This window comes from Acomys russatus, chromosome 5, assembly GCF_903995435.1.
Source record: "Acomys russatus chromosome 5, mAcoRus1.1, whole genome shotgun sequence".
NCBI classification, from domain to species: domain Eukaryota; kingdom Metazoa; phylum Chordata; class Mammalia; order Rodentia; family Muridae; genus Acomys; species Acomys russatus.
Window position 1 is genome coordinate 47,998,090 of NC_067141.1, and position 576,716 is coordinate 48,574,805.

A 576,716-nucleotide genomic window follows, 5' to 3' on the forward strand; every position below is an offset into this window, starting at 1 on the left:
CATTTCTTAGCTCTGTCTCCATGTTCCATATGAAGGAATAGCCTCAAAGACAAGAACCATATCTTATTTTGTATTTCCAAAGCCTACTCCAAAGTAGACATTAAACAAACTTGTTCTGAATCTTGGATGTGTGGGTGCTTTTCAATAAGGGTACTCCTTGTGGGTATGCTACTGTAGGGGTAACCTTTCAGCTGGGGGGAAGCTAGGTCTCATGGGAAGGGAGAGCACGTGACTAACCCAGGATCTCTGTTATCCATGACGAAGGGAACAGTGTGCAGTGCTCTGGCCTGCGCCTGGCTTCTCTGATTTGCAGCTTGGATGCTATCATGTAAGCCATTCTGAGCACGATCCCCAGGTTCCAGAATGACTTGAGATCACAGCAAGAAATAGGTGCAGAGGGATGGAGAGATGGGCCATCAATTGAGAGCATTTGCTGCTCTTGCAGAGGACCAGTGCTTGATTCCCAACGACCACATCGGCTGGCTCACAGCCACCTGCAGCTTTAGTTCCAGGGGTCTCACGCCCTCTTTTGGTCCCCACTGGCACGTCACACATGTGCCACATATACAGACAAGCAGGCACACGTATGTCTCCACACATAAGGATGAATACAAAATTGTAAATGAAACAGGTGTCCTCCCCTTGAATTTAGAAGCAAATTATTTATTGGAGTCTCTATACCAGGGTGGGAAGGATAGAGGAAACCTTCAAGGAACACCAGGGCTCTCAGACACTTGCATCAAGGAGAAGCTATTAGTAGTACATGCCCACAAGAGGCAGTTGAATCAAACAGTGCTTTTGTGCCTACTGAAGAGAAGGAGCATAGACTCGAAGCTGCAGTTGCCAAAACAAAGTGGCAAGCAGTGAGGGAGCATGGGAGGGAACACCTGAGCTCTCTTGCCTGCCATTCAATTTCCTGCTTGGGATTCCATTGGGCTGATTACAATTAGAAGCCAGGGCTAGGGAGTCTGGTGAGACAGGCTGGAGAGCCACCAGTATACCAGGACACAGAAGGCCAGAGGATGGATAAGTGAGCACAGGTGAAGAACAATCAGTAAATGTACGTGTGTGTGTGTGTGTGTGAGTGTGTGTGAGTGTGTGTGTGTGTGTGTGTGTGTGTTCAAATGTGTGATAAAATACAAATGAAAGTGATGTCTGTTATAAATTTGGTGCAGAAAAGATTACTCGGCAAATTCAGCAGCAAAAATTTCCAAAGACTCAATAGTTAAATTTGCTATTGTTTTTAAAAGGACATCTCAGACAAATCTGATTATTTGCCTGCTGCTGGTGGTTGGAGATCTCCTTCAGGCAGAGCCTTATGCCCATAAGATCAAATGCACAGGCTCAACCTCATAGCCAGAGTCATAGCCATTGATTCTACCCCCAAATGGTTTGCAGCCGTGTGTGTCCTGTAAAGATAGTTGCCATTAGAAACATCTTTTATAATGCAGGAAAGTTTAAACAATTTCTAATATATATAGCAACTACTAAATTCTTTATTTCCTAGGTTGAACAATGTTTCACAGAGAGTGTGAGGACAATCTTGGTCACGATGTGAGAGTCGCTTCAAATTCCCCTGAAAGGTTTTACCCAGTTGCTTCGCCCACTCAGTTCTAATGTGAAACTCCCTGGGATTTTCACATTACTAGCTCCCTTTGGGGTAGGTGCAATAGGATCAGAGTCCCACCATCAAAGATACACAAAGGTACTCCAGGTTAATTACATAATTGCATGATAGGGTGTGGTTTCATTTATCGACTTGGGTACTTGTTCACAAAACAAAAACCAACCAACCAAACAAAAAACAAGTGCCACCAGCTCTCTTTCAAATTCAGCCCAATGTGGATTGAAACTATTGGGTTTTTAAAATTTGCATCTGTACTGAAATGTGCAAACTTGCCATCATTTTCTAAATCATATAGCACGCAGACTATTTCTTTAGCACTGACACTGGAAGAGGTGTTCAAGGAATGTAGAGGTAATTTAAAGCACACAGGAGGATATGCATAGCTTGTATGTAAATGCCATACCATTTCATATAAGGGATGTAAACATCCTGACATTTTGGTGCCCTGTGCCCAATCTCCCATGGGCACCTAGAGATGACTCTTTTCTGATAGCCTACTCAGTCTCAATCCCAATCCTGGGTGCCTTCATTCACAGCCAGAAAAATCACAGTGGCATAGGTTTACTGGGGATGCACAGAGGGTGAAGAGAGCTCATAAAACGTTCAGGGCTGGAGACCTTATCAGAGAAGATGCAACAGGGCACTGTGTGTGTGGCTGGCTGGTCTCATTAGGGAGTGAAGGGAGACAGCTGTGGGACTGGGACAGAGACAAATATGAGCTCATTTTGGTTTGGCAAAGAGTTATGTCTGAGGAGATTATTTAAATCATAATGATACAATTATGTGAGCATTTATTATGTGCCCAATAGATGTTACCAAGCTAGAGATTTCTCTTATCACTGGGTTTTCCCTTGTGTGATAGGTATTGTAACACTCATTCTTTCAATGAGAAATCAGAGTCTTAGACAGGATGTGATTCACTGTAGTCCAGGAGGCTGATAGATGGCAGTGTTGGGAATAGAATCCAATTCCGCCTTTAGAGGCTGGGCTCTCCCCACTCCAGGGCGTCATCCTCACAATAGCGTGAGAAATAGATTAGCTAATTAAAATATGTCTTCACCTAAAATGTAGCCATATAAAAATGCTTAAATGTTAGTGAGTGAGAACATACAAAGGTGTGGGGGGGTGTCCTCTCATGAGTTTTGTTTTGCCACTCTCATGAGTGGCACCCTCATAAATTCTGTTTTCTGAAGAAAAACTAAGGAGACGCACCAACAGATTACTCAACAAATGTTTGGGGAATGAATAGCCCCATAATTAAGCAGTTGGAAGTCATGCAACTTTTTTTTATAACACGTAAAACACAAGACGATGTCTCAATCCCCTTCCGAGAGTCATTTCCCATTAAAGTCCAATTTTCCACTTGATGAGCTGCAGACCCTCCCAATATCAACAGAGATTCAGCAGTGCTTCTGTGCCAGGCTAAGTAAGTATTCCTTAGCTCGCAATGGAGCAGCAAACTATAACTCGTTGGGAATGAACTGACTACAGGCTCCATAAATGAGTTAGCTTCGCTCAGCAACCTTTTGGCTTCCATGGCTTGCCGCCTTCTCTGGAAAAATGAAACAGGGCAGAGCAGATGACCCACATGTTTCAGGAAGTCTGCCCCCATCCCTTTCTTGGGACAACCCAATAGAGTGAGTTCCCATAGATGGTCTGACTTTCTCTTCCTGACACATGGTCAGGCGGGAGCTATAAAAAAAATTAGTATGTCTATAGGCAAGTGTTTGTGTTGCCATCCCAGAAACCAAAATTCACTATGACTGTTCCCGCCTCCAACATAGCCTGAAAAAGAAAAAAAGAAAAAAGTCTAGACTGGTTGCATCTGCAGATGTGGCTACTCCTAACCCTACTGTTTGTTTCCAAGACATGGTTGATGTAACTCAGGATCAAATGTCAAGTCAGTGGAAGAATAACAGGATACAGAGAAGGAGGAGGGAGAGACAGAGACAGAGACACAGAGAGAAACAGTAAGAGTCTTCCCAAACAAAAGCTAACAAAACCCCATGGCTTGGTTACTTTTCTATTGCTGTGAGGGACTCTGCATTCAAGACAATTTATGAGAGAGAGAGAGAGAGAGAGAGAGAGAGAGAGAGAGAGAGAGAGAGAGAGAAGAAGAAGAAGAAGAAGAAGAAGGAGAAGGAGGAGGAGGAGGAGGAGGAGAGGAGGAGGAGAAGGAGGAGAAGAGAGAGAGAGAAGGAGAGAGTGAAGAAGGAGGAGGAGAAGAGAGAGAGAGAAGGAGAGAGAGAGAGAGTGTGCGTGAGTATATTGGGGCTCATAGTTTCAGAGGGTTAGAGGTCATGACGATAATGGTAGGAAGCATGGCAGCAGATAGGCAGACATGGCATTGGAGCAGTAGCTGAGAGCTTACATCTGACCCAGAAGTGGCAGGCAGAGGAAAGGAGAGACTATGGTTTGCTTTTGTAACATTGGAACATCAACTCCATCCTGCCCCCTGTCCCCTGCAGTAACATGCATCTTCCAACAAGGCCATACCTCCTAATCCTTCTCAAACAGTTCCCCCAACTGCTAACCAAGCATTCAAATATATGAGCCTACAGAGGCCATTCTCACTCAAACCACTGCATTTCACTCCCTGGCCCCCATAGGTTCATGGCTATATCATAATGCAAAGTGTAAAATGCATTTAGTCCAACTTTAAAAGTCCAATAGTCTCTTCTGAGAATCAAGGCAATCTCTCTGCCTTATGCATGTAGATAACAGGTGAGCTCTTAGCTACTGTTCCAGTGCCACGCCTGCCTGATGCCATGATCTCCACCATGATGGTCAGGGACTCACCATCTGAAACAATAAGCAAGCTCCCAATTAAATGCTTTCTTTTATACGTTTTCTTGGTCATGATGTCTCTTTATAGAAATAGGAAAGTGGCTAAAAGGCCCCAATAAATCTATAAATCAAGGTCTTGTAGACCTTGCTAACACAACACTTTCACTCCAGCACTATAAAAAACATCAGATAGAGTGAGGCGACCACAAACTCACCTGTGTATTTCTGCCAACCATATATCATGATGGACACTCTATGGTTCTTGCTTGACTAAGTAAAAGCTGGAACTTCCTGCTAAGCCATTTGCCTCACCTGCCATCTGCCTGCATCTGCAGTTCCCAGGAGTGACCAAGTGTGTAGTTTCCATTTCGCTCTTGACACTATGGGCCCAGGCTCCATCCAGTAATCTGGGCCTCTTGGCTTCAGTGTCTTGTCGGTCTAGCCTTAAGGGCAGAGGAAGTCTCTGTTCTTACTAAATCCTGGGCTCTAAGCATTTCATCTGGCTTCTCAGCTCCTTCCTCATTTATGCACTTATGAAACCAGCCCCTGTATGGATTCTATCTGTGGTCAAGCCTGAGCATTGTTTCCTGATTGGGCCTCAATACCCATGCTTTCTTTCCTTTATTTTTACAGTATTACTCAGAAAGCTAGATAGTTAAATACAGTCTCTCTCTGAAGTCTATACTCACCCTGCCCCACCGGGCTGTCAGCTAGACTATGGGCTCTTATTGATAGTGTGAAGAAACAGAATTACTCCAGATGGTACTCAAGAAATATAAACTAAGCAAACAAGCCTCTCTCTCTCTCTCTCTCTCTCTCTCTCTCTCTCTCTCTCTCTCTCTCTCTCTCTCTTTCTGTTTGTGTGTGAGTCTATTTCTGTCTCTGTGTGTCACTGTCTGTCTCTGTATCTCTGTGCTCTCTCTCTGTGTCTGTGTCTCTGTCTCTACATGTCTCTTTCTGTGTCTCTATGTCTCTGTCTCTCTGTCTCTGTCTCTGTCTCTCTCTCTCTCTCTCTCTCTCTCTCTGTGTGTGTGTGTGTGTGTGTGTGTGTGTGTGTGTGTGTGTGTGTGTGTTCGAGACTAAATTTTGAAGCCCTGGTTGTCCTAGAATTCTCTCTGTAGACCAGGATGGCCATGGACTCAGAGATGTGCCTGCCTCTGCCTCCTGAGTGATGGGAAACAGCCTGCCTTGCAGGGTACAATAAGGCTCCTATATCTTTAGGGGTCAACTTTTCCTCAGGGGTCTAACTCACCTATGTGACCTGAAGTATTGGCTGGCATACTGTAAAATAACCTGCAAATAAAAGTTACACACACACACACACACACACACACACACACACAAACATATATAGTGTTAGACTAAAACTGATCTAACTTAGCCAGGCGCCACGGCAGACACCTTTGACCCTAGCACTTGGGAAGACAGAGGCAGCCGGATCGCTGTGAATTCGAGGCCAACCTGGTCTACAAAGCGAGTCCAGGACAGCCAAGTCTACACAGAGAAACCCTGTCTTGAAAAAAAGAAAGGGTCTAACTGTAATATGTGGAGGTTAGGCCTCCGGGAAGTGATTAGCATTAGATCCACTTGTTAGGGTGGGGGCCCTTTGATCAGAAACTCTGCTACCTCCTGCTCTGTGGTGCTCCAGGAAGTGACAAGCATTAGATACAGTTGTTAGAGTGGAGGCCTCCCCATCAGAAACCGTGCTGCCTCCTGCTCTGTGGTGTTGTGTGCCATCCCGAACCTTATCAGCAAGACCCTGAGTCTTGAGCCTCTTTCTCTCTCCCTCTCTCTCTCTCTCTCTCTCTCTCTCTCTCTCTCTCTCTCTCTCTCTCTCTCTGTTTGTGTGTGAGTCTGTTTCTGTCTAAAAAGAAAATAATCTCAGATTAATAAAAACACATCAGAATACGATTAAAACATATTATGGAAACCAAATCAAATTAATTTAACAATTAAGTAGCAGAAGTGACTAAAAAGCCCAGAGGTTCTGTAGTACAAGCTTTGGACACAGCTGGATGTGAAAGTTCAAACAAGAGCCTCTCCATCACTCCATGTTTCCTTTCTGTTAGCTCCATTTACAGACTAGTTACCGTGACCTCAGAAGGTCTCCGCTGTACAGACAGTGTCAGGGTGTGTGTCACTACCACCCTTTATGAAAGGACTCTGATGGTGTTGTTCGGATTTTGTAGACACTCCTGAACCATTGCGTCCTTGGGGGTGAGGCTTTGAGATATCATGACAAGAGAGTGACCCTACTCCTCAACTACCTGCAGGAGGGGAGATGACAAGCCCTTGATAGAAGCCAAAAGGAATATTGGTAGGTGACAGTAATCATGGAATACCACACGGCAGTCAGGCATAAAGGGAAGGCAGAAGCCGTCACATGACCGCGTGACCCTGAATCCTAAGCACATGCTCAGCTCACGGTGGATTCAGGCAGTGTTCCCCACTCTCAGCTTGGAAAACGTTCAGATCGGCTTTGCAAAAAAAAAAGTGCTTTTTTTTTTTTTTTTTTTTTTTTTTAAACAATAATTTTAAATAATTCTTAACTATGGACCCTTCTCTCTCCAAATAATCGCTTATGTAAAACAGAATCATACCAAAGCTGCTAAAAGATACCAGAGAGCTTCAAGTCCCTCTTCATGAGGCTTCTTGAAACTTCCACGCGCCCCTGTCCTTGAAAACCCCAGGGGATTCTGAGTACATGGTTTTTAAAAGTCCGATAGCTGATCTCGGGGCCTCTTCCAGCTTGAACTTTAGAGAATTCTGTGTAGATTGTCCAACCCTCTTTAATCTAATTTTTCTCACTTTCCTTCTATTTATTTTTTTGGCCAAACTCATGGACTTTGGCTATGTGTGAGAGGCCACTTAGGAAAAATAATCATTTATTCAAATCCCTGGGTAATTTATTCTGGCCTATTTGGAGCTTGCTTTTTCTGACAGAAAGGGAATAAATCTCCCAAATTCGCTCTCAAGCTGGGACCAGAAAAGGTGAACACACAAGTGAAGACAAGCAGGCAACGGAAGTTGCCAACTCTGGGCCGAGCTGGAAGCTCTAGACGCAAACAAAGTCAGACTGCCTTCCCTGTCCATTTCCCTGGCTTGGCACCTGGGGCCTAGTGCTCACTCTGGAGCGGATGGTGGGGGCGGGGGCGGGGGCAGTGGGTTTTGGCTCTGCAGCTTGTGAAAACCTGATCTTAGGGAGGGACACCTTCAGCTCCAACATAAGCAGGAGTGGGGATTGGCGGGGATGGGGTGGGGGTGGGGACACCGAGTGAGCTAGGCCTTCCTGCAGCCTGTGAGTAAGCTAAAAGGCGGGCTTCCTGATACAGGCAGTACTACCCCTTGCGTGAGAAATTGGTTTAGGGGGAATCTAGGAGGCTGGAGCTCTGTAATTATTTTTCATATGACTGTTTATGCAGAATATATCCAGGAAGGGTTAGCCGTTGACAGGTACTCTTTGGGGAGTGTGGGGATGAATGATGGGCGGCCTTTGGCTGGCTCCTGGGGCTGTAGAATCATCAAATAGGGGATGCAGGCAAATCAAGGAATAGGACTGTGGGAAGGCTGGTATCCAGCTGGTACTCACCGGCTGGTGGGTGGCCACCAGTGTCTCTTCTGATTGGTCAGCATCCAGCCTATGCAAATAGCTAACTATTCTAACATTGCTCGGTTCTGTGTTGTATGAGCAGGACCACTGGTTTTATGTTCTCCTTACAGCAATACAGAGAATAACAACAGAACAAATAAGTGGAGGGGTAGAAAAGGAGTTACGGGTGTGGTAGCCTTTGCTCTGGGTCCCAAATAAACAGTAGGACATTATTGAGAAGTGGGAGGGAGGAGAGGTGCTCTAGAGGAGCTAGGTGAAGGTCCTGGGGTCTAATTAAAGCCAAATTTATGGAGCATTTCGTCTGGGCTGAGTTTTCACACCATGTCTCCTCTCAGGAAATCCTACAAGTGTTTCTGGCTCTACTCACTGACCTTCGGTTAAACATAAGAAGACCAAGGGCTTCAGGAAGGTGCCAAGTCACTCCCCTGGGAAGCAGGGGGAAGGATCAGAGTGACAAGAAAGACAACTAGTGAGTGCCATCTCTGGCTGGCTCCAGAAAAGCTGGACAGGGTGTCTTTGGCGGGTAATTTTCATAATCTGCGCCTTGGCTTGTAGCAGTTGTATTGTTGAAGTTGCTCAGGCCACACACTTTGGATACACTCTTTCTTCTCACATCCCATATATGATCTCTAAGAAACCGTGTTAGCACTCAAGGTCCAGTCTGTCCCTCAACTCTGGCTGGTTTGGCCCAGGCAATCCACACCTTTCTCTTGGATTCCACTTGTGGGTTAGGACAGGGCGTCCTGTCTCTATCCTGAATTCTACCGACCATATTCCATAAAGCAGCCTGGCTAGGTTACCTAAAGTCATGATCATGAAGGCTGTACTTACAACTCTTCTCAGTTTGCAACCAGAACCCCGTCACTCCACAAAGCATTCCCCTTTGACCTAGTCTATAACTTTTTCCCATATAGCATTAATCACTTTCTAATACAGTCGTTTTAATATACTGTTCATCTTCTTACTCCGTGGACTTATTGTCTGTTTTCTTGCTCAAGGCTGAAATCCATGAGCGAGGACATCTTTGTCTGCCTTGCTAATTCTAATGCCTCACAGAGCTGGGCAGAAAGTAGACAGCACATACAGAGTGGTAGGAGACAGACTCTTAGTCAATAATGCAAATAAGCGGTAAAGGCAACAGTGAGACTAAGGTTTCTCTGATGCTGACCGCGCTTCTTGCTCTCACAGGTGAGTGGAATTGGAGAATGAATTGAAGCCATGGTGGGTAACAGCCCCCATGGTGGGATTTCACACTAGTCATGCCAACACAAGATGATATGAATGGCAGCTGCTGCAGCAGGGGAGGAGTGAGCTTTTACTGTTCCGCTTTATTGCTGTGGGTTCTTTTATACTGAACAATAAAAACGTAGATGCAAAGACATCCTGCTTGTGAGTGTAAACGCATGAGTGTGAGAGAAAATAAATGTGAGCATGTATATTAGCGGGTGCTGGTGCATGCGTGTTAGCATGTATACCTGTGAGTTTCTCTCTCTCTCTCTCTCTCTCTCTCTCTCTCTCTCTCTCTCTCTCTGTGTGTGTGTGTGTGTGTGTGTGTGTGTGTGTGTGTGTGTGTACAGTGGCATTGGCCTTCATCCTAGAGCCTTACCTCATTCAACAGGCATTTAACAAAAATAGCCTTATTGAATGGGAACTAATTATTTGGCAGTAGATGGCGAGGCTGGAAATGGATGGTGCAGAGCACACCTGACCCAGTGAAATGCTGGTCCACATGAATGTCTTTAAGACAGAATGAAACCTGGAGAAATGCCATCTCTTTAGAAGTCATTAACCCTGGGAGGGCCGGCTGACTTTGCAGGGAGGAACCTGAAGGTTATTTGGACGCCGCCTGGAGTCCCTGACAGTTGCTGCCCAGAACCTAGGAGCTAGGACCAGCTTAGCTGCTTCTCTACACTCCAGGCTTCTCTGGGCCACACAGAACTTTCACTGCTCTCGAGAGACTGCCTCTGGCCCAGGAACATGCTTAGAAGGATGGACTGAACTTCAACGAGAAGGGAGAGTCCTATGCAATCAACTGATAGTCATAATTAATGATATTATTGGGAGGTAGTGGGAACCAGGACAGGGCCAGCTGCAGAAAGGAGCTCACCATGGGCATGCCCTGCAAGCGCATCTTTTCTCCATGGTCCTTCTCAGCTTCCCTTTGCTTCCCATGAGAGAAGCAGCTTTGATTCACCATGTCTTCCATGCTCCTCTGTTGTGATGCCTGCCTCAGCAGAGGCCTGAAACAGTGGAGCCCAGTGACCCAAGCCTCAAACCTCAGCGTGTTGGCTAGTTTTATGTTGATCCTGACACAAGCTAGGGTCATTAGAGAGGAGGGAATGTAAATTGAGAAATGCCTCCATAAACTGGTCTGTAAGCAGGCCTACACAGCATTTTCTTAATGAGTGACTGAAGTGGGAGAGTACAGTCATTGTGGATGGAGCCACCGCTGGGCTGGCAGTCCGGGGTTCTGTAACAAGCTGAGCAAGCCAGTAATCACCTCTCCCTGCCTCAGCATCAGCTCCTGGCTCCAGGTCCCAACCCTGTTTGAGTTCTTGCCCTCATTTCCTGCAATGGGGAACTAGGGAAACATATGCAAACAAAACAAAACAAAACCCAAAACCAAACATCAAGCACCAAACCAGACAAACAGTACTCTGGAAGTTTCTCTTGCTCATGCTTCCAAGTCACAACACAGCTGCTGACTCTGGGATCTTGCTTTGAGCCCATCTACTCCGATTTCTACTTTGGTTGCTCCTTGAAAACAGTGTTGAAGCCAGGCACTGAAACAATGCCTGGAATCCCAGCACTTAGGGAGGCAGAGGCAGGCAGATCTCTGTGAATTCGAGGCCAGCCTGGTGTACAAAGTGAGTTAAGGACAGCCAAGGCTACACCCTGTCTGGGAAAACCAAAAGAAAAAGAAAAAAAAAGTAAACAATGCTGGTCTAGAACTGCACACAGTTGGAGCTCCAAACATCAGGGCCATGAGAGCGTGAGGGTATTGGGTAATGAGCTAGAATGGAGAAGCCCCGCCCTGGAGGTAGAAGGTGCAGATACTTGTGGGTATGGTTCACTGTCCTCAAGAATCTATATTTAAAAACAAAAACAAAAACAAATTTAAAAACTTTCTTTTTTTTTTTTTTTGAGGTGAATATAGCACCTTGGCTATAAAGTTTAATGGCATATTAACAAATTGTTCAATCATTTCTAATGTGTTTACAAATGGAATATGTAGAAATTTAATACTTATTTTTGAGACATTGTCTTGCTCTGTAGCATAGGCAACTCACAATCTTCCTTTCTCAGCCTTCTGGGTGCTAAGATTTATACACATGTGCCACCAAACCTGGACATCTTTTTAAATGTAAGAGAGCTTAAAAATAAATATAAAACTAAAATGACAACTGGTAGATACTTTGTCTGATGCGTAAGTGGAAGCCCACTGTCTACTACAGTGGTACAGTGAATAGCAAGAGAGTCTCCAGATGATTGTATTTAGTGAAACACAGAATAAAAATTCTGTACTACCCCTCAGAAGAACTGCACAGTTGTGGCCTCAATGAGTTTTTTGGTTTTTTTTTTACTTTTAATCAGATCTGTTCTCTATATAATCAAGTTAACAGTATAGTTTTGTTACCATAAAAAAAACCCTCCATTTTCACATAACAATGTATTATTAATATGTAATACAAACTAGAACTAGCCATGCCTTCATTTCTTTATAGAAAGGTGGTACTAGAGAGCAGTGTCCCAGCGAATAGACACAAAGTAGATGAAGGCATGGCAATGCCATTAGGCAAATGGCCACATTGACTTCAGAATCTGGGCTAATGAAGCCCACAATTTAACCCACATACCCCTTAACTTACAAAAAGCATACACATTGGATAAGCAGTTATATCTGCATTATCCCCATCCCAGTTGGTTATCACAATTTTTTTTAGCTAGGTGTTCTTGTTGTCTATTTTGAAACTTAAAGATGTACAATTCACCTTAGCAACTAAAAAGCAAGAGTGACATTTGTCAGTTTAACAGAATGTTAGCGCAGTTTTTCCATCCTTATCATTAGAAATAAAGGTATCCAGCAGCGACGCCCTAAGAACAGCATAACTATATAAGAGATGATTTCTATAACAAGCATAAATGTAACACAAAGATATCAGTGTGTAAGACCAGAGCCAACAACCTTGATGTATGAACAAATGGGCTACTTCATTTCATTAAGACTTCCTTCACAGCTGCTATGATGTGTCTGGCACTGATTCCACACAGCTCCAGCAGCTCACTAGGTTGCCCACTTCGAGGCACTCCCCTTACTGCAAGCTGATGATGCCAAGCTCTCTGGAGACGGCCGAACACACGGCTTCGCCAATGCCACCTTCTGGGTAGTGATCTTCCACTGTGACGATCCGGCCACCTGTGGCTTTGGCACTTCGGATGATGGTGGCAGCATCCAGGGGTTTGATAGTGAAGGGGTCAATGACACAAACAGAAATCCCTTGTTGGGAAAGCTCGTCAGCAGCTACTAACGCCTCATGTAGTGTGACTCCTGCTCCAATAACTGTCACCTTGTCAGCTGCACTGCGGCGGATCACCTTGGCCTGTCCAATCACAAAGTTCTCCTGTGAAGTATAAATCACTGCAGTTTGGGGCCGGCTGGTGCGGATGAAGCACAGTCCCTTGGTGACGGCTGCCAGATAAACAGCGTGCTCTGTAGCGACAGCACTGCTTGTGCAGTGCAGTGAGGAAAGCTTCTGAACAGGGTTAGGTCCTCCAACGCCATCCGGGGAGGCCCATCTTCTCCAACAGACACCCCACAGTGGGAACCAATAAAGTTCATGCTGGTCTGAGAGACGGCTCCCATTCAGATCTGATCAAAGGCTCTGGTCAGGAAGGCAGCAAAGATACTAACAAAAACAATAGTCTGTCCTTGTGTGGCACACCCCAGGGCCACACTTACCATGTTTTGTTCAGCAATAAAGTACTCTATGAAACGCTCAGCATGTTCTTTCTTGAATATCTCTGTTAAAGTCAATTTTTTTTGTGCCACCATCTAGAACAATAACTCTTTTGTTAGAGTGGCCCAATTTAGCCAGAGCCAAGCCATGTGCTTCCTGGGTAGCTACCATGTCGCCCAGTTTATTTGCAGGCAGAGAGGTCATTTCTGTGTTGGCGATCTGGGGTGAGTCTTCAACAGGGGGCTTTGGCGTGAGATTTCTGTTTGTCTGTATCTGACTCTCAATGAATCTGACGGTTCCATCAGCTCTGACTTTGGGCATAGGCTTTCCATGCCAATTTTCTGCATCCTCAACTTTAGGAATACCCCTACCCTTAAAGGTCTTGGCAATCAGGGCAGTAGGTTTGCTCTTGACTTGAGTGGCTTTCCAGAAGGCCTGGCAGAGGGCTTCCACATCGTGACCGTCCACGACGTAGGTATTCCACCCAAACGCTTGGCAGCGCTGCTCACAGGCGTCTGTGCAGCGCTCTAGCGGCGCAGTGCCACTCTGTCCCAAGCAGTTCATGTCAAAGATTGCCACGAGGTTATCCAAGTTGTAGTGGGAAGCAAAGGCCAGGGCCCCCCGGACAGAGCCTTCGAAGGACTCACAATCCCCCATGAGGCAGAACACACGGTAGCTGGCCTTGTCAAAGTACTTGCCAGTATAAGCCATTCCACAGGCCGCACCCAGTCCTTGCCCAAGGGACCCTGTGGCCACATCAACAAACGACAGCCGCGGGGTGGGATGACCCTCCGGGTCGCAGTGTATTTTGCACAAGTTTAACAGGTCGGATTCACAGATACTGCCCACCTCCACCCAAACCGCATAGAGGATTGGCACCGAGTGGCCCTTGGAGAGGACAAAGCGGTCATTGTCAGGGTGTTCCGGGTCTGTTTGTTTGTACCTCATGGTGTGGAAGAAGAGCACGGCCATGATCTCCGCAGCACTACAGCACGACGTGGGATGCCCCGAGGTACAGGCGCACTTGGCCCTGCATGAGTGGATTCGCAGGCGACTGCCATATCCTGAAGCACCTGTAAAGTCTTAGAGTCCAGAGTGGCGTCTTTGACCAAGGCCATGGCTTTAGGCTGGTGGGAAGCCACGTCAGCATCCTCGGCGTCCTTTAACAGCCTGTTCTTCGACTGTTGAGGAAAGAGTGTGCTTGCGCAGCGCCTGTTTGGCGGCCGTTGAGTAACGTCTGCGCTAGCACAGTGCCTGTTTGACCGTTGGAAAGTCTGCGCATGCGCATCCACAGGGCTGCTGTTGTCTGCTGCTGCGCATGTTCAATGGCTTTGAAAGTTGCACGCCTGTTTGGCGACCGTTGAGGTAAGTTTGTGCATGCACAGCCACAGGTTGTTGTTTTGTGCAGTGATACAACATCCCAGGCCCGGATTTTTTTTTTCTTTTTTTTCCGAGACAGGGTTTCTCTGTGTTAGCCTTGGATGTCCTGGACTCGCTTTGTAGACCAGGCTGGCCTCAGACTCAGTGATCCACCTGCCTCTGCCTCCCGAGTGCTGGGATTAAAGGCGTGTGCCACCATGCCTGGATTTTTAATGTTCATTTTTTCACTTTCAGGCTCAATATTATTAAAAATAATTAAGCATCATTTTACATCTCCTTAAGGCAGAAATTCAAAATGGGATAGATGTTCTTATATCCACGTATCATGCCTCAGAAAAAATATTTTAGGTAGTATTGTGCTCTTTTACCTACTAACACTTCAATTTTTGAAAGTTCTTCAACTTGGATTTTACTGATGGGTGTTTTTGTCTGCTTGTGTGTCTGTCCACCACTTCCATGAGAGGCCTTCGGTCCCTTGGAACTTAAGTTACAGATGGTTGTGACCTGCAGGATGAGTATTGGGAGATCAAATCCGGGTGCTCTGGAAGAGCAGCCTGTGCTCTTAATCGCTCAGCCATCTCTCCAGCCCCGAGTGCCTCAATTTTTTAAACATATATATTTATTACACATGAATGAAACAAACTACATACATCAGGGAGAACCATGAGACCATCATGAGTTATATAAATGTTACATTCACAGTGATTTGGCTATTTGTGTTTGTCAAACTTGAAATAAGCATCTTTCCTATCTTGTTAGGTCTAAATTTCTGAATGAAATTCAATATCCATCATAGCTCGTCTCTATTAACTTAAATCCTTTATCTTGATCTAAAAAGATCTTATCCCTTAACCAACTAAACTTGATTGTAAAACTAAACTATCTGGTCTTCAACCCCTCTCAGAGACTTGAGGAGGAATGAACCTTAAATGCCTGAGTGAACTGGTAGTGTGGGTTAGCAGCTTCCAAAATGAAAAACTGACTGAGACAGTTTACTGCCTGAACAGTCACCCAACACTCTCTATAATGTTGGAGCCTTATCTTTGGCCTTCTAGCCCAAAATATCTGCCAGACTCATTTGCAAGGCAAGAACTATTGAGGACTTGCTTACCCTGTTTAGGCAGAGTTGAGATTTGCTTTGTGGCCAAGTAGGTGGTCAATTTTGGAGAAAGTTCCATAAGGCGCTAAAAAGAATGTGTATTCTTTTGCGTTTGGGTGAAATGTTCTGTAGATATCAGGTAGGTCTATCTGTTTCATGATATCCATTAGTTTCCTTGTTTCTCCACTTAGTTTTTGTCTTGATAATCTCTCTATTGGGGAGAGAGGAGTATTGAAGTCTCTCACTATTAATGTGTGGGATTCAATGTGTGGCTTAAGTTTTAGTCACATTTCTTTTACAAATGTAGGTGCTCTTGAATTTGGGGCATAAATACAGAATTGAGACATAATCTTGGTGTATTTTTCCTTTGATGAGGATGTAGTGACTTTCCCTATCTCTTTTGATTAGTTTTTGTTGGAAGTCTATTTTATCAGATACTAGGATGGCTACTCCAGCTAGCTTCTAGGATGGCTACTCCAGCTTGCTTCTAGGATGGCTACTCCAGCTTGCTTCTAGGATGGCTACTCCAGCTTGCTTCTTGGGTCCATTTGTTTGGAATACAGTTTTCCAACTATTTACTCTGAGGTAATGTTTATCTTTATTGCTGATGTGTGTTTCTTGTATGGAGCAGAATGATGGAACCTGTTTTTGCATCCATTCTGTCAGCCTGTGTCTTTTTACTGGGGAGTTGAGGCCATTGATGTTAAGAGATATTAATGACCAGTGGTTGTTAGTTTCTTTTGTTTTGATGTTGGTGGTGGTAGCATGTGTGCGTTTCTGTGTTTTGGACTTGTTGATGTGGAGTTATTTATTTCATGTGTTTTCCTGGGTGTAGTTAGCCTTCTTGGGTTGGAGTTTTTCTTCTAGTACCTTCTGTATCACTGGATTTGTGGCTAGGTACTGATTAAACTTGGTTTTGTCATGGAATATCTTGTTTTCTCTATCTATGGTGATTGAAAGTTTTGCAGAGTATAGTAATCTGGGTTGACATCTGTGGTCCCTTAATGTTTGCATGACATCTGTTCAGGTCCTTCTGGCTGTCATAGTCTCTTTTGAGAAGTCAGATGTCATTCTGATTGGTTTGCTTTTATATGTGACTTGGTCTTTTTCTCTTGCGGCTTTTAATATTCTTTCTTTGTTCTGTACATTTAATGTTTTGATAACTATGTGGCAGGAGAATTTTCTTTTCTATTTGGAGTTCTACAGGCTTCTTGTATGTTCATGGGCATGTCTGTCTTTAGATTGGGGAAGTTTTCTTCTATGATTTTGTTGAAAATGTTTTCTGGGCCTTGGAGCTTGGAGTCTTCTTCTATTCCTATTACTCTTAGGTTTGGTCTTTTTATAGTGTCCCAGATTTCTTGAGTGTTTTGTGTCAGGAACTTTTTTGTTTTAATGTTTTCTTTGACTGATATATCTATAACTTTGATAGTATCTTCCACACTTGACATTCTCTCTTCTATCTCATGTATTCAGTTTGCGTGTCCATAGTTCCTGTTCACTTCCCTATGTTTTCCAACTCTAAGATTGCCCCAGCTTGTGTTTTCTTCTAATTCCCTCTTTAGGTCTTGAATAGTCTTATTTATTTCTTTCTCCTGTTTGATTGAATTTTTCTGTGATTCTGTATAGGATTTATTCAATTCCTCTATCTGTTTGGATGTATTTTCCTGTAATTCTTTATAGAATTTATTCAATTCCTTCATCTCTTTGGATGTATTTTCCTGTAGTTCTTTATAGGATTTGTTCAATTCCTTCATCTCGTTGAATGTATTTTCCTGTGTTTCTTTGAGTGATTTATTTTCCTCTTTCAAAGCTTCTATCATTTTCATCACCTCTGATTTAATGTCTTCTCCTTGTGCTTTGTGGGTGGGTGTTCATATTTCCAGGGCTTGCTGGTTTTCAGTGATGTCATATGGCTCTCTGTTTTGTTGCTAGTCTCCTACGCTGTCCCCTAGGCATCTGGTTGTCTCTGGTGTTAGCAGGCCTAGAGGTTTCTCCAATAAGGTCACTCTCTGTGACCCAGGTTGGCCAGCAGGTTGGGAGCAAGTAACAAGAACTCTAAGCCAATTTTTTTTTTTTTTTTTTTTTTTTGCTAGGGTTCCCCAGAGACGTCCTCGGGATGTTGGACAGTGGGTGTTAGAACCTGCACCCAGCTCAGCTCAGCTTAGGTGGGTTCCCTGACTGTATCCCAGTTAGGCAGGACAGGAGAGGAATGAGCTGATAGATTTCTAAGCCCACAGTTGCTTAGAAACCTTATAGTCTTTGTTGAGATAGCAGGGCTCTATCTATCTGCTGTGTTCCAGATGGTTCTCTGAGCCCCAGTTGGGCTAGGCCAGTAAGCTGCTGGCAGGCCAAAAGAGATTAGAGGCCCAAGCTGTTCACAAAACAGCAGTTAATGTGGGGTGTGGCCTGCACAGGTCTCTGCTCTGTGGCCTAGGTGGATCAGGCCAATAGGCTGTAGGTGGGTGGGGTGAGATCAGAGCCAGGATCTGCTAGCAGGATAGCAGGATAGCAGGTAATGAGGATTGTGGCCTGAGCAGGTCTCTGCTTGGCCTCCTTGCCTTGTGTTTTAGCTGTATCTGAGCAGTATGCTTCAGGTGGGTTGGCTGAGAGAGACCAAGGCCTGAAGTTGCTCTGGCAGCTAATGTGACCATGGCAGGTACCTGAATTCCCCTCTGTGGGCCATAAAGTATGTTCCCAGCTGGTAAGCAGCTGGGGTGGGGACTGTGAGGGATCAGATCTCCAAGCTGCTCAGAAGTTCCATAGGTCTTCTTGGGATGGCAAGGGTCTACTTATCTGCTCTGTGACTAAGCCAGGCTAGGCCAGTAACAGCTGGGCGGGCTGACAGAGGTAAGAGCTTAAAGGAGCTTGGGTGCTCTGCACTCTTTTGGGGGACGGCAGGGGGAGGGCGCGGGTCAGCTAATATGGATTGTGTCTGGTACCAGGACTTTCTTTCCCGGATCTCGCAAGCAGTAGACAGATAGTTAAAGCCCCAAGCTGCAGGGAAATACCACCAGTCCTTCCCAAGATGGCTGCTGACGTGGGCTACCAGCCGGGATTTTTCTGTGGGTTAACTGGGTGGCCAGGGTTCAGACCCACCCATGCCCCACACAATGTGGACCCCTTTCACCTGGGAATCAACAGCACTGATGTTTTTTAGCTCTCTTTAGGCTGGTGTGCAGTCCCGTTTTTCCTGCTAATTAGATACAGTGTGTAAACGGTGCAGCCATCTTCCAAAAAACTTGTTTTTTTTTTTTTGTTTGTTTGGTTTTTTTTTGTTTTTCGAGACAGGGTTTCTTCTGTAGCCTTAGCTGTTCTGGACTTGCTTTGTAGACCAGGCTGGCCTGGAACTTACAGCAATCTGCCTGCCTCTGCCTCCCAAGTACTGGGGTTAAAGGCGTGTGCCTCCCCACCTGGCCTCAAGAAACTTTCTTAATCATCAGAGTCCAAAGAGGAATGACCCAAATCAGATAGGATGGAATCCTTCAGTGCCAAGTGAGAAAGGGACAGTTACAAAAGCAACCCAGACAGCTCTAACAAGGTTAGTATACATAAAACGACCAAGACGGTCTCCTATCAGGCTCAACTTACTCCACATGCTCCACGGCAGCTCTAACCTCTGCTTCCTGTCCATGCGCTTTCTTCTCCAGCTGAGTCTTAGATGCTGGTCATCAGGTAAATGGAAACCATAGTCCTTTAGGAAGGGTGCTGTCACAGCCGCTCTAGGTACACACGCTGTGTGGGGTAATCCTCATGACGGAGAACAGAAAGAAAAGCAAGGAGTGGACCGAAGAACAGAAAGAAAAGCAAGGAGTGGACCAGTGCCCTACAGACTAGCCAGAGAGGCCAGGACTGTGTGATAAGCAGCCCTTGGATTCTCAAAGTTTCGTGTTACTCAAATCCAACTGCAGTCAGCCAAGGAAATGCTGCGCAGATAATTTACCTCCCGGGGACCTCACGCAAAACATTTTCCCCTTTGCCGCTGTTAGATGTAAAATGTCACTGCTTGGTTTAGGGCAGAACCTGCTAGCTCAAGCAAGAGGAGAAGTTGCTGGGAAAGGTGTCATAGGTAAGGGAAATGGTGGCTGTCATTTTCCCCCGGGTCCCCAAACACTTACAAAGTCAGCCTTTCCCTAAGACTCTGAAAGACACAATGCTTTTGTGAGTGCTATTTTTGTCCTGTAGAGTTTTTAATTAGCCCTTCATGTAAACAAGCACACGAACAAAAAGCCATTAAGCAGAACAAAGCAAAGCAAGGCAGACAGTGGCTGCCCCAGCCTCGGTGGTGCCCCTTGTCTGAACAATGACACAGGCAGGGCCTGCAAAATAAAATCAGTTGTTTGTTTGTTTGTTTGTTTGTTTGCTTGTTTGATTGCTTGTTTTTCCAAAATTAGAAATTTTTCTAAAATTAGGTAAATAAAGTCTTTCCTTCTGAGTCAGCAGCCAAGCATATGGATTCTCTTAAAGGACTTGGGTTTCTTAGAGGGCAGTGCTGGAGGCAAGGCCTAGTTTGGAGCTTTAAACATCTTTCGAGGAAGGTCGCAGACTATGCTAGTTTGCTGAACTGTGTCCTGAATGAGCCATCACTGACCATGGGAACTTGCCTTCTTACCGAAGACCTGGGCTTGCACATGTCATTGCACTAAGTCCTCACTGTTGACGTGTTCTGGCAATGGCATCAGGAAGGCCTGGGGTTAAAGGTTAGGTAAGGATTAGCAAGGTTTATCAAGTTGTGACAGGCTGTTTAGAAAGACAAGGAAGGTAAATGGAATGGAAGAGAAATCTCTAGACCTTTCAGATTGACTACTCTGAAGCCTCTGTAACATGCATACCCTCCCTCCCTCCCTCCCTCCCTCCCTCCCTCCCTCCCTCCATCCCTCCATCACTTCCCTGTGTGTCTGCCTAATTTCAGTCTCTCTTGCTGAGAGCAGAGTTCCACAGATGGAAGAAGATGGCCATCAGAGTGACTGACTTCTTCCTTCCAACATTTTGTGACCTAAAAGGTATAACACCATATCCATCTTCACCCAGGGACAAATCCCAGGGGAAAAGAAATCTACAAAGGACACGGAATAAGGAGATGGATCAGCACTGCCCCCAAACCAGAACAGAGTGCAGCTCCAGGGAGGAAACGGTCAAGCCCAAGGCCACACAGGGATCAAGCAGAGTGAGTGAAGTATCACTGACAGAGTTTGCAAGCCCCGAGCTTATGGTCTCCTTCACTTCTGCACCACTTTACATGGCTGTACAAATCAATATATTGTAAGGCTTTTTAAACATTGACATATTAGGCTAGATTAACATGGACAGCTCCCTACAAACTGTCATTTCTCTCTATAGAAAGGTAATTTTAACTAGCTATAAAGTATCAGTGAACATAAAAAAATAAGTCTTGACAAAGGACTCATGGGTGAAAGGAAGAGCAATTCAAAAAGGGCCATGATAGGTCCAGCCTGGGTCATACACTTCTCTTCCCTCCTGCTCATCACACAGGTATAAGATGGTGCAGTCACGTAGCCCATCGTGTCGTGGTCATTACTGTGGTAAGGAACCATGATACCACTACCTGGATTACATAAGCAGGGGGTGAGGAGAAGCTATGTTCTCGGGAAGAGAAGGAATGAGGTACGAAGACAGCAAGAGCAGTGGCCATGGGAATGTGAGCACAGCCCCAGCTGTGTAATAGCTCCTTATTAGCTCTTAATATCAAAACTTGTTCTGTATCTACTCTGTGTCCCACCTGTGTGAGGCTGTTTAGGGATGATGGGTACAGTATGCCAACCTTGCAGAGTTCGAGGCCTCACTGGATAGACAGATGTGGAAGTAAATTGGGTGCCATGGGATGAGTGGTGCTAAGGTTGGGCATCCGTTATCCACAGTACCCAGAGACAGAAATGTTTAGATGTGAGCTTTTTGAATATTTGCATTTATATAATGAGTCGTCTTGGGGATGAGGCCCAAGTCTAAGTATGAAATTTGCTTATTTTTCACATACAACTTATACATGTAGCCTGAAGGTAATTTTATATAAGAGTTTTAGTTAGTGTATCTGAAGCTTGATTATTACCTGTCACATGAAGCTTCGTGGAATTTCCCACTTGTGCCATCATATAAGTAGCCAAATCAGTTCTGATGCAGAAGTTTTCCAGATTTATTTATTTATTTGTTTATTTGGTTTAGGAATGCTCATCTTACAGAGGACTTTGAAAAATACTGTGTCTGTCTGTGTGTGTGTGTGTGTGTGTGTGTGTGTGTGTGTGTAGAGAGAGAGAGAGAGAGAGAGAGAGAGAGAGAGAGAGAGAGAGACAGACAGACAGACAGACAGACAGACAGACAGAGACAGAGACAGACAGAGGAAAGAGAAGTTCTTTTGGGAAGGTGGCACCAACAAGGGCTTCCTGGGGAAAGAAAGTTTGACAGGGGGCTTGAAAGAGGAATCGCGCGTTCCCAGGAGGACAAGATAGATTCCCAGAAAATACAACTTTATTGACTGCTGAACTTGGAGTTCAGAGATTTAACAAAAGTTACTGAGTTGGAGAGTAGTAAGTGATGGTCTGAACACGGGCTAGAACAGAAATGGACAGGGAGCAGCAGGTAGGCTCAGTGTTCAAGCTGAGTGAAAGAGTGGCCTTCCAAGTGACGCTGCAGTCTGGAGGTTGGTGTCAGGAACAGTGCAGGCATCACCTTTCCAGATAAAGGCCCATTAGAGGAATGCAGACAAAACGCCTTGTCTCTGTGATGGCTGATGGGAGAATGTGCTAGCTCCTCTAAGTCTCAGTAGAACACCTGATCATTCCTAAGAAAAGGTGAGTGGTAACTATCATCAAAAGTGAGGGAGAAACCTCCCAGGCATGAGGGTATGCGCCTGTAAACCCAGCACTCCAGGGCCATAGGCAGATGGATCTCTGTGAGTTCCAGACCAGCCTGATCTACATAGCAAGTTATGGGCCAGCCAGGGCTACATAGTGAAACCTTGTCCCAGACAAATAAATGAACAAATAAATATTTTTAAAAAGCAATAGAGTAGAGATAAAAATAAAGAGGAAGAAACGCAAGGGAACAGTAAACCAAAATGTGAAATGACTTGCCACCTTGTAGTGGAGGCAAATTCTAACAGACGGAAAATTCAAACAGAATCTATGCATTTTGCCTCATGCAAAATAACTCACCTATTGTAAGGATTTTCCCAGCCTCACAGGCATTTTAAGTAATATGTATTTTCCATGTCGTTGCTATAGTATTGATGCTTATGTTTTTTGTAGTGTGTGTGCGTGTGCGTGTGCGTGTGCGTGTGTGTGTGTGTTTGGTTTGGTTTTATAGACAAACTTTGGGTATACATCCAGCCTGGGCTGTGTGGCCTTCCCAAAGTTTTCTTACCTCTGTGAAATACAATTTAGGATTCCTGGAAAATAATGGTACAGGATACACAAATTAGTGCGCACAGCTCTCAAATGCAGCAGGCCCAAATGCTGGCTCTCCCTAGTGTTTTGCGTTGCTAAAGCATGTCTTGTCCTTGAGCCTGGGAACAGCTCACAGTGAATGTGGCTCCTTGAAATCACAAAATTGTGCCACCATTGTTAGATGTGTTTATTCTTCATATTAAGATTGCTTTTGTAATTGTGTTGTTATTTGTGTCATATGGCAGTAACCACAACTGTGATAGCGCATGTGTGCAACAGACATGTCATGTTCAGAGGATAGCATGTCACAGTGTCCTCTCCACCTTCCAGCTCTTATATTCTCCACTCATTTCTGTGATTTCCCCGATCCTAGGGGTGAGGGCGACAGTTGTGTCTCATTTACGGCGAAGTCATTATAGTTGTTGATTTTCAGCACAGTAATGAGTCTTTCCACATTAAGTGGGGAGGGGCTCCAGAGGACCCACCACTCATTGATTGGCAGTTGATGCCTGTTACGTGTAGTAGGGTGAGTGCTTTTCCTCCCAGCCCCAAGCTCCCAGAATAATGACTCATGAGACTCGAAGGATAATTACAGATACCTAGGCCATATACTTAGGCTCTTCTCTGACTAACATATAACCTAACATAGCCCATTTATACTAATCTACAATCTGCCACATGGCTAGTTACCTCCTCAGATACCATGCATCTGTCCTCCTCACATCTTCCTGGATGAGTCTCCCATGCCTTTCCTATTCCAGAATCTTCTCTGCCTGCCAGATGTCCCACCTTCTATTCTCCCCTTTCCTATTGGCCATAGTTTTTTTTTTTTTTTTTTGATTGACAGGTGATGCATCTATACAAGATACAAGATATTCTCTTCACAGTTAGGGGAGGGAGTGTCACTTCTCTTTGGGATATGGTCTCTGGTAGATCCTTCATACAGCAGTGGATGGCCTCCTACCCATGTGCCTAGGAACAACACTAATTGTACTCAGTAGGTTAAAAATAATTAACAAAAGGGAGGACATCAAGTTGAGAGGTAGATAGGATGAGGTCACAGTTTCTGCAGGGGGTTGAAATGGAGGTGAGTGGGAGAGTCAGTTAAGATACATTTTATACATGTGTGAAGTTCATAATAATAATAATAATAATAATAATAATAATAATAATAATAATGATGATGATGATCATCATCATCATCATCATCTTGTATAGTCAGGTACTTTGCAGGTTTCTGTCAAATAAACAGTGCGATGGCTATTCTTGCTTGTTAACTTGACTATACCTAGAATGAACTACCATCAAGATATGGAGGGCACACCTGTGATAGAATTTCTGCTTGGTTTCAAGTGGGTGAATTCACTTCTACTCCAGACCTTTGAGAGGTCAGAAGACACACCTCTGACCTGGATCTTGAGTGGGGAAGACAATATGCTTTTGATCTATATCTTGAGGTGGGAAAACACACCTTGAATCTGGGCCACGCCCTCTGCTGGAAGCCTATGTCAGGTCATGGAAGAAAGAAGGTTTTGCTCTTGGCCTGCTTGTCCTCACCTTGCCAGCACATCCACTCCTTCACTGGCATTGGAGCCTACCTCCTCAGGTTCCCAGCTTATCCAGAAGAGCAGCTGAGACACCCAGCCTGGTAGAACTGAATGGCTACTACATTCATGGACTTTTCATTCCCACCTGGCCATTGTTGGATTAGTTGTACTGCAGTCTGTAAGTAATTCCAATAAGTTATATAAGGTGTGTGTGTGTGTGTGTGTGTATTACATACATATAAGTTCCATAAATATATATGGAACTATAGATCTATATATATATATATATATATATATATATATATATATATATATATATAGTCACCCAATGAGAGACCCTGTCTCAAAAAAAAAAAAAAATCCTGTGGAAAGTGACTAAGGAATAATGACACCTGAAGTTGTCCTCTGACCTCCAGTTGCATACACACAAACATGCATGCACACTTATGTGCATTCACACACAACAAAAAAATTCAGAATCAGGCAGCCAATATATTTGACAACTGAATGGAGAAAGGACAGTTTCAATAGCTAAAATTTCAGCAATTGCAGAAAATGCTTAGGTGAAAGCTTCCTTGACCTTGCGTTGGCTAAAGCATAACACATAAGTTGAAAAGTATCAGTATTTTTTATTCCATCAAAGTTGAAAATAAGAATATCTGCAAAGCACCTAGAATAGAATGAAGAAGCCAGTCATACTGTGAAAGACAACATTTACAAGTGACATATCAGACTTGGAAAATAACAATGGCTATAGGAAACAAGACCCACAAGCTCACTTGTTTAAAATTATGCAAATATCTTTTACAATTTATTGCAAAATATAATGGAAAGGGGGCGGGATGTACTGAAAGTTCTGGTTTGTCTTATGTGTGTCTGGTTTTGGTCCCAAATATGAGATGTGGAAATGTTTTCAGTCCATCCTATTGATAACAAACTCATGGGAGGGTACATGATCTGGACCAGCTAATAATAGACTCCCAAGAGGCAAGCCATATTTGTTAGCTGAAAACAGACCTGAGAGAGGGCGCATGATGGTTTGTTAGAAGCTGTCTCATGTGAGGGGTATGGTTTTTGCCAGCTGGGAAAAACAGCCTTGTGTGGACTCTGAGAATGGGCAAATAGAAGCCCACAGGCAGTGAGACAACACTTCTACACCGCTAAGCTTTGCAACAATTCACATCTCTTCTTCACTGGTCTTTGCTTTTCTACACTTCACTTCACTTCACAGAGAGAAATGCTCTAGAGATCTTCTCACGGCACTCCGGCTGAGTCTTGTTGCTTCTGCTGACTGTGCTGACTTGGCAGAGTCTTGCTGTTTCCACTAAGTCGTGCCTCCACTGCAGTTAGCTGGTGTTCTGGAATCCTGATGACAGAGACTGGAGTCGCTCTAAGAAGAAGAGCACTGACTCTCACAGACCTCCACACACACCATGTGCTCTGACATCTGCATACTCCCTCCAAACAAATAATTGCAATTACAAATAAAAAAAACTTGGGTTAATTTGCAGCTGGAAATAGGCATATATAGTCAAGGTCTTAGAACTTCAAAACCTTTATTCAGCTTCTCTCAGCTGCTGTAGGGATGCTCCAAATGTTTTTTGTTTTTTTTTTCTTGTTTGTTTTTTTAACGATTAGCATTTGTTTAGATTTAAACAAGAATGCTCGATGTTCAATGTCTTAAATGGGAATTTATTTCTATATTAAAGATAATTTGGAAGTAAGCATTCCAGATTTCTCTGCAAAGTCAGTGCTTTTTACAGGACCAAGACTCTTGTATTCTTGAAATTTGTCATTCATATATTGAATAACAGCTCTCCTCACAGTCAAAAAAAAAAAGCTGCCATAGCTCCAAGCAAGCGATTCTTAAGTGACAGCACCCGGAACATAAAGATGGTGGGCAGCTATAAGCAAGGCTTGCTTTTCTTAAGTTTTCTTGGGTGTTCTCTCTTACTGGAAAGAAATGAAAACTCTTGGCAAGAAGTACCAAAAAGCCATTTCTTTTTCTGTGTTGCCTTAACTGAAATTAGGTCACTGTCCACCCTACTGACAATGAAAAGGAGAACATGGAAAGAATCTAAGTGCAACTGCCTTATTCCTTATCTCCACATGTTTGACAGCTGTCCATATGTAGTAGGCAGTGTTCTTAATTACAAGCAGCAGGAAATGTCCAGGCTAATTTTACCAGAAATGGATTCTACTCACTTGACTTAGTGTACTTAACTCAGAGTTGTCAGGATGTTCAAATGTACATTTCTAGAAACAATGTCTGAAGCCATGCTTAAAACAGTCAGAATAGGGTTGCATAGATAGCTCAGCAGGTAAAGACACTAGTCACCAAGCCTAGCTACCTGCTTTGGATCCTAGGGACCGATGTGGTAGAAGGAGAGTGCTGAGTCTCACAAGTCGTCTGTCCTCTGCCCCCTCCCCCATATTTAATTAACATGTGATTTAAAAAATAAAAACCATTATAGTTACCATCTAACTTCTCTCATAGAGTGTTTTATCTTTTAAAGATTTATTTTATGAAGCTGGGCACAGTGGCACATGCCTGTAATCCCAGCACTCAGGGTTTAGGACAGCCACGGCTACACAGAGAAACTCTGTCCTGAAAAACCAAAACAACAACAAAAGATTTATTTTATGTGTGTAGGTTTTTTGCCTACATATATGTGTACCATGTGCATGCAGGACCCATGGAACCAGAAAGGGGTATCAAGCCCCTGGAACTGGAGTTATAAATAGTTGTTAGCTATAACATGAGTGCTAGAAACAGAATCTGGATCATCTGTGAAAACAACAAGTGGTCTTAATATCTGAGCCATCTGATGAATACTTAGTCTGCTAAAGAGAGACACAGCTTTGTATATAGATGCAAAATAAGTTTAATATTAGATACGTTTGTATAGAATTCAAATTTAAGATTATACACACACACACATACACACACACACACACACACATATATATATATACACACACACACACACTCTCTAATATGTGGTATTGGTATCCATACAACTCAATTAAAATACAAGGTTTACTTCCAATACTTTGAAAGTGCTATTGCAGACTTTTCAGGATAAGTAAGTTATACAAGTTAATTGCTAATTGATCAATCATGGTCATATCCATTACTAGCCTATTTTTATCACAAGGATATACATACTAGGTATAACAAATAGATATGGTTCTATAGAAAGATAAGATAAAATAGATAAAGTCTTCAAAAACCTCAGAGACATAAAGAATATGGCATCTAAATATGTTTTTATTATTTTAAAGATTCATTGACAATGAGACAGGTTAACTCCTGCCATACCCAGCCTACCTCAAAGAAGATGATGAGCATCAAAGAACCTCCTTATGGAGATGGCTTCAAGTGTGGCAAACAAGCCACTGGGGAAAATGTCCTCATTTCTACCACAGACAGAATTCTGCATAAAAAATGGGCAAACTTGGATGCAGGCAGAGTCAACGGCCAAACTCTGCCAAGATAGGGTAAGCAAGTCCTCAATGGTTCCTGCCTCACAAATAGTCTGTCAAATATATTTGGCCAGAAGGCTAAAGATGATGTTCGAACATTATAGAGTTTTGGGTGACTATTCAGGCAGCAAACTGTCTCTGTCATCGTCTAATTTGGGAAGCTGCTAACCTGCACTCCTTGTTTACTCAGGAAATTAATTTTATTCCTAGATCGTTTAGTTTTATAATAAAGCTTAGTTATTTAGTGCTTAAGATTTTTTAGGTCTAGATAGACGTTTTAAGTTGATAATGATGAGATATGATAGATATTGATCTACAGTCAGAATTTCAGATGCACCAAGAGAGGAAAGATGTCTTCTTCAAGGCTGCCAAGTACAAATAGCCAAAGCATTATGACTGTAACATTTATATAATTCCTGGTTGTTTCATGGTTCTTCTTGCTGTAGGTAGTTTATTGTATGTATGTGTAATGATATAAATGTATATGTAAAAAATAAATTTTAAAAAAGTAAGAGAGACAGACAGACAGACAGACAGAAAGACAGACAGCATGCTTTCCTGGCTATCCCCTTACCTGCTCTCTGTGTCAAGTACTCTGTGAATACTTCTCATTGGTGGAGGCCACATTATTCTTTTCCTGGTTGCAAGGGAGTCTGGAAAGGTTCTCTCTTTCTCTCTCTCTCTCTCTCTCTCTCTCTCTCTCTCTCTCTCTCTCTCTCTCTCTCTCTCTCTCTCTCTCTCTCTCTCTCTCTCTCTCTGTGTGTGTGTGTGTGTGTGTGTAAGTGTGGGCATGCTTGTCCCACAGTGTGTATATGGAAGACAGAGAACAACCTCGAGTATGGGTCCTCACCTTCCTCCTTGTTAGCGACAGTCTCCTTTGCATGCTGTTGCAATACTGTTCTGCCTCAGGGGTGCACTGGGGTTTCAGATGCACACGCTACTCCATTCCACTGTCACAGCATTATTTCGGCTTCTGAGGACCCAAACTCAGGTTGTTGGACTTGTAGGGCAAGCACTTTGCCCACACAGCCATCCTACAGCCTCTGTTTTGCTACTTCTGGTGGAAGGAAGACTTGGTTGACAATAAAAACTCATCAAGGGGAGACTCCCCAGCAGACCGTTAGAGTACTAGCATCCCACAATACTGAGTATCTCATTTAATTCTCACAGGCTGCTGCACGCTGTCCTTATCATGTGGAGAAGGAGGACTGCAGGTCAGGGATACTTTATTCTGTCCAAAAATCTAAACGCCACAGAAATACTCAAAGTAGTGATCAAAGACAGATGTCCGAGGATGCTCGCTGTTCATGGCTATAGCAAAGCAGCTGAAAACAAACACAATCTCTATAATTGGGTGTTTTAAAGAGGAATATTTAAAGAGAAACACTACATAAAGTTTAGATAATGAGGTGGATTTACATGTGCATGGGACAAAATGAGAAGTTAGACATAATTTCCTAAATGGTATTGTGTAACTCCATAACAAGAACTCCCAGGAGTATATGCATGCATGATACAGGTCCTGTGTACATACAGACATGTGTATGTGTGTGTATGTGTATATATGTATATGTGGTGTGTGTGTATGTGTGTGTGTGTGTGTGTGTGTGTGTGTGTGTGTATGTGTGTGTGTGTGTGTAGGTCCTTTGTATATATAGGCTCTTCTTATCAGTTGGTTCCATGTCCATTGATTCAAAACCAACTTTAGTTTGCAAATATTTGCAAAAAAATTATGAATGTAGTACACAGGGACAGACTTTTTGGTCAGTATTCCCTAAGTGATGCCGTGGTAAGTATTTAGGGTTTTTAGTGTATTCAGTGTCCTAGGTCATCCAGGGGTGATTTAGAGGACCTGCAAAGATGATGTAGGGTAGATGCAAACCCTGCACTATTTACATGCAGGGTTTAAATGTCTGCAAACTATACTATCTGCATTGGGCTCTAGAGACCATTCCCCTATAAACACACACACCCAGACACCCACACACCATGTGACTGAGCAACTAGTTAATGGTAGGTATCTCCTGGAGATGAGAGTAAGAACCTTATTTTTCTATTGCATATGTTTTCAAATGTCCTTACGGTGAAAATGGACATTGTTATAAATAGCAAAGCATTCAATAAATGAGGTGGTCATTGAGCCAAACTGATCACTGTGAGCCATTCATAATCCATCTATGTAACTCACTCATAACACATTCATAGGCCATCCATGTAACTCACTCATGTTACTCACTCATTAAGGCAGTAGTTGAAGGAGTTATTTAGAGGAAGGGATAGGTGTGGTGTTTGTCCATGGCCACATAGAGCCATTAAGGCCACATTTTACCTCCGGGAAAGAGAAATTGGAAATGAAAATTGTAATCAATGGGAGGGGAAATGTAGAAATCTCAGTAGGCCTGGGCTAGTAACAGCTAGAAACAGAAGTGTCACTTTCAAGGCAGCTTGAGGGAGGTCACAAAAAAAATAAGAGAGTTGCAGGCATATGAGAGTCAGGAACAAACAGCCTCAGATGGGGATTGTTGGAAGGCTGGAAATGGTCAAGAGTGAGCAAAAACAGCATCATGGATCAAACAGGCCAGACATGTTGAAGATCTAACAGCATAAAGAAAGCTTCCAAATCAAAAATAGGCCAGGCTACAGGTAGCACCAGGCTTTCTTCTTAGGTACCACTGCTTGCTTGGATAGGCAGGAAATATTATAAAATGCTTTAAAAAACAAAAACAAAAACAAAAGACACTGGTGATGTTTGATGAAAACTCCAGTTTTGGGAGCCCACTGCTTCCATAACCACAAAGGAGTGCTAAATCCAGAAAGACTGAAAGAAAGGCAGGGTATCTCAATGGTCTTGGACTTGGTGCTTCAGATAGTTCCCAGGCAGCCCCGGATGGCCCCAGAGGGGGGTCTGTAAAGGACTAGCTTGGTGTAGGGGAACTTCTTGTTGGGAGAAATGACTTCATCATTTTGTGGAATTATCCAAACAAGGATCCGTTCTAACTTCCAGATAGCCAGGGCGTTAGCAGAGGGAGCCGGGCATGGGGGTTGGGGGTCTTGGGTCATGGGTGTGGGTGTGGGGGAAACCACCATGTTCTGACTCTGAACTTCCCAGGCCTTTATTACGGAAGAACGATGACAGCATGTGTGCAATGCTGCAGTCTCCTGTTTGTGCTGTAAGTTCTGCCAATGTGTTGCAATGGAGAACATCATATAGGTGACATAGCTCATTAGCAAGACAGAATGCCTGACTCAGGCCGAAATGCAGAAAGACAATTGGAGAAGGAGAACTGGCTGAAGGGTTCACCACATTGTCATCTCTCCCTTTGGTTAGCTGGATGGTGCCTGAGGTTGGCAGCTCAGTCCACACACTGTGCTTCGTGTCTAGTGTCTGTCAGTGCTCCTCTCACGGATAATGGCTGAAGAGCTGAGAGTGTGCAGACAGAGCTCTGAAAAGACCATTCGAGCCAATTAAGGAGGTGTGTCTGCACTGGAGTGACTCTCCCAACAGCCGTGTGGATTTTTGACTGTCCACTTAATCAGTCCCCAGGCTAAAGACACCACTTTGGTGTGTAGCTTGCGCATATCCCACATATGTTGTTGGTTGTTTTTTATTTAGCTTTGCTTTCTAATATCAAAGCAACTCTAAGCACTAGGCGTAGCTTCTCCAAAGACTTCAGACGAATGCATTCCAGATGTGCTAGTTGTAGTCTGTACAAAATATCACAGTGGTGGAGCAAAGATGTCACCAGTCCCTGGAGGCATTACAGCATGACACTAGATCAGAGGCCTGTAGCTGAGGATTGAACCCTGACTTGAGCGAGCGATTGAGTTCCTTTGCAACTCAGTTTTCTCATCTGTGGAATGGTAATGATCACATTGCCTGTCTCAGAAGAATGTTACAAGGATCAAATCTGCTAATTAGCTTAACTGTTTAAAACTAAAACCTTGTGTAGGCTTGTCCCTGGCACAAAGCAAGAGCTTGATGGCTGTGACCTTCATGGGCTTAAGCTGCGCGGACATCACGGCAGGATGTTCAGCTTTGCAGGTCTAGATATTTGATCTCCTTAATGCAAACATAGTTTAGATGACCCAGGGGATTATTCCACACACAGGAACCACACACTGACAGAGAACTTACTGCCCCTCTGTCAGTGTGTTCATTTACAGGGCATTTGAAAGAGGCAAGAGGGCCACCAGAAATTTATGTCAGAGCCTCTGTGTGTCCTTCCCCAGAATGGAAATCCACTGGGGAGATTGAGACATCCTTTGAGGCTTACTCAGCCAGAAACATAGACAAACACAGCTGTGTCTTGCCACCATATCAAAATTTATTGAGTCACAAAGGTGGTTTCATTGGTAGCAACTTACCAGAAATGTCCCCTGTTTCCTTGTTAGCTCTGGCCAAGGCAAACATAAGTCCTTTTTTGTTTTTCCATTCTTAATTGCTAATATTAATCTTAATTACTAATATTAACTGAGATCATTCAATATACATGTAGTACATGTGTGGATGTGTTACAGACTATATACTAAAGGCTTACGAGGCAGGCTTCAAGGGGCCGCGGAACCTGAGAGACAAAGAAGCAGATGGAGAAGTGAGTAGCCTCTCTTTAAGGGGACATGGCTAACAGAGCTGTGGCATGTGAGAGAAGGTGCCACAGCTGCAGGTCAAGGTCTTCTTCTGGCCTCCACAAGAACTTGAACAAATGTGGTAGGCAATCACACACAGAGAGACAGACAGACAGACAACAGACACACACATACACACATACAAATACAAATAATCTTTTTAGAAAATAAATTTAAAACTGCCTGTAAAATTGAATCTCTGGGGACAAGGCACCATCTGAAAAGAAAATCACAGTTTTACACAACATGGAACTTAGGGCAGAACACAGCCTGTGGATAGAAGAGACTGCCATGGGTGCAGGGTTCCCAAGAAATAGGGTTCAAAGTTCAAAGTGCTCTCCTCCTTGATGACCCTAGAAGGCTTTCTTTCCCAAGGAAGTGCTTGATCTTTGGCACCCTCTCATCTCTTTCCCTTCCCCTTTCCTTCTTTCCTTTCCCCTCTCTTCCCATTCCCTTCTTTCTTACTTGGTTGGTACAACAGGTGGATTCAAGGTCTCTTTCACCCTAGGTACAAGTACCTCAGCTTTACTGCATGAAACTTAAGGTGATGCTTAGGAAAACAGAAACAAAACCCAGCTGCAGACAGATTGCTCCCACCTGCTTCTGATCCAGACTTTTAGCTAGAAAGGCAGAAGAGAGCCAGTCACTACTAGATGCTTTATTTCCAAGGGAGAAAAGTAGATGAGGATTCACTGAGAGATGGCGGATCACAGTGCGGGGAAGTTAAAAAGGTTGCTCACTCTGTGGCTCGCTGTCTCAGCACCCTTCTGTGCTCTGTCATAATCAGCTCAGAGAACACACGCACCTTTAATGCTGTAATTTCTCTATCAATGGCACCCTTCTCTGGGCAGTTATGTATGACAGTTATGTATGGCTTTAATTTCTGGATCACTTCTCGGCCAACCATCCTTCTTCAGCAGAAATAAGGCCAATTCTCCCCCCCCCCCCCCCCCCCCGCTGAACCCCCCTTCTCCTCTTTTCTTCCTTCTTGTCTCTCTGTGCTGGATATTTACCGAATAAGCCCCCAAAGACTTTACATGTGAATTTATATCAAAGGAATCCCACCATGGCCCCTGCTGTCCCTGCGGGGGGGGGTGTGTGTGTGGCAGTTGTTGGGGGCTCTCAAGTCCCTAGGCAGGGGAGAGATGACTCAGCCTTTGGCAAAGCAGGCCAAGCCACAGAGACAGCTGTGCCTTTCTGGACTTCTCTGGTTGGGCTATTGTAGTGCCAACAGCCCAGCTTCTAGGGGGATATGGCCCCAATTTGAGTCCTGTTCCCCACCCTTCCCAATAACTGTGTGAGCTCAGCTAACAGCTTTCCCACAAGTTCTTTTTAAATTAATTAGTTAAGTTGTGGTAAAGTTCATCAGAATTAGTTTCTGCTGTTTTCAGTCATGAACTTGGGGACTATATGTAATACCTTTCTATAGTCTCAACTATTAAAACAAGCAAGCAAACAAATGACTCCCCCCCCCCCCCCCCCCCCCGCCTTCACCCATATTCACAAACACATATCTGCAACAACAAATAAGTTAGCAAACCACAGCCAAAATGAAACTTCTGGAAAAAAAAAACACATAAAATGTATGTTACACACTCACATGCCTTTTGCTGCAGATGGCTATCAGCCCTGAATTGAAGCTGCCTAGCAGTCAAAGCCCAGAAAATGCTTTGCTCCCTGAGTCTGTATTCCAAGAGGAAACAAGCTGGTCCCCAAGAAGGTATAGCTGATGTTCATAACAAAGAAAATGTTCTTATATGGCATAGTGTAAAGGAGTAAATGCTCCCTATGCCAGTGCAGGGCTATATTGAGAGAATGAGCCTCCAAGCCAACCTCATATAATAAACATGGGTTTCAGTGGTCTGTTGAGGGTACAGAGATGTACTAAATAGTAGGTCCTTTTCTCACAATTACCTAAGGACAGTTACTTGATGTTTTGGGCTATTTTATTGTTCTTAATTTCAAAATCATATCCTCTAACAGCTGACCAACTGACAGCTTTTGTGAGATAATAAGAGGCCAAGGAGGTGATACGCTTGAAGGGGAAAACCAACCTAGCTCCTGTCAACAGAGTCTTGCATCTCCAGCCTACGATCTGGGCTGAATCTTTTTCTTAAAATGTAAATAAGACTGTATGTTCCTTATATGGCCATGAAAGAGCAGAAGCAAATAAAGGGTCCCTTGACCAGGCAATTAAAAATTGTGTTATATAAATGGAGTGCCATTCGGCTTCAAAAAAAAAAAAAAATTCTGGCAGTGCTGTAATGAATGTACCTTTGGTGACTTGGTCACATAGGATAACCCAACTATTGTGTGTTCCTTCCTCCATGAGGATCCTAGAGACTTAGCAAGATGGAAAGGTGGCTTCTGGGTCCAGGGAAGGAGAGAACCCAGAGGCTTCTGTTAGGCAGTGAACGGTGGTGGTGCTTGAACAATGCCACTGCACTGTGTACTTAGAAATGGTTAAAGTAGCCAGTTGCTGGACGATGTGTGCTTCATCACATTAAAAAGTACGAGAAGAAGGAAATTAGGAACACTTCCTCCAAGTGGATGAATAGCTCCAAAGTTGAATGCTGTAATGCCAACCCTGAAATAATTTTAATTAGAAACCTGTAAAAGCACTGCCAAACACCCACCTTGGCCGTTAAAAAAAAAATCCCAATAAATCTCCCTAGTTTTGAATGCCTAATTTTTAGCAATAAAATTTCCCGGTGAGCCTTCCAAGGTAAATGGGTTCCAAAACACACATTAGGGTAAATGAACTTATTGCCTCAGGTTGTTCATGACAGCCATTGGGAACGCTGGATGATTAATCCCTGCTGGCCAGCCTGGGGGAGGTCCATTTTGCAGATTATCAAACCAAGACTCAAAAGATCAGATAGCTCCCCCTTCACACACACAAGGCTGTATAGTTAATATGTAGTAGATTTTCCAGACTTCTGCAGTTCAAATGGGGTCCACAGAGGTGATAGCTCCACTATTTCCTATTATATCTCCTATTATACGGACACTTAAACGAAGCAAAGGCTGCCTGGCTTTGCCTTCACTGGGTTTTACATGGTTTGTGGCTCTGGTACAAAATGCTCCAAAGGCTTTGTATTGAGCCAAAGTTATCAAACCATCAGCCCAAAACCCCACAGCCTGTGCAGGTGATGACGATGGACAGAAAGTCTGAGTTTCCTTCATCACTTAATTTCTCTTTATTTCCTCATTAGCAAACATTATTGAAAATCCACCATGAGTCAGAATGTCCTGAGAACCTTGGGCATAAAATAATTCACAGTAGAAATACTTGGTCACATTAACAAGACACCCCCCTACACACACTGAGTTTCTGATCTCCTTTCTTGAGCCACACCATTGAGAAACACCCTCAGCAGGCCTCCACACACAGCTACCACTCAGGCAAGCCAGTTCCGCATTTTACCTCTCATCCACCAGCCCTTCTGTGTTGCTCCTAACGGTATACCTCAGTAACCACTGCTCCCAGGTATGTGTCCAGAAAGTGCATGTCCTCTCTCTAAGCAGGAGAAGCAGGGTTGGACGGCCTCCTCTTGTCTTCCAAATGGGCCCTGTCCTCATCTGTGTGCTTAGCTGCCTTTTCCTCTATTCCAGGTTTCTGTTCGGACAGCCAGGTCTTCCTCAGGAGCCAGGTGCATTCATGCCAGGGCTGGAAGAAAAGAGTCTCTTCCATCTTTGTTCGGGGGCACTCACGCCTTGGCAGCCTGAAGGAGTGCTTGCTGAGAGTGTGAAACGCCCAATTTATGCCACTTTCTCCTTTCTGGATTACTTCAGTGCAAACTGTATTTTTTACAAAGGCCACCTGACCTCTTTCAAAGCAGAACATAAGCAGGCTTCCTGTATTCCTTCAGTAGGTCACTTGAGCACTTTTGATTTTTTAAAAAACAATTTCGTCTGCCCTATCGATGCAAGCAATGCTTATCAACAGCCTGCAAGTTCACTTACTGCTGGCTTTTAAAAATTGATTTCTTTTGTTGTGTGCATGTGTTGGGGACCACTAGAGCCCTGCATAGTGAGATATGTTCCTGTCTTTCTTTCTGGTCCTGTCTTCTTTTTAGGGTCTTCATGTACTAGGTTTAGCCATCTCTTGTCGGGTGTCCTTGCAGGATCAGATCTGGCAAAGGAGGGCCCAGATGTTGCTCTGACCAGCTTTTCAACAGTATGGTATCTTATGAATGTCAGCAGGAAGACAGGAGCTCAGGGCTCAAGCCCTGTTTCCACTAACAGTGTTCTTGGGAATCTCTCCTTCCTGCGCCGCACCGCTGTACCACCTCTACACTGATCCGGCCTTGCTAGAGGACATCATGCCCCCATGTTGCCCCAGCTATTTGTTCCTGCTGTAGTCCAGAGATTGGGTCGATTTTGACATCTGAGTAGAAAGCTCAAGTTAATCTTTTTATATAGCCTTGATTTTCCTCCATCAAATGGTTGCCTGGAATCACCTATTTTGACCCAGCCAATTCCTTTTGATTGAGAACGAATGAAAAGTCCTTTAAGCTCCACCTGGATCTCTGACTTTCCCTCCAGCAGGGTACCTCCTAGAGACTCCCCTGCACCTGGACCACTGCCCTCACTTACCTTGTAAGGGATGCTCTCAGCCTTTTCTGCTGTGGAAATCAGTCTTTTTACTTCTTCAATGTTATTCTTACTCCTCTCAATAGCAAAACCTCATCCAAGTTTCACTGAAAAAAATCTTCATGATTTAAAGAGTAGATATAAAGAGGAAACTTGGAGTAGATGCGTATGAGCATTTGACATTACTGGATATTAAGCACATGAATCCACAAATAGGCTCTCTCTCTGGAGGAGCGAGGTACCTGCTATAATTTCACCACTTGCCTTGGCTTGGAGGTTGCCATTTTGGATGGCAATGTGAGTTTCCTTTCTTCCTCTCTCCTGCTTATGTGAGTGAGGAAATGCCAGAGACCTTCCCACCCCCTCAGCCAACCCAGCACTCCCAGCTCAGGTGTTCCTGCCAACTAATTAACACCTCCTTTGCAAGTTGTAAATTGGACGGCAGATGCGTACAAATGCAGAACCCAGTGGGGCGCCTCATGCTTTCTCTATACATAGACTTCATGAAAGGCAGGAAGGGAAACCAAGTAGGCTGATGGGAAATACAGTTTTGCCAAAATGGCCACCCCCAGATTCTTAAATAAATTTATAGACTTTTTAACACAAAATAAATTTCTTGTGTTTTTTTGCACATCTACCTGGATCCATTAAATAGTATCTTTCCTAACTTCAAAGGCCTGGGCCGTGATTGCTAAAACCACACCCATGCTGGTTTGGCTTGTTTGTTTTGTCAGTTTGACACATGCTACGGTCATCTGGGAAGAGGGAAGTCTCAACAGAAAAATAAAATGTCTCCATCAGATCAGCCTGTGGGAAAGTCTGTAAGGCATTTTCTTCATTAATGATTGATGTGTGAGGTAGGTGGTGCCACACATGAGCAGGTGGTACTGGAAGGTATAAGAAAGGTCGCTGAGAATGAGTCTCGGAGCACAGCCGTGACCAGCATTTCCCACGGACTCTCCTTCAGTGTTTGCCTCCAGGTTTCTACCCTGAGTTCCTGCCCTCCGGTCCATCAGTGATGGACGTCAAGCTGGAAAGTGACATAAACTCGGTCCTCCATAAGTTGCTTGCGGTCATGGTCTTCATCCCAGCAATAGGAAGCCAGAGTAGCACCTCTGGTCTCAATCTGTTCCCATCTTCCTACAACCTAGTTTGTGTTTCTCTGGAGGCAATGGGATGAACTTTAATGATTTTACTGTGGGCTCATGGTCTCTAAAATTCTGTCTCCTTTGTGCCTTTCTCTAAGGCTCACCCACCTCGTCCACACCTGTACAAGTGATCTTCCATATATTCTAGATCTGGTCCTGTATCATTCTTTTGTTTTGCTTTTCAAGACAAGAGTTTCTCAGTGTAGCCTTGGCTGTCCTGTACTCACTCAGTAAACCAGGCTTGCCTCCCAAATTCACAGATATTTGCTCACCTCTGTTAGGATTACAGGCATGCAACACCTCGACTGGGTCTCCTGTCTCACTCTTATCCCAGAAGCCACCACTCCCACATTCTCCAAAGAGCATGGAAATAATTTTTATTGGCCTGTAGTTCAATTCAGTTTGGTTTAATTATCAAAGGCCACTGAATACCTTTTCTTTTCCAAACACTGGGGTGTGTTCAGGACATACACTATATGACCAAAGTCATAAAGGTTTTCAGAGGCGTGCTCAAGATAGTAATAGAAGGAAGACAGCAAGCAGCTATAACCCCCAAGGGGGATGTCCAAAGACTGGCAGCAGGACGGAATGACTTATGTTCCGCAACAGAGACCAGAGTTGGGGAAATAATTGTGTTGGGCAAAGATTTCAGAAGGAAGAGGAATATTGGAACAGACCTTGTGTGTTTGTCTCATCTTTTGCTTTAGGTTCCCAAGTCTAGACCTCTGATGTGCAGCTATTCACCCAAACAACAACAACAACAACAACAACAACAAAACATAAACATGGATTGGCCAAAGCACACACGATGGGTATAGAATGCTGAGGCTATGTTCCCAGTCCATTCCTGTCCCATTCTTATCCCAGAAGCCATCACTCTCACTTACTCTAAAGAACGTGGAAATAATTTTTATTGGCCTGAAGTTCAGCTTAATCCATCAAAGCCTACTGAATACCTTTTCTGCTCCAAATATTGGGCTGTGTTCAGGACATACACTGGAAGAGAAATTATAACGGTTCACACACAATTTGTTCCTAACTTTTAAATAGCAGTTATTAAATACATGAGAATGGGAAGGCATGCAGATATTGAAATAAATGGAAAAAACCCTCCATATCTTCATGTTATGCCATAAATTAGATAACTTCCCTTCAGGTGGCATTTGTCTTAAGGAGAAAAAAATGTCTAGTTTCTTTTGGTGTATGTATCATTAATATCCACAGAGATTGCTAAACATAGGCTGTTGTATGTTGAAACAAAAGTTGAAGGATTTTTAAGATATTATGGGTCTTAACCATGTTCTATAATGTCTTGTCTGTGAGTAACGGACTAAGCAGATGGCAGCAAACAGAAATTGGGTACATTTGTCTTCATGCCCTCCTCACTAAGAAGCAAATGATGGTCCTAGCTGGGGTGGCCAAGGAGATAGTTCCTATGTAGTTGTGGTCTAAATACCTCTATAGCTTATGCAGGTTGGCCTGACCCATCTTGATTGCAATGGAATTTGTCTTTTCCTTTGTTTCTAACATTGAAGGGTGGGGGCAGATTAGCAGCTTCACCATTACATGGGAGATTTGAGGAGTGTAGAATATAAGGCCCTTCCCCATAGCTCCTGAGTGGGAAAGTATGTCTCAGATCCACATTTAACTGAAGAGCAGATTAAAGCTCTTCATAACTATCCAGACACCTTATTCAGACTTCACATGTGCACAAAGGTCAATTCTTGACCACTGGCTTCAAGAACACAAGAATTTCTAATCAAATCACTCACAGTGAGCCTGTGTGTGTGCAAAGCAGAACAGCTAGGGGAGGGGCCCCAGATTGTATTTAGTTATGTTTCCTCCCCCATCACATATGTGCATCACACACATTTTGAGAAATTAATCAGTAAAAAATGTTTTGCCATTAAAATTTCTTTCCCTGGCTCTTTACCAGCGCACGCACGCACGCACACATGCGCGCGCGCGCGCGCGCACACACACACACACACACACACACACACACACACACACACACTTTGTTCCCAACTTTTAAATAGCAGTTATTAAATAAATGCGAGTGGAAAGGGCATTTGTCAGAGAGGTCTCTGCTTTGCCCTGGAGAAATAAAGTACAAGTTAAATGACTGTGAATTATAGTGTGGAGAGCCTCGGTAGCCCCGCCCCCTCCCCATTCATTTTAGCTCTTAACACACCAGTGGACAATAATCGCCAAACGACTTTCTCCTGAGGAAAAGAAACAAGCTGAGGAAAGGACAGTAGCAATGTAACACATTTTCTCCTTCAGTCTAGTGAGGATTCACCACCCGATTTAGACACGAAGGGTGACAGCAATGTACACAACCTACTGTGTTGGCAGCAAAGTTTCCTTGCTCTCAAAATATCTCCCCGAGTTTTCTTCCTAAGGCGGTTTGTTGTGTGTTCTTTGGAAAGGGAGGAACAATAGAGCAACTGCCCCAAGGAGGGAAACCAGAGCTGTGCTCAGGGGCTGCTGGCTATAGGTACTCAGAATGACTGTGGGACTTCGGTAAAATGGTTGCACAGCGGTGCCCTTGTAGGCTTCCTAAGTATAGCACTTATTCTACCCTAATCAATGACCGCTCTCTCGCTGTCCTTGAACAAAATGTAGCCTCACCAAGATGGCTACTGCCAAAATAGAGACCAAAGTGTTCTAAATGGAGTGGTAGGCCACTACAGCACCCTTTAACGAAGATAGAATATGTAAGGCTATTTGAGGGAACCATACATTTCTATTAAGATCTTCAACTAAAGGGTGGGAGATCTATTTTAGTGGTAGGGCCCTTGGTTCAACCCTAGCACCGCAAAGGAACCCCAAAAGAACTTCAGACAAAGACTGATTTATCCTTTTTATGTTGAATAAAGGCAGAAGTATGCAACAGCGCCCGAATCAGAGAGGGGTCATCATAGTTCAGCTCTTCAGAGAGGTTGTTCCCTTGGCTCCCTGGGAGAGAAGCTTCTTAGTAAGGAGAAGATGAGATGTAAGTGTATCTTAGTATTTGTTGCCACGTGTGTCTCTAAGTATGGAACCAATTTCTTAGAACCATCCCAGGCTGTAGACACACCCTTTAAAAGCCCATTTCCTCTTTGACACAAAGTCCCAAGTTACAGAACCCTATTGGGGATTATATAGCAAAATGTGGCCCCGTGTGAATCCTGTGTAAGTCAATCTTCAGAGACCCATGCTAACACAAGGAAGCATGTATCCTTCCCCACTGACATCTAGTTGACCATGTTTGCATACGTGATCTTTGTTTTTGTTTGTTTGTTTGTTTTGTTTTTCGAGACAGGGTTTCTCTGCATAGTCTTGCCTGTCCTGGACTAACTTTGTAGACCAGGCTGGCCTCGAACTCACAGCAATCCACCCGCCTCTGTCTCCTGAGTGCTGGGATTAAAGGCATTCGCCACCACCACCCGGCCACATACATGATCTTTGAATCAAACTTTTCCAAGATATAGGAATCTATCTTTAATGGGAAAAAAAGCTGGTGAAAACATGTTGACAAGAATAGGGAGGATTTTGCAATGTGTGAGTTTGAGACTAAAGCCACTGACAATTTCAGGGACAGAATGTAACAAATGCAAAGCAGAAATGAAGGCTGAAATATAAAATACGCTGGTCTGTAGTGGTCTTGTAGCAGAAGGGGGGATGGGGAGGGAAACAATGATCTGGTTTTGGAGTGGTCTGTGGAGCATGACCGGGGGCAAGAGACTTCTCAGAGGGCAGAATTAACCACACTCAGACCACCCAGGGTGCTCCACGTGGGGAGGACGGAGAGTGGAGGCACCATGAGCAACAGAATTCTACTGCATGCAGAAGAGCAAGGATCTCTGCTAAACAGTTGTGCCCCCCACTCTACTTAGCTTGGGGGTGACTAGGCGCTTGGCAGTATGGTGAAGTCTGCACAACTGACGACTGAAAAATATAAAAGACCCAGGCAAAGTTGCAAAACTGTCTCAAATATGGCATGTCTCTAGGACAGTTCTAGGGTATATTAACAGTGCACCCCAGCAAAGGTCTTCCCCTCTACCATATTGAAAATATTCCTTTTTTAAACTGAATGGAAAAAATTTAAAGTATAGTTATCAAGTACATACACACATTGTACAAACATTACTACTGATCCCCTTGTTCAACTCACAGAAATAAAACATCCCCAGGACTTTCTGTTGTAGTAACTTAGATTCCCTGTATTGTTTTCAATCCTCATAATGTGCCAATTAGCCTACATCTTATTTTTCCACATCTCTCTCCTTAAGTGGGATTACAATTGAGATTGTGTGCAACTTGCTTTTTTAAAAGTCAGCACATCGTTGAGAATTCTTTCTGTTGCATTCAGCCATAACTCATACCTTGCTATTACATAGGGCTCCTTTGTGTGAACAGTTCACGTATGAAATATGAAATATTCACATATCAGTTTTGATGATTATAATGCATGGCTTGCTTCTCGTGTTTCTAAACCTTGTGAATTTGTCTGAGTCCTCTTTGACTCATATGTAAGAATTGCTCTAGATTACAAAGTGAGGGGAATCACTGAGTGGTTGGGTGTGTGCACATCAATTTTATAGGTAATTTGTACCTATGTGCACTCCTACTAACAAAGCCGAAATGTTCTGGTTGATTTATCTCCTCAACAGCTTGATAATAGTGGCCTGTGAAATGCTTTGTCCATGTGATATAGTTAAAATTCTCTCCTGTTGATGTACTTTTGCATTCAACTGATTCATAAGTAGCCCAAATAGCTTTGTAGAAGTTCACTGAAATTTTGCCCATCCCTCACATGTAGTTGTTTATTTTCTTATGTTTTATTCATTCTAAATACTACCATTTTTTTAGCCTCAAATCCTGTGAATAATTTCTTCATGTTTCTAGGTTCTCTTCTCATTTTATTCAGTAATCTGAAATATGTAGATTATTAAATTGAATGAACATATCTCTTCCCTATGGTTTTGCTATTTGATTTTGTTTACGTATAGTTCGGCATCACGGAGTTATTCTTCTATAATAAGGTTCTTCTTTCATACATAACTCTTGCTGAGATTTAGATTTTTAGTTTGTGGTATGAGAAATCCATAGCCTTCTATATTACTGCTACCACCATGCTGACAAAGAGTTTATAGAAACCTCCCCATTTATAACATCCTAAAACATACCTATAACCTAACCAAGGCAGTGAAAGATCTCTTCAGAGACCTTTCTATCTCTGGAGAAAGAGAATAAAGCAGATACGAGAAGGTGGAAAAGCCTTATGTGTTTGTGTAGTAGTATAATTGATATTGTTTAAATGACCATATTACCAAAAGCAATGTACAGATTCAATAAAATCCCAATTTTAAATAAGTCCCATTTCATTCTTCACAGAAATAGAAAAAAAGTCCTAAAAGTCATATTGAAGCATAAAAGATCCCAGCTATCAAAGGCATCCTTAGATAAAGGAAGAACGTTTGGTGGGGGCACACTAGATTTCAGGCTATGTTACAGAGCTATAATAATAAAAGCAACATGGTACTGGCACAAAAGCAAGACAAATAATAGATCAGTAGATCAATGGAATAAAATAGAAGACCCAAACATGAGTGCACAGAATTACAGCCATCAGATAATTGACAGTGAAGCCAAAAAATACAAAGTAGTAGAAAGATAGCATCATCAACAAATGGTACAGGGAAAACTAAATGTTCACATATAGAATAAGGAAGTTAGATCCATATCTACCACTGCAAGTTATCATCTCCAGATGAACCAAAGACTCCACAGGGATCAGTATGAAGCCTAAAATGCTGAAGCTTGTGGAAAAGAGACTCCCATTCTAATTTTCTTAGCACTAGTCATTGTCATCTCCTCTGGGCTGAGGCCACATGTTATGGAATGTTCCTATGCTTGTGTAAGTCTTTTTTTTTTTTTTTTTTTTTTTTTTAGCTCTGTTCCTTTCTTTTCTATGCAAATACAACATTATAATAATTCTTACTCTTCAAGAAGTTGGCCAATCACAGCCCACAATGACTCCTTCCTCTCCTTTTCTTATTCTTCCTTCCCTTCCTTTTTCCTCTTCTTGACCCTTTGTCTGCCTTCCTCCTCCTCCTCCCCATTTCCCTGTCCTCTTTTCTCCTCTCAAGACTGTTTTTGCATCATTGGAGTAAATAAAGTGCCTTCCTTTCCTATATCCATCCACCTACAAAGACTTGCTCAGATTTTCAAATTCAGATTGTATTTAAGATATACATTAATTTTGTAATAACAGATGACTCTGTCTTCTAATCCATAGGAAATGACATTTATTTTCATTTATTGTGATTCTTTTTAATCTCTTGGAAGAAAATTATATCACTTCTCCATTGAAATCTTTTCACACTGAGTCAAATGTACTTCTAGGCCCTTCATGATGCTTAAAGTAGGCTGGAGTCAGATGGTAGGTGAGGGGAGCTCCCCTTTCTGAGGAGTGCTGGAGGAGGAGGGGGAAGAGAGAAGGAGGAAACTACAATTGGGATGTAAAGTGAATAAATTAAAATAAAATTAAAAATATACCATTGAAAAACAACCTTTCTGAAATGATTTTTTTTTCTACCTGTGTGCTAGCTAGTAAAATGTAACAGACTTATTTACATTGATTTTATCATGGGTCTATGAAACACTTATTCCTTCTAATAATTTCTATGTGTTTTTAATTCTAATAATTTTTGTACATATTATTTGAGGCTCTCTCTGAATTTAGTAATATTTCAAAATAATGAAATTCATTCATTCTTTTCTTCTTCTTCTTCTTCTTCTTCTTCTTCTTCTTCTTCTTCTGTTTTTCAAGACAGGGTCTCTCTGTGTAGCCTTGGCTATCCTGGGCTCTTTGTAGACCAGGCTGGCCTTAAACTCATAGCAATCCACCTGCCTCTGCCTCCCGAGTGCTGGAATTAAAGGTATGCGCCACCATGCCTGACTTCATTCATTTTTTAACTAAGTTATATTCCTCAAAATAACTACCACTGTCCACTGTCAGAGGGTAGAGCCAACTGTATTATTGACCCTTTGGTCTTTTGTTTGTTTATTCATATATTCTTGTTTGCACGCTCTCATTCTATTTTCTCTTACAAACCCCTGTTCTAATGTGTCTGAAATGTACATTATTTTTATAGGTCCATATGTTTTGCATCAATATAAATGGCTTGCATTTACTTTGTCTCCTTTCTTTTTTCAGAACTTTTTAGAAAAGAGTCCTCCATTTTGTTATGTGATGATTTTGACTTACTTCATTCAGCTATCACTGGTAGCAATTACTGTTGCCATTGCTATCAGGTTTGGCTTCTCTTCTGGGACAAAAGGACATTCAATTCCTCTATTGTGCTAGGTACTTTTCTCATCACTCTGGCCAAATGCCTGAGAGTTAGAGCTTAAAGGAGGAAAAACTTATTTTGGTTTATGGATTCAGATATGTCATTACATCACAGTGTGTGTGTGTGTGTGTGTGTGTGTGTAACAGCGCCATCAGATCAGTTCACACTGAGGCATCCAGAAAACAGAGACAACACATATGGAATTGGCAAGACAGAGCCCCAAGACCAGCTTCTCAGTGACCCTACCTCTTCGACCTAGGCCCTCCCTTCTCCCTTTCACCACCTGCCATTGGGGTGATCATCTGTGAATCCATCAGGGTACTCATTAGGCCATAGCCCTCCTATTCTCATTGTCCGCAGACACATGAGAGCTATTCATTACTAACTGGGGAACTTCTTAATCCAATCAAGTTGACAAAACTACCCATCATACCTCCCACTTAAGTTACAATCCTGCTAACTCTTTAACCAATAGTATGAGATGGGACTCTGTCACTTCCAGATGGCACTGTGGAGAAGTGCAAGCATAATTTCCACACTTGCTTTCTCCAACCTTGGCCATTGTGACAGAACTTGGGATAGGAGGTTTCCACTGGTTTAAGGCATCCTGCATATGGCAAGCCAATTGGCTGTCATCAAGGCTCACTTTTATAAGTTTTCTCTGTGTAAACCCAGAAAAACTATGAATTCTATGCTTGTATGCCTCATCATATTGGGTGCACCAGCAAAGCCTACCTACTGTAATGCATCTTTGATTAGTATTCATGTTTTCTTCTCCATCTACCAATTTTAGTTTCTGAAAGCATTTTAAAATCTACAACTAACAGTACTTGGCTTACCTCACTTCAGTTTCATCAGTTGTTACTTGGCATGTTTTAAATCTGTAATATTTATGTAAGTATCTTATGATAAACATATCTCATTTATTAGTTTCATATACTTGTATATAAGGCACTATTTCTCCCTTGTTATATTTATCTTAAATGACACCTAATAAAAACTAGGATTGCTGTATCAGCTTCTACTTGGACATATTTTATGGCTATATTTCGTATCTATTTCAGTCTTATTTTCAGTGGTTTCATTGAGTTGCATATAGTGAAAACATCATTTAATTAATCCATCAGAGAGAATCTCTACCATTAAAGTGGTAGAGTTAATGCATAGTGTAATAACTGCCAGGTAAGAACATATTTCTGTCAGCTTTTTAAATATTTTCCAGTTGTTATAACTTCCATCATACTTTTGTTTCTCTTCCTTCTTTGGCAATCTCATTCCCAGCATGAGGAACTTGTGTTGGTCCTTTAGACTGCAATGTTGCTGCCCAGAGCCTGGGGTTATTTTGATGTTCATCGTGACTGAGATGGGCTTGTTGGCTTGTTTGTTCTAACAAAAAGATGTGTAGGTTTCTTTTAGTTATATGTATGTGTGCATGTCTGTCTGTGGTTACATGAATGTATGTGTAAGTACCTATAAAGGCCAGAAGGTGTCAGATTCTCTGAAGTTGAAGTTAAAGGTGACCGTGAGCCACTTAGCATGGTTGCTGAGAACTCACTGGTGTCCTGCAAGAGCAGTAAATGCTTTTAAGAGCTGAGCCATCTCTCCAGCCCCTGAGCTGATCTTTCTGACTAGACATACATTTTCTTTGTTTTTGATTGCTTTTTTGTTTATTTTTCACTGTACTAGTATATTTTCTTCCTTGCTTATGTTTGGCAACATATAAAATTTTTAAATCTAAAGTATTTCATTTTTACTCAATTCTGAGAAAACTATGTACATTTTTGTCTTCAAGTGTTTTTCTTAATTTTCTTTTCTTCTTCTACATCTATGGTTCTCAGCATTCGTAATGGTGTGACCATTTATATGATTCCCCATGTTGTAGTGACCAGAGCCCCAACCATGTAAGTTTCATTGCTACTTCATATGTATAATTTTGCTATTGTTGTGAGTTGTAATGTAAATATCTGTGTTTTCCAATTGTCTTAGATGACCCCTGCAAAAGGGTCATTTGACCCCTAAGGGGGTCATGACCCAGTTTGAGAACCACTGTTTTAAATTGTCTAGATTGTGCATGTTGATGTTTTTATTAGGACACAGATTTTTCATATTTCTTTTATATTTTGAGTCATAAATATAATATTCAACTTTGTTAACCAGTTTTTCTTACTTCATGCATCTTTCTGAATCTTTTGTTGAGTATGACATTTTCCATAGCTGTTTTCACTTCATTAAATTCATTAATTCTGTTATTGTTCCATATGGGTAATTTCTTTCATTTCCTTAGCTAGCTTTAATAATAGATTTGTTTTCCATGTTGTAATATTTTGCTTCAAATGGTGTTTGCTAGTTTGTGGTACTACACTGGACTCTGGTTATTTTTGCACAGGAGAGCTCCTCCTTATACAGGGGCCATTGACTGTCTTCAGTAATGGCCACCATAGTCTATCTCAGTGCTGGGAGGAAAGGAACCAGGAAGATGGAGTTCACGCACAGCACCATAACACTCCTGTTGACTTATGGTTCTTTTCCATCTCACCAATCACCCTTCTCAAGGGTTTTGACTTAAATCTTTAGGTCAAAATAGTACAGGAAGAAGTAACATCCCTGGCCTATGTTTGACCTCCCTCGCCTGCCTTGGAGATGCTTAGGTAGGAGTGGGTTAAACTTGTGAAGAACTCTAGCCAACCAGTTTCCCCCATTAGTCTGTACCTATCATCATCCCAACAGGACTGCTTTCCCGTGTGTCTATGACCTAGCAGTGCAGCACTACAATTAGCAGCTGGTTTCTGAGTGAGAAGATAAGCAAGCTTGGCCCTAGAGCAATGCGAAGTAACAAGCAACAGCCGCCTGGAGTCATATCTGTGTCATCATTTATGGTGATCATTGCTCCGGGCCTTGGTGACCTTCCTCCCACAGTGGTGGCTCGCACTCCATATGTTGCTGGTTTGACATTGGCTTTAGAATCCTCTGGAGTCCCCTGGGGTTTCAGATGGTGTTGCTATTTCTATAATCTGCATTTCCCTCTGATTTTTAAATCTGTACACATTTGCTTTTGATGTAAGGACCCGGCAGCCCACAGGAGTCGCCTGTCCATGCAGGGAGCCTTTGTCTCCTCTGCTGTGACCTCAGTGTGCTGTGTAGCAGTGCCAGCATGACATGAAATAGATGTATCTTCTTGTCACCATGTTATAGTGTAGCAGCGGTCCTCAGCCTCACTAATGCTGCAGCCTTTTAATATAGTTCCTCATATTGCAGTGACCCCAGACCATAAAATTGTTGTTATTGCCACATCATAACTGTAATTTTGTTATTGTTATGAATCGTGATGTAAATGTCTGATATGCAGGATTCTGATATGTGAACCCCCCCCCAAAGGGTCTCAGCCCACAGGGTAGAAAACATGCTGAGTAGATGATAAGAATTTGCTCCAGCTCCTTGTGGGAATATCTTATAATGTGATTTTTGACTCCCCAGAAAGCCAATAATGATTAAGGAAACAATGTGTCTCTGAACAAACCAAAGAACTTGTGGGACTCATAAGAGTAAAATTTAGAATGACACCATATATTCTCGGAACTAAAGGTCAGTTTAATGGAATGCTGCTGGACACAGTAAATTTGGTGGGTGGGAATTTAAAAGCTCATTGGAAGGACCGCACAAAATTCCTAAGATGTTAATAAGTAGAAAAAGTGGTGGCTCATGGATGGTTATCTAGCCAGAAATATTTACAATAAATGACAGGTAATAGAAATGGGGAAATGCAAGCAAATGGCATATTTGTTGCTCTCACCCTCGACACTCAAAGTGTTATCAGCCCCATCCTGGTTCTCCCCAGAATGATGGTTCTCTAACAATGACGCAGACGAGTCGAAGCCAAGAATGAGCTGCTGCACTGTGTGGGTGGCCTTTGGGGAAATCTCACAGATAATGACTCAGGTCTGAGTTTGTGTCTCTCCTAACAGCATAAAGGCAGAAAAATAAGGATTACGGACTCAGGAGCAGGTTTTCAATGACAGCCCAGGCAACTCAGGTTTTAAGAAGAGTCCTGATGGCTAGGTCATTATCCATCTACCATATGTGGTATGTGGCAATCCTGGATCCACAGTGGTCCTGATTCTGGCTCTCTGAGTATCCCAGTTCCCAAGGCTCCTGTAAACACCTTTAGGGTACATTCCAGGCTCCCAGACCTTCTGAATTCCTCTCTCTCACTCACTGTGGGAAACCCTGTTAGCTATGATACTAAGTGCTGGGGGATGGTTAGTCAAGTCGGGTGCCACAGAACCCTTCTTTATGGATTTGAAGCCTAGCCAGATATGATGTCTATGTAAACTTATGTCTTTGTCTACATCTCCACGTATGCATCTATTTCTGCATACGCGTGTTTGTGAGCGGTTGTCCCTTCTCCTTTTATATAAGTTAAGCCGGGGAGCATAGGATGGGCATCATTTGCAAGTTAGAGAGATCAGAGAAACTGGGGAGGTAATTCTGTGGGGAGAGAAGACTAGAAGCAGGCCCATATGAGGAGAGACGAGAGCAAGGAACAGGAAGTAGACACGGCAAGGAGCAGGAAGTAGACACGAAGAGAGGGAGCCCTGGAATATGAACGCATCGGAGTAGCTTTTTAGCTCCATTTCTGATTACTTTGATTACTTCACATTTCCACCAGGCACCAGTCAGCTTTCGTGTCTTAGGAACCAGAGCTGCTTTTAGTCTGGCATGCAGAATTTCTCTCTCAAATTCTGACAGCTTGGCTCTTCCCCGGGCACTCGGCTCTCTATACTGCCCTGAGGAGAACATCTGGGGGCCATGTGACTAGGAGAGTATGCCCCGGCACTGTCCCAGGTGGCTGCGAGCTCTCCCCACTTGCAGGATTGTTATGGCTCTGGGGCTTCAGGGTGGCAAGTCTTCTGACCTCAGAAGTTCTCCGCCTACTGCCTGAGAGAAGGCAGTACAGAACAGAGGACAAGCTGTCGCAGGCTGCTCCTGTCACCTCGGCGAGTCATGCATGGTACCTGACTGCCAGGCTAACCAGGCCTGGCTACGAAGTCCCCCGTGCCCAGGAAAGGTACATAGCACATTTTTCTAGCAACTCTTCAATGAGAACAGCTGGACGGCAGAGGAAAAGGGCCCAGTGGGGAAGTAAGTCATGCATGGCTCTTAGAGAAAGTGCTGCGATTGGAGCTAAAATGATACCACCAATACATGTCTGAACAGCATACACCCGCCACTTCAACTCCTTGAGTTTTATAGTTGGGGGGGGGGGGGAAGGGGAGTCAATACTTACTAAGAAGCGACCCTGTGATGGCTATAGAGGCCCCTAAGAACGTGTGTGTACCACCCTGAGCAGCAGGCCTGGGGTACTCAGGAAATAAGTAATTTGCTTACACGGAGATAGACCAATTCTGAGGTTGTCTCACTCTGGAGCTGAAGCTTCTGTCACAAATGACCTGGTGACAGTCACCCAACTAGAGCCCAGTCTTTGGCCCCCCCCCCCAGGCCAGGGCCCTTCACATTTCACCATTCTGCCCTGTGCTGGTGTAGTTTCTGTCGTATAGTGGCAGGGGATTGGGTCCCAGCCAGGTCACCTAAGATCTCCCGCAAAATGGGGAATGGAATTAACAACCCCTACCTCCACTGGAAGCTGTGAGCAGTGTTTGCAATGATAGCTCATTGTGGGCGCGGTTTAACAAAGGCTAAGTTCCCAGAAGGAACAGGTGCAAAGGGGTTGACACAGACAGATCTTACAGTAACGGTGAAAAAGCCACTCGCATTTCAGTCGTACTATGATAGCCAAGGAGGCACCTGGATCACATATTGTACAGCGACCGAGCTGTGGATTTCTCAGATAGCCACAGGGGGCTGGGGCACAAGCGCTTCCCATCCACTGTGGACCTTTGGCCTCGCATATAAACTGTCTGGGCATGAGAATCTGGCCCTTTGGAAAATTAAGCAGAAGACGGCAGAAGAATCGCTAAAGGAGATGATTTGAAGCTGATGATAGAAGGGCCAGCTGTGTGGCTGAGTCACACAAATATGTCCCACAGATTCCCCGAGAGACAGCTAGCTTACTGTGCTATGCCATCCCCGTTGGCAGTAGGGGAAGGGATACTGAAGAAAAGAAATCTTTGGCTGCATAGTTGTGCTAGATACACAGATAACAAGACCACTGGGTTGTGTGCACATTCCTGGTCCTCTGTGCAAGGATGTGGTCTACAGATGTTTACTGTTGATGGTAGACTACCGACAAACCAGGGAGCCCTTGAATTACAAATAACAATTCATGCTCTAACTGAAGGACTATTAGACTACAGCAAATGTTCACAGTGTGCCATTGGCTGTCTGACAACTGTCAAGGCACTGTGACAATTTCTTAGTGATGTTCTGTGCCCTTCAGGATCTGTACCATATGTGTCCACTCCTCCTATTAGGGGGTTATTGACTTGAAGGCCCCAAGGCTTATCCCAAACTTGGTACTATTTATGAAACCCGAGCTAAGTTTGCAAATAAAAAAAAAAAACCAAGTCTGAAACAAGCTATCCAAACTCATTAAATAAAAAAGTGTTTTTTATCTTAATAAATTTACTTTAGAAACACCCTATTAAACTTTCTGTTGCTGTGAAAAACACCTGGGAGAATCATCGTAAAAAGAGGAAAATTTATCTTGGCCCATATTTCCATGGTTTCAGGCTGCGGTCAGTCGGTTCCACTGTACGGGGGTCTGTGGTGACGGAGAAGATTGTGTGGGAGTGTGGGATGAGTGGTGGAGCAAAGCTTATCATCTCAAAGTGGCAGGAAGCAAAGAGGAAAGAGGTAGAACACGGGCTCTGTCTTAGGTAGAGTTTCTAATGCTCTGATTAAATGCCAGGACCAAAGTAACTTGGGGGAGGAAGAGGCTTATGTTACACATTTACATCACAGTCTATCAGTGACAGAGGTCAGGACAGGAAGTCAAACATCCAAATTTCTTATAGGACCCAGGACAACCAACTCATGGGAGGCCCTGTCCACCCTCCCACAGCAACCACTAATTAAGAAAATGCCTTACCAATCCTAACGAAGTCTGCAGATAATGAGGAAGACCAGGCCCCAGCTGGCCATCTCTCATCACTAAATGATGCTTCCAGCACCGGGACCGGATTACTTACCTCCATTTGAGTTGTTAGCAAAAGGAGTCCCATAGAAATCCTCAAACAGCCTGGGCTGTTGGCGAGACAATAGGTTGCTGTCTACAAACTGACAGCAAGGTCCCCTTACTAAAGACAACACCCACACAAGGAGGAGCTGGTGCCTACATAGAACCTTCACCCCAATATTCTTTTGTCCCAAAAAGGCACTCGGCAGGCTACCAAAAGAGAAACAAAAACACCAACCCAGCCACAAAACTTGTGGCCTAAAATCTGTCCTGTCTGCAAAATATGTTAGCGCAATGGTGGCACAAAGCTTGTGGAAGCAACCAACCCAATGTCTGATTTGACTTAATAAGGCCCTCTCCATGAGATGAAACCCATTGCTGACACTGCTTGGGTGACCAAGATAGCCCAAAGACCTAGCGTAAACCTAAATACTAGGTCTAAAACAAAAGATAGCAATAAAATGACTCCTGATGGTATTCTGCTATACTCATAGACTGGCGCCTTATTCAGCCACCACCAGAGAAGCTTCCTCCTTCTACAGGTGGGAATAAAAACTGAGCCCCACAGCCAGATATTGTGAAGACAAAGAGGAAGGGAGACTTTGGAACACTCAGCTCAAAATGAGATGTCGCCATTAAATCCCTGCCCCCAGAGCTCAGGAAACCCCTTGGAAGAGAAGGCAGAAGGAATGTGAGAGACAGAGCGTTTGGGCATTAGGAGAACAAGACAATCTGTGTTAACTAAGCAAAGCTCATATGAGCTCACAGACTGCAACAGCATGTGCAGGGTCTACCTAGGCCTGCACCAGGTCTAGAGGGCCTTCTGGTTTAGAACTCCCCGTCAAGATTACCTCCTACAAAGATCTTCGGAAATCAACAGATCATTATGCTAACTTGGAAACTTGAAGAGAATCTTATATTTTAATGATTATCTGGGAAAAAAAATAATGCTTTATAAGCTTGCCTGCAGCCAGATCTTCTGGAAGCATTTTCTCAACAGAGGCTCCCTCCTTTCCAATGACTCCAGCCTGTGTCAAGTCAACATATATCTAGCCAGCATAATGGAACTCTTGTCGCCTTGGCACACAAATACATCACCGCTAAGCCACAATTTCTCCTTTCTTGTTCATTCCCAAGATCACACAATTCTAAGATGTCATAATATAAATCACTTTACAAAGTTAAATAGTCCTACCACCTTTAAAAATTCAGTCTGTTCAAAATATCCAGGCTCTTTTAAAATTCAAAGACTTTTAAATCGTAATGTCTTTCAACTGTGGGCTTCTACAACATACAAAGCAAGTTAAATACTTTCTTACTTGAAGGGAGAAGTAACAGTAGTCACAATCAAAGTAAAGCAAAATCACTCCAACTGTGTAAATAACTCAATGCCCAATGTCTGGGGTCTACTCACGATTGCATGGACTTCCTCCAAATTCCATGGGTCAAGTCTGTCTCTGGCTCCCCCCTCTGGAACGCACACAGTGTGTCTTTTAAGCTCAGGCGAGCTCCGCTCAATGGGTGCTGCTGTTCTTTGTGGGTGCCCCTGTGGTCCTGGCATCTCCAAAATGCTGGGGTCTTCTGCTGCACCTGGGCTGCACTTTGACCGGTAGCCTCTCCTGAGCTCTTTTCCCGGTTCCAAGCCTCGGCTTTCTCCAGTCTTGGGCCTTCATCTTCTTCTGACAATGCACCCTCACCAATGGCCTCTCCTGGCCTCTCACCGTGCCGAGCCTCAGCTGTTCTTCATGACCTTCATGTCTTCAAAACCAGCACCACCTGGGTTACACTATCAATTTCTGCTGCCAGAGGGAGGTACAACCTTGCTCAACATAACTTCTGTTATTTCACCTCAGCGATGCCCGTCTCTTTAACTGCCACTCACTTCTCAGTTCTAGCTGACCGGCACCTATAGTCCCAGCAAAGCACAAGTTTCCAGTCTCTTGTTTACCACGACCAATTCTTCAGCTGCATCTGACCAGACACCTCAGATTCTTCACAAATGTCGTCCCATAGAGTCTTTGCTTCTCTGTGAAACTTTATAAGCCACGCCACTCTAATATGTGCCGCTCTTGACTTACTTATCTTCCAGGATAACAACTCATCAAGCTTTGAACACTCGGTGGGTCCTTCCCCAATCCCCCCCAAACCAACTTGATGAGGCCTGTCACGGCAACACCCTACTCTCCTGGTACCAATTTCTGTCCTAGTTAGGGTTTCTGTTGCTATGGTGAAATTCCATGACCAACGTAACTTGGGAAAGAAAAGGCTTATTTGCCTCAAATTTCTACAGCATAGTCCATCAATGAGGGAAGTCAGAACAGGTGTTCAAACAGGGCAGGGACCATGTGTGTGTATGGGGGTAGGGGTGGGGGTGGGGAGGGTACTAATCACTGGCTTACTTCTTATTGCTTCCTTAACCTGCTCTCTTATAAAAACCCAGGAACACGACCCCAGGCTTGGCCCCACCCACAAGGGGCTGAGTCCTCCCATATCAATCGCTAATTAAGAAAATGCCTTACAGGCTTGCCTACAGCCTGATTTTATGGTGGCATTTTCTTACTTGAGGCTCTGTCTCTCAGATGGCTCTATCTTATATCAAATTGACATACAACTAGCCAGCATAGGTCCTAACCTCCCTTTTGAGGGCACCTCAAGCTATGACTTGACCTCCATCTAACAGGCCCCACCTACTAAGCTTCCATCATTTTCTAGTACCACAGTCTGGGGAGCAGGCCTTTAACAAGCTGTGGAAGTAGAGCACCAGGTTTTCTTTTGCCTTCTGAGAGCCTCTGTAGAACTCAAGGCTGGAACATAATGGCATCATGAGGACGAGAACCAGGTCTCCTGTTTGTATCCATCACCCTGGCCTTCAAACAATGGCCGTTTATAACCCTGAAGACACATACAGACACTCCACACCTATTCAGTTCCATCCTAGATCTCACATATAGCCACTTTCTGCCACTTCCTTAGGCCTCAGGGTGCACGTGCTAGAGACTTTGGAGAGGAAGGATTTGAGAAGGAAGCCAGTACCGACTCCGGAAGTAGCGTGGGGCCATTTTGAAAGGGGTTTCTTGGGGTTGTAGGTACCTGGAGTTAGTCCAAAATGGAAAGGAAGATAGGCTTTACATCCTTTTGACTACGTGACCATATCCCTGTAAAGAATGGAGTGGACAATGGCCCCAGGGGAGCTCAGTGACACACCACAGAACCTAGCACAGGAGACCTTCTTGCTGTTCCTAGAGGCATTGCTATATTTTTCAATGGTGCAAGGGAGCTGAAGATGCACTCCTGTGCCACAAGGTGAGCAAAGCTTTTGTGGACTTTGTAGGCACCGCCATTTTGTGCAGGTGAGCTCGGCCAGCTCATTTCCTTAGCACATCTGAGTCCTCATGTCATGTCTTTCCCAGCGTCTCCCTAGAAGGGGTTATTCCACTTGGGTTGTAGCATCCTAGACTTTTTTTTTTTAAGGGCAATGACCCTTTAGAGAGTACTTTTATGCACTTATGTCTCTGTCAAATAATCTGCATATTTGCCTCATCTCTGGTGAGATGAGCTAAGTCTCATTGGCAGAAGAAATGGGTTCAGATCAGTATAGTTTAAGGGATACAGGGGCTGCAAAGCATACAGGCAACAGCGAACAATGTCTGCCTGGCAATCAAGCTGGTGTCCTTTCTGGATATCTCCCAGGAAGACATCAAAGAAGGTCCTCCTCATCTTCAGGAAAGAGCCTTACCACTGTTCCTGCGTAGGTGTATGCTATGGCACCACAAGGAGAAACTGCTCAGACCCTGAAATCCCATGGCAGGTGAGTGTGCACACACAGCTGAACAATGGAGATTGCACAGAAGATGCTGAGGCAGAAGTAAGTTCAAAAATGTGTTCCAAAAGGGCTGGGGCTGAGGCTCAGTGAGAGGGGCACTGGTCTAGCATGTGTGAGGCCCTGGCTTAGACCCTAACACTAAAACACCAACCCATATGCCAAGACTGTTTTCTGTTCTCTACTGCAAACTGAAGACCACAGTGTTGGGGACACTGCTTTTCGCCAGTGCCCTACATGGTAGGCACAATGTTATACTGATCTGATTCCCCAGCTGCCTGGGGTGTAGACAGTTGGTGTGGATGCCATTGAGTCTTTTCAGGTCCTCCTCTGCTTGGCAGCTCTTCAGAAGGACAATAGCCATTGTAACAGCAAGCTGGAGATAACCAAGGGCCTCTTTCCAGGGTGTGCTTCAGCCTAGCTGGTTCTACACAGCATTGGAGCCTTCTACTGGATAGGGCCAATCAGCCTGGGAACATCCCGAGTGGCCGACAGAGCTTCTGTAGACTTGGTTGGCATCACACTCTGATGGCACCCCTCTACCTAATTCGGCTTCTGCACCGTTCCTTTCCCCAGTGCACGATGTCATTAACCTTTTCCACTTTCAGCTCTGTCTCAGTATCTGCGCCCCAGAGGAACCCAACTTCCTGCAAACCCTCATACTTCACAGACTACCGGGGGGAGGGGCAGGAGAAAGCCATTTGAAGTCAGTCCACTTGGATATGGCACTAGGACAACTGCTATTTACGTTTTATTTTTGGACATTATCACTTGCTCCCAACTGGCACACAGCAGTGGGTCTGAGGCTCAGAAAACAATGGTTAAAGGAATGGATGAAACACAAACAAATCTCTCCCCTTGCTTACATTGGGATCAGATGAGTCTAAGTGATGCTGCCTGAATTTTCCCTAGCTTACCAACTGTTCTTCTGCTCCATTAGTACCCAGGTCTCTCCTTTCTGCCTTCCATCCCTTCTCCTCTCTCAGTACCTAACGATTCCGAGAAAGCACAACACTCCATGGTGCAGTCTGCCTGAACCACCTTCACGATGCTTCTTCAGCTTTGAATCCTCTTCCTCAGAAAGCCAAGGGCCATTTATAACAACCATTTCCCCCTGTCAGGAGCAGCTACTGAGTGGGGGGAATTTTCCAAACCGCATCCTAAGAACACTGGCCAAACAAAGTGCTTTTCCAATTTTATTACCTGCTGGAGGCCAGGTACCCTAAGAAGTGTTCTGCCACACACTGTCATTGTCTTAAAGTGGCAAGATGTACATAACATCAATTTAGCACCTTGAGTATGCGATTCCGTAGGTACACATTTGTGACACTGTACGCTGTACATCATCCACCCACAGAACATCTTCATCTTCTCAAATCCAACTCTGTGCATGTTGAGTAGTGGCTCTCCATTGCCCTCCCACCCTCATGCCTAGTAAGTGCTATTCTATGGTTTCTGATTTGACTATGCTAGGTGCCTCCCATTAAAAGTATGCTGCAGCATTTATCCTTTTGTGTCTGCTTTATTTCACTTAGCCTAACATCTCTGAGGTGAGACGATGGTTTAATGTGTATCCCAATTTCCTTCCATTTTAAGGCTGGACAGTATTCCATTGTGTATAACATGTTTCATGTATCCATCTGTGGATTGCTTTTGCCATTTGTTTTTGTTTGCTTGTTTGTTTTGATAAAGCTACCATGAACGTTGGTACAAATACAGCCATGCACCACTAATGACAATGCCATGTTCTGAGGACTGCAGTTAGGTGACTTTGTCCTTGTGCCAGCATAACAGACTGCATTTACACAGACCCAGGCAGTAACGGTCAGTCCCTTTGCATGGCCTTGGGATGCAGTCAGGAGATACAATGCATTTGTTTCCTGAGGCCACTGCCAGAGCAACAGCAAATTGTAGTCAAATTCAAAGTGAATATAAGGCATGCACTCTAAAATAATAGGAAATGCAGCAAATATATAAAGAAGCCAGTCAGTCATTATCAAGTATGATTTATGCTGCATAATGATATGCTTTTATGTGACGGGTTTTCTAACATTAGCATCACCACAAGGATGTGGGTAACTCCTGCCCTATGACCTCACCTGGCCATAATGCACTAGGCAATGGGAGCCTGCGACTTTCATTTGAACCTCATGGGACTACCTGTGGGGATGAAGCCTACCATTGATCAGACAGACCAACCTATGCTGCATATGGCTGCATTTGAGTGTCTGAGTTCCATCTCTTTGCATGACAGATTCCACTCTTTTAAAATGTATTGTTTTTTTGTACACCAGTCTGTTTGTCTATGTGAAGATTCCAGTTCCCCTGAAACTGAAGTTACAGATAGGTATGAGCTGCCATGTGGGTGCCGGGAATTGAACTCAGGTCCTCCGGAAGAACAGCCAGTGCTCCTAACCTCTAGAGCCATCTTTCCAGGCCCAGTTTCACTTTTTTTTGTTTTTGTTTTTAAAGTAACCACTAAACTGTTTCCATAGTACTAACGAGTTGCTTTCTGGGGGGAAAAGTTGTGCTCTTGGCTTACAAACTGTGCTGTCTGGGTTCTCTCTTGGAGAGTCACGGTGGTGCGCATTTAACAGAATGAAGTCTTTGAGTCCTAAAGACTTGTCCTAAAGACATGTGAAAGTGACCTTGACCTATCTCCATAGTAATTCCATAGTGGCCCTGTTTTGCTGGGTAACCAGGACTATGCCACCTGCTGCTAGGAGGGGAGACATTGTTCTGAGTCCAGCAGGCTGGTGTGGAGAGGGCTGTAGCTCTGGGCCGTCAGCCATGGAAGAGTCACTCTGAGCAGCGATGGAGCTATCTTCGTTGCTTCCATTGTATGCTGACTGACTCCTCTTGCCAACTGAAGACCTATTCATCCTTCAGGCCTACTTGCCACAACCCTATTCTCACAGGCAATTTCCAACCTGCCACTTCTTTCCCCAGGCAGGAGTTAGGGGCCCCTCATCCATGAGCTCTCCACAATGGTTTCCATGAAATACTCTGCACCCACTGCATCAAAGGCAGTCAGCTACAGCCAGCACAAAACAGCCGCCTAGAGAACTTACTAAACATTTGGGTTCTGCCCGCCATCTTGCTAGAATTTCCATTTGGCTCTGAGCTATGTACTTGGTATGTCTACAGCCTACTTCCCTCTATTACTTTAAGGATTATATTAATCTTATCTAGTGAGTCTGCTTGTGTGGGGGAGTGCCACAGTATGCCTGTAGAGGTCAGGTGACAACTCTCTGGGGGTCCTTTCTCTCTACCACGTATGTTCAGGGAATTGATTGCAATCATCAGCCTTGCTGGTCCCCAAAAAATGTGCATTTAAAAAAAAAAAGCTCTCGCCAGTATTTTCTATGGCTGAGTCTTACAATCTTTAGTTCTTTAAAGATGAGCCACCTCATTTTATTTAGTATACAGTTGGCATACAATAAATGCTGCATGTAGGAGTGAATGAACACAGGAATAGAGGAGTGGAATGTAGCCTGTTTCCTCCTCTGTCAAGTGAGATGACAGGCAGTTCTTTCAGCTTTCCCCCTGGTTACATTTCTCATTCAATAATAAAAGCTGAGTTACTTTACCCTCAAATATTAGGGATCTCCGAGCCATACAACCCAGAAAGGCAAGTACACAAACCTAGCAGGAAAACCTGCTAATTAGAACTTAGTCCAAGCTAATATTAAGCAAATGACTCAGGATTCATGAAGATCCATAGTTTACTAAAGTACCAATTTTGCCACAGGCTAGAGACACAAGGAGAAACATCTACATTTGCCTGTGTAAATTTACTGTGACTGGCAATATGTTCTGGATTTAGGGAGCTAGGCATTATGAGAAAACAGAGGCCATGGGAGAGGGGGCGGGGCAAGGAATTCATGGGCTCTCAGTAATTCCCTGACTCTGCTATAATGGCTTCCTAATGATGGAAGGCAGGGTCTTCTTCTTTGCAGTGTGAGTTGTAAGGCTGGGCTGCATCTCCCTCCCTCATGGGCACCTTTCACTCTTTCCCCTGCAGGTTTTGAGGCAGTTCCAGTTTCTCATAAGCACTGTGGCCTGAGAAAAAAATGAAGGCATCCATTACTTATAACCTCTTAGCATTTCAGAGGGAAAAGGTTGGCTATGGCTGCCAAGATCCAGCAAATATTTGGTTAGCTTGGAAAGAATGGGTGCTCATTTTCCAGTTCTCACAGATTTCTGTATGCCCGGTTTCTTTTATTAAAAATGTTAAATCCAGAGATAAAGTCGAATGGCACCCCAGGCTCTCACCATTCATCTGTATCCTGGGGAGCAGAACCCAAGATCTAAACAACAAAAATAAATAAATCTCAAGCAATAGAACTCATGAATTCTTTCTAGGAACAGGACCCTAGGGAGCAGAGAAATGATCAGGGTGGCCCCTATCTGTAGCTTTCTTAGAGTGAATATTTATGGAATGGGCCAGAGACCTTCTCTTAAATGAGGAGAGTCAGTATAAATCTGTTGCTGCTCTCTTGTTTTTGTACAATGTGTGAATTAAGAATACTTTTTTTAAAAACCTTTGAAATGGTTAGAAAAAAATATTGATGCTGCCGGAAAATGAGGGGTAAGCTTCTGATTTGCTGGATGCAATCAAGTTCTATAGGAACACAACCAGTCCTGTGCATCTGTGCCCTGTCTACAGCTTTAAACTATGGTGGTAGAACAGGTAAAACAGAGGCCATGTAGCCCTTTGCATATAAAATATACACCATGTGGCACTTTGCAGCAGTTTGCAGACCCCAGCGGTAGGGGATGAAAGGCTTGGTATCTTCCATTATTTGAAGTAAAAATGGTAAAATATATATGCACAGTAAAATAATTATAAAGAAAACACCTGGGTACCCAAGCACTTGGACGGAGAGGTGAAACGTTGTCCCCCAGCAGCCCTGTATCCCAAGAGCCCAGCGGCAGGACTTTGTGGTAGTGTTTTTCTTGCTTCCCTTTGTGGCACTATCTAAACCATGTAACTAACTGAACTGAGTTTTGCTTGTCTCAAAGCAGCTATTGTAATAAAGCTATACCAAAGCGGTCATTTTTGCGTTTCTCTTGATCAAGTTTTTAAGGCTGCCAAGTGAAGCTTTGGTCATGTCACCTCCTTACATCATTCAAACTAGGCTCACTGGCTCATTTTACTGGCAATAGTCATTTCTAGGTTGGACCAATTATGAATAATACTGCTATGAACATCTTGCATCTTAGGTATCCTTGACTTTAGACTCTTGGCAGAGGAATGACATTGCTGGGACATGGAGATCTACCTGCCATCTACCTGCCATCAACTCTCCCTCTTACTGCCAAACCCTTCCTTTGGGTCACATCCAACAAGCCACATCCAAAGCAGCAGCCTGCTCTCTGACCTCAAAGAACCTATTAAGGTGCCTAGCCACCGTCGAGCTCCCCTTAAATTCATCTGGAGTCTTACGAAGGTAGTGAGGGACTCAGCCCCATACAAATGTTCTTCAGAAGGAACAATTCCATTTGATTTTAAAACAGGGTCTATGTAGCCCAGGATGGCCCCAAAGTCACAACCATGGCTTTGCCTCCTGAGTGTATGGGCCGCCAACAGGGGCCAGCCCTCCCAGCTGATACAGGGACTCTTATAACTTCTTGTGCTTGGCTAGCATGGTGGTGGGTGTCAAACCATCCTGACCGCCTCCCTGATGCATGGGTCTAGAGCAGTGGTCCTCAACCTCCCTAATGCTTCGACGTTTTACTACCTCCCTGCCCTCATCCCCCACCCCCCCCCAACCCCTGCCACCACAAAATTACTTCGTTGCTGCTTTGTAACTGTAATGTTGCCACTGGGATGAACTGCAAGGTAAATAGCTAATCTGCAGAACATCGACCCAGAGGGTGAGAACCACGGGTGTAGAGGAAGCACAGTACAGCAAGGGTCAATGTGACCTTCTAAGAACAGAACCCCAGGGCAGGAACCTGTGTTCCCACGGGGCACCAGGGCCTCCCACCCTGATCCATGGAAGCTAATGGTGCTGTGCCTTTCTCCAAAAGGTTTTAAGAGAAGAGGCCTGAAAGCCCTCTCCTCCCACCACTAGCATGCTGAAAGCCCAGCACCTGGGGTAGCAAGCACCAGAGGCATTGCCGGAGCATGATGTAGCACTACACTGAAAAGGCACAAATAAACTCCCAGCCCCCGCACACATTTATCCAGTTTGTGAAGTGGATTAATAGAATAACCAATAAAACATGTATAAAAGCTTTAATTAAATGTGATGAAATAAAACTTCATGTTTTATTTATGGACACTCCCAACATGTAAAGGATCCGGGGAGACATTCATTTTTACTGCCATTTCGTCCTCATATCTATAATTAAATCCAGGCTTCAGTTCTGGCCCAAAGCGATGCGGCATTTGAAAGCTGGCCTTGGACACCCCCCTACCCCCCCCCCCCGACACACACATCTGCTTTTAATTATAATTACCATCCCCAATACAGAGGGGGCTGGTGACAGAAAACAGAACAATAAAACAAACAAACAAACAACGCTGGTTGCCATTGTGTTTTAAAGCGGCGCGCTGAAGGAGTGCTTCAGGCAGGAGGGGCATCCTCTATTTCCAGTTTTATTCTGCGCCAAGTATACAATCCCTTCATTTTACTTTTGACATAAAAAAGGACTTCATGAAACAAGACAAAATAACTTATGATTATATGAAACATAACTGTGACAAATCGCAAAACTATACATATTAATAGAAAAAAAGTGTACCTAATTCCTTAAAAGCTTTACGACAATAAGCACCACATGTGTGTGCCTCTACAGTCAAACCGGCCCTGTATCCAGTATGATATACGTAGCTCATTTCTCTACGTGAGTGTATATAACAATGTACAAGGGCCTGTGTGATTTATGGAAAACAGATTTCCACTTTTTTTCCCCAAAGTGCTTTATGTCAGCAACATTACAGAGGACGCTTCTCTGTCTGTACAAAATAAATCTCTTCATTTTTACACTCACCATTCTATCCAATGAGTTTGGTTTTCCTTTCTTTTCTTTCTCTCTCTTACTCTATCCATGGCAATAACAACATTGGTCTAAACAGTCAAATCCAATCAAACACTAAATAATAAGACTGAACATTGTCAAAACTTCCAGGCAATAAGGGGTTGGGGAGCAGGGAAGAGTTTGTGGCAGGGAGACTGGTTAGCCTTGTTCCAGGCCTGTACTGGTGACATAGTGCATTTGGGAGTTGTTCACTTGAGGACTGAACATAGCCAAGACTGTTTTCACGGGACTCTATGCTGTGGTTTATCAAATACTGTTTTTCACTTAAGAATCACCTGGGCCATGTGGTGGAGACCCATGTAAGGGGCCATACTCACAGGCCAGGGAACATTTAAACAGTATTTAAGTGCTGATCAGAGGGTAAAGGACAAGTGACACTCTGATGCAGTTCCTATAGGGAGTTATGGCACGGATGAAGAAGGAAGTGTCTCTAGGCATACTGATCTCTTCATGTAACAGGATAATTGGCTTTGTGTGTTTTCAGGAGCCCTAGTTTTTACTGCTGTTGCTTGTGTTTTTGTGTGAAAAATAGCTGCCCATCAGGACAAAAAGGGCCTAGGACCAAAGGGAATAATTTATATTTCGAAGCTCCATTTTCACTGTTTCAAAATACCGATGGAACTATGCAGGCCAAAGTAAGCAAGGGACACATTTTAAGCTAAGGAGAAATTCTGGAACCTAAGAACAGACAGACATCTTGTACACTCTGAAGGGACCTGACTCTGTCATGTCTCTAGGCCCTGTTCCCAGACCAGTGGCTATCAGGAATACACTGGAAAGCTTTTGAGGGATTGTGTTGTGCCTGGCTCCAAGCATGTTTTTTTTTTTCCTGACAGCAATAATATCCCTGTGGGGATGGCCTGGAGGTCTGAGCTAGTAAGAAGGCCCTGATGGCACTAGGTCCACCTTGGATGCCTCCTACCTAGGTGAGCCAGGGCAATGCTGTGTGGAAACCCACCACGATCACAAAGCATTACATCTCCACCACTGGGGCAGAGGTCATATGCGGTCTTGTGCTCCCATTCCTTGGCATGACTCTCCTCCTACTTATATAAATCCATAAGGCAGAGTGGAAGAGATCAGCCCTGACATCCCTGTGCCTTTCTTATCTTCCTGTTCCTTCCTTATCATCCAAATGCTATATGCTTGGACTTCTTCCTAAAAGCTTTAAGGTTAAAGAATTGATAGAAGCTTCTCTTGAGAGTAGGGTCTCCTTCCTTTCTAGAGTGTGACAGAGGTCAAAGGATGGTTGCTATTAAAGAGACCATTGTTAATATGTGTGTGTGTGTGTGTTTGTGCTCAGACCAACTGCAGCAACCCACAAGGTCTAGAAGGGTCATAGTTTCTAGCAGCCGGAGAGCTCACCTGTGGAAGGAGCCAGATATGGTTCTGCTCTTAAAAGCTCAGAACCCCAAAGACAATTCAAAGTCTTGTGACTTAGATACTTGCATGGTGGTTTCCTCAATAACATGGCCTCTTCAGCAACACCAGACAAACCAATGTGCTGAGAAAAGGAACCCACACTTGGTTCTTTAACTATTCCCCTCAGTGGCATCTTGGAATAAAAGCATGGGATATGGGAGAGCTCTGCTGCTGTGGGGGCCACACTCACAGGTCTGCCTATTAGGATCTGAGCAGGCTTGAGACCTCAAGTCTGACACTGAGCTGTTTACCTGTCTCACTGAAAGGTCATAGTGATCTCGGTTTCATCAAGAACTTTGCTTCGGTTCTGTTGAGGAAAAAAAAAAATCCTAAAAACGTGATCAAATTAGACTGATGGAACTGACCAGGTTTTTGGGAACGTGGCCTAGTTGTGTAGCCTTTGCCCTAGAACACAGGATCTTTTAAAGTGTGTTTCTAAAAATGTCACTAGGGCATGATGTCTTGTTTAGTCTTATCATAAAGTGGTTTTATAATCCTGTGAAAACTCCAGGCCTTCTAAGCAGAGTGCCAAAATGTGTCTTTTCTTGAGTCTACCTTCTTTGAACCTTCCCAAGAGCTGATAAAATGTGGTGGATGGTCTGCAGGTCTGAACCACAGTCAGGAAGAAGGGAGCAAAGTATGTAAAAGCAGGGAGGGAAGCAGTCTGGAGGACACAGACACGCCACTTAAAATAACCAGACAACAGGTGCCCTTGGCTTGGTTTTCTGAACAAACATATACATGTGACTTCATGTGTCCCAGCTCCCATGCTTCCTGCTCTGTCCCAGGCAGGGCACCAGAGGAGAGGCAAGGCATGAACCACTCCAATGAAAAGGCTTTCAAGGTGGACTCACTGAGCTGTCAATACATGGGAGTTGTTTTTCTTGCAGCTCTGGATGATCTGCAACCCGCTGTGTAGATCAGGCTAGCTTCAAACTCAGAGTACCTGCCAAGTGCTGGGATTAAAGGTGTATACCACCATACCCAGCATATGATGATTCTCACAATAATCCCAGAGGCAGACGTGTGTGCTCGTAGGGTGTGTGTGTGTGTGTGTGTGTGTGTGTGTGTGTGTGTGTGTGTGTGTGTGTGTGTGTGTGTTTTAACTGCTTTGGTTTCCTCAGACAACCTTTGCTAAATGGCAAAACTAAGCCAGGAAGAGCTACAGCTGAGATTGTAAAATACATTGATCTGGGGGGGGGGGGTGATTAAAATAGTAATGATGTCTACCAAAAGACCATGCCTTTAAATGTTTTTCCTTTAGAAGTTGATGTAACGAACAAATCTTTAAAGCTCAAAAACAAAGGAGGTTGCCGAATATAAAACCTTATTTTGCCATTGGAGGAGCAATTGAGAAGCAACTAGTTAGCATGGGCTATGTGAGACAAATGGTAAAGCCAGAGTTTAGAGAGCATCATAGCCACTCCATGCTTTGGACACGGATTCCCCGCCCCACTCATGGCTGTGCATCACTCAGTCATGAGAGAAAACGTGGGCAATAAGGCAGCACATCATGCCTCTGCTGACTAGGCTGTCTTGACCTCTTTGAGTCTTTAGCAAGGGTCATCCCATTCGTGAGCACATTCATTAGTGTCTTTTGAGAGCTGACAGCCAGGAAGTAACAGGCATCCTTAAAGCGAGACTCTAAATTCCCTTTGAAAAGAAACTCCTGCTGGCCACCTGGCCTAGCAATTGGGGGAAAATAGAAGAGGTGCAACCATTCCTGAAAAGCCACATCTGACCCATCCAATCCTCCCTTCCACAGACCCAGCGATCCTACTGGCTCCACGGATTTGGCTGACATTCCTTGCACGGCTTGGGAGAGTATGAAAGTAAGAGGTGACAAGTGACTCAAAGGTCCCGAATGTGCAGGAGGCGCCCCGGGAGCCTTCAGCCTTCGGTATACACAGAGGACAGCTGGCTAGGACAGCGGTCCACAGCACTGAGCTGCAAGAATGCAGGATCTTCAGGGCCACTGCGAAGAGATTCCCCAAAGAGGCTCGAGGAAGCTGAAGGCAAATCGTACACTGGAAGAGAAAACACAGGTAGTCAGTCCCTGCACTATGTGGCCTCAGTGGTTAGTCAGTGCATCTAGGCCACCTACCACATGCTGGTGGGAGCAAGGAGAGAGCCATTGCCACTTAGGCCTTCTAGGTGCCCTTAAGGGGCAGAGTGGGAGAAGAGGCTGGCTTGCACAGAACGGGCTATGTCCTTAGCAGAAGTAAAGTGTTTGAGGGAGGAATGAGGGTGACCTCAGAAAGGGGACAACACTGGAGCAGTGGGAAAGAATGGGATTCACAGATGGTCAAGTATAAGGGAAGAATACTCCAGAAGGAGGAAACAGAGCTAAGGTAAAGAAGGCCGGACTCTTGGGATCAGTAAAGTGATTACAAGCCAGGGTAAGGGGGATGATAAGGACAGGGTGTCTAGAGAGCCTTTCTAGGTAAAGCCATGGGGCCCCTATGCTGGGCCAGAGAAGAGGGCTTAAGGGTTGATGAGACTGGACATTCCTAAGATATTCTAGAAAGAAAGTGACACAACTTATCACTTGGGTTGTCAAGCAATGACAAAAGGAGTAGAGTGGCAAAGACGAGAGGGTGGACTGGGAAGGCTCTCGGGGAGGAGCTATCACAGGCTAAGGGAGACATGCTGGCCCCTGTGCAGCTGAGCAAGAGGGTGAGAGTCAAGGAGCAAGGTAAAGACAAGAGTTATCGGGGCTGGAGAGATGGCTCAGAGGTTAAGGGCACTGACTGCTCCCCCAAAAAGTCCTGATCCTGAGTTCAATTCCCAGCAACCACATGAGGCTTACAACCATCTATAATGTGACCTAACTCCATCTTCTGTCCTGCAGGTGTACATGCAGGCAGAACGCTGTATAAATAATAAATAAATAAATATTAAAAAAAAAAAGAGTTATCTCAGGGGTAGCTCGACTGGATTCCCTAAGGTCCCCACCAGCCACAGGGAAAGCGCCTGGCCTCTCTCATCTTGTTGGCTAAACCACAGACACGCACCTGTAATGCCCGAGTGTGTCGAGAAGGCTCTATGAAAAACATCAAACCCGGCCTGACCCATGGACGTGGGGACCAGACAGTCCTCAAACGAAGGCACCATACTGCAGGAGCTGCTGGGTGGCACAGTTCTCTGGGGATCAGGATAATGCGGAGGGCAGAATGTCTGCAGCTGGCCATAAAATCCTGAAAACACAAATATGACAACGAGCTATTTCGGGGCAGAAACCATCCCTACCCAGGAAGCACCTCACTGGGTCAGATGATTTGCATGTTGGACTACCTAGAGAAGTCTTCTAGCCCAGTGTTTGGATGAGCTGCAATCAACGCTTGCTGGCTTGTGACCCTTTAGGAAGACATGCTCTCATCCCAGCCCCTTCCACTGGGGATTTGAATACATCTTAATTTCCTTTATCTTGCCTTTTGGTCCATTTTCATAGTTGACAAAACCCCACAGAATGCAGAAAACAAGCCAACAAACCCCTTCATAGACCTATCTATTCATCTTTCCAACACTTTAATCTTCCTCGTGGTTTTAAATAGGTTCATAGTACCCCGTGGCTGGATGTAACAGAATCCGCTTCACTGTTGCTGCTGATCCTTGCAGAAAACTGGAAGGGAATAAATAATATGATAGAGAAATCTCAATGCCTGAAAATCACCACTAACCTTTTGGTGATCATGTTTTCACCTCCGCCCTTCACTTCTGCTCTCATTCAATGGTTTTTTTTTTTTTTTCATTCCCACATGGTCCTTTTTGCTGATCATCTACATCCTTCCCGATTCCTTACTCTCCCCGCCCCCTGCCGCCCCGTTCTCTCTTTGCTTCATGATAGTGTGTATCAATGGATTATTTTCTGAGCGTGTAATAAGCTTTTAAAAACGTAATAATGTAATCTTCATTCCCCACTCTAGTGATGCGGACTGGAGGCTCTGCTGCTTCGCGACGCTGCTTAGCACTGTGTGCGGTCCCAGCCATAAAATGTGGGTGTCACTGTCTGCTGCACAGGCTATTGTGCACAGCGACTGAGGCACTGGATAAGGAAGCAGGTCTATAATGGTCTAAAGTGCTTTAGAAATGTCAGTCATTATTGGTATTATGATTCTGTTTTAAATGAGAAAATGAGGGGATTGCTAGGGGGAGTGGCCTACAGTTCCTTCTGCAGACACTGACTGATGGAGAACTCAGAACCAGTTCACCCAACTTTGGAACCCTGGTCCCACATGTCTTCCACCATTAAAGCCTTCTCTTCTTAAGACTGGATAGCCTGGTTTAGGCCCCCTCCATGGGGAAGGGTAGTGCTGTCTGGTTCTTCTTAGCTCTTTAACTGGGCAAAGTGGGTGCATGCACCTGACTGCAAATGGAGCCTTCTCATTGCTCATTTGGAACCTTAAGCTACCTAGCAAATGCTTTTGGCTCACCTTGGCCAAAAGCTATTCTACAAGTGCTGTAAATGTCACTAAAAATGAGCTTAACTGATGCTCATAGAGACATAGACTCCATCCTTCAGGAGCTTATGATATAAGACAGAAACGAAACGCAGATTCATGTTCAAGGCACACCCACACTTTTATAGGTGGGTAACTACATTTTGTATAGAATCAATAGAAAATATTCAGGTAAGGCTTAGGGAAAGGTAAATGATTATTACATCTTAGACTAAGAATATGTGTACGGAAATTCCACATCTAAACAGAGAGGAACATAAGGAAGTAAATGCTGTTTTTGATTCTCGTGGCTTTTGCATGCTTTTAAATGAGACAGGCAGGGGCCCAAACAGATCACTCTCAAACAGCTGACCAAAACGAAGGAAGCCAATGTCAAAGCTAACCAAGAAAAAGACATTAAAGTGACAGACACATTTCACAGTCTGTGCAAAAGCTCTCTCCTTAGGGCTGACATGTGACTGGAGAAGAGAGAAGTCCGTTTAGCCCTGTAGACACTGGGGAAAGTAGAGTCCATTTTCCAGACCCCAGGGCAAGGCCCTGACTACTACCAACTAGAGGTAAGTACATGCCTGGGTTTAATCTCTTGGACTGAGAAGCAATCCTAAAAGACCATGCTGAAGTGCATGTTCTGCCAAGACGGTCATTACAACGCAAATGATGACAAGAGCAGAGGCCAAATGGCCAAGCACCAGACAGTGGTAGAATACAGAGAGCTGTACTTTCCTGGTAACAGAACTGAACAGCCCTTGAAACGGTGCTCATGAGGCATCCTAACAACACCGGCCAGTGTTGTCTCTCTTTTTTTTTTTTTTTTTTAAAAAGGCAAGAGACAAAACTGAATACTTTATGAAAGATCAGCTTCTGAAAGTCTAAGCATAAGGACGGAGACAGCAAAATGCTTTATCTATAGTTGTCTTTTTGTTCTACTTCTGCCCAGATTTTAATAGTCATGAGAAGCAAGTGTTCTGGAGTCCAACTGGCCTGGGTTCAAATCCTGAATAAAATACATTCCAACTGCATAGTCTTGGTGTATGTGTCTTAACCTCTAAAATGGTGCTAATGGTAGTGATGATGTCATACAGTTATCATCAAAACTGCAGAAGTTAACATTTACATAGTGTATAATAATGTTCTCTATATTAAATAATATAATTTATATATGTATTTGAAAAACAGATAAAATTAAAAGTAAAATCATTTTACCATGAAAATATAGTTCTCAAAAATAAGATAAATTTGATTTTAGAAAATTACATTTTCAGCTGGGCGTGGTGGCGCACGCCTTTAATCCCAGCACTCGGGAGGCAGAGGCAGGCGGATCGCTGTGAGTTCGAGGCCAGCCTGGTCTACAAAGTGAGTCCAGGACAGTCAAGGCTACACAGAGAAACCCTGTCTCGAAAAACCAAAAAAAAAAAAAAAAAAAAAAAAAAAAAAAAAAAAAAAAAAAAAAAAGAAAATTACATTTTCAAAAAGGCAAGATATCCCTTCAGTGTAAGAACAGATGTAACCATAGGGAATAAAACTCAGTATGGAATTAAGGATGAATTATTGTAATTTTAAAAGTATATCACAAGCTGAAAAAAAAAAAAAGCTGGAACATTGTGACTCAATGGAGAAATGAGCTTTGGTTCCCAGATACTGCGATACTGCATGAAATAACATGCACCTTGACTTGTTCATTCACCTCAGTGGAGCCCAGAACAACATGGCTAAGAGGTCTGAAAGAACCAGGAATTGGATCTGTTGGTGTGGGTCATCCCTTTGACAGCTCTTGACTTTGGGTCCCCATAGTCAGGCCCATGTAGAAGCAGCCCTGGGACATGACCATGTGGGTTTGCTGGAATGAAATGTCTCCTTACCGAGCACAACAGACATTTGCTACAGTTCCATGCTGACTCCAATTTTGTCACCCATAAATCCCCTCATATCACTCCTTAGTGTAACATTACCCTTCCAAGAAGAGGAGACATTTTTCACTGAACTCCCAAGGCTCTCCAAACAGGAACATCAATCATTCAGGTGCCAACGACAGAGACACTCACTGGCCTTTTGTGAAAACTAATTCATCCTTTTTCCTATCTTCCTTCCTGTTTCTGAGAGGGAGCAGAAATGTCACATGCTCCAATCTGTATTCTGGTGTTGCGATGTGTGCAAGTTTAAGAGCTCTGTGGTACAGAGTATACCCAGTGACATTCCACACAGGATTCTGGGCTTTATCTCCCTCTCACTTGGGACCTAAGGAAGGTGAGAACAAAGGAGACTGTGAGTCCTAACTGGGGACCGCGATTGATTTGAGAACCTATTCAAACCTAGAATGTCCTTACAAGCATGTTTAACTACTCTAATAGCTAACTAAGGAAAAGAGATGCCTCTTCATTGCTGGTACTCTACCCACTTCGGGTAGCCAGAACAGAAGACACTGAATACATCGCTGTGCGTGGTTGGGGCCTGGAAGCTCAGAAGATTTTTTTTTTAAACATGTTTTCTTCCCAGTGCTATTTCCATAAAACTAATAAAACTAAAAAAAAAAAAAATTTTTTTTCCATTAGGATCTTCTCACACATACAAACCTAGAGACAGCCTAGCTCATTTTTTGATGAATGTCTCCCGTATTCTAGTAGATGGTTTTCAAACAGCAAATTTTGGAAAGACTGTGACTTCTCAGACCCAAAAGCAAAATGAAGCAAGCTGTTAACACATTTTGTGAGCATAAAACCTAAGAGCAATGGCAAGGTCAGCCAGTCTGTCCATCAATGATGACTATCAAGTGATGGTTCAGGTACTGCTGGAGGGCCACAGAAACAGGGGACAGTCCATGTCCTAGAGGACTGGTACTGGAGCTGGAGCAGGGACACGCAAACCAACACAAACTGACAAGAAGGGTTAGCTATCAGGGTTGCTTACAAACACCACCCTTCCCTTTTATACGTTATTTTACTTCCAAGAATGGAAGGGGGCAGTTGTAAAATTCATCTTGTTTTTACCTAAATTGAAGCATCTAAAAGATCAAGGAGACTCGTTCCTCCTAGTCTCAATTTTGGCAAGTTCGTTTTTCTTTCGAAAAACAAACTTGCTTTTCTAATTATAAAAAAGGTTTGGGGCTAATTATAACAATAACATAGGCTGGCATAAACAATGAATGAAAGGAATTACCTTTATTTACATAGTTGAAAAATGGCCAGTTATATACCTTCATAACTTTGAAACAGACTCACATACACACATACATATGTACATACACATATGTACACACACATATATATGTGAAAATGTCATAATGAAATTGATTATATTGCAAGATGGCTAAAATATATATATATGTATAATATTATTGATATCCTATTTTACTCTTGAATACTACTTGAGGATTTCTTCACCTAGCACTGCAATCCATCCTAAAAGCATTTTTCCTCACTTTGTCACAGAGGGTACTGGAGGCCCTTTGACTACATGTAAAATAAAAAGTGCACAGTCCCTCTTCTGAGGTTAGGTGCTGACTTCCTTCCCAGGGGGAGGAGGGACTTCCAGGGCAGTGCTGTCCAGCAGGACCTACTTTCCTTAGGGATGGCAATGTGTCTGCACTGTCCAACGCAGTAGTCATGTGCGGTTATCAAGCATTCAAGAAGTAGCTGGCCAGCTCCTATTCAGTTTTAATTAATTCACAGTTAATAGCTGTGAGCATTAATTCATTAATTCACTATGAACACACAGTTCACAGTACTATACAAGGCAGAGTGACTGTAGATTGATTAAGATCCCCAGGCTTAACCAACCATGTTTCAGCAATGTTCTCAATTAAATTCTTAAAAAAAACAAAACAAAAAACAACCAGTCTCCTAAGGGTTGAAATAAAAGCCAGAAAATTATTTTACTCTCTTGGCCTTCAAGTTAGTAAGTATATTAGACTGTTAGATCTTTTTTTTTTTAAAAAAAAAAAAAAAAAAAAAACACATTTCACACTTCAGTCTTGTGAGACAGAACTGGAGTATAAGTATATAGGTCAGGAAACAGCAGTCATACCCTTCCACCCCCCAGGAAGTATTGCTTTAGGCTAGACTACCAGGGTGCTCACCTGTTCTATAGAGGCCTTTCCTTTCTAGAAAGCAACAGCAGCGGAAGGTAGTTTGTGTCACATCTTTTGTGTGCACTGTATGGTGGACTCACTTCAGCATTCCCAGTAGAGGGTGGGGACATTCCAGGTAGGTGTCCTTGAACCACGTGATAGGAACGTATCAACAGAGAAGACTCTACCAAGTATGTACGTGTCCTACCAGCAGACTGTGCCTTGCAGAGATGCAGAGTCACGTCGTAGGCTGTGTTTGTTTGCATATAGGCTGGCAAAACAAAGGCTTTTGCTCCTTGATTGTGATTCGATGGACTGTCAGGAAAGGTGCTGGACAGTTCAGACAAACATTCCCGTTTACAAACAAGAGATAGAGCAGAATGGTTGCGTACCTCACCTTTATAACAGAAATGAAGAGAAGAAAGAGTATCCAATAGGAAGAAAAAAAAAAAAAAAAAACAGCAAAACATAAAAGTTTTGACATGGTTTCTTTGACCTTGCCTGACAGCAGGTCTAAGCGGGAGGCCCTACCCAGCTCTATTGAGGATCAGTCCTGGTGGAGAGACCTTCCTGCCAACACCACTGAGCAGCCCATGTCTGGTTAGAAGACAAGGCAACAGGCACTGCCTGTCGAATCCCTTGGGTTTCTCATATAGTTTTTTCCTAGCCAAGGAAAGAAGAATGCATATTTATGAGCTTTAAGACTCATTATTTTTCCTGTAGACCATAATTTTGTGGATTACTTTAGGAAGTGTAGAGTGTTGTCCTTAGTTATAAGATCGTTGTATTCATAGGGATATTGTAGATGAGCTTAAGTGGGAGGAGCTATCTGATCATTACATTTGTAGGGATATGTAGATGAGCTTAAGTGGGAGGAGTTATCTGATCATTGCATTTGTAGGGATATGTAGATGAGCTCAAGTGGGAGGCGTCCTACCAGAGTCTCAGAGATAGGAACAAATACACAGAGGAGATATACACCTTCATTCTCCTTGGCACCTGGGATTTTTTTCTTCAATACTCCAGTGGCCTTTTGTAGATTGCCCTGGAGATCTTCTGTCCTTGAGAAGAACTCGAGTATCTCCTACCAGCCAAGTTCCAGGAAAGAACCTGAGAAGCACCTTTATATTCCAGAAAATTTTGTGGTCAACCTAAAATGGTCGCTAGAAACAGTCTTCAAAAATTAGAAAGAGATGCATGCATCTCTTTTATTATCTCTATATCATACATATTTTCTCAAAAAAAAAAAAAAAGAAAAAAAAAAAGAAGTTCCATGAAGGCAGAGACTTCATCTAGTTTGTCACTGTTCCCAGAACTTGGAACAGCCACTGCTGTATAGCAGTCACCTAATGAACATTTGCATGGCAAAACATCTGTGGTACCTTAACCACAGGGTAAAGGATGGAATCTTTTTCTGTCTAAAAATCAGTTCACTTCATAGACGCTTGCAGCCCTCTCACCTCTGCACAATTACAGAGCATCATCTTTGTGGTCACCTTAAAGCACAAAGTTTCACTCAGCATAGGACGCAGAGTCAGAAAATAGAACAAGGGAGGGTTATGGTACCCAGAGATGTTGAGCACAAGACAGAGAAAAAAAGGCCACTGGAAATAAAGAAGGGGTTCCTCCACTGCAACAGCCCTCTATGCAAACTGGAGATTGAGGTGTGTCCTTTGGTCAAGCAGGTCTCCCTGGTGGGTCCTACTCAAGGTAAAGCCCAGGGTCACCAAGACCAGATATAGAATCTCCACATCCAGCCACGTGAGAGCCATGGTCTAGCTGCTTTTCTCTTCCTGTGGTAAATAGCATGAACAAAAAACAATATGCAAAGGAAAAGGATTATTTCACCTTCCATGTTCAGGTAATAGTTCATCATTGAGGATGGCAGGGCAGGAACTCAAGGCAGGAACTGAAGTAGAGGCCACACACTGCTGACTTCCTTTGGCTTGCTTGGCTCCCTACCTCTCTATAACCTAGGGCCACTGACCCAGGCATACTACCACCCACAGTGTGCCAGCAGTCAGTTACGAAGACGCACTAAGGGCAGTCCTGATGCAGAGAACTCTTCAGAGTTCTCTATTCCCAGGTGACCCAACTTTGTGTCAAGGTGACACTAACTAGCACAGGCCAGCTCTGAAAAAAATAGAAATTCTGATGGAAAATAGGAGAGAGGGAGAGGGAGAGGGAAAGGGAGAGGGAGAGGGAGAGGGAGAGGGAGAGGGAGAGGGGGAGAGAGAGAGAGAGAGAGAGAGAGAGAGAGAGAGAGAGAGAGAGAGAGAGAGAGAGAGAGAGAGAGAGAGAGAAAGGGGGCGGTGTTTCACATCTCCTGGCTCTTCTCATTTCTTTGCCCACATCAAGGCTATAGTTCTCTTAGGAAACTGAGACCTCTCCCTTTGAATGCCTTGTGTCATCCACCACAGAGGCCCATGAGAGGAGAGGGATTAACAGGTTACCAGGTTACCAGCCCCATCAGTCTATAGTTTGGGGCTCATGCATTATTAGACTAATTCCTTGCACTAAAGTTTTGTTCAGGGAACAACCTTGGAGACTACGCACTCCTTACTTGATGGATACTTTAATGTCAGGACACCTTAAAGAGGCCTTCATGCACAGCCACATGATACTTCTTCTTTGGAACTAGGTAGTTCAAACAAATGGCATGGAAGCATTTGGTTATATAGCTGGCATTTGGTTCATTTGATGCCATGCAAATAAAGTAGGAAACTCTCCCAACAATTCCAGTATTTCTAAATAGCCAGACACTTCAAATTTTTTACGTCTAGCCTTTACCTTGACACAAACCAGTGACAGAACTAAAATGGCCTTTATATAACTGTCCCCTAAGTTCAGAGCTCTCTCAGTGGCAGTTCCTATGCGTAGATATTTCAAAAGAATAGTCTGCTATTCTTTTTGCTTCTTGGACAGCTGTTCTAAAGAAGCAAAGGATCTAGCATTTGCTGGTTCAGAGGCAAGAACTGACCCAATGGTTTTACACAGATAATCTTCATACTGACCACAGCCTTTCAGATAAGTTGTATTGTCTACAGCTTACTGAAGAAGAAACAGCCAAGGTAGAGTAACTCATGTAGACCTCCTGTCCCCACATTTCAGAACCAAGACTCTAATCTTGGTCTATTTGCTGACATAGTCCATGACAAATGCTGGTACCAGAGCACAGACCACAGCTGCCCATGGTTGTCAAAGCTCTGAAGGTCCATGAGCTCTGCTAGCTCAGTGGTACCCAGACCTACAGCAGGAAAAGAGAAGGATGGCAAAGAAGGTTTAATTAGTGCATCTGTCCCTGTCTTTCCAAAGGCCATTCTGGCTTTCTACAGCACTTAGGCCATGCTGCATACATGGAACCTCTCAGGATATCAAGTGAGAAGGAAGATGAAGCTATCGGATGCAGATGAATCCTTCCATCCTGGATGTGAGGGAGGGCATGCTGAGGGCATCCCTTGAGACTGAAGCCAGAGAATCTCAGTGGATGTCATAAGCATTCACTCCACCTGGGCAGGATTCATGTGTTCCTGGGCTCCAAGAAAGAGGCAGAGAAGCAGGACTTCTGGGAAAGGCCTGGAAACCAGTGTCTAACAAGGACTGTCTTACATGTCATTTGGAAAGCTCTAAGGACACCATAAAATGATCTTTAAAAAAAAAAATCTGAAATCCCCATCATCTCAAGGGCCTGGATTCCATTTGAAATGGGAGAGGCAAGGTCTCCTGAGGGGCATCTTCTCTCTTTGGGCCGGACCATGTTTTCTGCTGGACCCTGGGACCCTAAGTGACTGTGAATCACAGGACCAGCAGGCATCAGTCAGATGATTTGCCTGGCTCCTTCCTCTAGTGTCTTTTATGAGTCAGTTCTTGGCCAGTGTGAACGTGTGGGACCTCATTTGAATGATTCAGTCTTCTACCTACTGTTGTCTCTATAATCATCACGTGACCTAGATTTCTATTGTTTGGCTGCAAAGAAGGTCCCGAGTGACACCTGCTTTACCAACTAGAGGACTTCTTGTTTCTCTGACTCTCAATCTGTGGTTATGCAATCTCCAGCGCCCCAATCCAGGAGTGAGAAAGAGTCCTGGCTCAGGGGAAAGAACATGGAAAACTGTCTATGTGGGTCTGAGATAAGCAAGTGGGCAGTCTTTCTGAAACCTCACAAACATCCCTGGATCACAGGACCCTTATCATTTTCTTCCACTGGCCACCAGAGAATCAGACTCTGTGTCCTCTCAGAATGTAAGGACACTGGCTGCCAGTGTGCCTACACACTCTACACCTGCCACCCCTGCTCCACCTTTTCCTCAGAGCCACCATCTTCCCACGGGCACTTTGCAGAGTCAACTCTGATGAGTGCATCCAATTGACAGAGGCCTTCCTTGCTTACTTAATTCGATAATATTTTAATATTTAAGTTTGCAATATGTATCTTGAAATGTGTAATGCCCTACAGGGAATAAAAAGATTATGGCATTGTCTGGGAAGGAAATATTCTGACTATCGAACTCTGAGTCTGTCTAAATTGTCAAGGAACACAATTATTAACTAATATAATATACAACAGACATCCTTTAGGTAAATACAAACAAACTCAGAAGCACAGTGGACTTTTGTGCCTTTTTCCCCCCTCTCCTATTAATATAGGTTTAGTAGTCAGAATAGGACCTGGTACATAGCAGAAAATGACCATGTGACAATGAATCAAGGAATGAGTGATTGAAGCCATGGTGTAGCCTTTGGTGAAAGTCCTGACGGTAGAAAGGACCACTGCTGAGCTGAAAGACCAGGACTCAGGATGCTTGCACGTGTGGTACACAAGTTTAGGAGATGCTGTGACATCTATTTTTATCATGGGATTTTTGTTAAGTGGAGGAAGATGAACTAAGGTGATAAAAACAGGCTGGGCTTTGGCTAGTTTGATTCCTGTTGCTGTGATCAAACACTCTGACCCAAACCAACCTGGGGAGACAGGAGCTTACTCCCAGGTCAGAGATCATTATCAAGGGAAGTTCAAGTGCTTGGAGGCAGCACAGCTTGTTGCTTCTTAGAGCATTCCCTCTGTCCCGGGGAACAAGCTCACAACCAAAGAAGCACAGCAGAAACCATGGACCTTGCTCCTTGCTGGCTCTCCTGCAGGCTCACATACAGCTAGCTTTCTTAAATAGGCCAAGATTACCTACCGAGGAGTTGTGCCACCCATTGTGGACTTGGCCCTCCTTACATTAATTAATAAGTAAAACAGTAACTCCTACCCCCACATGCACATAAATCTCTTCTGTGCAAGCCTTTCACTGAGTCTCCCTTCTCAGGCGACCGTAGGTTGTGCCAAGTTGACAGTTAAAGCTAACTAGGATGGGCTCTTTTGCTGTTCTGCATCACTGTTTTTCACTGGATGCCAGACAGACCATTAAACCTGAAGACAGTACAAAAAGTGGGTAGGAGAATTGAGAGTTAGCAATATACTGCCCTTTCCCACACACATGATTACAATGAAGAATGGATTCTTTACAGTCAACTGCAACCCGACAGACAATGATGTCTATGAGAGTAGAATGTAAGCAAAGGCGGTAATGTAAACATAGGCATTACTGTACACTCTTGTGGAGGAACTGCTACATCAGGCCTGACCTAGAGATGCAAGGGGCTTTTGGTAATGATTGGGACCGATTCAGATTTCCTGAGTCATGTGGCCACAATGATGAGAAATCTGAGAACTTGCGTTGGGGTGGGTGACATGAGGTTGGGCTTGGTGAAGAAACGCAGAATGGGAGGGGCTGGCGGTTACACACAAATGGTCGAGAAGACATGCCTAAGTGCTTCTACTTCCCCGGAACCGTGACTTTAGGGGTACAGTTCTTGAAGGCCTTGCAGAAGAACGAAATGGAGGGTTTAGTCAGGACGCTTTGATTAGATTAGAGGAGAAAATTCCTGCTATCCGAAAGAGCCCTACCACTTGTAAGAAAACCAACGAAGAATTCTATGGCAACTGAGATGGTTTTGCAACACGGTACTGAGCCGAATAGGGGCAGACCGAGCCACTTCCAGGCCTGTGCTGTTCGGTTTTCTATTTTATTAACACACTGACCTCACTACCAGTAACTCGGATGTTCCCTGCTGTGTGGGTTTTAATTTTTCCCCTATAAAGAGAGAACCATAGATCTTCACATTTTTGTCCTAAACTATGAATTGTTTATCATGCATACCAAAGAAAATTCCAAAAAAATGCAAGGATCACATGTTGCCATTAACACAACCATCCATATGGAGTTTGGCAGGGCCCTTAAAATGGAGTTATGAGGAAAAGTATTTTTTCCTTAAAATTCTGTTCACTGAAGACCAAACTTAATGAGTTTCAACTACAAAGAAGAATTTTTCTTTCTGAAAACCTGTTATTTCTTCCTCAAAATAATGAAGAAAAAAAAAAACCTCACTTTATTTAGAACATTTGCCATAGGCTACTTTACAATTTTGTGACAGGTAAGTCATGATAGGCAATGAAATGGAAAATTTTTTCCTAGGCATTTCCTTCTCTTCAACAAACTTTTGATATTCTTGAAATTCAATTTTCAATTAAAAAAAAAAAGCACAAAAACAAAGTGTTTCACTGCAAAGAATACAGCTTGACTGATGGGTGAATGAGCAGGCAGGCAGCTAAGATGGTTCAGAAGCCGAGTCACCGTTCCTGTCAGAGATTCCCTATTATTAAAACTTCCCTCAGTGATCAGCGGTGACATGAAAAGGTATTTAGTCATGCTGCTAACTAAAGGGAAAAATTAAAGCAAGCTACCCAGCTTTGCGTAACAGACTGACAACCAGGAAAATAACATCTCCTGATAAGCAACAGGAGTTCAGTGTCCGCTGGGTAGAACGCAAAACCGGGACGGGTTGCTTCCCTTAGAAAGACGCCCCAAACATTAGTCCACAAAGTTTTCTCCAGAAACATTTCTTGAGAAAGTCTGTAAAAATATAGTGTACTGCTGTAAACACAAAAGCATGTATGTCCATAAACTGAAGAGACATGCCAGAAAAGCATGTCTCAAAAGGCCTATTAATAGGCTAATGAGTTCAAAAGATGACAGCACACAGAATGTGTGTGAAAATCATATGGTTGACTGAGGCACAAGTTTGCCAAGGCTAACTTCTGCAAGAGGCCTTCTCCTCTTCTCTTCTTCTTCCTAGTCATTTGTATTTATTAAAAATATTTGTTAAGCACCATGAGAAGATATTGTATCTGCTTTGCACACTTGAGTGTTTTTATTGAACAAACACAACATGCTAATCTGGTAGGTTTAATCACATGGTCAGGCTGTGTGCTCGCACACACGCTTCTGTATGCCGATGCTTCCAGTAGTCACGTCACAGATGTAGGTTCCATAATCCACCGCTCAGGCAGCAATTCTGGCTCAAGATGACCACCTTACACCCCACCCCTTCCCACAAAACCTGGGATGCTGACATGCCACTGAGCTCACACCTACACAGCTAAATTTAACTTTTGTTTTTGTAGAATTAGCACGCTGTCAGAACGTATCAAGCACTACTTATGTAAAATGGTGCTTGGGGTAACTGCGTGGTAATTAAGTATCAAAAGTAATTAAGGATTTCTGAAACTCTAATCACCAATCCTTAGTACTCTACAGGCCTTAGTCCTCCCAGGGCTGATACTGAAAAGAACTCCTGATTATGGCTGCTGGTAACATCTGAAGAGCATTAAGTACACTCCGTAGCTCATTTCTTTTGTAAATATGTCACAAGTTTCTCAGTGAAGTCGATGACATTTGATTTCTAATCACTTATATGTGTCTTCCTGGGATTTCAGAATTGTGGCATGCTCACACTCTACTTAAGCAATACAATTTCTAGACTTTATGCTTTTGCAATTTCCCATTTAATTGTGACTAAATTTCCCATAGAGGGGGAGGATGTTTACTGCCTTTTTATAAAAAAAATGTCTTAAAAGTTAATTTTTAAAGATTTAACATCCTAAATCCCCAGCAATGACGTCAGTCACGGCAAAACTGCAAAGAACTCTTCACGGAAAGTGCCACTGCGTAACTGTGGTCAGCAAACAGCCAAGGGCAAGAGGTGGACTGAACTTCTACCTGCCACAGCATTCTCATTTCCACAGTGTGCTGTGATTTCCAGAGCTGGAAAGATATGTTGGTTAGAACAGTCCGTTTACACTGTGTTTTGTTCTCCGAGGCCTGTTGGTAGCTGGAAACCCTTTGTCCCCTGTGCAGTCAATCCGAACTGGGTTTGACATGCTTATGGCTTCATACCGAGGTAAGAAAATGCCACCATTGTCTGGCCACTGTCTGGCTTGCTCCTTTGGAGGCTCAAAAACAGAGCATATTTTAAATCATGAAAAGCTTATAAACCACACGGACTGTGACCAAAAGCAAGGCCCCTTACTTCCTACTGATACCGGACTGGCATCGAATAGCCTCATGGTGTTTTCCTAATGAAGCCGAATAGCTAGAGCATGGCTGATGGGATGTTGGCAACCGGAAACTCCAAAAGAGTGAAAAAAATAAGAACAAGTAGTGGAAGCCTGAGAGGTATTCAAGAGTTAGCAGGAGATGGGCAAAATCTGGGCAGAGCCCTTAACGGACTGCCTGACTTCCAAGAGGCAGTCTGAATGAATCAGTGGGCCAGACAGGTAGGATTGTCCATTTTATAGATTAGGAAAGCACTGGAGAGAACGTGAAGTGGGCCCCACAGCTTTGCATTTGAGGGAAGTCATGTAAACAAGCTTGGGCTCCATTTGGTCTCTGCCTTCTCTTCCGGAAGCCAACATAAGATGTGCAGAATATCAGCATTCCCAGAAAAATGATGGGAGAGACCCCTGTCAAGGTGACAGAGTAGAAGATGGTAGAACAGGACACTGTAGGCTCAACTAAGCTGTCCGTCTACCCAGCATGCTCTTGTACTAGCCATCTTTGTCATATAAAAACAGTGAACTTGTACCCAGCTGTTGCTACTACACCACTGCAAACAAATTCTGGAAGCTCATATTCCGTCCAAAGGCTTATGGGAAACATCTGGGTCTTCAGGAAGCCAGCTGTGACCAGAACACTCAAATCTTGGAATCAGGGGTGACACACCATGCAAGAGGAAGTTGGGCAGCCAGGTCAGTGTAACTGTAGGCTACACTGAGGGGTTATCAAAAATCCACAGAACAGCGGCAGAGGACATAGCTCACTGGGTAAAATGCTTGCAACACAAGCATGAATATTGTGGATCCTTGGTACACACACATACACACACACACACACACACACACATACACACATGCACAGGCACACATGTGCGAATCTGTAGCCATACTGCTGTGGGGTATAGACTCAATCAGATCCCTAGAATTATCAGCTGGCTTGCCTAGCCAACTGATGTGCACTGGGTTTTGTGAGACTCCCTGTCTCAAAAAGTAGTGTGAGGCATGAACAAAGAAGGAACTGATCTTGTCCTCTACCTGCTATGCATACTTGTAACCACGAACACATGTGTGCAAACCTACAGGAACACATCTGTATAAACACACATATATATCACACAGACACAGGCATGTGAGTAGACACACACACACATAGGTTGTCCTCTAGTGTCTATGTGCAAATGTACCCAGAAACACATGAGCACACACCCACAGGAACACATCTGCATAAACAAATACATATACCACACAAACATACACACACAGAGGGGAAAGCACAAAGGAGTATGACACGTGGCCTGCAAGTACTCTGTGTCCAGTGTATGTAAGGGAGAGGCAGAAGCAGAGGTCTATCTAAGGCTAAGTGTACTTCTCTTGAGTGGGAACCCCTGGGGTAGTGCTCACTTCTAATCTGATTAAGACAGCATTACGGGGGCTTCTGCCTGTTGCAGCACCTATATTGAGTGTGCTCCATTTATTCTTTGTGATTCCATCCTTCCTCTCTTCAGAAAGATTGTGAATACACACAGTTCCACAGTAAATCTCCTATCATTTTCCCCAATTTCAAAGTTGCATATGAGAGAAGCTCCCTCCCTCTCTCCCTCCCTCCCTCCCAGTCCTTTGTTTGAGTGTTCCAAACAGTGCAATCTAGTCCTGACAGCTAGGAGCACAAACCTCTTTATGAGGTTTGTAAAACACCAGGGTGACCCACATCCTTTCCTCCACTTTGGGTTTAACCCGTGCAGCCAGCAGGATGCCAGCAAGCTCCCTGCATCTCTCTGCCTTGCATTCTCCACTGTGACATTTACAGTCTTCCTTGTGCCCTTTGCTTCGCTTCAGGAGGGAATGGCCTTCCTCCATACCTGCCCTGGGAACTATTCATCTCCAAACTCTTTTTCAGGTACCACTCTATAAGCCTTTGATAACATCTTTGTCACAATGCATCAGGTTCCTTTTACCCCTTTCAAGTATTGCAGTATGGCAGCCATTAAATGGTATTCTTGTTGCCCGGTACTTAGAAGGTGACCAGCAAACACCCGTTGAACTGAACTTGGCCTCTACATGATGTGTCCAGAAGAAGGAAGACTGTGAAAATTCTCTCCTAGGAATTCCCATGGCATTTGAACAAGCAGCAGTGAATAGGGCATTTAAAAAGAAATTATCCATTAGCACCGTAACAAAAATGTACAAATATCAACTCTCGGGCAACTAATCCAGGCAAAATTCTGAAGCCTGCCTGGGCAAGAGAATTATCCTAACAAGAGAAAAGAACAGGCTTGCATGATTGGAAAGAGTGCCGTACGTTGACATCTAAAAGAAAAGCTCAAATGTCCTGAGAAGTTGCCTTAGAGATATCTCCCAAACAGAGACTGGAAAATGCTATCAACACTCAAACATTAAGAAGAAAGGGCGCCTTATCCTTTTTACTAGTGAAGGCAACCTGAGTGATGAAGGGGATGTTAATCAGTAAAACCAAGGTGAGGAAACTTGAAAGGGTGCTGGTGTTAACCCTTACATCCTTTAATTCTTATAAAAATACAAGCGCAGCACACAATGTCTAAGTTCAGGACCAATGGTGGATGACTGACAAAGCTTGGAGGACCTCCTTTTCTTCCTTAGCTCAAGACCAAAACCTTTCTGAATTCTGACCTTGTAAGATTGATGTTAAGAAAATCGCATCTGAGGAGAGTCACTGCATCTCCCCAAGGAGAGGTGGGCTGATGATGCTCTCTAAAGCCATGAACATCACCCCATCTTCAAGGAAGGAAAACTCTGACACAGTTTGTGGCTTAAAGAATGATGTTTTAGTACAAGAGGACAAAATTTGCTCTCACTGGGATGCCTTGTAGCTCTGTCCAGTAAGTGGGAGCAACAAAACGAGACAGCTGCAGCTCATAGGTACACCTGGGTAAGATGGTTCACATACCCCTTTCTTGAAAAACAACACACGTGCTGTGGTGGAGCTGGGCAGTGGTAGCACACACCTTTAATCCCAGCATTCAAGGAGACAGAGGCAAATGGATCACTGGGAGTCTGAGACCAGCCTGGTCTACAAAGTGAGTTCAGGACAGTCAGGGCTGGACAGAGAAACCCTGTTTAGAAAAACTAAAACCAACCAACCAAACAAAAACCCAAACAACAACAACACAAAAGGAAAAACAAAACAAGAAACCCAGCACATACATTTTTGTCCTTATCTAAGGACTGGTTGGTGAGAAATGCTGGCACAGGGATCCTTCCCCACCTCAGGAACTTGCTTAGTAAGGACAAGGCTGCATCTGTGTCCCTATCCCTTCACCGATGACTAAAGCATGGGCAGTTTCTTTGCAATCTCATCATAGTAGCTACTTGGCCATCTTCCTGGAGCAACTCATGAATTTTCATTTTCCTGAACTATATCCTGAATGTAATTTATGGCTGATAGTATCTGTTTCTCTTTGGCTATACAAGTTTTTAACAATTAAGACAGTGGAAGGTTAAAAAAGAAAGTCCAACATTTTAAAGCTGAAATATATTCATTGTTTATCTTTCAAAGGAGAAATGTAGAGAAAGAGAATTTGCCGAAGGAACATGGAGGATGCTCTCTGGGTCCTCTCGGTTTATTATTTATCTGCTCAATGAGAAGGTGCCAATTACTTATCCAGTAAATACTTGTTAAATGCCTACTTGGCACCAAGTATCATGCTCCGCCCCCATCTCCCATCCCCCCATCCCCCAGGCTACAAACATGAGCCTTGTTCTCAGAGCTGATAAAGAAAAGAGAAGGGAGGAAGATGAGACTGCAATGAGCTGAGCACACACCTGCCCCTGGCACTTTTCTCATCAGCTTCTTGTAACAAATGAAGAAAGGAGAGAGATGACACTGTCCTCACTGGCAACTGTGAACCAAGGCACAAACCCTGCCCATGCACGTGGAGTTCAGAGTCGACGGGAGTCCCATTAGTTAGTACTGGCCCCCTTCACAACCCTCTTACAAAGTTTTCTTAGGAAATAAGGATGTGATGGGGGTGGGGCGGCAAGTGTTAGCTTGATTAAAGACAATGTATCAGCATTTTAGCTAAATTTCTTTCTGGTTAGGTTTTCTACCTGTAGGTTAAGTTTTCAAGTTTTTAAACACTGTTTTCCTAGCTGTAATTGAAGCAGGGTAGACTGTGTTTCACTGGACCTAAGCCACCGCCAACAGCCGCCAACTACGGGATGCACTGGCTGAGAGATAGACCCAGATATCAGCAGTGTTGAAATTTGGACATTAAAACGGTGTTTCATGGAAATGGCTTACTCTGACTTCCACAGAGCCCATGTCTGAGCTGCCAACCTCCCTCCTAGAGGGGTGCAAGTAGCTTTCCAGAACACGGCCTTGGGTCTCCCTTCATCAGACAAGCGGCTTCCCTGCCCAGGAAGAGAACTCCTTTTCCTTTTTTATATATCTCACCTATGCACCTATAGCAAGCACTTTCAAAATCCTCTCCTGGCATAACAGAAATGCAGAAAGATGCTCACAAGTAGAAAAAAGTGTAAACTACCATGGAATGGAAAAGTCTATGCTTTGTTGGGAAATAGTGGACAAGTGCGGAGTGGGGGAGATGGAAGAATGACACTGAGCCAATGACCCTGGCTTGTCAATGTCCACCTTCCCTACAGACGGCCACTGTCGTTTTCTTGCCTTTTTCCCGCTGCTCAGGACTCTGCTTTGAGGCTCTTGACCAAGTTTAGCAGCACAGTCCTGTTGGAGTCTACTGTCTAGGGATCGTATTCACACGCAGAGTCAACACTGGCTTGGGAGGCCATCCTACGTTACTTCCAAGTGGTAGCCCATATAAATATATGGCATCAGTGAGAAGAGGAAGATGACAAGATCCACTTTTAGAATCATCTGGCGTCTCAGTGCACGGCATCACTTCTGCTTGCATGGAATGCTGACAACAGGAAGTAAAAGGCTTTGGCAGTTGGAGTGGCTTGGCATTTCAGTGGTCTGTGGAAGCCCTCTAGGCATGTGCTTGAACTGGTGTAATCAGTTTGAATAGAGAAAACAAATGAAAGTTGACTCAGTCCTCCAAGCACGGTCCTTGCTGAACACAGCACTGACACAAAAAGTAACTCACTGTGATTTCTCGAGTCCTTATGTTCTTTTCCTTGTATGTAAATACATAGAATCATCACTACAGGTGAAGAAATGCATTGGGTTCCGTAAGATATATGGTGATGGGTCAGCCAATTCTGGCCTCATAAGCAAGTTTATATATTAATAAAGGAGATATGTTTTATTCAGATGAACTACAAGATGGAGAGGAGAGAATGGAAGTCCTACCAAAGAAATACATATGAGACACAGTAAGTTCAGGGCCAGGGGAGATGACACAGCTGGGGAACCAGAGAAGGCTTACTGGAAAGGGTCAGCGCTCCTGGAGCTTCTTACACTGTCTCCCACTCATTCAGGAGCAAGATGCTATTGCTAGAGCCTGCCCTTGTCACAACAATGGGAACACAAGCAATCACCTTGGGCTGACAACTATGGGTGCCACAAGCCAGGTCATCTGAGGAAAATACTGTAGGATTCCATATCTTATAAGTGTGTGCTATTTGGGGGAAATTTTCTAAATGCTTATGCCTGATGTAAAATAGAACACTGGAGATCCACAACTTGACCCTAGGACACTTGATTGAAAGCGACAGCAAACGCTGCCTTTCCAAACTCCAAGGGCTGCCAGCTCCTCCTTACCCTGGACGTGGATACCATTTGGCTGAAAAGAAGAGTTGGTTTCTGGCTGGTAGGACTTCAGGAGTGAGCCTGGTGGCTGCTGGTTGTGGGGAGGCTGTGCTCTCTGTAGCAGTGACGGAGGAGGAGCTGGAACCCTTCCCGGACTGATGTGGTGAGGAGACGGAGTCGGAGGTGCAAACCTGGGAAAACGATTACAAAAGGCAGCATGACCAACTCTTCAAAGCCCGTGAAGTCCCCGTTCTGGCCCCACACAAGCATGACAATCCGCTCTCTCAAAAACCCTTCCGAACCCTTCTCTCTCCCGTCCAACAACCAAGCCCGTCTCTGAGAAACAGAGGGAAGAAAAGATGTGCCAACAAAGCATATCTTAGTCACAGTTTGGGTTTGTCAAGTTTCTTAAACTGTATTGCAAATCCTCTGGGCTTTGTGAAATTCAAAGCATATCTTTTGCCAGGCCCTTTTCCTGCTAATTTTAAAATCCGTTCACATTTTAGGGGAAATTCAATTCGTATGTTTCTGAGTCATTTACACTTAGCTCATAAACATTTTGTTTTGTAAGGCATATCTGAGGTCCAAGAAGTGTTATGGGTCCTTAGTATGACCCTCTCCTAACTGGAGACTCCTAAACAATATATTCTCTCTTGCCAAGAGTAAAGTAATGTAAAACCTCAAAGGTCAAAATGTGCCTTGAAACCCAGAACCTGAGAGGCCAGCCTGGTTCTGTGCTGGGCAGAGGACATTCCTGATGGTGTGGAGGGAATGCAATGTACGGCATTCTTTGTAGGAACGTGTAACAATTACAAGCTGGTTGGGGTTTTTGGTTTTGTTGAATCCGATGCCTTGCGTATGCTACGCATGCACTCTACCACTGGCTTCTGAAAAGAGAAGTACTGGCATTTAAACAAGGAGAAATCCCCAGGAACCTTCAACAACTGTATGTTCATCTTCTTGTGAAGGAAGACCAGCAGGTTCTGACTCACAAGATTTAGAATGGCCTTTGCCGTCTAAATGATGAAGGAAGGTAGACCTGTGAGGCCCTAAAGCTGGGAACATCCATAGAGGAATTAACGGGACGCTTAATTTGTTGGTTCGGCAGGGGACAGGGATGTTTATGATGGAGAAAGAAGCAGGGGCCTTTCAAGCCCATGAGAATAAGCAGCAAAACAATTTTGGGTAAAAACATACTAGCGGTGAAGTATTTAACCTCCTCAAAGTTCATCAACATGAAAACATTTCGTTGGTGTCGGTTTCTACTGTGCGGAAGAAAAGCTCTAGTCTGAACTGGGGCATCTGTGACATTATTTTTTATAGGGAACAAATGACTTCAAAAGGCAGGGCATAGCTGAGAAACAGAGAAGGTACACCGGACAAGTTTACAAAGTAATTCAAAAGGTTCTGAGCTAGCATATCTAAGAAGGCAGAGCTTCCACATTTACGTTAAGCGTGTGAGAGAGTATGGGACAAAATGCCACACTCCCTTTGCATTTTGCCTGTGAAGTGTAGTGAGATTAAGAAAGAAGGTTGCCTAGGAACCAAGAGGAAGAGAGGGACTCAGAGCAAAGAGGTCAGAGCATCTATGAAAACCAGATGTGAAAGGATGCCTACGAACTGGTCCTTAGGTTTCCATCCCATGGAAAGAGAGTAGCAGCTGCGTGTCCTGTGCTGGTAAATGTGCATTTTTCTGAGCACATCCTCTTAATTGGGATTATCCTGAAAAGCTATGCTGAGTGGCCCTGGGAGAAAACACAGCAAACAAATCCTGGCACCACCCTAAGAACATCTAGTAAAACCCTTAAGCCAGGATGCCCCATATGGAGGCTATTTTCTGGGGAACATGTCCTTATTGTGTCTCCAAAGTAGCTCTGAGCTTGTAGGAGAGGAATGAGCAACTGTGAACTCACAGACTTTAGAGAGAGATGGAGTCTATACTGGTACCCGACCCTGATCCCCTATTCTTGGTCCTCTGCGTTGGAGGGAGAAGGGTCTGATCTATGTCATCACCATGTAATCACAGAGATATTTCAACTTTGAGAGACAAAGTAATTAAGGCCCTTTGGCTCTCTTGTTTTCCTTCTTTGTTTGAGAATAAAAGGCACAACCACCTAGAAGTTCCTCTGGTCTCATTTTCTGGTACGTCTGCTGCCTTCTTTCAGTTCTATGACCAAAGGAGCAAAGCAGTGAGGGGCCAGCCAAGTTGGTATTGTCTGGGGACCCTGGTACAATCTGAGGACATAACCTATGACAAACAACAGGGTACATCTGACTCACATGAGCTGCATCGGCAGGGAATAGGAGTCGGGTACAAAGAATACAAAGAGAGCCCAAGGCTCTTCAAAGTAAAAATTAAATGCTTTTATCATTTGCAGTGATGTGGCCAAAGGTTAAATTAAGAACACTAAGAATGGAGACCACACAACTATAACAGTATAATTAATTTATTAAAATATTTTGTCATCTATAACGTAGCTTATATTACTCTGAGTATAGATTCTATATGTATATACCTTTATGTAATTATGTGCTCATTCCAAATGATTCTTACCACATTTTCTGGTTCCTGGCCATATGTTCTTGCCTGCTACATATTATTCAATAGAGTGAATAAGGATAAATAAAAGGGGAAATGTGGTAGGCATATGCCAAGGTTTTAGCATTATTTCATGACCTGGTAGAGTAAAATATTCCACTTAACCTTTGCTTGTTCTTTGCTATTTTAGGCGTCTTCTCTTTTCCTCACACAGTCAAGACTACACAGCACAGAGATAACATAACTTAAAAACAAAGATTTAACCTCACATAAAATATTAATGAAATTTTAAATACAAATTCTTCTAAGTGAAATCTTCATAAAGTAGCCCTCGATTTAAAAGGAGTCATTACAAAAGTTATAACTTTTGCATATACAGAGAAATTACTTATGATAAGAAGTGATCATACGTATCAGGTAACTGCCAAAAATAAGGAAACAAGTAAGAACCAACAGATTAAAATTCCAGAGCAATAACTCTCTTTATAAACAGGAATGATTTTTAAGAACAAAATCAATTTATACTAATTTACAAGAATCAATTAAAAACATTTTGTTATTTTCATCCTAGCATTTTTAGAATCAGTTTTACTTCTGCCTAAAAGCACCACATAGTATTTTAACTAAAACTTCTGACCTCTCTGTTAATTTATAAGTGCTCAGTGGCTTGCTCAGAGCTTAATGTAGAGGAGAACAGCTAATTAGGCTCAGAGGTTATGGCTGAAGTGTGGAAAGTGAAGACAGATCCTGCAGTAAGGGGCGGGGGCCTCAGACACATCTGAAAACAGCATATACCAGGAAAGACAGATGTTACCAACTCAAATCAAGAATCCACAGAACCCAAGAAATCTAGTAGTTTTAGACCATTTTATACAACATAAACCAACAGAGGATGAAAAAGGAGACTGAAGCCTGTGAGTTGCTACCACCTTTCCTACTGTGGCTGCAGAGAAGGGGAGCCTCCCTGTCCTGTCTCCTAAGTGTCTGAAGCGATTTTCCAATCTGAGCCTCAATTTGTATCTAAATGAGCATGTTCTGTGTAATTTGTACAGGTTATGGGATGTGGAGGAGCAGGGCGAGGAGGGGGTAAGGAGAGGGGAGGAGGAGGAGGAGGAGGAGGAGGAGGAGGAGGAGGAGGAGGAGGAGGAAGAAGAAGAAGAAGAAGAAGAAGAAGAAGAAGAAGAAGAAGAAGAAGAAGAAGAAGAAGAAGAAAAGAAGAAGAAGAAGAAAAATCATGGGGTGATGATGTAGAAAATATTTTTGATGCTAAAATAAAAAAATTCAATGCTACACATTTTGGATCTAATAAAAAAATTCAATGCTAATGACAGGTTATAGTTATTTCTATTTTTTCCTCTACAGAGTATTTCATTCCCTAAATACATCAGGTCACAGCAGTACCTCTCTATCTATTCTGAGTTACACTGTATCCAAGAGGCATAAGAAAGATCTTCCTATGCCAGCTGAAGATCTGCAATGGTCATTTCAGAGATTTTCTTCCACTTATGCTGCAAGTGCCTTTCATAGGGCCTCAAAAGAGATGACTGCTGTATAAACAGGCACATAACAGAGTAGGGGAAAAATACCCACTTACCAGAAACAGAACACACAAAAGCAAACCAGAACTGAGTCAACCATTTCCACTCACTTGGTGGGGAGTTGTATGACCTTATAATGAGCAATGGTTTGCCAAGAAAAGGAGGCACGGAGAAGGCTTCGAAGCCCCATACACATCCTCTTGCAAAGGGGGGACTTAAAGGGTCTTGTAAACACTCGTTTATTCACACCTCAGAAGCCAGCTGATCACCTAGTGCTGCTCTTTCCTCTTACAGGCCCCTTTCCTACTTTCCTTGTCCTACTTTGACTAACATCACGACCCCCAATGGCAACGGGTAGGCAGGACAGCATAAAGAGGTCCCCCTTCTTCAAGATGCAGGACCTAATCCTCGACTATCACCAGACAGTAGGTCCCAAGGGGGGGGGGGGACGAGCACACTCCAAGTTCACATGCAGAAAACTGAGAAGGGATGGTCAAACAAGTGGACGCAGAAAGACAAGACAGATCAGACGTCAGAGCACACAGGCTTGGACTGTGGTACTTTCTTTTTACTAGATAAGTAAGTCTGAATAAATCCTCTAACTCTCCCAGCTTCCATAGCCAAGTGTAAAACAAAGATAGCCTCATTTCCCTCAGAACTGCAAAGCATGAGATTAATTATGATTTTTTTTTCATTCAGGAGATATAAACTAGGCACTGGCCAACTGAATATAGAGCTGTTTTAAGTGCCAAGGGCAGAGCAACGCTTCTTTATTTCTGGGAGTTAATGAAAGGAATCAAGCAGGTAGATCTAAGACTAAGTAAAACACAGTGTTGGGCTAGCAAGTGAGTGTTACAGAGAAAAACCAGCAGTAGATCTGATGGTACACTGTGCAGAAGTTGACATTTGGAAATCATGGCTATCAGTGACCTTAAAACTAGGAATGTCTGACAGCTTTTAGGTGATCACTGCATGCCGAGGGAATGGACGACTGATCTAAATGAGCATCCATGAGAACACTGGTTCTCTTTAAAAAAAAAATATTTTATTAATTTACTCATATTACATCTCAATTGTTAGCCCATCCCTGTATCCTCCCATTCCTCCCTCCCTCCCTCCCATTTTTCCCCTACTCTCCTCCCCTATGTCTGTGACTAAGGGGGAACCTATTCCCCCTGTATATGCTCATAGGGTATCAAGTCTCTTCTTGGTAGCCTGTTATCCTTCCTCTGAGTGCCACCAGGCCTCCCCATCAAGGGGATATAGTCAAAAATGGGGTACCAGAGTTCATGAGGAAACTGGTTCTCAATCTGTAGGTTGTAACCCCTTTGGGGGGTTATCTAAGACCATCAGAAAACACAGCTATTTATAGTATGATTCACAACTATAGCAACGTTAGTTCTGAAGTAGCAATGGAATAATTTTTATGGTTGTGGGTCACCATAACATACATAACTGAATTAAAGAGTCACAGCATTGGGAAGATTGAGACTCGCTGCTGTAGGGCATCCCTAGCGTATGGTTTTTGGCGACCCAGAACCTAAGAACTACTCAGGATTATGGTCCTCGTGCTAAGTTAGAACACTTATGGAAGGCTCAGAACGGGGGGAGGGGGTGGCGTGGAAAGCCAAGGAAACCTTTTCTCTCTTGACATTTCCAATATGGGAACTAACATTGACGAATGTGGTTCATTTTCCAGCTCCAGGAGGAGTGAGTCTTGGGGGTCTGTAAGGGTCTTGGTGCTGACTTAGTATCTGAGAACCATCATGGACCATTCCAGGTGGAGGGGCTCTGGAGTGCCCTTTCTGGATGAGAATAAAAGGTCAAGAATGGTGAAGGTACTTCCTCTACCATGATAATCTACTTCCCCACACACTACTTATAGGAAGTCATGGCACACTTCTCTTCTCGGATTCAAACCAAGCCAGTGGGTCAGAGAGAAATGGGAGGTGACTCGTAAGGGCATAGGACATTTTAATCTTTATCATTATTCAGTGGAAAGTGTATCGGTAACCCACTGCCTTAAAAAAAAAAAATCGACGACGAATGTGTTGCTCCTTGGTTTTAGTGAGCCTGTGCAATCTAACAAGTTCTTCCTGCACAAGCAGTTCGGGCACTAGTCTCCCCAACGGACACTCTTCTAGGCTAAGGCTCCTTTCCTTGTCTATGAGCCTAGACTAATATGACATGAGCTTTAAGATATGTTTTTGAAAATAAAATTTGCTGACGACTGCCTTGCAGGTCACACACATGTCCTGCGTGCCTTACTTTCGTCCACTTGTGCTATGCACACAATGGTTCCAGTCAGCCATGTGGGGCTTTGTTATAGCACTGCTCTGGGTTTTTACACTGCAGAAAGGGGAGACTTGTGCGTTTTCATGGTCAGTTAGAGTACATGTTGACTGGTACGTGTTTGGATAGTTTCCCCCAATCCTCTTTGTCTTACATTGGGGCTGTAGACCTACCAAAAAAAAAAAAAAGAGAGAGAGAATGCATGAACAGCTAGTTTCATTGTACCCACACAAAAATATTATTGATTTGCTGCCTGGGAGCAGAACTAATGGATACAAACTGCCCTACGATAGATCTGCACTGAGACTTTTTTTTTTCTCCAAGGAACTGTAGGGTATCATCTGTGGGGGTTTTAAAATTCATCTGTGAAAACTAATCAATGAAAAATGGCTTGCCGTTGGTCCACTGCAAGGGTAGGGGGAGAAATCCTTTTCAAAAAGGTAAAAAGAAAAGCACAGTTTTAAGGATTTCACATCTGATTTAACATCTAAAAAAAAAAAAAAAAAAAAAAAAAACCAGCCCAATGATAATACTGCACTTTGTATAGCCAGTCAGCTCTCCATTTTAGTGGACTTTAGTGGTCTTTATAACGATTTATGAATCACTTCATGAATTCCTGGCTGATTCATCTCGGTGACTATAGTATCTACTTATACTTCCCTTCTGTCTCACAAAAGAGACACTTGGACTCAGTTCAATCCAGATTTGTCCCCAAATGAATCACAGCACGTTACTGGGGGAACTGCAGATTGAATTCGGCTTCTGGGACAATTGGGGGCAGCTCTCAGTAATGAAGAACCGTCTGCTGGGAGGTGTGGGTAATTGTAAAACCGTCCATCTGGGCAGAACCAATGCTGGCCAAGAGCTGTGTGTTCATCCAAGGAGTTGGTCTTCAGTCAAGGAGCCAAACCAGTGCTCTGGAAAGGAGAGCTCTGTCTCCTTCTAAACAGCTGGGTCAATAATTACTGCAAACAACTCATCAAAACGGAGGAGCTCAGGACCTAAAACTGATCCCCAAGCTTCTTGGGAACATGATACAAGTGTGTGAAATGATCATAGGGCTTTAAAATGTGATCCAATAATATATTATACTGAGTGAGCACTTATGGAAATGGAGTATACAAAGTGACCTGCAGGAGAGTTATTCCATTTGGGTACAGGGAACAAGCTATAAAGTTAAGAAAATAATCAATGCCAAAGGCTAAGAATTATATATAAACATGTATTTTTTTTTTCTGGTAAACTCTGAAGTACTGCCAAGGGTACTGCTGTTTTCCTTTGTGGAAAAGTAAAACGGGGGACAGAGAAGAGATCTATGGTACACAAGAGCAATGAATTCTGCAGAAACAAGAGCTGAGATTTCTGAAATATCTGGACTCCAGGGTTGGCTGTGACTCAGTCATTTTTTTCTGTTCCAGAATCTGATATGAATGGGAGGGAAAAAAAAAAGTCTCTGATTCTGCCAAATTCTCCTTCAAAAGAGTACTAACCAAAAAGAAATTTTGTCTGGGGTAGTCTTGGACATTTGATTTAAAAAAAAAAAATGTTCTGAAAAGAACATTTCTGCAGTGATGCCAGTCTTCCTAGGTTGCTGTGAGTGGGCTTAACCAAGTGGGTTAGCTCAGTGCCCTCCAGCAAGGTGTCTGTCTCTTGCTCAGCATGGCAGCCATGTTCAATGTGCTTTCTGACAGAATGAATGTGTCATCAGAGAGTAACACCAGAAGACACGATAACGAGAATATGCTAGCAAGAAAAAAAGATGTTTATTTTGCCTAAACATGAGAAAGGGGCACAAGGATATCCTACACGGACTACCCTAAACTTTTCCTCATGGCATCAAAATGCAAACAGTTTCTTTAACATCTATGTACCTTTGAGGATCAAGTTTAAGTGTGACTTGTGCCTTATATGGTTAGATACATTCAAAAGCCGGTGCCAAATGAGACTACAACAACCACTATAATCTGTGAATTTTAGCAAACTATCTGAGAGGTAGTATCTGAGTCACTGTTTGGACGTGGGTGGTTCCCCCCCCCCCCCATCTTTGGAACATCAGGTAACTATTCAGGAATCTTCGCTATTCTCTTGAATGTAAGGCTCAGTAGATGACTAGACAAGTCAATGGAAGGAATCAGTGTTTTAAAGGCCACAACCAATCAGAAAAGAGCTCATGCTTCTCCTGGGTGGGAAGAGAGTAACTCCTTGGCCATTTACTGTCACCTTGCATCTGGAGCACCTTCACTCAGCAAAGACAAGTCCCAAGTGCGAGGACTTAGCATTAGTCATTGTTATCAAAGAGCTTCTTGGTGGAACACCCCATTCTTCCAGAGACTCAGCTCCCTACTTGGTGTCAATTCCTGGGCCCTGTTGGATGAGTCTTTTGCTCAACTGATAAACATCTCTTTGGAAATTACACTTGTTTCTGTTTCTAAAGGAAGCATCTGTTCCAGAAGTGAATATACGTCTAAGAGAATGTTCCTAACCATTTGCTCTCGTGTTGACTACAATGTGGGGGCTTTTCTTCTTCCTTGCAATTACACAGAAAAGCAACCCAAGGCATTTCTCAGAAAAAACAAACACCTCAAAAACCTCATCCATAAACCACTGCCTCTTAGTGTCTGCTCACCTTGGTAGTCTCCTTCCTGACCAACAAACAGAAAACCCCTCACTTGCAAAACGATGGAAGCAGTCAATGCCCTTATGTAGGAAAAGAAATGGCGTTATGAATCTGGGTCACACTGCTAATACAGGAAGTGGAGGCTCTCTCCAGAGTGGCCTGTTCCAAGTCAGAGAAGAGGAACTTGCGATCATGTGATTCTGCTCGGAATTACTGGTTGGCAAAGAGAACACACTGGCAAGTGTGAGTGATACCACAGCCTAGCAACAGTCCTGTACTTCTGTTGCTTTGTGTGCTCGAGTAGGAGTGGTCAGAAAGGAATTCTAGTTTACTTCAAGCAATCTCTCTTATAGTCATGACTCACTTTCCTGACAGAAAACCCAAGGAGACTAAAAAAACATCATTTGGGCCTTAACAGGAGGTGGATTTGTTTGGAATGTGGGAACAAAATAAAGATGGCTGACTTGGCTTCTAGAGTCCAAGTGACTTCCTTGGCATTAAAAAAAAAAAAAACAAAAAGAAAAAAAAAAAAAAAAAAAAAAAACCTCAGTAACTTTTATGGACATCTTAATGGTTGATTTTGATGTGGGGTTATGCTTAAGCTAAAACAATAAATAAAAGTGTGTTTAAAAAAATGTTTTAAAAAAATACATGGGAAATAATCTGATATGAAGAAACAACAGTACTGGAATGAAGCTGTTTGATTGGTGAGTACACATGGAGCCTCACAGCAAGGCCCCCAGCGGGCACCAAAGTGACCCAAAGGGGAAGGGAATACAAGGACAGACAGTAACCACGCACTCGGGCTACTGTTAACTTGTCCACAAACAGCAAAGGCATCGTCACAGTGGAGCTCCTTTCCTCACCTCTACTCTCTCTATGAAATCCCACAGAGCTCCCTACAAGCAATGGAAAGGGAATACAGCCAGAGCCAGACCACAAAGGACCATGGCATCTTGGTATGATGGGGGAGAGCAGAGAGAGGAATAAATGATTTATTGACATTTGAAAGCACAGGTCTTGGGGCACAGAGCAAAGGCTGAAGATATGAGTGAGGGTGGAAGACTGTTAGACAGGCAGAATCAGTCACATGAGAATAGGTAGGAAGCTGCCACACTTGAGACGGCTGGTCAGGCGGGGCCCAAATATAGTGGAAGAATCATGCTGATTGAGCTGGAAAGCCACAGACAGATCCACGAGCTAATTAGATGTACAAGGACAGAGGACAAGATCAGAGCTGTGTCCTGGGCTTTTCATGTCTTTAACAGTAAGTTAGAAGTAGGGACAGAATTAATTCTTGATCCCATTATCAAAAACCATACTAAAGTCTGGGAGACTGATGGACATTTAAATCAGAGGTAGGCCAGGGAAGATTACAAATGCAGTCTAGCAATGGGTTTTGCTTAATCCATCCATTCATTTTTCAAATGATATTCAGCAATTCTCAATGTGTGTGCATGTGTGCGCATATGAGTGTGTGTGCATGCACACATATGTGCATATTGAGATAGGTAGAAGATTTTAGACTCCTCCTCTTAATCTCAAATGCCCATGGATACCGTCTTTCTAGAAGGCAACAGACATCCTCGGGGATGCTATGTGAGGATAACATCTCTGACCCTGGCATCTTCATCATCCAGCGGTAGAGGCTGCTGCTATGGTGCTTACTTTGTGTCACATGATTGATGGGCTGGAGTTGTTGCCTGTGTTTATTTGTTGCCCTCTGGGTTAGGAATGTCCCTGTGTACATGACAAAACATCTGCCATACACGTCAGGGGTCAGCCGGGGATGTGCCCTGAGTAAATTTCAGCTACGTGAGGATGCACACAGTCCTGCGAAGAAAGTGTGGCAGAAGTCAACCCTCCTCTAATATAAGAGACAAGCAAGGCCAATGAGTGCCTCTGGCTTCTAGACCTTTGTTACTCTCTCTCTCTAACAGATAAATAATTTTCAATTTTTTTTTGACACTCAGGGACTCTTCAACGACGTGAAAAGCTATAGCTATGTAGCATACATGTTTGCAATGGCAAAAAAAAAAAATAATCCTTTCAAGTTGTATTAGAAAGTAAATTCACTTCAACCTCACAGTGTTGGCTTAAGTCTAAGAGTTACAAAAGACAGCCTTTGTCTAACTGAGGACCACAATGACCTGTTCCTTGTCATTTTTTTTTTCGGGAGACATTCTGAATCCTCTGGGGGTGAACATCAGGCACATTTAGAATGAATTCTATAGTCACTGTGGTTTTGTACTGGCCAAACAATAATTTGTTGTTCTCAAGAGAACCTCAAACTCCTTAGTGTGGTCAATATAGGGTCAACTCTTGGTTATATGCTTGGCCACACTCATGCTTGCTAGCTTCCCTCTCGACATCTGTACACATCCTTATTGCCTACAGAGCATCACTTTCAGGGGAGACATTGCACTACCGCCCCTTCCAAGAATAGATGCTCTTGCTCTGTGCCTCCTACGCCACTGTATCAGCCTTTCTTTAGTCTTCTAAGTTATTATGGCTTATCGGCTTGGCTTTCCCCTTTAGACTGAGCACTTTGGTTTATCATGTTTCCCATGGTGTTTTCACTGCCCACTGTATCTCACGTTTCATAAATACCAGCCCAGTCAAAGACCCAAAGAGCCCCCAGGACTAGGGCAGATCCTGATAAGCTTTAATATCTTGTTACATTTTTATGGCTTCTGAGCATACACTAGGAGATAAAAAAGAGAGGGGGAAAGATTGTGTGTGGGGCTATGAAAAAGCTGTGTAGATGAAGACACCAAGATTTCCGTTTGCTCAGGAGCAAGACTAGGAGAGCAATAGGCCTAGTAGCGAGGTAGTCTGATTCTACATATGCAAACAAGATAGGAGTACCAGGCTTGCAGATGGCCATAAGAAAGCACCACACCTTTTAACAATGTGTGTGTGGCTAAATGTGTGGTAGATGTGGTAGACAAGCACCTAGGTATTGCATTCAAGTGTGCAGGAGGTATAGACAGAAGCAAAAAAAAAAAAAAAAAAAAAAAAAAATTCAATACCACTGTCCCGACAAAATAAGACAAATCAAAGATAATACGATGAGAACCTGTCATGGGGCAGTGGGTAGGCACTGACTTCCTGTTTCCTGGACATTCCCTTCCATGTTCTTTCTCCCCTATTAAAGCTTCCTCAGAGCATACCATTGTATAACTCAGAGCAAAGTGCTCTGAAGCTTAGGAGGAAACCAGGTGTCAGCCCTCCCAAGTCAAACTTCGCTCAAGCTGGAAGGTAGCTCTACTGAACAGAGCCTAAGAAGGCAGGGGTTCCACGCGGGGGATGTGCCTCTGACTGGAGAGACAGATGAGGAGACTTCCTGGGATGCGCTGAGCTGAGCACGGAAGGCTGTATATAATAGCTGGAAAGGCTGAGTTAAGGCACGGCAACAGGCAAAGTAAGCGATAAGTAGTGAACAGGTTGACTTGCCCAGAATGGAGAGCTTTACCAACTGTGATGAGAACTGGGGACTTTGACCTCCAGCATCTAAGCAGATGGTACCAAGTCTCCAGTGATGAGTTAGAACGTGGCCCCTCTAAGCACTCGCTTCAGCTGGTCAGAGATATACAAACCCTGGCTTTCTAGTACTTAGCAGGGGCTCAAGAAACGGGCAGTCTTTATTTGGTAAAGGCAGTTTGATTACTTTTCCCAAAACAACAATTCCTACCATTTTTTTCCTGTGCCAGACTATATGTTGTATTAAAGAGACCCAGTTCTGTCTTCTGTTTGAAACTTCAAAAGCTTTCCTGAGCTTTTACAAGCCTTCCACTGTGGGGAGTCCACAGCTCCCATTCCTGTCACTGGCACTACAGAGTGTCCCATGCTTGTGGCCTTCAGAAGAAAGAGAGGCTGCTGACACTGTCTTGCAAAGATGAGTGACACAAACCCAGTTGACTTGTCAGTGGGGCTACAAAGATGCCTCCATTTCAGAATGGCTGCCATTAATATTTTTTTTTTAATTTGCTAATGTAACCGACATACTATAAAGCCCAATGAATTAACATGTCCAAAGACACCCAGTTCATCTCAAAACACCAAGTTCCTCTCAAGGGAAGTCACTGTCACAGACATAAAGTACCTGTGGCTCATGCAACATGACACAGTAAAGCACTACTTCCCATAAGAAGTTCAAATCAACATCAGAGGATGGGCTGTGGCTCAAATCCCTGAAATGATGTGTCATTCAGTCAGTATTTAAAAACAAAAACAGACTCTCATCAAGTTGAGAAAACTTACATTCATTTTATGGTGGCCAGGATCAAAGGACTCGACGTTTAGATGGCCAGCTGTGGCAGGCCTTTTCTAACTCCTGACAGTGACTCAGCCGATTTTATTAACGAGCAAAAGCTAAGTAAATGATGAATCAATGCCTGCAGAGCAGGAAAAGATGCCAGAGTCCCACTAAAATGGCAAAGTGTGATCGACCTGCTTCCGTTAAGAAAACTGCTGGAGTTTTTCCTGGGGGATTTCCCAGGCAAACAGAGCAAAGATGCATAAACCGGGAGCGGAAGGTAAACCCGTTTCCTCTCGGTGTTTTCATCCCACTCCCTAGAGCAAACATGGTGAATAATTCAGGGTTTCTCCATGGTATCCTCTTCTCTAACCTGACTGACTGGAAGAGATAACCCACATTTGCCTACTTGGTCAGGTGTAGGGTCAGGGTACACGCCCTTGTGGCAGGGGCAATCAGCAATATGAACCCACAAAAATGCCAATGTCTATGCCTTTCATTCACACAGAGCGACCATATCATCACAGCCCCTCTTCCTGTCTCCCTCCATGGTTACATCATTGATCACTGTGACCACTGAGTCTTCTCTAGGTTCCAACCTGAATCCCTCAGTCACACCAGGTGACCACGTGTTTGTCTAAGAAGCCATGGGTGAGCTACCGCATGCTACAGTGAACACCATTTTTTTGTCCACTTGGAAACTGTAAAAATGCTAAAGGAGATAAGCTCATCTCAGCTTTCTGGAATGCGTCAGGTAACTGAAAGGATAGATTTCCTGTCTCCAGTGACCATGAACATAATGGGTGTTAACCACTGACCCAGCTTTGCTGACAGGTCATTCAAAGGGAGGCTATACACTTTACCATGGACACAGGACTTAAAAGACTTCTTACTTTCTGACTCACATTTCTTTTTATTTTCTTGTGTATTTGTTTATTTATTGGGTTTTTTGAGACAGGGTTTCTCTGTGTAGCCTTGGCTGTCCTGAACTCACTCTGTACACCAGGCTGACCTTGAACTCACAGAGATCTGCTTGCCTCTGCCTCCCTGAGTGTTGGAATTATAAGTGTGTGCCACTGCACCCAGCTCTGATTTACATTTCTAATTATCACACGCATCCTGTGGATCTTTTATTATCCTATAAAACCCAAGCTCCACAGTTCAGTTTTTCATTCCTTCTCTTTTTCACTTCTCAGATTTCGCTAGAGACTGAGTTTTCTAGAGATAACTTGGGTGTTTGTTTGGCTCCTTTTCTCTATTCTTAAGCCATTCTGCCTCCTAATAAATCTCTTGAGTGAATTCTCCTTACTTCTGTCTTACTTCAAGGCATCATGGTGTTCACAAGAAACCTTGAAATAGCTTCACTTTGTGTCTTCCCCTCTCTCTCACCCCAACTGCAAATGTCTCCCTTATGCAGAGTCCTTCCTCTATGCCAATCTGAATACGTGTTTCTCTGAACAATGGTTATTTACTTCCAGAAGGATAAGGGCAACTCCTTAGTTTAAAACACATGGCTGCACAGAAGCCAGCCCACTATCACCCAGTCGCCCTCCACGTGCATCCGGCATGCTGCTACCCGGAGAGGCCAAGACCTTTGTACTCACGGTGCGCCCTCTCCTCCTCCCCGTCTTGTAAGTGCCCTTACTGTCTGTGGAGAAAACGTCCTTTTCTCTTGATGCCTATCCCACCATTCTTTTCGCTGGCTGAGAAAGCATTTGGGTTTGTGGCTCCCAGAAACAGACGCATGTGGGGAGCAGAGGGATGAGAACCCAACCTCAGCCCTGAACCTCTAAAGCCATTGGAGAATTCAGAAGTACAAATAACATGGAACATACAGTTATTTAGGGATTTTCCCCCCACAGAAATTCCTTTAGGAGGGTGATACCAACAAAAAGTATTGAGTGAACAGTCACTCTGTAATCAGTCACATAACATTTTTTGTCACTTTCTAATCTCCCAAGGTGCTGCAGTTTGCACCTTGATCAATTGTCCCTGTCCTGTGTAGAGCACTGAGGAAGGAGGCCTGGTGGACGGAAGTAAGGTCGCTAGCAACATGCCTTCGAAGGGGCAATTGTGAGTGTCCTTTCCTGCCTCTCTCTTTGCTCCCTAGCCACCAAGAGGTGAACAGGTCCCTTCTGCCACTTACTCCCATCGCCAGTGATCATGGAATGACATCTCAGAAACAATGGGCCGATACCAACCTCTGTATTTTTTTTTTTCAGTCATTTTGTCAATAATGGAAGGCTGCTTAGCACAAAGTTGTATTGCCATCCATGTGGCTATGGTATCGTTCATACCCAGAGAGCCCCTCAACTCCCTCACTGGAAACTGAGTCCCAAAACAAGGTAAGGAAAAGTGGCAAAGATGGGTCACTGCGATGCATCTTCCAACTCCTGACAACCGAGTTGTCGGCTGCCAGTATCATTTCATTTGTTATATATATAACAGATAATGAGATATTTGGTCCACACGCTTTGTGTATGTTACTTTTAAAATGTCAGCCCTGGGTAACTCAACCCAACAACGGATTATTAATAAAACTCAGCAACTGTCAGAGCTCTTCTCTGTAGAGGGAGATTTGGCGGCGACACCTATTATGAGAGAGAGACAGATGGTCTTACCTCTCAGTGCCTGCGTCCACAGCTGTGAGTGGAGGTAACTGGGAGGGGGGGTTGTGCGGGCTCCCCTGTACGTTATGTCCCGGAGAAGGGTGACTGACAGGATGTGGGGGTGGCACGGCCCCGGCAGCTGTTCCACTTCGGGTTGAATGACTGCTGGCGAAAATGGGAGCTGAAATGAAGAGAGAAATGGCATGAGAATGTGTCCCCTGAAGGAGGCCCACAGTTTAAACACCGAGCCTGACAGCAAGCATATTTCAGGGGCTTGTTTGTTTTTCTCTGAGTGCCTGTTAGGGAACAGTTCTCCCCTTCCTGGATACACAGATTTTGTTTCTATGGTAGAACAGTCCCCTGGTTGTTGTGCCTTCGTCACCGTCGCAGAAGCTCTGCCTGAGCTCGCTCCAGGCTCACCTCTGCCTCTGAAGTGCTGCATGGCCAGCACGCTCCCTCTTGGGTCATGACAATTCATCTTGCGCTGTTTGCTTCCTTGCAAAGGGTTCTCTGACCATGCTTTTCAGTCATGGAAGACAACAGTTGTATAATGGCACGTCCAGTAAGCTGACTGCAAGGGGCATCACACAGGCCTACCTCTTCTCGTTGCTCTCTCTCTCTCTGCCGCTGCCACACTTCAACATAAAGATAACAGAACTTACCCGACTGCAGTCCCAACATCAGGCCCTATACTCTCTTAACTAAATGGCTACCAGACTCCAGGCTTTTCCTTGACTCTTGTTCTCATTACAAAGAAGTCCTTATCCAAGATGATAAAATAGGCAAAGGTGGTCCTCGCCCACAGCCCTGGGTCTGTTGCCATCACTGCCAATCACACACTGATGGAGAATCGGACCCTTGTTCTTGGGGCAGTCTCACCTCTGAGTACTCTTTATGACCTCAAACTTGCCTATATGCCCATTTACATCAGCTAATTGGTACGATGTCACCTGATAACCAGGGCTTGCCACTTTCACAGTCTGAAGGACCTCCGAGTGGGGGCCTTCTTGGCAGACACCTCATTAGGCTGCAATGGGCATCATTACCGACTCTCCCCCATTTCCTTCTTTGCACACAGCTCTGCTCTATGCCCGATTCTGCTCCCCCTGAACTTCACTAATATCACAGAACAAACGGATTTTTTTTTTTTTTTTAATTAAAGAAATCAAGTTCAGGATTAAGAAAGTCATGTTATCAAAAAGATTTGAAGGTTTAAAAGTTCAGGGAGCTGTATTTTTAGACCAATATCACTTTCATCCAACCTCTCCAGGGTAGAATAAAGACCCTAGATGACCCAGCCCCCAAAAGGCTGGTCCAATGGCAGGAGAGTTCAAGGATTTAGGGGAGCATGCGGAGAGCAGGATCACCCTCTTCCTGCTCAAAAAGCTACTGACATGGCTGTGATCTGATTTGAAGAGTTTATTTCTGGTAACTCACCATTCTGTCAGGTCCCCACGTATCCTCAGAAGCCTTCACCCTTCCACAGCCCTCTAAGCCCCGAAGTGGTGGCGAGGCCAGGGTGCTTGCCAGTTCAAAAAGTCAACCCCGAGCTTCTCTTCTGCGTGTCAGTCTCCGTGAAAGCCTGCACATCTGCAAACTCGCTGGAGTCACCTTATGAATCACTGCCCTCACTTGTGCCCTGCTGGCTCAGGGAACCACAATTTGGCTTGTATTCCAAATAATAATGTGGCCCAAGGGAGAGGGCCGCTTGGACTGACTACAGCGATAGTTGCAACGCTTGTGTTCGTCAGCATGGAGCTTGGGTTTTATACCGTGTTCTAAAAGCTCAAGGAATAATAGGTCAGAGAGAGCGCATGAAAGCACAGCTACCTTAAAAACAATGCTGCCTCATTTACTTTGTAATTGGTGTTGAATGCACCCATCACTTATTTACTCCAGAGGTATTTTTTTGTTTCTGCTTATCACAGGGGAAGCTCTGCTCTTGCTGTTTACAACCCGGTGGCAATAGGGAAACATGGTTGCCTGTGCTAAGCTTTACTATACAGCTTAGCAGAAGATACAGTGTTTCCCAAAAGTCTTCACTTTAGTTGGGTTTGACATTAGCTACAATTAAATAAATCAGACAAGTTGGTGTCATTTATAGCCTGTCCCTGAAAGTGAGGAGTTGCTGAGGGATTCTCTCCTGGCCAAGTCACAATCAACTACTTATCCTTCATTCATCCATCATCTGTCCATCTGTCCAACATTATTTTTAAATGATAAGTCAGCTATTACATTAGCTATTCTACCATTTGTGTATTCCTGCCCTTGAGGAGGTTTCAGCTTTAAGATAGAGAAACACTGTCTTCTAATTCTATCAAAATACCAAGATTCACAAATGTAGAATCTTAACAGTGTCTCTAACAAAACTCTAACACCAATTTTCAGCTCTACCCAAACAAGAATGTGACCACAACAGAGATTCATAGAATGGCTCATACTTTGATACTTTTGCTGTGTGCTCTACCTTGACATACTTATTTTAGCATTTTCACCTTCGTCTCCCCCCTTTACCCTCTTCCCCCCTGCCCACTGGAGACTGAACTCAGAACACGATGGATATTAGGAACATGAGCTACCACAGAGCTATAGCCATGGTCATACTTCCCCAAGGAGCTGATCAAGATGTTTATGGAGTGGCTACCATGTGACAAATACAAAACTTGGTCCTGGAATAAACTATAAAACAAGACATGTTTAGTATCTGCGGTCACCAATTGCATCGACGCATGCTTGCTTTTTGAAGGAATAAAGACAAACAATCTAAACGCCAATAAAATCTTACTTGGGGCTCTAATACGGAGGTAGAATTTTATCCAACAAGTTATACTCCCTTCTGATCAAAGGTTGCCCCAGGGAAGTGTTAATTTTCTCAGATTTGTAAGCAGACACATGCCCCAGAGGCTCAACCTCAGGGCATCCAGGAGTCCTGGAGCAGAAAGCCAGGGGTATGTGGTGCAGGGTTTCCAAGCTATATGAAGGTACACTACAATGGCCAAAAGGAGGAGGTGGTAGAGAGGACCTGTGAGGTAAGCTATCTGAGGTAACTGGTATGGAGCTGAAGGCCAAGGATTGGGTCACCCAAGCACTTTGGGGTCAAACACATAGCTCTATCCAGGTTTACCATATATGGAGCTACAGTTTATTCCTGACACCGAAGCAGGAAAAGGTCCTCTACCAGTGACCCCATGAGAAAGGGAATGCTTTAGGCTTCAATTAAAGCCTGAATTTGAAGGTATTTGAGCAGTTCCTTATATAGGGCATAACTGATCACTTTACTGCGAAAGACCGCCAATCAGTTGCTTCTGTGTTGTAGGAAATGGGAGGAGTATTACAGAGATTTTAAGAGAATTATAGAGAGATTATGACTTAGTTGAAAGAAACTTATTAATCAATGTCTATACAGAATAGTCTGCCTCCAGGATCCAGAGTATAATTGCTTTGTTTGTTTGTTTGTTTGTTTTTGGTTTTTCGAGACAGGGTTTTTCTGTGTAGCCTTGGCTGTCCTAGACTAGCTTTGTAGACCAGGTTGGCCTTGAACTCACAGCGATCCGCCTGCCTCTGTCTCCCGAGTGCTAGGATTAAAGGCGTGCGCCACCACGCCCGGCTAGAGAGTATAATTGCTAGTTATAGATATTACCTGTGACCAAAATAATAAAATAAAATTGAGGACAAGCAATAAAGACAAAAGTATGGCTTTCTAATATACATCCAAAGGGCAAGTATCTGGAGTCAGTTAGCTATGGCTGCAGTAGGACTCTCCTTGGCCTTTCTCAAAGATGCTGCCATTGTGACCCAGAAAGACATGTTTGCTATCTACAGTGACTTTCAGGAATGTCTAAGCTGATCAAGCCATATATCTAGACTAGACCTTTAAGTAGCGTAGTCTACAAATATTATTTCTTTATTCACTTGAAAAGAATATTCCAGCACCTTCTTTGCACAAGGCAGGTGCTATTCTTTATTAATGTTTGAATACCTGCCGGCTTCTCACAGACCTGGCTGCTGCAGCATATGCTAACTGACAAATGTACAGGCTTTGCCAAGGGATTTCCAATCTTAGGGAGAAAATCTCCACGGTAGAGTAGAACTGCAAGATTATTCACAAAAGGAAAAAAAAAATATTTCCATACTTACTCAAAATGATTTGCACAGCTCAACCAATGGAGTGTACAATGTGGCCCTATTGATCAAAGCCTAAAGAAGAATGGAGCCTTCCAGAACGCAGAACAATATTAACAAAACTGTCCTGAGCAGATCAACCAGACACAGACTGCCCCTGGAGGCAGCTTTCATTGTCCGCGTCACCTTGGGGGTCAGTGCTGTCTCCAGAGAACGAAGGGGGATTTTCTGTGAACTTCCAGCCAGGGCTGATGACTGGCAGCTGGAACAACTGATTAGGCACACTGAAAGAACAGACTGGAAACCCTTATTGCTTTTGTGATTAAGAGGTGGTAAGCTCCCCGAGGAAATAAAGCCTGGTCAAGCAATGAATGTATGAACTCTGCGTGCTGCCTACTGCTGTGGACTCTTTTCTCATGGGGCCTGGCTTATGGCCGACCTCAACCCTGTCTCCAACAGTAATAGGTAAAGGTAGCTCTGTGATTCATGTGGCTCTCAGATGCCATCTCACAGGCCCTTGGGGCTGGGGAAATTTAGGCTACCACCTTCTCCTGTTTCAGTTAATCAAGTTCAAGAAGCATTTTTATGTCGAAATAGTAACTATTAATCTATCATTTCCAACAGGACACCTTTGGGGATACTTCACCTACTCACCGATGAAGTATTCACCACATGAACAGAGGCTGCAAGGAGTACTTTAGGGACCCCCAAATAAAAGACTACCTGCCTTGGGCCATGCCCATGTCTGTGAAGGCCACCATCTACATCACTTGGTGACTGATTCCATCACTCAGAGGGTGGGCACCAAGACTTTCCTGACAGTCTGAGGCAGAAAAAGGTAGCTAGCAAAGATAGGCCTGCTAGAGCAAGCCTGTAATCCCAGCTAATAGCGAGAATGAGGCAAGAGATCTCAAGTTCTTGGCTTGCCTGGGTAATTTAGTGAGACTGTCTCAAATAAAAGGCAAAAGAAGAAGTCCTGGATGTAGCTGAGGTAATTAGTGAGACTGTCTCAAATAAAAGGCAAAAGAAGAAGTCCTGGATGTAGCTGAGTGGGTAAATCGTTGCCCAGCAAATGCAAAACTAGGTTCAATGCGCAGAATGTCAAAGAATAGCTAGTATGTTGTTCTGGTCAAAACTGATGGGAAGCTACGCCTCTGTTCTTTGATATTCTCACCACCTAAAAGAACTATGGAAGTAATAAGACATACTGACTCGCTAGGTCTTGGGCTGAGGCATGTTGAGATTCTGATTTTCTTATGACTACTGTCAGAGTAGTCCAAGGACACCTGTGAAGTAACAGGGCCTAGACTAGGCCTCGCCTCCATTCCATCTGCTTCCATATCGGGGAACTCTTGGTTATGACTACTGAACACTTGCCATGTGCCAAAGACTTACAAACATTTGCCATTCATTGATTAGGCTTGAGCCCTAATCCGCTTTCTTGGTCGGAGGCATGGCTATGGTCACTTGCTGAATAAACAGTGAAAGTAAAATTCAAACCAGGAAGTAAGATGTCAGGCCATGTGCCCCTAACCACCACCCCACATTGCCTCTCAAGTGCCAGATGTATTCAAAATGAGGGCCAACTGTATCTAGCAGTGCATTTGAGAAGGCCTCTTAGAGTAGAGACACACAGCTGGCTGCAACATGCTCACGGAGAACGTCTAAAACACGCTCTCCACTTCTTCCCATTCTCAGCCCAAATGAGGGGCATTTTCCAGCTCTGAAATTTAATTCAGACAAGGAATTAACTGAACCGTTCAGTTTGGAACACAAACAGCTGGTAAGAAATGTGGTTTTTTTTTTTCCAAATGAAGATTTCACATCCATGTCAGAGGCATATTAATCCATAGGTAAGGAAAGAAGTGACGCCTGTGCGGTGACTCGTGAGCAGTCAGCCATAGGAACCCTTTACAGCAGCAACCAGTTGCCCTGGGCTGTCAATAATGTTCCAAGGGGAGACTTACTGTGCATGTGGAGACCACTGAGCTTCCCTGTAAGCCTGTGCTTGGGGCAGTCATGGCTACTGAAAAGGCCTAGCAATGTTCTGGCATGTTCTCAGCAGAAAGGGACTCAACCATGCCCCAAGATGGCGCCTCTCACTTGTAATTACTGTCAGAGCCAGCAGTATTGAGCTCCTGAAAACTGACATTAATTGTTCTGTGGTCATAACCAGGGAAGAAGTCCAGGCTGACCGTTTATTTATCTCTTGGGCTGCATCTCAAAGGTCAAGGCACAGAGGAGCAAACTAGTCGATGAGACCAAGGTACACTGGCTCTCATGTAGACATTAACAAGAAGTAGAGTCCATATGAAAGAAGAGCTTAATCTCGGCTCTGTCTTGCTCCCAAGAGGAGAAATTTAGACCTGGGAAGAGTTCAATAAGCCATTTAACTGCAATGGGAATTTTGGCTCCTTTGGCCTCATCAGAAATCAAGCACTCGGGACAGACATGATCAGGAATAGAGGAAAGAACACACAACGGGAGACACATAGACCAGGATTTGAAGTTTAGCTCTAGTGAGTGCCAGGTGTTTCTTTATCTTAAAAGGGATAATACTTCATGGAGCTGCATGGAGAAATATAAATATATAATATATTAAAAACCCAAATAGGGTCTGGAGAGGTGACTCAGCAGTTAACATTATTGGCTGCTCTTGAGGAAGGCCCAGGTTTGGTTCCTCGCACCCACATGGGAACTCACAAATGTCCAGGAGCTCAACATCTCCTTGCCTCTGTGGGCATTGCACACACGGAACACACTCAGACAGACATGTAGTCACAACACTAGTACACAGAAAATAAGATTTAAAAAAATTAAGAAGCCATAAGCACAAAGGCTTAACTATGGTTACACACTCACAAAATGCTCTTATCATCTGACGATATTACTCAATTAATGTAATCTTACTAAGATTGGAGAACCATAACGACGTGCACTGTTCTGAAGGGGTGACTATCTAAGCTCTCCTATCTAAATCCCAGGTGAAAAAAAACTGCCTATAAGCTGTGCACTGGAGTCCTTCACAATGGAGGAGTTTATGCATCACATTCAATCAAGCTTTTTATTGTTCAATATTTTTATGCGTGTGCTACAAAGTGTTTGGGGGCCCAGAACGAATCCTCATAGGGTTAAAATGCTGTGCTTTCCTTTGAAGGAGTAATGCACACCTTGGCGATACAATCCATAATACATTTGAGTTTAGACGATAACAAGTCATTTTCATGCATGATGGCACTTCGTTAAGGAGCGAAAATGGGCTGTTACTAAAATGTCAACACAATTGTCCCTCTTGAAGCTTAGTTTATCTTGAAGTATTTTTACATTTTTCAGTGCTTCTTTTTGTTTGTTTCTCCTCTCCAAGAGCATAAAGATTCAGCCTTAGTTAACTTTCAGAATTTAAAGAAAGACTTCCCTTTAGACGTTCTGAGGAAACTGGCCAGTATTGGGGGTGTCCACAAACCTGGTCCCCAAGAGTGAAAATTCAAGTCCAGTACCATCTGCTGTTCCTCACAGAACACCTCAAAGCAATTTAATTGCACTGTCATCCAATGGAAAACGCCCTCCTGACCTAAATTCACACACCAGAAAGAGTTTTCTAGCGAGGGAAATGCCTGCCAGGGTAATTTGCTAGGAAGGCTGCATTTGATTCTAAAGTTAATTGGAGAATGGGAGAGACCCTAGTTTATGCTAATCCTTGCTGCTGAGGAGAGGGGGCTGTTTGCTGTCTCCTTAGCTCCATCAGGAGGGGCGGGCCATTCTGCAGCCACATTCCACCTGTACTAGGAGAGAGCCACTTCTTAAGGGTTTGCACGTTCACCCCTCTAATCTTTCCCTTCTCCCTGCGGCATGAATAATTTTAATATTGCCAATCACTGAAAGTCTCTTCTCTCTGCCTGTCTTACCGCATACAACCCCCTCCCAACTTTGCGGCATGTAGTATCATTATCCAGCAGCCCCGATAGGAGCATAATGAAACAATCCCTTCTTAGCCGCATCGGGTGGCTGTCACACTAGGATGACACCGCCCGTGCATCCCTGACACACCACCCTCAGCTAATTGACGGCAAACAATGGCAACTGTCTCCAATGCTCTAAGACAAAGAAAACATGCACGTGTCACCTGACAGGAAAGCTACCTGGTAATGGATAAACAGATGTGTTGGGGGGTGGGGGGGGTGCCGGATTAAGGTAAGTGAGGGCGCAGCTCTGAAGAATGTACCTATTAGCTCTCTGCTTAAGGGAGCTGCTGTCCACTGGGGAACAGACATAAATAAGATAAAATAAGAATTTACTGATGTCTGGACAGTTACATGAATATTCAGTTTCTCTTACAAACAGATATTCTCCCAAGAGCTCCAAGCCTCAGTGTAGGCAGCCCAGTTACATTTCTAGCTCATGCAGCTAGATTTACTACCAGGGAAGAAGTTATCCATGTTTTAGGGAGTCTACATGCTTACAAGCCTTTCTGGAATATACCATGATACAACCCCCATGAACGCCAAAGGTCACCATCAAACACTCTGAAACGCAGGTGTAATAGCTCCTGAATTCGGACGGCATCATCCTGGCACTTTGCTGGGGCCAACGGTTCATGCAGGCCTCTTAGATCCTTCCAGACAGTGCATGGCACACCAAACCTCAATTCTCAGACTGTCTTTCTCTTCTCTCAGGTATATCACCCCTCTGCTACTTATTCACGCTAAATTACACAGAAAAGCCAGTGCATAATGTGAACAGGCAAACCACACAGACTTCTCTCTGGATTTTTGCATTTCCTCTTGGCCTGTGAGATAAATTTTCACCCCCTTTCAGGTCAGAGTGGAAAAAGCAGAAAGAAGAAAAAAATGAAGCTGGCATGGCTAACTGCTCCTTGTGGTAACTGAAAGGTTCTCTGCATCCCCTCCTTAGTAGTGAAGTCCAACGCATTCATAAATGATAATAGTGATTTTAGTAAAACGTATCGGGTCTCCTGACCCACTGTATGCATTCCACGGCTATCCCAGCAAAGGCAGGTTCTACACTTCACCTGCACTAGTGCCCCATGGGCTCTGAAAGCACTTCTAGTCGGCGATGCCTGGAAACAGATCTGTAGCAAGGCCAGCCAATTTGGTTTTGACGGACACATTCTTTGAGCCAAATGAAATGCTGATCTTATGGACTCCTTGAGAAAAACCTCTTCCCTAGATATATAAAAGTTAGTAACGCCAGTCGTCTGCAGGTGCTGTGGTGGGTCGAGGAGCCATTCTTCAATAATCACTAGCCTAGAGCAAGGCTGCACACACAGTGGAGTTGGTTTTGCTATGGCCCTTTCTCCCTTTTTCGAATCTTGTTCTCACAGCCTTTCTTTGCCTTCTAGTTTACTTCGAAGCACACTTTCATTTTTTAATCATGAATTTACGTTCACACACAACATTTGGGAGTGAATTTTGACTAAGTATTTTTCTTCTCTGTATGGGAAAAGAAGCTTCGGTTTTCAGTTATACTGACTTCCAAGTCTGAGGGAGCAGGTATCTTTTCTGTTAAAATAGGACCAAGTGGGTCCCCCCCGAGTTTGTTGTTTCAATGTCTTGCTTTATTCCTGGGGGTTGCTATGTACATCTAAGAAGAAGTCTGTGGTGCTCCCAAGGTCTGGAACACTGCCCCTTCTAGGAAGAGTAAATGTGGACTGACTAAAACCAAGGCGACTGCTGGATCTCACTGCCAGCCTCTGGCTCACTCGGCCCACCACCGGGCCCTTCTCTCTCTGGCTCCTTCCTCCTGTATGAGAACCATGTCTCTCAGGGAATCCCACTCCAGGCTGCCTCTGCAGATCTTGCTAGCTGATGACTTCAGGGATTACTCTGTTTGAGGGCCTCTAATCTTGTATTTCCACAGAACACCCCAGGAAAATAAAGGGGGTTAAAGTTGGCCTGGATCCCTTCAAGGGAGATGGTTTTGCTACCATCTGCCCGCACTGATGGGCCTCATACATCTCCCTGCAAAACCATGGGCTGGGTGACTTCTGAAGTGTCTGCTAAATCTAAAATATTGTACGCCCAGCCAAATCTCTACACATTATGCACTCTTAACTCCTCTTACAATACGTCCTCCTCTTTAATTAATTTATTTTAGTTAATTCATTTTATGGCTTCCTTGTTTTCATTTGTCACTGACAAGTGTGGCAGATGTAAATCTGAAGCTGAGATAAGCAAACCTTTCTTGGAGAGGACCAGAGAGAAAATGTGTTAGGCTTTGTAGACTGAGAGCCAATGCAATACTGTAAGCAGCTGTTCTCAGCCACAGCCTAACAACTTCCTTTTGTTTAAGTTTACCTATAAAATTCTTAAAGCCACCATTAGTTCTCTTGGCCATGCAAAAAAAGGACGCAGGCCAGATACCATCTGTGGAGTGTTTGCTGATTTCTGGCATAACAAATTACCCACTCTATAGTAGTTACAAAGAAAACATCATCCCAGTAGGATTAGAAAAATATGAATTATAAAAACTAAATTTTAGATAATTAAATAGCTAAAATAGTTTTATAAATGCTGTGGACTATATTTTGAGGTAAATGACAGAGCCTGGAAGAGACTATTTACAAAGTGACATCAGGAGAGACCAAAGCTATACCTCAGCAGCGCCAAAGCAATGGCTGTGTCAAACTGTACTGGCTGGGGTCACCAACACAATTTCCTCTTTTTTGCACCTGTTTCACCTCATGGGTCCACTGTTCATTAAGTTCATTTTTCAAGCAGCCATGGTGTCGGAACTCTGGAAAGCCAGTCTAACTAGACTTACACTCTTTGTGGCAATGGGACAAAAGGCTAATGCAGAGATCTGAAAATAGGGCTTAGGATCTGCAAGCTCCAAGGTCGAATCTCAGCTTGGTTTCTTGGAAGAAACTATCCCTGAAGTCTCTGTGGCACTGCCTAGGATACAGACAGAGGACAGAAGGGATGCTGCTGTCTGGCACAGAGGCCAGCCTGGCTTATCAACTGCTCTAAGCTTTTAAGCAAAAAGGGGAGGGAGGGATGAATGGGGGGAAGAAACAGGGATGCTGAGAAGGAGTGAGGGAAGGCGGGGTGGATGGTGGAGGGAGGAAGGGAGGGAGGAAGGGAGAAAAGAAAGAAGGAAGGGAAGAAGGGAGAGAGGAAGGGAAGAAAAGGCAAGAAAGGCAGGAAGAAGAGCCACCGAGAGCTTGCAGGTGGCTAGTGAGCACAATGGAGTTTCTTAAGCATTTTATTCTCACAGTGGGATCAGGGTTCTTCCTACCAGCTAGCTACACAAGGAAAGCTGACTTCCCTAAACACAGTACCCAGCAGACAGAGAGCCAGGATGGGGCTTTAGATTTAGTTCCACAGTCTTTCTGCATGACGCACTGTCTTCAAAACAAAAAACAAAAAACAACCAAAGCACTATTTATTTTATTTTTTTTTTTTTTAATTTCAAACCCTAGTAAACCATCACAACACCATTTTGACACTGTGAGTCTGGGGCTACTGCTACCTAAGTGATGTGCTTCTGGTTCCAGGTTGTGTATCTTTAGAGCACCACCATGGAGTTCCTACAGCAAAAACACACCATGAACCACGAGGCAACGTATTGGGATATAAAACTTAAAAGAATTCTATTTTAGTTTTCTTTTATCCTACTAAATGATGCTGATTAAAATTTTAATTTCTTTAGGCTTTCTCCTTACATTTCTTAAAAAACAAAAAACAAAAAAAACAAAAAAACAAACTGAGGATGGCAGGTAATTTTTGTGGCACCTGTTCCCTATGCTTTGTTCATGCTGTAATATAGATCTCCTAGTATCTGAGTACAGCAATAATTAGCACAAACAGATGTTGAGCACTTACCGCCTCCTAAGAACGTTTAATGCCATTAAGTCCAGAGATCAATCTCTGTAAGGCAGAGTCTCAGTTGGAGGCAATGAAGTGCTTTCATTTGTCAGTGTTCCGCGTGAGCAGACTGGCTTCGCAGACAGCAAGACAGACGTGTGTAAAACGTGCTCAGTGGTGACATTTGTAGGACTTTAAAAAGGGAACACGGCCGACTACCTACTCTTACTGTCCATACAGAGAGAACCCCAAACTGCCTGAAAACCCAAGCACAGTGGGCCTGAGGCCACGTCTCCTTTGTTGGCACTGGCCAGCAGCTCAGGGCTTTTCACACACAGCATATCCAGTTCTTAGAAATGCTTGACGTGAAGCCAGGCATGATGATATGCACAGAGAATATCACAAAAGGCAGAGGCAGGAGGATTGCTGTAAGTTTAGAGCTAGCCTGGTCTGAGTTCCAAGCCATCCACAGTTACACAGTAAGGCACTATTTAAAAAGAAAGGGAGAAAAAGAAAGATTTTAAAAAAAAGTTTGTTGTGTATGAACTAGCCTGGGGAACAGATTCCTATGCAGGCTGATGATAGCCTGTTCCCTTTAATAGTGACCAGTTACATTCTGCCATCTGTTAACTTCTACAATGTAGAAGTGACGACTACTCCTATACCTTCAGAGGAAAGCATCCAGTGGCACAAAATCTGTCATTTCTTAGGATACGATGAGGCATTCACAGAAGCACTAGGGTTAGACTTACCTTTGCCAAAGCTGACAGATGATAGATAAGATAGATAGACAGACGATACATAGATAGATAGATAGATAGATAGATAGATAGATAGACAGACAGACAGACAGACAGATAGATATAGATGGATGATACAGGGATGGATGACACATAGAGGATATATAAAGAGATAGGTGATAGATAGAGACAGAGAAGACAGACACAAGCAGCCAGACTCACTTAGACTGAACTGGGCTATCACACAAGAAGATGGCCAGACTCCTGCTAGAAACAGTCTTGAAAGTGAAGCAAGTATAGCCTCAATTCAGGAGGAAACCAAGACTCCAGAGAGACACTTGTGACCTCCTGTCCGTCAATGTGGGTTGGAAGGGTAGCACTGGCTCAAGGCATGGCTGCAGAACATGTACGGGGCTGATGAGTTCATGAAACAGCAAGGAAAACACTATGAACAGCAATCCCTGAGGCTGAGCTTTTCGTTAACATGGAAAGGGTACAGTTAGCATACACAACCCTGCTTGGACACTAACCTTATTACTGTAAAGTATCTCAAATTACATGTGCATTAGTGCAATAATGTCCTTCAGTTTAGACCCCATTTATTCCTAATCTTTCTTTACAGTGTCCATAAAAAAAGAATTCTTATTATGACTGTCACACCCATAAATGGTATCAAGTGCTTCAACTCTTAAGTTCTAGCCCGACAGAGTCGATGGCCGCACTCTGCCAAGTCAGGGTAAGCAAGTCCTCAGTAGCTCCTGCCCTGCGAACAAGTCTGACAGAGATATTAGGCCAGAAAGCTGAAGATGAGGCTCCAACGTTATAAAGTGTATTGGGTGACTGGTCAGGCAGTAAACTGCCTTAAGTCAATTTGTACATTTTGGAAGCTGCTAACCCACACTGCTGGGTCACTCAGGAATTTAAGTTTTATTCCTTCTCAATTCTCTGAGGGGCACTGAAGACAAGATAGTATAATTTTACAACCAAGGTTAGCTTACTGGGGGACAAGATCATTTTAGATCAAGACAAAGAAGTTAAACTGTTGTTAGAGTTGAGATAGGATAGATATTGAATCGCATTCGGAAATTTAGACCCAACATGACAGGAAAAACACTTGCTTCAAACTAGACGAATGCAGATGGCCAGTCACTATGAATGTAACATGTACAGAACTCATTATTCTCATGATTGTCTCATGGTTCTCCCTCCTGTATACAGTTTGTTTTATATGTGTGTAATAAAATAAAAGTATTATAAAAAATAAAAATTTAAAAAAAGAGAAGAAAAGTTCTAGCCTGAATTCCATCGCCAACAGGTGCAAAAGGTCCTTCTCAGGCCCCACCCACTGCCCACAAAATAGTATTAAATGAGTAGTGGGGGGAAATGGCTACCCAAAGACAATCAAGACCTTCCCGAGTAGGGACAAGGGCACAATTTGTGAGCCTTACTACTCTGTCTCCTCTTTAATGATGTATACAAAGTTTAAAAAAATATTTTTCTAAAAACTGGACATGTGCTTTTGAAGCTTACTACTATTCTGTGGTCATGCTCACACTGCTGTCCACTGTGATCCCAGTCATGTCCACCCTATACTCTGTCCACTGTGATCCCAGTCATGTTCACACTGTCCTCTGTCCACTGTGATCCCAGTCATGCCCACCCTGTCGTCTGTCCACTGTGATCCCAGTCATGTCCACCCTATACTCTGTCCACTGTGATCCCAGTCATGCCCACCCTGTCCTCTGTCCACTGTGATTCCAGCCATACCCACACTGTGCTGTGTCCACTGTGATCCCAGTCATGCCCACCCTGTCCTCTGTCCACTGTGATCCCAGTCATGTCCACCCCGTCGTCTGTCCACTGTGATCCCAGTCATGTCCACCCTATACTCTGTCCACTGTGCTCCTAGTCATGCCCACCCTGTGCTCTGTCCACTATGATCCCAGTCATGTTTACCCTGTGCTCTATCCATGTGATCCCAGTCATGCCCACCCTGTCCTCTGTCCACTGTGATCCCAGTCATGTCCACCCTGTCCTCTGTCCACTGTGATCCCAGTCATGTCCACCCTGTGCTCTGTCCACTGTGATTCCAGCCATACCCACACTGTGCTGTGTCCACTGTGATCCCAGTCATGCCCACCCTGTCGTCTGTCCACTGTGATCCCAGTCATGCCCACCCTGTCGTCTGTCTACTGTGATCCCAGTCATGTCCACCCCGTGCTCTGTCCACTGTGATCCCAGTCATGTCCACCTTGTGCTCTGTCCACTGTGATTCCAGCCATACCCACACTGTGCTGTGTCCACTGTGATCCCAGTCATGTTCACACTGTGCTTCGTCCACTATGAGTGAGAAGCCTTCTCTTTCACCTGTTCCACTCACACTGCCACGATCTTCTCCAACACAGAGACTCAAGAAGTTATGTATAAATCCTAGGAAATTGTGAGATGAATAAGTCCATTCTCTCATCCTCCCACAGGCATTCTTATGATAGCCATTGAAAAGTAAACAGTACTCACACTTTCTTATTGACAGACATTTGAGCTTTTGTAACTTTTAGCTATTATATATTAAACTGTTAGCTCATATGCGAAAAAATGCTTTTATAGCAAATTCTTGTGCATGTTAGAAAACTGATTGATCCATATTAATCTGGCATGAGAAATGAGCAGAACTACAAGGGAATACGTAGACCCGGAAAATTGAAGCACTCAATTTAGCAGCTTGCAAACATGTAAAGGTAGTAACAGCTCTACCAGCTTCATACATGTCAGTGTGACCTGTGCTGCCTGGGAAACAACGTGTTAATTTGTCTTTAAAGAGTGTGTAATAAAAGCTTACTCTCAATTAGAAACAAAAAACAAAACGAAACAAAGCAAAACATATATATGTTCATCAATTAACTCATATGACTCATCCTCTAACTGCCCTCTATAAAATTCAACTAGGGTTTTTGATAGAAGCCACATCCCCATATACTATGAGTCAAAATGATGGGTTGCAGAGAGAGCTGCCTGGATGAACAGCACCCCACCTCACCTGGGAACTTGCTAGAATAATCTGGCAGAGATTCAGATCTTTGGGTTTGTTCAGAGCTACTGAATGATCAGGGGTGGGCTCAGAAAACGGCATTTTCACAAGGCCATCTGCTCTCATTATACACTGTTGGACTGGTTCAGGGTTAGGGAGAACTAAACTACATGTTAGGGACATTAAAGGCCTCAGCAGAGGACGTGGGGCTTGCTCCTATGGTCACGGAGATTAGTCCAGGCTGATGGACAATCACCAATGGGAGATGCTCTAGAGCAGTGGATCTCAGCCTTCCTAATGCTGTGACCCTTTAATACAGCTCCTCACGTTGGGGTGACCCCCAACCATACAATTATTTTCGTTGCTACTTCATAACTGTAATTGTGTTACTGTTATGAATTGTAATGTAAATATTATCTGTAATGTGACATCCATGAAAGGGTCGGTTGACCTCCAAAGGAGGTTATGTCCCTCAGGTTGGGAACCACTGTTCTAAGGTGACACAGATGCTGACGACAGCTCAAGACACTCTCAGGGGAGGCATCATGAAAGCATTTTAAGATTATTTCCCTCATATTCCTTCTGTCTCCATTCCCTTCTGTCTACTCCTTCTCCAGAGTTTCTCAGTGGTTTTCTCCCCTTTGTAAATTCCAACTGAAAGAATGCTTCTGAAGATAATGCAAGTTGTATTTATATATTCTACAATGCTTTGCATCTTCCTGAAAACTTTCATGTAGGTTATGTTCATCTTTTATAACTCTCTCCTATAAAGTTTAATCTACTGGGAAATTTGTGTGTCAGTTTAAAGCCATCTAATGACCACCTCCCAAATGAACAACCAATTTTTAAGAAGAGACCATGGCAGGCACTTTTACAGAAAATCATTATCTAACGTTTACACATTTTCTAAGAAGTTGTCCAAAGGCAGCAAATACACTCAATTTAAGAGTACAGAAAGTATACTAAAACATATAACATGAGATTACACTAAAATGAAACACTACTCATAAGGCATGTTAACACAGCACTATTTATTACAAAAATTGAATTTATTGCAGAAGAAAAGCTCTCTTCTCCCAGTAATGGGAGAGAGGAAGAGCTCATGGCACTATAAAAGTTTATAAAGAAAATTTTATTTTCCTCTTTCTTATGCTTATATATGGTATCAGAACAAAAAGAGAATCCTTTTTTTCCCGCCTGAAAAGCTTAAAGTTACACTAAAATTTGAATAGTTCAACAGGACTTACTAACTCTAGACATAACTCAACAGAATCATTGCCAATAAAATCCCCTCATTCCTGATGCTCTGGTTTCTGCTACATTAGCTCTCTACTTCATAGTAGTTTCTGTGGGGCTTGAATAGTTCAACCAGCTCTATCAAAAGTCTGTACCATCTGGGGCATCTCTTGAGTGGGAATCTGTGCGTGAGGATGACTGAAGCATAAGTGAGGATGCAAGCAGGCCTCATTTCTTCTGGGGTCACCTGACAGCCTTCACTTGTAGCTTTAGCCCCAGTGATCAGCAGTTCTGAGAAAGTCCCAAGGATCTGGGTTTCTGATAGATGATTCTAATGTCTAGCACTAAGGCTTCGTGGCCGAGATCATGGACTCACTAAGGTCACCTCATATTGAGTCTGTAGTTACAGCTGGAGGGAGCCATTACTTCTGTGGCCATGCATGGGACAGATCATTTGCCCTGGGCATCCTTTGTTAGTGTACGGACCTTCTGCCAAGATCAGGTGCTGGTCTAGTTGGTCCATGCAGCTGAATACTCACTAAATTTGGTCTTGCCTATTCATTAGCTCAATATAGGAGCTTAGTTTTATACTGGTCCTAAAGCTGCAAAGTGGCATTCACACTTTGAAATACTTTGTCTCCCAGATCCTCAGTAAATCACCTGGCATTTCCATATTGATCTGGGCCAGGATCTGGGGCACAGTCTCTGGAAAAAAAAAAAAAAAACCAGAGTGATCCATTCTCAAGGCTTTTCCACCACTGCCTGTGCCTCTAGTGCCCATGTAGGAGCAGACCTGGGGAGCCCAGGGCTTTTCCCACAGTGAGAAAGTAAATACCACAGTTTAAACTCATGCGCAGCATGGCTCAAAGCTTATTTCACCCTTTTAACCTGATGCACTATTTTCTCTCACAAAAATGAAAGCCCTTGAAGGCAATCCATTTCAGTGAGGCACTGCTTATCAATATGAGACACCTGCTCCGACAAAGGATGTGAAGGATGTCTGCGTATCAAGAATTGCCACCATCCCTGCTCATCTTAATGCTGTGCAAATCATCCTGAGTCCTGAGTCCTGGGACACCTGGGGGATGGTAGTGCTCAAAGACACATATAATAAGGGCTTCCTCTCCTAGACCCACACACACTTAACAGGTTTCCATAAAAATATTGTTGTGCTTAATCACTTAGCTAACAATTAAAGGCATATAGTATCTGACTGACTCTATCTCCCTGATTTTTACTAACAGAATGTAAAAGGATAACCAGGTGCTCTGTGCAGTGTCGGGGACGGAACCCAAGGTCTTACATAAGCTAGTCAAGCCCTCTACTGTTGCGCCACACACTAGCCATCTCCAGGTAAGTCTTCCACTAAACCAAGGCTTAACCTCCATCAATCAGACTTACCATTTCAGGTTTCACACCTAATTAATTGATGAAGCGTTTCCAGCATGCCTTTTGCATATGCCATGATGGGTTGGCATGCGTCTGCAGGACTTCAATCCATGTGCAGCTGGTGTGCACATGCACTCCTCATATGTGCACTTTTAGAGCTTAACAAAGAAGTTATGTAAGTTTGGTTTTATAGTTTTTCTCCCTGTCTGGTTCTGCCTCTGGGTTTGTTGCTTACTTAGCACTCAAAAAGGCATAATCAATTATTTAAAAATAATTCAGAGGCCAAGAAAGAACAGTAACACCCAAGGGAAACAGACGTAAAGTAAAGAGAATAAGGTTTGACACTTATAAGCTACCTGGGAAGATAAAGTCCCAGGGAAATATGGTAGGATAGTACCTGTCTACTTCCAGTCTTCTCAGGGGCAGAAAATGCCTGCAAACTGCAAGATGCCTATGGCGGCAGCAACTTACTCTTCCTTGTCTGGCATTACAGTTCTTCTGCTACAGCTGAAGGCTCAAAGGCAAGAGCTTAAGATCTTTTTTTTTTTTTTTTTTGAGAACCAAATATAGAAGAGCATCATGAACAAAAAGTGAAAGTCTATTTGGCATGACAAAGCCATTTCAAACTAAAACTAAACCTTAAAAAGTTGAAAATGCTAAAAACTTTATAAATCCTATCAGACATATAAAAATGCCATCCAGTCCCCAACGTAAGAGTCCCCAACTGAACCTTATGTTAAATGTATACAACATGAAGAATGTTTTCAATAGCAGCAGGTGTCATAGCATCTAAGATAGTACAAGACTGGCCCGTCCCCACAAACTGTTATGGTTTTCTTAGTCTCCTCTGATGAGCTCTGAGCTTAGCCTCTGGGTCTGATATCTTTAGTCGGGTGTCTTCACTGGAAAAGGACAAGATGCTTGACAGGTTCCTTCAACTCAATTGTTGATTCATTTAATGTATCAGAATAAATGTTCCTGTGTCGGCAATTTGCAAATCAAAAGCCCCTAATGCAGGCTATGCCTTTTCACTCGTGTCTAATACAAAGTTTTTCAGTATGTGTTGTTGTGTTATGCAGCAGCCACCTACATTTGATGATGTAGCTCTTTAAGATTTGGTCAGTTCTTCAAATAAGTTTTAAATCTATTCCTCTGGCTCTAGAAAAGATGAGGCTATGGCTATGTTGTTTCAAAGAAAAAGTCCCCAAGTAACCGCTAAAGGTCCCTCGATGCCAGCCCACTACGATTGAGAATGTCCTGGTGACTGATGCTCTTGAAACGGCTGCTTAATGGCCTTTTCTTCTGCACTGGATCATCCTGAGAACTGGCAAGCTTAAAAAGCTACACGGGCACGTCCTTTCTCCTAGTCTACTGTAATGCACCACTAAATTCTTCATTGTTATGGCTTATTAGTACTGCCAACCTGGCTATGGATGTCGATGGGGTTAAGAATGTGGTGCTGGTGTGACTTGCTTTCAGGTAGCTTGCAGCAAGAACGTTCTGTGTATAAAGTAATAAAGCTAATTATGCTTGCTCAAGTTCTCCGCCATCCTAGATACCTGAAAATGCACCCACACTGCAAGCTAAGGCAATCAAGAAAAACAGTGGGCTTCCTTACTGTATAAGACTCGTCTTTCCTCTGTGTGTGTGTGGTTGTTGCTACAACCTGACATTTTTGGAATACAGGTCACATATGCTCAAACCCAGGTGGGAGAAAGGAGACCTAAAGCGGCTCTCCTTCCTCTCCCTTTGGTCGAGGGACACTAACAGATATTCTTACAAGTTGATTTACTAATGTGAAAAGTGTCTGTAGCAACTTGGGGCTTCCTTTTAAAATGGGAAGATGATAAAGATTGCATGCCTGTAATCCCAACACTTGGAGAGGCAGAGGCAGGCAGTCCATGATAGCCAAGGTTACACATAGAAACCCTGTCTCAAAAGAAAAAGAAAAACCCAAAAAAGAAAAAAGAAAAAAAAAGAAAAAAAGAAAGAAGGAAAGAAAGAGATTGTTCCCTCCAGAATCCACATGTAGTCTGCTACCTGCTTTGGGACCAACCATTTCCTTTGAGGCCAGAACCAGATTAACTAATGTATTATTTGACCCTGTTTCTTTATGGGGGAAAACAAGGACTGCTCTGCCAACCCAGCCCAGGAGAACAACTGCAGACCACCAACACAGCAGATGTCACTGGTGAATTCTCAGGTAAGAAAGATGTTGTTATGTTCTTACCTGGATAAAGCTCGGGCCCAGGCCCTGGGGAGTGTCCCACGGTGCCGTCGGCAGGACCATCTCTGGGGGAAGTGGCTGACTGCAGGGGCTGCACAGCGAGGCAGTCTGTGAGGAGATCTGGGTGGAGCTCAGTGCTAGACCGTAGCTGAAAGGAGCAAAGAGAAAGCCATGGAGAGAGTGTCCTCGGAACACCTGTCTGGGAAGGCTTCGTGCCTCAAGTTTCGACACAATTCAATATACAAGTATTTATCAAGTATTCGTGGAGAGACAGGCATGAATATAACATGTGTCTACAGGAGAGTCAGAGTTCTAGCCCCAGAGCACCTAGCAAGTGCTTCAGGAAAGACGGGGCTGCAAGTAGCTTTGACCCCTCAGACCACCCCCCCCGTTACGTTCACGTCTGCAAACCCAACTTCCTATTCTATTCCCATTTATTTGCTTGCTCAGTATCGAATCACAAGTTGTAATGATGACAAAAACCAAACACAAATAGACTGTGTCCACACTGAAGAGTACTTTAAAGAACAGAGATCCTGGCTCAAAAATATCCAGGAGGAAATTCAGATCTCTCTACTGAGATTTGATACTCAGACATGTTACATGAGAGGGGCATACTCAAGCTAAAATTTAAATATAGAGAACAAATTAATGAAACCACTAACAATAACAACCAACTCTAATACTTTTTCACCTAAAAAACCATATTTTACACGTTCATCTAGTCATACACAATAAAATCAGTTTTTAAATATATTTTAGTAATTTATGCATATTACATCTCAATTGCCATCCTATCACTTGTATCCTCCCGTTCCTCCCTCCCTCCCAATAAAATCAGTTTTATCTATGAGTCACATGTAAAAATTAAAACAAAATGGGATTAAAATGTAGTGTAAGTAAAAATCTACCTGATTCATTTTATTATGTGTGGGTATTCATTTGTACAAGTGTCTGTGATGGCATATGCATGTATGTGCATATATGAGTGTGTCTATGTATATCGGTGAATGTGGTTTTCTGTGTCTCTGCGTGAATGTGTGTGTCTGTGTATGTAAATGTGTGCAAGCACATCTGGGTATATGTATCTATGTATTTGCGTGTCTGGGTGTGAATGTGTGTGTGCACACGCGCGTGTGCATGCATCTGTGGTCTATGTACATGTATCTATATGTTTGTGTGTGAATGTGTGCATGAGTGTGTGTGCATGTGTATCTGTGAATGTGTCTATGAATGTGTGTAGGCTCAGGAAAAACCTCGGTGTCATCAGGGTACTGCCTACCTAATTAGATCAGACTGGATGAGCACTGAGGGCAGCCTCCTCCTGTCTCCAGCTCTCCAGCCTGGGATGACAAGTGTGTACCGTCATACCTGACTGCTAAGGTCTGAGCTCAAGTCCTCCATAATTACAAAGCAATCAGCTTATGAACTGAGCCAGTCACATCCCCAATATCTTTACAAATGCAAATTTTATAAATATAACTTGAATGAAAAATTACAATGGAACACTTGGTGACATAAAAATACCAACCTAATTGTGGTAAAACATAGTATTTAACAATCTAAAAATTCATTACTTAGAAATATCACAAAATTGTTATCTCCAATATTTAAAGGCTGTTTATCAATCAAGTTAATAAAGGTAATATTAAGCCCTTAGGTATAGGGTCAGAGTGTTCTTATTGCTTTGACAAATGCCGCATGCCTCCACCGTCACCCCCATGGCCCTAGTATTCACAGTCTTTATAGAAGTTTAACTCTTTAAAGAAGATGATAAACAACTAAAATATATATAGAATGAGACAATGCTAAATGCCAGAGAAAGAGATGTAGAGAAGAGAGATCGTGAGGGTACCTGTGGGGGCTAGTTTGAAATGATGACCAGGGGTCAAGGGTTAAACTGTAACAAGCCTAGGGAGAAGCGAGGCAAGGGACTCCACAAAGTGGGAGCTGGAAGCTGGGGGAGCCTGCTTGCCTTGGTGTGCATCGAAACGACCTGTGGCATGGTAAGGCGAGCACGGAGGGAGCCTGCAGGCCAGAGGACAGAGACAGAAGAAGGAGAGCGGATGTGCAAAGTCTTGGCATGGGAAATTGTCGCAAACTGGGGCTACTTCAGCTGGAAAGCAGGTCTCGGACAAGGAGAACTGAAAACGGTAAGACTTATAAAGCAGCACAGACAGGGAGGCCACATCAAAAGGGCAGGTGAAGGAGAGATGAGAAGAGGGGGGGAGGGGGGTGCGGAAATGATGCAAACATAGTACTCACGTATGAACTTCTCAAATTAAAAAAAAAAAAAAAAAAGATAATACACATAAAAGAATTGCGCGACATGATACCATGGCATGGTAAGTGGTGGCAATCCAGAGCTCTCTAACTGGACCTAAGGCCCACTCCACAAGAGAGATTCCATGCCTGGTACTGGAAACCTAGCAAACTGCTCAGGCTAGTGAAGTCACAGATGTTGGAGAAGCAGCTCCAAGCATCACTGTACCACACCAGCACAATCCCTCCCAACAGTCTCATCTTTCGCCTTCATACCCACAGGTAAGTATATAACCCTCGGGTCTCATCGAAGAAACTTCATTCTGCAATAGACAGAGATCATTACCATAAACAATAAAACTACAGAGCTACGAAGCACAGCCCCAGTGGAGACATGTATAACACACACACACACACACACACACACACACACACACACACACACACACACACACACCCAACTAAGGCTCAGGGAACGTTGCAGAAGAGGCACCAAAAAGCTTGCGAGGCTCGGGGACTTTGCAGCGAGACTGTTTCCTATTAAAATCAGACGCTATATCCATCGAGTCTCACCAACATGACTGCCTATGCGTGAGCTGAACAGGGACACCAATGAACGTGCCAGAGTGGATGGGGGTGGGGGGATCCCCTGAGGCCTCAAACCTACACAAAGAACTACAGGCAACTAAAGGACTGTGGAGAGTGGGAGAAATCGTCTCATCCAGGGAAGAGCACGCTAACTGGTTATCTGGTAACGAATCGTCAGCCCTGACAACACGCATACAATTAACGTTACACAGACCGAGCGGAGTACAGTTAGGAATACCTATGTATGTTATGCATTTACCAGCAGTTAATGAAAAAAGAGGCCATAAACTTAAAAAAGGGGCACGGAAGGTTTGGAAGTAGGAAACAGAAAGAAGAAAATATAACTTCAAAACTCGATTTTGGAAATGTCTTCATAGGAGCAATATAGCTTTTGTTAAGTGTTTCATTTTCCAATAAAATAAGTATAATGTTTAAAAAAATCATTCACTACACTTGCCAAGAAAGACTTTAATTCTGATTTATCTGAGGCTAGAGAGATAGCCCTGTGGCTAAGAGCACTTGTAACTCCTGCAGAGGACCTGGGTTCAGCTCCCAGCACTGACATGGTGACTCACAACTATCTATAACTCCAGTCCCAAGGGATCTGATGCTCTCCTGTAACCTCTGTACAGGAACACACATATAGACAAAACATTCATACACCTAAGATAAATAAATTAAAAATATATTTTTTTTTAATTTGCGGAGTGTAGTGGTGGTACACACCTTTAATCTCAGCACTAGGGAGGCAGAAGGCCAACCTAGTCCACCAACTGAGTTCCACAACAGCCAGGGCTATACAAAGAAACCCTGCCTTGAACAAAACAAACCAAATTAAAACAAAAAGGCAAAAAAAAAAAAAAAAAAAAAAAAAAACTTTAAAAAATTTGCCAAATCATCAAAATCTTTACAAAAAAATCTGTGGCAGTGACATTACAGGTAGAAATCACATTTTTTTAGTAGGCAAATATGCTGGTACAAAATCTCTAGAGGGCATCAGGGAATAGTTTTTAAGGCACATAACCAAAATAATTTGATTCTCTAATTTGTGCTAAGAAAATATCCAGAAAATGAAGGACAACAGATACCCAAAGAAATAGGTATACACTCTCCTAATGATTAATAGCGTGATTTATAGCAATACCAAAATTTACAAAATGCTCCTAAACATCCTAATTAGGACAAATAAGAACAATTATACATTATTTTGCTGGAATACTATGTTCATAAAGATGATAGCAAATCAAAATTTTATATACAAAATGATAATAACAACATACAACCCAGAATGTAATACTGTATTAAAATTGTGTTTTGCTCTTAACCACAACTTTATGAATTTATTTATTCTACTTTTAGCAATCTTTTCTCTCTTCCAAATACTCTACATTTCAATGATGAACTAGAGCCAACATAACAATTTAGGAGTACCTGTGTGTGCCTCTTTTCCACAGTCCTTGTAATGATGACACTGGTCATAGCAAAAATATTTACACTAGAGAAGCTGTAACTGCTCTACACCGTGGCTTTTTTCATCTGTAGTGTTGGCTGAAAACTATCACCAGAGCTGTGGTGAATACTATGAACTGCCCTCTACTTACACATGAACTCTGACTGCTGTAGATGGAACACTGTTAGTTCTCCGCAAGTTCATGACTGCAGAGCTAGATTCCTGGTATGAAAAGCTGAGCTGGAGGGACCAGTCGAAGGTGGAGACTAGTTGGAGTTGGTTATGCTGTGCGTGGCGCTGGGGACTAAAGTAGATCTTGTGGCACCTCAAGTCAATTCTCAAGAAAATGAGAGGGAGCCTAACCCCTGATTAACTCTTTGGAATTTGTCTACCTTTTCAATGTGTTCTCCCCCTATGACACCATCTACCATGTGACAGCCCAAGGGACCCTCATGGGCCTCACAAACACTGAGCTACATAAACCTCTTTTCTTATAAGGTGTCCTGCCTCCAGTTATTTTTTATAGCAATGAAAAATAAGGTCAGGCAGGCAGGCAGACAGGCGCACGCGTGCGCGCACACACACACTGTATCCATGCAAAAACAGTACTTCTTGCATCTCAAATGAGATCAGACCTATATCCAGACCTCAGAATACGAAAACTGCACAGGGAGCTGGGACACAGGGAAGGAGCATTGAGCCCACACAGCAGTGAGATCATCACAACATCCTCGGCTTTGGCTCACTGAACTTTCTGACCATACTGCTGATGTTAATACCTACCCCTCTCAGGGCCTCCGGAGGACATGTTTGTTATTTTCTTATGGAGCTTAAGAAAAACTGGGGGAAAAGAATCAAGGCTTAGAATGAGTTCTGGTCATCACTTTTAATTTATCTTCCATCATTAAAATGTGATCTGGGGTGCACATGTTCTAAGGGCAGACATGAGTGCTCTCTGCTTTCCATTACCCACCACCCCAGGGGTTTCCAGTTATCAGTACCAGTGAGACCATTCCAAGGGATTTCATGGCCATGGCAATCCTGGCATCACACACAGGCACTCTTCCTTAGCTTCAACAGGCATTCATGGTTTCCAGCAGCGTGGTTCCATACGACTTTGTGGTGAGAGTTAATTTAGTTTTCTCTAGGATTAGGCATGGTTCTAAAAAGTGCTTCTTAAATTAAACAAGCCTTAGAACCTTATGCAGAATTTCCAGAGGAAAACAACACGTGAATACTGAGTTATGAGATGAAGCCGTGTGTCCATCTCAGAGCAACAGAGTAGGAAAGGCTCCTCAGGGATGAAATGAGTGGGACAGAAGACAAGTCAAACTTCCTGGAGGGGTGTCCTAGGTGGGAATGAGAAATTCAAGTACTCACAAAAAACAACTTCCCTATGTTTATCTTGACAACATCTTAGCTGCTAGGAATCTACGGAAAAGAGACAGGGCACAGCTTAATTAAGTCAGGGCCGTCGATGAAGGTACTTCCCTGGCTTGGCACACGTCATAAACTCCCGCAGGGCATTCTCAAGTTCTCATGTGGGGATGGTGCTGCGGGCCCAAGGGTGACCCCTGTAGAACTGCTGGTCTCTGAGAATCCTAATGAGCAGAGCTAGAAATTTCCTGGCTATGGAGAGAGGCAATTCATTGCAGAGACAGGGGCTGATAAAAATACACTATTTCTTCCATGTAGAAGTTAAAAAACACTGTGTCTTCTCTGATTAGCTATGATTTAAAAGTGTGGTGGGTTTTTTTTTGTTTGTTTGTTTGTTTGTTTGCTTGTTCTTTGTTTTATTTATTTATTTTTCATTGAAACACAATCCTCAGACCTCTAATTAGCAGGTTTTGGGAAAGGCCAAGGGAGGAGAAGAAAGAGACAAAGATAGGGAACACTTTCCAGTCACTGGCTAGGCAGATGCTAAGCAGCATGGGGGCTGCTGAGCTTTGGATCTTATAAAACACCCGACACATTTGTAAGGAGCCTCCCAGACCTTTGGATGTTAAAAGCTACGTTATCTCCAGTGGAAAGTAATCATTAAATCGAGCGTCGTAAACACTAATTATCATAAAAAGACTCTTGTGTTCCCTACATATGTATCTGTCTCTCTGCAAAACATGAACATTTATGGCTGCATGGGGTTCAGTTCTTAAAAACAATTTAGATTCATATACTTTTACATGAATGAAAAATTAAAATTTTCTATGAAACTTAATGCTGTTCACAGGAAAGAGCAAAAAACTGACCCCACAGAGACTCCACTGCCCTTTTTGGATAAGTGAGGCCTTTGAAGGCAGTGATTACTAGCTCCTGTGTTCAATGGACAATGTGAGTGGTCCCTCTGAAACCACTGCTTCAGCTGCCCTCAGCAGACAACACAGGTTCTAGAACCCTACCTTTACGTAGCCTTCTCATTCACTATATGCAGACCTTTCTTTGACCTCAACAATAAGCCAGGTGCCATTTTAGGTACTTGAAACACAGCAGCCATTAGAACAAAGACTCTCATGGAAGGGTTTGCATTCTAGATTAGGAACTTAGTAACTGGTAAACTAAAGAAAAAAAAAAAAGTGTAGAGAAGCCAGTAAAAAATGGAGAAGAGATGCTGGTGTAGGTGGGGGTGGGTATTTGGGAGAAGTGGGAAGGTCTGAGGACGTTCAAGGACTTGGCTCAGCCATGCAGGACCTTGCAACCCTCACCACGGTGACAGTGTCTGTCTTAGTACAGTAGGGTGTCTCCTAGGGTTTCTGCCATCGTGATCCTAGAAACTTAGCTCAGCTTCTGTTTTTGTTTTTTAATCTAGAGTCTCCAAGGCTTTTGTGTGAGAGCCCACAGGGTCTATAAAGCAGAGGTCCATGAGAGTTAGTGCTGTGTGCCAACTTAGGCTATAGCCCCAGTTTTTCAATCACACATACATCTAATCAATACCACGAAGGGACTGGGCAGATGTGGTTCCTGTCCACAGAGAGATGACCTTGAGGAAAGAGACGATCTCCTACAAGTTGAGTGGGGCCGTGTCCCATCAGTGAAAGAGCCAAAAATAACCAGGCTTTATTGAGGCCTCCAACTCTGTGACCGGAGCAACTATGGAGTTCTCAGCTTCTCTGGTCTGCAAATGGACACTGTTAAGATGACTCAGTTTCTATTGGTTGTAAGGCATTCTTGTAAAAGCCCCTTTATGTTGCATCTATATAATCTATCGCCTCTCCTTGTCAATGCTGCCTAATACAGAACCCCGTGCTCTGGCCTTGAGAGACATGGAGGACAGAGGTGGGGCACATTGAAAACAAAGGAGCAGTTTGGAGACATTAACTCACATGATTGCTGGACGTTAGACAGAAAAAACCAGCAGCAGCTCTAGGGCGGGTTCCCAGAGCAAACTGTGTCCGAACCACTTAGAGCGGAGCACACCTCCAGCTCATCCACGTCAGATGAACTACCCCATATTTACGAAACGTGATTATTTATGGATTCCAAAGACTAAGGCATTAGCAGCCTCTATCTTTAGACTTCCCCATTTCCTGGATGGACAGTGTCCTCCGTGGCTCCTCAGCAGCCTAGTTTGCTGTCTACAAATACCCCCACAGAGACTGTTGTTGCTCTGCCTGCCACAGGAGCCTCTCCTCTTGCAGTATCTTCCTGTCAAGATCCAGGTTACAGTTCTTCTGAGTGAAGCCTCCCTGACCAGACCGATTAGATTGCATACGGGGGGGGTGGGTGGGTGGGTGTGTGTGTGTGTGTGTGTGTGTGTGTGTGTGTGTGTGTGTGTGTCTTGTTATGAATGGAGTCTGCACAACCGAGTCCTCGCAAGTGTCTTGCTGTCATCTGCCCCAAGCATTCTGAACTCACAGCACAGAGTGTCGATGTGTCATCAATACTGTGCAAGATCAGCCACCGTCTGTCAACTGGTAGGAGACCATGAGCTTCGATACTCTATCTCCGCTCACCTGTGATGTTACAAACACACAATAAGATCATCTCTCCCCCACACCTGTTCCCACGCTCTGCCCAGCTGTAATGTAACCATCTCCCAGTGTCTGTATTTTGTACCCATTAGCACACTAGGACAGGTCCACCACTGATAAGGGACAAAACCTGAGATGTATGTTATAGTCTGCGTCTCCTCACAGGTGAGGAGCCCATCTGAATCTGGGCCCTCCCCTAGCTTCCTCTGTGCTTCTCCTCTTGACTGTGTGGGAGGCACCTGAGTCCTAGGATCATACCAGACTTCAGGGGCTCCCATTTTAGGAAACATAAAAAACTCAGTGCTGTTGCAGTCAGGACTGCCCAGATCCAATCGGAAAGACCCGAATGAACACATGAACGGATACACTTCTCTTGTATGCGTTCTTCCCACATACCAAGAACATGCGTGTCAGTTACCTTTCCATTACCTTAAGGACCCTTAAGAAATCAAGGCAATTGTTTCTAAAAAGGGGGGTTCTAGTCCATTGTTTGAGGTCCCTAGGAAGGGCAGCACATACCACCAGGAGTACCTGGTTAACACGGCTCAATTAAGCTGGCTCAATTAAGCCAGGAAGCAGAAAAGAAGAAGCCACAACCAGAAGCTCATCACTTTCCCCTATATCCTAAGGGCCTCTCCTAGGCTGGCTGCCTTCATGTTTCACCACCACCTATATGATGTCTTTAACATGCGCCTGGGGGCGGGGCTGGGGGGCAGACACACATTCATGTGGTACAGCATGAAACTGGAAGGCTACTGAATGTTGGGCATTCCTAGGCCATTCTGTATGAGTAAGAGCATAAAAGAGAACGTCCTGTCCATTGGGTAGATCGGAGTAGTTATGTGGAGAGCAGGGACTGACTCTGACATGAACTCTGGGGCTCCATATTTGACCACCTCCCCTTGGTGGGGAGGCATGGTGGCATTCAAAGAAAGAATAAGCAGGCTACCAAGATGAGACCTGATAGCCTATGACCATATAGTAGGGGAGGAGGTCCCCCTCGGTCATAGACCTAGGGGAGGGGAATAGGGTGAAAGTGGGAGGGAGGGAGGAACGAGAGGATACAAGTGATGGGTTAACAATCGGGTTGTAATCTGAATAAATTAACAAAAATTTTTTTTAAAAAAAGAGCATAAAAGAGACTGAATTTAAAACAAACCTGCAAATGAACAGGGCTATCCCAAGGAGTTTCAGCTGTCATTCACACATTACACATTACATCCTGGCTTTAAGAAAGTCTGGTGGTTGTTGGTTCTAAGTTCTGAGTCTTGACCTAGCTCTCAGCAACTAGCAGGGGCTGCCTGCATCCTGCTTCTTATAAACTTGGTGTCGCCTCACTGACATACTAGGACGACACATGACAACTCTGAGCCTGAGAGGCTGATCTGTGAACCACTGAGGGTTAAAGAGTCTATCTTCAGGGAACCACTTTAGCGTTTACTTTTTTGTATTTACCCTGTACAAGTAAACACAACGGCTCTTTAGCTTCTGTACAGCTTAACATTATGAAATACTTGTTTCAAACGATTGTTTTTCAGCTTTAATAATGAAGTCACCCATCACGGCCTGACAAGCTTCCTGTGTGTGGGAACTTGAGCTGCTTCCCTCACAACACAGTGACTCTTCCTAATACATAAAAGCAAGGTACCATCAGCAGTGATTTGTATTTGTTTTTATGTTCGAGACTATTTGGCTAATGTTTATAAGCTCTCCAAACGGGACAGGAATTCTACTCCCGTCATTTCTTTTGTTTGTTTCAGACATGACTGAATAATCATCCAAGATTAAGTGAATCAAGTGGAACTAATCAGGGCGGGGAAAGGGCCAAGTCTGTCATTTGCAGTTCCACCGCATTTTATCCCAGGAGGGAGGAGGGCATTCTGTGCGTACGAAGCAGATCTACTTCCAAAGAAAACCAGGCACAACACAATCAAAGGCGTCCTGTGTTCTCGTTCTCCAGTGGACAGAGTCCACCTGAGCTAGGCATATTTATGCATCACCTTCTCAGGGCTCCTTTGTTCCCCAGAAATCAAGTGCAACCAAAATATGTTTCTGAAGAAACCCAGCCACCAGGAAAGACAAATACTTCTGTTGGTTTTTTTTTTCCCCCTCCTCCTAGAGGCGTAAAGTTTATTACCAGGACATTCTTATCAAGTGTTCTCTATGCCACTCCGAGCAATGCGGATCTCAGGGAATTAACTCATTGCCAAAAGGCTTAAGAATAATTACAATGAATTAACCTATTATATTAATTACAATTAATTTTCAGTTGAATGTAAGAATTCCATCTCTAGGGGATTCCCTAGCAGTGACATTTATAAAGTGGCTCTGCGTATCATAGGTAATTAATTTCCAACAATCTGCTATCAAATTTGCTTCCTTTGGGAATGACCAATTTGTAATGAGAAAAAGAAATTAGGGTGAAAACGTAGGAAATAACACCAGAAGAGACAGGACTGCCTAGGTAGGTAGCCTGAGCTTTGGTTGGCAATTACCTATTAAGGCCCAAAATTGTCTCCATCGTTGATGGATGGGTATACCAAAATAAACAACTAAGTATATATCTTAATGCCACGAGAAAACATTTCCAACATGCACCCAAAAATAAATGTTATTGACTTAGTTTAAATACTGGATGACTGGAACCATCCATAGAAACACAGAGCACATGTCTCTGGGGTGTAAGAACCCTGCCTACTAGCTCTCTATTGCTGCCAAAAATTCTGCATGGTCTCATTGGCATCCAATGGCCCCATGTGAGTAGTAGACACTTAAAATGTGACCAGTACAACTAAGGAACTGACCCATTGATTTAACTGAAATTAAATTTCTGTTTACAGTTTTAAATTGCCAAGTACAACTGCCTCCCACGGCATCAATCAGCTTAGCCTCTGTCTAAATCCTTCAGACAGAAGGGAGTTTACAGGCTTACCACACAGCATCCTCTGCTGATAAATAGGCCTACTCATTAGAAGTGCGTGCGTGCGTGCGTGCATGCATGCGTACATGTGTGTCTGTGTGTCTGTGTACATGCGGATGTGCTAGGAAGGATAAGGGGGAATGGGCATGAATTAGAGCCGAGTATGGTACATCTGCATGAAAATGTTACAACAAAACACATTACTCTGCAGGCTAATCTAAACAAAATTAGTAAGCGGGAGAGAAAGAATATGAGAATGAATGAATGAATGAATGAATGAACGAACGAGTGAGTTTTACTTGAAGTTGAGCCAGTATTTCCCCACTGTGGCTTACTCCTTTCCTTGGTCCCCAGAGCACACAGGATGACTTTGCCCACAGTCTGCTTGTATAGCTCTTCTTGGAGATGAGGAGGTTCCAAACACTATAGGATGGCAGAGTTTCCATCCTGACAGAAGCCATGCTCGAGCTTGGATGTCAGCCTGAACACAACTTGTTTTTCAGTAAAGATAAAAGAACTTAAGTCAGCAATGATGGAGCCTTATAGCTTAACAAACCATTGGCCCAATGGCTGGAGACGTCATGGATGCCTACACAACGCATGCACATGCCTCCATGTAAACGAGGGTACCTCAGTTGTCTCACACTAAGAACCAAATGAGACGGACACGGAGACGGCTTTTCGCCATGCTTGGTGCACAAACATCAGTACTGGCTCCTGAACGTCGTGTATAGACTGGATCTCTGTGCAAATAGTACCAAGCAATGAACAGTGAATCAATCGGCTGTCTGACCAGGCGAGGCTCAAGGGCATCAACCCCTTGTTCTTGACTTCCTGCATCTGCTATTTCCTCTATTACAAGAGCCCGAATGGTCAACAACTTTTAAAAAGCCATGTTTTGATATGAATTTGTTCATTTGTTCTTAGGTTTTTGAGTCATTACCTTGTACCTAAGGCTATGCTGGGTCTAAGAAATAAGAGGTGCATAGTCTGATACAGTTCCCTGCCGCTGCTGAGCGAGCTTCCAGTATAATGTAAGCAAAACATCAAATAAATATCCTGGACCTTTTCTTGTGTGTGACAATCTTTGTCCTTGAGCATTCTTTATATTGGAAATCAAACTTGCTAAAGCTCCATTGTTGTTTGCTGGTATGGAGCATTAGTTGTGTTTCATTGAACTCAACAGCCCACCAGCTGCAACACACACCCCGCCCCTTCCCTTCACTGCCACTCACAGAATACATTTATTTTCCGGCACTAACAATCATGACATATCTCTGACTAACACCAAATAGTCTACAAAAATAGCCTACGCCCACTGACCAACACTTTGCCATCACTAACCATTCTATTGTATCTATTATAAAGTAGAATGTCAGGTCTGGACCCAGAACTAGACCCAGTTTGAACTTTTATATTCTTTGTTATGAAGTGTCTGACAACTGTGAAAAAATATTTTGATATCTATTGAGACTAATTTTTTATATGATACGGTCAGGAAACCCAATTTAGATGTGTGTGTGTGTGTGTGTGTGTGTGTGTGTGTGTGTGTGTGTGTGTGTGTTATGTGCGCATGTGCCACAGGATGCCTCTCTATTTCCACCATGAGGATCCTGGGATAAAATGTAGAATTCCAGGTTTGGCAGTGAGCACCTTTACCTGTGAGCTATCCCATCAACCCAATACCTAATTTATAAACCTGTTACCAGGGTTAACACAGGACCCTTTCACCAATTCATGATACATAATCAGTGTTAACATGCTCAAACTGCTATTTCAATTTATTATTATGTTTTCATTAACATTTACTGTGAGATTCAGTAAAAAAAATCTCTTACATGTATTCTTATTTTTTTCCCCTCTCATTTAGTTTTTGGATCTTTTTCCTCTATCTATTTATCAGTTTTTCTTTTCTCACAGTGTAATGTCATGACAAAGAAAAATAATAGAACCTTTAGGTCAAACAAATCGAAATTCAGATCTCAGTTTTGTCCACTTTTGGCTAGATACTTGACCTCACAAGGCTTCAGAACGTTCCTCTGTACATGGGGGTAATGGCAATTAATTCTGAAGGGTTATTACAGTGTGACAGAAGAAACCTTCATATGACTGCAAGAGTCAATTATAGGTATAGTTTTTGCTGAAGAAGAGGAAGAAGAGGAAGAAGAGGAGGAAGAAGAAGAAGAAGAAGAAGAAGAAGAAGAAGAAGAAGAAGAAGAAGAAGAAGAAGAAGAGGAGGAGGAGGAAGTTGTTATGATGTTAAGAGTTTCCAAACAGTGGGATCTTAGCCCACTATCCAATGAAGATGTGAGCACCACTTCTAAGGGCTAATGTCACCATGGGTAGGTCTATTTCAGAGAACATAGTTACTCTTCACTCTCTTAGAAGAAATTTTAAAATATATGAGAAGCTAAATATGCTTAACAAACCCCTTCTAGAACATTCTTGGGATGTTGATATTACTGACTTGCATCCTAGTTTATGAAAACCTGTGCCACTATCTACTACTCTCCAGCACAGAGATGGAAAGTTGAGGTTCAGACAGATGTGTCAATCACGGAAGAATTAGCTTGGGGTTTTCCCTGCATTGCTACATCTGTAAACATATTTCCTTCTTAGTCAATATTCTTCTAAATGAAACAAAAAAAAAATCTTAATCACAAATGGGCACAATCCAAAATATGTCTCATAATCCAAGTCAAGTGTCACCATGAGCCCTACCTCAGACGCAGGGCACTGAGCTGAAAGTTGCTGGAGTCTTTGTTATATAAACAGGGAAGTATTACTATGGAATTTGTTATTGCAACATCCTCCGGGAGCCTTTGGGCCTGGCCGCAGAGTTGCAAGGACTTGAAGCAAGAACTAGGGATTACTTCCGCCACAGCTTCATAAATCCCTCCCACGCTGGCTCGCTGTATTAATGTGGCCACACATATTCTATCTCCTCTGTTCAAATGTAGTGTTTTCTTTCTGTTCAGGTATTCTCAGAGCTTAATTAAAGCAGCCAGCTATCTAGTAATGACTTCCCCTGTCCATCTTTCCAGCTCTGTATTGTCTTCCCTTGAATTGATTTCTGATGACAGCCCCTGGCTGAGCTAGTTTAGGAAGTGTGTGGAGGGACTAGCGCCAAAGACGCTAGGATCTTGGGTGTTTTCTCCCCCTTCCTTTCATGTAACAAAAGTGGAATGGCTGCAAAGGATCCGAGGCTGATTTATAATGCGCGTGAGTGTCTGGCCAATTTTCAAATGCCTACTTCTAAAAAATTGAAGGCTGTCATTTCAGTGGAAAGCACTTGCTTTCGGCTCCCCCATCTCTCCCACACTCAAGTCAGATTACATTTTCCCAGCACTGGTAAGTCCCTTAGTGATGCTCTTCCCAAACATTGCCTACCGCCCAAAGCCAAGTGAGCTCCCTACTGATGCTGCCTCCTGCCGCCTGATCTGGGTCACACAGAACCAAGGCACTGCTCCCTTTAATTCTGCTCCTTTTCACCTGGGGATCATTGTTTACTCTCAGCCTGGTGTGCAGTCCTGTTCTCGCTCCCTGTATGCTCTTACACAGCTACTGAGTCAGATCCAATGTCTCTTCTGCTTGTTTAGTATTTTTTTTTTTTTTCTGGATCTTTCCATTCTATAACCATTTTTCCACTTACATATCATGGATGGGGATAAAAGTTACTGTGATTAGAGTCTGTTGGTGCTATTGTATTCTTTAACATAAATGGTGCTCTAGAGCAATGTTGGGGAATAAATATGCAAATCAACAAGTGGATAACAAATCAGTAAGTGGCTCTTATGGGCTTATTAATCTATTCCTACTCTTTAGGGCAGGCTTTGAGGCAGACTCAAGCATGTTTATACGGCCCAAAGGGAAGAACAGGGCAAGGCCACACAAACATCTTTCAATAATCAACTGAGATAAATTAGGAAATAACAATTGAAATCTTAACAGAAAGTATATTTTTTTAATCCAAATATTTGGAGAATTTATTTTCATCATTAGTTTTATTTATGACAAATTTCACTAAATGTGAAATCATTGAAATCCGCTGGATGATTTCACTATTCTATTCAAATCTATATGTTGCCTCCTAAATGTGCAAATGAGCAATCTTTCCAACAGGAAATGCTAAATCATTACATTTATAGATGCACTTCATATCTTTAATTCATCTGGAAGGGCTGGGAGCAAATCCAATTTTCTACCTTAATTTAAAGACTCAGCGTCTAGCATATGCTTTACAAGCCAATGTGGGAATTTCAAGGCAAGGGAGCTCCAGACTTTAAACTCCAGCGCCCTTACTGACAACCTGACTCTGCATAAGTGACTGTGGCGTAGCCCTGGTAGCTAAGACCACATATTTAGCCTTTTAAACTCCCCAGTTATCTTACCACCACCCTGTCAAAGGACAGACCTCAACGATGGTACTCTGTGAATAGATACGACACTTTTTGCTAAAGACACCCGTGTACGCTAGGCAAGCCCAGCACCACACATCCATCCCCACCCTCCGCGCCCTTCCCTATTGCTCTGATCCACAACAGTTTAGTGTATTCGTGAAATGAAGCTCTTCTTCTGAAGCATCTGAAAGGAGGCCCAACAGAGAGTAATCTTGGGGTAGAACCAAGACAGAGACTAGGGTCTTCCTCCATTGTGTGAGAGAGACCCCTTTAAGGGGCTTCACGTTAAGAATCTACATTTCTTTGGGAGAAGGTGTGATAATATTTTACCTTTTTACTTTTGTCACTCACATACCACTTTCAATTAGCTTGATCTCTTCTTGTAAAACCAACAAGCAAATAAATAACGAATAGATAAATAACTGTACCCCAGAAATGCTGATTAAAGAAGCAACCATTCAAGGAAGGAATGGGAAAATAATGAGGACTGAAAGTGGCCATGTGTGGTGTAAGGGCCGAAACCAGGAGTGACACCTTAGGTAGCACTGGCCTCACCTACTCAGAAGGGCAGCTAGGGAGAAGTCCCAAGGAAGGAGGCAGAAGCAGAAACAAGTGTTAGCAACTGTGCACAGATTCTCTCCTCTGGAGACTAGGATTCAAGTCTCCTTTCCTACCCCCATGCCTTGGCCCTGGCAGCTTCCCCTCCCCACCCCCCCCCCCCCCCACCCCTCCGCATGTGATTTTGTTCTCAGTGGCTACAAGGAACTCTAAACTCAGCGGTTGGCTGTGTCTAACTCCACTCTCCAGTGCTCCAGGCCTCACGTTGCTTGTCTGTCATAATTATTGGCACCCCCTCGGGAAGATGCTATTATTGGAAGTAATTTTACATTCTGACACCATAGGAAGCTAGCTCAAGTTGTAGCTACTTCAGATCTCTGCGAAGAGCCTCGTGTGCTGGAAACTTGCAGTCTGCTGGAAATAAATATATCAAGTAGATGCATTTCTTCCTCAGTAATCCTGCAATGCTGAAGGAAGGAAGACTGGGGAGTTTAAAAAAAAAATCAATATTTCAAGTCAGTGTGGGAGCCACGTCGAAAAAAAGCAAAAAGAAAGACAATAGACTTTGTTTGTTTGTTTTTATAACCAGAGAATAAGTTGACCACATCTCTTAAGTCATTTAGAAGACAACAGTCAAATCAAAAAGTAGAGAGAGTTGGGCAGGGATGGTGACTCATCTGGCGTAGGTGCTTGCTGCCATGCCACGCCTGGTTATCAGAGTTCAATCCCTGGAAGCCACATATGGTAGAAGGCAAGAAGCCATTCTGAATTCCATATACACGTCATGTCATGGTACAGATGCACAGGACAGCGCACATGCACTTTCTTTTTAAGGTAGGGACAGCCAAGAAGTAACAGTAACCTTCTGAGGAAGCTGTTTTACTATCCATAGAAACTCAAGTGTGAGCTTTTCTGTGGCACCCCAAGTCTGCTGACAATGGAAGGTCCAGGCCTCTGCAGAACTCCCACAGCAATCAAACATCAAGAAATAGTAGCATGTGGAAAGCAAGCAACTTAATTTTTCCCTCAGACCACGAAGATCAAAAGAATCTTTCTATTCTATCAGGGAGACACCCCCAGCCTTCTCCCTCCCTACTGCAGGAACCAAGCAAATTCTTCAGTCTCTCATGTCATTACCACAGCTGAAAATGGGGTGTCCCCCTGTGCCAACTCTCTAATCAGTTTCAAAGTATGTTTTGTTGGTTCTCATTGATGCTACTCAAAGGAACCGGTCACTCGTGGTCTCAAAAGTTTTACAACAAATTGTATGATTAAACTCCTTAAGCATGTCTGTCCGTTACTAATCCTCTTTTGCCAACATCCCTTTCAGAGAAAAATTGCGGTGCTATGTGGTGCCTGATTTATATTTCATTTTGAGAACAGGAAGTAAAGGGATTAAAGTTAAGGATTAAAACACTTACTCTTCACTGCATTTTTCCCCCTTGTCCCAAATGGCTTCTTGGTTGCCATGGTTACTGTTCACTGGTCCTTAGCCCCGAACGCATGCCTCTTTGCATTAATAAAATATTTTAAATGAGACTTTATGAAAAACAATAGAGAAAGTATTTCTAAGTTCAACAGCCCTTGAAAAGAATTTTCTTTTTTTAAATAAAACCTATTTTTTTTCATTGCCCTTTTATTGGGAGGTTTAAGAGGGAAACTCAAATTAAAAAGGGCAGTAGAAGTACTATCTAAAGAGGAACAAAGCAAATTCAGAATTATTCATCAGTGGTACAGAGAAGTAACTCTGTGATAATAAGTTGGTCCTTTGCTTATAAACCAGTGTTTGAAAGAAGATTAAGTGTCTCTGGGAATTTCTCAAATGTTGCAACACCACATTAACAGCAACACTGCACGTAAACACAGTGTTGCCATTCCAAATTGCAAATACCAGGCAGGAAATGAAGAGTTGAGTTTTTCACTGCCACAGTTAATTTAATCAAACCAACATAAATATCTCTGCTTTACATCCAAGTCCCTGTAGTTCCTAGTGTCAGCAGCTCACAGGGGTGTAGCCAAAAGGTGGTACCAATGAAAGCAAGCATGCTGTCAGGGTGGGGAATGCCTCCATGAGCAGGATATGTGGCCTAAGCCTAGTAAGGAATCCAGAAGAAAGAGTGGCATTGCCAAGCAAGCGATCATAAGAGTATCTGAGCTGTTCTTTCATAAACACTGCACTGACATTCTGTTTAGAATGTGATTCCTACATTCCTTTAAAAGGCCAAAGAAAACTGAAGACATGAAACGCAATACAAGTCCTATTAGTGTCTATTTGGTTTTCTTTGTACGGTGTACAAGTGTTTGCCTGCATGCACATGCATATAACGTCTGTGCCTGATGCTAATGGAGGCCAGCAGGTGGCACTAAATCCCTGAGAACAGGAGTTACAGATGTTTGTGAGTTCTCCTGTGGGTGCTGGGAACTGAACCCAGCTCTTCTCCAAAAGGAGCTGCTGCTCCTATTATCTGAAACACCCCTCTACTGCTGCCTAGAGCAGGGTTAGTGTTTGACTGTCTCTGAGTATTTATAAGAGAGACCCACTTAGAGGAAGCAATGCTCCGAGGGTCTCTCAGCTTTGTATGTTTTTGTGTGCAGATAGCTGTGGGAAACCAGAAGACTATTTTTCCTGTTATCAAAAGGAGCATGTGTGGGAATAGGAACACTTGCTCCGTAAAACACAAGACTCTGAATATGATCCCCCCCCCAAAAAAAAACCCATGTTTGTCTTTCTTTTAAGGCCAAGTATGGTAGCACACACTTGTAATCTCATGTCATAGGGAGTGGGAGACAGTGCACTCTAGCCTACTTGACAATTACATGCTGGTGAGACTCTTTGTAGCTGTCCCTGAGGAACAACACCCATGGTTATCCTCTGGTATCCACATAAAAGTGTATGTACATGAATGACCACACACACACACACACACACACACACACACACACACACACAGAGGCATGTGTGCTATGTTCCTTATGAAATATTCAAGTTCCCTGAGCTCAGAATTTTCTTGTATAAGCATAGCCTCCTTCAATGTTACCTTGTGGGAATAAGGACCTAAGAAGCAGGCCCAATTAAATGAGCACAGCTGGCTATTTCTGTTGTGGATAATACAGAGTTAACTTTGTCTCTGATGCAGGAGGATCACCACAACACTGCAGCAGGTCCTTCAAACCACAGGTGAAAAACGCCTGCAGCCCCTGCCATCTACAAGGCCATTTCTAGGCCCATAGGGTCAACTGGTCAACCTAAATACATCTGCCTGTACCATGCTAGAGTCCAATATTGACCGGCTCAGGAGAAGAGGAGCCACCATGGCAGCAGGAGGGATCTGTTCACTACTCACACTTTTGGAACTAGAGCTTGCTTACCAAGTTCCAGCATATTCCACAACTGAATGCTGAAGATCACACTGTCACTTGCCTGATTTCACACATAGGCCAAGACTGAGAGAGTGCCCTCAAAGGGACACATAGTGGCTTCACCCCTTTGGGGACAGGTCTAACATTGGGATAGCCCACCTGCATAGTGATGCTGGCCCAGCCATCAAAAGGGACACCTAGACAGTCCTGGGAAAAGTATTTACAAAACACATGCTTGCGGCACCTTCTACAGAAATAGACTATGATGGAACTTCTGGGCATTTTCATTATGGCAAGAAATTGTGGGCCAGTGACAAACTGTCCACGTTGGGCAATCCGATTAGCCGTAGAGAGAATGCCAAATCAAAGGAACACTGTTTGTGAGGTTGGAACTCAGTTTGAGGATGGTCCCTGTGCTCAGAGTGTACCCAGTGAAGCCATGAAACTTCTCTGAATCTCATATCTACCATCTGCACAAGAGAATGAAAACGAAGCAGGAGACCCCGTCTGGATGCCAGTAGTGGTCCAGCCACCATGAGGGGCTCTAAGAGCTCCGAGGAAAGGACTGCAGGTACAGGGCTCAACCACTTTCTCTAACAGAAGGCCACAGTAATATAGTCATCTTGTGGAGTCTCTGTGGTAACCTAAGACGTCAGTAGGCATGAAAATGCCCAGTGAGGTGTGAGATGCAACACTTAGGGGTTATTATTCTCCTTTATTTGAAGTGGTGTATCATAAGGGAAAAGGGAAAATGAGTATTTGTGCCATTATCGATATTTTCAATGCACGTTTACCCTTGCTTGTGTTTTTGTTCTATCTAGCCCTGTGACAAACTTCAAGCTCAGTGATTTGGGTAGAAGAAGATGATACCTAGGGTAGAGACAGAGAATGGGACAACACTAGGAACAATTAGGTCCCTAGTCTTATATATGCCAGGACATATTTGTGATATAAAATCCCAACAAATACAAAAGCAAAACAAATGGAGTAGATGATTCCTGTGACTCTGAGATGAAACGTGATTTCTGTATGAGAGAATATGAAGAAACTCTTTGTACTAGCGTCTCAAGATCCACAGTATTCAAAGACTTACAGCAACACTTGTGTGCTGGGTCGGTCCAGGCACTACTGGGAGACAGCTCTGAAGTGTCACTCCTCATCAGCCTCTGTTCAGTCAGAGCCTAGCAGTTCAGGGTAAGATGACTATTCATGGTAGTCATCTGTACTTTTTAATCATCAAAATGAGTGGTCTTAGGGATAAGCTCTACGGGCTGGTGTGGCACCTCCCAAAATCTGAAACAGAATGGTGCCAGCGTGCTACACAGAGTGGAGTTGCCTGTCACGCAGGATGAAGGTAAGACAGCTAGCAGTCTCTCGTGACAGCATTGTGAAAGATGGAGAAAGCTAGAGATGATGGTAGCACAGCTGGGTGTAGACACAGTCGGGTGAGCCACAGTAAGGAAAGAATGTTGATTAATGGAAGTATGCCAACCTAACTAATGGCTTGTCTCCTCTCACCCAAAACCACTAGCTCCTTCCCTACACTAGCATCATGATTGTCTTCCTACAGCATAAATCTGACTACAGTCTATGCTTACTACCATCTTAGCGGGGCAGAGAAGACCCATCAACATTGAGTTCCCTAACAAACCTGTCCAACCTCAATGCCTGCCTCAGTAAGTTTCATATGCCTACTGATGAAGCTGTGCCCTCCAGTGCCAGGGACATGGAGACAGAAGAGTTCCGTGTGATCCATTTGCTAAACAACCTAGAACTCCTGTGATAACAAAAATGTCAAGAACCAGGATTTCACTGCATCAGCATTTCTATGTATGCAGCAAGGTCATTCTCAAAACAAAGAAGCACCCTTGGAGACAGAACTGAGTGTGTGTCGGCTGCTTTAGGCTTTCATCGCTGTAGGATTAGAAATGTCTGGGCATGCTAAACTTGCTAATAGTACAATAAAGACTTCTCCAGAAGTCAGAAAGCTTCAAATTACTTGCAGAGGCTTTCTGAATAGTTTTTAGGTTTGTGTACGTGTGTGTGTGTGCGTGTGTGCATGCGTCTGTCTGTCTGTCTGTCCATCGGTCTCTCTGTCACATGTCTGCTTGTGTGTCTATGCATGCATGTGTGGAAGTCAGAGATCAACCCTGGGCATCCTCTTTGCCTCCGCTTACTTTGTGAGGCAGGATCTCTCACTGGACCCAGAACCCATCATTTCAGCGAGACAGCTCCACTCATCTCTGCACTCTCAACCCTGGGTCACAGGCATGTGCTGCTAAGCTTGGAATTTTTTTTACGGGTGTTTATCAATCTCCATTTGGGTCTTCATGTTTGCACGGCAAACACTTTACCTGTCCAGCCATCTTCCCAGCCCATTTGGGGGGTTTTCTGAATTTGATTCCCCTCATAGGTGGCAGGGTGAAGGTGACACTTAGGTGACACTCGGCTGCACTGCAGTTCTACCATGGCTTCTTTGCTCCTATAGGAGGCCCCTGAAGTGTGGATGCAGAAAGTACCTATCTTCAAAACCCACTTAGACAAAGGAGCTTTCTATTATAGTTAAAAGAATAAACAGCCTCAGAGAGGGAGCTACTATCTGTAATTCTTCAACAGCTAACTCCAGCTAGTCAACCAACAGGGGAAACAGTGAACACTTCAGACATCACATGACACCTTGCCAGCATTTGTAAAGAGAACTCTGGATTGCCAAGAGGGAGAAAACTCTTTCGCCAAAACATTTTGTGGAATGCCAAGATTGCAAACAGCGTGTCAAGGCGTAATGGATGGCTTTGCATTAGGCAGTATTAACTAGCTCTGGCACATAGTCCTGGACCTCTTGGCTCACAGGGAAGCGGCATGCCACCTCTGCCATCACACTTGGCTCCCTCCCTACTTCTAAGCCTTTAGCTTCTCAGGAACAAACTAGAGAGATTAGACATAGTAATAAAAAATTCATCCTGAGTCTAAAGACCGAAGAAATAAGATAATATATATTCACGGTGGCTCTGAAATGTGGAGATGTCAGGTGCAGAGACCTGAGCCTTTCTTAACATCACTGTCACTCTGATCACCATGGAAGTCCCTAAATCATGAGGTCTGGGTTTCACATACTCTATAAAATGGCAGCTACAGAAGGTCTCAAGATCAGCTCCTTGACTTCATAAGCAGAAATAAAACTCAGTAGGACAAGGAAAAGGCTTCTTTTTCCTTTTAAAAAAAAAATCCTTTATCTCACCTTTTCATCTTTTTATATACTTTTCTATTTTTATGATTATGGACGTTTTGAGTCTATGTATGCGCGTGCACCATATGTGTACGGTGCCTGCAGTGGCCAGAAGAGGGCTTTGGACAGCCTGGAACTAGAGCTACAGACGGATATGAGACTTCAAGTGGTGCTAAGAAGTGAATCTGGATTCTCTGCACAAGCAGCCAGTGTTCTTACATGCTGAGCTACTTCTCTTGTCCCTGACTTTGACCTCTTCTTCCACTTATTAAAGCCAGATTCAATGGTAATCGAACAGCAAGGCATTTTCAGGTACGTTGGCATGTCCATACTAACCCATACAGTCACCACACACATACACACACAGGCCCTGTGACTCTGACCATGCCTGATGCCCTCTGAGGGAAGGACAGGAACAACCACTGTGTATGGACTTTATCAGTGCTCACTGTGACCACCCAAGATAATCGTCCTTAATAGCCAGAGTTTACAAATGTGGGGCTCAAGTTCTGAGCCACTGATCAAAGATTTATTCTTAAAGTTGGTGACAGAAATATTTGAATCCAGGCCTTTAACCCAGTCCATATCCAAAAGAACAGCAGATAATCAAAACTGGAAAGGAAATAGGTAATAAATATTAACAGTATGCAAACTGTGAATTTAGATAAGGCTAACTCAGAATAAAGTCAGAATCTCCAATGGCCACAAGGTACAACTACTAAACACACAATTGGGAGCCACATGCCTTCCATCCACACAGCCATAGTTACGGAAGGTCTGGTGTGAGACAATTCCCAAGAGACAGACAAGGATTTCTGATAATAAGCACCTGAATGGTCAGACTGTCTGGCAGAGATTTCAAAAACACATTAAGAAAAAAAAAAAAAAAAAAAAAAGACCAATGAATTTGGGGGGGGAGGAGAAAAACAGAGTAAATAGATTATCAATGTATAATCACACCATAATCTGTTTCCATTAATTATTTTTAAGCAGCTAAGATCACTTTACGGGAAAATTTAACTAATGGAAGTTCCTGAAGTAGACTGCTAGCAGTTTCCTGACCACCCCCTCTTGGTATTCTCTACGAACACTCTGTGATGGAAAGGCTGACACCTGCAAGCACAGCCATCTTGGATTGGGAATACACAGCAAGTAAGCATTTTACTTTCATTATCTCAAGACAACACGGACACTGCACTAACAGACATTATAAAGTTATGAAAAAAAATCACTGTTTTGTAAGTTTTAACATATAATAAGATTGTACAACTGCATAAACTCCAACATCACAAAGCAATATGGAAGTTAAAAACAGTGTTAGCCCACTCTCTGAAAGCATTATACCCTCCCATTTTCTCAGCATCATGCCTTTAAACTAACTAACTTGAACATATTTACTCTCAATGGTCAATGTCATAATAAAAGGGAACAGGACCAGGTACATCTGATAATTCATTCGTGTCAATTAGCACCAATGTAAAGGGCATTTAGAAGTTCACAGTGTCCTATTCTCTTGTGACTAGTCTTACCTTTAAATAAAGAAACATCAGTTAAAATTTATCATTTTTATGTCTTACTGGCCTAGAGTCCATGCCAGTCAGGGAAACATTCACAATTTAAGTATTGCTGTAAAGGGGTTTATTCCTACTTACAACTTTCAGGTCACTGTCAAACACAGTCAGGGCAGGAACTCAAGGCAGGAACCTGGAGGCAGGAACTGAAGTAGAGGCCATCGAAGAGTGCTGCTGACTGACTTGCTCTCCGTGGCTTGACCAGCCCTTCTTACATAATCTGAGAGCACCTGGCCAGAGGGGGCACCGCCCACAGTGAGCTGAACCCTCCTTCATTACTCATCAATCTGGAAAATGCACCAGAGGCACAGGCCAATCTGCTTATGGCCACGGTGTTTTACCACAGGACTAGAAACCCTAACAAAGATGGCCTCTCTGACTGACACCAGGGAAAAGGGCGCTTCTTATCATTTCCTACACCCAAACGGGCAACAAAATGTGAAGACACACAGAAATGCTGAGAAAGTCCTATGGAATAGTTTGAATATTCTAAAATTCTATGCCAAGAGAGTCAATATTCAAGAGCAGCAAAGAAGTCAAGAAATCCTTAAATGGTCAATATCTCAGAGGAAGGTAGTTATAACCAAAGGCGTACAAGTATGACAGCTATTCACTAAGTGTCTTGCTTTTGCCTCAGAGTCTTAATTTCAGAGTGTCAGTGAGATGCAGGGGAGCTTTCGAAAGCAAAACCATTTGCTTCACATGTGCTTGGGGGATATTCTTGATCTTCCTAAAACCATCCATCTCCATCTGCCCTATGAAACTCCAGGTAAAAACCCTTGGATATGACTGAGCATCACAAGTTTAAACTTTAATTCCCTCTTGTTTAAGTCCATTTCCTTTCCTTTTTATGAACCATTTTTGTAGCAGCCATATGTTCCTGAAAGACAGGCTGAAGTAGTATTTGAGAGATAGCTCCTCCAAGAATACTCAGTTCTCAAGGAGGAAAGTGTTTCCAAGGACATTGTTCATCCGTTGTCACTCACAATGGGCTGCTGGGGATGGCTGGTACGTGACACAACAATTGCTTTTGAAACAGCTTCTCTTTCACCTCTGGGGCCCAGTGTTTGCCTTTCAAACCAGCTGCAAAGATGGGAAAGTGGAAAAACTGGGGGAATTTAACTTGTTAAGTCCTGATGCAATCTGAAGGACTGTTTAAAAGAGGCTTGTACCTCCCGGTGTCCAATCCAAACACGGTGGGGACAAGGCCACCTGCCCAGTATCCGCCATGAAAAGCTTTCGCGCCAGGCATATCCGAGCCCTTGTGTGAAGTCACCCTGAAAATAAATCTTCACAGCTCAAGAGAGCCAAGGTACAAACAAATGTGAAGTATTACCCAGGGAGAGAGAAGACAGAGTTCAGCCAGCTGAAAAGGGAAGGCAAGCACGAACTAGTAGAAGGAACAGTAGATCACGTAAAGAGACAGGAGTGCTTTGGAGGTGAAGAGTGGGGACCCCTGGGAAGGGCAGCATGGGGCTGCATCCTGGTAGCTTAAACCTCAATATTGAGACTACAAAGACTCTGCGGTCAATGTTTTTTATTTCAAATCCTTTCCATCATGGATGTGAAAGCATAATTAAGAGAAAGAGAATGAGAAATGCTGGAACTTCTGCCCATCAGTCAATCAGAAAAGCATTCCCACAAGGTAGCTTCGTTTAGGCACAGGACTGCCCCAAACTGCCCAGTAAACTGCATCCACCTAATTCTTCTTCATGGGTTTGGGTCCCAAGTATGAAATCTCAGTGGGAATAGGAATAAGATGACCTTACTACATACGACAATGTTTCGTGATGTGACCAAGAACGATGGCTTCAAGGAATGAAACACAAGACTTCACTTAACAGCCTTTGCTGCTTGCAAAGGTACTCAGCGTACCATGGCACAAAGGAATGCCTGGACAGGTCTCTTCACACTGGTCTCTTCTGCCGTGAAAGCACGTCTCCACTACACCTGTCGTCTTAGGAGTGTAGAGACTGCCTCACTTCACTCACAATCATTAGGACTGGCCAAGCCCTCAGCTGCAAATCAGGCTCAACAAATCACAACTGCTGACCACCTGAGTTGTGCTGTTTGGCAGGAGGTAGAAGCCACCAGGTTTGATGACTAGACTCTGTCATTTTCATACAATCCCAAGTAAGGAGGACAGGCTAAAGAAAGAAGCTTAGATTAAGCTAAGGCTAAAGTGACGTCACATCTAAGTATGGTCCCAGAATTGACCCTCAAGCAGTAAGATCTCAAGTTGAAGGTCAGCCTTGAACTACACAGTCGCCTTGAGCTAGACAGTAGTGCCTTGTGTCAAAAACAAACACAGAAACACTAAGGTGATCCAGTCCACGACAGGTCTTGTAAAGCTATCTTGAGCAGGAAAATACACTAGTTTGACTGAAATAATTTGTTTTCTTATAATGTGGCAAGCGCGTATTTTTCTCCTCATTTCTAAAGCGGAAGTCTCTGTCCTGCTTACTTCCTGGAATGCCTATTTTAGGACACCTCCCTTCAACTCACCCCTCCTGATATCCATCCTTCACTGTCTTCCTTCCTTATCTGTATTGATGTCACGCCAATTTCTATGGCTCTAACAACTACCCAGCACAGAGTAGGTAATTAATAAATACTTACAAAATATAATAAATGAAAATATCTACTTGAAAAGTTGCTTCATGAGACACAGTGAAGGAAATGATTCTTTTGTCTGCCATATTCTCTAAGGAATCTTGGTGTATCCAAGGCTCAGGGAACTTGGGTTCCTTAGCTTACATAGAAATAAATAATTCTTAAAAAAAAAAAAGTATCTAGGAGCCTGGAGAGATGGCTTGGCAGTTAAGAGCATTTGTTGCCCTTGCAGAGGACCTGGGTTCAACTCCCAGCACTCACATGGTAGCTCACAAACAATCTTAACTCTAGTTTCAGGGTACCCAGTGCCTTTTTCTGGTCTCTGGGAGCACCAGGAAAAATGGTGCACAGACATACTTGCAGGCAAAAGCATTCATACACACAAACCACATTAAATCTAAAAAAACAAGAACTATTAACACAAAGCAAGTAAGACCCACCTAGTAACACCCCCATGGTGTGTGTTTGAAGAGCAGAACATGGGCAATAGCCTTTATCCCAGCAAAGACCCAGAGACGGAAGCATGGATTTTCCTGTAAAGCTGAGTGCAGCTCTTCTGATGACATGAAGAACACATGCTCACTCCCACTCCCTGGTCATTCTCACTGACAATATCCTTCAAGTCCACCATCAACTCCTACAAGTGTAGATTATTGTAAGTGGCCCCTACTGCCATGTAGCTGCAATGTGCTCCAGAAATAAAGGTGTTAGTATACTGGGGCCGGGTTATCATAGAAGCCACCAGGCAACTTGTCCTGTGTAACGATCATTATCAATATATGGTTGTATTTCTGATGATTTGCAAAGATGTTTTTCATTAAAATATAAGCATTTATTGCAGTCACTATTTTTCATCGAACATATTTCTTGCAGGAGCATCTCCTGGAAACCTTCTTGAAGCTAAGCTCCTCTCAGCTGACGGGTATGGGGATGCAGATGTTTCTCAGAATCATTCTGGCCTGCGATGTTAAGACATTTATCGCCAGTGTGCTATCGTACAGATGTTTGTGAGTTGTTAAACAAGACAACTTTGTAGTGCTTGCGTATCGTCCCTGTAATGGAATCATCCTCACACACGTCCACTATAATAGTATTACTAGAGTGTGTGTGTGTGACACAAGAGTTGGGCACACTCAGCCTCAGGCTGAAGCTGTGGTACAGGCTCGTTCCTAATATCCTACTATTAATACTGACTCCAATCGAGGGACAAAGAAGAAACAATAAAAAGGGAATTGTGAAATCTGGGAAGCACTAGACCATACATCCTAACCAGCCAAAACGGGCCCCAGTGAATGGGAAAAGCAAGCTTTATTCATGATTTTGCTGCATGCACCAATTTAAAGTAAATTTATTATTCTACCTCATCATGGTTCCAAAACTACGCAGGCCAGGTGAGCCTGTGGGCTCCCTAATAAAGTTTACAGTCTTGAGGAGATCCTGGGGAAAGGCGGTGGCTTTAAACAGTCTGAAGAATTACCAGTTTCACTTGGAGAAAACTGCACTTAGTAAGCTGCCCTCGCACAGCCACAATACAGAACTGCCTCGGAGTATGAAATACAAACATATGTAATTGCTAGCGCTTGTGTGTTGAGGTCACAGGGGAGCATTACTAATGTTCAGCCAATCTAAGGTCAATGTCTAACAAATATTTAGCAACTTGCATAAAGTTTACAATCTTTATGGAAGCAGATGAAGATAGATTCACATCACCTCTAACTTGTGGCCAGGCTTTGCTTGTATTCATTTTTTTTTTTTTTTCTTTTTCTAAAGTCCATTTTGACAACAGGCTAGAGTTGAAGGAAACCCCTGCTCGTGGTACTTCCAAGGTGAAAATGAAAAATGCTGATAAAACTCGCAGCCTTGAGAAGAATTTCAAGTGGCTTATTTGCTGCAGTCTTCTCTTATTTCACTCACGCATCTGGAAGAATTGAAGGACAGATTCTGTGCCTTTTGCTCCGGAGGCTAAATTCTATTCTCAGCGGAGACCTTTACTGATGGCTTGGATACTTTGCTTTTCCTTTTACCAGCATGTCCCTGTTTCAACGGACTCAAGAACTACAACACACAACCAATGAGTAAGTCTGGATGCCTATTGCCTGATGAGGGGTGTGTGTGTGTGTGTGTGTGTGTGTGTGTGTGTGTGTGTGTGTGTGTGTGTGTGTGTGTGTGTGTGTGTGTGTGTGTACACATGCATGTGCGCACGTGTGAGATGTGTGTATACATGCACACCTGCTCAATTTTTGCAGAGCAAATCTGTGCATGCAATAAGCCAAACTGTCCTTCTTCCTTCTTTAAAGTATTTGGCTGGGATTCCATACTCATCTGACGTTTCAGTGCAATGTGTCAATGTGTTAGGAAGGGATCCTATACCCACAGCCAGGGCGCCACTCAGGAGCACACTGCTTCTCCTTGTATACTTCATTTTATGGGTGCTTTGTTACTTGGCCCCAGTTTCAGCGTTGGGCCTCATAAAGCTGACTACATTAAGACCAAAATAATGTCCTTTAGCATCTAGGAGGAGGTTAAAAAGAGGATTAGAGGGAGACGGGCAGGCAGGGTTTATTAATCAAGTCCATGACTAACAGGGTGTGACAGAAAAGTGTTTTATTCTTTTCAACAAAACAATTCCCTGTGGCTGGGACCATTACTCCACTGTGCCTTTATCACCTTGGAATTTTTATGGTTATTTTTGATGAATTCACATTTTTGTAAAGCCCTTTTTGAAATCATGCCAGTTTTCAATTTTTAATTAAAGTCGTAAATAATCTTAATTCTGCCTTAAAAGGTTTATTGTTTCTTTCTCTTTTCTTTACTATTGATGCCAGGAAATATTTCAAATACCAAGTCCTGACGTGAGTGAGCAATTAGAAGCTCTCTAAGGTCTAGTGACAACATTGTACCGTGTAACTGTAACACTACGGGATATTGGTATGAGATTTAGCGGTGCGGATGGGATGATTTGGGGTTTATCAGCAGTCACTTCTCTTGGGAGTCACATTGCCTTTCTTTGTGAGGCCAAGCAACTCTCACTGCTTTAATTTCATAACTAGCCATCACAGATTTAGAAAGGATTTTTGGAAACTAAATACTGTACATTTGTCACTGAATACTGAGAAACGGAAGGCAACCAAATCAGATTGAACCATTTGTAGAAAACAGAGTGGACACCAACGCAACGGGGAGCTTCTTCAGTGTCTGGAAGTCAACAGTGAGGAAGAGTTGTAGTGTTCGACACACGAGATCATCAGACTGCTCACAAGCCCTACTGCGCTCACCGAGACTGCCTGCTGAAGTAACTTAGGGTTGCAAGTAAACTCTAAATACAATCTTCATGCCTTACAGTCCCAATGTCTGCTTTTCTTTTTCAGTTAGTACTTCAATAATGTTCCCACGATCAAAACTATCTTCCTTTCTATGAAGCCAAAACATACCAGTATTGCACAGTGAAAGCCAGTAACAATCTCTAAAAACACCCCATGCTGGTGTTGCTCCCACACCTGCGAGCATCACGGTTGCTGTCTCTGTAAGTGATTAATATTCTTTCCTGCCGTGGCACTAGGCACATCAAAGTGCTTTCATCTTACTGATAAGCTTGACCTTCTTTGTAAAACCTCATTTACTAGGGACAACATGGAGGTACAGAATGTTCAGATTTACAATGAGAATCATCTACAAAGATAGGGCTTTTGCAAAATGAATATAATTATGAATGTATAAGATAGAGGCAATGACAAAGCCAGCAATGATCTTACTAAAACATGGTGACATGTTATTTTAAGATGAGGCATTGTTCCTTCAATTTTATTTATATTAAATAAAATTTCTTTGCCTTTTTAACTTCAAATCACACCCTGGCCATGCCAAATGATTCTGAATAACAATTTATTGGTATTACAAATAAAGAGATTTAAATCTATTTCTATTTCTAGAGGAGAAATTATTTTAACAATTGACTTGTAATATTGGCTTCATAAGCAGGTAAGTGTATCTGTCAAATACTTGTAGTTGGGTGTTTTTCTTTTTCAAAAGGAAGACTTGGTTAAGTACTTTCTGTATATGAGTCCTTAACTGCCACTGAAGTTAGCACCTCAAGACAGAAAAAAGTCAACATCAAAATGACTATAGAGAATTTCCCACCACCAAATGTCAAATCCTCAAAAACTACAAAAAAAAATGCATAATTTTGACTAGACGCTACAGTGACCTGAATACCTTTGCCCACTGGGTTCATTCAACTAAAATAACTTGAGTCTTACCATACCCTCAAATTTACTGTAAAGTCCCCTTAAATGAATCAGGACCCAATTCAGTACAAAGTAACACCCAAAGAGACAAGTTAATGCCACATGTTTCTTCTCTGGAGAGAACATTCTATTAGATGCCCAAACACTGAAGAGCCTGGGTGCTGGATGGAGCTCAGTGGATGAAAGACTTACTGTGTGAGCACGAAGACCAGAGTTCAGTGTTAATAAAGAGCCATCCATGGCGGCTTGTGCCTGTGCATTCACTGCTTGAGACGTGGCTGTAGAACCACAGTGGACAGCTCCCAAGGAACAACAGCCAAGGCTGACTTCTGGCCTCTACCCACAGGTACCCACAGGTGAATATGCAGATGCACCTATACCACACATTCCCACACAGGCCCTAAAGACACAGTCAGGAAATTGCTTTAAAAGACAGTAAAGCCCTTGACTCAGAAGGTTTGGAAGTCTAGTCAGCTAGTTATGGCACTGTGTGAAATTCACAGAGCAAACAAATTAAGACAGGCTGACTGGATGATCTTTGACATTTATGCCAAATCTGCAACACTGTAATATTTGCAGATTTTGAAAGCTACATTAATCCCTCACTGACGTCAAAATCCATTAAAGGTCAGTACTTTGTCCCCCATGACCCACTCCATGTCATACACAGTGCCTACCAACCAGGTTTCCTCAAGCCATCCATGGGGAATGCTATCTGGTGCCAAGAGAGTCACTCAAGTTCTTCAGTAGAATGGAAGTTATTTAGGCTAGCTGGTACTCTCATGAAAAAGTACTTCTCTCCAGAAAAAGCTTTCAGAAATTTCCATACAAGTTTTTTTTTTTTTTTGGGGGGGTGGGGTGGGGTTGTTTTTGTTTTTGCTTTTTTGGTCGTTAACATTTAATGGAGTTGGCGTCTGGCATTTTCTCCAATGCTCATATACAAGCTTCCCCAGAAAATTTTTACATGGCTATATTAGCTGTGCCAACTCCACCCTTGCTGAAGCCTCAGGGAAACCTTCTCTCCTCGGTATCAAACATAGGATGTTTTCAAAGCTAAAGGATTCTAATGCCCCACAGAAACTCTGTATACTGTAAGAATAATTCAAACATGCTTTTCCTGGCAAGAAAATCCACTGAGAATGTTACCTTTTTCCTTGCTTGTTGCTCTTTGGAGGAGTGTGCCTTCACGTGCTTTCTTAGGGAGCTTGGGTCGGTGTAGCGTTTTGTACACCCTGGAATTTGACAAGCATAAGGTTTCTAAATGAGAAAGAGAGAAAGAAAGAGCTGTGGTTACATTGTAAAGGAACAGGGTCAGGCTTTAAACAGACTGCTCAGAGCAAGGACTGTTACCAAATGACAGGTGTCAAGGACTGAGCAATGTGCACGCATTTTACTTAGAGCACCCAGGAAATCTGCATTATGGAGACAAGAAGAATAAACTTTTAACAGCATCCCACAGAGATGCCCTATCCCTGATTTTGGAAGCGATTACCTTACATTGCAGCATAACCATAAAACCTCCTGTGGGATTTTTTACTGTGGAAGTTATACTTACATACTTACAGTTATGTTCCCCTGAGAAAATCTGTGGTACTGTCAGAAATAGTAAACAGATTCTTTAAGGGTTCAGGTAAAGAAGCTGTAGAAAAGTCCAGAAAAGACTGGGTACATTTCAGAGGTAGGTACCTGATTCAGAAAGAGAGGGAAAGAATTAAGAAGGAGAAGTTAGTGTAACGTGGGCAAGAAATAGCAGGACTTAAACAACAGACATATGAAAACTCGGCCAGAGAAGCAGCATTATTTATTATTAGTCACAGAAAAGTCACCTGAGTGATGTGAGTGAGCCTTTGGCTGAAGGACAAGGGTACAGATTTGCCCATCCCGACTCCCCGTGACAGCGGAGTGACATGAAGCATATGGAAATGTCAGACATGCCCCCCAGTGCTTAGCACCTAAGTTAGAAATGAACCCATGTCTGAGGCATGAGGGTAAGAACAGAGCAAATCCATTCTGTCGTCAGCATCTTTGCCTACTACTGACAAAGGTCTTATCAAGGGTTTGAAGACAATAACTTGGGGAGCAATCTACAAATCTTATCTATCCCAAGGACTTAAAACACAAAAGCAAAAGAGGATTAACTGTATGTGAGATGAATTATCATCTACTGTGATAAATGAGATCCCGGCCTGTATGTTGAAATATGAGAAAGATCTGAACTCTTCTCTTGATGGTAGGAGTCTTCTCCGGGAAGCCGGTCACGCCGCGGACAAGAGCATGCCACAGCCATCCTTACTCTATCAGACTCTTATTTTCACGTGCTTAACATTTTCTGAGTATACATGTGGATGCTCCTATTTGCTTACTAGAAGCAATATTTAGAATTTACTAACACTTAGCCTTTTTTTTTGTTTTTTTTTTTTCATTTCAAGAACAAGATAGAATCATGGTATATCCTTGAATTTGAAACATCCAATTTGAATATTGGTTGGGATTACTCATTGACTGATCTTGACTGACTGACTGATTGGTTGATTGGCTAAATAATCTAGGACTATGCTTCCAGAATGTGCTGGGCACTGTATAAAATTCTAAGAAACTCTTAACAAAATATGATATATGAAGAGAAACTAAGCTCTTCCTTCACTTTTTAAAAACAAAGCATGCTACTGTCGGCTAAAGTCACTTGATAAGAGATTTCCATGGGGGATTTTGCTTTAACCTGGGAGTTTTTTCTGAGTTCACACAGCCTTCTTGAACTAGCTTTCCCTATTCTGGCTTTGCCTCAGAGAAGCAACCAGCCAATATCCATTCTTACTAGAAGTTTCAACACGAGCACATACATTTATGTCTTTGAGCAAGAGAGGATACTTCATGGAAGTAGTCTTGTGAACTCTGGTGTGCTCTAAAAATCTATGTAGCTCTAAACAGGGCTGGGAACGCTCCTCTGTGTTTCCTTGAGATGCTCTTGGAAAAGTCTGACTATACACATTCCTCCAAGTAGCCTTGAACCCACTAGCTGTGGGGCTGTCACCTGAAAGCAGGAGGCCCAATCTGCTACCGGTTCTGTGTGAACAGTAGTGCTATCCCCTTTGTTTTAGCCTTATTTACCCAAGCTTAAAATGGCACGCTACACTTTGTCAGAAGAGCACTACACTAGTTCCCAGATGTCGGGAGTAATTACTTCCCTTGTTTAGATTTAAGATGCTATTAGTGAAATGTATTAATAAAAAATGTCAGCGTTATTATAATGAACTCAATAATCTTTCTGGGAAACCACTTTCCTGAGTAAAGAATCTGTTTAGCTAAAAAGATACTTTTGTCCAAAACTCCTGACAGCTTTTATATAAGGAGTGATTAACGTAGATCTAAGCTATAAATTCTTCAAACAGCTACAGTTTGCTTTGGAACACAAACAATTAATTCCTACATACTCCTAAAAGATCTTACCACCAATTTGTTAAAGAAAGTAAACATTTGAATAGGAGATAGTTTGGATCTCAAGGGGAAAAGATATCTTTAACATGTGTAATAGGGAAAAATCTTTCTAAGAAGATAAAAATGACTGAGTTTAAAGAGATGTTGCACTTAAATCAAGTCTAAAAATCATGATCTTAGGCAGCTTTATTTAAAGCTTTTAGAAAGAGCTACACCTTCTTAATGCTGAAATTACTTTACAACATGTTGTATGTGATTAGCTAACCTTAGCACCAAAGGAAAATGTTGTAGAGAAACATCAGGTTTCTTCAAGGCCAGCTCTTAAACTACAGAGGACTGGTTAGTTGTAACAATGTCTCAAGACAATCTTACTTTATGAATGGTCACTCTTCCATGACAAGGTTTAATGACAAACTGGAAAATATACTAGTACTAGATTAGACAAAGACTATTTTAGATACAACAAAATAGGACATTAAAATAATTTATTCTTTTTTCTTTCTATTTATTCTTATTTTTGTATGTTAAATTTTTTCAGCACTTTTCACATATTTATTTAGTACCATGTTCTATTGGACCAGAACAAATCAATGAGTTAATTTGGCTAAAGCAGAAAAGGTCTATTTTTAGCCCATAGTGTACTATCTTTCAGATATTTACCAGAAAACCCATCACATTTATATATATTAGAAGATACTGCTGTTTAGAAAGGTTAGATGACATGCATTGCTAAAACGACTTCTACAAATATGACTAATAGAGACCAATATAAAATGTAATAAATATGTCAAGTATAACATCAGAAGAATCTTCAATATGTATGAGAAGGTGTGTAGAAATCACAGTATCTTTTCAAAATTCAAACTCTGCTGTAGTTTAATAATAGGCATCAGAATGTTAACACAGGGAAAGTACTGTCATGAATACATTATTTGCAAGAAGGTGGGATAAGAGATCCGTGATGTGTATAATACATTTATCCCAACGGCTTTGTTAAGTGAAGTGAAATTACACGCCATCTACCTGGCCTGCTGTAAAGAAAATGGCATCAAAGCCTGAGAATGCAAAGGAGTGTTATCAACATAATGGGGGGGAATAAAAGACAAAAGTTACATAGAAAGAGCGTTTGCAAGGAACAAAATGTGGCAGCCTTAAGGGAGTTCAGGGTGTGAAAATAAAAACTCAATTGTTCTCCTAAGGTTGATGTAAAAGGATGTATGACTGTTAACACAGAAAAAGCATGTATGAGATGAACTCAGGGAAAGATCTGCTCTGTCTTTTTAGATCAACTGCAGGTGAACATAACAGATGGTTTCTAAAGCAAGACACCAGATTCGTGCTCAACACTACACTGTCTGAAAAGTTAAGTCAAGGGAAAAAGAAACAGGGTCAACACATAAACACTGTTCTCCATAATCTTCCCAATTGCATACATTGTCTATTTTGGTGCAGCCTGATACAGTGATAACTGCTTTAATTCTCTCCAGTGGCCATTCTGTGTGTCATCTACTGTATGACAGCCCCTGAACTGCTTCTGCTTTCTACAGAGAAGAGACTAAACAAACCCTGGTCCCAGAAAGTTCTAGTATGTCGCATAATTCACAACCACACACACACAAAAAAAATGTTTTAAAAAATGAAGCAGCCACACAGGGCACCCCTGTGGGCAGTTCACTAAGTTCTGCTTCTGTGCTTGGCACTGCCTGCTGTGATCTGAAGACCAGAAAGCAAACACCTGCACCATCCGACCATCAGAGGGGCCCTTTGGCACACACAGCTGAGGCTGGAAGGTGGCCAGCCCCTGCCATCCTTACAGTGTCAAGATGCGTCCTCTGGTGCTTGGCACGGTCGCTGGAGTTGCTGAAGGCCTTCTGGCAGCCCGGGTGCTGGCACAGGTATGGCTTCTCTCCCGTGTGGCTCCGCAGGTGAATTTTGAGGTTCTCAAGCCTTGAAAAGGCCTTCTTGCAGCCTTCAAACTGCAAAATGAAAACAAGTTTTAGCTACCGAGAAGAACAACTCAAATGCCTGAGACTAGGGGAGAAAAACAACCATTAGTTTGTACTTAGATAACAGGAAGATGAAAATTGAATCCAAACAGTAACAAATATTGCATCTAAAAATACCCATATGTTTATTATGTGAATTGCATCTTTCTCAAAGCATATACATGCCACGTTCTGTACCAGATTTTGGTCCCAAACTGATTCCTATGACTACGTATGTCAGAGAATATTAACTGTGAGCCATCTGGCTCAATCAATAGAAACATAGTAATTCGTATCTTGAAGATTTATTAAAAAATTAACATACTTTTTTATTACCAAATTGGTCTACATGGAAGGAACTGGGAAGGAAGAAACTTTTCAACAACTGAAAAACTAACAAGACAAATCAGAATGATCTGTGACAGGAAAAGAAGGCAAGAAAGGTCTAACAACATGGGATAAGGACGCAGGTGCCCACTTGACCAAGTCAATCACACATATCCTTGAATATCTTTCCAGGTTTTTCAACTTCCAAATGAGTGGCCAATGTTAACATGTAGGGTGATGCCAAGCTGAGTAAGTTCTCAAGATGCATTTTTAAAGGGAACTAGGAGGCAGAGAATTTACTCAGTGCTAAATCATTTCAAACAATGTAACCACTTATTATTGTTGCATGTGTTATTGCTGTTGTTTATTTTAAAAATTTCACTACCTGGGTATGAGTAAGAGATAGATAAAAGGTTGACGTTTTTAAAATGTATGCTTGTAGTTTGTTAATAACACCGTTAATTTAATTTCCTTCTTTGAATGAATTATCAGCTACTATTTATTACAGGGTCAAAGTGACACTAACAAAACATATCAGGGAAGCCTGTGAGTTGAAGGACAAAGGTGAGATGAAGCCTTATTTTCGGTCTTAAGACCTAGAAAACTTATGTGAACTTAATACATTTAATTCCACTAAAGTTAGAGATATGGAAAACAAAACATGGTTATGTTTTTAAGAAATCTAAGAGTTTTTTAAAAAGAGGAATGTAGTGGGAATGGGACAGATAGACATGGATACAAGTAAGGAGGGTAATAGAAGGCTGTTTCTAGTCGTAATTAGTGAACATCACACAGATATGCTTTGAGGACCTCATAAAAGGCCTTAGTTCCCACACTGACTACAACATACGGTGTAGGACACTGGTCATGAAGGTTTCAGTAGTTGGAAATTTCATCCTTAAGTAAAGGATGAACTAATTGTAGAAAAAATAGTCAACTATGTCACAATTCCCATCTATTTAAGTTGATCACATTCTTCATGCTTGAGTATTTTAAGAAATTTATGAAAGTTGCACTTATTTTTGATTGAGAGTTATACATGTCTCACAGACATATGTTGGTTTATTTCAATTTTGATATTTTGCTTAAAATAATTTTTGGTGTTTTCTTGATTTCTATTTCACACACATACACACACACACACAAAATAAATTTAGCCTGAACGAAAGAAGAATGCTGACAAAGCTGATGACTTTTTCACAGCCAAGTGTATATATAATGCCACATCTCTGGGGGGTGGGGAGTTCTAGAATTTATGGGGCCTTATTTCAGCAAATTTTCAAATAGATCTCAAGTTTAAGGATAAAAGAGTTCTAAATTAACTCCTAATTCATAGCTAAGAGGTCTCTGCCAAACAAACATCTGCTTTTAAGGTTCACTCTGAATGAAGAAGCAGAGCAAAGTGTTGGAGCCCAGTTTATTTTGCTTGGAATTACCTGGTGAAGGACACTTAGGTCTGAAATGAGTCTGTGGTTTTGGACATGCTGAGTCCGTAGCCTCACTCCTGGTAAGGCCCTTTTGTAGGGCAGATGTCTGTCTGGTGTCAGATCCAGTGGGATGCACTCAGAAATGGGTGGCCCCAATCTCTTATCCCTCCTCAGTCATCTCAAAGCTTTCAGAGAAAGCTGCATTGTTGTGGCACCAATGTTGAGAGTAGAGCCCGATGACAGCTGAATTAACAGGGTTTCTATGAATGCCAGACACGTAAGACACTCCCCCCCCCCCACTTCTACCACAGAAGAAGCAGCCCAGCTATGTGCTTGCACGATCCAAACTGTCCCTGTGCTCATGTATGAGGCATCTGCAGCACACAACTCCTCCCTTCTATTCAATGCCCATTCATGTCTGCTTATAATTGAGCTGATTGCTGTTATTACTATTAACACAACCAATAATAAAAGACAAGATAAGAAAGAAAGATCTGGCCTTCCAAGTAAATTGTGTAGATACCCTGACCGCATGAAGAAGCAAAGCTGAAGGATAACACCGACATCCAGATGGGATATGACTGCAAGAAGATGCTTTGTAAAGCAATGAAAATCTAGATGACATCAAATGTCCCCTCTGTACCAAGGGTGGCCAGAGAACACAGAGAAGCACAGCAGGATCTTCAGGGGAAATGATTAAAGACAGAAGTTACAATCTCACTCAAGGGTAAGGGTAGAAGCAGGCCGGGCGTGATGGTGCACGCCTTTAATCTCAGCACTCAGGAGGCAGAGACAGGTGAATCGCTATGTGTTTGAGGCCAGGCCAGCTTGGGATACACAGAGAAACCTTGTCTCAAACAAAACAAAACAAAACAACAATAACAACAAAAGGGTAGAGGCAGTCCTTGGAAGGTAGCATCCTCATAGATCCCGGTCACTCACTCTTGCTGGAAAAAATAACACACTTGAAAACTCTATGGACCCAGGTCCTTGAGGACTGGCAGATGGCTTGGTGGAGGGCCTAACACCCAATGGGTCAGAGTCACCTGAGTGAACTTGTCAGAGGACACTAAGAGAAAGAGGTGCCATTTGCTTCCTTAATGGCATCTGGATGGAACCTGAAAGCCAACAGTTTTATAATGAAGCCTTATCATCTGTTACGGGAATAACCCTGGAATTCAACCCAAGAATCCCCTTCCCTGGAGGCACTGCTTTTTAATCCTAATATTTTTCATGACTTTTACACAGCTATTGAAGGAGTGGAACCTTGTAGATGAACACCCGAATATAGGGAAGTCAGGACCGTTAGAAGCACTTCCTGGGCTTGATTCATGTTTTCTCAGTGTGGCTCCCACAGTTCAAGATACACCCACAGAGCTGAGGTATGCATTGCCAACTGGTTGTTCTTCATTCCTATTGTGGTTCAATGCCTGCACAATGTCAAGTCTTTATCGCGGGCCCTCTCCTTCCAGGACTGGCTCTGAAGCCATGAATTTGAAGGCTGATAGCCCATCATTGAAGTACAAGTCCTGATTTGTCCTGAACTCAAAAGCAGATATAACACAGGAAGATGAAGGCAACAAAACCACCATCACATTAAGAGTTCAAAAGGCAAAAGGAACAAATAAAATAAGATTAAAAAAAAAAAAAGAGGAAAAGAAAACACAAACATGGCTTAGGGTTGGGAGAGTAGGAATGGGATCTTGTGTTCACTGAGTGTTTGGTCCATGCTAGATATTTTCTCCTTGCTATTAACTTGATCTTAATAGCATCTTCCCTCTAAACAAACCCTATGAGCATGGACCACAGCTGCTAGGAGGTAAAAATAATAAAACTCAGTGTTGACTCCTGAGAAGCTGCTGGAAGCCAATAACAGTGTGCACAGCCAGGCAGATTTCACACTAGCAGCTAACACGATGGAGAGGTTACATTCTGAGCAACAATGCTTAAGGTCATGATTCCCAGGCCAGGATCAGGATCCTCAGGCAACTTGTCAGAAGTATGGATTCTCTGAACACACCCCAGAACATAAACTCTAGGGCTAGGGCCCATCTCCATGAGTGCGTCCAGTGCTCTAGGAGATGCCATTTATAAGCTGTGATCATCCTCTGTTTCCTAGGCAAATCAAATGACAGGAGGAGAGGGTCGTCAGTATCCACCATTTCTACTTCAGGGTCAGTCATCTGAACTTGGACAGCAGCAGCTAACTGAGGAGCATCACCAGCGCAGGATAGGGTAGGGTAATCATCATTCACAAGCAAATGAGACGAAACTCCCAGAAGGCCAATCTCTCACTAGAGATGCTTGACTCTCACAGCTCTCAAATCTGCTACCTGGTAGATGTCAGGTTCTGAAATATGTGTGCCCACCAGCTCTCATCATGACCTGCTGACCAGTGAAACGCCCCCACTGCACTCTCCTGGAGAGAGAAAGTCCAGGGAGAGAGAGAGAGAGAGAGAGAGAGAGAGAGAGAGAGAGAGAGAGGGAGGGAGGGAGGGAGGGAGGGAGGGAGGGAGGGAGGGAGGGAGGGAGAGAGAGAGAGAGAGAGAGAGAGAGAGAGAGAGAGAGAGGCGCGCACGTTTTCCACTTGCACATTTCAGTGGAATTGGAGGCACGTACAGGAAGAGTCCATGAAATTCTCAGAAGCAGAACTGTAAACCTCATGGGCCTTGAAAATACTTCATGGCACGAAACCGCATCCTGAGGAAAAAAATCTCTCTGATGCCAGTTTTAAGTAACAAACTTTAATTAGACATTTTCAAGTTTCCTCAGACCTAAAGAACCTTAGCTTGCATCGCTTGGCTAATTTAGAAAATTATTTCATACTTAAAGAATCAGACTGGACTGCAATCATCATCAATATATATTGGCTTGATTACGGATTGTTGACATCCAGTAACATTCAGATAACCTTTGAAATATTACTTTCTCTTTCTATTAGACACTTTTGTGTAAAACTCTAGAAATGAAAGGCTCATTAGACACCATTAAAATGGGATTTATTCCATATGTGTAACCAATAATCAAGTCGAATATTATCCCCTCCTCTAATCAGCTACTCGGAGTGCCAAGAAGTACAAGTTTGTATTCAAAGCATTAATAACAGCAAACCTTCTTTATCAGGTTTCTATACCATTGCTAATATCAACAAAACCCAAACAGAAAGGAGCCTCCGATGCTGGACATGCTTTTTTAAAATATACATTTGATTTCAATTAAGGCTTGGTGTTTATGACCCTTGGAGGTACACACTTTCACAATTCCATCAGTCAAGACCAATTAATCCCATTAGTGTTGGCTGCCACTGTGATGTGCGGTTAAGAACTGGCTGATGAATTAGGTGCCGGTTTGTAGCTCAACACACTACCCAAAGACAATAGAGATGAGAGGCTTCCATGGAAAAGTCAGCAAACATTTCTGATGCCCTGGCTACAGTCAAGGTGACTTCCATAGTAAGTGTAAGAGGTCAAGTCCCCTTGGATTAGTTGCTTGCCTTCAAAGGGTGTAAGATTTCTTTTGTGACTCTAAAAGAAAGGGCCCAAGAAAGTGAAGAGGTCTGGTTTACACAGCTGAGAGGCTCTGAGAACTCTGATGAATATACTCAGCTAACATTTAGTTCTGGAAGTTTTCTTCCAGAGAGCCTTCTCAACTTTATATGCACGTGGGTCACGGGGTGGGGGTGGGGGGACAGACAGGGAGAGAGACTATCTTGAGATGGAGATTCCAAAGCCATGGGTCTTCCAGAGACAGCAAGCACCCATGTTTCTGTCTTTAGGTTAACACAAGCAGAAGCTCAATGCTCAGAGATTATACTTAGAGATGCAGGGTCCTGGGGTCCTTCGTGATCCTCATCATCAAAATGTAGAGTTTTGTGAAATTTAGAAAATGAGACACAAATATTAGAACTAAAGAGAGAGAGAGAGAGAGAGAGAGAGAGAGAGAGAGAGAGAGAGAGAGAAAGAAAGAAAGAAAGAAAGAAAGAAAGAAAGAAAGAAAGAAAGAAAATGCCTTGACCTAAAGAAACCAAAGAGAGTTACCTTTCTTTTTAGGACACAGAATATTACAACCTAATTTTAAATAATGACAAGGGGTAAGAAAAAAAGTCAGTGAAAGAGGATCAAGGAGGAGGAGGCAGGAGGAGGGGGAGAAGAGGAGGAAGGGGAGCAGGAGGAGGGGGAGGGGAGGGGGAAGGGAGAGGGGAGAGGACAGGGAGAAGGAGGAGGAGGGCAGCAGGAGCAGCAGCAGCAGCAAACAGAAACACTGCAGGAGCACATTGGGCCCAGATGATTGACTTCCCTTCAGCGAATCTCCATTTGGGAATATTCTCACTCAGTTTGTTTCCAGTGTATTCTAAATAGCACCAAATGCTCCAGGAAACCTTAATGTTTGCCATTAAGTCTACAGAGAGTGTCACCCAGAGACCATGACTAGTTCACCAAGCAACACTGAGTTGCTCTACTGCCTGTTCTGTTCAGCATAGTAACTGTGTAAGGAAGACAGAAGCCACGTCTCTGCATAGTCTTCACAGCTCAGTCACTCTCTTGTCCCCAGCACGGTACCCAGAGGTACCTTTCAGTTGCTAAAAGGAAATATCGGGTTTTATATTTCTAAGTTTTGTACAGAGCAACAGAGGCCTCATTGGAAAATTATGGAAAGTCACAATTAAAATGTTTTTGCTTCCAAGCGACTCAGACTGAGCTCTCCCAAAGGTCCCTGGCATCTAGATATCTGTGCTCGCCTCATCTATGACAACCGTTAAGGTCTGACTGCTGTGGGGTCTGGCTAAGGTCAGAAGAAGGGAAACGCAGCTATATGGCACTTAGCCTCCTAAGCCGCTGACTTAGTGTGCGACACTCATCCAGTGTTCTTAAGTGGCCGGTGGTTCTCATTTATCCAGATTTTCTGGAACTATTAAAAATGTTGCAGAATTAATATAAAACCCATTCAGTAATGTTTTCCGAAACAGCGCTGGATTCCAGTCATTGTTCCTTCCTTGTTATTCTGGTGTGCAAAATGAATCCATTAACCAGCTCATAAATTCCTTCCTGGCTTGCTGTACTTCTTCTTTTTTTTGATTAGTAAGAAATCTGTATAAGGCAAAGGTCACCTGCGTGGGTATACGTATATGATTTTTATTGGTTTAGGGTGATTCACTGCTTCTGACCACTTCGGGCACAGGTAACAGCTGATCATTAAGGCTGTATTCTAAATGAGACAGTAAAAGAAATGAAGTGAAGCTGGGAAAATTATTCTGGAGAGACTGCATGACAATGTGGGGAAAAATATGTTACTTCTGTGCCAACAACTGAACCATACTGAATTTTTATGGGAATTATCAAGTATCTGGTTTATAGTAGTTGAAAGGAACTGGGGTTAAACAGAACTTCATCCTGGGCACTATATTCACAGCTATAAAAGGAATATGTCCTAGGAAGCACAGCTTTGTAAGAAGGATGACTTGGCCCTTTCCAGCTACTCACCAAATACAATCATTTTGATACATTTATATATGTGTGTATAGACATCCTGTTGTTCTGATACAATGCCTTTCCAGCTACTGCCAAATATAAGTGTTTTGATACATTTATATAGGTGTGTATGTATCATCCTGTTGTACCGATACAATGTTATAAAATTACAACTTCAAACAAATTACCATTTCTTTGACCAAGTAAACAACAAAGCACTAGTTGTGTGGTATTTTTGTTGTTTACCGGCATTGACTTCTTGCAATCTGTGGCTGTGCACAAGAGCACATATTCTTCAAAGGCTGACAAGACCACAATAAATGCACTTTGAATATATGCCAGTCTAATAATTACATATATTTACGTATATAAGTAGTATATAAGCTTATTTGGAAACAATTAAATTTTTTAATTTTCTATTAGGCATTGCTGATTACCACATAGCTAGGTATAACTTGGACCCTTGATATATGCACAGTCGAACAAATACATATGTACAGATTATATGAAGTCATACTAATACAAAACAAAAAATCATGTCTACACAACCAGTTTTTCCTTATTTCCATGCACTGGTGGACATCATTATTTGTTTGAAATTCAGAGTCTCCTGACACTGTATTGAGACATGAATATTTGGTTCTCTATATGTGCTGGAGATGCCATTTTGCATATAAAGCAAACCAACAAAAGCAACAGTCAAATGTACTGCTCCTATATGGAAAAGGTGCTTTCCAACTTTAACTTAAGAGTCAACAGTGACCACCTACTGTGGCCATACAGTCAGGAGTGACCAACTCCCTGCTTAGAAGCAGGCCTGCCCTTGATGGGCTTCTGGACAATCCAGCATTTCCCTAGGCCCCGTGGACGGCACGGGGAAACATCAGGCTTCTAGTATATTCCATGAAACTGGCACAAGCTGAGCCAGCTTCAACACCTTCATGTGATTTTCTGTATATTAAAGGTTGGAGCTGAACAGTGGGGATGCATTTTAGGCAGTAAATTTTACATCCTCTCCCAAGGTCTGCCTCAGAAAACATTTTGAACATTTAGAAGACAGAAAGATGAAATAAGAAAGAACTAAGCAAATGAAAGGAAAGGTGGAAAAAAGTATGAGAGAGAGACTGCAGGTCAAAGAAGTGAAGAGAGGGAGAAAAACACAGCAGAGACCTAGACCTTAGCATGTTATCATGGGGTCCTTCCCCCTCTCCCCTAAGCCCCACATCCCTGCCTGGCTCTAGTGTGACCCAGCTGCATGCCCCTAACATGCTTTTCCTGTGCAGTGCCCTCTGCTGGTAACACCACAGAGCCACCTCCTTGGGATGCTCTCCTTTAAGCTTTAACCAGGACACTCTGGATCTCTCTCACATGTGCCCACCACAGTGCCTCTCCCCGCAGCCCACAGAGGCACAGTAATTGGACTGTTTGTTTCTCTCCCTGGCTGTGGGCTTTATGTGGACAAGGAAGCAAGTCCTACTAATCTTTTTATTGCCAGCATTAGGTACGGCGCTTGGCATATACTCAAAGTGATCGTACATGATTTGCTAAACAAATGTTAAATGAAATGTAGAGACTGAACACTTGGTAAGAAAGTGTATTGATTTACCTAGACTTCCTTGTGTAGTGAACTCATTAAGGCCTTTTAATTAGGGAGAAAGCCAGTTACTGCTTGCAATGGCATCAAACAGTCAACCTTTTAAAAGCTGTAAAATGCATTTATGGGGTCTGAATATTGGAGTTTAATGTTCTATAGGGCTACTGCAAAATGTATATTTAATTAAATTAATATCAATGCATGTGGAGAAAATATTAATTACAACACATGGTTCTATTTGTTGTGTGTGCTGGATTAACTCCTTTATTGATACTTTGGGAAATTTTCAGCAACACTGGTAAAGTCAATGGACTGTTTTCCTACCACACCCTTTCCAAATTTAAGCTAAGCATACACTGACACATTGGAAACATGCTGTTATCAATAATTCGAGGCATATAAATGTGTGCCTTCCTCATGCATAAAGGAAAGAAACTGTTTTAAATTGCCCTTTTAAAACTGAGCTAATATGCTCTACAATATGCCAGGAAACAGCCTCTCATCAGTTTCTCATGAAAAGAAAAAAAACAAAAACAAACCAACAACAGCAGCAACAACTACTTTAGGACTCAGTTCTCAATTGCCCAAAGTCAAAAAAACACAATGAGCAGGCCCATCAATTTCCCATGATGCCATGCCTCTGTCAACTATTCTTCAGCAGTTCAGACCCTAGGTTGCAGGTCCTAACCACATAATAGCTGGGGACTGTGTTTGGAGGACAGTGTTTGTCACAAGGCTTTCATGCCAGCTCTTTCACTGGCAGTGGACCTGGCTACCCAATAATTAATAGTCTTTGATTATAGCGATGAGACATGTCACTGTGTGCCTTCAGCTTCATTACGAGTTGGCTTGCTTAGTCTAACAGCACTAAGCAATATATTTATTTACTATGGTGTTTCCTAAAATGATTGCTAAATTCTGTCATCTCTTGACTGAGAAACTGTCTGTGGGTTCAAACAGACTGTATGCTAACATACATTCAGCAACACAAGCCTCTGAGAAAAACTGTTGAAGTCAATTTGCTTATCATATAAGCACATAGGTGCAAATATGTGCATATGTACTTATGGATACAGCCCTGGCACATGCTGAGACACTTGCACACATATTCCACATAGACTGCAATAGCTGTGTGTGCGTGCGCATGCGGGGTGTGTGTGTGTGTGTGTGTGTGTATGTGTGTGTGTGTGTGTGTGTGTTTAAGATATGTGTGCAGGGGTGTAGAAGCAAGCAGGAAATTGCCAAGAGAGAAGAGGAAATTCACACACGAAAAGAATAATTTACCATAAATTGGCCCACACTGAGTGTATTCCAAAAAATGGAGTGCAATATGCCAAATTTTTAATGGCTCTTGCTGTTCCAGATCTGGCCCTGACGAGCTTTGGAAGAGATGCAAGTGGGCAGGAAAGATGGGATTAAAAAATTATGTCTTAAGCCTTTTCACTTTCAAATGAAAAATCTCCACAGCTATGATGGGGAAGGAGCAAAGAATAGAGTGGAAGGAGGTTTATCTGACACTGCTTTTCTACAAAAACTCATCCAGTTCCATTACGTATTGCTTTAATAGATATCCCTCGTCTTTTACTAAAAGCCACCAACAGCTAGTCACTTAAGTGGAAGCAGACATGGAACGGAGGGCCTCAGAATCCTGCCATGGATCTGGTAAGCAGGTGTGTGTGTGTGTGTGTGTGTGTGTGTGTGTGTGTGTGTGTGTGTGTGTGTGTGTGTGTCTGTCTGTGTGTCTGTCTGTCTGCCTGCCTCCCTCCCTGCCTGCTTGTCTGTCTCCAGCAGCCCTGAGACTGGGGACCCTGTGACAATCCAGACTGGTCTGTGAAAACCATCAACTCAGTTGCCATCCAGTGTGGGCCCCCTCTTCCTTCTCATTCAAGGCTGAGCTGCTGCATGCACATCTAACCAGCAGGTGACAAACAGACCCTTTACAGCTCCTGCCTGCTGGGCCTCCTCTTTCTCATTTGAAATGACTCTAGGACTCCATCCAGCATCGGAAACTTCCCTTTCTTGGTCATAGAGGGAACTGCTGTCACATCCTGCCCCTTCCTTGCATATGCCTTGGTTTGTTCATGTGTTAAAAAAAAAAAAAAAAAGACTAAACAAACAAGAAACTATCACTAAGTCCTCCTTTCAGTGATGGTGTCTGCGGTATGGAGACTGTGCTGTTACTCAATCACTGCGATGCACGCCACCAAAGGTGAGCCTCACAATTTTGATGTACAAATAAGGACCTCACCCCTCTTGGCTATGACACTTAAGGCAGCGTCCACTTCCTTCCCATGGAACGGACTCCATTGATCATGACAGTTAAGACAAATCTGACCCTAGGTTGTCAAATCGGAGAGGTATGTGGACATCCAGTCACTTCAGACGCCTTAGATTTAGTAAGACTATGCAGCTAATCTTTTAAGAGCATTCAATTAATGCTACCCTTGTTTCTCACCCTTCAAAAAGGTAAAAGGAATGAATTATTCTCAAGGTTTTTTTTTTTTGTCTACTATATTATCTCATTGCCAAACTTAACTGTGGCCTCTCCCCAATAATCCCGGCAAGGAAGCACTTAACCATACACCCTCAGTGAACGCTGCACCTTACTACATCTCCATCACCTATTATGCGCCTAATTACCTAGTATTTATAGTCCTTATTTAAGTGTGGGATGGGGTGTATTAGTTACTTTGTTGTTGTTGTTGTTGTCGTCATAATAATAATAAAACACCATGAGCAGAAACAGAATAGAGAACAGCTTATTTCGGCCAATGGCTCTAAAGAGGGGATCCACAAAGGAAGGGAAGCAGAGCAGCCCTGGCTGGAGCAGGTAACTAACTGGCTGACCACACTCCTATCCAGGAGCAGGAGGAAATGAGAAGGAACTGCTGGGGAGACAGGGCTATGAACTCTCAAGCCCACCCCGACTAATGTACTCCCTCCAGCAAACCTGCACCTCCTGTTTCTACTCTCTCCTCGAAGCAGTGCAGCCACCAGGGGACCAAAGATTCAAATGCATAATAAGCCTATGGGGACAATATTCTTTTAAAGCTTCAGATATTGGAGGGAGTCCTAGAGTCTTTTAAAATTAAAAATAAAATAAAATAAAATAAAAAGACGGTGCACAGCAGGTAGCAGCTGTGAAGGGTTTCTGTTTGTCACCTGCCAGTTAGGTGTGCCTGCAATGGCTCAGCCTTGAGTGAAAAGGGGGTTGGGCTAGAGGTATAGGGGGGTTACCTGCCAGAGTCATCCAGCTAGAAGACAGCACAACACCAAGTTAGAATCATGACCTCTGACTCTACTCTTCCCTCCAAAGAGGAGTGCAAATTCTCAAGGAGAGAACCGACATAAAAAAACAGAGAAACAAAAAAATGTATTTGGGAACTCCAATAACTAACTCTACTTATTTTTTCTTTACACAATGCAAAATATTAGGAATTAAAATCCACAAGGACTCTCTCTCTCCTAAATTAAACCAAGCACTCTTACCAAAGTCTAAGCACAGAGTTAAGCCATCAGCTACGACTAGAAACTACCGGGAGCCGTATGTTCTTGGCATAATCGTTCTTTTAACTAACTATAGTTCTCAAATTTGGGGAAAATATGTGACATGCATCTGCGAGGCACTCAGAAACACGGGCTGCTCAGAAACGAATGCAAAGTAAGACCTGGCATGTAAAATTCAACATGACGGATCTCAAAGGACTTAAGGCTGTGCACGCGGCCAAACAATAAAAGACCTGATAGCATGGATACTACTGCTAAAAAAATTAATAAACAAGAAATAGAAAATAATAGGTGTCTTGAAATTACTACCGAAGTGGCAGAATTTGACTTTTCTTCAACACAAAGTAACTTTAACTGGAAAAAAGAAAAGTGTTTTAGCCATTCTCATAGTCTAGTGGGAGCCTAGGATACAATGTATTTTAATTGTCAGGTAGACCCACCTAGACAGTTAGTTGCTGTACTACTTCTAGTTCTGCTTGAAACAAAGCTTCTTGAAAAGCAAATACAATTCCTGTTACTATTCCCCATTGTTGGTCCTAAGGAGCACAGGCGTATGGTACCCTATTCCTTGTGGTTACCTATAATTAATACTGGCATAGACCATCCCAACAACAGCAGGCCTACAATCTATTTAATGTCTCTTTGCCAAGGCCTCCCTCCAGAGTGCCTCAAAGGACATATATAAACCTAGGCAAAGACTCCCCAGTCCTGAGTGCTTGACTCCCAGTTAAGCACCCCTGCCAGCTCTTTCTCTTAGCCATAAGTATTTCATGTCAAAGCCTCTAGATTCTCACAAACAAAACACTCCTCTGTTTTCGTCTGGACTTCTGAGGTTAGTCAACACCCACCTAGGGGAAAAAAAAAAAAACCCCATGTGTTTTATATAACGCTTAGAATTACAGAGGGCTTCACAAATGGTATTTGTCTCTAGACCATAGGGTCTGATCTATCTTTGAGTACTCCTGATTACTCATTACGACAACCATCGTTTGGCAGAATGTGTGGTTATTCTGAGTAGATACTAAGTCCTAGAGAGAAAGGAGGAAGGAGGGAGAGGGGCAGGGGAACATGAATCCTCCACATCATATTATAAATACAATACATAAAGACCCCATCGGGTCTACCTTGCTTACTCTTTGTTTCCCTGATCCACTCACTCTATGACCTAGTAATCGTCCTACGGCTGAAGCAATTTGGGGGTGGGGGGAAGGGCGGGAATCCAATGAAGAGTTATCTTCTATGCCAAATTCTTCTCCTTGAAGGTTTCTTAAAGGTAGAGTGCTTAAACCTTGCCAGGGCTTATGCCGGAGATTGCTGGTTTTTCTACAGGAGCGCCTATCCCATAAACCCCCTCTCTTGTTTCCCCCAGGCTATGGGGAAACACACTATGGCCCCTTCCTGCCTCTGGGCATTTGCACCAGCTCTTTTCTTCCTTCTCCAGGAAAAAAAAAAAAAAGGTTTCCTCCTATTCAGCTGGTTAAATCTCATGCACCGTATAGATCTTAGCTGAAATATTCCTTTTAGAGGAAAGCATTCTTTGTCCCCACAGTTAAGTTAGTCACCCACATATGTACACTGGTAACATCCTCATGGAACGATCAGCCCGGATGAGACAGGGCCCAGGCTTATCTTTTGCATGAAGCAGCAGCACGTTTTGTATTTATAATGCAATGAGCATGAATCATGTTACCCCACTTCACCCCCTCCCTCCGTTTTTCCCTTTCTCTAGGACTTAAAATCTAGTAGGCACAACCGCACATTCTGCCAAACAGTGATTTGTTCTAGTGAGCAATGGGGAATACTCAAAGATAAGGACAATTCAAAGATCAGACCCTAAGGTCTAGAGACAAATACTATTTGCGAAGCCCTCTATAATTTCTAAGTGTTATTTGAAATGTATGTTTTTCTAGATTCCAAGCATACACACAGAAATCTCTCAACTGGCTTTGACAAAGTTATCCACTAGGGAGATGAATAAATAGCCTCAATAAATACGCATGGTGCAATTACATCAAGCAGTAAGTGACAATAGGTCTTGCTTTATAGTGATCTAAAAATTCAAAGCCCAATTATTTCAGCTGCTCAGTAAATAACACTGAAAGGATGTGGCAGCAAAGCAACTTAGGAAGGTACTGTATTAGTGAATGCTAATGATCCCTTCATGATCCACAGAGCCACTTCTGTTTCTTCTGTAGGAAAAGGAGGGGTTTTTTCCCTTAATAAATTAAGTTTAAAAAAAAAAAAAAATGAAGAAAGCCATCCATGAGCCATAGCCAAGAACAAAATGAAAGCAGGGAGAACTTCTTTTGATCTTTCAAGAGAAGTATTTAGTTAAAGAATGTATGCTGGACTACAGACAAACAAGACCTGAAACATGAGCGCTTGCGAACTAAGAAAATAGTCACCAGTAGCTGGTCTTCTAAAGATGCATTTGTAAACAGAGAGAGAGATACATGAGATAGAGATAGGCAGACAGACAGACAGACAAATGATATAGATAGACAATCAGATAGATGATAGAGATTGAGACAGACAGACAGACAGACAGACAGACGGTATGAGAATGAGACTTAGAATGAGAAAGGAAGAACATATCTCCACAGATATGAGGAGACTGACGCTAACTTTAAGAAAAGGGGTCAGTTTCTGACTTTTTTTTTTTTAGAAAATGGAAGAACTACAAGTAATTGGTATAATTAAAAGTTTAGATATGCAAATTAAATTCAAACTTGAAATGACTAAGATGGAAAAGCAATCACAACAGGAAAAAGGGAATCAAGAGCCAAAAAGTACAAGCTAAAAACCCTGAGACCCATCCTGGCCTTTCTGAATAAGAATGTTCCTGAAGACCTAGGAAGATGAACTGGGATCAGGCTGAAAGACCTGAAGACAGTAGGGTGAGGAGGACAGGGAAGCCCAAAGGCTGCCTAGCCACGGGTCCACGCACACCATGTCATCCTTCTCTTTACTACTGTAGCCAAAGATTCAGTTGTTCCAAGTGACCTTGACCAAGAAAACTACATGGACTTATATTGGAGTGGGTGGGATCAAAAGACAATGCCTTTTGAAAAGATGGTCTGACTATGGTTCTGTAGGAAATCAGTGCCTGGGTGGCACTTGGGCTTTGTAATATGCAAAAGGTTTTTCACTCTGAGAACTTCTTCTTTTTTATGTTATCACTATTTCACAAATATTTGCTCTCAACAACTCCCAACCTTCCATTGTGGATAGGCTGATCAATATTGACCTTGGATCTTTATATTGATTTCCATATCACTTAATAATCCAGTGATGCCTTTGTAAGGTGACAGTTTCTGTTGCTCCCTCAAGTAATGACATAGTCACACAGATGATTTCTACAGACAATAGCTAGTATCTCTTCACCTAAAGGATCTTGCCTTATACTGCAAAGCCAAGAGCTGATCCATGTTTAATGATGGTCCCATGGATTTAAAAACATCATTTAAAGTATCTTTTTTGATGACAATTCTTTCTCTAGTTCTTTCTGTTGGCTCTCCTGGAGGAATACTGCCAGTGGTAATTACATTTGCTTATTATATATGTCCATCTTCTACCCCACACAGATACACACACACTTGCTGAGAAATGTCAACATGTTGCTTTATGTCTACAGTACACTAATCAACATATCAAAATCCAAATTTAGAAGCCGAATTCACAATACCACTTCCCCCCTTCTCCCCCTCACTTGGAGTAAATGAAATTCAGCCTTTGTTGGAAGGAAATGTAAAATGTGTTTCACACATATATTTCACACTAATCTGTTCTCTTTACCTCAATTATGCTTTGAATTTCTGTGGAATCTTATATTCCAGGGACTGAATTTACTTTTATAAATATTCATTGATTTTTTTTTCCATCTCCAGTTAAAATGCTGCTCAACACTACATACATCCTGTTTTGCATTTAGAGAAACTGAGGCACCAGGGAGGAATCTATGAGTGGCCACTTATCATCCCTGCAGGGACAGAAACAGTGGCTTGAAAACTCCCTGGGATGAAGAAGCAATGCGCCCAGAAACAGTGTACAATCAAGTGAAAGCAGAAGTGGCCTACACATACTGTAGGTGCCCTTACGTCCCTTCCTGTCCCTTCCTCAGTACAAAGAGCAACAACAGGCTAGCTGCCCTGTGGCCAAAGAGAACTGATTACAGAGAAGAACAGCTGGAGAAAACAAGGCAAAGTACTTGGCCTGTAGTCAGTGGGAGTCCTTCACAGTAACTAATAGGCTGAGAATGTTTCTTTTTTTTTCCACCAAGTAATCCATATGCAAATTTCCTGCAGCATTCAATATGCACCTCCAAGCTCAGTAAATGTTTTCTATTCTTTTCTACTTAGTGCTCTCAGCTTTTTCCAATTAGGCCCTGTTTATTTAGGGGTCGGGGTGGGGGTAGAAAAATGTCTAAAGCAAGGATTAAGCTGTGTATCTCATGGAGAAAGGAAGAATATTAGAAATTCTTTCAGGACTAGAGGACGCATTCTTTGCCCCATCCTCCCTGCTGGGACCCGTAATGAGAATAAAGCAAAAAGGGGCTGAAGCTGTCCCGTCCTTTTGGTTTGTTCAGATGAAAATATGCCTTTGAAAATCTGGAATTGAGTCCAAAACTTTTGACAGTTCAGACAATGGTGCACAGGGAATAAGGCAGTGAGTAAAATAAATAAATACAAGAAGAATGGGAAGGCTCTCAGGGATCCACCTGGCGCGCACACACACACACACACACACACACACACACAGGCTCTGTAAGAGCAAGGAAAATCAGAGACTTGAGTGAATGGCTAGGGCGGAAGGGGCTGAGATGAGCAGCTGTGTCACAGGAAGGTAACCTGAATGCTATTAGCAAAGTCACACAGGTAAAGAGGGTGTGCTGAGGAAGAGCCAGGCCTTTCCACCCTCAATCACTGCCACTACACTCCAGAAGCATGTGCCTTTCGGTTTAGCTTAAGGAGCAGGCTTCAACCTGAGAGCTGCAGGCCATTCTACTCAAACTGAGACATATAGGCCATTCTATTCCTAAAGGAATCTCTCTTGTTCACAGAGAGAAAGCCATGGAAGGCAGGAGGGAGGAATCTTTGGCACCAGGAATGCCTTGCCTCAGAGGCCACTAGGAAACGGAAAGAAATATTCCGTGATATGCACCACCATCACCATCACAGCTTCACTCCTGTGAGAACAGGGCCACAGACAGTACTCGGGGGTGGCATTGGGTTAAAGAGCAGGAAATATCCAAGATGTTTCCAGGATTGCAGGACAGATTCTTACCTAAATGAGGCTGTGGGAAGCTGAGAAAAAAAAAAAAAAAAAAAAAAAAAAAAGCAAAATGACAGATGACTTTATCTGTCCCAGAACTTAGGAATCGAAAAACTACAGGGAAATAATTCGTGAACTATAATTTGAGAACAAAGCTGGTGCCTACGTAACACATCAGGCTCTGCAGAGTTCTTCATGTGGGGTCTCGGCCTGCAAAAGCCACAGCTGGAAGAGGGAAACCTAGAAGAAGGGGGGGGGGGAGAAGAAGAAGAAGAAGGAGGAGGAGGAGGAGGAGGAGGAGGAGGAGGAGGAGGAGGAGGAGGAGGAGGAGGAGGAGGAGGAGGGAAAGGTGATGGATGCCACAGTAGGCCAAGAGAAGCCTCCCTTTTGGCAGCTGTAAGAGAGACTGGGGGGTGGGGTGGGGAGGTTGTTCAGTGAGATGTGTACCTGTGAGTAAGTGACTACGACCATACCACACAGTCAGCTGTCTACCCCTGAACATTCCTCACCACCAAGGACATTATTTATATTAAAGAGAGGAAAAAAGAAGAGGTGATCAAAGGTGAGGAGAAGGAAAGAGGAAGAAGAAAAGAAAACAAAACTACAGAGAGCAATGAGAAGTTGTGGCTTCTTTTTTAAAAATATATTTTATTAATGTATTCATATTGCATCTCAATTGTTATCCTATCCCTTGTATCCTCCCATTCCTCCCTCCTTCCCATTTTCCCCTTACTCCCTCCCCTATGACTGTGACTGAGGGGGACCTCCTCCCCCTGTATATGCTCATAGGGTATCAAGTCGCCTCGTGGTAGCCTGCTATCCTTCCTAGAGTGCCACCAGGCCTCCCCATCCAGGGGACGCGGTCAAATATGGGGCACCAGAGTTCACGTGGAAGTCAGACCCCACTCTCCACTCAACTGTGGAGAACACTCAATGATAAACACACAGACAGAAGATGTGGCTTCTTAACTCGGGTCAAACTACCTGCTTACATCGTCTCTGAAAACAACTTTTTATAGTTACATTACCCAGTGGTCATTTATAAATGCTAAATTTCATTCTTCAGCGTACCAGTTGAGAAGGGGAGAAAAAAAAAAAAGGTCTCCAATAGCATTTCTGGTTATAAGTTCTAAGACACAGTAATTCTCTCAAATTTCAATTCCTTAAGCCTCAAGCTTACAGAAAAATAAACTAAACAAAAGCCTGCCAAAAATCTAGCCTGGCTATTAAAATGGGATGGGCAAGCACCATGGATTTGAGACTACAGATGGTATCCAGATCAACAGAAATGGCCTGGCTGGAGGCCTGCAGATCACCATTAGGGCTTCGGGACCCTTTTTCTAATTCTGTGGAGACCTAGCCCTCAAGCAGAGTATTTTTGGCCTGTCAAATAAAGGCCATTCCCAGAAAGCTTACGGGCTTGGAGACATCACTTGGATTCACAGCCCATTCTGCACTAATACTACACATGACTGGACTCCTAGCTTTAGGATGAACTTGAAGATGCTGGCATGGGTGGTGTTTTTCCTCTCTTCATTACCCAAGTACCTTTCTACCATGAGGCAACTCTGCAAAATTCCTAAACAGTAAGTCTATTGCAGAACAGCCCTGGCCACTAAGCAAGGGCCCAAGCTGGGACTGTGGCTATTTAAGACTTTAATTTGGCTCCTCCTGCAACCTCACTGAAACACACGAGCTCCCTGCAAAGAGGAGGTTTTCGCCTCAGTGTTCAGGAACACCAGCAGTGTTCAGAACCATACATGCTTATAGTAAGGATCAGATTAAGCCTCACACCCTCCCTGGTGAGCCTGGCAAAGTCTGTCCTCAAGACCTTGCCTGCAACTCACAGCATGGCAGGGTGGTAGGGAGCGGAACTCTGAAGAGCCTGCCTAAGGTCGGCCTCCTGCAGCGCCAGGGAACACGTAGAGGGTCTCAAAGAAGCCTCCCATCTGTGTGTCTGCTCCTTCTTTGAAGGTGTGGCCTAGGGGGGTCTCAAATGGAAAAAAAAACAGGATAAAATGATTATCAGGCGGTGGGCTTGGAGCCCTTTCTCAGGGTGTTTTTACACTGCCTACACATTAAACCTGTCCTTGTTTACGAAGTAATCCATGTATTTGGATTGAATAACACTTCCTGGCTTGGCTGCATAGCCAATTAATGTCTTTGCTTTCACCTTTAAAATTAGTGCATTTTAAAGAAGAATTTTTAAAGTTGCTTTGGAGGTACGGAGGATAAGGCAGGCAGGGAGGCTGCCTGCGCAGAACAAAGACTCAAACTACAGGGAACTGCAAAATGATCCAGGAGACAGAATTTGCATATTGCAGACAAGTCAACCAGGGGACTTTATCAAGCAGCCCCAAGGATACACCACCAGGGCACTACTGACATTGAAAATTAGATCCTGGCCCCGGCAGCAACACTATAAAACAGGAGATTTAAATAGAAGCCATACTTAAAATACTGCTAGCTCATATACCCTCCACATACCAAGAATCTGAAAAAAAAAAATTCTCTGAGTATCAATGGGCAGACATTTTGGTAAGGTTTCTTTAATTTTCATTCCAGAAGAACCAGCTTAGAAGCACAAGGGAGTGAATTTCTGATTTTTTTTTACTTTTGTTATAAAAATTAAGTACATTATCTGTACAAGTCCATACCAAAAAACCTCATGTCATACATGTTGCAAGACTGCAGACTGTTCTGCATGAAATACCCTTCGTGCAAATCAGGCCACCTCTTGGGATTATGGCAGTGAGTGATTCAGACCCCCAGTACTGGAATTCTGTGGAACAAATGTTGGTAATCTCAAAGCTCCATATACGACGCACTGACTGGCAGCAGAAAGCCACGGTTCCTCCTCACAGTCCAACGGCTCATCTCCCAACACGTCACAGCGTTGCTATCCAGCTACTCCACTCCCTAGGTAAGTGTCTGTTATACGACTGCCCAGCTCTGAAGTGAACAACTGTTCAGTCAGCCTCTTCATGAGTGTTTATGTGCCCACCCCTTGTGTAAAATAACCAGCCTTTCTGAAAAGCAGGGAAAGAGAAAGGGACATTTTACTGAATCCCTAGTTCATGCCAGATCATAGAATCTGATAGGTTCACAAGTGCTTCCTAAGCTGTTTTTTTCCCCCCCAGTTATAAATCACTTAGGCTTCCTTTTATGAGGGAGGACATTCATAATGAGGGAGGGTAAAGACTGATGCCTAGAAGCAATGCTACCTGGGACTCAAATAAGACTGATGCGGCCCAGAACCTTCCATTCTTCCTGCTCTATTCTTTTTTTTTTTTTTTCATTTTATTATTTTTTTCATATTACATCTCGATTGTTAGCCCTTCCCCTGTTTCCTCCCATTCTTCCCTCCCTCCCACTTCCCCCCTTCTCCCCTCCCCTATGTCTGTGATTGAGGGAGACCTCCTGCTCTATTCTTTAATCAACAAAGTTCTTAATAGGCCTCTCTTTTGAGTTTAAGATCTTGTCTAATATTCATCCAGTCAGCCACTTAACAAAAATGAGTTGGGCTGATAACCTCACATGGGCTTGATGGAGGGTTAGGCCCTGTCTTCAGGAAGCTTATCTTATATACGGCGAGGTAAGCATACCAAAAAATTCAGTATGATGTGACATAAAATTAAAAAATAAAAATAAACAACAACAACAAAACGGACTGTGTAATTCTGGAATGAAACCATGTAAGAAGTAACTGTGGAGGTCACTGTCAGAGTATAAATAGGAAATCTAGTAAGAAAACATTAAGAACCACCAAGGTCTAAAGGTTGGAAAACAGACCATGGGAGCAAGCTGCAAGAGAGCCCAGTATGCAGTGGTAAACAGCTACAGGATCAGAGGGTTACACTGGGCTGCTAGAGGCTGTAGACTTGCATTAGTGAACGTCTGTGTTGTCAGATGGCAAAGGGTTAAGTGGGACATGCACTGGGCTCTGAATATATGTGACATTATTGCATTTTTGCATTGAAATCCTACTTCTTAAAGCAGTAGAGTTATTAGGTGGGACCTTCATAAGTTCATGGGGTCAAAAGAGTTTTGCCCTCATGACCGGAAGTGGTGCCCTCATAACAGGAATCCTGGAGAGCTAGTTAGACCCTTCTCCATGGGGACACAGGAAGAAGGGACTGGCAGGGAGAAGCCCTCACCAGATACTGAGTCTCTTGCTGGCTTGGTCTTGGTATTCCCAAACACCAGAGTGAGAAATACAAAGGTTTCTGTTGTTCAGAAGCCACTCAGTCTAGTTTATTTTGTTACTGCAGCTTGCAAGTCGTAAAGCACCTTTAAAACTAAAATCAAACCATAAAAAAAAATAAAAAAATAAAATCAAACCAGAACAAGTTGTTTCTCCTGACTTCCTATAATACACTGAACACAGCCATTCTAAAACATACATTTATCAATGGCTTCGCTGCCATATTTTAAGGTCCCAAGGTCTGAAATGTTTTAACTTCTAACAGATACAATTAGTAAATTTCAAAGTGCATACCAGTCTGAGTACATGAAGAAATCGCTCATCGCCCTCCTAGGACCTCAGCTGTCAACTAGCCATCTCTGCTGTGTGTTCTACCATCTTCAGTAACTTAGTGGCTCTCTTCACTTGGCCATCTAGACACAGCGGTGTCTGTAACCATAAAAAATTATTTTACTCATGACCCTAACAGGCAAGAACGCTAAGTATCCAAATAGATGCCATGGAGTAGCCTTATCATCTAAGCCTGCGTACGACGGTGTTTGACTTCGTAATGGAAAAATGTGAACGTGAATAAAATCAGGAGCTGCATAAGACCCCACTGGGGGGGCCTTGGATGATCCTCTGCACTTTAGGGGTGCTATGCTCCAATTAAAAGTCAACATTTCCCGCACAGTTTGCCAACAAGACTGACATGATCTGGTCTCTCTTTCTCACACAGACTTTGTGAGACATGAAGTGTGGCCCCTCTAGCACACTAGCTCTCAACCATGTGGGGGTTGTGACCCCTTTGAGGATTACATATCAGATATTTATATTTTAATTTATAACAGTAGCAGTATTACCGTTGGGAAGTAGCTATGAAATGACTTTGTGGTTGGGGGGGTCGCCATAACATGAGTAACTGTATTAAAAGGTCACGGAAGTAGCAAGACTGAGAACCACCGCCCTAGGTAACATCATTCGTATATGATCTGAAGACAAGAATAAGATAGTAGCAGGGGACAGATCCTTCCCTCACTGTCCTCATAGAAATTCCACACTGTTGACACCTACAGACTAGAAATAAGACTCTGTGCTGGCAGGCATCAACATATTGCCTGATTCTCACAATGACGCTGACACCAGGTCCACAATTAAGTAATGAAAACACGCGTGTTTTGGTGGGCTAGCAACTGATAATCATTTATTTACCACACACTCTAATGAGGTGTGCTTGCTTTCAGGATCTACCACCCTGGGAAGATGAGGGAAAACCAGCTCACGGTAAGCCAGTGGAATTTGCCAATGGTGAGCTGAGCACTGTCCAGTGGAGCCGCTCAGAAACTGTCATTTTGTTTTTTGTCCAAGTTTTTCATAGGAACATAGTTTGAAAGATCCAGTTGTTTCTTTCAATGTCCTGATGTCCCGCCAAACCAAATTCAATTGATTGAAATATAGCCTGCTGATGCTTTTGTAGGGCTGAAGACGCGGATGGCAACCTTCCACCCCTTTGCTGAATGGTGTAATTGGCCTGCCATAGAGAATTGGGAATTTTTAACACACTCCCCATTTGGCTGAGCTTACCAATTATTCCCCAGTTGCTATCAGAGCCACAGACTTTTCTTTTTGGGGGTCATTAAGCTTGTCAAAACTAATTTGTCACCACAACTGCTGACCCTCGCTGTCCTGACAGCAGCACAAGGGTCGCCCTAAATAGACTCTTGCATTTCAAGAAAGCAAATGGCTTGTCAGGACCTGCTCTGCTCTTCCTGTATTGCTGAGAGTGGCCTTCTGCCCCAGAAGACGTGGAAACAGTATCCCTTAAGTGACATGGGTCACAAAGCCCACATACTAATCATTTTGCTGTTACAAAAGAAATAAACATGTAGAAGGAATAAATGCCTGGAACACAGGACTGAACCTGATATGTGACAAAAATATGCTGTTCTCCAACTATGACAAAATCTGAATATATTACACCATCTCTCCGTGCAACCACCCAATGGAAGTCAGGTGGAATTAAACATGCCATAAATCATGGGTCCTTAATAAGCCAGTCAGAATAACATTCTTTGAAAGTTTCTTGATTGGAAATGCAAAAATATTCCAAAGTCAAGGCTGCCAATATTCAAAAGGAAAAAGGAGAGTTGCTATGAGGAAATAGCGTCCCACTCTGAAACAGTACTTTGTGGGCTTACCCATGGTGAGAAGAGTTACCAACCATTTGCTCAAGTTGGCGGTTTTGGGCAGCCTGCACACAAGTCTCTGCATAGGCAGACAAAGCATGGAAAAGCACTAAGACTTCCAAGACTACAAGGGGCTCTTTACTGACTGCCATTCAGGTATCACAAAAACTGTCCTTAACTCCTTCGGGGCCTAGGGTTCCATTTAATACATATGAACTAACGAAACTTGCTCCAATGAAAAATGAATTACGGGGGCTGAAGAGATGGCTCAGCAGTTAAGAGCACTGGCTACTCTTCTAGAGGTCTTGAGTTCGATTCCCAGCAACCACACGGTGGCTCACAACCATCTATACTAGGATCTGATGCCCTCTTATGGCGTGCAGATAGGGCCCTCATATACGTAAAATAAATAAATAAATCTTTTAAAAATGAATTATGATCCCAAGGCATCTTGATATAAACATGAACATGGAAAAAGAAAACGGCATTAATCAAAAATATTATCTTTTTCTTCCAAAATATATTAAAAGCCGAAGTTGAAGTAATGGGCCCAAACTATATTTTCTTGGTGGCATTACAAATTCAATACGATGATCACTCCTGTAAAGAATGGAAACCTGCGCTCATGCCTTGGGAGAATCTCCCCCAGCAATCTTCAGGGTTTTTTCCTATTTTAACTGGGTTACCAGTTCTCTAAGGGAAATTAACACTGTTGGTGGGTACCACCATGTTTGTATTGCTTTACAAAGACCCAGGCTTTAGCTGTTTACTTACATTTCTACGACCAAGCCTGTAAGCTGGTAGCTGGCCACCGTTGATGCAATGCCTCTGAGCAGTTTTGTGAGGAGAGATGACAGGACAGCTGGGGAACAGTACAGACCAGAGACTGCAAAGGTAGGAGAGGGGAAAGCCAGAGTGCCTTTGGAGTCACAGATGCAGCTGCATTCTAATGATGTCACTTAGTTTTCTCTCTGGCAATGGAGACCCCATGCCCAAGCCCTACACTTTCAGCGAGGAGTAAGCTAAAATCTTGGCAAAGCACAGAGTGACAACGTCCTGAACTGGCAGCCAAGATCTGAATGTGAATTTTAAGTTGTTTCCCCACCCCCCCCTGCAAAATGTCCAACAAGATCTGTTATAATTTAAGAAGGGGGAAAAGAGATTTATTGATGGCTAGAAAGCCACATTTCAGGGTTGCCAGTGCTAATCAATAACTGGAATTTGACAAAAGACCATGTTTGACTCAATAATGAAAAGGACACACATATAGAGGCAAGTATAATTATGTGGTATAAATAAGAGAAGTTGCCAGAGACTGCATGCTGCCAAGTGCCTCAAATATGCATGTTCTTTGAAAGACTTATTTTTGTGTCTATGGAGGATGAATAAACCTCACAAGAAAAAAAAAAAAAGAGGCTCTTCCCAAACCTTTGCTCATTTCTGGAATTGAACTCTATTTTGCAGGTTCTGAAATGCCTGACTTTATTTTCCATTAAGTTGACATGCTCACACAGCTGTACTTATGGAGCTCAGAAAAAACACAACCTACAGTGAGAGAATGCTGGAGCATGAGGAGAGGATTATTCCCGTGCCTTCCAGGACATCTCTGCTACTGGGGGCTACTTGTTCCCACACGGGCTAAAATTCTGTAGCCCTGTAAAGTCTGAATGACCAGAGAAAACTAAAGATGATCAGGTACTTTGCCAAGATGGTTCCCATCTTGGAGATCTCAGTGACACTGCCAAGGTCAGGTCGGCTGTGTGCTCACTCTGAGATCAGATAGGAGGGACATTAACTATGGCAGCTTCCTCCTCAACCCAAAGCTCAACACCTACAGGCAGGGGACACTTAAGAGTTAGCATGTGTTGGGCTGCTCAGCTCTAACAATACAGGAGAAGCCTTGTTGGGTGTCTCCACCAAATGCCACTGGTAGCTTAGGCTGGAATAGGGTCAGGGCGCACTGGGACAACCATAGACGACGGTTTCCGGGGCATGAAGGATAAAAGGGGCAAGCCCTTTGTAGACAGTGTGAGGGTAGACTCTCCCGTCCCTTAAGTCAGTTTGTGGTTTTACTTCCTAACTGCATGGTCTAGAGGCTGCTAAGAACTGGGCATTACATCCCACCAGTAAACTGGAAGGTTTTCTTCAAACCGGGAAGGTGCCTAGGTTGCTTTAGGCAGTCAGGCGTCAGGCATGTTTTAAATAAACAACTACACCAGCACATCAAAGGGTAGAAGTTCTGACAACTGCATATATGTTCCAAGTACACACACATACACACACACACACACACACACACACACACACACACACACACACAGAGTGCTGGGAGGCAAGGTATCAGTGGTAGGCCGCCATTAGCTCTAAGGAGAGAATGTATGATGTTTACCATAGATTGATGGTACTAATTTAGGAAATCATCAGTTAATGCTATATATCTCCTCAGCCTCTCACACAGCCTTTTGTAGACAGAGAGATAAATCTGAACCTCAGACTGAGCTCATTTAATTTTCACCTGACAGCCAGTAATAATGGAAGCATCTTACAAAGGTTATGTTTCAATGAAAAAATCCATTCCTGGGTATACAAAACATGCTTGCATTAATTACATTTTCTGTGCACTGCATTTGACAAAAGGTCAAGATTGACACCACTCCTCGCCTCCATATACATACACAGACTACCATCACCAAAAAAGCCGTAATGTATGAAGAGAATTCTACTTATTCCTTCCAAATGTCTTTTTCCAATTTGCCAGGAGTTCAGTCAAACACTTTATACTTTGGTTACTACATGTAATTAAGTGGGATGTTCAGCAATGAGGATCCAAAATGGTTATCAGGCATATAATGAGGTTCGAGCATTCTCCATATGACGACTTTTCTGTATTTCTACTACAACTGCCTGTGTCTGGAACAAACCCCAGTCATCAGTCTGGAGTCGTTCACAAAAGCTATCAGGTGACTGACTCAGAACAATGACAAAGCCTCAATGCTGTCAGTGTCCCAGGGGCCATGAGGTGAGATGACACCTCTGAAGGGTGAAGGGTACCATAGTGCTTTGCCATTAAAGCTGAAAGCAATAGAGTTGCCTTTAAAACAGAGTCTTGCTGCCTCCCTGAAGTCATTATATAAATCATTTATATAAGTCCATTATGCAAATTATATAAAATGTATATACATTAATTGTATTAAATACTTCTTAATAATTCAAACATAAATAATTCTTAATTAGCTCTGCTAATGAACAACTGTGCCATCAACACAACAAAATACTCACAGGGCAACAAATTTCACACTTGTTTTCTGAAAAATAATACACCCGTACTGAGGTTTCTATTGTGTTCACAGGAGGCCTCCCCGCTGCCCACCCCCAGGAAAAAAAAATCTGCCTTTGTCCTGCCTCTTTACTGATGATGTTAGAATGCACCAAGTTTTCTGAGCCACTCCCCATGACTTAATCATAAGAACACAGGAGATGTTATGATTTACAGAAAATGCTCCAGTTTCTATTCTCTGAGCCGACTGTGGCTGGGGAGGATGGTCAGTGGAAGGGGCAGCCTGCCATGCTCTAAGTCACGGCCTGGGAAGCATGCCTCTCTCACCCAGCGAAGACAAGTTGTAGAAGTACAAGGTGGTGGTGAGGAGCTCTTGGTACTCAGTGAGTCCCGCTTATCCGTCTGCACTGGTCTCTTAAACCCCAGGAAATGGAGGGAGTCAGAAAATACAAACTGTATGAAAAATGTCCTTATTCAATCAGTGACTGTGAAACCATGACCACTGTGTATGCAAACACTGTGTGTTATAACCCTATGGCTGATGTCATCTTTAGGTTTATAATGGAGTCAAACTCCTCAACGGGGAGAGTGTCAGCATCAGCATCAGCATCAGCATCACCCAGAACCTGGTCCTCCTGGGTGATCGTTTACATTTTAACAGAAATGCCTTGTTTCTGGGATAAAACACTCACTAAAAACAAGTGGGAGGAAAAGGTTTCTTGCATCCTATAGGTCATGCATCCTATAGGTCGTAGGCCCTCATGAATGGAAACCAGGGAAGGGGTCCAAGAAGAAACCTGGAGCGAGGAATGGAAGCAGAGACAGTGGAGGAAAGATGTTTCCTGGTTGGCTTCCAGGCTAGCTATGGTTAGGCCCCGAACTGGCTGGGCCTTCCTGCATCAGCTAGCGTTGAAGAAAAAGCTCCTGGGGACATTCCCACGAGCCAATCTTGATGGACACAGCTTAGCAACTGAAGCGCCCCCTATTCTCCGGTGTGTCCACTCACTGCCGATGCTAACTGTGACACCAACGACACGGCAGTTCCATCTTTTCCCTTAGACTTTACGCTAAAGACAAGCTCCAACAGGGCAGGAATGTTCCCCTCTCCTGCATGCTGATCTGTCTGTGATGACCAGAAAACAATCCAAGTGTTTCCTCACTCAATGAACAACTGAACGGGGTTGAGGAAACCCATCACTATTGCTGTGAAGTACTGGGTTGCTGGAATGCTCTCTGAGAAATGACTGTGGTAACAGGCAGGAGCCAAGAAGGCTTATAAAGTTAAAAGCAGAAAATATTTATTGAGCAAATTCCAAGAATTCTAAGACTGTAATAAATCAAACAGGTGTTGGTGGGCTGAAATTGACTTCACTGGAGCAAAGCTTTTTCGCAGATGATGCTAACTGATGATATAAAAAAAAATGTCACACTAACGGATTCAAATTTTACCAGTCTAGGCAACTTTGGTATGGTGTGATTTATATACTGTAAAATCCATCTGATTTAAAAGTGAAATTCAGTGATTTTTTAGCATATTTACTGAGGTGTGCAACTCTCATCATAATTCAATTTAGAACATTCCTATCACCCCAGTGAGAACGTCTTTGTATATGAGCACAGTTTAGCCTTTGCTTTGTCTTCAATTACAAACAGCCTCTGATCCACCTTTTGGTGGAGTGGGGGTGGGGGTGGAGGGGACCCTCAGCTGACATTTGGAGGACCACTACATCAAGTACAACACTGAACCATCCCTTTGGTAAGTCTTGGATGTTTCATAATGATCAGTAAGGACTCATGTGACAGAATACAGTTAACTCATTTCTACTTGTTATGTATACTTGAAAACATTTTTAAAGCTGTTTCCCTATGATACATCTCTACCCCAGGGAAATATCAATGTTAGTATTTAAGAAAGCTACACTGCATATTTATTGCTTCATTTGTTATAAAGGCAGAAACAGAAGCCATAGCTCAACCTCCAATACTGCAAGTTGGGATGCAGTTGGTAAGGAAACTACCGAAGCACTTTTACCTTACATGCCATTTCTTCAAGTACATGTACACACACACACACACACACACACACACACACACACACACACAATCATAAGATAGTATATTTTCCTGTGTTGCTTTCAAACAGCCTTAGCCTCCAAGAGCCACAGACTAACACAAATTCCAGTCAGTACCAAGCTGCTTCGAGTTTGTTGGTCAAGGAGCCCAAGATATTCCCAAAACAATATAGGCAGCTGCTGCTGCTCTTGGTCACCTTCAGAACTTGAAGGTAAGACTGACCCTATTGCTGAGGACATCATAAGCTTCAGACACAAGACCTGAAGGAATTGAGCTGGAACTGGCTAGAAAGTCTTCTCCCTAAGGTCTACCTCTCATAGTACTTAAATGTGCTAACCAAGCTCCCTAGTGAGAAAAGCAACCAACAGCACCAAGGCCTATGAACCATAGCATGAACAGCTCAGCAAGACACCTGTAAGGGTGCAATAGTGGCACTTACATCTTGGGATTAACTAACAACTTTCTAATTGTAATTGATTGTCTCCTGCTAACCAGGAGACAACTAATGCATGGTTCTATAAACTTAGCCACCTACCAGTGGCTGCTACTGACTTCACTCCAAATATTTATGCTTATACCTACAGATGAAGTGTAGCTATCACCCTTCATCAAACAAAGCTTCTTTTTGCAACTGAGACAATTACAGAAATTAACAACTGGTCAAGATACAGAAAACAACTGACTGAGTGATGCCCAACCCCAAGTGACATATTTACAATATAACCCAGATACCTAAGGCTCAGGCTCAAGGAACATGGAGGAAGAGGAAGTTTAAAGACCCAGAGAATATGGAAGTCCACTGTAGGACGGTGGTGCTGGTGCATTCTCACTTTCTCTCTGTCTCTCTGTCTGTCTCTCTGTCGGTCTGTCTGTCTCTCTGTCTCTGTCTGTCTCCCCCCTCTCCCCCTCCCTCCCCCCCCCCTCTCTCACACACACATACACACACACACACACACACACACGAGAGTGGGGAACAGCACCCATAAAATCTCAGCAGTGTATTTGTTTAAATAGGACCTACACAATGATGACAACAGTTGACATTCCAACATGGATATGGGTAATTTCACAAGGCTCCAACCTCTAAAAGAACTACAAGCAATCAAGAGCTGCTAAGAGAGAGACAGTCAAGTCTTTTTCAGGAATGACCCGCCAGTAAGTTATCCAATGCCCAAGTGGTCAGCCCCGGACACATATACACATGAGCAAAACCAAATGGACTCGATGCATAAATGCTACAAATTTGAGAGATGATAGTTGTGTGAGAATAGGAAAAAAAGAGTTGGAGGAGGGAAAGGAAAGAGCCATTTTCCATTTTCTGTTAACTCAGATTATCTTCATTATCCCTGCTTCCTCACTATAAGACTAAATTTGTGTGTCCTAAAACATGAGGTGGATTCTTGGGATGTCTGGGTTATAACTAAAGAGGTCTTGAAACTGGCTTTCAAATCCACTTCTGCTAGCAAGGAGATGGGTACCTCTCTGTTGTGTAGCAGAAACAGCCGTAGACTCAGGATGAAGTCTCACTTTTATTGGCTTCCAATGTCTTAGCAGAATGGGGCAGTGAGATACGGTACATGTTTAGGCTCATGTGGTTAAGGTGGAATCCACAGTACTGTCTCAAGACTCCTCAATGTACTTTAAATAAAACAAAAACCTTCAGCCAAACAACTAAGGAATTATTTTTTAAAAAGGAGATGGCATGGTTCATAACACTAAATAATTATCACCTACAAAAAAAAAATGTTATCTGTGAGACAGGCCACCTCTCACCATCATTAGCCAAAAGATGTAGACTGACAAAGATCTTGATTAAAATATGCAAATGGCATCAGGAAGCTCAACATGTCTTGAGTCTGCTTTTCTCCACTAAGTTTTCTTTCTTCTTTACAAAGTTTTGTCATTCTTTTCCATTTCAACATTATTCCTTTGAAAGTAAACCTTTTCACACAAGTATTAAAAGCCAGGAAACCAGACAAGTGATAGAGGGCAAAACAGATAATAACTGGACACACTATGCTAACCAAGACAGAGCAAGACATTGAAATCTTTCATCATTAGTTCTCCAAAGAAATTCAACCTTCAGTTACGGGGGGGAAAGTCTGAATTAGAAATTATTTTTGGTGCATCTAGACAGTTATTCCACCCGTGGGGCCTCAGACTGGGCTGTCTGGAAGGAATTCAAATATGAACAAGAGAGCAAATTTAAACATGACTCCACAGAGTCTAGAGGCAAACCATCCCTTGGAAAAAGTGTTCGGCTCCATCCACAGGCCTGGCTGCCTCTCCACTGTGTCATGGGGTGGCAGTCAGGCCCAATGACTCCTTCATTGCTTGAGTCACCGAAAGGAAGCCAAACCCTTGAGTCATCTCTAGATTCACTTTCACCCCTAGATTTCCTTTGTCATCGAGATGTCGTGTAATGAAATGCATATGATCTGGCAAACCTGACAATGAGACTTACTGTTCAGACAGGTTAAAACACATGATTAATTTGTCAGCACAGAGTGATGAAGACTCATGTTGAAGTTGTGATCTCTTTTTCACCCTTCGTCTCACCCTGAACAAGAGGGGTCTTAGAATTCACATTCAGTTAGTACTGCACAAGCTCAAAGGGGAGCCGACCTGACCTGGCGCTGCCCCTCCCTGTCCTTCACAGGCATCATCTCCAGAGAAGAAAATGTCTGGGGAGATGAGGTTTGAAACTGAGCAGTGTCTCCACCTCTGGGAGATTGTCTTCTGGCCAGATGCTTATCAACTTCATCATAATCCCAGGGCCAGACCCTGGGAAGCAGCAGTATCAGGACCATGGTGACACTGCCTTGACAGTCAGTGACCGCTTTTGTTGTGCTGTGGTCTCCAAAAGCCAGGACAGCTGTTAGACCCTTCTAGAAATTGCTGCTCCCAATAAGACAGAAGGCACTCAGTTTTGTGTGTATTAATTGACCAAAATACCACAGCCGGGCCTGACGGTGTATGCCTTTAATCCCAGCACTTGGGAGGCACAGTCAGATGGCTCTCTGTTGTTTCTGAATCCCAAACCAGCCTCATTAGGATCCCCCAAAAGGTCACATTCAGAGTCACCGGAGGACTGGAAACTTAAGCAATTCAGCCCTACTGCCTAGAAATTGAATAACGTGAAAAGGGAGGTGTTTTGTGTTTTCAGTTGAGAAAGCTGGTAATGAACTTCAAACAGATCCAGGGATAACTTGGTACCTTGATGGTAGATGCTAGCTACCACAGAATGTCTCATTGGGAATGACACAGCTGCTTTGTATTGCAAATGGATGATATCACCAGCATTCACACAGAGCCAGGAGGTTGGAATTTTCTTTCCATTTTCATCTTTGCCTAAACGCAAAAGGCCGGCACTAACAATTATTACAGGTGGTAAAACAGTGCCAAGCAATGGAATACCCACCACTATTAGGCACGGACCCTCTGGTTAACTGAGACATGTCCTCAGGAGAATGAAAAAGGCCTTTGCTGTCTTACGATGCTGGTGAGGGTGAGGATTGAATCCTCTTATGAAGCATTTTCTAATGCTGGAAAGAAGAACTCCAAGGTAATTTAATCTTAGAGGCTTTATATTTGAAAAAAAAAAAATTCGTGTTTGTTTGTTTGGCCTTATTTACAATAAGCTCTCATACATGGGAAAATGCCCAAATGGTAATCTGTTGTTGTTGTTGTTGTTGTTACTGTTGTATTTCACTTAGGCAAGCAAATCTATTCATTTGGGGAGAATTTATTTTCAGCCTAATAACTCAACATAATTACCCCCTTGTAACATTTGGAGTATCGGTTTGCTGTCTTTTAACAACGACTCCAAACCAAGGTGACCTTGCCCTTTCCCCACCCCAGTAGTAGACTTTATCAGTGTCTGGAGACAGCTTTGTCCCAACTGAGCATGACTGTGCACCGGCATTAGAACTACTACCACTGAGTAGGCAAGCAAGATGCAAAGCATCCTTTGTACCCAGGACAGTCCCTGCTCACCAGTAGTGCTCTGTGCTGAGGGCAGGGAGTCTTCTGACACTGTGGAACACTGGGATGTATATGGGAGCAGAAACAGAGGTTACCTCAACAGTATAAAATCCTCAGGCCAGACAGCACTCCTCAGTTTGTTCTAAGCTTTCATTTGCTGAATGAGTGACCTGTGAGAGGCTGGCCTTTCGGATAGGGGTATGGACTCAAGGGATACAAACATTCCCCCGAATCAACTGTGAGTTTCAAAGTAGGTTCCAAGGCACAAAGTACCTAAATTTGAAAGGAAGGGGTGGAGGAGAAAGGAGTTAACAGTTCCCAATACAACCAGAATATGGCACAATGGCATGGGAGCTAATACTGTCCTCCTCAAAGTAAAGAAACTTGTTGGCTCAACTCAGGCCTCCATGTCCTTAGAACAACACTAACCACATTATGACAGATGTGATATGTTAAGAGCTGAACTGTTTTTAAAAAGACTGAGAGCTAAAGAGGACGAACTTGAAAACTATACACCATTTCAGGTCATATAAACAAGAATATGAAGATATGAAATTTTGATTATTTTTGTAAACATAATTATTACCTGAGTTACTGAAAGCTCAACACAACTTCATTGTACTCAATCATAAACCCCATAGACCTGTATGAAATTTCTGAAAAGGAAATTCTCACACAATCAACTATTTGTGAGCTCAAATCAACTTGATTCCTCTAAGTACAAAAAATAAGTGGACATATGGTACAAATTCTCACTCATTTCTACTTTATTTTGCAAGTGCGATGTGTAAAGATCTCCAAGACCTCTCCTGCCACACATGAAAACAGAGTAAAAGTTCTGGATTTACACCTTTTTTTTTTCCCTTTCCCAACATGAAATTTTTATGAATTACATACATTGGCTGGTCAAGAATTGAATTTCAATAAACTAGTCAATGGATTTTACTGAAAATGACAACTTCAATGAATGTGAAGGGAGTTTCTTCCTCTTCCCTAAATAAAGTCTTGGTACAGAACCATAGTTTCGTGCCTCCAAGGCCCAGGTAACAATTGGAAGGAAATGTCCCTATTCAAATATAATAGAGCCCAATTATAGAGAGATGCTAGAGTCCCTCGTTCGTATACATCAAAGAAATAGGGTCCACACAGTATCTCCATCCTACATAAAATCTTGAATGCTTAGTGATTTTAATATCGTTGAGTCCCTGGATGGAGGGTAAACTATATCCTATACACACACACAAATGGCTATGCTAGTGTCTAAGTCCATCAGTATCCTTCGCATACTCAGAAAAACCAACTGTGCACAGATGCAGAGAGCAAAGGCAGTGACATGGGGAAATTACAATGAACCTCTTAACGGCATTTAAGAATGGTCCTGTTTGGGGTCTCTCTTTCTCCCTCCATCCATCCATCCCTACACACACACACACCTCTCTCTCTCTCTCTGTCTCTCTCTCTCTCCTTCTGTGTGTGCGCGTGTGCGTGTGTATGCGTGTGTGTCTAGAAAACGTTCAAGGCTCTGGCCTGCACTATGTCTGTGAAGCTGAAAAAGAACTTAGCTACAAAAGCATGCCTTTAGCTCAGGCAATTTCATTTTTTGTTGTTGTTGTTGAATAGTCAGGACTCAAAGAGCTCCAGAAGCACTGACACTAAAATGAAGGCAGAACAAGGAAAGGGAGAGGTGAGGCAACTGGAAAATGAGACGGATAATGCCACGGAGGATGTGCAGAAGGAGGACGGTGGAGGAGGTAGGAGAAAAGCTTCCAGAGTCAGAAACTCTCAGCAGGGCTTGGGAGAGTAGGTAGTCCTGGACTGCAGAGTATTTTGAAAAGGGGCATTAGATATTATAATCTTATATTTAGAATACAAAGAAAGAGCTCTCTTTTTTTGTAATACAAAGGTTAGTGACTCCAGCTCTGTAACACCTTCTGGGCTGATAAAGGTAAGTCCACACTGAAGGGGCAGACAAGGAGACCCCAGGGGAGCAAATGAGAGCCCCAGAGGGCGCAGGAGCAGCAAGAAGACTGAGGACTCTTGGGCTGTTAATCCCAAGAGGGCATTACAGGTCTAAAGGCTGAAGAACTCTCCCAAAATTATCTGACAACCAGTCCTTACCCTGACGGCCGGGACCTAATTCTATGAAAGCCTGGATTGCTCTATGAGGAAACTCTGGGGGACAGGGGGCAACTGATGTCTGAACACAACTTCTGGTACTTTCTAAAGCCTTGCCCACATTTGAGTAGGGTACTCAGTTTTCTTTTGGCATTTATACCGTCTGTCCCTTTTACTGTCTCTGTCTGTTGTCTGTCTCTCATTCTGTGAAAAGCTCAAAGCATTTCACAAGTGACTGTTTCTTAAACTCTCCAACAAGATGCCTAAAACAAAGTAGAATCCACAATGCTTAAAATTTTGCCTGTGCTCATCTAAGTCAACATATTTAACTCTTTTTTTAAATGTCATTGGTTATTGTCTATCTAGAATAATCTCATAGGTTCATTAGTGGAAAGAAGTGTCATCATATAAAGGCTCGACCAAAAACAATCATACTTAAAATTCCTTCCATAGCCCTCATTTGAAAAATTGCATTTATTAACAACGCATAGCTATATTAGGGGACTGTAAGTGAAAACTGCTAAGGTAAATTAGTTGTATATATACATATGTACTAAACTCCATGTAGGTGAGACACCATAATGGTGTTGCTGCCTCATCAGTTCAATAGCCAATCAGGTCTTGACGGGCCATATGTGTATTTATAAATATATCTGCTAAAGTAAAGGTCGTGCTGTGCACTGCTCAGGGAAACAAGGCACATTTGGAACCATCCCTAGAAGATTTGGGTTCCTTAAAAAAATATTTTGACAATTTGTGACGAATGCAATCCTGCCCCCATATGTTTCATACTATTTAAAGGGAAATGACACTCAGTTGCCATCCCAGCAACATGTGAATTTTTTCCCTTTTAATAATGAAGTTGGAGAACGGGAGGTGGAGAAGGTTACCCAACATATTTGAATTCTGGAACTATCTCCCCAAACTTTGTATGAACCCAGAGGCCCGTGTCTCAAAAGCTGTGCTGTTCCACATGGTACCCCATAAGACACAGAACAAGCTTTACTTCCCACCTGGAATAGAAAGTGGAAAATCAACGAGTGTGAGAGAAGGTGAGCTAGGTAGCTGCTTGCCCTGCAGGACTGCGCTCTGCCATGGTTTGTTTTTTTTTTTTTTTTTTTTTCTGTTTGGAGGAGTCTTTGGTAAATGTGGGAAAGGAAAGGCTCTACTGAATTATTTCCTTCTAACAAGCTCTGTGGAAAGCTCTCATGGATTCGTTTGAGATTAACTCCACCAAGAGTTAGAATTACATGATAAGACTGTAAGGTCCAAAGACCAGAATAAACAAATGTCAAGTACCACACAGCTCACCCTATTCTCTTTCCCAAAAACATAGCAAGGTTTCTGTATGGAATGGAGAGCAAAAACTTTCCAGAAAAACACAAACAAATCAACAAAAAACCAAAACCGTAATCTGGAGGGGGGGGGGGGAGTTCTCTTGTGACAAGATGGAAAGGTATGAAAATATTTTGAGAGAACTTGTTTAATTGCCCAGCAATGCCTTCCGTGCAATTTAGTCCTCTGATTGGAATAACCATGACAGATGGCTCCTGCTAGTTAGGGGGAAAAATTAGCTAAATTTTCAGTTAATGCAGCCTTCTGTCATGTTCTCTTACTTGGAGCCTCTGAGTTTGTTTAGCAGGCTCTGAACTGCAGGCTGCTAGCTGGTGACCAGCTCTTACTTACTAGCTGAGGAGCTTACACCCCATGGTCCCGTGCACACAGCAGTCCAAGCGGGAGGAGGGGGGAAGGGAGATTGTCAGTTCAGATGACAAAAGCCCTAGCTAGATCACTTGTTCCCAGCCATGTCAGGCCCCCCGATTTTACACGTGAAGCTGTGATTCAAACCTAAGGGTGGAGAGGAGAGCTCTAGGCTCTACCAGGCTACTATCTCCTTGTAGCAGAATCAACTCATATCTGACGCTGTAATTACAACCCTAATGGACACAGTTAATTTATTTTGAAGAAGTGAAGTTGATATCCACTAGCACTATTATTAAGAACACTAATGAGACCTGCTCGGGAAGAAAAGAAAGGATTTATTGAATTCCTTTTGGCACCCGGCACAGCTTAGTAATTTTGAGAGCCCATCAAAATAGTAGCTATATAGCCTGCTCAGATGTGCTGCACGGGCTGGGAGCTGGGTTTCAGATTTTTCAATAACAAATCTGTCACTCTGATTTTAATTAGACGGCTTAAAGCAGCTACATCAATAATGGCAGAATGACGGCTCAGTTCAAAGATCATAGAGATGTTACTCTACTTTAATAGTTCTTTTATACAAGTTTGCAAGGCATTCATCTCGACTACCCCCCTTTCACCAAAGAGGGGGGGGGGAGTCCCTAATTGAATTGAACCAAGAACACTAGCAGTCACCACCACTGCTACACTAGGCTGTTGCATCCAGCTGGTTAGGAGGTCTAATTTCACACCACGCGGTAATGAAATGTTGCTAACTTTTATTTGTGAGTGTAAAACAGTAATATTTCATGACAGCAAAAGGCCAGTTGACGCCGCTGGGTGCACCCTCCTTGGATCTAAACTGCAGAGACAAATGGAGGCCTCAATTGAGTCCTGATAAACAGGGCTTTCTCGTGAAAAGCTCACAGAGGAGAGAGGCTCCAAGCAGGGAGAAAGGTTCAAGACCCCCGCCCTGAGTTAAGTTCACGAGTAACTGTGAATGCCTCAGTCTGAGAGTTCCTGAAAGTATGAGGTGACCTTGGTCAAAAGAATCTCAGTGACTGAAGGTCTTACCATTGCAGGGCACAGGGAGCCTTCATTGTATTTTCATTGATTCTTTTAGCCTGAATAGAAACTTCCTGGTTTATTATGTATGTGATGTGTAGAGGAGTATACATCATAGTAAACACTCTTTAATACACACCGATCTGTCCTTTGATAGGAATGTGTGAGTCCATGAGTGCTTGCTCTGTGCCAGCTCTGTCTCACTGCTGAGTCCTTGTCTTTGGGGCAGTGGCTATGTGGCCCTAAGCTCTCCAAGCATCTCCTCCAGAAATATTCCTAGCACCTCTTGGGACTTCATTTGTGTCCCCACCCGACTCCATGCTTCTCCAGCACAAAACATGCTTCTCACACAGCTTGAAGGATGCCCAGTTACCAGTTACCGTCTCTCCCCGACACCAAGCTGTCAGAGTAGGACCCATATCGCCAGGTATATACTTTACTTTTAATTAGCAGGTTAACCGTACAAAGTAAATGTTATAAGGCATGTAATGCATTTTGGTCGTTTTTATCCCCTATATCACCATCTTTATCCTCGCCCCATCCTTTCCTTTTCTAGATCCCTAACAGCTGCCTGTTTACTTCCATGTCCTCTTCCACGTAAGAGAAAAAAAAACAGGAGATTGGCTGATTTAACAGGATCATTGCCCGTTCCGGTCATTTTCCCACAAATCCCCTGATTTCCATCTTCCTTACATTATGGAAAAGTCTCAGGTGACCTTGTTGATAACAAATGGGACAGAGTAAAGGACAGCACAGAAAGTCCCATAGGTACTCTCTTGTGGCATGCACTCCAGTGGAGGATAGCAGGCCAAGAGCTGAACATGTCAACGTACACTGTGATGGACAATGGTGCTGGCTATGAAGGCGAAGCAAGAGAGGGTGGGCATGAGGGCGTCCCCAGAGGTCTCCCTGACAGGGGAAGATGGTTTGCATCTAGAGTTAGAGCAGGCCAGACTTTATTCAAGTGGCTGAATCCTTCCTATTGGTTTTACACACTGAGATTTTGGAAAAATAACTCTTGTGGATCTAGCTTTGTGCGTCGCACGAAATAGTGTCCCATCCCCCCAACCCCCCACAGGTGCTTGTGATTGCAGCCTGGGCTTTGTGCATACTAATCAATAAAATGACTTTTACATCAGCCTAACTCAAACAGTAAAAGCGTCTGGAAGGAAATCTTCAAGTGTCAGAAGAACTGCTGTGGCAGCAGGCCCATGGGCATGGCGCAGGTAAGTGGCCATGCTAGAATTATATTCCTTGCTTCAGCCCCTACAGCCTACATCTCTGTCCTCGTGAGAGGTGAGATTCCAAGTAGTCACTGGTCAGTTCGGATTCCAATGTGATGGAGCTGAACAGCATTAGTATTGCTTGCGTTTCCTTCCTATGTGATCTGGATGTGTGTTTAGATGATCTTTCAGCACAGGCCACACTGTACATCAACCCAAGATGACACTCCTTGGTGTTTGCCTGCATACATGAAGGGACAACTCTTTAAAAATCAGAAGACACTGTAATTGAGACTTTGCAGGAAGTTCAGCTAACTGTACTTTATGCACAAGGTCAGTATTTCCTAAAGGTGTGTCGTGAAAGTGGTGTAGTTCTTTGGTCTGCATCAAAGTACAGTTGAACTCTATTCTCTACCCTGCACCACTCCCACCTCTGCTCCTGCCACTGCCTCCTCCTCCTCGTTCCTGCATCCCTTCCAATCTCTCCCCTCCTCACCTTACTTCTCTACTTCCAGCTGCCAGCTAGTCAGATAATTAAATGCCAAACTAGTGACACTTGGCATTTCAATGAACGCTCTGTATTACCAGGGCCCCTCTCTGCTGCCTTCTCGCTCAGCACGCATGCAGCCTGATGCTCTGTGGAACTGAAGCCTTCTTTGTTGCCGAGCTGGACCAACTGGAGAAAGATGAGCCCAGACCGGTGGCCCAAGCAGAGAGCTGAAAGTCAGCAGATTCCTTAATCTCGCTCCTGGCCAGTTCTCAGAGTTTATGTCATCAACTGAATTAAACAAGCTCTTGAGCATACCTCAGCCCTCTGCCACATGAATGGGAACCATATGCCAGTCTCCTCACTTTACTGGGTACCATAAGAACACTGCACTCTGCATGATGGAGAAGCCATTTCACCTTTTCAGTTCTGTCAGTCTTGTGCAACAGCTATTAGCCAAAACAGAAACACGTAAACGTCTATTCTCCAAGGCTGAATTTGGGACATTGCGAGAAGGGGAACCCTTAGATCGTGCCCATTCTCTGAACACCTAGTGTTCAGGCTGCAGATCAGATAGCGCCTCCTGCTGGAAGTTCTCCATCACTAGGAGCCAGTGTTAACCGCTGTCTGATGTTTCCGCAGAACCCTAAAGACCTCTGCACTATGTGTTGCCACCGTCCCACCACCCAACATGGTGCTCAAAGCAAGAGTTCAAAACATAACTTCAATTGAACTACTCTGCATGTGAGATGGCAGCACAGTTTCATACCCTTTCATGTAGCACTGCAGTAAGTATGGTCCTAAACGATCGATGAGATTGCTTTATTCATTCATTTTAGCAACACGTTCGTTGAGTTTCTACCACTTTCTAGGCATTGCCCAGCAGACTGAGATTGCAAATGACCTCTTTCTTCCTCATGTATGAGCCTCTCCTTTCTCCTATCAAGGAGACAATTCATGGGGGGGGGGTGGGACGGGATGGCTCTGTGGTTAACAGGAGAGCATTTGTTGCTCTTGCAGAAGTCCTGGGTTCTATTCCCAGCACCCCCATGGTGCCTCACAGCCATCATTCATAACCCTAGTTTTGGGGGAATCCAAAAGATATGCACATAATACACATACATACACGTAGCCAAAATCTTTATAAAGTAAAATGAATCTTTAAAAAAGCAAACTTTTTAAAAGAAGACAATTCATGGGCGATATACAAAAAAAACTGGCTCTTGAGTCCTCATGGAGGAATTTCTGGTCAGTGATCACATCACAGTTAGTCAAAAGCAGGACCCGTATCCCTGCTTTTTATTTCACGAGTCTTACAACACGTTAGGAGCCTAATAGGTGTGCAATGGGTGTGAATAAATATGCAGCTCTAAGCATGCCGGACCCCGTATTTTTAAAAGAAAAGGCAAGAGCACTGAGCTACACGGAATATCCTCATGGGACGTTTTGGGGGGGGGGGGCGCAGAGAGAAATTCACAGCTAATAAGGATGACTCTGCAAGTCTCACAGTGACAACACAGTCCACCCTAGTTACCTCCTACATAAGGAAAAGGAATGTATGTCTGCCTCCAGTCGACATGGAGTAATGCTCTGTTCTCAAACACACATCGCAGAACATGAGGACAGTGTCAGAATACTGGACATCAAGAAGGAGAGAAAAGCGATCCCCTGAAGAGACCAAAAATAAAGTAAGGCCTACTCTTGCCTCTCTGCATGCCTGGAGGAGGTTTTCAGTCATCAATACGAGGAGTAAGAAGCCAGGAAGAACACAGGAGAGACTGTGAAGTTAGAGAAACAGAGTAAGCACTCGCATATCAGGGCAGCCACAAAACCCCAAGCTGAGGAAAAGCCCAGGGGGAAGGATTTGCAGATCGCTCCTGAAAGTATTCACCAGGGACCTTATTACTACACACACACACACACACACACACACACACACACACACACACACACACACGCACACACACACACACACAGTTTGCAGCTAATACATAAACCTGACATTTTGTTAGGACCCTCTTCTTATTGGGTGAATGCCTAAAAATATTCCTGTGTTCGCTCTGGGATGTAGTTAAGTTAACTTTGGTCGTTGTGAGTCTTGCCTTTATAATCATCATCATGCATGCAGAACCAGGAGGTCTCTCTTGGCAGGTGCATGGATAAAACAGGATGCATTTGCGCAATGGGAAAGTATTCTGTGCTAGAAGGAAATGAAAGACAAGGAAGAACCTAAGATGCACATTGCTAAGTGAAAGGAGCCACTGTGAGGGCTACTGTAATAGCCTTCCACACGGCTTTCTGAAGATGCCACAAACCATGGAGACAATGAAAAGTTCCTCATGGCATGCGGGAAGGGGAGAAGTGGTGCACAGAGGATTTCCAGGCGATGAAAGTCCTCTGCATCCATCAGGATTATCATATACTCTATGGATTTGGGACAAATTATAATATGTCAATATAAGCACATCCACATAAAAGTAATACAACAGGAAGCTGGGGCGGGCGGGGGGGGGGGGAGGCTAGGAGTACATGAGCAAACCCTGTATGTTACTATCCCTTTTTTTAAACGTAAAATTTATGCACCGCCCCTCCAAATAGTCTCTAACAAATCCCAAACTCTCAGACTTGAGAGAATCGGGAAAGCTGCAAAAAATCAAACCCCTTTGATGGATGTGAGGGCCAAGAACAATGCTAGAGTTAACTGACAAAGCCAATAAAATAGCATCATGCTATATATACTGTATTCATCTATAGTTCTTAAATTCACAAAGTTTTAAAGGGGGGGGCTTAGAGGGCATTACAAAGGAAATCAAACTGATGGAGATTAAAATGGCCCAACTTATAGTAGGAAAGCTATAATTGACAAGGTTGAGTAGAGCTGGCAGTGAGGGAAACGAAGTTTAGAGATGGTCAAAGAAGAACAAGAGAAGATAAAACCCAAAGAAACATGGAACAGGAAGTCTGAAGAGACGACCAGAACCACTGAACCTAGCTTCAGACCCCAGGTACGCAGGGTCAGTGCCTCCTGCCTAGCTGAGGGGATTCCACAGGACAGCAGCTACTGTAGAGGCCCGAGGCAGGAAGAATGGGATAATACAGGGTGATGGATATATTCATGCCCTCCTTGCGTACATATTACATCTGCACAGGCCTACAAGAAGAGGCTGGGGTGGGGGGTGTGCTTCCTGAGGACATGGCCCCATGCGCACAGCCATAGCTGAAGGAATGGAGTACAAGACAGAACTATTAAGGACAAAGAGAACAGGTTTTACACAATAATACTTGTAAAAATCCCAAGAAGAGCCAAATTTACTATACACATATCAGTGTATCCAAGGCCATCTGAAAACGCGACATCTAATTAAATATACAATATAAATTTTACTATGCTAACTGTCCCTCACAAAATTCTTCTCCCATGAAAACAGGCTGCATTAATATGACAATTAGCTTAATGACCTCCCCTCTCCCTTCCCTCCCTACCTCCCTCCCTTTCTTTTGTGCCTTAAAGAAAACAAGCCTTGCTCCCTGTCTCCCCTCCAAGACCATGTGGCAGTCTTGTGGCCCAGAGTGCAGGCAGAGAAGCTCTGCAGTTGCTGGCCCAGACACTTGGCACAGACTCCATCACACTAATTCATTCACTTGTTAAACTAAAAGATGGCCTAGAATGACCATGTCATAAATCCCACGGCCAGGAGGCCCAGTCTCCCACGGTCATTCTCCCTTTCTTAGTCACCCCAACCTCTTAGGGAACTGGCTCTCTTCTGTCAAGTACAGTATGAGTGCAGGGTAAACCCAGGAGTGGGACGCACTCTGGAGAGCCAGGTAGCCCACAGCACTTGTACTGAATTTTGAAGAATTCAATTGAGAAAGAACTGGGTGGAGAATGTTCACCGCAGATAAGTTTGCTGACCCCAAATCAGACTTATTCACCAGCTCTGAACTACGGCCCTCTTGAGCACAATGTTCAAGTCCCCTGTCAATCCTGGGAGGTCCTGCCACCCCCTCTTAGTTCCTTTACCTCTCAAGTAGTGTTAGTAGCAGCCCTCCAAAGGACACCATGACAAAGGGTGACTACATGCAAGGTACTGAAAACAGTGCCTAGAACACAACGCATCATTAATACTAGTGACCACAACTATTACTAATAAGCACTATTATATGGCCGCTATTATTCACTAATATTTTACAGCCATCAGGTGGGAGATTAGACACTCCACATGAAAATAATTTCAAGCTCACATACTATATTATATGTTAAGGTCTAATTTATCCACCCCATGTGCAACAAATCCGAGTGGAATTCATTCCAATTTGAAAGCTGTTGACTTATAGAGAGGCTCTTTCCTCTGTGCCACTGGTAAGATTAAAAGAACCTACAAAAACTTCACCCCTAAAGTAGCATATAGACCCATGTGGATGTACGTGTGCGCAAGTACCTCTGGACTTGGTGATACCCCAGGAAGAGTGCTTTGCTGAGCACCCAAAACTATTTATCAAAGATGAATGCCGCTGTCCAAAGGGCTCCTGGAAACAGATGCGGAGTACCTTCAGCCCTTCTATAGGGTCCTGCTGGAATCCCAGGGCAGAATCTGTAATAGCGATCATTCTGAGGACAGGTGCTACTCAGAGGAACTCTGAACTTTGCTGCCACTCAAGAACCTTTGGGTCCTGAAGCCAACATGGAGACTCATCTGACAGGCTGGTGGCTCGACTAGGGCTTTCCAGTGGCGATGCGGTGTCAACGGTGGTGGCACACTGCTACCTCAGCTATGAGCGGTTTCTCTTCTTAATTCTACCCTAAGTGGCCACTTCAGGGCTATTGCAAAGGTTTGGAATTCCTCAGGCTTTAAGACCCTTTAGGATTCTATGGACAGCATTAAAGTATGGATAATGGGGGAAGTGCGAGGCAGGAGACTGGCGGGCCTGCTGTCAGTACAAGGGTGAAAGGAAAGCTTGTTAAGGATTTCCAAGTGGTCTTTCTTTTGCACATGCAATCTCAAGAATCTGGTAGCACAGGACCAGAACTCTGCTGCTCTCCAATACTGCTCTACCTTTCAAGGCTCAGGGTCTTTGTCTGCAAAGACATGCTTGAAGGGCCCTTCCGGTTCCCTCAGTTCTACCATTCTGAGATGAGGGGGGGAAATGACAATTTTCTACATAAAAGGCTGAACATTTTACGCAGTGTCAGTCACACTTGCCAGACCGAAACTATCACAAAATCAAAACTAACGAGTTTTTACAGCATGACAGTTCTTCAGCAGAGGCCCATCTTCTGCCCACAACTCTTCACAGTTGAGCAGAATGCTAGCCCTCGCCAACTGACACCGAAGTGCACGGTTAAAAAATGTTGGAGAGGAGAAAATGAGGGTCATGTGACGCATCTTAAGTAGTCACTAAACATGAGAAAGGAAAACTGACAAAATTAAAATATCACAAAAATAAAATGAAATTACCTCATTACAGAAATAACGCCTGCAAATTTTAATGTAATTCAATATGAATCTCATTTCCTTTCCATATTAAAAATCCAGACCACGTCACACGTAACTTAAAAATACCAAACCACCAAGGACATGGAGAATGTGAAAGGGTCACAGAGGGAAGAAACCTTACTGATGAATATCTGGTAATCCGACTACATTTTCTCAAGCTGGGGTGTGCTTTTTAAACTCTCTTCTTTGGAGTTTGCAAACTTCTGTATCTGTCCTTCTTCATATCCCACACATTAGTGACCTGAGCCATGCATTAAGTCCCAATGTTTGCTCCAAGACTGCCTCAAATCTACCACCTTAGGAACATCTAGAAATAAGTCCTTGACCAGCTAACTAGCCTTGCTATTGTTCTCCAGTTAGAACTCTCAGAAAGCCTGCTGGTGCTCCCACATACAGCAAGGGGCTCGTTCAAAAAGGAACTCAGGCTAGGTAAAGGGACAAGCTTCCTGAGTCTTTACCAATCAGTATGGAACCTGGAGCTCTTCCTACTGCTGAGATTCCATCAACATTAAGACCTCAAGCCATCACAGAAGGCTAAAACTACGGCCCTTGACCTTAAGAAGTTCAGAGAGGTGACAGCCAGCAGTGGAGTTATCCGGAGGGGAAAGGTTCCATTTGGTTGACTAAGAAAGCGCAGAAAGAAGAGAGAAGCAGGAAGTTGGCACTTTCGTGGTTCCTAGTTCCAAGGCTAAGAGCAGGACACTGTCATCAGTAAGGAAAGGAATAAAGGAGGAGGGAAAGACACAGTGAGAGTCAGAAAAGCCTGGCTGGTACTTTCTCCCTTGTGTGTGGGAAACCAGAGAAGCTTTCAGGTAGGCAGTGGGTGGAGGAAAGAAGAGGGTCCCGGACAGAGAGCTTGCCAGGCAAGTTGCAAGTTGGAATTCTGGGTAAACTGCCTGGCCTCTTAAGACAAAATTTTTCTCATCTGCACAATGGAAATCTTTATGGGACACTAGTGAATTGTTCTGTGGTAAGGATTCAGATAATAAAACAAGTAGAGTAGTTATGCTTAACAGAATGTAGCTGTGGCTACACAATCAAACTTAACTTGCTCACTGCCCACCATGAAGTTCAAGAGAAGTCTATGGATTCCAGGTCCTGAGGGCTAAACACAAGAGCCACAGTTGATTACATGTCTGGAATACTTCTCAGCATCTGGCCTATGCTATTAGTGTGCCATGTCTCTCTCAAGACTTTTCTTCCCACACTCCCCTACCTGACCTATATGGCTCTTCACTTTTTTCTTACCATCTTCCTTCACTGCCACATGAAATATCATACCTTTGACACCATAACAAAATGCCTGAGGCAATCAACTTATGAAGAAAAAAGGTTTCTATTCTCTTGCCTCTTTAGAGGAGGATGCAGACAATAATCAACCAGACTCATTACTTTTAGGCATCTGTTCAGGGTTATCAGATTACTTGTAGGTATCTGTTGGGACCAGGAGCATGTAGTGGAGCAAAACACCGTACTTTACTCAGGATGCGGGGGGGGGGGGGGGGGGGGGGGGGGGGGGGGAGAGCTAGGTTCCCATAGTTCCATTCAAGTGAGTTACCACATTGACTTAGAGACTTCCAACTAGGGTCTATCTTTTCTAGGTTCCATCACCTCCTTAAAGTTCCAAGGAAGAAAGTCTTTAACATGAGAGACTCTGGTGGACATTCCAGATCCAAACTACAGCCCAAGGCCTCAGGCTTCCAGCTTCTGCCCTCCCCTTCCACTGGCTTTGTACCTCAAACTGTCTTTTCTCTCATGACTGGCCAACATAATTCTCTGAAAAACAAAAGGATGCTGCTTCAAAAAGCATACTTCAGCTTCGCTTCTTTCAGAAGATGATCACGAGGGCAGCCAAGGAGGATGTGAAACCTCCCACCTCGCCATGTCATAATCTGTAAAATCTCCCACCTCTCCATCTCTCAGTGCCATGACCTTAGCTGTAGGCGCCTCTGTTAGCCGGTCCATGGGCACGCTGCATGGTGTTCTAGCTCATATGCTTCTGCAAAGAACACTGCTCTAGGCAAAATGCAGATTCTCAAAGATCAGCTTAAAGGCTACCTCCAAGTGAAGGTTCCCCTGGCTTGCAGCATAATCACACCCTACTGCCTCCTGTCCTCATAAAGGTTCTTATTTAGAGTCCAAGCTCACTGCCAGCTATGCCAGACCCAGGTTTCATCTACTCATCCAAGAAGAACCTAAGAAAGCCCTGTTCCTCAGAACTTTAGATCTCCAAATGCTTGGAGCTTAGCTGCAAGAAAATAGTTTCCTCTTTGTACGGAGTGAACTGGGGTTAGACTTATGAATGGGCTATCAGTATTTTTCATAAAGGGGCATCGTATCATTTCTTGCCCTGAGCTTGCCTATGTGTAATCACGCACAAAATCAAATTGCCTTGATTGCAAATGAGAGCTAATCAGCCCTGTTGGAACCTTGCTTGGCTTGACCTCTGCATCCAGTATACTGCATAAAAGGCTGACTTCTTAGAGATCTCTGTTCTCCAGTCTTCAGGTTAGCATTTTCTTCCGGGTTTCATATATAAGAAGTGTCCTTCTGTAGCATGATATGTCTCAACCCTTTTAAGTTTGTATTTCTGCAACATGGAGCACCCCAATAGCTTAAGTATCACTTCACTCTTAAGAACTGGATGCAACACACCACTAAACACAAAATATTTTAACACTCCACCATTGGAGCAGTATTAAAGGTCTAAAAATTGCATCTGACCATCACCATTCCTAAAATATGAATGAAATCACAGATTTAAGACTCTTGATCCAAGCCGGACGTGGTGGCGCATGCCTTTAATCCCAGCACTCGGGAGGCAGAGGCAGGCAGATTGCTGTGAGTTCGAGGCCAGCCTGGTCTACAAAGTGAGTCCAGGATGGCCAAGGCTACATAGAGAAACCCTGTTTCGGGAAAACCCAGTTTACCTTCCATTCTAGAAATCAGCAAGTTCTTGCAGCATCCAAGAATCATTTTGTTCTCTTGGAATGGGTTTTAGTAGTAACTAATAGTTAGGTAGAACATTTTTTTTAGAGTAAATTCATCTTTCTTAGGTAGTTAACCAGGCTTAAAACAGAAAGGATGAAATGCATGAAAATTCAATGCAGCAATGCCTTGATGGCTTAATGAAGTTAGTGCACTACACCAACACTGTGAACAGATGGAAAACCCAAAGCTCACTGGGTGGGAAAACAATAGGTGGATGGATGTTGGGTGGGGGTGAGGGGGATATAAGCCAGCATATTCATCTTTGTTACTATAGACTTTCTAACAAGAGAATCGATAAAAGAATGCTGCAATTAGAATTTATAACAAACCCAAATGTAACCTATGGAACTTTCTAGAGTGTGGTTGTGAGGCAATGTTCTACCTTTCTGTGGCCATGGACTTTATACCATGTAATGCATCATTACCAGCCAGATCCAGAAAAACACAGTCTCCTGGGGGGGGGTGCCCAGCCATCTGCTGTAATCTTCCTTTTAAGGAAGACCATCCAACCCCCCAGGAAACAATCAAAAGTTTCTAAAGTGTTTGTCACAGGCTCTGAGATCCTGTAACTGGCTGTAGAAAGACGGAGAAAGTCACACAACTCTAATTTTACTCCACCTGCAAAATAATTACTTACATTAAAAAAAAAAAAGAACTCTTAGATTAGCCTCTCTGGTTTTATTTCTCCTCACTCAAACCCCACATTTTAGTACACTGGCTGTTTCCATATAGTGTTTGACCTTGCTAGGATTTCTATTGCTATGATAAAATGACAAAACACAACTTGCAAAGAAACGGGTTTATTTCATCATATAGCTTACAGCCCACAATCTAGGGAAATCAAGGTAGGAACTTGGAGGCAAAAATTGGGTTGAGAGGCCATGGAGGAGTGCTGCTGGCTGGTTTGTCCTTCATGACTTGTTTGTACTTCTTACAGCACATAGACCACCAATGCAGGGGTGGCACCACTCATTGAGCTGGGCCCTCTCAGATAAATCATCAATCAAGAGAATGTACCACAGGATTTCCCACAGGCTAATCTTGCGGAGGCATTCTCTCAGTAGAGGTTACCTCTTCCCTAAATGACTGGTTTACGTCAGGCTGACCCAAAACTAACTATCATGTTGCTGCAGTAACTAGTTACTAATGAAGAGACAGAAAAGAACATGCTTTTCTGTAACTCATCTTCCTCTAGCAGCATGGAATACTGACCTTAATGCGGGAGGGGGGGTGTTGGGGGGAGGGGGAGACACAGAGACACAAAGAGAGACAGACACACAGAAGACAGAGCGATAGAAAATTCTGTGACTGATTTACATAGCTACATAATTAAAACAAAAACCATCTGACTATTGCCTTTTCTTTCTTTTCTCCTTTCTTCTTTCCCCCTTGTTCTCTTTTCTTTATACCATCTTATGAAGAGCAGCTTCTGTTTAGAGCTTCCCCTCATATGGAGACCCCACCTCTTCCCTATAGCGCCTTCTGCAGCTTCTAAGGTCAGTCTCTGAGCAGCAAGCTATGCATGTCATCCTTCCCAGTTTTAAAACTCCCATGTTTTGTCGTATGCTATAGTGTTTATCTCTCACCAGGCAGTAGGGTGACAATATAACATATTCCTCTCTAACAAGTAGAGCATAATAGAAAACAAAAGATTTCCTTTTATCTTGGTTATAAAAGCTGGGTTCCTTATAAATGCAGGATAAGATACTTTTCAGATATGTTGGTGATGATGATGATGATGATGATGATGATGATGATGATACATATAAAATTCTTTCTACATCAAGCCAAGTAAGACCTACTGAGCTGTGTGAGACAATGGGTACTTTCGAATTCATGTTCACTAAAAATGTCCTCAGAAACAGAAAACCACCATTTCAACTCCTCATGTGTTCCCTACTTTCCCTATGCAATAGATTTCCAGCAGTTGGCCTACAGGAAGGTAGGAGAATGAAGCCCTCAGTCACCAGTGGGTCTTTGGATCTTGACTAGAAGGAGAAACTACGCAGACTCCAAACTCCTCTACATGAGAAGATACAAGAGACATGGTCCAGTCACAGTCAAGGTGAAGCCACATGCGTAGTTTGCACACTTGCTATATACATGGAGATTACTTCCTGCGCAAACCCAGTTTCTTCCTCCCGTCACTAAAATTTAGATATGAGTGTTAATAAAAGCGAAAACCCACACCTTCAGGGACTGCCAGTTACGAGACACTGATTGTTACATACGAGAATTTGGGAGCAACAAGGTAAACATGTGTTCCTTTTAAAAACATCTTCCTCTCCCAAAGGCTGTGTGGCTAACGACAGCTACTACCAGGTCAATTATCTTTCTTAAGAAATAGTATCATTAGCAACCACAAGAGAGCTCTTAAATAATAGAGAACGTTAGCAAAGACAGCAGGTGTGCTTGCATGACAGGAACAAGAGACCCTCAAGGGAAGGACAGGTTTCCTGGCCCGCCAGCACTTGGTGGAAGCAGGGTTGAGTGCGGCTGGGGCATAATGCACAAGCCCAAGTGACTTACAGATGCAACGATCTAGTTCTGTAAAAAATGACTTCTTCGCATTTCCCCCTAGTCTCTGCCATCCCTAATTTCAATTAAAACTTTATGATTTTGCTAAAGTATAAAAACTGTATAGCTTGTTCTGCCCACATCAATTATAAATTCATTTGCAGGGGGAAAAAGAAGAGAACTCAATCAGTCATGGTAATTTAAAAAATTAAGCAAGAAACTGTCAAGAATGACTTCCCTGAAGGAAAAAGGAAGTCTTCTTTAGTTAAATTATAGAATAATTTATAGAAAATTAAAAGTAGCAAATGGATTCTCAATACCTTGGGGCCACAGGGTCCAGAGAACAGGGGTATTTTCTATTTCCACAGTACGAGCACCTATTTCCTCTGACAAGACACACCCTGCCTTCAGCTAAACCGCTAGCGATCACAGTGGGTCCCAGCTGCTGGCTCAGCATTTCAGAAGTCTACCATGGCTGGGAAAAATGGTGCTGCTGCAAATCTCTCTCTGGGTCTCTGATTAGTCTGAGTCAAACGTTAAATAGGAACAGAGTTCTTCCCCTCACTCATCACTCCCACTCTGATATCTCAAGCAGAGTTATGGAAGCTACATGAAAGCAGGGATGCTTTCACAACACCATGGCCCTTCCCTTCTTTCCTCCTAGTGCCATATATACCTGTGAATGTTCAAGCAATACAAGCCTGGTCAATAAAATATTAATTATCTTGAGATTAGATTTAAGACTTGATGAAAACACTGTCTATTGAGGAGATGCAGCTTCTGTTGACCAAGAAAGAGGGCCAAGTTGGTGGATATTTTTGTTTGTATGGATATTTTTGTGAGCATGAGGCCACCCAGGTGGGAAAGAACAAGCAAGTCACATCAGATGCATTGGGCCATGCACAGGGACTCACAGGTGAGTCAGAAGGCTGTAGCTATGAGGAGGCAGGATGTGCTGCTAAGTGTTTATTGACAACCTGACCCAACCAACAATCACTTAGGAAAATGGAACTTCGACTACAGAGTTTCCTCTATCAGCTAGTCCAGTGGCCATTTCTGTGAGCAACTGTCACTACTGATGACTGACGGAGGCAGGCACAATTTGCTGCAGGCATCCCCACCTTTGGCAGGTGTGCCTGATTTGTGTGAGAAAGAGCATGCATGGTCTGGACCCAGGCCCCCTACACGTATGTAATCCATGTGCAGCTAGCTCTTCTTGTGGGTCCTCTAGCAAATGGAGCTGGAGCTGTCTCTGCCATAGATTATGTTGCCTGCTTTGGATCACTTCCCCTAGTAGGGCTGTCGTGCCTGGCCTTAGTGGAAGAGGATGTACTCAACCCGGATGTGACATGATGTGCTGGGGTGGGTTGATATGGGGTGGGGTAGACGGAGCCTCCCCTTTTCTGAGAAGGGAAGAGAGAAAAGGGTACGATCAGGAGAGGAGGGAGGGATCTGTGTTTGGGATGTAAAGTGAATAAATAAATAAACTTAGTAGAAAGGGAAGGAAGAAAGGGAGGGAGGGAGAAAGGGAGGGAGGGAGGGAGGGAGGGAGGGAAGCATGCTACCTAGCTATCTGAGCATAAGCCACGGAGTGGCCGCTAAGCAGTTCTTCTTCATGATTTCAGCTTCAGTTCTTATTTGCATTGCTGGCCTGAATTCCTTCAGTGATGGATGATAACCTGGAAGTTTGAACTGAAATAAACCCTTCTCTCCCCAAGGTGATTTTTGCTTGGTGTTTAATCTCAGCAACAGAGGAACATAAGAGTAGAGGACCAGATCCAATAGCAGAACTTAAAATACACACACACACACACACACACACACACACACACACACACACACACACACACACACAGAGGAGATGTGTTAGCAGGGATTATAAATTCACCCAGATGAGGTCCTGTAACCTTAATGCCACTTAACCCAAACCAAGTGAAACAGACTCAGCAGCACTTATGCCTCAAAAAAGAGAACGGAAGGAGACTTGGACATAGATACACGGTTGATAACAACCGAGAAGGTGTGTATGCACCTTTAACTTGGGCTACTCGGGCTAGGCAAATGGAATCATGGAGAGAGTTCCAGATTCATCTGGTGACTTGGTATTGGGATCCTCTTTGTCCCCATAAGCCTGATCTTTTTTCTGCTATAAGACACACTAAGACAGGAATCCTACCACAGGAAACCCCTCCTGAGAACCAAACAAGAACCAATTCTGAGAAGCCCCTTCTCATTTCAAAAAACAAAAAGAGATTCCAGGGAACCTCTAAACACCCTATAAGATGAGCCAGATTAAAAAGTCCCACAAAGACTCAAAGAGCTACATTGCCACTGCCCATGAACCATGCAAATATTCATGCATTAAACCTCACAAGGGAAGTGCTGCTGAAAGGGAGGGCTGAAATAAAAACCAGCATTTACAGACACAACAGATAAATTTTCAGGATAAAACTAAAATTTTGCTCATCAACCATGAACCAAGAAAACTACCAACTTGTATGAAAAAGGACAATCAACTAATGCCAATATCAAAATAAATTTGGTAACTTAGATGGCAAAAGCCTCTCTTTTAAAAAAAAAAAAAAGACCTTTAATGCCGTTTGCCATTAAAATGCTTCAACTACCAATAACAAGTTCTCCTGCAACAAAAAAGAAAGTATCAAGAAAAGATATGGAAGCCTTAAAAAAAAAAGATGATGTTATAAACTAGAAAATGATAGAAATTCAGTTTTTTAAACAGCTCAATGGTGAGGTGACTGAAGGAAAAAAAAAAAAAATCAGTGGAATTGAGTGTAGAAGTTGCCCAATCTCAATAAAACAAGAAATACAGGGAATCAAGTAACAAAATCTTACTAGAGACCTGTAGACCAAGAAGAAAAAAATCCAATACTTGTTATCATCAGAGTCCAGGGACAGGAATGGAATCCTTCAGCAATGAAAGCTAAAACTCCCCTATTTTGGCAAAGTATACAAACCTGCAGCTTAAAAACAACAAAATGGCTCAAACAAACAAACAAAAAAATAAAAAATAAAAACCAAACAAAATGAGTCAAAACCAGTTTACAATAAGACACAATGTGATAGGGTGAGAGAGTGCAGAAATTCCTCGGTCTTATATTCTTGCTAAGGCCACTGTAAGTTTAACTAGCATTTGATCTCCTAGTGGGAAGCCCTGTGCAACATTACCCAACTCTACTCTCGGAACCCCAGATCTAGGTGCCCCCAGCTAACTTTGCTTCTTTAAAGTGTTTGATTGCACAAAACCTCCCCACTGTCACTTCCAAGAAAGATACCAGGATGTGATTTCTGCCTTTAAAAGCCTCTTATTCTAAACACTCCGCACTGTACTTGGGTCCTGATGACCTGAGCATGACCCTATCCAATTGTAATAAGGACTTCTGATTGGGCTCCTCGTAACAACACCACTGTTGAAAATGTCAAGACTAAACGTGAAAAAAAAATGTCTTGAAAGGAGACAGATGCTGTTTGTGGGAATACCAAGCCAAATGACAGTGAGATTTCAATCAGCTTTATTGAGGGGTAGCTCCTTTCAAAACTGTGTTTCAAATATGGGGCACCAGAGTTCTTGTGAAAGTCAGACACCACTCTCCATTCAACTGTGGAGAATGTCCTGTCCATTGGCTAGATCTGGGTAGGGGTTTACTGCACATATTGTCCTTGGCTGGTGCTGTAGTTTAAGCAGGACCCCTGGACCCAGATCCGCCCATCATAATGTTCTTCTTGTAGGTTTCTAGGACCCTCTGGATCTTTCTATTTCCCCATTCTCCCATGCTTCTCTCACCTAGAGTCCCAATAGGATATCATCCCCTCTGTCCCACTTTCCTGATAAGTGAAGACTTTCATGGGACATGCCCCTTGGGCTAGTGTCCAGATATAGACTTTCACAAGAACTCTGGTGCCCCATATTTGACCACATCCCCTGGATGGGGAGGCCTGGTGGCACTCAGAGGAAGGATAGCAGATTACCAAGAAGAGACTTGATACCCTATGAGCATATACAGGTGGAGGAGGTCCTCCTCAGTCACAGTCATAGGGGAGGGGAGTAGGGGGAAAGCGGGAGGGAGGAATGGGAGGATAAAAGGGATGGGATGACAATTGAGATGTAATATGAATAAATTAATAAAATATATTTTAAAAGATGGATTAAGTCAGAGAAAGGATATCAAAGGTGGTACAACTGCATTTACATGTATATACATATTGTGCACTAGCACATGATGATTACACCAACAAAAATAAACGGATTAAAATTAAAAAAAAAAACCTGTGTTTCTAGTATACAATTAACTGACTTAACACGTGGATTCATCAGGAACAAATTGACTACGGTTACTACTACTGTTAATGCTGCCACCACCACCACCACCACTACCACTACCACCACCAACAACAACACAACTGCACCCATGCAAGCTAGAACGGAGTAGCTGAAATGGAAAGACCTGTCAGTAGTAAAAGTTATGTGTAGAGAAATTGTTCTGCCAGAATAAAAAACAGTTTCCCTTTTTCTTTCACAATTCTCATAATAAAACACAGCATAGAATTTCATTTTTGGATGCTTACTCTTAAAGATTGCTAGAAAATGTCTTGAAACAGAAAGAAAACAATATAAGAAATAATCCTAGATCACCGGGAAGGAAAAAGATAGACTAGAAAAGCAGACACATTGCTGCATGTACTAGGTTATAACTTTCCTCATGAGGCTGGTGATTAAATTTAAAATACCATCTGATATTCAAGATGATATTTAAAAGTGGAAAAGGTAAACATACTTAAATAGAAATTTTCGGTCCTTAACATAAAATGCATTTGAAAAGACACAGGCCCTAGAACTGTTAAAACAGTCACCACAAAGAATAAAAGTAAGAGAATCTTAGAACTTAATATTATGGTATTAGTCACTAATTGCTATTAGTCATTAATTAGTTCCAGTAATTAGAGCAATGCAGTGGTAATGAAGACACAGAACAGCTGAACAAAACAGAGAACTGCAAAGTAGGTTCTGATAAATCTGCTGAATCGCCATGCACAAAGGGCCCTGAACAACAATAGAAAATCAATCAATAAGCAAAATAAAGTGAAAATATTAACTTCACCCAGAATTCAGACCTTACAGAAGCATATCTGAAAATGAACCATGGGTTTATCTGTAAAGAATAAAGCTGTGGCACCTGTAGGAAAATTAAAATTAAATCTTTGTGGCTTAAAAGTAGAGTTCCTTGACTTAAGTACTAAAACACGATCCACAAAATACTAATGCTTGTCCTCCTCAGAAATAAAGCTTTGTTTGACAGAAGTTTACGGGAAGAGGATGAAAGGCAGAGAGACTGGGTAAAAGCATTTGCAGCTCGAATATCTCAATGGAGGTAAGTATATAGACAAAAAGAACACTCAACGACAATCAAAGCAACTATCGGTTTAGCAGAGGAAAAGGCATAAACAGTGAATTTACAGACGATTATAGATGGCAAGTGGAAAGATGTTCAACATCACTGCTTGAACATAAGTTTAAGAGAATGTAAGTTAAAACCACGATGAAAGAGCTTTTTGTACCCATGGGAATGGCTAAAATATGAAATGGTAACACCAAATGCTTGCATGGATGTGGAGAAGCTGGATGACTCATATATTGTTGGTAGAAAACTAAAATAATAGAACCAGTCTGAAAACATCTTCTTAAAAAATAAACATAAAATTACAACATGACCTAGAAATCACACATGAGGTATTCACCTACGGAAATGGAAATTTATGACCACACATTAAAACCTGCATACAAATGCTCATACAAGTTTTTATGTGTAATAGAGCAAACTGGAATCAGCCCAGATCTTCTTCACCAGGTTAATGGTGAAAGCAGCATACTGTAGATTATAGAAACCATGTATCACCTCTCAGACATCAAAACTAAAATACAGATACACACAACAAATTGGATAGATATACAATAAATTATACTGAGAGCAAAAAGCTAATCATATGAGGTTAAATACTGTAAAGTTCTGTTTCTGTCACATTTTTGGAATGAAAGCATTTTCGCAAGGGCAGATTTATTAGCTTGAAGAAAATTAAGGTCAATTTGGCCAGGGAACAAGTAGGTGAGGTTATAAAAACGGAAAGGAGAGATGAGGATGGTCTAAGAAATATTCAGAATGTTTTGTCCAGTACAAAAACCTACATGGCAAGACAACTGCACAGAATTACACACACACACACGGCCAAGGCCACAGCCACAGCCACGGCCACTACCCAGATTACTTTCAAACTAATGGAAGAATAGGCAAATTATACAGGGTTCTTTGTTTCTCACAAGTGCATATGAATCTACAATGATCTCAATAAGCATTTGACCTTGAAATTCTAATCTCATCAAATGGTGAATCTAGATAGTATCTCTTCCATGAAGTTTATTTTTAAGTATGGCATATGTAAAAGATGGAGAGAAGTAATCTCACATTCATTCATTCATTCATTCATTCATTCATTTGTTCATTCACAGCATTAGCATCTCCAAGGAAGGAAGAGGCATGTTAGAAACATCACACCAGTCCATTAATAAATACTGATAACTAGCAGGTCTAAAGTTCCAAAGGAATACATCCACCAAAGATTGGTGCACATCTGGCACAATACTCACTCATAATGGGATGTGAGCTGAGTCACTTGGTGTGTGAGGAACATAATTCACCCCTAGTAACTAAGGTGCTTTGCTGACTACAAGTTTACAATTATTTATACTCTTTATGCCAAGAAGCAATGCCTTGACACCACTGCCTAAACATACATCTTTTCATCCAGAATAGTCTTTTCCAAGTACATAGAAAACTGAGAGAGTATTTGATTTCCAAGGAGGCAAGGATAGAATTAATCTGAAGCCATGAGGTTAACTATCATTACCAAGTACCCACACATTTCCATGCTGATGGTAGCAAGGACACTGCCTCTCATAAAATTTAGCTTCATACACTGAGTGACAGAGCTAAGATTCCCATGCCCCCTGCCAAAAACCAGGTTCATTCCTGCCAATAGAGGCTGTTCCAAATTTGAAGAACAGGCCTAATCAACAGGGGCTCTTTGTTTCAAAGTGGAACAGTTTTGTTTAGCAAGAAACCAGATTAATATTTCTGGTACAAGAAAAAAAATAACAGGGCCGAAGACCTAGACAAGAATCTTTTTAGTACGGTTCTTCAAGCAGAAAGCAATTCCCAGTATGCCAGTGGAAATGCCCAGCTCCTACAATATGTGAGCTGATGTGTTAGTGGCAAAAAAGGGAAGAATCAGGCATCATATGTCCTGAACTTAAGCTTTCGAAGGTCTATCCATCCCCTCAGACTTTCTACAGTCAGCATGCAAACTGGGTTGCCAGGAGACATCTTTCCAGTCAAAGTTCAACTTGTCTTGCCCTTCTTCCATTCCTCTCCAAGGCTCTTTGATGAGGATACCAGGAAGAGTGTCAACCAGATGTCAGTAGGTGCTATCTCAAGACTGTTCAGCAAGAGCTCAGACAGTAGAAATAAAACAGAATGAATACAGTAATAAAAAGGTTAAAGCCAACCAACGTGTAACAACTGAAACTTCATTTAAAAGTTTAGAACACTGGGATATGGTAATGCTTGGGAGACTCTCAAAGGTTCTGGGCTCTAAGGCTCTATCTTCATTTTTCAGTGGGTGTTCAACTGTATTACCAATGCTTTCATTCTTGTTTTAATTATATTTGGGTTCTTAAACTGTTGGTGAACTTGGATGTTGGCAATATTTTCTGCAATTATTTTAAGTGGGTTGAATTTTTAACTAAGGACTTAATGACATCTTAATGCCGTTTAGGGTCTGAGAGAAGCTAAAATCAGAGTTTATAGTTTTAAGGTCAATGAAAAAGCAGGCCTCTCCATTTGAAACTTTCCTTTAAGGTAGTATCCCCAAAGTAACTTTGGAGGTGGGCAGTTAGTTTTCAATCTTATTTTAAAATGTGGAAGTTCAAAATGAAAGAAAATGAATTAATGAAAATGAGTAGTTTTTTTATTTTATTTAATGATAGTTCTTTGGGGAATAGTGACAACAAAGAAATCAGTTTTCTTCCTCAAGGTGTGGCTGGAAATAGTTTAAATAAACAACATTATCCTGTTTTTCCTAGACCAAATACCCCAAAAGAAGAGATTCTCATGAACAAGAGCTGGTAAGCTTATTAACCTAAAAGCTCATCAGGCATAAATATGCTTGTTTCCACTATTAAGCAGTAAATCACCGTGTCTTTGCTTTCTGCTTTTGATTTTTGTGAATTCCTGTAATAACGTTTAAAAACAAAAACAACTGTTAACAGTGTCTCTGCTGCCTCAGTAAGGCTTTGTCCTGTAGGGTATAAGCTTTCATTTAGATAGTGAAAAACAAAGAGCAGACAGCACTCCCTCCAACAATCTTGGCTTTGACCAATTCTGGTAAGGTCAAATATTTTTATCCCATAGGAGACTCAAAGAACCCTCTCTTATTTAGTATGATGTGTGTGAACATTTTTCCACTTGGGAACAAAATCCTCTGCAAACTCTTACAGAGTGTTTTCCCTATGTGACATGAAGCCAGGAGCTCCGTCCCTCAGCAAGGACAGCTGCCAGGGTAAACCATATCTTTCCTGGCTTCACACGTGAGCCAGATGTTGGGGATTTTCTGGACTACAAGATCGTGGAGGAAAGGGGTTTTGCATTTCCTGTATTCTCACTACATCTCTCAAACTTCGAAGATTTATAGCTAGTCAACAGTATCATAAACTTGCCTGAAAATATCCCATGAGAGGAACCCACTGACCACGTGGCCTGGTACCATTTGCCAGAGCAGTGTGTCTTTGTGCAACTTCCTTCCGCAGCCATTCTGAGGGAAGTTAGGCAGGCAGGTGTGCTCATTCATCTTCTGAAACCTGCAGCACAAGGCAGTTTTATCCCTACCTCAAACACAGTTGATTTTCTAATCGATAGATATGAAAGGAGTACGTGCTCCTCATAGGCATCTGGGAGACACACAGAAGTAAGTATGTATGTATGTATGTATGTATGTATGTATGTATGTAAGTAAGTATGTATGTATGTATGTACCTTCTTGAACTCCACTTCCATGGACAACAAGCATGATTTTCACATATTTCCAAAGTGTAAAGAATTTGAATGTCTCTATGTCACTATAAACATGTATGTCTGCACATATATTTTATATAAGACTTATTTGATAATTAAATATTCTTTAACGGTCTTTCTTGCTATGCAAGAAGTAAAATTATCTAGATCACAACAGCGAAAACTCAGGTAATCTCCGGTTCTTGGGAGGGAGGCTAAGTTTTTGTGTTTAAGACAGAGCTGCAGGCTGAGTTGACTGCCAAGCTCTGCCATGACAAGGCAGTCAAGCCCTTTCTGCATCTCCTGATTCACGGTCAGATCTGCCAGATGTACTGGGCCAGAAAGCTGGAAATGATGCTCCAGGGCTATAAAGAGAGAATGGGTGACTGACCAGGCAAGTAAACTGTCTATGTCATCTCTTAGTTTTGGAAGCTGTTTGCCTGCACTTCCTAATTAAATAATTATATTCCTTCTCAAGTCTCTGATGGGGTTGAAAACTATATAGTTGTATAGTTTCTCAGTTAGGCTTAAGCTGTTCAGGATTTAAGAAAATATTTTAAGGTCTAGAAAGATATTTATGAAGTTGATAAATACAAGATATGATGGAGAATGATTCAGGTTCAAAACTTTAGACTCACCTAGACAGGATGGATACTATTTTCTTCAAGGTTGCCAAATACAAATAAGCTAAACATTTTGAATGTGACTTTTACACATGGCTTTCCTGATTGTTTCATAACTGTTCTTAAAGTCCATATGCATTTGGAAAAAAAAGAGTCTCACCATAGAGGTCATAGAGGTCAGATTGACCAAGAGCTTCCATGTGCCAAACACTGACCCCAAACTTGAACTTTGTTCTTTCCTGAGTGCTGGGATTACAGATGGAAAACCATGAACTCCCTACTAACCAGGATTGCACACAGAGCCCCAGGAATGCCTGGCAAACACTGTACCATTGCGCTACACCCAAGCCCATCTGTCTTCGTATTACAGATAATTTTGTTTTCTACCTACCTTACAAATAGTTTGACAAACTATTGATTTATCTTTTCTGAACAATCAATTCCTGCCTAAAGTTTTCAAGCTCAAACATGTAAGAATAATTAACCTGCAAAGTAGTTAAAAACAGAGAATTCTCTACTCCACTCCTGGAGTTCCTCCATTGCAAAGGTCTAGGGTCAGACCTGAGAATTTCAGCGAGTTCCATGGAGTAACCCAGACTTTATAAACTTAGGAGAAAAGCGGCTGTGGGTTTGTGAAATCGATACAATGAAGGTTTCCCATTGTGGCTTTCGAGACTGATGCAGTGACGGGTTTCCCACTGTGGTTTAGGAGACTGACCACACCGAAGGGTTCCCTAATATGAAGACCCTTTTCTCTTCTCTTTGAGAATTCAAAAGCTGCTTTAATTCCCATTTTTCAGCACCACCATGGCCTGACCTATCCCAAGGCCCCCTGATGACAGAAACATTTAGCCAAGTCATACTGGCAAAAATATATGTAATGATAACACTTAGGTCTTGATTTAGGATTCACATTTTTTATTTATGACATGGTAAGCATATATCCCTATACCGTAATACTGTGGCTTAATACAAAAATTCTGTAATTTTGTGTGACTAAATTATAAAAAAAAAAAACAATTGTGACATCATTTTATGAAATTCTATAGCCAGCAAAACTATTTAAGAATATTTAGTTTTCAGGTGTAGCCTGTCTCTGAGGTTGGTCTATATGTACACATTAACATTATCTTCCTAAAACTGAAAACCCATTCCTTATCTACTCCTCTCCTCACCAATACAGTAGATGGAATATTCAGAAAAAAACCTTTGCACATCTAAAGAAACGGCTGAAATGTCTTTTAAAAAGTAATACTTCTAACATGGCTAATCTGATAAAAGAGCAAGGAAACAGTTTCTGATGCAAAAGAAATTAGCCATCAAATTGAATGAACTAGAAACGGGGAGACAGTCTCACTGTTCCGTGTATGCTATAGCTTGCTTCCAGAAGCCAGTATGAAGAAACCCACCATGAGTCTAGTTTGGGTTTTGCTTCTGGGGAGACTTAAAAACCTGAAGCAACGAATTCCAAGTGTCAAAAGCAAATGCAGCAGGAAAACACAACAACCTGACCGACTGTGAAGAGACTGTGAGTCTAACCCCCGCTGTAGGCAAAGCTGTCTTGGCTATCTGTGGAAAGTTGGGGGGAAAGGCCCTTTGAAAAAAATTTTAAAGCCCCTTAGAACTTTCTACAATTTCTAAAAATCTGGGTTTGTGTTCTGAACTCCAGTTCTTTTGGAGGTCTAGAACACTTCCATAATAATGCTTTAAAGTTATACAAGTCCCTACGCTTCTGTAAGTATCCTGGAATGAGTGCACATAAACAGAGGCCTCAAAGGATTCCCATGATAAAGTGGTAAAGACCAAGAGTTTGCAGGGAGCCTTGTTACTCTGCGTGAAACTACATCAGCAACTGAAACAACGCTGTAGAATGCAGCTGAAGGATCACATGAAATTCTGAAAGAAAACTGAGTAAACTGGGCAAAAGTGAGACTTGACTAACTCTTCTTTCTATGTAAGTTAAAGGTGCATAGTAATATGTAAACATTTGTGGGATTCAGCTAAAGCAGGTTTTAAGGAAAATAATAACATGTAATGTTAGTAGCAACAAATAATATATTATGAGAATTAAGAAGAAACTTCAATTGATCTTTAGACAGTAACAGGAAAAACTCTTTTAAAAAACTGAATTTTTAAAAACTGACATACACGGAGATGCCAAACTGGTTCCTTTATAATAATAATAATAAATGTGGTTAGTGTCTGACAAGGACTAGCCAAGAGAAACATAGCATGAGTTAGTAATAGTAAAACTGCTGCAAAGCTAGTCCAGGACAGCCAAGGCTACACAGAGAAACCCTTTCTCAGAAAAACAAAGACAAACAAAAATAATAGTAGAAGTGAGATGAGAATATAAAGATGTAGTTAAAAAAAAGACGTTCAATATTTATGCAAGTAAATTATAGACTGAGAAGAAAAGGATGAAAATCTAGAACAATACAAGTTACCATAAGAAACAAACAGTAACACTCAAACCCCAGAGAAATCATGAACTATACAATAAGCATTAGAATACTGGTTCTAAAATTTAGTCAACCATCTTGATTACTTTTTGGATTATCATATAATTCTTATCCCAAAAATAAACAAATAACATCTAATCAGACACACACACACACACACACACACACACACACACACACACACACACAGCCCTATTTCTCTTACTCTTGAAGGCAAAAGGTTGCATACTGTATGTGCAATGCATACTGGTTTCTACTTTGTTCTTTTCTATTTTACAAATCATACCTGTTTATAGAAATATTCTTCATGCTTTTACATACATTTTAGAGTAAGCACACAACTACTTTGCTATGCCACAATTAGTTAACCCATCCGTAGAACTGCAATTCTGGCTTCCAACATTTTACTATTGCAACAAATACAAGACGTAATTGGGCCTGATAAATTGTTTCAGAGATATAGAAGCAAAAATTGCTTCCTAAATGCACTAGCATTTCACTGAGCTAAAATTTTAGAAATAGGATCATTTCTTTGAAGGATAAATAAAGATGTAAGTTTATGTGCAACTCTCCTCCGTGGAAGTTGTAATCATTTGGTATTTCCACTAGCAATGAACCAGAAAGTTGTTTTTCTAGACTCTCCCAGAGTGCTTTTTCTAGTAAGGTTTAAATACTGTGCATGAGAAATCATGAGTTTGCGATGCAAATTTTTGAAAGTTGTTATTTGTAACACAAATACAGAAGCATGCAATGTGCCTACGTGGGGAGGCTGGCAAAAATCATGAGAGATCAAGTTAAAATCATTAATAAAAATTCTGCATTGGAAGAACCTACAGGAAATGGAACAAGATGAGAAAGACAGCATGCCTAGGAAGTGAAGGATCCCCAGTGTACTGATGATTTTATACCTGAGGTCAAATTTCAATTACATTCTAATCAAAAGCTCAACAGATTTTTTTTTCAAGAACCTTGATTACCTTATCTTGTAATGTATATGAAGAATTGACAACCAAGAATAGCCAAGATCCTCTCAGAATCTGTTTCATCAAAAGACAAAATGTGTCACTACATCATATAGTAGTCAAGCCTGGAGATAGAAGAGCAACAGCTGTGCATGGGGAAGCCATGAGCGGACCACCCAGGAGGAATACTGGAGCAGCAGTGTCTCAGAGCTGTAGAGAAAATGTAAGTACCTTTAAAAATACTTAAAAATAACCCTGGTTATCTAAAGAAAACAATGGAAAGCAGGTTCCAAGGCCTCAGCATTCAGAGAGAGACAGAGAGAGAGAGAGAGAGAGAGAGAGAGAGAGAGAGAGAGAGAGAGAGAGAGAGAGAAGAAACTGAGAAAAATGAAAAAAAATTAATGTTAATACAAATCAGTTTAGCACAAAGTTTTTTTTTTAACACAAACAAAATAAAAACCATGAGAATTTGTTTTGAAGACCTTAAGGTAGAATAGAAAGAAGGCTTAGAGCATAAAATGCACAAATAACATTCGGGGGGAAAAAATTAGTGTTTAATGTAAACTCAGAATGTTCATCAGAAGGCAATAGAGCAGGTAAGAGTTTGTCATGAACCAGATGATAACCTGAAGATACTGCCTCAAATAAAGACCATGTGTAATAATATAAATGTCTATGTTTAAAAAAAACATAATTTAGAAAAAGTTTAAATTCTGGAGAAAAAAAGATCAAGCAGAAAGAAGCACACGGTTCCATGTAGGATGGTAATACATAAATATCTGTGGGATTTAGCAAACAAAGTTTTTAAAGGAAATATCTATATCTCACAGAAAAATTAGAAATGGTCAATGAACATTTTTAAAAAGGTCAATATACATGAGTATATAGGAAAAATGCAAATGAAGACATCTAAAGTGGGCCAAGCTAGTGTTGTGCACTCTTTATCCCAGCACTTGGGAGGCAGAGGCAAGCATATCTCTGGAAAACAGAGGCAAGCCAAGTCTTCAGGTACAAGACAGGCAAGACTACAAAAAGTCTAAAGTGATATGCATACATCTCACGGTCCAGTAATTTCTCTTTTTAAGTTCTTAGGTATATTGATACCTTCAGTAAACAATGCACAAAAACATTTAATACAGCAAACAAGTACAAAAACCATTAGTATGGTGTTATTGAGACAGGAAAACCCCATGTAGTCCTAAAACACATGGTGATACCCCAAATGATTGATAAAAAAAAATCACCATATAAATATTTCACAACTGTGAAATTTAATCACTCACATATTAACCAGAAATTAATTCTGAAAACAAACCCCCCGAAAAAAAAATCACAAAAAGAAACGCATCTGGTTTCATTCTTTTATATACACTTGAAGAACAAGCAATGTATCTCTAGGGACCTATATCTGTGTTTGGTTGGCAAAGCTCTGAGGGGGAAAAAGTAATAGGACAATTGTCAATACAAAATGAAAATTACAGTAGTAACATCTCCAGAAGGAACAGATCTTGGAAAGACACGGGTGCTATGAGACTGAGACTGAACTACTGTAGAGTTAAGTGTCACTTACTGTTTATAAAAGATATACATGACCATGTGTGCATACATGATGTATTCCATCTCTGGAAGGTATGACATATTTCACAATTCTACAAAATTTAGTAAGAAGAAGGGGATAGTTTTCTTAGTTTTTCTATGTTAAAGTGACTACTGGTTTGCTGTTGTCTACAGGATAAGATTGGAACTCCCAATAAGGCAATGGAGATGCTTCCCTATCGAGCCTCTAGTCATCTGTGACCAGTCATCTCCCATCACCACTTGCTACTCTGGGGACATCTATGTTATCCAATGTGCCCACAAGCCCATGTCACCATAGCTCCACAGCTCACTCCACCTGGCAACTGCTCCAGCTGTCTCAACCTGTCTGGATCCTTTATTTACAATGTCAGTAGATGGCAGAGGCAAATTCTCTTACAATTCTGATGGTCCCTCCTTCCTCTGTACTTGCTCAAAACTAATGTTCTAAAGTCTCTTCTATCTTGGTACTAAACAAAGTCATGTTAATGCAGCTCAAGCAATGCCTTGTATGTGTTCACTTCCTGCACTACACTGTACCAGGTGCTTCCTAGTCTCAAACATCTTGCAATATAGCTGTCTATTTTCTTTGTGTATCATGCCTGCTACATTGGAGATTCTTAAGAACATGCCCGAAGAATCAATGAATGAACAAATTTAGATATAAACATTATGTCTTTATTCCTTTAAAAAAAAAAAACACTCAAACAAAACAAAAATCAAAAAACTTTTGGCATGAATTGTACTTTTTGTCCATGACTTCTTAAGACTAAAATGCAGATGACTGTCAAAGACTAAAGTATACTAAGAAAAACAGACGAGGGTGGGGGAGAAATACAAAGGGAGGAGGAAATGGAGGGGGGAGAAAGAGGGACGGAGGGAGGGAACGGTAGTATGTTTAAATTATTTTCATAAAATTACCGAAAAATAATGTATTTTTCCAATTAACAAAAATTGACTTTATTCCACATTAAGATACCAAACAATGTGAGAAAATCATGTTCCTGGGAAATGTTGGTGAAACCGTTCCTTTCTGAGTTCTCCCATGTGAAACTGTTTATAAATATGCTTGCTTGGGCTCATGTCCATTAAAAGAGAAAAAACTCTAATGAAAGACTTCAAACTAAGCCTTCTTTTAATTTTTAAAAAGATTTCTAAATAGCTTGAGGCATTCAAGCAACCATTCACTCATTACACCTGCCATTTATGAAAATTCCATGGCAAGGGATACTTAAGAGTGATTCATTTTACAGGTATCAGCTTTAAACAAACCAAACCTAAGAATTCAACAAGGAGTCATTTACGGAACATAGCTATGCCTTCTGGGTCCAATTTCTTTCTTCTCCAATTGGGGCTAGTCTACTGGACATAATAGTCCACTAGGGCAAATGTATTATCTTCTCCTGTGAGCATCTTACTTTGGCCTAGCTGGGCAATTCTCCTTCATCTATACTGTGAAGGCTCAACAATGTCCTACAGCAAGACCCAGGTCTATCCACCAGAACTGTGAATATGTCCCCTTACAATGCAGAAAGAGACTTGGCAGCTATGGCTAAGCGCTGACTAGTCTGCGGCTAAGACCTTGACACTGAAGATAATGACCTGGACCATTCAGGTGTTATCACAGGAGTGACTCCATGAAGAAGGATGAAGATGGGTTGCTAGTAGGAGATGTAACAATGGAAGCAGGAGGCTGGACTGACAATGTGGTCACAAGCTCAGGAATGCAGGAGACCTCTGGAAACTCAGCAAGGCAGGAGAAGAGTCTCCAGAGGGAGCCTGGCTTCTGTTACGTCCAGGAAGACTCATTCTCTTTTGATCTTTCCCATGTGAAACCAGAAGCATACTTGCTTGATGTTAGCATCCTAAATTTCAGATTATACAATAACAAATCTCTGCTGTATCAAGTCCCAGCATTTTTAATAATTTGCTATAGCAGCAATAGAAGACCAAGGCATCCAGTGTATTAGGAGGCACAAGGCGAAGGGAGAGACTGTCTAATAGGCATAGTTTCAGAAAACACTGAATTGGAGACCGACATTCACTGAGAGGATGCTGTGTGACTCTTAGAATAGCTCGGGTACTACTTCCATCCACGGTGTTAGGAAGCTATTCGTAACTTCATCTTAACAAACGTAGAACAAGTATTTTAAATATATTTCACTTCTGGATCTATCGTGTATCATTTCCATGGTGGCATAAATTTAAAACTTTAAATGTGATTTAATGAAGACATAAGATAAAGTGACCTCCACATGGAAGTACAGGAAAAGCAGAATTGAAGTCAGCCTCTCAAGTCACCAGCAGTGGGTCAGCCTATGATGACAGTCCCAGTGCTGAAGTCTCCAATCTATTCTGAGCTGTCCACAGAAACATTTGAGCTCCAGCTCCTACCTTCACACATTCTGTCATTTCTATATTCTCTATAGCAGCTAATGCTGAAAATATGTCTCAAAATAACTGCTGTAAAAGAGCAATGCATTCTATTATGGGGACGGTTTGACAAAACTCATCAAAATTTCAAACACACAACCTTTACCTAACCCACTGGCAAGAATCTAAACTATTTCTGTACAAAAGAATACCCCGGGCTGGAAAGATGGCTCAGCGGTTAAGATCACTAGCTGTTCTTTCAAAGGACCCAGGTTCGATTTCCATCACACACGTGGCAGCTCTAACTCCAGTTCCAGAGATCCTGTGCCCTCTTCTGACCTCCATGTGCACCGAGCACACACATGGAACATAAATACACATGCAGTCAAAAGAATATCTTGCCATTCATACACACATGTATGCCCATACATATATGTATACAAAATGCTTATGTCTACTAACATATACATACGCATTCACATATGTATACACATACACATATATAACACGACTAAAGGAGGCACAATAGCTCAGGAGCTAAATTCTGGGGGACCAATCATTTCTACCAGCTTCTATGACCTAAGGCCGCTTAGGTCTACGTCTCAGGTTTTTTCACCAATAAAGTGGAGCTAAGACTGTTATCCACCTCATACAACCGTTTAAAGGGTGAAAACAGTTACACCTGTAAAGGACTAGGCCAGAAAATATCAAGGAATATGCACCAATGAGCTGTGTCACTGTGATCACCAACCACCGAATTAGCAAAGGGATCTGGAAATAGTAGAATCTGAAAGTAACGAATAGCCACCAAAGGCGGGGTAAAACTGTAAAGGTGTGGTCATACAAAAATGATGACATCATCAGAGACTTAACCATGTCAGTGCCGGTTACTTGTCCAGAAGAGAAAGGGCATATATTCCTTAGTTAGTTAGAGTATTTAGTATGCTGGGGCCTATGAGTTTTTTTTTCCTTCCTTTTTCGTTATGGATTTGATGAATTAATCTAGTTCTATTATAATCTTCAGTACTTAAGAAGAGCAGAAACAGGAGACAAGACGAAGATTATTGTCACGTGTATCTGCACGAGGTGGCCACATCCTTTGCAGACCTACTTGGTCTCTCTCTACCTGCTTGTGCCAGTCTTCAGTGCATAGCTATGACGAGAAGAACACAGGTGAGCTACCTTCCTCTTCTGTTCCCAACAGACTTTCCACAAAAGCTGCCAAAATAATCCAAGAGAGTGAATGTTTTCCTCCCTGGGTGGGCGGGGTTAGGCACTCTACTCCAAGCCCTTTCTTTCATAATCCTTGCCTGACAGGTAAACAGCACAAACACTTCTGGGGATTATTCTGAGCACCAGCTTAGCTTTAGTTAGTCATGTGTCTCAAAAAAAAAAAAAAAAAAAAAAAAAAAAGCCATGTTTCTGGATCCTATTTAGCCATCCATATGGAATTTTCGAAAATAAAGCAAAGTGGGTAAACCAGCCAATGAGAATATAATGTAACTGCAAGCCAGATGATAAAAATGTGTCGCTATTGAATTTGAGGCATGCTTGGAGCATATCACTGAGGTGAGGAACATCTGATGACCAAAGGTGGCTTAAAGATGGGTGAAAGGGCTTGCCAGTGGTGCCCTCAATCACGTCTTAATTAGAGTTCTATTACTGAAAAAAGCAACATGACCAAAAGCAACTCAGTGAAGAGATAGGGTTTGTTTCAGCACAGAGCTCCCAGATCATGTTCCATCACTGAGTCAGGTCAGGGATGCAGAAACTAAAGCAGAGAACACAGAGGAACACTACTGACTTGCTCTCCATTGCTTGCTCAGCCTATTTTCTTACACAACGCAAGACACCTGCCCAGGGATAGCACCTACAATGGTGAGCTGGGTCCTCTCACATCAATCATTAATCAGGACTTGGAGGCATGTTTGCAATTAACATTCCCTCTCCCGAAAGAGGTTTGTGTCACGTTGACAAAAACCAACAGAACCACCACCAACACCTAGCTTTCCACGGCTAGCTGCATTACCTTTCCTACATGACCCAGGGCTACCAGCCTAGGAGTGTTGCTGCCTACTCTGGGCTGGGCGCTGAAACATTATGTGTGTTAGTTACTCAACCCAGTTAAGAATCAGCAAGTCTATGCTATAGATAAAAAATATTAAGGCATGGAGTTCTTAAAAAAACTTGCCCAAGTCTATTTACTAGTTAATTTTGTCAACTGGACACAACAGAAGTTACGTAGAAAGAGGGAAACTGCATTTGAGAATTGGCTTCATCACGTCAGCCAGTAGGGATTGCTCTGGGATGTTTTTTTGATTGACTACTACTGTTTCAGGGCCCAACCCAGTGTGGTCAGCAACACTCCTGGGCAGGTAGTCCGGGGTCATGTAGGAAAGGTAACGGAACAAGCCGTGGAAAGCAAGCTCACAGTCAGGGTCTCTGCTTGACTTCCTGTTCCAGTTTCCTCTGTAGACTAGATGGACTGTGATGTGATGTATAAACCAAATAAATCCTTTCTTCCCTAAGTTGCTTTTGATCAAAGTGTTTTGATCAGAGCAGAAAAAGAAAACTGGAAAAGGATACAAGGAGAAGACTCAGGTCAATACTTAGCCTCACTGTTTGTAGAATGATCTTGTTCTTTCCAGATCAGTGTTGAGGAGTTATTAAGGAATGGTGCAAGCTGAAGTAAGAGTGGAAAGACAAATAGTCCTATCAAAAAGAAAAACAAAAACAAAATCCAAAGTACTGTGATAAGGTGACAAATATTTCATGAAGTCCATTTGGACAGCAGTCAAAATCAAGGCCCACTGATTCTCAGGCAAGTACTTTTCTTGTTGAATAAAATCACCTCCAGAGTTAATGTTTCCAAGAACAATCCTGAAGATCATGAGTTCAACTCACCTTCTAGAAGAAAAGATAACCAAAGGACAGTCCCAAGTTCAAGTGTACGTGCAAAGCCACAACTTAGTTAAAGCCTTACTTCGATTTGTTGGGTGCTATACCCTGTGTCAAGGGCTCCTGAAAAGGAGGGGGGCATCCAGAATTAGAATAACCAAAATGCCACAGCTGCTTGTTCATGATTTGATCATAATAAAGGCCAGACCTCTTTGGGTAAGCTTTTGACCATATGAGCTCACTCCCTCAGTCCCTGCAATAGCCTCATAAAGAGTGAAACCCAGAGCTCTCTGTGTTCCTGGACCTCTTCCTGATTCAAAGTCCTTATGCTCACCTAGAGCTTTCTCTGTGGTCTTTGTCACAGTGAGAGCAGGACTCTGCTAAGAGAGCAATTAAATAAATGTGTTACACATACTCCACAAGAGAGCCAAAAATTCCAATGAGAGATCATCAGAAATTAAAGAAGAAACTAAAGGACTACACATACGGAAGAAGAATATTCTAGATACTATAAAACACATTAGTGACCAACATAATTCCTTTTCTGACAACAAGTACACACATGCACATATAAGAACCACTTAAGAGATAGTTACAAAGGAAAGTATATGGAGAGCCATAAATCAGGAAGGATGTGTACTCTTGATTTGGAGGTCATGGGGATTGAGGAGCTGTGACAGTTTTAAAGGTCAAATTTCCACAGCCTCAAAACCACCTGGCAAGAGGGATGGAATGAGGGATGACCTAGCTCTGGTTGGGCCTGTGAGAGCATCTGGTGGGGGGGGGGGGGGTCTTGACGGCTAACTGCCATTGGGAGAGCCAGACTGAGTGTGGTTGGCTCAGTTTCATAGGCTAAGCTCTGCCCCTGGGTGTCAATCCAGCCTTCCACAAGATGAGAGCCCCCAAGGCCAAAGGTTGGTTTTTCTGTTAGTGTGTATCTGTGTATATCAGGCTGCTTATGCATAAGCTCTTCTAAACCCACCGTCCAAAGACAAGCCATGTTCCACACCTCTAAATTCTCTTTACCCAAACATAACTTCTAACCCTTGGAAAGCTTGTTGACTATAAAAACAAACAAGCAACATATAAAAAGAAAAAGAGGCAGGGGTGGCTGTGAGAGGGTTTGGCACAGTTGATATGACTCAAAAGGAGGCTATGAGATCCCTGAGGGGCATTTCCACAGGCTCAACACGACCAACAGCAAGACTCTAAGCTTCCAAATGAACACTGATCTTAGTACAGTAGCAAGTACTGGCCCTGCCTCAACCAGTAAAGAGGGCACAAAGCTGTCTGGTCAAGATGTTTCTGGTGTACATTCAAAATAGGCCTTCCCAAGACCCCTAAGTAAGAGAAGCAGAGCTAAGAAAACGGCACAGACTCAATTTCTTTAGGTACGCCTTTGTCCTTGGTTCGGCATCTTTTAACACAGGTGAAAGGACATGGCAGGTAGGTCATTTTCAGAGGGTTCTGTGGTTTTCCTCTACCTATTTAGCCTGTGGGAAACTCAAAGACAGCCTGTTCCATGTGCCTGCATTCAGAGACTCCAAGACATCTGAAGGACTGTATGTATGCTGGAAATGGGAATGTATGCTAGGAATATGGAGATTTCCAGTGCCAATCGAAATACTATGAATTGTAGTCTAAATCCACAGTCTTCTCAAGCTGGAATAGACTATAAGGGTGACAATACACTGTGGTGTGTTACTGGTGCCAACTGAACCAGATCTAGGATTTCTTAGGAGATGGGCCTCTGAGCGTGCCTCTGAAGGATTATCTTGATTATATTAATTTACACTGGCAGGTCCATCACCTGGGTAAAGATCATTGACTGCTAAAACAGAGAAAATAAGCTAAGCATGCATTCATGGTTTGCAGTGCCTAAATGTGGGTATGTTGTGACAATCTCCTGCAAATTCCTGTCATTTTCACATCCCCACTGTGACGGACTGGACCCTTCAACTGTGAGCCAGAACATACCCTTTCTCTCTTAAATTGCCTTTTCCCCTGATATCCCAGCAACAGGTAGAGTAACTAAGACAAACAGCATTGTTAACATCTTAAGACACAAGGAGACATGAAGCGAGACTAGCTTAACCATGGTAACGCAGCTTGTATGTGCAGTACCTCCCACTGTTCAGGTGTTTGAATACATGGCTCCCAGATGGCTATGAGACCTTCAGGAATGTGAAGTCTTGTCGAAGGAAATGGCTCACCCTGGGCTAGTCTAGAAGTTGTGCGTCCCAGCCTCACTTCCCGTCTGCTCTCTCTGTTGGGACTGGGCACACAATATAATCATACTCCCACTATGAATGGTATCCTGTCTTAAACTGTAAACCAAAACTGTAAACACTTCCTTCTTTAATTTGCTTTTTGCCAGGTATTTGGTCAATTCAGTGCGATAAGTAACATACACGTTCATGCCATCAGAGCTAGAATGCAGGTCGCTAACTTTGTAGTACTCTGACCACTGCAGCTTCAACCTTTTCCACTTTGATGGAAAACACGGGTCCCTGGACCCAAGCGGGGAACACCACTCCATCCATTAACCCTCTGGTACGTATTTTCCCTCTTACACACAAGAAAGTGGACAGATCTGCAGATGAATCTCATGGAATCTAAGTCAAATCACTGAGTCAGTTTCTCTTTTTCTTTCCTTCCAGAGCTGTTCCAGAACACCATGTGCGAGAGAAAACAACAGAATGGAAATTGCTCATACGGAGCATGAGGAGGCTGCCCACCTCCCTCGCACAGCCCGTGTGCAAAGACAGCCACTCCGCTGAGCCGCAGACACAAGGTGGTTCATGTTCATTGTTTATTGTGGCAGCTGAGAAGCCAGCTGGCACTGATCACTCCTCTCTTCCAACACAAGTGCCACTTGGACATGTGTGACAGGCACCAGCTGCCACTCAGTGTGATGGGCGGTGTCCCTGCTGGCCAGAAAGGTGCAGCCTGTGGCCCATGCCCTGGGATGGCAGCCTCATGAAGAGACTTTTGGCAGAGCAAAAATGGTACCAGCTTCATGCTGGGCTTGGTGGCCGAGGGGCAGCCACTCACTCATGCTGGCCAGGCTGTTGGGATCACAGCTGGAGACAAGGAGTTCTAATGCTCCCCATGGGTCTGTGTTACATTTGGCAGAGGAACAGTGGTTCCAGACAGAACAACAAGAAACAGAGGCGTCTGGAAAACATACTAAGCATCACGGGAGAAGTTGGGTTGACCATTTAGAAATCTGGCAGTCACAGGCTCAAGAGGAGCCTCCCATCACTCGACCTTAGCCAGGTCCACCTGGACTCACTGAAAATGAAGAGGCAACCCGTTGTACAGTGGACGAGGAGGATTCTGGCCACACTTGCCAAGGCCATAGGAAACAAAGGAGGTCTTCAGATATTGGATGCCAAAGACAACAAGAAGCCCCTTCTATTCCCACATCTCCCTCTGCAAGCCATCTGGTCAACCTGTCCAGCCAGGCAGCTTCATGTGCTAGGATCTTGGATTAAACAGTTCTGTGTCTGGGAAGCTTCCTCTGGGTTGGAGGTGTTTGGTATCGCTTCTATTTTTTACTATTAGGATCTAGCAGTGTCACCTCTCTCTTTTTCTTACAACAATCATACGTACTCTCTAGAAGGCTTTCCAGATATCTGAGGTGACAAAATAGAATAAGTCTAAATTCTTAACACCCTATGTAGCAGTCAAGAACAGAGGCGTTGACCTCCAGCCTGCCTGGGCTTGTAATACCACCTCTGCCACTCGTGTGTGTAAGTTACACCAACACATTCGATCGTTATGACTCAGAGTCTTTGAGTATGAAATCGAAGAACATAAGCCACCTTACACAGATGTTGCCAGTATCATTGTCTTCTTACATACCAAGGGGCTTAGTTATTCTTCTATTGCAGTAAGGAAACATCATGACCAAGGCAACTTATAAAAGGGAGCATTTCACTGGGGGCGCAGGAAGCACATGGTGCTAAAGAAGTATCTGGGAGCTTTAGACCCTGATCCATAGACACATCAAGCAGTGAGGAGGGCAGAGATGAAGTAAGAGATGGAGGGAAAGGTGGGGGCTGGGAGGAGAGAAGACAAGAGAAAAGAGGGAGAGGGAGGAAAGGGAAAGGAGAGGGAGAGAGGGAAAGAGAGAAATTGATTGATTGGTTTGTTGATTGATTGATTGATTGATTGATTGAGCCTGGTTTGAGTTTTTGAAACCTCAAAGCACATGCCCAGTGGCATGCCTCCTCCAACAAGCCTACACCAGCTCCAACAAGGCCACACTTACTAATTCCAATCAAAATTATTCTATTAACTGGGGAGCAAGCATTGAAACATACATGTCTATAAAGGCCATTTGCATTGAAACATCCACATCTTCCAAGTTGTACCCAGTCATCACAAGCACTTCTCTTCCATAGAAAAGCCAAGAACACTCCATTCCCCAGATCTCTTACTACAAAGACTCTGGGCTAATCTACCACGAAGAGGAATCTGGGCATCACTTAGAAAACAGAATAGAAGGAAAAGCAAAGATTTCCCTCCAGTAAAGGCAAGCAGGTGAAAAACAGAGATATGAATTTGCTCAGATTCTCAACTTTCTGTGGCAAGTCATCCACATTGGTTGCATAAATGACTGAGGTCATGGATTGTTATGTCCTTTGCTTTCCACAGCACCCTTCAGAAAGCCAGACACAATTTTCCCTCATCCTTCCTCCAAATGGCTCTATAAAATGTAAATATTGTCAATTTTTTTTTCAAGTTTCAAATTTCCACAGTGGCTCCTGTTTTTCAGATCAAATTCTGACTTAAGAATACATTAGATTAATAAGACAAGACCACTACAATTTTATCATTGATACTATTTCTGAGAGCAGTAATATATTAGTTTGTATGAAGAAGATGGAATGTATGATTCCTAAGAAAACCCTCACTGGAAAGCATGCGTGCGTGCGTGCGTGCGTGCGTGCGTGCGTGCGTGCGTGTGTGTGTGTGTGTGTTGTGTTATACATATAAATCGCTACCCAACAAGTGTAAAGAAAATATCTCCACACCCCAGAGAAAGGAGCAGGCCACTGCTGACATGTGATGGCAGCCAAAGCCTGGGAAAAGAAGGGTGTCAGTAAGGACCAACTCTCTGGCACCTAGGTGCTCACAGATAAATAACAAATGAGAACTGAAACAACAGTCCATAAGGCAAACACAAGTATGTGGTTGTATCTGGTGGGATAGGCATGGTATCCAGTGGGCACAGAGGTGTCTTTGGTCCTATGAGCAAGGCCTTTGGAAATAGATGCTGTGCCATGCACTGCACAGTACCCTGACTGATTCATGAACAGACAAGCAGAGCTTTCACAAAAAAATCTAGACATGAAGTTGCCCAACCATGGGGAGACCCTGAGCCCCAGCATCCTGGCTGCCTGATGAGTATGCACCATGACCAGACCCACTGATCTTACAGGGCACAGAGAAATTGCTCTCCAATGATGTTTATTCTCTTAATTGCTTTTCTCTTAATGTTTATCTCATAATGGCATTTCTCTAGTTGGCCAAGCTTAGGTGTGGTAAGCACCTTGATCCCATGCTTAAATTTCATTTGCTATGACTTTCAAGAACCTCTGGATGTTTGTGGGAAAGCGAGCCTATCTGTTCCAAACTTTTGTGTGTCTGTTTTGACACAGCTGCCAAGAGGCTGGACTCGCCAGCACTGCTTTTTAAAGTCAATTTTTTATGGCTGCGAGTTCTCATTAAAAATAATTACTTTTGGCAGCAGAAGTCAGGAAGGTGAGAAGAAGGAAGAAACGGAGGCATTGTTTTGTTTTTGTTTTTTGTTTTTTTTAACTTCTTCCATTTGCAGAAAACCTTTCTGTAAAAACAAACATTGTGCAGGGAATTTTAAAAATGTAAAAGTATATGATAAAATCCTTAACCTTTCTATATGACATGCAAAACAATTTCGTACGTATAGAGGCTAAGCCACTGCCCTGTTCCCACTCCTACTCATTAAGCTGCCAAACCCTTAAGTACAGGAAGTAGTTTTCACACTAATGTATTTGTTGCAGTCACCAAAAAGCCTCCTAATACTATGGGGAGTTCAAAAGCAAACAGATCACTGACGGAAAAAAATTAGAAAGGAGTAATGAAAATGCAAGCACTCAATGAACATTCTAGAAGGACAACGTACAACTTATAAATCTAGGCAAAATAAATTCTCTCTTGTGACACTGCATTTATTCTTTTACTGTGTCAGCGGCACAGAGTGACACAGAAGAGAGGTGTCGATGGTCAATCTTAACTGTCACGTAACAGCTCTCTAAAGGAGCACGTGCATATAAATTCCCAGTGCTTTTTAAAGCCGACTGCAATCACTAAAAGACTGTGGGGCCCAAGTTTTTGCTAAGCTGGAAAAGAACAATATATCTACTTCCTTATGCGTTTGTGAAATCTGCTGCAGGCCTGTACCAACTGTCAGGAGCCTGTCCCCGCCCACCATCTCCCCTGGGCTTTGTCTTCTACCAGTTGTGGCAACACTGTGAGGCTTCACAGGCCTTTGGCTCTAGTATAGGAATAGAAAAAAAGAGGGTGCTGCACTCCCGGGCTCTTCTACACAGTGTGTTGGTGTGTATGAACTGATGGTCCGTGGTCTCCAACCTCTCTAGCCCTTCTTACGCCTTCTACGTAACAGGGGGAAGGGAATTCTACCTCACATCGACTAAGTTTAAAGTAGACTGTGAGCCTATGAGCTTTAAAATAACTCCTGTGACCGCCTCCCCTTCTTCCCTGCATATTTTCTCCTTGAAGGTTGTTGTGACCTTTTATTTCCAATATACAAGAAAGCAATAACAAGAAGCTGAGCATCCATTCTTTGGATCTAATCAATTTCTGCGTTTAGAGAAACACCTCTACTTTGTACATGATTGCAATGTTTAGACATACTAATACAACTAATCTGCGTAATGCACACACATGTATAGCCTGTACTCAGGGCCTGGCATGTAGCAGGCCTTCAGCAAATGTTCCTTTGTCTTCCCTGCAGGATAGCTCAGAACAAAGACAAAGTTTACTTTCTAGGCATAAAGTTTTAGGGCACTTTTTTTTTTTTTTTTTTTTTTTTTACCTGCCTAGTGTATGACTAATCTTCTGGTGCAACAAAAGCCTCGAGTTAAGGTGAAAGAGTCTAGAATAAATGAATACTCTAAGGCAGTGGTTCTCAACCTGTGGGCTGTGACTTCCTTTGGGGAATCACGAAACAGAGACCCTGCATATCTTATATTTACATCAAAATTCACATAAGTAGCAAAAATTAAAGCTATGAAGTAACAACAATAATAACTTTATGTTTGGGGATCACCACACTTGAGGACTGTATTAAAGGACTGCAACATTACGAAGGCTGAGAACCTCTTCCAAGAAAAAAAAAAAGCTAGTTCAGGGAGAGCTGGGTAGAGAGGCAAATCTGGTAAGTCTAGTAAATGACAGATGTCCATGAAGTCCTCAAGACTGGAGATGGCCAATGGCTTATATATGTGGGCAGCCTAGACTTAACACATGTCCCATGATACAACAGAGGAAGCTGAAATCCCAGACATGGGAGTAACTTCTACTTTTATATGTAAAGAAATTTTATGGATCCCTCAGAAGCCTTAGAAAGCCGAGGACAATGGAAAGCAGGTAGTGGGGAGATGAGACTCCACTGTAGTCCAGGAATCTAGAAGACTTGCACTTGGACTCAACACCTCCTTCCGGACAGCAAGCTCTGGTACAAACTCCCAGATTTCATGGAGCCTCTAGAGTTTCTAAGACCTATATGTAAAGAATGAGGCTATGACTCTCAAAATAAAAATGACATAAGGTAAAGAGATTTAAGTTGCATTAAATAGAGTTCTCACAAACTCGTGTCTGCCTGAGCCCTCAAACTCAGATCTTATTTGGAAAATGGACCTCATCCTCTGCAAATATGACATCATCTGCTAAGATGACATCACATTAGATCAGGGCTGTCTTTAAATATGAAATTTTTGCTCTCAACATACAAAAGGAGATGACTATATAAAAAGAACTAATTGGAGATATGTCAGTAGATCCTATGGACTGATGTGCCTACAGCAGCCAGGAAAGGGCAAGGAAGGATGATTTCCTCAGTGTTACCAGAGTCAACATAGCCTTTTGGGTGATGTTAGGCCATTATGTTTGTGGCCTTTCACTTACAGAAGCTTTGCACTTACATAGACTTACAGATGATCTAGTTTACTTGCCTTCAAATACAGGAATAAACTCTGAGACCAAGATAGTTGGTGGCAGCCAAGTGAACTACGCTGAATCCTAAACATCTGGGCAATTCAACTCCTTACTCATTTGCTCATCCATTCTTTCACCAGACACCCACAGGGAACGCGAAGTTCTACTTCAGGCAATTGCCAGAATCGTACAGTTGAGCAGTAAGGAAGCACTGCTTACATAATCGCTTATTTAGTTAGCAGTAGGGTGAAAGCCACAGAGAAATGCAGCGAGAAATGTATGCAATCAGGATTTAAATGTGACATAGGTATTTGGCAAAGTATCTGAGAGGAACTGTCATTTTAAAGGAAATATAAAAGATCACTTAGCTGGTTGACAGTAGAAGGCTGTATACAGATCTGTGATGAAATGTTTGTTTTTTGAGGGAAAAACAGAATTTAAAAATACACTGAATAAAGATTCTGACCCTCTCTTCGATCTTCTTTCATACTTTCTTGAAAACTCATATCCAATCAAAATAATGTCACTGTCCTTTCAAGTTATATTAATGAAACATTTACCATAGAATATTAATAATCTTTTTCAATTAAAGTGGTCATGTAGAACATTCGCAGAATCACCCGTATCTACCACTAAAATATTATGGAAGTCTGTGAAATATTTAACCTGTTGTGAATCTGAGAAGAGGCCTACCCTAATTTCACATACCACATACTTCAAGCTCTGTCTTCTGTGTCTGTAAGTTGTTCAAAGACTACCACAATTATTATCTACCATAACCTGCATAAACCACCAGACAAACAAGAATCCCGGCAACGATGCTGCGTAGCTGACATACCCTTTTCCAACAACACATGCATGCCAAATTCCATGGTACTGCCTGGACAGCATGGTTCAACTGCATTGCACATAGTATTTCTCCGCTGGTTAAGGCACTCAATGCTAATTCAAAGATGGGTCGTATTTTCCACTTAAAGTTCATTACATTCAAAGTGCACTGAGTGGAGCGAATGCCCATCTAACCCCAAACATCCATCCTCAGAAAGTCAATGGCTATACAGTGCTGTCATCACACAAAACGCCTTGCATATCTGAAGCTATTTCCTACAAAGCCAACCATGAAGCCAAGAAGAATCCAAAACAGCTGAAATTCCTATTAGTTCTAAAGACTAGGTTCTGGTCAAGCTGCCACATTTCCCTTGTGTAGTAGGGCCTTTGGTCTCTTGATTCTTCTATTTCCCGTTTTCACTTCACAAGGAGTAAATAAGAATTATTATATTCAAAAACAGAACAAAGGGATGGGATGTGCTCAGTAGAGTGCATTAGGTCAGAAATGCCAATGGGGCATTTTAGAAGACTGTAAATGAAGTGCCACAGAGGTTCCCAATACCTAATTTGTACAGTCCCTCAGCTGAGAGACTTCTGAGCCGATCTGCAGTAAGTGACTTTGCCGAGCCACTCTATCTGATGCAGGGCGTGTGCTCTGAAGCCTTGCCACGTTACCTCTGCTCTGGCACTGACATGAAAAACTTCTCTACGTAATGCCCTCATCACCCAGCAGTAATGGAGACATCTAAGGATTCTGCCACTCACCATTTCTATCATGTTTTCTCAGCCTTTTGTGGGCTCCGTTGTTGCACAAAGTCATTACCGTCCCATCACCAGCTGGCACCTGATCAGATGGTAACTAAAGTAAACACACAAACAACACAAGCAACTGCTGACTTCTTGCTCTTGGGCAACGTAGCCTGAGAGATTTTCTGACACCAGATCCACAAGCCAAACAATCACACTTCAAAATACTTTCAATGTTGAAGAACAAACCATTCGATTTACCATCATGTGCTTGTCATCTGGTCCTGTGTGCTTCTGGAAAGATACAGCTTGGCCTTTGTTCTTCTCTGAAACCCTTTTCTCTTTCAGAAGCCACTATGTAGGCATTTCCTCAGAAAGACAAAGGAAGATTCTGGCTTAGTTCTAGGGTACCAACTATAAGCAGCCAAAATAACTGCTTAACTATTTCTTGACCCACCTAGACTCTGAAAAAGCAAAGACCAGGCACCAGGCCCTTATCCAACAAACATCAGGGATATCTTGAAAGAGATAGAAAATAAAATTTTCCTATGTTCAAGAAGGTATCGATTAATTTTTGGGGATGTGTACAAATATACATGCACAGATGACACCAATGACACACTAGCAATCCACAGCTATATATAAGGGGCATATGAGGACCAGGAACATGGTGAAGGCAGTCATCTAGAGAAGCAAACATTCCCTGGCACAGAGGGATCTCAAGGTGTTTCCAGAGAAGAGATGATCAGAGCATCTGTAACAAAGGGCTGGCAATGAGATTTTCAGGTCTGAAGTCTGTGGCCTTCCAAGGAGGCAAAGTGTCCCAGCAGAGATAGAAACCTCAGGATGAAGAATATGGTGTCAGAAGGACTCACAGAGAAGACAAGAGTACAGAGGAAGTAGTCCCCTCAGAATATAAGCTTCCTATGATGACATCTCAACAATATTTAAAGATGAATAATGAGACTCCATTGGAAAACATCCTGCAAAAGCCACAGATTGTCAAGGGAGAGCTCCTCCCTACATAATCAGAAGACAGGATGAAGACTACGGGAGACACACTCCATGGCCATGTTATAGTGAGAATTTTAGAATTTTGGTTTCTTTAAAAACATGGGAATATTGTCAGAGTATGTTTTCATTTTAATCCCAAGTATGGGGATATGAGGCTGTTTCAAAGTAGCTGGCTATGATTTTCCTCGTGCACTGGTGGGGGCGTAATTTTGCCATCTGTAGATAGTTTCTGCAATTGTGTGATACTTGAAATTATGGGGACTTTTCAGAGAGTATATAAATGCTAGGGCTTCTGAGAGGTGTGGGGGGTTGTTCATTGGTTGTGGTTTATTTAAGTAGTTGTGTGGAGAGAAACACAAGAAGAAAAAATGCTAGGGACCCCAAGAGGATGGGGGGTGGTGGTGTTGTTGGTCACAGTTTATTAAGTAGTTATGTGTAAAGAAACACAAGAAGAAGAAATTAGATATCCTGATGGAAAAGATCAAACTTGCTGCTCAAGGAACTCAATGCCCCTAATCAGCAGAAGTGGCCTAACCATGGTGTTGCCCCTTTTGCAGCCCCTGACTTTATGCAGGGATCTCTTTCCTTTCCTCTCTATCCTTTTTTCTCTCTCACCCAAGTGCTAGGAAGTTGGAAGGGTAGGAAAAAGAGGTGGAGAAGGGTAGAAGAAAGAAGAACCCACAAAGTAGCTAAGACCACCTACACCATGTTGTATCAAATCACTGTTTTTTAAACCTGCCCTTCCCCTCCCCACTGCAACTAATGGGGCAGGCCTGTTTCCCCCAGCTGAGCTCTAGCTGCCAGTAACTAACTGCTAACACCAGTACATCTCACTGCCATGGGCATCATCATAAACACAAAGAGTACAATGCTCGGACTAAAAGCGGCACAAGACTCTTCTTGTGCAGGAACGGTCACGTCCAAGGGCATCAAGAAAGAGAGAGTGGGTAGGAAAGGTAAGGAAAATAAACTTGGCTGCTTCTCAATGAATTTTTTTCACATCTTGACAGGAAAAGCAGGAATATACGATACACAGCTAAGTGGCTTAGGGACAAATTCTAATGCTAGCTCTACTCCATCACTCTCTTGGCAAGTGACGCCAAGCTGACTCTGCAGCCCTAGAGGAATCCGCAGAACCCAAAGCTGAACCCACAGTCACCAAGGAAGGAAAGAAATTGAATCTCTGCCCTTAACAAATGTTCTCTAAAACCAGAGGAACACTTGGGATTCCCTTTTATCATCGATATAGATGCCTTCCCTCCCTCAGCGGCATTTGAGACTCTGATTGGGATTAGTGGGCTCAAAGAAAGTTAAAGCTTTCAGAGGACATCCCTGTTGGGCTAGTGTCCAATTATAAGTGAGTATATACCATGTGTATCTTTCTAGGTCTTGGTTAACTCACTCAGGATGATCATTGCAAGGTCCATCCATTTGCCTGCAAATTTCAAGATTTCCTTGTTTTTAATAGCTGAGTAGTATTCCATAGTGTAGATGTACCACAGTGTCTTTATCCATTCTTCGACTGAGGAACATCTAGTTTCCAGATCCTGGCTATTATGAATAAGGCTGCTATGAACATGGGTGAGCATATGTCCTTGTTGTGTGGTGGAGAGTCTTTTGGGTATATTCCAAGGAGTGGAATAGCTTTCTGACACAGACATGGGGCAGGGGAATAGAGTGAAAGGGGGGTGGGGTGGGAAGATACAAGTGAGGGGTTAACAATGGAGATATAATCTGAATAAATTACTTAAAATTTTAAAAAAGCAAGTGAAAGTGAAGGCTGAGGAGGGGAGACTTGAAGACTGGTGTTCCAATGGGAAGTGCAGTAGCTCTCAAACTGTCTTCTACGTGAACTCTGCGATCTGTGGCACTGAATCCTGCAACCGGAGAAACAAGCACGCAAGCCTTTAAAGGAACTGCCTCAGCGGTTGTGACCCACGGCCCTGGGGATGCACTGTGACAGAAGACTAGATACAAGTGCACACATTAATGAGAACACCTTACTCTGAGGAGAGATAAAGATCCTGAATTCTCAGTTACACGAAGTAGCATGAACAATGTTTTAACAAGACGAGCTGAAGGTCACCGTTGAGCTCTTGGAGGTCCTGTGTGTGCCTGCCCCTTCATCTCCAATCCCTGTTCTGGAATGAGATAACAGTAGTTACCTCATGAAGGGGCTAGGGAAGAGCCAGGAGGTGAATATAGAGCAAAGCTCCAGGCAGTGTCATTTATCAAGAAGCTGATAGAAGGACCAAGTTTAATCATTACATTAAAAACAAAAATAATGCTGGGTCTTTGGAACACTAAAACTCTGACAAAGAGCAGGAGTTTCTATAGAGCGGAGTTACTATGACCAAAGCTTTTGTATCTGTGACTTATTTGTCCCTCCCCATTTTCCCCTGGGATTGGCAGAAGTTTCACATCTACCAAAAGTCTATGGAAGAAAAGGCAGACGTCAAGGGACGTGCTCTTTGATGACATCCTGCGCCTTTGCTGACTGGCCTGCCACTCCGCTCCCTGGGGATGATCTTTCCAATGCTTACCACTTCCAGTGGCCTCACAAGTAGTTACTGAGTTTCAACTATGTGCTGCTTGGGTCCACCCATGACTACATCACAAAGACTTCTTCCTGCAGAGAGGAGTGGGGGAAGAATGCCAGGGGGCTCTGACAGTTACAAGAGATAGGATCCAGACACTGGTTACAGAAACAAGGCTAAAAGCAAGGCCCATTGTCGCTGTGGGAGCCAGGGAAGGCCCTGCTCGCAATTTGAATGAGGCAGTAAAACACTGCCCTTGGAGATGGTCCAATTGGAGCCAACCGTCAAAGGAGGTCAATACAGGTCAAGCTATATTGAACAGCCCGTGTGGAGGATGCAGGTCAGCAGTGTGCCTTGGTGGGCAAGTGGAAGCGCCAAGGCCCTCGTGGTCAATGTGCCAAAAGCAGGTCACAGAGGACACTGAGTCACTACAGCTCCATCCTTACAAGAATCAGTTGTCAAGGTCCTTCTCAAACAGAGCATGCCAATGTTTTTATTCTGGTATCAGATCTAAACACCAGGCCTACCTGAGAAAAGTTCACCACACCTTTTGTTTAGTATTAGAAAAAAAATTTTTAATAAAATCCTTTGGAATTGTATTTTTCCATCTTTGAAACCAATCAGGCTGGTTTTATGCATAGTCTAGGAGTCCCAAACCAAATACTTAGCAACATAGATTCTGCCACCCGCTTCCGCACTGGCTTCAGACTTGAAAATTACTAACTTTTGCAGTGTGCCTGAGCTTCCAGCTATGAGACGTTTTTTAGACTTCTCCCTAGTCATTTACATAGTGCCAGATTATAAATGTCTGATATTATATGAATTAGTGCCGAGCTGTGAGAACAAAGCAAATAATTAGCAGCCGCACACATGGTGGGTTCTATTTCAGAGTTTCTCTTGCTGCCTGCCTGATCTAAGCAAATGATACCGGTCATGCAGCCCCCTGGTCACAGCCACGGTGACACCACAAATCAAATTCCACCTGCTCAAAATTCCAAAAATAGTGCTGCTCTGAGGTTTCTGCTGCAGAAAGTTGTAGGGCACAGGATGGAAGGGGGTATACAATCTCAAAGAAGTTGCTTGCTTGAGAGCAATGGGAACATCACAGAGAAGACCCTGGAAGGAGTCTGAATGTCTCCAGAGATGGACATCTAAGCCTTTGACTGTATACGCATTGCATAACACAATGCTAGCCTGTGGGGGTCCATATATACTATCCTGTGCCTCCTAAAGATGAACAAGCGGGGAGGATTTCCAAGAACAAACCCAATGTGCTAATTTACCCCAGCTTTAAATGATTTGCCATGTTTTACATATGGTTTTGGTCCAACTGAATAAGAAATTTCTCACTGTCCTTGGGAAAACTTATCCTACTCAAACTTATCTGACTAAATCTCATTTTAAATGAGTCAGTGTCCCTATCTAGTAAAGACAGGACAGCATCCTTATCCACCTGATGCATGGAGACTTTAAGCTTTGGGTTTACCTTCCATTCATTTGTGTGTGTGTGTGTGTGTGTGTGTGTGTGTGTGTGTGTGTATGTGTGTGTTTTACAAATGCAAGCATCTATTATTATCCCTTAGTTGAATTTCTTGTTTAACAGTTCAACGCTGGTAGAATCTTGTTTTCAATTAAGAGAATAAATATAAAGTGGCATTGCATTAGCAAAATGAGGCCATTGCCACACTAACAACAATCCTAACAACAGTCCTAACAACAAACAGTCCTAACAACAAACAGTCCTAACAACAGTCCCAAGGGCTAGAGGGCCCGGGCAGTGCCCTTGAAAGAGCTGTGAGAAAGTCAGGGCTTTCCTTAGAATTACTGTGAAAGCACTTGCCAAGTTTGCTGATTCCTAGACACACACACACACACACACACACACACACAGAGAGAGAGAGAGAGAGAGAGAGAGAGAGAGAGAGAGAGAGAGAGAGAGAGAGAGAGAGAGCGCATGTATTCTGCTGAGCTTGACCTTGATAATTCATAAGACAACTCAGAGTTTTCCATATATCCGAAACACTGTGCATCTAAGACTGGAAGCTCTCAAAACAGTAACTTTGGTACACTCCTTTGCCAAAATGGAGGAGCCCTGAAGATGATGAAGGGAAGGTCAGTTTCATTTTTCTCCAAGACAGTTTCATTAAAATGGCTCCCTAGGACCAGTGTCAAGACAGCTCACCAGCAAACCAGAACACCTTTTCAATCACCGGGCCCCACATGGTGGAAAGAGAGAAGCAACTCATTTAACCTGTCCTCTGAAATTCACCATACAGTGTACATACATGCACGCCCCCCCACACACACATGATAAAGAAAAGACAACTCTCTATATACAACAAAGATGGCAACAACTTGACAACCAAAGGTTACATGGTCCAGGCATTGTGCTAATGACATTAGATAGGATTTCTCATTTAATTCTCTCATCCTTCTTAAAATGTTACCTCACTACCCACACACCCATCTCACAGAAGGGCAAATAAGCTCGTTGCACAACCAGGCCACATCACCTTATCAGGAAGACACAGAACTGTGTATGGCTGAGATTTGCACTCTCTTATTTCAGATCTCCTTATTCTGAGACTATATTTTATAAAAACCACATTTGGAGCATACATTTAGGGAGACTCTTTACCACCACCACTCCTCCTGCACATGCATATACACGCGCAAATGCACGCGCGCGGGTGCGCGCGCGCGCGCACACACACACACACACACACACACACACACACACCTGGGGCCCGTTCATGAAGAAGGCAGCTTTCCAATGCGTGTGCATTAGTGTCCCATGTTAGCATGTGAACTATACCCTTTCCACATACCCCTTGTTGCCTCCTGCTCAGGAGAATATAAACAACTGTGCATACTGAGACTTACATAAATGTTCAGTCACCAAAAACCTGAAACGGTGTCTCAAAAAAGAGAGGACACGAACTCCCCAGAATGAAGTGCCACTAAGGTCCACCAAGGAATGGGACTACTGACACAGAAGAACGGTGCATGAGTCTCAAGGTAAGGATGCCAAACATACTATATCCAGTCCACGCTGCATGACGCCATTTACCTGAAATTCTAACATATGCAAAGTAACTGACAGTGATGATGGATTCCTGGCACCAGTGACTGAGAGAAGAATGAATCACAAAGAGGTAAGGAAACTTCTGGAAGTAATGAATATGTTTTCAGTTATTGCTTGTGGCGATGACCTCATGTGTGGACACAGCTGTGAAATGTATGAACATGCTCTTTAAAAAGTATAACCTATTATACAGGTGATATATTAGTAAATTAAAAACTAATTATGTGAGCTTAGGAAAAAATGGGTTGTATGTTGAATTCTTCTGGCAAATCTTTTTTTTTTTTTTTAAATACTTGGAACACTTCTGAAAATGGCCAGTCTATTGAATTGCCGCACAGTGTTTGGCCGGTCCACATTGATTAATTCAGATTCTAAGTTCCTACTAGTCCAAAAAAATTATAGAGTCTTCATAGTAACAAAGACAGTGTTCCGGCAGAACAAGTATTCAGAAAGTTTTCCCTCAACAAAACTCCATTCTGCTGTTTTTCTCTCTGTTCCAAAGAAATTCTGGGTTCAGAATTGAGAATGACCTAATAGTGGCCAATGGATCCTTTAAAAAGTGTCACCAAGGAATTACTTGATTTTTATTCCTAATCATACGAACACTGCCCTAGAATTTGAGACTTAGGAGGGGGGAAAAACAACACAAGTCAGTCTTAGACTTCTCTAAACATGTTTTATTAAGAAAATGTTAACAGCCGGGTGTGGTGGTGCACGCCTGTAATCCTAGCACTGTGAGTTCAGGCCCAGCCTGTTCTACAAACCAAGTCCAGGACAGGCAAGGCTACCACAGAGAAAGCCTGTCTCAAAAAACCAAAAAAGAAAGAAAGAAAGAAAGAAAGAAAGAAAGAAAGAAAGAAAGAAAGAAAGAAAGAAAGAAAGAAAGAAAGAAAGGGAAAGGAAGAAAGAAAGAAAGAAAGAAAGAAAGAAAGAAAGAAAGAAGAAAGAAAAGTGTTAAATTCACAAGGGTCCCTGAGAAGTGAGAGCTGCCTTTGAAAGCCAAATGGCAACCCAGGGCTTGAGATTTCATATTTCTATATGACAGTCATCAGAGTAAAGAAGGCAATAGAATTGTCCCAAAAGAGATCAGAGGCTGTGTCCTCAATAGGGCCAAGGGCACTGAACCTGCTGGCACTGGTTCCCAAGGCTGCCTGTAACTGACCCTCCCCAGGATAAGACCAGGAACCAGGCTGACCAGAAGCTTCTTTTAAACAGCAGCCAGGGCCACACTTTGATACCCCTGCTATTGGGAGACTCAAGCCCTGAAGCAGGTACAGGCTAGAGTCAGTGTCATCAAACGAACACACACACACACACACACGCGCGCGCGCAGCATGCTCAGTCCTATAGAGCGGGGTTATGTTTCATTTACAGTGGATTAAGATACTAAAAGAAAACTAACTGAGCCTCTTCTGCAGACAGTTGAAGAAGTCTCACTGTACAGCACTGCTTACTCAGTGAAAGTTAATTTTCCCCCAAGTGATGATGGTGGATGCTGGTCTCTATGATCCAGTCAGATCCCCAAGCCTGTGAAACCCCAGGCCTGTCTCCAGGTGTTCAGACTGAGGCTGTAAAGTGAATTAAATAAACCGTCTCTAAAAGGAAATTTATTGAAAGTACTGGTTTCCATTCTAATTAGCATCACGGCTGTACAAGCTGCAAATATGGCTGTCATCACATCAAGAATCAAAATTAAGGTCATGATAATGACTATGTGGATAGAATTAATTAATTTCCTCCCCCCCAAACCCCACCCTTTTGCATGCCTGTAGGAACACACTTCTTGACTCAGCTGCATTAGCTTCCTGCGCAGCAAAGATAGAAGACGCAGACAGGGCTGTTCCATGTGGCTACTGCTTAAACCTAACCAAGGCCAAGTCAATGAAGACCAGGATAGCCCTGTGCCTTGTCCCTCCTGGCTTTTCACAAAGCTGAGCCGGTGGGGAGTTCAGAGTGTGATATGGACAGGTTGCCTCCTGATTCCAGGGAGCATGTGGGAGGACGCCTAGCACCACTGGATTGCTACCAGACCTCCCTCCACACACTCAAGCCTGCGGGACCAGGCGCCAGGACTGGACTTTACAAGGCAAGATTTGCTAAATGTTTACTCTCCCTCTGCAGTTTGCCTGAACTGTCAAAGTCCTTCCCTGATTGGATTATTCCCCCTGGTGCCCCCGTTTATCACAGATACAAGACATTTTATTTTGTGATTTCTAGATGTTTGCCTGCCTCCTGCCCCTCCCTAGGGTCATCACAGGCCAAAACATCAGGGTCATCACAGGAACTGCGCCCACATTCTTCCTCACTGGGAACCTAGCGCTCAAGCAGAATGAGCAACTAGCTAGGCTCATTCAACGTTCCCTGAGAGAACAAATGGGTAGATAGATGGGGAATCTCGGTCTACAGACATCAGAAAGTGCTCAGAAGGCTTTGGCTGACATACTTAGCTAAAATGACATAATTATGTGTCTTTAATAACTGGAAAAGTTTAAGACAAGAGAAGAGCCTATGGAAGTTTGGTTTTGTTTTTGTTTTGTTTACGGTGCTGGAAATCAAACCAAGGACCGCATCACACTAGTGCTCTACCAATGAGCTACATCCCAAGCCATTTATAGAAACCCCAAAGAAAATAAAAGAATTAAAAGAACTAGATGCTTTAAACTTCTCTAGTGTCTTCCACTTATCAACATGAAAAAAAAATGAGATGTACCAAAAAGGAGAGATGGATATATCATATGTAAATATGTATACATAAATGTGAGAAAAGTAAAAATAAATTTTTTCACTGCTCGCTGGTGTGGAGATACATGTCTGTGTTCTTGTGTTCGGGCACATCTGTATGACTGTAGAGGCCAAAGACTGTTTTTAGGGATCATCCCCCCACTGCTCATCCACTTGCTTGCCCTAGGGACTCCATCTCAGCCTGTGGGGCTAGAAGTCCAGGTGACTGCCACACCCACTGAGCACTTGGGTTGGTTCTGGGGAATCTGAGCTCCTCTTTTTTGTACAGCAAATGTTTTAACCACTGAGCCCCCAGACTATTTATAAAAATCAAATTGTTATACAATCTAAAGAGAAATTAGAGGAGAGACCATTTTCAATGTATGTGTTAAAGAGCCTTTACCAGTGTAGATTTTTCTTTCTCCTGTACAAACTACAACAGGAAAAGGGGGTGAATGACAGAAACAGCATCTGTTGACCAGGCACTATAAATACCATCTCATTTAATCCACGTACACACTCTGTAAAATAAGCCTTGTTACCCTTTCATGAACAAGAGAGATTAAATGCTAGATAGTCGGGAAGAGCTGGGGCTAGGTTTGAACCCGTATCTATCTAACTCTGAACTCCCTAGGTTCTAAGGATTAGAGGATGCACAGATGGACAGACATGCAGGTACACATGCACACGCGCACACATGTTTGCACACACAAACACACACGTGTTCTCTCTCTCTCTCTCTCTCTCTCTCTCTCTCTCTCTCTCTCTCTCTCCCACCCCCCCCCCAGGGGAAGGTTGCCCAATGTCCCAATAAACAGAAGCCAGCCCTTTGGACAGACCCTGACAGACTGGAAGCACCAGAGCCAGTTGCACCCCTACCATTTTAGTAACCGACTGAAGGATTTGTATACTTGATTGAATAACCCTCAGTTATTTCCAAGTCCCAAAAAGGATTCCAGAAATCTGAAAGATCTGTCCAACCAAGTGTTTCAGACACACACACACACACACACACACACTATAATTCAACAACAATATAATCCCGCAGTGGTTCCTTCCCAGCAGGAGTTTAACTAAGGTCTTTCACAATTGGATACACTACGGTGCCCCGCACAGGCCTCCTTGGTTAAAGACAATCAGTTCCTTTGGGGATTGAAATATTTTCAAAATGCACTTTAAAATTAGACATATTCATTCTCTCATCCAGGTTTGCAGATCTTCTTGTCCCCTGACTCTATTGTGCAGTTACTCTGTGCATACACACCAGAATATTCTAATTTAAATCTGAGCCTGGGACATGCTATATTTTGTTCCAAGCTGCAGGGGTGTGAATGCCATAAATAGCATGCAGTGTGCTTGTTCTCCGCTCCTCAGCAGTCTGATAAGCTCATACTGAAATCATTTCAGCAATCATATTTGACAGCTCACTAGAATCCTGTTCAACCCAGCCTCCAAACCAGACCATTCTTCCTGCCAGTCTTCAGCCAGGGAGGCATTCAGACACTCAGCTCTAAATGAGAACAGCCTTGCGGAACCTCACAGGAGAGGAACACTCAGGCTAACAGGCCATCAATCTGTCAGGAGCTCTTAAGATCCCCTGGCCTTGTCCCACGGAAAGCCAGCTAAGAGCATCTAGGAAGGGGACACTCAGAGGCTGAGGGTCCTGTCACCTCTGCTTCAATGGCCACGTCTGCAAACACATGCCAGACAAAACCAGCACAACCCAGAGCCACCAGAACAACACATGCCAGACAAAACCAGCACAACCCAGAGCCACTGGAGCAGCAGCAAGGCTCTCTGATTCCTCTAATTAGCTCATGCACCATTAAACAAATAGCCATCCAATGACAGCTGGGTAACAAAAGCACCCAGCACCACAGAGATCTCGGGGCGGGGGAGAGGGGTCATTTTCTGACTTCATTACACCTGGTGCTATGAGCATTAACTATTTTAGTTTTTAGTCTCAGTTTCTCTGTCTGCAAGATGCAGATAACACATCATCACACAGTACTGCTGTAAGGACCAAATGCAATCGTGCATTCATACAGCCTCCTTAAAAGATGCTCAACCAAGAGTCAATTCCGTCTGCGCCTCCACTTACCAAAACCAAAGGTTCCCCCATCTTTTTCTATCAAGCAGCTCTTACACTAAAACTGAGACCATATAAGGTGCTGAGCACGAATGCTCTCTTTTCCTTTTTCAGTAGGATACTTACTGAAGAATAGCATGCCTACAGAAAATAGTATAAACTCTTGAGCATAAAACTCACTGAATTCTCTCAAAGCAGCACACAGGTTTGACTTGGGTCGGGAAAGAACATATGCAGCTCCTCCATGGCCAGCTCTTGCCACCGTCTCTCCACAGCCTCAGCATCAACAGCTGCTTTTGAGTAAAGGTTATTTTAATCATGCAGACGTCTATACACAAAAACCAGTGGAGCGCAGGACAATGGTATGGATGGGCTAAGGCAAGGGGACGGTCGATTGACAGCGGAGGCACTGGTGCAGGACACAGCCAAGGCCTGTGCATCTCCCTCTGCCTGTCTCCGAGACTAGGGTCTTTTACCTCTTTGTGTGCATCTACTAAGCCACGAATTTATAGGAAACAGGCCCTAGCAGCTCAGGCTCCTTTCTGTTACTTCTCCAAGCGTGTGCTTCTGTAGCGAGAGCAGGCTGTACTTCTGCTGGACCCCGGGTCCTTTCTCTTTGGCTTCTTTCTTTTCTGATCATTTCTCTTCACCTATTTAGGGAATCGACTCGGCTCTTAGTGAGCTTAATATGCTCAATACAGAGAGTAATTCTCTTGGCAAGAATCTTACCTTTAACTTACTTGTTTATGACAATTCGAACAAGCATGCTGAGTGACACTCTAGACTCTTCCAGCTTTGCCATGGTAACATTCAATGGGGCATTCCTTTCTGAGCAGCACAGCACTCACTCCCTTGATGTCTACACCATCTCTCCCTCGGGAACTGCAGCTATGCAGCTGTGGGACCGACGCCATGCTACCTAGGAGAATACGCACCGGCTGCTTCCCACCCTTCTCTTTGTGCTTGTGTTTGGCAAATTACTGGAAAAGGCAGCCTTGGCTGAAAGCTCTCTCCTGTTTCTTGTCCCTTATGCAAACAAGCACAGAGCAAAGGCAGCAGGGACTCACTCTGTACGCTGCTGTGTCACATGGCACCGGACTGAAAGGAGGACACTGTTGTTATAAGATACATGATGAAGCGGATTTTGTAGAAAAAAGAAACAGGTTTATACCAATTAGCAATTACCTGCTAAACGAAGTCTTTAACCTTATTAATTCTTGCCTTCTGTATTTTCTAAACTCTCTATGACATCCTTGGGACATGGGGGAGGAAAACCCAAACCACAAAAGTTCTATACAGCTAACTGCCCTTCAAGGTTACCAACCCCAACCAACCCTGGGCCACTGAGAAGGTTCAGTGAGTAAAGGTGTATGTCCCAAGATCCCTGAGACATACAGAGTAGAAGAGAAATGTCTTGCACAGTGTCCTTTGGCTGCCACGTGACTCTCACATGGACGCATGTGCACACGCGCACACACGCGCACACACGCACACACACAAATTATTAAAAATGAAATTCCAAAACTCTTGTCTCCTACCCCTACAATCCAGTCTGTTTTCTGTCTGTCTGCAGAACCTATGCAGCCACTGACCTAACAGCACAGAGGTGTGCATGTCATTTGTCATTAGAAAATGTAACCCCAGCTGGGTGCTGTAGCACACACCTATAATCTCAGACCTCGGGAGGCAGAGGCAGGTGGATCTCTATGAGTTTGAGGCCAACCTGGTCTACACAGTGAGTTCAGGACAGCCAAGGAAACACAGAGAAACCCTGTCCCGAAAAACAAAAGCAAAAGAAAGAAAAAGAAAATGCAATCCCACAGTGAGACGCCAGTTCACTCACACCAGAATGGAGACACACACACACACACACACACACACACACACACACACACACACACAAGCACTGACATGGGTGTGAAGAATGTAACACACATGCAGCCAGTAGGAACACAAAATCAAGTTGTCACAAGGGAAGTATCTGGCAGTACCTCTAAAAGTCAAAACAGCGGGTCCAGAACACCCCAGGATTCCACTCCCAGATCTGTAGCTCTCAAGTATTTATGCTCTGTACACCACCACAGACACACTGTTAACAACAGGTAACATCAGACATAAGCCGAGAACAAGAAATCAAAATGCACTGTACCAGTAGGTTCACCAGGCTTGGCATGGCCGCCCCATCTTGAAGCACAGCTACTGCGTGACCGAGAAAAGACCTTGGCTCACAGCCAAAGGAACGAAACAGATAGAATGGTACAGCACATAGTGAGGTCTCTGGTGACAGATGTGGGGCTACTGCCAGTCTCTCTTGAAGGGGTAAGGATCATCGTGCTCTTCCCTGGGATTCTAGTCATGGCCTTTTCCCCAACTACACATTATGCGAGGGTCTTTTCCAGTCTAGTTGCCCATGAGTTAATCATGTTTCTTTAAGTAACCCAAATATGACGACTTCTTTCTTAACCTGGGTTGATGCAGTCTTTCTGTGGTCTGTTGGAACCTTCTGCATGTGGTAAACATTTCATTTACCTAACGTGTATCTTCAGGAATGTTATGCCATACTCCCTGGTGGAATATTATTCATCCATGAAAAGTAACTACAGTATCAATATATACTCTACCATGGCTGAACCTCAGAAACCAGGTTATGTGGGGAAAAAAAGTCCCCAAAAGCTGTATACCTTTAACTACATTTATGCAAAAGAGCCAAGTTAAGCAAAGTCATGAAGGCAGAAAGCAGAGCAGTAGTTGTCTGGGACCAAGGGGTGAAAAGAAGGAGGGGTTCTGCGAGTTTCTTTAGGGGTGATGGACATGCTTTTAACCTTCCCCCAGGAAATGACTGCTTGACCCTGTGAATACATAGGACACCACACAGTTGTAGACTAGATACTATTAAACTGTAGGCTTTAAAACAAGTTGATGTAAGGAATTCCTCTTGCAGTTTGAAAATATAAACAATACATAAGAATTTATTTGTAGGCGGAAAAAAAAAGGAAACAACAACAAAAACCACTACTCATAGTTACCCAAAGAAATGCCCCTGCAGTACACGTGAAGTCATCAATGACTACAGGAAGATGCATCTTTGTTCCTCCTGATGAAAGGCAAAGGACCCAGGAGCCCTGAAGTGCTGAATCCTGTCTGAATATCTAGGTTCATATTGAGCCACAGAGTTGAAAAAGTTGGAATACATAACCCCTCTTTCCCTGCCCCGCCCCCAATTTTTTTTTTACCAATTCTGTCAGGACATCATAACACAAGAAAATAGCTTAGAAACAGAAAATTTTGGGACTATAATTAAGAGCAGGATTCCACAAACTAATTAATGTATTTTTCAATTGAAACAGTTATCCGTGTATCTTTCCATGACTTCTGGAATTAGCACAGACCTGTGAGCTGTCCAGAGAAGAGCCATATTAATTAGAGAAAGAATTTCCCAACAAAAAGCCCAGTCCGTATCAGATGATAATTAGGAATAGTGTAATCAGGGTCCCTATCTTCTTGCTGTCTGTCCTCGGGGATTCCCAGAGCCACATCAACTTACTGCTGCCTTTGCAAACTGTCACATTTCCAAGTCATCAGGAGACAGTGTGGGACACTGTTTGACAGTATACGAGCCTGGCCAGCACTTTCTATGCAGTTTTGCTTAGGGGGTCCTTTATCCACAGGCTGCCTACTTCTTAGCTGAGCAGTGGAACAGCACACTCTCTCACGCCACAGGCTATGCAATCTTGTCTTCAGAACCTCCAGGCAGGCCACACGGTGTCCTAGACTGTGTCCCCCCTTGATGTGGTAGCAGTGGCAGCGGCCAAAGCATGACCGTGGGAAAGGCTCTTCCATGAACTCTAGTACCAGCACAGTTGTTCTCAACGTCACCTGGCCCTGTGCAGTCACTAGCAGATGCGCCAGGCCAGGCGAGTTCTCAGTATGTTCTCGGAGAACCACAGGCTGCAGGGAGACAACGAAACGAATGACAAGAAGCAGTCCTCTCGCCCAAAAGCACCAGGAGTCAAAATGGCCTCCATAGCCTGAAGAGATGGCACAGCCCTTGAGCACTTGCTGTTCTCCCAGAAAACCCAAGTTCTGTTTGCAGCCAGAGTGTGGCTCACAGCCACCTGCAACTCCAGCTCCAGGGGGCAGAAGTCTTTATTTTGACTTTTGCATGCGCGCACACACACACACACACGAAAAGTGAAAAGTTTTACTCTGCAATTGCTTACCAAAAACTGTCCCTGTCCCTTACCAGACAGTTGTGCTGTTATTGACTCTTCCCAACCCTCATTAGAATCTCACACAGGGAAACATTCACTCCAATGCTTATGAGAAGACAAGCCATGCTAATGTTAACACTCTTCTCTGGTGTATCACACTTGACCAAAACTGTAAGGCCCGGAAGTTCCATCCCTGCATCTCTAACAGCTGTCTCCCTTAGCTCTTGGCTGTGCCCTTTGCTGCCTCCACAGCTGGCGAGGTGGCTAGGGTGCTTTCATTACAGTACTCGGAGTTGTCCTCCGCTATCTTTTCTGTTATACTGGCTCTGGTCAACTTCCTGTTTCAATTTTCCTGTTACCACCGCGGCGCCCTAATTGATGTTTCCCACCCAGCCTCTTGCCTCTGTCGTGTATCCTTTGCCCAGTGTGAGAATGAGTTTCTCAAGATGTGAGCCAGAGAACAGGCCTGCCTTCTTCAGACACCACGCAGTTTCCAAGAAGCCAATTCAACACTCCCCCTTGTCTTGCATTCTCCTACGTGTGTACCCCAAAATACTGTATGGCTACCTCAGCCCAAGCCCATGACGCCCGCGCTTGGCTCTCCATTCTATAGTAAGAATCTGCCCCTTCGGCAGGCTGGCTAAGAAGGCACCTTCCTGTCGGATCAGCCCTCTTGCTGCCTGCCCAGTTTCCTCTGCCTGAATGAACGCTATTTTTCCACACTCTCCTGCTAAGGCTTGTCCTTGAGCTACATTTATTGTATTCTATAAGTATTAATTTGCCTGATTCCCCGCCGGGTAGAAAGACCCAAGGTCATCTTTACAATCACAATACCTATCTGCTTTTTTACAAGGAATTACCATCTGAAAGGAGGTCCAGGAGAGGATTTTCTTTTTAGTGTCGGAAGGCTTGTTTCTTCTTACTCATCAACAAAAATCCGGAGTTGACTACAGTTTGCTTTTGCTTCTGTTGTTTCTGTTTGGCTCCCCAGCTAAGAAGCTAGAAATTAAATCATTTCTTCTGTCCAGTCTCACCCTCTTCTAGTTTCTTTCTTCTCCAATTGATACTTTGTAATTTTACTTGTATTTTTTACTAACTCATGTTTCCTTTCATTTACCTCAACTTCCGTGCAACAAGACGGGCAATAAATAAACAGATGTATATATAAAGAGTAGGTTTTGAGGAATGATTGACAACTTGAACCAAAAGCAAGATGCCTACTGGGAAAGAACTGGAGAACATAGACCAAATTGGTTCCAGTTTCTATCAATAGCCAAAGATGATTTGAGGCTTAAAGAAGAAAGCAGCTTGTTCCTTCAAACTCCCTGTGTGCTGAAGAGGAAAGGGAGAGACGGACTTGCCATCTCTGAAGCCTTAAGCCTAGGTTCAGCCTCTAAATAGGTGCCTGAGGAGTGGAGCCATCTTCCTTTGGAGGATCTTTTCCTTGAACTCTTGACTTCCCAAACCCATCACCAAGCGCCACGGGAGTTCTTGGTAGCTGTTCCTGACACAGGAAGTTAAAAAACAAACAAACAAACGAACTGTTGAAGAAATCCTGTGAGGAGCTGGGCAAACAAGAATAAAAAAGCTGGTGTCTTGAGGGCCTATCTTGAGGCCAGACTCCTTTGGACCCTATGTACAGCTAGTAAGCCGCAGTGAAATGAAAACCAGCAGGTTTTAATGATTAAAACATAAGATGCCAGGTAACAGATATTACATGGAGGGGCTTATTATATGAGCATAGGAGAGCAGTGAGAAGTGTAGCCCAGAGAGAAACAGAGACAGAGAGACAGGGAGATAGAGACTGCAAGAGAAGAGAGAAAGAGAGACAGGTAAGAGTGGAGGAGGGAAAGCAAGAAGGAGGAAGAGGTTTGTCCTTTTATATACTCCTGGGCAGGGGACACCCAGTGGCAGGTAGGCACTGACATCACAGGTTCCTAGGCAGACTGGAGCAGAATGGTAACAGAAGGAGTGCTGGGGTGGGGGGGGGGGGAGTGAGGGAGGTTAGAGGGGCTGTGGGGTGGGGGCAGAAGGCACTATATTCTTACTCAATCCCAGCTCCCTCCTTGCAGCTGTGGTAGAAAGGAAGCCAGAGAGAAGACAGTGTGTCCTGGTCACTAAATCACTACATTTTGCCTGGTGACTTAACAAAGCGATTTGATTGGGGGTGAGGGGGTGGGGGTGAGGGGTCGGGGGAGAGACATTCTGCCATGCCTGTTTTCTCTCTCCTAAATGGACCTGCTAAACCCTCCTCACTGGGTGTTTGATGATGAAATGAAATGACAGGAACTTGCATTACAAACATGACCATAAACAACATCATCAGCTCCATTTCCTCCAGAACGCATCAGGAGAAGTATCATAGCACAAGCCACAGATTCTGAAACCACACAGCCCAGGGCTTAAATTCAGATTCTGTCATTTCTACCTTTGTAACCATGAACGTGACTGAAGGTATGAGCCTCAGAAAACTGTCAATCTGGTAAGGGTATCATGAAAATTAAAGCTGAAGGAGTCTCTCGGCATCTGATGTCACTCGTTTCTTAAATGCATTTGTTAGGACTAACCCACAACCAAGTACTAAGTCACATGCCTCTGCTGCTCCCCAGATGCCAAGTCCTTCCTGAACCTGCCTGTCCTGGAAGGCATTTTCATCTGTGACCTCAGCATCCTACAGTCAACTCCTCGGGAACAGGAAAATAAGTTACAACATCACCATAAACTCATTTGAATTCTGCGATTCTCCGCTTCAAATTTCAGATTTATCTTGTGGTCATTTAATTAACTGGCAGTCTCAGTCAATGTTTCTCCCTCTCTCTCTCTCTCTCTCTCTCTCTCTCTCTCTCTCTCTCTCTCTCTCTCTTTCTCTCTCTCTCTCTGTCTCTCAACATTTCTCTAATTTGCCTATGCTCGTGGTATGAATGTTCCAGTGGCTCGTTTTGTAAACACACCATCCACTTAATGAGCTATTATTGTGACAGCCGTGAAGGAACCTCCAATTTGGTGTCTTCCTAAAGAATATTTTATACATTTTTCGGCTTCCCATGTTCAAGGAAGACTCAGAATCCAGCAAGATTTAAAAAATAATTTTTTAATTCACTTTACTGGGCAAGAAATTTACAGGATAACCTTGGCCAGCTTTGGGAGCTCAGAAGTTTGAGGGGTTGTTTGGTTTTGAGGAGAACATCAGTGGAGAGGGAAAGGTGCTTCTTCCTCTTCCTGTTCGCCTGGCTTCCTGTTCACCTGGCTTGGAGGAGGCACCTGCTAAAACTTGAGTGAGGCCCAAGGAAAAGCAGTCACTTGCCGACACATCCGCCATAATTAATCAAGCGTTTTCTTTCCTGATGCTTAGCGGCCAGCCATATTCCAGTTTTGAAATTCTAAAAATATTACCCAGTGATTGACTACTTCTTTTAAAAAGCAGCAGAGAAGTTGTCCAACTTGTTACCAAGCTCCAAAAAGCTGCTGCTGACACAGAAGGAAGCCTTTAATTACACGAGTCACTGTAGTTTTACGACTGAATAAATTGTTAATTAAATTGGAAAACTTGTCATCCAGATGATAAAGGCCATTCTGGAACTGCAAGGCAAGCCCTCCCACTTGGAGCTCTTCAGTAACAGCCAGTTTGGGAGCTTAAGTGTGAAATCCAACAAGCTTTCTCTGGTCTCTCCAGGTTGCATTAGCCCTGATTATAAGGGGGAAATCCCAGGGCATGTCCTTCTAATGTTTGTTGTTTACGTGTTGTAATTTTAGGGTTTGGCATAAAAATCCATTCCTTAAACCACAGTGCTGGCTAGTATCTCATGAAGGATGACATGGTCTAGTAGCATGCTTAATTTTCCTATATACTTTTGTTCATTATGTGTGCCTCTCTCCTCCTCCTCCTCCCCCTCCTCCTCCTCCTCCTCCTCCTCTCTCCCCGAGACAGAGTTTCTCTGTGTAGCCCTGGCTGTCCTGGACGTACTTTGTAGACCAGGCTGGCTTCGAACTCACAGCGATCTACCTGCCTCTGTCTTCCGAGTTCTGGGATTAAAGACTTGCACCACCACACCCGGCTCATTACCTTTCAAAGTTTACATTTCCACAGCTTCCTTGTTCCTGATTTCTTATTGTACAGATTTAGCCTTTAAGTGTATTAAACACAGTACACACAGATGCCCCTACCCAAGGACATATCAAGATGGTGACACACCAGACTCCCTCATGACTCTTGATTACTTTTTCTTTCTTTCTTTTTTTTTTTTTTTTTTTTTTTTCCTTCCTTTTCTCTGATCACCACGCTTGCTGAACTCTCACAGCTCAAGAACTGTGTGGGAAGCCACCCCATGCCCTCTCTCACCCTGAGACACAGGCTATGGCTGGCCAACCTACTATTTAGCCATCATTGATCCTCTTTAAACTTCGAATAGAATTATGGCTCTATCCTTTCACAGGTATGTAATATTATCTACCCTTGTACATTTAAGATGGTTACCCACTGTTCATTTAATTTGGAAGTTAGCAGGCCACTGGTTTTCCTTTTGAGGTTCTGCATATGAGCTCATTTCTATATGTATTCAAATTGTTTCTGAGGTGCTACTTCAAAGGACTTTACTGAAGAAAGAAAACACACATGTTCCCTACCAACCCAGTGCTGCTCTTCAGTCACTGAAGGACACCAGGAAAGCCAACTGGCCTTCTTTAGTGATGTCTAAGCACCCATCTTTCTTTTAGCTGTTGTATTCCCTGTGAGAACTTGACTATGGAAGGAAGCCGCTGTAAGGAGTATCTCTACTCTTGCAGGCTTTCAGCCCCCAGAATACACAGTTCCACAGGCATAGGCGAGCAGCCCTGGACAGAACAAAGGCTCTCTCAATCTCCCCAACCCCATAAAGATGAAGAGAGTACAGTGATACAACTTGGCCAACATCTCAGGTTCTGTTAAGGATATGAAAATTGTCTGAGAGATTCTGGGTGCTGCTCAATGTCTGCCACAGCACAGTGTAATGCTAAAATGGGCCAAGATAAGTCGAGATGCTCACATTAGGGGCCGATGGAAGCTAAGCATCACTTAGGGTTCAAGTTCACAGTGAGAAGTAGATACTCTGCAAAGTCAAAGGGTAAATGCTGAGCCCAAGCCAGGCTAGTATTTCTCCAACATGGAGCTCAAATTTGGAGCATCTGGATGTGAAGAGAACTAAGAGACCTTCTGCTGACTCTAGTAAGAGATAACCTGCGACCATCTGCAGACAGAATCCTTGGGTGTCCTGCAGAAAAGCACCATTAAGTAGTCATGGTACTTAACTGGCTGGTTGGCCATTAGCCACTCCTTTATTGCTGGATGGTGATTTTCAATAGAGATGCTCATGGCAGTCTTGATCTGTAAAGAGTCTGCAAATTTATAAAGCCTGACAGCTGCATTCCAGTAACCTTAGAAGTTCTTGTTCATCACTACACCTCTCTTAAGACTCACAACAGCACAAAATAAAGCACAGCTAAATTGATAGATAAGGGAAGATTTTCTGTCAGCATCAATTGTTGAGATTTCCAAGTTACCCCACGCCCCCAAAGCCCATTTCATCAAGAAGGTATTACAGAACACTACACTGACATGACAACTGAAAAAAATAGCCCCTGGTGCTATGTAACCAAATACGAGCGACTCATCAATGAGGTGAGTAAAAGCTTTTCCTAACATCTTTGATGCTCGTGAAAGAAGAAAATCAGAGTTAGCAAACATGAGTGTGCAGAATGGGAAAGCTATGGACAGAAATTATGAACATTTCTGAGCATTTTCAAGGCAGACGGTAATCAAGAGCTAGGTTAGAAGACATGGTGAAAAGAAGAGACTATGAGAAGGTGCAGAAGGGAGAGAGAGAAGCATCAGTTTCAGGTGGACACCATCTGGTCGTTTGGGGATGGGGCCTTACATCTGAAATAACTGCATCCCTAGTCCTCTGGCAAGACCTGATACCATGTTCATCACAGGGCTTCTTGAGCCTGCTTCCTTATCTCACAACATCAGCACCAAATGAGAACTGGCTGGAGATGCAAAGCATGGAGACTCCTCTGGGACTCAGCGCAGGAAAGCTCTCTTCAAACACTCAGTCGCTCTCCCAGATGGGTTAATGACCAGCACTCAGGTGTGTGAAATGAGCAAGCAACGGAGAAGCTGGAGTTCACAGGACAGGACATTTGCAAGCCTTGCATGTGGGTCAAGGCTCCCAGACGGAACTAAAGCCCTGATGTGCAAATACTACAGAAATTATCAGGGGACTTTTAAATAATAATGATGATGATGATAATGATGATGATGCCATTTTGACATTCTGACAAGAACATTTAATTATTTATCTTAATTTTAAGCATGGGTACATAGAGCAAGTATACAGGCACACAAGTGCGGGTGACTGCAGAGGCCACATGTGTCAGAGTCCCAAGGGGCTAGAGTTAGCAGTGGCTGTGAGCCACCTGGTATGGGTGCTAAGAACTGAGCTCAGGTCCTCTCCATGAGAGGTGCACACTCTTAACCACCGAGCCATCTCTCTAGCCCCCCAAAAAAATTTTATTGAGTTGAAATAGGTCTACCCAGAGCCATCAGGAATTAACTCTTCCCAGGTGACTACTATCATGTGTAGTGATTAGAAAGCAACATTTTTATGAATTTCAAATATAGTCTCAATCAATTAAAAAGGTTCTTATTTCAGAGCCTTTTAGAGGCTCCTTGAAAAAGACTGTACTTACTCTAGGTCTCCCTGGGGCACTCAAAGCTGTTAAGCATCGGCTGCTATAGTTAGAAGAGTTCTTAACGAGGGGCCATGCCTGTAAGGGGTTTAGGGGAGTATCTGAGAACATTAGCTGTTAAGAAGGTGAGAGTGGGGAGTTTGAAATGGAACCTCAGTGGGGAGGGTCCTGGAAAATGACCAGACATCCTCAAGGGCACAGGGCAAGCTCTAACCTAAGAGCTCTTTGGCCTTGGGTGTCATTGATGCTCCTATGCAAAATGCCACTACTCTGAAACCAAGCTTTAGACTTGGCGAAAAGGGACAGGCCTGCTGCACAGGCCACTGCAGTGCGGTGCACCCGAGTGAGCCCTTCTGCTTGGGTCCCTGTGGGGTGGCCAGGCCTGGATGCAGCTATTAACAAAGAGGCGATTCACTTCCTTCTCAAGCATGGCTCTGTTTACCATATGACCTGCTGGTTTGTGAACCTCAGAGGGAAGCACAGATAGGTGAAAGGTTTGGGGAGTCTAAATCTCACCACGACAGAATAATCCTTATGACCAGCCTTTGCAAGTATCTGCATATTTTTTTTCAAATGATCAAGTCCAAGTACACAAACAAATGGGGATAAAGGTCAAAAGTCAACCAAATAGACACTAATGAAGCCTCCCTTCACTCATGCAGTCTGGGAGGACTGCAGGTCAACCCTGTGCATACACAGGACTGCAACAGATTGTACCTTGGGAACAATCAAACCTACCTTCATTCCTGTAGTCTGAGACACCTGCGGGTTACCCTGCGCATACATATGACAGCCTTCTGTTCTTAAGAATAGGGGGTACCTTGGGACCATGACAATTCCTTGTCTGTTTTTATTCTGCCTAGAAAATCGGAAGGGATTACAAACAAACAGACAAAAAAAGAACCTTTCCTATACACTGTTTCACCTCAGATTCCTCCCTTCCACTGTTCTGAAGATCTCCACACTGATTCTGAGCAGTTTGAGTCAGCCCAGGTGTTCCCGGGCCCCAGGTTGCAACATTTGGTTAATTAACACCGTGCTGCAAACACTCAAAATCACTTCAGCTGCTGCTAGAACAAAACAAAACTCCCCCAAACAAAAACTGTGGGGAAATATAAACAAATGGCAGTATTCTATGGAAAACAATGTATGATTCTGGTGACAATAAGAGCAGCAAGGGCTTTCTTGAATTAATGCTGTGCCCCTTAAAAACATCATTTTCTAAGAGGAATTATATTGAGTTTGAGCAGACTTGAAAGCACACGTATTTATACAGAATGCAGCTATGTGCCAGGATGCCAAATCATTAGCTTGAAAAGAAGGAAGGTGCAGTGCTTAAAAGCAGTGTGCACCCCAAGAGCGGCAATTTGGGGAATATCAAAAGGAATGGCCATTCTTCTATTGAGACTCCCAAATGGTTTTTCTTCCCCAGCTGCAGAGCCACAATGCTCCCAGCCTCAGCTCTCCAAGTTCTCTCTGGCTTTCCAGCCCCCAACCCCTTCCTACAACCCTCTCAAGGTCTCAATTTAACTCTGCATTTTAATCCTTTTAAACACCCATTTGTTCCTTTCTTTCCAATCACTTTCAGTACAACTTCACGTCTTTGGAAAGAGGCCAGAGGTAGTTCTGTCAGAATTAATGTTTTTAAAAGGTATGAACTGTAGACTGTTGAGAAAGAACCCTGGGTTTAGTTCTGGGGTGGGAGACCAGGTTAGGCACATGGGGCTCTTGGCGTATTTTATTTTGCAAGTACTAAGTGGGAGTCTAAGGAGCAGTTTTGTTTTGAGGCTTGGCTTCCCAGGTGGCATTTAGTTATGGCTAGTCTGAAATAACCCACAGACCAAATACTCCACGCAGTAAGAGCTCAGGAGGAGTCTTTTATACAATAATTCTAAGCAAAGAGGAGAGGCCCCCAAATCTGCACCCATACAACGCCTCAGTTTGGGTGTGTGTGTATGGGGGGGGTGTGCTTCTGAGGACTGTGTTTTGCCTATATGACTCCGCTTGTTCCTGAAAAGGCCTTCTAAAATTCCCAACGCTCCTGAGCTTGTGAATGGAACCTGACAACAGAACCACAAGACCTGTTTTGTTTGTTTTTCTGTTTTTCCCCAGTCAGCCTTAACCTACTGGGGACCTAATGCAAGGCATTCTTTAGGATAATGTGATCAAGTCACACACAAGGAAGAAGAGAGTCTCACTTCCTGACAAGAATGAGATGATCATTTGTAGGTCTGGAAAACGCAAGTACATCAGTTACCAGGAAGCCCTCTGGGATCTTCCTGTCTGCCTCCCCAGCACTGGGGCTTTGAGCCACACCCCTGTCACACCCAGTCTTAGACAAACTTCTGGTAACACCAAAAGTATCAGTATTCCCAAGTGGGAAAGTGTCTACACATTGCTTGATAGTATAGGCACCTAGGCAAGGAAACAGAGTCTCCTACCTGGGGCAGGGTGGTCCCTGAAGTGTCGCTGCTGCTTATGTCAGTGGCGAGATGACCACAACCTACCTCAGGGTTCTTGACTCAGTTCTGTGTTTTCAAGGGGGTGGGGTGTTTTTGTTTTGTTTTGTTTTGTTTTTTGAGGGGTTTTGTTTTGTTTTGTTCTGTTCCGGGTTTTTTTTTGGGGGGGGGGGTATTGCTTTTTGGTGGCCTGTCATTATTTCCGTAATACAAACTCTATTACTTAAGGGAGCTCTCTTGCAAACGAAAAGAAGCTAGCATACACAGGGCTTTGTACACTTCACATAGCTGCAAAGTTGCAGGAAGATTAAATGTTCTGGAATTTGTGCTACAATTTTTTTTTTTTCCTTTTATACCTACAATGTAAGAACTTGGGGGAAAAATAAGTTCTGGCCCCAACAGCCAAGGCCTGGAAAGAATCAGACAATAGGCTTAAGGTGAAATTAAACATAGCCCCAGAATCACAACCAGAGACATTCTGAGTCCCAACCACAGCAAACGCTAATGCTCCAGGCCTGTCAGGCAGCTTTTGAGAACTCATGGAAAAATGAAGATGTGCCAACAGATAGGGGACTGGCAAATGTCACTCAGCTGTTCACATGAAGGAGCCAATCCTAAAAGCGGGATAGAGGTCACCTTGCGGGATCTTGGGGGAAATCATAAATGCTTTATTAGGCTATTTGTCCCTGAGAAGCCAGGAAAAGAAAGTGCAATCACCAGGAGGCAGCACATTTTACTCAGGATCAGTCAGATCCGCTTAAGTGCGTGTCTTCCTTAGACCACAGTGCTGTAGCAACAGACGGGCCCAACACTGCATTTTCCTGGTTATCCTATGGTATTGGAGTGGGTAAACTTGCTCTATTCCATATTCTTGAGGCTGACTGAGGAACTACACAAGAGGCTAGAGACGCATGGCCTCAAGAGCAGCAGAGTAATATTTTCGTCAGTAGAGCCCTGGGATCTGATCCAAAGGGAGCTCAGGTCTGGCTAAGCTGGTGAGAGGAACCTCTTCTACCGTGGGTGGGCGGGGCCTGGACTTCCCTCAATTCTCAAGGTGCACTGAAGGGCCTTGCATTCACTGTGCTTGCTATTCAGAGCACAGGCAGCAGGCTAGTACAGCAAGCAAGGAGCAGAGGAAGGGGCTGTGTTCTTTTACTTGGCAAACAGACTGAGGAGGGACGGGGAAAATTCTCGAAATGAATGGAAGATGATCACATGCAAAGAGGCGATATTTCATCTAGGTATTTCCAGGAGACAAAATTAGAGATGAAAGTTACACAAGGTATTTTAGCTCACTGGGAAAACAGAATAGGTGTTGGCAGGTATCCAAAGTCCCAACTACCGCTAATGGGAAAATTACAGGAGAGTGTAGGCTTTAAGACATGATGTTGGATTGGGTATTCCTTTGAGGTCCTTTTACATCTTAAAAGGCTATGCTTTTTATATTATGCTTATTTTATATTCCAGTCCTGGTCTCATCCTATCAGTTGTCTCAAAGCCCTGTTATTGCTTCAATTAAAAGTGGATTTTTAAATCCACAGCTTTGATCTGCCATTTTAAAGATCCCTCCAGCTTGTTCATTTGTTTATCATTTTTATCTCCACAAGCATTTGTGGGGTATGCCTGTGACAACCTGGGTACCATGCTCTGACCCAGAAACATAGGAGTGACTCACACACAGACTCTGATATCAAGGAGAGAAATTTTAATAGAGCGATGTTGGCACAGAGAGAGACAGTGAACCTGGTGCGCCCTATAATGTCCCTCTTGAAGACAGACTTGAGCCTGCGTGTTGGGGCCCAGGCTAGCATTCCTGACCTTTCTGGGTAGCCTTGTGTTGTGCTGAGAAGTCCCTCCAGACAGCATAGACAAGGCCAGGGAACTTGTGTGAGATGAACTCTGATGGGAGAGGAAAGGTGTGCTCCACTCTACTTCACCACTCTCCTTTGTCCAGAAGAGACTTCCAAGCTATGTTCCTAAGAAGATAGCTGTGTAGTACATGATTTCCGGTCTTTTTATGATTCTCTAGAGAAAGGTAGAGACAGATCTAAGGACACTGGGGTCCTGGAACCCAACCAGGAGAAGTCACACATTGCACCCTACGCCATCCCAGCTCATCTCTATCTGGTAGGCCAACAGAGAGCTTGCTCTCCGGTGCCAACTTCCCAACAGCCTCTTAGTGGTAAGTGTGGACAGGAATCAAGTAGGCCATGATCAAAGAGACCCAAAGAGCTGTTCTGCCCACTCACTACAACTCTGAGTGTTCACGCTAAAGTTCATCCAACCCCTGAATAGGTGGAGGAATAACATCAGAAGCCAGCCCCCACTGTGGTCCTCCAGCAGACGCCATGATGGAGAAGCCAGCCCCCTGCTGTGGTCCTCCAGCAGACGTCATGATGGAGAAGCTAGAGTTAAACGTAATTCACACTGAAATCAACTGTGGTAGAGCAAACAGCATTGTGGGTTTTGTTTTTTTGGTTTTGTTTTGTTTTTTTTTTTTAATTCACAATGGTATCCGTGAGCATCAAGAGAAGAAAACATATTTAGCAGAATGTGTAAAGCTATATATCTAGCTGTGAGCTGGCTCATGCACTGAAAACTCACCACCTTGATGACCTATCTGAACACCCACCTTAAATGCTAATATTACATGGGGCCACTACACAGTCACGTCACGGCTCAGGATGTACATAATACAATATAAGTTATGCTCTAAATAGAGAAAAAGTTAGCATGCACAGTCAGAAACAGCTTGCTTCACCACATTCTGGCAGTTAACTATGTGCTTATTTTAAATTGCACAAAATTGCTCTGGAGGCAATGACCTGATGAGGAGAAAACACGGGAGCATCTTAGGCATTTTTTTAAAAGACCACAGTCCAAGTCCTTTCAGAGGCCTCAAATTCTTCAGTAATGCTACTCCTCCCTAGCTACCCACTGGGCAGCCTGGCCCTTCCGTGCCTGTGAACTTGTAAGAGTCCCTGCACAGACCATTTCCGAAGCACTAGCCACCATTCTGTTATGTTAAACATCTTAGCCCTTTGCTGAAGATGGGAGAATGCACAGCTCCCAGAAAACAACTTTGGATGGTGGGGGGATCGCTGTGTCCTTTCTCTTTGAAAGGGCCACTGAGACGGAGGAAGACAGGATTCGACGTCCCTATGAGTTCTAAATGGACCAGCAGGCTTATCCATGCACTGGACGTTCGCCCAGGCACTCAGATCACAGGGCTGTAGTCTAGCAATCTACGGGTTTGAATGAGCACTGTGGAGGTCTCTGCAAGCAGGCACACAGGCAGATCATTTAAGAAATGAACACACTTATAACTCTATCACCACCGTCAACCACCAGCAGCTGTCTTGAACAGTAAAATAGCTTCCTTCTTGACAGGAAGTACCCAGAAGCCTAAAATCCAGAGATTCCCCAGAGGTGTGGCGGCTTGCAAAATAGTCACGCAGTAAATAACTCCTGCCCCATCTTTAAAGTCGCCACCCATTGGCCTAGATACCTAGGCTCCATACCTACTCTCTCCCTACAATACAACTGATAAAGGACAAAAGACTAGTACATGTGGGGCTACATAGGACCTTGCTCCATCAACCTCAGTCCATTCTGATGCCAGTGCCTATGCTAATCAGGCAAGCTCTTAAAGGCTAGGATGTCACTGAAGTCCATGGCCGAGGGATCGTGACACAATGCTGAATTTGTTCATACTGTGATCTTATCCTTCTAGCTTTCTCTTTCACATAGCTAGCCCCATGTCCAGCATGCTGATATACACAGAGGAATGTGGTTCGTACACAGGAATCCTCTAAGGACTACCTCTTCTTGAAAATTATTTGGCACTATGCAGAGCTGGGTTTCCATGTAAGAAGGAAGGAAGGAAGGAAGGAAGGAAGGAAGGAAGGAAGGAAGGAAGGAAGGAAGGAAAAGAAGAAGAAGAAGAAGAAGAAGGAGAGAGAGAGAGAGAGAGAGAGAGAGAGAGAGAGAGAGAGAGAGAGAGTGAGTGAGTGAGTCCGGGCGTGGTGGCGCATGCCTTTAATCCCTGCACTCAGGAGGCAGAGACAGGCGGATCGCTGTGAGTTCGAGGCAAGTCTGGTCTACAAAGTGAGTCCAGAATAGCCAAGGCTACACAGAGAAACCCTGTTTTGAAAAATTAAAAAAGAAAGAAAGAAAAAGAGAGAGAGAGAAAGAAGAAAGAAGAACAAAGAAAGAAAGAAAGAAAGAAAGAAAGAAAGAAAGAAAGAAAGAAAGAAAGGTAAGCCTTCACACATGCAGGTGTAATGCAAAGCCTGCAACCAGGGCCCAGGTACTAGAAGGGAACAGAAAGGCTCACAGTCAACTACAGAGATTTATCTCCTCCAGGTAAGGAAAGGAGCTTAGGCAAGACCACCACCACTGAGGTGCGTTTTGGGGGAGCTTCCGGACAATGTTCACTGATCATCTCCTGTGAAGCCAAAGGCTCTCCTCTTTGTCCAGAACTTCTCAACCTAACCCTGCCACACTTTAATCCAGTGTCTCGTGTCGTGGTGATGCACAAACATAAAATTACTTCGCCACTAGTGCATAACTGCAATGTTGCTATTGTTTTGACTCATAATGAAAATATCTGATATGCAGGCTATCTGATAAGTATCGCCCCCCTAAAGGGTCAAGACCTACAGACAGGTGGAGAACTGCTGTCTTGTTCTTAAAGAAACCAGGTCAGAATGAAAGGTGATGTGGGATCCCAACAGAAGAGTCCAGCTTCCCTTGCCTCACTTGGGTACTTATCAAGAAATTTGAACATCTCGTAAGAAAGGCAGAGTACTGTTCATTTCTAATGCAGACTGTGACAGCTGCAGATTAAGAGAAAGAAAAAGTATGTACAGGAAGAAGGAGGAGAGGAATCACTATTTACAAGTTGTAGAACATTCGAGACCATTGCAAACTGTTAGTTGCAGTATTTCCTAAGTCTGTCTGGTACAGTACTTTATATAGTAACCTAAATATATAAAAAATATACCCCTCCCCCAAACAGGCCTAAACATACTTTTCCCAAATAGTATATGGTTCAGAGGAGATGGAAGCAACAAGAAGGCTGAGCTAGCACTGTCTTTACAACACCTGGAGTAAAAACAGGGTTGTAAGAACTCAAGACACCGAGCGCACACTGCTTCACAGCTATTCTTTTAAAGACTAGAGTGATCAGTCCTACCAGAGGTTTGAAAACTCTTCCTTTATCACTGATACATTTTCTTTGGTGCACAGTGTTACCACTTTCTCCCATCCTAAGAAATAGCAGATGAGTGGCTCGCCAAAGTCATCTAAGAAATGGCACATGACTTCAGTAGCTAAGACTATAAAGTTTGGTCAAAAGTAGTCATTTTCACATGAGTGATTATGGAAAGTAGGCCTAGAGAGAAAGAACACAATACAAGCACACATCAAGAGTCCACATCCTAGAACTAAAATCACGTCCTATTTCTGGCCACTGCCCCTCTCCTGCCCCTGGACTGCTTTCAACTGCTTTCTTCTACAATCACACTTGGCAAAGACTTGAGACTCCTGTGTAAAGCCCCTCACTCTTGCTGAGGTCTACAGCTGATGATCTTCACAAGGCTTACCACCCTCCCACAGCTGCTCCCACACTGCTGCTGCCTCCTCCTTCCACTCAGATGCCAGGCAGAGGTAATAACACTCCCAAGTGAGAATTCTGCTTGTCCTTAGAAGATTGAATTACTGCACACACAAAAAAAGAGGCTGGATCTGTCACAAAGCTCAGGTGGAGATGAGGGAAGATTCATGTATAAAATGCATTTCATCCATTTATGACTAATTTAATTTAGTTCCCCTTTCGGGAGATGTGGATGTAAATAAGTGTCAAATGAAGTATTTTCTCATGAGCCCTGAAATAAAGGACCAAATGAGACCTCATCAAACCATGTACAAATGTCTCTCAGCATGGAATAGCGTCAATCAATACCTTAGGTACTTTTCTATTGCTGGTATAAGACATCCTGACCAGGGCAATTTACAGAAGAAAGAGTTTATTGGTGGCTTAGTTTTGGAGGGCTACAGTCCATGACTGGCAATGGTTGGGGGCATGGCAGCTGGCAGCTGGTCGTGGCACTGCAACAGGAACTGAGAGCGTGTATCTTGAGACACAACAATGAAGCAGAGAAAGGGAGTTAACTGGGAATCCCAATGGCATGGGCTTTTGAAACCTCAAATCTGTGACCAGTGATACACCTCCTCAACAAGGCCACACCTCCCAATCCTTCCAAATAGTTCCACCAAATACAGACCAGTATTCAAATAATACGAACCCAGGGGTCGGGGGTGGGGTAGGGCATTCCCATTCAAACATCAACAAATATACACTTCGGTTTAACTTTTTATTCGTAGTAAAATAAACATAGCATTTCCCATCTTAATGAGAGAAATACATTCTAATTTTGTTAAAATACAAAAGATAGTCCTAATTCTTTATAGCCTCCTCTACTCTCTGCTTCTATAGTGTTTTTACTGGCCTGAAAGGAAATCACAGAGCCATAGTCTATTCCCTTTTCCTACTTACTAACCTCTTGCCAACTACTGATGGGTTTTCTACCTTTATGGGTTTGGGTATTCTAAAAGTGTCACAGAAGTCAAATGATATATCCTGTGTCCTGTTGTGTCTAGCTCCTTTTGTGAAAGTGACTTGAAGATTCATCTGTGTTGTGGCATGCACTGGAACATCATGCCATTTCATAGCTGAGTATCAGTTTATTGTGTGGATCGCCACAATGTGTTTAGCCATTCACTCTGTAGACATCTAAGCTATTTCCTTTTTGTTTTTTGTTTGTTTGTTTGTTTGTTTGCTATTGTTCATATAGCCACTTTATATATTCATGTTCGAGTTTCTGCTTAAACATCTGATTTTAATTTTTTATACATATAACCAAAGGGAAGAATTGCTGTGTTACATTATATTTTTTATTTAACTGAGTGAGAATCTGTCAAAGTGTATTCTACAGAAGCTGATATGTTTTATAACTACTTTGTTGGTGTTTGTTTTGCATTGTCTCATTTTGTTGAGGCAAAGTCCCATGTAGCCAAGGCTGGTCTTGAACTCACTATGTAGCCCAGGCTGACTCTGATCTCCTGACCCCTGTGACTCCTCCTCCCAAGTGCCAGGATTTTAGATATGCACCATCACTCCTGGCTTCATTTTTAATTGCTAACTAGTATTAAATAACACGAGGGCCAGTACAGGATGAAGGAATGGCTTCTCTGAACCGCCTGAGCTCGGAGCACTAAATGCTTTCTCAGAATCTTCAGGTCACCCAAGCCAAGAGCTGCCTTTGGCTGACCAACATCACTCCTTGGGCAACATCATTACTCCTTCTCTTCATAACACTGCAGATTCTCCAAGTTGACTTCTGGGTGCCAGGAAGACGCAAGCCTGATACCCCAAAACCACTTAAAGGTCAACAGAAAAAAAAAAAACATGAAGTTGTCCTCTAATCTCCACACGTGTGCTGTGGCACACAAACACCCATGCACACAATAATAATAATAATAATAATAATAATAATAATAATAATAATAATAATAACAACAACAACAACAACAACAACAACAACAACTATTTGTTTAGTTGTTAGAGGTCTACCTTACTTCTCCCTCTTAAGATAATAAACTCTCTCCCTCCCCTAGAACAGAGGTCCTCAGTTTAGTTCCACACACATCCCAGGAATCTTTCCTCACTGCATAAATCCCTTCATGGTGGAGAACGCTGAGGAGAGCTGGGCAGGAAGACGTTCACTGGTTATTCTTGCTCTTTTCTCACAAAGGAAAGAAAATTATGGATGGCAACGGACTCTAAAGGCCTGTGAGGAAATGAAAACACAGACCCCAGGTGCCACGGAATGAATTAACGACCCCCTTGACCAACTGGCTTGAAACGCACATTGCAAGCTCTGCCTTTCCTTGGCCACACAGACGTCTCACACACACTCTGGCTTTTTGTTGTTGTTGTTGTTGTTGAGGTAAAGATAAAGGAGGGTTACTAAAGGTCTTTAGGTAAGTTTGCTTCAGGCTTTGATGCTATTTTCTTCTGTTTTGTTCATCAAATAAAAGCCTCCAAGCACTCTCTCTAAGGTCAATGCACAAGTCAAGATGCTCCACAAGATCCTTCAAGAGCGCATCCTACCCTCCCGCCTCTCTAACAATAGTCAGACTCACTATTTGCATGAACAAGAGGAACACAGAGAAAACACAACTGAGCGCAAGCCACCAGAAGGTCTGCCACCTTTAAAGAAGAAGAAGAAGAAGAAGAAGAAGAAGAAGAAGAAGAAGAAGAAGAAGAAGAAGAAGAAGAAGAAGAAGGTGCAACCAGCTTGCCTCATGCCCAAGCTTCCCTAGTAGCCAACTCCCAACTCACACACCAGCTCCACAAGGGCAGAGAACCTGTCTGACACGATCACTGCTGATCCCCGCAAATCAGAGCCTGCAAACACTACAGTCCACACAGGTCCACAACTCCACAGGATCCCCTCCATTCTAAGTTCTCAAATACACAGAGCACACCAACATATCTCAGGTTGTAAGAAAATGCCTGGATTGAAACATTAACAAAAATTTCCTGGTGAGTCAGGCATTGGTCTGCTCTGCTATCGAAGTTGGGGCTCATGCAATCTGCAGCTACAGATGTCCCTCCCTGCCCCCCCGGGCTCCCCTCCCCACACTTATCGGTGGAGGGCAAAGGAGATCAAGATGGGCTCCAATTCACAGGTCTGGTCGCAGATTCACTTACTGAACTCTAAGTTTTTCCTCATCAACCCCCCACAAAAAAAAAAAAAAAAAAGAAAGAAAGAAAGAAAGAAAAAGAAAAAGAGAGAAAAGGAAAAGAAAAGAAGGGAAAGGGAAAGGAGGAAGACAGGAAGGGGAGGAAATAAGGACATTACAAAAATAATCGTTTTTTTATATTTTTTGTTGTTTTAGGTATGTGTATGTGGGGGTGGGGGTAATTAATATAGCTGAAGTAATATATCTTGCTAATTGTACCATGGTGGGCTTACAATACTCAGAAGATTCTATTCTTTGAAATCAAAATACTGGTCCAAATAATTTTTCACATACATATTTTCCGACAGGAGTTACAAATGATTCTTTCTGGGACTTCTCAAGGGTCTGCCTGATGGTGATATCTAGGGTTTCTATTGCTGTGAGGAGACACAATGACCACAACAACTCTTATAAAGGAAAATATTTAACTGGGGCTGGCTTACAGTTCGAAGGTTTAGTCCATTTTCATTATGGTGGGAAGCATGGCAGCACACAGGCAGATGAGGTGCTGGAGAAGTAGCTCAGAGTTCTACATTCAGGTCTCCTCAGGCAGCATGGGGAGGGGGGAGGGAAGGAGGGAGGGAGACAGAGAAGAGACAGAGAAACAGAGAGAAGAGACCGAGGAAAGACAAAGAGAAGAGACAGAGACACAGAGAGAGAGAGAGAGAGAAAAGACAGACACACACATAAACACACACATACACACAGAGAGGGGGGGGGCAGACACAGAGAGACAGAGAGAAGAGACAGAGACACAGAGAGAGACAAAGAGACAGAGACAGAGATACAGAAACAAACACAGAAAAAGACAAGAGTCAGAAAAAATGACACAGAGAAAAAGAGAGAGAGAAGCTGGGCCTGGCTTGAACATTTGAAACCTCAAACCACCCCCAGTGACATACTTGCTGCAACAAGGTCACACCTACTTCAACAAGGCCACACCTCCCTGTGAACCTATGTGGGCCATTTTTATTCGAACCACCAGGAAGGCTTTAAAAAAAATAATCGCAATAATTACTTTTTGAAAATTCTATATTCTTCTTTTCCTGGCCTGGAACCAGAGAAGGCAATGGCGGGGGCGCTTCTCTCTTCCTTCCATTCCCCGTACAGCCTGGACCAGGAATACGATGGGCAGCTGAAGTCTCTGCTTCTTATTAGATGGAGTCATAAGCCTGGCATCCACAGACTGGCCAAGACTCTCTGTTTTTTTCTTCCCTGGGGTATTCTGAGAAAGGAACGTAGCTATAGATGGTAAGTGTGACTAAGCAGAGTCTGGTCTCAGATTAGTCTACAGTTTGGGCACAATTAAATCAAGGGTGCCCATGCACGTTCCCCTTCCTAGTGTTATTCAGACATATCCCCCAGGTCTTTCACTGAACACCTCCATATGCCAAATTCAGGGACAGAAAATGGAAGCAACCAAAGGTGATGAATACAGAGAAGCTGCCTCTCATGTATCTGCCCTCCTAAGACTCATGGACATTGAAACAGTCACATGACACGACAGGGAATGTAGGCTAGTAAACCTCAGAAGAAATCTCAAGAGACCTTCCTGAAATAGTTCAGCTTCACAACTGAAACAGATGTGGTGTCACAAGCTGTGTTCAGAGGCCTTCAGAGGAAAAGACAGGTGAGGCTGCTGGTACTTGCTAGGGTTCTGTAGCAGTATCCCGGTCACAAATGGCCAATCTGCCATTTGTGTAAGGAACCTCACATACTCAAGCTTTCATGACATGAATTGTTTTCCTTCCTTTTAAGATTTAACAGGTAAAGCTCAGTTAAAATGAACATCGCAGGCCACATTAATGAAATGACAACGTTTTGTTTTGCAGTCTGAGTGGCCAATCGAGAAAACGAAACCCTTGTTGCACCTTCTTTATTGAAACAGGAAGCCTGGTGAAGGGTTGACAGGACCACATAGGCAGTCAATGTCGTATCCTATTTAGTTCCACATAACAACAAAATCCACTCCTACCACTGTCCCCATCCAGTCCAAGGTTGGCTCTGATTCTACAGACCTTTCTCATGGCTCCATAGTTTATACCCTAGAGACTGAGAATTGCAGCCAACAGGTTCCTAAGATCCCACAGCCCGAACCCTGTCAGGAGAAAGCATGGTGAATGCCTACAGTCTTCGTCCAGCTCAGAGGAGCTGAACCTGGGGGTAATCAGGAAGGTTTGGGGATTCGTCTGTCCTCCTGAGAATTTCATTCTTCCTCTGTTGCCATGGGGTGGAAGGTCCCATGTGTGCCACTTCAAATACAAGGCTGTCTCTTAAAGTGCTAGCTTTGGGGGTGACTGACATGACACAGGCTGCTGATGGGCGGCTTTTTCAGTCACTGAAAATCTCCCTTTTGCTAGCTTGTAATTGAAGGTTTCAAATAAACTCCAAGACAAAAAGGAAAAGGAATTCCACTGAGATTCAAATGTCAGCTTCCTCGGGAGACCATCTCTGAAGGTGAGCATTTGAAAGTAAGTGACGGCTGTAGAGAAAAGAGAAACAGCAAAGGCAAGAAACCAGAAAGGACAGGAAGGAGAACTAGGTGAGGCACACATGGGTATGTACACAAACACAGACGCACACAAGGACTGTGAAACACTTACATTCACAGAAGGCTCCGGGACATAAAGAAAAAGAAATAATGACTAGAAAGAGAATTTATAAACGCTGACTATTGCCCGAGAGCAATTTTATGTTATTACCCATAGCTAATCTCCGCAAAGACAATCTCCCACCACCTGGCACGGGGAAAGGCCACAATCACTACCTAAATCAGTAATGACCAAGAATGTGCTCTACAGCTCTGAGGACTGTGCAGTGTGCACCTGCCCAGCCTTATGGTCTGGCCATGCATCTCCCAATTTACCTGGTCCCCTTAATTCTTTTTTTCTCATTCAAAACTAGAATGCTAGAATACCTAACCATTTCATCAAAGTTCAAGAATACCTCAAAGAACCAGAGGCCAACATAATTCTAATTCCAGAGGGGGCTTCAGGGGCATAGAAGCCATTTAGTCACATGGACCCATCCCAGAGAAGGGGCACCATACTTGATTTAAGGCTCTGCACTCTTATTCAAATGCTTAACAATTTCTGAGCAAGTGGCTCGGCAGCTACTCTTTGCCCTGGCCTCTAATTCTGAAGCAGGTCCTGACTAATTTCAAAGTGCATTCTTCTCCGGTTGGGCCCATTTCTAAGCAAATGCATGCACTAAAGATATCATAGCACTTGAAAGAGCGAACGGGAAGGCCCAGAAGCTGAGACAACAATGAGCAATTTTAGAACGGATAATCACTCACACAAAAGCACCACTGTTCGGCTCTGGAAAAGGCTGAAGTTCAGCAGGCATTTGGGGGGCTGTTTCTAACTCATTATTTGTCCTTGACTGAAAGGCACAATGTAAAGTCACATTTTGTGTGGAGCAGTTCACTCCTCTTCAAATGAAAGAAAATTGAAAAATAAATAAAAAAGTACGAAAGGTCAAATCGACTTCCTAGGGAACAAGAGAGTGCAGCCTGGGGGGGGGGGGGTTAGTTTACTCAACTTTTCACTGATACCAAAAGGACCTTTTGACACTTCTTGGCAAAGACATGACAGTACTTTTAATGCTAGAAGAAAAAAACTGGTCTTCTCTAAGAAAACTTGAGAAAAGAGACCTTGATGATGGGCTTATGCAAAAACCACATGGCCCTTGCTATGAACCTTGATCTTCTTTCCATGTAAAAGGAAAAAAAAAGAAATAAAACTCTAACCGTGAAGAAAACACAATGCTCTAAAAATACCCATAGGTGTGTGTCTCTATTCTGGGCTCGGCACGAAGCCATTTCTTCTGGTGTGCCTGCCCTTTTGAAGGAGTGATCTCTACAAACAAAGGCAGGGATTGGAGACAAAGACAGCATCTCTTGATGCACACGTACATTGTACAAAGCCATAAATGTCACCAGCACCTAAACTTCCTACCCAGAGCAATGGAAGTGACTCTGGGAATCAGATGAGCCTCTTATTTCTCCACCCCGGGAGAAGTCCACAGGCCTCTCTTTTCTTTTTTGTTGACCTGCTTTGTTTTAATTCATTTTTGTTTTTCTGCAACTAACAACTGTGAGCACACAGACACAATAAGAAACACGGGAGTATGGGAGAGTAAGCAGAGGCAGCCAACAGCTTCACAAGTGAGCTTTCTGTTCCATAGTATCTTCCAACCTCTTTTATTATCTAAGAGTCCCACGACACACTTCTTGATCCCTACTTTAAAACAAAACAAAAAACAAACAAACAAAACAAAACAAGAAAACAGTCCCCACATCTCTGTTGGAATTCTCCAGTTTTTCACACAACCCTCCATTTTTTTTCCATTCAATCCTTAACTATACTCAGCACATGCCTTTACGCTCTGTCCAATACTTAGCAAGCCATCTGTGTCTAATTCTAGTGCACACTTCCCTTGGCTAATAATAGTCATATCTGCTTATTTCTTCATACCCTGTATGAAGATGTATGCATCTTCATGTATGCATGATTTTTTAAAAGTATTTTTAAAGGTATGGTAGAGACTGAGTTACCAGTATTTGTCCACATAAAGAAGTCATCCCTTCTGTTAGACTGCTGATTAAAGAGTGGACATTAAGTTCTCTGACCAATAATTGACCTGGACCTGAGAGTTCCTGCAGTTTTAGTCACAGTCAGTCTATCTCTAGAAGTTGGGTATTACGGTACATGTCTGCAATCGCAGCACTTGTAAGACAGAGGCAGGAGGATCAGCTGTTCAAGGTCATCCTCAGTTATGTAGCAAGTTTGAGGCCAGCCTTTACTATGTTTCATTTAAAAATTGATCAAACAAAAACAAAAACAAACAAAAAAACAGAAGAATCACTTCATCACCACGAGCTTCAGGGCTCTCACTTTTCCTAATCACAGGCTCTAAGCACTGGGGACACTCCACAGCCTTCTGTTTACAATTATACTTTTTTTTTAAAGTTTCTCTGTGTAGCCCTGGCTGTCCTGGAACTCGCTCTGTAGACCTGGCTGGCCTCGAACTCACAGAAATCCACCTGGCTCTGCCTCCCGAGTGCTGCCACTGCCCCACTATACTTCACATTTCTAAATGGAGCAATGCCTAACATTTTTGAAAGCTGAAAGTTTGCCTTGGAGTCACTAAGAACTTGTTATCCATTACATGTCCTACCTGTCTACGCCTCTGGAGAGCTCTGTGTCTTGCCCTTGAACACCGAGTAGCGACATCAGCACACTTATGAAGTACTCATGACTAGACACCCTGAAGTTAAGCTCTGTCACCAGAGTCTCCATGACACACTGCCTTGCTCTTGAGAAACGTCAAGTGTTCCTTCCTAGAAGACTCTAGCCGCCTCTCTTATGCCCACCCATCCACCAGTCTTCGGCCTTCCACCTCCACACACCTGATGAAGATGATGGAAATGAGAGAGTGGTCCTTGCCGGAGAGCCTCAGGATGCTAAAAGCAGCCATGCCAGCTCCCACTCAGTTCAATAAGACCTAATCCTCCTTATCTTGACCCTGCCAGACTCCTCTTCTTACACCACTCTACCACCAAGAATAAAAGCAGCTGTGGGTGTCTTTTCTCCTGAGGGCCATACATTTCTGGAGTTTAGCTTATTTATGCCACAAGCTTTCTCACTGATTCAAAAACATCGTTTTTTTTTTTTTTAAATGCTGTTACTTTCATCATTTGAATGCCAACTTTCTACACCTGAATCAGAGCCCTCCCCAGCTTTTACGCTGCCTCAAATCCTACCTCCTTCATTTCTCCGTAGATTTCCTGGACAGCATGCCCTGGATGACTCCCTGGGTCCCACTGTCAGCAACTAACTTAGCATAAGGCAGATGCCTCAGTGGAAGATGTTATAAGCAAGCACCCAGGCACCAGGATGGAAATACCAGCTCCCCTAAACAACACGCATGCCCGAAGCTTCCTGCCGCACTTCATTACACTCCAGGCTATCCCTGCGCTCGATCTTCAATTCCTGTGCTTCCTTCAACTGTTTGATCCAACAAGCTTTGATTCTGCCTTAGCCAACTTCTTCTTGTCACTGCGCATTACAACCCCTTCTTAGTGGATCCAACTCTTACGTCTGTCCACTTGCCAGCACTCACTCTCTCATCTCATTAATGGGTCATATTCAGAAAGTGCCCCCCCTTTTTTTTCTCATTAGACATATGGTCTCTTTCAAGATCAAAGGTTCAGTCCTAATCCGAGGTCCCACTCTCACTGCCACGCTACCTTGCCCCATCCTTCATCTATGAATCTTCTAGACTCAGAGCGTCTTTCTCTCTAGCCTATTCCTTGCATATTTCAAAGTTTTTCCTCTCTCTCCCCTCTCTGCCCCAGGCCCCCCCACACACACACGCATGCACACGAGTATGTTCATTCATGTGTATTGTCTGCATGTATGTGCAGGTACATTCACCCACACATGCACCTGTGAAGACCATTGGTTGCTATCAGGTGTCTCCCTCTATCAGACAAGGTGGGCCGTTTCTGGCCGGAAGGCAGGGCAATGAGCTCTTGGGGCATGCTTGCCTCTGCCTCTCCTAGCCCTGGAGTGTCAAGCCCATGCTGCCATTCTCGGCTTTTATATGGACACTGGGAGCCTCAGGAACTCATGCTTGCACAGCCAACATTTTCCCTGATGGACCACCCCTCCGAGTGTTTTATATAAAATTCCTTATACATTCTTCTGGCTCCCTTTATTTATGTATCACTCAGCTTTATTGTGGATGCTACTTAATTAACATCACACTGCAACATAAGGAAAAAAATGAAAAGAGGGGGATTTCTGTTCAGGCTTAGGAAGATCATGTGAACAGTCACAGAATGGTTTAATTGGACACTTGCTGAAGACTGAACCTCAACGGGTATATACCAGCAAGTTTAGTGTGAAAAATGAGATATTGATTCTTCTTTAAGGATTCCTTTTTTTTTTTTCCAAATGAAATGTCAGTTCTTTTTAAAGTCTCAAAAAATGCATGACTGTCCAAACAAATATTGGAATTAACGAAGGCATCCTAAAGGCCAACATCACGACAGCCTGAAATGTGTCTTGAAAAAAGAAAATCAACACGTTGATTTTTGCCCAGGCTTGTGCTACACGTGCTTGAAAAGACGTCTAACTCAGTGCCACGGAGAGAAACAAGAAGTGTCATTGCACATTTGATTTCCCTGCTCTGTCCCGAGACATCGTCTTCTGAGTAGCACAGTTACCCTCTTCTCTTGGGTGTCACAATGAGGCACTGTGGTAGTGAGGGCTGCTGCGGAACTCCTTGCTTCCTTTGTCCTTCTCTTCCCCAGCACCACACTTAAAGGTCCAGGCTTTCCAAGCACCGCACTGACACAATATCATCACCATTCTATGGAGGGGTAATACCTATCCACACTAAGTAGCCCATCTCTGAAAGCTAATGTCTGTACATAAATCTATGCTCTCTGACATGAGAAAGTTGGGACAGTGCAAGGCCACAATGCATAACAAACTCTACATTACCTTGAGGCTTAGTGACTAACCGAGGGGAGAAAAAAGTAATTCTGAAAATAGAACATATTATTGTTGCTTAAGGTATTACCATAGGACCCCTGATGTTGAAAATATAAGGTTACTAGAGATGAAAGGGAGTAAAAGAGCTCTAGGCTTACTTAGAACCGCTGATGTGCTGTGAGAATTAGGTTGAGCTACTTACTGTCTTTGAATCTTTTCCGTACCTATAAAATGAGTAATAATAACTCTCTTACCTGCCCTTTTCTTGTTATGAAAATTATGACAGCCTATGTATGGTGCTAATGAGATGACTTGGTGGTTAAGAGCACTGGTTGATCTTCCAGAGGACCACGGTTTGGTTTTCAGCACCCACATGGAGACTCACAACCATCCGTAACTGCAGGGATGGGGGATCCAAAGCCCTCTTCTGGCCTTCATGAGCCGCAGGCATGGACATGCCAGAGAGACACATATGTAGGCGAAGCACTCACACACATAAAATCACACGCAAAAATATGATGCAGACAATAAATGCAGCATATAGCAAAAGCCTAAGCCTTGTCAATAAGTTGACTAAGCACCCGGGATGAACTCATCTGCATCTCTCAGGTCCCTGCCTTACCACGTTAACATACAGAAAACAAACTGAGTTCCATTTCTGCACAAAGGAAAGGCTGGCATCTCAGTCAACATTATCTTAAGCTCGGCTAGAAATATGATGTGCATATTTCACAGTAGTCTAAGAAGTAAAAGGCACATGGCATGTCCTCCCCTACTCATTTTTTATACTTCCTTTCTCGTTCCTCAGTGAACTCCTAGCTTGTATAGAACATGTAATGCAGGTATCTCAGCAAAGGAGCGCTATGAAAGGCATGCATCAAATTATCCCGGAGGAGGAGCAATATGCTTATCCTTTTAGCATCACATTAACTGAAAGCCAAGTTCTACTACCCAAGAATAGTTCATCTGGGGGAGTGAACAGTGATCAAGTGTCTGATCCGTGGGTCAACTGAGACGTAAGAGGCTTGCCACGTATGTGCGTGTCTATGGAAGCACTATTCATACTAGCCAGGACAGAGATCAAACCTGAATATATACAGGTGAATGAACAGAGAAAATGCACTATACTTACACACGGAGTACTCTTGAACAATAAAGAAAAAATGAGATCCCATCATTAATGACAACATGGAGGAACCAGGAAGAAAGAATTCAATGGAGTAAGGCAGGCTTGGAAAGATGAACATCACAGAACTTCACTCATGTGGAAGCCAAGACTGCTGGTCTCCAAGAAGTAGAGAATAGAGCAGCGGCCATCAGAGGCTGGAAGGACACTGCTTAGTAAATACAAGGTCACAGCTTTAGGGAGGGGGGTATCCACTCCGGTGTTCTGTTAAAGAGAAGGGACTTGCACTTAGTACTGTATGGCATATCTCAAAAAAGAGTTAAAAGAAAGCATTCTAAATGTTTTCATCACAAAGGCTGAGAAATGCACCAGATAATGGATAAGCCAGAAGTTCCGATTTTACCCTACAGTTTATACACACATCAAAAAAAAAAAAAAAAAAACCCACCACGCCCCATAAATAATCTACCACTCTATGTAAATTATAACTTAAAAATAAGTCTTTTTCTCTACTAAAAAACCACTTAAAAAGGATCAAACCCACTCTAATTCACAATTTCAACTCAAAACCCCAAACATGGTATATTAAGGTGTATTAAAAAGCATAATCACTGTGCTCATATATTTTACATAGGAATTAAATCGTGGCTGAATGTTTGATGCTACAGGACACGAAGTGTCCACAATGTTTCTAGATACAACTGACGTTTTCATTTCACAACAGTCAGAGGTGGGAAATGCCTTAAATAAATATGTGGAATACATGGCAGGAATAGCTTCAGGGCCATCTCAGGGACTGTAGAGGTTCTGCCCTACTCCCAAGACAAAACTTACAGAACAATTTTCTTTCTTTCTTTTTATTTCATTTTTAATTTATTCACGTTACATCCTGATTGTAGCCCCCTCCTTCATCTCCTCCCAGTCTCACCCACACTCCCGAAGCTCCCCTCACCCCTCCCCTGGTCCTCAGAAAGTGGGAGCCCTCCTCCCCTATCATCTGTCCCAAGCCACAAGTCTCATCAGGACTGCCTGAATCCTCTTCCCCTGTGGCCTGGCAAGGCTGCCCAGCCGGGGGAGGTGATCAATGAGTGGACACCAGAGTCCATGTCAGAAGTAGCCCCTACTGCCCATAGTATGGGACCCACAAGGAGACTGTGCTCCCTATGGACTATATCTGAGCAGGGGGTCTAGGCCCTCACCATGCATGGTCTCTATGGAAAACAGGCCCCCACCGCCCAGATTTGTTGGCTCCTGTGGTCTCCATGTAAAATACATGAGCACATTTATCTCATTATTCAAGCGTGTTGTCTTTAATAAATGGTCAAATTACATGGGTACAAAAAAAAAAGCATATTCACTGAAATCAGAAGCAAGATGAGCATGTTTGGTATTATTTCACCATCAGAAAACAGCAACAGGTTGAAGGTCCTACATCAGGCAAGTAAGCAAACAAACAAAAGAGATACAAACAATATAAATGGCCAAGAACAGTAGTTTTCAACCTTCCTAATGCTGTGACGGTTTAATGCAGTTCATGTTGTGGTGACCCTCAACCGTAAAATCATATAGCGGTAAGTTTTTCACTGTTATGACTCATAATGTAAAGATCTGATATGCAGGATGGATACCTGAGATGCGACCCTCTGAAAAGGTCATTTGATGCCCAAAGGGGTCGCAACCCACAGGTTGAGAACCACCGACTAAGCAAATCTGGGCAAACCAACTAGAAATAAAGACCAATGAATTCGAAAGGTTGCAGAGACACAAAGTCAGCATACCCAAACTTTTCTGTCAAACTAATTAAAGTGAAAGTAAAATGGGATCTTAACCCAGGGGGGGGCGGGGGAGGGAGGGAGGGGGAAGGGGAGAGGGGTCAGTAGTGAAATAAATACGAGAAGATCATAAAATAGCAAATTTTATGAAATAGGAAATGTCCTGAGCCAAGTGTCAAACATATAAGCTAAAAGACATTCTTTTTTCTTCTTAAAACTGAAATGGAGAGACCCAACCACTGACAATGAAATTGCCAACACCAAAAAGAAATGAAAATATCAGTCAAAAATTTAAATATACTTTATCATGACATATTATGCATATTATCTCAATGAGAAAAGGGCAACTCTTATTTAATGATGCTAAGAAAACTGACTTTTAATGAAGAAAAAAGACCTAGATTATGTGTTATACATAAAAATAAATTCAACAAGGAAAAGACAAAGGTCAGGGGGAAATTATAAAGATATAAGAAAACACCAGAAAATATATCTTTTGGTATTAAAATAAAGAAAACTTTCTTAAATAAAAGTCCAAAAATAATAAAAAGTGATTGATGGATATGACTACCAAAAAGTGAAGGCTTTTACACAGCACAGAAGAGATTCAATCACACGAAACTGGCACATTTGCTCAAGATTTCCCTGCTCAGCAAAGATATATAAAACTAACCGATGGCATTTCCCCTTTCACCATTTCCCCTTTCACCTAGGATAGTGGGCTGCAGACTGTGAAACTGAGAGCTAATTCAGAAGGGCAAAGCAGCAAGACAGCGTGTTACATGAGCGTCACATTCCTGGCACAGATGTATCCTGGGTCCCCAGAGACTCTAGTGAGGTGCTTCTCAGCCTTCCTAACGCTGCAACCCCTGAATACACTTTCTCATGTTGTCGTGACCCCCAACCATAAAAGTATTCCACTGCTGTTTCCTAACTTCAGCTTTGCTTCCGTTAGGAGCTGCAATGTAAACACTTTTGGAGATAGGGGTTTTCCAAAGGGCTCGTGACCCACAGGTCGAGAACTGCTGCTCTAGATAGATGTAGATGTTACTGAAACACAACTGTCCATCATCTGGGGCAGGGAAGAAAGGCCAGGAGATTAAACCTCAGTGCATCCTAAAGTTTCAGAAATGGAAGAAGAAATTGCATTCTGGGTAGTAGTACAAAGGGTCAAAACACTTAATTCCATTCCTGTTCAAAACCAGGGAGCTTGGCTGGTTTTCTCTGGCTATTTGCTTTGTTCTCCAAAAGTACCCCTAGGACACAGACTTCACAAACTAGCCCTTCCTAGGTACATAGCTCTGCACCCCTACTCTGGGATTCCCTGACTCGGCCCTGCCTAGGTCCCTGCTGTGCCACCAACAAAGCTCAAGCTGAAATACAAACAGCAGAGACCTCAAACAAAGAATGACTCAAGGACAAATAGAACAGGCTGTATTTTTTTTTAATACTACATTTATTTTACTTTCACACATTGTATAAATCATTCACTTTTTATTTTTCCTCTTTTGAGTCTTTTTTATACCAACATTAAAGCAGCCAAAGTGAGAAATTTTCTGTCGTTTTTCAAATTTTCATATCAAACTTGTTTGTTTTACACAAACGCCCAACTCTTCTGTCTTAATATATTAACCAGCATCCGTGTCATGTTCTACCAATTAATACACAGGCTCACTAAATAGAGCACTCTGATCTAACCATGTTTGCTTCCTTCAGGACATGAAAAAAGAAAAAAAAAATTCCAAATGTTTCTGAAATTACAAACCAGTGTGATGTTAATTAACTCAACTGACAAGCACAGAATATGGCGGTGGAGAGGTCTGTTGACGCCGCCTGGGTTTGCCTGCACTGTATGTATATATAGCACCCATTAAAATTCCTACATGCAGCACTTCTTAGCAGGAGTTGGTGTCAGAGAGTTCTAATTTCAATTAGAAAGGCCAGAGGAAACACAGACTTAAAACACTACACTTTTAAAAATAAGATTTTAAAAAGTCAGAAAACATTTATGGCACACGGAAAACTACAATACTCCCTGGAGACAAACAGTAGCATAAACACACCTGAAATTCTGCCTTCTTCAAGAATCTCATTAAAATGAGCAAATCTTAGAAGCCCCTCCCCCCAAGCTCTGCCCCAGAAGTTAGGAAGAGAAATTTCACATGTCCTTGTGAAGTAGAATTCCTGGAAAGAAGCTGTGTCTGCAAACGCAGGCTTAGTGATTAAACCAGTGATGTGGAGACAGAAAAGTTGCAGGTCCAGAGGCTAACTATATTATCTTGACTAGCTTTAGGCCCCTAAAATTGATTCTTTGTCCAGCTCTGTATCAGAACTAACATCCTATGATTAACAGAATAAAATTTTCTAGAAAACTATTAACAAACCACTTGCTTCTTACCAACCCCAAAGTTAAAGCGTTACTGGATAGCATCCGAGGCCTACAGAAAATCTTCTCCCATCTTGTTGAGACCACCTCTAACCATGTACCCACCAATATATTCTATACTTGCCTGGCTTCGTGACTTTCTTTGTTCTGCATGAAACATCATTTAGCTGCTTGTACATTGGAACATGGAATTGAGTTGGGGGTTTTCTAAATTTGTGTTCCTAGCCCAGAGTCACTCTAAATGACTCCAGAATAAGCTATCTCTTATTTCCTTTAAGGTAAGAGCTGTGGACTTTTTTGTTTTTGTTTTGTGTATGCTTAGTTTTTTATAACCAATATATTTTATTACGAACCTATTAACCAAGTATATGTCCCTTATAACTCAACTAACTTAAACAACAGGAAAAGGACATTAAAGAATATAATAACAATTTGACTCTTTCTGCTTCTGGGTGAACTCACTCATTATGATCATTTCTAGTTCAATCCATTTGTCCACAAATTTCGGGAATTGCTTGTTTTTAATAGCTGAGTAGTATTCCATAGTGTATATGTACCACAGTTTCTTTATCCATTCTGATGGACACTTAGGTTGTTTCGATGTTCTGGCTATTATGAATAAGGCTGCTATGAATATGGTTGAGCATATGTCCCTGTTGTGTGGTGGAGTATTTTCTGGGTATATTCCAAGGAGTGGAATAGCTGGGTCTTGAGGAAGCTCTATTCTCATTTTTCTGAGACAGCGTCAGACAGATTTCAAAGTGGTTGTACCAGTTTGCATTCCCACCAGCAATGAAGGAGTGTTTCTCTTTCTCCATATCCTCGCCAGCATGTGGTGTCACTTGAATTTTTTATTTTAGCCATTCTGATGGGTGTAAGGTGGAATCTCAGCCTACCAAGAAGAGACTTGATACTCTATGAGCATATACAGGGGGTGGAGGTCCCCCTCAGTCACAGACATAGGGGAGAGGAGTAGAGGGAAAGTGGGAAGGAGAGAGGAATAGGAGGATACAAGGGATGGGATAACAATTTAGATGTAATATGAATACATTAATAAAATAGTTTTTAAAAGAATACAATAACAAAACCTTAAGAATATTAGTTTTGATGAGCAAATTTTTTGGCTTAATCAGTAGCATATTTTTGTTGGAGTTACCTGGAGTAACCAGAACCCAGAACCTCAGCAGCAGCCTGCAGCCCCAAAGCCTTCCCTCAAGTGTTTATTGTTTTTTTTTTTTTTTTTTTTTTTTTAAAGAGTGTTTTGAAGTGGAGCGATGAACAGCCAAAACTATCCCAAGTCTCCAAAGCCCTGTCTCTTGTTTCTGGATCACTTATATACCTTCCTCCTCCCAGTGTCTGTTCATGGATCTTTTCAGGTGGCAACAATCAAGCTCCCGCCCAAGGTGGTTTGCCTTCTAGTGGATTAACATCACCTGTTCTCTCATAAATCCGTTCCCCATCCCACACTTGGGATCATAACAAAAACTGGTTTATCTCTCCTTAGCTTTGTTTTGCCTTTTAATCCACAGCACACATATCAAGCCGTTTCTGTTTATTAAATGAGCAAATGACAGTGATTTTTATCCCATCATCAGCTTTCTGGCATGAGCCATAAGTGGGAAAGGTCCTCCAAGATCACTCAGCCTCATCCTTGTGGGGGTTTGGGAACCTAAGCGAATGCCTCTAAGGTTTCTGGAAGTATCCAGGCAGGAGGGCTCTGGGGGGAAACTCCTCTCCCTCAGGGCATGTATTTCCCAGGTTGCTCTTACTGATCACATGATCATTCCTACACAGTTTGCTCAGCAAAAGCTCTTTCCTGGTGTCTTCCTGAGGTGAAGCATGAGGAAGAGTGGCTGCAGCTCTCTTTCTGTCATGGCGGGCTGCCGACTCTTCTCCCCTTCCGCCTTGCTTCTTTCCCCTTGGCCTCAGAAAAGATTTGTGCCAGCTATTAAATTGCTGTAAGTTTCTAAATCACCCTTGTTCGTCTTGCTCTTGAGATACTAGAGTTGGTCCCTAAATACAGTCCTCCCCAACAACACCTGTAGAGATAGCAACTCTGTCAACCAGAGTCTGGGGAAACATTCAAGAGAAACAGAAGAGTTTGTTTCTTCAATTGCTTTGCTGCGGTGGCATGAGGGAGAAGCCCAGAAGCCCTTGCTTGCCAGTGAGTTTCTCCATAAACCCAGTAGACACCTTCCTGCCGAGTAACCCCAGCCTACAGGCAGCTAGTGAGACAGCTTCCTGTCCCACAGCTCTGAACATCAGCCTCCAGTGAGATTTATCATTGCTGACCAAAATGTAACAAGACACCCCATCTTCAGGTGGATACTTTCTGTACAAAACAATGTCAGGAGAACCTAAAGAGGCATTCTTAAAGGCAATAAAAGGTAGCAAGTAGCCAGAGTTAAAATGCCACTAATAAGATTATAAAATCTTAAGCCAAAATTTTTAATTGTCTTTAATTAAAACCCCAAAATATAGTGGAAGCAGTAACTTTTAAATTATTACAAAAATCTATTCCTAATATTCTGTTGCAAGGGTATTGTAGAAAGCACGCTGTATTTCTCATTTTATATTGTATAGAATCACTAATATTCTACTTGTGAGATTTATAATTAGAGAAAAACAAGCTATATAATTATTTAATTGAAAAATTAATCATAGCACAAAATCAGATGTTATACCTACCAAGTTACAAAGGAGGAAATGGACAAAGAAACACTGCATGTAAGCAAAGAAAAAAGGCTAACGTGTTAAGAAAAATGTTTGAACAGTGAGCTTAACTAATTTTTCATTTTTCTTTTCCTAACGTTTCCAAGTTGTATACAATGACCAGAAATAATCTGTAAAACCAGAAAGAAAATCATGGACATTGGAGAAAACCTTGAGGCGCAAGGACCAAAAGTAGCAAGGGGAAATTCCTGAAGTCCTGCATGTGGCCCTGCAGTCTGCATACCTTTGCACACAGAACACGGGGACAGACTTCAGTGACCTGGAAAGACAGTTCTGTCAAGAGACATTTTTTCCCCAGCACTACACATTCTGTTTGTTTTCATTTCTACTGTATGTGCCACACAAGTATATTGTACCTACTGGACTTCTCCCCACAATACAGATGTGAGCAATAAATCTGTGTCAATCGTTTATAAAATAACAAAAAGGGGGGGCTGGGGAGGAACCTAAAAACCACTTATGATGTAACATCCTTGTCTTACCTATGAAAAACTAGAGCCTAGAAAAGCAATGGACTCACTCACATTCAGCCGATAGAGTTGGTTTAATAAATGCACACTATTAGCAGAAGTGCTGTAACACCTAGAGTTTTATGAAGCCTTGGGGACCTTGGATATGGCTCAATTAAAAAAAAGAAAGAAAGAAAAAGAAAAAGAAACAGCCTGCTGAATATGTAAGAAGCCTGCTGAGCAGGGTAGCTCTATAAAGCCGCTCTCAACATTACAGTTGGTGGAATGAACTGGCTACTTTGTCCAACAGATCTTGAGCCTTGCAGTTGCTCCTTAGGCCCTGACTGGCCTGCAGGCCTGAAACCAGTGTTGCCTCCTGATGCTTGACCTCTTGGATGAGCTCCTCAGACAACAAAGACTCACAGGCTCAGAAAAGATCAAGCCTGAAGAGGAGGCATCTACATGTAAAATCACTGATAGACGGTCGAGCAGGTGACCCTGTGCACGTACCCCAAACCCTGTTTCTGCGTACGGAACGGCCTAGGGACATTTTCACACTTACTTTCTTGAAAATGTCACAGTATTAATCAAATACTATGCCTATACTTATTTTTTCTTTACAGAGCTTCACAAGGGTCTGTTCTATTTGGTCTTGTTTCTGACTGCATGCCTCCTCCAGGTTGAGGCAGAAAGTCCCTTAAACAGGAGCGTTTGTGTGAAGGAGTGGTGGCCTCCTCTTCCTCCTCTTCTTCCTCCTCCTCTTCCTCCTCCTCTTCTGGTCTATAACTGCACACTTACACGGATAGTAAGCCATTGTTTTTTTTTCCAAACGCCCTTTTACAACTTTTTGCTATTTTGCCAAGTTTTGTTTTGTTTTGTTTTTACCAAAGACTTGGAAATTATCCTAAAATATCACTGTGGATCTTAAAGGGGAAAACATTTAACTCCGAGGAACCAAAGTTATACTTGAGACTTGAGTGATAGTTCTAGAAATTTCGATCTGAAGTGGAATCCTATGGATGACAGCCTTCATCTTCATCATCAGCAGGGTCCAGGAAAGAAGTAAGCACACAGCACCAAGGCCATTTTAGCCACACTCAAGTTGTTCCAACTTGCATATCTATAATCAAGACACTCACGTAATTGCAAAAGTCTGGATCTACACAGACTCTATCTTAATTATTTCCTCAGGAACTCCACTGGAGAGGAGACTAATCAAATTTGCTGTTATATATTATTTGTGTGTGTGTGTGTGTTTGTGTGTGTGTGTGTGTGTGTGTGTGTGTGTGTGTGTAAATCAGGTTATCAAGCCCTTGGGTGGCAAGGGGTTCTATTTGTTGAGTCACCTCCCCAGCCATTAGATGAGATCTAATGGTTAAGACAGTATTAAAAGGGGGGGTTGGGGTGTCACAGATTCTTCAAATGGCCAACCTCTTTATTGGAAGGTTCCTAAACGGTCCAATTCTGTGCTGACTCTTCTTGTGGGTGTAACAATTTAGTAGTGAATGAGTCAGGGAAACTGGAGCTTTGTACAAGGGAAGACTAATGAGCAAATGAATATTCGCTAAAAGAGTTTGTTTGTTGAATACAGTCCCTCAGGTATCTATGTCCCCAGACACAGTACTGCCTTTCCATACACTCTGAAACTAAAAGACCCCAAGGTTCATGAAGAGGATGTGTGCGTGGAAGGGCTGCACATTGTCCACACTACTTAAGTGGAAGACTACCAGTGGAGTTTTTTATTTTTCCCAGATAGTCACAGTTACACTCCGGAGACAATGACAACACTTACATATTTAAATAAATACGCCATCAATTATTATCACCCATCGCCTGAGTCTCCAATTATTTACAGAGAAGCCCTGTCAAAGACAGAAAGGGGCTCCCCATGTTAGCATTCAGAAATATGCACATGGACACGCACAGGAAACCATGGCTTGATCATTATTCTTGCCTTTTACACCTGGGATCTTTTTTCTTCCTTTAAAATTCACTTATGGTGTATTATGCTTTGGCCAATATTATGCAAAGAGATCTGTAAGGACTTTCCATTTCAAAGCGTGCTAATACACCAAGAGCTCCCACAAAGGAATGGGTAATTGTTACACAGCATTTGCTGAATTTCAATGGGGAGACAATGCACTATTTGGGAGGCAGGGCCTTCAAATCCTACAGCTACGCTTCTAAGAGAACAGACATGGACAGTGTCTGTTAGGTAACCACCAAGCCACATCAATGTGAGTAGGGAAATAAGTCACTGTAGAATACTAAAAGTTTCCAGGTTCAGGATTCTCCCACCTGTCTGTCTTCACACACACACACACACACACACACACACACACACACACACACACACACACACACACGCACGCACCTGCATGCATGCAAGCACGTGAGTACATACCCCCCTACATTTTCCAAAATAAATAGGAATTTACTGAAGTAATCATAAGTGATTCTATAAGGACGCCAAGTATTATGTTCCAATAAATGGAACACCAATGAATATTCCAAGAGCCAAACTAACTTCCTGCTTTGTACTAAGGTGTGACATAGTGGGAACTAAGTGACACTGGGAAATGAGCTGCTCTTGATTACTAGTGTCCTTAACGTCCCCAACAGCACTCACCATAGTACCTTGGGTCTCAGAGACTGACTGCTGAAAGGTTAAGAAACAGAATGCTATGCAAAAGCCAAAGTGACAGTGGCCACCATCTCTGCCTCCGAGCAGCTTTCACACCACGCATCGGCTCCCAGGACTGAGCACATCAGAGGTCAAAGTTTTCCATTTTTCATTCTCCTGGGAACCCACTATTCCTATTCTGCCATTTTTGTCCTTTGGGGCAAAATTACTAAAGTGATCTCTTCTTTTAAAAAGCCAACCTGGCTCACTCATAAAAGCCACAAGAACGCATCTGTGACAAAGCTGAGGGCCAGCAATACAGCATCAAGGAATTATCTGTAAGAAGGCAGGCCTTGGGGACATCCTGTGCAATGCTGAGGCAAAGCCTAGCGGTCACCCACCTGTAGGACCCCACCACTACTTAGCACGAAGAAAGGCAGAGCAAAGCAAGAAGCGCCCTGTGGAATCCGCTCCTCCTCTAGTTCCTCCTCTGTCTAAGGGTTCCTTCCTCTTGTGAGAGGAGACTGTGGGAGACTTCCACCAGGTTACACATCTTCTCAAAAATCATCTTTATGATATTATCTAGAACCAACTATTTTCTCCACACAGGCTCACAAAAAATTCTTCTGAAGAGAGTCAGACTGTTTTATTTATAGTCATTGTAAGACCTGACCATGTGTTCAGAAGGCCAGCCTATGAAGTGGAGGCGGCAGGCACCTAAGATCCAACATCTCTTCTTTTTGTGTGGTAGAGCTGGTCCACTCCCCAGTGACAAAGAAGTCAGCTTGTCCTCAGACCACTGATAATGGTTGAAGAGTAATCAGTTGACTTAGGGATGGTGAGCAAGGATTCCTGTGGAAAGTTCCAAGACAATTTAAAGAGCCGTTATTGAGCTATCAGCATTTGGGTCTCACGTATGGAATGTGCTCACTGTAAATAAAACATGACACTGTTCCCTCTTCACAATTTGCTGCTATGTCTAGCCAAGCATGAACTCCTTTTTATGACATCCTGCTCATCACAGAGATTGCTACACATGACAGAAGGCTGGCTTTCCAGAGCACTGTTACTACTGTCATTGTGCCTTGGTGGCAATGGTTTAGTTTATTTTATTTTTTCTATGTAAGTAGAATGAATTTTTTTAAAAAAAACCAGAACTTGTGACATACAAGAGCCACCTAACAAAGCCACACTCATCATTTTATAATTCACTCATAGGCCCAACGAGAACAGAAAGCCCAAATTAGCAGTAAAACAGCTCTTATACAAAAACGTGAGTTTCAGCCACAGAGAGTGATGTGTTTGTTTATAATGCTTTTTTTTTTTTTTTTTTTTTTTTTTTAAAGAATAGTGGCCCCTTAAGTAACTATGTATCTCCCTTTGGGATACAAAAATAGCTGCCAATCACAAATTGGAAACCAGCCTGGTAATTTGCAATTGCCACACACCTGTTCCTTAAGTACCCACCAACTGATTCCCAGCCCACACTGGAGACAGAGATCCATTCAGCTGCCATGATAAAGCATGCTCGCTACAGCTGGGCTGGGAACATCCATCTTAATAGGAGATGGGTACACAGCGCTTCAGCTGGTACTTCACAAACCCCCACTGCAAATCCAAGTTGCCTGGGGACTTGTTATGAGTTCCGGCTGCCAAGTCTTTCCTGATAGGTTTTGGATTCGATCATCTTAAAAAAGCATGGCTTTGGAACACTCACTGAGGTCATGCTAAAGCACTCACAGGCAACCATACTTCAGTGCTCAAAATGCCTGTGAAATTCACAGTGCGCAGGCACAAAGAGAAACTTTCCTGAGTCAACTTTAGGGGGGCGGGGGGAAGATGTTAATATCACAAAACATTGGCTTTGCCACCCTCTCAAAACACTCTTCTCTAAGCCTTGGCCAGGTCATGCCAAGTGCCAGGGTAGGCCATAATAATATGGGAACTCGGTGTAAATTCTGGAGTCAGACAAGCTGCATTCAAACAGCCGCTCTACCAAGGGCTTTACTTCCCTTTGCCCATGTCCTAATCTCTAGTACAGTAGTAACTACTGCTGATGGGGACATAATGGAATGTGGGAAATACTGGAATCCTTTAAGTAATCTGATAAGGTGTGTAAAGTAGTGTCTGGTAGACCTTCCTGTGTGGCCTGACGCAAGCACAGAAACACGGCTTACAACATGCCATTCCACCCCGAGCGCCAAAGGGCAGGTTAGACATTTCTGTTACTTCAGTGCTCACCCTCAAGCTTTCCAGTTCTCCATTCACCCTGTGCACCATTCCCCTCCCCCAGCCTCGGCTTCTGACCTCACACCACACATGAACTCACAGGACTTAGCTTTCTCATTGGGTTACGGCCAAGCCTAGTGCCCTCAATATTATAAACCAAGGCAGGCCAAAGTGGTGCATGCCTTTAATCCCAGCACTTGGGAAGCAGAGGCTGGTTTAAGTTTGAGTTCAAGGCCTGCCTGGTCTACAGAGAGGGAGAGGGGGAGGAGAGAGATCCAGGACAACACAGAGAAACCCTGTCTCAAAGAAAACAAAAATATCATAAGCCAAGAATCAATTCATGAACCAGGTCGTTATAGCGTGGTTCCCCAATCAGCTCAGGCTGTAGGAGCAACCACCCCACAAACCCTCTAAGCCATGGTATCAAGCCTAGCCTTCACTACAGAACTTTCGCCGATCTAGTTCTTTTTTAACACTTGTTTTCCGAGCCTTCTGTGTACTTAGACAACAAGACCCACCCACTTCCTACCAGTGATTTCTAGAAGACTTCTGCCTTCAAACTTCACAATCCTAAACAATTCAGATACACTTCCACCATATCTTCTCTCGTCTGGGCCCCTCACAGGCTACCTACTTTTGTGAGACACGGAGCTTCCCGGGTAATGGGATTATAGTGTCAGCAATGGAAATTCCACCATGAAGCCTGCAAGCCCTGCCTCCACACCAACATATCCATTCAGAGCAGGAACGGAGGATGCAATCTAATCTCAGCTCCAGACCTCATTTGTTTCTGTCTTCTTCAAAGCCACTGTGATCTTCATCAATGAGATCTGCCCTCCCCTTGATTAGTGACCAAGTTCACTAAGTCACAGTATTTCAGAGCTGAGGCCGACCTAAGAGGACCATCTTTATCAATATTCTGGATCCTTCATACACAGAAACTCAAGTTCCCATTGAAGAGACCAGCTCGGTATTACAGCGTTAGGGATGATATACAGTGCCCAAATTGTTCCAGTGTCATCCAAAGAAAGAATAACATTGAATATGCTCAATGATAGAACTAAGCATGTAAAGGACTGAGGTGGGGTGAGGGTGGACAGTGAGTATGTTCAACGACAGAACCAAGCATTTAAAAGAATGAGATGGGGGTGCGGAGTAGATAAATGGCTCAGCGTTCCAGATCACATGTTGCTCTTTGCAGGGTAACACGGTTTGATTCCACGGGCCCACATGGTAGCTCTTAGCCATCCGTAACTGCAGTTGCAGGACATCCGAGGCCTTTTTTGGACTCTTAACAGGCATTAGGCACACGCACGATGCACATTCACACACACATAAAAAACAAGTCTAAAGAAAATGTAAAGTTCCAGAATAAACCACACACAAATACACACTAGAAAAACACAAAGAAATTGTTTGTTATACTTCTTATCCTGACTGTCCGTCCTGCTGTTCTCATGGATACATATGCACACACCCAAACGCATCGAAGTGTATACATTAAATATGCAACAGATTACATACATTCTCTTCATACCTCAGTTGTACTTTTAGAAAATATTTAAGAAAATAGAAGGTGTTCAATAGGGATGTCTCAGACTGAGGGATGGGTTTTAAATTGGGTTTTCTACTTGAAGAAACTTGGTTCCTTACAGCTGATAATTGGAGACCCATATGCTTAAAGAGGACTACCCATCAATACATAGGAAGGAGCTCCTTGAAGCACATTCCTTTTCTGAGAACAAACAAACAAACAAACAAACAAAAGCTGGGAACAAACACTACATGTTGAATTGTTTTATTTATACAAAACTCTAAAAACAGCAAATATAATCTATATTAAGAAATAGCAGAGAACTGGTTGACAAGGTCCAGAGGGGCGAGGGACTGACTGCGAAGACAGACAGATGCTTTCTGAGGTGATGGGGATAATTTGTGTTGACTAGGGTAGAAGTTTCACAGCTACACACACTGCTCAAATTGTGTGGAATTGTATACTTAAAATGGCTATTTTCTGATGCCTAAACTAGAAACTAACAACTAGATTAAATCACTTTAAATCTGAAAAGGTTGGGGGGGGGGGGAGGAAGCCTTGAATATGAGATCTATGAGAACCACTGTGGTTACCACAGGAAAAAATATAATGAATTTAAATGGTTATAATTTACTATGGAGCGATACAATTGCAACAGAAAAAGAAGAGAAAAGAATGCTACCTTTGGTTATTTTCCTAGACTGTAGTTTTGTAATGAAAGCTAATTATGTCATGTATCAGTGAAAGTGTACTTACAGCTACAGTGTTCGACATCTGCGACCACACCTATGCTTCTATAGCCAACTACTCTGAGAATCAAATTAAATTTTCTTTGCTAGAAGAGTTTCAGAGTTAAGAAAACTGTAAACTATTTTGAAAGTACAAGAAAAAGTCAAAACACCCCACACTATCTCCACTTCAAAATAGTCACCATTTGTTTTTAAATGCGGACATGTGCTGTAAGTCTGAATGATGCTTAAGGTGTCATTGTGCAATGTGTCTTTTAAACCTAACAACAGAATGTGATTTTTCTTCTCGTATTGTTACAGTGTCTTCTTCACAGTTATTTTCACTATCCGCTGAGTACTCTCCATTCCAAACCAACTGCCTACACTTGGAACATTTCCCTGTTTCAAGAAATTATCAGAAATTCTGAAATTAATAATCCCGTGGCTAAATGCCTGTGCAAACCATGAAAAATTCATAAGGATAAAGTCCGAGCAGTCTAATTGCTAAGACAGGAAGTATGCATGGCCTTAGTGCTTCCAGGGGTACTGACAAACTGAGCACCGTAGCTAGAGGAGATTCTGACAGGCTGGCAGGTGTCCAACAGATGACAACAAGACATCCACATGTGTCCTTGTGGCAGGTTGAAGGGACCAAGTATACTCAGCCTCGAGCAAAGAACGCTGGGGACTCCCAGGAAGGAGGAAAAACGTGCTCTTGACTGCTTGCCTCTCACTTAAAACAGATCTGACAACAGAACAAAATACCCTGGGGAAAGGCTAGTTCCTGTGCTGGCTATCGCTCATCTCAGCCTCGCCAGCACCTTTTTTGTGTTGTGTGTGTGATGACGGCAACTGCCAAACCATACCCCCTCCTTGATGGGCTATCAGGGTCTACCGTCTACTTAGAATGAATGGTACTAGACTGCTAGCTGCAAACTGAAGGAGAGATGGGGGTGCTGACGAGTCCCCCTAACCCCTCTAGGGACGTTTCTCTTGCCAGCTTCAAGCCAATAAGGATTCTTCTCAGTGACAACAGAGGCCTTCATTCTGTCATTTCTCCAACACTCCAAAAACCAACCTCATCACCACAGGGGAACCTGTGCTTCATGCACCAGTCACAACTTCTTCCTTCTGTTTCCATCTCAAGAGGGTACGGCTACTTCCTGGAGTTCCGTGCTCTCTTCACTCTTTCCCAGTGGGTCCTTAGCCTCTTCATAGCTAAAAGGACTGGTGTGGGTTGGTCTTTTCATGGATGCTGACTGGCAGCCCTTTATTGGTTGAGTTAAGAAAACTGAGGGAGAATTGTCACTGGCCTAAGACACTGTCGAGGGAAGTCGCAGACTGAAGCAAAGCTGAGCTCCTAGGTCCTAGGTCCTAGCTATGCATTGGTTAGGGAAATATAATCTCATGTCCAACCTAGAATATAAAGAAAGCAGTGGTGCTTTGGCTAAACTGCGGTTACAAACCATCCTTGCCTACAACGTCTCTCTCCCCTATCTGTCCCATGCTTCTATGGACCCAAAGGAACAGACAAATCTGTGCATTGAAAATTCTTGTGGCATAGCAATCTACGTCTAAACTAAACCACCTCAGGCAAAACAGAAAGGCACCTGCCACCAGGAGTCACATGTCAAGTACCCATCTGTGACCCAGCCACCACAGGAAGCCAGGCAAGAGCAGAGACCCCATCTGTTTGTGCTAGCCACACCTCTTCTCTCAAAGGCTTCTCTCTTGGCTATAAAAGGCTGTGGTAGCTTAAAGTTTGGCAAAAAAAGTTTTGACTCCAGGCTATACTTAGTTTCAGCAAGCTACTAAGAATGCCCTTAACTTCTTTAGAACTCCGAGAGGAGACTGGAAAACCAGAAGGAAGCCGACTTTGAAATGAGCCCCACCCACCTTTTTTCCTAGAAAAACTACCATGCTCTTAAAAAAAAAAAAAAATGAAAAGAAAAGAAAGAAAAAGTCCCTGCTTGGAGTTGGAAAGCCAGCTCAGCAGTTAAGACCACTTGCTGCTCATCCAAAGGACTTCAGTTCAGTTCCCAACACCCACGGGCAGCACGCAATGACCTGTACCTCCAGCTCCAGGAGATCTGATGCCCTTTTTGGCCCTTGAGGGCACCTGTACACATGTAGTATACATTCACAAGAGGTACACTTTTGTTTGGTTGGGTTTTGCTTTTGTGTTTGTTTGTTTGTTTGTCTTGTTTTGTTTTGTTTTAGTTTTTCCAGACAGGGTTTCTCTGCAGACATACACTTTTACACATCACTAAAGAGGTAAATCTTTAGAATCATTTCTTTTGATCATTTTATGAAAAATACAACCTTATTTCCTCAAGAAATAAGTTCCACGGAGCCAAGCTTCAGTGAAAACTAACTCTCCAATGCAAAGCTTCATGAAGATATTTCACACTACATGTGGTTCAGCTGCTCTCCTGTTCCACTGTGGCTTGGCTCTAGCATGGCACCTTCTATGGTCCTCTGCAATAGGGTCACGTTGCGTTTGGAGCAGATTCCAGATATTAGCTTTATGCAGATGACATGAACTGCAAATCCTTTTCTCTTTGTATCATCTCAACAGCTGCCAACAAAGGTGGTGAGTGGAAGCTGTTAGAATTATTCTCTCTTCAGAGACAAAAAGTAGAATCTGACTTGCTTAATAACCCTGATCAAAGCCAAATTAGGAAAAAGGCTGCCTAAGAGATGTGACTTGTGAATGCTCTGGGAGAGGCACAGCCTTCCCAAAATGTATGAACAGCCTCTGCAAATCGCAAAGAAAGCAAAGAGGAGAGCACACATTTGGGGAACATCTGCAAGGCAGGCAGAACTGCTCTACGGACAACGTTTTCTCACCAGCCTATTGAGTGGACTGCCTCATCTCAAATGTGCTCAGGTAAGTTTCAAGCTCTGCCCATTCTGTGCCTCTTTCCTTGGGACCCTGTTAAGGTCACAGCAGACAAGGGCATTTATCCTCAAGCACATTCTTGGAAGAGGCCAAGCTGGGAAATCAGAGAAATAAGAGTTCAAATCTTAGCTGCAGGCCGGAGAAACAACACACTTGCTGCTTTTCCAGAAGACCTGAGCTCTGTTCCCAGCACCCACATCAGGCAGTTCATAACTGCCTCTCGCTCCAGTTACAGGAGACCAGATGCCCTCTTTCAGACTCCATGAACACCTGCACACAGGTGTCATCCCTCACAAAGATGCTCACATACGTACACATATATGAAAATGAAGTCTTTTGTGAACAATGAACAAATTCGAAATGAGGAAGCATCTCATTTTCTACTTTTGAAGGAAAGACTTAAAAAAAAAAAAAAAAAAAGAACCCCGAAGTACCTTTGTGACCACTCAAAGCGCCCATCACAGCAGAGAAATTCAGTGAAACATAGCTGGTGAGGAACAAATGTAACCGAAAGAAAATGAAACAGAAAGGTGGGTACTAAAAGTTTATACAAAAGAGAAGACACCATGAACACTCATAAAAGATGGAAGATATACATAGGCATTTAGGAAATTTACAAGGTGGAATACTATCAAAGAACTGTCTTCAGGACTCTGCCTATACTGGGCCCTTGTAAAGCTTGGCCTTCTGACTGGAGCGGGGCCTTCTTGGTACAATTCTAAAACCGTCCTTCCATCCGTGTTCCCACAGCTGTCTTCTCTGTCCCAAGAGTTTTGCAATCCTGAGCACTCCCTGAGTACCAGTTCTATATCGGGCACTTTTCTAAGCACCAAGACACAAGTAGAAACCAGGGGTCGGGCTATAGAAGAGGAAGAGGTGTGGGGCCTTCCTCAGGGAGTCAAAATACAGTAACCGGATGTGGGTATGCTATCAAAAGTAGTCAAGAACAGCATCAAAATACACAACCAACCAAGCATCCCTTCAGTGAAGCAGAGCTGCTTGGTACCGCTGGGCTGAGTGATCCGCCCTCTACTTGAAATTTTGATACTTAGTTTTTCAGTCCATATTGATGACTTCAAATGTTACGTTAAAATATGATTCGCCTTAATGAATGAGCCTTTAGCACCATGTTGCTGGCCCTGACTGGGTGGTGGGTGAAGTGTGTCAGAGCTGCCGAATGGAAGAAATGTAAAGACATTAAAAATATGTATCCGATATCAAAACTGAGAAGAGGCGAAGAGCCAAACAGCAGCTTTTTCAGCAGCAAAAAAAAAAAAAAGGCTTCTGAAGTTGTTTTTGAATGATCCATTAATAGAAGCTCCACCTTTCATTTAACCCTGAAGAAAACAACTGTCCAAAGTGGCCCCTGCTAGCCACTGTCCTTGACACAGCAGGAATTTTCTGAAGCACACACTTTCTACACTGCCTGGCTGGCCATTCATCATGGATGTAATTAACAGTCTGCTCCACAATTTTAGTGACCACAAACTGCTTAGCTCTTCTTGGGTTTAAACAATAAACACCATATTTAATGCAGGACAATTGCTAAGATGGTGGCTTATTACTTAGAAACACAGTGAGACATAGGACAACACTGCTAGATAGAGCTGGTGCAGAAGATGATGCACTTTAATTCTCTTCAAAAATATCAAACATCTATCGCCCCCCCCATTTCTCCCTCCCTCCCTCCTCCCTTCCCCCCCCCACCCCCCGCCGCCAGGCTTCCTGAGTTCTTACCCCATTCAACCCCTTGCTGCTCTGTTGAACAGACAAAAGCAGGGTAGGGCAGGGGTGGGGCATCGTCAGGCAGATGTGTAGTAAATCAAACTCCATTTCCTATCCACCTATGCATTCATCTTTGGCCGTGTGCCTGAGTTCTGGCCAAAGGTCTGAGAAAGAAGCACTTAGCTATGGAAACTTCTAGAAACATAAGTCACTGCAGAAGGAGCAGAAGGTTGGCCCTGTGATAGCAACTAACCTGTTGTGACAAAGAAACTTTCCATTAGAGACCATCAACTCTGCTATTCCTGACAGATCTCCGAATCCATAGCAGCTCCGTGCAGTAGACCTGCTGTATTACAGCTTTCCAAAATCCCTCCCCACGACTTCTTACTTGGAGCTCTTATGCGCAACTGTCATACTACCACAGACACCAAGAAAATAACTGATACTGAACAGCTCCTCTCTTACACCCTCAACTTGAAACTGAAGGCAAAATATTCCTAGAAACCACTGTTAGCTATGATCGGGAAACGGAACGCTTCGTGCTTCTCCGGGGCTACCTCATGTGCATAATCAGCTAATAATCTAAACATCAACAAGAACCCAAAGACAGAGGATGCCTCAAAACGGGAGCTCCAGATGCACACTTGAATTTTCCTCTGGAAACATTTCTAACGCATGCTGGTGTCGGAGGATATGTTTGTGCTCCGTGTGCATCACAGCTGACATCTTGTCAAAACCAAAGGAAATAATTGCATCCCTGAGTAAGAGTCTCATGCAGGCAGCAGTTTCAGCATGGCGCTGCTTATCCGTACCATTTTGCTAATATCTTACTGTATAGAACCATGTGCACTAGGAGAAAACCGTATAGGTTCCCACCAAGATGCGGGCATAAAAACAAAATCTGTTTCACTTCCAGTTCCAAGGACAGGAGAACAAAGGGAAAGGCAATGAAATGCAAAAAAAAAAAAAAAAAAAAAAAAAAAAAGGTGCTTCTTCCCCTTAGAAATAAATGCTTAAAGAAATCAAAATCCTAAACGGTACATCTTTATTTGAGGTGGGCTAGGCAAGACATAAGCCAGTTAGCTCAGGTCTTGAGGGAGAAGGAAAACAACCTATCTTACGAGGTTATTAAGCTAACACTTCAGCAAGCCGCAGGCATGCTACTCACTTATTATACAAAACTGAGATCTCTGACAGTCCGTAATTATGTGCTGAGAACTCTAATGAATAACTCCGCATCAGAGGGACTCACGAACTTTGATCAGTGTCCCGAGAGGCAGTGGGTCAAGATGAACCTTGAAATCTGATTAGCATCACCCTGCCCTGTCCAGCATTCCAAAAAGACTATTTTTGCAGCTCCCAACTCTTCGTTTTAGGTATTTCAAAGCATAATTCCATCAGACATCTGAGAGTAATTAAAACAATATTAGAATTCACTTTTGAAACAGACTTAAGATGGAGTTTGCATGATTTCCTACTTGCTTTACAACACCTTGTTTTGCTCCTAAGCCCATGGTCATTTAAAAAAAAAAAAAAAGTCCAATTTTGGGACCAGTGCTGTATCAGATGAGCTACAGGATTTGTACCTCATCCTCTGCAAGTGCCAACGCTTCCTGTAAAACATTGAGATCTAAAGCAATATAGTATGTATAAACTGAGTTATCTACACACCGTTTCCCCTATTGCCCTTAGTTTTAAGACATAGGAATCAAGAGAACAAAACTGTGATTTAATTGAGAATGAATCATTTGGAAAGGAACCGAACCGTATACTGTTGATTCAAGGTGTATGCATGCATGTGTGTGTGCGTGTATGTGTCTGTGTGTCTGTGTGTGTGTTTGTGTAACACAAGTATGCCCAATACTCTCAGTGGCATTAAAGCAATGATGGCAAAACTCTAGTCCTTGTTGCACTCAAAGCAGACATCACTAAGCGATGTTCTACTTTGTCACTGAGCCTTAAATCAATAATCCTGCCATATGATGTCAGCTGCTACTGCACACATGGGCTTAAAACAATATGAGAAGCCCTGTTTCCAGCCTTGAGTTTGACTTAGTATTAATGAATGTTTGAAATGGAGGAAATATTATGGTTTATGTTGTCCAACTGAAGTCTAGAAATTGAGAATTGACAGCATTGATACAATTTGCAGAAGCCACACAGAGAAACAGCAGGGTTTTTTTTTTTCCTTTGAACTCTCCATTAGTTTTTCTTGGTATGATTTGCAACACTGAAGATACATGCAAAGGCAATTTGATCACTTCCCCTTGGCAGGAAGGTCCTTTGGAAACACAGAGGAAGGGAATGTAGGCTATCCAGATGAGACCTGATAGGCTGTGGTCAGAGGGTGGGGGAGGAGGACCCCACCTTTGAGAGGTCTAAGAGAGGAGGAGAGCACAGAAGAGGGGGTCAGGGAATGGGAAGATAGGATTGAGTGGATAACAATCAGGATGTAATGTGAATAAATTATAATTAAAAATGAAAAAGAGAGAGAGAAAAGGAGTTGGGAGAAGCAGCTAGTCTGTGTTCTACAAACTAACTCCTCCCTCAAAAAAATGCTAAAAAGGGGGAAAGAGTCATAAAACTCACTACCAATAAATGTGTGCAAATCAATAGGAAGCTCACAGGCTCTCACCACACGGACCATTGTGTTGTATTAGCAACCTCTGATTTTGCTCGCTACTTCACACAGTAACAGAAGGGAGCACATACAGAGAGCATTTCTAGAGGATGAAACTGCCTGTATTTGACCACTCTAGGTTTGTCTCCACTGCAGATGCCCTCCCAAGCTCTTTCCAGAGGCTCACACAAAGCCATTTTGGACCTAGTCAACATTAAGGGGTTGGGGTTAAGTTACAATGTATCAAATACAATGATCCCTCTAGGCCCAAACTTGAGTGCCTTTAGCCAATGGCATTAAGAAAGACAGTGAGAGAGGCTGGGGACATAGCCCAGAGGTGAAGCACTTGCCTTGTGTAAGGAAAGCGCTATACTCAGTCCCAGGATCACAAGAGAAAATACCCACAGAACTATCACAAGTCCTTTAAGAAGAAAACAAACAAACAAACAAACAAAAACAAAACAAACAAAACCAACTGTAAAGCCTTCAAACCTTAGTACCATAGCACCATGTTCCCATCTCCTTCTCTCACATGTGCACGCGTACACACACATGCGTGCACGCACATGCGCACATGCGCGCGCGTGCACACACACACACACATTTTCTAGGCTTCTCTAAAATTTCAAAGGCTTCTGGGATATCTTTTCTCTAACTTGGAGAGCCCCTGGTGGAAACGCGTATGTGGGGAGATAGAAAGGTAGGAGCAAACTGCTAGTGCTCTGCTACAGAAGCTTCCAGCAGGTTCTCAGTGGTAGAGGAAAGAGCCGCGGGAAAGGACTTCACACAAGGAGACGAGGAGGAGCAGCTGGGGAGGAGGTGGAAGTGGGTGACAGAGACACGGAGCCAGAAACAGAGCTGTGAGGAAGAAGGGGAAAAAAGGCTGAGCAGTGAAGGGTGGTGGTTAAAATAACTCGTGGTAACAGAGTGTTCTTTGTTACCACACACTGCTCTTTGTTATCACACATTACAGAACGTTATAAACAACAGAAGCCATACAGTAAAGCTGCACGGCAAGCTCTGGGCTCTGGTGACCTAACAGGCTCTCTGGCTTCTTCCTCCTGCAGAATGACGCTGTTTCTAGAACACCATGTTAGGACTGTGGCTGTTAATCTGTACATCTCAATCCGCTCATGGGAACTAGCTTTGAGACTTGGCACCGTGTCCTCCAGAGAAGCCTTCTGCGTTCATATTGGCGTGACGCAGGAAGATACGGGCAGGGCTGGCCCATCTGTGACGAGAAGCATCACGTTCTATAAGCAAAGAGATGCATACCTTTATGGAACTCGTTTCTGAGGAAGTCCAAAGAAGAAAATGACCTGGTGTGGGTTTATGAATAAAGTTAAATATTCCACAGAAATGGTAAGGCAGCATATGCCAGTGAAGGAAGGAGACAAAGCTCTCCGAGTTCAGAGGCAGGACATCCCTGGAGCTGGCTCCCCTGAGCTTTCATCCCTCCCTACCTTGACTTCCACCTTTCATGCTTCCAATAGTGAACTTCCTCAACCCCGGTGGCACCTACTCAAAGGTACACAAAGAGAGGCTATGCACCTCAATTTCTTCTCTTGAAAGTCAGTTCATCACCGCTTTCCTCAAGATTCTCCACTCCCGCCTTTCTTTTCTTGCCCAACACTGACTTTCTAGCTGGCTCCGAGGCTTCTTCTCAAGCCTAACTTCCAGTTGAACTAACATCATGGTGGTGAAGCAGTGGTCAGACATGAGGGAGGTACTCTCCTTGTACACACACACACACACACACACACACACACACATACACACACTGTTCACACACGTATAGATACACACGTGCACGTTTATCTTGACTTTTATCATTCCTGGACTCTAGGATCACCTCTATGGATGGCTTTGTAAACTGACCACAGTTGACCTTCTGGGGCGTTTCTTTTTTTAATATTTTATTAATTTATTCATATTACATCTCAATAGTTATCCCATCCCTTGTATCCTCCCATTCCTCCCTCCCTCCCTCCAGCTTTCCTCCTACTCTCCTCCCCTATGACTGTGACTGAGGGGGACCTTCTCCGCCTGTATATGCTCATAGGGTATCAAGTCTCTTCTTGGTAGCCTGCTATCCTTCCTCTGAGTGCCGCTAGGCCTCCTCATCAAGGGGACGTGGTCAAATATAGGGCACCAGAGTTCGTGTGAAAGTCAGTCCCCACTCCCTACTCAACTGTGGAGAATGTCCTGTCCATTGACTAGAGTGGGGTATGGGTTCGAAATTTACTGCATATATTGTCCTTGGCTGGTATCAGGGCTGTTTCTTGTCAGTCAGCAATCCTTGGGCTGGGAACGTGCTGCTCCTCTGGACCGTGGCTCTTTCAGCAGTAGAGCGCTTGTCTAACCTCAGCTGTGTCTACTCAGCAGGCCCACACATCCTGAGGTGGAGGAGCAGGTCTACACTTTGAGAGCCTGCCCTCGGCCTTTGTATGATCTCTCAGATTTCCCTGCTTCCCACTTCCCACAGCTGCCTTCTCACTGTGCCCTGCCCAGCTGATGAAAGAGCCATAGGCTATGGCAGTTCCTCTCCCACAGCCTTCCCAGGACTCTAACAACTATCCTACAGGACAAGTGAGCTCTGTGTCCCTACTACGTGTGTATTATATCATCCACTTACAGATCATGAATTTAATGGCCCTAAATGTCTACCCACAATCTAGACAATCTCCATCACCCTATTTTCAACTTTCTAATTTTTTTGAGTAGAGTTCTTTGAGCCCAGGACTCGCCTTGCCTCCATGCTTAGTCCTGTTAAAGCTTCACCACCCAAGACCCCCGCCCCGCCCCCAAGATCACTTTCTCTATTCTGTGCCTCCAACTGCGCTATAGGGCAGCAAGCCATGCCTACTCTGCTCTGAGTTACTAGAGACAACTCCCCCATATCCCCACTATCTCACTAAACACGCAACACTCCCAGTTTTCTGTTTCTGGAGTTCTCAGAGGTCAGGATTCCATTCTTGGCACGAATCGCCAGAATCTAACACAGCACAAAGGCAGAGCATCTATTACGTTGAATTGATATTGATAACGCTGCAAAAAGATCTTCTAGAAATAAATCCTAACCATCATCTAGATGAAGGAAGTTTCTGGAAAGCGAGTGACTCTAGAGAAAGATGATGCATGTGTTCAACAGCTGTCTCATTTTCACTGTGTGTGGGGTTGTGAATTTCTTTTCCCATGTGTACACCATTGGGTTAAAAAAAGGGGGGCGGGGTCAAACTTGACAGTATGTGCCCGGATTTGAGTGCAAAGCAATCCTCCTCTCAACTCCCACAGAACTTTACAGTTCTTCACAGACTAACCAACCATGGTGGGTGGTTTCATGCCCACCATGACTCCCTACGTCAGGGTGTTCCTCTCACCTCCCTCATCTCCCTCCCTTACTGACAACCAACCTGTATCAGTTAACTGACTTGGTGAGTCCTAAGAAATGGCAAAGTTTAAAATGAGCAAAATCAACAATTATATTTATTTGAAGCCAACAAGCCAAGTTAAGGAAAAAAATCGAAAATACTACTAATAGGTAAAAGATGTAAGTAGGTTTATTCTGGCTGTACTGAATGCAGAGGCTGCATTTCCCCTTATTTAGGATATGGTGTGTGTGTGTGTGTGTGTGTGTGTGTGTGTGTGTGTGTGTGTGTGTGTGTATACATATATACACATACATACATACATACATACATACACATACATACATACATACATATATACGGACATACATACATTTTTTTACTTCCCCGCTTATATTGGCAGAACACAATTACAAACGAACGCCTTGAATATATGCACATCCAAAAGTTATGCAGGGCCACTACTACATGACGAAGATGTTGTGAGGTGAAAAACAAAAAGGAAAACCAATTCTGAAATGCTAGCCTAAGAAAAAACATGGAGAAACAATCAACAATTTCCAGGCAGATTTAAAGTCCAGCTTTTCTGGTGCAAACACTAAGGCTTTGAGTACCAGGAAGTCATTTAAAATGCCTTATTTCACAGAAGAGCAAACCTCACAAGATACAGGTTTCCAATCTGTTCGTATAAACAAGCTACAGCTGGGCACTGTGGGTCGCCCCGTGATCACAGCTCACAGGAGGCTGAGGCAGCAGGGCTGCTGCTGAGTTCAAGGACTGCTTGGGTTACATGTGAGTTCCAGGGCGGCTTAGACTGCAGAATGAGACCCTATAAGAAAGAAAAGAAAAGGTGACTAGATTGGACAAGGCATAGGGTGGAGGAGACAAAGGGAAAAGAGAGCAAGGAAGGATGAAAGGGAAAATGGGAGGAGAAAAAGATAAGTGATTAAGAAAAAAATAGAAGAAATTCCATTGTTGCTGGATTCGTGTAGCTAAAATAGCATCCGCTGAGCACCTGAGATGGAGCACTCAGGATCCACACTTCCAGGTGAGCTGAGGAGCCCAGCCACCTTCTTACTCGTGTTCCAAGTCTGCCCACTTCATCCTCGAAGCTTCCGCCTCTCTCCTTCCATCCCTCCTTATTCACCACATACAGAATTGCTTGCCTCCTGAACGCACTAAAGAGATTCATTCATGCCTTTGCTATTTTCCACAGTAGGGATCTGATCACATCAATGGCACTTACTGGCCTTCAGACTGCTTCTGACAGAGTTCATCTCCCATCCCATAACAATCCCACAGTCAAAGTCAGCTGCCTGATGCGACATAGCTCAGTGTTGGATCACAAACACAGTAATTCTGGATCAGTCTTAAAACGCCCAAACATCCACCTCCCAACAGGACAAAAGGAGGAAAGGGGAGGAAAAGAGAGGAAGAGGAGGGGGAGGGGAGGAGGAGGAGGGGGGGGAAGAAGAAGAAGAAGAAGAAGAAGAAGAAAAGAAGAAGAGAAGAGAAGAAGAAGAGAAGAAGACGAAGAAAAGAAGAAGACGAAGAAGAAGGAGGAGAAGAAGAAGAAGAAGAAGAGAGAAGAAGAGAAGAGAGAAGAGAAGAAGAAGAAGAAGAAGGAGAAGAAGAAGAAGAAGAAGAAGAAGAAGAAGAAGAAGAAGAAGAAGAAGAAGAAGAAGAAGAAGAAGAAGAAAAAGAAGAAGGAGAAGGAGAAGGAGAAGGAGAAGGAGAAGGAGAAGGAGAAGACGACGACAGTTGATAAGAGGAATTAGTTTCCAGTACACAAATTGTTCATCAAGACACTGATAACAATCTACTGGCTTGATCAGATCGGCTCCTTGTGAGCCTAGTGCAAGCCTACAAATAAAACCATTCCACGGACCAAATACAGAGAGTAAGAGGGAATGCTCTTGCCTGGTTGGTGTCTTTGCAATGAGAAGCACATTCCCTTTATTTGCCCTGCCCATACACAGATCCTAAAGACCGAACAGGATGACCGTCCCTCGAGCTATTTTGAGAGGGAACTGCAGATTGCAAGGAAGAGTTCACAGGACAATTATCTTACTTCTTAAAACAGGCTACCCAATACTGTCACAAATTGTTTATTAAGCACCAGCTATACAGTTTTCAAGCCCAGATCAATGCGAATATGCTGACGTTTCTTTTCGGGTTCTTCACAGCCAAATCCCACATGGCTGCCTGCCAGTCCAAAGGCTCCGAAGGTCTGTCTTCACCCCACAGGAAGAAAACGGAAGCGACAGCTCTTGAGATGGAGTTCCCAAGGACTCAATTTTGACAGAAACATCTAAATCCACTGTCTGCGTTAAAACTATTGGAAACGCTGTCTACCACCATGTGCTTCAAAGGGTGCAATTAGCTCGTGAAACAAAGGTCCAAATTACTTTGGCTCAGGCTACATGTTAATGGCTCTAAATCACCCAAGTGTTTGCGTCCTTCACAACTGTGGTGAAGTCCCTGAAACTCAGCTTCTACAGGTAAACAGGGTTCCAGAACAACAAGAAAAGGGTAAGAATGGCCTCTGAAATATCTGGCTTTACTGTGGATTTGCCTTCAAAACGAAGCACATGCCATCAAGGTCTAATCTCGAAGACTGGGTATTTTTTTTTCCTTCCTCAAAAACTTTAGAGGGAAAACTGTGTTTGAATAGTGGGTGTGAAAAGTTAGGAAGGAGTTATGTATTTACACACATAGGCTATGGCATGCAAATAGTTGAATATGATGGAAGGAAAACTGTATGGTAATTTCAAAATTATTGGGAAATAGTAATAATAAAGTCATTAAAATGTAATTCTCAGGTGCCTTCACTAATAAGGCAGTGAAGAGGGAAAAGTCTCCATCTGCGGATCATCAGACAGGACAAGGTTTCTGTCCACCCGGACCAAGCAGAACGCTCTCCTTTTCCCCTCTACTGGCAGAAGGAGTGTGGTACCCAAGAATTCTGCTCCTTGGTTGGCCGTGTTCTCTCTTTGGTGAGTGGTGAGCTTTCCAGACTTGTAGAGACCTGAAGTATTTTCTACCCCACACCCCACCTACAAAGTGACTGTCCCAGAATTGATCTAAAATCTCCTCAGACCCTGCTTCCACACAGAGCTGAGATAAGGCTGGCCTGCCAGGCCCTATTCCTTCCACAGGTTCCCACCCCCACTGTCCTCACAGTGCTCCAGAGAGCATCTTCCCTCCTCTCAGGGCTGCCTTCCGGCTGGTGACCCCCAACAGACTCAACCCTATGTTCTTGACTCCAGCATTGTTTGATTCCAGTTGTTGTTGTTTGTTTGTTTGTTTTTAAGGCTTTGAAACCACTCCTGTTGGGAATGTAAATCTGCGTCACACAAAATAAAGCAGGATCTGGTTATAGGGCCTAAGGAGATCATAGCAGTGTTGGGAATTGAGGTTACGAAAAAGAAAGGGAAAAAAACCCAATGTATCCTCCCAGGCAGGATCAGGGACGGGAGCTCAGGACCAGCAGGGCACCTGGTGCCCTAATGCCCTCTGACCTGCAAGGATGATGATGATTGTAACTGTCACCTGAGGAATGCTACTTGTAGTATGGTCGGTGAGCCCCGCACTGAGGTGCAAGCTGGAGGAAAAGTCCCTCACCCACCATAATAGTTGCCACTCTGCAGCTCCAGGGTCCAGTTGCAAACACATCTCGGCCAGTTTCGAAGTTGTTCCAGTAATTTATTTAAAGTCTCTGTTGTTTGGTGTCCACATAGAAAAAGAAGATGATACAATACATGGAGATGTAATGAGTGAAGCTAATATGTGTGTTTGTGTGAATGACTGGATTTTCCCTCATATGCTTAAAATATAAAATTAAAAATAATATTGCCAGGCTGGAGAGAAATCTCCAGAGGTACGAACTCACGCCGCTGTTTCAAAGACTCAAGTTTGGCTCCCAGCACCCACAACTGTCTTTCTTTAACTCCAGTTCGAGGGGATCTGGTGCCATCTTCTGGACTGTGCAGGCTTCTGCACTCACATATGCACAAAAAAGATCTCTCTCCCTCTCTCCCACTCCCCCCCCCCAATGAAAATAACGTCATTAACCTACACACATACATACTACAGTAGATGTGTATGCTTTCTCCTAAGATCAGAGAGGGGAAGTGGAGCTCCGTTGCTCAAGTAGCCAGCTGAGCCACATCTGTATTTAATTTTTTCATTCATAGATAGGAAAATTTAAGTACGGAGTAGATAAGAGTATTTTGACCTCTTGGTCTGTAAATAGTAGATATATGATTTAAGTCCAGGCCATTGGATCAGATATAGTCTTCATTGCTATACAATGCTGGCCAGAAAAGAAAAAAGAAAGAAAAAGAAAGCTTATATAATGAATGAATGTTCTTTAAGGAAGTCATAGCATTTACCATGTTTCCCCCAAGCTTAGATGCTCTTGCAAACTTGCACAGCGGTGGGGATGAGTGTGTAAAAGGCTGAGTAAGCAGGTACTCAACTCAAGACAAGCCACCCAGAATACTGGTCTTGAGTGTGAAGTCACTTGGCTTCCTAGAACTCTTTAAACTGGTGAGGAGCACTTGTTCATGCCTGCATTACCCTCCCAGTGGTTCTGCAAAACACTGTAGAAAGACTGAAGAGATTGAGGAAAAAGCTCACCAGGAACGAAGGCACCAGTAGCTCCATCCCTGACCAAGCACTGAAGATGACTAGCACACAGAGAGCAAGCTCACTAAACACATGTGCTTTTCCTAGGGATGTGAAACACTTTCCATTCAAAGTCAGTCCATTACCATCAAAGATGCATTCCTTAGTCCTGTCAGTACGAGGCGACTGGAAAGCCTTATCAATATGCCCAATATGCCTGGGTCTTTACTTTATTAACTCCTGTTTCCCAAACTGGAAAATTCTAAGCCATGTTAAGTCAGTAATTTGCTACTGACTAAATGATCCTAGGTAATACTGCTTTTCTCTCATTCGTTATTTCTGCCAACATCTGGGAACTTGACTAGATATAAGTACTCCAATAAACAACTTTAAGCAACCTAACATCCCAACCTACAACCCCAGGTGATAAGCAGGAAAAATGGAGAAAATGGGTTGATAGTACGGTTCTATGGTTTGTGTACTAAATATCTTCTCAAAGGCCCATATGCAGAAAGCATGCTGTAAGTCTGAGGTGCTGGTGGGGAAAGGTGGAGCCTTTGGAGGGTAGGACCCAGCGCAAAAAAGCTTGACACAAGGAACTGTGTCCTTGAAAGGGGCATTGGCAAGTTGGTCTTTTTCTGTTTTTCTTTTCATCCATGATGAGATTAACCCTGTCCGCTGTCAAACCCTCCCAACATGGTGTCTACTTTCCCAGAGGCCCAACGACAACAGAGCCCACTGACCATGGGCTGTGACCTCTAAAATGAGGAGCCAAACTAAGTCTTCTCTTCTGGCACTCTGTCACAATGATAGCACCTAATGCAAGAGGAGAGCAAGACAGGTCATCAGAGTCTTAAGTATGAGCAGGCGTGTGTGTGTGTGTGTGTGTGTGTGTGTGTGTGTGTGTGTGTGTATGCGCGCGCGCGCGTGCACATGCGCGTGTGTGTGGTGTGGGACAAACTTCTATTCTACATGAACATGCACTCGGTGTGTGGCTTTCCCATAGAGTTGGAATCTGCCAACAATTTACCGAGTTTTAAATGAACATGTGTATGGAGCAAGACATTCTACTTCTGAGCATCAACCTTGTAGCTGGAGGCCATCACACACTATACACTCCGACACCTGAATTCCGAGCACTCTTGAATTTCAGGAAGATAGTTAATGGAAAGGTCTCATAACAAAACCAAAAGCTGAAAGTTACATGTCCTCCGACTTTGTCTTAAATGCATATAACGCTGCAAACACTTCCCCACATACACAGGGCCTTCGGTGGCATGAAGTCAGTCGAGATATTTCAAAAATGGCGGCTAGGTTTTATAGGATTTAAGAATGAAGATTACTGGGTCATACACCACAGGGTAAAAGGAAAGGTCGGGACTTGTAAAAGAGACTTAATGGAACTTAATCTTTCTCTACCACAGCCCTGCCCTTTTAACTACATCCATTCACTGGTCTGATTTCTCTCGTCCTTCATGATAAAAGAGAGCCATCTATAAATCAATCCATCCATGCTCCAGCTAAGCTGAGCTAAACCTCAACCTGCCCACACAAAAGGAAAGAGGTGCTGATACTCCAGCGAGTTCTCACTCATTGTTTGGCAGCAGAGCACTTCATTAGTTCCCCTAACCCCACCAACAACCCCACAGGTCAGGGATTAACATCTCCTTTCTTCAGTCTAGGAACCCAAATTTCTTCAGGAGTTAAGAAGCTTTCCTGGCATCAACAAAATCAAACCTAACCGCCTCCAAATCTGGCTCTTCTGCTCGACTTATTTCATAGCCAGTAACCCAGGCTGAAAAAAAATCAATCCTCCATTTTCTTATGGCTTTTGTCAAAACAATAATATATCTGGATGCAAAGCAATAAAATGTTTTAAAGAGAGAATATCGAAGAAAAAAAAAGTTTGTTAATTAAAAGATTAGATAAATTGTTTCTTAATACTTTCTCTGACTCATCACACGTAACTTAAAATCTGTGGTTTTACATAAAACTAAAATAACCAGATGATGTGCTGTTAATTGACTCTATTTAGACGGAGGTAAATATACGTGCTTGGTTCCTTCTCCCCTACCGTCTGTTAGAGACATAGACGGAATCACTCCCACACCTCGTCCAAAAATAGTTTCAACTGAAAGGCCGTTTGTATTGTTAACTCAAACCACAAACAAAAGTTAACACATTCGTCCTAAGAATAAATCTGGACTCAAGTTCTCAATGGCCCTTTCTTCAACTGAGTAACCATTTTTGAACATGGGGTTTGGCTTAGGAAATGGACTCTTATTTAAAGTCAGCTTAGGTGGTGCCTAAGCTCAAAATCATCTTTTCTCTGTTATTTACAGAAGGGGCTCGTTCCTCCCCACGTTTAGATAAATTTTATGTGATTACAATCTACCCTGCCAAGCACAACCTGCTGATGAGAGGGGGCAAGAGAGCTTTATGAACTAAGCTAGGAGAGGAAACACAGAGTGGAGGAAGTCAGAGAGAAGGCATTCCCTCCCCTTACTGAAAGACTTCCTAAAAGAAACTGGCTGCCACAAACCCTCTGGGTTAGAGGCAAGGGCATTCCTCTAAATAGATAGAAGGGCACCCCCTCCATAAATTAAGAGATTAAAAGAGAAGCTTCTTCCAGAACAGACAGTAAGCAGGTGCGTGGGCCTGCTTGAGGGTAGGATGCTCATGCTAACAGGAACAGGGGAAGTGTGTGCCTCCAGGAATCCTGGCCCCGAATGGGAGTAAACAGAGTAGGCTACCTTGATGTTCTGATCCAGTTTTCTACTGAGGTCATCTTTTCACACTCCATAGAAAGCAGATAGGCATGTTTTATGGCCACCTCCACCAGCTTCCCCCTTATTCCAGGACTTGTCAACTGAAGCATTCGCCGTAAGTGTGTACTGTGCGGCTGCTGGTATGTGGAATACCATGATCAATGCCATCAATACGATCTTCTCCTTGTGTACTGACTGTGGTCAACATGAACATTTTGTCAGGATGATGTCCCACGGAGCCGAGTTACAGCACACACGAAGTCAGAGTAATAGTCAGTGTTACTCTGATTAGTACAGGGTTACTACACAGCAGTAGTCAGGGTTACCACTACTTGGCTACGGAGGCGCACACATGCTTCAAGCTTTAAAGTGTTCTAAGTGTCTACGTGTCATTCCCGGTCACCCTTCTGTGCCACAGACTTACATGGGTGTTTGCTGTATCATCCCTCTAGGCTTGTAAATGTTGATAATACATGCTAACTTTTGAAAAGTCAGGTGTCAGCACCACCCTTGAAAGGCTCATAGATTCTGCCACCCAGGAGGGTGCTGAATGATTAAAGTGCAGCCTGGGCAGGTCAGAAATGAGAAAATAAAAACAGATTTCATTCTCTGGGTCCTCAGTTTCCCAGTGACACTAAAGAAGACCCCTACACTCAAAACACTGCAACGCATTCTGACTGAGAGGCCAACTCCTCTGCATAACGATTGCCTTTAAAATTCTGCAGCAACATGACGACGAGGCATTTCACTGACCTTGGGATACTCCTCACGGTCTGTCCCTCTGTGACAAGAATTACTAACCGAGGCAAGGAGGGCACACTGCGAATAATGAATTGGGGGGATGGAAGATGGAAGACAGAGAAGGGACACCCATCGCTAAGCCAAGGATTTCCATGAGCAAGATCAACCCATAGGACAACAGAACTACAACAAATCACCACCGTCAACCAACCCCACCCCTGAAGAAACAACCCACAGCCGAGCTGGCAGCCAAACCCAGTAAGCAAATCCCCCCTCCACTCCCCAGGGCAGTAACTGGATGTTAAGTAAAGCCTCCAATGCGTTGTTTCCTTCCTCCCTTCCAACTAGAAGCTGCACAATTCAGCCCTAGAGCTTTCCCAGCTGCCCTCAACTCAATCTGTTCTCTAAATTTATTTAACTACCCTGTCCCACACATTACCATAGCATTCGCTGTCATCTTTTTATTTTCTTTTTAGAGTTAAAGAGTTACAAGCCAAGTTGGGACACAGAATTCTAGGGATCATGGCTTGAATACAGACAGCCTCATGAATTCATTTCTCTAGAAGCTCACCCACTCATGTCCCCCAGATTAGCACTCATATATTGCCAAAGGCATTGGGAAAACCTCCCATGTAAAGCTTGCCATGTCCCCATCAGACTGTGCTAATCCAACATTTGCAGGAGTTAGCTTTCCAGAACACACACCTTAAGCCCATCTGAACCCCCAATGGTCAGCAGACTAGAACGTGTCCCCAGTAGACATTACCCACAGTCTAAGGAAGTATGCAGATGAGACTATACTAACTGATATCCGGGGCACAGAGGTGCAGATGAAGGTTCGGGTACCATCCTATCTGATGCTATCACTCTGCTGGACCAGCACTGGGCCCTGGGTTTGCTTTCATTGTGTTTGCCAGATCCATTTTCTGCATAAAACCATTTAAATGGGTCTGACCACTTCCTACTCCTCTCTAAGGATATCTCAGTGGCTCCTTCTATCTTTGAGACTAAGTCCAGAAGCCTGCAATATGGCCTCTGCAGTGACAAAGAGCAAAAGCAGCAGCACCCAATGGGCTCAGGAGAGGCCAGAAGACTGGGGTAGAGAAAGCTGGGCAGTAGTCTCCCCAGTCCATGGTTTCACATCCCGCTATTTCAGCAATCCCAGTCAACTGAAGTCATCATGGGTCAGCAATGTTCCTTCTGACACACTGTATAATGAGCAACGGCCTGACATGATGTCACACACATGCCTACATCATTAACCTCACAGGTAGACACTGTGACCCAGTGCAGTATGGAGGGACATACAGTATTTAATACTTGCCCACAAGGATTCAGGCATCCAACTAGGGGGTCTTGGAATGTATTCCCTAGGGAAAGCGGGAAACCACTGCATTACTTTCCTACTCCTGCCGTGCAAAGTTCCACACACTGGAATATAAGAACGTTTTTTTACTGCATTGCAGTTCTGCAGAGTCAAAGCCCAAATTAAAGGAGCAGATGTGCAACCTGTAAGGGGAGAATTTGCTCTGTGCCTCTCTAGCTTCCAACAGTCTGTTTCTGCACTGCTGTCAGTCAATATGAAGAACCACAGTCAAGGTTTCTGGCCATCTTTGATTGACAGATACTTCTCTGCCTCCATTCCCCACTCAGTCAAGAAAAGCAATCTCTGCATCTCCACGCCATCATGCCAGGGCACAGCTATCTCTGCATCCCACAGCTGCTACTTCCTGAATACCCATGTTGTACTGAACTCATTGTGACCCAATTCTACCCATAAAGGCCATGTTCCAAAACGTGACATTCTGAGGTATTGGAAGCAAGAACCTCTGTGTACCCTTTTTGAGGATACACAATTCAGCTTACAACCAAATCCCACTGAAAGATGGAGTTTGACTTTCTAAGTCCTTTATAAACTTAATTGGTTTCAGTTTCTATTTTGTAGGACATAAAATATACCCTATTAATATACACAAAACAGATGTAAAATGAGGTCAGCATTGTGTTTATGCATTATCTTACTCCACAGAGAATTTAAATTGCTTAAATTTCATTTACACTTTTAAGTTCCTAGTATTTTTGAGTGAATATGGTAAACATTTATAGCATGGTATCAAATACTCACATAATCTCATAGCTTAAGCAATTTCCTCACACAGATTTGCTGAGCCTCAGTTTCCCAGTCTGTGAAGTAAAAAAACAACAGACAGCTCACGCTGCCTTCTATGCAGAATTTTGCAAGAAAAAAAATTATGTATAAGAGAAGAGTATTTTGAAAAAGTAAAGTCAGTGAAAAAGTCCTGGCATCATTTTGCTTGCCTTTCTTCCTGGTCTGTATTGGTAATGAAGTTCCTGAGGCAAAGGCCCGAACAGCTGGGGCTGTGTGAGGAGACAAGGCTCACACTAGCAGGCCATGCCTGTTCAATCTTAATCAGCCTTGTTTCCTGCTGGACTGAAATGCCGAACACATACACAATCCTAATCACTAAACGCACCTTCTCACATAAATTCTGGAGGTACAAAACTAATCACCTGTGGCAAGAAGATGTCGGGAACAAGAAAGAGTACGGCAGACAATTCTGTCTTGCTTTGCTTTTTAACAGAAGTATGCATCAGGAAGAAAAAAAGCATTCTTTCAAAAACGCTGGCGTAATTAGATAGCGTAAAACTTTCACTGTTAATACTCATTGGTAATACAATTCCAAGATATAGAACGTTTGTCTTAAGTACAAATGAACTTTTCTAGGGTACCCCCAACTCAAAAGAGCATGCTCCCAATTGCCCCACAGCTGTAAATAAGGTGAAGCGAGTCTGTCTGACACTGAGGTCTTCCTTTAACCAAAGCTGTAAAGCCTGAGGAAGCCTTTCCTCTGCCTTTAGCAGGGCTGAGCAGCTATTCCTATCAGCGGCAGTAAAAAGTTATACAGTTTTTGAGGTGGGGCCAGGTCTTGTGAGCTTCCGGCACAGAGAAACATTTCACTCAACATTGGCCAAGAACCTGGGCCCCAGGATGGTGCTCTGTGAGTCCTGGGAACTGTGTCCCTTGTAGGCCTCCAATTCACATCACCAGTGGGAATGCAAAATAAACTGCTTCCTTCAAATCCATGTGATACAGTAGGCCTGGTGGGCGCGATGGAAGAAAGAACTAAAATGGGGTGCTGAAAAATAGCTGGGTATGGAATGAGGTGAATACATACACTTCAGCCTAACTTTATGGGAGGCTGACTGGAAAAGACACTGGTTGAAAATTACAACCCTGGGTCCTGGGTCATAGTCTAATACTTTCTAGCGAGTAACCTTGAGGGGAAAATATCCTATGACCTGCTCTCACGAAAACACACGCACACTCCCACTACCTTCCCTCACTCAAAGGGCCACGTGAGAAGGGAATGACTGTGAGCCCAGAGCTCTGCTGTAAACCTAAGAGATGAGGGCAATATTATCCAAGGCAGATCGGAGCTTCCTCAAAGTCTGTCTCAGACCATGAACACGCTTTACTCTCTGGTCCAAAGCACAGGTCCTAATACAGCTGTTATCACTTACTTCTTTTCTGTCCTGGGCAGAGCTGGATGCTTATTGCTCTGTGTGCAGTAGATAAAGCTGCTCTCCTGGGCCATTGTGCCCAGCTACTACTAAGCGTCTCAAAACCCAGTCTTACCTGGAGTCGGCTGTGTGGAGCAAGTTAGCTAAACAATCCTTGGAGTTAGGAATTATTAGTACAAGTGTATAAATGTAACTCCTGATAATTATGCTACCATTTTTCGGGCTACAATCCAGAAAGCTGTTTTGTTTTGAAATTGCTTACACTCTGCTTGATTGTTTTTAAATGTTTAATTTTGCAAGCACTGTTAACCTCGACACGGTGGTAGATTGCAGGCTCTGTTTAGCCTTTCGGAGTAAAGCTGGATCATAAATGAACATGAACTCTTTCCAATAGCGGCCCATTATAGAGACGCTGTCCATAGACACCACAAGCGGAACCAGTCCAGGACCTACAAGGCAGGGCGATCACAGACACACACAGTAAAAGTGCAAGTTTGGGTCTCTACGTTCTGTACATTTTCAGCAAATGATGGTTTCCAACGAATGTTCAAAAGCTAGTAAGGATGGTTGTCATCTAAGAAGATAATGCTGGCTTTTAAATATTGTGCTACTGGTGCCCTGCAAGAACTCCCAGAAACACACTCTAGGACTGAGGACAACCCTCAATGGTAAAATACCTTAAAGAAAAAAGGATAATTCTAGACATGGTCATTGTTCTAGGACAGGAAACCAAGCCTCCAATGACATCGGTACTTCATACGAAAAGGAAATCCCACTGTCAAAAAGGTGCTCAGAAACAGTTTATAATGTGTTCCCACCACAATCCTGGAAGGATAAAGAATTATTTCCTGGCCACTAGTCACCAGAGGTCATGGTCTAGGTCCTTCATGAGGACCAGGGAGTAGGAGGGGCTATCTTTTCACAGTCAGTGGAGCTTGTTTCTTTAAGTCAAGTACTCTGCATTTCAGGCACTGGCTGGCGTCTCCAAGTAGCAGGTCTGTCTCCTCTTCAGGACTGAGTCTCTCTGGTTCAGTCTCCCTTGACACGGTGCTTTCAATGGAGGCAGCACCTCACAGGAGAACGAATATGCTTCCCGTCACAGTGCCTGATGGGAAACAATGCTCTTAAGCACTTTTGCAACCTCCATTTTTTTTTTTTCCCGTGCTAGCCTCTCAAGAGCTTTGCAGAAATGACAAAGGAATGAGTTGGTGCTGGGAGGGTGGAGGGAGATGAGAGGCGACAGAGGGGGAAAATAAATATAAAAAGAAAAGCAAGCGCCTTAGCCCTTCTTTGGATGTACACATGACATAACCATCAAACAAAAGAGGCATCCGGCTGGAGCCAGTCATGTTTATTGCTGCACACAAGCACATCATAAACTTCTGAAAAGCGTGAATGTAAGGTCTTGTTCCCTCGCTGTCATATTCTACAGTAAACAAATCCAACGCATGGTACACAAAAGGGTTTTCATTAAGCTGTGTCCATAGTGAGAAGAGACAAAGTTAGATGACCTTAAAATTAATGTAATTTCCTCAGGTCCACAGGGCTTCACTGTGAAAAGCAACATGAACACTCTTCCTAAATACTTAGACGGTGACCCTGACAGTAGCCTGTCAGACACTCTTACCAATGGCCACTCCTCATGGGCCCTCATCAGTAGTGTACCCCCTCTAAGAAAAGCCAGCTCAGTAACTGAGAACACCCATTCTGGAGCAAGTTGGCATAAAATTTACTGAAAATGGTTTATTAAAATGCATCATCCTGTGATTTGACTCTTGAGGAAAGAAAAAACAAAAAACAAAACAAAACAAACAACAACAACACCGAAAGTACCCTACTGTTTAAAATGCCGTCAACACCAGGTGGTGGTGATGCACGTCTTTAATCCCAGCACGCAGATGGCAGAGGCCAGCAGACAGCTGTGAGTTCGAGGCCAGCCTAGTCTACAAAGCAAGTCCAGGACAGCCAAGGCTACACAGAGAAACCCTGTCTCGAAAAACCAAAAATAATAAAATAAATTGCCCTCAACACATACTGTTTGGGATTCCTTGCAATTCTGATGACAGCATGACACGTTCCTGTTTCTCAGCAGGGCTTACACAGCTGCTCTAAGAACTCAGCTATATGCCCTCCAATTCCAAGCGTACGACTGTGACAGATTTCTTCTCTGAGCACGTGCACCCCTTGCTTTGTGGGCCTCCTGCTCTAGAAGCATGAAAGCAGGCATTCCCATGGAGACTGACTTAGAGTAATCTCTTCATTCCAAGGCTTTCCCTTCATATACTCCCTCAGATTCTCCTAGATGCACCAGGGACAAGGTGGGGTTAAGGAACACAGCAGCCCGGGCAGAGTAGCTGACCTATACGGGTATGGAGGAATTCCCCTCTTCTGACTCATCTCCCCTATGACAGCCTACCACAGAAACCACAAAAGAAACGCATTTGCCATCTCTCAGCTTCTTACTGTACCCAAATTAGTTCAGTCATTCTCCTATCGTTAAATACTATTTACACACAGGCGACTCCCAAAATTATATCAGGCAAGACTTTACTGAAATCCAGACTCACCGTCTAAATGTCTAACCGACCCCTTAACATGCCCACAACCAAATTGCATCTTTCACAACCCTACCACAAGCACCCCCGTTTCAGTTAAAGGGGATTCACAGGCTTCCAGACACAAAACCTAAAGCTCAGGGTCACCTCTGAGACTCCACATCACACAAGCCATGGCTAACCTTTGGGAAATCCTGTCCCGTCTAGTCATGTGCAGATTTATCTTAGTTTCTATTGTTAGACCTAAGATGACCAGACAAACTGCTACAGCTGCGGCCCGACTCCTGGAGATGATGGAGTCTCCCTACGTTTACTGCTCTGTCCTCAGTCTACCCTCTACACAGCACTTGAGGAGTCCAGGACAGATCAGATCCTAACCTTCTTCCAGCGTCCACAAGGCCCTAAAACAATCAAGCCCTCCAAGTTCCCCTCACTCCATCTTCTCTTTTCTTTGTTTACTGTACTCAAGCCAGTCCTGGATGCATCTATACCACCCTGGCCAAAATCTCCCCCTCCAAGTAGAATTTTCTTTGATATCTAGGTTGCTCCCTACCTTCCTCCTTCAGAGTGTAAGTCCAAAGAAAACAGGGAACTTGGGGTTGGCTCCATTCTGCCTATTCTTCTATCTTCACTGCTTACTGTGTGACTGGCAAAAAGACCAAGTGCTTGCTTGGTGCAGAGGTGAATGAGTGAAACGGACCAGTCGAGTCCTTTTACTCTGTTTTGCGTCTAAGGATCATTTTCGGAGACCACAGAGAGCATGCACACTACAACTAGATGAACAACTCTGCATTGCAAAAGCCAGATATTTAAAGATCCAAAATATTTAAGTGAAGCAATTATACAAGAAATCTTGGATTTTTTTTCCACATTAGAGCAGTTTTCTTTTTGTTTCCTTTTTGCTTTTGAATTGTGTATCATACTCATTTCTGTAAAAAAAAAATTATATATATATATATATATATATATATATATATATATATATATGGAGGAGGAAACAAAACAAAGTGATTTAGTGATGCTCAATAGAATGTTTTGTTGTTTAAGAAATGCATGAATTCTGCATTTAAGAGCTTGAAACTGTACCCCACTGCAGACACCTTCAATTAGGCCTATTCTAATCTCCGCTAAGAGAGGCTCCAACTTCAATATTTCACTGCCAGACACAGCTGTTGGACAAGTACAGCAGGAGCCCATCGAGACATTTGGCAGTATCATTCCTTTAGGACACAATGGATGATTTTTTTTTTTTTTTTTTTTTTTGGCAATCCCTATTACTCAGTGATGGTAATTAGCAAGACAATCTTTGAAGGAAATACACAATCAGGCAACTAGAAATGCCTTCTATGGAACTCCCTGAAAATAAATCACCGACACCACAAATGGTCAATATGTACTCTTAGTTCAGAACTAAATTGTCCACTGATTCACCAAGATCTATGTTCTTGACCCTATGGTCTAGAAATTCATCTTTTTTTTCCTCAAGTTCTGAATTCAAGGGAAGTGCGGGTGGCACAGTTGTTGATTTTAATTTACCACACCTCAGTAGAGTGAGCAATTAGAGTGATTTCTCCATTATTTGCTCAGATTGTACAGTGCCTTCCTTGACTGGTTCCATCATAAAGAGCCCATTCTGTGGACACATCACAAAATCAGGGTCACAATCTAAATGCCACCTTCCAGGAACACACAATGGGACAGGATCAGGCTGACCCAGACAGCCAGCGAGGCTGGAGTCCTCACCAGCAGTGGGTCAGTACACTCGGCCGCTATGGGAAATGCTTGCCTGCTACGTGGCGGGTACAGCTTCAATACACTTGGGTCTTTGCCCCGACAACACAAATGCTTCCCACCTCTCTTTTTAAGACACAGCTCCAGGCTTTCAGACACAGAGCTTGCCTCGCTGTGGCACTTTCTACAACAACAGTATCCAGCGCACCTCCCACCAACACCTTAGACAAGTTTCAGCAAGTACAGCTCAATCACTTGAGATGGGCCAAGGGGTCAGGGCCCTGAAACTCTGTCAGGCTGATTATCTAAAAGCCACTGGCAAGCTCTCCATGCATGGCGGAGAGCAGGCAGCCTTTCCACCACACAAAAGCAGCTTTGTCTCTGCATATGTGACGCCTCTTAATTAGAATCAATGATTTTTTTTTTATTGCCGATAAGCTTGTTTGCCTAAAACACTTTAAACATTTCTAAGAAGGGCGAATGTCAGTAGAACACTGAGATAGGTCTTGAACCGTGGCTGTGGTTTTGCGTGTTTACAATTTGTCGTCTGTAGGGGTAATTTTGCAAGTTTAAACAGACTAAAGGACATATTATAAAGACTCAGGCAATTTCGTTTTGTTTTAATGTATTTATGGAAATGGGCCAAAAGCGTCCATAGAGGTACACTGTCATTCTTTTCCTTGAGTGTGCGCCAGTTCATGACCAAAAGCAAATGTTCAGAGAACAGAAGAACATTTATGGCCACACTGTGTATCAAACAGGCTACTGCAGGGACAGATGGGAAATACTGCGTTTTAGGGCCTTAGTGAAGTAGCTGCCCTGCCCACATTGTCTGTGCACAATGGTGAATGTCTTGGTGATTCATCTGTGAACCTTGCTCTTCGTCATGACCACATATCCCTAAAGGGTGAGTGCCTGTGGGGTATGAAGACACCACACAGCCTCGGGGCCGAGAGGAGGATGAGTGGCAGCAGATTAGGTGGGGTGGGGGGGGACTGAGGATCCATCTGAAATGAGGAGTAGTGATGTATGCCACTGGAATCTTTGGGAAGTAAAAAAGGGGGAAATGACTGGGCTGGGAAAGGCTTAGCAAACTGAGAAGCAAGATTCCAAGGCTAGCACTGATAAAAACAAACCCAACAGTGGGATGAGATGTGGTCAGCATACTCATAGGAAGCTCAGAGGTCAAGAGTAAAGTGACTGACGTGCCTCTTATCTTCCAGAAGGTAGGAAAGGCCTACACATGTCAGAGGGAATGGGGGATGCGGGGGGGGGGGGCGCTTTTGGCTCAGTGGACTGATAACCTTACTTGCCATTCGTCAGTACTCCCAAATTTTCTCCTCTGTCCATAGAAAGACCACACTCCCAGCCCCCCCCTCGCAGTTGTGTGCCATGTGACTTGACCCTGCCCAATGATATAAAGAAAGAAACGCATCACTTTGAGAGGCAGCTGCTAACGTTATCATTGATGACTTCTGCTTCAACCGAAGCTCAGGTTGCTGTCCCTACACGGAAGACTCCCGAGTGACTGTACAACTACAAAACGCTAACTATCACAGCCTGGGAAATAAGTAAACCTTTATGACACCAAACTAGAAATCTGAAAATGTCTGTGACGAGGTGAGATCATCTTAATGTATTTTATAATACTCCCCCCCCTCTTATGTTTTGCCTTTTCAAATCATTTCTCGGGGGTGATATGACCTCTCTCTCTCTCTTCCTCCCCCCTCCCCTCCCCACTACCTATCCCAAATTAGCCCCAAACTCCCCAACCTTCCTCAGCAGCTCCACAAGTCCTAGGATGGCTGACGTGTGCACCACAGTACCCAACTCCCACCTCGTGCTTAAACAAGGGGATTTCAGAGATTGTCAAAAACCCTGGAAAACTGGCCAATTCTCTATCATAGCTTACCCAGAAAAAAAGCAAGGTGCCATCACCTTGTGGAAGGGAAAAGGAACAAGCTCTTCCCCCACCCCCCCCCCCAAAAAAAGTTAAGTCAAAATATTGTACTTATTGTTAATACTTTATTGTGGAAAATGTCAAGTATCTACACGAGTACAAATAACAGACTAACAATCCTCAATGTATTTACCAGCTAAGCTTCGTGTGTGTGTGTGTGTCTGTCTGTGTGTGTGTCTGTGTGTGTGTCTGTGTGTCTGTGTGTGTGTGTGCGTGCGCGCCCATATTAATTATTTACCTGTAACAGGACCAAAACGTGAATAGTAAATGGTTACGCAGTAGAAGGAAGAGAGTCTCACGACCCACAGGTTATTTCTGAGACCTGCTACGGGGGATTAAATTAATCTAACAGCTCATAGCATAATCACTCTCTTTCCCCTCCATTTCCCTGAAGGAATCTGTCGTTAAAGGGGGAGGTTTAGTGTGTCCTTCCTTCCTTGTCAAAACTCAGTTCCCTCTGAGACGGCCAGCACACTGAAACTTTTCTCAGCTGTTTACTGTTCTATGCCTGGGTTTATCTTTTCCATTACTGCCTGAAGTAAGCCTCTGCGCAGAGGACAGACAAGGTGTGAGCTGAGGCAGCCCCTCAGGCCCCAACGGAGCCCCACCCCCTAGAGAGAGCCACCACGCATGAAACGGAAACACGTTTCTACTTCCAATTTTCTTTTTTTAATACACACCTGAGTCCTCCGTTTCCCTTTCACTACAGCGTCCCTCAACCCCAAGTCTAGTGACATCTAGCCTTTGGCTGACAAGCTGCATCCTGACCGGGAATGGAGGAAGGAGGACGTGGCCAAGGAGAAGTCAGCATAGCAGAGTTTCTTACGGAGGACACACTTTGCACATCAAACACACATTCTAAAAACACACAAACTGTTCAAGAAGCTTGAGAAGCTGCCCTTTAATGATTAAGATTTAAGGAGCCAGGATAAGTCACATGACCCTCCTTAATGCCCTGTTGCCGCCACAGGCAGGTATCAGGCCTTGGGAAGCCCAACCAAGGAGAAAAGTGCAGCCGATGCAGCTCTGGGCACAAATCGATAGCGGAATGTGGTCTACAGTGGTCCTGCGGCCCAAAACACTCACTAGGAAAAGAGAGGCATATTGAGAATAATTGATTTAATTTTTTTTTTCTTTCCACTAAACATCTTGAACAGTTAGCTCTGTTCCCTATTAATTAGTGTGAGCTGGAAAAAAAAAACATCCAAAATGAACCTCAGCAGCAGAGGAAAAAAAGTCTAAAAGGGGCCGAGGAGCTCCGCATAATAAGCACCAGGCCACAGCTTTGTTTAACAGTACTTCAGTCTCTGTACAGATTATTAAAGGAAATATTTAACTAAAGGAAAGCTACTCGCGCACAGGATAATGTACATGGCCTCCGTCCACATGTTAATCATTTTACATAATTGATCAAACAGTTTTGGTCTCCTTCCCTAGGCTTGCCCAGAGTTTTAATTGTTTATCTTTAAAGTCGACAACAGAAAAGCTTTCGCTTGTCCCCACTCACGTGGCTCCCAAGCTGCTCACATGGCAAGAGGGGGGAAAAAAAATCTATGTGTCACCAAGAGATACACTGGGTGAGCACACACACACAGGAGTGGTCTGCTTGTGCACATTTGTGCATGTGCACATGCAGGCCAGAGGTTGCCATGAAATACCTTCCTGAACCCTTGCGTACTTTTAAGACAGGGTCTAGCTCACTGAATCTGGAGCTCATGGTGAGCTGAAAGGGATACCCTGTTCCTTTTCTCCTGGGTGCCAAGATTAAAGAAGTACACCGCCACACCCAGGATTTTATTTGAGTACTGGGGATCCCAACCTAGCCCCTCAAGTTTGTATAGAAAATGCTTTGCCAACTAAGCCACTTCTGCAGCCACTGTAATATAGAATCCAACTATACACCTAAGACATGATGGAAATGGCTGGGATAACGGTTCATTTCTTGTGCACTGAAACACAGTGTCGCTTCCTCAATGAAGACTAACTAGGTTTGTAATTCTCCAAATTTTAATACTGTCCCTATTGGACAGCAGAAGCCATTTGAGGGTCCTTATAGCCTCCCGTTCTACTTGTGTCTAAAACAATCAAACTTTTTAGGGGGCCGTTTCTTCTACTGGGATATTGTGGTGCCTCCATTTAAATGGCCTCCTTCCTTTTTCACAAGATACTGGTTTTCTCCTTTCAAGACGCTGGCCCCTCTTAAGAAGGTAGTCCAGTCTTTCCATGTAGATCTGGAAGCCTCTCCTGAGTTTCCATGGAAACGGTTTCATTCACAGTCCCTGCTTTGTATTTGACACATATTCATGGGCCATCCCAAAACTGAATTCCTCAAGAGAATATGTCATGTATTTGGCTTCCCCAGGCAGGACATAGTTCCTGATTTGCATTCAGTGATCAGGTGAGTAAAAGAATACTCATAAAGTCCACATGTTAGTACACAGGGTTTCTATACCCTGGCTTACCATCCTCAGCACAATGCTGCAGTCATCTCCTTTCCCAACTTCTAAACCATTTCTCATATTAATCATCTTTTAAATGTCCTTAAAATTCTCCTTAAAAATTAGCTGTTCTCCCTACTGAATATGTCCATGGCCTAAGAAAATAAAATAAAAATGCTGTGCTATCAAATAAGGGCAGGCAGTCTTCACTCTACTTTCTCATCCAAGTCTTTATGACTAATAAAAGCCATTTAGGCTCCATACTATTAACACAGGAAAAGGCCACCTGACTGCCCATAGGTGGGTCAACATGAAATCAGGCATGTCCTGCCCTGGTTCTGGGTTTGCCAGACACACATCCACTGCCCAGAGTTAACATATCCATTGTCTTATGATCATCTTGAAGCTTTGAGTCAATTTTAGATGCAGAAAGTATTAACTGTCTAGAAAAAAAAAAAAAAACTCCTTTCCAAGTCATTTGGTCTAAAACTTGAAGGAAACATCTCGGAAAGATCAAAGTTCAAAGAAACTGCCTTTAAAGATAACAACAGATAGATAGATGGATGGGTGGATGATAGGCTAGATTCTGATAGATAGAGATAGATAGTGATAGACAGACAGACAGACATCTGGACTCAAAGATGTCAACATGACCACTAAAAGAAGAGGTAATTTTAAAATATTCCAAAGGTCACTATCGACCTATCTAGTAAATTGTCAAATGACTATTCTCAAAAAACTAAGAAAAATGCATTTGTGAAACTATACACGAACAAAACTCAAAAGGTTTGACATATACTCCCTTAATCTAATCATTTATGGAAAGACTTACCTAATTCTTATTTTTAAAATGTTATTTCCGAGCACAGAACTAGAGATGAACCACAAAATAAATGTGAACTAAAAGGAACATTAGCCATCAAGTAGTTAACAATTGTGTTTAATATTAATCTCTTAGAGACACTTTAAGTTTCTAATACTTTTCATTAATCCTCGAATTACAGAATAAAGACACATAAACCACAATTTTCTTCAAAGCATTTGCTGAAATCTGTTATGAATTTATTTTCAGGGCAAAGTTCAGGAAAGGTTAGTTCCCCAGGTAAACTGGATTAAACGCTCTCTACAGAGAAATCAAATTAAACCACCACCAAATGGCAGGTTTCCAGATTTGGAATGTGAAATCTGATTTGACAGACGCCATATAGACGGTGGTCAATTCCCCATCTGACGGTAACTTCTGTAGTTTCGCTGTTTGCTGTTCTTAGGGATTTGTAGTTTATGATAACATATATGTCTACAGTATGCTGAACATGTATATACAAAGAGAAATACATTCATATCTCTTTCATATAAAAATGACTGGAAAAATCTTGAGATTTGATTTTACTGCTTGAAATCATTGAGTTTGCATTTGATATTTGACAGACTGATGCCTTGTGGGATATGACTTGGAAGTTACAGCCTCTGATCCTTACCAGATGTTACTGGTGGTATTTCAACCTCAAGAGACAAAGAGGATATTAATGTTAATTTTATTTATTTAATCATATCAGGCAGATTTTATAAAAAGCAAAATTAAGTGTTTTTTAAACATGCCAACTCTCCAGAAACGTCCATAGTAGCAAAATTGTTTTGAAGATAGATTTTTTTTTTTGAGAGCAGAGTCTGTAATATATTTGGAAAGGATTAACTCTCTTTTTTTTTAAAAAAATGGGAAATACAGGACCAATTTCTCAGCTTCGCAGTTAGGAAGGCAAGATGACAACGATACGCTTGTAGCTAAGGATAAGTCCCATCCAACTTTTAGCTACTAGTGGAGTACAGTGACCGTGTGACTTCAGATGACACGCAGCTGCTCACCTATCACTGCTACCCTTGGAGCACTCCGACCCTTCATCTCAGCTCTGTGCTTTATTCTAAGAAGAATGAGTCTACCCTGGTCATTACAGGCAATGATGAAAACAAGAAGACACTCAGTACGAAGCACGGCCTCTCCACACTTGCACTCAGCGGCCTCGTATCTACCTAGAGGTCAAGGTCAGAACTGAGCAGTCCGAAGAGGCCCGGTTCTCAGGCGTAGCCAATCATTAGAGACCACCCATAGGACTAGACACAGAACGATCACACCCCAGACTCCCCTGTGGAGGCCAGGTACTGGGGCTCTAAAAAGCACTCCAGATGAGTTCAATGTCAGGAAAGTTGGAAACATTGCCCCAGAAGACCCTAAGCAGGGAGCAGCTAAACAATAACCTTGGGGAAAAAATTGATTTTCCTTGGCTTTGTTCTCATCTGAAAAATGGTATGTGTGGCATGAAGTTCGAGTGTAGAGCAATCAGTTTCCTACCATAGTAGGATAAAAAAATACAAAGTTGTGCAACATTTCAAGGAGAAGCCATGCCTGCATCACCACAACAAAACGAGGCAGAAGCCAAGGTTTGCCCATACTTCAGTGCCCTGACGCAGAGACAAGAAACAACATCTGCACATCCTGCTTCTTTGCGTTTCTTCACCCTCTAGCAATATCCACTAACTGTGGCCAGGTGTGTTGGCGCACTCCTTTAATCCCAGCACTCAGGAGGCAGAGGCTGGTGGATCGCTGTGAGTTCGAGGCCAGCCTGGTCTACAAAGTGAGTCCAGGACAGCCAAGACTACACAGAGAGACCCTGTCTTGAAAAACAAAAACAAAAAACAAAAAAAAAAGAAATATCCACTAACCTAAGATTACTGGTTCCCCTGCCCATAGGATTTGTTTAACCACATAATTGTTTATCTGAAAATCCTTTTAATTCTTCTGTGGGTTTCAATGTGAATAAATTGGATTATACCACATTTTACACATAATATTTTACTCAACCTTATTTTGTGAAACTTACCATGTGAAGTGTGTTTCACTAATCTTAAACTCTTTCATAGTATTTCACAGAAATAAACCATAATCAACTGGTTTACCTTGTCTGGGGACAGTCGAGTAAATTACATTTTTATATAAATTAAACCACAAATGCAATATGTATGTCATCTCAGGTTTCCATGCTGCCATGTAAAGGAGTCTCTAGGAGAGACACCTATACATTATTTTGTTGGATATGCACAATTTCAAACTTACTATGCATTTCCAAATTGCTCTCCAAGGTGGTTATACCAATTTATTCTTTCTAGAAAAAAATCACACACACACACACACACACACACACACACACACACACACACACACACCATTAATACTCGTATCAATACTTGGGACTATGAACTGTTATACATTACTGTCTATATAAAGATTTTGGTGTGTTAAATAATTATTATAGTTAAATAATATTTTCCTAAGGTCCCCTTTGGTTATATAAGTATGGTAATCACATAAATATGAAATCTTATCAAAAATAACAAAATAAAGATGGGGGGTAAGTTTACAATAGATTTACTTTTCCTCAAAAAATACCATTCATGGCCAAAGCTGATCCATGCCCTTGCATCAGGCTATAAAAGAGGAATAAGGACATGGCCTCAGTTCTGTATTTATTTTCTTGTGCTCATAATCCAATGTTACTTAAAAAGCAAACTGCCCAATATCCAAGCCAAAGCAAATACACTGGAATTTGCCAGGGAAAATGCCTGTGGAGAAATGACTCAATTCATACAAAATTCAAAACTGTCTTTGGTCAGTAACATTTTCATGAAAATTTGTGGGTGGGTAAAAGTTTTGCAAAATTCTTTTTTCCTATTGGATTAAATTCCTCCAGGAAAAATAAGCAAAATGTAAGTGGCAGCCCACATTGCCCCTAATTCCCTTCTTAGCACCCCTAACTGCCCAGCACAACTGCTTTCAATTGTACAGGAAAAGGAGGCCAGGTGGTTCTGGTCCTAACAGGGCCCCGGGCCCTGTACTGGCACAGCCTGGTTCTCAGCACAAACACTCAGCAATGGAGCTTCTCACAGCACTCAGCATGCGAACACCACTGGGTAACAGCAGAGAGACCTCCGTAGGGTGAAAGTATCTGACACAGTCTTTTAAGAACGACGACTATGGAAGCCTAAGGAATGGTGTGTACACTGTGATGATTTGATACACTTCATGTTGAAGAGAGGTGGGGAGAAGCAGAGGAAAGAAGGGAAGAAGAGGAGGGAAAGGGAGGAGGGAGGGAGGGAAGGAGGGTGGGAGAGATGAGAAACAGACAGAGACACTCCATGCCTCTAAGACTTGCTCTGAATTGAGAATCAGTCACCTCATCATCTCAGAAAGACTTAACAGAACTTGGCATTGTGACAACAGCCAACAACTCAAGATTTACCAAGGACAGAGCTGATCTAAAAGCAAGAAGGCAGGAAAGAGCACAGCGGGCACCTAGAAACCATTTTAGCTACCGGCCATGAACAAATGATCACGGACACTGGTTTCTGATGTGAGATCTGCCTCTCTGCCCAATGAGGCCTTTGCTTTCCAAAACTTTGCTACTTCCTGGAACTGTCCACTGCATGCAACCAGGACGGTGAGGACAGAGCTAGCTTGTCTTTCCACAGAGGCAGTCAGAATGCAATCTGGTGAAGGGAGCGACTGTTTGGAAAAGAAAAAACCCATCATTTTCTTCCAGCAACAGAACCAAACAGTGAACCCCAAATCTTCCCCTGGCTGTGCCACCAAGAATCCTGAGTGATCTGCATGCCAGGTTCCGGGCTGGTCTGCAGGGTCACCATGAGAAATGGTTGATAAAATGCGTTCTCCCAGGTAGCAAAGGGAACTTGGCATGCAGACAGGATTCCACAGCAGCCTGTGACTGTAAAGCAGGCCTCGGCCCTGACACACCCTTCTTTTACCATAACGTCCAGACATCCTTTGTGCTGCTTGTAGCCATGGTCACCAAACACATAGGGGCCACCATTCCTTTCTTGGTTCAATAATCCCAGCGAGTGAAAATGATGACTAAGCCCAACTACCATATATAGAGGTAGTTATATACCGTATATAGAAGTTAGACAAACATAAGGCAAAACTGGCCTTAGAACTTAAACTACCCCTACGTTTTGTAGCCAAAGCCCACTTCTCTGGAAGAGCATGGTCATTTTACATGGCTTAGTCTCCAGCTTTGAGTAAATTACCCTTGGGTTTCAATGTAATGAAAACATTTTACTGTTGGAAGTTCTGTGTGCCTGGATCCCATGAGTCTGGAAGATTCCCCTTGTAAATGGCAGGGGGCCGAACACCTCAGCGTTCATCCCCCTTAAGCACAATGCCTCCTTCTCCATGGCCTACAATTTGAGACATCCGCCAAGCCTTCACAGCAAGATTACCTACTGCCAGCCGCCTGCAGGCCCTCATATCAAGCACACGACACATAGCGACAGAAGAGTCTTCAGAAGAGATGAGATTCATGATGTGTAAGTTTCTATGAAAATGGCTATCTTCCTGTTACAATCCTACACTCCCCACCTGTGGGATTACAACATCAGTTACTCCTAAGAAACTCTGCTTTGTCTGAATGGATTTGCAGCATAACACGTGAGCGGCTTGTGAGGCTACTGGTTTAGGAATGCAAGCTTGCCAAGGTTCCACCTACGAATGAGGAAGGGGCTGATTGGGAGAGCAACTCGCCTCATCCACCCCGTCTGTCCTGAATGGCACAGTGAACAGGCCTGCAAGCTCGCTTCATCTGCCCGCCCATCCTGAATGGCACAGTGACCATCACTGCAGGCCTGGAAGCGATCACCTCTCAGCTTTATTCTTTCCCTCAACTATTTCTATTTTCACTATGCCTTGTGCACTTCAGCAGAAGTCAACTGCGCAGAGTTAAATGCCTTTGAAAACTCTGGGACCAGAGGTGAAAATGGGGAGATTCTTTTGCACAAAAATTACTTTTGTAATGCAAAGGGTTTTTAAATATAATTCTTCTAACTTTAATGTTTATTTTGGTAAAGCCAAATCCAGGAAACTATGTTCAGCCACGGTTAGTCAGAACTAAAAGGTTGGACTGTTTTCCTTCAGAGTCCCGGTGTCTCTCCTGCTTGCAACAGGCTCCTGTGTTCCGAGCAGAGTAAGTGGAACTGCCTTCAATCGCTTGTCTCATTCTGGCATTTTTTAACACAGAACCCTACTGACAGGAGTGAGGCTTGGCCTCCTGGAATGTAATTATCCTTTTCACTCACAGGACCAGGCACCCCCATGATGCATCGGCTTCAGGTTTTCCTTAAGAAAAAAAATCACAACATGGGGTATAATGTAATGACAAGAAATGCAATTTCACTCCACCAAAAAGCCTTAAAACCCTTTCAGAAATACCCACTGCATTAGGTGAAAAGCGCTCCTAAGTCGGGCGTTGCAGCTCTCACCTGCATGGTGTGCTTTTTCCATGAATTGGAGTTTGGCCAATCTACAATCAAATATAAACACGGTCCAGACACTTTAGATCACAACCTACTGCCGGAAGAGATACTGCTGGTTGGGAGACCACAGTTCAAAAACAGTCCTTTTCACACTGGTTTACACTCTTCCCTTATCGCTGATCTCTAGAACTCTCGATATTAAGGGACACACAGAATTCTCAATTCTAACTCTGAAGAACTATTCGTGCCCATCTAGAGTAACAGAAAACATATGTTCTTTTTTTTTTTTTCCCCAAGAGTTCAGTGAGCCGAGTCAGATTGTGCCAAGCTATCTCTGTTAACCCCAGGGGTGGAGTCCTGCTTGTGCACCCTGAGGGCTTCTGTGAGGTGTGAAACTGTTGGGGAAGCATTTAAGAAGCATATTATTCAAAAGCAGTCAATTCTGCCAAGAAACGGCATCAGAGTTTGCAGGATCGATGCTGGGAAAAGAGCTAGGCGGGACATCAGACCACGTGCTTCAACACCAAAGACCTTCTCAGCCCGGGCCTTACGCTTTTCCACAAAATCCTCCTTCCGCAAAATTAAGTGAGATCCCATGAGGCCCTGCTCCTATGGTATCCCCTTGCTGTTCCCTTGCTTACTCAAAACCATTAAAGAGATTCACAACCTTGGAGGGTAGAATGTGCTGGCACGAGGGTGCATGCTGCGACAATTTCAATAGTAAGTTCCTAAATGGAGAATTCCTTTCTTAAACGTCAGAATCATTCCTTCCTTCCAGACCCCCAATTCCCAACTCAATTTTTGGAGGTTAGAGAAAAACTGAATATTTACTTTGAAAAAGAACAAAAGCTTGTTTGTGGCACAGTGCATGGTCCCTTGCTCTCAAACATGCATGTAGTAAATAGAACCCTGAGTCTGTGTCCCTGTCATCTTTCCTCAGACCACAGACAGGCAGACAGACCTCCAGTACCTCGGTGCATAGGGCTTGCGCTAGAAAAGTGAGAGAAACCAGCAGCCACCAGGTATCAAAGGAACCTTCTCCTTGTGCTAGCTTAACTGAAGAGGCGAGCGACCTCGGAGGTACCTTTACCACCCACACATCCACATACCACAGAAACAGAAACTGTTACCTGACTTCTCGGTCATCTTTGATTAAAAAAAAAAACGTATCCATGAAAGCAAGCTAGGCCTCCAAGAAAGGTGGACCAGGCCTTAGGAAACTCCAACTCACCGTACACTTGTTGGGCTTCTCCCCGGAGTGGACCCTCATGTGGATCAGCAGTTTGTAGCGGGCGTTGAAGGGTTTGTACCTTCTAGGGCAGCCGGTCCAGAAGCAGGTGAAGTCTTCCCCCTTGCGTTGGTCTATGTGGACCTTCTCGATGTGCCTCACCAGTTCCTCCTGCTGGTCATAGAGGGCACTGCAGTCTATCCAACGACAGCAGTGCTTACCCCCTGAGTCTTCCATCTCCCCATCTTCATCCAGGCCAGGCTGGGCCAGGGCCAGCGACTGGCTGTGAGGCAGGAGCTCTGGGTGATGAAGGTGTGGGTGGGCATGGTATGGAGGTGGGGGGCCCTGAGGTGGGGGGAGAGGGGGCAGAGGAGGCGCGGAGGGCAGGACCAAGGCACTGCCCGGGAACTCCTCCAGGCGCTCCGTTTTGAGCATGTTGGCTGTCTGGCCATCCGTGCCGGGTAAGCCTGGCTGCAGCACCATGTTGTTTACAGGTCCAGGCTGCAGTCCACCATGCTCCAGCTGCTGCATGCGTTCGTACTCCGGTGTGCCATCCTCGCTGTAGCCTGGCAGCGTATGGCCTCCACTGGCTACCAGCACACCCTTCTGCCCACTGGACACTGCGCAGGACTGAGGGATGCAACTGCCGCGAACACCCAGGAAATGCCCATAGACGTCTGATTGTGGAGACATACTGGCTGGAGAGGCTCTTGATCCATTGATATAGGCAACCAGGGACGTGGGGGAAGTACGGATGATAGTATTAAAGTCAATCCCGATGCCATCAGACAGAGGGGACAAGGACAGCGCCCTCTTCTTGGAGCGGGTGGAGTGGGACCTGGTTGCTGAGTGCCGAGGACTGTGGTAAGGAGAGTGGCTGTTTTCCATGCCAAAAAGGTAAGGTGGCAACGAGTTAGACACGCTGCTGCCAGACACGGGTGTGCCCGGAGGCAAGCTAAGGAAGTCCCCTAGGTCCGTGCCATTCTGAGAGCTGTGGCTGGACGGAAGTGAAGGGAAAGCCCTGTAGCTCTGAGACCACTCCTGCTTCACACTCAAGGCCGACTGACTCTCCGTCAGACTCAAAGTCGTGGACACCAGAGACTCTTGCAAAATAACGGACCTGGAGTAGCAGCCAGAGAGAAGGGGAAAAAAAGTTTTAAGTGGGATGTGGATTGCTTAAGAGCTAAGAGAACACTGCACTGAGAGTCCCTTAATTATATTGTATTCTCCACTCAACGCAAGTTCTTGAACTAGGATAGAACCCAAGAGTTAGTTCCAGGTAAATAATATTTTACCAAGACAGACAATAAAAGCCAATGCTTACTAGACTAATAAAAGAGCCGTTGTTACAAATAGCTCCAGTACTTCAGTGAGAATAAATAGTCCTCACTTTACTTCAAAATATCTTTTTTATTATACAAAGGGGGGAAATTGGGGACTAGGAAAACGTTATAGATGCTTGTCATGGTAAATCAAATGAGTATTTATTAAGCACCTACTGTGTACACCATGCTGTAATAGGTTTCGCAGGTCATGCAGTTCTGAACAGCACTAACCTTCCATTAAAATCTGCTTGGGAAGGTGATTTTTTTAAAAGTAAATCTTCCAAGATAAATATTGTACTAGAAACATAGAAATAATTTTACACTTCAGTTTCACTGATAATATCAAACTAGACATTTTTTAAAAGGCAATTTACAATGCAAACACTCATTTATTTCAAGTGATCTTAGAAAATTTATGAAAATATAAAATACACAGGCACAAAGTATGCCTCGGTGGTAAAGTGCACACTTAACATGCCAGAGACACGGAGTTTGTTTGTTTGTTTCTCTCTCTCTGTCTGTCTGTCTCTCTCTCTCTCTCTGTCTGTCTGTCTCTCTCTCGCTCTCGCTCACACACACACACACACACACACACACACACACACATACACACACACACCAGTCCTTAACAGAACAGAGCTATTGTGCATAAAGGAGCAGCAGACTGAAGAGCTGCATTTGGAGTCATGCATCAGACCATGTGAGCTTTCACCACATTTGTTAGATGGGTTTCCCCCGAGCTCTCGTCCTTGAATCCAAGCAGCTTCAGGCCACTCACTTGCAGTGGTTCATTTTTACAACAATCCCTACCCTGTCCTTACCCAAAAAACACAAAAGAACAAAAAAAAAAAAAAAAAAAAAATCAGAAAGCCAAATATGTCACAATTCATTGTTTGCATATCAAAGTGGTTCATAATGGCAACTCTAGCCCCTTGAAAATTCATTTTGTTTCCCAAGGACATTATTGCTGCCTTTAAAAACAATAAAAGAAAAAAAAACCTATGTCCCTGGGACAGAGTATGCATCCCCCAAAAAATAGTCAATAGGCAGACGTAGAGAGAAAAAGCACCCCGATCCCAATCCAGGTGCATCAGGCAGCTGAGAAGCTTGACTTGCTGATGTGCCTCTGCAGCTGGCTTTCTAGAGACTTCTAAATGAAGTAATCACCAAAATTTCTCATCTAAAACGTGTGACTTCTTCCCTGCACGAGCACATGCACTGTCTGCAGCTGTTAAATATCAACTGTAGCAAAGGAAGTGAAGGATGGGGGAAGCACCTCTTCACCTTTCCAAGCCCTACTCCGCTTCACAGAGAGAATCCAGGAAAACAGTTTCTGCCAAGCCTGGTACACGTGAAGACAGCATCTCGACTCTGAAAAGCACTGTGTAGGTGGTAACGCTGCCATCGACCTGGAGCTGCCGTCGGATGTGGTCATGTTTACCAATGACAAACACAGCAGGAACCTATGTCCGGCTGCCCTTGACACAGATTTGGTTTCTTGCCTCACATCCTTACATTTGGACTAAAGTCCTTCTGCAAGCTCCAAAGTGGCCTGTGAACAGCTTGCATTTTAATTCCCCATGGACACCTCTCAATTATTTTCCGAGCACACTTACAGCATGTGGCTCTTCCTGCAGAACTCAGCGGAAAGCTCTGGTAGCTGGATGTCAAGAGCCTTTTGACCCTATCCCCAGGGAGAGTCAGGAATTACATTCAGACGTGAGCCACATCAGTGGAAATGCCATGTACGAAGCGGGAAGGACAGACTCTGCTGTTCACCGAGGTCAAGAAACCATGGGCCATCAGAACACTGACAGAGCCATGTCTCAATGGGTGCCTGTTCTCAGATGGTGGTCATTTTATAACATTTCAGGCTTCTAAGCAGTAGCTGACAAAGTAGCTCATTCAATTGTATGCACTTTGCTGATAAAATTACATTACTTGTCTCAATGGCAGCATAGAGAAACATGTTCACCTTTCCAACAATGAAAGGCAAGTCTCATTTCCCTTAAATTATGCTGGACGTGGCTTAATTTATAGCACAGCATAACTCAGGGTCCAGATGTTGCGTAACTTCTTCAGCATCTCAGTTTTCCAAGGCAGTTGTTCAAATAGTTCAGCAAACTGAATAGACTACTTAAAGCAATGGCGTGCACAGAGAACTACCTCATGCCTCTCCCTCCCTCCCTCCCCGACACCTCAAATGCCTCATAGGGACAAAAGTGCCAACAAACGCCAGTCAAGCTCTCTGACTGTCAACGATGCACTCTGGGAGACCTACCCGTTCAAAGTCCTACCGCGTGGCATCTCTCTCTGTAGTAAGTGTCCTTTTTTGCAAAGCAGCTCCACCATCTCACTACACTTTGAAACATCTGTGTCTTACTCAGCAAATGTCACGGCCCTTCAAGTGAAAGGGTGACTTTCATCTCCCCATGGCCCTACCAGAGTGTTAAATACAAACTAAGTGCTCAAACACAAGCAAACCTGTGACCCCCCCCCCCACCACCACCCACCCTAGGATTCTGAAGACTGTAGCGAGAAGATCTTGACTTCAAGGCCAACCTAGACTACACAGGAAGTTGTTATCTCAAGGAACGGGATCCTTGAGATAAGTAAATAAGTAAATAAAAAAATAATAATCATAAAAAAATAATAATAATCATGATATCTGATGAACCATGATTTATAAAGCCTATAGAACATTTTTAGATATTAGCTTATTGAATACACTGTATGAGATAAATTAACTAGACTTCAAATATTTTTATAGGAAGAAAGTAACTAAAAAATGTGAGTTTCCTATTGTGGCAGCAAAGGAGTGGTGTAAGGTCTTTAGCAAAGGACAGATGGGGGTAAATGACCAGCAGAGACCTAGCTGGCTCACATTCCTCCCAATGTATGCCCTATGTGGTCCGTAATTCTCTGCTTGATTGAAAGACTTGGTGAAAAACAGGCTTAAAAACACACAAACCAGGACTGCATCACCAATTGTCTGTTTTTCTGCAACAGTATGCTGAAGGAGTGTGAAGGCTGCCAAAGATTCTAGCCTGTTAACCCCTGCTGCTATACACACCAGGCCTGTGGAAGAGAAAGTGACAAAGAACTCGGAAAGCTGTGTCACCACACTGAGAGCAATCTCCGTCTCCATATGTTCATCTGATCCTAACGACATTATTTCTGGTGACTGGCTAATTTGGAACTATATGTGAAAGGCAAGACGATAAATCGCAAACGAAATAAAAGCAAAGTGAAAAAAAACTCAGACACCATCAGGAAAAAAATATGCTCTCACGAAGCCAAAGGAGCTGTGATGACCAAGTTGAGCTGTTTTGTTCTAAAGCTTAAAGTTTTAACTTGCAAAGTCATACAGAATCCCATGGACTAATGGTCATGAGGAAAAACATGTGTACATACACAGAGTGTGTATGGGTATACTATATAACATATATGTGACATAAACCTAGAGGTTCTGCAAAAGAAGATATGCCTAGTCTATCTGGAAAGTGTCGTCTACCTACCCCAGTTAATTTCCCAAAGAAATTAGCAGTATGGCTCATAACACAGAACAGCTTTATAAGATGTTGGCATGCACAGGGAGCCCAAGCCCATTCTCCATCCTCCTCGTGGCCTTCTCTGAGCTTTGTGGACATACTACAAACAAAAAAAGGCAACTACCACCAACAGCATCCAGTTTAGAATATGAAAAGACAAAATACAGAGTGTTTAGGTCCAGACAGACATCTCTAGGTGATGGCTGACCTTTGTGAATGACAAGCTATGAAACTGGCACTGGGCATATCAATTAGGATTCCCACGTCTTGGGTCCACTGTACCTTTGATAGGGATGACACTTGCTAGGACTGGGACTATGAGTATCCATTCATAAATTCAAATTCACAATGCACATGGACACACTAGGCTAGCTGAGCACCCGCCACACCCACCCAAGCAGCACCCCATCTCCTTTACTGATTAGCTTTGCCAGGCTGACATTTACCAGGTGTCTGAAGCAGTTGTTTCAGTACTCCAGCCTTGTCATCTAGGGGACAAGCCTTTACAGCAAGGTGTGGGTGGCACCCGTAGTGACAGTGGCTCCTGATTCTTCAACAGAATAGCACTGTGGTGGGCTAACGAGAAATGGCCAGGAAGTCAATTGCACAAAATCCACAGCACCAAGGCAGGATTCTTATCACTGGACTACACAGAACATAAGCTTAAAAAAAAAATTAGGGGAGCATCCCAGAAGGAAAATACATTCAAATCAGGTAAAAAGAAAAAAGAAAGAAATATAGCTGGCAGATCTCAGGAAAAGTGTTCAATATTATCACTGACGAAGATGTATCAATTAAGATAATTACACAATTATTATCTCAAACTAATAACTTCTTAGAGAAAACTAAATATATGCTACTGCCTAAGACCACCGTTGAACTCACACATGGATTGGTCTTCTCTGCAGTGCTACCTGAAAACGCCTACTAATAACATCAAAGCTACTATTAATAGCTGTTCATTTAAACCAGCCAATCTTAAGTCTTAAGAATTTATTCTAATCACTAGAGATATGAAATAATAAAAGAGTTGCAGGTTAATCCAATAAAGTAGATTGTTTGTAATACTAACATAAGAAGCAGAGCTATGAGGCAAGCTATCAAGGAGAAGAAGCATGCAGTAGCCTGCTCTGTGGCGATGCCTTATGCTCCACTACTACGATGAGCATGGCAAGAGACCCTTAAAGGTCCAATAGCAGCACTCGTGCATCGGTGGTAACCAACAGCTGTCTATGTACAGAAATCCTATTCAAAAGGAGGGAAATCATATCTGGTACTGTAAACCTAGCCAAGAAACGCATGCCTAGCAAGGCCATCCACCTTACAGGAAAGCCCACTAAAGCCACTTTTCCTAAGTATAGCTCCGAAGTGCGCGCTAAACGCTTGTCCTTATACCCATAGGTATATGTAGTTTTCATTCCTCATCAAAGAAGCTTCATTTCACAGCAGACGGAGACCATGAGGAAATACTGCAACTGCTCAGAATGCAGAAAACAAGCTACTACAGCATGTCCAGCGGCCATTAATAGATACATCTGTAACACAACCATGAACCAACCCTCCAGGGAGCGGAAGAGGAAAGCTTGTCATAGCCAGAGCAGAAATATTGTGTCGTCTACGTATTTCAGGGAAGCTAAGCCCCTGAAATCTCAATAATATGTCTGTTTAAGCAAGACATGAACAATGGTAACACCAGGCGACATGTCAGCATGGATGGGGAAGCTTTTCACAGGACCGCCACTGTAGATGAAGAGGTACAGGCAAGTAAAGACTGCTAAGAGATGGAGACTTCAGTCTCTCCAAGGAAGAGCCCCGAAGTGCTTAGTCAATGCCAAGTGGCCACAGCACTCATAAAGGACACACTGAAGGGCCCCGGCAAGGTGCACTTACTATTTATTTGCTTTAGGTATGCAAAGTAATATTTCAAGAAGAAGAAGAAGAGGCCATGCACTTGAAAGAAGGGAATTGGAAGGAGGACGGAGAGGAAAGAAATGATGTATTTAAATTTTTTTTAATCATGAAAAAGAAAGAACTAAATGCCTAGTGATAAAGAGCTGGTAAAAATTTGTCTATTTCTGTACTTGGGAAGAAATCATTATATGAAGCTAAAGAAGGTATCTTTAAAAAGAGAGAGAGAGAGAGAGAGAGAGAGAGAGAGAGAGAGAGAGAGTGTGTGTGTGTGTGTGTGTGTGTGTGTGTGTGTGTGTGTAATAAAACTGTCCACTCCGAGGTCAACTTGACAGGCAGGAAACCCAGTGCCTGAAGGACCTGTGCTTGCATGTCCTTGAAGGGTGTTTATCAAGCTTATACCCTCATGATAATCTCGGTGATGGGACTCAGGATGATCACATTTGCTACCTGACGCTTTTCTACACTTTCCTCATTTCCTACATTGCATAGTGACTGTACAACTATAGGAGAAAAAAAAAATCAACTCTGAAGCTTTCCAAACAGCAAGCATCTCTCCGACTGAAGAGTTCACCATGCCTGTGACCCCCAGCCACCTGCGGAAAACCCTGCCGCCTCAAATGCTCAGCTGAGTTTGCTCACCACCTTCCCTTTAGTGCTAGCTTGGACAATGCCTTCAGGTCGCACTGTTGCCTCTTAAGCTTTCAATTACCTGGTGGGACATACAACGAAGTACTGATCACATAAAATATGCAACCTTTCCAAACCGCTGTAAGTGGGTCCCATCCTTCACTTCACAAGCCATTCTCAACTTCTGTTTCTTTACCAATCCTTTTTTTTTTTTTTTTTAAATCCCAGAGAAGGGCTCATGGAATAGTCAAAACACTTGTCAGTGCAACGTCAAGATGTTGTCTTTTAAGGACGTAATATTATGCTAAGGAATCAGGTATGCCAGAAAGCACCGAGATAATGACCTCGCTGGCTGCCCCATGAAAAGGACTGCGTAAGGCACCTGGCTGGAGCGGCCTAAACCATCACTTTCTCCATTAATTATGCCTGCCTTCCAGGCATGGGCTGGACTTGCCACAGACAGGAAGCTGACGGTTTCCAGTGATGCCCACCAATGAGCAAGGTTAAATTTACATGCAGCACTCAGCAAGGCTTAGGAGTCCCTTGAGGCATAGTCATCAGTCGAAAAGTGACAGTAGCTTGCCATCACTAAAGTCTCAGGTAGAAAACAAGCTTTCACCTCATAAAAAAAAAAGGCATAAATAAATTATCTGGGGTTCTCAACTGGAGGCTGGAAGGAGGCCCAGATAGAAGAGCAGAGAAGATTAGCAGAAGGAAGGGAAAAAGGAGGAATAGGGTCTCGGGATCATAGGGCACCTTAGCAGGTTACAGGCTGCAAAGAAGGATGCGGAGTCAACTCCTTTCACATTCATCACCCCAGCAGTGGCTCTCACAGGCAAAAATTCTGCACTGAGTTCTTCCAAGAAAGTTAACTTTTCAGAGATGAAATGATAAGCTTCAAGAGAAATAGAGCATAAACGCTATACTGTAGTTCACTTTTATTCAACACAAACACACACACACACACACACACACACACTAAAAAAAGATAAAAAATTTCTCTGGGGGTGAGTAGTTTCTTTTCTATTTAACTTTTCTGAATGGTAAATACACAAGGCATTACTGTACTTATTCTGCCACCTAATCAAATATGTAACTAAAGGCTTGTGTAACAATGAAAATATATCTTCCAAAACACATTATAATTCATGACTTCAATCTTTATTCTCTCTACTGTTTCCCTTAACTCTTTCAGTATCCTCACAGTAGGTACTTAATAAGTGTTTGAGTAGATGAGTGGACAGGTAGGTCGAGACGGGCAGCTTGTAAACTAGCCCTGAGACCCCACAATGCTCACCTTAAAAACACTGCAGATAAGCACAGAGCATCTCAGTGGCCAAAACAGGACTTGAGGTTCCTGAAGGCACCAAATGTCACATGACCAGACAGCAGCTATTAAACCATCCCTCCCATCTGACAGGATAAGCATAACACATAGTCACCTTTCAGACACATTTTCCTATAAAGCGTAAACCGAAAGAGCTGCTTCAGTATGAGCGAGTGAGCAAGTGAGCGAGTGGGGGAGTGAGCGAGTGAGCAAGTGAGTGAGTGGGGGAGTGAGCGAGCAGGCACACTCGTGTTTAGGAAGAGAGGGGACAACACTTATGGGGTATGATTACACCGTAAGGAAAAGGGGGAAAAAACGTAAGTCGAGACCTGGTATCGGAAGGAGGTCTATTCAGGTTGGCTGCATTCACTGCCCTCGGTAAGCTAGGACTGATCTGCTTGCATGCTGTGGAGACCTGGCTTGCTGGAGGTGAAATGGGTCCCAGTCGCTGAACCATCATGGGACTGTTGGTGACCACTAGATTGTTGCAGCTGCCTTTTCCAATGGACTTGCACTGAGGCCCAAAGCCAAGAGCCCCTAAAAACAAACGAATCAGGTTAGCTTTTATGTCCCTTACATCAGCAATCAGTACATACACACATGTGCACATTTATGTCAGGGCTCATCTTTAGAGACTGTCCTTGGACCTTCTCTCTTTTTTTTTTTTTTAATCTATTTTTTGAACACAGGGTCTCATGTAGCCTAGGCTACCCTCCAACTTCCTATGAGCCCCCGTTCTTCCTTCCTCCGCATCCCAAGTGCTAGTGTTACTCTTGAGTATTGATGACACCAAAAAGCAAACATTCCAGTGTAAAAGCTGTAATGCTATAGCAAAAAGCTTTTTATAATCACCACTGACAACAAATGCGGTTAAACTTCCCTGTGTAGAAATGAGAAATCCAGTTGAAAACTATGTTGAAAGTCATACCTTAACTGAAGCCTGAAGGTGGGTTAGAAGACGGAAGTATCTTTATCAAATCAGTTGTTCCGAGAGTAGCTAATAATTTTGAATCGCACAGCAAATAAAGTCAATACTGCTGGGGAGGGGGTGGGCATTCGACTGACCTATTTGATTGCAAATCTGCACATCCCAGAATCCTCCCTAAGGGGGATTATAGTCATGCTACGTCCCTTCAACCTTGAACTGTCCCTCTTCGTCCCAGTGCGTTGCCATTGGACATACAACTTTTTTTTTTTTTTTTAATTCAAGAATGGGAAATCCCTAGAACACTCACTGGGAAAGGCAATTGAATTTAACACCATTGTTTTGTTTTCATTACTTATAACATTCCAATGTAGGAAAAAAAAAAAAAAAAAAAAAAAAAAGCAAAGAAACCCAGAAGGGTCTGTGTCATTCAAGAAAAGTGAAAAACGGGGAAGAAATGGCTAATGTACCATGACTCACTTATTAAGAATAATAGTAAAGGCCTTGTCATCCTAGGCATTCCTCTCACAGGAATGTATCTTTTTCAAACATGTCTGCCAACCACCTGTTCAAGTCTCAGTGCCTTGCATGCTGTTCCCACTCCTACAAAGTAGGAATAAATTTCTTAAGTAGATCGATCCTAGGACTCTGGCATATCTACTTCAGACAAATGTTAAGAAGAATTTATCGTCGTTAACTTTCTTTGGCTCGAGAAGAGCAAATTTCTCATTTTTGTTCCCCCCTCCCCCAAGTTAAACCAAACAACCAAGGGCTCTATTACTTGGCATCAGTTTTGGTCACACATCTTCTTCTAAGAGCCCCTGGAGGTAGAGCAGACCTGGGACCTATTGCCATATCACCGTGAGTGAAGCCACACCTCAAGCAAATTGATGGGGTCACAGCCCTGCTAGGTAGCAGAAGCCCTGATCCACTCTAGCCCTGTGCACAGGTGCACATAGCCAGCTCAAGGCCACGCAGGGATCAATATCTACTGGACCCCAAGATTCCTCAGTGTAATCCACAGCCCTCTCATATTTTGGGGGTGGGGGCCCCAGGTGCTCTCCTGAACATTTTTCCAAGATCACTAGCTCCTGAAGAGATTTCTCAGATCTTTTTTTCTGATGTACACGTTCACCTTTCTTCTTCCACGATAGCAGATTTCTGATCCATTGTCTTCTGTCTTCCTAGACCAGTTGGAGATACTTTGTTTTTTTTTGTTTTTTTGGTTGGTTGGTTGGTTTTTTTTTTTTGTTTTGTTTTGTTTTTGTTTTTTTCACTCAAAAGGCATTGGACCATCAGGACTTTGTCTTCACACGAGGAGTGGTGGATTTGGTTTTTATGTAATCATAAACTGAGTATCTCTGAAAATTCTTAACCATGTTTATTTGCATATATTCTCTTCTCATCTTGGAAAAGAAAATATAGCAGTGCATAGCTTAACCCAGGCTACAATAACCCAAGTTATCACCTCGGCTTCCATTGCTACTAGATGTTTCCCTTAAAAGCAACACCTGACATAAGCATTCAGTCAAATAAAACGCCATGCACTCATATAATGAATTGTCACTTTATGTCTTCTTCATCCTTAATAGAACTACTCACATCTATCTGCCTCTAAAACAAAGACATTAGTCACTCTAACAGTACACAAACAAAATACAACTCAGTACCAAAGCATTTTAGTACCTATTCTGTCAAATCTAAAATCCTGCATGTCCTTATTTGTATATCATGAATAACCTATTAAATTATGAGTGTGTGTGCACACACATGTGTGTATGTAGTAAAAATAAAAGCAACCAATTAAGTTTGTGAATGGAATGTGTGTGTGTGTGTGTGTGTGTGTGTGTGTGTGTGTTAAATATAAAAGCAACCAATTAAGTTTGTGAATGGTTTATTGTATCCCTACTTCACAGAAGTGATGAAAACATGTATCTCTTAGAATTAGCAACTGCCAAATGTAATGACCGCAACTTCTGCCTTAAGCCTTGTTCACAACTGTGTCTATAACTTGTCGATTTGGTGTGCACCTCTGCATCTTCATGGTTTCAACCCACAGATCCTTGCCCATCTTCCACCCCCACTGTCCTCTGGCATGATCTGAGTGACTTGTCCTTTCAGACTTCATGGAAAGAATGTATTACATGCTTACTACCCTCTCACTTTTGTGCTTCTGTTTGTTTGTTTATTTATGCAAATGAAGCCTTTGTTTAGTGCTTTCTTAGAACCCAGTCTGTTATAAAGCATGAAATTTAAAAGTGGTTGCAATGTACATTATGTATTATCCAACTATTTTCATGGAAGCCCACCCTCCTGTCATTTATGAAACACGGGGCTGTGTTTTTAAAACTCCAAACTGAGCCAATCCTTTGAAGCTTCTCCACAGTGTAATTGGCCAAGCTGGACGGAAAATGAAACACTTGAGAGTAACACCTAGTCTCCTGGTCTAGAACGATGCACTGACTGACCAAGTGTTTCCTAGAACACTCCCCCTCCCCCCACTGACGCCCGGAGTCTTACATCCACACTGTTTTCTAGTTCTCTGGTAGACACCCCAGTCCTTCTCTGCTCATCACTGTGAACTGTTCCATTCCCTACTCCAAAGTTAAACATCCTCCAACCATGAAACGTGATCACTTGTGGTACTAAACAGTGAATTCCTCAGAAACCTGCAACATTTGTGTGCAGCTATGAGAATGTTCTAGAAAGTGACAAAAGGGAGTAAATGAATAGTTGTAGCGAAACCCAGCATTAGCATTGAAGCCTAACTCTTTTCTTCAGGACAGCAGACGTAACAGCTCCAAGCTCCTCAAGAGAAGGCATGTGGACTCTCTGGGAAGCCTGCCTGGGATCAAGGCTCTTTGTGTGACCCTGGCAAATTACTGCATTCTTGTAGTCAGTATTTCTATCTTATCATTTACCAAACGGAAAAAAAATGAATGCTGCCTCGTTAGGGGGCCTTGCATCGAGTATTAGCAGTGCAGGCACAGTAGGCACAATGAATGCCAGCAGCTGTTGTCACGGATGGCATTGTTTATGCCTGCCCCTGCTTTTCTGTTCTGTTAGAGAAGAGAAACCTTCATACTTCCTTGTGCAAAGATAGTCTATGGTATTTAATTCTCTGCCCATTTCCAGTATTCTTTCTGTTTTGTGCCTAGAGCCAGTTTTTTTTAAAACCAGGTGTCATCGCAGATAGAAGTTTGCAACTGGCCAAGTTTGAATGTTCCCTGGCTTGTTGTTCCGTAAAAAAAAAAAAAAAAAAAAAAAAACCATACAGCTTTTCTGACAACCAGATGTGCCAACTACTTGGGCACCAGTCTTCTTTGTGAAATATCGCTTATTTTTAGAGACAACATGGTGTGCGCTCAAAAAGCAATGTGTTTACGGCTCAAATAAAGATCTGAGAGGATGGCATTCTGAGTGCCACGGAGCTTCTAGCCAAGATAACTGTGTGCTGGTGGGAAGCCCCAGACACTCTGCATCCTTGAGTTTCTAAACTGAGCGGTCACTTTAGAAGGAGCCTGCCTTTCAGGCCGGGATCATTAGTTGAGAGCATTCTTCTCCAGAGGCCAAGGTTGATTAGGCTGTCCTTACACTTAGGTCTATGCACTGGTTCTCTTAAAATTCACATTGACACAGAGAATAATAAAAATGTAATACCCAGGAGACAGGAGGATCTAGCATCATCACAGCTTTGCTGTTCTTGGCCGTTAATCAATTGGCACTTATATATAGCCATGAGCTACGTAGCCCACACAGACAGTGGTGAAAATATGGGCAAAGTTCCCCACTGAGGCCACTGCCTTTTTTTTTTTTTTTTTTTGTATAAATAAGAGGGGTAATTCCTGCCTCTAGGCAGATCATGCAAAAGCTTTCATCGGGCCAAAAATGACTACGGAAGATCAGCTTTTAAATGGCTCAGCCCAACTCGCACACAGGGTATTCTGAAGGTAAAAATATTAATACTGGATAAGCTCACATTCTGCCCTCTGCCCTCACTGGCTCTGTGGCACTAGGCAGAGTCCTTAAAATGTCTCTGCTGTAGTATCCTTTTCTCAGTCATGTTACCTAACTCCTGGGGCTGCACTAATGACAACTCATTGTATTAATATAGATGCCACCACATTTAAGCATCTGGGCTTTTCTATGAAACATCGTAGTCTGAAACACTAAAGGCCTAAAAAGGATTACAGAAATATGAAAAATAATCTCCAAGTTCACCATTTCTTCATCTTACATATGAACTCAAGAGTTTGTTCATATCGATTTTGGGACCATTAAGAATAAGGCATAGGTCTCATATTTTTAATCCCTAAATGTATAATCATAAAATCCAAGGCATTCTATAATAATAATAATATAATAATAAAATCCAAGGCATTCAGCAAAGGTATAATGCTAGTAAAGGAAAATACTATGCTCACATATGACCAATAGTATATGTAGAATAACTGTTTTCTAATCCAAGATCGCGTCATATAAAGACAGGTTGCGGGTCGAACTCCAATGGTCTCTAGGAATAGATTAGCAAAGCAGTGTACACCAGATCATCGGAGGTTGATGGAAAGCTGCAAGGCTAACGAAACAAAGGAAGGGAGAGGCTAACGTCCTGAGAGACCTTAGGAGAGTCAGGCGCACACACCGGCATCACAGCCCCACCACCCACAAGCTTTGTAATCATCCCACATTACTTAAACCTCTGTGTCTCGGTTTCCTGATTCTAAAATGAGTTTAATGCCAGCAGAACTGTACAGCTGTTAACAGGGCTGAAAAAGCTAATATGTGTGATATATTTAGTATGTGGCACTTACTAAATGCTTTGGGAAAGTTAGCTGGATTTGGAGCTGAAGATAGATCAGTGGGTAAAGTGCCTGCCTTGTAAACCTGAGAACCGGAGTTCAGTCACTAAAGCCCATGTGGAAAATGCCACCTCTGGAATTCCACACCTGGGCAGGTGAAAGCAAGTATGTCCCAGGGCTTATCAGGCAGCCATTTTAACATACTTAAGGAAGTTTCAGGCTGGTCAGAGACCCTTCCTCAAAGAAAAATGTGGATAGAGTTTGAGGAAAACAACCCCACTACTTGTCTTCCGATCTCCATATTCATGCACACACATGCCCATATACACATACATACACACACACACACACACACACACACACACACACACACACAATGTTATTCCAGAAGCCTCCTTCCTTTTGGGCTCCCACCACTAGCCAGGAAGCTATCTGCAATTGATGCTCACAAAAAAAAGGAAAAATTGAGGTTTTTTCCAATGGAGTCTCACAAGGTAAAAATAACACCACTTCCAGGGCAAGCTCCATGCTCAGGCGTAGTCGGTGAACACAAAACCTATTCAATACTAATTTTTAGACTTTTTACCTCGTTTTGCTTTGTTTGGGCCTTAAGTTTTTTATTGGTCTTTCACTTGTATATTTTGGTTTCCTAGAGTTTGTTGTTATTTGTTTCTTTGTTTTTTGGAGGGGATTGGGGCTGTTTCTTCTTTATTTCTGTATAAGAGAAGGTGCATTAAGTTGTGTGGGTGGGACATGGAGAGGAAGTTGAGGGCAGAGAAAAGCATGATGAGAATGTTATATGAAAATGTTTTTTAAAAAATAAGAAGGAAGGAAGGAACGAAGGAAGGAAGGACAGATAAAAACATATCTCCAGTACCATTTTACATTATTTCTAGAATTTCTTTTCCCTAGATTACCTGGAGACTAATGCTCACACCCCATAGTGCATGGAACATGGAGACAGACACACACACACACACACACACACACACACACACACACACGTTCATGGAACATATAGACACGTGCACACACAGTAATGTATGGACAGATAGACACACAGTAGTGCAAGGAACACACACAGAAGTGCATGGGACACACACAGTAGTGCATGGGACATGGACACACAGTAATGTATGGGGTACACACACAGTAGTGCATGGGGCACACAGACACAATAGTGCATGGGGTAGACACACAGTAGTGCATGGGGTACACACACAGTAGCACATGGAGAAAACACACACACACACACACACACACACACACACACACTCACAGTGTGCCAGGCTTTACGCCATTCTTTATTCACCTTCCCCCGTCCACCTTCTTTCTGTTCACTGCTTCAGAAAGAATCTGACTACCCCAGACTAAGGCACTAATGACAAGTGATACACCTCAAGTGCACTTACAACAAAACAGCAGTACAGAAGTAGGAAAGAAAAATTCAAAAATCCCCCAGATCTGATAAAAAAATTTTCAAAAGTCTGCAAGAGAAAAAGAAAAGTATTATCTTCAGCACTTATTTATTTATTCACTGTCTGTGTGAGTGTAGGTGTGCCCGCGTGTGCAAGTTGTTTAAGTGTAGATGTGTGTGCTGTGGTGCTCATGTAGGAATCAGAGGACAGCATGTGAGAGTCAGCTTTCGCCTTCCATCTGGGGACTCTAATTCAGGTTTCCAGGCATGACAGCAAGACTCATCAGCTGCTGAGTCATCTCACTGGCCCCAGAAATAGTTATTTTCTTCAACTTCTCAATAAGCCTTTCACTGCACAAACCAAGCTTGTGTAAGTCTTGTCTTTCCTTTGTTCCTGGTGATCACAAAATTGAGACAGAGCTGAAAGCCAATCTTAACAGAAGTAAAATTTTTGCAACATTGAAGCTCAAAATCTTAGCACTGTTTCTAGCTCTGAGCACTGGAACTGGAGTCACGGTTAGTTGTTAGCCACCATGTAGATGCTGAGAATCAGAACCCAAGTGCTCTGGAAGAGCAGCCAGTGCTCTTAACCCTGAACTATCTCTTCAGCCCCCAAATAAAGATGTATACCACTTTCAAAAACAAGCACATTTATTGCATTTCAAGTTTAAAATGATATGCATTAAAGTCAAATAACGTAGACGCACATAAAAGCCATGGTATTTTCATGTCTGCCCAGTTGCAGCAGTATTCTTTTAAGACACCCAACTGGAACAGCCAATGTGTATCCTTCCACATGTCTAAGTTCTACAAACATGAATATGTATGTTCTAATTCTAAAAGCAATATGATTTATCATACATTGCCCCCATCTGTTCTTAAGAGAAACCATGAAAATATAGCTACTCTAATAAAGTCCCAAAGCAAATGCTGAACTAGGTCTACCTTTATTCCCACAAATTCCTTTCTTATACTGAAACATGGGTGTTCATCCATAATATAGTGCATAGCTTGGGGCAAGGCACTGTATCCTACTGGCTCCTTTCTCTTCTCTCAAATGGGGTAAGCATGAGGTGTCTGGGAGAACTCAGAAAACTACATGCTTTCCACCTGAGGCAGATGAGCAGGCTTCTCCCCAACACCCCCATGCAAAAACCAAGCCAGAGTGGTCAATACAGCCAGGTCATTGGGCCCTGCTGTGCCTTCACTCATAGCCCTCCTAAGAACTGACAACAAGGAGCTCCTGCCTAGCAGGCATCCTAGGCTTACTGTGGAGTATTTGAGCAACTCTGAGATGTCTCCCTGATGAAACACGCAGCCCTGCCCATGAAGCGAATGAATATGAGGGTGCAGTATGTCACTGTGAGATGCAGAAAGGCTGGATGAATGGCTAGAAACGCCAATGAACGGAAACTGGAAAGAAAGCATTAGCAGGTGCTCAGAACTGCACATGGACTGTTGGAGATAAGAAACACTGGATACAGCACCCTGTCATCGCAGAGCTGACAATCTGCAGGCATCAGACAAGCTCGCCCAGGAGCCATCAGTTAAGGTTAATGCACTGCGCAGGACTAAGTATGAAGCTAAATTATAGACAGGAGGAAGAAGAAGAAAGAGCGGCTACTATGTTATAAACAATTCCCTGAAGATGATTAGCCTACGGATGTTTCTCCGAGTACTTCAGGATTTCCAAAGGTGTGTCACTTAAGTGGTAAAGGGCAAAAGAAAAAAGCTTCTGGTCAAACAACTTTAAAATGCCTTAATAAAACAAAGGTTACATTGTCTTTTCACTACAAGGTTTTATCATAGCTCGCACAATGTATGTAAAGAGTATCTCAGAGGAACAAACGGCATGTAAGATACATTTGTTGGGAAGGCTGATTTTTTACGGGCTCTTCCTCCTCAGGGAGTGGCTCGAGAATAACATGCTAATTGTATGGACATTAATAAGCTAAAACTATAAAGGAAGAAAAGACACATGGATGAAAAAGTAACGGGCACAATCATGGAAATAAATAAAGGGGAGCGGGGTGCCTGTCGTAGGTGTCTCCAGCACAAAGCAAGGGAGGAAACAGAGCTCAGGGGATCAGTCACTTCAGTTAATCCAGAAGACACGAGCCATTGTTGGGACTTGGGATGTCGTCCAATACCCTGCAACTATCAGGGGCTGACAGAAACAGTAAAGGAGGGCTAGCTAGGAGACTGGATCATTGAGAGTGTACCCCTGAAGGAGACTGTGGCAGCCTTGTTATCTCTTTTCACATCCAAAGGGCTTTGCTCCAGTGTTCACCCCCTCACACGTACCTTACCACATACCCAGGAGGAATGGAGCCACTGTGTACTGAACGGTTTCAAACCACAAGCCAAAATAACCTACTCTCTCCGTAAGTTAATTGCCTTAAGCATTTTGTTATAGAAACAGAAGGCTGACGCAGCATGATGCTAAAGCTGGACCTTTCCTATCATCAGTAATTCCGTGCTGGGCTACACGTGTAGCATCACAAGGGTTGCTTCATTAAACATGTGAATTCCTAGACTCTGCTCTGAGGCCACTAAGCGGATAAGGCTGGCATAACCGTATGTCTGTCATTGGCTGGAAGTTCTGGTACCTGCCACCGAGAGTTCACCCCAGAGTAAACTCTTTCTCCAAGAGGTGAGGAGGACCAAAAGCAATGGGTGAGACAGAAAGCAGACAGTGACGAAGGCCCAAAGTGGGCAATGAAAAGGCAGAAAGCAATGGCGATAGAAGCTGGTTAAGAGACTTTTATAGTTAAGTTATTAACACTTGGAAGATCAAGTTTGTGGTGGGGTACATCACATAAAATCAATCCTGTGACTCCTTTCCAACGTGATCAAGTAAGTAGGTCAGATCCTGCCCCAGGACAGTCCCACATATCATATGCTCCCCACTAGCTTGCCCTCAGAGGTTCAGCTTGATTCTCTGGTGTTTATTTCACAAGGGTATAATTTTTTACACCAACATGCTTCCAGCTTTAGTCAGCATTTACAGGAATGTTGCCCACAAGGCATGGAATCACCAGCCCCTACTTACCTTATTTTATGTCTATATTAAATGGAGTCACATGAATACCTGAGAAACTGAAAACTGTCCTACGCTTGTCTGCACTCCTAATAACGTCACTTGGTGGGCATCAGCCCTCACCTTGCTTGCCACGCTGCTGAGCACTTCTGGTAAGATGTTATGAAGAATACATAGCTCCCAGGCACCTACCTCATACAGATGGAAGGTGGATTCAATGCTGTTCCTGGGGTTTATATTCGAAAGTCCCATCATCACTCAGCCATTATACGTCAATTATCAGCTAATTAGTAAAGAGGGCTTCTGCTGACCCTCCTGCTCTCCCTTGTAATGATTTGCCAAGTTAACTGAAAGCTTCCCTGTTCCGCAGAGACTCTTAGTAGAGCAGGAGTGTTAAATAAAGTTCACCCACAATTAGCCTCGAGAACCAAAGAAGGGATGTAAGCACATTTTACTGCTTTTCCCTTGACAAAATTTCCAACAATCCCATGGGGAGAGAGCAGATGTATTTGTTAAATAAGCAAATCGTTACTCTCAAAACACTGTAACATGAGCACAGGCTCAATGTAGTGATTTAATGCTCCTGGGTCAGTTATCGGCTTACTATGTCCCCTCCCCACTATACTTGAATACTTCAAGGGAGTTTCGTCTCATAGATGAGTCAAGCAGTTCTTGTCTACGTTCTAACTTCATGGGCCTTCAACAAAGACTGTGCTGGATTCAACTGTGGAAAGATACGACGGTGCCATTACTTGGAAAAAGATTTCCATAAATACAAGGAAAAAATGAGAGGAAGTATACTTGAGGTGGAGAAAACTGACTTAGTCTCACAAAGGCCATGAGCAAGTCATGTTGACCTACTGTGTGCCTGACACTGTGCTGTGTGACGGAATCTCGGGCCACCGGGATAAGCTCTTCTGCAAAAACCTTCTAGTTGGTTGGAGGGAGTTTAAAACTAACAGAGAAGAATGTGAGCAACATCTAGTGTTGAATTAAGTTGTCTTAATGCCGAGGACAGAAAGAAGAGATGAGAAACGCATCTGTAGAAGCTTGGCAGGAAAAGTGAGGCTCTGACTGAGCTTCCCCCATGGCTGGAGGGTGGAGGACAGCATGAACCAGAGGGAGGAGAGAGGAGTGAGCTGAGCAAGCATTATGGAAGTGACACAGAAGTCACTGTAAAGTGAAGACAGAGTTGGAGCCAGAGAGGACTCGAAGGCTGTATGACCATGAACCATGGGCAAGTTCCTTCAACTCCTTGCCTTTAGTGCTTGTCTGGAAAACGGGCGAGTTAATTAATACCTCTTTCACAAGGCTGCTTAAAGGACTGAATGAATCAAAGTATGTCAAGTCTTCCCGTGCCTGTCCCACACACGTGAGGACACCAGGAAGCCTTAGGAGTTCCCGGTCCCACTGAAGATCTGCAGACCTCCAACCCAGCACAAGAGCTACAGAAGGTTTATAAGCGTGAGAGGGTAGTGACTATCTAGAGGACAATCAGACTACTTTCTGAAAATACGGAAACAGAGCAAAGACTGAAGGCAGAAGCCAAGCTAGGAGACACTGTCATGATCTCAGGATGAAATGTACCAAGAGCCAAGTCAAGCAGAGCTGACTGGACAAACCCAACATTCTTACTAGAAGAGAGAGAGGGAGGGAGAAGGGAGAGGGAAGGAAGGTGGGGGAGAACACTAGGTTCCAGATCTTTCTTTCATAAATCAAAGTCATGCATCTCCTAAGTGAGCTATTTCCCCTCAAGTCAAGCCAAAAGTTACAAGGGAAAAATCACAGTGTCACCTACTAGTGACATGCTTCATCAGATGAACCAACAGGAAGGACCCCTCGGTCAGAAAGCTGTGGCTCTTTGAAGATTTGTTTTTATCTGTAAAGAATTGATAAAAGCAGATGCAAGTCGAAAGCCACAAACAAGGTTAAGAAATTCCTTCTTTAATGGGTATGAGTCGGGCTGCTCCAGAGCAACCAGGCCCTTGCTAGACACAACTGATGATACACGCCCAGCTGCTACATTGTAACAGTTGCCCTGTGACCCATACTCCCTCCTGTTCAAAATACGCTACCAGTCAAAGTTTCTCATTTTCTGTCTTCTTGAGGGACAACATCCCAGTGTGATCCACTCTATGGGGTTTTAGGAGGATCAGGAAATACCAAGGAAGCGGACTAGAGCATATTCCTGAGGTAAATGACCTTTTGTTTTGTAACAGTTTCCTCCAAAATTAAAACACTCCATCCTGCTGGTGGAGCTCCTGAAGCAAGAAAGTAAATAACTCAAAATAGCTTCAGGAAATCCCTGAAACCGACCAGTTTCACAAGGTCCCTCTCCGGCAGGATAAACATAAAGATTAGCCAAGCTGCCAGGAAGAGGTTCAGAGCCACTGAGGTACCTGGAAAGGACACTTTTCTCCAACCTACTGAGCTGCCTGCAGGCTGTGAAGTGTTCTCTACCTTCTGGTTTTTGTGAGCTGTCACTTGTGCTGCAGCAGGCTTTGGGTCATTTCTGGTCTTGTAAGTAACCCCAATGAAAATCACTGTTTCACCAAGTTGTACTTGGGTCTGTGGTGGGTGCCTGGATCTCCCTTTTAGGCTTTTGTCCCATGATCTCCTTGGAAAACCCACAGAATTAGAAGAAGCTACTAAAGCCACAATGCAGACAGTAAAATGAAGCTGGGGGTCCTTTGAGGTTTCAAAGTCTTCTTAAAACCCTTGTGTGTATGTGGCAACTGGGGAAGCTCCTGGTGCCTTAGTTTCGGGAGGATCGAACCCACATACAGTTTCAAGGATGCCTAACCAGAAAGCGGCATTCTGGCCATCGAGGGACACAGATGCGAGGACACAGGCTGCAGTTTTCTTCGTTTTCTCACACCTAATCCCCACCTAACCAGGATACAGATCTAGACCTTGCCTGCTGATCTCATTCCTACTTTCGGAACATGGATCTTTGAAGACAAGGGCTAGAATTCCCCTTTCTCATAGCATCCTATCTCCATTGATAATACAATCTCAACTGGTACATTCAAGGTGGGAGTCAACTCCTATAATAGCCAATTTGGTTGATTGTAAGATCCACAGAAATCTCAGCCTGCTTCATCCAGTGAAGACCATGACGTCTTGGAATCTGCTCTGGAAAAGCAAACAATCCCCACAACCACTGGATTATTTTAGGGATCATGCTTGCTCCCCTTTCCTGAAGGTCCTCCCAAGATTAAGAGAAAAGTAGTCTAAACTTACAAACATTTTTATTTAATATAAATTCCATAATAAAAACTATGGGATATTGTATATATCTAATATCTGGTTTGGAAGCCAGGTCCCCACCAACCTTTCATGGTGGATCCAGCTCCTTAGCAGCTAAGCATACTTAAGGCGACACAGTTTTTCTCTTCACATGGTCTCCTGCTCAAATAGTTAAGAAGCAGCAAGCCACAAATGGTTGTGAACTTTATACTCATTTTGTGAAAAATTAAGGCACTCACACTTCTGAGAAAAAAAAAAATGGATCCCAGAAGCCCCCAAGAGGCTCCTTTGTCTCATCAGACAAATAACCCAACATTTCCCACCTGTAGACCCTTGCCTCCACCTCCCAAGCCCACAGTGCCGTAAGTTCATTGACTGACCTGCTGCTTGTTTCATGCACCTATATCAAGGTCTGAGTGGAGAGGGAACTTGAATTTGTCCTCTCTTCTAGTTCTGAATGAAGCCTAAATTCCTTGGGATTATGTCAAGAGCTCAGAAGGCACAAAGCCTTCGCAAAGAAAAGACTGTTCCCAAGAAAGACAGAGAAGAAAGGTAGAGTGAGAGAAACAACAGCCAGAGCCAGAAGAACAGCAGTCTGATGGTCCCTTGAGCAGAGCGGTAGTTCCCAAGAGAAGAACAGCAGTCTGATGGTCCCTTGAGCAGAGCGGTAGTTCCCAAGAGAAGGCAGTAGGGACAGTGGAGTGGCTGCCTGCCAAGCACATGAAGTCTATGGATTCTAAGACTCCAAGCTCCTGCAAAGCTTTCTTGTCCAAGAGAACATAAGGACTGGGTCCGTGGGCATCTCAGGAGAAATCTGACAAAGAAGCCAAGAAGCTCTGAGTTTTATGTTCTGTTCAAGGACTCTTGGGTATCATCTCAGCCTTGCAAACTATCAAGGTACCCTATCAACAATGACTGAGACTGAATATCCCACCAGATGGATGGATGGATGGATGGATGGATGGATGGATGGATGGGCAGGCAAATGATAGGAAGTGATGAGAGCTAGATAGTAGATAATGATAGAGTTGAAATAATAAGTCATGTTGATTACTCAAAAGTTAGAGCAGAGCCAGGCATGGTGGCACATGCCTTTAATCCCAGCACTCAGGAGGCGGGTCTCTCTTGAGTTGGAGGCTAGCCTGGCCTACAAAGAGAGTCCAGGCCAATCAAGGCTACACAGAGAAAACTTGTCTCAAAAATTAAAAAAAAAGTTAGAGCAGTATAAAGCCTGTAACTACATTTTGGTTAAAAAACATATCACTCTGTAAAATGATATAATGTTAATCAAACTACCAAACTATAAAAGAAGATTAATAGATCACAAACTTCAACTCACAGACAAGCTGGTTGGAGCCTACACACTGCAAGTTATTTCCTATTTATTTTACTTAATGCTATTTGTGAACTTAGAAGAAAAATGCAGTAATTTATGCATCTCTGTGCATGATTCAACATGAGTTAGTCTTGGTGACTATGACTGTATTACCCAGCACCTTGTGTATGCTGAGTCAGCCACGTTGCCTGCAGTAACTCACAACCAATAAAGGCTGGAATAGGAGAGAACACTCTTTCTATGCAAACATAAAAGCATCAGCAGGAGAGATGACTTCATTGGTAGAGTGCTTACCATGCAAGCATGAAGAACTGAGTTCGATCCCCAGTTGTCACATAAAAGCCTGCACAGTAGCACATACTGTAATTCCATTGCCAGGGAGCAGGAGGAAAGAAGATACCTGGAGCTTGCTGGTCAAGCTAGTCTTAGCCAAATCTGTGAGTTCCAGGTTCAATCAAAGACTCAACATAATAAGGTAGAAAGCAATTACGGATAGATACTGACCTCTGACCTCAACAGGCACAGGTACGCAAACAAACAAACAAACAAAACTCACAGGCTAGAGAAATGACTCAGCAGTTAATAGCACTAGTCACTCTTCCAGAGCACCACAACTGTGTGTAACTGTGTTAACTCCTGTTCCAGGGGATACAACACCCTCTCCTGGCCTACATGGGCACTGCAGGCAAGTGCAGTAGAAAATACAGGGCACACATAAAATAAATTTAATTCTATGGTGGGAAAATGAACATTAAAGCAGTTAGAATAGCTCAGCAGTTGAGAACTTACCTGGCAGGCACAGCCTACAGTTCTCCCAAACAAACATGAAACAGTCCTAATACACTTTGATTCTAGCACAGAAAACAAAATCCAAATTTTGAGTTGTATCTAGGTTCTCCCAGAAAGAATAATTTTTATTGTTGTTGTTTTTCGAGACAGGGTTTCTCTGTGTAGCCTTGGCTGTCCTGGACTCACTTTGTAGACCAGGCAGGCCTTGAACTCACAGAGACCCACCTGCCTCTGCCTCCCACAGTCCTGGGATTACAGGTGTGCATCACTGCACCTGGCTGGAAATAATACTTTTTAAAAGGGAGTAAAGTTGGAAACCAAAGTGAGGAAGACCGGAACACGAGCGGCAGTCATCCTTCATCAATACTATGTGGCTTCTCAGACAAGAATAAGTAGAACAGATGAAGCCATTTAAGATCTTATGTCCTTCAGAGTAAATGAGAAATAAAATTCTTCCCCATCGCACCTGCGGTGGTGGCACAGGCCTTTATTGCCAGCACTTGGGAGGCAGAGGCAGGTGAGTCCCTGAGCTCCAGGACAGCCAGAGCTGTTACAGAGTAACTCTGTCTCAGAAAAAAAAAAATTTCTTGTGCATCTCTCCAAAGATGGTGTGCACAGAGTTCTGATCTTGACAGACAGAGTACCTCTTGTCTTCCTGCTGCAGATGAGACCATCAAGAAGCCTGGCCCAGGATATGTTTCCTTCTGTTCCTAAGTGTTCCATAATAAAACAAATCTACAGGGAAAAGCCCCACTCTGATTTTTTTGTAACAGGGAAGGATGGAGGCTATCGAAAGAAATTCAGTTTGTGATAAATTGCTACCTTGTTGTCACTGACTTAGAATAGCTCCCACTGGTGGACAAGGACATGGGAAGGCAGTGCCAGAATCTTTTCAACATGCAGCATTTAACTATTCAACCATTAGACACTAGCCTCAGCAGGACCTTAATAACTGTAAATTCTCAAGCTGGAGACTCTTCGCTTCCAAACTAAATCACCTAAGTGTATGCAAGTTTACCATTTAAAGAGATGGATGCTTCAGGAAAAAAAATCTGAGAAATCAAATTATGTTTTAAGGCTAAAGGACTAATGAGGAACTATGTTGCTTTGGACAAATTTCACAAGTGTCTGCCCTCGCTTCCTCACTGGTATGACAGCAACCAGATTTTACTTTTGAAATACTCCTCTTGCAAAATATCAAGAACAAAAACAACAAAAGGAAGCCATTTTCTTCTTGTTGTCTATCTTCAGCAGAGTATAACTGACAAGCAGGAGAGACCTTCATTTGAAGTACAGAATGTGTAATTTGCTGGACATGGTGGCCCATGTTTGCAATCCCAGGACTTGAGAAGGAGAGACATAGCACTGTTAGTTTTAGGCTGGTCTCTCCATAGCTAGTTCCTGGGCAGCCTGGGCTACACAGTAAAATCCTATCTTCATGAAGTTGAACATTAGAATATGTAAGCTTATACATTTAGAGTGCAATCAGTACGTGTGTGTGTGTGTGTGTGTGTGTGTGTGTGTGTGTGTGGTGTTTAGTGAAACAATCATCACAAAGTAGTTTAATTATCCTTCCTATCATGTGTCTCTGTGTTAAAAATTTAATCTATCCTCATGATAAATGTCACGTGTACAACATCGTATCACCATATTTCCCACTGTAGTCACCAAAGGCGAATATAAGATCTAAATCCACTCATCTTGCAATAAATGAACTTTCTAGTATCTTATGAATATTTCTCTGTCTCACCCCAGTCCCTACCTCCACCCATTTTTCTTTGTGCATCCCACTGGATCCCACACATCGGAAGGTCATCTGGTTAATTGTCCTGCAGTGGGAGCTTTCCATTTCCCCCTTCTGCTGCCAAGCACACTGAACAAACTAGGTTGAAACTGTCAAAAGAGCCAAGAGGTTTTGCTCTGTGTTCAGAATTCTAGTACCTTGTGACGAGGAAGCAAAGGAGTGGCCGTCTACTATCCCTTTCCATTTAAACAGGGAGAACACCTTTGTTTCATGAAATTTTCCCACCGTCTTCTTTCAAAAATGTGTCAGAGGCGTTAAGGGAAGGTAGCAAGGGTAACTAGGATAGTTCCTACTGTACCTCGGCAGCAAAGGCAAGGGGACAGAGATTGGGAAACCTGCCCTGAGTGGCGTCCTGTCATCAGACACCAGCACTAAAAGGAATGTTAGTAACGCCTCCCTCCAGACGAGGGAAGAATGGAGTTTGAAAGAAGTATGAAAAGAAGACATGTAATTCAGCTTGATGGACTTATTTTTTGACACATAGCCTTGAAAAGAACAATTTTACCTCAGAAACTTGACAGATGTAAACTGATTTGTTTGATAAGTTGAAACATGCATGCTCCCGAACACATGAGAGAAGAGTGAGGGGGAGAAAAGGCCAGGTATCGGAGACAGGGGGGCCGTCAGGTTTCTCGTTTCTGTGTCATTTCTGTTTAGTTGGTCAGATGAAAATTCAAAACCATATAATTAGACGGTTGTTTATACATGGCTAAGCATGAGCTCACTGCTCTCCGTGTGCCAAAAAGTCAGAGGGTGGTTAAGGGCAAGAAGAAGCTATTAATAAAAGGAAATAAAGCTGTGATACATTTTTCACTTATGAATAAAAATAATTCAAAGGTCTCTTAGGTGAAAAAAGAGGGGAAATATCAACCATGACTAGGGGCAAGAAACTGGATGGTTTTATAGTGACTAGAACTTGAGAGATATAAAAGTCTAAGCCACTGATAAGGAAAAGCTTTTCCTCCAGTTTTTAATCCCTTTTTTTTTCCTTCTCGTAAATATGAATCACAATGAGAACATAAAAACTTACCTGTATTATATTTCTTTGGAATTATGGGAAATATTCAAGCAAGAACACTGTGTTCATTTACAAGCATTATTTGTTCCTTTTAACTGTCTCTCCCAGGAATCCTCTCTGGAGAACCCAAGAGCTGGCAGCAACTGTGGAAAAGGCCTGTTTTTTTCCCCTTTTCCACAGTGGCAGAGTTTTCATCCCAAAATGAAGGGAGCCCATCGAAAGCAAAGTTTATCTGACTGAAACCTTTGTAAAAGCTGAGGCAGAACTTCCCAGGCCTCCTAGAGAAGCTGTGATCTGAAATTACAGCTCATCAAGTACTCATGACCACACCCCTGGAGAAGAGAGAAGGGTCCTTCAGATGAGAGAAAAACCTCCCCCAAGCCAGCCTGCTGCTCTACCTTAGAGCCACTGCTGCCACTTTCCCAAGTGGGAAAACTCACCAACCACTAACAGCAACCTGAGGAGGCCAGCCTGGCAAATGAGAACTTCATCTTGGAGTTGAGTCAATTCTTTTGTTTGCCAGTGCTGTGACTAAGTGCTTGTGCACACTGCTATGATAGATCACTGAGACAATGTACGGGCAAGAGAAAAGATCGAAAGTGAAAAAATAAATAAATAAAGCCTGGGGGAGCTCTAGCATATAAGTTCTTTAAGAATTGGGCTTAAGTGAACCAACTAGCATCCAAAAAGCCCAATGCCTAGGCAGCATAAACCCTGGCTTTTACAGCTTGATTCCCAAAGCCAAGTGCCCAAGCCACATCAGTCTCAGCCTGCCAGAGACCTCCGAACAGAACAACAGAAAGCTGACTCTTTCCACCTTGCCTCCTCCCATCCCCCTGCCCCCTTCTCCCTCCTCTTTCCCAGGAGCATTCTGGGAAAGAATTCAGTCACCTCTTATACTCACTCACCTGTCAGAATTCAAGCAGGACACACCTGAACCTACGTGACATGCTACAAAACATAGGAACTCTTAAATAAGGGTCATTCTCAGACAGAGGTGACCAGAGCGCCTTCCTGAAAAGGTGTAAACAAGTAACACCGCAGAACTCAACTAATGTGGCAGTGCTTCCTCCTGGGGCACTGTATTACCAGTTAGCATGGTTTTGCATGAGATGGCTACTCTGTACCAGATTCTTCTTCAAACTGTTGCCATCCTTTGTTGGATTCAGCCCTTAGCATGTTACTCAACACTGAGAGGGAAATGGACGTACATAAGACTCAAACATTTTTATCTTTAGCATTGAAAGGGGGCGGGGAGAACTCTAAATGAATAAATATGAATTACTTGAAAGAGTTTAATATCTGCTCTAGTTCCAGATAAGAAGGGTGATAATTCATTCCTAAACAATGTGTGGCATGCAACTCAAAACCGTTTTCCGTCAATAATTAACATTAATAAATAACAAGTATAAACAACAAAAAGGCCTTTTGGAAATGTTTCAGCCAGGTCTTTTCCTCATTCCAATGACTGCCCGCTGCCCCTCTCCGCCGTCTACGTGGGGTTAATAACTAAACCTCCCTCATCTCTGACATGCAACACTACCCAGCAGCAATCCTCCCAAGAATGCGCTCACAGACACAGGAGAATGAAGACCTCTCAAGTCACCTGGGCCTGGCAAACGGATTTCCACTTCCACAGCTGCAGACACAGTGCCTGGACAGTGGCTTCTCTTTCTTTCCAGCGAGGATAGAGCGTTCCAGAAAGCTCGCCTTAAACACTTCTTTATCAGATGGATTCCCTCTGTCTTTAATGTGCCTCATAAAAAGACTAAACAGTTCTCTAGATAAACAGCAAGGGAAACCATCATCCTCACAGCAGGCCAGAAGGAATGTGTCGAGATGTTTCCTAACTAACACATAATAACAATACTAATTTATGGGGTACCCGGGGATGCTTTGATACAGACTCCAAGGATTTGACTTTGTATTCATTCCGAACAATGTTCCCTTTGACTTTTAAAAACCTGCACCACCATTCTTCCTCCATTTGACTGTGTGTGACAGCAACCTCACACCAAATTAAAGGCCACTTTATCAGCCACCCCATACTTTCCAGCCACCCTATTTTAATGCCTGATATTTAAAACTTGAAGCCCACTGCACTTGATCTCCTTCGGCCACTCATTCTTTCATCAAAATGCACACCGTGTAGGTGGTTATCTATAGAAGTTTTGAAAATTTAGCACCCTGCATATTTCATATTTACAACAAATATAAACTGCAACCCCAGGCCTCTTTCCTCTACCTACCTCCATTCTAGACATTTCCATCACTCTTTATGAACAGTGACCAGTGTCATCAGTTAAAGACACCTCATGCTTCAAGTATTCTTATTCCCTGACAAGTGCATTTCAAAGCACTGCCCGTAAGAAGCCTTTGCACAGTAGGGCTTCCTCAGGCAGGGTCTGCTTGGATGTGCACGTGGGTACAGAGGTGTTTACATCTTGCTGTTTGCTTGGGGTGGGAGTTGGGGGGGGGTCTCAGAAGGCTGCAAGGTGTGCTTTGCATATAATCCCAGGGTCACTAGCTCTGAGGTTTTATCAAGTACAGACAGCACACACATTCAGGGACCTAAGAAGCAAAGAGCTTCTGACAAAGGCAGCCTAGGAAACAATGTCTCCCTTCAAGTGGAACCGCTGGTGAAGTCAGCCAGTACAGACCAGCAGGAACAATGCTAGGCAGGTCATTAACTTGCCTGGGTCAGAGCAGACTGTGGTGAGCTCACCCACCTTTCTGCACGCCCCATTTTAGCTGCTGAGTTTATACAAATAAAACCCATAATTTTCTAATGGCTGAACTAGGAATGTGTTTTCTAAAATAGCCAAGTCTCTGCAAACCCTGCAGAAGACACATGGGGAATTCACAAAGATGCCTCTACAGTCTGTTGTTCAAATGTGCACACGGCTCTGTAAGAGCTACAAACCTCTTATGTGGAAAACAAGCAGCCACATAAACACAGAAGAGTAGGGAGGGCTTTTTGACTTTTTTTTTTCCCCAAGCAAAGTGGTTACTGTGGCATTAGGGGAGAGAGTCTCTCTCTCTCTCTCTCTCTCTCTCTCTCTCTCTCTCTCTCTCTCTCTCTCTCTCTCTCTCTCTGAAAAGACTGCGTTAGTTGTTAAGTGCACCAGGAAGTTAACATTTAACCTAGGGGCTAGAAATGCCTGCTCCTAATCTTCCCTCCCACTTCTTCTTACAGTGAAAGTGGCTTCAGGAACAATCTTACTAATTATGGCTGATTTGGGGTGAGATCCGACTGCATCCATTCCCTTTTGTACTCACAGCCATATGTACATCTCACCACAGGGCCCCCTTCATACACACTCCAGCAGGGGTCCTCCTGAATCTGTGACTAGCCCATCCCCCAAAGTCCCCAATATCCCTACCAACAAAGAAGTGTTAGCCCTTCCTTGAAAGGAATTTTCCTGCCTTGTATTCCAAGTTCAAAGTGCATCCGCCCTCTTCTGTCTTCTAGGTAGCACTGTTTTTAATGCATTTTTTATTAAGTTACTCATCAGGTCTACTGCACAGAGCTTTATGTTACCATCCCGCCTTCATTAGCAGGCAGATGCGGACAGACACTGTGCCTTATCCAACTGTAGGCCTCCATCCCCCACTCCCTCCCTCTAGTCCAGCCCAAAGCTTCCTGCAGAGGCCAGGCAGTCACTAGTCCATGTTCAGATGATGACCACCCCACACTGGCAGCATGTTTTAGTACAAGTAGATAAGCAGAGGGTAAAAGAAGAGTGGGATTTTATTATTTAAAGTAAGATGAAAAGTAGAAGTGAAATGGGACACTTGCTGGGCACTTGCTGAGAAGCTAAGTGGTGACGCCCCAGTCATTTCTAACCTCACTGTGGCCCTCACACCCCACAAGCACACCCCACACCTCAGAAACCCACAGATCTCTGCTGAGGCAGCACTTTTCAAAGTGTCTGACTCATCCATCACCTTTTTGTGAAACCCTCGTGGAAACAGAAATGACGCCAACCTGCCTATCCTCTCCCCACTCTTAAGATATCCCCAGGACTCATAAAGGAGGTAAACAGACTGACTAGCCGGCAGTGTGCGAACACATTTTGTGCAAACACGTTTCCCTTCCAACCCTCTCAGTCTTATAAGTAATGTCACTTCTACCAATACTGATGAGTCACTTATGTGTTAAAATGAGGAACTGGTATTAACAGAAGACTTGCTTGGTGGCTCTCTATTCTAACTAATTTTACAATCCTGAATATTATCATCCCATTGCACAGAGGAGAAAAGTCAAGGCTCAGAGAGCACAGGATTTTCTAAGAGTGAGGATTTGAAGGTATCTCAGGGTTAATATTTCTGTGACAAAACACCATGACCCAAAGCAAGAAATGGTTAATTTGGCTTACTTTTCCAAATTAACATTCATCATTGAAGACCTTAGAACAGGCACTCAAACAAGGCAAGAACCTAGAGGCAGGAGCTGAGGCAGAGGTCATGTAGGGGTGTTGCTTACCGGCTTGCTTCTCATGGCTTGCTCAGCCAGGTGGGTGCCATCCACAATGGATTGGGCCCTCCTCGACCAATCAAAGGTCCTACACACTTGCCTACAGCCTGATCTGGAAGCATTTTCTTAACTGAAGTTCCCTCCTCTCAGATGACTTTAGCTTATGCCAAGTTCACAGGGGGTGTGTGTATGTGTGTGTGTCCATAAGCTTTGACACAAATGAACAAGCACTTCCACATGGAAAGGGCAAAGGGTGGGCAGAAATCCAGCTTCTCTGAGAAAGAGCAAACATCCTTAGCCTCAACAGCTCAGCTTCTATGTATAACCAGTGGACAACAGCAAATCTCAATCTACTTTGGGTAGGAACATCAGTGATGCCATGCCCTCGTGTAGAGACAGATTAACGCCAATGTAACATTGACAGAAAAGGGTGATGCCTATCGCATGTCAATCTCTCCTACTTTGGGGAATTTGGGGGTGCACGAGGCATGCTTATTGTTTGCTCATTTCCTTACTTATTCAGTATCAACCTGTCTGGTGTCAGTGGTGAAATAAAGAAAAAGAGCGGTAGCATAAACTGATGCCTGAGGTTTTTTAAAAAACATTGTAGGGATAATAAAGGGGAGACGGTGGTGGTGGTGGTGATGGCAACAATGATATTGGGAACAACACATGGAAACACACACCAAGTCTTTCAATAGGAAAAAAACCTGTTGATTTATTATTCATCCAGTGGTCTTGAGTGTACACAACTTACTTAGGACTCAGCAAAGTACAAACACCTATGCCATACACACCCACCTGCATGAACACAGACAGTGTACCGAGCATAGTAAGAACTAAATACAAAACACCATTACTGAACAAATTCCTATACAAACCTGACCTTTTATGAGACCAGTTACTACCAGACAACATACCTTGAAAACACTACACATATAGCTGGCTAAAAGGTCTTTAAAAAAGAAATTCTTCCTCGGGAGCCTATGTTTTCATCCTACAGAACTACAATTACATAACAGGACTAGTAGAAGCTAACCAGCCAGCAACTGGCCCAGACAAACAGCAACTGTTCTCTGCTTCCACTATCCAGTCAGACAGGAGTGTGGGTACATAGGAAGGCAAGCTTAGAAGTATAAAGGTCAGAAAACCTTGCCACAGCCAAGTCTTTGAGTCCCATTTGATCTGTGGCTATATGGCTGAATAAATTTGGCCAAATCACTTCAACCAGCTTGGTGACATCAGATGATGAACTAGTTAGCTCTTGGTCCCAATGTCAACACATGCTAATTTCCCTTCACTCCTGCAATTCACAGCTGAAAAACTGTAAACTCTCACAACCTTGTTTTAAAAAAAAAAAAAAAAAAAACCTACCTTGAAACCAGAACTAGTGATAAGAACAATTACAACAGCTCCCCGATGAGAAACAGATGTATCTCTACTCCCACTAGACTCTGGATTTCAAATGTAATGTACCAGGAAGAAAGATTAGATATAATGTATACAACTTCTTTGTCTTACAGACATTAAATCTCAACTCCACAGAGGTAAAAAGTGACTGCCTAGCCAAATAGTTAATAGCAGAGTCAGTCCGCATGCAAACACACACACACACACACACACCACACCACCACCACCACCACACCACACACACCCCCCCCCCCCCCAGTTTCCTGGTACCCAAGTGAACCTGCTTTCTTCTTCTACATCTGCTACCTTTACTGGCTGTAAAATAAGAGTGAGGCTTACTGGGACAAACACTTTTGAGGCACATAAAAACATATTTCACCATCAAAACAGTGAAGAAGAGCAGATGGTAGAGACTACCTAGTGAGCAGTGGATTTAGAAGTGTTCCTGAAAGGTAGAGAGCTGGAGAAAAAGGGGGTGAAAGAGGAGGGGACAGACTAGAGAAATAATGAAACAATACTACAGCTGTGCTTAAAGATCAATCTGTCTAAGAGCACGAGAGATCTGCAAAGTGTCCCAGACAGACAGATTTCTCTGTCCTCCTTTTGTCTTCAAACACAAAGAATTCAAAAGCCTTCACTCCCCACAGATCAGACTTGAGTGTCTCTGCAGAAGCAAAGAGAGCTGAGACTACTTCCCTCCGACTTTTTATACAGAGAGACTTGGGGTGAATTTGCTCCTGCGTTCTTAACCTGAAGTTGGCACAGGTCTCAGTAGACCGAGGGCACAGTTACTTCTCTGCCCAATGCAAATGTGCCACGGAGCCCACACAGAGGTTACTCGAGAACACAAGCCCCTTGCTAAGAAGGGGAGAAAAGGTTTTATTTGAGCATATCAAACTTGACAGCATAATTTTTTTAAAAGATTTCCATCTCAAAGTAAGTTTACAAGCAGTGGGTGAGGCTAGCGGGGCTCTTATTTCCTGGCATTGTAAGAATTGCGGAACAATCATCCAATTAGCAGTTAGAGACTGAGGGAATGCCTTTGCATTGTGGCCTTACTTTCTTTGTCTTTGCTCTAAAGAAAAGCACGGCCTTCAGGAGTCTGAAATAATGGAAGGGCTCTCCACTGTCTCAATGAGTTTGGATGGAGCCCCCTGGCACTGAGAGCTTGCCTGCTAATGAAGCATAAGAAGCAAGTGTCCCTAGTTAACCAGCTCTTACCCTCCAGCATGCGTAGCCCTAGCAGAGACAGAAAATGGGCATTGGGGGTGAAGACACTCAGTCTCCCATAAGCCATATGCCTAGAAACCTTAGAAACACCACATAACATTCAATTCCATTCAACAAATGTTTAAGAGATTCCAAGTTCACATGGATCTTCTATGAAGAAACAAGAGCTTCAAATGCTCCCAAAACCTTTATTTTACCCAGACAACCCACAGGTAACACAGATTTCTCCACAGCCACTGGAACCTCTACTAGTGATACTCTGGAAGCTGGTGACAAACGTTCCTCCTGTATCCTGTAGCCCTCAACCACAAAGGACACACTAACCCTGAGAAAGCAAAAACGCAGCTCACCCACAGGAAGAACTTTCTAGAAACTAGCCAGGATTGAGGACTCTTTTGTGCAGCACGGAGCTCTTATCTTTAGAAAAAGTCAAGGTAGGACTGGCTGCTAAGAGTACAACAGAAAATGTAGGATGAAGAAAAGGGAGATGTCTGGTCTGCTACACACTCCTACTTAGTGTGAAATGAGGGTGGTATCAACTTAACTTCTCCAAGTCGTGAAGATCAAGGATTAAACTAGGTACCAGATCCCTTCCAGCTTACTCATTCCTGAGTAAACATCACACTTATTCTTCTCATCTAATTAACTTTCAGAAGTGCTATCTACTCGAACAACTCTATAGTGTTTCCTAAAATTATTGCTATAAAAGAAAATGAAATTCAATATGGTGGCAGGACACAACATACATGACATAAACAGAAGATTTCTTATCGATTATAAATTTAAAAAAACATAATTCAAAAATGGTTAAACACCCAAGAACAGCATGTAATATAAAGAATGCCACAGTGTTTCCATGAAGGTGTGTGTGTGTGTGTGTGTGTGTGTGTGTGTGTGTGTGTGGTGTGTGTTCGTGTTCCTAGGAATGAAAAGTAAATATAGCAAAGTATGTTGTTGCGTCTAATCTATTTTACAGTATACTGTAGTCTCAGCCGCTGCATTCCTGATATTTCATTGCAAGGAGGTACACTGTGTGTCACAGGAGGTTGCAAGGGACTCGTTAAAATTAACACAGAGCAGACTCATAGGATTATGACCTCAGCTATATAATAATTAGCACATGAAGACATTACAAATTAATAAGGAAAGGGATCAATAAAGAGTAGAAGGGCAACTTGTGGCACAGCTTAAGGGGAAAATGAGAGCTGATTTCACATTTACATTTATAAATGTTCTGATCAGCCATGGCTGTGGTAGAGAGCAATTTTGTATCTTAGTATTCTTAAAGCGGTAACATTACTTTCTGTGGCTCCTGGGATTGAAATGGGCTGCACAGTGTCCTCCAGGACACTGCAGTAGATACACTTACTTGAAGGCTGGAAGGATATCTAAAGTCGCTCACTTCGGTGCTGCCAAGGACCTAGCTGTCAGCACTGGGTTCACTTGGGACCATCAGTGGAAGCACATGGCCATGGCACATAACTTGGGCCTCTCGCAGAATAGTGGCCACTTCCATGAGGTAGAAAGCAGAGCCCTGATCATATCAGCTAAGAACCGTGCCTTCAGGGCATGAGAGATGGGGGCGGTGTGATGAGGAGGGAGTGTGAAGTGCTTGACGCACTAACATTGATACCTGACCTCAGAGCCCCAACACCCATCTAAAAACAGGGTGTGGCAGCAGGGAAAGCAGAGGCATGCAGAGGCTGGGGGACCCACTGGACAGACAGACAGTCTACCGAAAACACTTGAGTGTCTGATTCCGGGAGAAATCCTTTTCGACGTGGAGAGTGATAGAGGCAGAGGCTGACCTTTGTCCTCAATACATGAAAGTATGAATGAGTATGCATGCACACATGCACCAACCCCACACACCACTAAATATACATACATACATACATACATACATACATACATACATACATACATACATACATTTACCGTCATGCCTACAACAGAAACAGCTCACTTTCTGCTTGTTGCTAGCTACAGCAATTGCAAGACTCACCTAGACTCAGAAGGCGAGAGAAACAGACTCTTTTCCTGGCCGTGGAACAACAGCCACACACAGAAGAGCACAGGGAAGGAGAGCTATAGTTTCAGGCACCACAGCCTAACACAATCCCAGGAAAACAAAAAGCCAAATATTAAAGACAAAAGTACAAAAGAACTAAATGGAGATGTATTTGAATTTTTATCTCATTTGGGAAGCTCAAAGAAAATGTTGGCTTAATCAAACAAAATGAAAAAGCAACAGAACGAAGCCTGGGGAATCAACTAGAACTCTATATAGAAGCCCTTGAAGATGATATATGCATGAAGCGGTTTCTGTAAATCAAAACCAGTGACAAGGATTTTAGGACTTAAATGGTTCCTAAAGAAGAACCCAATAGACAGAGAGAGAAATAGACAACATTCTGCCAGCAGGCTGAGCTGACAGTGTGTGTGTGATGCAAACCTTCTGAAAGGAAACGTCTTAGCATGAAAAAGGGTATTTAGAATATTTTTGACTACATAATCTACCCTGAAGAAATAAATGGAGGTTTACACCACCACTTAAGTGCTACTTGCAATGACACAATTTTAATTTTTGAGTCCATAATTAGAATAAACTGTAGTTTAGGTATAATACATGTGATGAAAATTCTTCTGAACTTAAAAATTATATTTAAGGCCTTTACTCCCAGCACTTGGGAGGCAGAGGCAGAGGCAAGAGGATTGCTGTGAGTTCAAGACCAGCCTGGTCTACAAAGCAAGTCCAGGACAGCCAAGGCTACACAGAGAGACCCAGTCTCGAAAAAAAAATAGTATTTAAAAAGAACACTGAAGTACTTGGGGGATCCTATAACACATTGTGGGGAAATAGATATCTCTAACCTAAAAATATTAATAATTGGTATCACAACATTTATGAGGTACTAACAGGTCAGTTTATTTTATTCTATATTCAGTACTTAAAATATTCCATAGTAAGCATACAGACATTTTTTTTAAGGGGAAAATGTAATTTAAAGAAAATAAATAATGTTACGTTAGGTAAGAGGCTAACAAGGTCACATGCTAGCAAGTTACTGCCAAAAGATAAACAGCAAGACAATGAACAGAGTGCTGCAGCCAGTGACCTGGGAGCCACTGACCCATCACATGGTCCGTTCATCAGCAGCCAAGTCACTTTCTCAGGCTCTCGTCCCAGCCACAGCATGGAGTCCCTCCTATGCAGTTGTCCCGTGTGGCAAGTTGACTAGCTTTCTTCTCCCCAGCTCAGTAATTCACCTGTCTGTTTTCAGCGTTGAGCACAAAAGGTTTCTGGCTTCATAGGCCTGTTGTTGTTGTTGTTGTTGTTTCACTGTTGTTGATGATTTGTTTTTGAGGCAGAGTCTCACTACACAGCCCCACGTGACCTAGAATCCACCAGGAAGCCCAGCCTGGCCTGGATGTCTCGATCCTATCTCAACCCAAGCGCTGGGATTATATTCATTTTCCACAGTGCCCTGTTTTCATAGGCTTTTCAAACACAGTATATCATGAGGGGAAAAGCATAAAGGACATACATTATCCACTAGCAATCTGTTAACTGAAAGTCTTCCTGGGCTCCAGGCTTTTCATGAACTGTAACAGGGGCTGCTCCTTCAGAACCATCCCCTGCCTCTCAAAGCATGCTGGGCAACTTTTGAAAACACAGGCCCAAACTGCTGGGACTCACACTCAAAGATTCTGCCGGGTGGACGGGGTGCAAGCCAAGCACTTGTGTCTATTAGTGTCCAAGGGTATGGATAGGCCCTTTGTGACTCTACTGTGAAAACCACTATCTCAGATCACTATTCCACATTAGTCACATTAGAAATATATTATATTGCTTCTATTATTTGTATCATATATATTTTCCCACATATGGAAGTCAGAGGACAATTTGCTGGAGTCAGTTTGTTCCTTCTGCCACAGGGATTGCAGAGATGAGACCCAGGTGATAAGGCTGGTCAGCAAATGCCTTCCCCTCTGAGGCATCTCTTCAGACCAGGATCTGCGATTAACAATCTGAGAATCTATTGTTCCAGTTTAAGATGGAGCAGTACAGTCAGAAAGCAAGTCCAATTAGATACAGTGGTACCTACCTATAATCTTAGCACTAAAGAAACTGAGGCGGGAAGATGGCATGTCACAGACCAGCTGGCTTAGTAGGCCCTACTGCAAAAGAATACAAACAAACAAACATACATACATACATACATACATACATACACACACACACACACACACACACTCATATGCCTGTGCCTAGGACCATATTTTTAAAACAATCACTGTTAAATATAATTTTCTACCATTCTTCTTTATTGATAACCCTGACAACCGTCGGCAACCATAAAGCCTCCCCCTTCACTCTTCCTCTCTCCCCCAAGAGAAAATACTTTCTTCTCAACATTCCTAGAGAAAGGAGAATCCTTTCCTCTCTTCTTCTATAAGGACCTTTTATTCTCCTGTTGCAATTGTCACCTTGGAGGCTTACTGCCTCCATCTGGTAATCTAGGCTTAGAATATTTTCAACCTCTGAGACTTACTGCGGAATAAGCTCACCCTTTCTAGCGTTTTTTCTAAATGCTGGATGGCTGGTTCAACTCAGCTGTTCTGGATTAAAACCAGGCTCCAAGCTGACTGATTCAAACTGGCTTCTCTCAGCTCTAACTGAATTGCTCTGTTTGGCCTCAAACCAACTCTAGCAACCTGTCCTAATCTTCTGGCTCTTTCTCATTCTCTGGCTTGTTCTGTCTTCACCTGTTTTCTAGCTTGTTCTCTCTACAACCTGACTCTGTAAAACTCCCAGTAAAACTGCCTCTGAACTTCACCAACTTAACTGCCATGAACTCAGATCCATTGTACTTCCTCTCAACTGACTGCCTTCCAACAGACTGCCTCCTACACTGACTGGCCACTCACTCTCTCTTCAGTGCTCTCATAAGTCACATCTCTTTCCTGTGCTGTTCTTGTGAGAGTTGGGCGTACCCTATTCTATCAAATCTTTCTCTGATTCATCACTTTGCCTGTCTTTCAATTAGACATCATTGTTTGGGATTACAGGTGTGTCCTAAGGGCATGTCTGTATTTCAGCCAGAGGAATTACAAGTGTGTAGGTGGTATGTCTGCATTTCAGATAGAGGAATTAAAGGTGTGTGGTGTGACAGCATTGCAGCCAGATCACACTGACCTAAAAGGCCTTTGAATGTGATCAGAGCAGCCATGCTGCTGGATTAAAATTCCTCTATGTCTTCTCATTCTTTAATCAAGTCTCAGTCCCTCACCATGAAATGTCCCTTTCCACTACTATTGCTATGTTGTCTCTCAATATATTAAGTAGCAGGTGACGCCCACCTCAAAAACAGTTGAGGTGAACTTGGTAGAGTGAGGTATCCTGGGTAATCTTGAGATGCCTTTCTTTTCTAGTAGCAGTGTTCCTCATGAATAAGAGGAAAGAGAGGCAGGGTCACACAAACTTCTATCATTTCACAGGATAGTCACCCACCCACGTACCCCTCAGCCATTCAATATACAAGGAGCATGTGTCTGTTTTGTAAGAGTCTCAGATTAGGAACAGAGAGATTTGAGACAAAAATGGCATCAGTTGGGAGGTGACTGGAGCACACCAGAGACGTCAGGAACAAGCAGATAATATGACTGAAAAGTAAGTTCAGGCCTGAATTTTATATATACCCCTAGAACCTTCACACGCCCCCCCCCCCCGGAATGACCTGAGCTTTATTTAATGTATGTGTTAAGAATAGCCCTACACGCTGCAGCTGTGAGTCTGTTTCTCTCACCCTGCACATGACCATCGCCATCTTAAAGGAAAGCCGCTGGCCACAGCCATGAGACCCTTAGGAGACTGTGCTCATTAACAAGGACGCAGAGGCTGAAGAACTCACAGACCTTCTCTGTGAGACCCTCTCAAGGGCCCTGAACAGACTCCAGCCATCCTGAACATGGTAAACATGGCTCTGGCGGGCCTTGCTTTTCTCCCCCATTCCCTCTGCCTTGCTAAAACAAACAACAAACAAACAAACAAACAAACAACAAATACTCCATTAGATTACATTCCTGAAGCTGGCCATCAAGGTCTATTCATCTTATTTGTCCACTTCCTCGACCTGAGGCCAACTACCAAGGTCCAGCTATCAAAGTATTGAAGTCTAGCAATCCAAAGCCTCCTTTGGCTCACCTAACAATGCCCAATTAAAATTAAACACCTCATCCTAACACGGGGATTCCCTTTTGGAATTTACAAACTGCCATTTGTCTGTAGATTGCCTCTCTACCCAGAGGCAGTCTTTTGTTCCTCTTCGGTACAACTACTCCTTCCCCAGGTTCCTCAGTCCTCCCCTCTTCTCCTTTGTCTTCTATCTCTCCTTCATTTGTCTCTTTTTCCCCATCCTCTGTTCTTCTGGGGCAAATAACCCTCCTTTGTGCTGAGAACTCGGTCTTGGGGTGTCTTGTGCCAATTCCAGTCCCTTCAGGGCCTCTGTTCCCCACCATTTTTAAGAGGACGCAATGCACTAGAAGTAGGAGCCACCTAGGTCCTGTCGCAGCTCCTAAGTCACCTGGGGACTCTCCAGTGGTGCATGCTCTGGGTGGGCTCTATCAGCAGTATAGTCTTCTGTAATATGACGAACTTCCAGGTGCTCTCGCCGCTGAGTCATCCGTGATCCTGTATATCCCAATAACCTCTTCAGCTCATCAAAATGGATTTGGACAGAATCCTTGCTTTGGTTTCCCTACAGTGAAACCAAATTCTAGGGTGAACAGACGTTTCCTAATGTCTTCCCAAGAAAAGTCATATGATGATTTCCAAGAATGCCCTTATCAAAGAGGAGGGCCCTGGGTGCCCTAGAGAGCGAACAGAAGCACTCTTTAGGAAAGAAAAATAATAGGGCAGAAGTCTAGCAAGTATCTGAGACAAGCAGGGGGCTAACTGAAGATGAGGCACTGTGGTTAAGAGCACTTACTGATACTGTGGAGCACTCAGCTTCAGTTTCTAGCATCCACATCCTGGAGTGGTGCATAACCACTACCTGTAACTGCAGGTCCAGAGGGCATCTGATGCCACCTTCTGGCCTCTGCCATCATCTGTATTCATATGCGCATACCCACAAGCCCACATGAGTATGAATAAAGTCTTTTCAAGTATGTGAGACAAGCCACATCCCTACAACATGCTCATGACTTCACCGAAGAAGGTCCTGAAAACTGTCCTCCTCTGCTGCAGCTTGTACACTCTCTCCCAACAGTTCCCAGAGCTCAGTGGCAGAGCCAACAGCATCAGCAACATCAAGCAGCTTACTAGACATGCAGAGTCTCAGGCCCCAGCCCAAACCTCCTAAATCAGAACCTCTGGGAGATGGAGACCTCATGCCAGGTGTTTTCAGGCCCTTGTGGGTTACAGATGCACCAGCAATGCAAAGTTGTGCTCAAATGTCTGCGACAGAGCTTGCTCCTCTAACCATTAGCACATACTACAGGTGTTCGTGCCTTGTCCGATTTTTTTTTTTTTTTTTCGTTTTAAATGAGTATTTTTCTTAAGAGTACCTGCAGGGTTACAATCCACTTGCTGACAGGCAGATCTGTGCTCTCTGTAACTAAGACACCGACCGACCAACCAGAGAGCCACTGACTGAAACGGTACCACGTCAACATTAACAGCTCATTTTATTTGAGTCATCTGCCTCACAAACTGGCACGGCTTGCTGTAAAAGCAGGACTGGGTTTTGCATACCTTCTCACAGTCTCAGAGCATGACAGAGCATGTTTTTCTATGCGGTTGAAAAGGCTCCACATGAGAACTCCTGCTGTACAAGAAAACATTCACATCGTGTCTGTTAGCATCCTGAGTCCCTCTTTGGGGCAGAGGAGAAGAGCAAATGCGAGCATGAATATTTTTAGAACCAGGGGATAAGTTTCTCACTGAATGAAACAATGTAGAAACTTAAATCAAGTGTGTGAAAAGAACACATTGTTGTCACTCATCTTAACTCTACACTACATTATAACCTATAAGCCCCACAGGGCTTGACATGAAGATCCTATCCACATTGACAGGAATCCAAATGGCTGTTTCTTCCTGCAGCGCACGCTTTACAGGATGCTTTACCATCGTTTCCCCCAAAGCATCTATAAGGAGGGAACGTGTTATCAAAAATGTCAGTGTAACCAGGCACGATTGATAAGCACACAGCCCACATCACATATGTATTCTGGGAGTCTTTATCTGCACTTAATTAGTTTAGCTACTGCTTTCATGGTTCATTTAGATACCTCATGCTTCATTAAGTATCAATAAATTTTATCCTAAAAAAAAAAAAAAGCCTTTTCAGTAGAAATATGACTGTCTCTTCAAGTGATAATCGTATTAATGGGTGTGTATACTGCAAGTGTGTCTATCAGGACTGACAAACCCCAACTGCCATGGTTGCAGTACCCTGAAGTAATATGCAAATTTTTTCTATAGTTTTACATGCATGCCTCATCCACACATATTTTCTTACAGTAGAAGGGAAAAAGCCTTTCTTTTCTCTTCCAGAAAAGATGCATCTTTTAAGCTTCTATTTTTATATTTTCAAGAATGTTACTTATGTTTCGTAAGCTTCTTTTCTCCATTAGATCAATTCCAAATTCCTTCTTATAAGCAACTTCCTATAGCACGAAAGACTGCTTTCAATAATAAGGTGCTCTTTGCTTTATCAATCTGTCCAAAAAAGGGCAGTGGTCAAACGCTGGGCTCTGACCATCCCACTCTAGCAGAGAGTCACCTGGAATCACGGCATTCCAGCAGCAGGTGGGTCTACATAGGGAGGTCAGGAGCAATGAGAAAGGGCATGAACCGTAGGAGCAGGGCCCCCTCTTTCCCCCGCGTCCAGGCCATTCATTCGTCCATTCTCTAAAGAGGCCTTTAGCCTGTTACCTGCCGAAGCTGTCACGTAGTTCTTTGACCTGTACTCACACTTTCACCACAGCATGTCAGCCAATCATTCATTCATGCATTCTTCCATCCATCCATCCATCCGCCTAAAAATGTGTTGCTGAGGATAAAGATGCCTTCCCCCTGCCACTTCCATGCAGTACAGTATCCAAGGAGTGCTCAAGAGAGTGAGTAAATGCACAAATGAGAAAGGCCATTTCAAACAAAGGTAAGTGCCATACAAGCAATGTCACGAGGAAGTGGAATTGTGGCTGTAGACTGGGCGGTAGGTAACATTTGTGGCCCGTAAGCTGAGCAGAAGATAGAGAGACAGAGAGAGAAAGAAAAGCCGTGAAAGAACAAAGGGGGAGGGGAGAAGAGTCTCGGGAATGACATACAGCTAAGAATAAAGAGCACAGAGCTGAACTGGCAGCGTAGCGAACAGGAAGTCCCTGCGATGGCAGGTGCTCAGAACTGGGAGCACTGGTGCTGGATAAATCTGCCTGACTCGACTCTACAAACCAGTATCAGGGAGTGGGGCTTAAGTTCATATCTCCAGCACACCTAGTACAAAGCCCACAGTATGAGTTCAGTGAAGGAGCCCAGGGACCATCTCCCAGATACACGGGAGACTTTCCTATCCTTTTGTGCAATGCCCGTCTTCTCTCAGTGCCCTATTTCGGCAGCGCACTTTATTCACTCTATAGAGAGAGGACTCACTAGGGCCCCTCACACGCTGGAGAAGGCTTTTACATCTATTTTTACATCCACGGTAATAAATTGTGTGGCGAGTGTGTCCGTGCAGTTTCACTGATCCTTGGAGTGGCCAACATTGAAATGCACTTAGGAGGCAAGAAGTAAGAGCTCAGAGCATACTCTGCAAGGACTTCAAACAGAAGCTGAGAATTACTTACTCTTGCCTTGGTATTTATTTCTAAAAAGTATTTCAACTCGTCCAATAGTGGATAAGCAAAAAATGAGCACTAATATATTCATAACCATGTAATCATCATCATCACCATCATCAACTCTCTAAACACCGAGTAATGTAAATGAACTCTCACAGTGAACTTTTTATCATGATGGATGAAGAGAAAAGGAAAAAGGGACAGACTGTTAGGAATACTTTCATTTCCATCTAAAACACATTTCAGTGCTTCCAAATTTGGCCTATCTGTTTTGCCTATGGTAAATAAGAGGCGAATTTTGAATAATGGATGAATGATGCTTGGTTTCACTTCCTCTAAATAACTGATGGTGGTGATGATGATGACGACGACGACTTCTTCACCAGGTTGGCTCTGACAGGTCTCAGGACCACCTCACTAGGTTGGCTCTGACAGGCTTCGAGACCATCATAAATCCACAAAGGCGGAGCGACTGCATTGGATATGGGTGGGAAACACAAGCTTGCTGGGTTTATGCACACCAGTAAAAATTCCAAAGGAGTCTGATGCCAGGAAAATGCCTGATTTTGTCAGAAAGTACATCTCCCACACAGCAGCAGGTCTGGCATAGCTTGAGCCACATGTTAGAAACAAAGCAAAGTGACATGCGATAGGGGCCTCACTGCCTGATGACAGAATTCACGAGCTGTCTCCGCTCTGAGTGTTTCTGGAACAAACTTAAGTCTGCATAGCCGGAGCCTGCTTGCCGGTTGTCTCTGGTTATCTGCTGTCATTGCTTTCTGCAAAGCTCTGACCTCTTAGGTGGCTACGCTTCATTTCTCACTAGGATCTCAAGACTTACCCCATTTACAAAGTCTAAAATTCTAAAGAACTTATTACTTTCCAGTCTACTCTATAGCTAAGTTAATATTCATATATAGGGTTTTTTTTTAATTTCTGGAATCATGAAGCATTTTAAAATCAACTGGCAAGTAAGATAATGAGCCTTTCTCCTCATGGTCACTTTGGGTTACCTGGGATTAGAACTAGTATCTCTAGTGGCCATCCTTGTTATTCACAGTATGCTGATTTTATGAAAGTCTAAATAAATAAATAAATAAATAAACAAACAAACAAACAAACAAAAACAAAAAACGAAAGTCAAATAGTAAAAGATTTTGTCTCTCTCATCAAATCTTGTCTCGTTAATCTGTGACAATTGTTCTGCGCATGCACGACATAAGAGCTTTAACATGCCACAGAGCAAAAAACCATGACAACATTGGGTACCCTTCACCCTTTCTGTTTGGTTTCTTCATGTCTACTTCTCTTTCTTCCTATCATCCAACCCCAACTAAAGTAAGGCATCTTTCTTGCTCCCCTTAGTCTTCTGGGGGCTAGCTTAACAACAGTGGCACAAAGCAGGCAACTTTAGGCAACAGAACTTTACTCCCTTGGCTCTCCAGGATCCCCAAATCCCGTGTTTGCTGGTCATTTTCTCTCTGAAGGCTCTAAGAGAGGAGCCCCCCCCCACCCTTTTTTTTTTTTTTTTTGGTTTTTCGAGACAGGGCTTCTCTGTGTAGCCTTGGCCATCCTGGACTCACTTTGTAGACCAGGCTGGCCTCGAACTCACAGCGATCCGCCTGCCTCTGCCTCCCAAGTGCTGGGATTAAAGGCATGCGCCACCTTCTTGCCTCATCCTGGCATCCAAAGATTGCTGGCAAGCTTGCTCACAACGACCCCTCCCTCAACTCTCTCCCTTGTGATAACATTATCTCCCGTTCTGTGTCTTCTGTATCCATGTGTCCTTAGGTATGTGCCTGTCTCCAAACATCCCTCTTCTTTATAATAACAACCATCACTGGATTAAGTCATACCCTAATCTAGCATGGTGCCATCTTTTAATTAAAAATTTTGACAAAGACTATTTGAAAATAAAATCACATTCTGGACTTTTAGGTTATGAATCTGGGGCTGGTGGGTCACTGTAAGATCAAACCTAAATATGAGCACATCTTTTCAATGCCACCATTTCCAAGGACTCTGAAAAGCGTCTTCAATGGGAATCACCAAGAAAGAGCACTGAGGAAAAGTGCGTAACTCAGTGAAGTAAATGAATTGGAGACCTCTCACAGCTTAATCATTTAGGACTCAACTAGTCTTATCTGTTATGCCAATCACCCAAAGGTTCTGCCATGCAAACAATATCTACACAGTCATATCAAAAATATTTTCCCCGAACTAATCTCTTGTCTGGATCCAGCTCCCTAAGTAAACAGGGGGGAGCTATGAGCACCACCTGTGTACCATTTCACAGTCTCTAGACGCACAGGCGTCAGTATCCTCAGGAGAAGAAGAAAGCCACTGAGTCCCCAATGAAGCGGTTCCCTCCGAATCATGCAGACAGCTAACATGAGAACGTCAATAAGCTTAGATCTTGGTTCTGAAGTGGTTGTCTCAGTTCGAGAGCGCACAGGTAAGCACACACCTCAAAAACTATTTCGTTTACCCCCTTTCTCACTCAGTTATATGTTCAAACTGGAAAAACATCCTATCTATCATCAAAAAAAAAAAAAAGAAGAAGAAGAAGAAGAAGAAGAAGAAGAAGAAGAAGAAGAAGAAGAAGAAGAAGACGACGACAAGTGCGTTTAATATATGAGCACGCCAGAAATGATGACTGCGTAGCCCAGGATGATAGCAATCAATGGTCGGCAAGCTGGGTGTAAGGCCACCAACTCTTCTTGGGCTTCAACTTGGTAACATCTAACTTCTCTCTCTGGTGTAATTTCTACCTTCACAGATAAACCATACACCACCAGCCAGCGTTGAAAGATGGTACAGACTTAGGACACTGAAGGCCAACTGCATACATTCAAATCTAGGACTATCACTAATCCATGTGAGCCAGTCACTGAGGAACTTAGTTAATCTCCATGTTCTATGGTCTACGTGAACAAAGTAGTGTTTGTAACATCTTCAACACATGAGCACATGGTGTCCAAAGTCTCACAAAATTGTTGAGTGAATTAAATATGCCCAGAATAGAAACTCTCAATATGTTAGTTTATACTTACTTGAGATTAACAACAACAACAACAACAACAACAACAACAACAACAACCAATGGGTGACCAATGGTTTTCATCATCATAATTCCTGTCTGGTAGCCTTATTACGTGCAAATCTTCAGTCGGTTCTACAATAATATAGTGATTTCCTGGTCCTTCCTACTAATTAAATTTAAACTTATTTCCTAATCTTCTTTATATTCTTCTAATCCTTACATCATCCTCTAAACACAAAGCTCTACTTTCTGGCTTTAGTTTCTCTGAGTGTGTGAGTTAACATGTGACCACCTTCTCCACATGGCAGTGGGCCATTTGGTATCCTTAAAAGCCACTGATATTGCTGCAGCCTGACCCTGACAAATCCTTGTCCTTGTCACCGGCGACGTATCGCTGTGAGCTTCGGGACGGCAAACCCTGGGAAAATTATACAAACAGCCCCAAATATTTGAAATCAGCTTTGTGCTCGCATGCTTATGTGTCTCTGAAAGCTGAGAGCAGCTCTCTTTCGGTTTTCTTTCATTAGCCCAAGGCTTGCTAATTAATTGGAATTTTCCAGAGCTTTTGTTGTTTTGACAAAGGCAAACAATGCAAAAGCTCATTTCTTCATGCTAAAGAGGGCCCATCCACCCTCCAAGAGTGCAGTAGACAGGGGATAAGAGGGAGGGTTAAGTCGACTTTGAAAGGGTCAGACTTCATGAGTTCCTGGCCCCCTCTCCCCTACCACCGCTGTCTTCGTCTTCTCCAATGAGAAGTGACATCTTAACCATGGTGTTTATCCCTCCAGAAGAGAAGCTGCTCCTCAGGCACTATGTGTGATCTGAATTTAGATGGCAGAGAACAGTCTATGAGCAAAGAGCAGATAGCACTGGGAAGCAAAAGACGTTGTACAAAGTGAAAGGCTTATTTGAGAAAAAAAAAAAAAAAGGAAATTCATGGATCAGAGAAGAAGGGAGTAAACCCAGATGAACACTTCCAAGCAAGGCAAAGCAAAGCCCAGGCTTAAAAGAAACGACGATGCTTAATCTTGACAAAAATAGCACTGTTTAAACCAAAGACATCGAGCAGCTGGAAACTACGGGGAGGGAAGGGGAGCGAAGAGACATTCATTCCAAACTTTGCTCTGGGTTTCCTTTGCAACCCATCACCGGAGCTGGATGCACGGGGATGTGGAGCAGACAGAACCACCATGGGCTTGGTTCTGTTCACACCAGAGGAGTGTGTCCCCTTACCACTGCCTTTGCAGATACAGAAAGGAGGCTGGAAGGGCTCTCTAACACGGCATGTTAGCTCTTGCCAGCTTTAGCTCTTCAGAGTTCTTTTTTGACGAAAAACGCCTCCTTGAATGCCCAAAGGGGAGAAAATGCCATCTGTCCTTGTAACAATCAACTTATTTTCCATAGGAGAAAATTGTTTCTTACTTATTTGCTTACAGGTAAATGCAAGCCAAAAAAAAAGTCTTCTGTATTCAGTTCTGTATTTCTGGCACGGAGCTAGGGTTTACCACAGAGGAATCGCAGAGGCCTCTAAAATACCCCTACCTCCACTCAGTCACCTAAGGGACCACCTGGCCTTGGACATCTGAACAGAACTACAGACTAGCACCAGGAAGAAGGCTTGGACTAGACTCCAGGGTGTCATTAGGTAGGAAATCTCCAATGCAAGTGATTCTGAATTGCAACCCTGCCCTTGGTCCCCAATGCAATTGCAACCCTGTCCTTGGTCCCCAATGCAGTGCTTAGAGATGTAAACAGACAGGGAATCTATGCTAGACCAAGAGGAAGAATGCAGAGGTGGTATTACACGCTGAGGGAGGGTACAAGAGTCTGGAGGATGCAGAGTGAGGGAGTACACAGCACCTAAAGACACAGACCCTGCAATGAGAGCACGTGGCTGCAATCTCTAGAATCACTGTTTGTTGAACCTGGATGTCCCCCACAAGCACAGAACTGAGCAAATCTCACATTTTCCTTCTGGAAAATGAGAGAAACAACAGCTGTTCTAGAAGAAAGTGCCTGACACCTTACTTTAATTTCAATCTTAAGTATTCCTCCAAAGGTCCATTTGTTAAAAGTCACGGTTCCCAGTCTGTGGCACTGCTGAGTGACAGAGGTGCCTTTAAGAGACAGGGTTGAGTGGGCGTAAGTTATGCCATCAGGGGCATACCCACAGAAGGTACTGTGGGGCTCTGATCGCATCCTCTGTCTCTCATTCACAGTGGGCATGCACTAAAGGCTCCCTCTGCTTCCTGCCCCCATCACCGTATCTGCCCGACCACAGGCCCAAAGGGAATGGGGGCAACTGGCACAAAGTGAAACCTCTATGAGTAGGAAGCACAAACTTTTCTCTCTTGTTTTAAGTTACCATATGTTGTTACTGTGATGGTGAGCTAACATACACAGTGTGTGTGCCACTGAGACGCACTAAAAACTGCTTGACTTTTGTGTTTATTAAGAAAACAATAAAGTTACAAGAAGTGTGGAGAGTGAAGAGTGACCAGATTTTCCTAGAACTTCTGTGACAAACTGAAGAATGCAAAATAACCTTTTCAATAAAGGAGGCCCTGGGGACACCCTTAAAAGGCTGACTGAGACTTCGTGATGAGGACAAAAGGTCTTAGGATGATCTTTACCATAAGATACGTGTGCTGTTGGTCACCAACGGGGTTAAAATGAGTATGAAGAAAAGACCATGAAACTGAGTTCCTGTGTGTGTAACGGTGGCAGAGGAGGAGGTCTATGCTGGGATTTGAAGATGTGGTCCATCTTGACTGCTAGCCAATGGCATAGGCTGACCAAGATCCCTTCTCCTACGACTTCAGCTTTCTACATCCCCAAAGGACCACTAATGTCCCAGCTCTCATCACTTACAGATTTCCACCACTTTATCAGCTGACGTAAGGATTGTGGCTACAAATTGAAGCCGTAATTCGCTAACAATATCAGGAAACAATGACCTCAGTCTCGTGCATTCTCAGAATAGAGAACTCAGTCTCCTGTAGTTTCGTTAAGGAGACCACACTGTACATCCAGCCACACCTTCCCTCCATTTCTCTCTCCCATTTGCCCTGAAATAAAAGCTGCTAATAGGGAGAAGCAAATTAAACAGCCAAATCATGTTTTTACAAGTCAAAGCCAACTCCTTTTCACAGAGGCAGCAGAAGATGCATGCCTAATGCTGTTCTAAGAAGGGAAGCCGGAAGCACAGTCACCGGCTCAGAAGATGCTCGGAGCGAAGCACTTGCTGACAAGCATGAGTCTGGATTCCCAGCCCCCGAGTGAAGGCTGGGCCGAGGGTTAGGTGTCTGTAATGGCTGCAATGGGGAAGCGAATCTCAGGGCCTGGCTGCACAGTTATTCTAGAGAGCAATGGAGGAAAATACCCTATACATACACACATAGGTGAGCCCACATACCTACTTATCTAACTATATAACACACACACACCATACACACACAAACACACACACACACACACACACACACACACACACACAGGAGCTAATATCAGCTAGCATAATATAGGATTGGTAGGATCAGAAAAGATAGAGGGCTCATCTAATGAAGTGACTGTGCCACCAAGAGAAAGGACCCCCCAGAGATCAGTGAACCACTCAAGAGCAGATGGTTCCAGGCAACGCTGTAGTGGGAGCTCATGTGTGGGTGACTCAGCCCTGTGCAGATTTTACAGAACCATATCTATAGCTGGTCACAGTCCAGACTGTGGCAGTTCCTAATAAGAGCTTCTGTAGGGTAGGTAATAAATAACGACTAATCTCAGAACACTCTTCAGGAATGTCTGGACTCTCCATTTTCCCTGAAGGCTGAGAAGTCAAACAGGAAACAGAAATAAATGCACTGACTACTACTATGTGCCAGACACTCTGCTACGTGACCACACGTGTTCTCACATGGGCCTCACAACCATTGAGTCTAGCCAGGTCTAGACTACCTTAAGAGAGCTCTACTGTCTTTCAGAGAACTGCCACAGTTGAGGTCCACAAAATACCTTTGCTGAATGAACGTGAGATGCTCCTGGTACATGAAGCAACGACGAAGGAAATAATAAAATTTATCCAAAGCAGTTGTGTCCCTAATAAAAGTGACAGCCGCAAGATTTTAACCTGGGACTATGATATCATTATTGATTCATGGTCTTCACTGCTGGGAGTTCTCTTTTGTATTTCTCCAGCACCAATAAAACTGTGTGTTTGCTTGCTAGCACTGAGGCTGGCTCTTCATATCTCACCTGTGTCTACTGCATCTTTTCATGTTTCCTCGACAATTTCCTCTGTCACAGTATTTTCTTTAAGATGCTATTTTTTTGGTCTGGCCAAGCATCATCAGAACGTCAGGTCGGATGAGGACACACTAAAGGGCCACAGCCAGGAACAGCACACAGAAGGAGCACACTCTATGGTTAGATGAAGTCTTTCTTTGCACTCCTTAACAGCAAAGGTTTTCAAAAAAACCCTCCACAAGGATCTCTAACTGTGCTCTTTCTCCTTTCCCTCTAAAAAAATAAACACGAGTACTAATGCTTTATACTGACTCTCTATTGTAAATGATTGTCTAAAGCATATCCAAAAATAAGGCACTTTTGAATAATACATATAAGTCGAGTTATGCCTTTCAGATATTTTTTACTTGAGGCTGTTAACTGGACTCTATTTGTTCCAACCAAGAAAGCCCAAAGAGATGAATAATGATCCAAAACAGACTACACTTGAGTGGTTCTGTATATTACATGCAAAGAAATGTTCCCACAACAAAGTCACTAAATGAATGTCACTATGCCTGAATAGAGGAATAAAATTGAATTGTGATAAAAGCAAGTTGTTTAAAGAATCTTTAGTTCGTGTCTACCAAATTATCCTGAACATTATGTGCCGAACAAAGGCTCTGATACTCATGTTATTAAGTAATAGAAACATTTTGAGAAATAAGCCAACATTTTCCTGTAGAAAAGATTTATGTATCATTTTCTGGTTTCGTTGAGTATTGCAATTGTCCTCCAAACCTTTGAACAAAGCCAAATTCTTTTTCAAGTTGGACATTCTGTAGTGTTGTGTTCTCTTTAATGCCAGAGGCCACATTGGGGTGGCTACAATGAATTAGATGACAGGCTGCATGGAACTGGGCAGAGGCCTAGACACCTGGTCAAGCCTAAACACTGAAAACCATCAGCCAATCTAACAGCTTTGTGAGATGGCCGGAAGACCCATGTGTGAGGCATGCTGTCAGTAGGACCATGCATGGATGAAGTACTTAGTTGCACAAAGCAGCACTTGATGTTTTTCCCCCTTGGTGGAGTCGGAGATCATCACCACCATCTTCAAGGAGGAAGATGAGATGGCAAACTCTCCTTTCTCTTCATTTTGGGAATCTCCAATATCAGCTAACTGCTGGCTACGTTGTGTGCTATATCCAATACTCTCAACAGGTGGCTCTTTTAATTTTAATGTCTTTTATTGCCTGGAGGGCATAAAGAAAACATTATGAATGATATTTAAAAACTGTATTTTGTGTTCGATGCCCTTTAAAAAAAGAAAGGAAAAAAAAAAAAAAACACCTCCCATCACTACTAGTCCCAGATTCTAGAAGTCACTAACCAGATGTGAAAGCATGGAGCTTACTGAGGCTGCTGTCAAGCATGAGGGCACAAGGTCTCATTTTAGCATAGTGAGGCAGAAAGGATGTCAGAGAATGAGATGAAGATCAGGGTAGCAGTGGCACAGCAGTCACTTGTATACTGTGTGACTGTGAGGACTACAGAGACTGTGTAGGGGACAATCAGCGAGACCCCTGACGTCTGCATGTGACAAAATGCCTGCGCTGGAACTAGCTCCTCGCTTTGTGTTTATATTGTGCTTAGATAAGAGGATGCCGTCTTTAGGAGCCACTGAACTACACTGGGGTCAAGGGGTGTGGTGTCTTCAACTCCATCCCAGTCGTTCAGAAAAGACAAAACGTGGTAGGAAAAGAGGAAATGTGGTAAAAGTATTTGGACAATCTAGGTAAGGAACATAAGAGCATTTGTATGCCAGTCATGTGACTATTCGACCAAGTCTCAAATTGTATGAAAACAAAGGTAAGCACACAAGGAGCAGCCAGAGAATGGTCATTAAATTAAACACGGTGACTGCATATGCAAAGGGAGAGAGATAGAGTTAAAAACAGAATAGCAAGCTCTTCTGTGTTTTACGGGCATAGCAAGGCCGTGGCACATGTCAACTTGAAACAACCGTGGCTGCCTACACAGGGCAAGCACAAGACTGTGTGTTTAGTCATAAATGAGAAACTCCAACTCCCCGCAATCTCTGTTCAAGGGAGCTACTGGCAACTTCTGTCTTCAGTGATGGAGCCACCGGTGGGTCAGCTGCTCATTTTCTAGGAGATAGATAGCTCCAGACTCGTGGCCACATAGGGTAGCCATGGTTCGATCCAGTGAGAGACCAAACAACGAAAACCAAAAACAAGACCAGAAGGGATGAAAATGGGATGGGGGCCTTAGTAACAGGAGGAGAAGACAGAGAGCGACAAGACCGGAGGAGGTGGTGGGATGAGTGTGACCAGAATATGTTATATACGTGTATAAAATTGTCAATGAATAAATTTAAATAAATAAATACAAAAAAAACCTAGGTTTTCTTAAAAACTCAAAATACTGTCTCTCATTCTGTGATTCCTTTAGGTAGTAATTATGCTGTGACACTGGGGAAATGGCAGCAACATTAACCCACAGGAGTCCTGCCTCCAAGTATCTGGGTCCAGATGAGTAAAAGCTGATTCAGGAAAGTTTTCTAGAAAAGAGGATTTTTCGAGTGATCTCTGAAAGACAAAGCGAATTTACAGACAAGTCACTCTACTGGACCAAAATGTAAAAGGAGGCCTGAGGGGGTCTGCTGTCTATGAAAAACCAAGTAATTCTTAGGTTGGGATGTGTCAAACTGAGTCGGTCAACAGTGGTAATCAATTTGCTGAAACCACATGATTCTACAACAAAGGACTGCGGGGGGAGGGTAAGTCCCTTGGGAGGCATACAATTTGATATCCCATGTATAGACCTAGAGTGGGGCCATACTTCAGTCTTGGTCTCTAAAAACACACAGAAACATACCTCCCGTCCACGTGAGGTTTCACCTCACATTGAGTTTGGAGAAGGCTTACTCTTGACTAAAATGTACAACTGCAAGTCTATACCCGTAGCGCAAAGGCTGCAGAAGGCCACATCTAGCCTGTCGACCTTCCCTGCTTGTTCACACGGTTATGTTTTGTTAGTAACTACCAAAGTCCACACAAGCAAGAACAGCAAAATTATTTCCACCATACATACAAGGCAGAGCTCATTCCTGATTTTATCCTGCCTGAGGGGGACAATGAAGCAGAAAAATAATGAGCTGACCAAACAGCAGCTGTTTAGTCAAGTCATCATAAGTGCTCACAGAGTACTTAGCATGCACAGGTCACACGAAGTCTCCTAGAAAGGGACCGGGGCCTCTGTGTAACAGTCAGAATTGTCACCACCGAAGAATGTGATGAAAGTAATCTTATGGTATCACCTGAGAAGTTATGTTTCAAATTCCTGAAATACTATTGTTCTCACTGAAAGGCTGCATGCTACAAGTTGATTCTGTTGGGGGTGGACATGACATTACACACTTGTGTCTACCAATACGGACACATGTAACATTGAACATAAGAGAGATTAATAGTCCTTTATTAATAAAACTCTATCAATAGCTCAAGCTAAGTCCTTAAACATGGCATTCTCAACCCCTGTAATGAGAATTGCTATAGGTGCTACTTAGAGGTTAAATTAAAATTTAGCCTATCACATTGTTTCTAACGTCTGTGTTAAACTCTGTCTTAGAACTTCCATTTTTCGTCTTTAAAAAAAAAAAAAAAAGAAAGAAAGAAACACAGATGGAATAAACTTCATTCACTTAATTTGAAAATCAGATGCAGATTTCAAAACTTGAAATAAAGATTCTTGCTGTTTGATTTACTTGAAAACACAGCTCCCTAAGAGGAGAGCTATTTACATCTCTCAGCACAGCCTTTGATGGACTGGTAAGGTGCCACATGATCTGAAATTTTTGACAAAAGCAGTCAGGAATATGACCAAAATGGTGGGAACTCTTTTTCTTTTAAAAACAATTAAGCTTAAAGCTGCTCTGCAGTGGTTAGCCATAGCAGATTTTCAATGAACATAATTTAACACTGCCATACCACACACAGAGCAAAAGCTCAAATGTCAGCTTGCTGAGTGATTAAATGATGGAAGAGGGCTGCCTCGAAAAGGATACTCCCCTCCACCCCACGCTTGAATATTTTACTTTGGACACACTGAGATAGCTGCATCTAAGATGCTGCACCCAACACCTCTTTTTGAAGATGTGCCCTGGTGACACGAACCCCCAGAGTTTAGCAGGTGACCACGGGCTCCTCTTAAGACTGCCTTAGCTGATTCAGAAAAGTAGGTCTTCTGCTTCGGGTTGCTCCTGATCACATGGCCATGACTGAGCCATGATGTCTGTGGATCTCCTCTTTGTAATGTCTTTTTCTCTCCCTCGTCTCCAAAGCCCACTTTGCTTTATCCTCTCCAGCCTGTCCTGGCAGCACCACTCACTACCTTCTACAAATGATGAACACCCAGATATACCATAAGTCCATCAAGGAATGCGTTCTTAAAGTCACTCAAAGAGAAACCAACAACTAAATGTGGTGAAATGGCCTGAATTTTTTTTTATTTTATCATCATTTGAAGTAAAAATGACCTAAAAATATCTGTCATAGTTTCTATTTTCTAACTCAAAATGAGTAACATATGTGCAGGACATTTCTTCTGTGTAGAATACCCCTTTTTATGACAGATATTAATTTGTTGTAAAAGTTCAGTATATCAAAATTAAAGCTTACCTCTGCTACCAAATGCTAGGACCTGGGGAGCGTGGTTGAAGGATGCAGTAAAATGAACCACACCCCGGCTGGGCATAAATCCTCATGAACACATATTTTCTCATTTTCTCAGGAAGCCTTTTGTTTGCATTTGTCTTTCTTACTGAATTGAGATTTATTTTCCAGGCCAGAGACTTACGTCTTGCCCTCACTACAGTGAAGCCCTTTGACTATTCCATTTCTTAGGGCAGGTCCCAAATTGAGTGGCTGCCATCCTGGAAGCTATTTCCCCTCACAGTACCGTATGTAACACTGAAACCACAACTGGGTCTAAGCATCAGAGACTACCACACATCACAATGTACTTACTGTACAACATGCACCATGTATAATTATTGAGCAGAACGGTCTGAACCCGAACTCATCACTAGACATGATACAACCAGAAATGCATGTGTGGATGAACAGGAAATGGGGAAGCATCACCTGCAGTAAACCATGCAACACACAACTCTAAGTGCACTCCTACTGGAAGGAGGAGGGCAAGACTGCAAGGCAAAACAAAATGGAAACAAGCCAACAAACAAGCAAGCAAGCAAACAGAAAAGCATTAGGAGACAAGTTTCATATATAAAACATAGCCCTTGCCACAGTCAGGAAGACAGGAATTCTTTCAAAGCAATGGCTGTCATATACTCATGCACCCTGAGGTCAGGCAATAAATACAGTTCAAATACCATCTAAGGCACATGGAAATACCATGTGAACATGTGGGAAAGCAGGCCATGTATCTAGCTGTTCTTTCTGTTTTCTAGAATAGGCTGTAAGTCTGAGTTATTACATGAAAGCCTTTCAGAATGTTTTAGCTCTGTATTGTTTTAACCCTCTATAGATCTAAGAAAACAGCTGAGGACCACATTCCACCCACTGACTATTGCCCCCAGAAGCCTCACAACTCAATCTCTGCACCCGTCAGTAACTCGCTGTGTACTTTAATCTTGTCTTCAAGTTGGACAAAAGTAGGGTGGGAAGATGTCATACCAACACCACTGAAAGAAGTAGCAAGACAGGAATTCAAGGAGGTGGAGAGCACGCATGGCCTTCGGGCATCCAAATTACAGTAAAGTCTTGTATGAAAGATTAAATCCTTAATGCCCTTAATATTCTCAAAGTTCAGCTGGTAAATTGTTTCCTATTTTATCATCCTTATCCTCACCCTCTAATTTGCCTCCAGTTCTTTCTATTTACTAACCATGGCATATATGTCTCCTTTTCTTTTTGTTAAAGAGCTTTTTAAACACTTCTGAGAAAGAGGCAGGGAATAGTAAATTTGAACAAATAAGTCTTTCACACGTTCCTGATATTCTAATTACAGGCAAGTGTGTTACTATATTTGGGAACTATACATTTTAACACAAGAAGTGATCCCTAAGGATGAGATGCCTCTGAAAGAATCAACGTTATTGACAGGTTCTCTGTCCAAACCATGTGTCACTGGGAATGCTGGAGGAGGCTTTGTGCAAATGATTTGTGTTCTTGGGCCTTTAGCAGAAGACATTAATGTTAGTGTGTGTGTGTGTGTGTGTGTGTGTGTGTGTGTGTGTGTGTGTGTGTACGTGCACACATGTACATGTTCCCCCACCCTCTTTCTCTCTCTTCCAGAGAGAAAAATAATCCAAACATTGCTCTAAGCAAAATATTAAAAAACATTTAGATTTCCACACTATTATCTCAAATTTTGACTCTCAGCCTTCAGTATACTTAGACCTCTCTAAGAAGCTCTACATGTAAGCCAGACTTCTTGCAGTAGGAACTATCTTTAGGACAGAGTAATTGAATAATAGCACGCTCCCACTGAATAATGGCCACTATGACAAAGGAAAGAATTAATCAGTCACACGTATTTCTTTGTGTTACAATAAGTGCATTTAAATCCTAGTTAGCAGCAAATTGAACAGGCCTTGAGTGTAATATACTTGGGAAAACAATCCAGCCTATCACCTCAGCTCAAAAATATTATTTAGACATGCCAAGAGAAACGTAGGTATTTTCAATTCAATGATTTTTTTTAAATGTTCCTGAAATTCCAGTGACAAAACGCCATACAAAAGGTACATTGATTCTTTCGTCTTAGAATATTTAAATCCTAAAATACATCTTACAGGCACTACCAACTGCTCTAAATCAGTATGTTAGCGAAGATCACCAGAGAGAAAGGAAAACTAAATTATGCAAGAGTGATCGCTGCTTGTATGTGATATATGTCTATATAATCAATTATCTAGCTGACATTTTTATAAATCTACTGCTAGCTTGCTTTTTATTGCATAAGCTAAACAAGCAGATGCTAAGTCTATAAACTGCGAATTAACCTTCCTGTTTAATTAATTGTTCCTTTGGAAATACTGGCTTTTAAATCCCGCGCTGCAGCTAATTCATCCTCAAGTTGAGTGCCAATCTTTCATCCAGGTTCCCGGGCTATGATCCAAACGGCAGTGTGCAGTGATTCCATTTTTAATAATTAATGATTCACTTCCATTTTATTTATATATTGGCATCTGACCAGATTTAATTTTAGGTTCCTCTAACATGAGCCATCATCAAGCCTGGGGGAAAAAAAAAATTCTACAACGGACTGCCTTCATGTAAATTTACCTGGAGATATGAGGATTGGTGTTATGATTCAGAAACAGGTCAAGGGGACAAAGGGAAGAGCCTCAGAGGGCAATGAATTGACTGTGGTGGGATCCCTGCAAGGACACGGTCTTCTGAGCTCAACACTCCTCCTTTTAAAAAAGTAAACAGTTTAAGTAGGAGGTGTCTTCACAGAAGCAGCCTCAAAGCCTTTTTATAGGAAAATCCTCCCGTACTAACTGGACCTGAGGTTCCATCCACAGGAACGTCACCACTCTTCTTCCAACAACCTCGTTAAAAAGCAAATGTACTGTGGCTTGGCTCTTAACTACCACGTACAGACTTGCGTACAAGGCTGAGTTCTCGGCTCGTTGTTATTGGAAATTGGCAGGAACCTTCACAGGTGCTGCAGTGAGAAATCTTCAGAGCACAAGAAGCTTAGCCAGCCATGCAGGGGACTGCAGAGCAGTGGTTGTTTACTTCCTCCTTCCTTGCTCCCTGCTCGGGAAGTGAACGGCTTTGCTCTACACCATGATGTGTTCCTCAACACAGTTTCTGAAGCAGCAAGGCCTCCACAGCCGTGAACCAAATGGCTGGGTTTCCCTTTGTCAAATTGATGATCTCAGATTTGTTCTCTACTCTCATTGTTTATTTGTTTGTTTTAAAATGAGACAGTGTCACACCGCGTAGTTAGGACTGACCCAAGATAAACCATCCTCCTGCCTGTGCCTGCCCGGCTCAGATACTTTTTTTTCAGAACACTTATTTAAGCAAGCATCACAAATTTGTTGACAGCGTTAAATCTATAGTTCTTCAGGGAGATAGCACTTGCCTAGCATGCAAGGGGCCCTGGGCTAGATCCCCTACTCCACCACATGCACGCGCGCGCACACGCACACACACACACACACACAAACACACATGTATGATTGTTATTTTTACAAAATGAAATACATGAAAGCTATTTTCTCAGTAGACAAAGAAGGAAAACAGGGTGGGAGGGTAACGGACAGTGCGTGAGTGACAGCAGAGTAGAGACCTCCTCTCCGTGGTCCTGGAACTTCTCCTGTCAAAGCCCCACAGCCTACCCACCTAGAGATAACAAAAGTCTGGACCTCCAGCTATAGAAGACAGATGTCTGTTTGTTTTGTATGTCCTCTACGAAGCACAGATTAATACACACACATTTTGTAACCTTGGCGCTTGGTAGTTCTTGGACATCTGGAGGTGCCATTTGTTGCTCTCATTTGTTTGTGGGATGATCTTCCCCTTCTTCTTAGGATTATATCTACTCAAGTCCTCACTGCATTGCACAGGCAATGAGTTTTCAGCGTCCAGTGCTTTCTTTCCATATGCAGCTCCCATAACCCGCGACAGGGAACCAGAGAAAGTAAGGCTATGTGGCAAATGTGGATGGGCCTTTTCGGTATAACTCCTGCTGTGAATTATACAGAGCATTCCTCGCCACCATGAAGAAGGGATCATAATCTACACTTGTTGGATAAGAAAACTGGTGCTCAGAGATGTTTGCCGTGGGTGAGGGACCCACTGACAGTAAAGGTTAGAGCAGAACTCCCATGAAGCCTAGGTCTCTCCTGAAGAGCGAGCCTGGCTGCTGGCACACTAACTCGGCCACAACTCTGAACGGAGACCGCTGACTGTGCCAAATGATACAAGGAAATCTTTATTGCTTGTGGAGCCAAACTCTGAGATGGAAGTCGGGCTCTCGCCTTTCCTCATTCCTGGATTATATCATAAAATAGCCAGGACCAAGATCCTGGTTCCAAGTTCAGGGAAACTGTCAGAAAGACAAAAACTCACTTAACTCTCATAAATGTAGCACACATTCAATGTGAGAATGTTTGTGAAGCCTTGGGAGAGAAACAGCAATGACTTTCAGTCCCATTGTCTGGAAGGAACCACAGCCTCCTGGGGCAGTTTCCTTGTAGTCTATTCTTTAAACCAATGTTTAAGGTGTTATGAGAGGTGACATAAAATTCTACTCATTTAGTCACGCATTTGTTACTTTACCACCTTAAAAACATTTGTAAATTTATTTTTAACATGTTACTTTACAAAAGTTAACAGTTTTGTTTAGTTATTCTTTAACTGCTAAGGATTTAATGTAGAGATTTTTTTTCCCCACCCCTTAAGAAAAGAGCCACTGCAGGGTGTGGTGGCACACGCCTTTAATCCCAGCACTCGGGAGGCAGAAGCAGGCGGATCGCTGTGAGTTCAAGGCCAGCCTAGTGTATAAAGCAAGTCCAGGACAGGCAGGGATACACAGAGTAACCTTGTCTTGAAAACAAAAACAAAAAGGAAGGAAGGAAGGAAGAAGCCACTGCAGATAACATGTCTATGTGTATTTCCTTTGTTATGTTTTGAATTAATTTCTAGCAGAGTGGTCAGTGAATACTAGATAGTAGTGAGGTCAGCACATTTTACCCCAGAAGCCATGGATACCTAATTTTACATTATCATTGTCAATGAATGGGAACCCCGCCCCCAGAACTTTCACAGTGAGTTATATCTTCCATCAACGCGATAAACCAAACAACAGAATAAGTCACTACTGTTTGATGTGATTAGTTCTCTCTCTCTCCCCCCCCCCTCCCTCCCTCCCTCCCCCCTCCCCCTACCCCTACCCCTCTCTCTCTAAGGCACAGCAATGTAACAAGACAGGAGGCCCACAGGACCTGGCCACACATCCTAAACCTTGATCTTGCCATTCATTGAGACTAGTTGTGGCACATAGGTCAGAATCTTCCAAGCTTGGCTTGACACGGTCAAAAGAACTCTGCCATAGAGCCTGATTTTTTTTTAAAGCAAAAACAAACAAATAACAAACAATAAACAAGCAAATAAAACACTAAAAACTTCAGGTGAGATGTACCCAACTTCTCCTGATGCTCCAGGCCCCAGAGAAACGCTGTGATTCTGAAAGAATGAAAAAACGCCTGGAGCTTGCTGGTTTCTAAGATTGCTATGGTGCAAAGGGAAACCTTGAAACCACACTGAGACTGAACAACTGTGGAATGCCAGCGTCCAGGACACAAGGTAAGAAATTCCCCGTGGGTGTCTCCTAGGTTGGGTATCTGGGTGTTTACTTTTCCTCTCTGAAAGTGCACTCCGTAGCACTGAACGGGCAATGCAGCAGTGCATTCCCAAAGCTGACTAGTTCCCGTGACGCCACAGCCGCTGTTCACAGCTCACAAACTCCCATCACAGCTTCTGTCCCGGACGCCTGGAATCAATGTGAAATTATTTCTTCCCCGGTCCTTCCTGCTGAAGGCGAGAGTCAAAGCACATTGATTACCAACCACTACCTTCAGGGAAACACCTAGATTTATGGGGCCAACCTAGCCATTATTTTGTCCCTCCTCAAAAGCCCAACATTTCTGTGCAGTTTTTCATACAGCTGCTTTCAATCCTGAAGACAATTTCCTGCTCCACAGCAGGCAAGAATGACTGTGGCTGGTGCACGATACAGGAGGAGCCGGTAGGCTAGAGACTGCCTCAGGGGATCCATGGTGGCATGGTCAGTGTGAGCACGCTCCAGTTTTCACTCTCCTGTTTTCACTGCCTGAGCACCTGCTCGCTCTTCTATGTCACACTTCTCGCCTACAAAGGAAGTAGGTGGGCCTACATAGGAAGCTGCATGAACACACACCGTTCATAAGCATCCTTTAGACCGAGTACAAAGATATTTGACTCTTAAGGCACCAAGTCGGGAGAAGGAAGAGCTGGGGACTGGTAGGGGATTCACAGACAAACTATAGCTAGACCCATCCACAGACCATCCACACTGCCAAATGCAAATAAAGAGCTGTGGTATGCTAAATTTTGCTTTTATTTCTAGGCTTTGCCTAGAACACGACCTCTATAGTCCAATTGGACTACTGGACCTTCAAAAGTCCAAATACCTAAGTGTTAATATAAGCCATGTCAAAGGTTTATAATAAAAAAAAACAAAGAAGTACAAATTCAAATCTCTTATAGAAGCTCAAGTTAACGGAATCACTTTTAAGTGTAGAGAAGTGTTCTAGTGGATGCAGGTTAACCAGAAGTCTTCACTAATGACTTTTTTCAGGGAATGTACCCTCAACCCATTATCCATTGGCAACATTTTATGAAAGAAATGTCTTCTAAAAAGAAACAAATATTGCCAGGCAGTGGTGGCATATGGCTTTAATCCCAGCACTTGGGAGGCAGAGACAGGAGAATCTCTGAGTTCAAGGCCATCCTGGTCTAAAGAATGAGTTCCAGGAACGCCAGGGCTACACAGAGAATCCTTGTCTCAAAAAAGGAAGAAAAAAAAAAGGGAGGGAGGGAGGCAGGGAAGGACAGAAAGAAACAAGTATCTTTGAGGCTATTGAGCACAAAACACTTATTAATTAAATAAGTTTAAGAATTCAAAAGAGGTTTTCTATTTGGGTTTATATTTTACAGTTTCTAATAATTTAAAAATAAGATGTCTAGAGATAATGAGAATTATTAGGGCTTTAATCACCAGAGATTTTGTGATATAACTTGGCAAACAACCATTCTGCAATCACAGAAAAATCACACTTCAGTCTGAGTCACGGTGGGTGCAAGAATTTACACTTTGGACACTGTTTCGCCTCAATCTCTTACTGCTTCATTAAAGCTGTTTATACTTGGGTAGTTTATAATGTCCAGAATGGAAGACAGAATCCAAGTGTGCCATCCGAGCAGGAGAACTGACATGGTGGTTTGAGAGTCCGGAGCCAGCAGAGCAACGGAAACTCTTCTTGCCCAGTTTCAAGTTTGCCCTGAAGACAACCAAGTATGTCTTTCCTTCACCTGCTCTTCTTCCTCTTCCTCCTTTTAAAGAGTCCTTAAGCTAAGACAACTGCCTAAAACAAATTATTGTCAGGTTCTACAATATATACAAGCAATCCAATCTTTCAGAGTCACTGTGTTCTAACGTCACCCTACCCCCCACTCCACCCCAGACCCCCTTGTAGGTTTCTGTGTGTCCCTCCCTGTCCACGTGGAGTTTTAGGGGGCATTACTATTAACAGCAGCCAGCCCCTTTCACTCTCATAGTGTTCTCAGTTTGGGTAAGTCAATAAATCTCTCTAGTCTTTAGCCCAGTGCACACACAACCTTCCACAGAAGAGAAATATAATTTCAAATGGTCATTTTAAATTATTTTCTAAGGACAGCAATGAACCACCAGTTTCGGACTATTTATGAAAAGGTAGGTTTGAAACTGAAACACCATTTCTCCATGGCTCTAACGTCATCTTTTTGGATATATCTACCCGGTGCGTTTCCAGTGACTAGACACCTGCTTCAGAGTGTCCTCTGGCTCTCCCGTATCAAGGCTGAGCTATGGGGACCCAGCGATCAGCTGTGATCCTAGGACAGTGAACAACGTGGGGTGCAAAAAGGCTGTGTATAGTAAAAGAGTGGGTGCCGGGGAGACTTTGAAGCAAAATGTTATGGTGCAGAGTCACCTGGCAGCCTGTTGCTCAAAGCCACTGCAAGCCTAGATCAGCAGTAACCCTACCTCATAATAGCACTGCAACTTGCTTACCTCATGGACTACAACAGGACAACAAACAATAACAGCACAAAGAACACTGCCTCCGACTCCTTCTCAAGCTGTGTGCAGGTCTAGACTGATCATCTGTCCTTGGTCTCTGTTTCCTCATCACCACTGGGGCTCCCTCCCCATAAGGCTTTATATGGTTATTTGGGGATCAAATGATATTCCCTGTGCCATATGACCTGTGGAATGGCCCCTGTTGACTCATGTACTTGAATGCTTGGTCGCCAGGGAATGACACTATTAGGAAGTGTTGCCTTATTGGAGTAGGTGTGGCCTTGTTGGAGGAAGCGTGTCACTGGGGGTGGGATCTGAGGTCTTTGACGCTCAAGCCAGGCCCAGTGTGGCATTCTCTTCCTGCTGCCTGCAGACCCAGATGGAGAACTCTCAGCTCCATATCTGCCTGTACACCGCCAGGCTTCCCACCATCACGATAATGACTAAAGTGCTAAACCTGAAGGCCAGCCTCACTTAAATGCCTTCCTTTATAAGAGCTGGCTTGGTCATGGCACAGCAACAGAAACCCTAACTAAGATCCTACTAAATATGGCACACAGTTGGCACTATTTTGGAGATGAGGAGTTAGCTGTCTTTGCAGTGCCCTTCAGAATTAAGGTAGAGTTGTCTGTACCCAAGGTAGGAGGCATGAGCTGAGTGGACAGCCATCCTTTATGAATGGGCATCAGCCTATTCTCCCTACTACAAGAGACTTTCCCACCAATCACAGCCTTTTACAGAAGCTGCACTCTCTGTGTAGATTCGCAAGCATATACCGAGATAGCGTCTATACAGTGCTAAAGTTGCCATTACCAAGAGTCTTCCATTAGAGCACACAGAGATTCTTGGAGCACACATGAGATCACATGCTACTGAGAGAGCCAAGATCTGCATATACAGAAGTCTGGGCTAAGCGTCCTTGAGATTAAGGGCCTCAAGAAAGCACCTTTAAACTGGTAACAGTAGCTTGGAGCTCAGAAAGGTGAAGTCATCCTAGACCATGCTACTCCTGCTGGTACAAGGCCAGACTACAAGAAGCAACCCCACTGATCCATGGAATGGTGAAAACTATTACGTATTGTTTTAAACCACTGGGTTGCAAAATTGTTCATGATGCCGCAGTAGGGAGGTGGTGAGGCAAGAGCCATCAGTACAGACCCAGGTACATCCACTATTTAGGTGCAGATTTACAGTTATCATGTGCCAATGGGGAGATAAGCAGAGAATTTAAAAATTCTAATAAGCATTTTGTCCTCCGGAAATTGTTAATGTCCTTGTTTATTTTGATCAGAGCAGTCTAATTAGTTCCATCCGGCTGAAATCAGTGAACAGAGACTTTAACAGGGTGCTTGTTCTTCAGCAGGGCCTGCCATTCTGCCAGTCTCCAGGACTCTCTGGTAGTTACACTTCCTCCCATAGGTGACTATGTGTGGTCAGCACAAATCAGATGAGGCAGCCATGCTGTAAGTTCAGGGCCTTTTATCAGAGTCCTAGCACCTTTACCCCAAGCTGTGTGTTCTTACAAAGCCCCCTTTACTAGTCTCTTTCTCACTTTGTAAATTAAGATTAATGGTTAGCTTTATTTCAAAGGGCTCTTTTCGAAACAACCCAAAGATCCAACTTTTTCTTACATTTAATCAGACAGTTCAAGGAGTAAAAGCACAGCTAGAAGTCTGATGACCTGAGTTTTATGAACCAACTCCTGAAAGTTGTCCTCTGATAGCCACACCTGTGGATATGTGCAACAAACACACACACACACAATAATAAATTTAACTTAAAGATTATTATTCCTTGTGAAAGTCTTAAAAAACAATACTCCCTATATCACATTCTACTTTGTTAATTTTAAGTTCATCAAACTAGTTACATATGTTTCCTCTCCATTATCGGATCCTGAAGGTTACTTGCTTGGTTCTTTTATGGGTCACGGTTTCTATGTCAGACTTGTCACTAGTCATTAAGATCCTGAGGGTAGAGACCTGCACATGACTCTTCTAATGTACTGTTGTCACACAGTAGGCATTTTAATTAAGCTAACTAACTCATCTAAGCTTTAACTGCATTTTAACTTTATGTAGGAAATTTCAATGCCTTTTATCATTATCATCATTGGAAATCAAAATCATTGGGGAACATGAAAATTGACCTTCCATTTATGAAGGAAACAAGTTCCAGGGAAAATTAATTTGAAGCCTTAAAAAAAAACTTTGGGTTATTTTTACTAAAAAGGTCACCTAACAGGAAATAATATTTATATGTAATTAATCACACCGTCCAAAACAAGAATATACGCTATTACAGCCAACTGTTGTTTATCCTTGGCAATAGAGAGAACAAGGATTAAACAATTTGTTCATGAACACTAAGTCTAATCTAAATTCAACAATAAAGAGCCCATATAGCCTTACATAAAGATATGGAACTGCACAAAGGCATTGTTCAGGAGAAAACATGATAAAAAATTTATTCTATCCCTGAGATGAAAGACTACACAGCAATCAAACAGAAGTAATGTGTGTGGTGTTTGTTATCTTATTTTTCATAGCAGTTGTATTAGAATACACACCACCAAAGAGAGAGACTTGGTTTTGTTGGGGATGTTTGGATAAACCCACAGAATGTGCGTATGAGATGAAGGAGCCACTAGAACTGAGGTCTGACTGATGCAGATATACCTACTGTGCGTCAATCATGATGAATACGTGTGCTTACAAGAAAGCAAACAGCAGCTCAACTGGCAGTGAGTAACAAATAGGAAGGATGCTGGGGACAAGGGTCCTGGCTGGAGGGCCAAGCTTCAGAGAGTTAAGGCAACAGAGGTGCTGTAGGCACTAAATCTCCCCTGCACAATCTTTGACAAAGTCTGCAATTACTTTCCATGCTTTCATGCAAGTAGATTTCTGCCATAAAGTCATCAATAATGAATGGCAGGAAACAGGATTAGATACAAAAGCACAACATACTTCCGTTACAATTAGAAGGTACCCATTGCTCATCGTCATCCACCAGACTAAATGGAAGACACTGTTGTTGCCAAAAAACATCACACATTCTGGAAAATGTCAAATTTCCTGGGGAATTTCCTCCCAGCTGCCATGCTATCATGTGGAGCCAGAAAGTGTTGTGCAAGTTGCTGCGGGGTGGAGTGAACAGCAGTGGTCTTACCAAGCACTGAACCCTTCATGCTACAATACCAACTTACCAGGCATTGTGCCCACTGGTGTTAACAGTACCATGACTGTTATGGGGTAACCAAATGCTTTCTGATTGGATTTGCACTGTGCTCCAATAGGAGAGAATTCATGTCAGGTACTCTAAACAAGGTCAAAACCCAAGGCTGGGGAGGTTATAAGGCCTAGGTGGAGTCTACTACTGATCTTACTACGTGGTCATGTTGTCACATTTTGCCTTCTAAACATTTATGTTTATACCCGTAGGTTTACGCTGCTTTCAAACTTGGCCAGAGAAGCTTCTTTTTGAATTGGGAAGCAATCAGTGCAGAGGCTTCCAACTGGCCAAACTGCTCAGAATAAGTGACTAGGATTGTTTAGTCCTCAGTGGGACATTTTAACAACTTACACACACACACACACACACACACACACACACACACACACAGAGAGAGAGAGAGAGAGAGAGAGAGAGAGAGAGAGAGAGAGAGAGAGAGAGAGGAAACATTGCAGAAGATGAGGCAGAGAACATGTAGCTAGAGGACGGAGAGGAAAACTGTAAAAGAGTTGCCTCCTACACATGATGTAGCTATTGTGTCCACCAACTGCCAGCAGCTGTGGCTGTCTGCAGCACATCAAGCCAGTCAAAGCGCAGCACAGGTGAGCATGGAGCTCCGGAGGCCTAAGTGAAGAACGACCGACTAGCAGTTGACGACAGTTACTGAGAGAGACTCAGTCTTCTCTTGGTGTCTATTCGATGGCCAAGTTTTCCATTCTCCATACCCATGCATATATGGGCGGCACTAATTGGACTTAGTGTATCCTTTTAATTAATGAGAAGGAAGAGGAGGCATGAAGTTGAGAGGAAAATATGTTGGAAACCTAAGGGGAAATTGGAAAACTAATCTGAGTTAATGTGATCATCTTACCTCATTGTATACATGAAATTCACAGCAAACAAATTTTAAAAGAGAAATGTTTAAGATGTCTAATAGATACTTCTTCAAAGTCAACCTTGTTGAAATGCAATTTATCAATCATAATTGACTTTTTAAGCACCAAACTCAATTGTTCTTAAGTCATTTTACCGAATTGTGTAACTATAATGCTTTAGATTAGAGTGTTACCATCACCCCAACAGAATTCAAGATGCCTGTATAAAGTTAATCCCAATTCCTGACCCTCTGGGACCATTGCAGTCAATGTTTTGTCTCTATTTATTTCACCTTTCTTAACCCATAAATCAAGAGATAATGAAAATCTCTATCTGGCCACTTTCATGTATACTGTTTGCAATTTACCCATGTAACAATTTTTCCAGGAGACATTCTTTACTACTACTGAAGAGCATTTTTATGTGGATATTGCTTGTTTTGTTTAACAGACATTGGGGTGACTACTATAATCAAAGCTCATAAGAGTTTGTGAGTACCTGACTTTGCATTAACATATGCATCTTTGCATGGGGGAAAAAAAAGGTTGTAGAATACCAATTTTTAGTGCAGCACATTTCAACATCTTGGAAATCAGGACCCATCTTACAACCTGTGATTAGTGTCTCAGAGTTCCAGAAGACAAGGAAGGGCAAGCTCTCACTGGCATTCGTAAGTGGGAAATTTACCAAGGAACAAATGGAAAAAAAAAAAAAGAAAAAAAAGAAAGGTCAGACTGAAGAAAGAGAAATACAGTCACGGAGATAAGAAAGTGCCCTTCTATCTTAGGGCACAGTTGGTACAGGGTGTCCTTCAGGCAAGGTACAGGACAATCCTCTTCCTTGCTCTTTTCAGTCCCTCCTGCAGAGGCCCCCTGTTGGCCAGATCCAAATGTGAAAGCCAGAAGACCAGAGAGAGACCACATATGTGCTCCAGGGGCAGGCAGGGAAAGTAGAGACTGGCAGCAGAAGCCCAGTCAGAATACACACCTGGCACAGGCTACGGAAGCCAAACCGACAGTGTCTTTTCAGTGACACACAAAAGTAATGGTGTACATCCACTCAGAAGCTTTCAATTTGATGAGGCCACATGCAATCCAGGTTTGGAAAAACAATGTTAATATATGTCTATATACATGGAAAAATAGGTAACTACACATGCCTGGTGTATGACAGTGGAGTTCTGTAGGAGCCTACCTGTCTATTTCAGAAGCTGTTACAGAGCTAGACTGATGGCTCCGCCATTAAGAATGCTTGTGGCTCTTGTAGGAAATGACAGCTCTGTTCCCAGCTCCCACACAGTAGCTGGCCCCCATGGACACAAGGCCTCCATGGGCACAAGGTACATACATAGTACACATACATACACAGAGACAAAACACTCATACACACAATATATGTGTGTGTGTAACATATACATATATAACCGTTTCTATACAGTAAGGGTTTTATATTAGCATACTCCCCTACCTAGATCCTCGTGGCTTCTGACCTCTTCAAACTTCCTTTTTGTCTCTCCCACTTCCCTTTGTCCTTCCAAACCCTCTTCCTGTCACAGATGCCAGTTTTCTGCATTTCATTTAAAGCACACTTTAATCAATACATGTTGAATAGAGGACAGATCTAACAATTAATAACCAGGAATGACTTGGTGCTTAGTGATACTGCTTACCTCGCTGGCACCTGCCTCTTCTCTCAGCCAAGGTCCAGGGAACTAAAGACCACAAGAAAAATACTGATGACTCACAGACAAAGACGGAAGCGGGAAGAGAAAAAAGAATCAAGACAAAGCACCATTTTGCAAAAGAAAGTTAGAAGTAAGACTTTTAGGTTAAAACTTTTTGCCTCTAAAATGTGTCTGTAATATTTCAAATGAACCCAAAAGATGCTCTCATGATAAATATTTAGAAAGGCAAGAAATCTGTACGTTTTGAAGTATAACAAAAATAACAGAAGAGAATTAATCATCTTTAAAATACCGAGTTTCTGGGCTCAGTCCTAAACAAGGCATCTATACTAATCCCAGCACGACCACTAAGATCAGAGAACATCAAGACCAGGCCAGTACAAACCCCACTCCTTAGTGAAGAGCTTCTGCCAAACTGGTAACTGGTGGAGAAGGCAAATCATTCTTTTTTGAGAATGTCGCTACTGGTCAGCTTCCCATGAGCCCATACTCATGTACAATGGCTGCACTACCCAGATGAGTGGCTTATGACAAATAAATACCTGAAGCTAACAAGGAATGTGTTGGGGGGCAAGGGGTACAAGGAGACTTGGAGGGGAAAATGGGGGAGCAGAGATTATCAGTTTCATTGTATACATGCCTGAAATCCTTAAAAGTAAAGAGAAAGATGCTTATAGTATTCATTTCTCATAAAAATTTTCAGATTCATCTACTTTCTTTATACACAATAGACCTGTTTCTTCATTCAGTTTTGTTTAATTTCTAACATATATGAGCAAGAAGCACTCAGTTTTTTCTGATGATCTAAAGAGCTTAGATAGATGACAGATACATGCATGCACACATGCTTACATACATGCAAACACACATATAAACAGACAGGCAGATGGATATTGAGTTCACTCCGGGATTCACTCTATACCTCTGAAGCCCAGACTAGCCTAGAATTCACAGTGTATCCCATGCTGACATTGAACTCACAGTCATCCTCCTGCCTCCATCTCCTAAGTACTGGAAACACAGGGATGGTCATGCAGAAAAGATTTTAATAAATTTTAAAGGTTACAATATCAAATATTATTTTCTAATTTTATTTCAACCGAATGTGTCAAATAATCTTCTTATGGACTGGACTAAACACTTGAGCCTAAATTTTTAACACCATTTGCATTAGGAAATGTTCTAAGTTCTAAAACAACTAACTTATAAACAAACTTTTGGAACCAAACCAATCCCCGTGCTAAGAACTCGTTTAGACCTGTGAAGCCAGCAACACTTTGGTCAGGCTTGTTAACAGAACAGCCAAGTTGGCTCCTTTGACTGTACCATGCCACTTACTCATTTATTTGCCCATTCACACACGCATGCGTAGATGCATGCAAATGTTTATGAAGAGCCCATTTTATCAGGATGCTGAGTAAAAGTGAGATGTCAGGAACACAGTGGAGTAGACATATTTTTTCCCAGCAGGAAATACTCTGACAGAGCAAATAAAGCAATAGTGTGTATCTGTCTGTCTGTCTGTCTGTCTGTGTCTGTCTGTCTGTCTGTCTCTCTCTCTCTCTCTCTGTCTCTCTCTCTCTCTCTCTCTCTCACACACACACACACACACACACACACACACACACACACACACACGGACACGAACACGAACACATACAGACACACACAGAGAGACAAGATTTGAAGAAAACAGAAAGACACCCCTAAAAGACAGTGCAAGATGGATAGAAAATTGTAAGGAAGTCACCAATCTGGAGAGCAGCAGGAAAAATCTGAACTGACAGACTGTGACGCCAAAGGAGTAAAAAAGAAAAATCAATGGGCCACCTTCAGGAAGAGGGACCTTATTCTTTAATGGCCAGATGGAAAAACCTTGGGTAGATGGCAAACATTCCTGGTTATATTTTGGCTAGCTCCCTCTTACAACAAGGAAGAACCTGCTTCAGCAGCCTGCAGCCTGAGGGACTTTTGTTTGAAGCTAAGAATGGTCATTACATTTTAAAAAGATTTTAAATAAAGATTAAAAGTACTACATTTTATAAAAAGAAAGCACGGTCATAGAGAGGAAGTCGAGACAAACAACCCTTCAGGTGAAAGGATCTGAGGAGATACTATCCTAGCCAATACACAGCCGCAATCGGTCCTGCAGGGGGACAGACCCCTAGGTTCTAGAATATTAGAGATAAGCAATGTACTAGGATGGTACAACGGGGTCTCAAAGGGCAGGACTTCAGATTTGGGAGGAAAGGAGAATTTCTGACTCACGTGTCTTTGGGCCATCTTTTGTCTGGGTAGTCGTGATGGGAGTGGGCTTATAGCTACAAGAGAGGATAGAGCTCAGATTTGTGTGAACGATAAGGTCACAACACAATGGCTCATCACCTTTCTGTGTGAAGCATGAGAGAGAGACTGACTGTGGGGATGGCTTCATTCCTGCCATAGAGAAAATGGTGTCTTGAAGATCTGTAAACTGACAAAAAGACACATTTTATGTGTCACAATTTTTGCGACACATAAAGATTATACAAGATTAAAATTTTGGTGTCCATAAATAAAGTTTTTTTTTAAAATCCTGTAGTTGTCATGTCACTTAATTGTATCTATTTTTAGGGGTACCAGGATGATATTTCTACACCTGCGCGTTATCTGTAATCAGGCCATGCTTGTCCATTAACATAATGCCAATGGCTTCAGCGGCAAAGACAGAGTTGAGTACTTATAGCACAGAGCAGATGGCAAAGCCTGCAATATTTACTACCTGGTGTAGTACAGAAGAGGATTTCTGGCCCCTGCCTCAGAGGCAGGTGAAGAAGGAGTTAAGGGAGGTGGCTCTTTCAAATGAATCTACCAGTTGAACGGTATATGGAACCAAAGTTAAGTAGTGATGATAGAGGTGGTGAGGGTAGGACAGGCTCATGACACCAAGAAGTAATTGGCAAGGTGTGTGGATGCGATCATAGGTCATATCAGGTATGATCTTGAGTTTCCCTTTTGGAAAAGCAGAGAAGATGGTGGCTTCTCTGCCTGCCCTTCAGAATGCAGAAGACATGCCAGGGGCAGTGAGGTGCTTTACTATTGTTTCTGCAGAGATGTCACTGCGGCAGCTGCTGAGACATGGGCCGGAATACGATGGGCCCACATGCATCCCACTGGGCTCATGGCACCCTCAACCGTGTTACTCTAATGCTGACAGATTGCATACTTTCTTCCTCCAGCTGACTCTGAATGGGCATTCTGACCCATCCTGTGTAAATAATCAGCCAGATGTTCCCCAATGGCAGAGATGACTTCCTCACCTCTGTGTATAATTACATGGCTGGTAGTGCTCACTATTATTTTGATTTTACCATTTAACAACAGTAACAAAAGAGAAGTGGAAAGAAAGTTACAAGCACCGATGCAAATAAGGAATGTCACCTTCAGAATCAGGCATCGCCAGTGTGTTAGATAGCTACTAAGCTCAAGTTAATGAAAGCACTGTCTAAAATGAGAGAAAAGTACCAAATTAAAGAAACAGGTACACAAATTTGGGGGGAGGGGTTCTGAAAATGCTACTAACAATGTTTTCACACACATATCACAAGGCCTTCTAGGATATGTTATTTTTGCAAACTGAACTATTTGATATATTTTCAGGAATTCCTGTCTCCAGCTGCTATAAAGATACAAAGGGAATATAACCAACGAAAGCTAGCATGGTAGGAAAGCCTATGGGTCTTGGAGAAGCTGTGCTGACTGGCAAGCAAAGGAGCCCACAAGAGAAACTCAAGTACACAGAAACCAGGAAGATCTGAGGCATCAAGACAGAAAAGAGTTGAGACCAGAGAACCGAGTTTCAGGAAGAAAAATACAGATGACGACCCATTTCAAAGACACCAGCATCCTGAAGAGTCTCTTCCCTCTCTGTGTGCTTTGATCTGCACCTACTAATCTCACGCCTCTCAAGTTGAACAATGGCTGGATTCAGCCAATGCTCAAACTGCCAGACAGATTAGATCACAGGGCACCTAGCCTGTCAGTGGATGCACATAGATATGGAGTTGGGGCTCACAGGAAGATTTTTTCCCTTCCTCTTTTCCTGGTGTGAAGGTCTAGAACTGTTTTACAACCCACCTCTGAAGCAGGGGAAGTTCAGAGCTGGGGACCAAAAGTTGAGTGAGTATCCCTGAGGAGCTAAAGCAGCTGCAGAGAACCCATGAGCTCAAAGAGATCTCAGCTCTCTGCTGGGTTATTCTGGGCAAGTGGATCCAGCCTCACCTCAGACCAGCATCCAATTTAGGAACCTCGTGACTCAAGAATGAACCATTAGGTTTTTTTTTTTTTTTTTTTTTTTTTTTGTCTGTTTGTTCTAGTTTTTTGAGACACGTTTTCTCTGAGTAATAGCCCTGGCTGTCCTGAACTTACTTTGTAGCGCAGGCTGGCCTCGAACTCATGAAAATCTGTCTGCCTCTGCCACCACGCCCGGCTCCAACCATTAGTTGTAAACCCAACATAGCTGCTTCAACAATGAAAGCCACGGAATTCGAGGTGATCTAGGGGATTGTAAATGATTTTGAGTAACGTAGTTGCAGTGGATGGATGCACACGGTTAACGTGGACCATTTCCCTAGTAAGAAATATGAACAAAGGGGGAAAGTTTGGGCAGACTCTGAGGACAAGTGAACAATAATGTCTCCATTCCCACAGCCTGGTCTCCTGGTTCTACCTTTGCTGAAGTTCTTCGCTGCTCATTTCAAGACGCATGATACTTCAATCTAATTTAAAACCTGACAGAAGGGTCTAGGAGGGAGAAAAGGTGAAGGGGTAAGAAAGAGAAAGTGGGTAAACATACAAGATCGCCTCATGTTCAGATTTTGGGCAGAAAGTCTCTGTTTTCTGGTCCCTGGACCTGAGGAAATCTGTGACAGAACTGTCTGGAAGGCCATCAAAGAGATTCGCAGATGAGTTCATCTTCTGTAGTTGTACCGAAGGCGTTGAAAAGAGAGCAGATCAAAGCGCTCAGCTCTGGAAGGAAGAAAGCTCGGGGATGTTAGCAAGGGTCTTCCGAAGCTTGCTAAAGCAGCTCACACAGGGCCTAACTCACCACATTCCATGATACAGAGAGACTGTCTAGTGACTCCTAGCATTGAAAGAGATGGGCTTTCCACGGATAAAATTACTATCTCCAACAGCAAGGTGCAAGATTGTGAAATTGTGAATTCCTCTTGGTAGATAACGCAGAGACAGCTTTATCGTCTGCTCCGGGAAAGCCCAGACAGTGTATATGCAGCTAGCTTGGAAGGCCCCCACCATGCTGCCTGACCTCAGAAAGGTCAATGAAATGAGAGAACCGTTTTATGGTCTTTCGCACTGCGTGTCATGGGCTGGAGGAACCCTGGGCTTCACACCTTAAATTCACGGGCCTAATGAGGAGTTTGAACCATCCATAAATGAAATGATCTATCTGTAAAAAAATGCAGACTTGTGATAACGGCCTGCATGAAAATCTGTGATAGATATGAACCCTGGGTCAACTTACACCAGAGCTGAACTGTTTGAACTGCCTATTGAAATCTGACCTGGCAAATCTGGGTACAACTGGGAGATTAGCATAGTTCTCACATTTTAATGTGGATACTTGGCATGCTGTACGGGGGAGGGGTGGGGGGTATCAAACCTATGACACCGATAAACAGCAACTGCTTAGCACCTCTATTCCGACATTCGAATCCACTGAAGCCAAGGACATTTTTCAGGGAAGGAGAGGGCCTGAAAGCCCTCTTAAAAAGTAGAAAATCCTCAAACCCAAACCAAGTCAACACATCTTTCCCACCTCTGGCCCTCACACACTTCCTCATTTAGAATCCATTGCCTTTCCTGAGGGCCAGTGCCATGCTCTATCCTGATGCCCCAACCCCCTCCTCACAGAGGCACAGCACTGTGAGTGAGAAGGGAAGGTGGCCACGCTGGCTGTACCTAACTATGCAGCATCAGTGAGGCAAAAGGAACCCCCTCCATCCGGGGATTTCCATTCTGCCCAAAGCCAAGACTCACCCGACTGAAACCTGTACCCCTCAACTAACGACTGAAGAAACGCTGTAGTGAGCAAGCCTTTGACCCCCAAATGACGGTGACAGAGTTCTTTACAGACAGATCTGGAGAGAGTCCTGCTTGGTTTTGTTTCAAGTTGAGAACAGTACTCGTCTCAATCACTAGGCGCATTATACCTAGTGACATCTTTCTAACTGCACTGAAACTGGAAAGCAAAGCAGTGCTGGGACCCAAGCATGGTCTTCTTCTCATGCCGGCATTGCAGGTGAGGACACATCAGCAGGTGGGATGCAGCTCTTCCAATATTACCTACTAAGGTAGAACAGGGGGAATCCAGCACAGGCAGGCTGAGCCCATGCCCTCTGCCACTCCACTCAACTACCTCTCTAAGGAAGGCGGCATAAGAGGAAGAAACAACTAGAATGGTTTCTGAAGATCTTTCAGGTCACGGGCTCTGTCACTTGAGCTCGGCTTCATCTGGCCGAACGCTTAACAGCCACAGAAACACTGCATGTCCTTGGAGCAAAGCTGGGGGCCAATGGCTGGGTGCTTAAAACAGCACAGCTAGCTGCGTTTGTAGCTCAACAGCCATCCTGCACGCCAACAGACAGGTCCTCCTGTTCTACCAGTATCACACACCCTCCTTGCCTGCCAAGAACAGGCCCTAACCAGGCCTGCAGTGTTCGTTCTGCCTCTGTCCCCAGGGAGAAAAGCTTCTAGTTGCCAAAGCAGAGTCTTGCCGTACCTAAGTAATCTAAGAAACTAGCTGAATCCTACAACGTGGCTGCTCTGCAGGACGACCACAGGACCACGTTCCTCCTGTGCTAAATAACAAAATGAGAATCTAATCAAGGGGCGTGAGTATGGAGTTCAAACAGAGTTTCGAGTCTAAATTTTAAGACGGCCACAGTCGGGGAGAAGTTTTAATCCTTCAACAGGCCTATGTCTGTTTTGGTCTGACGTCAGTGGGGAGGGACTGAGCAGTGACCATGGACCTGAGAAGCTTCCAGAGAGGGGTCTTAAGAATATAAAGTCATACTAGGCTGCTCGATGAGGAGCCTGGGTGTTTGAAAACAAGTCTGCGATGCTGTTCATGATGGTGCAGGCAGGACTGGAAGACGCGGTTCCTTCTCAGAGTCCTTTTGTGAGAGGCCATTATGCAATTCAACCATGTCTCCATGCTCTTTGTAAAGTGTGAATCAAATTTTCTGTCAGGGAATAGCATTTTCCACACTCATGTAGAGAATAATTTGAAAAACCCTGGTGGCTTGCCAGTTTTAAAAAAATTCTGACTCTGTGTGACAAGGGAATGTGTCAGTTTTTGCCCAAAGCTCTATGCCACTCTCCAAATGCCCGGAGATGGAACTCAGTGGGTGGCTGCTTCTTGGTGACACCGGTGTCACCAAGATGTCTACCACACCGTGTGACCTTCACCAGAGGTGAATACATGGGCCCTCAGCCTCGGGACACCCCTTCCTCAGCTTCCACTTCAGGGATGGAAAGACACCTGAATCCCTGACTTCACTGACCCGGCGCCTCCTCAGTAAGATGTGCTGAGCACATTTCTAAGCAATGCATGTTTGTTTTTATATAAATTGCATGCTTTTGCTACAGCCAGACTGTGTAAATCTTAAAATATACACCAAAGAGTCATTTCCAAAAATGACAGAAGACAAATAAAATGGCGGGGTTTCCTTCCTGTCCTGCACCCTGACCTGACCCGTGTCCCTCACTTCATACATACAGAAGTACTCCTCTAAAGCATAGGAGTAACCTCACTCATCAGAACTCATACACCCCAATTTCTAGATCAGTTTCTTCCTAGAGTCTCTCCGCAGGGGCTGTGTTACCTCTTTCTGCACTGTTTGACAGAACATGATGTCCCATGGTTTGTCATTATGCTGGAGGGGACACGGTTACTGGCATTAACAAATATGTGTAAGTGTGTTTAGCATCCCACAAATCAAACAGCAATGCCACACACAGAACTCTCCCACCCCAAGGGCCCAGAGAGGCCCTGTCTGGAAACACTCTTAGGATGGGCTTTCTTTCCCCCAGGAAAGACTCCATCGACAAGTCTGTGCTGTTTTCATTGCAGCTGCCAACTTTAAGTTCTCAGAAGCCACATTCGCTTCATTCCACTTTTCTCTCCAATGTTAATAATGATATTAGTGTAAATATGTAAATAAAGTGGAGGCTCATTGCTAGAGCCTTTACAGAATTCTCTATGCCATGATGCCACGATCTTCTTTGCTCAGGGTCTCTTAATCTCTTTACTGGCATTTCCACTGGATCGCTTTTTGTTTCCGAGGCAATTCTGTGCATTTCAACAACCTAACCTAGCCCACCAGAATCCACTAGCAGTCTCAGATTGTGACAATGAAATGTCTCCCGACACTGGCAAACTCATAACCAGTCTAAACGTACTGCTGAAGCCTAGGGTGGCAATGATCCCTGGCCACAGGCACGGAGAACACTGGTGAGACATGCCATCACCCTATCCCAGCATGCTCTCTGTCTGATGCTATCAGCCTGCAGCAGCTTCACATCAAAAGTGGGCGCAAATGTTTCTCAAATGTAAGGTTGAGACTGCCTCCAATGTGGTTCCTCCATTACTAGCCTAATGCCAGGCACGTAGCAGGTATCCTCGTAAGCATTTACGGAAAGAAAGACACCTTCAGAAGAGTGCACAGTTCAGCTAACTCAAGCTGTAATAAATGAGCCTAATTCCAGTAACAGAAGCCCCACAGACCTTCTTGAGAAAACATCAGAAAGTGCCTCTTACCATAGCTCTGCAATATAGAAAGGATTTGTGGTGTGGCTAATCACTCCATCTTTGAGCAAACCAACCAGAAAGTAACCATCAGATTATCGAGACTCCTCTTATCAGTGAAGTTTGGCATCCAGTTGCCTTTCTTAGTTCCCGCTGGCCTCCGTTTATCTCAACATCCCCCTGTACTATCTGGGAAAACATTTGAATGGCCAATCTATAAAGAGGGCTGTGCAACAGGCTTTGAATTAGAATAGAATTTCCAATTTGACCTGCTTAAATTCACATCCAGCAAGCTGTTTGCGCCTGCTAAGCAGAGAACTGTTTTTGTTTTGCTTTGTCTTTAAGAGCGCACTTCAGGCATTATATGAGCCTTTATAACCCACAAACCTTAAGTCCTCAATCTAAAGTAAGCAATGTTTTCTTAGGAAATAAAAGAGCTTCAGAACACAGGGGGGAGAAAAACAGGAATGTTGTACATCCAAGGAAGAAGGGGGCCTGCCCAGGGTGCCAGCAGCCCCACGCAGCCCAGGCTCCTACACATATCCACCTGTCCAGGCAAATGTTCATGGTCTCACCTGCAGCCAGGCTCTTCCTATTCCTGTACCCTCTACTGTTGCTCGTCTTATACAGATTCGCTCAGAGTTGCTACTCTATTTATGGATTTTTTTTTAAACTCTGGCATACTCTTATCCACTTAAAGAAACACTGTCTTGAAGGGTCAGTGTGATTTCCTACAGAACAGAATCATCTCCCAGACCATTTGGGTCAGTCCAACGATTGGCGTTGGCTCAATCCTGCCACAAAAACAAAATGCTTAGGGGAAACTTGCTACTTGGGCCTTTTCTTGCTTGTGTCCTGTGTCCACATCTCTGTGCACCTCCTCCAGACCCCGTGTGCTTTGTTCAAATTCAATAAACACTTGGGTACAAAATGGAAGCTCGGTAGGCAGTATTTTCCAACAGACTCAGCAAGGTTTACCACTCTCTTACCCAGACTGCACAAGTCTGTCCTTACATGGAAGCGCAGTTACTGACTACCAGGTGAGAGGCTAAGAGTAGACAGCCTTGATTAGGGCTAGCTGTGGAGCATTTATGCTGAGGAGGCATTAAAGATCACAAGCACAAGGCCAGCTGGCATTACACAGTAAGACTATCTCATTAGGAAAGAAGAATAAAGGTCATTCTCACACACTGGTGATAGAAATATGAAATATTTCAGCAGGTAGGAAAAACAACTGAAAGTTGCTTTTAACATCTACATAGAGGGAACCCAGAAACTACTCTTAAATACCTACCGAGGAGAAATGTGAGAGTGTATCCAGCAGAGTCTGTACGTAAATGTTCCCAGTAGAGGCAGACCAAATGCCCCCAGTGGATAGAAATACATGGTGTATTGTTACAATGGGTTGCTATGTCAATATAAATAATGAAATGCTGGTATATGCTGCACCCCACGGACGCACCCCAAGGAAAGAATGGTCAGTGAAAGAAGCCAGATGCAACAGATCACCTTCTGCATGAGTCTCATTGTAGGACAGACCCAGAAAAGGTAGCTCCAGAGACAGAATGATGGAGGCTGGGAGTGGGAAAGTACATCAACTCTAAGTACACATAAGGAATCTTACTAGGATAAGAAATGTGTTCTTTGTTTGTGGTAATGACCGCATACATGGAAAATAACCAAGTCGTGTATTGTGTTTGAAGTGAGCAAATACAAATTATATTTAAGTTCCAAAACTTTAATATAAAAACAAATAACAATACAAATTATATTTAAGTTCCAAAACTTTAATATAAAAACAAATAACAAGGGTCATGCTTTCTTTGTGTACTGACTTGGGTCTCCCATCTCTTGCTTGATTCCAAGGGGTTTCCTCAAATGGGCCAGTAATGTATATAGCTCCACCAGAAACATGCTTAAATTTTAATTCAGTGTTGGAAATCAGGATAGATTATCAATTCCATTCATTAACTCAGAAGGAAAATATGTGGCCAACTCTTCTATGTGTCAGACCCTGTGCTGGGCATTTGGAGCAAACAGGAAATGAGAGGTGTGTTCTCCTGAAGTATCAGGGCTGAGGGTTACTCTACAGTATCATGGTTTTCCCCCCAGGGAGATGTAAAGAAATGCCTGTTTCTATTCACCTCAGCTAGACAGGATGTCAGTGGACCAAAGGATTCAATCGAAGTCCACCTCTGGGAGTTATTTATAGAAGGATGACTGAGTTAAAGGCAGCTATGCCACCAGGAAGTCCCCTGAGTAGCTCATGGGCAGCTGTGCCACTGAAGAGTCCCACCCACAAAATGCGCAACTCACAAAATACTTCACTACTGAGAAGCCCCTGGGAAGCTAGAGTCCCCAAGAGTCCCACCCTCACACCAGTCCACTGTTATCTTTTACATAACCCCAGGAGAACAGGGCCTTATGAGCATCCCTGACATCTCATGTACCCTGTGACTCCACGCAACTAGTGAGCATTCTGGTGAAGAGCCTTGTGGGTTTAGAGAGTCTGTGGAGCCACACTCCCTCCCTCTACGGGGCAATGCTAATGCTAGGAATCCTGTGAGGGCCGTCTGGTGGCGATGGCAGTTTCTTGTTCGAGATACAGCCATCAACAAGCACTTGGAGGAAGCAGCTGTAGTGTAAAGGATAAAGAATCAGAGCTGCAAGAAAGTATAAAGAGGATCAAGAAAAGCAGTGGAAGGCATTCTACTTTCTGCTAAGGATATGGGAGGCGATGGCATTTACCCAGCACGTGAATAAATAACCTATCAGAATCAGGGTTTGTGGAGATGGATGAAGGAGTCGAAACTATAAATGAGATATCTATTTAGGCAGCTGTTAAGAGAATGTGGGCCTGAGGAAGCCAGAAACTTCCATGACCAAACAAACAAGAACCAAAACTATGTAAGAATAGATTATTGCTACCTATCAGCCATCCAGGTCCATTTAGTCCTCAAAACAATTCCAGGACCTCCTGTGGGTGGCCAGATGAAGACTCCTATCCCAGACCTTTCTCTGGTTATTACGTTTAACCGTGTCCTCAGCCAGCCCAATCCTTATGCGTTCTTTATACCTCAGATTAGAAGTCCCCTTCAAAGCTATGCCTGATGACCACTAGTCACTGATCCTGGATACTTCCTTTGAAGCATACTTTCTCTCTTTTGTATTTTTCAAGATTGTGTGTATGTGAAGATTTGCCAGAATCTCTGTCTGTAGAACGTGTGCATGCAGTACCACAGGAGGCCAAAAGAGGGCATCAGATCCCTGGGGCATGAGTCACGGGTGGCTGTCAGCTCCCAAGTGGGTGCTAGGAATTGAAATCAGGTCCTCCAGAAGGGCAGCCAGTGCCTTTTCCACACTGAAACATCTCTCCAGCCTCCATACTTACTCTTCTAAAAGCGTATGTCATTTCTCTATGCAATTAAAGTACCCACGTGCCGATCCATTTTAAAATTCCAACCAAGAAAATATTCAACAAAGACGGAGATGTTCTCTGTCTTCACCACCCAATGTGATTGACACTGGCTACATGTGAGTGACACTGGCTACATGTGAGACTGACATGGCTAAGGAAGCAAAGTTTTAATTTTCATTAATTTATCTTTAAATGTCCATAGCCAGGTGTGGTTAATGGCTATATTAATTAAGTGACACACGTGCCTGTGGTTAGATAACACAGCACCAGACATTATATACAATGAGCCTGGGTATGAGCCGTGGCCCATAGGAAAATACAAGGTAGGTAGATAACAGGAACTTGACACCGCCTTGTGAATGAACACCCGACACATACAAACACCAGTGCTTGTGTTTGTTTTGTTTTGTTTTTGTGTCTTTTTTTTTTTTCCATTCAACAAATATTTATCCTGCGCCCACAACATGCTCTGTAGTGCTCAGTACTATTCTGATAACCGAGTTCTGGACCATTATTTACCCTGCTTTTATGAAGCTTATACTTTTGTGTAAAGGCAAGAAATAGACACAGGGGTGGGTGGGTGGGTTGGTGGGTGGGGGGTGGGCTCCCAAAGTAACAACAATGCAACCAACAACTCCAGAGAGAAATGACTGCTGTAAAGAAAGTAAGAGCCAGGGTAAGAGGACAGTGGTGGACAGTGGTGGAGGGAACATGTGTGACCTCAGTGAGCTGGATTCTCAAGAGCAGCACTCAACTGTGGCTGCTGCTGCCCAGCTTAGGTTATAGTTTCACACATATCAAACAGAACTCATAGTGAAAGTTAATGGAACAAACTTGAACAGAAAACAGGATAATTGCTCAGAAAATAAATTCTGCTCTCTGGTGATCCTGTCATAAAAGCTTTCAAGTACACATTTTTTTTTTCTGGTGGAAAGGACGCAGCAGCAAAATTGACCCATATTCTGTTTCAAAGCTATTAATGTGTCAAATGGTTAGCCCCCAGTAGGCAGAGAATTCATGCAAACTTGGGAGAAGATCATCTTCTGAATTACTTTAAGTGTCACAACATGTGTCAGAACCCAGCAGCCAATCAAAATCTCCTCTTGGACCACCGCTCTTTGGCTGTGCGATTCAATTCAACCCATATTTGCTAAGCATCCCCTGCAAGATGGTGTTGTGAAGCCCTGGGGGGGAAAAAACCAATGCTTTCTTTTCTTTCTGTTCTCCATGAGCCCCTCCCGCCTCCAGGGGGACCCAGAGAAATCTCACATGAAATACCAAAAATGGCAAAGGCAGAATGCGCGTGTCCACTCTCTTTCTTTCAGATTTGCTTAGCTTCCTCCATGTCCTTCACCCCTGGTCATAAAATCCCCAAGGATGCTGCATTCTTTTCTAAGGCCAAGGTTATTTAATAATTTTGCATCTTGAATAAAATGCAATTTTCCCTTAGTTACCATGACTCCTAACACCATTGAGATTACAAATTATGCAGTTGGGAAATACATTAGAATATCAAGTTCATTTTGTAAAGTGAAAAATTTTTTTTAAAAAGGTGTCTTAACTTTGTAAAGCTATTCAGTGGCTTGTAATTTCTATTAACCATTTATCCAAGTGGAGCCTGAATGACAGGCTCCCCTGAACTTTAAAACCATTTAACCTACCTTACTGGGCTAAGCAATGTCAGTGAAGGAAAATGAATAGCACTTGGCACTTTGAAAAGCTTATGGTCATAGGCTAAAACTGAAGGCTCCTCATTCCCAGGCTAGCTGAGAACAGAGAAGAGGGTGAGAACACTGCCTCAGGAAGAGAAGAACAAAACTTCCCAAAAATCACCAGTGAATTCCTTCAGAGAAGACAGGCATCTAAGCAAGGGAAGAAAACTATGTGAAGCCATCCTATGCCACCTTCAAGACTCCAGGTGGTACTAGAAGCTTCCATGTACAGAGTAACTCCATGTGGCTTACCTAAGAAAGTGAGTGTGTGTGTCTGTGTGTGTGTGTGTGTGACTTTTACATGTAAGTTTATACACAAATGCACACACAGAGAGACTTTCAGCTGGAGAGGGAATTCTTTTCTCTTGCTAGTCGACTGCAAGTTTTGTGGAGGTTAAGACACGGCCTATGATTTATGGTGGAGAAAAAAAGTCTACTTGGCCATCCTACAACCGCATTAAGAAAGATGCCTGGACTTTGCAGGGCTCTGCTTTCATTTCCCAAGCATCCAAAAACCCTAGAGCTTCATTATAATGCCATCTCCCTGGCCCCACGCCACACAACCATCTTTCTACGATCCGTTTCCATGCAACGAAGAGTTCCCATCAGCAGCTTCCATTCCCAATCCCACCGAGAGCTACGGACTCTGAAAACATGTCTGTCTGATGTAACCACTTCAAAGTTTCCCTCCTAACCCTGGGTTACTACAAAGTCATGTTCCAGCTCGGTGTCTGCCTCCTTTAGCACAATGACAATGCTGGGCTGGCATCTGCCCATCTTTAAAAGAAAGGCCGACTCAGCTGTTTCTAAATCCCTTTCAGAAATGGCTCAGCAGTGTAAGGACAGACACACAAGAATTCAAAAATCAAATGGTTCTAATGAAACTCTTAATTCAAATCTAACTGTCATTCCTACGTTGGGCTCTATGCTCCTTGGTGCAAACATCCCATTGTGGTCTTGTTAATGCTTCAGAAAATCATATTCACATAAATTTATTACATATGCTCTGAAGAGATTTTTTTAAGCTTTTGAGTTTTGCTTCTATTTAAATAGTTATGCCGGGGCACTTTTTCCTCCTTAGTTCTAAATTACTATCATGCAAGAAGAAAATACGCACTGAATTGGTCAATTTGTTCGGACTTTCAGACCCAGGGCCCTGGTTCTAAGAACAGGCTGGAGAGAGCCAAGGCTCAACGGCTCCGAACTGAGATACATAGCTGGTAGGTTTGTGTTTTCAGCCTCAGTCAAATATCCCTATGCTTGGCAGTTCAGTTCACTTGAAGTCTAGTGTGGACTAGGAGTCAAGTTTCAAAACTCCCTATATTTCCCTGGCAAGTTTTCTTACCATAGCTATGGCTCTGTAAATAGTCATCCTCTGGCAAATAGAGATTTAGGGGAAGGGACTGTCACCACAGAAAGAAACAATGCAGAATAAGAATGTCACGTGCATTATATATTAAAACTTAAGACCCCTTCTCACTTGAACAATAAATTGGCATCTATCTAACTTGCACAATGGCATGGGAGGACGGAGACCTCAGTACGTTAACGAGTGAATGTTCAGAAAGAATGGGAACCAGGAGCTGTGGGTGTGTGTAGCGTGCAAGAGCCAAGTGAACAAAGAACGAGGTCACACTGCCAAAGTCAGTGCTGGCGTGCTTTTATAAGCTCCTTCTATGATCTCTCCCACTCATACAGAATAATTAACCAGGGTCTAGAAGCGTGAAGTGGGGAACCAGCATGACAAGTTTATGAATGTAACGCTTTTGAGCCCCAAACCCCAGCAGCCAAAGCAGACTTCCATGCTTTAGAAGGCATGTATGTGGAAGAACACAGTGTGAGCTCATTTGCTGGGTTCAGACCTCACACCTACCTCTAAGCCACCAGTCACAAAGCACCCAGGCTTTTAGAAAAAGAGTGTGCGAGGGCTGGGAGACAGCAACATCGGTAAAGCGCTTGGCTAAGCAGATGTGAGGACCTGAGTTGGCTTCCCCAGCGCCCAATTCAAAAAGCAGGTGGCAGTAACATGGAGACACAGACTGGGGTTTGCTGGCTAGAGACGTCTATCTATGTCATCAGTGCACCCTGGCTTCCACACGTGCGTGCGCGCACACAAAAAGTGGGCAGCCTTCTTCTCGTTGCTTTACCAGTGCCTGATCGCTCACTGGAACAGTGCACAGGCAAGTGACTGCTAACAAGGAGAGGCAGAATTGGCAGAGATTTCTAAGAACGAATGGCTCCATGTGTCCGCACTAATATACACTGTGCAGTACACCAACAGCCCATGTGTCTGAAAGTATCACGTCAATATAAACAGACTAAGAGGTGTCCTTTGGATCAAAAGGTGGCTCCATACTGCACCCTCAGCTCCCCATGGTGGCTTCTTTGGAAAGAAAGCCTTCTGCATGTATTTTAAAAGTATTCCAAAAAGAAAAGAGTAGCAGGCTTCAGTGTACTAGCCCCAGACCGCAGGCCAGGACCCTGTATCTGTGGTCCCTCAGCAACTAACTCCTGAGCAAGGATTACTTTCTAGTCATTTCCAGTTGGCATCCAAAAATCGTAATTCAAACAAAATGTAAATTAATAAAGATCTCTGTGGAATCTAATTCTGCAGCGGCATGAAATACTACTTAATAATAAAACAACAAAGAGACAACCAAAGCCTTGTGGAAAACTTAACGCAAGATGAGGCTTACAAACATGACGGGCTTACACACAATCTGCTGTGAGATTAAAAAAGCTCATCAAGATCGGCTTTCCCTTCTCCTGACTCCCTCCTTTACGATTAACTTTGACTCTGATCCGATGGAGGTGACATAACATGACAAACATGAACTCTTGACCTCTGCAGTTTTTAACCATCTCCCCCAGTTGCTCCAGTCAAAAAGGCAAGCGTCACCCTTGAGCCACACAAATGAGTAATTCCCCCCTTCCACCTCATTGTGTCAATTAGCAGACTATGAAGGTATCTCCGAAACCCCATAAATGTACCTCCGTCTCCTCGCCTTCGGTACCCTCACCAGGAGTTAAGCCAGAGCTCTCTGCATTAACGGGGAAGTGTTCCAAGTAGGACCAACATAGTATAGACACAGTTCAAGTTCTCTATGGAATCACACGGTTGGGACAAGGCAGGGATTCCTCATTTGGGGGATTAAGGTGAAATCTGTCTTTTTAATGTAACTGGCAGAGATGGTGTAGGCTATGGAGGAGCAGGTGGGACAGGGCCCCTAATTTTGTCAGAGGCAAGAACCCTTGTACACTGCCTCCTGGGTCCTTCTAAAGTGTCCCTGTTGTATGTTGAGCAATTTTTTTTTCTCTTTTTTCTTTTCTTTCTTTTACCAGCACCTCAAGTCCAACGTGCACGGGGTTTCATTCTGGTTTTACGTCTTTCTGCACTATGTTCTTTCCCCAACAGCAAGAACCCTGCTACTATTCTGATGCACTTTGCTCATTTTCCTGGTTCCCAAGCTATGCGAGCTGTCTCCTGGACTCTAGCCTCTCCAACACAGCCTATACCCAAGAAAGCCTCACCCTGGCTTTGCCCACCTCTGTCAGACTGCACAAGCTAAGTGTTCTTAGGCTCTCCAGCCCCTCCGATGACTAGCACTCCTTGTTTTCTTTTTTAAAAAATCCATTTGTGTGTTTCACTACAAGATGCTTAAAGCAGAGACTGCCTACATTATAATGTCAGATTCGTAGCTAGGGCTGTTTTGTTCCACCTGCCTTCAGAAAGGGAGGAAGAAAGGTGACTGACTTCCAACCACTTCAGTGACTGGTTAAGGCTGCTGAGTTTGATGGCATTTGTTAAGGACTGGGCTCTGTGGGTTGGTAGAGCTTTTTGAGTGAAGAAATATATATATATATATGGCTAACAATGTACTATTATGGCATGCTAAAAAATAAACAAAGAAACCAAAAAGTTAAGATGCATAAACAAATAATATCATTTTTTATGTACGTTGGAATAAAACTAATAAATTTAGAGGGAGGGACAGAACTAGAAAATACTCTGTATGACTGAAGGCACAGAACAAAAGTCTGATGAAGGTTAGAATATTAATCTCCAACTGTGTCCACTTTTCTAGTTTATTAATCACTTGTAAGTTAACTAACACAAAACATTTACAAAGTCTATAGTGGAGAAACATGGCCCCAGCCTTCTTCATGAGGGGATGGAAGTGAACATCACCAACACAGTCATGGCAAGTCATTGCCTCCTAGTCTGGAGTGCTAACAACCATCATGTCTGGAATACAACTGCCCACAGAGCAGAGCCTGGGCCTCAGGGGGGGGGGGGGCAGGGGGGGGACACCCACAAAGTGAGTGGCACACTGATGAGTGCTCCTGAAGCTGCTACGCCACCAAAGGCTAATAAGGACAGAAAGCACTGAGGAGCTACCCTTGATTAAAGGAGACTAGAGAAATGTGCGGCTCTGAGCTGGATCCTAGAGCACAAAGGAAAGAAAAGAAAAGAAAAGGGGAAAGGGATTTCTTTCTTCTCTAACGAGGAATGTGCACTGAAGGATTTCAAAGTATTAAAACAACATGTCTGCCTCTTATCCTCAAATGATTGGGAGAAAACCATATACATGTAGGTCAAACCACTTGACATTTTTTTATGAACAAAGAGGGAGAATAATAAGGTAAAAGCCAAGCAGAAAAATGTTAAAATTCAGAGACTCTGGGTTAGGAGTATATAGATCATCTTTTTTAGTTTCTTTCCTCCTTTTTAAAGTATTTTGACACCATGTACCCCAGGCTTGCCTCAGACTCAGTATGAAGTTGAGGATGACCTTGAACTATGGATCTTCCTGCCTACTTCTCAAATGCAGAGTTTTAGGCATGTGTTACCCCATCTGGACTGTTTTGTTATTACTACACCTTTTCGACCAATTTTAAAGTATTTTAAAAGGGAAGATTATGTGTGTGTCTGTGTGTGTGTGTGTGTGTGTGTGTGTGTGTGTGTGTGTGTGTTTGGTCTGTGTCTGTGTGTACAACCCATGAAAAAGGAAATAAATATTTTTCTATTTGGCATTTTCTTTAACTCTGAAGCATGTTGAAAACACATGTACAGTATAAGACCAGCGATTAAGATGGAAAGTATCTTTCTCCCACTCTCTTTAGACCAGTAGGAAGATCAGTGAGAGAGGTAAAATACTTTGAAATTTGACTAGATTTAACTCAGGCGTCTAAACTTTTTTTCACACCTTTCCCTTTACTATGAAACAACATCTGAAGAGAGAACTAGTAAGTAGCCCAGGGGATGGAAAGTTAACCCTTAATTTTGTCTAACACATGTTTAGATGTAAAAAACAGCGGGTAAGGAGAGCATGGACATTTCAGGGGCAGAAATAGTTGAGAATAGCAATGGCTGTCCCTCCAGTAAGGGAGCAACGGCTCATGCAGACGAACCAGGTCCTTATAGGCAAGGTGTTCAGTTCTTACACACAAGGAGTCCCAGTGGCTGAAATGAGCTCTGAGATCTCTAGAAAGAAACCCCAGGATCACCCTGACAAACCTCCCCACACAGAGACTGCTGTTACCTGGGGACAAACTACAGCTTGCCTCCATCCTAGAGAAGAACCCAGGGTCATAATATCTCAATTCCCCATGCAATAATGCCTTGGGGACACAGGTGACCTATTTGAATGTCAAATCCAAGGTATTTTATGCTGCCCACTTGCAAGTTCAAGCTCCATTCCCCATGCATGGCTTTGAGGTGCATGCTGGGCCCATGTAAACTGTCTGGAGATAGAACCAGAGTGGGAAATAAGAAAAGCTCTTGTGTTTCTTGGGAGGGCAGAGTTGGAGCTTTGCCATACGTCCACGAGGAGCCTCCAGATGTCCATGGGTCATTAAATGTGGCCAGTGACGCCTGCAGACTCCTCTGCCTCACTACCTTTGCTCTGCCTAAGGTCAGTGCACTGATACATGTGATACCCCTTTGAGAGCTTTTAGTATTATATAAACATCAGCCATAATGGCCCATTGCCTCTGCTCCAGGCACTGCAGAAAGAAAAAAAAATTCCTTTCTTCTTATTGTAACTCCCATCAGAATGCTAGTCTACCTACCAAGTTTCCTCCCACTACCAACTCTTCTGTGCATCGAATTTCTCATGAGTCAGTTCTTCCAGAAAGTTCTACACTGACTCATCAAAAGCCCTGGAAAATGGATAGGGAGAAATGAGATGCTTGGAACAGGCCCACCTTTTCACCCTGGGTTTACCTAGTAGTTTCTTTTATGAATCATTTAACACTTTTCACCTACAAAAAAAAGCATAAACAGAGCCAGCCATAATTCTGCTTCATCCTTAGCCAGACTTCGACAAAGGTACCAAATCTCTCAATCACCATCTAATGTCAAGTGCATGCACAGGTCACTCTTCACCGGGAAAGATTTTGGACTCAAAGGTCAAACAATTGTCCTACCTTAAAAGAAGGAAAGAACCAGATCTAGGAAATACCAACTCTACGGGTATTTGTTACATTTTTTAACTACAAGCAAGCCACCTGAGTTTCTTCAGGCGTAGTATATGCTTTGTATCTGAACAAGCTATTTTAGAAAGCGCATGTGTTTGAGAGAAAAGATACCAAATGCTGACAGCAAGATTAAAAAGAAGTGGTGTTCCACACTGGGCATCCTGCTCACTCCCGAGGTGTGTGCTGAGCAGAAGGCAAGTGGTGGATATGCCGCTGCTCTGAGCATCACCTGAGCAGCCCCAGGTTGACTCCTTTACTGCATTCTTTAGGGAGTTGGAAGGAAATCTGCTCCTTCATAGGTGGGCTTTTCTTGAGTATTTATAGCTCTGATGCCTCCATTTCCCAAGTGCCAATCTTTTATCTGTTTATGAATTGCCTTGAGATAGATTTTTAATGCTACAAAGTTAAGAAAATAAAAGACAGCCAGCTGGGCGTGGTGGCGTATGCCTTTAATCCCAGCACTCGGGAGGCAGAGGCAGGCGCATCGCTGTGAGTTCGAGGCCAGGCTGGTCTACAAAGTGAGTCCAGGATGGCCAAGGCTACACAGAAAAACCCTGTCTTGAAAAACCAAAAAAATAAAATAAAATAAAAAATAAAAGACAGCTGGCAAAAGGAATTTCATACTTGCTCTCCCCATCGGGCCTTTCCAGGACCAGCACGCTCCAGCTCATCTCCTCCACACTGGGATGCCAAGACTCATTCTGCGCATTTTGAACAAGTGGCTTAGCTGAGATGGATGTGTGTCTTCTCCCTCTCGTTGCATCTAATATGATCCACTGCCCCAAATTAAAAGTCCCTTGAGCACACAAAAGGCCGTCACAGATAGGTAATGAGGCCAATCCTCTGATCTCTCTCCTAAGAGACCTTTGGGAGCTTTGGTCCTTTTGGAGACCTGCCTTTCTCTTCTCTGGCTCTTGGTCACACCTGCCTCTTCTGAGGCACTGGTGAATACTTTGTTTTAACCAGTTTTGAGCACGTCACAGGAACCTCTTGAGCAACTGTTACATCAGAAGGCACTTTCTGCTAGCACAGGCAAGCAAGCATGCAAGAGAAGCAAGCCTACAATTCCCACAGGCTTCTTATCAATGGTAGGAAATTTCATCTTTGTCTAAAAAGAAAGGCTTGGTGTTATTTAAATTTGCTTAAAATATTAGTGCTTTTCGATTTTTTCCGATTCTGGGAGTTTCAGATACAAAATGATAGGGGGAGAACAGGCAGGATAATTATGAATGCTGGAAGTCTTCTATGCGAAGATTTGCTCTCTACAAATTTCTGAGCTAATGCTCAGAAAACAAAACAAACAAACAACAAATATTATGGGGAGGACAGTATCAAACGCAATAGCTTTCTACACTTCTACAGCAGATGACTAGACAAAAACAAAGCACAGTCAACCACTAAACTCACAATTAGGAGCGCGCTGGAAGTCCCAACGGTGGTTATATTGAGACCAGGCAGGCTCCTGTGGTCCACAGAACTGGCTCAGAGCAAACTGCTTTGCCTAGGAGCCTCACACTCACCAAGTTACCCTGGAGGTCTGTTCAACACCTCTAAGATGCTTTGATCTAGGAAACAGTAGTGACCAGGAGTTCTCATTTCTAAATCCTAGCATACATTCCACCATAATGAACAAAAACCCACAAACTCACAAACAGGGAATTTAAAAATAATTTTCTTATGATTTTTCATCTGGCAATCATCCCCACCAGCAAAAATCTCAAAGACTGACTGCCTCCTCCCACTGGGATACTTGTAAGATACGGTTCCCCATGGGTTGTACTTCATGAGAACCGCCTGAGAAGAATTACTCCACTATCTGACTTCATGGAGACCATGAGTCACACGACCCTTCATCTTCCCATCAAGGATGTGGATGCAGAAAAGCTCAGAACCAAAACTCTGACTCAGCTCTAGCCCACGAAGCGGGGTCATAGGAAGATGCACCCGGAGTCCTGACCTCAGCCTTTATTTCACCCCATTTTCACGTAGCCTATTTTCTTATTACTTGTTTTATTTTTTTTTTCATCTTTTACTGTTATTTCCCTTTCAGAAACCCTTTTGCAAACAAAGGCGGGAAAGATTCCACCTACTTTCCTTTACCGACATTAAGGTCAACCAGCAGAGTTCATTCCTTTAATGACTTGGCAGTTTTCAGCTGTCACTATACCAGCACATGAAAGCATCTAGGTTCCCATCACATGTCCCCATATACATAATTCTAGACAAAATTTTGAGTATCATTGTTACAATATTTTTAAACCCTAGCAGTCACACAAATCATCAGAGTGAGCCGCTGCCGCCGCCTCCTCCTCCTCTTCCTCCTCCTCCTCCTCCTCCTCCTCCTCCTCCTCCTCCTCCTCCTCCTCCTCCTCCTCCTCCTCTTCCTTCTATGCTCCTCTAACGAGCTTTCAGATTTGTGGTCTCTGTAGATGTTCTCAGTAGTCATAAGAGCTAATTACAGCAAGCATTACCATGACTACCTTCTGCACAAAGGAGAAGAACAAGGCTCAGATAGGTTAAAAGACCTTGCCCACAAAACAAAGTTATTAAATTATTCAGACAAGATTGGGGGAGAAAGGGTCCTTCAAATCGCCCACCACCATAAAAGGTTGTCTCACACAGAATATCCTTTGAAAGACTGGCCCAAAACCAATGACTCAAGTGTTTCATACATCTGACTTTCTAAGTAATATCAGCAGGCGAGTCAAAGCTGTCTCAATTACTGTTGGGTAATGGAACCTCTGCACAATGAGAACTAAACAGCCAAGACACTGGAAAATTTTTTAATCATTAGAACATGCGTGAGTAATCTACTTCCTCCATTGGAATCCAGTGATGGAATTAAGAAAACTCATTCCTGCACAAGCAATGAGCACAGGCACTTTAATGTGGTCCCCCAAAGTGGTCACAGAGCAGACCTGCCTCTTGAGTCACCGGCTCTAGTGAGAGCAGACAGGAGTAGAGAATGAAACTCATGACGGAGGAGGCTCAAGACATCTAACTGCTTCTTCGTGATGAACACACGGCGCTTCAACCACATCTAAGGGAAAGAAACATGAAGCTGAAATCACATTAATTTTCAAGTCCTTGACACTGCTAACGTATGAGAGAGTGAAATGTTGACAACTTGAACTCTTGAGACCTTGAATAAACAAGTGTATTCATCCCACAGAGTCATGAGATGGGGGATGGAGGAGAGGCTGTGTGTGCCATTTCTTCCAGTTTTAACTTCTTCAGGGAAAATGAGGAAGGAGAGGGTCAAAGAAACCCACAAACTTCCTACCTCAACGTTATCCTTTCAACATTGGCCAGAATCTAAAACATCCACTATGTAGGTATTAGGTTCCAGCATATTTAAGTCATTATTCAAGAATATGAATATTTTCCTTTAATCAATTTCAAGCATTTACTGGTTTGAATTACTAACTCCTACCCATGAGACAATGTATTTATATAAATGTCTTTTCTCAACATATTCTCCAGCAAATACTCCAGTTAATGCTGTTTTCCAGTATTTTCACAATAGCATAAAGAGATCATTCTTTGACTTAGTTAATATCTTTCTTATTTACACTGAGCTTGCAGCCTGTAAAGTTCCAAGATGATAGGTCCTTGTGTGTCTTTCTAACAGCTCTATACTCCGTGTTCAGCATGTTACAACAAACACATCCTGACCAAGGAAGAAGTAAACAGCAAGGGAAACTTGTAAAACACTAGCAGAGCAACAACAGCCCCCTTCCCAGAGAATCCTGAAGGGCGCTTTGCCAGGCCGGACCCATCCACACTGAATCAGAGATGCTGGTCCCCAAATGCTAAGCAGGGGTCCAGCTAAGGGAATTGTGTGCTTCCATGCTCCATCCTCACGTACAGCTTTAGAGCAATATTTCAAAGTTTAGAGACAACAAAAGCATACCGGGAAAAGCCAGCACTTCTTAAGCTGCCTGCTTCTCACCTGTGCAACCTTAAGCAAGTCACTTAACATTCCTAAATCTTCATTTCCTCTACTGTACAATGGGGTAGGAGCTACAAGAGTTACCTTGAGTTAGTGACGAAGACCACAAAGCCAATGGATAGACAACTACGGCTCATACTGTGCCCTCATTAAGCGTTCACTATGGTATGGAATCTACTCCTGGAAAAAGCGGTTTTCCAGGGGAGCGGAACGATCCGTCTATATTAGCTGTGCAGCTTCCCAGCCACATAGAAGGATGAGACGAGACGTAGAGGGTGAAATCGGGCGGATTCTTGGAAGTCAAAGATACAGCAGCAAGTGGAATGACTGGCACAGGGACAGGCTAGGGAGGGTGTCAGAGAAGATGGTCCCTCTGCTTGCTGATAGGGTGTGACACAGGAGGGAGCACAGCAGTGTCCCTTCCTTGTCTTCAGCAGCTGGCCGCCCATCAACCCTTTCCCCATCCACCTTCTATTAGTGTGTTAGGGAATCCTGGCTGGGGGCTGGGGGCTGGGGGCTGAGGGCTGGGGGCTGGGGGCTGGGGGCTGGGGGCTGGGGGCTGGGGGCTGGGGCTGGGGCTGAGGGCTGGGGGCTGGGGGCTGAGGGCTGGGGGCTGAGGGCTGGGGGCTGGGGGGCTGGGGCTGGCTGGGGCTGGGGGCTGAGGGCTGGGGGCTGGGGGCTGGGGGCTGGGGCTGGGGCTGGGGGCTGAGGGCTGGGGGCTGGGGGCTGGGGCTGGGGGCTGAGGGCTGGGGGCTGGGGGCTGGGGGCTGGGGGCTGGGGGCTGAGGGCTGGGGGCTGGGGGCTGGGGTGGGCTTCCTTCCTCAGTCTCAGACAACACATGGCTGACCCCTCCAGGCTTGCAAAGATGATTCCAGGTCATGTTATGCTACAAAACTTTTGAGAACTTAAACCTAAACAATTATCTAAACAAGCTGATCTAAAATAAATCTTAAATGAAGAATTAGAAGAACTACTCAAGGTGTCAGGGCTGCATTAATTATTTTTCTCTTAACTGTGGCAAAACACCCAGAGCGAGACACTCCACAGGAGGAAAAGGTACATCACTGTGAGGAGCATGGAAGCAAGCGGGTGTGGTGGACAGAACATGAAGCTACGTGGTCACATCCTCATCCACAAGAAGAACGAACTGCAACTAGGGTAAAGTTACAAACTCTCAAAGCCCAACCTCAGGGAGCCTCTGCCTCCAGGAAGGCCACACCTTCCAAACCTCTCCAAACAGTGCCGGCAGCTGGAGACCAAGTGTGCACACACTTGAGCCCTTTGAGGGATGTTTCTCATTCAACCCAAAACTCCAGGACTCCATGGCTGGTATTAAGTGCAGCTCCAGGTCTATCATAACACAGTGTGAAATGTGGGACAAGGTCAGATGTGTTACCGGATGCTGAAGCAGGACAGCTTTCATGAGTTCAAGACCAGTTTGGACTACATAGTGAGTTCAATGCTAGCTCGAACCACAGAGCTGCTTTAGAGCTTTGGGCATAAAGAATACCCGTTATTCTGGGACAGGGGGACTTGCTCAGTGGGTAAAGTGCTGCACAAGCCAAATGACCTGAGCTCAGATCTTAAGACCCCATGGGAAAGCTGGATGCAGTAGTGGGAGTATCTGAAATCCGCATCCCCCTTATCATGACACAGGAGGTGGGCACCACGAAGTCACTGGAGGTCTGTAGAGGAGCTATGCTGGGCTAAGAAGCAATGAACCATCAGAGAGACGCTGTCTCAAATAAGGTGCAAGATCAACACTCAAGGTTGTCCTCTGATCTCGAACCAAACGCATGCGCACACCTATCCCTGCACAAGAACACGTGTGCAACCACATTCGACCATGTGCGCGCGCGCACACACACACACACACACACACACACACTTCAGTACATAGCTAGGATGTGTATGTTTGTCAGATTCTGACCGCTGACTAAGTAAGTGGCTTGATACTTTGAAGGAGCCCGTAAGTCTAAGAGCCAGGTACTAGGGGCAGAAAGGACCAATCAAAGGTTTCCATTTAGCACAGTGATACACAGCACAACCACTTGGAACTCTAGTAGGATCAAAAGGTTCTGTGAAGACAGAAACCCACAAGTTAGACCATGGGATGAACCCAAGGCATGATGCCAGGTAAAAGCCAGGGAGGGTAGTGTCCCCTTCAGGAAGGAAAAGACAAAGGACATCATGCTGATCCAGTTAAAATCAAAAACTGTAAAGCTCTGTTCACTCAGTCCCAGCAACTCCATGGACCTTAGGGTGGGTACAGAGTCATGTCATATCCGAAGATGTTTGCATGGTAATCTATTTGGAGCCTCAACATTTCAGAAGGATCTATGCATGTTTGATTCAGAAAACCTTGTTGACGAAAGACCCGTGGTATAGGATTTTTTTTTTAATTTATTCTGAAGCTAGAGAATTCTTCTCCCCATACTTAAAAAGAACAAAGTGGCGAACAGCCAGGACAATCACCTACTTATGCAGTAATCAAAGCCTTGTATTGCCAGGGAACAGAAGTGAAGGCAAATTAGAAATCTGTGGAGGGTGTTTTCAGGTGGCAGCGAAAAGAAAAGGAAAGAATTGCTCTCTGGGGCTAATGAATTTGATTTGAAGAGCTGGGTTTTAAACGCTGATGGAGGTCTAGGCCCACGCAACAGGGAGCATAGAGGAACGGGTTAGAAAGGAGGCCGAGGTGAAAAATAGTGGATGCTGCTTGACAGGTTAAGTCCTGAGAGTACACAGAGCCCCCATGCAGTGGTCAATTCATGTGTGTGACACCAGACAAAATTTCCAACAAAACCGATTTCGAGAAACATGCAGGAAAAGATACATTTCATCTATGTACTAGTTAGGCTTGCTCATCAGTGAATATGTCTGTGGTAACTAAATGTCTTATCTCACTAAGTGACTGCTACAAACCCAGGCTGGGGTGAAGACAGAAGCCACTTCTAGTCACTGGTACCTTCCTACAAAGTGTTTCTTAATCTGCTGTGCATGTGTGCATACAGGTGCCAGCCTCCAGGCTTTCAGCTAAGCACATCTTTGCTCTTAATAATCTGTGAATACAACGATATGAAATGAAAAATGATCAAAAGGATCATGCCTTCTCTTGCCACACAGCCCCAATACAGAAATTGCTGGTGCCACCTATTGTTGAAAACACAGAACTGAAGGGCTAGCTTCCGTCCTGAAACTCTGCAGTTACCTTTCTTAATATGAAAGCTCAAACTCTGCCTGCCGGGAGGCCCCATAAACAGTCCTCACCGCTCTAACATAAAACAAGCACGTTGAGAGGCCTCACCACTCCTGTGTAACGCCTGGTACAGAGCTATAGTCTAGCAATAATTTAATGCTTTACTGAAAGTAAGGAAAAAATGACGAGGCAGCTTTGCACAGACTGATAGTGAATCAAGTTAAAAAATACACGGTTGAGTGTAAAGATAGTGCTAGGGTGGTGTTTACTGATGCCCGGTTGTCTGTAAACATAGGAAATATGCACATATATGTACAGCCGTTCTCGGAGAGAGCATGCAAAGACCCTAGGACTTGGAAGCTGAGGTAGGAGAATTATGGATTCCAGGCTAGTCTGGACTACCTGGCAGGATTCTGTCTCAAGAGAGAGAACAAGAGCAAGAGAGAGGCAGAAAACAAAGCTGCGGGGATAGCTCCATCGGTGGTAGGGTACTCGCAGAAGAGGACCTGGCTTCTATCTGCAGAACCCAGATGAAAACGCCAGGAGACTGGCCTGCTTGCAACCCCAGCAGGAGGGAAACAGGAGGCTCCACGGGACTCCAGGCCAATGAGGGGCTCAGTTCCAAAGGAGGTAGCCACTTGAGGTGGTTCTCAGCTTCCACTCAAGTTGAGTACACACAGGCACACACATGAGCGCGCGCGCGCGCGCACACACACACAAGAAAACACTAAAAAAAAAAAAAAGTAACTATGGTTATCACCAAGGACAAAGCCTGAACAAATGCAGAAATATCCAAGACTCAGCTCACTCCACTCCCTTTCTCTCCATACATGCACACATTGACACATATTTTTGAGACTACTTTAAAAGTAATTTAAAATTAGTGCTATCTTTAATATGACGGCTGATCTGCAAATATTAGGTCTAAAGAAATAGAAGAAGGAATGCCAGAAGCTTTCTCTGGCTGACTATCAGGGCCAAGACAGGAAGAGTCGGGGAAGGAGCACGGCCTAAATGAAAAGGCGGGCGAGAAGAAGCTGGTGTGGGTCATCACAGGATGCTAGAGCAGGCCTGGAAGCTTCCACGGTGCACTGCTACCCCTAACCTAATATGTCCGTAAGGTATATTTGAAAGTGCCATGATGCATAGATATTCTTTTCAGATTTATTAAGATATGAAAATGATAAAAAAAAACATTTCCTTATTAACATTTGCTTTTCTAAAAGCTTTTATAGGAAGTTTTTATTACAGTGTTATTTCGGATTTTAAAAGAATAAGGAAGACGGAAGGCTCTAACAACTCATGAAGCGTTTCAGCTATTTCATAGCAACATACATGAGAGTTGAGAAGTTTATACTTGAGTACACACCCTATCAAATGTCACGTCTCCTGAATATTGGTTCATGAGAATAATTTCTGTAAACTCACTTATTTCTTAATATCATTCTACTTAACTTAAGATAACACTGACATTTACACTGAAGGTGGAGCTTTGAAATTTATTCTGAATATTGCCCAATCAAGGTAACACCAGACAGAGAATAAATCCCTTCATTTCTGAAGCCATTCTGCAGGAGAAGGAAGAAAAGACAGGCAGCGTACCACAGCATCTCAGAGTTCCTGAGGAAGGGAGGAGATGGTGTGGGCAGCCAAGTAAACCAAGCTCAGAGACAATTGTTCTGGTCCAACCCAGTAGTTTACATCTAAACTGCTTAATGGAAGGAAGGAAGGAAGGAAGGAAGGAAGGAAGGAAGGGAGGGAGGGAGGAAGGAAAACAGTCCAGTTTTGTCCATCTACAGAAGATAACCCCAACTGATTAAAAAGGGAAAAGCATGAATACAAAAGAAGAAGGATATGAGCAGAAGACAGGGAGGGAGGGAGGGAGGGAGGAGGGAGGGGGAGGGAGGGAGGGGGAGGGAGGGAGGGGGAGGGAGGGGGGGGGGGAGGGAGGATGCAAATGGGGCTGAGGTGACAAAGACATGCAAAGGTCTTCAAACCAGAAGCAAGCGGAAGCTGTGATGCTCTGGAACCAATGTGTCAGAGACATAGATCCAAAATGCTTCACGATAAGCAGTTGGTCTTGCTACTTTAAGCCATGGACTAGTTCCCACCTACCCGCAGGAGAAGGTGTAGGAAATACCGGAGGTTGGGCACTCCAGGAATCAGTAGCTGTGACCTTAGAAATTCGGCCATGCTGCCAGCCTGCTCTGTGAACCCCAGACAGCCTTCAACCCAGCCCAGGGCAGAGAAACAAATGTTAAACTCCATTATGGTGCCTAATTATCTGCTGGGCCTGGGGAGGCAGGAGAAAGCAACTGTAAAACCAGAAAGGCGTTCTTCAACAAAGAAGAAAAGAACAAAACAAAACAAGTTAAAAAAAAAATCCCTCACATTCGAAATGAGCCCACAAACGAAAATTCCAAAACACAAAAGAATCTAATTCTAAGAGAGTCAAATCAACCACCACATTATGAATTCAGAGCAAATGAAATTAATTTCTTAGATTATTCAGACAAAACTCTGAATATGCTTACAATGACAGATGCGTTGAAAGAAGCATCCATACATCTTAAGCATAGATTTATGAAAACAAAAAAGGTAAGAATTAAAATCTTAGGCCATACGAACATCATGAGTTATACTAAGAAAACTTTAAAAATGAGTTTAAAATTAGTATTAAGAAAACCTGAGATGTTCACAAACAACAGTGAATTCAAATGTACTGCTTCAAAGGATGCAGAGGCAAGTACAGTCTTTTTTTTGACATTGACGTGCAACTAAGAAACGTGACAGATAGGCTAAAAAGCTCTGATATACATGAAATTATTCTATTAAAAAGTGGAGCACATTACATAGATGCAGTATTGACAAGATCACCTAGAACTGGAGAAACATGTTCTTAGATTGAAGATGAAAGGAAAAAAAAGAAGCAAGCTCACACCTAGATCCGCTGAGACGAAACAGGAAACCAGCTGGCTCAGGGAGAACTCTCAGCATTGCAGATGGATGGCTAACCTTTAAAGGCAAGAAAGAAGCAAAGCCAACACCACGTGAACATATTCAAGGTTTGAAAGAAAGAAGCTGTCAATCAACAGTTTTATGCCCAACTAAAGTAGCACAGAGTCATTAAAGCCAAATAAACATGTTTTCAGGCTTTCCATTTCAAAAACCTCAAATTTGGTGTCCGTCTGTCTGCTTGCTTGCTTTGCTTTGGTCCTTTCTCTGTTTCGGTTGATTGGTGGGTTGGTTGATTTGATTTTTCTGTTTTGTTTTGTTTTGTTTGCAATAAGGCCTTACACAGTATCCCAGGCTAAAGTGAAATTCACTAGCTAGTTCAGTAATTCTCCTGCCTCAGCCTCCCCACCCCACCAAGTGCTGTGATTACAAATAAGATCTACCACATCTGCTCCAAATGTATAACTCACCAATTCTCATAGGAAATTCTATTAAAAGGTGTACTTCATGTGGCCTGTTTAAAGTCCTGGGACAGGATGAGACTCGGTTCCATGCTAGGCAGTTTATATAAACAATACCTTGACTACACTGCCAGAAATCGGGACCATTAATTTACTCAAACTGTTGCCTTTTATACCAGATTTCAATAAACTTATCTAACCCACCAATTTCCAACTCAAAAAAATTTTTCCTTTTGTTTTATTTTTATTTTTACAATTTCATCCACGTACACAATACACTGTGGTCATATAAACCCCTCCGCTACTGTAGCTTACGCCTTCCCACTCCTGTTAACCTCTTTTTCGTCCCAACTAGTCCCTCCTCCTACTTTCAGCTCTTTTGTATACATGCATGTGACTACTGACTTTATTGCTGCTTTAAGAGGCTGGGCAAGGGGCTAGCTCTAGAGCAGGAGCGACTGACCAGCGGTTACACCTCCGAAGAAACCGGCACTGCCCTGCAACCACTAACTGCTGAGTTCCTGGGTGAGGGGTGGGGCCTCATGAGCCACCTCCCCCTATTCCTACTGAAATGCCCAGGGGCTCCATCTTGTCCAACAAGTCTTACGGGTAAGGGAAATGCGTTTCATTATTACAGCAAAGCAACCTACTTCTGGCATTGCACCTCCTAAGTTCCAGTCCCTGCTGTGTGGTTCACAGACTGTGTGACTCAATGCTTGGTTTTTTAAATACAGATAATCTCTAACAGTAACTTGATGAGGCACTTACTATATGAGAAAATTTTTCAGTACTACACGAGGGCCATCAGTAGGCAGCTTACTGCAAAAAAAAAAAAAAAAAAAAAAAAAAAAAAGCCCCTCTAGCATCAGTATCCGCCATGGGAGGTGTTTAAATATGGGCACCTCCTTCAAGTCTCATCTACTCATTCCTTCAGAGGCAGAGATCCTGGGATACCGGCATCATGCCAGGAAGATGCAAGAGACCATACAGGTGTGGCTCAGCGTAGTTCAAGAGGTTCTGTCATCTGACAGCCAAGTCACCTTCAACAAGGCTTTTTGACCTTTCTGGGTCCTCATTTATCACGGATACAGCAGGTGGTACTTCCCTGCATTGCAGTGAGGGGCTGTGTGGGACAGCAAGCTCAGTCAGTGCTGAGCTAGTATCACTTAAATCCATTATTCATGTCTGTTGGTAACTGGGAGAGCTCAGGGTCACTCTACTATTCAGAACATTTATGGGCTGGAAAGATGGCTCAGCCATCAGGTAGGCTGGAACAAAACTACATAAGATGCTTGTCTGACTTTCAAACTCTTGGTCCAAACTCTTTGCTACCCAACCACATATCTAGAGCCAACAGTATTCAGAAAGGTGTCATGTCATGTGTTCAGTGGTATTGATCCACCAGCTTCAAACATGGAAACTGCGCCCATGGGGCTTACTGAAAATATGCGGCTGAGAAGATGAGTCACTGGGTAAAGGGCCTCCTGCACAGCATAGGGACCTGAATTTGGATCCCAAGATCCCACGAAAAAGTTGGACATAGCAACGCATGTCCCTAAACTCAGTTGGGATGGGGGGTGGGGGCCATAGGAGGCAGCCAGATCATGAAGACATACTGGCTACCCAGTCTAGTCAAAACCAGGAGCTCCAGATTCGATGCAAGACACATATACAAATAGTGGGGATGGAGGGGGGGGGCATATCACTGGGTTGGTAAAGCTGGCTGGAAGGCCTCCTGAAATATAAGGAGGGCTCATGTATGTGCCACTGCTCTGGACTCCTAGGGGAATTTTATCACCTTCAAGTTTCTAACAAATTAGTATCATTCAGCCATGGCCACGAATCATTCTTCTCAAAGTTTCTTGTAGCAATTCAGTCCCGTTAGCAACAGAGGAGAAGAATTCTGTCACGCAAGCAGAGGAATCCGTTCACTCCTAACACAGGCCACAGGCTCTAGACTTGGGCCCCTCCCCATGGCCAGGTGTTCCTCTCCGTGCCTTGTGAGCATGCAGGTGAATCTGAGGATGCACGTACAAAAAACTACACTCTATCAAGGACACCGAAGTATTTTCCATGGGGGGGGGGGGATCGCTCATCTTGACCCCAGACCCACATCATTGTCATTTAATCATCTCCCTGACCTTAAACACCAATAAGGAGCAGGTGGTGCCCTAGTGAGGATCAATGGAAAAACGATCCAGAGAAGGAAACAGAGGACTGATTCAAGCTCTCTCCGCAGTGCGCATCCCTGCATACTGATGACTGTGTTTTTCAGATGCTGCCAATGGGCAGGAACACCAGTCACTCACCCGAAAGAGCAAAATAACTATGTGGAAGGGATTGTGGGTATGGCTCAAGCCGCTTACTGATTAACACCATGGCACACAACACTCTGCACAAACCTGCGTCGTCATTGTTCCTAGTAAAACAAGCCTTTGTTGACAACTGAACGCAAATGATCCTTGCTGACCAACTTCACTGTTCTCACAGGGCTTAACAGTTGGAGCACTGCTCCCTGCCCAAAGCCAGGAAAACCTGACGTGGTTGTCAAGAGGGAGTTGGGGGGGGGGGCGGGTTACAAGTTAAACACACACACAGACCCACTCTCACACACACACACCACACGGCTAAGAGAAGAGGGAAGGGCTTTTGTTTTGAAGGTGAGAACGAGACGGGTGACCTCATGCACCAAACACGTTTGTGGCTTCCTTCATTTACTGAAGCTGTGAGCTTTCAAATAGCCCCCACTCCAAACAGCTTATAATATTAAGAATTACCACTTTTAAAAAGCATTTTCCTCTCCACATGGGCTGGGATGTGACAGACCGAGTGTTAGTTTTTATGTTGGAACGGTTTTTTGTTACAGTATTTGCAAACACTGGCTGCTAAGAGTGAACTGTGGATGCAAGCCCCATTTTAAGAATGCACGGGTGGAAAGGATCTGACGCTGTCAAACATAGCAGTCTAAATTTCCGCCCCAGACCGAAAAGCATTCACTCCAAGGTGACTGTCAACAACTTTTCCACAGCCATTTAATTACTCACAAATGCTGTGGAGCCCCAACTATGTGGAAGGCATCTTGACAAGATTCAATTTATGCAAATTCCTTTTACTCCCGAAGTTTTTAGGCCCCTCACATATTACAGAAGGCAAGAGAGAGAAAACAAGCCCCTGCAATGGAAGCTAACTAGATCCTCCAATGATAGAGTTCTTCTTTTTCCATAACAGTTCGTGAAAACAGTTCAAGCTCGGGATGCCCTTAGCGGAGACCCAGTCTCAGCTCAGGCGTGAGAACTGCCTCCTCCGGCTGAATCAAGGCAAGAAAATGCTGTGCTGCAGCAGCCGCAGACCATGTGACCACAGCACCCGCTTTCCAGTGCCCATGTAGACACCAATCTGACGAGACACCAATCTGACACTAAGGACAGAGCCACTGGCTTGCTTATCTCCCTCACTCATCGGCTTCTGAGGCCATTATTAAAGAAATCATCCCGACTGAGGGGGATGGTTACTGTCAAAGGTGCTCCCAGCACATCATCCAGTGGAGCAAAGCTATGCTTTGAAATAACCTAAATATCTGCCGGCATCGTATAGTGGTTAGTACTCTGCCTTGTGAAATCACCTGAATACCCAACCAGCCAGGGTTAGGGAGAGTGTCCAGATAAACTGTTAGCCAACCAAAAGATTACCGTGGCAAGAACCGATAACTACACATGGCGACTTTAAAATCAGTGAAAGACATCAGACTGCAGAAGCTAAGTCTACAATAGGTCTATAAACAAAATTCAAAGCAAAAAAACCCTTTAAGTTTGGAGTGAGAGAAGAAATTTCTACTTTGGGCTCAAAGTATGGCTGAAATTTCACAGTACTTCATCATTTGGGATAAATTCCTTTTTTTTTTTTTTTTTTTTGTTTTTCGAGACAGGGTTTCTCTGTGTAGCCTTGGCCATCCTGGACTCACTTTGTAGACCAGGCTGGCCTCGAACTCACAGCGATCCACGTGCCTCTGCCTCCCGAGTGCTGGGATTAAAGGCGTGCGCCACCACGCCCGGCGATAAATTACTTTTTAAACCACAGGTCTGGCTATCTTTCCTGGTATATTTTCATTATCAAATTCTATCATTTTTATACCCCTCAGTTCTATAAATGCGATTTAAAAGTCTGGTTTGGTTCTCATGCCATGGCTTACATCATTAGCAAGTCAGGCATTTTGTTTTTGCACTGTTTCACTAGAACTTAAAGTAAGAGTGTACGTACTGACCCATTTATTAACCCCTTCCTGGTTTCTTTCTTTCTTTGGGGGGGGGGCGTGGAGGATATTTTTAGTTTTGTTTGTTTGTTTGTTTGTTTGTTTTTATTGTTGTTTTTGAGACAGGGTTTCTCTATGTAGTTTTGGCTGTCCTGGACTTGCTTTGTAGACCAGGCTGGCCTGGAACTCACAGAGATCTGCCTGCCTCTGCCTCCTCAAGCGCTGGGAATAAAGGCGTGCGCCACCACACCCAGCTCCTTTTCTGTTTTTGTTGTTGTTGTTGTTGTTGTTTGGGGGGGGAACACTAGGAATGTATTTTCTCTTTCCCAGTCCTCTGCTGCTTCAGCACTGTACCCAGTTTGGTTGGTCTTAAGTAACTCCCCTGTCCTTGCTTACGTCACTGCCCTAGCAGGGTCACGTGGCTGGGCATGTTCCCTTTATTCTACCTCTGACCTAAGGTTGTCCGGAATCCCTTCCTTGGGATTTAGACTTAAGAATCTTCTGGAAGGGGTGAGGGGAGTCTCCACTAATTTCATGTTGCCACCCTGCCCTGTTTCTCTCTTTAGCACAAGGCACACCACAGTGTCAGAAGCACACCTCTGGGACCACTTCCGTGAGAAGAACTGGAGTAAGCTCGCCTCCTTCACTGGAGTTTACTCTTCCAGAGCAAACCTTAGGGACTGCAGCAGTGTGAGCAAAGAGCAGCAGAGGGGAGACAGGCTCCTAAAGACCCATGTGGAATCCTTCTCTGCCCAGGACAAAGACAGAAAGAACTGGACTGTTACTTTTATAGGAAGAGGAAAGTGTGTGTGTCAACCTAATTCTTTGGGGGTTGAGAATGAGAGGCCTTACCCACATGAGAAAATTCATCAGTCACGCAGGCACTCTTACCTACCTTCCTGAAATCTGCCTCAAACTACCAGTACACAAAAATAAATAAATCAAATAGAAATCAATGCAGGCTAAGCACCAACACTAAAGCTCTGCTCTCTCCACTGTTGCACTAACTGGGTCTAACAGAGTCTGTGGAGGGGAAATTGCATGGCCTGCCTCTTCAGGCTATCCTGCCCATCCCCCACCCCCCACCTGGAAAAGGACTTGGTCATTTTACCGTTACCTGCTTCTACCCCTTTATTAGATTATATTAGGATAGCAAAAATGTTCCCATTTGAATACATCTACAGCTAATTTAAGAAATAGTTTCAGGAGGTGGAGAGATGTGTCAATGTTTTTTATTTCCTCAGATGAAGGGATGAGATGGGAGCCATACCCAGGCTGCAGGAATACACGGCTCGCGGCAAGTCCAGAGTTGTTTCCTTCTCTGTTCTAGCTATTCCTAGGCCTGTGCCTGGCAGCTTCTAACATCCGTACAGTCTAATCTTCTGTAATCCAGACCTTGAAAGCTCCAGCTTCCAGCCTCTGTGTGCTAGCTAGGCCTAGAATGTTTCAACCTCCTGGGCTTACTGCAGAATGAACTCACCCATTCTAGTTCTTTCTGAACTCTGGCTAGCTGGTTCAATTCAGCTCTTCTGGCCAAAACTCCTTGCCAAGCTGAATGATTCAATCTGGCTCTCTCAGCTTCTGACTGGATTGCTCCTCTCTCAGCTTCTGACTGGATTGCTCCTCTCTCAGCTTCTGACTGGATTGCTCAGCTTGACCTCAAACTAACTCTACCAATATGTTCCAATCTTCTGGCTGCTTTCTTCACCTGTATCTAACTTGTTCTCTCCACCACCTGTCTCTGTAAAACTGCTGTGCGCGCGCGCGCGCGCGCGCGCACACACGCACACACACACACACACTACTCTTCTTCTACTGCTATTGCTACTGCTAATGCTACTACTACCACCACCAGCAGCTCCATCCTGCTCCCCTCACTCTCTCTCCCTGCACTGCTCTCAAGTAGCCTCTCTTCCTGTTCTGTTCTTGTGAGAGTTGGGTGCATCCTATCTCTAACTCATTCTGTCAATTTTTTCTCTGATTCGTCACTTTGCCCTTTAATTAGACATCACTTTCAAACTCTTATTTTCTTTGTTTGAGATTAAAGGTGTGTACTAAGGGAGTATCTATAAATCCAGACAGATTATACTGTAATCCAGAGCATGTCTGCATTCCAGTGGGATCATATAAACCTAGAAGGTCTTTAAATATGATCCTATACCAGCCATGTTGCTGGATTGAAATTGACCTACAGAGATGGTTCAGTGGTTAAGAGCAATGGCGGCTTTTCCACATGACCCAGGTGTGGTTGATTCCCAGTATCCATATGACAGCTAGTCTCTAACTCCAGTTTTGGGGGATATGACATCCTCTTTTGGCCTCCAAGTGACCAGACATGTGGTTATCCCTTCTGATATTAAAACATTCCATCTTACAGGGGAGTTCCTTTAGCAGGAAGACAGACAACAACAAAATAGCTTCAAGAACTTCCTGAAACTGAGCAGACTCACTAGGTCCCTTCCTGCCAAAGCAAGCTGCAAAGAAAACTCTCAGACAGGAAGAAATGCCTGGGAGAAGCAGATTTAGGCCAATGAGGTACCTGGTAAGGACACTCTCCAACCTGATGTACTGACTACAGGGCCGTACAGCATGATCCAGGTTCCAAGCTTTCGTGAGCTGTCACTCGTGCTGGGGTGGGCCTTGATAATACAGCTGTCTCTCAGTCATTCCTGCTTCTGTAAGTAACCCTCCACCCATACTCCTGCAAGTAACTCCAGCAAAACTTACTGGTTCATCAAGCTGAACTTTGGTGGTAACCATATTTTGGTCTGCTGTGGGTTCCCTGTTTGCGGTGATTAGACAAGTGTGCTTTATGTCCCCAGGAAAATTTTTATCACACAACACAAGCATATGGTGCGCAGACATACAAGCAGGCAAAACACCCATACACATAAAATGAGTAATTAAAGTGTTTTGTATCTAAGTATGCACTGTAGAAGGTTTAAGAAGTGCTGTCTGCCCCAGATCCTGCATGTGCAGAGTGTTACCAAGTGACCTATGTGTTACCTAACTCTGGTCTATTAGACCTTTATAACCTCTGTCTCGTACAGCTGCCCTGTTTTATATTTATTAACTTATTTTTCTAACTTCAGAAATTTTTCTCATCTTAGATTATTTCAGAAGCCATTTAATCTTATGTTTTAAACAACTTCATTTGAACAATAAACAAAAATTCCAGTTTATACACAGTGGGCACAATAACCATGAATTTGTCGTCTCACATAAACTTTAATCCTCTTTTCTAAATCCACCTCTGAAAATTCCTCACTAATAATAAGCAAGATTGTAAGATATTATAGTAATAGATATCTTTATCTTCCTCTTATATTCAAATCTACATTGGTCTTAACAATCAGATGAAAGCAGAAAACTTAGAAAAAAGTTTAAATGGTTTGCAGTTCTAACATGACCAAGTCAAGTACCTAAGTAGCAAAGCACTGTTCATCCTATTCCAGTTTAAAACAAAAACAGAAAAAATGTTCAGGTAGAAACAAATGACACAGGAGGAAAAAGGGAACCTTAAGTAGTCTGAAGAAAAGAACGAGTCCATGAGCATGTATCTAAGTATATCCGTGTACGTGTTCTCTGTAAACTAAATTTCTACTGAAACTAATCTTCATATGTATTTGTTTTCCCGTTCTTCCAAAACATTGCTTCCAAATGCTTTGTTGCTCCCTAGATAATGCAGCCTTATAATTAAGACCCTGCCAGTGCTTCCTTGCCTGCCTGTGTGCACATTCTGAAAATTGAAGTTACATTAAAACTCAGAGAAATTTCACTATCAACTCAAGCTTTGGCCCAAGGCTCGTGCGCTCTGAGCTTTCAGCTGCTCGTGGGTGTTGAGTCATAGGCACCCAAGAGCGGAATTCATTTTCCACAGAAACGATTCTGATTTTCTTCTCACATCTTGGAATAAAAGTACACCCTATGTAATCTCTGCCTTTGGGCCCCCTCAGCTGTGGTGGGTGTTTATGGGGCTGTCCTGGAGTTTGAACTCTAAGGGAAAGCAGGTTTGTTGATGGGGACATTGCCTGACCCACCCTCATCCTTGTCAGAGAGCTTCTGACATGCTCAGTTTCAGGAACACGTTGTTTTTTCTAGTTCCCTAAGCAACAGCAGGCTTTTTTTTTTCCCCCACCTTCTAACCCCAGGGCATCTCCAGGAAGTGGGGAAAACATGTGCCAACCAAGCTATAGAAAACCTGCTCAGGCTTGGCCAATGTCCAAGAAATCCTATACTTGTTGCTCAACAAGACTCTTTCTGAGGAACAATCATCTTTATTCAAGCTCCATAGGAATCCATCTGCTCCCTCTGAGGTGAAATCAAACACACAGCAACATACCAACATTCCACGCTCACCACAGCACTGATGCCAGCCCTGACAGATGGAGGCTCCAGTACCAAGTGGGGTCTGAGACCCAAAGAGAGGGGTTCCCTGTCATCACCATGGAACATGCCACACCTGCACTTATTCAGTGGAGCAGCTATGAAGCCTGTGTAGCCAATGGGGCACTTGCAATGTGCCTCTTCTGGATATGACACGCTTCGCCAACAACATACTTGGCTGAGAAGACAGCACGTAAATTCTCTCTACGGACATTTTATGTTAGATTACATGCAGAAATAGGATTTTAAATATACTATGTTAAAATTCACTTGATTAAAGTTAACTTCACTTGTGCTTTTTAATGTAGCCACTAAAATTCTTTTAATTATTTATGCGGCTCCTGTGTGTGACTTATATTGTTTCTACTGAACAGTAATACGCTGGATGAGTCATGACTACAGAGCAGCCAGCCTTATTTGCACACCGAGATTATAATGAATTCTAGACAAATTACTATGATTGACTCTACAACCACCTGGCCCCTCATTTAAAATTCTAGACTTGAGTCGTCAGGGCTTTCTCTTTTAAGGAAAAAGGAATCAAGGAAGGCCAATACCTTAATACATTTCTAGTAGCAACCCGCTTGCTACTTAGGGGGCACCTAGAAAACTTGTATCAAGGTCAGATCCTGTTTGACCTGTGGTTAGCGATTGAGACAAAAGAGGAAGTGGCCTAAGAGGATGGCCCTTTAAGTGACCGAGGTTACCAAAACTCAACCTTCTCTAAGTCAGGACCTAGGAGACAGCATCAACACTTGATTTTCAAGTTATATCTGAGCCTGCTGGTGACAGTTCATCACCACATCAGGCACCTCTATCTTCTGCCTATGAAAACCCTGGTGGCTGCGGATGCACCTGTAGGTATATATTATTACTATATGTTACCATACATAATAGACACACATGCATATACAAAGAAGACTGACACAGGTATTTAGTCAAATTAATACTAGCACCTTTACAGTCAATTTGAAAATTATAAATGGCAAATGGCTGCATTTTTTTTTTAATTTTTTCCCTTTTCTACTTAGTAGGTTTAGAATAAAGCATGCACTTGGACACACACAGCTTTGGTATATAATTCAGTCAGCATACTGGAGGCGAGGCTGGATCCTCTTCAACTGTGAGAGTTAGTACAGAAGGTTAAGGAAGCCAAGCGAATCTCTGAGGGAATCTGACGCGTTCTTACAGCAGTTCTTACCTTCGTCTGCCTAGGGTAGATATGGCTCCACACCAATGGTGGGAGATTGAATTTCTAGGTCTCTTAAGTACCAGAATGATTTCTCATTCGGAAGCCATCCAAGCATGGGTAGGTTTGTTTGATGAACGAAGTAATGAATTTTGAGTCGTGGGTCTACCAGACCCTCCCATATTATCAGGGCATCAGGAGATGGTCCTCATCCCCTTGCTGGAAACATATGGCCATTCCCTGCCACCACCACTGCTCCCCGCAGCGCGCGCACACACACACACACACACACACACACACACACACTCTGGACCTCTATAGTGTTATAAACCTTCCATTGCTTCACATGCAGTCCAGTATCTTAGCTGAGCCACCAACATCTTGGCTGTCTGCTATTCCCCGTGCAACACCCACTGACAGTCGTCCATGGCACCGATCACTCACAGCTAGGACATTGCTCTCCAATATGCAGTGTGACTTAGCTCCCTTCAGTGGAGCTGCATATTCACCAAGAGTCACTGCTTCTTCCCAAACCTGCGTATGACAGGCATGCTCGTGACAGTTGTGTGCTGCTAGTATTTACATAATTTAATTAAATACTACATAAAGGGAATAGGAAAATAAAGCATTTTTCTTATGAAAACTACCTTGAGTTTTTTTTTTTTTTTTCAGATGAGCTGCTTCTAAAACATTGTTGATAAATCAGATATGGGGGAGGTATTTGCGCAAGATCTTATGGGGATTTTTAAGCCCAAAATGACTCTACACTCAAGATTCCTTCACAAAGGAATTTTTTAAGTTCCCACTCCACATTAAAGAAATCGATATATTTTACAGGAGTTATGTGATACGGATGATTGAAGTGAACTCCAAGAAGACCCTCAATCAAAGAAAGATGCTGGTCCTACATAAAAAGACTGGAAAATAAATACGCATTTAGACATTTTTTTTAAGTTGCTGTAACATGTTTGATATACATTGTGCGGCTTTATAATTCCGCCGACTGGATCGGTTGTTTTAATAATCTGAGCAGTGGCTGGGCCAGAGAGTGCAGAGGGACTCCTGAAAGAAAAAAAGAAAAGAAAACGGAGTTTTGCCTCAACCGAAGACGACGTCACTGCGATCCCTCAGTTTTTAGGATCAAGTGTTTTTCCCACAAGGACGGGTTTCTCTGAGTGATCAGAAGAGCAGTTTCCGGTGCTAACTCCGGTACTTACCAAGGTTTGACCTTCAGAGGTTTCCACGTTCCGTGTATGTAACACAGGAAGCCTCACATCAGCCCTGCTCACTTCACAGCACATTTACAGGAAACAAGACTGACACTAACACAAGGGCATCTTAGACCATGAAAAAAGGAGCTATATGTTTATTAAGTATATGATGGTGGATGCTAAACAGTGTCTTTTTCCCAAAGTGACTAAATAGTAAGATGAGCACATAAAGAAAGACAGAAATAAACCAGAAACCCCAAACCTCCAGTGACGCCAAGGATTTGTTTTGAAAACTAATTAACCCTAAATGCAACCCATTATGCACAGTTTACTGTTTTCCCCCAAATGCACGGTGGTTGCTAGCTGCCAACAAGGTCTTCTTAAAAACTATTCCAATTATGTGCCTTCCTCACACCATTCAACTCTGCCAATACAGTAAAATCCCATTTGAAGACTTCAATGTATGGCTCAACCTTAAGAGTCATAACCTTGTCTCTCGTCATAGCTGAGCACAAGTCACTAGAGACCATGGGCTCTAGCCAGGCATTCCACGGGCTTTCCCAGCAGCTCTGGCTATGAATGGACTCTTGCCAGAAAAACTTCAAAGCCCCCACCTTCCTACCCTGCCCCATCATACCTACCTTGCTGGCTAACAGCTGACAGAATGATCATCCTTCTCCCTTATAAGATGCTACAAGTTTGTCATGGCTTCCTGATGCACACAAAGCCTGAACGCAGTATGTCTACTACCACACTGCTTCTTAGTAAAGCTCACAGGCTTTGTTCGCCCTCCTATCTGCTGCTCCCTGCTCTAGCATTTATTTTTCCCTTTCTAGTTTGACTTAGCAAACTACCAGAGAGAACAATCAGGAAAAATTAATTATTGGCTGGGTTTCTACTTTCCCTATCAACTACAAAAGGAAACACTCCTTTGTGAGTAGGAGCACTTCATATGTGAGCTAGCACAGGAACATGAACCTTCTGTTTGTTTGTTTGTTTGTTTTTGTTTGTTCTTGTTTTTCAAGACAGGGTTTCTCTGTGTAGCCTTGGCTGTCCTGGACTCACTTTGTAGACCAGGCTGGCCTCGAACTCACAGCGATCCGCCTGCCTCCCGCGTGCTGGGATTAAAGGCACCCGCCACCACTGCCCGGCTCCATGAACCTTCTTTAAAAGAATTGTGTTGAGGTTTTTTTGGGGGGGTAGGGGGTTGGTGGGGGTAGGAGTGCTTTTTGTTTTTTGTTTATGTTTTTTTAAGACAGGGTTTCTCTGTGTAGTCTTGGCTGTCCTGGAACGTACTCTGTAGATCAGGCTGGCCTCGAACTCACAGAAATCTGCCTGCCTCTGCCTCTTCAGTGCTGGGATTAAAAGTGTGCGCCACAACACTCAGCTCTAAATAGTTTTGTTTTAAGAGGCAGCATAACCTGTAAGTGGTTAGTAAGGCATTTCTGCTTAGCGTTAAGTGTTTCTGCGTATCAAACAGCATCCATGAAGTTAGTCTCTGACAACATAAAGGAACAAGCTATGGTTCCAAACAATGCAAGAGAATTAACCTCTCGGGGGCTGAAAAGGAAGTCTTCCCACCATTCCACTGGTCAACTCAGTGGCTACAGTATACATGCATTTTCTAAGTGCTACTTTTGGTTGCTCCAGGGATTCTGGTATCTCCAATCAAAGCTTAGGCCATAAGCAAATCACCCCTAAAGCGCAGCCCACCACTACCAGGATCCTTTGACCAAAAGGAAGAGACCCTACCTCCACCCTAGCAATGATACTCACGGAGGGCATCTGCCCCAGGAAACCTGGTAAGGTCAAAAGTCGAAGCTAGCTGCATCTTCACCTCCTATCATCTCCCAAAACAACCCTGCATGCTGCCTGTTGTAGAACATTCCTGGAGGTTTGGTTTGGTTTGGTTTGGTTTGGTTTGGTTTTTCAAGATAGGGTTTCTCTATGTAGCCCTGGATGTTCTGGAACTCCCTCTGCAGACCAAGCTGGCCTCAAACTCAGAGATCCACCTGCCTCTGCTGGCCATTGCAAGGCCACTGTCACCCAGGCCCTTTCTGGAGCTGTTAAATAGGCTATAAACTGTTCTGTGGGTTTCCTGAACACTGTCGTCCAGTGACACAGCCCCTTCTCCTCTGTCTCTTTGCATCCTGGATCCAAACACTGGCACCGAAGAATGAAAACCAGCTTCACCTTAACCAAACAAGCTTGCATGCAGCTGACTTAGCTTACAGAAGATGTCTGTGAGACAGCTCAATTCCAGTCAGTGGGTTCCACTGCTCAGCCACACAGCAGCTTCTAAACCCTCTTGGGTTTCAAAAGCCCTGCATATCTCTGGTCAGCCCTCCTTCCCTGGTCTGCGTTGAGTTCTGTGTGCCTTGGAACACTTAAAGAAAAGCCTCCCTCTGTTCAGATGTATCCAGTGCACAGGTGATTCTCCACCTTGTTGTGGGGGCTGCTGCTGAACCTCTGACATGCACTCTGGTGCCCCTTGGTGGGGCAACCTTGGGGGTACACAGAGGAAGAGGATGCAGCCTATCCTGATGAGACCTAATAAGCTGAGCCATACAGTAGGGTAGGAGGCCCCCCCCATCAGACATCTAGGGCAAGGAAACAGGGCAGAAGAGGGAGGGTGATAAGATAAGAGCAAGAGGACAACAATGTAATATGAATAAATTATAATAAATAAAATATACATAAAAAACAAAAGCAAGAGAAAAATTTTTAAAAAGAACAGCCTCCCGCTGCCATTCTCAAGAACCTCGGGCCTCCCCATTTCCCCTAAATCACTGATTCCCTCTGCTGGCATGACAGTCCATCCCAAACCAGATGTTTTAAGGGGACAGGCATATCTTCAGAGAGCTAAGGGCAGCTCTTTGCAAAAAAAAAAAAAAACAAGCTCAAAGATGGTCACCATGGCAAAGAATATTAATCACATGATTAAAATTATAAATTTAATTATAATATAAAGAATATTGGTATATGTAATTATAGGAAAAGAATAAACAAGAATATAACACGTAAGAATATGTACACACACATATACACACACGCACACACACATTATATACATCATATCAACAGTTTCCGGCCTCTCTTACCAAATCAAAGTGCTTATATGAAGGTCTAAACATACTCTCCCTGAAACCTACCCACATCCCTCAAGGTGCATTGAGAACTCCTACACCATCTACTACCTTCTTAAGATTAGGGGCAAAGCTGAGTACTACAACCACTCTAATTTAGCATTACTTGGGAGCTGAAGACCTCTCCGTAAGAATGAAACAAAGGCCTTAAATTGTAAAGGATAAATGACAGTGCCACCTCTCCTCATACAGTGTGAGCCTACGCAGAGAAAGCCCGGATCATAGGCTGAGAAACTACATCAAGAGAAACACAGTCATGGCTAGCTCACATTCTACTAAATATGTTTATTATTATATGATTAATATAGCTGATAATCCGAAACAAAGTACAGGGACACCCCAGGATGACATGGCTTTCATTCTTTTCCTTTCTTTTTGACCCAGGCAACACTCCACATTCCGCATTCCTAATGCACAGGAGTCAATTTGACCTCTGAACCGTTCCAATCCTGTTTCCACACAGTCCGTCAGATTTACTGCAGCAAAGAAACCTACAGTGTTAACCAGCAAAAGGACTCCTCTAGCAAGCACCCATGGGCCCTATGAGTACCATTTCTATCTGCTCCTGCATCCCTACATGAATTCCCTCAACCAACATTACAGAGTCTTCCTGAATGTTAAGGAAGACCCTATCACCTACATCTACCTGTTCCTTAAAAGGGGACAGAAGAAAAATGTCCTGAGTCATCTGCAAAACTCAGAACTGAGAGTACCAAGAACTTCTCATTTCACCGAGACCTAGGGGTCTTCAATACTCAATGTTTGGGAAGAGTGCACTGCAGACCGCTGGTTCTGCCGTCCCCTGCCCATGGAGGCAGCTCCCTGCACTGCCTTCTTTGCATATAGAGAAGTGAAAACAGGTACTCTTCATGGAAAACACTGAAAGAGTCCCCTAATGTCAACTACCTCTGTCAAAGGAGGAAAAACACAGAAGGAAACAGTAGGAGGACCAAGGTAGATGAGGAATTGAAGGTGACCATGTGTCCTGTTCCCTGTCCCTAAATGCGGGCAGCTCCCTACCTCTACCCCACATCCCTTCCTTCTCAAGGGAGACTCAGACCACAGTTAAATAGGGGGGTTCATTTTAAAATTTATTTATTTTTTATTTTTTATTTTTATTTTAGACAGGGCCTCACTATGTACAGCTGGCTGGCCTTGAACTCACAGAGATCCACCTGCCTCTGCCTCTTGAGTGCTGGGGGGGGGGTCATTTTATGTGTTTGGTGGTGTTCTGCAAGAGTAACCCCAAGAACATAACGCTTAACTAAGGCAAGGGAAACAGGCCCGTTCAAACTCACCTCCACACACAGATGGGGGTAGGGTGGAAGTCAGGGTCCAGGCGGACAGCAGATCCTGTCACTGGGCCATTCAAACTTGGAAAATAGACTGGATTTTCTGGCTTTTGAACGTGTTCAGGATAAGACATGATTTTGTAATTCCAAAAACAAACCTTTTTCTTTGCCATACAAACTAAGTTATAAGAAGAGAACAGGACTCCATTAATTCAAAGGACTTACTTTAACTATTATTAACTGCTTAAATACTCTCACTAGCAATGCTAAATATAATCTGAGTAAATCCTAACCCTCCAAGAAGAAAGGAGATTTAAGAAAGGGAGGTGAAAATAGAGATGGGGAGATGGCCAGTGGGGTTTTCGGCGAAGGAACGGCAGTGACTTCAAGACTTCTGTACTGCAGCCAACAGCATCTGCCTCAGCCATTTGACGAGAGAGAGGCATCACAAGGCTCGCATTGAACTTTATGGTGCCTTCCAAGCCCAACTTCCTCATCAAGTACCTGCCCCGTTCACTCATCATTCTGGGAGCACAGTGTTCAAGGGATATTTTCAGTTCACTAACTGCACAAAGTACCTCTTTCTCTGCAGGCTTGCAACCTGAAGCACAGCAGCCACCAATAAATGTGGCCACTGAGCAACAGTGACATCTAAATTCAATACATCCACTAAAAAATTAAATTATGTCTATGGCTCGCATTTGTGACCCTCACACTTCCGCAAGTCAACGCTGCTCCAGTGACTACAGGCATATCCTTGAACGTGGCTGGCTATTGGGAACAGTTCTCAAACAAGGGGTTATCAGCACACACAAGGCAACTAAAGGTTTTATGGCATTCTGGAAAACTGATTGAAGGACCAAGTCCTGATTAAATTTACCCTTAATAAAACACATCCGCACAGACCACCTGAACCTTGTTTATGAGCTCAGCATACAAGTAGGATGTGGAAATTGCAGATTCTTCCAGGATGGAAGCACCAAGAAAGGACTGGAGGATAAGGAGAGAGGGAAGGAAGGGGAAGGGGAAAAGGAGAAAGAGAAATCAGAGTGGGCGGTGACAGGCAGAGAGAGGTTAGGAGTGGGGAGATTAGAAGGGGAAAAAAGAGGTTGCATGAGCCAGGCACAGTGGCACATGCCTGTAATTCCAGCACTTGGGAGGCAGAGGCAGGAGCATCTCTATGGGTTTGAGACCAGCCTAGTCTACAAAGCGAGTCTAGGACATCCAAGGCTACACAGAGAAACTCTGGATCAAAAAACAAAACAAAAACAAACAAACAAAAGACAGAGCTGGGAGAGGGAGAGGGGTGGCGCACAGCCTGTAATCCCAGAATTTGGGAGGTACTTGGGAGGCAGAGGCAGGTAGATTGCTGTGAGTTCGAAGCCAGCCTGGACTACAGAGTGAGTCCAAGGACAGGCAAGGCTACACACAAAGAAACCCTGTCTCAAAACAACAACAACAATGAAGAGAGGTGTGGGTGGGGATGCAGTGTATGCTGGGAAAAAAGAACCAGGCAAACATGCACAGCTCAGAACAAGATTGAAGGCAAAACTGAGGGAGCCAGAACCATGATTCAAGTCAGCATCCCCGGCAACTCAGAACAAACAAGACCCCTGCAGGCCTGCAGAACACCTGTGAGCATGAGGATGAAGACACACTGTATGGCTCACTCACTTGAAAGCACATTGTGTGGCTCACTCGCTTCTCTGCCTTTTGTCTTTGTCAGTAGCCACAGCCTCCACTTCAAGTGTAATTCAAGGTTCACAGAATCTTAAACATATGACCCTCCCTCCCAAAGGCAGGAAAATGGGCTCATCTCACTCTCTTGTTTTCTATCTCCAAAGGGGGTAAAAACCTCATATTCTATTCACTAATAGATTCAAATTTCTTTACATTGTTAACGGCCAAATGCACTCCATAACAACTGAGGAGCACCTCCAAAGAACTTTGTAACTAATCTGAGAGGTTCTCATGGTGTAGGTGGCCATGCTCTCTAAGCTGGGTCATGCAGCCCTCACGACACGTGCTCACAGGGCTAAAACCAAACGTGAGTGAGCTAATGACATGATATACAAGGACTTGCCTCCTTATTCTTGTATTTGAACTGCGCAGCCTGGAAGAGTCCTATCCTGGGAGCTGTGGTGTTGTGTTGCAGGGAGAGAAAGCAGAAAAGGAGGCAGGAAGCCCTCTATCTCCTGAGGGAGGAAGGAAGGCAAGTAAGCAGGATGTTGGTAAGCCATTCCTTCGTGGGCAGGAGCTGCCTGGCAGGAGAGGCTCGTCACTGGAGGGCGACTGTGTCACCCATAGACAGACATTACTATTGCTGACTCACCCAATCACCAGTCGCTCACAGTGGTGACAAGAAGCTGAGAGATGTCAGGCAGCAAGCAGCTGCAGCTGGAGGGTGGCATGGGCTCCTCCTCCTCTCTCTTTTCTTCTTAGAGGTCTAGGGTGCTACATCAGAAACTTGCAAATGTTCTCAACTATGACACAATGGAATTTCGGTAAATTTTCTCTATTACTTCTAGGGCGCAGAAGCCCAACAATTCCACATGTTAAATAGTTAGGACTAAATAATTTAGTAAATATTTATGTCCCAACAATTTGGTAGCCACCTGGGGGAGGGGAGATATAAATTGTTGGGACAAGTAACGTTTTATTTCATTCTTAAATAAGCACAATTTTTATAGGCTACAACACTCCTGGGTACTGTACAGCTTCTCAGAGGTAGGATTTAGGTTTGATTCTGGCACCCTACTTCCTGTCCCACGTTCATTATTATTTTTTAACATGGTATTGGGTTTTTTAGTACAGCAAATCCCCGAAGCTTAGCTCTGGAAAGATGTGACATCACTGAAAGGAATGTGGTATGATCTCACACCAGAAATATGAGCTACCTTAAGCCAGCGGTTACATGGTAGCTGGCAAATCCCAGGTATGTCTGTGTTTGCTTCAAAAGAAGAAAAACGACAACAGCTCAGAGCCTCCCTGTGAGCTCACAGGGACACCCCAGGGCACCCCGAAGAGCTGTGTGGGAACTGGAAGGCTACAGTCTTCTCAGCACACCATCAAGACAACTCTTGCTCACGGACAACTAAAAACACAAAGCTAAAAGGCCCGAGCTGGGCGCTGAAGTAAGCAGCCCCCACCAATACATTGAAAGTGCACTTTCTAGGATCCCCAGAATCCTGAGGGAAGGGACACATTATGGGATGGCTGACTGATACTCTGCAACAGCAGGACATTCAAGACGGGGCGCAGTGCCACTCTCTTTGCTAACCCGCCCTGTGTAGAACACTTTGTTCTTCAGACAGTGTATTTTGGCCATATCCTTTCTCTTCCCCCAACTCCTGGCCGTGGGGCCTACCTTGGGGTGTGGTTGATACATATATTCAGGTTCCCTTTCCCATCGGGTTTGATTTCAATTAGCTAGGGGTGGGACTCTGCCTCCACATCCCTTTCTCGGGGTTTTGTCTGGTTTGAACCTGTGCAGATCATGTGCGTGCTGTCCCAATCTCTGTGAGTCCTATGGTGTCTAGAAGATGCTGTCTCCCTGGAGTCATCCACCACGTCTGGGCTTTTACACTCTTTCTGCCTCCTTTGCTGCCTAGCCCTAAGCCTTGAGAGGAGAGGCTTAACAAAGACACATAACAATCAAAACACTCAATTTTCAGAGCAAAGAAAGGAGACTGGGCGGAGGGGGGAAGCCGAGGCACATGTAAAGGCAAGCCCTTGGGAATACCACCTGAGCTTTCAGTGGGGACTCTGAAAGCCAGAAGGCCCTGGGCCTTCTACAAGCTCTAAGAGAGCACACGTGCCAGCCCAGACTACTGTACCCAGCAAAACTGTCAATCACAACCAACGGAGAAAGAAACATTTCACAGTAAGAGCGAATGTACACAAACTCTACAGAAGGCATTAGAGAAGGAAAATTCCAGTCTAAAGAGAAGATTAACTACAGCCCAGAAGAACTGGACACTAGACACAACACTGTGTTAGGTGGTAATGCGGTATACAGAGGGCATCAGCTGCCACTGGAGACTGTTCTGAATCTGTCACAGATCCCTAAAGCCATGTACACACTTCCTTCATAGTCACTTGACTTTTGTCCCCTAAAAAGACTAAATAAAAAACAACAATTTCAATGACACAAAAGGATAAAACGATTTGTCAGTTCATCTATTCACCCTTTATTCTTCCATCCATCCGTCCATCCACGCATTCATCTAGTCATTCTACAGACTCTAAAACTGTTATTATGTTTCAAAACACTCAACGTCATAGAAATAAGGTGTAAAAGCCAGATACAACGTGGCATTTGTCCTCTTCTCAAGAGCACCAATGAGATCCCTTAGGTCTAATTCAGTATAGGACTTCCTGGTTCCATCCAACCCAACCTCACACTACCAGGAGACCTAGCCAATCATCTTCCCTTCTTGAATGGCTTTGTTGACATGGTTTCCACGATACCTCCTACCCTGGCTTTCCTCCTACCTCACTGGTTTGCAGCCTCTTCCCAGCCACAAATGTTGATTTCCCAGAGGCTCAGGTCTTGGCCAGCTTCTCCATCCTCATCATCCTTGGACAGATTTAGTAGCCTCATGATACCAAATATCATCTCATTGCTGTTAACACTCCCATTTTGATCCTTGGCTCACCATTTACTCCAGACCCCCAGTCTTTCACATCCAACTATATACTCAATAGCCCCATGTGGCAGTCTAAGAGGTGCCCCAAACACTCAAAAAACAGAAACCTGGTCTCCTACCCACTCTTACTGGCAAACAAGGAACCCTCAGCAACTCCTACTGAATACGCTAAGGCTAATCTAAATGTTTTAATCATTTCCAGGTCACAATCTACCTCAGGAGGATGACTGCAGTAACCTAGCCTGTCCTTTTGTGGCCATTCTTCTCCCCATCCAGGGTGTTTTCAGCACAGAGCTTCTTCCAAAGTGTGGGCTGTGCCATTTGGATCCATTATTTAAAAATCTTCCAAATGGTTTCCATGACACTTAAAAGTCTCTGACCTTCCCACCTGAATCTCCAAGGACCTGAGTGATCTGGGGGTATCTGAGGCAGGACCTATGTGCCTGCTTTTTTCTCTTAGTTAGGACTTCAGGTGCCTTACTCTTCACTTGACTCAGAGAAGACCAACCCCTCCTAGAATATTCCAAAAATGCATTACTCTGCTTTGTTTCTCCTGTGATGCTTCCTAGTGAATGCTGCTCTTGGTGGGACGTGGGATGGACGGCATCATTAGCCTTAGTCATAAAGTACACAGCTCATGGACTCTCAGACCCTTGCTGGAGCAACTGCATCCTCCACATTAGCCTCTGCCTCAGCAAGTAAGATAGAAGAAAAGATGAGAGAGACAGCAAATGGAGTAGAAGACATTCCTCAAGTCCGACCGTTAGTAGAAAAAAGAGGGAAAAGCTGTGATACAGGATGCAGACAGGGGCCTTACCATGGTCCAGTGGAAGAAACTACTGTGATCAGGAACCATTCAACAACTGGGTTGTTGGGATTAGGGAAGGCTTTTAAGCAACCAGTGAAAGAGCTTGTAAAAGGCTGAAGGACCTGGGAGTGGAGACGGATCAGTCTGACTACTGTGGAGACAGAACACTGAGTAATGTGACTCCCCATCCCTCCTTAAGGCAGAGGCTGCAGGACCTGGGACAGTGCGAGGGCGCTCAGTCCCTGAGGGACTGGCTTACAAAAATCATTAGGAACACTTGGTTTTCTCCATCTGAAATCCTCATAAATATTAGGAGCCTCAAGACCATGGAGGAGGGACAAATGCTATTAAGAAAACCAGGAAGAAGAGAAGCTGTGTTTGGACCCAGCTCACTGAGTCAGATAGATTATGTTCACAGGGGAGTGAAAAAGAAACGGTTGATGCAGCGGGGCCCTCGAGGCTGGGGTGGAGCTTTAGTGTCTTTGCTGGGTCCATTAGGTGGAGAAAGATCTTTGAAGAAGGAAGAAAGGCTTTGGCAGAGCTCAGTGACTTAGACCAACATGTAAACAGAGTTCATAAAATGAGAGAGCAACGCAGAGGAAGACGGTAAAAAGGTCAAGCCAGAGAAGGTGTCTTTCCTGGTTACTTTGGAGACCAACATGGCACGACTCATGTCACAATGAAGTTCTTAAGGAAGGAACTGAGAGAAATCCTAAGTGTCTGTTAAGAGTTTCTTGGGGGGCTTTAAAGCCTAGGAAGAAGTTCCCAGAAGCCATCTGTGATAGAACAATACAAGGAAGACAAACAAGTCTGCCAAGGATTGGGCAATTATCCCCCTAGTCTAAAGAGGGTACATGTTCCCACAGCAAAAGGGACCATATGCTAGGGGTGAAGACGGCTTGCCCAGTCATGAACAACTAGATATGGTGGAACAAGGGTTAACAACTATAAATAACCCACAGTGTCAACCCATGGCAACTCTGACCCAGGGAGCCAGCAGTTGCAGCTGGGGAATGCAGGGCCTTGTTGCCATTTGGCCCTCAGTAGGTATGAATGAATTATTAAGTGAGGACCTCTTAGTTAAAGTTACTACTACTGTAACGAAACTGCATGACCAAAAGCAACTTTGAGAGGGAAGGGTTTATTTCCGCTTACAGTTAGTTCCATATAAAACACAGTTCATCATCAAAAGCAGTAAGGAATCCGGGCATGGTGATGCATGCCTTTAAACCCAGCACTTGGGAGGCAGAGGCAGGTGGATCACTGTGAGTTTGAGGCCAGCCTGATCTACAAACAAGTCCAGCATAGCCAAGGCTATACAGTGAAACCCTGCTTTGGGGGTAGAGGGGGGAGCAGTAAGGACAGGAACTCATGCAGGGCAGGAACACAGAGGCAGGAGTTCATGCAGTGGCCATGGAAGGATGCTGCTTACTGGCTTGCTCTGCATGGCTTGCTCAGCCTGCTTTCTTGTAGAACCCAGGAACACAATCCCAGGGAAGACACCACCTACAATGGGCTAGGCTCTCCCCCAGGAGTCACTAATTAACAAAATGACCTAAAGGCCTGCCTACTGCTTCTTTATATGTAGACACTGTCTCAATTGAGGCTCCGTCCTCTCTGATGACTCTAGCTTGTGTCAAGTGGGCACAAAACTAACCAACACACCCGCTGAGTTTCTCGAGTGTGGAGAAATGTAAGGAGACTTTGTGGAAGAGCTCCAGAATATGGAAATGGGTCAGAGACAAGGATGAAGACCACAGCAAGCTAATTATGTTAGCACCTCCTGGACTTTGTACCCAACCTTGACCTGTAGAGGAAGCAATTGATGCAAGTAGATGGAAGCTTTCCACGCAGTATTAGACCTTGCTTATGTTTGCCTTTAGTATCTTCTTAGCTGTGAACCTCTAAGGGTCACCTGACCCTTGCTCAGAACAGACGGCAATGCCCTTTGATAGTGCTTCGCCGCGGTTATCTTTGTAACCTCACTAGTTTTTGTGGGATTGTGGTCCAGCATGTTCCTTTATCCTGCTTATGCTCTAGAAAGGCTCTGCAGATGTAGAGACAACCATTGGAGTGACAACCAGATACAAAGGCACTTCTGCCTGCTTGCGACCCTAAAGGTACCCTACAGGAGCTGAAAAGAACACCCAGTGCCAAGAGAGGGCTACCTTCTTTGTGAGTTGTTGGCCAGGGAAGCTTGTGAGGCCCCACAAATCATAAAAGGCATTGCTTCTGCTGCAGGCTGTATGCCAGGACTAGACAGTAAGACCCTATTGCTAGCCAGGCATGGTGGCACAAGCCTTTAATCCCAGCACTCAGGTAGAGGCAGGGAGGATCTCTGTGAGTTCAGGGTCATCCTAGACTACAAAGTAAGCCCAAGACAGCCAGGGCTGTTACACAGAGAAACCCTATCTTAAAAAAACAAAACAAAACAAAAAACAAAAAAACAACAACAACAAAAAAGAGGGGGCCATACAGGCTGCTGGCAAAGAAATGTCACCAACACTCCTGCTTGGCTATGGACCCTGCATGCTAAAACACCAACATGCCAGGCGTGATGTGCCTGCTTGTGCAATAGTGGCTCAGCTGACGAACACCCTTCCAATTGGATCTAAGGCCCACTTCACAAGAGAGAAGACAAGCCTGGTACCATAACCCAGAACAACAGCTTGTACCTGGGCAAGTTGTTAAGTCCAGAAATGGAAGCAATTTGTATACGGGTGCGGTTCGCCTGCCAAACTTCCCTCTAAACATCTGTGTTTATGCCCACAGACCGCTGTTGTCGTTGGTCCCAACTCGTAACTTCCGGTGAAGCTCCTGAACAAGCGACTGTCCCTGTGGCATGGTGGCCTATTTCTAAGCCATAGGTTGTTATCCACAGTCACACACACCCTCCAAGGCTCAGGGATTGTTATGGAAGAGGAGAGGAAAGGATCTAAGAGACAGAGAAGGGATGGAGCGCTGTATAACAGTCCCCTCTGAGATTGAAACATCCCATGTGGCCAAGGATTTCCTTAAGCAGGGGTGTAAACAAAAACAACAACAAAATAGCTTCACGAGCTCCCTGAAATGGAGCAGATTCACTAGGCCCCACCCAGCCCGAGTAAGCAGAGCCCAGCTGCAAAGATCCTCGAATGAGAAGAGCTGCCTGGAAGAGACTCAGGCCAACGAGGCCCCTGGAAAGGACACTCTGCAGCCCGAGGAGCTGCCTGCAGCTGTGAAGTGTGCATCCAGGTTCCCAGATTTTGTGAGCTGCCAGCCACACTGGGGTGAGCTATGGTGATTAAGTTGTCTTTGAGTCATTTTTGTTCCTCTGAGTATCCCTTCACCCATATTCTTATAAGTAACATCAATAAAACCTATTGGTTTGTCAAATTGGGCTTTGCTAGCACCCATCCTTTGGTCTGTCATCAGACTGTCACTTGTTCCCTATCTGGGGTGATTAGAGAGGTATGTATCGTCTCCCCAGGATAAGTTGTGTCACACAACATATACATGGGCACACACATGCACATGCACACACACGTACACAAAGTATATGATATTGCTTAACAGCTAAAGGTATGTACTCTAAAGCCAAGAAGTGATGGACTTGGGTCCTTGGTTCTACCACTCCCTAGCTATAGGAGGGCAACCAATGGTGTGAGTCAATCCTAGTTTCTTCATCTATAAGAGAGGAAGAACAATAGTAACAATGAGCCCAATGGTCCCCATTTCACTGAGTTTTGAGGCAGCTTAAATGTAATAATAAGAAGTATCTAGAATTTATAGCAACATGTGTCATGTAAGGTTATGTATTAACTATCATTATCCTTTAAAATCTGATTAAAAAACTACAAAGAAAGTATGAAAAGGAAGTTGTGGTTTTGTTTTGCTTTATTTCTTTGGGCTTGTTCCAAACACGTCAAACATTTCTGAAAGGAACTCCTTACTGCGGTTCAATGATTTCACCTAGACCTAATACTCCATCCCTCCGGTCAACTTAAGAACGAAACATGAAGGGAGGAGAGGTCCCACGGAACCCTGACTGGCTTCCTTTTTGAATGCAGTTATTGATTTAAGAACTGTATAGAATATTCCAGATGGGCAGTGGTACTCACAGATAACAGGAGCCCATAATTCCTATTTCAATCCTGGAAGAGCCACTGGATAGGCAGGCGGCCCATTCCAGCTCTCAGAGGCACCATGACCAGCTGGACCACAGCTAGAAGACTCTGGCTTCTGGTTGATTGTGACCTCTTCCTTTCCAGCCACTAACCCTAGGGTACCAGTTCTTCCCACCATCACAGTCTATGCACAGGGCTAGACAGTCATTTACTGTTCCAGAAACTTCTAGTGTTAAAGTGTCTATACTAAAATAACTACAGTGAGGTTCTCCTCGGAGTCCTGGAAACACCCTGGCATTTACTCCAAGCTTTCTCACACTACATAAAACCAGCCACTTCTATTAAAATTGACAGGGAAGGCAACTCAGGACCTTCACCTGAAGCAAGTTCAAACAAAACGTCTTTGTGTCAGTCAAGGAGATCCCTTCTTAATGTCTACTTTCACTTCTTCCACCTGGGACATAAGGTGGCCTCTCGGCAATTTGTCAGTGTACTGCCCGTACAAACAATGTTGCTGTCCACATACAGCATACAGCAAGGCCTGGCCCACCTCCACTCCCCGCCATTCAAGTCATGTGTATGTTCAGATCCTTAATCCATTTTTTTCTTTCATGACTCTGATTTGCACTAAATTATCTACAAAGTTATAATGCCAATCAAGGGAAGACGCATATAGAAGTACAACATTATCTATATGCCATATTGTAGGAAGCAATCAAGATATCCACCCTATGTGGATCAGCAGAATTGCAGCTAATTCTGCTTTTAGGTGAAGGCTTGTCTTGTGTTTCTTTTTATTTTTACGCACAGCTACAGTGGAGCACCTTCCTAAGGGTATCAGTACTGCTTTTGTATCTCCCTTATACTTTAGTTAAGATATTATAGTTTTAGCTGTGAATAGTAAGTATATAATGCCATTGATTTTGTTTTAGAATCATGAAAAATCCAAAGCTAGTAACTGCTTTCTTCCCAGATCTTGCCTCTTTCTCTATCGTGTATTAAGAGAGGAAAACTCACATAATTCTGGTATGGAGCAGGCAGTGAAAGTGCTGAGGGTGACTGTCCCCTTCTGTTTCAGTTTGCTGTCCTATAGCACTTCCCAGGGAGAAGAAGGTTTTTCACAGAATACACTGTATTCTTTTAAATACAGAATGCTACAAGTCTGACAAAGCACTTTTATGAACTGGGACAAATCGTCCCTGCCATTCAGTAATACTTGGAAATTCATCACCAATTTGATTTACACCCAGCATCAATAAATCACACAAAGTAGCCCCTGTGTAGCCCAGGGAGTAAACAAAAGTAAACAGTGTGCTTCACCTGCCTTGCTGGCCACAGGAAATGCACTCTGGCCACTTCAACTGGAATAATGCCTTTGGTCTCTGGTCGATTTGGTTATTTTTGGAGCCTTTTATGGAATATTAACTTTATTTGCTCTAATTCTACAGGAAGCCACATTGGAAATGCAAGGAAATATAAATGATTAAAAAGCAGAAGTGAAAAAAATACAAGTGCTTTGCTCTTAAAAACTGTATTCCTTCCAAATGGGGGAGGGGGTGGGGTGGGTCCCCATGTTGCTACTCCTAGTCTGTTTCTAGGTGGCTACAGTCCACTCAGCAGCCCTGGGGGTTAAGTCTATTCTTGTTGTCTGTTGCTTTTTTCAAAATAAAGCGGAGGCATAACACAGAGAAGTAACATTTTCAATCAGTGGCAATCTTGTAGACTTGATGGTGGAGCAAGAAGAGGAAAACATGAAGCTTGCAGACCCACCCAGGAATCAATGCTTAGCCTCAACTCCAACCAATGAAACCAGCCACTGAGAGTTAAAAAAAAAAAAGTTTTTAAAAAGCAACTTGTGTTATTTAAGGTAGTGTTAGCCCTCCCAAGTTCACATAATACATTATCTTTCTCCAACCAAGTCTTTACAAGAGACACCAGCCTTAAGTGACACAAAAAGAGTTTTAAAATCCCAATTAGTTTGGTGTCCTTTGTTGATATTATTCTGTTTTTCTCTAACCAACAATAATGAATAACCCACAAATGCTAATGAATAACTAACTCCTTTTGTCTCCAAGGACAGCCTAGCCCAACAAGAAATGTCAGAGGGCCTGAGGTAAAATAAAAACCTTTATAATGAAAATCTTCCCAATTATACAGTCCTCTGGGTACTACACAAGCACAACTGTCTTAAATATCTAAATAGTCATGTCAAGTGTGCTTAAAGTGGGGATCATAAAACTGATTTCCCTGATGCTTTGAAAAGTGAGTTTCTACCAGTCTAATTACAGTGCGTTCTGTTGGAACAGGAAGCAAGGGAAGCAACCTAAGTGGGACTCCACATTCCCAACCAATAGCCAGGCCAGCCAAGCTGCCCTTGCACACAGTACTACCCCCTCCCACGCTGGCCCCTGAGCCTCAGAAAGAGGAATGCTTGCCTCTACACACTAAAAACTGGCACGCTGTGAGCTATGAGTGTGAAAACCCGTTTCTGCCACTTCAGAAATGTTAGGCTGGAACTAGCCCCTTCCCCTAGCGTAAGTTAGAAAAGACAAAGATGCCATCATGCCTGGGACCCAGGCTCTTGCCAACCTACAGTGAGGGAGAGCGCAGTGATGTGTTTTAAGGGCAGCTCTTTTTCCAGCACATTCCCAGACTCTACCCATGGGCGGAGCTTGTAAGCCAGGGCACCCCAGAAGCAGGAAGGATGCCCTTTTACACAGCTCTCCAAAGGAGCCCCACTAAGAGAGACTTGAGATTTGGGTGAAAGTGGGCAATTTCAAGTCTAGGGCATGGGGAAGTACAGGGGAGGCAAAAACAGGAAGTGTTTAATGGGAACATGGTCGAAGAGCTCGAGAACTGGCTTCAAGAGGGCTCCTTTGGCCCTATTTGGGTTAATGCGAGCATCAGAAAGAACAGCGACGGTGATGAGTCACAGAGAACGGTGTTTTGAAGAATGCCTGAGTAAGTCTACAGGGATTGGAAAGAGATGGGAGGGAGGGGCTTCTCTTCCCAGCTGCTGTAGTCTGAATCCAAAACCACCCCAAAGCTGTATATCTGCACATTTGCCCTAGCTAGAGGCATTCTTTGTGGAGGTTAATAGAAACCAGGACATACGGCCACACTGGCAGACACAGGACACAAAGGCCTGGGTGGGAAGGGTATATATACCCAGCTCCAAACTCTGAAAACAGCCTCTGCCTCCTGCTCCCGCTACTGTGCGAGGAGTCACATACTGCTACTAACGTGATCAAGCTGCTCCTACCGTCATGCCTCATTATGACAAAGCCCCCACCCCCCTCACCCCCGAACTGTGAAGTGAAACAAGGCCTTCCCCTTCCCCTCTTGCCTCCAAGATCTATCAAGCACGTTGTTACTATGTTGCTGAAAGGAAACAGCCAGCTCCTCACCACCCAAGGACTGACAGAATCAGGACAAAGAAAAGCTAAGGCAGACAGGGAGCAGAGGGGCAGCTATGAGAGGTTAATGAATGTGACATGTGATGTCACTGACTAACTTCGATAGGCCACATGTCGGTGACCTGATGACAAGGACAGGTCCCCCCACAAATCACCTATTCCATATTCTTTCTTCTAATTTGCATGTGTATATGTGTGTGTGTGCGCCCGCACGTACAGAGAGGTGCACACTCATGCACGTGGGCGTGGAGACCAGAGGTTCACATAGGTTGATTTCATCTTTCCTTCTCCGCCTTATTTCTGAAAAGGGCTCCTCTTTCTGAGCCCAGGGCTCACCATTTCAGCTAGAGTGGCTGCCGGGGAGCTCAGGTGACCCTCCTGTGCCTACCCTACCACAGTGGAGTTACAAGAGCACACCACTGTGCTCAGCTTTTACAAGGGTACTGGGGGTCCAGACTCAGGTCTGCAAGCTTGAGAGGCAAGCACATTATTCACAGAACCATCCCTCCAGCCCCTTTCATGCTGTACTCTAACCTGAGTTAGATCATGAAGAAATAAATGGTCAGGCAAACCAGCCTGAGCTAACCTGAACCCAACCCAACCCTAAGGAAAAATGCATGGAGGAGCGGGAAGGCTAGAAAATAGAAACCCGAAATACTGTGATAGCTGCATGCAATTTACTTGAACTTGATTAGAGCTGTCTAAATTAAAAACCAGCCAGAAAGGGCACTTGGATGGTAAGTAGAGAGAGAAAATGTCTGAATAAAATATAAAACAATAATGTAAAATTAATTTGATTAATTTGATTATGGACTGCCTATTAAGATATAATTATATATAAGTGAAACTGTTGTGTTAACTTCCCCAGTTGTGCTGAACATGAATTTGTGTCTATGAATGAGGAATGCCAACTTGAAGATCAATGTCAGTTGTCTGTCACTTATTTTCAAGTGGTTCAATGGACTTGAAAAAGATAAATGTGGTAAAATGCTGAAAAGTTAAATCTAGGTATAGTGGCACATGTCTGTTAGCTTGGCATTTTGGGGATGTTGAGGCAGGAGGATGACTGAGTTCAAGGCTTGTCTACAAAACACGTTCCAAGCCATCCAGGGCTACACAGTGAAATCTTGTCTCAAAAAAAAAAAAGTTAACTTGTTATTTAATTATAATAAAACAGAATACAAAATAATGGAAAGTAAGTTAAAACCAAAAACACTGAGACCAAACATTGAATTTTGCTCCTTAAGAAGTAGTTTGTAGGCTGGGCATGGTGGCGCACACCTTTAATCCCAGCACTAGGGAGGCAGAGGCAGGTGGATCGCTGTGAGTTCGAGGCCAGCCTGGTCTACAAAGCCAGACCAGGACAGTCAAGGCTACACAGAGAAACCCTGTCTCAAAAAACAAGCAAACAAACAAAAAAACAACAACAACAACAAAAAAAAAAAAAACAAGAAGTAGTTTGGTAAAGCTGGGCGTGGTGGTGCGTGCCTTTAATCCCATCACTTGGGAGGCAGAGACAGGAGGATCGCTGTTAGATCGAGGCCAGCCTGGTCCACAAAGCTAGTCCAGGATAGTCAAGGCTACACAAAGAAACTTTGTCTTGAAAAAAGAAAAATAAAAAACAAAACAAAAAAAACCCAACAACAAAAAAGTAGTTTGTTTAAAAAAAAAAAAAAAAGACTGGCTAGTCTAAGTGGAAATGACTGATAGTGTTCACAGGAAGCTGTTTAAAGGGTACAAAATTGAGGAAATAATCCTTTTCTTTTTCTGCTTTTTATCCTTCCTTCCCCCTCTCCTCAGAAGGCAGACTCTAGTCAGAGCTAGACTGAAGCGGCCACTGTGTAGCCAAGAGGAACGCTCCACAGTCTCGGGCCTGACAGTGCAGTGCTGCACAGACAATGCTGACCCAGCTGTAAGAAAAACACCTTCTTGACAGGCCCTGAGCACTCAAAGATGTGGCCAGCCAAGTGTCTGTGTTTTTACAGTGCCCTCGGGCCCACAGAAACACCTAACAGCCACGTTTATCTTGTAGTTAGGTGTAAACACTTAACAGCATTTATGTACTAGCAACCTATTAGCTGCTTTAAAAAGTAATATTCATAAATTAAAAGAAAAATAACATCCTTGTTTGATTCTTAAACAGGCACCATTTAGGAAGGATATATGCTTTTGTGGTGTACCCTACCACTTCTCAAACCTTGGAATAAGGCAGATCATACTCACTGCCTGCTCACATCTACTTGTTTCCTAAAATTGTAGGAGAATAGGCCAGTGTGGCGACTCTGGCCTGTAATCTTGGCATTCAGAAGGTAGACACAAGAGGTAACTGCCCCAAGTTCAAGACCAGCCTAGTCTATAAAGTGAGTGCCGGGTCAGTCTTTGAGACTCTGTCAAAGAAAATCCCAAATGTTAAATAATTAAATAATTTTTAACATGAAAAAAAATAAAATAAAATAAAATAAAATAGCCACCCAACTCCAAAACTCTCTCACTTCAAACCAAATCTGTCCTGTCCAAGTACTAGCGCCTCGTTCCTGTTGTCCAAGCCCTTAGCAACCACCACTGTCTCTATAAACCTGACGATTCCAAGAACTCAGATAAGGAGACTCATAGAAGCATATGCTTTTGAAGCAGATACATTTCATTTAGCACAGTTTACTCAACGTTCATCCGTTAGCGTATATGCCAGGATTTCCTTCCTTTATCCAAGTTGCATGTACAAGCACCATCACGCTGTGTCTCTTCATTCACCTTGTGATGGACCGTTGCTTATCTTCCATCTGGCTATGGTGAACGATGCTTTCAGGAACAGGTATTTAAAAAAAAAAAAAAGTGCTTGCTGAGGTCGTAGCTTTGCAAAAATCACCAAGAGGAATGTCATGGAATTCACCATGGAAAACGTCGGTTCCTACTAGCGGAGTTTTACCTGATGAGCAGAGAATGGGTAACTCTCTGATTCCTTCAAAATGCACAGTGCAAACTCTGTCTTCAAAGCACAGTGCCCAAAGACTCTTTAAGTTCACTGTGGCATGCCTGTGACCTCATGGGACCGTTTGGAACTCACATCATAGGATGCTGAAGCCACTGTCATCTGTGTTTCCAGGTTAGTGGAACCAACTTCAATTCTTTGGATACAGTTCCAAGCGTCAGTACAACCAGCCTCAGGACTCAGAAAAGGCTCCTTCGTGTTGCTGGGTAAACTGTACACTCTCCCGAGGCAATGAGGCCCTACTGGGGTTAATTTTGTGTGAATCTACCTTGACTACAAGGCGCTCAAACGCTTGGTGAGATAATATTCTTTTTCTGGGTGAGATTAGCGTTTTACATCAGCAGCCTGAGGGAGGGGAGTGCCCTCCTTGGTTATGAGAGGCTACATCCAATTATTTCATGGTCTGAGCAAAAGGCGGCCCTTCCCCCACATGTGGGGCAACTCTTCTCCTGGCTGTTGCCTTTGAACTGGAACGCTGGTCCTTTTTCTTGCCTTTGGCCTCACTGGAACACTGGCTCTTCCTGAGTCTGGAGCTATGAGCTCTTCTGCCTCTCAGGTCCTCAGGTCTGACTGGAGACTTAAATCATCCACTCTCTTGGGCCACCACAATCTCACTAGCAAAGTCCTTACCATTAGTCTCCTCGTTTCTATGCACACTCATATACAGTCCCAAGCTCTTTCTAGAAGCCTCAATTGGTATTCTCAGAGTTACACACTGCCCCAGAGTCAAAGCAGACCGACACATCTACTTCTTGGTGCCTCATTCATGAGGTTTGTTTGTTTGTTTGTTTTGGGTTTTTAATTTTGTTTTTATTTTTTTGTTTTTTCGAGACAGGGTTTCTCTGTGTAGCCTTGGCTGTCCTGGACTCACTTTGAGACCAGGCTGGCCTCAACCTCACAGGGATACACCTGCCTCTGCCTCCCAAGTGCTAGGATTAAAGGTGTGTGCCTCCATACCAGACTTATGACTCTATCTGTCTCATTCTGTTTACTCCTCTTCAGTGTCAACTCTTGTTAAAAACAAAACAAAACAAAACAAAACAAAAAAACCCTCTACATTTTCAGGCAATGTGCAGCCAGGTAGAAATCAGCAACCTCCCATGATCTCACGCCTCCAGGCTTGGGTTGTGGCTTTTCTCCCTACCCAAAACAAATGCCAGAAAGCTCTCTCATATGCACACACACATGCCATGCCAGCTCATGCGTGGACACACTCACTCTCCCTCATGCACACACTTGAGGGCGTTGCAAAGGCTAGCACCTCACTTTCAAACGTGTCCTTAGATGCCCTCTCCTCCCCCTAGATCCACCTTTTAGGAGGCCAGGGAGCCCTCTCACAAGACAGAGGGGGTGGCTCACTGCTGTACAAACACAGGGACTTGAAGTTTGGATTTCCCAGCACCCACATGAATGCTGAGAGTAGCGAGACGTGTCTGTAATCGCAGGGCTGGGGAGGCAAAGACAGGAAGATCCCGCGAGTGCGCTGGCCAACCTTTCTAGCCAAACTAGTGAGCTCCAGATTCAGAGAGAGTCTCTGTCTTTAAAATAAAAACAAAAATTAAAACAAAATAAAAAATAAAAAAGTAGGACGTGACTGAGGAGGGAAGAGACCTATATTAGCCTCTGGACTCCACATCTGCCTGCTCATGTACACACACATACTCTCGCATATAAAGGCTGCCACACTATTCTGAGTGCCTCCCTCTCAGAGCCCTCACCGGGCTTTATTTTTAACTGCCCATCCATTTGTCCACATTCTCAAACACCCCGAGGGGAGGACATTTTACTGGCAGGTCTTCCAGAACAACGGCTCCCACACAATGTATGTTCAATAATTATTTGTTGAATAAATGATCAGAGGGAGTCTAAGCAATCCCAGCCCACTGGCCGCTGGCTTAATTTATGAACTCTGACAAGAGCTACAGGAACAATTCAACCCCTTCTGGCCTCACCAAGACCACTGATGGTATCCAAGCTGCGAGGCTGAGGAGGAATACATTCAGATTGTCCGACGCTTCGTATCTGTGAGGGCTCATGCTCCGCGCGTGTTAACGGGAAGCCAGGCCCTGTCTGCTAGCAAAGAGCCAGCAAGGCTCAGGGGAAGGCCAGGAAAACAGCAAGGGCTCTCCATGCACTGCAAGGTCTATGGGCCCTGATGACTCACTCAGTTAAGCACACTTACCTAAGTTCCTGAAGCGCGTTTTAAAACCAGAGTCATGTAAGTATCCCCGAAGTGTTTGTCATTTTGGACCTTTCCATCAGTTAAGTCAACCACTGCTGTTGCGAGCAATCCCTGAGTCTACGCTGGAAAGCATCCCCATGTGCTGCCTGACACAGGATACGTGATAGGAGAAGTCCAAGATATTAATACTATCTCCATTACCACTGTCAGCCACGTGGACGTAAGTGCCTGTAAAAGCAAGCTACAGCTCACTAGTCAACAGGAGCTTGGGGCGGGTGGGGGGGGGGGGGTGGCGCTGGCACAAAACCTCCAAAACCCAACAGTGTAGTTCAGGAAGAAGCAGCTCACTGCTCTACCTCTAGGCACAGTGGCCTCACAGTGACAGATTATTCTAGAAAAGGCTCCCAGGGACACTTTACCTGAACTTAAACAGCAGTACCTCTAGGAAAAAGCAACAACTCTAAACAGAACTTAGACTAAATATAAATAATTGAGAAAAGAAAATAAAAAATAAAAGAGGAGTATAAAAGCTACATGTATGTTTACTGTTGAGGTTTTTTTTTTTTTTCATCTCTTCATTTATGCCAAGCACTCCATATATCGAAATACACAGACACCAAGGCAAATAAGTCTTTGGCTACATATGTCTGTTATAAATCATTATTCGCCTTAATTAACAGCATAGGTGGCCATTCAGAAGCTTGCTAGTAACTCTACTGGGCAGTATAAACACATTTAATACTAAATGATAAAGTACCTTAAGGAATATACAGAATGCTATTTTACATAAAAAGCTATGGTTATATAGGATACAGGCTCTTTTTCTCCCTAGCCTAAACACAAATACCATCTGCAATGTAAGTCCGTTAGGCCCACACCAGTTGCTAGAGAAAGTGTGTCATTTAAATACTTTGTCAGTCCTCAACAACTACTCTTGTCATTTGAAATATACGGTAATCCAATCACTACTGAATTTAAAAAGCGCACGCCGTATTTCAAATTAAACAAGTTTTGTAGCCCCTCGCAAAATTTAAATAAGTGTTTCTTATTCCTGTTGGGGACAGGACTCATCGGCAGAACATGCCTAGCATGTCACTACAGGGGGGAAAGCTGTGCATTATTCCAGTTTAAGTTCCTCTTTTGATATCACTCTTAATTTTCCCATTTATATATGCTGACTCCTTATTTTACCGGTTATTAAAATGTGTCCCTTATAGCCCTGTCCTTCTACACACAGCTTTTCTTCTAGTACTTCTAAACACCAGCATTAATTCTGGTTAAGGCCTGTCCTCCACTGCCTTCAGGATCCACCCCACCAGGCCCATAAGCCAGGACAGGGCTACAGGTACACAGAAGGCAAACATCCTCACTCTGCTCCTGCCCTCCTGTCATCACCTCCCTCCCTAGGTCCCTTTTAAGCTGATCCACATTACCTTCTGCTCTGCTTCAATTCCAAAGTGTCACACACTTGTACCTAGCATTTACACACACAAAAGTATACAGCCAACCCCCTTACCAAGCATGAGACCATTGAGCCTTCACTCTAATACTGAATTATGGTTTGTTTGTTTGTTTTATAGAACTTTCTGGCAGTGAACAGACACGGGTCAGATGAAACGTTCCCATTTTTAAAAAAGATTCCAAAGTGATGATCCTACCTTTCTCGAGATTTGGAGAAAAGAGGTCTCCGAATTCTTGCTGTTTGGGCTTTACAGTAAGTGACGCTGCCATGCCGCCAGCTTGAGTGACCTGAAACTGAGGCTTCCCGTTGGCGAGTAACTGTCTCCTGGGGCTGAGGGCAGGCAAATGGATGGGGCTTGCAGCCATGTTGCTCAGAGGAGCCATCCCTGCTCCGGAGGACATCTTGAGGTGAAGGCTGTTAGCAAGATTTCCAATAGTGGGGCTGGGTGTGCTGGCACAGGATGAGGGGCCAGGAGTGCCCGAGTGGGCTCTGATGGGAGCAATAGGTAGACCACTGAGAAGCCCAGGCCCCTGTGGGGTTCTTGATGTCTGGTGGAGATTCATGCCACATGACCTGCCATTCATTCTGACAGCCCCCCCGAGGCCAAGGTGATTAATATCCAATGGCACTATTGATTCTTCCAAGGCAAGGCAAGTAACGTATCCATGGGATGGTGATAAGTCTGTTTAAAACAGAAAGACAAATACAGGCATTGGAAAAGGTGAAACTGAAAATAAGATACAGTGATTTTTTTTTCCAACTCCTGCATCATTCATACCAGGACAAAAAGGAACCCAGCTGGCAAACTGGCCTCTTATGTAGAACAAAATCATAAACCAAACACCTCCTTGGCAAGGAGTCTTCACTTCTGCCTTCAGGGGAGGCACGGCTTATGGATCACTGCATTGCTCTGTGTGCCACTGTGCCCTTCTCAATATGGTGCTTTTGGCAGCTAGCTCCAGACTCCTGAGACTGACTGCAAAGTGAAATCTACTCTGTCTCCAGAGGATCTGCCCATACACTTCATTGTCACTACAGTGCGCCTTTGGAAACTCCGAACAGCAGCCTCTCGGAGTGAGACTAGACTTTTGAAGTTCCCAGTAAACATGTACAAAGCCAACATGATACTCATTCTGAGGGGAATATTTTCATAGTGCCAAGATTTGCAAGACATCAAAAACGTAGGCATAAGCGTATTAGTTTTCACATGCCCTTATATTTCAGCACTTACAGCAGTGTCAGGGCCTTGGATCTATATTGATCCATATTGATCCTGACAGAAACAGACTCAATGCCACAATACTCCACCTTTCAACTGAGGGTGGGAAAGGAGAAAGCTACAAACAGTACCTCCTGGAAAGCACAGGAGAAGAGGAACTCTTAAAGATGGGGTGTTAGGTATGTTCACAGAAAGGCCTGCTGTGCTACTGTATCTACCACACTATGAGGGAGCGAGCCTCCAACAGGAGCAGAAAAAAAAAATGTCTCCGTGTATCCACACACACCGTTCTTCACCTGCATGGGATGACATCCATGCTCCCTAGCTGTAATCACTAAGTAGGGCTTGTCCCTCCCTGGCAGCTGGCTCTCCACAGTAGGTGCAAGGAGGTGGCCAAGTGTCACAGTGGTGCCTCTACTGAAAATGTCTGAAATGTCCACAATCTGTCTTTTCTAGAGAAAAGATAGTCCTGGGAAGCAGCCATGACTGAACAAACAAACACGGGACATGAAGACTGAGACATGGCAGCAGCATCTACATGTCCTCAATAGGATGAGTCTTGGGATTCACCCGGGACCCCCCCCTTAACCCCCCCCCCAGTGATCCACTTAAAGGTCTTGCATAAATATTTTCAACTCAACTCAAAAAAACCAAAACGGCTGCAGCAATCATCACGGGAAGGCTAGCAAGGAATGAAAATGTTTTAAAAGGAAATCGTTTCTTTCACCAGTTTAGGAAATAAAAAAATAGTTAAATGCTCACTATGCTTTCCATAAAAGGTGCCCTGCATGCCCATGCTGAGGGGCTTTGTATGGAATTCATATATAAATTTTCGAATGGACTCTTTATCTCTTTCCTTGACTGACATCCCATCCGCTGATGACACTTAGCTTTTCCAATCCTAAGGGGTACCCAACAACTCTCTCTGGCATACAGATACCGTCCCCACTCTCCCACCACTCCTGGTCCCACAGACAAGTAAATCCACAGGATTGAAAGCTGCATGTTTGAAGTCCATTGATGAAACAGTGAGAACTGAGCTGCTATGGAACTGGTTCTAACTCCCCATAAACGGTCTGCTGTGTGCACACGACGCTACAGCCTATTCCCAGACACGCTCTTCATCCACTGATAGGCTGATCTTGATCAAGAGTCAAAAATCACTATCCATTCTCTACTCATTCATAAAATAGTGGTTTCTGAGCTTTTCTATAAAGTATTTATTCAGTGTCCACAAAACATAAATATAACAAATAAATATGCCATACTGGCAATTTTTTAAAAATGAAGAATGGTCCAAAATGAACAGTCACTTAAACCACATCCAAGTGGCAAATGTCTGCAGATGTGTTGACCATGGTCCTTTCTGTTTTGCTTTGTTTTGGGGTGTGTGTGTGTGTGTGTGTGTGTGTGTGTGTGTGTGTTTGTTTTGTTTTTATTTGTTTGTTTGTTTTTAAGAAAAGAGTCATTTTAGCCCCACCACCATAGAGAACAAGCAGTTCTCATCAAAACCACATCACTGAGTGTCCCAGCATTAGGCTCAGCCACTGGCAAGATGAGTTTGCAAGAAGGGAATGGATGCCAAGCTGAGAGCATAGTGAAGCGTCAGGCACACATACCTGTGTGTCTTACATGAATATTGCTTTCTTAAAAAATATAAGTCGTATTCCTGTTTGAAACAGCCTTAGGTTTAAAGAAAAACAACAGAATGTACTTAAAATTTTTAGATGAGAAAGAAGCAGCCAGAAAAATGAAGTGAACAGCATGAAAAGATGAACAGATGAAAAGAAAGAAAGAAACTACATGGGGAAATTTGCCTCAAGTTCTAGTTTTCACGTGAATTATGATGTCAACAGATTTTTTAGCATTAGAACTAGTACATAGAAATCAATTTTATTCACTCATAGTGTGATATTTTATATACTTCTGCTCTAGGCCATTGACCACCGTGTCACCTCAAGCCCACTGGGTAATACAGCAGGAATGAGCCACCGGGCTTTAAGGAAAGCTAATGTTCAAGCATCAGTGAGGAACACTCAAGAAATAAGATGCTAAGACCTGGGCCCCTCCCCCACCAAGTCCCAAGCTCCCTGGGCCTACAGTTTTCCATCCATAAAAAGCATGAGGAAGACAAATCTAATCACTGTGGTCTCTTGCTACTCTGTTTCTCCTGATATTTTAGTTTAGGGTTATTTTTAAAATTCATTTACTATGGTAACAAATTAATACATAGAATTTATCAATTAAATGTACAGGAACTGTGTAGATGTAGAAGCAAAAAAAAAAAAAACAGTGGCACTCTCTACCAACACAATTAAAGCAACAACAATGAGGTCATGGGAGGGGACACAGTGAAAGGGAAGGGCTGACAGTGGGTGGGAGGAAACAATGGTGGGCAAGAAGGAGATTGGTCTGATGTATTCTGATGCTAATTACTGCTCATATTGTACCTTGCCTAAGAGACTAACCTGTTTGATCAAAACAAGGCCATCACACCTGGGCAGGGCAAATAAGACAGGGGTGGCTAAGGTTCCAGGGCTTTGGGAGAGAGGGGGTGGGGAGAAGGGAGAGAAGAGGGAAAGGGGGAAGAATAGAAGGGGAGAGGGAGAGAAAGGGAAAGAAAGAAGAGGGACACAGAGGGAGAGGTTGAAGGGGAGGCAGAGGGAGAGGAGGAGGCAGAGGGAGGGAAAACAATGAACCAATGAATGAATGAATGAAACCATAGAAGAGCAGGAAGGAGAAGGCCAGCATCATGGGTTAGGCAGGAAGAAGCACATGGCCGACATGGACGGATGATTAGGCCCAGATAATGAACATTACCAAGTATTTGGAATTATGCATGGGAGGTAGCAGATAGAAATTATTAGAAGCAGATTGCATGGGATTGGGACAGGTACCTGCCCCAATATAGGATGTAGTTTAGGGGATTAATACCTGGCCTGCCCCAGGTTAACTAAGGCTATTTTAAAATATAACAGGTGTATGTGTCTTAATTGACTGCTAGCAGGTTAGGAAATACCACTGTAATAATATTTATAGGCCTGATAATAAACACTGTTAGGCCATACTGATAAAATAATCGCAACACCCTCCCCCAACACCATGCACAAAAAACAGCACTCAGCGGGAAAAATGGAATACAGCATTAAATTTATATTCGTCAACAATAAAATCACAGCAAGTAGTATCCTAAACTTAATCAGGAAAATTCCACAGAAAGAACAAACATGCATTTACTTATAGTTCACACGTATTTGTGTTGTGTTTGCACCATGTGCCTGCCTGGTGCCCACCGGGCCCAGAAAGGAATGTTGGATCCCCTGAAATTAGAATTACAGGTAGTTGTGAGCTGCCATGTGGGTGGTGAGAACTGAACCTGGGTCCTCTGCAAGAGCAGCCAGTACTCTTAACCACTGAGCCATCTCTTCAGCCCCTTCTTTTTATCTAAAAACTTTGACAAGCTTCCACTCCTGTCTTATGCCCAAATACTCTACTCAAGACTACCAACAAAAGAAAGAAAGAAAGAAAGAAAGAAAGAAAGAAAGAAAGAAAGAAAGAAAAGAAAAGAAAAAGAAATTTTAAGCAATTATTTATTTATTTATTTATTTATTTATTTATTTATGCTTGCATGACAGAAAAGGGCATCAGGTCCCACTACAGATGGTTGTAAGCCACCATGTGGGTGCTGGGAATTGAACTCAGGACCCCTGGAAGAGCAGGCGGTGCTCTTAACCACTGAGCCATCTCTTCAGGCCCAGGAAAATTTTTGAAAGAAAAAAACAAGGAATATTCAGAAATATAAATTCCAAGTGTTTCATATCTGACATTTTGCCATCTTTAGATTGTTGTACTCCACTGGTTCTCACAATGAAAATGTTCACTCTGCTAATGAATTACTAAATCTTTCCTTTTAACCACTTTCAAACTCTTAAAACACACTCCTGTAATTCAGGTCAGAGAGGAAATTACTTAACCTCTAAGGAAACTAAGGTAGAAAACCATTTAATAATGCTACTCATTTTCTGGAAAAGCATTAACTTTGATCAAAATATAAAGTCCTAAGTCCACCTCTTCCCAGGCTCCAGGCCTGCTCCTTGTGGACTATGAGAGATTAAACAAATGAGAGCAGTGTCAACTCATCCATTCAAGGAAACTCCAAAACCAAGTTCCATAATGCCTATTTACAGCCAAAGGCCCTTTCTTAGTAAATATCATTAGTAGGCTCATATAGAGTCATAATTCATCTGATGAGTCAGTTAATTATTAATTTTCATACATCATTTCATTTCCTTAGGCTAGATTTAGCCTTTGTTAAATTTTCTGTTCCTTATGCCAAAAGCATTTCTTAACCTGCATTTAAAAAAAAAAAAAAAAATCCTGTCAACAAAGCACAAAATACCATACTGGTCAGGAAGCAAACTTGACCCTAAATATGATAATATTTATATATATGCACAGAAGCATATATGTTCACATTTATGGTGTGTACTCGCTCCAAGCACATGTGTATATGTTGTGTGTGTATGCTTGCACGTGTGTGCACGCTACTGTGCATGTCTGTATGTGTCTAAGCCATCTGTGACGTGTTATTCTTTTCACTTTCCCCTTTTGGGTTAATGATTGTATAATTTCATTAAGCTCTGTCATTTCAACTTCACCGCCTTCATCGTTGAACAGGCCCATGCTACTCTCCTGGGTTTCTCCCATTACAGCTTTTGTAGCCAGAAGAATCTAGAAATGAAAACCCTACTGATGGATACTATAAGGTATTCTCAGGCACGGCTGCAGGGTGAAGCACATTCTGCTGCTTAATCGAGGACAGATAGAGCCGAATGTTCTTATATCCCAAGGGTTCGTTTTAATAAGCAGAATGCACCTTGTTCTCACACAGGTGACTGCCTCCTCAGTAAAGATTGTATAAACAAAAACCAATCATGTAAGTCACTTTATTGGCAACAATATAAACACAGCTATATTAGATGTCACCAATAAATCAGAGTGATTCTTGTCTGCAATTTCAACAAGAGGAAAGTGCAAACATGAGTCCATGAGGCGGGAGGATATTACGGAGGAAATGTATTTGGTGTGTGGACACTATCGTCTCCCTAGACCAAAACTAGAAGGGCCCACATTATGATGAGCATCAGATGATCCACAGCAAGGCAGAGCTGGCTGTTGTTTGCGTGGGTCCATAGCTGCATGCAGTGACAACCCACAAAGCCACAGGCGCTAACTCATATTTGAGCCGTAGAGCAGAAGCTCAGAGAAACATGTGCACATCTTTTCACTCAAGCATTCTCAAGTCCTAATGAAGACTGCAAGAATTTTACCACAGTTACTCTGAACATCAGTATGTACCAGTTACTCAGAGAGTCACTGGTAAGATGAAATCAGAGGGCTCTCACTTCAACAGCAAGTAATAAGAGCCCCCCCCCCTCAGAAAAGACACTATTACCTGTGCCAGGAACCTTCTTCAACAGAAACTCTGACTTTGATGTATCTGTGGATCCAAACTCTAAGCTAATTCATGATCAATATATTTTAACTACTCTAAATTTTATATTTATAAATTGTCTCTAAAATTAAGATAATTTTTCTTTAGCATATGGAATAAGACAACTGGCAGTGCACTTTTAATCGAAGTCTATAGCTATAAAGTTCACAATATGGGTACCATGCATGGCCAAGGCAGAAGAAAGGATGAAGAAGAGACCCGGGAAGTGGCCATCTTGTGCAGGAATCTGTGCAAGTCGGTCTGCAAAAGTCAGAAGCAAAGACTCTGAAGATCCACACAGTGGCTGTGATGACAATGACAGTGATTCCAGATCAGATGGCTGGAGGAAAATCTGAATCAGAGAGAGACAGCACTGGAAAACAATAGTGAAGCTAGCTAGTGCCCTTCCCCCCAGAATGCATTTTCCACACGAGTGTGTCTATAGGACCCTCATAGCCTCCTGCTTTTAGCAATAATTGCTGAGAAATGTCATTTCTTTCAGGGAAATTTCTGAGGAAAATGTCATTACTTTCCCTCAGTCATTAACTCATCAATGACTACAGAAAGGTCTAGAATGCTGAGGCCTTACAAAGAGTAGTCAGCCCCCAAAACTATGTCATCATTTTAAAAATCACAATGAACTTGCAACCTAAAAGAATTTCATCATGAACTGAACCTAGGTGGTGAGAACTTGCTGAGTGCTTAGGGCACTGTTATCAGAGTGCTCATTCTAAAGCAGAGTTTTACAAAGGGGGCTGCAACCCACTGATGGCCTGTGGTATCAGCTACTCAGCAGGGAAAGTTTGGTTTTCTTTTTAATAAAATAGAGTAGGCCACAATATATTTGAAGCTATCATTGTACACCAACAGTAATAGTCAAGAGCTGTTCTATGTCCCACCTTTGCAGGTGCACATATGTGTATGCAGATGGGGTGCTTTGGATAAGATAAGCACTGTGTTTTATGGTGGATGATGTAGTGTCAGAAAACCGCTTGGTGTCTTTGCTGACCCAACCACCTGCAACACAGCAGCTGTCGGTACAGCCTGGGGTTAAACAATCAAAGTAAAAGAAATACAAAAGAGAACAAAAGTAGAGAAAAGGTCTGAAAGTTTGACATTTTAGCTTTTGGTTTGGTTTGGTTTTAGTTTTAGTTTTTCAAGGCACGGTTTCTCTGTGTAACAGAGTCCTGGCTATCCTGGAACTTGCTTTGTAGACCGGGCTGGCTGTGAACTCAGAGATCTGCCTGCCTCTGCCTCACCTTTATTTTTTCTTTTAAGGTCAAATAATACAGAGCTACTTCCCTACCTCTGCTACCCATCAAGTCTCAGCAGACAGTAGTTGATCATTTGTGCTGGTAAGTTACCTCTGAGCCACCGACAGAGTCAGCACCAAGATGGCTGACAACTTGGGGTCTCAAGAGACAATGAAGAGCAATGGTTGCTCTTTAAAGGACCCAGGTTCAGTTCCCAGTGCCTACATGGCAGCTCACAACTGTCTGTGACTCAGTCCCAAGGGATAACAACAACAACAAATCATATCTTATCTCCCAGACATCAAGTAGGCATGTGGTGAACAGTCATAAAGACAGTAAAACACCCATACATATAAGTTAATAGTAATAATAATTACTGATTGTTTTTAGCTCTTCCTGGTTGCAGAGTATAGATATCAACTCCCAAAATGAAGTCGTGCCCAGATAATACAACCAACATCTGCAATTGTCTATTAAGATGTGTTCTTAACATGAGTTAGCCATCAGATCCTGAGCTGAAGAATCTCATCCCCAGTGACATCACCCTGAATTAATTATCTGCGCTGAGGGACTGAGTCCCACATGGCCGTCATGTGAGACACAAAGGATTCTTCTTCAAAAACCAGAAAAGCAGTTGAAACCGTCTGGAGAATGTTCTTTGTGAAGAAAATATAAAAATCCAAACTCACAAAGAGGTGCGTAAAGTATTTCCAAATGAAGAGAGGGTTCTCTGTCATCCCCAGTCACTCGGTCCACTGGAATGATGACTATTTGTAAAGCTAAAACCCACCGTTCTCACCAAAGGGTAGACACAGCTACCCAGAGAAGATTCTAGAAGTAAAACTCATCATTCAGTCCCGAGAGTCAAGCTTCTTAAAAAAAAATCTCTGTCACACATGTACTAAATGCTTTCTCTCCTTCACTGCAGCTACTGCCTAAAAGTAACCAGTGTCTTAATTATTTTTAGCCATTGGTAGACAGAAGTTTTATACAAGTTAATTCCGTCCACTGACATCAGGGCAGAAATATGAATGTCCACAACAATGACTAGGCCTTTACCCAACATGACAACATATTTATTAAGAAAATTTTGTTTAACCCTCCATGAATGACTCAGCCAAGTTACAGACAGGAGTGGAGCCTATTGGTCATGCTGAAAAGGTTGGGAAAACATTAATCTATTTCTTCACAGACAAAAAAAAAAAAAAAAAAAAAAAAAAAAAAAAAAAAAAAAAAAAAAACCAGCAAAAGTCCCACTCAGCCCTGATTTTCTGTGTACAGTACTCAGCAGGCCCAGAAATGAAACTTGGCTTCTCTGGCTCAGAACCGTAAAAGCCACTGATGTTCAGAAATACTGGTCACTTTATCAAGGTGCCTGGGACAAGGTCAGATCTTGGGCTACAGCCTATCTGCCCATCTGTGGTTCCGTCAGGCTTGCTGTCCCTGAAGGAACATGCAAGCCTTTCACGTTCTTGGCCTAGAGATCACACAGACAAGAACGGCCCCATGACTTTCTTCATCTGAAGTGTATGAGCTCAGCTATGTGGCATCTGAGATTTAAACCTTGCAGACAAATCCCCTGATTTTGTTCCCAAGACAGAAAATGATTGGTCCATTGCTCTTTGCACCCTGACTTGAAATCTACCTCCAGCGTTTCCCAGTGCCCTTTCTTTTTCCTTAGTACATGTATAGATGTATGCATGTACTGTTGTGTGTGCAGATGGACGAGGAAGGGTGCGTCTGCATATACATATGGAAACCAGATGACAACCTTAGGTGTCAATCCCCCAGGAATGCAGTCCACTGTCTTTAAAACAAGGTCTCTGGCCAGTGATGTCCACGGATTCCTCTTGTCCCTGCCTCCCTAGTGCAGGCATCGCAGGGGCACACACCACTACATGTAGTTCTAGCAGTAGAACTCTTCTCAGACTGGAAAGGTTGGGAAAACATTCATCTATTTCTTCATGTGGTCCTCATACCCACAGGGCAAGTGTTTTACCAAATGGACCACCCTGGAAGCCACGTTTACCAACTCCCCGAGCTCAGGTTATGCCCGTCACAATCCTATGTAAGGCTCCATGTTTCGTATCTGTCAAATATGGGTTCTCATACTGTTGTGCACTGTTCATGCCATTACAGAATAATAAAGGAGAACATGCACGTCACAGGCTTAGCACGGGGCCAAGGCCACAAAAGAACCCAATAAACGTTAACTATTTTACTCCACACACAATTTTCGGTTCACATTCCTACCGTTCTACAGCACATCGTGGCTACTTGCCTATGTCTCAGTTCGCTGTCTAAATTTGTATTTCACTGAGCTTTGTGGTTATGTCTAATTTATTTTGAACTCCCCCAAGCCCTTGTATTTACAGAGTTTGTCATGCACTGTCCCTTTCACACCTGAATACTTATATTTCAATACTACATTTACACATGAATATTTACTATACTTACGCTATTCATATTATATAGAAAATATAAGTGAGATGTATAATTGTCGTCTGCCCTTAGCATTTATTATCTGAATATAGTCTAGGTAACATATGACTATGCAATAAAGAGTCCTGTGCTCTCTGACCTGTAGATCTAGTTCCATTACAGCTGTATGCTTTCTAGTCTGTTCCTTCTTGTCTCTCTTCCTTTCTGTAAGTAGGAAACGTTGATCTGAGCATCCTACCCCATCCCCTGGGCAGACAATATTCTTGTCTTAATCCTGACATTCTGGTGGGCAATTTTCACAGTCAGTTCAGGACTAGAACCAAGCTACGTTCTTCTTCAAGGAGAAAGAGACAAAATGCCTTTAACATGGCATTAAGGTGGGCTGAATTAAAAATGCCCATGGTCAGCTGGGTGTGGTGGCACATGCCTTTAATCCAAGCACTCGGGAGGGAGGCAGAAGCAGATGAATTGCTGAGAGTTCAAAGCCAGCCTGGTCTACAAAGCAAGTCCCAAGACAGCCAAGGCTACAGGGGGGTAGTCACTGCACTGGAGGGACCTGGCAGAGATGTTCCTGGGATGCTAGTTTGTGGAGTGTGGCCTATTTATGAAGGTGTGCTCTTCCTTGTGGATATCTTGTTCTACCTCAGTAAAAGCCCTGGCTTCTGCGTCAACTCTACCTAAAGGAAGTGGATAACTAGGAAAACTTAAACTGTGAGCGTTTTTTTTCTTTCTTTCTTTCTTTTCTTTTCTTTTTTTTTTTTTTTTTTGGTTTGTTGTTGTTGCTGTTGTTGAGATAGGGTTTCTCTGTGTAGCCTTAGGCTGTCCTAGACTCACTTTCTAGAACAGGCTGGGCTCAAACTCATAGCAATCCACCTGTCTCTGCCTCCCCAGTGCTGGGATTAAAGGCGTGTGCCACCACACCCAGCTGACCATGGGCATTTTTAATTCAGCCCACCTTAATGCCATGTTAAAGGCAGTTTGTCTCTTTCTCCTTGAAGAAGAATTGTATTTTTACTACGAAGTCTACCTATGTGCCTTTTTCCCCTTTCAGTCCTGATTGAGTTTATGAACCAGGCAAACATAGGAGAGTTAAGCCTGTGTTGATACACTCTATTTATAATATAGCTTCCTCTATAGAGAAATAATCGCAGAAACACAGGAAATGACTTCTCCAAGGATGAGAGTGTGCTCTGGTGCCTCTTCCTGGATCAGCGCCTTCAAAATAACTCCTACAGTCTGGGAAACTTACAAACTAACATTACAACTCAAGTGGTCAATAACTATCACATGAGAGGCCACCGTAGACAGAATGTCCTCGGCCTACTTTACTAGTAGCAAAGAACACAGGGGTAAGTAGTGACTGACCTATATCTTGTGAAACTGTGGAAGACCGCCTCTGCCACATAAATAAAGGCAGAGCTCTTTTCAAAACATCAGCTCCATTTATTCAACTCCTCCCCATTCTTTTTTTTGACCAGGCAAAAATTCCACCCACGAGATAGTTGACTCCATCCAAGAGAGCTGCTTCCTATTTGGAATAAGGACCATTTTCTCCTGAGCGAACCAAGCAACCTCTGCTAACCTGAAGAGGGACGGTGGTGATAGAGTCACAGGGAGAAGTGGTGAAAAGATTAGCAGAATCAAAGAATTCAAGAAGAGCCACTCAAGAAATGGACCTCAAGAGAAACAAGGGAAGAGGGAATCATCCCAGAGCACACAGGATTCACTACACAAGAAGGGCTTGGCTCAGTCTTCCTGGCATCAAAGACATGAACAAAAGTAGCAATGAGAATGGATTCCACTCAAGGGGGAGTGGAGGTTGGAGCTAGACTGGCTGAAAACTGTGGTAGATTCTAACAAAGTCATTACACGTCAGTAATTCTCACTGGAGAAGGGAGGGGGGCATACACTCTCACACAGTTCTCTCTGTAGATCGCTTTTCAACATTTCCAGGCTCAACCTTCATTGTTTTTCTGCAAACTATTGCAGGCTGCACCTGTTTTGTGTAGTCTCACCAGAAACAAAAGGGAGAGAAAAGGAGAAAAGATTTAAACTAACACAAATCCATTTTCTTTCTTTTTTTTTTTTAAACAATAAATCAACATTTCTAATTTAGTCTAAGAGGTGAAGTCCAATAGGCAAGGAGACATTTAGGGAACCAGGCCTGGCTACTTCCCAGTGCAGAAATCGTGACTCATCAAAGCTTCAGAGCAGACAGAAGAGAGTTTGCATTTGTCTGGGGTTCGCCTTCAGGGCAAGAAATGCTCTTGGCTGTGAGCAGCAGTGTTTTTCCTGGATGCCTAAGTTTGGCAGGGGTTCCTGGGCAAAACCCCTTGAGACTCTGGGTCTTGCTTTCCCCACATCCCCTCTGAATTTTAACAGTTCCCGCTGGGGACTCCAGGTCCCATAACCCAAAGGGAAGTGGTCCACTGGGGGGTGCTGTCTAACTTCTATTTCCTCACCAACTCTAGGGTCACCTGAGAGCACTACCCCCAATTCTCAAGAGAAGTTGACGCCCTAGGTTCCGCGGGATTGAAAAGGTGTCCTCTCCACAATAGAGACGGTTCCAATTGCTGGAGTGCAGTCTCTAAGGACACTGATCCTGAGAATTCCGGAAGTGGCCCCCGACCCTCTATCTCTGGAACCAAGCTGGTGTCAAGAAAGCCAAGCCAAGAAGGGAGGTACACAGAGCATAGGAGCCAGAAGTGGCAGGGGGGTTGCAGGGCCAAGATGTGTGGCCTGGGACACTGAGTGGACAACCCTCCTGAAGTCCTCAACACCCCCTCACACACACACCTTTGCCCCGAGGGGGGTCTTGTGTCTGGCCCCTGGCCTCCCCGGAGGTGAGCAAGGGGCGGGTCCGGAGGTGGAAGCTCGGAGGCCCCTCGCGGTGCTCACAGCACCCAGGCCGCCCCCGCTCAGCCCCCGCCCCTCACCCGCCGCCGCGTGTCAGCCAGCCAGCGAGCGGAGCGAACGCAACAAAACAAAACAAACTCGTGCCGGCTTCCTGTTGTGCAACCCCGTACTGAGTAAGTCAGGGGCAGAAAGGCCGCCGCCAGCCGCCAGTTAGGAAGCCAGGGGACGCGGGCATCGGCGGCGCGCTGCGGACAGGAGTCCCAGAAGCCGCACTCGGGTGCATACAGCTCTGCACTGCGCCCCTGTCCCGACCACGGGGAGAGTGCCTTCCCCGCCCCCACGGGTGTCGTTTTGCTCTAGCCTCCCAAACACACTACCAGGTCCAAGGGCGCGACCTCGCTGAGCCCTTTCCCCAAAGTGTCTGCCTCCAGGCACCTACTTGAATCATCCATAGGATGACAAATCTGTCCGGGCCAAGGTTTTCAGACACTTGGGTGAATTCCTCGTCGTCGTCCGTCGCCCCCCCCCCGACCCCCCCACACACACACCGGTGACTTGTCAGCTCTAGTGAGTAACTTGGAACTGTCGCTTGGGGCAAGGTGTGTGTCTAGGAGAGCCAACAGCTCACTCACGCTTTCCAGAAAGTGGTCCCGACCTACTTCAAAATAGACACAGGGTCATTTATAGGGACCAGAGCCTTGAAGTGGGACAAAGTCCTGGAGACTGAGACATTTTCCAAACAGTGCTGACATTTTGTCCTGGCCTATAAAAAATGTAAACTCGAGGTGACGAACCCGGCAAGGAGTGTTGGTGTCTGAAAGTGTCTGCGATTTCGTGGCGTGGGAGGTTACAGTTGAAAACTTGGTGGCTTCGGGTCGCTGCACAGCTCCTAACTAGCAGCTGTGACCACCCCCCATAAAAAAAAAAAAAAAAAAAAAAACAAGCCAAAGACATCCCTGAACAATGGGAATAGCAATTTCGATGAGACACAAAAGTGGGAAACAGCTTTCGTGGCGCTCCACAAACACGTGGAAGCCTGAAAGACAACTACAGCCCGGACCTTGAGCCAAAAGACCTCAGGCCACCCCATCACTCCCCACTTAACCGAAGTTTCCCTAAGTATGACCCCAGTGCGCGCCCTGTATCTGCCCCTGAATGTGTAGCCTTCTGGAACCTGTAATTTCTATTAAAAGGCACGGAGCCTCTCCCACATAAGCGAAACTTCCACACCTTGTTGGTTTCCTTTCTGTATACATTCGGCGCTCTTAGGCAACTGACAGCTAATTTGATGGCTAAAAAGCATTGCCTTCAGCTTTGGTAAGGTATGTCTAGGTCTCTAGGAGCCATCTAAGTCTGGGGAGCTGGGGTGCCCGTGTCCTCAAACCCGCGCGAATACCACCAAGCCGGCGTGCAGAAACTATTTCTAATCCTGAGTTTGCGTCCCTGAGCTCGACCGCCCCCACACTCTCTAGCGCCTTCTCTCTCTGTCTCTCGCCTGCGGAACAAAGTTCCTATGGCATCCACTTACCAGGTAACCGGATTTCCACAACAAAGCTAGGCGCGCGGGTCCCTTCTCCGGGCCAGCCCGCGCGTGACAGCGCTGGCGACGAGTGGGTGGGGGCTGAGACCCTCAGCGTTCCACGCGAGCTCTGTCACCTTCGGAAATGAAAACTCGCATCCAAACCCGCGGCCGGAGCGCGGAAACCCGGCCCGGGGGCCGTGTGAGTGTGCACGCGCGACGCTGCGACGACGGCGGCGGCCCAGGGAGGAGGAGGAGGAGGCAGGGCAGCGGGCCCACTCTCCGCATCAGCTCGCTGTCCCCGCTACACACAGACACACTCCAGTCATGTCTTTACAAAGTTGAGTGTCGACTTTGTGCCAGGCTCGGGGGTTCTCATCCTCGCTCCGGGCCGGGGGGGGGGGGGGGATGCGTAGAGGGGCCGGGCTCGGGATGATGGCTGGTTGAGTTGGGTCGCGGCTGGAGAGCGCCGGTGCGAGCCTGGACCCGCGGCCCCGAGGTGCGCGGCCCCTGGCTCCAGTGCCCTTGCGCGCCACGCTCTGGGCTGCCCAGGCGGCGCAGTGGGGACGCGGCTGCAGGGAGAGAGGGGAAGGGGGAAGAGGGCGGGAGGGAGGCTGCCCGGCGAGGAGTGTGGATGTGTGTGCGGCCGCGAGGGCCGGCCCGCAGCCAGCTGCTTCCTGAGTGTGAGCGCGAGCGCCGGAGGGGGCGGGGAGGGATGGGGGCGGGTTCCTGGTCACCAGGCCAGCTAGTGTCTTTCGCGCACAAGCTCCTTCCCATAAAACTCCAGAGTGGGTAACCTCAGAGAGACTCTTCACTTTTTTTTGGACCTGTTTGTTTGGCTTTCATTTTTAACCGCGAAGCCCTTCAACAGGACTGATTGTCAACTCCTTGTAGTAAAAAGGGGAGAGAGTGGAAATAGAACAGTAAAGGATGGTAAAAAAAAAAAAAAAGGGACCCTAATGTGTGGGATTGGACGCTGGCTGCATTATCAAACCTGGCTATGGGTTGCCGAGAGGATGGATGTCTGTGCCATTTTACAGGGGTAGAAGGAAGAAAAGGAGGTGAGGGGCCAGTCACCAGGATTTCACATGGAGACAGGCCAGCAGGAATTGACACACTATCCTCTTAGATGTTGCTTATGTACATTGGTGCTGTCTCCTTAGAGTTTAACATTCCCGAGCTTTGTACCCCAACCTAAGCTGTCCTTTTGTCAAGCTTGACCCGAGCCCTCAGAAGCCTGTCACAAAAAGACTCACTGTGGATTGCCACCGAAAGCAAAGACTTACAGCTTGGAAATCAAAGTGTGTACTGAGCACAACATCCTCCAGTTAGGTCTTTGTGCAGTGAGTTTATCTATTTCTCTTTGTGGATGAAATGAACTAGGTGCCACAGACACTTCTTAAACCACTAGTCTGGGGCTGGGAAGATAGCTCAGTCACTAAAATGTTTGCTTTAAGAGTGTGGGCACCACGGGTTGTGGTGGTGTACACTGGTAAGATTTGCTGAAAGAGGCAGAGGCAGGAGGATCACGAGTTCGAGGACAGCCTAGATTACACATTTTTCAAAAGCCCGGGCGGGTGGCACACACCTTTAATCCCAGCACTCGGGAGGCGGAGGCAGGCAGATCACTGTGAGTTCGAGGCCAGCCTGATCTACAAAACCAGTCCAGGACAGCCAAGGATGCACAAAGAAACCCTGTCTCAGAAAACAAAATACAAGACAAACCCCCCCCAAAAACAAAACAAAAAAAAGCCCAACAAGAGTGTGGGGACCTGGTTTCAAAGTCCCAGAACCTGTGTAAAAAGCCAAGCATGGTAGTACACATTTGAAATTCCTGTGCTGGTTGGGAGGAGGGTAGACAGGCAGTCCCTGGAGCTCACTGACAAGGCAGTGTAGCCAAATCAGTGAGCTCCGGGTTCAGTGAGATTTCCTGTCCAGACACACAACAAAAGGAGAAAAATGATAAAGAAAACATCTATATGGACCTCTGGCCTCCACACGCATGCGCAGATTTGTGCACACACACAAACACATCAACACATACAGAAAGAGTTCCTCATGTCCTTCAAGTCTGCTCTACATGACTCAGTCCAGAAAACTAAATCAAAAAAAGATTGTGGGCAGTTCCTGTGTGTCTTACTTCACCAGAAGTGTCACTAGGTCTTAATCTGTGAGAATAAGCAACATCAGCAGTAGAAGCCTCATTGTCACAATGCTTTTCCTGAGACCTTATTATGGTCCTTGCTTCTTTTTGGAAGGACACACAAACTATAAAACACCACAGCATCTGTCAGCAGAAGTAAAGGGCGAGGGGATAAAACAGTAAGCATTGTGCTGTGCCATTCTGTCTGTTTCCCGTTTCTCTTTCTGGTCTTCATCTCCTTTTAAACACAAATGTCCAAGCCCAGAATGGCAATAGATGTGTTCAACCACACATAAGAAAAGAAAACACTCATAAAATGAAGCATGCAGCAACATCACAAAAACAAAGAAACCAAACAGTGGAAATTGCCGTGATTATTCCATTGTGGCTAGTTATTGCAACATGCCTGACATTCATAAAAAAAAAAAAAAAAAAAAAAAAAACCATCCTCATGAACTGCAGCCTTCAGGAGCAGAACAAGCTGCTAAAGTGCAAAGCATCATGGGAAACTCGGCTTCTCATACTCTTGTGCCGTTCCCCAGGCAGAAGTAAAGCCAGGAGGAAGGATGAAAAGGCAAACAGGAAAAATGAAAACTTTGCCTGCATTTCAGGTAACATTAAAATGCTGTGGTTTCAATGTGTAGAGTAATAAAATAATGACATAGGGGCTGACAAAAACTCCTGAAACCTCTCACAATTAAAATGTCAAAGCTGCAAGAGAAAATATCTAGTACTATGCCCAACTTTAATAAGTTATTTTTGGAAATGAGATAGTATGGAAATTACAAGTGATTAACATGGAGATCCCAAAATTCCCTTGGTTATTTTGAGCCCAAGAATAGGAATGGCATTTTATTCAGGGTCCATTTTCATGGGTCTCTAATATTCCTAATACATTTACCACTAAATAGGTACAGAGTGCTTGGGATGGGAGCACGAATGTAGATCTGCAATGTGCTTATATTCCAAGAGTTATAGTAACCCTGGAAAGCTTCCAGAACAATTCCAGAGTGACTCAGAGTGAGATCTGTGCTGCTTCCAAACTGAACTGGTCAGAGAGGGATGGGAGACAGTGGGAAAGGAAATAATGGTGGTCAGAGATGTCACGCTTCCCTCCCCATGAGTCTCCTCATCCTTTGTCCTGAGGAATCATGCCTGGCCTGGCCTGGTGGCCTTTCAGCCAGAGAGGTGGGAACTGTACCTCAGCCAGCATCTTCCCTCTCCAGAGACCCGCATTGTATTCATCTCAACCCCTGACTCAGGACAACTGACTCAGCAGACAGTGCCCCGGCTGCCAGCTCAAGTGTACTGAGTCCGTCCAAGCGCTGGAGAGTAAAAGAATTACACTTGGCAAGCTCTGTGCATGGGGAGATGTTACTTAAGGCTTTTGCCCTGTGCCTGGAATAGAGCAAAACCTCACGGCTCTTAAGTGTGTCACCTCATCATTCCTCCAAGCCACAGAATGGCCATTAGTAATCGGAATCTAGAAGCAAGGACAGTGAAGTTCAGGGGACGTGAGAGACTTACAGGCAGAGCTAAGTTCGCTGGCCCAGAATCCCCCAGATTCTTTCAACATTGCTGCCCTACAATATAGCGGGATTCTCATTGACTGTATGAAAAGCTCACAGGAGGTCCCCTTAGTTGCTCCTTTCCATCGCTGTGATAAAATGCCTAACAAAACCAACTTAAGCAAGGCGGAAGTTTGTTTTGGCACAGTCCGTCATAGAGAATTCAGAGAAATGAACATCATCTTTCTACTTGCTTTCTCACTTTTAACACAGTTGGGGACCCCAGTGTGTGGGGTAGTGTAGCCCACATTTCAGGGTGCCTCTTCCCTCCTCTGTTAAACATGTGTGGAGATGCTCTAAAATCCACACCCAGAGGTTTGATTCCTAGGCGAGTCTAAATGGAACCAACAGTGAAGATTAGCCGTTCCATGCGTTCACAGTCTCTCGCAGTCAGTGTTCAGGAGCACGGCTAAGTGTCAGAGAGTACGGAGAACACGGGAATCGTTTCCTCCAGGAAACCATGGAGCAGTCTGGCTGCTTGCGCTGGCCTTCAGAGAACAGTGGAGAAATAATCCGCCAAGGCAAGGATGCCTCGGAGGGACACAGAAGGCAGAGATCAAGCACAGCTGCAGACTCATGGCCAAAGTCATAACAGAGGCATTCCTAACAGTGTGCCTACAGCCATCCAACATTCCCAGAGAGGACTTAGCCGCAAAGCTGTGGATCCCTGTGTGAATCTGTGCATCTAGCAGCAGTCTATTTACAAACCTGCAAAGAGCAGCCATCGGGGCCCTGTTCCTGCAGCCTACCCATAGCCAGAAACAAGTCCAAACCTTCAGCTGACAGATAAGTTGAGCTAAAAGCACCAAAAACAGTATGCCTAGCTATTAAAACACAAGCCCACGCACACATGTACACACTCACACATCGGCTGACAAGAATCCAGTCAGGTAGAAATGCATTGGAAAAAGTCAATGCTTGCCAAACTAAAGAAGAGAACTAAATGTGTAATTTTCCATTTTCCATTTTACCTTCCCGAGTGACAGCAAATTTCATGTTAAGTTAGCCATGTTTGATGGGCTAGTAAAACTTAAGTTACTCTCCGTACGGGTATGGTTGGCCTAGACTCTCCTTAGCCATCGTCAGTCAGTGATACAGCTTTGTTTTTTTAAGTTCTCGTTTATACATATTATTTTCATATCAGAATGCTCTTTCCCCTCTGAGGTCAAAACTTTATATTGGAGTCTAAAAAGTATCCCTTCAGACATATCTGAGAAAAATAAGGTTTGGGTTTTGTTTTGATACAGTGCCTCGAGGTCTCTTTGGTTGAATGCATTTTTTTCCTTCCCTTTTTTTTTTTTTTTTTTTTGGTTTTTCAAGACAGGATCTCTCTGTGTAGCCTTGGCTGTCCTGTACCTGCCTTGTAGACCAGGCTGGCCCTGAACTCACAGAGATCTGCCTGCCTCTGCCTCCCGAGTGCTGGGATTAAAGGCGTGCACCACCATGCCTGGCACCTTCCCATTTTATATAAGCTTGAGAATCATCTAAAATTCTGCAAAGGCCAACAGGTTATTTCCTGACATATTCCTAAGTGGTATTTGCAAAGGGCTTATCCAACCAGAAATGAAGCGTAGATGTATACAGTATTACTCAGTGATTCCTTTACTACTTGCCACCAGTACTGGCTGCTTTCAGTGTTGGGAAGCTAACTAGCTCATTGAGATGCTGTCTTGTCCATAATGGCCATCTGTAAGTGTTTTCCAGTGGCTTTACCTTGCTTTTCTTCACAGGCTCTCTGCAGACCAACAGAAGCAGTGTGAGCTGGTAAGTAATGAATGCTAACCAAATGAATGGCTTTATTAACAAGCAAGTGAAAGAAAGGCTTCCTGCTTGGAGAGGCAGTGACCAACACTAACCACTTGATTTTGTCTTTGCAATCGTTTCAGTCCTGTGAGAGAGTCTAAGCATCTGCTCCCTTCTTCTCTCAGTGTGCACAAGGTCTTCAGCTCTCTGTTTCTTTAATGAAAAAATTCAAAAATCCTCATGCCAGGCTTTGTTTTTGGAGGTGATCCTGGCCTGAGGCCTTCCCAGCTGACATACATGGCACCTCACAGGGAACCTGGGCACTCACGTCACACCTTGAGTTCCGTTGGGAAAAGAAATTGCTTTCTAAAAGAGGCAAGATGAGGGTTGGAGAGTGCAGGGAGCTGTGTTGCTTTCTCTTTTTCTTTTTCTTTTTCTTTTCTTTTCTTTTTTTTTCTTTTTTTTTTTTTTTTTTTTTTTTTTTTTTTTTTTTTGTTTTGTTGTTTTGTTTTGCTTGGGTTTGGTTTTGGGGGGTTTTGTTTGTTTGTTTTTCAAGACAGGGTTTCTCTAGGTAACAGAAGTGTGGCTGTCCTCAAGCAGGCTGTCCCTGAACTCACAGAGATCCACCTGCCTTTGCCTCCCAAGTGCTGGGGTTAAAGTGTGTTCCACCATGCCCACCTTAAATAAGTGAGATCTTTTTTGTTGTGGAATTTTTGTTTCTTGTTTGTTTGTTTCTTTCTTGGGTGGTTTGTTGGTTTTTTGGATTTTTTTTTTTTCAAGACACGGTTTCTATGTGTAGCCTTGGCTGTCCTGGACTCACTTTCTAGACCAAGCTGGCCTTGAGCTCCTAGCATCTGACTGCCTCTGCCTTCCTGAGTACTGGGGTAAAGGCGTGTGCCACCATTCTCTGTGTAGCCTTGACTATCCTGGAACTCACTCTGTAGACCAGGCTGGCCTTGAACTCACAGAGCCTCCCAGTGCTGGGATTAAAGACGTGTGCCACTGCGGCCTAGCAGTTTGCTTTACCATGAGATGAGTGAAGAAAGTGGCAGGCAACACTGGGATCCCAGCTTGGCCCCTGGGCAGATTTAGGCTCTGAGCAGTGGAGTAACATGGTAGCTTCTCAAACCCTTCCTTAACTTGGCTGCAAGTGAGTTTTAGTAGCCTTGGAAATGTTCTACATACACAAAATGGCTGTGACAATGACACTTGGGAAGTTTTCAGCATCTGTACACATTTCAACTCTTTTGTAGTCACCTAGCAGGCACAGGGTGTGGCTTTGTTATCTATTATTCAAATGGCCAACTGTCCCCAAAACACACCTGCTTGTACTAAGAGCGTTGACCTCCTTCAGGCCAGAGTGTTCCTCACACATACAACCCCACTTAGTCTCACACCAGCCCAGAGAAGCCAAATCTAGTGCAATTTCCATTTCACAGATGAGGAGGAAACAGGTAGAGAGGTGAAATTCCTTGCAGTGTCCCAGTTCCCATGGGAGTGGCCCACATCAAACAGAAGTCTCCCCAGGCAGGCCACCAGGCTCTTCAATTCCTTCAGGGCAACTGAACCTGCCTCTGCCTAATGTTTATTTGTTCATTCCCTCAGGCAGAGTAGAAGGAGGGTGGACTTTGGAATCAGAAAGTCTGGAACTTGCGATTCTACTACTTACTTGAAGACTGGAGGTTGTACCCTGGCCCACTGGAGACTTCAACTCTGCTGTCTGAGGTTTTGTAAGGACCCAGTGGAAACTGTGCCTCTGGCAGATAAATTTGTGCAAGCCTGGGTTTGCCTTGCTGGTGATGGGCTCAGCATAATAGCTTCACGGCAAACTGGCCCCACCTCACCACCACCACCACCCCTCCCCAACTGTGCTGGGGAGCTTGAGGGTTTTAAGAAAAATTCTATGCTACCTCATCCCAGGCAATGGCTAGTTTGTCTGGCCTTAAGCCAATCAGTACAGGACATTCCCCTACCCCTCTACCCTGGGGCCAAGAGGTTGGCTCCCAAGTAGGCTTATGATTGGTCTAAAGATTGGGGGGAAAGAATGTTCTTTGCTGGAATCTAGGGGATGTAAGCTGTTCTCCCTCTGTGCTGTGGAGACACAGAAGTGAGACTGCCCCCTCTGAACCCGCACAGAAAGCTGATAGACAGCACAGTGTAGGGTTGCCAAAAACACAAAACCTGGGCCTGGATGGGGCTGCTCCTGATCTCCACCTGCCTATTTAACGTTCTCATATATAAGGACTATTAAATTCATTTTATTGGTTTTTTTTTTATGCAAGTAACTACAGCCTATGAAAGTACCTAAGATAGCTAGGGACCATGGAAGATATAAGCAAGACACACTTCACTACCTAGTAAATGCTGGTATTATTCTGTGTTTGTTTGTTTTTCAAGACAGGATTTCACTGTGTAACAGCCCTGGCTATCCTGGATTCACTCAGGAGATCCACCTGCCTCTGACTCCTGACTGTTGGGATTAAAGGCATGTGCCACCATGCCCAGCTACCGGTATTATTATTATAGTGGAGAATAATAGCCTGGATTAAGCGAGGAGGGATAATGGTGCACACCTTTAGTCCCAGCACTTGGGAGGCAGAAGCAGGTGGATCTCTATGAGTTCAAGGCCAGCCTGGTTTATGGAGTGAGTTCCAGGACTGCTACACAGAGAAACCCTGTCTCAAAACAAACAAATTGTGGTTCGGGCTGTCTTTAGGACCCTCCAGTCATTTGGATAGTATAATATTAAAAAAGGACATTAATCTCCCCCATAATTACACAGTGGCTCTTTCAGATCCCCTGGCCAACCACTGGGGGTCAGATGGAGTGATGTATCCATTTCCCTGCCAGACAACCGCTTTCAAAAGCTGGGCCATTTCTGTATGCTCCCAGTTACTGGTTAACAAATGCTGCCCAGAACCCATCTCCTAAAAGAAAATGTATGCATTCCAAAATGCCTAAGGTAAAGCAGAGCCCCAAGATTGCCACCGAATGGCATTTAGCAATGGCAAGGAAATCATTCAGAGCTGTCTGCCCATATGTCTCAGAGGCCCCCTCACTTCTGCGGTAGCTGTTGTTCGGTCCAACTTTTCCAAAGTTTGCACTCATCCTCCACCGTCCTCCCCACCCCCAATGCTTTTCAGGCCTGTGTTTTGTAACTAAATGACATTTAAAACTCTAGCTCGAGAGATCACTTGGGGCTGTTGGCATGAGCATCAGGGCCAAAGAGTCCTTAGATTCTAGATTGAATGTTAGACCATTTGAACTTGGTTATAATAATGATGTTATCTCAGCAGGTTGCAGAGATCGGAAATGTTCTTCAAAGTCACTGCTTTCTCTTTCCTGCCAGCAAGGAGTAGACCTGGAGGAAAGAGAGAAGGCATCAGGTGACAGGCGGGTAGGGCCAAACACAGTTCGGTTATGACAGTGATAACAGCTCACCTTCGTCAGGGGCTTACTCTATGGTGGGACTGAGCATTGACTGCTTGAGATCCATGATCTCATTCACTATGACAGACACGGAGCTGAAAAGTGAGAGAGGGGAGATTTGAACCCAGCCTCTCTGGCTGTTGTTCACATGCTTTTTCCATGAGCACTGTACTCCACTAAGCACACTGTGACATAAGACACTGATTAAAAACATGTGACAACATAAATTACATGTAAAATGTAAGAACATGTAGACACTGCAGATGAACTGACCGGTTACAGCACACCTGGTGACACCAGCTTGTACTTCCTTAAAACTTCTTGTGAAGGGTTTAAACATTTGTCCTTCCTGAAATTCATGTTAAAATTTAATTGTCAGCAGGGCGTGGTGGTGCATGCCTTTAATCCCAGCACTCGGGAGAAAGAGGCAGGGGGATTGATGTGAGTTCAAGGCCATCCTGGTCTACAAAGGAAGTCTAGGACAGAGTTTCTACACAGAGAAACTCTGTCCTCAAAACCAAACCAAACAAACAAACAAAAATTTACACAGAGAAACCCTGTCTCAAAAAAAAATTTTTTTTTAATTGTCATTTTTACAGCAATTCAAGATGAGAGTCTTTGCAAAGTAAATAGTAGCAGGCTGAGGTTTTAAGAATGGGATCTATAAGCCAGGCACAGTGGTGCACACCTGTAATCCCAGTGCTCAGAGTGACAGAGGCAGGGGGATCTCTGTGAGTTCAAGGCCAGCCTAGTCTACAAAGCAAGTCTAGGACAGCCAGGGCTCTTACACAGAGAAACCCCGTATCAAAAAACAAAAAACATTAAATAAACAAAAAAAGTGTGTGTGTTGTGGGGTGGGTCTTTCCTATGGTCACAGTTAGGACTTTCTAGAACCGGGAGAGATGAGCTTGCCCCCTTGTTCTACCTCATCAGGAGACCAATCATTTCTTCCCTCTTGAGACTACGAGGACTCCGCACCAGCACGTTGCCCCAACCTTAGACTTTCAGAACCCCGCCTGAGCTAAGTTGCCCTTTATTACTAACATATCAGTCTGTACCGAGAGAAAAGGAACTAAGAAGACTTCCTGGCACCCTCTCCCACTCCGCCACTTCTTCGGACCTTCTGTTCTGACCGCTTCCACGTGGCATGATCTCTCATGTCTACCTCCTTCTACTGTGGTAGGGAGAGTAACATCCCCTTCCCAGTGCGCATGCCCTAGTCCCTGGAACCCGCTAATATGTTTGCTTACAAAGGAACTGGTACTTAAGGTTGCAGTGACAGTTGCTAGTTAGTGGACCTTAAGGAAACTATCCTGAATCAGCAAATGTGAACCCAGTGGAATCACCAGACGTTTTTCTTTGTTTGCTTTTGGTTTTTTGAGACAAGGTTTCTGTGTAGCCTTGGCTCTCCTGGACTCACTTTGTAGACCAGGCTGGCCTCGAACTCACAGAGAAACACCTTCCTCTGCCTCCCGAGGGCCAGGATTCCAGGCATGCGCCATGACACCCAGCTCACCCAAGTTCTTTTTTTTGTTTGTTTGTTTGTTTTTGTTTTTGTTTTCACCAGAGTTCTTAAAGGGGCAGAAGAGAAGCAGAAAACAGACTGAGAGAATGATTTGAAGGAGCAGAAGAAGGACCACAGGGATGCTACCTGGCTCTGAAGATGCAGAAAGGGCGACTAAGCCAGGGACAAGGTCAGCCTCTCCTCCCAACATTGTGAAAGCAATTAAACTAACTCTTAGTAGAGACTTCAGAAAGGAGCATACACCTGCTGATACCTTAATCATGGCTCAAGGGAGCCCAGCGTCACCCTTCTGTCCTGCAGAATCTTAAGATACAAGGTTGGGCTAAGCGTGACACCATGTTTCTAGTGTTTTGTCAACAGCAGCCTAAAACTCATGCAGCTTCTGAATTCCCTCCTGTCCCTCACCTTCAAAGCCAAAGCGCCTGGATTCTGAGTCCTCTGAAAGGATTTGTTATGGCTGTACTACTTAAGGACTGGTGTGTGTGTGTGTGTGTGTGTGTGTGTGTGTGTGTGTGTGTGTGCGCGCGCGCGTGCGCGTGTGTGTCTTGAGGAGCACTGCGACTGGCCATGGGGACTGCACAGTCCCCTCTGCCTGAACAGTGCTGACCTTTTGCTGGTAAGAGGACGGAGGCTAAGAGGACCAACCAGGAAACCGTGACTTAAAAGGGAAAGGCAGGACAGGGGAAAGGGGAAACAAGAAGGAAAAGAAGGGAGGTGCTGACAAAAGAGGATCAGAGGGAAGGAAGGAAGGAAAACAGACAGAGACTGGGGAGGAAAGGGTAGGAATGAGGCAAAGCCACAAGGAAGACAAGAAGAAAGAAAGAAAGAGCTTGGCCCTGTGCCCTGCCCACGCCTCCTCCTTGGGCTGGGCCCTACCTTTAAGTACACAGTCCTTTGCAGGGATTCTTAGGGCTAGCTGGGTTTTGGACACTCGGGGAAGCTTTGTTGTGTAATTGGCAGGGCTTCAGGGAGCTTGCGAAGTGATCAGTGAACCTGGGGCTTGGGTATAAGAACTGCTTGGAAGTTTCTGAGGAGACTCTAATGGGCAGCCATGGTGCAGAACCACTGGCCAGAGGCTCTGCTCAACTTCTCTGCAGAGGGACATCCGGGGCCCGACTGTGTGTCATGCACTCGATGATGACTGAGTTCAGGTAGGAAGCCCGAAGCCCAGGAGTCAGCGCTTCTTCCCTGCAAGCACAGGGCAGCTCACAACTGTCATAACTCCAGTCCCAGGGGTCCGATGCCCACTCTCTGGCCTCTGTGGGCACCGCATGCACACTCAGGCACACACATACACACACACACCATGAGAATGGAGACTCTGGAAACAAAATGCTGGGGTTCTGTCCTGGCTCCCCATTTCATAGCTAGGTGACTGTGAGGAAATGCTTTTACCTTTCAACGCGGGTCTCTAGAGCCACGAAAGGAGAATGAATGTGGTACCTGTCTCCATGCTGGAGCGCTGCCTTGAAGATGAAATTGGTTAATATTCGCTGATTGCTTAGAGTTGCGTTGTCTATGCAATGCACACAACAAAAGCACTCGTTTGATCTAATACTATCGGTGGAGCTGTGCCCAAATTTTCACTCAACCCGATGCTGTTTCTCCTTTTGCACATGTACTCACACACAAGGGCACACTCCTGTCATTCTGCACTGAAGCTGTGGTTCTCTGTGGGTGGTGCGCTCCCTAGGGCTAAAGAAAACACAACAGAACCCAGAAGTAGTCCATACACATATCTAACATAGCAGTTTGGTAAAGCAAAGAATTGGCCGTGTAAGACCGATTTTTTCAAGCTGCATGTTTAAGCAGTTCTCATTATAAGCAAGGCCCACAGCAAAGGGACACAACACACGTGGGTTTTGAGGAATCCGTGGGCAGTGCAGACAGGAGTCCTGAATCAGGTCCTGGAAGAACATTGTCCTGGGGGTTACAGAGAACAGGAGAGTAGGCTGACAATGAGGGGCAGGTGTCCTAGGAATTATCCAGGCCAGCAGTGAAAGGCCATGGAAAGCAAACTTTGCCATTTCCCAAGTGTGCCTAAGTCTGGCCTGGCCTGCATTTCTATTTAGATGGCTGATTTGCATATATGCTCATCTACATTTCAACTCTGAACGTAGAAGTTCCATATGTGTTTTATTTACTCTCATTTATTTTTTATCTTTACCAGTTGGCCTTTCTTCTTCTCCTTCTTCTTCTTCTTCTTCTTCTTCTTCTTCTTCTTCTTTCTTCTTCTTCTTCTTCTTCTTCTTCTTCTTCTCTTCTTCTTCTTCTCTTCTTCTTCTTCTTCTCTCTTCTTCTTCTCTTCTCTCTTCTTCTCTCTCTCCTCCTCCTCCTCCTCCTCCTCCTCCTCCTCCTTCTCCTTCTTCTTCTTCTTCTTCTTCTTCTTCTTCTCATTACATCAGGAGGCCATCATTGTAACAGACAACTCAGCTTTAGAAGTGCTGGGATAATTCTGAAGAGACATTTGAGACAAGATGTAAAATTCTGTATGAGAGTACAATAAAATGTACAATGCACAAATTTGGCAGCCAAAAGCTTTCTCTCATAGGTATGAAAAAATGTCTGTGCTTTACTTTCAAAGGAACCAAATAAGACATGGTCCCTGAATCACTGTCTGAACGCAAACAGCATTTGGCTTTGATCTGAGTTGTTGAAAACTATGACCAATTTATCCCTAGGATGCCAAGCCATCGGAGAATGTTTTTAAGTCTGGATTTCCATATCGGGATTTTGCTACACACGTCTTCTCTTCATTTCACATTACATGGGACCGACCCAAAATAGGCTCTCCAACAATAGACAGAGTTGGTATGATAATTTCACATCTACTTATAGACAGTGGGGCAGAAGGACGCACTTATGGACACACTCAGTGTGGCCTGAAAAATACCCCCTCATAATTGAACGGTAAGTGGGATTAGCTGATGCAGACTCTTGTAATGCACTAATAGCTGTCTTAGGGCATGCACCCAGTTTCCAATTGGATGGGTGGTAAGGAGATCTTGGAAAGTTATTTTTGTGCACCCTAGCTTGCTTCCTGGATCTGTGGCAGCATGCCTGCTGCCAACCTTCTTCCAACTTTGTCAAGAGTCACTGCTGATTTTCTGGATGTCATCTGAAATTTTAAACCCAAATGTGTCCACTGGTATCTATTGCCTTGTTTCTCCTTGCCCAGATAGTTACTGTGTGTGTGTGGGGGGGGGTGGTTATACATCCACCCTTTGAGAAGCATGTCAGCCATCTTGCAAGCACGTGAAACACACCAGGTACTTCCTGTAATGAGGCAGTTACCCAGGATTACCCACATTTTCAATGTTGGTGGAATTTTCTTGGACCCAAATGAGGTCTTGATCAGCACATATTATGCTCTAGTACCCTTCAACAGTAAGAAAATCGGCATCCAAACCACCTTTGGTAATCTTCAACCAAACTTGTCTGGAGCTGGGCATTCGGTCCTCCTCCTCCTCATTTTGTGTTCCTTTTGGGGTCCCGATCCAGACAGGGTGCAGAGGATCAAGGACTAAGCTGCTCAGTTTCTACAGATGAAGGTGCCACAGCCATGCAGTCTCCAAGCCAGGATCATCTCTCTAGGAGGGCTTGTTCCCAAGGGGCCAACGGATAGGATAATCCTACACATTTTGTTTTTAGGTATTAAAACCACAGCGAAGTGGACCATAGTCTTCACCAGATTCCCAAATGGGTCCATTGCATAAGAAAAATGTCTTCCTGTCCCCAAAACTATCGGCCGTACCTCTTAGATTTTTAGCTGTCTGTGCCCTTACCCCTTCTTTCACAATCAGATCCACTCTAGACCTGTGTACAGACTTCTTCTTGCTGCCTCCCAACACAGAAACCTCCTGTGTCAACCTTATCCAGTACCTGCCTTCAAGGCTCCCTCCACACACACCTTTCCATGGTACTGTCATGTCCCAAGTTTTGTTTCTAAGGTCTTATCACAGCAGCAAGCATGTCATAGCAGACAAATGGTGAGGTGATGAGATTTTTATTTAAACATCAAAGATGTTCAAATTTCTTAGTTTTCTTTCTGTTGCTCTGATAAACACCATGAGCAAAAGGAGGGAAAGAGTTTGTCCGGCCTACACATACCATCATTAGCAGTCACAGTCCATCACTGAAGGAAGTCAGGGCAGGAACACAAGTCAGGAACATGGAGAAAAAAACCTGAAGCAGAGACCCTGAAGGAGGGCTGCTGGCTGGCTTGCTGGCCATGGCTTGCTCAACTACTTTTTTTTTTTTTTAATCCAACCCAGGACCATTGCCATCAGTTTGTTTTGGTTTTGAGTTTTTTGTTTTGGTTGTGGTTTTTCAAGACAGGGTTTCTCTGTGTAGTCTTGGCTCTCCTGGACTCATTTTGTAGACCAGGCTAGCCTCAAACTCACAGCAATCCGCCTGCCTCTGCCTCCCAAGTGCTGGGATCAATGATGTGTGCCACCACGCCCAGCTCTGGTTTTGAGTTTCTTAAGACAGGATTTCTCTGTGTAGCCTTGGCTCTCCTGGGCTCACTTTGTAGACCAAACTGACCTAGAACTCACAGAGATCCACCTGCCTCTGCCTCCCCCGAGTGCTGGGATTACAAGTGTGCATCACCGAGCCCAGCCAGCACACAGTTGTTATTGCTTGCCCCTCAATTTGTCCTTACTTCTACTGTCCTCCCTCAATGGCTATTCCTCAAATTTTCTTGGCTTTTCTCTCATTCCTTTTTCCTAGTCCCATTCTCTATATTCAGTATGGAACATGGAATTAAATGTGGCCTTGCAGTCCGCTGGTGTGAGTTTGAATGTAGGCTGTGTGTCTTTGGACACGCCTCACCCCATCTCAGGACTACTACCCGATAGGACCAGCTCACTTGTCCTGTGCACTTGCTCAGGACAGACATTTTACATGCTTGCTCAGTTGTTTCTCACCACAACATTATGAAGAAGGGAACACTGTCCCTATTTCTACCTGCACACACTGAGCTACAGAAAGCAGAAAGATTGAATTGCTTGCTCAAGAGACACAACAGCAATTTGTCTACATACTCAGCTCTTCTCTGTTAGCACCGTATTTGTTTCCTCTTTAAAGTGAAAGCCACACATGTGTACCACAGTACTCTCTTGTTGATGGGCAAGGATGATGATAGAGGGTAAGGAACGGAGAGATTACTTGGCACCTAGGAGGCTACTGTCGCTGTTGTGTTTTTCTGATGGCATTTGCACTAAGCTTCAACTGCACAATCCATCACTCTGTCCCCCATCTGTCATGCTTCGCAGACCACAGGAGTGTCTGAAAGAACCAGCAGCAGCCATCTTCCTTGGCTATCTTCCTTGGGCTCACTATAACCTTCCTCTAAGTCTCTTGTCATTGTCTTCCTGACTCATGTGCCTAGTCCCTTGGCTCAGATTTCCCCCTTCACCCTGTCAGCCAATGCGACCTCCTCGGTTCTCCCAGCCAGACCGTTTCTCCGGCCAGCTCACCAGTCTCCCTTCTTCTCCCTCCATGAATTGACTTACATGCTCCTTATTGCCTGTGATCCTCGACCTTAAGCCTTGATCTTTCCCCCTGGCTTGCCCCCTTCCCAGCACTATATTCCCAAGTCAGATGGTCAAGTTACTGGGGACCCCAAGTGCCTTGAGCTCCAGCTCTGCCTGAAATGCGCATTCAGAGTCAGCTTCCTACCTCCCTTTAGTTCCGAAGCCATTTCCTCCTTGAGCTTTCCCAGGGAATCTCACGGTGGCCCCACTCGGGAGCCTGTGTGTGTGGCCTTTCTCACCTCTGATCTGTGAAGTCACACACAGGACAATAGTTGTGAAAAGCATAACTTTATGAACGAGAAAGGCTAAAGCCTAGAACGGTAAACTAACACAATCAGTAAATGGTCATAGAAAAGACTTCATAATGAGTAATTTGTTCATCAGACTCTGAATTTAAGTCAGCTTTCTTCTCTTTGTTAGCTCATGTGACCCTGGACACTGGCTTAACCTTTGTATGCCTCTAATTTTCTTATCGCTTAGATGGTAATAATAAGTGCTTATGGGACAGTCACAAGGATGAGGTGAGGTCACACCGGGAAAATGGCTGGAATGTACTGACTCGTGTCAGCACTCAGATGTTAGCTAGTTTTGTAGTTGTTAATGGCAGAACCAGAATTCTAGCTATCACTTTGGACTGCCAATCTAATCCTGTTGCTACCCCAGTGTCCCTAATCTTTGTCCACCCACCCCACTTGATTCAAAAGAGGTGTATGTATGTGACATGCAGGTACTCACAGGACTGAGTCAGTAACTAAACACTGTCTTTCTATTTAAGATAGTTTAGGGTTAAAATAAACAAACTTGTTTACGTTGCTGGGGGTGGAACACAGGGCTCTGAACGTGCTGGTCAAGCAGTCTACCACTGAGCTACATCCTCAGATCCTAAGGTAGTCTAGAGTTTTGGTGAAACAGTTTGGTCTTTGATTTAAAAGAAAGGAGAGGAAAGGAGAGGGGAAATGGAAGGACCTCTGTCAACTATACACAGGATATAAGAGGAAAAAAGGAAACGATACCTATAATCCCAGTGCTCAGGGAGGCAGAGGCAGGCAGATCTCTGGGAGTTTGAAGCCAGCATGGTCTACAAAGTAATCCAGGACAGCCAAGGCTACACAGAGAAACCCTGTCTTGAAAACAAACAAACAAACAACAACAACAACGGAAGCTGTGGGTGTTTCACATATTCCTTAGTTCCAAGCTAATTACATAGCCAGCTTCTGCAGTGACCATTTGAGACACCACCACCACTACCGCAGGGACAAGAAGCACCAATTTGAACTGGGCACACCGTTGGAGTGGGAGTTTTAGATCTCAGCTCTCATTGGTTCTGGAGTACTGGCGTGTTCATGAGTATGGTATATGCTACTCCAACCTTGAAGGGCTCGGAGGAGACTCGGCAGAGCCATCCGTGGAAGATGTGTACCCCGTGCCCAGCATCCAGGCAGCAGCTGTTAGTAGGATTTTTCTGGATTAAGATATACTCCCAGCTTCTCACTCCACTATAGGTAAATGCTAAAGGGATTCTCAGTGCAAAGTTGGGCCTAATAGGAGTGTGTTTGCCTGGATTCAGTTGGCTGGAATTCCCCAGGGATTAAGTGCTGCTGAGGGTGAAAATGGTCCCCGGAGGCAAGTATACCAAGAGGCCACCAAAGGGAAATCTTTCTTCTGCCTCCATCTTCTCCCTCCACATCCTTCTGGTTTTCCATTCTCAGGAGCACTGACTCAGTGCAACTCCACTCCACTTAGAGGAAGAGGTGAAAAGTGGGGAATGGAAAGGAGGGGAGGGCAAAGGAGGTGAGGGGGGAGAGAGATTGACTTATGAAGTAATCTGTCTCATGCTTAAAATGGACCCCAGATCCATTGTCCTGGTGTCACAAACAAAGCGCATCCATCCATCCATCTAAGGCACATTTCAAATGCTTTTAAGGATGAATGACTGGTGGCTGTCACCTAGGACTGGCCTCAGGTGTTGGGACTCAACAATTTGCCTGGAGACTCCAGGGTCTTTGTCCTTAGCTAGCAGTGTCATAATGACTCCTACTCATGTCAACTAAGTCAACATTCCAAAACTCTACAAAATGTGCATGCTGTTTCATATGTGTATGTATATATATTCCATATATGTATCACACACACACACACATACATATACACACACATAGAGAAACAGATTCAGACCTTTTCAAGACAGTATTCATGCCTACGTTTCACCCCTCCCCAACCCCTGCACTTGCCACCACTTAACACAACTATCTTGGAAATTCTCATGATGGATCCAAGATTCTATCATTCAGTCAAATATTAGTTCGGTCATTAGTGTTTTTCCTCAAGGGACACCCTCCCCCAGAGGTCATTATAGAAGAGGACCATTTCACTTTGTGTTGTTGTGTCCCTATGGCTTCCCAGTGAAACACACCAACTGCAGACATTGTCCCTGCTTTACAGACCCAGCCTTTTTAAGTCCCTGCCTCCTACCCTAACCAAAGAAGTTTCTGGTAGAAAAACATGTGGCTTTGACTGGCCAGCAGGGGACACCCTTTCACCAGCATTAGCCTTGACCTAGCCTTGGGCACCTGGATGCAGATGGCTTCAGGTGTAGGCAAGCCGCTGTTCTAGAATGTGAAGTTGTGGAGACTGGCCACACTAAAATTTGGGTGAGAGCAGACTAGGGATTGGCCTTTGAGTGTTAAAAGAAAAACACATTTGCATCTGCAGACATGACAGCGGGAAGTTTTCTAACAATTCAAGCCACCCCCCTCTGAGGCAAATAGTGAACTAACTACCACTTCTCATACTCCTGTCCTTCCCATCACACGCATTTCCCTACACTTCTCTGGGTTTACAGAGAAGATGGGTTCCTCACAGGTAGTTTCTAAAGAACAGTTGAATTAAGTGTCATCTGTCTACCCTTGACATTTCAACTCATTCAGCCCTTCACATACTCTCCTTTAAGGTCCTGCTATTGGTCTCACTCCCTTTTTTTTTTTTCTCTCTCATTTAAAACTTTTTATTTGATTTTGTTTATATACGACCCAACACAGCTCAGCTTTTCTGTGTATCCCATGGTTACGTTAAGCTTTTGGCCATCCGGCCTCCATCTGCATTCTGGGATTACAGAAGTTTATCAACACACCTGGTTTATGGGGTGCAGGGAATCAACTCCAGAGCTACGCGCTAAGCAATGGAGCAGCTGAGCTGCATCCTCAGCCCTCGGGGGCTACATCTGGTTTCATGCTGTATCTTAGTTCAATAATCAAATGACAGCTTCATTTATAGTTTTGCCTCCGTGAAGCAGAGTGGTTTTTCTTTTATTGAGATAGAATTTTTTCCTCACACATATCTCCCTCCGGTTACAGTTTTCCCTCCCTGTACTCCTCCCAGCTCCTCCCACCTCCCCTCCAATCTGCATCCACCCATTTCTGTCTCACTGAAAAACAAGCAGGCTTCTAAAGGATAATAATAAAATTAAATGTAGTATGAAAAAAAAAAAAGAACCCACAAAAGAAACAAACAGAAGAAAACGAGCTCAAGAGAAACACAAGGAACAGAGACCTACATGTTCACACTCGCAGGAATCCCGTATAAACCAGCCTTAATATATATACATAAAGAACCTGTAGGGTAAAAGAAGAAAAACATGTGTGCAGATAAATTAAAATAAGATCAATCTTTTTTAAAAAGAAAAAGTAAAGAAAAGAAAAAGGGAAATCCCAGATGTAACTCTGTGACACAAAAAACCTCTAAAGACGACACTGAGTTCGGTTTCCCTTGGCGTCTACTGCTGGACATGGCCGCCTACCCTTAAGAGCAGTTTGTTTCCTCAGACAGCCTTGGAGGAAACTAAATTTTCATTTTCAAGCAGTTATTAATTAGAGATAACCTCTGGGTTAAGGGTGGAGCCATGTGTCCACTCCTCCTTTCAGCTCTAGGATGCATCCGGTGCAGCCCCTGTGCGTGTGCCTCAGTCTGTGGCCTTCGTATCTGCCAATCATGTTGACTCAGGGGGCCCTGTTCTCTTAGTGTCCTCCATCTCCCTTGGCTCTTACACTCTTCTATGGGGTTTCCTGAGCCTTGGGGGAGGGACTTGATAGAGATGTCACTTTAAGGGCTAAGTGTTCCCTGATTACTTACTGAGACATCATATGGCACAGTGTCTGCCTCTGAGTTTCTGTATTGTCCCCATATTCTGCAGAAGGAAGTTTCTCTGATGATGGCTGAACAAGGCACTGATCTATGAGGATAGCAGAATGTCACGAGGAGTCACTTTACTGCTATGATTTTTTTTTCTTTTTTCTTTTTTTTTAATGATTATTTTTAAGTACAGTGTTTGGTTTTACCCTGGGTCCCTGGACTATCTAGTCCCTGGTTCTTGGTCACCCAAGCAGTGTCAGGTGTGAGTTCCATCTCACAGAGTGAGCCTTAACCAAATCAGACACTGGTTGGCCGTGCAAGCTTTGTGCCACCACTGCTCTAGCACACCTTGCAGGCAGGACACCAGTGGAGATAAAGAGTCTGTGGCTGGTTTGGTGTTTATTTCTCCTTTGGTGGTGTGCAGGGTGCCTTCCTATAGAAAGATCCTAGCACACGGGGATGAAGACTCTATGTATGCACCAATACAACTTCTCCATGTTCAGTGAGTTGTGTAGGTGTTGTCTTCAGCAATAGCACCTTGTTGTCAGTTTGTGGGGAGCAACCCACAAACTTGGCAAAACGTTATTTGGGGGATTCCCAGGGGACCTCTTTGGCCAACAACTCAATTAGATATAACCCAATCCTGGTACTGGAAGCTTTATTTGGTAACAAAAGATGGCCAGTTGAGGCACTGCTTACCCCATTATTTGACAATTTCACTTAGATTACCATTAGCTTCTACTGTATTAGGTTTGCATGCCACCCTGGGAAAGCCCCTTAATTTTAGCTGTTTTTCCCACATTCTGCCCATCAGCATTCTTTCCACAACATCCGCACTTGATCTTCCCACTACAGCCCCCCACTTACATCCATCCATAGCTATCTACTCTATTTCCCTTTCCTACTCGCTCTATACCTAACCTCTGTGGTTCTATGGATTGTAGCTTGGTTGACGTTGACTTCACGGCTAATTTCCACATATAAGCAGATATGTATGCCATATTCATCCTTCTGGGTCTGAGCTAACTCTCTCAAGATAATTTCTTCTAGTTTCCACCCATTTACCTGTAAATTTCAGGAGTTCATCTTTTTAATGGCCTAGTAATACTCCATTGTATAAATGTATCACATTTTTCTTTATCTTTTCTTTCATTGAGAAGCATCTAGGTTGTTTCCATTTTCTGACTATTATGAATAGAGCAGCGATGGACATGGATGAGTAAGTGTATCTGTGGTAGGATGAAGCATCCTTTGGATATATGCCAAGAGTAGTATAGCTGGATCTTGAGGTAGATGGATTCTCAGTTTCCTGAGTAGCCAGCACATTGATTTCTGTAGTGTCTGTATGAGTTTGCAGTCCCACCAGCAATGGAGGGGTGTTCTTACTCAAGCTATCACTTGTTTTCGTTGTCTTAGCCATTCTGACAGGTTTAAGGTGAAATCTCAAAGTTGTTTTTCACTTCCCTGATGGCTAAGGAATTTGGGCATTTCTTTCTGTGTTTCTTAGACATTTGAGTTTTCTGTTTTGAGAATTCTCTGTCTGTATCCAATTTTTAATTGGATTATTTGTTTTCTTGATACCTAGTTTTGGAGTTCTTTACTTGATTTGGATATTAGCTCTCTATTGAATATGTAGTTGATAAAAGATATTGTCCTGTTCTGTAAGCTGCTCCTTCGTCTGAATGACAATGTCCTTTGTGTTACAGAAGCTTAACAGTTTCATGAGATTCTATTTATTAATTGCCAACTTAGTGCCTGTGTGCGTTAATAGTGTAATGTTCAGAAAGTCTTCTCCTGTGTCAATAAGTTCAAGATTACTCCCCACTTTCTCTTCTATTAGATTCAGTGTATATGTTCTCATGTTGAGGTCTTTGATCCACTTAAAGTTGAGTTGTCTGCAGGGTGATAAGTATGGATCTATTTGGATTCTTCTAAATTCAGCCTTCCAGTTTAACCAGCACCATTGTTGAAGGTTTTGATGCTGTCTCCTTTCCCTATGTTTATTTATAGCAAAAATCAGATACCCATAGGTATGTGGGCTTATGTCTGGGTCTTCAATTTTATTCCATTGATCAACATGTCTGTTTTTATGCCAATATCATCTTATTTTCACTACTATAGCTCTGTAGTACAACTTGAAATTGGGTATGATGATAGCTCCTGCAGTTCTTTTATTGTTAAGGATTTTTAAAGCTATCCTGGCACTTTTGTATTTCCATATGAGGCTGAAAATTGTCCTTTCAAGATCTGTGAAGGATTGGGTTGGAATTTTGTTGCGGATTACATTGAATCTGTAGGTTGCTTTTGGTAGGGTGGCCCTTTTTACTATGTTAATCCTATAGATTCATGATGAGAAATCTTTCCATCTTACTCAATTTCTTTCTTCAAAGATTTGGAATATTTTATCATGCACGTCTTTCACTTGTTTGGTTAAAGTTACTCCAAGATATTTTATATTATCTTAGGGTATTGTGAAAGGTGACATTTCACTATTTCTCTCAGTCCATTTGTATACAGGAGGCTACTGATTTTTTGTGTGTACATTAATTGTGTATCCAGGTACTCTACTGAACATGTTTATTAGTTGTATGAGACTCTTGGTGGAATTTTCACGGTCACTTATGTATACTGTCATATCACCTGTAATTAATGACCCTTTGACTTATTTTCTTCCAATTTGCATCTCCTTCAGTTGTCTTATTGCTCAAGCTAAGACTTCAAGTACTATATTGCATAGGTATGGAGAGAGTGGGGATCCTTGTCTTGTTCCTGATTTTAATGGAATTGCTTTGAGTTTCTCTCCATTTAATTTGATGCTGCCCATGTCTCGCTGCAAACAGCCTTTATTATGTTGAGGTGTGTTCCTTGTATCCCTAAGCTCTCCAGGACTTTTATCATGAAGGGGCATTAAATTTTGTCAAGGGCCTTCTCTACATCTAACGAGGTAGTCATGTGATTTTTGCCTTTTACTTTGTTTATACGGTGGGTTGCATTTATTGATTTATGTGTCCATCCATGCAAATTTGGAATGAAGCCTACTTGATCATGGAGGATGTTCTTTGATGTGTTCTTGGATTTGAGTTACGAATATTTTATTGAGAATTTTTGCATCTATATTCATTAGAAAAATTGGTTTGTAATCCTCTTTCTTTGTTGGGTCTTTATGTGATTTGGGTATCAGGGGAACTGTGGCCTTGTATAAAAAAACCAAATTGGGCGGGCTGGAGAGATGGCTCAGAGGTTAATAACACTGACTGCTCTTCCAGAGGTCCTGAGTTCAATTCCCAGCAACCATATGGTGGCTCACAGCCATCTATAATGAGATCTGGTGTCCTTTTCTGGCCTGCAGGCAGAATACTATATAAATAATAAATAAATAGATATTTAAAAAACCAAATTGGACAATGTACTTCTGTTTTTATTTTCTGGCATTAACTCCTGAAAGTCTGGTAGGATTCTGCACTGAAATTATGTGGCCCTGGGCTTTCTTTTGGTTGAGAGACTTTTCTTTTTTAAAAAACACAAAAAAAAATTTTATTGGTTCTTTGTGAATTCCCCATCATGCACCCCAATTCCCTTTATCTCCTCTCCCCTCATACGCACCATCTATCCTTGCAACATGTCCTTCACAACATAGAAAAAAAAAAACAATCTCATTGTGGAAGCTACAGTGTGTCACAGCGTGTCTGTCCCACAGTATACTTTTTTCTCCACACTTATTTGTTTGCAAGTGTCTGTTGGTCTGGTGCAAAGCCTCTGGTTTCTGCTACTATATTGATATTGGAACTTCAATGAGATTCCTCTTGGATATCCTATTGTTGTCCTGTGTCATGGAGATCCTATAGTTTTGGATCTGTAGGCCTGGCCCCTTCGTGCACTTCAGCAATTCATTAATGGGGTAGATGTTTGAGTGGGCTGATTCAAAGCCCTAGGTTTGGGCCTGAGAGGTATCTGAGCTCTTCAGTCCACCTCCTGCTCTCATGCCCGTGGGCTGACTCACCAGCAACCCCTGCCACCAGAGCCAGCTCTAGCCTGTTCCCTTAGGTGAGGTGCAGGGTCTGCTTTCCCAAGAGCTGCAACAGATGAGGGGCAGGACCAGCTTTCTCTCACTGATGACCTTGAGGCCAGCTCTCCTGCCTACTGTAGGTGGCAAGGGGCAAGAGTTGGGGTCATGTCTCCCTCACCCATGTCACTGCATGGCAGACAAGTTCCAGCACTAGCTCTCCCACACTCACACCCTCTGGGTTGGCTCACCCAGCTCCCCTGCCATCAGGATTAGCTCTTCTGTGTTGCCCAGGTGAGGTGCAGGGCCTGCTGTAGTTGGGAGACTTTTATTAACTTTTTCTGCTTCACTAGGAGTAGTAGGTCTGTTTAAATTGCTTGTCTGATCTTGATTTAACGTTGGTAATTGGTAATATATTGAGAAAATTATACATTTCCAATTTGGTGGAGAACATTTTTTTAAAGTATGTTCTTATGATTCTTTTGTTTTCCTTGGTGTCTATTATTATGTTCCCCCTTTTCATGTCTAATTTTGTTAATTTGGATATTCGCTCTCTGCCTTTTAATTAATTTGGATAAGCATTTGTCAATCTTACTGAATTTCTTAAAGCATCAATCTTTGTTTCAATGACACTGTATATTGGATATTGGTATAACGTTCTTGTGGACTGTGTACAGTTCACCCTTGGCCATTCAAATGCGGATTTCTCTACCCCACTATCTTAGTTCAATTGGACATTGCATTATGGAGCCTATTCTAAGTATCTCCTGCTCACGTTTGTGTGAACATGTCACTGTTTGTTCTCTGTATTGCCAATAAAAGCCAACTAGCCAATGCTGAGCAGTAACAGAGATTAAGATGGGACATCCTGGTCCAGTGAGAGGAGGAGAAAGAACAGGATGGACAGGATGGAGATAGACTGAGAAGCACCAGGAGGAATGAGCCAGACTGAGGGAATGAGTAAAAAGCAAGTACAATATGGGAAATATGAGCTGGGCATGGTGGTGCACGCCTTTAATCCCAGCACTCGGGAGGCAGAGGCAGGCAGATCTCTTAGTTCGAGACCAGCCTGGTCTACAAAGCAAGTCCAGGACAGCCAAGGCTACACAGAGAAACCATGTCTCAAAAAAAGAATAATGGGAAATCTCTATAGGAGGAAGCTATACTAGCCTAGAGGTTTAAGATGGAGTAATTGTTGTTCAGTTTTGTGCTCTAGGCTAATTAAATATATCTGAATCTCTCTATGTAGTCATTTGGGTATATACCTGATTAAGGAGTAACTGTTTACAATAACAAATCAATATTAAATATTAAATATTAATAATCATTTCAACAATTGGGTTTTTTGTTGTTTTTATTTTATTGATTTCATCCCAAAGTTTGATTATTTATTGCCATTTACTCCTTTTTGTTCTAGAGCTTTAAGGTATGTTGCTAAAGTTACTAGTATGCAATCTCTCCTTTTATTTATTTTATTTTTAGTTTTTTTTTTTTTTTTTTTGAGACAGGATTTCTCTGTGTAATGGTCCTGGCTATCCTGGCTTTTGTAGACCGGGCTGTCCTTAAACTCACAGTGATCCACCTGCCTCTGTCTGCCCAGTGCTGGGATTAAAGGCATGTGCCACCACACTTGGCTTCCTTTTTTTTTTAATATAGGCATTTAGTACTATGAACTTGCCTCTTTGAACTGCCTTCATATGTCCCATGAATTTGGGTATGTTATGTATTCATTTTCATTCACTTGTACAAAGCCTTTAATTTCTATCTTGACCCATTTTTTTATGTACTAAGTTGTTCAATTTCCATGAGTTTGTAGGCTTTCTGTTGTTGTTGATATCCAGCTTTAATCTGTGGTGGTCAGATAGAATTCAGGGTCTTATTTAACTTTTCTTGTATCTATTGAGATTTCCTTTGTGCCAGAGCATGTGGCCAATTGTGGAGAATGTTCTGTATGCTACAGAGAAAAAGGTACAATCTTTTGTGTTTGGGAAAATTGTTCTGTAAATATCTGTTAGGTCCATTTGGTTTATAATGCCAGATCCAACAGTTTTGTGTTTAGTTTTTGTTTAGGTGACCTGTCTATTGGCAAGAGTGCAATGTTGAAGTCTCCCACTCTCCGTGTGTGAAGGTCAGTATGTAATTTACGCTGTATATTCTTCTATGAGCTTGGGTGCCCTAGTGTTTAGGGTATAGCTTTAAGAATTGCAATATTCTCTTGATGGATTTTTCTTTTGATAAGACTGTTGTGTTCTGGGGCTAGAGCAATGGCTCAGCGGTTAAGAGCACTGTCTGCTCTTCCCGAGGTCCTGAGTTCAATTCCCAGCAACCACATGGTGGCTCCCAACCATCTATAATGTGATCTGATGCCCTCTTCTTGCATGCAGGTGTACACACAGATAGAGCACTCATATACATAAAATAAATCTTTTTTTTAAAAAATGTGTCCTTTCCTATCTCTTCTGATTAATTTTGGTTAGAAGTCTGCTTCATCGGATATTAAAATGATTATGCTAGCCTAGGTCCATTTGCTTGGAAAATATTTTTCAGTCCTTTTACCTTGAGGTGATGTCTACTGAATTAAGGTGTCTTTCTTGGACGAAGCAGAAGGATGGATCCATTCTTTTATTTCATTGGAGAATTGAGAGATAACAATAAGCAGTGTTTGGTGGTTTCTGTTTAGCTGTGGTCATGCTAGTGGTAGCGTGTGTGTGTGTGTGTGTGTGTGTGTGTGTGTGTGTGTGTGTGTGTGTGTCTTTGTTCTCCCTCTTTTTAAAATTTTTTGAGACATACCCCCCCTTAAAAATTTTTTTTTTCAAGACAGGGTTTCTCTGTGTCACCAGAGTCTGCTGTCTGAGACTCTCTTTGTAGACCAAGCTGGCCTTGAACTCATGGTGATCTGCCTGCCTCTGCCTCCTGAGAGCTGGGATTTAACCTGCTGTTCTGGGGTTACTTATTCCTTGTGTTTTCTTGGGCATGGCTAACCTCTTTTGGTACTTTTTCTAGAACTCGGTTAGTGGATAGATACTGCTTAAATTTGATTTTTTTTTCATGGAATATCTTATTTCCTCCATCTGTTGTGATTGAAAGTTTTGCTGGGTACAGTCTGAGCTGGCATTTGTGGTCTCTTACAATCTGCAGAACATCTGTCCAGGCCCTTCTGGCTTATTAGAGTCCCCATTGAGAATTCAGGTGGAATTACAATAGGCCTGCCTTTATATGTTATTTGGTCTTTTTACCTTGCAGATTTTTAAAAAGATGTTTATTATTTGTTATGCATACTGTGTTCTCCCTGCATGTACACCGGATCTCATTATAGATGCTTGTGAGCCACCATGTGATTGCTGGGAAGTGAGCTCAGAACCTTTGGAAGAGCAGCCAGTGCTCTTAACCACTGAGCCATCTCTCCAGCCCCCTCCCGTGCAGATTTTCATATTCTTCCTATGTTCTATACATTTAGTGTTTTGATTATTATGTGCCGAGGGGACTTTCTTTACTTGTCCAGTCTACTTCATGGTCTGTATTCTTCTTTTACCTTGATAGGCATCTTCTTTCTTGTTTGTTTTTTTATTTCAAGACAGGGTTTCTCTGTGTAGTCTTGGCTGTCCTGGATTCCCTTGGTAAACCAGGCTGGCCTCAAACTCACAGTGATCTGCCTGCCTCAGGCTCCTGAGTGCTGGGATTAAAGGTGTGCACCACCACACCCTGAGGCATCTCCTTTTTTAGGTTAGGGAAGTTTTCTTTTATCATTTTGTTGAGAAAGTCTTTTGTCACTTTAACCTGGGTTTCTTCTCCTCTCTCTACTCCTATTGCTCTTAGCCTTGGTCTATTCAGTGTGCCAGATTTCCTGATTGTTTTGTGCCAGTATGTTTTTCGGATTACCATTTTCCTTGACTGATTTATGTATCTCTTCTATTGTGTCTTCAATGCCCAAGATTATTTCTTCCATCTCTTGCATTCTTTGCCGAGACTTGCTTCTGAGATTCCTGTCCTAGTTCCTAAATTTTTTATTTCCAGATTTCCCTGTTTGGGTTTTCTTTGTTGATTCTACTTCCTTCTTCTAGTCTTGAACAGTTTTACTCATTTCTTTCCATCATATGCTTCCTTGGATTTCTTTAAGGGATTTACTAATTTCCTCTATCATAGCCATAAAGGCTATCCTAAGTTGTTGATTTTTTGTTTGTTTGTTTGTTTGGTTTGTTTTGGTTTTTAGATAGGGTGTAGCCTTGGCTGTCCTGAACTCCTGATGAGGAGTAGGATGGTCTCCAAAGGAGCAACTCATGTTGAGAACAGTGGGGAGAAAGTTTGAAAAGAGTTGGGATTCACAGGTGAAGGCGGCAAACGCGGAATCAGGATTTTGGTGTGAGCCAGGGTCCCTCTGGGGAGCTGAGCACACTGTACCAGCAACAGAATCTGCGTGCAGTCCCCAGAGAGCACTGGAACAGAAGAAGAGAGAAGAAGGCTTTGGGTCAGAATGTCCCTGAGTTGAAGCCCAGCTCTCTCTGCATTACCACTAGCGGTCCTAGCTGTTCACACTTTATGCTTTCCTTATCTGTACAGTGGGTTTGAGTGTTATATCCACTTGATAAGGCTGTTGAAAAATGTAAATGAGATGATGACAGTGATGCCCACGGATGGTTCTTTTTTTTTTTTCTTTTCGAGACAGGGTTTCTCTGTGTAGCCTTGGCTGTCTTGGACTGACTTTGTTGACCAAGCTGGCCTCGAACTCACAGCAATCCACCTGCCTCTGCCTCCCAAGTGCTGGGACTAAAGGTGTGTGCCACCACCGCCTGGCCCAAGGATGGTTCTTAAAGAGAGAAGTCTTAGCCTTCCAGCCAAGTATTTCCAAATTCTACCTGCAGTGCTAATAATAAAGCACACTTCTTAGCTGTTTCCTGGTTCCCATCTTCAGTTTTTCCCATCTCAGATTCCAGAATGGAAAAAAACTAGGACCTAACCTCCATTACAGACCCATGGTGACACTGATATTGGAGTGGACAGGCTTTTCTGAAAACCTTCTTTCAAGTCACAAGAATCGAGGGAGTCAGAACCACCTGAGGTTGCTTACTAATGATGTGACTCTTTCAGATGGGCTGAGATTGGCCTGAGCCTTCACATGTTTTTAAAGTGTGTTCATTTGTGTGGTGGTGCACATGTGTGTGCAGGAGTGTGTGTGTGTGTGTGTGTGTGTGTGTGTGTGTGTGTGTGTGTTATCTTTAGAAGCACTGCCCACCTCTTTTGAGACAGGATTTCTCATTAGCCTTGAGTCACCAGTTATCCCAGACTGGCTTGCCGGTACCAGAAATCTACCTGCTCTGTCCCACCTCCCCAACCCCAGTGCTATGCAGCATCATGCCCAACCATTGTTTTGTGGGTCCTGGAATAAATGTCAGATTTTTGTGCTTAGAAGATAAGTTCCTTACTGACCACTCAAGATCCCACATTTGTAATAGGAACTCTGGCTAGTTCTAATGTACAATGTGCTTTAAAGACCCTGCTATGTGCACAGTTTAAGACACACACACACACACATGCACACGCACACACATATGCGCACGCTCAGCTTAACTTAGATCATAGTGTGATTTTGGAAACATTTAAGTGCAAAAATCAGGTAAAACTATAAGACAGAGAGAATGTGATGGTTTGTAACATTGCATTGGCTTTAAAAGATAAAGCATGTGTTCTATGCTTCTCAGTAGCTAGAAGTTCAAAACATATTTTTGCATCTTAAAGTACCATCTTTAAATTGGTGCATCTCTAATGAGGAGCAGATCAAGCTCCCCTGTGTTTAGACTGTGAACATGCTACCCTCACCAGGTTGTAGACCATTCCTCCTCCAACAGTAGCTGCTCACAGGGGTGACCCTAAAGCTTAGGTGTTTACCCTATGGAAGTCTGATGGGTTTGTTTGTTTGTTTGGTTTTGGTTTTTCTGTGTAGCCTTGGCTGTCCTGGACTCACTTTGTAGACCAGGCTGGCCTCGAACTCACAGAGTGCTGAAATTACAGGTGTGCACCACTGGGTCCAGCTTCAGAAGTCTGGTGTTAGTGCTATTAGATTCATCCCGATCCCATCTTTTCAAGAGGTCCTACATGCAGGCACATTTGAGGACAACTGCTTCCAAGGCATTTGTCATTCAGGATGTTTTTGGGGATGCAGATTTTTTTGGGGGGTGGGGGTGGGGGGAATGCTTCTACCCATCATAGATGCTAAGTGTATCTTTGAAAAACTCAGCAGGTAGAGTCCCTACTGCAGGAAACACCCATGCGACCCTGAGCTTGTCTGTTGTTCATGCTGTCTGGAGCCTAAAAACTGTGAACCACAAGAGCAACTGAGGCAATACGGTAAGAAGCACTGTGTAAACTCGAAGCTGCCGGACAGATGGAAGTCCTCATCAACTCCCCTGTCAGCCCCATTCAAAGCAAGGGAATTGTTCCCTACATTACGGATGATAAATAATATTAAGCTAGCACTTCAACATAGTACAATCTCTGTAGAGTCATGCTTAGGAAAGCCTGAGCATGCCTGAAACGTGAGGAACTTAAGTAAAAACATTTTAGAAACTAAGGTACAACACAATAAATTATCTCAGCGACTAGCAAATGGGAAAGAAATGGAGGCAAGCATGCTGCTTTATTTAACACTCACGCTCTCTGTGAACATGTGGCTTGGCATCCTAGGATGTGGTTGTGTGCCGTGAGAGAAGGGGCCCATATTCTCTTCGCTGTGACCAAATGCCTGGCAAGCATCAGCTCAAAGTAGAAGGGTTTAATTTGGTTGGCAGTTTAAGAGTACACGTCCATCATGGTGGGGAGAAGATGGTAGCAGGAATGTGAGGTCACATTGTATTCACAGCCAGGAAGCAGAGAGAAATGAATGCTGTTGCTAAACTCATTTCTTCTTTTGATTCTGGCCAGGATCCCAGCCCACGGGACAGGGCTACCCACACGCAACATGAGGTTTCCCTCCTAAGTAGAACATTTCTGGAAACATGCTCCTAGATACACTCGGAGGCGTGTTTTCTCTGTTGAATTTATCCTTTCAAGTTGAGAAGATGAACCATCCCAGGGGGCTTATGACGGGTTGAGAGAAGGTAGAGAAGACTCACCTGGTACTTGATGGGACTTTCAACAACTTGCATGCTTATCACTCTGAACTTGCATGCTTTATCATCAGCTGAAACCAGCTAGTGTAAATAACACTCAGTAGCCATATTGGATGCTTACTTGACAGGACATGGGTTTGCCTTACTGAGGTGAATACGGCAAGACTAGAGCATGGGCTGTGGTCTCGGACTACATAAAAGGAGGGAACCACCTGGATGTGACCATCTGGGGCTCTTTGCTTCTTGCCTGTAGATACAGCATGGCATGACGACCAGCAGCCTCCCACACTTGTATCCACACTTTCTCTGCTGTACTGGACTTTACCTCAAACTGTGGGCTAGCAGGAACTATCCTTCCCTTACGTCGCTTTGTCAGGTGTTTTGCGGGTGCAATGAAGGAAGCAACTAATAAAGCAGCTATGAGCACACTGGTGCCCAGGATTTAGTTTCCGAATGAAGTCAAAGAAGCACAGCTAGCTAGAAGGGGCTTCCATTGGCCAATTATGGACATGCCAGCACCAAGATCACAGTGACAAGTTATAAAACACAGCCTACAAAGAGTCTGGGTACCCACACAGATAAAGGAATGAGGAAGAGAACACTCTCCCTTACAGTGATATGAGGATAAATGATGGGGAATTTATGAGTGGGTTTTTATAAACCCATAAATATGCACCCTCCGTGATAATGATGATTCAGGTGAAGTCATAGGCAGCCACACAGACATAAACAAAGAGAAGTCTTCGCTGGATGCTAGAATTATTGGTTAAATACATGTTCCGGAGCAGATGAGCATCTCAAACTATTTTCCAAAAGATTAACGGCTGATCGTAAAGGCAAAACTTCCTGTAGGATGGGAAACCTGGCAGACACAGCCCACTGATTAAAGTGGTATCTGTGCCATCTGGGGTGAGGCGACACAGACTCAGTGTGTAGCGTTCCTACGTCCTTGCTCTAATCATGAGGGAAGAGTCAAGCAAGTTCAAGTTGAAGGTATTCCGTGAGATCCCTGACTTGTAGCCTTCAAAAATGTCCTGAAAGATAGGAGTAACTGCTCCAAATAAAGGAAACTAAATATGCATCATTGGCCAGGGTGCTGGGTGACCCTGACTGATCCTGGATCAGAAAAAGAGAAAATCGGAGTGAAAATTAACAGTGTATTAGATAACAGTATTGTGTTGCTCTTGGGTTGGGTCATTTCATTATGGTTACGTAAGAGAACGTCACTGTTCATAGGTAATGCATGTGGAGATATTAGTGGCCAAGATATTTGTAGCTTAAATGGAGTGGGAGAAAACCCTGCTACAGAGGAAAGCCAATGAAGGATGAATCTGAGTGAAATGGGTGTGTGTGCAAGTCATTAGTCTGTTCTTGCAATTTTCCTGAGGATTTTTACATCCTTAAAAAATTCTTTAAATGATGCTTAAAAACTGATTATATGTTTTGGTAAAATCTCCATGTTGGGGCCTGTGAATTGTGCTACAGTTCATTGATTTTAATCCTAAAAATAGTTTTATTGTCATAAAACTTCTATGACAATGTTTTAAAAATATTTTGAAGGTCAATGCAATACTATTATCAGATGTATAATAAACTTTCAATTTGTGGTTGACATTCTGAAGCAGAATTTATTGTTTCAAAAAGTGGTATTCTGATAAGTAATATGGGAAATAAAGCATTCATTAAGTCATGACTTAGAACCAAAATTCTGATCTGACTATTCCCAGGCCAAAGATTTGTACTATTTATCCACAGGATTGACCTTGTAGTTGCGTGTGTGTGTGTGTTGAATTAATTGCTAAAACTTGTGATTTTTTTCCCCTCCTCTGGAAACATTAAGACTTGCAGCATTTGGCTCTCCCATCACATGGGCTTATGTGAGGCACAGCCATTCGCTTTTGAGGTATCCTATTCTCTGAGGGTCACCATTCTGAATGTCACTGTGACCCAGCCTGCTACACTCACCCTGGTTACCTGTCCTGCTCCAGAAAGAATTCGAGTTTGTGAAGTGTCTTTTAGCTATTAAAGAATAGAGAAAGTTGGAGACCTGAGCATGCAGCTCAAACTCAGCACAGGAAAAGCAACACATAGTCAGGAGCTAGCCCCGAAGTTCAGCGTGGAGAGAAGCGGCCCGGATGGAAAGAATGTGAAAGTATTTATGAAGCTAGTGCTGGGAAGTAGCCCAGATAGGAATGATTAGAGCAATTGGCATAGGATATGGAACTGGGAGACAAAGGGTAGTTTAGGAGGTTAATATCTGCCCTGCCCCAGATGAAATAAAGCTTATTTAAAATACAACAGGTGTCTGTGTCTTTTATTGGTTGATAGCCAGCTAAATAAAATCGCCACAATAAGTATATGCTATTAATAATAATAAACATTATTAGCCCATTTTTCTACAGCAGCATCATCCTTATCATTACCACCTTCACCACAATCGCCACTGCCTTCATCATCATCATCATCGCCATCACCGCATACCTTAGATGCATCACTACTACTACCATTGCTTCCACCACAGATTCTAAGCTCTTGCCATTTTTGGCCAAGATGAGTTTTCCAAAGTGTCTGTCCACACTTCTTCTGGCCTCTCCTTAGCCTGTTACTGTGTTTAAAGTAGGGTGACTGTATTTTTTCAAAATGCAAATTTTGAAGCTATCACTTACTTAAGACAAAGAAATGCTTAGGAAGGGCTGTGGGTTTCTTTTTTGTTTCTTTGTTTTTCAAGACAGGGTTTCTCTGTGTAGCCTTGGCTGTCCTAGACTTGCTTTGTAGACCAGGCTGGCCTCAAACTCACAGAGATCCGCCTGCCTCTGCCTCCTGAGTGCTGGGATTAAAGGCGTGCTCCACCACGCCCAGAGACTGTGGGTTTCTTTAAGGAGACTCCGGCCATAGTTGCAGCCTTGTTGCTTGTCTTTCCCAGCTCTGCTTTTCTATAACAACTCTCTCTCTCTCTCTCTCTCTCTCTCTCTCTCTCTCTCTCTCTCTCTCTTCCTCCCTCCTCTCTCTCTCTCTCTCTCTCTCTCTCTCTCTCTCTCTCTCTCTCTCTCTCTCTCTCTCACACACACGCACACGCACACGCACACGCACACGCACACACACTTTTGTTGTTGTTTTGTTTGTTTTTCCAGACATGGTTTCTTTGTGTTGTCTTGGCTGTCCTGGACTCACTATGTAGACCAGGCTGGCCTGAAACTCACATCAATCCTCCTGCCTCTGCCTCTTGAGTGCTGGGATTAAAAGCATGTGCCACCATGCCCGGCCTATCACAACTCTCTTAATGGTCCTTTAGTCCCCATTACTTACAATAACACTCCTTTTTTAAAACTCTCAAGTGCCTAGAATTTACTTAACCATAATTCTTGGTATATGTCACACCATAGGTTGGCTTCTTTAGGTATGTATTTAAAATAATTCAGTGAAGTTTACAGAACTCCCGTCACCTAGAACATCACGAGTAATGTGCAGTTTGGTCTGTTAATCTTTTTCTTTTCTCTCTCCTGGTTTTTCGAGACAGGGTTTCTCTATCTTATCTTGGCTGTCCTGGCCTCGCTTTGTAGACCAGGCTGGCCTCGAACTCACAGCGATCTGCCTGACTCTGGCCTGTGAATCTTCCATTCTGTCCCTACCACTCTTTCACTGAAGATACCTACATTTCGGCATTTTGGTCTCCATTTTGTATTGCCTTTATGTTGTCCACACAATGCGTGTTTATTTGTTTTCAAACTTTATAGAGAAGGTGGCACACAGAATACTAATCCCATTATGTTGCCAGGGCCCATCGCTGTAGTGCTGGCAGCTCAGAGCCATTCCTTTTTTTGTTGTTGTTTATTGTTTCATGACGTGAATGTCCCCCAGGCCTGCAACGTTCTTTGTTCCCCCTAGAGCCATTCACCTCTGCTTGCCTTCAGACCTCAGCTCAGGTGTAGCTTCCTCAGGAGATGTCCCTTCAGAAGCTGCCCAGAGTTTTATTGATTGTATGATTTCAGAGTATTGTCTGGCTGCTTTCGTGCCATCACTGTAGCAGCTGTGTCACCATGGTCACAAGGTTGCTTAGGATTTGTCTTCTCGCTGAACTGTGGGCTCCTTCAGGGCAGGCATCATGTCTTAGATCCTCTTAGATCCTAGGATATCATGCGAGAGCTTGGACAAAGGAAAGAAAGAAGAATGAAAAGTGCTTGTCTCTGTCAAGCAGTATACCTCATTAAACATTCTTAAAGACAAATGACTGTTAAACTAGCCTTGCCGATTTTCATGCATACATTTTTAATATATTATATTATACATTTTAATATATTATTATTTATTACTTCTAGATGCTTAGCCCTGGCTGGTCTAGAACTGGCTATGTAGACAAGGCTAGCCTCAAACTCACGGCGATCCTTCTGCCTCTGTACTGTGAGTGCAGCTAAAGATGTGCTCTACCATGCCTGGTTTTTCTCATATTTTCAATGTCATTATTATGTTTTTAGTCACCTAGCCTCAAACATCCTGACCTTAGGTCTAATGCTGATTGTTTGCTCATTTCTATTTTCTACTGGGAAAAGGGTTTAGTGCACTACTCTAACCTAGACCCTCACACTACCCTGTGCACAGCCCAGGCTGAGAAACCAGCACTGCACAACTTTTGGTTCCTGGTGCTGTACCTACAACTCCCCTCCTTTCCCTTTGCTTACTGTGTGTGTGTGTGTGTGTGTGTGTGTGTGTGTGTATGTGTGTGTGTGTGTGTGTATGTGTGTGTGTGTGTGTGTGTGTGTGTGTGTGTGTGTGTGTGTGCGTGTGTGTGTATGTGTGTGTGTGTGTGTGTGTGTGTGTGTGTGTGTGTGTGTACGCACACGCATGAATGCATACACTTTCCTAAGAGTCCGTCTAGCCACTTCTCAGTTCTATTCAAACCTCATGCCAAACTCTACAGTCCTCAAAAGGCCTGTTCAGATTTCCCAGGCAGAAAGACCTGTTCACTCAATGACACAAAACTAATTTGCAAACCATTAAATACCCTTCTTGGTTGGAAACATGCAGCTTTACTCTCAGACCTGAGTTCCTTTCATCACCATCTACTGTGAGAATCTGAGAAGCAGCACTCTGTGTCTTCTTGCTACGTGAGAATAACATCTACCATAGGGAAATGGTGTTTTCAGTAAAGAGAAATGGCTAGGAGAGCAAAATTCCTTTCCAGGTCTGATGCTTTTATCCTCATGTTCATCTCTTAGTTTTACCTTAGACGAGAGCTTATTTTAAAGATTAGTTGGGGTCAAGAAGTAAACATTCTTGTTACCGTTTGTTTGGGAGTGGTTTCCTTGTTCTGTCTTTTTGAAATTACATTTATTTATTTATGTATTTATTTTTAAAGGTTTATTTATTTTTATTTTATGTGTATAGGCGCTTTTCCAACATGTATGTATTGCACCATGTGCATACAGTACCTGTGGAAGGCAGCAAAGGGCTGTAAAATCCCTTGGAACTGGGGTTACAGACTATTGTTATTCACCGTCTAGTTGTGGAGATTTCAGTCTGTGTCCTTTGGAAAAGCAGCCAATGCTCTTAACCACTGTGCCATCTCTCAGCACAATTTTTTAATTATGTTTATTTCTTGGCTTTGTGGGTGCACTCAGGAGTCTTTCACTCTTTCTACCATGTAGATCCTAAGTAATGGGCTCAAGCCATAGTCAGGCTTGGTGGCAAGGACCTTTACCTGCTGAGTCATCTTGTTTTTGTTATGTCTTTTTATTTGTTCGTTTTGAGATAGAGTCTTGCAGTGTAAGCCCAGGCTTGTCTGTAATTAATAATTGTCCTGCTTCAGCCTCCCAAGTGTTCCACTAGGTGTGAACATCCCACTCCAAACCATGCCCTTGCCTCCATTTTGTAACAATTTCCTCTAAATTGAGCACTCTATCCTGGAGGAAAGACCTTTACATGTTGAAAGTAAACAACTCACAAGTCTCAAGTTCCTGAAATGTACAAGATCCATAGACTTCCCTCCCCATGTTTATATGAGTATTAAGAGAAATGGGGGAGGGGACATAACCAATTTATTTGCCTCTAAAGATAAAACTTGCATCAGTTGTCACCCATGATGGGGCTTTTCAGGGATGCAGCAGTCTTTGACTCATTCATGCTTAAGTAAATAGCTCAATAGCTATTACCTAAACCTCAATAGCATCACTGGTTAACTAAGCTAGGAGCAGAGCCTTTTCTTTGTTTTCCACTAGTGTCCTAGCTGAAGCTTGTTCCCATCTCCCCCAGGAAGTTACACAGCACTTTCCTAGTCTACCTTCCTCTTTTTATTGAGGTCCTCTACCTTCTCCATTCCTAATCCTTTCTCCCCTAACAACCTATAGGACCAAGTCATAGTCTATGCCCTGTGGGACGCAGTGGGTGGAAGTGAATGCTGTGATAATCAGGGGCTGCCTGGCACTGGCTAGTGCATCTCCCTGAGTAGGACTTTAACAGGCAGTTATCTTTTGTGCACAGCCCTTAGGTTTTCCTGAGTGTCACCAGTAATAGAGGTCATACTCCCATCTGTCCCCTTTCCAAGTCTCATTTCTCAACTGTTGCTGAACTTGGGTGGGGAAGAAAGGAAACTGCTTAGTGACTTCCTAAAATGACAAATAAGCGTGATAAGATCCTCATGTATACAGAAACAGTAGAACTTTCATGCCCCAAATATGGGATGACCTTCAAAGCAGTCCCACTAGGGAGTTATAGGTTGTTTTTCTTATTTCTCCCCTGTTATTCTGACCCGAAACCTTTTGGATGTATCATTGGAAGCTCTGATTTTACATGAATATCTTCACTGATCTCAAACCCCATTAGAAAAAGAGTTTTGAGAAAGTTTTTTTGGGGACTCTTGTCAGTGAAAACTGGGACAATTGGGAGAATCAAAAGTAGTCCAACATGCTTGTGCAAGACAGATGTGTGTGTATGACAGAGAAACAGAGAGAGATAGAGAGACCGAAGGATATAGAGTCAGAGAAAGAAGAGAAAGAAGAAAGAATGAACTTGAAAAGCAGTCTGGGAATTCTTGTGTAATAGTCACACTTTAAGAATAGCACAAAGTACTCAGAAATGAGCACAGCAAAGGAAAACACTCATTGACTCCCTAGCCAGGGTGTGCTGGTGTTTTAAAGCACTTCACCAAGTGCTGGCTTCTCTAAAGGCGGAGGATGTTGAGTCAGAGCTTTGCTTCTTGTTTCCTGTGCTCCCTTAGATGCACAGAGATTCTTTCAACCTCCGTGTTTTCATCAACAAAATGAGATTGATGATTATACCTGCCCTGCATACCTCCCAGGACTATGTTTTAAGACACCTGTGAAATGAGATACTCTCACACAGTCCAATGATAGCATGCTACATGGATGCTCATTATATCACAGTAATTGTATAGTATGACTGATGTTCCTTCTGAAGTGTGTCAACACACACACACACACACACACACACACACACACACACACATGTTCAGCAGCAGACTTCAATTCTGAAATATCTTCTCATAAAGAGGCTGAGGCCAATATGAACACAGATTCCAGGATTCACATAAATCACTAAGGGAGAATGCAAGAAAGTAGGAAGCCTGCCAATGAGTTAGTAAGCACCGTTTTCTGTAAATCACTTGGTCTGTTTTGCACCATTTTCTGTAAGTCACTTGATTTGCTTTGGCTTTGTGGGATCTGTTTCAAGTAAAAAAAAAAAAAAGAGGTTTAACACTAGTTAGCATTTTTCCTACCTTGCCTTAAATACTTAAAGATGCAACCCCTGCAACCCTTTGCATCCAGCAGCAGTTAGGTTTCATTAAGGACTTACTGTGTACTTTATTCATTGGCAGCCTGATGTCTCCATTTTATATATGGGAACAGAATTAAGAAACCTGAGGTCAGTAGCATAGGGCACACCGCTGGTAAACCCTCCACCAGCAGAGGAATGCCACTGGCGTTTCTACAGTGCTGCAGCATCAGCGTCCTCCTGCCTGAGAACACAAAAATCTCAGGTCTCTAAATGCAAATCTAATCACACTTTTCTCCTCCTCGGTGTTTGAAGTTGGAGTCCATCATGAGACCTCTTCTGGAGCTGTTTGTGTGATCCTGGCAACTGACAAGCTCCCCCTGGAAACCACTTTAAAGGCGAGGGGATCACCTAAATTGGTGACAAGAAGGCTGAGAAATGTGCTAAGGCAGAGCATTTGGGCAAACTCGGAAGAAACAAAGGCTCCAGGGACAGCATGCAACGCAGTTCATCTTTCAGTCAGCTCTCTGCTAGTACACTTTCAGAAGTGCTCGAAATGTTTACCAAGCCAACTTACCTCAAAACACTTAATTGTCCGTTTGAGGAGAGGGGTGGCATATGCACATGTGAGTTGGGTGGACACACCCTTGTAAACACATGTGGAGGTCAGAGGAGGACATCAGGCCTTATTCACTTGAGACAAGGTCTCTCTTGGGATCTGGAGCTAGCCACCAAGCCCCAGGGATATCCCTAGTCTCCACCTGCCACAGTGCCGGAGATGCAGGTGTGCACAGCCTCAACCAACTCTTTCCATGGATGCTGGCAATTCAAAAATCGGGTATTCATGCTTACCCACTGATCCATCTCTCCAAGCCTCTTCTAATCTTCAGCTTGTTCTTCATTTTTCTATAAGCCTTTGCTTCCCTGAAAAGCACCTACATTTCTTCTAATAGGAAGGATGCCTCTCTGTCTGCCCTCTTCATCTTCACTGTACAGAGGCAAGAACCAAGACACGTGTGGCTCAGAATCAAATCTTCTATTAGGTTCTACGTACATGTTGTGTTTTGTTTTCCCTTTGTCAACTATGAGAGTCACTTTTCTTATGGTGTAGTGTCAAGAAAGGAAGAATGTGGGCCTAGAGCGGAACATTACCCCGCTTTGGAGACCTTAGTGCATGCCGAGGCTCTTCCACAGATGCACACCACTGTTCTCCGCCGCACCTTTATGGACTTAGAGAGAGCAGTGTATTGGCTCCTGGTGAGAAACACCTGCAAACTTCAGAACGCTCCAGCAGGTACAATGAGAAGAGGCTACGTACACAGCAGCCTGGGGCACCTGCTTGTTGATTCCTGCTTTATTATCACCGACTCTCTGATTGTGATAAACACAGCACACGTTTATCTGCTCCCTAGAATGTCAACCCATCTGCTTGTCCTACGCTGCCTGCCATTGTCAAGGCCAGATCCGTATTCCTGCAGGAACTCTTGCACCCCCACCCCCACCACCTATATATGCTCTCTGGTATCTGCAACTATGTTACCTTATATGGCAAAAGGTGTGTGTGTGTGTGTGTGTGTGTGTGTGTGTGTGTGTGTGTGTATTCAGCTAAAGATATTATGGAATGAGGATAACAGATGGTCTGGGTACCCTGACGTAAGCACAGTGGTCTTTGTAAGCAGGGGCAATGGCATTGTGATAGTGATAATAAAGAGAAGACTGACATTTGAACTTAGAAGACAGGACTACAAATCAGCAAATGCAGGATGGCCCTAGAAAAGCTAAAAGAAAAAGGGAAACCAAGGAAAGCGTTCTCTCCTTAGAGCCTCTGGAAGGAACCATCCCTGCCAATCCTTTAGCTTAACTTAGTGGAACTGATGTTGGAGTCTGGGCATCTAGAACCACCAGGGGATGCTCGGTCACAGCACTAAGATGCTGGCCTGCAGTGCTAGGCACCCAGCACTCTGACACATAGGTGCACAGCAATCTTGCTCTGTTCTTAATTTTGATTAAGTAACCTTTGAAATTCAATATTCAGAGCCCATTTCCTCCTGGGAGTATAAACCCTATCGGACCTCAGCTTGCTAGATTTCTCAGGAGTCGCTGAGGTGATGTCAACTGGGTGAGTTTACAGATGTTTGCTGGAAAGAAGCCATTGCTTAGTTCAAGGCTTCAAAATACCCAGTAGAAAAGATGGCCTTTGACCTCACAGTGATAGTGAAATTGAGGCTAACAGACACCTGTCCATTGTGTTTACTGCTGTGTTAGTCACAATGGTGAAAAGATGTAAGCATCCCTCAGTGGATGAGTGGACCCAGAAAATGTGCTATATCTATACAGGGGAATATTATTCACCCTTCAAGGGGAATTCTGATACCTGGATGAAACTTCAAGACAATGTTAAGTGACATAATCGTCACCATAAGATAAATCATGAGTCCACTGAGAGGCAATATCTTTAGTAAAATTTGGAGAACCAAAGTCAGAATACTGGTCACTGAGGGGGATGTTGAGGAGCAGAGGTATGGGTTTTAGTTCAGATCATGCAAAGTTCTGGAGCTAGATGGTGGTGGTGGTGGCTGTCCCAGGCATGAATGCACATATTGGTGCAATGGTAGTGAGCACTTCAGAGGTGTTGAAATGGGGCTGGAAGGACGGCTCAGTGGGTAAGAGCACTTACTGTTCTTCCAGAGCACACAGTTCTGGTATTGGCACCCACGGCACGTGGCCTGTAACTACCTTCAGCTCCTGAATCAGAAGCCCTCCTCTGGACTCTGTGGGCACTGCAGATACCTGCCATAAACTCTTACACACACACACACACACACACACACACACACACACACACACGCGCATGAACGAACACACACATGCACACACACGCACACATGCATGAATGAACACACACACGCACACACATGCACACACACGCACATTTTTTAAAGGTTAAAGTAGCAAATGTAATGATGTGCATGTTATTTACCTGATTAACAAATGGACTCTAACTTCCGTGAGGACGCCGACTTGGGAGGGCACTGAGGCAAGAGGCACCTACCAGGAGGAGGGTCTTGGGGTCACTCTAGACACGGCAGGTATGCAGGGCTGTTTGGGAGTGACAAATCTGTCTGCCAGGCCTTTCCTGGCAGCATGGTTTTCCCTTTCTCCTCACCAAAGGGCAAGAACAGGTGTTTACTGAGTTCTGTGGGAAGACACTGAGCATGCACAGTTTTCAATAAAGATGAAGTGTGGAAACGCATGGCAGGATTTCAGGCAAAAGGAGGCAAGAAAAGCAGAATACAAGGTGTGAGAAAGGAGGGGCCACAAGCAGCTCCACGCTTGCTTGTGGCACTTTTAGACACACTGAGTAAAAGGCCTTCTTGTCACCACACAACTCCAGGAGGTAACGCCCACTTTGCATTCAGAGGGAATGGGTCCCAGCACTGGTCCCATTCTGGCACTATGCATGAGCAACACTCCATCTTGCAGGGAAGCTCCTTAAGCAGGAAGATAAACAATAACAACAACAAAAGAGCGTCAAGAACTCCCTGAAGCTGAGCAGACACACGAGGCTTCTCCCTGCCAGAGTAAGGAGAGCCCAGCTGCAAAGACCAGCTGCCTGAAAGAAGCAGAAACCAGCTGAGCTGCCCTGAAGAGGTTTAGACCAACTGATTCACTTGAAAAGGACCCCCTCCACCCTCTTGAGCTGCATGTAGACTGTGCAGTGTGCTTCAAGCTCCCAGCTTTGTGAGCAGTCCTCCACGCTGGGTGATGCAGCTCTCTTTGAGCCATTTCTGCTCCTGTAAGCAATCCCAAGAAAACTCAGGGTTCACACCTTGGTCTGTCGTTGAGTCTGGGGTACATGGACATGTGTGTTGCATCTCCTCAGGAAAAGTTTCTTTGCACAACAGTGGCACAAGTCATGGTCCCTTCCAGCTCAGGCTAGAAGTGTCTCCTAGCTCAGGTCCAACTTCCTCCAGATGTGTCGGAGGTGATCAGCAATTGGTATGTCTGATTCAGATGAAATCAAGTGCTGCCTGCTGAGCTTTTCAGGTTCAGTCCCCCTGAAATCCTGTCCTCCACACAGGACTTCAGAAGGGGCTGAACAAAAGGGAAGGGAGTGCAGAGCCTCCACTCTGTCAGACTCTGTCAGAAGCTTTCTGCTTGGTCATTTGCACGCTGCCCACTCATGTCATCCAGCACACACGGTCTTCTGGTCACCTGGTCCACCGCCAGGAAAACCTTAGGTGCTGTATTTTGGGGCTACCGGCATGTTGGGGGTGAGGCCCATTAGAGCCTGCTAAGAGTCCTGAGATGGACTCCCACAAAGAACTCTCCAGGCCTCCCACTAGGGGCTTCAAGGTAGCCCACTCTGTGCCACAGAGTCTGTGGAATGACTTGGTCACATCTGCGCCCAGAGTAGCTGTTCAGTCAGGGCTCATACTTCCTGTGTAGCAGCTGCTAGAACTGCTCACACCTCAGGGACAGCGCCAAATGGACAGGAGAAGAGTGTAGCTGTGCTCCAGACCATGGTACACTGGTGGGCCAGTCCCCGTGAAAGAAAAGAGGAAAGGAACCCAGGCTTACAAGAAAGACAAAGCCTCATGGCTCCTGAATCCAAGAGTCACTTACCAACATCTAAGAAAGCAATAATGCATATATCGCATGTGCTGAGTGAAAGGATCAATATTGGTGCCTGATACACCAAGACCAAGTTCTCAGCACAAAGGAGATTTATTTGCTCCAGGGGGATAAAGGACAGGGAATAAAAGACAAAGGTAGGTAGGAGATAGAGGATGAAGGAGAAGGAGGAAGGGAGCGAGGGAGATGGAGAAGGAGTATTTGCCCAGAGGGGGACAAAGGACTCCCTCTGGATAGAGAGGAGATAGACGTGACCCATAGGAAAACAGCAGTTTACAAAGGTATAAGGGGAAACCCCATCTTAGGATGAGGTGTTTAATTTTAGTTGGGTATATTAACTAGGTGAGCCAGAGGGGGCTTTTGATAGCTGGACCTTGGTAGTCAGCTTCAGGAAAAGTAAGTGGCTAGCTTTAGGAATGTAATCTGATGGTTTCTAGCATGGCAGAGGGGATGGGAGAACAGGGCAAGGCTTGTCAGAGCCATGTTTGCTATGTTGGAGTCCCTTCACTGAGGCATCACATCAGCTGTTGTTAGACATGCAGCATTTTCTGCTGGAAGCCACCCGAGTGCCACCGTAAGAAAAGGCACCTTCTTAGGACCCTATCTTAGGTTCTCTAAGGGTCCTGTGATAGCACCCTTGGACTGACGTCAGACAGTATGATACTTCTTACAGTTCAAGAGGCTGAATCATTCCAAGGGTTTCTTTGGGAGTCCTGCCCTGTCCCTAATTAGTCCAGTTGAAATCCCGAAATCCCACCTGACTTTGTCTAAATATCTTAAAACAGAACTCCCAGAAGAAATACCCCAAATCAATTCCGCAGCACAGACATGGCTGGCTAGAGGTCCGCTGTCAGCCATGGGACCTTTCCTTCCTACAACTTGAGGTTTTGAAGCAAAGGCTGCTCTCTGGCTCTCAGCATCTACTATTGATTTCAACTTCTCTGTGGAAGAATCCCTCCAATGGCTTAGTTGAGCACAGGGCTACCCCGCTGAAGAGTACTATTCCTGTTTGCCTTATAGCTGGATGTGATCTTTTCAGGAAATGTGTTGAAGCATATGCTAGGCACTGTATTCTGAACCTTATACACCACAGTATCAGTATATGTGGGATGGACATCTGTTTTCTTTATTATTGTCAGAGCTAGCAGGAGGCTCCTGGGTGGGTCACTGTCAGCTATTTTGTTTCCTTGCTCATGTTTACAGATGAGTGTGTGCTCTGTCATATGACAGTCCCTGGGGCAACAGGAACAAACATCCATCAAGTTACTCTAACTATGGCACCAACAACATACCAAAGAAATTATTCTACCAAAGCCTAACAGTGAGCCAGTGATTTTTACCAGGGTCGACGACTCTCTAAGAAGGTGCATCACATAAAAACCTATTTCAGAGTAGAAGTGTTGCTAATTGCAGAGTCTTTCCCCACAGCAATTGCTACTGTGCATACAACCTGGGGAGAGGTCATGTTACAACTTCTAGCTTGTAACTTTCAGGGGCTTCCTGGTCCTTATAGGTTTTATTTACTTCCTGAGCCTTGTGAGTTCCTTTTACTTCCTGAGTCCTGTGAGCTTCCCTCAGCTGGGGAATGCTTCAATTAAAAGGAAATGGCTTCATGGCATATATACCCATTCTATTATTTTATCTGTCTCCTTTAATCTTCAGAATACTCTTATGCAAAAGGTATTATTATTATTATTATTATTATTATTATTATTATTATTATTATTATTATTATATTACAACTTTAAAAGTAAATTTTAAAGTTTTTTTAATTTTAAGACATGGGTAGTAGTGAAATCCTATAAAGCACTTGGGAGGTAGAATTAGGAGGAGCTTCAGGAGTTCAAGGTCAGTCTCAGCTACACAGCCAGTTCAAGGCCAGCCTGGGCTACATGAAACCCTATAACAATCATGAAGGCTGGGTGTGGTGGCGCTCACCTTTAATCCCAGCACTCAGGAGGCAGAGGCAGGCGGATCGCTGTGAGTTCAAGGCCAGTTTGGTCTACAAAGTGAGTCCAGGACAGCCAAGGCTACATAGAGAGAGCCTGTCTCAGAAAACAAATAAACGAATAATAAACCCAAACAAACAATCAAGAAACAAAGGAGTTGGGAAGATGGCTCAGTTTATGTAAGCATGAGGACCTGAGTTTGATTCCCAGCATCCATGTTACAAAACAAGAACAAAGCAAGCTTGATGGCAAATCCTCATAATGCAGCCCCAGGGAAGCAGAGACGGGCAGATCCCTGAAGCTGGCTGGCCAGGCAGCCTAGTCAAATTGGTGAATCCAAGAACCCAGTGGAAGACCCTGTCTCAAAACACAAAACTGGAAGACTCCTGAAGAGTAACACCAGAGGTGACCTTCAGCCTCCACATGCATGCTCAGTCATATCTGTGTACACATGTGCCGCACCCCTCCCAACACACACACACACACACACACACACACACACACACACACACACACACACACTAGTCACTTTGTGTTTTGATTTGAAAGCCAGAGTGAAATTTCTAGGCCTCTGGGCAGTTAAGAACGATAGTAAAATCTGGCCCAGTGAATTGGGCTAGTCTCCCAATTTCACCTACAGAACAGTGGTCCAAATGAGATGTCTGTTCAATGCGACTTAATCCAGTATATCCTAGTCATGCTGGCCCAGAGACTGTTTCTTCAGGTTATGCGGTCAGCTCTCCTCAGAACCTTAAAAAGAGGCAGTGTAGACACAGATGTGCCGTGATGAGAAGACGGACATTCCCGCTCTGCCTGTTTCATTCCAAGTGTCACATCTGAGTGATAAGATCACCCCACGATAACTGATAATATTATAAAGCTTTTGAACACTGCTTTGTAGAAACGACCCAGGACAGTTGGCTGAACCTTGAGAAGTGACAAATGACTCTTTTACTGGGAAGAAACTGAGTCGAGGGACGAGTCAAAGATCACCCAGGTAGTTTAAACCCTGGGCAGCTTTGAAATCGGGTTCTTGAGAGCCGTGTGGACCCGTCATTGAGTCCAGCTGCTAATGAAAAAGGAAGCCAAGAGCCAACAGCGAAGGCCGATACGTGGGAGGGCAGACAAGGTAGCGTTGTCAAGGAGCTGGGTGCTGGCGACGGTGCGAAGCAGCTGAGTGCTCTCTGCCCCCTCCAGCCTTCTGGAATCAGTTGGCATGCTAATGTGGACTTTGCTGGCCCCATTTGCAATGCCAGGGACCTTGCTCTGATGTTGTCATGGGGAAGTCACCTCCCTCCTGGCAACAGGTTACCTAGGTGAATGCCGAATAGCCAGTAACTCCAGCCCAATGAGCAAGAGGCCTCTCCAGTGGCTGTCTTCACCCACCCGGCTCCTTCCCCCTTCCTCACTCCCTCCATCCACAGCGGCACCACCTATAGAAGAGTCAGCGTCCATTCTTACACACAAAGACACTGCGGAAGATTACTGAGGGAGCGCGGCTGTGACCGTGGCTCTTTCCGGCTTCACACTTTCAAAAGCATGGCTGGCCTTGGGGGTGGGGGTGGGGGGTCACTCCCGTTCCATCCAACATAATTAAAACGAGAACAGTTCTCAGTTGAAGGGCTCTTTCCACCCATATGCCTACTTCGTATTATTTGTGCAAATTTCTTAGTGAAATAAATTTGAAGTATAAGAAATACGTCTAGTGATGGTCAAAGTCTATACTGCGGAGGGAAATAAAGCCTTAGGCTAATTACACCGGGACATTGATCCACCAGTTGTATACTGTATAACCAAACCCTTTGACTAAAGCAAATCCTTGCTTGTTCAGAATTGACAGAGGCAACGAATCAAAGTAGCTGGCGATTCCATTCAACTAAGGGATTTCTGTGCAGGTCCTGTCAAACGTCACCCCTTGTTCCTTGCTATGTAGACAAAGCCTTGCAGGGTAGAAATGAAAGAGGTTATGTGGGGCTCTGGGGCCCATTCTTGATCACCTACCCAATCTGGCATCTCACCGACAGTGCCTTCTGTGGCCCAGCATCCAAAAGAACCATTTTGAAAACTAATCACTCAGGAAAAGTGGTTCTCAACCTGTGGCTTATGACCCCTTTGGGGGTTAAATGACTCTTTCACAAGAATCACATATCAGGTATTCTGCATACCAGATATTTACATTATGACTCATATCAGTAGCAAAATTACAGTTATGAAGTAGCAACAAAATAGTTTGGTTTCTTTTGCAGGATGCAGGAGGTGGGGGGGGGGAGGTCACTACAACATGAGGAACTGTATTAAAGGGTCACAACATCAGGAGGGTTGAAAACCACTGGTTTATTTATTTATTTTTGTTTTTGTTTTGGTTTTGGTTTGGTTTGGTTTTTGGTTTTTCAAGACAGGGTTTCTCTGTGTAGCCTTGGCTGTCCTGGTCTTGCTTTTTAGACCAGGCTGGCCTCGAACTCACAGTGATCCATCTGCCTCTGCCTTCCCAGGGCTGGGATTACAGGCATGTGCCCGCACCCAGGCTGAAAACCACTGGTTTAGCATAACCTAAATGTTTGGTGTCCCTTTACCGTCCTAGGGCATCTACCTCTTTGAGGAAACCCATCAGAACCAGATTTAAGAGGATGTGGTAATCCTCCCCTCATTGCAGCCATGGTGTGTGTGGTCAGCGCCAAGAAATTCAAGTAGTATAGACACATCTATGACAACTGATGATGAATTCTGCTGACTTGAGGAAATTTACTTAATGACGGACAGTGGAGAAGAAAGAGTGGTGGCTCGGCCATATCTAGGTTGAGAGACAAGGGACTATGGGGTCACGAATGAGTCTTCATCTTTGCTAGTGTCTGTTATTGTGTGACCTGGATGACGTGGGTCTCTAAAGAGCATCTCATCTCATGTAAATGCAGAATTAGTCTCCACTGCTATGCAGACATTCTCTAGGATGATAAATGTTTCCATTATAATCAGAAAAATATATATTTAATAAAAAAAACTCCTCCAGATATTTTCTCTAATAAGCTGAGTTAGTCTTGTTTAGACTAAAGTAATGTGATAGGCTTCTCTTGACCCATTATTTTGGTTTTCTTCCACAATGTCACAAAGTCAGACAATGCTGATTTCTTTCTTTTTTCTTTTTCTTTTCTTTTCTTTCTTTCTTTTTTTTTTTTTTTTTTTTTTTGAGACAGGGTTTCTCTGTAGCCCTGGCTGTCCTAGAACTTGCTTTGTAGACAAGGCTGGCCTTGAATTCACAATGATCCACCTGCCTCTGCCTCCCAGAGTGCTGGGATTAAAGGAGTGCTCCACCACCCCAGCTCAATGCAAATTTCTTTGTTTTATTTGTTTTTTATTTTGGAGGTTTTTCATTTGTTTATTTGTTTTTGTTTTCTGAGACAGGGTTTCTCTGTGTAGCCTTACCTGTCCTGGAACTCGCTTTGTAGACCGTGATAGCCTTGAACTCATAGAGATCTACCTGCCTCTGGCTCTCAAGTGCTGGGATTAAAGGCTCAATGTGGATTTATTTTTTTTATTTTTTATTTTTTGAGACAGGGTTTCTCTGTGTATCCTCAGCTGTCCTGGACTTGCTTTTGTAGACCAGGCTGGCCTCAAAATTACAATGATCCACCTGCCTCTGCCTCCTGAGTGCTGGGATTAAAGGCATGTGCCACCATGCCCAGCCTTAATGCGTATTTCTTAACTGCTAATAATGACTGCTGTGGTGACCATTGCTGAGTGTGTACTCAGTTTGGTCTATTCCTCTCCTCTGAGTCTTCACCATCAGTAGGACACAAGTATCATCTCATTTGAAAGACAAAGAGACCAAAGCTCAGCAACCATGAAAACCCTTACCCCAAGCCACAGACCAAGTGGAAAGTGTGCTTCTGTGGGAGTTAGAACCCAGGTCTGGTCTTCCTGGGAACTTTGCTCCTTCCTCAATATCCAGTTAGAGAGAGAACAAGGAGATTCGTGGGAGATTATGTTTACTTTTCTTGTTGTGACAAAAACAAGGAAGAGTTTGGGGGGTGTTGTTTGTTTGTAAGTTGACACTTGAGTTGCTGACTTTTTAAAAATTATGTTTTGAAGCAACAACAACAACAAAAACGGCCATCCATAAAATGACCTCTTTTTGTGAGTCATGATACTGGATTCTTTTTTGTCTTTTTGAGACAGGGTTTCTCTGTGTAGCCTTGGCTGTCCTAGACTCACTTTGTAAACCAGGCTGGCCTTGAACTCATGGAGATGCGCCTGAGTGCTGGGATTGCAGGCATGGGCCATTGCGCCCGCCAATAACACCCGATTCTAATAATCCTATCTCTTCTCTCCTAAAGGAGGAACCCTGGGTAAGCCACCTTTGCTGAAAGCCTCTTACTGACTCATATTGGAGGTAGTGGAGTCATCCAGTGTCCCCAAACTCAGCTCAGTAAGACACGGCTTTGCAGATCTTTTCTCCATGGGCTTTTCCCCCCCTTTCCTTGCAGGGCAGAAGACAGAACTGGGACCTTAAGTGTTTTAGGTGTGATAATTTGAATGAGAATGGTCTCCCCCCCTCCCCGAGCCCCACCCCCTGCACAGGCTCATACTTTTGAAAGCTTGGACCCAGTCAATGAGACTGTGAAGGATTAAAAGACGTGACCTTAGAAAAGGTGTGTCAGCTGGGACAGGGACGTAGTTGTGCACACCTTTAATCCCAGCACTGGGGAGGCAGAGGCAGGTGGATCCCTGTGAGTTCGAAGCCAGCCTGGTTTACAAAGTGAGTCCCTGGTCCAGGACAGCCAGAAATACATAGAGAAACCTTGTCTTGAAAAGCCAAAAAATAGCCAGGCATGGTGGCGCATGCCTTTAATCCCAGCACTCGGGAGGCAGAGGCAGGCGGATCACTGTGAGTTCGAGGCCAGCCTCATCTATGAGTCCAGGACAGCCAAGGCTACACAGAGAAACCCTGTCTCAAAAAACCAAAAAGAAAAAAAAAAGCCAAATAAATAAGAAAGAAAGAAAGAAAGAAAGAAAGAAAGAAAGAAAGACAGAAAAAGTGTGTCCCTGGAGATGGGCTTTGGCGTTTAAATTGTCCAAGCCCTTCACAATTACCTTTCTTTCCTCCCCAGCCTGTGGATATGAAGTCAGTCTCAGATTCTTCCCCAGTGCCCTGTCTGCCACCATGGTCCTCTCCAAGGTTGCCATGGGCTCTAGCCCTCTGAAGCCATGAGCCTCTAAGCTAAATGCTTTCTTTTATAAGTTGCTTTGGTTACTTGTTTTATCACAGCAATAGAAAAGTAACCATGACACCAGCCAAGTGCTCTACCACTGGAATAGTCTTTGAACCAGTACCGGGCAGCTCATGAGGTACCTTCCATGTTGATCCTTTCGTGCCTGTATAGGAAGTCCCCATATTTGTGGTCCAGATGTGGCCATTGTTGGATTTCAGGCAAGCCGAAAAGTGAAGCGAGTCAGATGCTCTGGTTGGCCCACTGGGAATTAGTGAGTGTGATGGCTGGAGCAGACATCAAGGAGAAAGAACTGGGGAAGGGCACTGTGAGAGCTGGGCCTCGTCTGCATTCAGGAGGAAGGACCAGTGAGCAAAGAGGAAGGGAGCCACCAGTTGTTTAAATCCTTACATTACGCCAGGGACCTAACAGTTTTGTACTGTCCATCTCTGATACCAGAATTTGGGAGGCAGAGGCAGGTGGATCTCTGTGAGTCAGAGGCCAGCCTGCTCTATACAGTGAGTTCCAGGATAGCCAGGGCTACATAGAGAGACCGTGTCTCAAAAATAAAATAAAATAAACTCTTATCTTTATACTACTGGAGGTATTTTAAACAGCAACAGTGGGGGCTTGGAACAATATGTCCAGGCATCCACCTCTGGAGATCCTTACTTAATTGGTCTGGGCTGCTTCTGAGCCTTGGGATTTTCCAAAGCCCCCTGTGTGATTCCATCTTGATGCTAACATTGAGATCTCAGACTGGCCAAAAAGCCCTCAGGACAAGAAGGCTCTATGTGTTATCGATATCCCCTTAAAACTGTTGAAAATTGGTATTTCAAGGACCCTCCTGGTGAGTTCACAAGGAAGGAGAATCAAGTTTAAAACAGTGGAGGGTCTCAATACACAACTTCCTAAACATGTTTTGGGGATAAACTCAACACCACAGTCGTGGCTTAGTTGCCTGGCTTTGATAGTTGGTGGCTTAGAAATCATTCTATCTGCAGGCATATGAGTCACATGAAGCCCCCTTCTAGCTGACTGGATTTTTCTTCCCTGAAGTGAGTGGATTGATCTGTTGTTTTGTCACAGCGTAGCTAAAGCCAGTGGGAGGGTGCCAGGTATCATTTGGAGAAAAAGGTATCAATTTGAAGTACCAGAGACAGCGGGTGAATTGTGTTCGTGAAATAGATGTTTCGCTCTACTTTTTAATTTGCTCCTGTTTGAGGTAACTGAGATTTCTTCTTTATTTTTAAAGAATGACATTTATACAGCCTTTTAAATTGCCAATCTGTTACATAAACAGCCTTGTTTTCCTGAAGGCTAGCGCCGCCTAGAGGCCAAATATGTGTAGCGTTTTGGACTCCGGTCCGGAAGGACCCTGTAATTTTGCCATTGGAGGTCAGGTGAAACAAATTGGACTTTTGATTATAGCAAAGTTTCCTAAGAGGGCAGCACAGTGGAGTCTCAAAGCCAGACAACAATGCAACGAAGGGACAAAAAGAGACCGAGACAAAAGATGTTTCTCTCTGGCATCAAATCCAAGCGTCGGAAACGAATGCAAAGGCCGAGCCGGGTCAAGTGACTTTGCACACATGACTTGAGCTTGCAACTCAGATACTCATGGAGGATCCCTGACCTTTTGCAGCTAAAGTGGACTGAAATCTGAAGGACTTCTAAGCTTCAACTACGAAGTTCAAAGCAACAAACCAATAAAGCCATGGAGTTTACTTGATTTTTTTTTTTTAATTGCTTTGCCCACCACTTAAATCGCAGCAGTATGAGGGCGCATTTAAATGCTATTCCTCGGTGCCCACGCCATACCCAAAGAAGCAGAATCTAGTGGTATCTGGTGTGGGAAAGTGATTTTGTTTGTTTGTTTATTTGTTTTTGTTTGTTTGTTTTTGAGACAGGGTTTCTCTGTGCGGCCTTGGTTATCCTGGACGCACTAACAAGGCTGGCCTTGAACTCACAGAAATCCACCTGCCTCTGCCTCCCAAATGCTGGGATCAAAGGTGTGCACCACCACACCTGGCTCCAGGAAAGAGAATTTTAACAGGAATCACAAGTAGTCACTAGTACGCTCTCCACAAACCTAGGGAACAGATGTCAAAAGCACTTGCATTGTTTTTCTAATTAATGAGAGCTTGGGGTCTTTTGGTGTAAAAGATAGCTCTCTGTGCAGGGAGAGGAAATGCAGAGTTCTTTACTTCCTCATACATAAACTCCACACAGCCTGAGATTGGTCTTATACTGATTGCCTCTTATACGTTGCCATCTTTTCCCCAGCGGAGCCACTGAAACTACCTGGCCGAAGGCCTTTGACTCAAAGTGTCAATGAGCTAATGGGATTCTGTTAATCTTTCCTAATTGATGAGTGCTAATGAGCAAGGTTGAACCCCCTGGTTCTTAGCTCTTGGTGTGGGTCAGAATATTCCTCCAGGGTGGGTGGTTAAGACATAGATTTCTGGGGGCTGGAGAGATGGCTCAGAGGTTAAGAGCACTGACTCTTCTTCCAGAGGTCCTGAGTTCAATTCCCAGCAACCACATGGTGGCTCACAACCATCTATAATGTGATCTGATGCCCTCTTCTGACGTGTAGGAACAGCACTGTACATGTAATAATAAATAAATACATCTTAAAAAAAAAAAAAAGACATAGATTTCTAGCTTCCACCTCCAGGAACTCTGCTCCTAGGGTGTAGCCTAGGAAGTTTACACGTTTCCAGAACCCGATGCTGACAGGCCTGAATACCAGCGGTTCTTATGCTTTATTTTATTTATTTATTCTTACTTACTTACTTATTATTTTGGTTTTTCAAGACAGGGTCTTTCTGTGCTGGCATTAAAAGCGTGCTCCACCATGCCCAGCCCTGACACTTTATACATTATTGGAGATCTTTAAGAAATGACCAGCAAAAAAAAAAAAAAAAAAAGAAATGACCAGCAGACCACATCCTTTTCAAGTTTAGTCAGAACAGCCAGGAGCCAGGTTGTCAGCACTTTTAAAATTACCCCACGTGCCTCGAGCACGCAACCAAATTTGGGAATTATAAATCTAGAGCCACAATTCTCAAAATTGACCATACCTGTGGGCATTTCTAGGTCACACACTCCTGGGCCTCCAACAGAGAGATCTTGATTCAGCATGACTTTAGTGGGGGCTGGGTATTGGGGTTTTGGCTTGTTTGTTTTAAGACAGGGTTTCTCTGTTTAGCCTTGGCTGTCCTGGACTTTGTAAACCAGACTGGCCTTGAACTCAAAGATCCACCTGTCTCTGCCTCCCCAAGTGCTAGGATTAAAGGCATGAGCTGGGCGTGGTGGCCTTTAATCCCAGCACTTGGGAGGCAGAGGCAGGTGGATCGCTGTGAGTTTGAGGCCAGTCTGGTCTACAAAGTGAGCCCAGGACAACCAAGGCTACACAGAGAAATCCTGTTTTTAAAAAACAAAACAAACAAACAAACAACAACAAAAAAAAAACACCAAAAAAAAAAACAAACAAAAAAAACAAAAACAAAAAAAAAAGGCGTGGGTAACCTCGCCCAGCAGTACTATGGTTTTTGATAAGCACTTTAGCTGCTAGTGCCAAGCAGAATGTGTATCCTTTAGGAACACATATCCCGGGATAACAATTGAGATGTAATATGAATAAATTAATAAAATATATTTTAGAAAAAGAAGAAACACATATCCTATGTTGAGCTCTTTAGAGCCTGGGGCCAACCCAACCAGAACTTCTGATTCAGTTGGCCTAAGCTGTGGTCCTGGCATTTTTGTAGGCTTCCCAGTTAGTCAATATTTCCACAAGCACCCAAGGCTGAGATCCATCATTTTGTACATCTGTATCACCAATAGAACTGGCTAAACTACCTAAGAGTCCATGCCCTGTCTCAAGGTTAGTGAATTTGAATGGCCAGAATGGAAACTAAGCTATGGGTGTTAAATAAGTCTTGTAGTGTATTTCGATGCATAGTCATATTTTAAAACTGTTCATTTAAATCACGTTTTTCATTTTAACCGTAGACTTTTGAGCAAAAGCTTTGAGAGCTACTAGTGCAGATCGTTGGTAGTCTCGTCTTTTCTGTTTTTAAAAATGGCAACCATTTCTGTGAATGTGTAACAAACAGCTGTTTTAAATCTACGCTCTGTTCTCCTTGCTGTAACTTAGCAGCTTGCATTTAGGGAGTACTCTCAGAGCTACGGTCTGAATGCTTGGGTTCCTATGTTGAAGAAACTATTAAGTCTGGAGAGATGTGTGCCCTTGTAAAAGGGCAGGCCCCATGCCACTTCCACCAGGTGAAAACAGAGCAGGAAGGCACCTCTGTGTAGCAGAAAGTCTGCACCTGACATCCGGTCTGCTAGCAGCACCTCAACCTTGAGATACACTGCCCCCCCCACACTGTTCATAAGCTACCGAGGGTTATTTTTATAGTTGTTCAAACATATTAAGACATCAGGAATAATAACACAACTGTCCAAGCCAGACATCACCTAACGCTAGTGTGAGGTGACACCATCTGCTATGTGACTTAACAGGCTTCTGGCTGTCCCTGTTTTTCCAAATGCTGCCATCTTCATCCATGTGGAAGAATCCTTACTGTGCTTTTCTCGTTGCACAGGGCAGTGGGAACCCATGGTACTTTATCTCTTCCATTCCCCAGCTGGAGCAGGCAGGGGTCTCCTGAGCTGTGGTGATCTTTGGCCTGTGTTGAATCAAGATGAAAATCCTCCAGCATCTATGCGACCATAGACTCATAAGACACTGGATTCAGGCTTTGGTGACATCTCATTGGAGGCCAAGAGCTGATGTGTAGTCAGTCCCTGATGTGCCTAATCAAAGTGCAAAACTGGAATGCTCCCCACCTCATAAAAATCCTAAAGAGTAATAGAAAGCTCCATTTAAAAACAAGAAGTGCCATCCAGGCAGTGGTGGCACATGCCTTTAACCCTAGCACTTGCGAGGCAGAGGTAAGCAGTGTATCTCTGACATTGAGACCAGCCTGGTCTGCAGAGCGAGTTCTGGGGACAGGCAGGGCAACACAGAGAAACCCTGTCTCAAAAACCCAAAAACCAAACAAACAAAAAAGAAGAGACAGTGTAGGCTTTGAACTTTATTCGTGGTTCTTTAATGCTTATCTGTCCCTTCCAACCCACCTACCCGAGACAGGAGAGAAAAGAGGTTAATGGGAACAGGAGAAGTAGACCTTTTTACGTTCAGTTCCTTAGAGAGATCATAGTCAGGGTTTCAGCAGATCCAAACCATCTACTCAGCAAAGGTGACTGCAACCCTAACAGTCAGAATCCAGAGCAACAGCGGGAACTCAGAACCTCAAAACACTCTCTAGCGCGTTTCTCTCAATGAGCATCTCGAAGTGGAGCAATGAGCAGCCAAACAACAGGAAACGATGCAAGACCAAAAAACCCAAAACCTCTTGCTTTGGGGCATGCATATATATACATACTAGAATGTTCATACTAGACTGTTTAGCAGTTGGCAAAGGCCATGCCCCCACAAGAGGCAGGTCCTCTTGTAGTGGACAAACATCACGTGTTCTCTCACAAGTCCGTTTCACATCCCACACTTGGGATCGAAACAAAACCATGTTTACATCCACTGTATGTCAGGTGTGGTGGTGCATGACTTTAGTCCCAGAACCAGGGAAATAGAGGCAGACAGCTCTCTATAAGTGTAAGGCCAGCCTGGTTTACATAGTGAGCTCCAGGCCAGCTGAGGGGCAAGTATATACCACCTTGTCTCAAGCAAACAAAAGACCCAGAGCAAAGAAAGAGATTAAACACAGAGGAGAGCTTGTTCCGGTGCCTATTTTCTACTTCAGAACAGACATTTCTGTATTGGTGATGATCAACTCACAAAGATTCAGAGCCAACACTTATGCCAGCGGTGGTGGCCTGCTTCTTGCTCATTAGTGACTTCACAGGATCCTCGTGGTTTCGAATAGCAGGAGGTTGCTATTTCTCTACAACGGCTGAACCTATCTGCTTTCCCTTATATGGCCAGTTTTTAAAAAACCACTGAGGAACAGAAGTAATGTGTGCCTTCTACACCTCTGAGTAATCTAAAATGTCTGTTTTCAGGTAGAACTTACAAATTATAAATCAAGAAAAAAGTCTCTTTCCTTTGCTTCCAATGTCTGATGTCATCTGAATTTTTTTTAAACATTGGTATAGTGTGTGTGTGTGTGTGTGTGTGTGTATGTGCATGTGTGTGTATTTGAATATGTGTGAGTATATATGAGTGTGTGTGCATGTGTTTGTGTGTGTGTGTGTGTGTGTGTGTGTGCAACATCATACAGGCAGAAGTTGAAGGGAAGCTTTCAGAAGCTGCTCCTTAATTTTCCCCATGTGGGATCTGGGGGCTGAACTCAGGTCTGCAGGTTTGGGGACAAGCACCTTTACCCCCTGAGCCATCTGCCTGGCCCCCATCTGACTCCAGAGCTAAGAAGAAGTGAGGGAGGGAGCCAGGTGAAGACTTCTGCTTACCAGTTAAAGAATAGCTGATCTAGCTGGATGTGGTGGTGCATGTCTGTAATCCCAGCACTTGGGGAGGCAGAGGCAGGCAGATCTCTGTGAGTTCGAGGCCAGCCTGGTCTACAAAGCCAGTCCAGGACATTCAAGCCTTAGACATTCTTTTATTTGTCTTTAGTGTCTTTAGGATAAATCCTCATCTTTCAAGATATAGCCTCCTCCTTTTCCTTGCCAAGTTGTCTTGTGGCAGGACAGCAGGAGTGAGAGGTGTGGTCCGTGTGCTGATCTGCACATCTTTGCTGTTGACCCCTTTGGGGTAGTTGACCTAATCTTCCCCTTAGACACCTGACCCTGGTACCATAGGAACCAGAGCCCTCTGAAGTTTTGGAATGCACACCTAGCCCCTACAGGTGGAGTTGGCTACCCACAGGTAACCTCTTTGTTCCCTTTCCATCCTGTGTTCCCTTTGGGGACACAGTTTAGTTGTATTCTCTGCCCCACAGACATGTGCAACACACTTTGACATGAGACAGCTCTATCTAACCACCTTCACCCATTTAGTCATTTCCAACATCACCTTGGCAACACTGGCACTTAGCAGATTTTCCATCAAGACCTGCTACCCTGTGCTGCAGCCATCCTGAGACTGGCAGGCCTTGGCCCAGAGGTCCAGAGGGTGAGTGAACTGTAAGACTCACAAGAGGGGAGGCAGTCAGAGACACCTACAGAAGGAGTGCTGTGCCCCCTGGTGCTGACAAGAAAGCTGAGGCTGAGGCTGGCTCAGCAGCAAAGATGGAATTCCAGTTTAGAGGCGGCTTTGGTCTTGGACGTGGTCAGCCACCTCAGTGAAGGTGGAGAACGTGTTGTCTTGAATAAACTTTAAAGAAGAAGGAAAAAGAATACAGTTTTTCCAACCTGTTCCTGAGCGAGCCCAGGACTAAATCCATTCCTTAGATTATCAACCCGTCCTTGTGTGGCTGTGCTTGAGTTTTATTAGATCCAACTCTTCCTCATCCAAGTTGGCATGTGCACAAAGCGATGTGACTGAGCAAAGAGACACTTGTAAGGACAGATCTGACATTGCCCTCAAACTCAGTTACTCCAAGCAGGTCCTCAAGGCTGCGTAGATCCCGCTGTCCACCATGGCTTATCGTGACTCATTTCACACCTTTATTTTTTTCTCTCAGGCTCCTAGCAATTCCTCCTTCACTCTTGGCTTCATCCAGTTCATCTAAAATACTTCGTCTATGACCCTGGAATGTGTTAAGTGTTCATAAACTGACAGAAAGCCTCCACTGGCTTTCTACAGTGCTGCTACCCAGATAGTGTTTCCGTGTCTATGTATGCTCCTTTCCCAACTAGTGCATCCATGTCTGTGTATGTTCCTTTCCCTCTCATGGCTATGAGCAGAGACATTCCATTCTCTAAGGACCACACTTGCACCTTGGCACAATAGTCCCTACTCTCTTCAGAATCCTCTTTTAAGTTAGCATCCCGAAAATGCCTTTCCTACCTTGGACCTACATCTTTTCCCCATCCCTTTCATGTCTCACCTCTCCTTTAGCCTCATCTTTAGAACAAAACCCCTAATATGATTTGCCTGTTTTCATCATGGCGCATTTCTCCATGGTACCACTCCTCTCTCCCACACATACCACTGAAACTGCTCTAGTCAAGGCCACCAGTGGCCTCCATCTGGCTAACTGCATTGTCAATTCTCTGGCTTTGAATGCCTTTTCTCTTGGATATACTTTACTTGGGTCCCTGGAAATCCTGGCTTTCTTCTGACTTCTTTGCCTCTCTGGCCTCTAAGTGTGTCGAGCTCCATCCTTGGGCTACTCTGATTCTCATTGCGCAAAACTGTCTCAGCACGTCCGTGTTCTTATCTAGTCTCCTGGCTTTAGATATCGATATGTTAATTATTCCCAAGTTATTTGAGTCTTAATGTCTGTGAACTCTAGATGTGTACGTATATCTAGTCCATATGGGCAAGCTATAGGTATCTCAAACCTGGCATTTTCTTAACTGAATCCCCCATTCGCAACAGGCTCTTTCTTTCCCAGTCTCCCCGACAAGAAGTAGCATTTCTATCCAACTTCCCAAGACAAAATGGTCATTGTCTGTTCTCTTCCTCTCCGACTGGCAAGGCCTGCCCATCAGCAGATCTTGTTAACTCTCCCTTCGGAGCCTCTCCAGAACCCACACTCTCACTGTCGTTACCTCTGCACAGTGGTCCAAATCTCACTTGTGCCTTACTTGGATTTGCCATTAGCCACCAGCTTTCAGCTTTGTCTTCCTTCAATCTATCCTTGATAAAATAGTCTTTAAGCCAGTGTCAAATTAGATCACTTCCATCTTAGAGTAAAAGCCAGTGCGTATAAGATGCGTTGCCTTGGACTCGCATCCCTTCCCAGGGTGCACATTGTCCTCCTCCTCTGGCCTGATTTCCAGTCAGTGCCCCTCCACCACTCTCCTTTTCTCAGTGGGTTCCCAATGACTTCGAGCATTTGTCCAGTTATTCCTTTGGTATTGGCTGCCTCTGTAATGATGTTAGTTAAAATCACAGTCCATCCGAAGCCCTACCCTCGCAGTCCATTTACCCCCTTGCTCTTTTTTCTCTGTAACAGTTTCTTACCATTTTATGTGAGTATTCCACATTTATTTATTATCTGGCCCTTCAATTAGAGTGGAGACATGAGAATATTTTCACTGGAATGATATCTATTAAGTCGTATTGTATCTAAATAGTCACTATCCCATGAATGGGGTTTTGGCCTACAGAGGAGAAAATAGGGTCTGTGGCTCTTAAAATTCCCCTTCTTAATAATAAAAATGATAGGTTAGATATAGATATTAATTTCCATTTCTTTTGGAAGCCATTTTTAAAATGGCATGTTAATAATGACTTATTTATTTATTTATTTAGGTTTTTTTGAGACAGGGGTTCTCTATGTAGCCTTGGCTATCCTGGAACTTGCTCTGGCCTCAAACTTATAGAGATCCAGCAAGTGCACGATGTCACCACTGCCTGGCCAACATTGAAATTTTAAAAGCCAAAGTGACATGCAACTTTAAAACACAGATGTAGTGGTCAAAACATAAAAAAAAAAAAGAGTTTAAAAAGTTGACTCTACTGGGGGCGGGGGGCGACTTGAAGAAATGAAGGCATGGGACATAGCGCTATGTGGTTGCTATTTGAGGTATGTTGATTTGTTGGTTTTTTATTTTTCTTCTTGTTTTAAGCACTGGAGAACAATTTAACTACAAAAGAACACTGCTTTGATAAAAAATAAAATTCAAATTAAAAAAGAATATTCAATGTCCTGAAAGAACGCATAAAATACAGGGGCTCTAGGATGTTTCTTTCAAAGTAGTGAGATCTAGAAGCCAGAAAATGCATCCAGACACAGAGGCGCTGGCTATTACAATCAGCTTCCTTGTTTTAGTACTTGGAGAACTTGACGTCAGTGAGGGAAAGGCACACAGCACATGCATCGTGTACTTGGCTAAGGGGAAAACTCAAGAAAATATGAAGAGCAGAGCTTTTACAAGCTTCATCCTCTAATAAGAACCCAATAAGATTAGAAATGAATGATATATAAAGGGAGCTTTGGAAATTTAGAAATTCCCTTTCTCTCTTGATGTAGCCTGGCTTTCAACAGTTCTTTCCCTCTGGGGATGCGATACATAAAAAGCTTCATTTGACAGTCAAAGCTGAGCGATGACTTTGGTGTTCTAGCCAGTGACTGTCCTGGCCCTGAAGCATTGAAATTCATTGATTAAAAGGATAGGGAGCCATATGGCATCTTGATTTAAAGAGAATAAAAAATACATTAAATAATCCCTAAAATATCACATACATTATTCATGAGTGTGGCCATTACTTTTACATCCACAGTCACAAGACGTCAATCACCTGGTGGAAAGATGCAGAGTTGTCTGTCTCCGCTGTACCTCTGTGCCCATCCTTGGCCAGTTTCTCTGTGCTACTAGTTAGGACCAAAGCAACAAGAGTTACTAATGGGAGGGGTCTCCTGACATAGTCGGAAAGGTCTTTAAAGTACGTGGATTACTTCTCAGAGGGATGTGCCTAGTAGGAAGCTTATTCCTGAGCCCAACTTCAGAGCGGCTGAGTGAGAACACCTAGAGGATGTAGACATGTTGTGTATGCAAATTACACAGAAAGTGAGGCACAGGAATCCACCCAATGGGCTTTCGGTGTGTACCAAAGTATGATTTTACACCATCCACTACCATAGGTTATCTTAGATAATAATGACTTCATGAAAATCATGTAAAAGGAGGCAGGCGCAGTGGCACATACCTGTAATCCCAGTACTTGGAGAAGGGGAGGCAGGCAGATCTCTGTGAGTTCAAGGCTAGCCTGGACTGCCAAGGCTATAGAAAGAGACCCTGTCTTGAAAGAAAGAAAGATAGATAGAAAGAAAGGAAGGAAGGAAGTAAACAAGAAAGAAAGAGAAAATTCTGTAAAGGAATTAACTCTACAGTAGCATTTGAGCAGGCGACTTGGTATATCCACAGCTTACTCCTGGTGAAAGTCTTGAGAATGACCACTTGGCAAGCTCGAGACACGGCTATTTGTGGGTTTTGCTTTTAATTAAGTTTCATTGTGGCTCATTAGCCATTCTAGTAGCAGAACAGCAGAGTGGAGTGCTAGGCCCATAGAGGATGTGTAGTCTCACCTTAGGGCTCACTGCTCTATAGGATCTCCACATTGGATGCATTCCCAAATAAAGGAAGATATTTACAAAATAATGCAAACCATTTATGAATCTTTTATAATTTAAACTTAAAATAATTTAGATTTCTGGAAAAAACAAAACAACCAAAAACAAAAAGCTGGCCATGGTGGCATGTACCTTTGATCCCAGTACTAAGGAGGCAGTGGCACACAAATCTCCTAGTCTGAGGCCAGCCTGGTCAACAGAGGAATTTTCCAGGACAGCCAGGGCTACACAGAGAAACCCTGCCTCAAAACAGCAACAACAAAAGAAACTCTAGAGTTCTTAAGTTGCTCAGACAGACAAGCAGGAACGCTTGGATGACTATGTTAAGCACAGCATGGCTGCTGGTCAAAGAAACAACCAGGGTCAGCTTAAACATCTATATATGAATTGGTTCATCTGCACATATAAAAGAAAGTAGTGTTGACTGAAGAATACAAAGCTCCAGTCAGAGGAGGAGCATGTTTGGAAGCTCTGTTGTACAGCATGGAAACTGTGGTTAAGACAATATGTTACGAGGTGTGAGCCTGCGCTGAGCCCAAGCCGGACGGTGGCCTGAAGCTCTTTGGAATCAACAAGTACTACCAGCTGGGTTGAGAGTTCTGCAGGTGTTGAGGGAAGACACTGGAACTAAGAGATATGTTTTTCCCTTCTCCACACCATCTTCTGTATCTTGGAAGCCTGAGACATGAGACATAAGACCTTGCTAAACTCCAAGAAGGAAGAAATTGGAAAATGGGGTTCCTGGGTCCAGCCTTAATAGAGCCAAGATTCTCTGAATCAGGAAAGGTGGGTAAGGTGAAGGGCCGCATCACTCCCTCTCCTCTATCTAGCAAGAAGCCGTCCATGTTTGGTCAACTCTTCTGGTGATTACGTTTTTCCATGTCTTCTACACCTACCACCTTCAAGTTCTGTTTTGTTGTTTATTTTCCTTAAAATAAAGTCTTTTCAGTTATGACTGAAATCTGATAAACAACAACAACTAAAATCCTAATATATTACAGTCCACCAAACCACTAAAAGAACATATGTCCAATGATCTTACGACAAAGATTAGAACTCAGGGAGGTAAGGCCTGTTAATGAAGTCGATTCAGCCATTTCACAATATATGCAATTTTAAACCTTGTGCTTCACAAAATAAAAAGCACAATTTTATCTGTCAGTTTAAAACACTTGTTAGGCTTAAAAACAAATAAGCAGAATATCGGGGGTGGGGTGCTGGGGGAATGGCTCAGTGGCTAAGAGCACTGTCTGCTCTTCCAGCAGATCTGGGTGTGATTCCCAGCACCCAACATCCACGTGGTAGCTCACAACCATCTGCTTGCTTCAGGAGAAGTGATGCCAGTTTCTGGCCTATATGGGTTCTATATTCATGTGACACAGAGACATACAGAGGCAAGACACCCACTCATACACTTAAAATAAAAATAAGTAAATATTAAAAATAGAATTCCAGATCATTGTAGATCAGTGCTACAGTCTGTTTCTGAAGTAACCTGAAGGCCGTGTGTTGGAGTCTTGCAGCCTGCAGCCTGGAGCACAACTATGGGACAGTGGAATGTCCAGGAGGGGGAGCTAAGGGAAGGAAATTGGGGCATCAGGGGCAAGCGCTTGGAAAGGCTATGGGACCTAGTTCCTTCTTCTATCTCCCTGCATTCTGGCAGCCATGAGATGAGTAGCTTCTTCAGCCATGTATCCCCCCCCCCGGGATGTTTTTTTGTACTACAGGTCCGAGAACAGTGAGCTAGTGGACCATGGGTTCAAAGCCCTGGGGCCATGAGATGAAATAAAGCTTTCTCTCTTAAGAGTACTTAGCGGCGGTGACAGAAAACTAATACGGACTAAAATGGACGTCTTTCTCACCCTAACAGCGTTCAGAAGCAGGCCATCTAGTGCTAATACCATCTAGTGCTAATATGGTACCTTCAAAGTGTCACCAAGGACCAAGGCCTTCCTCTTCACGATCATCTCGGAACTCAGGATGCCCACCGTTACCGCCAGCATTTCTCCTCCTTGCACACAGCTAGCTACTGAAGGAAAAGAGAGCAGCTCCCTAACAGTCAATACCTCTGTTTCTAGGAAAAGTTTAAACAACTAAAGTTAACCCTTGGAGAATGGGGTTTTAACATATGTTTCTAGCAAAATTCACATCCCAGAACTTCAAGACAAAATGGAGAGCAAAGATTATGTTTGAAAATAGAGGGGGTGTGGGGCCAGAGAGATGGCCCAGAGGTTAAGAGCACTGTGTGTCCTTCCAAAGGTCCTGAGTTCGATTGCCAGAAACCACATGGTGGCTCACAACCATCTATAATGAGATCCAGTGCCCTCTTCTGGCATTTACGCACACAGGGGGTCAGAGTGCTGTATAAATAATAAATAAAAAAATAATAGAGGGGGTGGGGCATATTTCTAATTGTGTTTCCAAAGAAAAATGGAGAAGCCACCGTGAAGCACCAGAACTGAAGAAGTAAATGACCAATCCTGGCAAGGGAATGTGAAGCCACGGAACCCTCAGTGTGCCCTGAGTTGGTTGCTAGTCTTACATGTGTCTAGAAAAAGAGGGACTGGGGTCCATAGTCTTTCTATTGGACCTGTGTCGGCAAGAACAGGTATCCTGTCCCAGCAGTTGCAGGAGCAGCCCTGGTGTGCTAGAAAACGAGGGAGGGACTCGTGTGGAACACTGGGGCAACTTAGACCAAAATGAGAGTCAGATAGCAAACCGTACCACCTCAGAGATACACAGTTCATTGCAGCACAGTGACAAACGGCTACCATAGCCATAAGTGGGCCAGGCAACCACATATGTCCATTATGGTAGAAGCCAGTGAGGCCCAGATCCCCTCATAGAGCCCTGGGAAGATGGAGACTTTCTGCCTCCACTAATCATCACAAGACCATCATGTGCGTCCTCCCTTCCGGCACTCACGTGCCACCTTGTAGAACACAGTGGCCATGGGAGACATGAAGAACTGGGCATGTTTACATCAAAAAGGTGAAAGATTAAAGGCAAGGCAACTGTTTACATGAGGCCAAGTTTACTGGAGTTGACGTAAAATGTTGGTTCTTTATCCTATCTGTATACAAATGGGAGATATGTATGAAAACCATACCATAGGTAGAAATTTCTTTACACTATGCATTTCGTTTACTTGAGTCCAGTGTAGGTTTAAAAATTCTACCGCTCTGTATCTCTTTGAAGGTAACCGTTTTTAAGAGTTTGCTGGATTCTTTTATATATTTCTGCTTATGGTGGATAGGCAATCAAATTCCTCTTCAAGAACCCAAATTGTTTCATGAAACTAAAGGACACACCCTCTGTGTTTTTCTTAATCCATTAAAATAGTCTTTCTCTTTCTGCCAAGAGAGCGAGAACCTGCAAGGCTCACTCGGCTCACGCAGGGTCTCGTTCTGCGTCCACCCTACTCAGTGCTGTGCTGTCAACACATTTCAGTTTTTCTTCTATTTCTTCTTCCTGTCTCCTTTAGACTTCCCCTAAGAATAGATCAGCCACACACTTTTCAAGGCCTGGTTCAAAACTTATTAGGAATTTCACAATACCAACAACAGCCAGGCAATACCAGCTGTGGGGTCAGGTGTGGTGACAGGTGTGGGGGGACAGGAGTGGCTGTGTAGATCACACATAGTGCAACTAGGCCTCCCCATGACCAAAGCCTTGCAGAAATGGGCTTGCCTTAACTAAGGGCGGACCTCCTTCTGAGTCTAGCTTAGACCTTAAGCATGCTTGCAAGATACTCACAGGGTCCTGGACTTCTGTCTCACTTCCTTATGGCAAATTAAAAAACAAAACAGGACAGTTTTAACTTGATAATAAAGATTAATCGGTGTCTTTAAAAAAAATTATTTCAAGCCTGTTTCAGACATATCACTGTAAGTTCGAGGCCAGCCCGGTCTACAAAGCAAGCCCAGGATAGCCAAGGCTAATACAGAGAGACCCTGTCTCAAAAAACAAAACAAAACAAAACAAAACAAAAACAAAAAAAAACAAAAAACAAAACAAAACAAAACAAATTATTTCAAGCCTCTTTCTAAAAGCACTGTAATGTGAGGTGGTAAGGCATGTGGGACAGTGAATAGCATGTCTGAAAATATTTCTAAGGCAATATCTCCATTGCAAAGAGAAAGGATAGGAATTAGCCCAAGAGGAGATCACACAGCAGGTATAGTGGGACTTGAAAGGGAAGCAAGAGAAATGCGAGAAATTAAAGTGAACTCACTGAAGTGCTGAAAGAGAGCAGCTGCAAGAGAGCAGCACACAGCCACAGAGCACAGCGGAACAAGGAAATCAATACGAGAGGGAGAGGCAGGGAGGGTAGAAACAGGATGGGGCCGAGCACTCGAGTCTGAATCGAGCACACAGTAGAGAGAATGGGTGAGAGTTTCTAAAACAAAACAAAAAACCCACCTAAGATTTCTTTTGAAAATCCATAAAAATCACACTGAGTCATGATCAGGATAAAAACATTTCTCAACACAGATACATTTTAGTGACAAGAGATTAAGAGTTGCTCCGAAAAGCGCACATAGAAAAGAAAGCATAATAGATCCCAAGGACAAGTTGTGTGTTTAGATGGATAACAAACCTTCCAGACAGAGCTGGAACCTGTCTTCAAAGTGTATGGGAGGAAGATACACAGGGTAGGACTTTAACTCCAGAAAAGTAATTGTTTAAGAATAAAGGAAATATAAATTCATTTTAATATATCAAAAGCCCAAAGGAGTTAGCTGGATCTCACCTAAAGGATTCTCATAAGAAAAGCTTCTGCAAGGAAAGAATATGAAGAAAAAAAAAAAAAAATTCAGGAACAGTTGCATTGCTCACATCAGGTAAGATATGGAATTATTTATAAGTGTCTATCTGCACACTAGTGGTTGCCCTGTGGAATATACACACACAAAGGGATACTGTTTATCCATATAGAATGAATTGTCACTTGCAGCAAAAGTGGGTGTAAGGAGAGAACACTGTATTGAACAAAATCAGGCAGATCCAGAAAAACTCGTATCGAGGTCTTGTTCATATGTAGAAGTTACATAAGGGTAGACATGCTTATAGACTGGTGAATACTGGAAGATGGGAGGGGGGATGGTGGGGAAAGAGTCTGGATGTGATAACTGCGTGCTGTATATATGTGCTGAAGTACCAGGCTGTATTACAAAAGAAGTCTTTGGGATAATAGGTGCAAAACTATGTGGGATATGTTGTCCCTGTGACCATCAAAACACACAGCATTCGCAAGTGTCTTAAGAATACACAATCGATTCTTAGTCTTAGCTGTCTCTAGCCAATGTGACAGAATGGTAAATAAAGAGAGTTTTGTTTGAATCTGTAATGGTTTATTTTTTCTGTAAAAAACTATAGGTATAGATTGTTTCTCATGGTTTATATTCTTTGTGTTATTTTTTAAAAATACATAATAATCTAGGATTTTGAAGAATGAAGGAAAGACTTTTACATATTTTATAAAATTATCAAAAAGTATTAGAATACATATTTAAAAAACCACAACAAATGATGCTCAAGGGACTGTAATTTTTTTCCAAAGAAAAATCTTCCTTCACCATTTGATGTCCATTGTTTGGCAATCCAGATCACACAAGCATGTATGTCACTGAGAAATGAAAAGGCAATGTTAAATCAGGGCAAATTCTGAGCATCATTTGTTGTATTAAAGGGTCACAGCAATCAGAAGGCTGAGAACCACTGCTGTAGAGTTCTCTTCCTATGAACCACTGCAAGTGTCTTCAAGCAATGACCTTGAGAGAGGCAGATGATTGCAGCCCAAGTAGGCCAGAGGGGCAAGGCATTGCATTGGGAAGCTTCAGTTGACCCTGTACCATTGTGCCATGGGCCCCAGGAAACAATAATTTAGTGGAGAAATCAACATAAGGACCATAAAATCTATGGTCCTAGATGAATATTTTCAAATGTTATCATGCTAAAAATGAATATTCCTAGCTTGGAAAGCCATGGAAATGTTTGGAAATTTCACTGTTATACTTGGGATCAAACCTGGAGCCTTGGATCTGTGTAAAACCCCAGCATTCCACCTCAGAGCTGTATCCCTAGCCCAAATCCTTATGAGTGTAAGCACACCCTGGAGGCTGAGGTATGGAGTCCTCTTGTCTCATCAGAACACTAACTTATAGTGGCTCCCTGTGTCAATGGTTTGATTAGGGGGTCAGTAAGCTCTTTACAAAATGATTTGAGCTTCAAGGATGGCAGCCACCTTCCAAGACTCAGCTTTGTCTTCTGATCCCTGAGTGGACAAACAACACAGCCTGACCCGACATCTCTGCCTCTCTTGGGCTCTGAGGAACACTGTGTCTTGACATTCCTGTTAAGGCAACGGTGACCAGATTCTATGCCTCACCAGCCAGGCAAAACCACAAGCTTGGGTGTAGATGTCAGTAGTACAGCAACGCCTCAAAGCCTTTGTTGTCTGGCTGCCTGGGAACTTGCTGGCTATATGATCTGCTCTGGTCAAGTCTCTGTGTTCTGACTTGGGCACCTTGCTTTAATATGAGAGGGTGGTCCAGTTCACCAGCAGCAAAGCTAATCAAGTCAATTGAGCCTCTGGGTCTCTATGAGTGTTGGAACTAGGTTTGCCTCTGGACTCAGCCCAGGCCAGAAATGACTAAGGTATTTTCAGAACTGCTGCTGAGCACTGGCCAAGGTCATTCTGTTTGGTGAGTTGCCAACCCAGCTAAGGACTGCTGCACTCTGGTGCCTTGCCCAGAAGTGTCTCTCAGCTGATCCAGAGTGAAGATGAAAGTGGGCCTTAAACCAGAGTAGGAGAGTCTGTCCTAAAGACAGACCCAGCCTGTGCAGTAACCCACACAGTTCTCAACTCTTCCTCCTAGACCTTCATACAGCTGTGTGTTCAAAATTATATGTGAGGTGTTGAATTTTGTTTCTCCCATTTGATTCAACTGCTTTCATGTCTTATAATCTCCTGGGTGTTACTGCAGGGACATCCTTATTAACCAAGAAGACAGTTTAAAGAAGAACATCATTGCCAGGCTGTGGTGACACACATCTTTAATCCCAGTACTTGAGAGGCACAGGTAGGCAGATTTCTATGAGTTCCAGGCCATCCTGGATCTACAAAGCAAGTTCTAAGCAGCCAGGGCTACACAGAGAAACCCTGTATTGAAAAACAAACAAACAAATGCAGAGGTATTTTAATCCAGCAACATAGCTACTCTAGCTGGAATACAGACACACCTTTAATCCCAGGAGACAGAGGCAAACAGATCTCTGAGTTCAAGGCCATCCTGGTATAGAGCAAGTTTCAGATAAAGAAAAGTTTAGGTCCAGGTGTGGTGGTATAGACCCTTAATCCCAGCACTCAGAAGACAGAGGCAAGCAGATCTCTGAGTTCTAGTCAGTTCTGGTCTGGCAGTTTGGTGAGTCAGAGAATTGAGAGGCAGTGCAATGGAGTTGAGTTTGTGGCAGTTCAGTTCTTGCAATTCAAAGGCAATTTTCACCAGGAAAGTTTTACAGAGAGAGGTTAAAGAGCAAGCAAGCTAGACACAGGTGAAGACAGAATGAGCTAGAGAAGATTAGAATAGATTGTCAGCATTAGTATGAGGCCAAGCAGAGCAATTCAGTCAGAAGCTGAAAGAAGCCAGTTTGAATCAGTCAGCTTGGAGAGGAATTTGAGCCAGTACAGCTGAGTTGAACCAGCCAGCCCAGAGCTCAGAAAGAACTGGGAAAGGGTGAGTTTATTCAGCAATAAGTCTCAGAGTCTGAAAACATTCTAGGCCTAGATTATATTGTACAGAGGCTAGAAGCTTAGAGGACTAGGCCTAGGTTAGCAGATGGAGGCAGTAAGCTCTGAGATGACAATTAATTTGGGCAAATAAAAGATACTTTTACAGGAAAACAAACAAAAGACTATCATAGCAAACTCTCAAATGACAAATAAGATATGTGAAATTATAGATCACAACCAAATGAAAGTCCAAGTGCCCTCTCGGGCCACACAGACTAAGAAAATGCACTTAGTACACACTCTTGGAATAGGACAGCCACCCCCCCCCCCCCGGCCCCCAGTGCTGTGGGAAGGAGAACCCAACACAAGGTCCCTATTTTAACTGTCTCTTAATAAGTGGTAAGGACTCCTTTCCTTTTTCCGTTACTGGCATGCACTGCGGCCCGGACCTGACTCTGTGACTGCCTATAATTGCTTTGCCTCCACAATCTATCTGCCCAGTCTCATTAGATTGTCTTAGATACAGGCAAGCACAGGTGTTTGCAATAGTGCAATAGTGCACTAGTCACAAGGTTTCTTCAGACCTCTCACTTTTGTCCGAACAATACTAATAACACACCAGACAAAAAAATCTTAGAATAGACGGATGCGGGGAACTGAAAGCAAGCTTATCACCTTTACCGTCTGGGACTGTGGGCCAGTGAGACTGCTCAGAGGGTTGCTCGCTGCCAGTCCCAGCAACATGAGTTCAAGCACCAGAGATTGTGTGGTAGAAGGAGAGAACTCTTGTCCTCTGACTGGCACATGCACAAAGTGCACACACACCCACGTACATGCACAGAGAGAAAGAAATAAGTGCAGTCAAGGGGAAAAAAAAACCTTTGGGTTTCTCAAGACAGCGTTTCTCTGTGTATCCCTGGCCATCCTGGAACTTGCTCTGTAGACCGGGCTGACCTCAAACTCAGAGATCCCTCTGCCTCTGCCTCCCAAGCATCGGGATTAAAGGTGTACAGCCACCACCACTGCCTGGCTAAGAAATATTTTAAATACTTTGTCTCCTTATGTATGTCCTTTGATAATTACAGACATTGGCTCTGAGAAACTACTTGCGTGGTGTTGAGAACCAGCTACTCTATTTCCGGCTCGGCCTTTTCACCAATACTGGTGTGTGTTTGCCTTGATGAAAGGTCAGTGGTGACAAAATCACTTACCAGGGGTCAAAGAATCACTTTCCAGGGAGAAAAGAGCATGTGAGAAATACCTTGTATTTTGATTGGTATTGGTGGATATGGTTACATAGAGAGATGCATTTATTAAAAAGCCCATACCCAGGCACATCAGCTCTGTACTAATGTGCAAATTATACTTTGGTAGAATTAAATACTGGGCAGTGCTTCCTTGCACTCACTGGTCCTCACCGTATCAGTCCAAGTCAACTGTGTTGTCTTTATGGAAAATGGTTCTGATTATACAGAGCTCAGCAAGGTGATTCAGTAAACAGGACCTTCTTCTTTCATTTCAGCCTCAATGTTATGCCCACTGAGTATGACAGGGTCAGAGTGATTGGTGCACAATTTGAGAGGAGCGGAGAGCGACGTAATGGTATATGTGGGAGACGCGGGGTCTTTGTATTCTACCACAGACTTTGCAGCTGCACTTTGAAGAACACAATTGGCTTTCCACGGGGATCCAGACGTGCAACATGATTGAGCTACGGGATGAGGATGATCTGGTCCCAGAGAAGTTGTATCTGGCGTGAGAGATAACAGCTTTCACATGGAGAGTGGAGAAAATGTTTCCTGGACAGTGCGAATGACTGACAGATATTAGATGGGAGGAAATTGAAGGCCTTGCCAAGTTTCGTGATAAAATGCTGTTTCTCACGGTAAGGTCAAGCTGTCTGTAGTACAGCTACTGCTTTTAAAGTACAAAGGAAATAGCAGATTGGACAGAATGTGGTAGAGTTTTGCAAAGAGTTTGTGATCAAAGGCAACTTGTTTCATTTGTAAATTAAATTGGATGAGCATTAGAGGGATAAAATCCATCAAGGATGCCTTTGGAATCTGCTGATGAGCTAAAAGCTGAGAGACACGAGTACGAATGGCCCTAAAGGTTTGATCCTAAAACCTCTGGATACAAAATGACCATCAATGTTTGCAAGATTACACATGTCAAGGGACAGTTAAATCGGACTTTTCAAAGGCAGCATTGTGCCAACAGCTGGGACATGACACCGTGGTAAAATATTAATGAGTGTTTCAAAGGGTAGACTATAAAGTCTTGCAGTTTCTGAAGACCAAGAGCCTAAATCTGAGTCCCCGTGTGCTCAAGCAGAGCCCTCGCTTTTGCCTGAGGACAGAGGTGAAGGTTCTGTTTAGGTGCCAGGCTGGATCCAGGAAAGGGGTTGAATCTGTTCTCCTTTAAAGGCTTTGAAGAATAACTCTGCAAAGGTTTTGAATCAATTTGACAAGGTGCCTAGGTTAAGCGTTGTTCTGAATGTGTCTAGGTGAGGTTCTGAATAAAATGGACAATGGAATCAGGAGCCTAGGGCAGTCTGCCCTCCGCAGTGTGGGTAGGCCGGGTCCAGGCCTTGGGACCCTTCCAGAAACAGTATGTTGAGTAAGGAGAAGTCCAGGTCTCTCCCCGCAGACTTCTGTCTGGGATGTTGGTCTTCTCTTGCTTTTGGATTTGAACTCAGACTAGAATTTTTGCAACCGAACTACCTACCCTGGCTCTCAGACAACCCTTTGTGTGGGTTCTCCTTGATTTTCAGCTTGCTGCCTCCATAATTACGTAAATCAATTCCTTACAAAGTGTGTGTGTGTGTGTGTGTGTGTGAGAGAGAGAGAAAGAAAGAGAGAGACAGACAGACAGACAGACAGACAGATAGACAGTGAGACTATATGTGTGTGTGAGTGTGTATGAGTATAAGTGTGTGTGTGTGTGAGTGTGAGTGTGTACGTGTGTAAGTATGTGAGTGAACTGTGTGTGAGTGCTGTGTGTGTGATAGTATGTGTGCATGTGAGTGTGTGTATATGAGTTAGTATTTGTGTGAGTGACTATGTCTGAGTGTGGGTGAATGTGTGATAGAGTTGTATGTGTGCACGTGAGTGTGTGAGAGATAGTGTGTGAGTGTGTGTGTGTGTGTGTGTGTGTGTGTGTTTCTCTTCTTGGTTCTGTTTCTCTAGATAACTTCTCAGTTAGTTCATTAATTGACCCACATTCCCCCGTCCAGCGCTGGAGAGAGTCAGTATGAGAGCAAGCACTGGGCACAATCTTTGGTCTGTGATGGGTTGTCTGGGGATTTATACTGCGCACACACTTGGATGTGAGGCAGAGAGCTAGGAACCAAGGCTGCTGTGATGCACGGACAGCATTCGCCCCGAGCCTGTTCATCACACCTCTGAAGCACAGCAAAGGTGTGGAAACGGCCAACAGAGCAAATGGTCACCTCTGTAAGAAGACGAAAGAAGCTGTGTTACATTTATGTGATGAGGGTGTGCCTGGGTTTGGAAAAAGGAGATGCATTTGGGTAATCTGAAAAGAAAATAGGTGGAAGATGAGAAAAACAAGGGTGGAGCAGACCAGTTGTGTAGTATGTTCACGTGTATGTGTGTGCTCATGCACAGGTGTGTGTGTGTGTGCACATTAACATACACAGAACATTCCTGGAAGGCTGCATAAACTACAGGTACTAGTTGCTGCTAGAAATTGAGTTTCTTGTTGCCCTGACAAGAACTCTACTTCTTGCTGTAAGTTCTTTTTGTTATGGCCAAATATTACTTTAACCATTAAAAAAAAAAAAAAAAGGCTAATGTAAAGTTCATTCACTTCTTCAGTACAACCTTTACCATGGATGTACTATCTCAAAATTTTCACAAAGGACCACAGCTGTGCACACCCAGTGACGCTCATATGTGACAGCCCCCACACACCTGCGGCTCATAACCCTGCCCTGGCTCTGTAGCTAGACTGGAATAGCTCATTTTCCTTTCACTGTTTCCCTTCCTGCTCTGACCTGTAGATTCACCCAAACTGTTTCTGGACCTGCTGGCTACCGGTTGTCGGAAACAGCGGCTCACACTCCTTCATGGGAGCAGACTTACCAACCCCTGGCTGATATTTCTTCCCTCATGACACCTCATTAAAATCTTTCTGGGTAACGCCTTTAGCAGCCACTGCTGACCTTTAACCTCCTTATGATGCTCTGTGGACAAATAGCTTCTGACTGGTGACAAGACCAAAAGGCCCAACAAATGCTTTATTTTATTGAACACTTTGTAGAAAAAAACTTGGGAGTACATGGTAGCCATGAAGTCTAACACTTGGATTTTTATTTAATTTTGGGACTAAAATGTATTTAAAAATAATAGAATGCCTGCTTTTGCTCTTGGGAGTACAATAAGCAGATATTGATTTCTGCTGAAGTTAACATCAGAAATTATTGAACCAAGAGGTTCACACTGCCTTGATCTCTATTTTAGTAAAATTTAGCTTGGAAAAATAAATACTCTTGATGTTAAGTTAAAGAAATTACACACACACATACACACACACACACACACACACACACACACACACACACACACACACACGATTTGCGCAGAGCAAGGCCTTGCTCTGCTGAAGTGCAGACAATAGAGGGCAGTGATGACTTCATCAGGCGGTGTGTGTGTGTGTGTGTGTGTGTGTGTGTGTGTGTGTGTGTGCCCTTTGTTCCATGGTTAGGCGAATGCTGACTATACATACATATGCAAATTTATGTGCTAATTTACATATATGTGCATTGTTATCTTTATAGTTATATCTATTTAAATAGTATATATTTAAATCATCTAGAAAGAATATTAGGCTTTGTAAGAGAAGCAAGTTATAAAAATAGCAGGCCACCTGTGGTCTTCACATCTCCTGGTAAGGTCATCACTGTCCTCTATTGTCTGCACTTCTGCATGGCTCTCGCTCTGTGCAAATCATTTGCTTTTGGGATATAAATCAGAGGAGAAAGACAAAAAGGTGGAGTGAACAAATCATCAGTGCCACCTCTGGTTCTAGATCACAAACATTAGACAACTCCATCTTGGCAAGTCCTCTATGTGCAAGGAGAAACTGTGACAGAGGAATGTGCCATTGATGAGACAGACCATAGAGAGGAACGCAAGCTCCATCTCAGCCAACACCCCCCTGCACCCTGCAGCTGCACCCTGCCTCCAGGCAGTGCAAATGTACCGGGTTAGGAAGTCATGGCTAGGCAGTTAATATTATGTTATCAATAATATCAAATTGATGTCATTTCATGGCAGCATCTAGAATGCATTGAGCCCTTTGCATTTACCATATTAGGTTATTTCTTGCCAGATCCCCATGAAGTCAATGTTGTCAGCCATATTTTATAAACGAAACATTTGAAGCTAAGAAATCCTAAGTCCTTTGCACATCGCCCCACAAATAGTCACAGTTGGGGATTCAATCGATCTCTGTTTGGTCTCAAAGTCAATATTCTTACAATTGTATTATGCTGCCTTTTGCTGATTGACAAAGATGTGTTCAAGTGCACATGCCTTAAGGGTTCTGCAAACGCAGTTTATTCATAGTAGGTGACATTGGAGGAGAGTGCTCCTGAGAGAGAGGACCTCGATGGGGGGCACAAGGCAAGGGGGATAAAGGAGCCTCCTGCAGGTGGCCACTAATTGCCTTGACCTTGTGTTGTCTGGATGCCTGTCTCCACGTTTTCTTTTTACTAGCGCCTCGTTTCTGCAGTCAATCATGAGTATTTAGAATATCTTCAGTCCCTGTCTGAGGGCCCATGAACTCACATACAGAGCTAGTGCTGCTGCTCACAGTTCCTGGCTAGCCTACCCAGGGAACTGCCCCCCCCCCCCCCGCCACACACACACAAGGAGAGAGCCATTGATGTCTTGCAGCTTTCAAGCGGTGGCCAGTAGGTAGGAGCAAACAGCAAGACCTGACCCCTTGACTCAAGAATGGAGTCCTCTGGCAGATGATCTGCTTGTGGGAGTTCCCCAGGGGACTCTCTGAAACACACCCCCTTTACAACTGTTTCATAGCAGGGCTTCTCCTGGCCAAAGCTGCTCTTTGGCTCCCTGTACCCCCTGCCTTGAGCCACTGCTGTTCTTTTGCCTCAGGAATCCAACACAACAGTCCTTGTAAATAAATTGATGATGGCTGGCCTCTTCCCTCCCGTTCTAGTTCTCTCCTGTCGACAGAAAGGTTCAGATTTACAAGGTGAAGCTCAGTCCTGTGACAGAGCCTGAGTGAGTAGAAGGCCAGGTTTCCAGTTCCCCACCTTCCTTCCTACCCACTCCGCGAGCACTCCTGGCTCGACCTTGCGCCGACCTTGCACATAGCAGAGGAAGAGATGGCACCAAAAGTCAGCAAAGATGAGTAACCATGCTCCCTCAGCCTAGCATGATAATTTTATTACACCTTAAAGCTCTAAGTTTGGTTGAACATCAGCAGGAGATCTGCAGGCTGATTTGAAGTTCCTTCCCCAACGGTGAAGGGGAGAATCCTTGTAATGTTTGAACTTTTGTTTTGTTTTGTTTTTTGTTTTTGCAAGTTTGGAATGTTGTCTCTCCTCTCCCTGTGCTAGCAGTTTAATGAGAAAAAAATCTCAGTGGAATTCCAATGATCAATTGATACGCTCTTCCAGGCTTACGAAGCAGAGGCAAAGCCAATGATAAGTGGCTGGACAATGGGCTCTCCATTAACTTATGTGAAATCAGATCACCAAAGGGCCTCATCGGGCCCTCTAGTAGCCACACACGCCAGAAGAGGCAACTATTAGGATATAGGCAAACCACTATGCATCAAATTAGTCTTGTTTTGTTGTTGTTGCTGTTGCTGTTGCTGTTTCCTGAAGTCAGTGGGTGGAGCAAATTCTTCACAACACACTTTTGCTGTGGATTTGTCCACCTGTTTTTCCCCCCTTCTCCTTTTCATTTTTCTTTTTTCTAAGAACATTCTCTCAGCTAGGGAAGAAAGGAAACTCTCATTTTTCTGCTGACTGGCTTGTGCACAACTGGAAATTATCAAAGAAATCGCTGTATCATTGATGTAGTCAGAAAACAGGAAGAGGATTTTCATCTGAAAAAGAGCCTTCTCAGCTAAAGCGCCCTTTGGGGTTGATGACCACACTCTTTCCATCTTGGCATGAGGCCAGTTTTATTCAACTCCTACAGCACCAGCTTATTTATTTATTTTTTTTCCAAACCTTTGCAAACGGCTTTTCCGATGGATTTTTCATCAGTCATGTGCGTGGTCATGTGTTTGCTGTCAGCAAAGAGTTCCCCAGGACCAGGGCCTTACCTTCTATGGGCAATGTCTGGGTGGTGTTCTTTTGATCAAAAAACATTTGGAAGGTTGTGGAAGGAGAAGTCGTAGTCAGCAAAATGTCTGCAGCGCAAGCTTGACGACCTAAGTTCGGAACCCCCCCCCACACCCACATAGAAGTTTGGCATAGTGACATAAGGCTGTAATCCCAATGCTAGCAATAGGGGGATGGAGGGAGAGACAGGTGGAGCTCACTGCACAGCCAGCCTCGCCCAAGTGATGATCTCCAGGTATGGTGAGAGACCTTGTCTCAAACAGTAAGATAGAAAGTGATCCAAGAAGGCACCAAATGTTGACATCAGGCCTGCACTACGTACATAAGCACCTACACACACACACACACACACACACACACACACACACACACACACACACACGAATGTGTACGTATATCCCTCCAGTCACAATCATTTAGGGGTCCTTTAGTAATGCTCAGGTAGAGATGAAGATGGGGGAAAAAGCATCAAAGGATTTGGAACTTGGCTGTTCATCCTGTGGGTGGAAAACCAATACACTCTGCAGACCTACAGAGCGATCTGGTAAGTCCATTAGGAGAGGATAGGAAAGCATAAAACATGCCTAATTAAAGGAAAGAGAAGTGAATTAAAGAGTTGGAGCATGAAGGGATATGGTAGTCTCTTGTTGTCTGGGTATGGTCCATTCCATGGATCCCCCCCCAATCCATGAGTGCCCAAACCCCCTAAAGAAAATGGTTAATGTCTGCAGATAACATATACTTTTTTTCCCATATACTTTAAAGGCATCTCTAGATTGATCATGATGCCTAATATAAGGTAAATATTACATAAGCAACAATGATAAAAATTGCCTTGAAGTGGGGCTGGAGAGATGGCTCAGAAGTTAAGAGTACTGGCTGCTCTTCAGAGGTCCTGCGTTCAGTTCCCAGCAATGACATGGTGGCTCACAACCATCTATAAAGGGATCTGATGCCCTCTTCTGCCCTGCAGGTGTACATGTACACAGAGTACTCCTACATTTAAAAAAAAACAACAACATAAAAAAATTGCCTGTAAGTGTGCTATAAAACACACTTTCCACCCAAATATTTTAAAACTATGGCCAGATAGTTGAATCCATGGATGTGGAGCCCCTTGCTACAGAAATGAAACCGAATCTGTCAGTCAAAGACAAACAGAAACAAAGGAGAAAAACCAAGAAGTGAAAACTAGTTCGTTATTTATTTGGTAAATTAGAAATCAGTTTTATTAATTACAAGAGACAGACTTAACATAGAAAACCACCTAAGAATAAGGAGGAGAAGGAAGAGGAGAAAGAGGAGGAGGAGGAAAAAAGAAAGAAAATACTGATCAATAACCAATAATTCTTAATAATCAAAGATCATTTCAAATGATTTGGTTGCTTTAATAAAAAAAAATGAAGAATGTTAAGGCATAAAAAATAAGGATTGATTTACTTTAAGAATGAAGCTTAATGTTCCTCAAATACATTTAAATGTGTGTAAACTAAACACACACAAGTTTTGGAGCCAAATTCTGCATAGAGCAGCAGTTAAGAGTCCTGAGGCTCACACAGTGAGAGTAGTTAACATTGAAGAGATCTTCAGTTTTCCCAGCTTCGGGTATCCCAGAACTGGAGTTCCCCAACATCTCTTACAGCCCAACAAATGAATCCCGAGCAACATTTATCAGAGACTGGTTTTCCATTCATATCCATAAAGTCTACCTAGAAAAATTCTTCTGCTCAGAAAACATAAAGTGAGGCACAAAGATTTGTCATTCTTCTTCTTAGGGTCTATCCGGAGTTATGGAGGAGCATGGCAGGACGCCTAGTCCAGGGCTACAGAAGAGCCTTCTGGAATCTTCAGACCTTGTCTTCAGCTCCTCTTTGGAAACCTTCCTTTGTTACCAGGATGCACATAAATCCCTACCAAGAACGAGCTATTAAATATTAGAAGCACGTGCCACTGATAGTGAGTGAGTGGCCATGTTATAAAATCTGCCGTGTTGGGTTAAACTTGGACAAGAGCCAAGTGGAATATTTAAGGCCCTCGTTTAAACTACTTGGTCATTCTAATTTGATCTTACGCTCTCTCTCACTCTACAGAAGACCTCTCAATCAACAGGATAGCTAATCACTCTGAAATTCTTTGTAGCTTCTGCTCCTATCTCTGAAGTTAATTCTGAAAAAGTGGCCAGAACAAACAACACGTTAAGTCCACACTAGCCATTTCTTCTTCAAAGAATAAGACACTGTTGGGCAAAGATAAGGTTCAAATAGGAAAGCTGACCATTTTCAAGTCTGAATATTCCCATTATACTGGTTAAATTTCTTAAATAAATAATGCCATTTTCAGTCAGAGAACCTGTAAACCATCAATGAAAATAATGACATAATTGAAATTTATGACATGTAAATAGGTTAATAAAATTAGATTACAAAGTAGTAACCATGATAGCAGAAACAAAGTTACAGAGTAGTAACCATGATAGCAGAAGCAAAGTTATAGTTATGAAGTGGCAATGAAAACAATGTTTCTGGTTGGTGGTCACCACAACATGAGGAACTGTATTAAAGGTTCCTCATTAAAGGAACTTTATTACAGCTGCTATATGAAAGGCAAAATTAGGAAGGGGGAGAAGCACCGGTTTAGCAGATCCTATTCTTTGTGTCTTACCCAGCCCAGCCATCTCTCTTAGCAGTTATGGTTCCCACAGTCATACCACTAACTCGTGGGTGGGGATGTAGGTGTGGGATGTGGGGTGTAGAAGTGGGGGTTGAGGGGATGGAAGACCCTGGAGTGGAGGCAGTTTCGATAGGAGAGGGCTCCTGAACAAAAAAGAAAAATCGAACGGAACCTACCCAAACTCCTCTTGCTCTTCCTACCCTGACTCATTCATATAGACAGACAAAATCTGAAACTCAAAAACCACCAAAAGACAGTGGTAAGGAACTTTCTCCACTTTACTCTGCTCCACTGGCTACCAAACATCCCCTGCCCCCACCTGAGGTGGGGTTCACTTTACAATAACATCCCTTGTTTCTACCCACAAGTCAAAGAACTGAAGAGTGAAGTAGGGATGCCCTGCGTTCACAGGTTAGAGTCCACAAAACCAGCTCACTTACTTTTCTTCATCTCTGGCTCAGATTCTACGGTTTCTTTGAAGTGTGTTGGGAAGGAGAGGTTGGCAGGAAGTGTCTCCATAGGTCCAAGGTCGGCATAAGGACTTTGGGTGCTCAGAAGACAGACAGGAAGAAAGGGGGCCAAGGAGGCAGGAGAGAGACAAATGGGGAAAGGAACTTGACCAACACCACAGTTTTCTAGCCCGATATTATGTTCTCATTTCTGCACTGAGACCTTACCTAGGCTTAGTGATTGTTTTAGAGTAATTTAAAAGAGAAAAGAGAAACACTAATTTTCCTGAGACAGTTGCCTGAGGCTGAATGAATCCAAAGCTTTGAATCTAAAAGCTAAATTAATTATAATTAATTAATTTTTAAAAATCATCACTTTTTTTTAGGGGATGGGGGAGGGGGAGAGAATTTGCAACATTTCCAGTAAACGGTTTGACTGGATTCCCCCCCCCCCCCCCCAGAGATGACCCAAAGTTTGAGTGTCACAAAGACACAGCCTCTCTGTTCCTTCCTCGGACTTGGAGAAAGAACGTTCCATTCCACGCAGTTCATGAATTTTAAAAATCATGAACCTTCCTTCACATTCTGGAAGCATACAAACGTTCTCCTGTAAGGGAGCCCTTCAGAGGATGAATGCTCGAGCCATCTCCAAGCTAACAGCGAGACGCCTTTTCAGGCCGCCTTTGTTCTAAGCTGGCTGGAGGCTCCTGGCCCGGCACTGCAAGTAGCGTCTGAACATATGGTTGGGCAGAGAGTGCACGGGCTGAAGTTACCAACAACCAACTGCCGTAACGGTTCTGTCCCTGGAAAATGGCCAGACTGTTGAGTCAAGTGCCAACGCCACCATGTTGTCATTCAACAATGAGTAACCAAAACCCACAAGGTCATGGAAGGCCGCTCGCTCCCTCTAGTGGTGGAGCACAGGAGTGGTTAATCTCTTGCCTCTGCCCCTGAGTCGGTGGACAAAAGACACCCTGAAAACCTTCCGTTTTGATAGTTATGTCCATCCACTAGTTCTCATTGAACTACTATTCACAGCCTCTGAATTTTAGTGACAAGGCAGCATAACTCAAATTCAGAAAGTTCTGTAGTGATTTTTCCATTGCCTTTAAAATTAACCCCCGGACATTCTCAAGGTTTCTGAGCCCTGTCTACCTTTGAGCTCTGAGGATGGCCAGGCGCTGTCACTCTCACCTCACAATTCCCCGGGTGTTCTCTCTTCGTCATTTACACAATTGATTGCTGCCTCACTTTGAAATAATCGTGACTTCTTTTCTTCACAGTCACCATGGTCATTTGGCTAACTAAGTCTTGCACATCTTTTAAGCTTTAACTTAATCACCTTAATCACCAACGCCTTCCTCAATCCCCAGAACTAATGTGTATAGAAAGAAGAAAAGTCTAGAAAGAAAAAAACGTGGCCTTTATTCTATGTAAATATAGGCCTTTTTAGGCTTTGTACTATTTATTACATTATTTTCTTTATTCAAAACAATGAAGGGAAATACTATTGTCTTCAATTTATAGTCAGAAAAGACAGAGTCCACAGAAATTCAGAAATTACAAACTAGCACTACTGCAAAAGCCCACGAACTTTTACTGCGCGACTGTAACCATGCCCAACATAACAGCCATCTGCTCTTGCTTATTTGTGTCATCAGAGGCATCACATGGTGGATGTGACTCTCAGAGAGAATCATCTAAGCATCATTTATATTAGATTTTAACTAGTGAGTTTCTTTTTATATTCTAAAGAGGACTATTTTTTTTCAATGTTCTTAATGTCTCCATATAAAATAAATCACCCAAAGAAATCTTTATTGTTGCATTTTCTGAGCCAAAAGGCAACGGAACATCACAAGGTAGAGAACGGAAAGAGCCCCAGGCAAGGAGTCCACGGCAACCCTAAGCCAAGTCAGAATCCTGGCCCAATCCACAGAACGATTTTCATAAAGCTGCTTTGGTCCCTGGACCTTGGTTCTCCATCTTCAAAAACCAAAACAAAAGGAAATGGAAGCTGGCATGGTGGAACACTCCTCTAATCCCAGCAGCTGAGGAGGCTGAAACAGGAGGACCATAAATTCAAGGCCTGGCTGGTCTACGCCAAAAATAGAAAACACAGAAGCCTAGGCTCAAACAGACTATAAAGCGCACCCCACACCCTCCCCCAGGTCTCAATTTCCATTGCTCTATTGGAGGTGGAGCTGGTCTCTGTAAATTTGCTGGTGTATACTTGAGGCAAGGTAGTAATTTTGTTTCAAGTTAATAGACTTCACAGACTATTCAGTTAGAGTAATCAACATCTTGTCCATGTGGCCCAAACTTTAATTAAACAGAACAAATCATGCCCCAAAGAGGGAACTGAAAAATTCCCTCAAGCTCTAAGTTTCGATATAGGGAACTGGCCATGACATTTCAGTCAGGATCCCACCCGAGATTTACATGCTAGGTCATAGCATACCCTTTCTGAAGATCGCCTTCATCACTCGTTTTTCATACAAGCTTACACAGGATAGAAGTATACCTTGCCTAAAAAAAAAAAAAGTATACCTTGTCTCAAGTATACACCAACAAACTTAGGGTGACCTCAATAAAGTGATGGAAATTGAGACCTAAGAGGGAGCCTCTTCATAATCAGTTTGAGCCTAGGCTTCTATCCTTCTCTCTGTTTTTGTTTTTTGTTTTTTGTTTTTTCGAGACAGGGTTTCTCTGTGTAGCCTTGGCTGTCCTAGACTCACTTTGTAGATCAGGCTGGCCTTGAACTCACATCGATCCACCTACCTCTGCCTCCCGAGTGCTGGGATTAAAGGCGTGCGCCACCATGGCCCGCCCAGACTCTTCTTTTAATAATCCATGTTCAACTATCCACCTCTAAGCATTTTAAGACTCAAAAAGAGGCAGTAGCATTCTCACATAATGATTCTCTGTAATAACTCACACTTGTTCCTCCACTTGGAACAAAACTTGCCCTTCCTAAGAGTCTCATTTGAAAAATGAAAACAGTAAGCCCACTCAAGAGACAGGCCTCTGGTATGTAGATTCTAACACATCTACCCATAAGCTCCAAGTTGTGCTCAGTGAGTATTGAACCATAGGAGGAACACTTGCCTGATGGTCAAAAGACCCAGCTTTGGTATATCCTACCTAGAATGGCTTGGATAAACAGTTATTCCCCCCCCCCTCCTTTTTGTCGTTGTTATTGCTGTTGTTATTGTTGTTGGAGACAGTTTCTCTGTGTAGCCTCGGCTGTCCTGGAACTTGCCTTGTAGACCATGCTAGCCTCCAACTCAGAGCTCCACCTGCCTCTGTCTCCTGATTGTTGGGATTAAAGGCGTGCGCCACCACCCAGTGCCCATGTGCACTTCTTGAAGCACCCAGGCACCCAGCACTTGGCACTTGATGAAGACTTCAAGAGAGAATTCTGAGGCGCTGGAGCCTGCCCAGAGCAGCACTGTGGTTCTGCTTCCAGGATGAGTACACCAGTACGTGAGAAATATGAGTCCGTTGAGATCCCCAGAGTACGAGACCCTACCTCCAACATACCAAAAAAGATTCTCATTTTTTTTTTCAAATCAAGGGAGGAGATTACAAAGATAAATACTGGTCTATATGATGACAGTGACCCAAAATTGACCTTACTTAGATTTTTTTTCCATTTTACTTATTTATGAGATACAGATTTTTTTTTTTAATAAGAAAACTATAGTATCTTGATTATTTTATTTTTTTCAAGCCTTTGTATAAATGTTATGGACCAACCTTTTAGTCTGGCTTGTTCCTAGGCTTGGTTGGTTAAGAGGAACAGAATCCTTCCACACACTCATTCAGTGCACATTTGGGAGAAATCCTGGCTGGAGAGGACAGAGGCCTGCAAGTAGCTGCGGGGTGCTGCCTGGAGGAGGCACTGTTGAGTCCCTCAGGCCTGTGGGCTGTCCGCAGGCCAACTCCTTATCCTCCATTGGATACCACCTATTCCTAAGCCCTGCCCCACCCCATCATATGTGCTAATGCTCTCCTCATATGTGCTAATACTCTCTAGCTTCCAGTGTTGTCTGCACACTCCCTACCTATGAGGTGGTGTTCTGCCTGCAGGTCTGGCCCCAAGTGAACAGTTGGGGAAAACTTTCCCCTGCCAGAGCTGCCAGTGCAGATACCCCCTCCATCCATAGGTTATGCCCCTTTTGTTGATTTCTTATTGGGGTCAGCTATACACTAAACTATTGCTATAGCCTTCCAAGTTGTCTCTGTCTTTTGTCCTGTCTCTCCCACTGTTCACTGTGGTATTGTGGATAAAGTCTTCATCATAAAACAGGAATAACTCTATGTTGCCCTTTTAGAGTTCCTCGTATTTCTACAAAAATGAATTTTAATTCTTATCCTGAAGTACCACTAGGATCCAGTCTTTTGCTTCAGAGGTACAGGATGCCCCTCAGTCCTGTGTAGGATGGAACCAATGCTTGCTGAACCAGACCTTTGCCTCCCACCATCACACCGTTGTTGATGCTCATCTTTGCTTGTCTACTGGCCTTGACAGTTTGAACATGCACCTGGGTCCTTCAGAGTCTTTTTCTAATCCCAGGAGAGGTCTGGTCTTGGATCTTGTTTGCTTTTCTTCCTGGGAAATCCTTGTAACTTTAAAGATGCAACTCTGTACCACTTACTTAACCAGCCCTGTTTCTACTCTGTGTATAACTGAGCCAGGAGGAATAATCTGGAAAGAATTACTTTGGCACACACCTGTAATCCCAACCATAGGGAGACTCCCTGAGGCAGCAGAATTCTGAGCCAGGAGCTAAGTCGAGCTACAGAATGAATTTGAGGCCAGCCTGAGCTACATACTGAGACCCAGTCTCTATAATAAAGGAGAGAAAATGGAATTTGCAAAGGAAAAGACACTGCCAGCTTCAAGTGCACAAGGTCCTGTACTCAGAAGTACTGGGTCTTGCTTTCTGTTGTTGCCATTTTGATGGGTTGAATAATTTTAGTTTTTTCTTTGTTTGTTTGTTTGTTTTTGTTTTTTGAGACAGGGTCTCTCTGTGTAGCCTTGGCTGTTCTGGACTTACTTTGTAGACCAGGCTGGCCTTGAACTCACTGTGATCCGCCTGCCTCTGTCTCCCGAGTGTTGGGATTAAAGGCGTGCGCCACTACGCCCGGTATAATCTTAGTTTTTGAACCTCTACAATATATGTTGTATAACTGTGTATTTTCATTTTCCGTGTCTTAGGATGTTGTTCTTTCTTGGGGACATTGCAGACCAGGGAGGGACTGCCCATGCCATGGTTCACAAGCAAGGTCTGTGAGTGTGATCTTGCTCTGCAGAACAGCTAGTCTAGAGAAATACTGCAAAGTACTCCCTTAAGTTGGCTTTTACTGAGAGGCAATATTCCTGTACACTTGTGACCCCAGGGCCAGGTCCTGAACAGCTAGGGACCACTCCTGTAGCTCAAAGCTCAGCAAAATTCCTACCACAAACAATCACAGAGATACTTGGTTGCTGTTCCTTCTTTCCCCTTCTTCTCATGAAAACCCCAGCTAAGGCACTGGCCCACACCTTCCTCTTATTCCTCCTGCCTCCTGATTGATGTCAGCTAATAATGTTCCTGAGAAATGAAGAGAGGGGATGCCACATGATACTCTTGGTCACAAAAAATGGAATGTATTTGAGGTGATGCATTTGTTAATCAGCTATGTTTAATCATTCCACAATGAATATGTACTTCAAAACATGTTTTATATAATAAACTGCATAGTGCTTTGTCAAAATATTTTAAATTTAAAACCAAAAGAAGAAAATTGGCTTTGACAATATAAAGATGGGTGCTAAAATTCAGGCTAAAAATTCTAAATTTCATCACTCAGACTAGCATTATGTAGCAAAATTTAAACACTACAACAAGACAACAGAGAGAGAGAGAGAGAGAGAGAGAGAGAGAGAGAGAAGACTGTAGAAGAAAGAAAAACACTTAATATTTATGTTTAAGTATCTTTAATAGTGACTTTTTTTTACCCTGTGCTTTGAAGAAAGATCCTAATTTCTACTTCCCATTGCAACTACAAATCATGTAGCCAACCAGAGGAAGGAGAGAATCTCATCCTGATTATAACTAAGCTCCCCAAGTACACTTGAAGGAGTTTCACTAAGTGCCTGCTATGAGGTGTGTTTTGGTTGACACAATTAGGAATGGGATTTGGTTCAAAAAGAGATGACAAGTCCACCAAAGGTTTTGGGAAGAGGCTGGTGCCCTGGAGGGATGAGCAGACACCTGCTGTTAAGACAATTGTCCCTAGTTAATGGAGAATAGCCAGGAACTATCAGCAAAGCCATTGGTGCATATAAAAAGCCAGCCCCGCCCCACCCCCCAAATCACACAGTGTTTGCATTTAAATTCTAACTCGTATGCATTAAAAAAAAAAAAGTTGTCTCAAATTTAGAACCTTCTAGATTCAACTAATTCGGGGGACTGTCTGGTGACCAAAAGGGGAAAGTCTTGCTGCCAGCAGTATTTCTTAAAAATTGAGATCTGCTGCAGTAGACTTCTTCCCTAGATACCTCTAAAAATAGTGGGGAGTGAGACATAGCTCTGAGAGTCCATCTAGCCTTAACAGACTGCTGCTGTTGTCAGTCAGCTCATATTCTTGCCACCTCCCGTCACAGTGGCAGCCATGCCACCACCCTTCCCAGCCTCAAATAGACAGTGAAGCCCCTGGGATAGCCATCGAGGTGACACATGCAATGACTAGGTACTAATAGGTCTCCCATTAATGTTTGCAGAAGGCACAAAAATGTCCCAGAAAGATACACACAGTTCGATTATCCAGCCCCACATCTCAATGTTCCGTCACCCCCAGGAAGGTGGCTTCTGTGTTTCCTAAGTTCCAAGCATGTGAAAACATGCTTACTTATGTGAAACTGGACTTTCCCGGCAGCACTCTGGAGCCCAGGGATGCAAACTGTTCTTCTCAGATATAGCCTATCAACGATGCCTTAAATGTGAAAGTCTCACTGTTGGGGAAGATGGTGGAACCTTTAAAAGGCAGCCACTAACAGGAGAGTCTTAGATCATTTGGCATATGCCCTTGTAAGAGATTGTGGTACCCTGGCATCTTTATTTCCTGGCTGTGATACAAGCATATGTAATGCTGCCTGGCTACAGACCTGAGCCAGGGCTGGAACCTCTGAAACGGTGAACTAAACTAAACCCTTGTCGTTGTAAGGTGAATGTCTTAGGCAGTCCTAAACTAACTAACTTGGGGCTAAAAGAATTCCTAGTGCGGAATTAGGATGTCAGTGTGCCATTCCTTGAATGGCTCACACGTTGTCATGTGTGCCCTTTTACAGATACTTCCTACATCATGGAACAATAAGAAGAAATGCTTTCATATAGAACTCTGCCCACGAGCAGGTCTGCATTGGACTTTATTGCTAAAATGCAGAGGAGACCTTGATGGTTGAAACCACCTTCCGACTGGATGGCACCACTGCCGAGCATTTCTGTTCTAAGGGAAATTACAAAAGGACTTAGAATGACTCCCTTTCTCTGAAGGGATCCCTGAGGACAGAAAACCTCTCTGTGTTCCAGTCCCTACTTTACTTTCCCAGTGGAAAGAACTGGTGATCATCTTCATGTTCTGTATCCCTTGCTGTCCTGACCCTCTTCTTTGGAGTACATTTCAGAAGAACAAATACTGAGGTCTCACACACACACACACACACACACACACACACACACACACACACACCTTCCTCTGCATGTGAGTGTCTCTCTCTGTGTGTGTGTGTGTGTGTGTGTGTGTGTGTGTGTGTGTGTGTGTGTGTGAGAGAGATACAGGGAGATAGATTACACTTCTGACCAATTTTTGGCCAGTCCCTAAAAAGAGTATCTCTTTTACATGGATCCACTTGAGGGTCCGAAGACAAGAAATCCTATCTGTGCAAAGCTCACATAAGGCATCAGTGTCCTTCACATACCTTCAGTGGAACATTTTGCCCCCTCCCTACTCATCACTCTGAGGAAGCTGTCAACCAAGGCATCTCTTCTTCCCACTCCGAGGAGAGGAATGAGAGCCAAGCTGGCTGCAGAGTCATCTCCTCCCCTGGATGAGAGATCACATCTCCAGAGCAGAAAGTGTAGATGCTACTCCAAAAAATAAATTAGCCACACCTAAATGGAGCTGTTGCTAGTCACTTATTTTGTAGCCCTCCCAGAAACACACACACATACACACACACACACATGCAACTGAATAACACTGCTTTGTAAATGTTTTTCACCATTGTCCCTCTTGACAAAACATTCTTCTGCATTGCGTCTGCAGCTGCATGCCTCTGGTGTGGCCATATCCCTCCATTCCCTACCCTTGGTGTTAGTAAGTTCTCAGCTTTCCACTATTGTAAATGACACTCCGTCCACTCTCTCTGCTTGAGCTGTCTTCTGATATAGCATATTGCTCTTAGTCATTCTTCATGTTACAAAAATAAGCTTCAGATCATTTTGGGAAGCTGACATCCCCCCAACCCCCATGTACAACCGAGAGTCAGCCCCTTCTGAAACAGAAGGACCATCCAGGGCCTTGAAGGGTGAGGAGGGGTTTGAATCAAACCTCACTAACTCCCAACATTCAAATTACAAATTTCTCCTTTAGTAGAAGTGAAGATTATCCTAAAGCTCTTGTAAACAAAACAGAATCCCGATGTTGTGAAGGTGAGAGGGAAAAAAAAAATGGATCAAGTTACAGGATGTGCACATTTTCTTTATGCTTTTGTTGCAGGGTGAGAGCGATACTTAGAATATAAAAGCAAAGTTCCTCTGCTGGACATTTAACAGGAGATGCATCCGCTGGAAGGTCTCTGCTGACTAATGCTCTCTCTAGGCTGTGCAATGGTACCATCTTGTGGCTGAAACAAAAGATAAGCAGACACCAGCTTTCTATTCTGAGAAGCCGGGAGAAGTCCTACATGTCAGGCAAGGCCCTCTGAGAGGGGGTGTTTACTTCTTCAATAACAGAATGCGCACATGACAGAATGCACATGTGTGGCTTTTCACCTTTTAAGTCCATGTGCATGGGAAGTGGCTGCTTAGAGCATTTC

The 576,716-nt window shown here is 43.5% G+C and overlaps 1 protein-coding gene and 1 pseudogene across 2 annotated transcripts; both read right to left on the reverse strand.

The window, feature by feature from the left end:
• Positions 1-12,236: 12,236 nt before the first annotated feature.
• On the reverse strand, positions 12,237-14,100 carry LOC127190075 (transketolase-like protein 2; annotated as a pseudogene).
• A 52,130-nt stretch (positions 14,101-66,230) lies between these two features.
• Glis3 (GLIS family zinc finger 3) lies at positions 66,231-473,389 on the reverse strand. Of its 2 annotated transcripts, XM_051146301.1 has the most exons (10): positions 472,920-473,389; positions 345,705-345,912; positions 336,638-337,754; positions 160,520-160,681; positions 156,417-156,527; positions 124,117-124,261; positions 103,561-103,729; positions 87,708-87,886; positions 68,043-68,225; positions 66,231-67,055 (listed from the first exon to the last, which is right to left on the reverse strand). In XM_051146301.1, the coding sequence occupies exons 1-10, from the start codon at positions 473,305-473,307 to the stop codon at positions 66,919-66,921; spliced, it is 2,799 nt and encodes a 932-aa protein (XP_051002258.1). In that variant the 5' UTR covers positions 473,308-473,389; the 3' UTR covers positions 66,231-66,918. The 2 variants fall into 2 exon arrangements, with proteins under 2 accessions (XP_051002258.1, XP_051002259.1); XM_051146302.1 differs by lacking the exon at positions 345,705-345,912 and having other exon boundaries at positions 472,920-473,048.
• Positions 473,390-576,716: the final 103,327 nt, after the last annotated feature.

Bases quoted from the DNA above. Each gene is read 5' to 3' on its own strand.
- Glis3 (XM_051146301.1), bottom strand. From the start codon at position 473,307: ATGAATGGCAGGTCATGTGGCATGAATCTCCACCAGACATCAAGAACC. The intron at 160,682-336,637 runs GTGAGTTGGAGT...TTCATTTTGCAG, and splicing joins AGAAGCCCAACAAGTGTACG to TTTGAAGGCTGCAAGAAGGC. The intron at 87,887-103,560 runs GTAAGACCATCT...TCGTTTTCCCAG, and splicing joins GTGGACGCAGGCACTGAGAG to GTTTGCACCTCCGACTCCGT.